General features: G+C 39.8%; 3 protein-coding genes, 4 long non-coding RNA genes and 1 other non-coding gene across 19 annotated transcripts in view; 3 read left to right on the top strand and 5 right to left on the bottom strand.

Moving 5' to 3' along the window:
- The window catches only part of LOC130151994 (uncharacterized), an 18407-nt gene extending 16363 nt beyond the window's left edge, over positions 1 to 2044 (top strand). The window contains exon 4 of the long non-coding RNA XR_008822835.1: positions 1662 to 2044. This is a non-coding gene — a long non-coding RNA (uncharacterized LOC130151994). The remainder of the gene's footprint in view (positions 1 to 1661) is intronic.
- A 112204-nt stretch (positions 2045 to 114248) lies between these two features.
- UTRN (utrophin) lies at positions 114249 to 500784 on the bottom strand. Of its 6 annotated transcripts, XM_056344155.1 has the most exons (76): positions 500643 to 500784; positions 499676 to 499820; positions 440853 to 440914; positions 426704 to 426796; positions 425235 to 425312; positions 421749 to 421841; positions 420705 to 420877; positions 417199 to 417314; positions 415945 to 416108; positions 415166 to 415369; positions 413831 to 414012; positions 412950 to 413100; positions 411413 to 411532; positions 410564 to 410665; positions 407411 to 407518; positions 406656 to 406835; positions 405193 to 405362; positions 402723 to 402846; positions 400924 to 401011; positions 398156 to 398391; positions 397706 to 397886; positions 394855 to 395000; positions 392440 to 392652; positions 386491 to 386604; positions 385577 to 385732; positions 384507 to 384677; positions 382095 to 382274; positions 381282 to 381416; positions 380629 to 380778; positions 379044 to 379205; positions 377431 to 377559; positions 376784 to 376957; positions 376036 to 376191; positions 374374 to 374544; positions 372339 to 372518; positions 369671 to 369799; positions 369330 to 369500; positions 368630 to 368779; positions 367238 to 367375; positions 366268 to 366420; positions 359596 to 359787; positions 357568 to 357740; positions 352830 to 352980; positions 351284 to 351459; positions 350016 to 350151; positions 347707 to 347856; positions 346415 to 346499; positions 344613 to 344818; positions 343384 to 343501; positions 341290 to 341495; positions 340171 to 340325; positions 334129 to 334318; positions 250423 to 250595; positions 245616 to 245772; positions 216089 to 216218; positions 203852 to 204120; positions 201369 to 201515; positions 199848 to 199926; positions 194623 to 194683; positions 182355 to 182416; positions 181284 to 181358; positions 174237 to 174438; positions 165543 to 165628; positions 156654 to 156811; positions 154035 to 154201; positions 151425 to 151536; positions 142498 to 142634; positions 140849 to 140887; positions 140531 to 140596; positions 138004 to 138069; positions 130517 to 130675; positions 129883 to 130126; positions 122871 to 122979; positions 120843 to 120929; positions 118059 to 118081; positions 114249 to 116433 (listed from the first exon to the last, which is right to left on the bottom strand). In XM_056344155.1, exons 2-76 carry the CDS (start codon positions 499752 to 499754, stop codon positions 116425 to 116427), a joined length of 10437 nt encoding a protein of 3478 aa, XP_056200130.1. In that variant the 5' UTR covers positions 499755 to 499820; positions 500643 to 500784; the 3' UTR covers positions 114249 to 116424. The 6 variants fall into 6 exon arrangements, with proteins under 6 accessions (XP_056200130.1, XP_056200129.1, XP_056200132.1 ...); XM_056344154.1 differs by lacking the exons at positions 499676 to 499820; positions 500643 to 500784 and adding an exon at positions 465826 to 465957; XM_056344157.1 differs by lacking the exons at positions 359596 to 359787; positions 499676 to 499820; positions 500643 to 500784 and adding an exon at positions 465826 to 465957.
- Positions 500785 to 505104: 4320 nt separating this feature from the next.
- On the top strand, positions 505105 to 506041 carry LOC130151643 (uncharacterized). The gene is made up of 2 exons (XR_008822659.1): positions 505105 to 505290; positions 505803 to 506041. It is a non-coding gene; the product is annotated as an uncharacterized LOC130151643 (long non-coding RNA).
- Positions 506042 to 508350: 2309 nt separating this feature from the next.
- On the bottom strand, positions 508351 to 512810 carry LOC130151642 (uncharacterized). The gene is made up of 2 exons (XR_008822658.1): positions 510630 to 512810; positions 508351 to 508441 (listed from the first exon to the last, which is right to left on the bottom strand). It is a non-coding gene; the product is annotated as an uncharacterized LOC130151642 (long non-coding RNA).
- A 551-nt stretch (positions 512811 to 513361) lies between these two features.
- LOC130151641 (uncharacterized) lies at positions 513362 to 529230 on the bottom strand. Of its 5 annotated transcripts, none has more exons than XR_008822654.1 (4): positions 527309 to 529230; positions 520463 to 520613; positions 519233 to 520053; positions 513362 to 518712 (listed from the first exon to the last, which is right to left on the bottom strand). It is a non-coding gene; the product is annotated as an uncharacterized LOC130151641 (long non-coding RNA). The 5 variants fall into 5 exon arrangements; XR_008822657.1 differs by having other exon boundaries at positions 513362 to 518569; XR_008822655.1 differs by having other exon boundaries at positions 513362 to 519342; positions 519458 to 520053; positions 527309 to 529228.
- On the bottom strand, positions 527306 to 527388 carry TRNAL-UAA (transfer RNA leucine (anticodon UAA)). The gene has a single exon. It is a non-coding gene; the product is annotated as a tRNA-Leu (tRNA).
- A 1687-nt stretch (positions 529231 to 530917) lies between the features above and the next one.
- Positions 530918 to 547430, bottom strand: STX11 (syntaxin 11). Of its 3 annotated transcripts, none has more exons than XM_056344259.1 (3): positions 547275 to 547398; positions 537330 to 537573; positions 530918 to 533993 (listed from the first exon to the last, which is right to left on the bottom strand). In XM_056344259.1, exons 2-3 carry the CDS (start codon positions 537355 to 537357, stop codon positions 533122 to 533124), a joined length of 900 nt encoding a protein of 299 aa, XP_056200234.1. In that variant the 5' UTR covers positions 537358 to 537573; positions 547275 to 547398; the 3' UTR covers positions 530918 to 533121. The 3 variants fall into 3 exon arrangements, with proteins under 3 accessions (XP_056200234.1, XP_056200237.1, XP_056200236.1); XM_056344262.1 differs by having other exon boundaries at positions 537340 to 537573; XM_056344261.1 differs by lacking the exon at positions 537330 to 537573 and having other exon boundaries at positions 547275 to 547430.
- Positions 547431 to 568085: 20655 nt separating this feature from the next.
- Positions 568086 to 570171, top strand: SF3B5 (splicing factor 3b subunit 5). Its single transcript, XM_056344329.1, has one exon. The coding sequence runs from the start codon at positions 568209 to 568211 to the stop codon at positions 568467 to 568469; it is 261 nt and encodes an 86-aa protein (XP_056200304.1). The 5' UTR covers positions 568086 to 568208; the 3' UTR covers positions 568470 to 570171.
- Positions 570172 to 576716: the final 6545 nt, after the last annotated feature.

The raw sequence follows: 576716 nt of genomic DNA, 5'->3' as shown, positions 1-576716 counted from the left end.
TTTACCTGTTCCTGTGAACCTTCCACTCCAGGCATATTACCTGGAGTGTCATTTTTTGTCATTAACATTCCAGGTGTTCCTTTTACTCAAGGACTGCTTGCCATCAAGCCAAATCTATCTCCCATTTTCAGCAGACAAGATGTTAACGTTCTTCAGAAGTCGAAAAGCACACTCAAATAAGTATTTGACCTCTGACTGACAAGGACCCAGAGGCTAGAAATAAAGCAATGAGGCAATGCCTGCCTGACAGACACATGTACACCAAGAATGAAGAAAAAGTAAATTAAATCTCTGTTCAGACCAAAAAAGTGTAAATCTGAAGATTACTATTATTTTAACCAGAAATCCTCATCTCTGTCCTAGTCTTCATTCCTGGACTTTCCAGGCCTGACTGGGTAAAGCCCTGAGTAACCCAGTCTCAGCTAGGTGCTGATGCCACTTTGTGCAGGAGGTTGCACTAAAGACCTCCTGAGATCCTCAGTGACATGAATTAGCCTGTGAACCAATGCATAAAACAAAAAGGATTCAATCCCTAGTGGAGTTTAAATTTTAGTTTGTAATAACAACTAGTAATCAAATAAAGGCCTGAAGTTTAATCTTCTTCCTCTCTATCCAGCTATATTGCTTTAATCTTCACACCTCCTGGCCCTAGGGCTCAGCTCAGCACCATTCCTCTAGATACACACTCTCATGCCTTGGACAGTCCAATTCGACACCCAGTCCCAGCTTGTCCCCACTATCGAAGAAGTTACTTTCTTCTTGGCCAAAAAAATATTGTCAATGGCTTTAATTATTTTTAAAGTAATTGCCATTTGTGAAACTCATAATTAGGAAATTGTTTCTCAGTCAAAAGCCCTAATTCTTATTATAGATGTAGAAGAGGTGGTACAGAGCAAAAGTGTAAAATATTTTCAATGGAGAATTTATGGCCTAAGTTTTCCAATATGACCTTGGTTTGGAGTGCTCAGATTAAGCCATTCACAAAGGGCCAGGTTTTTTTTCAGTGTACCTAGTAAATAAGAGGTAACAGAGAGGACTGGCTACTTTTAACACTGAAGTTGTTAAAAAAAATTGCGGATCCAAATCATTAAGGAGCCTACTGAAATTGGAGTCACTGACCCATGTGTTCTTTTTTTAAAGTGTAATCTATGTCCTTTCTTAAACAAAGATTTTTAGATACACTGTAGCATAGGTTCATGCCAAGGTAATAGGTCAAGCAGCTGCAAGGAAAGACTTGGCATTATAGTAGCCCAGGGGTTTGTTTCCACTCTTCTCACTGTTAATAAGAACTAACAGAGTCTGGCCCCAGTTTCAGTCTATCCAGTGACAGATCTCTGCACTGTCTCTAGAGGATGGATAAAGGTCCTCACATTTCAGCCAGACCTAGGATGCCAAGGATGGGAATGGAAGACATGGAGTGTCTTTCAGGAGCTCTCTTAGAGGGCCATTAACCAACACAAAACATCCTCAGATGGGGAAATGTGTTAGTATTTGCTCCTGAGAACTTAGAATAAGGTTTAAAGAAACTGCCTCTCTTCATAATATATTTCTGAAGGAAAAATAAAATCGAAATGGGAAATTAATTGCCTGGGAATGGAAGGATAATGAGAAGACCTGTAGATATGAGGAAATTTTTCTAAAGATTTTTTTTGGCATTTCAGACTTTCTCCCCACTTCTGATCTTTCAAGCAAAGGGATCTTCCAAAGAAGCTGGAGAAGGAATCAGATATATATGAAGCCATGAGAACAAGATGAAGAGGTGATTAATGCTGCTCCAGAGCTTGGAAGGGAAATGGTAACTCCAAGGTTCTTCCTTTTCAGGCTTATTATTTAGACTTTCTGTGACAAACTGCCACTCTGTTTTTTTCTGTTCCTTGGAAACAATGAACATAGGAAGTCTTTTACATCTTAAAATAACTCTTTTTATCATTCAATACCATCAGCTCCAATACAAATCAAATAATCTGTCTGATTGTCAAATTCTGCCAATTTCTATGCTGCCTTTCTTTGTCAGAGACATTTCCTTACCCCATGAAATCCTCTGTAAATCCAGCCAACAGAAACTCTTAAATATTTTATGGGCTTTTGTTAATAAAAAAATATTCTACATCTGCCTTAAAATTGTTTTTTTAAGGGCTCATGATCAATCAGACGCAGGCAGCTGTGAGCTCAGAGACTGTGATCAATGGTAGAACATCTGATATATGTCCTGGTTTTCTTAATAGGTCTCTAAATAGATTCAGCAATGCATTTAGTTGTTTAAATATTCATACCTGTTCCCCTACAAGCAAGCATTAATATGTTTAATTTGAAGGGATCGTCAGACTCATAAACTTTATCCCCAACCTCAAGCACCATGCCATTACTATGTCCTCCTAAGATACTGTTAACAGCCCCATGCTGTCATTCTGCAAGATGTATTAGCCAGAGGTAAGTTAATTATTAGTTGGAAGAAAATATACTGTGAAGCTTCATATGAAGTGTTGCTTGGAGAAGAAAAAAAATACAAAAAAGAAAAAAAGAAAGAAGAGGAGAGAGAATAAGTAAATGATAAGCTTTCAGCATTACATTTATATTTATGAGATCCTCTGCGATTTACTGCTCCAGCTTGTTTTCCTAAAAATGCCTTGGGTTTGTCTCAGCTAAAATACACTACAATGCTTATAACATTATTTTTTTGAGGTGTCTCTTACTCTGCAACTATTCAAGTAGAAAAGTGGATGCCCCATAGCAAAACTTGTGTCATAGTAATGGCTTAGAGCCATCCCAATGCAGCTATAAACGCCATACGTGTATAATCCCTTATCTGTCCTCATTCATCAAAAACTGCATCAAGTCACCGCTGTAACCAAAGCTACCTGGTTTTCTCATTCAGTGTCTGGATTTGTAGCCAGCATTGCAACATGCCCTTGCAAGGAGGAAGCTGGCCATGGGCAGTTTCAGCCTTTGATACTCCATCAGGAGTAGCCACATGGTCCCCTGGATGCTGGCTCAGGGGCAGAAAGTTCTGAATAATATTATTTATTCCTGTTTTATTGACACCTCTGATGTCAGTAATGGTGTGCTAACATGACTGTTTGTCAGAAGTAAAGGTAACAGAGCAGATCAATAGCTGACCTGAGGCTAAGGTCTCCTGTCAGCTAACACAAAAGCCTTCACATCTTTCACCACTTAAGTATTTCCTGACGATTAGTAACTGTTGGTGAATGTTAACTTTATTGGACCATATTAATATGATATGGGGGAATAATTCTACTATTCCTGTGGTATTTATAGCTTCAGACATCTTGCCTTCTTGGCTCAGCACAGAGAGGCAACGGTTTTTAGTGCAATTTTTTTGCATCAGTACTCTCTTCAGAGTGAGTTGAACTGGAATGGATTGAACCATGATGTGTGTAGAAAAGATGTATAAATAAAATGAAAAAGAGGCTTTGTCACAAAAACAAAGTTATTTCCATATTTTGACAGGAAAGCACTGACTTAGAGAATTACTGCAGAGCATTCTATAAACAAATTTCAAAGAAACAAGAATTGCTTTCATTATTAAAATTACTTTAAATTTTAAAGGGAGTGGTTCTTACTGAAGAAAGCAGTACTGTTAATTAAAGATTAATTTCTAGACAATTAAAAAGGAAGTTTAGTTTTATAATGTCAAAAATTAATATTTTTTCTCCTTAATCAGTAAATATAAGCATTTTTTGACCAAAACATTCCTATTATCATAATTGAATTACTTTTTTTGGTAAAACTCATTTTTTGTCAGTTCTCATATATACAAAAGAAAACTGGATTTAGAATTTGAAAAAATATTTGTGTAAATAAAAAAAAAATATTCAAGGAAACAGAGGATTTAAGCTAGTTTCAGAAACCAACATGTAAATACAGAGAAATGAAATGGAAACTGCTTACTCAGAAAAAGGATGCAAGTGACAGAGAGTCTTAGAAGTCAGAGAACTCTCTTCTGAGACAGCTATTTGAAAAAGACCGTAAAGTGGTAAAGCACTGCTGATATTCCCAAAAGATTATTTTTTTTTTCCTCTGAGTAATTTTGATAAACTGTGAACTGATTTTGCTGCAGCAAAATCGTAAGGAGAACAATTTTGAAAGTTGTGCCTTGGGAACTACATACGTAAATCCTGTTGTTTGCTAACAGGATTTGTGAACAGAAGTCCCCGTGCACTGCCTTACAGACTGAGCTCTGAGAAGATTAAAACACACTGAATGTTTCTTTTTCAAGCCTTTTTATTTTTATTCCTTTTCTTCCTCCTCCTCAGTATTCAAGATGACACCATCTTCACAGTTAAAGGGAGCTGGCTTGTACTGAGGCCCTTGTGAGCTGCAGTTAGTAGGTTGCAGGTAATTCCTCACTCTAATGCCAAACCTGACACAGCAGTTACACAGTTTGTTTAAATCCAGAGCAACCTCAGGAAGCTGAACAGTTATTTTGGAGCTCCATGGATGCAGTGAAGAAAATCAGAAGGATCCATGACTATCTATTGCAAAGAATGATCTAGAACAAGGTGAAACCAGCCTGAGAAAAGAAGCTGGCCTGGATCTGTGCCTCAGATTCCCTGTGGGAGCAAATCTGTCCTTCCTTGGTTTTGAACTTGTGTCCTTACTTGGTTTGACCCTGGCTGGCAACTAAGCTCCATGCAGCCGCTTGCTCACTCCCCCTATGGTGGGATGGGGGACAGGATCAGAAGAGATAAAGACAGTTTAATAGTTAAAGCAAAAGCTGCTCACACAAGCAAAGCAAAACAAGGAATTTATTCACTACTTCCCACCAGCCGGCAGGGGTTCAGCCATCCCCAGGAGAGCCGGGCTCCATCACCCGTAACCGTTACTTGGGAAGACAAACACCATAATGCTGAATGTCCCCCCGCCCCCTTCCTTCCTCTTCCCCCAGTTTATATGATGTCCCATGGCACGGAATATCCCTTTGGCCAGCTGGGGTCAGCTGTCCCAACTGTGTCCCCTCCCAATTCCCCGTGCCCCTCCAGCCCTCTTGCTGGCAGGGCCCCAGAACCTGGAAAGTCCTTGACTGAGTATAAACATGACCCAGCAACAGCCAAACCCATCAGTGTGCCACCAACAGTGTCCTCACACCAAATCCAAAACACAGCACTGCACCAGCCACCAAGGAGAAAATGAACTGTGTCCCAGCTGAGCCAGGACACCTACCCCGGAGCACAGTGACAGGAGTGGGAAGGGAGGGATGTGGAAAGGGTTCCTTCCACCAAACGTCCCAGCACCGAGTGCCTGCCCATGGGTAGGGGTGGCTGCACCGCACCTGGTTGCTGCAACATGCCTGTTTGTTGCCTTGGAAAGAAAATACAACACACTGGTGAATCATTTAGTAATTCTTCAGTGATCTGCCTGGGTTTTAAAGAAAATATAAGACAGCCATTATTATTATCCGAGTGCCATGCAACATTTGAAAAATGCATTTCATAAATCGAGAGCTGAAGCAGAAGGTAAAGTTTAGCCATCTGCCAAAGGCCAGTGCAAAGTCAATGCACCATTTACTTTCTCAAAATAAGTTTAAAGGAGACCTACAGTTTCATATTGGCCTTTCTGAAAAGGATGAGCTTCAATAGCATTGAAATGAAAAATAAGCACCTTAAAAATGAATACTCTAATGGAGGAAAAGGAGAAGTTTCTTGGCATGGTGAAATAAATAAAACCCCCAGCTGGTATTACTGAGATAAACGTCTACAGAAAGTTAGAGAGGCAACGTATTTTTGCAGCATCACAGCCAGGAAATTGAACAATATGCTGGCTTGAAAGAGATGCTGTATTCCAAGCAGAAACAGCCCTGCATATTTACAAAAAGTAAAACAACTTAAACATGTTAAACTCCTTTGAAATGTAATGTAATATTTCTTCAGTAATTCCATGGGAAATAAAATATTTATTTTAAATTATCTTTCTAAATGCCATCCAGCTTTTTCCATGATGGCTGCTTAAAGAAGAAACAGGTAGAAATAACACTGCAATGCTTCAGAGTGGCTTTTATTTTTGAATGCTGCCCATCCTTAGGACAACTTGGCCCTTGCTCTTGTCCTCATGTATTCATTTCTATGGAACGAAAATATCACTGCTTTGAACTAGTAACATCTTACATCAGTTTAGGGTTGGTGCAAAGGACGTTTCACAACGTGTCGGGTTGACAAAGCATCACAGGACAGCAAAAACCAATCCAGGCTATGAAATGGAGCAGTAGCACGTAGACTTTTCTTACTGACTTGGGGTTAAATGTTAATGGCTGATGTCTTCATTATTGTCTTTTTATGTATATATACAAATATTAATATGTATATGTATGCACATTTTAGGAAGCTTTTCATGTTAGGCACAACTTGAAAGGGACTGTTAAGTGTGTTTGGCAGATTCTTCATCTGCATAGTGTCATCTATTTAATTAGTCATATTTTGAGGGTTGTTTGTTTGTTCTAGCCTGTTTTTATTGACTGTATTTTCAAATAATTATCTTCAGCACATCTCTGAAATTTTATAAAAATACCCCAAGCCTATAAATAATAGATCTTTCACTTGATTCCAAATAGTAACACATTATTCAGCAGGGTCTTACTTGTTTCTTTAAAACTTGGAAGGACACTCCTAGGAAACTAAGTTTTCAGAAAGCTGTGAAAGTATAAATGGTCAAGTGCACAGAACTCTGGTGTGAGATTCTACACAAGGATGCACTTCTAGGCTCTGCCACAGACTCAGAGCCTCTTCTTGCTACACCATCGAGCTATCAGGGCATTTAACTGCATGAAGCAGCAAAGGAGGAAAAGCAGCTAGCTTAAAAGAAACCAGAGAGTCTCAGAGCCAAGCTGTAGCTGCATAAATGTTTGGTAGCAATTGAAAGTGTGAATTGTGACAGCTGAAAAGCTTTGAAGTAATGTCTAAACTGTGTCCAGACAACTGGGAGAGGGATTTAAGTGGAATGGAGACAAATCACTACTCAAGTCAGCAGTTTCCAAGTTTCACATATTACTTTCAAAATTGTTGTGGATCTGTTACAAAAGTAAACACCTGCAGGGAAAAATTAAATGTATAAAAGCATGTATGTCAGATGACCTCCTTTTATCACAAGCCTGCAACTTCTTCTATGTAGCCTAAGCAGTTAGGTGTTTCCATTCTTCTCTTTTTTCTTTTTTTTCCCTATACTAATTTGCAAATAAAACAAAGAAGAGGAAAATAAAAAGTGAAGATGAAATCTAAAATATATGGCAAGTATAACATTAATTTCACTTTAGCTAATAGCTTTGCCTCATATCTGGTAAGACTATGCAGAGCCACAGCAATATGATAATTATTATGAAGCAGTCCATGAACCTTGCTAGATTTAACAGCTCAAACAAAATTGAAACCCACAAATGCTTATTTGAAATATATCCAAACATCTTTGACATAAGGGCTGACAATGTCATTAATATAAGCTTTATTTTTAGATTTCTGATATTGTCTTGTGCCTTCCCGATTAGAAATACAACAGAACAGCCCTTTTCACACCGTGTTTTGACACGTCTTTTTTTCAGCCTGTCTGGTAACAGATAAGAATCTGAAAATGGAAAATAAAAAGAAGTTAGTGTTATCTGTCTGCAAAATAAGGTACGTGTGCAATTTACATTAGTTCCTGTGTTTCTGAACTTAATTTGCTTGCTACATCACTGTCTAGGCATCCAGTGAACAGAAATCCAGTTTTCAAAGTTCCTTTTGCACATTTATAAGTATACACATTTTTACCTGGTACACATCTACCATTTGATCATTGGTGGAAGAGCTATACACACAGCCAAGTATTCTGCACATGCAGAGGGAACACAGGGCCATAGATACACAGATGCAAAAAGTCTGCTTTAAAACTATTCATAGCTTTAAAATAAAAGGTGGCAAATGCCAAGAAGTATTTGACATGGCTGGTTGACTACACCAGGGCCTGTTGTTCCATAATTTGATGTCAATATCCTAGGGAGGCAAAGCTCCTCTTTCTTTTCCCTGACTCATCAAGCTACATACTACTTTCAGAAATAGGACAGGCAAGGGTCCATAGGCCTGATGGAGTAAGTATATTAATAGGAGAAAAATCACCTTGAAAAAGTCTGTAGAAGAACTCATTGTCTTATAGCAGAACAAGCTGCTGACAATTCTTCTTAAAGACATCATGCTCAAAGTATGGTCTCACAGATAATGCTTCAGTACTTCAAAAGAAAGTCAGTAAAAGGCAGTCTAAGAACAGCAACTGTTCTGCCAGTGTGAGACCACAGGCAGCGTCACTGCACACAGAATCTAGAAGAAACAAGGGGTTTGTTTATAAGACCATTTTCTGAAAGGTTTGCCGTGGTGGACCATATATACAACTCCTGATCTTACGAATCAACAGAAATATCTCTCCCCTAACATGTTAGAAAACAGTGCAAAAGTGAAATGTGGTCTGGAGCTTAGTCATTCTTATAAGAGAATAAAATCCATCTGGGAGATCCACTCACAAAAAATCTCCTAGCCTTTGTGGTGATAGGAAGGGTTCAGCAGGGAAGCTGTGGTGGTACCCGCTTCCCTCGACAAACTGCCAAGCAGGTGGTTCCTCACTGCTTGTTACATATACTCCATTAGAGAAACACGCCTCAAGTAGGTCTTTACAGAACACCCCCTCTGGAGTTTTTTCTTTCTCCAAGGTTTTTGAGGAGTTTATTGTGTCCCAAGCGGCTCCATTGTCTACCATTTCCTTTAGGAAAGTATAGTCTTGGATCTCACCTTCAGGCATCTAACTGTGCATACTGTGGCATTATTACAAAAGAGGAAATAAAAAAGCTTAGTGTTCTATGTCTCTTAAATAATAATCGTGTTTACGTCAGTGATCCCCTCACAAAGCAACCAAAGATGTAGCCCTCAGAGAAAGGTAGTCCCCATTAAACTCCGTGAAAATGTTTCAGCAATACGTGAAATCACATAGACATAGTCTTCCTATTTCATTCCAGCTCAGAAAAATGTAAATGTGGAAATACTGTTACAGGTAACTAAATATCCCTGGGCACTGGATAAGGACATCTGAACACACCTCAAAACCACCTGGATTTCAGTTATTCAGTGGAGTATGTGAAGTTACTTCATTGTGAAACAAACCCCTTGCTCTCACAGTGGGACTGATGCTATTTTCCAGATGCGTCATATCTGAGGGTCTCACATTTTGCCTGTGACGTTGCAGCCCGATACCATCTGCTTAAGCTAGATGGGGAACCTGACACATTGTGCCTGCTCCAATTCATTTGTCTCTCACTTTGGGATTGAAGACATTCCAGGTTGCTGGACCATCTGTGAAGTCTACCACATTTGTAAAGCACAGAAATCTCTCAGTGGAGCTTAGGCTTTCATCAGACACACGATCAGTAGGGTTCTGGAGCTGCTGTCACATTTCAACAAGCACAGCTTCAGTTGCAACCCTAAAGGTACACGAAGTAAAATCCTGAGGTCTAGAGGAAGGTTCCTTCCCAAAAGAGGGTGAAGTTTGACTCCGACAATACCTCTCATCCTGCTGAAACATTATTAGGTTGCAGTTTGGATGAAGCAGAACCACTCTCTTCACTCATAATTTTGTTTTCACCCAGCTGACAGTGACACTAATTCCAAAAGAATTGATGTCAGATATAGCTATTAATATACTGTATATTTAAATACTGGTTTGTCTCCAAGAGCAGCTTTTGACTTTCTTTGACAGGCAGTTCCTGGCATGTATTGCGATACTACAAGAGATACTATCTGCACATACTAATCATGCACACACATTTCCTTAGAAAGACAAGCTCACATAACATTAGCTAAATAAAAACATTGACCTCACAGTAAGGTAACAGAGGTCATTATTAATTACAGTATGCTAATTGAATATTAGTCCTAAACTACGCAGAAATTTGGCCTTTAATAGATTAAATTATAATTTAATCATACAGATGTGTTACATGAAATAAGGTCATAAATGATAGGGAATTAAAAAATAGGAAAACTTTCTTGGGGGAAAAAAATCATACCAATGAGCTATTAAATACAAAATAACTACTTTGCTTTTATTTATTGCACAGACAAACTGAGGAGGTTTTCTTGCAGAAATACTGGTTGCCACTTTAGTCGGTGACATGTTACTTGGCCACATCTGGTATGCAGTATGCAGGAAGTTTAAAACATTATCATTCAGTTTAATACTATAAAATCATATATTCAGTTAAAAAAAAAAAAATATCATAGACCCTTACTGAAAAACTAACTCCATGTCATGACATGTATGTATACAAGTGATTACAATTTGAGATGTAGCACCTCATTTCTTCCTGTTTATAGGGGAACTGAGACTGGTGAAAGGCAGGAAAATCACACAAGGTCAGAGCAGGAGTTTTTAATAGAGGTGAAATTTGAGTTTAGGAACTACTGTTCAGTTCTCTGCTCCCATTTTTCACCAAATAGATAATGGAGATAACTTTTGAACATTTAGCCATGTCCCAAAGAACCTACACATTCCAAACAACTGAAACACCATTGTTGTTTTAGTTTGAATTAGGTATATATTCCAAGGCTTTGAAGGTTGGAGATTTGAAATACTGAAGAACAGATTTCTCAGACACATTGCTGCAGAGAGAAACAGAATTTTGCTTTAAGTTTAATGTTCCTTCCTCTAGCAGGTACTATTCAAATTCTTTTCATGAACTAAACATTTTTGTCCCCATATAAGTAATACAATATGATATCCTGTTTGCTTTATCATCCCTAAGTTCTTCATAGAGTTTCCTATCTTTGCAGTTCAATATTTACAGACTTCTTAACTTGCCTCAAACTAGGCATTACCAGTTAGAGGACCTGAGGAAAGAGTTACAATGGAGACAGAAGACTTCACTCTGTACTTGCAAACACTGCTAACTATACCAGCTCTTGCTTCAGGGGTCAGTCTTAAATGTTAGAAACAGATTTGCTGAATTAATGGGATTATTTTGCCTTTGTTTAAAAGGTGCCTTTGGTAGGTTCCTCTAAGGACAAGTCACTTACCCTAAATCATGGCTTGGACCACATGTGCAGGGACCTTCCACTGAATGTTTTTTATTGTAGGGAGCACTCTATATGCAGATTATATATTCAAACAATTGCTTAAAATGGCAGATTTATTTTTATACTCAAACTAAGGATGCCAGTAACTAATTATGTCTGATTTTGATGGAGAGGTACTCGATAAAATGTATTAAGAGATAACTTCTGAGAATGCCAAGTACAGAACTATTCAAAGCCTGTGCTGATGTTGCAACACAAAATGATGTGATAGCAGAATGCGCGCAAGCCAAGTCTGTAGAGGGAGTACTGTGAGCTAACAGCAGGAAACTGAAATCACACCATATTCACAAGACGAGTTAGATGTTAAATAAAGGCATTATATCCAACATCTCCCATCTGGACATCTGTATTCTAGGCATAAAAGGTTCAAAGCACTTTACATAGCACATTGCACATGTTTACCTAGGATTGTCATAGGGCTTTTTCATTCAATAACAATAATAACTCCAGCAATAGCCTGAAAAAGAAGGGTTTCATCTGCAGCTGTCTAAGACTGTTTATTTTTGCAAAAATAGCTGTGTGCTTTCCTCTTCAATTTTCTCTACCAGTCAGTTTTTCCTTCCTGTTCCTTTATTCCTGTCTTCTAACTCATGCCCTCCTTGCTCTGTGTCCCTCAACAATTCCTTCAGCACGTTGCTCCTTTTCTTATTCTTGTGCCTTAAGGCATGATGTTGTAGAGACTTTGGTCCTTTTCCCGTCAGCATTTCCTTTCGGATGGCTGCTGGTAGACCACTGATCCTGTTTTTCCTCCTCCTCTGTAAGAAGGGCAGAAACAAACTAGAACTATTCCCAGCTGTCACATGTGAGCATCTAGATACTTCTTTGCAATCCAGAGCTTAGAAGCAGCTGAAATTACCAATTAGAGAGCCATCTGACCCTAGGGATTACCAAAATTTTACAAACAGTGATATAAGCCTTGGGATATAAAAGTAATTATTAAGAATAAAAAAATCATTGTCACTTCTTTTGCTTCTATAGCTTATACCAGTGTGGACCATAAGTTGGGACAGCAGAAAGTGTTTTGCCTACCAGTTTTCCTCTGTTTCACAGCTAATTTGGGAAGATGGGAGAATCTGGGTTCCAGCTCCTCTTCCTGGTTTAGTCACTGATGCCGTATTTACTGTGGTTTGTTGCCCCTGTTGCCCAGCATGTTTAAGCCCAGGCAAAGTAAAGGGATTTTATGCACAGGGATTAGGGGGAAATGACAGAAAATTTGGAGTAGCCAAAGTGCTACTGTGTCCTTGCATTCTCTGACAGAGGGAAACAGCATTTACCAACTGTAATTGCTCAGGACTCAGACTAAGTTACGCCAGCGCTGGGAACTGGGGTACCATTTCTGCAGTAGTTGGCTTTCCCCCCCATAAACACCTGGCAAAGTAAGTCTTGGCTGGTTGGATCCAATAATGGCCTTCTTATCTTATGCACTTCTATATAGATCTGGTTTCATTTAATGTGTTGCAAATTACTTGATTCAAATGCAATTGCGACTACTCTCCCGAGTATTGAATTATTTTAATGAGAACACACTCTTGGTTTTCTAGTGCTTTATTCAATACAAACTAGAAATTCAAACTTGTCTCTGCCCCCTCATTTTTTTTAATTAATCATGAAGTCACTCTAGTCCTTGCAAATTTTATACTGTAAACTACAATATTTAAACTTTTAAGACTTCCTTATAAACTGGAATTCTCTTATAAGGACAAAAAAAAGAACTGCAAATGACATTGGTGATCTCTAGCACCTGCTGAAGATAAAAAGTTTCTGCTGGAGTCAGTGGGAAATCAACTATAAGACTGTAAAAAAGAAAGTACTTCGGTGTAGTAGCATATTGATTTCCCACAAGATTTAGTAAGGTATATCAATATCTAATAATGAAACTCTGATGACAAGAGTTAATATCCTAGATATATTCAGAGAGTTTATTTTAAAGAGAGAAATAATGATAACTGAATACTAAGATGGAAAAATTTCATAGTTCATTTTGATGTTATTTGAATTCCTTTAATGAATATTTTACTAATGTTTTCAATAATACAAGAAATGAAAAACTAATCATGGTCAAGCTGTTGCTGAGTACCAGAATGTAAAAAGAAGGAATCAAACAAACTAATCCTGCAGATACATTCGGGACTAAGCAGCAAACAATTTCATTAAATTCCAGTTCTTTGAGTCCCGTTCTCCTATGGGACTCTTCAATGTGATCCCCATGTCTATGAAAATTCAAATCCAAAGTTCAAATTTCCAAATTGGAGTAAGTTTTTCAGTCTTATATAGACTTATATATATAAAGACATCCCTCTGATAAATAATCATCAGATATTGTAGCTACTTCCCAAAAGCAAGACACTGTTAAAAACCCCCTATCATTTATTATTTTGTCAGATATTTTGAAGAATTCCTACTACAAATTAACTTTGCATAAAAAATGTCATAATGATATGCTTTTCTCATTTAAAAGAAAGGTATGACATGAAGTGACAAACTGGCCCAGATGATACAAAAGGAGATCGGGGAGAGAGGGAGGCTTTTACTCCATCTGCCTGGAATATCCCATTTCCCAGTTGTCTAAGAAAAGGTAAATGTTCCTGAGGGAAACCTAAAGCATAAAATAGGGCGAATGTTGTGAACATGTTCTATAGTGACCTGTGATACTGTAACACAGTTTTACAATTTATTAATGCTTTCATTTATTACAGGTAAATACCCCACCCCACCCCCCGATAGCTATCTAGTACCTGTTTTGGAAGTGTTAACAGTTTTAGCCAATGCCATAATCTAAATAACACAAATAAAACTTATTGAAAATACTGAACTTACCTTTTTCTCTTGAACAGTATTCTTCATTAGTATAGTAAATAAATTACTATTTCTGAGGGCATTATAAAATTCATTTTGCATCTCTACAGCTCCCCCAGAGATGTTTTATTTAGGGTGGTTCTCAAACTGACTGAAATGACTGATTTGAGCCATGACTGATGTGACTGTGGGATATTCAGCAAAACTAGACAAGTGTGCTCTTTTTTCCTGCGCTATTCTGTTTTCACAGAAAAATATGCCAATATATACACCAAATATGAAGTAATCTAAGACCTGTTTGTTCCTTGTTTTCCTAGAAGACTAAGTGATGCACTAATATTTTCTTAAAAACTCTTCCCCCCTTTTTTTTAACTGTTACCCTGACTTGCATCTGTTCTTTCACCACAAAATGATCAGTAACAGAACTATCAACAGATGTGAGATGAACTGGAAGGCCAAGGAAGATTACTATAAGCAGGTCTTTTGGCAATAAATATCCAAGAATATGTACTTGGTTACAAACCACAGCCTGGTGCTCCTTAGTGACTGAATAAGACCATCTCTTTATAAGTACAAAATCTTCTCATTCACCCCAAAACTCAACAATTATCTCATTTCAATCTTTTTTTTATTTTTTGACCTGAACAGCCAACTGTGCCATCAAAGCATTCTTTAAATGCATATATTTCACCATATTACCTGCTGAGGTGGTTGTTTTCCAGGTCAAAGTAGTTTCTCAAATTTTCATGGCAAGAAATAAACCAAAAGCAATTCAGAAAGCTAAACGATCTGGAGCAAAAGATGCCCAAGTCCTTAGGACAAGCTTGCCTGGAGATTTGGAAGGTTAGGTGCAAGGTGACCTGTTGTATGCACTAGTGATATGTGTGGAGCCTTTGGCATAGATAATCACAGAGATCAGTCCAAGTGTCACAGACCAAAAGATCACAAGGCCATTTTTGTCAGAAAAAAAGAGCTGACAAAGCGACTGCATTGATTAGTACTTCTCACAGGCTTTGTAAAAGAAGGCTTGTCTCATTGCTGTGGCTCTTCATTCAAATATAAAACTGAAACCCTAAATATAAATCTCAATATGTGATGACTCAGTTATTCCTTTAATGTAGTTTTGCTCCTTATAAACAGGGTAGTTTCCAAATCTCAGGCCAAAGTAGAATTTTAAATATTCTTCTCTGATTATTTTGTTCATTTTCTGACAACCTGGCATGATATGGGAAACCTTATCAGTAGAGGCACAAGATAACAGTTACAATCTTTTCTTCTGAGAAATATACCCAGTATTATATTTGGACTCGGTGATTTATGCTAGGAAAAAAAAAGCAAAGGGACAACAGGCATTTTGCCCTTGACTCTCACAGAACAATCAATTCACAGACAAATTGCACACACAAGATGAACGAGGCTTAAACATCAAAGCATGCAAATTCATGCCTCCATTCTCTTCAGATGAGAGCTAAGTCATTATTAATAAACCTCTCAGTTTGCTGAGCATAGGTGTTGAAGGTTGCATGCTGTATACATGTCACCATTGGGAGCCTGGGCATACAGAATTTGAGAAATATTAATCATATCAAGAATTCACAGGAGAAACTCGTGCAACATAGCTTACCAAAACACTGCTTCCATGCTGCTATGGCATGCCTGCTCTTATAGTTTATATTGAGCAGGATGAAGATTGTAAATATATGAAATTCCTTGACACATGGCCGTGAGAAATTGCTGTCAAGTGGGAGCCATTTGAATGACTAATAAGAAAATAAGATTGTCGTAGTAAACACAGTAAAACTTCTGATATTTTTTTTTCCACAGACTAGCTAACCTCCAGGCATTTACCAATAGTAATGAATTAGAAATCCAAATAAGATACTGTTTTCTTAATTTCAGAGAGGGGTACCAAAGCACAGGCAGCTCTAAACTTTCCTTCTTCAGTAACATGAGTCTTTGTTATACGTGTTTTAGTGTTGTGTACCACAACCTGTGCTGCCTGAAAAACAAGCTGTGACTTTAATTTGCAAACCACCCCAATTTCACAGAGTTCTAGCTAACCTTTACTTATTATGTCTAAACCTTCAGCTACACTGGTCTATTTGGCAACTCCTTGCAATAAAAAAATTGTACCATGACTTCGTTGTCCCCTCAGATATGATTTGACCAAAAAACAGATGTGAATGATTGAGAAGTACAGGGGAACAAACATGACAGAAAACACTAGTTTCTGTATCAGTGCTAAGACATCTTAATTCATTTGTATTCCCCACCCTCAACAGTTTATTTGGGAGAGTGATAACTGAATCTTCCCAAAAAGAGATGGGAGAGATTGGAAACCAACATCCTTGAGGCTACAGAGGACACAACAGTATCCAACGTCTTTCATGCAATTGTGATGCTGTGGTTTCAGAAGAAAACTGCTCCTTTGTGATGCACGTGCATGCAAACAGGAAGGATCCTGGACCATGGTGTCTGACGTCCTTTGCACTTAAGATAACAGACAACATGAAGGAGGTGGCCACTGAGACTGGGCAGTGTCAGCAGTCATAGTCAACACTACCAAGAATTGCAGGGAGGACTCTGCACTAATGCATAAACACTGTCCACAAATTCCAGAGCAGAGTGAGCTTACATATACATACAGATGAGCTTACATATAGAATGAGATACAAACCTCGATTATTACATTTCTTTTTAAGGGTGTCAGTTTACTGTAGGTAGGAAGTGTTTCACTTCTCACATGGGAGTGTTTACACATGTGCCGGACAGTGACTTGCAGGAAGAGTAAGCCAATACCTATATCCCAGTTAGTCTTTAGTCTTACATGTGAAAAAAAAACAACCTCCAAAGAACCCCCAAAACAGGACAGTCAGCTGACTGTTTTAAGGTGGAAGTGCCCAGGAATTGTCATTCATCATCTGGAATTTCTTGGATCTGTGTGTTGTCAGTTGAAGCGTCAGAATAATCTCAAAGTTGTTCTTGTCTCCTCTTCACCTTACCTCTACACTTTATTGCTTGTCACTTGTTCTGCCTTGCCTTAAGTAAAAGATAGCAAGATTTGTGTCTTTGAGCTCGTACAACCTCTAGCAGAGGAGATCTTACATCAAACATCAGCTTTGGTTCACTGGACTAGTGCTTAAGAGATTGTTTCTTCTTCCCCCACAACTTTTGTGTTCAGTGCAGTTTCAGGCCAGCCACAGCTTTAGACCCTTCCCTCCAAGGAGGCTGAGAAAAATCAGCCAGGCCAGTTCCAAAAGAAAACCCAATCCATTCTTTGTTCCAAAAGGAAAGAAACCTTCATCCAAAGCTTTGTTTCAGAAGGCCAAACAGCAGTTTTACACTAATCTTTACATCCCCATCTGGTTCCAGAAAAAAAACCCCCACAAACCAACAACCACCCCACACCCCCCCAAAAAAAAACCCAACAAGAAAAAAAACCAACTAAAACCAATGAAAAAGACAAAATTATGATTATCTAGAAGCTTTCAAAGGGCTTTCCATCTCTGTGACAGCATCACTAATGATCCATTCTCAGTAGCTTTTCTTTATGACTTTCCTGCTTATTTTCAGTGAAATTAAACCTTCCTACTCTTACTTTTTACTGTCGCTGTGTAAAAGAAACACCAAGGCCAATCTTTTAAAAATTTCTGAAAGTCTTACCCTCATGGGATTCATCATTCCCTGTGGGATTCACCATTCCCAGCGGGATGCCCTGAGCTGGCAGCTGCAGCCTCAGGAGCCGGCTGCAGGCACCCAGGCTCCCTGCCCTGCTGCCTACCTGGGGCTCTGTGACACTTCAGCTTTGCAGTGCTTGGGGTGGTGCTGGGTAGGGGTCTCACACTCCTTTCTGAGTCCTTTTGGTCCATTCCCAAAACATTGGCATGGACCCTGTATTGTACAGAAAAGGTCAGGGAACAATAACACACTTATAGCCCACACACGCCCTGCCACTTATAGTAGCTCAGCAAATACTTCAGTGTTTTAATGCTGACACATTTACAACGTGGTCCCCAGAGCAGCTGAAGCAATGAAGCCTAGTTTCCTACAGCTACATCACCTCTATGGATTCACTGGTACCTCCTAACACCAAAGACACTCTAGGATCCTCTCTCTCTCTCTCTCTCTCTGGTTGCATGAAATTTGTAAGTTACTTTTGAGACAGCTGCCACACATATTTGAATGCAACTGGCAAATGGATGTATAAGGTTTTGTGTAGAGGCATATTATGTATATTGATGGCATGATGGCACAGGTTTTATCCTCTCAGAAGAGAGATTAAAGGAGTCCTTTGGTACTTCAGATGTGCCACCTAGGGGAACCAAAGGACCAAGAAGCTAAGCTATGACCCAGGATGCCATTCAGTACCAGGTCTGAAATAACAGTGAAAGAAAATACCCAAGGATGAAAAGAAAAAACAGACTGGAGCAGGCACCACTTGCTGAAAAAGTATGTTAATGAAAGCGCTGAGGCTGAATCACAAGTTGCACCACCTACTGTCAATAAATGAAGCCAGGAAATCGGGTGCCCAGTGGAGGAAAGCAGACCCTCTGTAATCAGAGTGGATAGTCTAAAACATACAACAGCAGAGTGGGGAGGGGGAAGGGACTAACCCAAGAATATGGACATTGTTCATTTCAACTTTCAGGATGAGTAAGTGAAAATAAAAGAAGCTTTCAGCCTCACAAGAAGCTCTTTCAAGTTCCCGGCTAAAGGAAGAAGTATTTTGTTACCTGGAAAGCTGGCCTGTTCAGGGTCTTGCTTCTTCTTTGCTTGCACAAGCAGGATGAGGGAGACATTTAAAATCTTCCTGCAGTCTTGTACATCTGTCTTTCATAAGCGTTGCCCATCAAGTGTCTTCAGAGAAGTAAACACATAGAAGGCTGGGTCCTTACATTACTCCTTGATGAAACTTTTACTGCCTGCTAGTTTGGTAATGCTTTGCAACTGTACATGATTACTTCAGATGCAAGGCAGTGGAGACATGGGTCTGAAATGTTTGCCTATTCCTACAGTCTTTGGTACCCTGTATGATCATGCAGGTTTATTAATCTTTGTCAGAAAGGTCAGGAAGCATCACACAGTGATTAATGATGAGTTTCAGAGGTTTCTGATAACTGAGCTTCAAGGATTGTAGTTGAAAACTGTAAGATGGCTATAAATACCTCCTTTGCCCTTGCTGTAACCCATTCTGACTGCAGATGACTGTTGAAGAATTGCTGGCTTTTCAGTTTGCAAGGATATTCACCACCCATCTCTCTCTGCAACAGGGTCAACATTTCAAGACCCTTTGTATTGCCAGTTGGGCCTTAATGAGGACACATCAGCGGGTCAGAAACAGCTACATCCACAATCTTTTCCCTGTCCACGATGCACCATGGTATGTGCTCTCCTCTGAAACTAGCTCACGAAGAGCAGGCTGGAGCCTGTAAAAAAGGAAGATAAAGCATTCTGTGTCAAAGGTGTACAAAAAGGATGAAGACTGTTGCTTAGTGAAATCTGTGCAGGAAGCTTGTTCTGCACTCAGACCATTTTAATCCCATTTGACTTCATCCAAGGCTGCCTGCTTGAAAAAAAACCCAAACTTTTTTTTTTACTCTAAACTTAGAGAACACACATCCTGTTCAACTGTATGATGCAACCACAAAACAGGGGTAGGGAAAGCATAGTAGGCAAACTTGTAGAACTGTAACGTGACTGCTTGCTTTGCTAGGCTAGGAAGGAAACGAAAAGACATTTTCTGTCTGGTAAATGTTTTTGGTGAATGTGAACCCTTGTTCTTTACACTTGAGCACTGGCTTTCTGCTGCTTTCAAACCATAGGAGGGGTTTCAATGTAGGAAGTCACTGCAAGGTCAGCTAATTACGCTCTTCAATCAGAATGTCCATGCTAGCAGTAGAGCTAGTCTCACAGGTTGTGTTTGATGGGTATAGTCAGGATATTAGAGAGGAAATATAAAGATGGGTAGACATTTAGGTAAATATCTTGCAGGGATATTCAAAGATGCCACAATGTCTAATCCCTGTTGATTACAATGTGATTAAGGTGTGTAAGCACATTGAAATTCTTCTGACCGTCTATGTCATTTTTTAGGTACCTAACTACATATTGAAATTTAGATCTAACAGTCTACTTAAGGCAAAAGATCTTTCAACTATGTGTTTACATGATTGTGCCTCTAGTTAAGTAAATTATTCTCTGTTCCCATATTTAATTAAATCATAAGTTTATAGCTGGTTCGAGTAAAAGTGCATGTTTGCATAACCCATAATGTACCTTGTTTCAAAATAGTAAACGCAGAGAAGCAAAGGTATCTAAACCTCTGCTGAAGATTGCTATGAAAATGCATAATCCGTAACTTTTCTCTTTTTAGAACAGATTTTCCTGTGTCCTCTAAACTTTCTCATAAATGTACTGCTGGAAAATCATGACATCTTCACATAAATAGTCCTTATGGAAGAGTGTCGTAAGCAGTATCAAATTAGCTGCCATAGAATTTGGCCACTTAGTGCTTTTGCTGTCAATGTCAAAACCCATGCTGAGTCACTGTTAACTGACTGAGCTGATACAAACCAATATGTTGACTAAGTCATTTATGTCCATGTTGCTGCCACAAGTCTATGAAAACTGCTAAATGTATTAAAGAACCAATCCACTCAGTAGATCAGATGCAGTAGTGGAAATGTCTTGGTAAGTTACTGTCAGAGTGACTCCTTGGATGCTCCGAAAGGTTATACAGGAGGGTAAATATTCAACAAACATTGCTTACATTCAGAAAAGCCTGCATGACCTTTAGAAAGAAAAGACATAACCTAAAGGAACTGGGAAGAGAATAATATAAGCTTGTTTGTTTGGGGCTGTTCAGCATCCTGTAAGACAACTATACAGATTTCAAAGTGGTGGACTACAATGGGTCTGGTTGTCTAGGTACACCTAACATATTAATAATAAAGAAATGTCTGTAGATTGCAAATTATTTACTGACAGAGATATATGGACAGCAGTATTGTACATTATTCATAATGGGCATGTCAGTATATGAGCTATGTAATTCTGTAATGTCATAAAACCTGTTCATTAGGGATAAGGCAAGGCAAGACTCACCAGAGATTTGCTACTAAGACCAAAGAAACCAAAGCATTTCATGCCCCATGGAGCTTTGCTATATGCATGTTTCAATTCTGCAACATTTCTAAGCTTCACCAGAGGTAAGAACATTGAGATCATAAATAGACTGGTCACAACCACCATCATTTAACTTTTGTTATAGTTTTACTTGACTGGCGTAGGGCTTAGGTCAATGTCACACTCAGAAATTTTTAGATATATTGATCCAGAAGTGGGCCTTGTAAAAGCCGAGATAAATATATTTTGTTGGGAATAACAATGCAACACGGGTCTGGTTTTTTGCTTACTTTTATCCAGAGGAGGCAACCCTGAAACTTCATTAAATTGCCTCTGTTTCGCTATATACATAGGCATAGACAACTATATAAAGTAATAAAGAATTTAGGCTCAGTGCCCAATGAACTATCTTAACATATCACACACTGGTGTTGAAAGTTGGCTTTACAGAGGTCACAGCAAAACTCTTGTTGATGAAAAAGGGCAAAGATTTCATTTCTAGAGATTTACTGTGCTTTCGGTTCTTTCATGGTAGGAATGAGGGTAATGAAGCCTGTGGAAAGATGACACTAAATACACTGGGGAAAAAAAAGGTTGTAAAGGTTGGACTGGTTTTTCTAGTTTGAAATAGCATTGATGAAATGAGCATTGTCATGAACAGCCTAGTTAGAAGGAAAATGTATTGTTATAAATAGAGCTGATTCAATAATACTGGAAAGCGGTATGAAAAATTGCTGAACTATTCAATACAATTGGATTTATTTGTGAGAAAAAGTAGTGCAAATTCTTTAAAGTATGCCCTTCAGAAGTGGCAGCAACAGTGCTGTTTCTAACGAAGTGTTAGCAGTGGAATGAGACAGCATAACAGCAATACTACAGTAAGTGTAAAAGTTTTACCAAAAATTTGCATATTTTGTAGCATGATTTAAATGAGAAATAAAACAAAAGTATTACAGAGACTTGCAGAAAGGCTAAAAATAACTTGATACCAGAAAAATTAAACATCTAGCTCAGGAGGAATTGTGTAGAGTTAAATGGTATGACTTTTTGAAGCAGAGAAGCAATCGGTTAGAAATACAAGAGGACGTAGAGGAAAGCAAATAAGGTGAAGAAATAGGTCATCATTTGAAGAATATAAGGAAACCAGGATGGAAGATTAATCAAATTAAGTTGAACAGCAAACACAACAACAAAAGCATACCAAGAGAAAGAGAGAGGCTGTTTAGGGAACTACAACATGAACATACCCTTCAGGTCAGATGCATTTAAAGTCACTGTGAAACTGAGCAAGGTCATTTTTCCAGCTCTGGTGGGCTTTTACCTGTATCAAGAAAGACTAAGAGGCAGATCAGGAGGATGGTCCAGAAAGATAGCTATTACTGCAGTGATGTTCCTATAGTACTTCTGTTTACAACAGTGATTTCACAAAATGGTTTCCTAGAGGACAAGGAAGAAATTATTCCCCGCACAGTATTAGCTTATCCTGGATTTGGATGTTATATATTAATAAAAGACATGCAAAATATATATCAGTATTTGTTACTTTTCCAGGTAGGCAGCTACTACGGTTGCCATGGATGTCCCAAAGGGTAGAATGAGCTGACATCACGAATGTGAACAGCTTAAAAAGCAGTCCATGTCTTGCAAATGAGACAAGATGAAGGTCAACAAAGCAATTTCCCTAATAAAGTGACTCACACCACAAGAAAGTTTGAGACATTTCTCAGCATTGCACTAATCAATGAGAATTAGAACTTCCATCAGATCTCCCCTCCCCCGCCCTCCCCGCCCCCGAGCACCAACAAAGTAAATACAGTGAAATTTGTCTGATAAAAATTAAGATCTCCAGCAACAAACATCCATCCCCATTAGGTTAAATTCCCACCTGCCAGAAGATGCTATTTTGTACCATAGAAGGCTCCCATTGCTCTCAAATCACTTCAATCCACTACACTAGTCTGCTGATTCACTAAATCAGGGGTCCTCAAACTTTTTAAACAGTGGGCCAGCACGCAGATGAAGTGGCAGGAGGTCATCTGCAGCTGCTTGGTTTCCCCCCTCAACGCGGGGCGGGGGGGGGCGGGGGGTGTCTGTAAATACCAGGGACCAGATTGAGGACCCTGGGGAGCCGTATCCAGCCTGCGGGCCGTAGTTTGAGGACCCCTGCACTAAATGTTCAAAGGTAACGGGTCTAGCACTGTCAAAAACACCACATGATATTTCCTCGTACTCAGCTAAATACAACTATGCTGGAGAAACCCAGTGCCATCAAGTTCCTGCAGTGCTTACTGGCAGCCTGAAAGAGGCAGGAATGGAAAGAAGCCTCAAAGGGGTCTTTGCTGAGCTGAATGACTGAGGCTGTTTAAGGAAATGCAAAGAATTAGCTCCTCAGTGCCAGAAACAAAATTCAACCACACTAAGAGCCCACTTAATTCACTGTTGTTGAGAAAGCTTCCCCTGGAGAATGACACAAAAAACACATCATTAGTCAAAACTCACCTGTCATAGGGAACAGATAATAGGGAATAGAGGGGAGAAAAGAAAATGTTAAGGAGAACATAATAGATTATGAACCCAAAGAAAAAAATCAGAACTTTTGTATAAAATATCCTCTTTTCCTTGGCTTGACATTACTATTACAAAAGGTACTTCTGCTCTTCCATCACCTGTTATTGTCTGGGACCCTGATTCGTTGCTTCTGGGTGATTCTAGCTGACAATTCCCAGAGTTTGATTGATTAGTGTTAGCAGCAAGAGAATTCTCTGGTGAAAAATGGCTTTATCTTAGAATTTACCAAAACAAAGAATTGACGGGATTGCAGATTTAGACTTCCTGTGTACAGTCTAAGAATTTTAAATAAGTACAAACCCCAGCTTTATAGGTTATTCCTTTAAAGTGGGTCAAGGAAAGATTATGGTTACAGCATTCGATTTGCTGCACAGTTGAGCAACTACAATAGGCAATTGCACATTCTTTATGAACTACGTAAATGTCAACATTGGGCAACACATACTCAGTCTCCAGGCCTTTAGAACAGAGAATATACAGCACTGGTGTCAGTAGAGGGCTGAATATAATTACTATAGGTGTAGAGATAAAGAGGGTAATTATATAGAATTAATAATAATAAAAAGTGTCCATACTCCCTGAAACAAGCAATAAAAGAATCTTTGTTAGTGCAGTTCTACACACATTACTATTGCCAACTATTTGGGCTAGGGCCTAGTACCTAGCTGCAATAAAACCAACAGTAACTTTCAGAGTTTGCAACTCTTCAAACTGATGTTCTGTACTCAGAGGCTAGTCAGAAGATCATAAAAAAAATAAAGTTTTCTGTTTATCTGATCATGGTGGGCTTATCTCATCATTCTTGATTTTGTTAATGCTGACAGTCTGGAGGAATTACAAAAATAATAATCTAACTTTACCTAAAGCCTTTATATTACAGACTAGAGGACAGTCCAAGAACGACATGGTCCGTGAATTCTGGAGCAAGAATGACATAGAGGGTCTGTTTTAATGGTAAAATCACAGCTGCATTGCCCTCATGAATGCAGCAGGTTTACAAGGTGGATTTGAGTACATACTTTGTTTTTATACACAAGTGTGATGGGATATGAGAAGCTGTTGTAGGTCTCTCCTTTCCTGTTACTGAGTCTGTCTGCTTACATTTGAGCTCAGACTTTTAGTATAATCACTATAAAAGGTGGGCCTGAGCCCTGGAAAACTGCATAATTACTCTTCTGTTACAGCTGATGATCAAGTACTGAACAGCACATTCCCTGCATTTATATTAGCTTTCTCTTTATTTTGCTGCTAATCCCTAGTCGAGAGCTAACACAGCCCAGCAGCAGTATCATACTACTCCTCCTTTGACATTCACCTTTTGTTGTTCCTAACAGCTGTGCAAAATGGATCTCGTGAAACCGTTCTGAGCAAGACAATATTTAAAGCTCCTTTTCTGTACAAGTGGAGATGACCCAACTGACTGCAAACAGCCAACAGCAGGTTCTTAATCCTTAAGTGCCATCCCACTGAGATATTCATGGAAACATGGGGCTGATGGGTACTAGATGCATAACTTTCTGAGGAATGTTAAACCCCTAATAGGACAAGGTCAAATTCAACGAAGCCAGTTACAGTTGTGTGTCTTGAGGACAGAGTCTGAGTTACTGTTTTGGGGCTACCTGTGACTATATGCTCCTAAATGTAGAAATCACTGCCAAGAGATGCTGAGCACTTTCCCAACGTACACTGTGCATCAGAGCTGGCATTAGGCTTTTTGGATCCCCTGCGTGAGCTAAAGCAAAAAGCCTTCCCCTTTTCTGTCCAACTCTACTGTGACTTGCAGAACTACAAAACGATCTCAGGGATCCCCACTAGGCTCTGTTATCTCAAGCAATTGCCCTGATTGCTCATCCCTAAATCTAACTTTGCAGCCAGCCACTATCACTCATCTGTCTGTCTCTTACTAAGCCAGGGGCAGAGAAATCTGCTCATGTTCATTATGATATAGCTAAAAGAAAAAATAAAAAAATCCAATAGCTTTTGTGTTACCAAAATGTTTTATGGCTTGCAGAAAGCCCTAAGTAGCATACTAACAAAAATACGACCTTCCTGCCCAAATAATGACATACAGAAAAGCAGCTGCTTTTGCAGGGCTCTGGGAAGAGTAGGTTATGAGTGATGAAAGTCTTCAAGGGCACTTTGAATTGGTGCTGTGTACCTTCTCTGCCCTAGTGCAGACAAACCACTTATCACTCTAATTGAATCAGTGACTTATTCTTATAGACAAACATACACATTGGCATTCTTGGAAGGCTGTGAAAGACACAGGGATAAAGATGAGAAGGTCTGTACTGTCTGGACTCTTATGTCAGTGTGATTTAATGAACATGTTACTCTAACACCCATGCTCTGGTAGCATGCTGTGAGACAAAGTGACATTCTAATGTATCTGGATATGTTGCCTCCTACATGGAAGAACCTTTTTCTTCTTTATGGGGCAGAACTTCAGCAGGTATAATAATACATTTGTCTTTGGGCTTATACACAGCCATAGCAATTTCCAAAACCTGAATATCTGACCTAGCCATTTTTCTCGTCTTCCTTTATTTTTTTTATGTTTTGTACACTTTTGTATAATTGTCCTACATATCTTAATGTCTCACTTCATTGCAATGACCAAAGGAAGTTCTCCTTCTGGTTTAGGATACCTGAAGACCACCATGCAGAATGGCTCAAAGTTCAGCAGGAGGAGTACCAGGCACTCACCCTCCGTCAGAACACCAGTCGGGACAACAGCTGGTCATTCATACCCTTCTGGGCTGAGGAAAGTTTGCCACCTACTTTCCCCCTATAAAAATATTAAAGTATTTTCAATGATGACTAGGACTAGGTGCATGGCACCAGAATTTCATCCTCGTTCAGGTCTTTAAGTGCCAGAAAGGTAAAGAGCTCAAACATACCTTGGCACAGAGCCTTTCTCAGGAGTAAACTGCTCAGTATGTCACCAGTGAGGTTTCTGTCAAGCAGCAGCCAGCACCGTGCAACCCTCCTCTGCAGAAATCTAAGTGCCTGACCTGGACACTCTGGATCACCACACAGGGGCAGGTGCCACATGGTTAAAGTAGTGTAACATTTGGTGTAAGTGCCTAAACCAGGAGGTCAGCTGTAGTATCTTTGCTTATCCCGGCTGCAAAGCTGAACGTTTGGACAATTTCAAAGTAATTCAATGTTTCATTTCATTTAGATTTCATGTATTTTGAGGTCCTAAGTTTTGAGCATTTGAGGCTGGCAGCATTTGAAATATTTAATGTCTGAAATACGAGCTATGTATATTGAACACAGTGGGTTATTTCAGATCTTAATCAAATTGGTGTGGGTTCTTATTCCCTGTAGAAAGCCTGCAGTCTTCAAAAATCCATAGACCTGCTGCTCAGTGAATTCATTTGATAGAATATTGACAGCAAGTGAAACACCAAAACATGGGTGAAGCAAATGCATACTAAAAATGTGAAAAAGGATGGAGGGCTTCTTTCTACTTTTATTCATCCATTGTTTATTTGGGATAATAGTGTTTTCCACAGTAAATGATAAGAAGTTGATATAATATTTGACCATGTGAATTATGCTTCTATGTTTCTCTGCTGCTGGGGTCCAAATTCTGGAATGGCTTTAGTCATCTTGCAGCATCCACTGATGAACACCTCAGAGGCAAACACTCAGATAAGGAACTAGCTGTTTTCCAGAAGCAAAACAAATAGAACGAGTTGTGGAGAGCTAGCCACATTTTGTAATATCCCAGAAATAAAAAGAGAACAGAGTCGGTAGCAAAAAAGAGGCAATTGTGAAACAAATACATTCCATGTTATCTCCTGTCCAGCTCTCCACTGTTGAGGGGAGGAGGGGGGAATTCCCTGGATATTTTAATTATGGAATGCTATTGAAATAAGAAATTAAATAAAGCAAGTGTATAAGTTTGAGATACAGGTACAATAAAAAAAACCAAAAACACCGAACACCCAAAACCCCAGAAACCCACATCCAGTCCAATTAACAATGAGTAAAAAATCAGCTTCAGAAAACAACCTTGCTTGGAATCATTATTATGTGTATTTATGCACTTCTGGAACAGAATTTAGTGACCAAGGAAACTGGATTATTCAGGCTGAGAAAGAAACCTCTGATCAAAAACCTAACAATCAACTGTGTGCTACTTATGCCAGGTCTGAGTTGTTTTTTTTTTTTTAAATATTCTGTTATCTGGAAAGACATATTTAGGAAGAAGATGTATCAGACAAAATCTGTATAGCTGCATAACCATAAGTCCATAAGATGTTCAACCTTCTACACAGAATAAAAGTTGATATTTGATGGAGGAGTGAAAGGATGTCTTTTGCAAGAAATACAGCATAAAAAAGGAAAATCACAAACAAACTGAAAAAAATGTATTTTAACATGAATGAAACTTCTCACTGAACTAAGGGGAATAATTTCCAATTTTAATTTATAAAATCTGCTCCACGCAAAGAATGATAACAGCAAGTTGCAAGAGCAACTTTTCCTATAAAGCTTAGTGATCTCAAACCATTACTTTCTGGCAGCCACCTTAATCTTATTTTCCAATGCATTGTTTCCCTTTCTGTCTATTATCATTTATTACACAGACATATAAAATTAGTGATTTTTATAGCACCAATTTTGTTCATCCACTTCAGCTGTTTGGTATTGCAGAATTTAATGATTTTAATCCTCATTCAAATATATAAAAATAGAATAATCCAGTAGTTAATTATTTTAATATGTCTGAAATTATGATTAATTATTTTTTAAAAAAGCTTTTTGTCTCATTTAGATACCTCCTGTGTATCCATTATTTTAAAGATAGTGAAAAAATACCCACAATATTTTGAAAGAAAAGAATTCCTGTCCATTGCAGCTTTGACACCATAATTGGCTTGCTTTCTTCCCCAAAAGATGATCAGAAGGGCATGTAGGAAAAACATATCTAAGTAACAATAACTAATGAAAAGAATAGTGAAATAGTGACAGCTTTTTCTAATTCAGAACAGACAATTAGTAAAAAAATACTGCTCCTGCACTGCCAGCTCCAGGACTCCAGTATTTTTCACTTGCATATAATCAGAATATGACTAATATGGAAAAAAGTTTTCATTAATAATTCTATCACAGTTTTTCATGAATTTCCATCAACTGCTTTCAGGTTGTATTTGTATTACCATACTGTAAAATAGGAGATATTAAAACAATATTGTAAATTATTACATGTGGGAAAACTTGGAATTTTAACAAGAATATTGTCCCTTTTTTCCTAAAAGTTGCATTTTTCTAGCACCTATAATGCTATCAAAGAAATAAATAGTATACCACCTTCACAGATTGCCAAGAACCTTTGTAAGTCAAACAAACATTTAGGTAGTAATTCCAGTGTGGTTTTAGACCTGGAAACAAGGGTAGCCTTTAGGTTTGTCCATGTAAATTGAGAAAATGGAAAAGCTATACTTGCTCATCCAAAAGTAGTTCAACACTTGAAGCACACCAAGACACATCACGGAGCCTTTCTGGCTGACTTTTTTCTGTTTAATTACATGATATGATTTCTATTGAGAGACAAGGAAGTAAGCCCAGCAACATATGGTAAAGCAGTCACAATATTTTGGAATGCAAAATCTTCTGATTGTGTTTATAAGTTAACAGGCAAGAAAATATTCTGGGCTTAGCTTTCCAGAAGAATCCTATGGTTTTTCTGCCTGAAATTTGGAATTGCTTAAAAATATTTACCCTTGTGAAAACCTGAATTATAACTTCTTTTCAGAATTCTGGCAATCCATTCTGTGAGAGAAGGCACATGTTTTCTTATATCAAAGCCTCTACATGGGGATATGGCATTGCCCTGTCTCATGGTCCACTCAGTGGACTTGTGATGGTTCGCTTACTATGATCTCGAAGTGCAAAAAAAATCAAGGTGACCACGCCAAGGGGTTATGCTTTTTGATCAAACAGCACAACTTTATTGTTTGCCTGTAAAGCAGTGTCTGATAGATAGAGTGATAGGAAGGGAAGAAAAGGTAAAGTAGAAAGAAAAGAGGATTATAGCTACCACAACGGGTCCAAAGTGTCCCTATGGTCCCAGGTCCAGGCAGTGTCCCACCAGTCCTTCTGATCATCATGACCCTTGGTGGGGAAGATCTTCAAAGCTCAGTTGCTAAGGAGCCATCTTTTATGCCAAGCAACACACCTTGCTCCTCCTCTGGCCCGTGGATTGTTGCCAGTCTCCTCCTTCTTGAGCAAGGCTGCCATGCATGTCCAAAGAGGAGTGCCCGAGGTGTGGTTTGCCTTAGAGGCGGGTGACTTCAGACCAGGAGGTGTGGTTTTGTATTATAATGATATTATAATGAAGAAAGTTCACCTGAAGTTCAAGTTTTCTGGTTCGTTGCTATGACAGTGGTTGTGATCCATCTTCTGGACAGTGGTTATGCGGCCTTATCATAGTTGTTCCTTCCAGTCCCAGATAGCAGGGAGCGGCATAGTACTCCTCGTACCTTGCAGTTCTCCTTCCCAGGGTGTTCATGTCTTGGTGTCCAGGAGGACCACATTCCATGTCCAGGTCTTTGTTGGCAATGTTGAGACAATATCATTCTCTTTGGACCAACTCTTACACCCTGTGTCACAGTTTCATCTTAATGCTTTTGGTTTTGTTGGGTATTTTCATGTCTGTGGGAATTGCTCTACTCTTGAACCTAAAGACCACAGGGAAGGAATGAAAACAGCATCCCTGCAGAATCCTGTCACTCTTTGGTAAGACCCTGAATTACAGGTAACATGCAGAGGAAATGGAAATTCTTCTACAGTTAACTAGAAAATGATGTTATCTGTAATTCCCAAAAGATACTGTTTCTGGGGAAAACATCCTGGATACTCTGTAGGTCTTGTTTGCCCAGACACGAACACAGACTACCCAGCTGTGAAAAGATGCTTCTTTCTCTACTCTTCCCTACATCTTTCTAATTCAAACATATGGCCCCAGCTCCCTAGAAGGGGAAGGGGGGCTGTTCCCAGCTCCCCACCCAGGGCAGATGCTTTTGGAAAACCTCTTGTCAACTTTATGGCAATACCAGTTACATTGCATTTGTTGTGTCCTTTGAGAGGGACTTTTGGAACAAGGTGGAAGTTTTACCTGAAGTCCTCCCAGGAGTTTCAAAGCTGCTTTGGAGACAGTCACCCACCCAAATTTCATAAAGCATCAGCTTTCATTTCCTTTGCTAATGAAGCAGGCTGAGCACAACTTGGGAAACATGGCTGCAGGGCTTTGCTTGTGTGGTTTCTTATACAATTACCTACAAAGCAGCTGCCAAGAGGTATTATTCAGTTCTCTCCAGCGAAACAGAAACTCATGGTTTTAAGGTGAATTGTGGCAAGATTGCAAATATTTGAACAATGCATACTGAGGTAAAGAAACAAACAATTATGAAAAATTTCCTAAGGACCAGTCTGAAAAGCAAGGAATTTCTACTTGTTTTATCAAGTGCTTTATTCTTTCTTTCTTTCACTTTCTCTCTTCTGTCCCCTTCTACACTCCATTTTAAAAAAATAATCTCTGTTGATACTGTCATAGAAACCATGCTGCAGTAACATGACTTCTACTCAAGAAGAGAGAAAAAAATCCTCTGAAATTGTTCAGGGACTCAGATTTCAGAGAAGATGTGGTAAAAAATTATTAAAAATATTTAAATGATAAATAAACTGGTATTCCTACAGCTTATTACATAAATGGTCACAACTCACTCTCATTCCTCATTCTTAGTCATTCCTAAAGAAGATGGGCAACAGCAGGAGAGTTTTTTTAAATCGAAATTTCAAATCTTGCTATGTTTTGCACTTCCCACTATGCATGTCTTTTATAGGGTCTCATCCATGGAGGGCTGTGCTTGCCTTGAGTTGGTAGACAGGGATGCTCTGTTTGCTTCTGCCTGTCATGCCTGTGGCTGTCCCTCTTTCCCTCCCAGTGAGCTCTGATACAACGTCCCAGGATGGCAGCTTGGCAGTCACCTTGGAGCAGTATATTTCAGGCTGGAGAGCTACAAACTATCCTGCAACAGTTCACAGAGCAGTTGTATTTCAACTAGTTTAGCTACATGTCATGCCTGCACCCCAGACTGGGAATTCAGGTAATCTGGATTCCCCTATTTATTTTTCTGTTAATATTCCCCTAGTTATTTTTTTAATCTCCTGTCAGGTACTATGTGACTTCACTGCAACGTTGCATGTGATTGTCACTTACAAGGTCAATAATGAACATTGCTGTGGAAAAGCACAACTGGAGACCCAGAGAATGAAATATAAAATCCACAAGCAGTAAGTTGCCATTTGCATTTTGTAGCTATTGTTGTGGTTTAACCCCGGCTGGTAATTAAGCACCACACAGCCACTCGCTCACTCCCCCCTCAGCCAGAGGGATGGGGAGGAGAGCTGGAAAGGAATGTAAAACTTGAGGGTTGACATAAGAACAATGTAGTAATTGAAATAGGATACAAGTGAGAAAACAATAATAACAACAATGACAATGACAGTTATAATGAAAAGGGGGGGGGGGGGGGGGGGAAGAATAAAATCCGGAGGGAAAGAGGAAGAAGCACATGGTGCAAAATGCAACTGCTCACCACCTGCCGGCCGATGCCCAGCCACTCCCCGAGCAATGATCTGCCCACCCCGGCCAGCCCCCCTGGTATATATATACCAGGCATGACGTCCCACAGTATGGAATACCGCTTCGGCTAGTTTGGGTCAGCGGAGCTGGCTGTGTCCCCTCCCAATTCCTTGTGTCCCTCCAGCCTTTTTGCTAGCAAGGCCTGAGGAGCTGAAAAGTCTCACATCAAAGCCAAAACACAGCACTGTACTAGCTCCTAAGAAGATAATTAACTATGCAAATCAACTGAAAACAGAAACTTTTATTTTGAAAAGGGGAATGTTTTAAACTCACAAGAATGGTCTGGGACTATTAATGTGAATCCTAAAACCAGAAGAAGACTGTGAAGATATAGTCCATTAATGACTCCCATCAACCATACCTTCCAGTTAGGCTGTACATTCCAGTGTGCTCTCTAAGTTACCACTCTCAATGACCTGCCTCAGAAAGAGGTGCCATAATTAGACAGGCTGTATTCCTGACAAAACAAATCCTTCAGGTCCCTGAAAAATGTTGGTGTTAATTGTTACTCTCCTAGCAGGTCATCTGGTGTAACTAGTGAGATTTTCATTAGAGGCTACTATAGATATCTTAAACTATCAGTCTGAGCCTCCTGTGACAGATTCTATAGAATTAACACTTTCATGCAAAGACGTGACTATTACATTAACAGGATTTATACTTAGCCACTATATGGTTGATGTTCTGGTCAGATCTAATTAACCCATGCTTGTCTCACCCAATTCTAAATTAATACAGTCAATGCATTTGTTATTAGTACATCATATGTCCTACTAGCATGCTTTGTTCTTTCCAACTTAGAAAAATTAAAAAAATATATAAATACGTTTCTAAGTAAGCCCCTAAAAGAAAAATATGACATCTGGCCCCATAAGGCTTTGTCCATGGTCATTTATTCTTTAAATTTATTAGTAGCACTACTGTTGGCTCAGCTGTATCATGGTCAAGGAAATACTAGTGTAGACAAAGGTACCATCAGTTTAAAAAAAATAATTTCAAATAAGTAACGCTCAAAAGCAAACCAAGAGCACACCAGTGCACACAAATATTTGGGCATTGAAGAGAAACAGTTTCAATGAATTCCAGCCCTCTGTGTCTGCTCCCAGTTTCTGTCCTTAGAGCAATGAGAGCCGAATGACACAGAGGGTGAGTCTGGAATCGTTGCATCATGTTTGTCGGTGTGCCCAAGTCAATCCAGCCATCTAGAGCCACCTTCTTATCTCAGGCTGCAGACAGCAATGGTACAGAACCTGCACCTTGTATGGTGCAGCCTCCAGAAGATCAGGTTGGGGAGCTTGAAATGTTCACATCTCCAGCTGTTCTGGTTCCATCCAGCTGTGCCCAGATGACACCCGTACCAAGGCTGAATAATAATAATAATAAAAAAACAAACAACAAAACAAACAAGCACAGTCCAGTGAAGTTATTCAGGTGCTGTGCACTGAGAAGAGAGACAGTAATTAAAGAAAAGCAACTGCTTCACAGTCACCCTTGAGACAGAGAAATTAATGAAAAAAAGATCAAGTGAGCTTACCGCACCTGCTCAAGTGAGAAAGAGAGGTATACACACACAGTCCCCTCGAATGAAGAAAAATCATGTAACCATTGTAGGTGCCTGAAGTAAGGGCACAAATTTTAGGAGGAATCTAAGTATCAGTCTTACATGTCAGAAAACTGTGTGGTTGAGCCAGAGGGGGGAAAAATAATGAAGAAAGGTAAGTGCACAAACACGAAACATGAAATAACTCATTAAGTGTATCCTGTGAAAGAGGCAGCAGCTCTCCATATACAGAAGCTCTGAATCACGCAAAAGCATCTTGAGGTTGTTCCCAGCACATGCAAGCTCTACAGTGCAAACATATTCAAGTACCTACTGAAGAGCAGGGAGGTGGGAAATAAAGTAACAGTTGGAAAAATTTATTGTGTGCACTGACAGGCTAGAGCAGTACTACAACAAGCACATAAGCAAGCAAGCAAGCAAACCAACCAACAAACAAAGAATTTCCCCCTCTCAAAGCCCCAGCTCAGCAGCTGTTGGTACCAGGTATCACATAACCGAGGCTAAAAACTAACAGTACATCAGTTACAGATTCCGATTCTGCCCAGGAGGGAACTCCCTGCCTCACAGTGTTTCGCCCCTGAGCTTCAGAGAGAACAGCAAATCCACTCTACAGCACTCTGCAGATCAAACCTTCACCGCAGCGGTGGGATCTGGCTGTCTTTCGGGGACAGGCAAAACAAAAATATCAGCAAACAAGGCAGGCAATGGCTCATACCACTTGCGGGTCATAAGCCCACAGTAAAGGTATAACCAATGACTTAAAAAGCCAGGGTATAAAAGACCGATCAAGGCAGAAGTGAAGGGGGACAGCTGAATGAAAAAGAATTCAAAATGGAGGGTAGAAAAATAAGTAAAATTAGTATCATAAAGTATCTCTAGTCTTTCCGTAGTAGCTTCATTCCAAATAGTATTTCTTTCTCTCTGTCCTGCTGGCATATACACACATCAGATAGGAATGGAAGCCCACGAAAAATATAAGATTTTTATTTCTACCCTGTTATCATACAGTTCTGTTTCCTAGGGGACAAAACCAATCTCCATGAGGGATTTTTCCATGCATGAAATGGGTTTGCAAAGAAATGGTATCACAGGAGTAGCTTTTTGAAAGTGTGTCCCATTGAGAGGATCATCCTATGTTATCATGTTTTTATTTCTTAGCAGCCCCAAACAGTAAAATACAGAAAATTACATATATATACACTTCCTGTATTTTTTCTAATACTGTTCATACCGTTGCTACACATCTTGGCAAAATGCGCTGGAATGTACAAATTAGGCATCTTTTCTTGCTGTCATGACCATTAACCAAATGCATTAGGCAGGCTACCTGAAGTGCTTTTCTTTCATTGCTGCATTATTTAAAAATCCAGTGTTATACTGCAGGATAAAATTAGTTTAAGAGCATAACTTCAGCCAGATATGAAATTTACAAAGCTCTGAAGAGCAAGCCTCGATTCCTATATTTTTAGGGACACAATTAACTTACCACTCTCTATGGTTCATGAGCAACCAACATTGCCTTCAAAGTCCTTCTGAGAAAACACTTGCCATGAGCAGTAAAATGCATTGCTCTCCCTGGGCTGTAGTTGGGAAGTAGATCGCTCACGTAAGAATTATTTCAGAGATGCTTCACTTCCCACTCATGTGTGTGCAACTTCATTCACATTAACTACCTAAAAATAATTTTTTCACTGACATTTTTCTACTGTCCCACAGGCAGAAGGATATACATTTGTGCAGAACTAAAATGAACACAGTTCATTTACATTTATAAATTGGGGTTTGTGCAGTACAGTTCAGTGCCCATGGGCAAAAGTATTACTAGACGTATTACAAGTTTTCCAGTTACTAATGGTGATGATCTTTAGAGAGTTTAGCACCAAAAGGTGTTGGGTTTTTTTTTGCTGAGGAATATTTCTGAAAGATGCTATTGGCTTTTGCATTGCCAAGGTGATTTTTAAATTATTGTTAATAGGAGGTAATGTTAAGATTAATTTTTTTGAGATATTTTAATAAGGAAATTATAGTTTTATATCAGATTAATCTTAGCTCTTTGAAAGCTATTTAGATGTTAATTTAAAATGCTGCTTTGCCTATTTTGGGACAAGATGAAAGTGGCTTAAGTGTTGATTTACAACATTATAGGCAAAAGCCTAAATAAAATAATAATTAATTATATTCAACAAAATCCAAATCTTCAGCAGTTTAATTGATCATAAGAAAGTTAAAAAAGAAAAACTTCGGTAATTGTTTATGAACAGAGATAGACAATACTTCAGAAATTTACACAGCAAAAAATAAGTCCTGAAAATTCTGACAGAAACCTATTTTGACATGACATCTGACAGAATAAAGTTTCTAATTAGAAGTCGTACAAATGCATGTCAGAGTCAACTAATTATTTCATCAGCCAATTAGGTGAATGAGCAATTTCACAGAAAGATTACAAAGTCAATGAAGGGGGAGCTAAACCATTTTTATTTGAAGCATTCCTAATGTTAATTGAAGGGCACATCTGTCACTGGCTGTGGAACATTCAGCAGCCCTCCTTGGTTCCCTTCGCCCAGTGGGGTGGCGGAGTATAGCCACGGTCAGGTCTCTGAGTGAACAGGTACCAGGGACCCTGCTGGCTCTGTTCCTGTCCCCTTGGGCTGGGACATTCCTCTCTCATTAACTACATATGCTAAACTTCAGGATTTTTCTTGCCAAATACGCATCTAGCACAGAGAAAAAGAGCTATTTTTTCTGAGTTGAAACCTTAGAAAAAGAAAAAGCAGAAAGAGTACCTTTTGCCTTGAATGCCCTCAACAGTGAGCAGAAGAAGTAGTTGAACCCACAGAAAGCAGTTAGAGGTCATTATTTATTTTGGACCAAGATTTTACCTATTTTGTACCACTGCTACAAGGCTTAGTAAAGCTTTATTCACCCAAGGGTAATTCTTTATGCATGGGCAAACCCTCTGATGCATAGTACCATGGTCCTCAGACACAAGTCCCCCTCTTGGCTCATCTCCCTGCTCTACCAGCTTCTGACTGCTTGAATACTTTTACTCATTACAGTAAATCAAGCTACTGAAGCAGGAAATCAGATGGCGACCAAAGAATTTATATTAGCTTTAGACTCTACCAACTTAAAATGTGTATCCCACAGATCACAGGCAAGCATCTACCTGATCTATCACTGCCTTAGCTCAGCTGAGACAAAAGACCTATCCCAAAAGCACCCTGCTCCTGCATAAGTGACAGTATGAAGTTATATGATCCCCATGGATTAGATCAGAGGTATATACAGACGTTTCATTAGCATGCTGAGATTTTAGCTGATGTCCAGGCTGTTCCACCAGAGGTGAGTCCACCCATTGTGTGACCTTCCTTTCCCGTGCTCCAACAGCAGCTCCCAGCTACAGGTAGATTTTTTGCGTGTCTACTCACAGCTGGGCATGTGCAGTAGGGTTGGAAGTCACCGTCTTCCTCTATTTTGAAACACAGGAATGGTCAAGATCTGATGGCCCATAAATATGAGAGCATGCTGTGATTTGCAGCATTGAGCATGCCCCCTATGCTAGCTCTGAGGCATATGACTCAAACCCACCTGCATGTAATATTTAGACCTGCAAATTACGTGGATAGTCAGTTTAAAAAAATGACTGTAATTTCTTTTGAATAAGCCCAAAAGTTTGGGCAGTGATCTAGGATTTTACCAGATTTCTCCAAGTGTAGGCACTCCTTCTGCATTGGCTAATTTGACTTGTTAATTTCCAGTCTGTATGCTGGTATTTTACCAAGCTTCATTCTCACTTAAAATATGAGCCTCATTCTTATCCAGTTTTGATAATATGAATTTGATATAAACTCCCTGAAGCAGAGTTTGAGGTAGGTACAAAGACAAAAACACAGAGAAATGGAAATATAATTGGAAAAATTGATTACTAAAATACAAAAAACAGTTGTGAAATTCTAACATACGGTTTCAGTTAAAAATCAATTTTTATTTCATCTAGTCTTATTTCCTGTTAATCAAAGTGTTTTCATCAACAATGGCCTGGTATTGAGTACGGAGGCTGACAGCAAAGATATTTCTTCTTGTTGGAAAAGCAAGTACAACCACAGACAGACTTACAAGCCTGCAACTTGTAGAGGATGTATATGAGTGTATAGCATCGTGACATCATTGTAGCCTTAGTGGACATTTGCATTCACCTTCTTTTCTGTACCAGGACTTCAGATAACAGCGCACAACCCAAGTGGTTATTATGATGCATCACTTGTACTGAGGGGCGATCCAGAGACCTGGTGGGATCCTCTGTGCTACTCCCTGTCTCCTATGCCAAACAAGTTCTTTAAGTGGGGTTCACCTTGGGTGACTTCAAATACATACAATTTAAGTGATATTGCCAGTCTGTTTTCATAGGGGAGAGGCAAAAAGCATCTCCAAGCATTGACTTGTGTGTCTTTTGTGTGTGGAAGGGACAAATGGATTCCTGGAGTTGTTTCTCTCTCTTCATTGATTGGAGAGTACCTAGACCCCTAAGTTGCACTAAATTAATCTCTACATCATAGAGGTGGGTAAATGATTTTCATTTATGTCACATGTTGACTCCACCTGAGACAGTGGTAAAAATCCATTGAAGCTCAATGATAAAAGGGATAGCTTTCTATATTTGAGAAACAAATGTTTAATAACGGAAAAGATAGGTTTTCCCATTTTGAAAACCTTGTGTTCCCATCTCCCTGATGCAAACTTCTCTAGCCGCTCAAGAAAACAGAAGGATATAATGTTTAAGAGAAAGACCTTCACAGTTTATGGACAAGTGGCAGATGCAGATACAGACACTTTCACATGGTTGCCAGTGGCAGGGGCTGACTGATGCACTCCTCACGGGTGCTCCACAGTTTACTGCAGGCTCAGAGGGCAAACCCTCCCTGAAAGTACAGAGGGATTTTTAAAGCAGATTATAAAGTCTGCCCTTTCAAAATTGCTCAGCTTATTTTGTAAAATGGCTATAAACTTCATGTAATTGACTCACACTTTAAATCCGGTGCCATTACTTTTCCTACTACTGCAGCAGTTAATAAAACTTCTATCATTGCCATTGGCAAGTCGTTAGTGCTTTATTTTTATTAAAGAGAAAATAAAACTGTGAATGTTTTTAAGAGAATTCTTTCATTAGTAAGACTTCCTACATGTCAAATCATAAAATGCCTAGGTAACCCGTATTTCAGAGAGGAAAACTGCAACAAAGTTAGTTTTATTGACCTGGCTGCATCATCACATAGACTGGTGGGTTTCAATCTACGTTGTTGGGACCCCTGGGAGCCCCATGAGTTTCTTTTACAAGACCCAATGCTTTCAGCACAGCATTCCGTAAGTCTAATGGCAACATATCTGTAAAGCTGTTTCTGATTTGCACTGTAAATCAAACCCCATTGCAAAGGTGTTGCAAAAGCAATAGCTTAAAGCCTCAAATAATTGTAATGATCTTCCAGTCGTAGGCTTAATGATCGTCACATTGGACACTGAGTACAACCCACAATATGCTGTGCTGTGGGAAGTAGTAGTATACAAGTCACATTGTATTTTTGCCACAAAATCACCAATATTGACACTGATTAACAAAAATTAAGTGCGTGGAGAAATTTGTGGAAAGTCATTTGCTCCTTACCACAAATAGATGCCTTCTATTTCAGGGCTGTTGTCTTTTGCTAAATACCTGACCAAGATATAATAAAATAAATGTTAAAAATATGGGTGAATGCAAGGAAGAACAGACCAGGGAAATGTCACCAGAGCACTGAGCACTAACTAATCAAACTTCATCAAGTAGACTCTGAAATAGGCCATCCACAGTTACTGTGGTATCCGCAGAAAAGACTTCCCATCACTCTCTGGTATCCACCATCTCTTCAGTATCTTTACAGCAGCTTTACTCATATTCTTTTCATTTTGGTTTTGCTCAGAAAAATTTTGAAAACTGTTTCAAATAAGAATCAAATTATTTTTGCACCAATTCTCTGCCATTGGTAAACTAAGAAAGTGAAAGATTTTTGCAACTCTGCATATATCTTTAAACACAATTGCATAGCTTGTCACAGTTATTTCACTGAGCTTAAGGTCGGGAGGGGGTATCTAGACCATCTAGTATCTCCTCTCATATATCTCAGGCCACTACACATCACCCATTTCTCTCTCCATTGAACCTGACACATTGTGTCTTTGAGTGTGTAATTTATGTGTTCCAGAAAAGCAATTACTGTTGATTTGAAAACATAAAAGACAACACCCAGAAGTTTCTTGATTTTTTTTTTTTCTAATTCTTAAGCATTCTCACCATTAATTTCTGTTTTCCCATCTACATTTCTGAACAGGAGCCCAGGACCAGCTCTTAGCTATTGTTTCTTTGTAGACACTGAAGAACCGTTTGATACTGAGCGTCCAATTGGCGATACTTAATCATATATTATTTCAGTTTTGTTGATAAACTAAGCAAATTCAAGTGCCCAGCACTTTCCTGTCTTAGCTCCCTGAGAGTGCAGAGACAGCACAAGCAACCAGACCAACTGTTCTGGCCACCTCCTGTCCCTTGGCTGCCTTCTGTTTTCTGTCTACATGGTATTTGCGCAGCTGGGTGGTGAATCAGTCTGAACAGCCTGGTCCAAAAGAAAGAAAAGAATCAAGGAAGGAAACAATGCAGAGGCTACAGGTCTGGAAAAGGTAGGCTTGCCCTTTTCAGCCAGCACTCTGGTTTGTGCCAAATTCATGTCCTTGTGCAACTGAGAGATAAGGCACACTGTTCAGCTCATGATTCATTTTGTCTTCGTATTTCCCATTTCAGATTTTTCAAAGTCCCTCTTCAAGTGTGGGCTCAGGAGGTGAAGGCAGTGTAAGAGTATTACTGCTGCTAATGATACTTGCCAAAGTAAACCCGTGTGCCTCCTGCTACTCATTAGTCTCCTCTTTACATAGCCAAGGTTCTCGTTCACCTTTTCTACAGCACTGGACAAGGACTTAGGTTGAATTGCTTCCCCATTATAATACTTAAATCCTTTTCAAGGTTAACTGTCTTCCAAGATATGGTCCCCTCTACTAATAGGATCCTAAATTTCTTAGAAAACATGAGCGTTTCTCTTATAAAGAGAAATGCAAGTTTACATTTCCCATACGGCATAGTTGTGCCTATGTACATGTATAAAAATTAATCCCGCTCTCCCAGATGTTGTTTAATACATTTGAGACAGGTAATTATTTCTTGCCTGGATATATATTTTCTGAAATATTTTGTCTTTCTTTTATAGATTTTCATGTTATATTGAAGGCAGAAATAGAAAATTAGGTGTCAAAGAAAGTTGTTTTTCTTTTGTAGAGAAATCATTGCATCATACGTGAATAAGAATATCTGTTTCCTCTCACTTTTTCTTGCCTTCTCCCCTTCTGTTTGAAAATTGTTGCTTATGTACTAGAATGATGAATTTTCCCTACTGCATGCAGAAAGAAGTCTGTAGATAATATATTCACAGCAAATATTCATACCATCCTTGGAATTGTACATACTGCACTACAATTTTTGTAGGCAGACTTGGAAAGAAATTGCTAAGAAGGCTTACAGACCAACACAGCACCACTGCAACTGCCAGGATGTGGATAAAAGACAGTATCTCACATCTCTTTAGTTTGATCAGGCATTTAGAACTGCTGATGAAGAAACCAAAGTGACTTCTTTGTGCTCCATTTCCACGGTGAGTGAAAGGAAAAAAAAAAGAGCAGCTTTATATTGCATAACCAATGACAACTGTGCCTCTTGTGATTAACGTTAGAATATCTTTAAATCTTCCCTTAGAGTTTATGGCCTGGCTTTTTGTTGATTTCGGGTTTTTTTGTTCCTCGCTGCACTCTATTACAACTTCAATTTCTTAATTGTCTGGCTTGCTAATTGTTAGTCAGGTCTATAGGACTCATTCTAACTATAAATAACCTTATTAACAGCTCTTTTGGTGTTCTTAATTTCTATACATGGAAGCTTTTTAAAAGGGAAACCTGTGCCTAAAGATTATGTAAAATAATCTGGTACAAGTCACTGAAAGTAACATTTGAATGGGGGTTTGCAGTGATTTTGTTAGTCTTATGATAAAGCTCAGGGAGGCAATAAAATGTTATGCATAATTTACATGAAAGGTTGATGTCTGCTGGAGCTACCTGCAATCATATTTTGACAGAAACCATAAACAAAGCCTGGGCAGGAAAAGTTCAGTCAAAGGACCAGGGTTGTCCGAGCAAAAGGAAAATGCTGCCACAAAACTGGTAAGAACTGAACTATTTCTCCTGTTCAGTTCCTAGCACACAGGTGTCCACCCCAACAGCAATGGCTCTTCTCGGAAATAACCTCAGAGCCCTTTTCTCATTCTGTCCGACTAAGCAAACCCTTCTGCTCCACGCTGAGATGTGTCAGCCAGGAGAGGTAAGTGGAAGTATAAACTGCTTCTCCCTGGTAAGAAAATTGTTTCACTCTTCAGGGCTACAAAGACATTTCACCAGTACTGGATTTAAGACAAAAACAGATGAGAAGCACTGTTCCAGCTATGTGATGATTTCGTACTGCCTTCTGCCCTAATGAGACAGGATTTGTAGAGAGAACATATCTTTTTATAAGGCAAATCAATAAAAAGCAGGAAAAAGTTAGATAAAAATGAGGTCTTTCTGATCTGAAGAGTAATCTGGTTTAGTAAGAAAGATTGTCTCTCTACAAACCTTTCCTTGTTTCCTTTTTTCCCCAAAAAAACTCCAACATCCCATCCACATATCATGGAAACAATTTCCACAGAGACTCAAAAGCAATGGTGAAATCTCTAATGGACCTACTGAAGTCTCTCCTATTTACACACTGTCAAAGACAAATTTCTCAGGGATTAACATTCTGGGGCTCAGTGGCTTAAGAGTAGAAGGGCAGATGGATGACCTTTTGTGGTGTAAAGACTTCCAAAGGCTTTGCAGTATTCTGTAAAAATAACACCACGTTACTCCTTCTCACACAATGACAGGAGACACAGCAAAAACTCAGGTTGATTTATTTTCTCATGGATCATAGCTGTAGCCTAATTTGAAATTAAGAAATAATTGTAATAAAAGATAGTTGTATAGTAAATTGAGCTAAGAACGACTAGCCCTAAGAGTTGAAATTTATCTGTGCACAGTGGGGCATGGCCTCTCTGTTAATCATCATTATATAAAAGCCAATGACGATAATACTTTAAGTATAGCCATGCAGTTTCAAAACATCATGAAAAAAAAGCCCACTTCTACGTGAACCTACTGTGTCAGTCTCCCAGACTGCATATACATCAATATCACGTGCATTGCCTCCTGGCATGCTCAGCAGTTTGCAGCCTGAGATAGACATTACCCTGTTCTCACACAATTCTGCTCATTTGGGAGACAAGACAAGACATGCACTTAAATTCCAAGAGAAGGAGTTTAGACTGAAGATTAATTACTGGGAGTACTGAAATCCACTGTTCTAATTGCCACTATAGGGACTGCATTGAAAATCAGGATGTTAGAACAAAAATATCTTTTCAATGGAAGTTTAATATTTGAATATCTGTGGTTTGGATTAGGTGGATAATTCTGTGAACATTTTACATACATATTAGATTGTATACACTGTACATAATACCAGCCTACTGCAAGATATAGAGTGCATCTCAGGTTATAGATTTCTTTTTTAGACAATTGTATTGAAAAACCACATCAGATGTCATTACAGCACTTCCTGAGTAACACATTTGTCATTTTCATATATATATATATAAAGATATATATTGAAGATTGTTAAGGTATTTTTGACACAACTCAACTCTGATCATATAGAAATAATTGTGACGGCCTTATTCAAAGGTGATACTGAGTGATAAACACTGCATCTGCAGAAAAAAAGTTACAGTTGCATAGATGGAGATGGAAACCTGAGTGTCATTTAGGAAGCTCTGAAATGAATATGAAAGACATCAGTCATCTCAAATCTATCCAAAACTTGCCAACTAGCCTGTAATCACAAATTATATGATAAGAAAAGAGTCTTTGCCCATTACAAAAGAGGGAATGAGGATGAAAAGATACTAACTGCGAAATAATGAAGCAGCAGCTAGAGGAAATAATTATCCAGCCTTCATAAAGATGACCCCTAAAGAACTAACAACCACCTGTTTGGTACAAATAAATACAGAATTACTAAATTTTGTCTCAATGATTGTTTGCGCCTTCAGTTTCTGCCTTCAACTGTTTTGGGTACAGAAGGGTCAAAACCTATGAAAGGTGTCCCATTAGCACAGCTTATAAAACAACCTGTTCAATGTTGCCATAGGGCAAATGAGAATGGGAAACAATAGCTAAAAGGGGAAGCTCCGTGTGAGACTGTGTTGCACTGAACATTACAATACACACTGTGAGAGCACTGTTTTTTCTCAGCAGCACTTGTGCAACCAAGCACTCTTTTCAGGTGACTTTATATGCTAAGGAATGCTCTAGTAAGTTGTAGGCTTGAACAAGGTTGGAAGCATGGTCTTCTGTGTGCACAGAGACGAATAATGTCACTGACAGAATGATGTGGATAAAATTCTGGCAAAAGTCATCCTGATGAAACTGGGACATGCAGGAGGTTTTGTAATAGGAACATTAATTTCAGAGAAAAATATATACGCTACAGTGCAAATAACACAGGAATCATATTTCTATCAATGTACACAAATCCTTCCACAAGCCTGAGTACGGTTAATAGGTATTCAAGCCTTTCAGTTAGTTAGTGCCATTACATGGAGTAAAGTGCTAGCCGATGCTATGGAAGTGACATTGTTAACTGAAGAGTTTGAATTTCTCCATTACACAGTTAAAGCCACAAATTCAGAGGCTGATTTCAGAAGCAGATCCGTGTCCCATATGTACACGTTGCTGTAATTTAAACAGCTGTTTACATATTACTTACTTAATACTCTGTTCAATAGTGTAACAATTATGCATTTTCTTGCTAATAGCATATGATTCCTTGTGAGTATGTGACTGCCATTTCTTCATGCTTAGTCATTTCATTGTCACAGTAGTGACAGTTTTTTTCAGTTGCTATCAAAACTTTTGCCATTGTAAATTCTCCCTTCACTAAGTATAAACTTTAGCTACTCAGAGCTAGCAGCATTTGCCTTCCTTGCAAGTGCCAAAGACTGTTGGGCCCCATATACATAAATTCAAATCTTTATAAAAAGGAAAAGCATCACAGAAAAGTTTTCTTAAAAGAACTTAAGACAGAAAAAAGTGCCACACACCTTGCCTTTTACTGCTCCATTGCAAACCTTTTTTTTTTTCTAGAAGCTAATCTAGCATAAAACAGCTCGACTTTGTGCCTTGTTAAAGACTGACTGTACCCACTTCTGCTGCAAATGCTGCAGCCCTCCGGACAGACCGGCAGAGCTCCACAGCTCCCTTTGGGCAGTAACATCCTGACACATGGTCCTGGTAATTGGGTACAAAGGGCTGCAAATGGGAACAGATAAAAGGGATGAATTCTAAGACATTCAGCAATGAGCAGTGAATTGCCAGGTTAAGGTAGCGGTGCAAACGGACCTTTGATTTCATTTCATATTTTCGAGTGAGATGAAAATGAAAGTGACATGGGTTTCTGAAAATGAGCCTCTCTTAAGCTGTTTTGAATGTGGACTTCAAGGAAATTTCCTGTGGTTATTTCTTCCCCTTCATGATACATAATATATATATATATATATACATGAAGAACAGTCATATTTCCAGAAAAAAACACATAAAAAATACGTTTTTCATTATAAGAGAATCCAGTTGACAATCCTTGTCAACACCTGATGAAGCATGGATCTGCCTAGAGAATACACATAAGGAAGAAGACATTCTGGAGAACTCACAACCACCAATATTCTTCATGAGTAGACTTTTTTTCCTACTTCATATCAATTAAAAGAACACTGGGAAGTTTGAATGGTCTATGAGGACTCATTTCAGCTAGAGCTGGGCTAGAGATTTCCAAAATCTAAAGATTAAATATTGAAATAACATCTTGTCTGTCTTCAGTTTTGCAGGATGTCGATATGGATAAACAGCATGAAAAAGTGAGAAATGAGTTCATGACATACATGATTCCTGCCAGCAGGATTGCAAACGCTGTTTACAGTGGAATGGTTAAACAGGAGAAGTTAGAAATAACATAATCAGTTGCCTATCAGACCTGGGAACCTGTGTAAGTCTGATAGGACTGATGTCAGAATTGTTACGCTTGGGGAATTTAATGGCAGTGTTGTGCCTATGAATGATTACTGTACAAAAAATAATTTGGACTGCTGTTCAGTCTCACTGAGCTCTGACGTGATAATCCATGGGCAGAAAATGAACAGGGATTAGATTTCAAGTAAAAACAGAATGAAAAGAAAAAGCTGTCACCTTAGGATGAGGTATTTTCCAATAAGCAAGAACTGTCTGAATGAGACATCCTTTGCTGCTAGAACAGTCCCTTAGCTCCCTGCAGACATCTGACAAGACACAAAAAGACACCTCTGGGTGGCCTTACCAGAAAACAGGAGGTGGTATCAATATGTAATGAGTCAGATACAGCTGCTAGAATGAGCAAGTTTCTCAACAAGAACCATCTCTTTTGAGCTGAGCGTGAGTCCCTGAGGTAGCTAGGAGCTTAGGGAAGCCTATGGCAGTCATGCTAAATCACATTTCTTTTTCTCTCCTCTAGCCTGATTCCCCGCGTTGCTATAGCATGTCCCACTGAAGGGCAGGAGTAGCAAAACTTGCAACTGAATTGCAATTGTTTGGTGGGTTGCCAAGATAGAGAGCCGTCTGCTACTCTTAGGGAGCTTTGCTTTCTGAGAGATACACATATTTGAATATTCTTGTTATTTTCCTCTCTCTCTCTGACCCCTTAAGGTATTTGAGAACATCATCTTCCCACAGTATTAGTACTGTAACATTACCTGAATTCCTATCATGTTTTTGCAAGACCTATTGGGATTTTGAAAGTTTCAACTTTCTTTCAAAGGTAACTTATCTTTCATATCTTGAAGTGTTAAACATAAGTAATTACTGTGGATAAATCCCATTCAATCAGAAGTAGTAATTTTTTTCTTTTCATTTTCACTGGGATTTAAAGTGACAGGTGTTTAACCAGTGACAAAAATAATGCACCATGGATTCTCCACAAATGAACAGAAATTCTTGATCTCAAGTTCTAAATTAGTCTGGGTTTCAATTTAAAGCAGGTGGCAAGGAGACATATAGAGTCCAGTAAGTCCTATAATATGTCAAATACCTTTACGACAGTAAATGCTGCCTCTTACATAAACAGCCTTTTAACACAAGTGAGTACATTACCTAGAAGTTTCCCAGGAAGCATCTTCAACCTCAGATCCTTGCTCCACAACAGTATTACTGTCCTGAATAAAAGCTAATTCCCAAGGGATGCTCCAGGAGTGCCTGCTTCAAGTTTCAGTAAGATACAAGGGCCATCGAGGAGGGCTGTGCGTTTTTGCCAAGAATATCGCATGGCTGACATTCTGCCACCAGCACGAGGACGCGCCAGCAGACTGGCACCATTTTGCACACTCCCGCAGTGGTCACCAGTAGCAGAGAACAGAATTCAGCTTGTTCCTGGTGGCCTGCCGCTACGGCAGATTACTGTAACAGCTGGAAGCCTCAGACCAGAGTTTCCCTGGAACTTGTTTACAAAAAGGAAGGAAAGCTCAAGTGTGCAGTTAGCTCATTTGTACACCTACCTTGTCTGCTTTTTCTGAAGCCGACACCTCAGAGGAATCTCTGAGGAACATAGAGGAGATGGCTTTGTCTCTTCCTTGCTCTTTTCCTTTTTCTCTGGCTTCTTGGCCACTGTTATCTTGTCACATTATTTCCAGTTGCTAGGGTTTGAGTTCTTTCATACTGTTCCATTCTTATTATTCCCTAAATAATCTGGTTATATTTCCCCTTCCCATTAAGCCACTGGATATATTTAAAGCAGGTAGACAATCTGGCTCGATCTGATTTTTTTCAGGGCAGGAAATACTAATATACCATCCTCAAACAGTTTGTTTTTATAAATTCAAGCTTTAGTGAAAAAAAATAAAAATCCCATAAAGCTTGATTATGTAGTTTCCATGGTTTGAATAATTTTTTGACGTGATGAAAAGACACAGAGGCTATTTCTGACTTTTTTTTTTTTTTTTTTTTTTTACCATCAGCTGTGGCTCTTGTTCTTGGGGTTTATGAGGGGTGGGGGTGGGGGGGTGGGGGTGGGGGGGTGGGAGCGTGGAGGGGTGTTTACTTGCTCTTTTACTGCCAATAATCATGTCCATCAGTTCACCAGTGCAGTCAAGACTAAATAGCACTGGAGAGCACAATCACTGGCTAGTGCTGATAGCTTCTTTAAAAAAGAGCCTACTGTCAGGTAAAACAGACTCACACAATTGAGAGTGCCCCGATGCTGTTGCTACAGTGCTTTTTTAGAGTACAGCTACATTGACTATCTTGTATTTCACTGTCTTGAATTATCTATAGAAGTATTTATCACCTTGCTCTTGCCCATTAAGAGCTGGGATGCTGTGGGCAGTGTCATACCTGTTCTTTCTTAGGAGTCACCATTTTAGCTGTGAAATTCCTGGAGCTGCAAGCCACAGGGATTGCTCTTGAGGACAATCTAATAAGCACAAGACACAAACTGTGGTTCAATAAGTAATAATGACACGAGCTAAAAAAGGTACAATAATGTCCCCATAATATTAGAAGAATATTCAGCTTGCAAAATAAAAAATAGGAAGTTTTAGAAGTTAAGCTAGACTATGCAGAACTTTTCATCCCTTGTGCATTTGCACTGTGATGTAGGTTTAATTAAATTATCATATTTTATTGTTTCCTGTCTCATTCAATGAACAAGGAGTTACTCAATCTGTATGCAACATTGCTATTCATGGTATAGCCTCTGGTCTTATTCTCCACACATCAGTTAAGGCTAAACTGCCTAGAAAAATGATTAATTTCTGTATGGAAGCCTCTTGCAGTTTAAACAGGCTGTTTAAAATGTACCACAATCATCAATAAATACTATGTTTGTGAGATTAGGCAACATAACCATTTTATAGATAGGTAAGGGAGCGATAAAGAAATTAACACTCAAACAACTCAATGTGCCCATTGATTTTTAGTGCCCAACTACACCTGGCTTTACCAGCATATTTAATAATAATCCATTCAAATCACAGCTTCAAATTATTTTCTCTACTTGTATTAGAAACTTTAATTCTAGTTCTTCATAGCCTGCAAACATTTCATTTTGGAGGGTTAAAAGTCCTTTAGCAATATATGTCTAATGCATAATTTTACAGTGGGGAAAAAACAGAACTGTTATCACATGGCATCATAGATGTGCCTGCATATGCCATCAGCAAGGTTGAACATATTGCATCTGTCTCACAGACCTGTGCCCCCCTGAGCTAACAGAGTACCTTATAAGAACAGAAAGTTACCTTTCCCTGCACGTACCTACGTTGGAGGGAGCTGGCAACCTTCACCATGGGGGCTTTCCACATGTATTTGCTAACGGTAGCAGGGTGGTGCTTCATGGAAATACCTGAAGTGCTTCATAAATATCAAAGTGTTTGTCTTATGAAACTAGGCAGTATGAACCACCCCATTCCACAGCCAAGGAACTGAAATGCCAACAGAGGGCTTTTAAACTCCCCACATTCTTGAAAGTGCCCTTTAAGTTTGAAAACACAGTCTTAATTTTTCCAGAGCACTTAACTTTTTTCTTCCCGCCCCCCCCCCCCCCCCCCCCCCCTTCTTTCTGGGTATGAAAGACACTGCCACTGAAGTCAGTTATATTTGTGAGCTGTCAGCAATTCCACTTAATCTGGTCTCAGAGATCACCCTTAGGGAACTTGAGAAACTGAGGTGATACATCATCAGAAGCCACATAGGCCATAGGTGTCATATATGAAGTCCATGGCCAGGGATGGGAAAGAAACTAACTCTGTGGTGTGACATTTGGCTGTTTTGGTCATGAGGCTGTATCTTTTTTCTACAAACATTTGCCCCAACCATAGGTATTTGTTCTACCTACTACACCAGCCAGTGACAATAGGAATCTAGCTTGGATGCTCTGAGAAAAAAAAAAAAAATTAAATTCCTGGTCAGGGAGCACTTCTGCACTTCTGCACACTAGTGTTTATTGGACACTGGCTGGAAGAGGGATGCACCTGTACCAGCACCCACTGTCTACTGTGGCTTCCTTTTACAAGACAAAAGTGAGACACAGCATCCCAGCCAGGTCCCCTGCCTGGACAAGAGGATCTCACCCTCTGCCACTCAGTCTAGGCAGAGCCAGCACTAGCCCTGGAAAAAGCTTATGGAGATTATGGAGAACCCACAAACTCTAGTCTCCTCACAGAGGTGTTAGGCTCCGGAAAGATGCTGCCTTTTATCCTAGTGGTCCCTAGGTGTGGTGTTGGATATAAATGAGCAGGAGTGGCACAACATGGACCTACCATGATTATACCAGGGCTGCTGGAAACAAAACTAGGAGGAATTGTGAAGAGGAGACTGTATTGGCTCATTCCCCAAGCCTCGCTATATATTTATTGGTGTTTAATACCATATACATTAATATTAATACCATATAAAGTAATATCATGCAATACAGTATAAGTACATTACAAGTAAATACTATGGGAATAGTGTCTTCTTTCCTCCAACAGCCAGTGTAGATTGGACAAGACCCTGGAAACCTTGCAGAGGAGGAGGTGTAAAAGACACATTTGCATAGGCATACATACATAGACACAATTTAATTCTTCAGTTCATTTGTGGGGAGTTTATATCCCTCTGGCATCACAGGAATTTTTATCTGCTCATTTCAAATATAGTTCTTCATTTTCTTTAGTGTGTGATCTCGGTCGCTGATCCTCACTTGGATATTATCAAACAGTGAAAGCTGATAGAAGTTGCTAGTAGCTGTATAGAGGGGAACACTTTGTAGTTTCAAAGATCTTCAAAGAGAACAGTAGCTGTGACCTTCTACTCAGCACCAGCCAGCACTTGGTCATGTTGCAGTCTTCACAGTCAAACCAGAGTCTTCTCAGGCCTGGTAAGAGCACTCTGGCTCCTGACATCTCCCAAAGGACTCTCAGATGTTTTCTGTTATCAGACATATTCTCCTTGCTAGCAGTAGCAGACTGTCCTGAAAAAGCCAGTATTCTTTCAGTCTCTCCCTCCTCCTCTGCGCTGCCCAGGTATACCTTCCCCATTTTACAAATATCTCACATTCTGCTCTTGACAAAAGCCTAAGTTCATTATAGGATGAAATACCAGTTTGGTATGCATAGGATCTTTTACTGTAAAAAATATAATATGTTTGATATAACTTCTAAGTTCTGACTGAAAGGATGTAAGATTGATCTTCACAATATTTTAAAAAGAGCAGTGACAAATCAAGGCTGAAAGTTCTCTTTAAGGATTAATTATATATTTCAAATAAATCATATTAAAGCTGAAAGACTTTCTTAATGGACACATTTGAAGCAAAATTCTCACTCTTTTTAAACACTGACAGAGCTCAAAGGACATATTGGAAAAAGGACAGAACAGAAGGAAAAGTTGAAAATCTAACATTGAAGATCTTCTGAGATCTTCCAGCAAAAAAAATCAAGTAATATGGTTACCAAAGTGAGAAAGAAATACTATCTTCCTGTGTATAAGCTTGAAATAATAGAATAAAACAAAATAATCCATTCAAGTAAGTTAATAAAAATAATATTACTAACTAGATTTGAATCTAACCACATCATCTCACAGTGAAGTAATGAAGTGAGTTGCTTCATCCTGATTAGAGAAAGTAAAAACATACTCATTCCCTCAACCAACCAACATTCATCATAGCTCTTCCCGTTCATCTCTTTGCACAACAGCAGTAATTGAACAAATTAAAAAACAGCAGCAGAAATATGCAACCATCCCACTCAGCACTGCTTTTTAATCACCCAGTGCCTGAAGAAATTGGCCAAAATACTACCAAAAAATTGCATTTTTATTTTCATTTGTATATGAAAACAGACTGACAGGTTGTTGTAGCTCCAATCGTTAATGGTCTGGCCTGATGGGTAATGGGTTGTGTACTCCAGGAGGTAAGGGAGCCTGCATAGACAGGGAAGCAGTGGAATTAAAGATGAACTTCACTCAACTTTAACCTCCCTGAATATTTATTGTTTTGCTTGTCTCAGGAAAGCTTCCTGAGTACCTTATTTCACCTAGATAACTGTTTTCTTCAGTTTCACAGAACCTACCTAAGACTATTGTCCTTCATTGGTGAATTGTTTAGGATATTCTTTATTTATTAGGAGCAAGAGTCAGGACCCTTCTAGCAATTATTTTGCCCAGCTAAAGCTCTTTAGCTTGTTTGTTATTGACTAGAACAAGACTATTTTTGTCTAAATAAATACTGGCTTGGGGAATCGGACTATTTCGCTCCCCTTACATGTGATAGATATTCTCATAGCTATAGAGAACACATTTTTTTTGTTGTTGTTCTGGTGGCTTTGGTTTTTTGGTTGTTTTTTTGTTTTGTTTTGTTTCTTTTTCACTTTTCGTGCCTGGAGTCCCTAGCATCTTCAGGCTTGTGCTTGTGTGCAGGGGGACCTGTGGCTATGGACTTTGGAGGCACACTCAGCAGAGCAGCCCTCTAGAAAAGCTGGCAGAGAGCTTTTGCTGTGTCACCACCAGAGTTTCTCAAAGCCGAGATGTTTACAAAACATTTCTGTTTTAACAGACTGTGGGATTTCCCTGTAGCTCTGGAAGGTTTCCAGTTTCCTTTGATATGGATGCCATTTTGCTGGATTGAAACCCTTGGCTCTTTCCCAAGAAGTTTTTGAACTTACAAGCCTGAATTAAATTCAGATCTTTGAACTAAAAATATTCCTTTTTCAAGTTATCTCAGACTGCCCCTCATCCTTCTCTAATAGGAGGCGGAGGAATCTAACCTTATTGTTACAACAACTGCACAAAGATCTGGGAAATGGCATCTGAAAGCTACCTGGAAGCTTGTGTTAAAATGGCCAGGCTGATAAACGAGCAGGGTCACTCTCTTCTCTCCCCTCCCAACCCCACCCTCATTACCATTAGGAGTCTTAGTTTTGGCTGAGATGCAAAGATGCTTTTTAGAGCATTTTCCCCTTTTCCTTGTGCCCTCTGCCTACTTCCTTCTACAACACGCTTCCATTAGAAATAATAATAAAAAAAAAACCAACCCAAACTTCTTTTTTCTTTTAATTAAAAAGTACTGAACAAGGCCGGCTCCAGTTCTTGCCAGGCATCAGTCTGATGATTTGTACCGACAATTTATCATCTGAGTCACTTGCCAGCAGGGACAAGAGTCCCTGAAACTGACCTCTTCACAGCAGGCTGAATTTCATTATATTATTTTTCCAGTAAAGATTTGCTTTTTAAGAGGAGAAGAAAGGGTTATAAATAGGTTAGACACATCTCAAGGCCTCAAGGATCATTTTTACAAACTTAGCTACTTCTTTCATCCTGTCTAGCAAATAACATTTATCATTCTTCATATTCTGCATATTTTAACTTATATGAGTACCTGATCTGAAAATTATTTAATCACATTTTATCGCCACGAGTGCTAATATGGCTTAATTAAGCACAGAACACCTGAAATATTGTCACAGTAACACCTTAGGAAATCTGAGTGAAAAAAATTGTTTAATATACAAGGTTTGAATGCATCTCTTTTCTAAATCTTTTAGGTCTGAAAAACTAGTCTTGGAGACTCAGATGAAAATATTTTTTTCTAATAATTTCTGGCATGTCCTTCTTACACAGAAATAGCTACTATCCTGATGTTCAGTCATTTTTGTCCCATGTCCTCAGTAGAACCAGAGAACTTTTCTGAATGAAAATAACTAGAAGGAACATAACCTGATCACATTTTTTCAAATGCATTAAAGCACTTACTTGATGACTAGCCAGACCAAGTGGATGACCACACAAGCATGCTCTAGTTTACACATGTAAATAAGACATGGTTCACTCAGTATAGTAAGTCTTAGCTGGTGAACAGAGGGACCCAGTTCTTCAACTCAGGTGAAAATATGTGAGAGAACTGAACCAGCAATATGCTACAGGTTTCCACAGAAACATCATAAGATGCATGGACTGCACTTAGATTTTTTTCTTTCTAGTGTCCAAAATAAATTGAATATGGGGGAAATCTGTAAAAAAAAATGGGAATGACAAAGTATACGAGCAAAAGCCTGAAATATGATTGTCGTCCCCTGAAGAGGTCTGGCCTGGGTCCTCAAAGATTTCATTTTCCTTTACAGAGCAAGTTGCCTCCTCACTATATTTTTCCCAGTAGGGATTGCTTATGTTTATAAGTTGAAGATTATACTGTCTCCTGGGAAAACGCAATCTGAAGTCATTTTTATGAAATAAAAGCTGCCAGGAAAAAACACTTTTTCCTATGATTTTTTTCAGTCATAGGAAATCACTTTATGTCAAAGTTTGAAATTAATGGCATTTTTATATTAGTTCTAACATAACTTAAAAACTCATATACAGACTTCTATTACATGTAGTGTTAGAATATGCTCAGAATTAACCCCAGAGAGGAAACTAGATAATAATAAATAATTTCATCTGTAAGCACTATTGAAGATTAAACCCATAAAATTCCTTTATCATTAACTGCTCAGGATCATAGCTTTGTGCCAGCTGGATCAGCTTGCCTATACTAAGCCCTTGTGTCACAGAATCTTGGGTGTCTGCCATGTAGATACTAACATCCGAAGAGGTCACCTGAGGCTCCTGTTAACTTTCACTGCCTTGATTTTTAATTCACTGATAAAAAGGGTTTTTTTACCACTTGACTCTTCTTTGCCTGTGTGATTATTATGTGCTAAATTTTTTAATTTCTCAGTGCAACTATCCCATTTAAAACAATGACTGTTTCAGTACAATAAGCTTTTAGATTTGTGCAATTACTCAGTGATTAATTATTATGAGAAAAGTTTGTACTCCATTATTATGTTTGGTAAAACTTTAACATAGTGATGTAAAATGGAACCGCAGTTTATGTCTGTGTACAGCATCAGTGTGCTGCAACAGATAAGTATCTGCAAAAAAGCACATTTTTCATATACAACTATGCGACGTTGGCAAATAGTTAGCAAGTGTCCCATTATGCTACTGTCATGCAGCATGTTTTCCTTCCACTGCTAAAGCCATCTGGAAGTACACCTACTTATCTCTAGGTTCCGATTGTCCCCTTTGTCACAGAGAAGATCATGCTACTGTTGGTCCTCTGCCCTTAGCAACATCATATTTTTGTGCAGAAAGTACTGAGATGATGTTGGAGATCAATCCTTTCCAAAAACTGCCTGCAGTTACACAGAAGTGACCATAAGGCATCATCCACAGTCAGTGTCATGAAAAGAAGAGCCACACCAAAAATATCCAGCATGGAAGTGCTTACCTTCAGAAACTGGAGCTAGATAAAGTTGAGGAAGCTTGTTAGGAGGATATTAAAAAGGAGCAGTTAAACGGGTAAAATATCCACAGGGTATTTTTTTTTTATGTTGAATTTTACAATAGATATATTCCAACTATTAAAAAAGACCACTACAGAAGGGTTTCCCTTCTCCTGTTCTCCTGTATCAGTGTGGTTAAACAGAGGAATCAGTGAGACTTACTGGAGAAAAAAACCAAACCACAATGTCCGAACAGGGAAAGCTGAAAGGAAGTCATACGTCCCACAATTTGGCTGACTGAAATATTTTGAAGACCAGCTTATTGAAGGTGAAAAAAAGAAAACTAAAGGCAGTGGCCAGAGTTCTACCAAAAAGATGATGGGGTGATAGATGACCAGTTTGTAGAAAAGGTAAGGTAAAGCTAAAGTGACAGCAATACAGGGGAAATGGTGTGCATCTGTGCTAATATCTGAGCTTATCTTAATATCTAAGCTTTTTTTTACCAAAAGTCTACAGAAATTAGAACATACGATTGCTAAACTAATTGCTGTGTGTGATGTATCACTGCAGCTAGCCTTGGTGCTGGAAGAATGGAATGTGACAAATTTGGCACCAATCTTTAAAAAGGGGCCTAGGAGGAATCCCCAAATTACAGACCAGAAAGTTTGAGCTTGCTTGCTGGGCAAAATGATGGAAGCCAAAGCAGAGAACATGATCAGTGGACACATGGACACACACTGAAAAGAGGAGAGGGTCAGTGTCTCGTACAGTGGAGAGGGAGGTCTTTCATTTATGCCAGCTCTCTCTCTCAGTGTATAATTATGCTATTTTTACATATCCCATTTTATGTCTTACTGTTGGTAAAAATTGTCTTTTGCTGGTTCTTGATTGTAACTAATGTCATTCATGTTTTGACAGTTCTAATGGACTATTCACATTTTGCATATTCCACCTAGGTGAACATGACACAAATCCAGATGATAAATTCTTTGTTTTCCCTCTGCTCCAAGAAAATAAATACATTCTCACACACCCAAGAGACCACAGTTACATGTTTTCATTCTAATAATTCAAAAATTCTCAATGTTCTTCAGCCAAGAAATAAACAATTCTTTGTGAGCTTGAAATGCCTTAACTAGCTAATTTAAGAACATCAGGTGTTCTATGGCATTTTGCAGTTGTCACTAGAGAGCAGCCATTGACAACTGTGAACTTTTATTTTAAGATAAGAAATTAATGCCTCTATAAACAATGACAGTGAAAATTATGGTCTAGACACTTTGGAGAGAAGTAGCAAGCGAGGGGAGGGCAATCATGCATTTTCTTTAGTCAAAAATAAACTCTAGAGCACCATAAACAATAACAAACTGAAAGAAAATTTAAATTATTTTTTTTAGAATGCATAAAATTGTCCTGAAAGTGAAACCCTGTCTTGGAAAGAGCAAAATAAAAAATAAATCTGAGAAGTTTTCTTTTTATAAATTTGCAGTTTTAAAGTACCAGTCTTCCCATGAAAGACACTTTCACAGAATTTTTTTTTCTCTAAAAAAATAGTTTTTTCCTCATTTTTCTCATTGAAGAAAAATGCTTTGTCTTGAAATTTTTGAGCAATTTTGTTTGGGATTCTTACTGTAGTTCTTTTCCATCATTTAGTGGAAATATTAACATCTTCCTAAATAAAAATGTACATGGAGATTTCCTGAGTTGCTTCCCACTTGTTTTTCACATTTATTATTACTGTGATCTCAACATAAAAATAATCAGCTTATTTTTTATAATTTTTATGTAAATATATTTTGCACTGCTGGTGCTTAATTTGTTATTCTGTTGATGAATGGTATCCATTACTATCTCTGTGAATCTTGAAATGAGAAGATTTTGAAAAGCCAAACAGGTGGTGAGATACTGTAACTCCTTTATTCTGTTTGAATTTATCTAAATATCCCAAGCCCTGTTTTATTTTCTGTATAAGAAATCGGCATGATTCACTTCTTATAACTTCAAGAAAATACAATCTCACAACACAGCATTTCTATTCATAATGTACAGGATGTACGTACCAAAACTGCTAGAAACGGTAAAATCAGGGTAGGAGAGGAATAGAATGGAAAAACCTTTATTTTGTCTTGCTTCTGAGATGGCTTCCAGAATTGTACTGCTAGTCTGGATTGTTTGGAATGGCCAGAAAGTGCAGCTGCCCGTGTAATCCTACCTGGTCATCCTTGTGCCTAGGCTTCGTAATCTTGGCTGTTTTCTCTGGCACAGAAGCCTACTGTAAAGGAAAAGGGGGACGCAGCTTCCCTGAGTCCAGTTTTGCTGTGCCACAAGCAGTAAAGTGTTTCTCAGCCTGACAGAAAAAGTAGTCTTTATTTTTCAAAAAGAGCAGAAATACAAGTTCTTTGGTTTGAAAATCTCTTCTAGACTAAAGGAAGAAGGGAAGTTCACCACAAACAACTGCATGGAATTAAATGAAATAAAAATCTCCTAGAGAAGGGCAGAGAGTTTAAGAATCCCTTCTGAGGTCTGGAATGAGTGGCAAACAGTATCAAACTCGGTGCTTTAATATCAAACTGTGAAAGCAGGAAAAAGAAGGATATAGAATCAGTAATGTACCAAATTATATGGGACCTCTCATCTCACAATCAACTCAGATTATCTAATAAATGTTGAGAATATTGAAAAAAGTCTTAATAAACCCAGGCTCCAGGTAAGGAAGGATATTTTTAGCATCAGTAAGTATAATCCTCCTGCAAAGACAGGAATAGCGTCCCAGCCCCCAGCCAGAGAGTGCCTCTGCTTCTGAAACCATGATGAGACCAAAGATTTGTAACCAAGCAGCTAAGGGAGAACAGGGCGATGTTCACAGAAACATGGAAAAACATATCCATCTGGTACACAAACCATGCACATATAAGGCAGTGCTCGCACTTAATTGAAACTAGGTAGAGGTACCAAGGATAGAAGTCCAGTGATTTGTCTCAGTGAGTAAGGTGAAGGATATATGACCAGCAAAAACTGGAAAACCGAAGGGGACTTTGGTGCATCTTTTGGGAACAAGTTAAATACACCTCCACTCAGGAGCTCAATAAACAATATATGCCTTTCCTGGATGAAATTACATACATCTCGAGTCTTCAAAATTGTTTTAGCACTTGAGTCTTTCATTTAATTTACCTCTCACTGCAAAATCTTTATCAAAGATGTTGTGGGATGTAACTTCTTTTAGAACAGGAGGTTCTTAATGGCAGAAGATGCACTTGACAATAGTTTCTGTTAGAGGTCTCTTTCTCAAACACCTTTCATTTTGAGGACTTCATTTATATGTGAACACAGGGTGTTAAGTTTCCATTTTTGTAAATGATGAAGAAAATTCTTGTTTAAGAACTTTTCGCACCAGCCTTTCCTAGGTACAAATGATTAGACTGGCTGCAAAGCAATTAAAAATGAATCTCAATAGTATTCTGTTTTAAAATGTCACCAGGGACCTTTTCAGTCACTTTTCTTAATGCTCATTCCCCTGCTCTCTCTGTCTCTCTCTCTCTCCCTCTTTTTAATAAACATTTTGGTTGTCAAAATTGGCTTGGCCTGAAATAAATGCAAGTTTGCCCTGAGGACCAAGGAGAATTTTTCTGCAGAGTATAAAGCACATTGTCTGAACAGTTTCAGAGCTACAGATCATAAAAAATAAATGACTCAGTTTGAATATTCTAAAAGCCATTGCTATAAAGATTAGAGGTAGCTATCAGGCTTGTTTTAAACTTGGAAAACCACCATTAAAAAGAAGAAATAGAAATAACTGCAAGCAAATTAGGACTTGTTTATAGTGCACAAAAGATTAGTTGGACGCATATAACTTACAAGGACCATTTGTATAACAGGTTAATAAACATTTTGTATACTTTTTTAAGTTGCCTTTTTATGTATTTGTTTTGGTAGAGATAAATGGAAAACAACAGGAGTTACTTTTTGGCATATTTGAACAAAAATCCATTTGTCCCGGTGAAGTCAATTAATGAGGAAGACTGGGATGAAAGCATTCTCACTTCAAAAGTAGGTACCACGGTCACTGCTTTATTCTGCACAGTGTCATGATTAACTTGTGAAAATAAAAGAAATGTTCACGTAAGCCATAAACCTTCCAGTGGTTGTTCACCTGCCCACACCTGCCCAACTGGGTGAGTTCCCAATAAGTTGATGGTATCTGTCTCCAAAGAATTTTGGAGAACTGAATTGCCTTGTCCCTCCTTGGGACAGCTTTGACTAACAAGTATCACATGCTTGGAAAAGCTTGGAAAAAACACCCCAAAAAAAGGGCATTGGTCTCCTTCATCTTCCTGTCAATCCTGTTAGAGCAGGTCATGAATCTGCAGAAGGCACTGGCCCTCCTGGCAGAGGCACCACAGCCTCCCACAACTGACACTACCACCCAAACTGGGCAGGTAGCTATGGGAGATACACCTTACCTGCCCAGCAGACCTACTACTCTTGGGTGGGTTTGCTGTCTAGGCAGCACTGAAACAGAGAGGAAGATCTGCATGTGTTAGAGCAGAGGCAAAGAGAAAACGATTTGCTTGGTTTGCAACTGGATTGTTTTCCAAGGAAAAAATCTTGTCGGAAAAATGCAAAGACATAGAAAGACAAATAAAGGTGTAAAATTCATCCCCACTTTCCTGCTTACCCTTGGATGGAAATTAAAATGAAGATAGTACATTTTGTTTCTCTGCACATCTGAAAATAATAACCATACTGCAAATAGTGGGAGTTGAGTGACAAAGGCTTCTGACTCTCTAACCTCTTTGCCCACGGTTTCACATGAGCTCTCTGCCTATGAAGAGGCTGTGGTTAGAATGCTCCAGCATCTTGTCTTTAAAAACACCATTGGCATAACCTCTCAAAAATAAAAATACTCATCCCTGAGTTTAGTTGCACTGTAGTGGCTCTGCTACCCTCCTTCAAAGAATATTCTGGCAATGTCTAAAACATACTTTTGCTGACTACTTTTCTGGTGTAAGCCTTCTTTCTCAGTAAGGAAACCATCAAAAAGGAAAGATCTGAAGACTATTTTCTATTTTTCTGCAGGCACAAAGTGATACTTGTAGTCCATGTCGAATTAAAAGTCACAGCAATGCTTCTCATGAATGCTCCAAAGACTCTAGTTCACCTTCTCCTGAGCAGGAGAGATTTATATTTGGACATTTACATCTGTTACCTTCAATAGTTGACTTGGTTAGTTGTTAGGGGGAGAAGAGGTGTCTTTATTTTTAAGCTTGTGCTCTAATGTGAATAAAAACCCACATCCCCTTACTTCAGAAAACTTAGACAGCTAGACAGACAGGAAAAGTTTCCTCAGTATCTAAGCAAGTAAGTATCATTTTCTGGTAACTGTGGGGTTTAAGGCTCTAAAACCAAATGTCTATCGACATCTAGAAGATGCACACAGCTGCCCAGCTCTGCCTTGGTCTCTCCATGTCTGAACTGATAACAAGATTTCAGATATTCAGCTTCCTGAAGTTCTGATTGAGCAGCTCAAACACAGTAAATGTAGGCACCAAAGCCCCCAGGTTTCTTTGTAGCCTGGCTATACCCATCAGAGAAAGCCTTTCAAAGTTCAAGCCAAATTAACTGGTATCTCTTTTTTTTTCTTTTCTTCTCTGTCCACTTTCCTCCTTTACCTCCTCCTCTTCGTCTAAACAACATGTGAGCAATATGAAAAAGGTGCATCAAACATCTTCTGTTTTTACTGTAATATTGTTTCCCTGTGTGAGTTTCCTTTTTCAAAATGAAAGGCAAGTGATCAAGATCTGAATGTGGATTTTTTCCTCAGAATCTGCTAGGCACGTGGAAGGGATTCACCAAGATGGCACTGAATTAATTCTTGGCCTGTGGTTGTACTACTTTTGTAAAATGAACACACAAAAGTGACAGCTTATTGTAGGAGACTCAACTTGCATATGAGAATCATATCTGAGTCTCATAAAACCTGACGAAATTTTTAAAGACTAGTTTAAATAGAGCTTTGTGCTAATGGTTAAGCAATGTATATTGAAAAACCCACACCCTTTTTAAAAAAAAAAAGTTCATATGAAATGCTAATTGAAATGACTAATTGCAATGCTGAACATTCAGAAAAGAAAGTACACCACCTAACAAGGTGCAATGGACCCACACATTCATGCAGTTTTCCTTGCTCATGGGTGCTTTTTGGCCCTCTCTTGAATACTCAAAGGAATGAAATATAAATCAACTGAGATGTATTCTCCAGCCCAAATAAATTACTGAAAAACTCAGGGCAGAAAAGACAGTTTCTACAGAAAGATAATGTGGTGATTACTGTCTCTAGAGAAGAACATGTGCACTTCCATGATGAGAAAAAGGAAAAATGGCCAGCAAGGGAAAGGATATTGGCTTTGAAGACACTCTACAGGGTAAACCAAAGCAAGGAGTGACACAAGTGGTAAGGAGGTCATGAGATGTGGTAAGAGGTGAAGTATAAAACTAGCCACAAACAGATGTGTAGGAGGGCCAGTCTTATAAAACCCAGCAGCTTGAATTTCATAGTTTACTTGAGACCAGAAGCCAAAGCAAAAATTTAAGCATGCTTGTGTAACTGCTGCATATAGAAACCTGTATTTATGTGGGAAAACATACAGTGTACAAAACAAAACACAAAACCTGTTAATGGACAAAATATTTTGGCAAGTTTATGGTTTTTTCTAGCTGTATGCAGCCAGCTTACTTTATGAAAGAGAATCTGCAGTTTGCATTACAGCTCTAGGATAGTGATTAGTAGAAAATTGTTATTTCACATGGCACTTGTTATTAACGATTATAGTATTTGTTTAATGACTAGTCTTCTATTTTTTCCCACATTCTTATGACAGCAATTATCACATTGTTTTAGGTATTGTCATTGGGGACGGTAATTTAGAAGGGTGTAATTTACTTCTGATTACTATATTGTGTCACATGAATTACTATACTTCATCATGGTGTACAGAACCATGGAAAGAGAGAGCAGCTACTGCCTTGCCTGAGGCTTGGTGGACGGGAAGGAAATTAAATGGTAACGTGGAGGAAAGCTTCTGTTTAAACACAATAGCTTGCTTGGAATACAGGGCTCTCAGATGATCACTGTGTAGAGAAGGTAGACACAAACAGAAGAGAGTGCAGAATTATATGTCTTCATAAAGATTGCTTTCTAAAACCTCAAAAAGGATTTAAATCCTCACAAAAAAATGCCTGTTGCTAAAATTGCCCACAGCATGGAAGTAACTAGGGTTATATATGTTTATTTACAGAAAGCGACACAGGCAATACTGCATAACTACTGTGCACCATTACAGCAATATGTGAAGTGCCTGAGTTACTCTTATATGTGGGCTTTTTTCTATTTCTTATTATAAAGTATATAACATCCTAGGCTAACAAGAACTATATTGCATTATATCCTCTTATATAGGCTATATTACAGATGGCTACACTATATTCTCCATTATCCTAAAATGTGAAGTACAAAAGCTGACACATTTCTGAAACAGCTATTTAGCTTGTACAATCCAGTCCCATTAGCAAAATTCTTTCATATATGCCATATTTGTATGCAGAATTTTTCCTCATGATATTTACTCCAGCAGAGAATGAGAAAGAAAGAGCAAGCTTGGATTCCTGACACCTTTCTCTCTTCCAGATGTATAATGAAACAGTAAGAAATAACTCAGAGTATCATAATTATTCTGTGGGCTTGGGGAAGAGCGTATTGACCCTTTCTGTTCAAGCAGTGGAACAGTCACAGCAGTAATGACACACTTCCTTTGTTAATGGTACCAGAGCAGTCCGCCATAAAAATGTCACCTGATCTTCTCAGTCTAGCATGGCACCCAGTATCTCAGGCCATTATGTACATTTAACTTTCAGCAAATTACTTCACCGCTACACCAAGGTGAAAGAAATACTTTGGAACTTTGTGCTTTCCAAAAATAAAATTTTTAAGTCATCCTTTTCACCAAGCCTAACCCTTCAGGCTGGTAATACTGATGAGATATTGGCTAAGAATGTGTAAGACGAAACATCAAATTCCAGTGAAGGTCACAAAGCTGCTAAATCATCTGAAACATTAAGAGGTAATGAAGTAATACATTAAAGAACAAAATAATCAATAGAGCTAAAGAATTTTATGTTTTGCTGTCCCTTTTTAGACTGACACAGCTGTTTGACATGCAGCTGTGTACATGGCTGCCTGTTTACCTCTACATATGAAATACTGTTCTGTCTCCCCAAAAGGCCCTTCAGCAGGTAAAACTGCTGGCATGCATGTGAAGACAGCAAGAAGCACAAGGGCACAACTTGAGGGCCTTTAAAAACACAACTACCACAAATACGTGACTTGCTCAGTGATGAAGTTAGAATTCAGAAAAATCCTGTGGATGGGAAAAAAGGAACTGCTTATTTTTTGCTATTTCAAGTTCAAGATGGAGATAAAATTATATATTGAAATGGTGGATCCCCGTAACCACCAGAACATACAATAACAGCAGGGCAATGTGGCAATGAGAAAAGTCTTGCTGATTTGTTAAAATTTTTCCACTTCAGATTGCTCCCCCCCCCCCCCAACCCCCGTTCAGTCCAGGCAATTAGCAGTGGAGAAAGATGATGAGAAAGACAAAGTCTCTGATTTGTCCAAACTGGAGATATAAAGAAATGGCAGTGCTACTTGCCTTGTTTCTCTAAAACTTAGCCTTTGGATGATTTCTGGACTAGCTTTAACTGAGGTATTTGTTGGGCGCTTTTTTTTTTTTTTTTTTAATAAAGCAGGAAAGGTGAGAGTCATAGGGTTGGTACTCTTCTAGCTATCAGTGTCCAAGCAACAGCCATTTGTGTCCAAGCAACAGCCTCACTCACTCTGTTCTTTGACCTGTTCCTCTTAAGTGACTGGAAATGTTCAAATAATGACAAATAGAAGCATTGTAAATTTCCCCGGAAGAGGTTGACATTGGTGGGGATGGAGCTCACAGTGTGAAGGTGAGCTCCATCTCACAGCACATGACACTAAACATACCTCAGGCAATAATGCTGGCTCTCACAGCGCTAACATCAACTATGGCATTAACAAGAGAGCTGCACAAAAAAAATATCTTATATCCAGCAATAAATGATAACCCAAATGCCTGAGGACAGGTTCTGGGAGCTTCTTGGTAATCCACTCTAGTGCAGACTGTGAAGCACGTGTTGATACTCAGAACCACTGCCTGTGAACAAAGGTAGAGCTAAGGAGACCCATCAACTTATTTCAAATATGGTTGTTAGGAGAGGCTTCAGTAAAGTACCCTGAGAGTTATTAATTCTTATCCAGTGCCTGCCACTGCAGCTTTTTACAGCGAAGGTCTACCTGACCTGCTGTCTCAGTGCTGAATACTCTTCATTTGAAATGTCAAGGCTTCAAGCACATTACAGGGGGTTTACTTTGTGGAGATCTCACCCTTCCTGGCTAAAATCTGGTGCCTGAATAGCAGGGAGACAAACCAGTTTTTAGCAATATGAATGATGCTGTATCTACACTCAATATGCAGATGTCTTGCCTGTCAATTCTAGCTCTGATGTTTATGCTACTTCTTCAAGCTAGCTGGGGTATATCTAGAAGAGGTGGGAGGTATTGGGTTCTGTTCCTAAAAGGGCTGTCATTAACTATCAGTGGCAGATTAAGAGGTGAATTTTTGAGCTTCTTGCAGAACACAGACCTGTTTAATGAAGGTTTTGGAAACTTGAATTGAGTCTAGTTTTACTAGGCAGGATGGCAGTATACAAGCAATTCTAAACACTTCAGTAATACTTGACCTGCTACAAGTTTAATCTTTTTCAAGACTTCCCATAAGTTGCAATTTTATTGACTTGAGAGCCAGGGACATTTTCTTTGACTTGCTTTCATTATTGGAAGTGGAGTAAAACAATACTTGAAACATAAAGGGGGCATATATTGCTGTTTAAATCGCAGAGCTACCAGAGCGTCAGTGACATGGCTAGAAATGAAAAAGCAGAATGAAAAAAACTTAAAGCCATAGGGAGATCAGGAAGAGAAACAGTTTATTGGTCATGGATAATAAACAGTAAAAAAAAAGAAGGAAAACATGCAAAAGAAATTCATTAAAATTGGTGTGAATACTACACATAAAGACAAATAGCATCCAATACAGAATTCATAGAGCACTAAGAATGTAAGCCTTCCTATTTGCACTTTATATTATTTTTACATAAACATTTTAGAAACTGTCCTTTTTTATTTACTGTTAGCATACCACGGCCATGCATACTGAACAAAGCATCAGAGACCAGTCACATACTTTTACCTATGCATGTGCTTTCTGCTTTGTTAATGCCTTCTTATATCATTGCTGGTTTTAGCATCACTGACTTTTGTCCGAGGACAGTATCTTCATAATCTTCTACATAATCTTCCACTCTTACAGTCAGCAGTGCTGTCCCACTCAACCCACTTCAAATTGCAATTTAGGATGGTTGGGAACTGATAAGCTGCTGCTCAGTTCTGTTCAGTGTCGGGCTAATCATACCAGCAGCACACGATCAAAGATTTAACAAATGGAGCACCGTAAGACTGAGATGATGGCGTAACAGGCATGTCTAGTACATAGGATAGTCACAGGATACGAGTGATCTAAGTCAGTTGTGCAGCTAGTCCCTCCCCCACCATAGGAAAACACAATATTGCTGGCAAGTGTTTAGCTTCTTGCTATAAACCCTTCTTTCCTTCTCCTTCTTTCACTATTTTTGTATTTCTCTCATTTCTCTCAGGATGAAATTACTTTTATATCAACTACATTTCAAAAACCTGAAGTTCTCCCTCTGTATCACATATTAAGGGAAGGGAAAAAATATCTAGTAACAGAGTTATCATTTAAGCAAAGTTACTCTTCTACAAACCAACCAGAAAAAAATGAAAAATTAAAGCACAGGGTATATATTTGGAAATTCACCAACAGAACTGAATCCATTAAGAAACAGGCCTGGAATTAGTATGATTCACATAATACATCTAAACATTTCTCTGTATTTCCACAAAGAATGGGAAGTCCCAAGGAATTTAATGGTGCGTACTTTAAACACCTTCCATTAGTTGTTTTTCCCTTCAGTTCCTGCTAAGTGGCTTTACTAACAGAAGATTATGGTTACTGCATTTTTTACATTTCAGGTAAGGGCTGTGGTTAATTAACATGTTGCCTTAGTAATGATCAACTGTTTGTGACAGGTTGAAGACATAATGGTTTCTACCACTCTTTTTACCATAATAGATGTCAGCAGGTTGATACTAAGAAATTCTCATACCATGAGTGGCACAGTAATTTATTAAATTTATTAAATTTATTAAATTTATTAAATTTATTAAATTTATTAAATTTATTAAATTACTATCGGCAAGTTTTAGGTAAAGAGAACACTTCCTAAAGTTTAAAGAACGAGAGGAAAGGAAAAGCTGACCTGTTTCTTGGTTATGCTTGAGACTGTTTCTTCCCTCAAAGTTGCCTTGACTGGTGAAAGAAAAAATATTCAGGTGATTCAGTCACATGGAACATTGCACTTGGTGTCCTTGAGCCAATGGACAAGGAAATATTTGGGCTTATATTCTAGCAATCTAGGTGAACACGTTAAGAGAGCATCTATCTCATTTTAAAATCAGTTTACTATGTATTTACATAATTCTATTTTTTTTCTAATCCTTCCCAGCTAGTTGTCACATTGCAACTTCATAGCATAATACAGAAGTCCAGCTGAGCAAAGGCAACCAAAAAGATCTGTTCTTTATTCCTTAATTGTACATATTTACATTTAGTAAAACCTTTGTTAAATTTCTGTACCACAATTTAACTTAAATTCTCACTAATACACATATTTAATGCAGAAACTAGATCTTATTAAAAAATGAACTTTTTCCAAAAATCCAAACTGATTTCAATAAACGAAAACATAAAATTCTTGCCATATTTTTAATGCTTATGTTCTTGTTTATTTTGTTTTATTTTATTTTAAGGTTTCATTCATCAAGTGATGGGAGAGAAAATACATCACATGATTTTCATGGCCAGATGCATATCATATGTAATGCTTACTAAACAGTTAAAGAGCCTATGAATAATCTACCCCTGCTGCCCAATGGATATCTAGAAATGAAAATAATTGCAGAATGCAAAATGCTTCATGAAACATTTGCAAACAGAAAAGAGGGAATTCTGCCAGCCCCAGTTGTTGGACAATAATACCATTCATATTTGGCATTGACTAAGCACACATATCATTTAAGATACTCCTATTTATAGAAAGATGGGATGACTTGACATAGCATCACAGAGTATATATTCATATACAGAATATATGAAAATTTTTGTCTCTATCATTATGCTATTTTTTAGAATTTAAATAATTTAGTGCAATCTGACCATCAAGACTAGTCTTGCAATTTCCAGCATGTCATTCTTCTTACGGGCTTCTACAGAAAATCAAACACATGTAGGTACTTTTTCTCAGGAGGCATTTCTTTCTAATAAAAAAAAAAAAATCTGTCCAAGATTACCTCTACTGTGTTTCTGGAATCACTGGAGGACCTTAAAAAGGTTTTGTTCATTATGTTTAGGTATTTAACCAGAGGATATCTCTTTTCCAACAAATTCCTTTCCTCAACAACAAAGCACTTGAAAGTCTTCAGTTTTATTACAGTAAATCCCAAAGGTTTCTTTCCATTATACAGTATATCCTACCTATTAGATGAGAATCACCTAAAAAAAATCTTTTGAAAGAAATAGAGGCAAAGGAAATAAAGAAGCTATTTCTCACAAAGGTATTTTGTCAGTTGAAACTAGAACGGAGTCATAACATGGAAATGTTTGTAGTAACCTGCAAACTTGCTACAAAATATCTTTACTATCTCCGCCAGAATATCTCAAGTAAAAGTAAATGATGATTTTAGATAATGATGCCAAAATGTCCTTTGAATTCTCTAATTGTAACAGTGCTCTTCTGATATATAAAAGAAGTGAGGCTTGTAGGGAGAAGTAGTGGGAAGTATCTTCTATGGCAGGGGTCCTCAAACTTTTTAAACGGGGCCGGTGCGTGGATGAAGTGGCAGGAGGTCATCTGCGGCTGCTTGGTTTCCCCCCCAGCCCCCGGCCAGGGGGGGGTGGGGTAGGCGGGGAGGTTCTGTAAATACCAGGGGGCAGATTGAGGACCCTGGGGGGCCGTATCCAGCCCGCAGGCCGTAGTTTGAGGACCCCTGTTCTATGGAAATAGATGAAATAATTTGGGAAGGTGGACAAGGTTTTCAGCTCTCAGAAAGCAAATGAGGAGGATAACAGTTTTTACCTATCCTAACAGAGACTTGCTTTTTCTTCCATAGTGTGTCATTTTCCTGATTTTCCCTTTGGAAGGTTTCTGCTCAGCTTTAGCACCACAGACGATTAAAACCAGAAATCAAGTTAGACCTCAGAAAAATGTTCTCAGATTCTGATTTTTTACTGGTTGAAGCTGGTTCAAGCAAGCACAATGCAATAGCAAGGTAAAAAAAAAATATCTCTTTGAGTTAATGTACAAATGTACATCTAATTAATACACAGAGACACAAATGGAAAGAGGAAAGTTATAAATACAGGAAGGTTCTGTTAAGTGACTAGACAAGATGTGAGAAGGGATAAAGTTCTCTGTAAACCATATTACTAAGAGTTGTTTCCTGTGATTTACATTCAGTGCTCTGTCACAAAAGGATGCTACTTACCACAAGAAATCCTATGACTCAGAAAGCCAACTAGTGACTTGCAGTCTGGATTCCAGCATCCTTGTCTGCATGCAGAAGTATTTTTAACCCACAGCTAAATCAAGAAAGATCAATAGGCAATAAAAAGAGAATTAATTAGAACAAACAACAAAAACTAGTATGGTAATTCACATTAATTACAATCACTCTGTTTCTCTAGCAGAGAACTGCAAGAGGAGTTACTCTATGAAAGCATAAATCACTTTCTCACTCTGCCCTGCTCAGCCCTTTTAATGCCTGGCTCCCTTGCATTTTTCTAAAGGATCCAGGAACCTCCAAAACTTTTCAGCAAATACCAAAGGTCATCCTGTCAAATTGTCAAAACAGTTTTCAGTTACAATCTAGTAACAGTTTGGTGATTTTTTTAATCTGTTTACTATTTTTATCCCCATCCCTAGCCCACCCCCATTTTGTTAGCATACACACACCCCACCACCCATTTTGTTAGCATATTTGCAAGTAGGGGTTTGTGCATAATGAAGATCTTTATTTTTCTTGGAATCATTTTTGACCCATCTCCTGAAGAGTTATGACAGCTTTATGTGTAGGAAACAGGCCACTGTTTAAGCAGTACTGGTTCAGACAAGCAATAAGAAAAACCCTTCCTTGACCTGGCCTACTGGCACATCACCAGTTGTAACTTTTGTTAGCTGTAACCAGAATTAGAACTCTTCTAATTAATTAGATATTATCCTAAATAATTAGAAGAAGGCAACACATTGCCCTTGTATGAGGGTCATCCTTTAGCTTTATGCTTGGTTCTGTAATGTGATAATCAACAAAGTTGTGGTCTCACCTTGAACAATTCTGATAGTATATCACAGCCATGGGATTTCCAGTTAGCATATCATTCATATTAGTACGAACATATGATATGAATCAAAAAGGACTTCAGTCTTATTAAGGAGAAAGCTTCATATTCGCATAATAATAACTACTTATTATGCAATCAACATCTGGAAACCATACAATTACTTAATGTTTAGTATGCAAGAGGTTGATCAACAGAAACTGGAGTCAAATCCAATTTAAAACCAGCACAATACTTCTGTTCCATTTGAAACAGAAACTTCTCAGCTTGACCACTCAGTGTAGACCAGCACACACAGAGGAATCCATCCTTTTCTTTTAGCAAGTTCATGTAAAATTTCTCCTCTTGGCTCAGTGCTTTTCCCCATTACATAATTAACTTCCAAGAAGAAAATAAAAGGCGTCAAGAGAAGCTGAAGAGAAACACAGTTGCCTTGTAACGGAACATTAAGACTTCATTCCCAGGAAATGGGTGATGTTGCTTGAAAGTGCAACCCTAAAAATATTTCTATAGGGAAGTAGTCATCTTTCCAAAATTGGTGTTACATGGATATCTGTAAATAACTGCTAGAATTTAATAACATTTCCCTCAAATGGTTTGCAAAATATTATGTCTAGTGCTGTTTCCTGTTATCCTGTCTTTCTAATACTCACAGAAGTAAATGAAGTTCAGTTTAAAAGAATCTATGATATCAGGAAAGTTGCTATTGGAAGATATGTGAAGCAGTTACCAAAGGGTTTTTTATGTGTCTGTCACTAACAGAAACTGCAAGCAGTGATCTATAGTCATAATGAAGGATATGCTGTAACTGGTGGGCAGGCTCAGAAATAGCTCCTCACTACCTCCTACACAGTCCCATCAGTGGACACAGAGGCAGCAGTGCCACTGAGGAAAGTGAAATTCACTGTATGGGCCATTCACAGCTGATAAATGCCCCAACACAGGATGCTGGAGCAAACTGTAATGTAAAGCAACCCCAGGGTGCTTCCAGCTGACCAGGGGCTAAACCAAGAACTCAGGAGTGTGAATATGATTTACAGCACTTTGTTCTTGCTTGTACTGTGTGATGCAGAAAATATACTCTAGTTTTGCTTATGGGTCTGCTATAAACATAATCAGATAATTATAAGTCTAGCTGATTGAAAGGAGGAAATGACATTTGTATTCATGAACTCTGTTTTATCTATCTGTGCATACAAATAACTGCATGCTAAAAATATGAGAAAAGTATGAAAAGAATGTTCATTTTCCAGCAAAGACATGTTCCTCATTGTTAGGTGACTAATTGACTTTTTTCCTCTGCAGCATAATACAATTATTGGAAATTGCAGGGCAGTAACACAGTCTCTCTTAGCATAAAATAGAGGATAAGAAATCAAAGACAGGAAAAGAATAACTGCTTGAGGCATAGGTCATCTGTTATGGTGTAGAATGTACTAACTACATTAACTTTGTCATACATCTGAAACTTCTAATCTGCAAGTAAGGTCAGATGTATGTTTCTCTGAATTTAGGTGAATGCAGAGCACTGTCAAAGAAAAAAGGGGCGGGGGGAAGATCTGAGAAGACACAAAGCCCACAGTTCTAACAAAAAATGTTTTTCCAGTGCTCCCCATTGTCTATTTTCCATGATCATTTTTCACATTAGGATAAAACTGTTGTCATGATAGGCAACACCTGCCACCCCTGGGCAGCCATTCTTGGGTGGCTCCTGCTGTGAGCAGCTCTTCCACCTAACAGCTACTGTCTAATTCACTGCTGCCTTGCACCTTAATAGCCATTTATGTCTGTGCAGTTTGTCTAGAAAAGACTGAAAACACCATGAGTGAATGCACGATTATGGTTTGGTGGTGTTTTGCCTACTTCTGGGTCTGACATATCTCATGGAGGAGAAGGAAGAAAAGGGCTGTGGCACTGCCCTGTTAAATACCTGGGAAGATCTGCCTTTTTGGATGTTGCTACTTAGGGTGGGAGGAAAGGGGGTGTCCTCCCTCTGCTATTATTCACACCTGCACTTTACAGAAGGGAAGGTGTCTATGCAAACAACACTGAACACCAGAACATAAGTCAATAATCATAAGTATAAAGGAACTGAATAGTCTGGTGGGGAAATACTGACACATCAGATTACTCAGACTGCAGAACAATATCTGTGTTTGACATACCTATCTGCTTGACCTTTGGCAAGAGGATTAACATAAAAAAATACAAGTATACTTAGCTGCAAAAGTAATGTTTCTGTTGCTTTTTGGTTTTTTTTTCCCCAGTAAGCTGATCTATTTGCCTTTAAGCCATTAACAATCAAGACTAACATACCTCTGTTTCTGAACTGTCTGAAAAAGCTCACCATTATGAACATGCACAACATTATAGATGTTTTTGACGCCATTTCTCATTTTGTCTTCAAGTTTACTGAGCAACAAGACAATATTAACAAAGCAGCCACGAAGAAAGAAAGGGTGAGATAGTGAACAAGTGAGTGAGTGAGTGAGCAAAAGAGAGACAGACACTGGGAATGTGAGTCTTAGCTTTGTGCATTGCATCTGTTTAATTACAACTGCTTTCACACACAGATCCAATATTTATGTTGAGGCAGGGGTGAGCAAAATTGCCATGAAAAAAAGGCAACATTGCGACTGCAATCCAGTAAAAAGTCATTCTTTGGGTGGATTGCAAACAGGCCTGTACAGAGCTATTAAGCTCCACAGCTCTTAAAAGCCTAAAACCCCCATCACTTTAAACAATTTTTTTTTTTCAGCAGCTTCAGACAAAGTCGCAAAATTTAAATGCCTAAATTTCTTCTCCTTAGGTGACCTCCCAGAGCACTCAGCCACTTCTGATGCCAGTTCCAAGCAAAAACGTGATCAGTGCAACAGACTTCAGGAACTGGTTGTTTGAAGACACACCCCATCATTCCCTATGACAAACACAATTGTCCCTTGCCTTTTTGTCCAGGAGTACTGTGTGTCTCCAGCTTTATTTTACTCTTCAGAACTCAGGACTTCAATTCACTAGAGAAATTCAAGGCATAGTTAAGCAGCTGCTTAAGTCCCTTGATCAAAAATAAATGAGATATCAGTTTCTAAGCTCTCACACAGGAATCTATAAATTCCCACTGGAACCTGCTCTGGTTGGAACTGCCAGCATTGGCACTGCTGCAGATCAAAGGTGTGCATTATCAGAGTATTTTCCACTCAATACTTAATCTACTTAGCCTATACCTTTAACACCTGACGTTACTCCCTCAATGCATTTCACAAAGTCTTTTTGAGGGAACAGTGATAGAAACTTTCATTCCCACTTGATTTTCTTTACAGATTCTTTGTGTTAAAGGAAACGCAGAAACTAACCACAGACTCTATACAGGAGTATATGAACTGCTAGACATTACTTATATTAACTAAGTTACTTTAGTCTGGTTTTCATTATTGTTTCTACAGAACACAACCAATGTTTTAACTGTGCTAGATGGAGTTCACATCAGCATATGCTCCAGGATGCGGACATGTTTCCATTGCAACACAAATATTAGTAGCAGCCAAAGTTAACACAGGTTTTCCCCTTTCAGTAATGTTTTCAAATACTTCAGGATTTACTCTTGTCAACCTTAGTCTCTGCTCAGTGGAATGTATGTTTTCTTTTTATAAAGCTTGAACCACATTCTGCAGTCATTTCAAAAGTTACATTTTGTTTATTTCTCTTGTGTTTTAAAGATAGCCATCCGTAAAGTCCAGCTGTACATTCACCCTACAGACACTGAAACTGCTCTGACCAGCCTGGTTTGGTTTGTAGACTGTACTGACAATTAAGAAACACAGACAATGTAGAAAATTAAGTAGAGGGGTTAAAAAACTATAAATAACAGAATGTGTTTCATGGCAGTCCAGCTCCTTCTGCCATTTGGGGTTGTGCATCAGTAGTATTACATTGGATGTGTCTTTGATGCTGTTTTTTCAGACATACATATTGAAGCTGGTACACATCTGGAAGGCTCTGCTGGACAAAATATGTTGTCTTTTAACCACTAGTCCAAAAAGTAGTTCCAGGCAGAAACCAGTCTTTGTTCTCTTTTAAAGTTCTGACCTGGCCCCAGTCTCACCCTCAGAAGGATTCACACTTTGCATATCTGCATAACATGGCCCAAATCTGCAGAAGGAGATGGTTGTCTAAGTGTTTAAAATAATCCTATGTTAGGAGCCTGAGACTTGAACAAAGTCTTGAGTTGCTTTTCAGCATTTAAAGCAGTAAGTTACCACTGTGAGTTTGCTTTAATCTTTTATCATTCAATAAAGTGTTTCCTGCCAGTCTTGTGGATGGTTATTGGCTTTTGTTGCTGACAGCTTGCTTTTACACTGGTTACCTTCTGGGGTGGTCTTCCAGAGAGGAGAAGGGGATTCAGCAAAAGCTACTGAGATCTGCTTTCACAGTGCTGAGATGACTGCAATATGTTCTCTGAAATATATAGCTCCTATTTGCAAGCCTGTCTCAAGCTCATCCTCTTACAGAAAAATGAAGACATCAGAAAACATTATCTTTGAACTGATCCATCACTGTATTCAATTTTCTCTTTCATTGCTCTCACTATGTTATCAATTTTGTCCAAAACAAACACTCATATGGATTCATACAAAGAAGTGAATATACTTCTGGAGGAAGTATTTAAGATCTGAAGTTTACTTCCTTTTTTATGCCTAATATATCAGGGAACATTTACCAAAGAGATACTTAATCTATAATTTAAAATCAGAACCAGTCCCAAAATCTCTAGAGCTGAATATCACATAAAAACGGGATTTTCTTCTGAGTGACTGACACTGACTCCTCACTGGAGTTTCTCACTGAAATTAGAACACTGAAATCTTTGGAGAAATCGGAATAGGATACTTATTTATATTTTTTGCAGATTGTGTCTTTTTACTTGGATTGAACCAAATTAATCTGTCCCTTATTAGCAGATTCTAGTTAAGCATAAATGCTTAATATGTGAAGCTTTTAAAACTCTTAATTGTCTGGTTTTATTTTAGATCATGTATTTTGAAGGACGGAAATGTAAGAGAATTGAGACTAGCTGAAAAATGCTGAAAAAGCAAACTACACAGAAAAAAATCTGAAATTTCCTAAGACTCAAGTAATTTGTTTACAAAAAGTACAGAGGAGAATGTGTTGGATTTTCCCATTTTGTAGATAGTATTTGTAGGTAATGACACTCCAGTGAGCTGAAACACTAAAAACATGGATGCTTGCAAGTTTGTAGTATACTACTGTGAGTGGCATATGCAGTGGCCATCTTCATGCCCCACTTGCCTGCCATGTGATTGGATCATGCCACTCAGCTCTCACAACCCCTTTTCCACTGGAAAATAACGGACAAATTTTCAAAATTAAGAACAAACCCTCATGTCTTTCAAAAAGAACAGGCCAGGGAACCATCAGAGCTCCTCTGCTACTGTTTAAAATGAATGTTTCTATCAGAGGGGAGATAGAGTTGGAGCTTATCAACCCAGGGATAACTTAAAAGACTTTTCCTTCTTTGATCTTAACAAGAACCTCTCTATGCTTCTGCGCACCAGCAAAAAATTTCCTGAAGGATTCATGGCTACTGTCATGCACCCTCTCTCAAAGAGCAACTTGTGTTTAAAATCTGAAGTTCGTCTTCATTCCTAAGTGTCTGCAGCAAGTAAATATTATATGTATGGAAACACCGCTTAGAAATGCTTGGTTAGTTGCTGGGAGTGTGTTATAATACTAATTTGTAATTCAGAAGACAAATGTTTCCAACATTGTGTGGTAACAGCAGTGTCAGCAGTTCTCAAAAGACTAGGGAGTCATCCTCTGATCAGATGCACAAGTTCAGATCACTACCTCATTACTATGGTCTGAAGCTTGAACTGAGAAGTATCTCAGGATACACACTGAGAATAGGTGTGTTCAGCCATCTGTGTGCTGCTTTTTTCTTTCTTTTTTTAATATTACATAAAACAATGAATAAAGTTAATATCAATTAGAAAAAGAAAAAAAAATGCATCCTGGAAGATTTAGCAGCTTAACACAAGAATTTGTATGGGAAAGGGTTACCTGCTTGAGAAGGCATGCAGCCACCCTTTCATAAATAGATATGCAATGGGAATCCTTGTTTCAGAGAAAAGCGACTCTGCTATGTGGGTTATCATATCAGACTTATTGACTCCATTGCAGTGATTTATGTCAGTTACAAATTGTTCCCAGACAGAAGACATCCATGGTTTTTGTGCCTTAAGGTTGTTACGAGAGTCAGGATGAGTTAAGCATTAAAGAATTTGCATTTAAACAATAGGTAAGTATCCCAAATGTTATGTGAAATATTTGTGGATAAATTTGTCCACTAGATAATTTAGGTTCTGAAAAGCATAACATACCAAGTTCTCTAGCACGTTCTCCAAAAGAGCAGTACATTTTATATCTGTTGGCCATTGTCTGCTGAGACAAGTAAAGTACAAACACGAAAAGGATAACAAATTGCTGGCATATTTTTACTTTTTACAAACACTTCTTGGAACTAACCAAGAACATTAACTCTGGCTCTTGATTCCTGCTTAATTAAGCATGTGATTTCTTAGAATAACCTTAGTACACCTACTGAGTTTTGAACCTCATAAAACTAATAGATATAAATGTAACCTTCTTTAATCTCAGTCTATCAGATAGCTGGCAGGCATGAGGTTAAGAAGAGATCAGAGGCATACTTTCCCAGTTTCCAACAAATCACTCTATTGGTAAAACACATTGTGAATTTTAATGATTGTTGCACTTTTCCCAGTTTTCTAAGTGCTTTTATAATGCTGTCCTCTCACTGTAAAAGTTAGAGAAAGAGTATTGTGCTTTCCATGGAAAGGAAACATTTTTAACTTTAGTTTACCAAATCAAGTTTGGGATTTTGCACTGTGTAGTTCACGGCAGCAATTCCAGATGAACTAGCCTGCAACATGTATTGGTCTGACATGTTTTAACTTGACTTTGCATCAGAGGAACTCCATTGAGGGAACTTATTCAACATTAGTACAAGTGAGATAAGAAGGCTGTATTAATGGAGTTTAGTCAATCATTAAGAGCAGCAATATGTCTGCATTTGGAGTGCAGCTGAATTGTTTTCATAATGGATTTTATTAATTGAAATTTCATGTCTAAGCAGGATCTAACGAGGGTCATATTTGCAACTATCATCCAATTTAGTATTCGGCAACCAATTTAGAAATGCAGTATTTCCTGTATTTTGAGTGCCAGATACTAGATGGGTAAACTCAAAGGAACCAGATTAACTTTGCTTGAAAAATAATAAAAAAAAAAAAATACAAAGACTAGTAGGCTGAGAAAGTCATCTTCTTTTGTCCCAGGGCATTTACTGTCGCACAGTATTTACATATATTGACATTAAGTGTACACCCATAATATTATTTATATTCTGTGAAAAGTACTCAGTGATACAAAATTTTTATGTTTGCCCAGCATTAACAAAAATCTACCACTCTAGCTGAGAGATACATTGCTATTTTCAGCAGACTTAATTAGTCTAGACTGTGAGTAGTAGTCTCTCCAAAATCATGGTTCATGAAGTAATTTTCCTGTTGTTTTTGTTGCAGGGTTCTGTTAAGAGTGTTTGAAATATATATTATGCTTTTCATAATATATATTTCTCTCTCCATAGCTTCCAGACTATGGCTTTCAAAAGGCTCTATAGACATAACTCAGAACATTTTAAAACTCATGAATGTTCCAAAATCATTATCACTTGACCTGAAAGTCTGCAAACACAACCCACAAGTGATTCCTCAAATTGCTGTTATTATAATGTCATGTAAACCCACCTTCAGATGGAAGGTGGAGCCTTACAAAAGGCCTCTGGGAATCTTCCTACATGGCTCAGAAGAGGAGTAATTAGAGGGGTGAAAGTGATTAGAGAGATGAAACTAGATAAAGGAAAAAGGGGAAGGAAAGGTTCTTGAGAGTCGTTTTTACTTATTTGAAAAGGAAAAGGCCTAGCAATCACAAAAGTAGTGCCGAGGATGACAAAGTGGAAAGAAAACCCAGCCAGACTGTGAAGAATGCAAGGAAAGGTCTGAGCATGCTCAGAGGTTATACCTTGCCAATTACTACTGAAGCTGATAATACAAAGGACTCCAATTGCTCACCAGAGGTCCTGTTCACCTCACTATCTCATTTTCCTTCTCTATAGGCCAAGAACAAAGATTTCCAAAGACATACATGCATAAGAAAGGTTAACCGGATCACAGGACAATCGGTGACACATGGGTTAATCATTATTACAAAATGGGACTTGAAGAAACAAAGTGCTGAAATTAGTGTAGAATTCACAAATCCTTCTGCTCTATTTGATTCATTTAAAATCAGAAATTAAGCTTTTCAATTTATTTATGATGATCAGGTTACAAAATTCTTGCAATATTAATCCAGGTAATGAGGACACAAGAATTCTGTACCTGTCAGAGAAAGTAAAAGATTAGTAAGGCTACAGAGTAAAATTTATCCTGCAATGATTTGGTACTTCTAGTTGTGACATGTAATGTATTAACCTTCAGATCCAGCATATCAGGAAGTAAAGAAAACTAATCTAATTTAAAAGATATGTATTTTATAATGAGGAAAGTTAGAAAAAAATGCTGCAGATAAATTGAATAAAACAGATTATTTATTTCTTCATTATTCAGGTATGTATTTATTTGACAAGAAAATATTCCTATTGCTTTAGGAACTAAACAAAAAATTAGTTTTAACAAAGCACTGTGGTAGCCACATCATAATCTGAACAAAAGGAAACATGAGCATCCTTTAGTCAGAAGACATATAAAGCGTTTCCATTATGATTTTATATATGTGCATGTATGTACAACTGTAATTTTAAACTGATCGGGGTGTATGAATAATTTCTCAGCAAAAAGAACCCCAAAAAAACAAAAACCCAAGGCGCAGAAACTCATAAGGTGGAGAAGGGGCACTAAACTTAGATGTCATGAAAGATGTCTCTGTTGCATGCATTTCTTGAACCGTTTTTTAGAGGAAGTCTTTCTGAAAGAAATGAGTTCTGAGAAAGAATTTGAAGATTAGTAGGTAAAAGACTCAGCAAGGATGTTCCAGGAAGAGAAGACAGGATGAAAACCAGCAACTAGGGCTAATAAAAAACTGAAAAATCTAACACATTTTAAAGCATTAATGACCCAGCTATCTAAGAAACAACGCATGTTGCCTGTGGCCTGTGTTAAAATGAAGAGGCAGTTAACCTGAGTTTGAAGTGCAAGAATTATGGCAGCCTGATGCCTTCTTCCAAGCTGATAAATCAGTCAAGGACAATAACAAATAAGGGTCTTGGAGAATGTCAGGCCTGAGAGCAAATCCATTTAAAGTATTAGATTATAAGAGACAATATCTTTAACTTGTATAAGGAAAAAGCTTTCTTATCTGGTAATCCCTGACAATTTTATAGATATCTTTGGAAATTTGGACTCTTAGTTGTAAACCTATTAAATTTAGCCTATGATATTCTATAACATGAAAGACAATATAAGGAAGTGGTATAAATTAAATTATGGAATTTTTATTACAAAATTGAGGTTGGTATGGCATTAGGAAATGGTTAAAATACCTTTAAGAACATTAAGAAATGTTATAAAATAACATAAACAGAGCTTAGCAAAACAACAGTAAGAAATGCAGGCAGTATATATATGCCAAGTTGGGTTTTAGCCTTGCTAATGAGTACATGATTAGAAAGATGTGGAGATATGAAGCCAGCATCAAGTTGGGCTTTTCCACATCCACAAAGTCTGTTCAAGCAGAACAAGAAGCTCATGGGTTTATCTCATGTAGTATAAGATTACATTGGATTAGGAACAGACACAATTATTCATTGGTTACATTAGCAATTAATTTGTTGTTGTAAGAGTGGAGCACTAGATAAAAACAAGACCAAGTAGACAGGAAAGTGCTGATTCTTCTACATCAATTCTATACACAGTTCGGATGCTTTATCTTTGCTATATTGAGCCTGTTCTGAATGTCTCCATCACACAAGGAGTTTGAGACTTACCAAAGGACCAAATTCTGCTTTGGAACAATTTGTCACCTTTGAGGCTGGACTACATTTGGTGTATATCTTGAATGAAGCTTCCAGTTATTTTCCTTTATAATGGCTCTATTTCACATGCATCAAAATTGTTCTGCAAACTGAAATCAGGGAATTCACTTTAACGTCATACTACTACTACACTGTAACAAAACACAACTTGATTTACCTTATATAGAAGACAATTAATATGTAAAATAAGATTACATATTGTTAGCAATACTTAACTATTTCATATAGATTAAAGTACTCAGGGGAAAAAAACAAACAACAAAAAAGGCTTCAGCTTCAAGACAGTGTTCCTCCAGGGTTTCCATCTACAGATGCCCTAAGACTTCCCATATAACTTCATTTCTAAATGTAAAGAAATTAGTTAAGACTTCTTCCCTAAGGGAGTGGCCACCTTCTCACACCCTTTAAGCTAATATTTTGCCTTTTCATACAAACATATATTCTTTTCCTTTAACATTTTACACATGTTCCTAGTGTTGAAACATACCATGACTGCCAAACTACCTGAGATATTCCATGTCTTATTTATATTGCATTGTTTTTTATCTTCTCAGTTTATTGAATGTTTCAAAGCATTAGCCAAAATTCTTCTCTTGTAAAATTTCACACTCTTGAGTTGTCTTTGTTCCCAGGTAATATCTGGGGGTAGACGAAGCAGACCTTTGAAACAAGAAGCCAAACTAATTTAAATGTGTTTCCCCCACCACACTAGTGTAGACAAAAAATAGTTTTGACAATTAAATTATTTGTGATTTCAACTGTATTTCCCCCTCCTGATTGTTTGGACGTATGTACAGGCATACAGCAATTCAGTTGCCTGAAGACATTAGGAGGAAAGACAGCAGTTCTGAGTTCCAGTTTTCATTTTCAAGCCTTGGAATTCAAGTTTGAGTCTACCAAATTCCAGCTCCAAGGTTTGCCTAAGACTAAAACTGAATGGCAGCAAGCACTAACCACTGCCATCAGATATCGATGTCCCTGCAGGTCTTTGCATTGTCAGACTGATCATAGTATTCAATAGAAAAGAGAACAGTCAACCTTTTTTGATGGCTTCAGGTCCAAATTATGTGCAGTGAGACCCTGCTGGTGATGGTATTCACAGGAGAGCCGTAGTAAAGAGAATAACAGTGCAAAGGAAGTTCTCCATGTGAGTAGGAACTCATGACACTGATAATCGCTTGTGGATAAAATAGGCAAACTGTTTTCAAAAGCCAAATGAACAAATTGGTATCAGGTTCGAAACAAAATATTTACCTATATCTATTGTTTCTTATTTTTAAATGCGCAGTACATAAAGCAAATGATGCAGATGACAAAGTGAGAACTTGATGGGATAGCTATTTCTTTCATTTTGTAATATAAAGCCATGAAAAGAGGAGTTTGCTTCAGAGAAAGAGGTAGACAAAGACAATTTTTCCATGTCTAAATATGGAAAAAACAGGTGGCTAGAGTAGTTTAAAATACTGGATTTGTTTAGAGTTCTGTGTCTCTCCAATTTATTTTTTTAAATAGTTTTGTGATATAAAATTATTTTGTGGTGTTTTGAAGTCAGTTTTTTTTTAAATATTTTCCCAAAATTTTGTAACAAGATAAACCTAAAAATGGTTTAGGGAATTTATTTTCAAATATTTTAAATATATATATTTTTAGTTTTGTATAATGTTTCCGAAGCCAAGCAGATTTGGTAAGGTAGAAATGTGAAAAGCAAATGTCATGATTCTTCTATTGATTTTTTTCTATGGAAAAAGGGAGAGAAAACTACAGATATACTGAAGCAATAAAGTTTTTTGTTCAATCTTGAAATGGAGGAACTCTTGTAATTTTTGTTGCTGTCATGTAGTGAATATTCTTTGCAAATAAAAATCTGCCTTTTAAATCGTTATATACAGCTTTTTATGCTATCACACACTAAGACTGTGAATCTTATAAATTCCCATTCAAAATTTTTATAAAGTCACTACAGACATAAAAAGATAATAACCCCAGTTCTATGGCCTTGACATTTACAGATTTGTATTATTCTTACAATTCTCATTGCATTAGAGAACAAAATAGGATCTTTCCAGTGGATAATTTAACATCCATATATGCCTGCACATTTTCTTATCAGAGACTTTTTCATTTATTAAATAAAACACCAACATTATAGTTTAAAATAATAGACTTCAAATCTTATGGACCTGTAATTTATAAGAAATATTCAGCAGATGCTTTCTCTAAGGTTTATGTACATCATTAATAAGTCTTGTCTCTCAAAAAAATTGCTAAACAGTTCATTTTTGGTAGTTAATCTGAAGTAATTCTTTCAAAATTAACTAAAAAGACACAATTAAGGCACTTTTGATAGTAACACAGGCTTTTCCAAAATGTTATATTAAAATCTTGATGAAGTTAGTAAAGGCTCTTAAAATAGATCTTTTGCTTACTCAGAATATACCCTCCAGACAGGTTATCTTACTTGTCTGAAAATACAAATAAGTATTTACCATCATTTGCTTTGGCCTAGAAAATTCATACAGCTTTGCAAGACAGAACTGATTGAAACAAAGGTTTCTAATTTATGGGAAATATCTGAAAGGATTTCTAATTTATGGGTAATATCTTAACTTTGTAGCTTTAAAAATGAAGTTGTTGCAACTATTTTTAGATGTCTATCACCTAGAGAAGACTTTTTTTTCTCAGAAATAAGGGAAGCATTGTTTCAGAAATAGTCACATGCAAATGCTCTGTGCAAAAAGCTTTTGAGCTGGTAACATCCATACTTCAACAACAGGTATACCAAACAGACTACTCTCCAAGCTGCTGAGTACCCTGACTTAGGTATTCTGAAAAAGTTATGAAATCTGATAAGGTAGGAACAAACACAAAAGCCTCAACAGGTTTTCCAGTACACTGTAATGAGTGGACTATATTTTATATGCATCATGAAAAGAATCATTAAGTAATTTCCACTACATATCTACCTCTACAGGTTTTAGGGATGACCTCTATGTTTAACCTTCTGCTCATGCACCCTCCGTTAACACAGCAGAGCTTATTTTCACTTGCAAATAGAACCATCTTTATAGAGAGACAGAAAGATGTACAATGTTAGACTCTCATTTCTCCAGCACTGATATCTTTTGTGGAACCCAAAACTTCTAGTGCATAAATGTAAATATAGGGGTAAAATCTGGTGTTAATAATCATAAATAAAACTATGTGAACGTTAATGTTTGCTTTAAAGATGGGGAGTAATATCCTATCTGTAATGAAGCCAGGGAAACATATATGAGAAATACATGATTCTGGGAAAAGAAGAGTTTGGCAAAATAATGAAATTGATATAGCCCGAATAGACGAGGTTGTCCTCATTGCACTTTCTAATGAAAATAGGAGAATCACTTTAAAATGCAGTAAAAAAAAGTCTGATGGGATTTCTAGCTCAATTTTTGCAAATCCTAGATAATATAGAAACCCTAGATAATACAGAAATTTCAAAACCATCCTGAGCAGTAGGAGGTTCATTATCCTTAGCAACAACTGTGCCATCACGGCTTAGACTGATGACTTCTGTTGGCAATTTTAAGCTTTTTAATTTAAGAAAAATATGAAAAATTACATAGAATTGAAAGGCCAAGAAATAATTTCACACCAGGCAAAAGCACGAGACAAAATAGGAAAGGAGGTAGATCTGCGTAACTATATAAACCACTCAGGAGGAAACTTCATCACAGCCTAGCATCTCCTCCAAGCTAACACAAAGACAGAAAAAGAATTATTCCCAGACGAAGAAGAAAGCAGGAGTAGGAGCCACAGCTGGAGACTGCGTCATTTCATATGCAAAACCCAAACCAGGTAGGATTTAAATTTTTTATTTTTTTTTTAGAGAAGCATAATCCTGCATAGTATCGTCTGAGAGATCACAAGGATACATGATTTAAATTATCTTTCCTGGCTTTTCCTGGCCATAAATTGATTTCTTTCTGCTTGTCATGGCCCTGAGGGTACTACCAGCTCCCCAGCTCTATCCCCAAGCCCAGTGGCCAGGGGGATGGTGGTCTGTGCTGGGGTCACCTCAGCTGGCCCGCCCTCTGGCAGCAGCTGGCCTTTGCCGTGCCCTGTCACCCTGCTCAGGGCACTGCTCTTCCCTCAGACCTGGTCTCCAAACAGGATCAAGTTTCCTCAGAAGGGAGGCAAGCCAGGCCAAGCTGAGAACAGGGGGAACCCAGCCCAACTCCTATCACTGAAGTTTTGCCGTTGACATCCAAAGAGCTAGGATCTCACCCTGAGTTTTAGTATTCTATAGATACCCAAAAGAGCTGAATGCTCCTTCCCCACATCCCTGTACTGCGAAAATGGCTGCCTCTTCCACACTGCTTCTGGGAGTGCCCACAGGTTCATGCAAGTGGGAATCTCCAAATTTCTGATCAATTCCTGCTACAGACCTGTCATATCTTTCCCAGAAAAATGCAAACATCCTAGAGAAAGAGCGTGTCAATGTGCACATATACAGGATCAAAAATATGTCTCTAGCTGAATGGCTTCCCACTCAGAGGGCTGCAAAGCACACCATGTTTTAATAGCTATCCTGACACCTTGAAACTGACCCACCTGCACTTCCCTGGGCTGTTACTGACACGCAGAGTGAGGTGGTGGTTTGCAGAGTCCCAGACACAGACATGGACTGCGTTTGTAGGTTACTTTTTGCCATGTCCAGTGGGCAGAACAGGGCTTGAAACTCCCCTAAATAAACTCTGTGACACCCTTGCCTCTGAGAGCTGATCACAGCACAGGGAGTGGGTGAGTGCAGCCAAGAAGATGGCAGTGGGAGTACTGACCCGGACTGACTTGGAAGTTGTTGCTTCTAAAATGGTTCCCTTGTGGGCTGCCATTCCCACATGTTTTCCAGGCATTCTGCCTCAGTAAGTTAGGCAAGATGCTCATCAGATCCCTGTTCCTACTTGTCATGTTTCAGTGTGGTGACTTCCTGCCCCTGGGCCCTGCAGGGTCTGCTCAGGCCACAGGCACCCCTCAGAGCAGCCTCCCAGCAATCTGCTGGTTGACACATAACCCGCTGGCTTCATGCCGAGGACTGGCGGCAGCGCGGCAGAAGCTGGGACCTAGCAAACACAGGCAAGCAGAGGAGGCTGAGAGCAAGGCCCCTGCCTCCTCTGCCAGCTCCAGGCTGACCGTGCTTCTCTGCTGCTTCTCTGAGAAGTAGCAGCAAATTGGTGGAGATGTCCAGCTGCCAGGGCTGCAGTACTAGCCGTGCTGGCTGCAGAGCCAGAGCTGCCTCATGACGAGAGCGAGAAGTGGGGCAGGGAGGTTTGCATCCTTGGCAAATGCTGCTGCACTGCATGAGTGCTGGTAGGGACAGCTGGCTCAAGCAGATATCAGGTGGAGAGGTGATGGATGGTTCTGTTCATGTTTGATGCACTGGGAGGCGTGAGCATGATACCTGGTGGAGAATAGCTCGTTTGATAGCCTCTCAGCAAACCATGCTGGGCTTCAATTTACTGCTGTGCAAGAATGTCCCCAAGACACTACTCCTCCACAGAGCAGCTGGAAAAGGGACCATGATCTGTGCAGAGCCCGTAATTCCCCATTCCTGACACTGGAGTAGGACAGGAAGGCACATGGTGTTTTTGAAATCCCTCTCCACATCGGGGTGCCACGTTTCCTCACTACTAAAGGCTGCTTGCTGTTTTAGCCAGCTTAGGAGCCCTTAGAACAGTCTGTATGTCCTTTATCCCCTCTGTTTTGACCATGATCAGTACTGGTACCTGTCTTAAGACAGCTAAAGCTGGATTCTTGAGTCATGCCAGAGGGTTGCCCTTGTGTAGCTGATCCTTCCTGAACTTCGTTTAAACATAACAGAGAGAAAAATGTGGCATTACAGTCCGTTGAGAAGTCACTGGTCCTGCAGGTATCATTCAGTGCCATTAATTCTCTCTAAACACATCACATCTCCTCACAGCATCCTGCTAGAGACAGCATTCTTCAAAGCCCACCAGGTCCAGCTTTCTGTGATGTGAGGCAAAGGATGGGGCACATTGGCAGCTGGGGCATTGTGTGGGACATAGAAGACTTACTTGGACATCTTTGGAGGACTGGGAACAGCAGGGCACATTCAGACCTGGCCACAGTTGTGTTTATATTGTATTCATGGAATGAACGTCAGCGTGTCTTACGTGCTGGTCCTCATCCAGATTTCCCCAGGTGAAGAAGTACTTCCTTTGCACATGGGTGCAACCCAGGCATGGACCAATGTGCATGTAGCACAGGACCTGGCATGAAACAGCAAGCTCACTAGCACAGCACTCCTCAGCCATGGAGGACCTGTGTGAGCACCCTGGGCTGCTGTGAAAGGGGGCAGCATTTACAGCTGCCTCTCTGGCAGAGCCCCACTGAGAGTACTCTGTGCTGAGATCCCAATGGATGTGTGAGAGAAAGAATATGAAGATTTGCAAAGGTCTTTGTAATCTTTAAAGTATAATTTTGGAAAAATGTTAATGGCTTCTCTGAGATTGTCTCAACTATTAGAAAGGTTTATTTTGAAAATAATCCCTTGGGAGCTATAAGGCAGGTGTTCACATTTACTGTTGCCCTTACAAAATAAACCATTATATTTAATGCCTCTGATTGGATCAGACGGAGGAGTCATTAACCCCATTTTGAATATGGTTCTAATGTCAAAGGACTCCTGGTTTGCATGAAATACATTCAGGGGGCAGACTGAGAATTAAGTGCTAGGAACTGGAGCAGAAAAAGAGTATTTTGAACTACCCAGGTTTTCACAGATAAGAAACTCCATTTATTGCAAATGAAAACTTTCTGGCATTAACAAAGGGATTTTTATTCATGAATAGGTTCACAGTATCATTCTTTCATCCTTTGGATGGGTCAGTCCAGTGCCTTCTCTGAATTCCTTGAGGCAGTTTTAATTTCCGATTAATGCAGGGAGTTGTTACCATACCGGCTATGCAGTAGAGGGGCTGAACCCTGTATATTGAGCAGAATCAACTAAACTGGAGGAGAAGTTTTTCCATTGTTCCTTACAATCTGAGGGTAAGTTGTGCAAATGGCATGACTTCTACTGCATCTTTCTCTTTGAGCATGGGTGCTTCCTTGGCTTCAGTAATTTAAATGCTGGAGAAAATCTAATTACAAATTTAAAATTAATTATCTGAGAATGGCAGCACTGTGCAAGTGAGTTCCCCATATTTTCATTTATACCTGGTCAGTGACTAATATTGACAAGTTTACAACTTAAAAAAGACAAAAGCCTACATAACTGCTTTTTCCACTTTATAGTAAATATTGGTTCTGCAGTACCACAGGTGAGTTTTGTAAAAACAAAACCTCATGCAGAATCACAGCTTCTATGATGGGAGAATATTTTATATGGGAGAATATTTTTACATATTGTGACAAAACTGACTGGAGAACTAAACTCTGAAATCACCCCCACTGCCATCAGTGGAAAGACCCCCTAGGTGGCTGCTGTATACCCAACACAAACTGCATCCATTGGCAGGGTCCTAACCTTGAAGGAATGATAAGGTCTCACTTGCCAAAATGAAGATTAGTCCTAAGCCATCTAGCTTCTAGTCATTTGCTAAAGATCCACATTTGCTAAAATTATAAGAAATCTGTGTACATGACCTAAGACCAACTGAAAAAACACCCCTGGAAAGAAAAAAGCATGCCAGTGTAAAACTTGTCCAGGTATCATCAGGACCAGTGTATGCTTGTGTATGATTTCCTTCCCATATATTAGAACAGGTAAGCTGTCCTCAGTGGTCCTTTCTATTTACTATTCTCTTTCATGAACAATATTGCTTCTGGGCTCTGTGAAACACCAAAGTGAAATTAGGTGCATCTCAGACAAAGCGACACAGGCATCTTGTCACACAAACAACGATATCCTGAGGCATCACACATATTTGTCACAAAAAGCTGAAATGAAAAGGAAAAACAAACTTCTTTTTTTCTGAAATGAAGACTATTGCTTTGCCCACAGCAAACTATTAAGCAGAAAACACCAACAAAATGTTTTCCATAGGAAGAATGCTATGTAGAAATAAAAAGTATGGAAATACAGTCAAAACCCCTGGAACGAATCCTGCAGAAATTAAACATTTCCACTTTTTGATTCAAAATAACTATAAAATATTTCCTTTATTTCTTTGGAGATGATATCTCCAAAGCTTATCCTTGATGATTTTTTGCCTGGAAAAATTATGTGGACAGGCTCATGATCAAGATTGCTTGTGTGCCTTTATTCCATGTGGATTTAGAATGATATAGAAATATAATATTTTCAACATTTAATTATTTTCTAAAGAAAAGCCCAAAAGTAGAGAATCATATAAAATCTTTCTTTTTTAAAAGTTAATCAAATTTCATAAAAAATTGTTTTAGATTGGTAATAAAATCTGTTCTCATTTTATCCAAGTCATTTCAGCCAGTGCTGTCTACTGATAAGTAGGTCATTTTGAATTAAAAGGGACTCTGGGAACAGTTCATGTACCGGTAGGACCCAGAAGGGAAGGTAAAATCACAAGTGCATGCTTCTTACTTGTGTCTGTAATTATAAAAGACCACTTTCATCCCTAATGTACTATTATTAAGTTATATTAAGGAAACATTGTGTAACACAGCTGGACAGAGTCATTAGGGGGCCAAGGGCTACTTGTGAGAAAATATGCCTACCCATATTTACATCTATTTGTACACTAAATAATGGGTTCAATTTTCATAGAGTCTTGCAGCTCAGTTATGATGATCAGGCCCTCAGGAAATGATAAATATCCTAATTAGGGCTGTCTAGTGGCCTTTGTGTAATAAACCAAGAAAACATATGATCATACACTGCTTTTTATGTAGGGCTTGTGGAATACAAGTAGCAGTCGCAGTCCCTGGGTGGGTCGCCATGCTTCTTCCCATTCCTTGTTTCCCTCATCCTCACCCCACCTATTGTCCTTAGGGCAGAAACCTACCATCCATTCCTTTCAGAATCCCCAAATCCTTCCTTGTTTTCCTTCTGTTTTTTTCATTACTCTGAATGGCAGCTTCTTCCTCCCTTCGGGCTGGGCTGGCTCTTGGGTGCCCTGGACAAATACCCGGCATTTCCTTACCTGCAGCTGTAACAGCCAGGAGGCAAAGAACAGCAGGACAACTCCAGCTCTCGAAAACCTGAGCTAGAGCGGGTCTCTCACTCCACAGAGATGGGCAGTAGCCTGGCCCTGAAGTCAGAGCAGAGCGCCAAGAGTGCCTGTCCCACATGAAGAGTTGGTACAAATGGTCGTGGTCAGTGAGGTACAAAGTGAGGCAATATGAGCAGGGCTGCACGGTGGGGGCTAATTTATGGCTTTCATTTACAGCCTCTGTAGTAGATGGAAGTTACTGAAACTTAACGGTTTATCATCATATTTTTCACTTATATATCATCCTAAGGAATAGACGTATACTTAATCTGTGGGAAGTTTGACACACACTTTGCCATCTTACTTGGGAAATCTGCAGAGGAGGAGAGAGAAAAAATGTCTCTACTGTGGTATCCACCACTACTGTCTGCTCTCTTACCTCATTTCTATGCCAGTTTTCCCTGCCAAAGACACAATTAATTGATTCATCCCTAACAAATCCACAAGGTGATCTGTAGCTACAGGACAGCTTAGTTACCTGAGAGTGGATGCTATCTGTAAAATAAGATTCCTTTGAGAACCTGGGGGTGAGATGAGGGAACTATGATACTGAAAAATGAAATGAATGATTAACAGACTCAGGCAACAGAAGCTTACAATTAAAGTTCCATGTGCTATAAATACCCACTTGTTTGAAAAGTTTCTTTTAAATTTGACTTACAAAGCCCAAATTGTGTCGAAAGTATGCTGACCTATTTGCTGCTGCTTTGGTTCACATACTAAGTCCCATGATGAGTTTCAGTCTTCAAGCTAAACACTTCCTCATGTATTGTCTCTTGTTTTACCAGCTGGACTTTCACATCCACAAGTACACGACATAAAAGTAACTAATGGTACTTTAAATATTCAGAAGCCACTTCCTGCACCTATCATCCTGTACAAGTTTATATGAAGTGAAAATAATTTTTAAAATCTTTTTTGTGGAAAAGAAAGACTTGCACTTTGGCATCTAAGGTCTCAGGCTTTTTATTCTTAGCTTTGAGGACTCGATAGGTGTCCTCCTAGCAAATGGAAACTGTGATGCTCATCTGATGTGAAGATTCACGAGCTAAACTGAAAAATTTGAAATGAAATCACCAGAAAAAAAATCTAATTCTAGATGGAATTATGGTTTGCCTTAATCTTTGGCCTTCTTCAACAACTTTCTTTGTTTAATACCCTGCATCATTTGCATCTGGTTAAGAACCCAGATGCAGTCCTGTTCACTAGGTCTAATACCTTAAACTGCATGCACTGCCATAGAAAACACCACAGTAACTGCATGGAGAAAGGCTCATCTCCCCTGCTACAGAAGTGGTGCTGCCAAGGAAAAAGGAGCATAATTTTAAAGTCAGTAAAAAAAAAAACTCGTAAGTGTTTAAGACAGGTGGAGCTCTGTTCCCCCAACACACTGTGCATTTTGTCGGTGACATGATAGACTACCATGAGCTTCACTGGGGCAGAGGCACAGTCCCTCTTGCCTGTCCTTTCTTCTCCACTATGTGTAGGGGAACAAAGACAGTGGGTTGATTGACGTTGGTAATATGCAGCTGTGGCCTTGCTTTGACGATGTGCAGCTGTGAGCCTACCTAAGCAAAGTGGTTAAATAGCTCTGAGGAGTGTAGGAAAGAAACCTGGATGAAGCAGAGACAAGGAGCAGTGTGGTCTGGCCTCTGGAGGCACAGCATAGACAGTAGAGTTTGACCAAGGGTAAAGCTTTTTAGCTGCTTGCTATTTTGTTTGTGTTGTGTTATTTCCTGGCCACCGTAACTCAATGGCAACAACTATGAACTGTAAGCTCTCAGCCAGCAGAGGTGCAGAATGCCTCCAAGTGAGTGTTATGACATGGGCTTCGTTCCTCTCCACATGAGGACAACCCTGACACCCCACCACCTGGGCCAGTGTTACCAGTATTAGTCACCTCAGTTCCTCTCCCATCTCCCTTTCAGGAGCAGCAATCCCTCGCTGCATCCCAATACATAGCTCAGCAGTACAAGAAAAAGGGTGAGGTGACTGACCACAAACAAAGAAAGGATGTCAGCTTCTAGGATGAAAAGCATCTGAGCTCTGGATGCCAGGCACACATTGGTACTCACCAGTGAGTCAGGCAGCCCAGCGAGGCTTCAGCCACATGTGCCTCTTTAATGTCTGTTCTATAGGGTTGCTTGGGCATCTGCTATGCTCACCACACCAACTGCTGTGTACCCCTTCCCTGCCTGCCTACCCATTTCTGTTGGAGCCAATTCGCCTAGCGCATATTCATGAGTTCTGCTGAAAAATATGGGTGCCTTAAAAGCCAGTGGTGTGACAGTCAGCACAGAGATGCCTAAAAGGCATCTGGCATTTAGGTGATAGCACAGGCGAGAATGTGTCTTAATTTGGAAGAAAATCAGAGGGATCAAGTAGAAAATTATTGACGTATAAAGACTTATTACTGCTAGTGATGAAACATTCATGAGAAAGGGTTAAACATCAATGTGTCAAGCCTTTCTGCTAATCTAGGACACACCATTAGGATTTGCTGTAAACAGCTGTCAACTTTTCCATCAACAACTTCCCTCTGCCCTTATTGGCAGCACATCTATGATCAAATACTAACATCTCAGACAGCGGAGCAAAATGAAAGTTCAGTTAGAGCTGCATAGGAATTTACACTACGGTCTTCCAAGACGGAAGCTGAGAGGTGATATTTGCCCAGGATCAAGCAAAGAGTCTGTTAAATAGTCGAGATACCATGAATCCCTGTGTTAATGATCCGGTTAAGAGTCAGCAGCTTCAAATTGCTAACATGCCACCCTCACTAGAGGCCTCATTAATAAAAAAAACAAAATCCAGAATTCTTAAACATGTTGACTGGAAAAGACAAGGAGAGGAGAGGTCTAGAAAAGTCTCCATCTGTCCTGCAGAAAAACTTGCTTCAGCAAAGAAACAGAAAGAAAAAAAAAAAAAAAAGCATACTCGTTCCATAACGCTTTGAAGCAAAAAGTGGTTCTGGCCAGAGTAGATTAACAGCAAATCATTAGAGGTAATTTAGATCAATTGCTAACAGCATTAGTTCAAATGACTTTTTAAACTCACTTGAAATTTCTCTACTTGTACTCTGAGCCTGAATTAATCATGCTTTCCAAGCACTGCTGTGTGTTTAATTTGAAGTCAGGTATTACACAGAATTCATGTGTCTGCACTTGGATTTTTTTCGTAGGTTTCTCAGCATGTAAGTCATGATTTTCTGTCTGCTAAATCTCCTCAGTGAAACAAAAGTCCACTGGGAGATCAGACAGAGCTTTGCTTTTAGGGTAATCCAAAGGATAAGCAGGACAGAGCCGGCATGGAGAAGCTGCACTCACTTTAATATTAGGAAGGGCCATTAGATCATTGAACCCTCTTCCACATACATTGCCAGTTTTTATTTGAAGACTTAAGAAAACAGAAAATCTGCTGTTGTAGTTTATTTCAGTAATTAATCATATCTTTTGTGAAAAACAGGTTTGACTTTTGCTTGTTGCAGTCCATCCTAGGCTCAATGCAGGTCACAAAGCACCACTTCTAGAAAGTTGTGCCACACCACACATGCTTTGTGATATGCAGCTGAGAAAGCATTTTTATATGGTTTAGCTTTGTTTAGAAACTGTTATAGAAAACAATGCATTAAAAACCCAACACCTTAGAATTCCAAGAGTCAGAGAACTATCTGAGAGGAAAATCAAACTATCTCTGAATAAATGGAGCAAAGCAAACTTGATAGCTACAAAATAATTTCACTGCAACCTTCAATTCTATGACAGGTATTGCCAGTGTTTAGAAAGACCTTCAGAATAAGTAGAGAAATGGAATCAAGTCAAGAGTTTGGGGGATATTTAAAGCAGCGTGCCAATTTTACACCAGCTTTCTGGAACAAACAACTGTTCACTGAACATATTCTGTACAACTCATAAGTGTATTCCCAACAATAAAAGTCTTGGTTGTAAGCCTAGCACTTAGGGATCTGAACAGAGTAGAATGTGCTCTTACATATCAACAAGTCAGTGCTTGCACTTATTTATGTATATGAAAATTCAGGTCAATTTGAAAAGCACCAACATAAATCTCTGGTGAGACACTGCATGTGGCAGAGTCACTAATGGTAGCCAGGTCAACTGGTGGTTATCAAATGTTTTGTTTTTCTGGGTAATTTACAGTAAATAGAGATGTCAGCTGTTTTAATGCTACAGGATTCTGGAATGCTTCTTTTAGTGTACTTATTGAAGACCTGTTATACAAATAAAAACTCACACTCCACTTAATAAAACAGAATTATTATTTTATTTTATTGAGGCCCAAATTCATCCCTAAATTATACTGGTTCCAAGCCACTTATAAAGTACATTCACAGATGATTACTGTGGGGAATGTATTGCAGAACAGCAATGTGTATCAGAAGTCAGATGTTATAAATTAAGCTGGTGATCAGAATGAATTCATAAGCTAAGGAGAGAGCTATCACTTCAGAGCAATTCAAAATTGCAGCCTTCTGGAAATCTGGTCCATTAATGGAACAATGGGAAAAGATGCCTGCTTGAAAAGCTTGTGAGACCATGCAGTGATATGTGATTATGAATAATTCACAGTAAACATTTGCAGTGCTTGTTTTGATGACAACAAATTTTAATTTCCCCCCTCATCACAGTATCCCTGTTGTAAAGATCCAAGGGTATTTGATTGCCTTAGATCTGCATTCCCACATCTTACTCCCTGCCATCGTTGCAGTGGATTAGGTCTCTTCTAAGAATCTTCTGTATTATTAATGACACATTTTGATGTGTGAGACTTGACTGCGATATTTCAGATGCCCTGTGCATTGGCAGTGCAGTGAGAAGGTGGTGCGGGAAGAAGTTGGCTGCATTGCAGAGCAGGATTGACAGAATCATACGTTTGCCCGCCTCACTGGAGGCTGGCAGTTCTCACTGTTGGCATCAAAAGTTGTTTGTTTCTCATTCACATGGCTGCATACCTGAGCAGCCTGAGTACATGCAAGCAAGTTTCCTCTCACATTGCTCTAATAGAATGCAGAAGGATTTTATGTTTTAATTTTGAAAAGGTCCCAGGGTAGACGTGCATTTTCTGCTCATAGAGAAGCACCAGTAAGTCACTGGGTGTTGAGTGTATGAGACGCCCATGTTCCCCTGCTTTTCTGTCACTGACATACAACTACTGAGGAGCAGCCCAGTGTATGTGGGCTTTACACATGGGGGAAGCACTGGGATTTACCAAGCACACTCACCAGCAGCAAGCCTGGCCCTGAGGTCTTCCTCCTCCAGGGGCCTTTCAAATAAAGGCAACCAGTACCCACCAAGCCTGAACTCCATTCTCTTCTCTTTTCTTGCACACAGAGAGGTAGCTGACTGACTAAGATGTCGCTTCTCTGCCCGTTGCGTTAAGCATGTCCTCACTGAGTTTATAAGTTTTTTTCCTTTTTTCCTCTAGATTCCTCTATTTGTATTTTTTACTCTACTCCATAACTGACTTTCTGAAATTGGGTAGGTGGGTTACACCTGGAGACACAGGCATAGTCTGTTATGTGCAAGGTTGGGACCTAGTCAGTCAAAGTCCTGTCAAAACCACACTGACAAGTGGGCATGTCTTTGTTTATCCTTCTTTAAAGAGAACATTGAAAGAAAATAAAAGCAGGATTTGGGGCTGAGTCTTGGATATTCTTTTGTTGTTCAGGAAACAGTAGCATGACAAAAAAAGATTAATAACTAGTCTCTGGGAAAACAATCAAAGCTTAATTGTCTCTCCAAGATTTAACTCTGATAGGCCTCTTGTTTGTAGCAAACAAAACCCAGCAGAGCATTACTGCTGACACCAAGACATATAGGAACATCTCCACAGTCAAACAGGTTGCAGACCAGGTTAACAGGTGAGACAGTTCTGATGCATAGCTGTAACTAGATTGTAAAGAATATAACCTGCTGCATGGATATTTATGTGTTTAATCATCGCCATTATCTGCTCAGTGCAGTTGCAAAAGCTAGGGCATCCAAACTCAAGTTAATGAACGATCACCTTTATAGAAAGGAACTTCCCTCATTTATTCTCTGCCTTTGAAGAGGTAGTACAGCTTAAATTTCATTTTTGCTAAATCCCATTTAGAGAGGTAACAAAGGTGTGAGAGGGATTTGCAATTCAGGCTGGTTTTCTTAAACTGTGTAGCCAGAACAAGACCCTGAACTTGGACTTCTTCCTTAGTGCCATCATAGCAACAATGTTCCCATATGGTGCAAAAAGGTGAAAGTGCTTCCTAGACATCTCTGATGCATGTAATACCAAGTGAATAAAAGCTAAAAACAACTGTTTTAAGTTTTAGATCCGACATATCTATTGGCTGAAGGAAGATCATACTGTGGTAGGAAACGCCATTATCTGCAAGTTACAGAAATATGAGGTACTGTAACAAAAAGTAATACAAAACCGTACCAGTCCATATGAACTTTAATAAAAGACCGAAGAAATTACAGGAGAAAAAGAAAAACAATCCTATTTGCCTTTCCTTGAGTTTCTCAGTAAGGTACTGCAGTACACAGTAATCCAGCAAACTGCCTATTCTGAATCTCTGAGTTAACCTGCTTTTGTCAAGTATCTTCTTCGTACCTTAAAGAGAATGATTCCTCTCTGTGTTCAGGAGAAGAAAATTCCCAGTTGCATCAAAACTTTCTGAAATATAATTCATTTTGCAAAATAAATAAACCCCCAAGCAACCAAGAAAATCCACCCCCACATCCTCCCCCCTATAAACAAGCAGAAAGTCCTGATTGCCTCAGCTGCTATCCCCAGGACATCATCTCATCAGGCAGAAAACGGACATGCCACAGGAACTCGCGCTGGCCAGCTGGGCTCCTGCGTGCCCAGCTCCAGCTTTCAGGCCACTTCACAGCAGCCCAAGCTGCAGGTGTGTCTCTCACTGGCTTTCTGCAGGCTGTGCATCCAGTGTGGCAGCACAGACAGGAGCAGCAGGCACATGCCGGTGAACTGTCACCAAGCCACTTCTTGTGTCTGCCTGGTAGTGGTTATAGCACATTCCTGGGGACACAGTTCAATGTGGCCTGCACCTCTGCGTTGCAAATTTAGATGTGTTCTGTGATGGAGCCCCAGGGACCTTGCCTCAGTTCTGCTCCTAAAACCCTCCATGATACAAGGAAAGAGTCAATCTTTGATGCCAGACATGCTACAAGTAAGAAGTAAACCTAGCATGTTTGCTCTAAGATTTTAATTCTCCTGATTTCATCATTTTGCACCATTATCTCAGTTACAGCTTGAGTTAATTTACCAATCAATTAAAATATGAAGAGACGCTATCACAGAAAACGTTTTAGAACTGAACTGAGAGGCTAAAGCAATTTTAATTTGGGGAGATATTTTCTAAATACATACCAGTAATTGGAAAAAAATTGTCTGAAATTAGGCTTACGTGGGATATTTTTCACACGTTTGACTTGCTTTAAGAACAATTACATATTTTTTTTTACTTTTTATGGTAAATATGCAAGTCTTCTGTAGCTATCACGTTCAGTCAAAATAATCTCTAAGTGAGCACTATTTAAAGAAGATACATTTATAGTTATAGTAACCGGTAAATCTAATTTGCAGTCTCTGTTTTAGAAAATCTGGAAGTTAGAGCCTTATCACACCCAAGTGTTAATTTGCATTAACCCTGTGGATCATCAGGGTCTTTACTACTTCAGTTCACCTGACACAGCAACAACAGTGTCTTGAACAGATTACTAACTTTTGTAGCTCACATGCTGCTCATTCATCTCACTCCCCATGGCTATTGCCCTTACACTTAACAGTGACTCCCATAGAACCATAAATTAAATAATTGATGATCAATATAACCTTCAGCTATATCTGATGTTATAGGTATTTTCTCACAACTTGTTCTGTACAGTCAGTGTCATTCATTGGGCCAGCCAGAGAGAGACATAATTTATTTATACTTCATGTTGCCCTTCCACCAGTGTAAAAATATATAGAAGAGGGAAGTGACTGGCATGCACAGCAACTCTCTTACAATTCTCTTAGCATCAGTAAAGCTATTACTGATACTTCATAAATATTTGTACAGCTTCAACAGCAAAGGGTTCCTAGAGAATGGCAAAACGGTTTCCAAAGGAGAGCTGAAAACTCTCCACTATCCAACCGCGGTATCCATAAACCAAAAACCAGGAGTAACAGAGTTCTCTATTTGTAGCCATTGCAGACAAATATTGGTTTAAAATGCAGTTACTGTGTTAGCTGTTTCAGTGCAGAAACAGCAATACTCTTATGAAAGCTTATTGACAGGTGTCAGCAAGCATCTTGAGTAAGCAGAATATGTATTATGTATCTTATCAGCAGGGAGACAAATGATGACACAGCCTCTCCAGGTAGGATATTGGCTTAGCTCTGATGCTCACTGAGCAAGCAGCACTCTTATTTTATGCATTACCAGTGCTCCTGGGACTTCTATTGCTATTATTAAGTAGAGTCAGCACGAACCAGACAGTCAAAACAAGAACTTTGCTCCAAACCATTTTTTCACAAGAAGTTTGCTCTAAACCATTTTTTCACATGTCTATGTATGTGTATCATGAAACCATAATAAAATTCTGGGACATCTAGCTAACATTTGGGTTGCATCAGAAAGTATCACGTCTGGCTTTGCGGTGGAGGCAATGCTAGCAGTACAAGTGAAGCACCTGAGGACTCTGGGTAACATGTAGCTATTGCTGTATCTGTTACCTTAATTTGGTTGTGTGCTGTTTTTCTGATGCCCTGTTTAGCAGGGCAAAGCTATGCTGAAGGGGGTGCACAAGGCTTGCAGACTTCAAAATAATTTTTAAAAGTCACATGGGACTCTTGCCTGTACTCATAACAGTAAAAATCCCCGAAAAATTAAAAATTCAATGTGTTAAGTATGGAAACCCAGCTGACTTCTTCTGGCAGTGTGACTAATCACTGTTCACTGGCATTTTTGCTCTGCTGAGTTAAGGGAATACAAGAGGTGACCTTCCTCCAACTTCATTCCCAGAGCCTCACAGAAAAGTAGTATACTTGTCTGGGCACAGCAGGCGTTGTGAAAGCAAGGAGCAGTGATACTAGGACTTCTAAGATCATGTAACCAGAATGTGACTAATAAAGACTTGGTCTGCTGCCGGTGGGGTACTGGTGCTCCTGGTAATATTTGCACTGCAGATCTGGCTGCAGCAAGTCTGTTTGAACGTCCTCCCTTGCACAGTCTCTACAGCATTTTGGATCTTTGGCTTTTGCTTTTGACTTGAGATGTCAGTGCCTGCTCCACACACGTCCAGGCTCCTTTCCAGTTGCCAGGTTCCTGTGTTACAACTCTGTCTCTCTGCTTTCCTCAGACTGATTCTGCTCTGGCCTGCTGGATACAGACCTGGGGACATGGACCCAGTGGCATGAACCATGGGTGGGTGCCCCTACAGCCATGCTGGATGCTGAAGCTCCAAGCACTGCCTTGCTCTCAGCAAGGAAAAAGTAAGCTTCTTTCAAGCACACAACTGGTCTACTTGCTCTCTGCTCTTGTGCAGATTAACCACCCACACTTACTGCTCAGTAATTCCTCATTTTTAACTACAAAACTTACATGTAATTCTTTGACCCACCCACTTGCTAAATTTCTAAACCATAGCATTTTAGGTATCAGTAGGTTTTGGAATTCAAGAGTTTAGGATGAAACATGGGTAAGAACAAGTTTCTCATACACAGTGAATAACCAAGAGAGCAAAAAGTAATGAATGTATATTTACCAAATACAAATTGAAGCCTAAGTCATTATTTTTATTTCTTCTCTTTTAACTCATCAGAAAACATCTCTCAGCTGAGGTCGTCTACCTGGATTTCAGCACAGTATCTAATACAATATCTAGCACAAATATCTATTACACCTACATTAGAAATCCTTGACTAACAGGGTTTCTAAATAAAGGGACTGACCTAACCTCACCTGCATCAATCCTCCAAAAGCGTATCATTAATGCAGAACAGTGATCCCATCCGTATGTTTAGAATCGGGGTGTGGGGTAGCGGAGTGTGGGGGATGTTAAGTTAAGGAGAAAAGAATTAATAAAAAATTAGAAGGCTATACTTACAGAGTGGAGCACAGAGTGGTACTCCTTTCTAAACTTTGTTTTATTGCTTTTGCAGAAACAAGTATTATACAAAGCATGTTCCCATCCACCTGTACTGCAGGGCAGATAGCATGCCACAGCTGGTTATGTCTAGCAAGAGGATGCATCTCCAATGCCAGTATTTATCTACTGCCTTGGAAAAAGAGCTTTTTCTAAGCTCTAGTTCGTACTTCCTACTCTAGAGAGACCTGAATAGCATGCTTCAGGTTCAGATGTCCAGTGACCACTCAGAGCAGTGGAGGCTGGTGGTCCTTGTTTGATTCATCACACATACTCTGGCTCCTGAGCTTCTGCACAACATGTAACAGCAGCAGACAAGCTCCTCTCAGAGCTTTTAAAAATCTGAAACCAGCACTTTATTCCAGCTCTAGTGTGGCCCATCAGATCAGTTTTTCCCTGCTTAGGACACTTCTGTAACATTTTTGATACATTTGAGGGCCTGCTGGTCTGCTGCTGTTGCTCAAACCAGAGTGAATAAAACCAAAACAATCCCTAACAGCAGACTGGAAATGCCATAATACAAATATTTTTCTGTGATGTATGTCATACATAGTTTACATGATGATAGGTGTTCCATTTTCTTGGAACTTCTTTCAGATTATCTCTGTAATTTTTATTCATCTCCTCACAAACATAAATATATAATTTACATTTATAGACTTCAACTGAAAAATGAAATCCTATCTTTATGTATGTATCATTCATACCCCCAAGGTAACAATTTTGACTTGATTAGACTACACTCAATGAATCTAGATCAGTAGAATTTACACTCACTAAATTAAATTCATAATCCATGAGGGACGATCTCTTCATCTTCAGCGCTGTCTTTTACCCTCATCATCAGAAGCATGTTTAAGCAACACGCGTGGGAATAAAGATCATAGATAAAATACAAGATAATGAAATCCAGCACTGAACTCTTCAAAATTAAGGGTCAGCTCTAACCAGCTGAAGCAGCATTACGATGAGCATCACTAGTTGGGAACACTCAACACACAGCTCAGGGACCTTGCAGTGCTGGCATGGTGGAAAAAAACTCACCCAGTATTTGCCAAGAAAGACAGAAACCTTGTTTTCTCTAAGGCACGCTCTAATGTGAGTTTTGAATCAAGATAAGCTTTCCTAGACATCAAACAGGGCTGCATCATACATCTCTCATTTGCTTTAGTCACTGCAGGGATCCAGCTTTACTCTGCAGCTCAGCCACCAGCTTCTCACTGCCCCCAGAAATCAGTAAAGTTATGCCAGGAACACACAGGAGGCAAAAAATTGGTAGGGAAGAGCAAAGACAAGACCAGTGTTGCAAGCAGATAAGAGTCATCATGGTTTATACAAGCCCTGCGTGGGGCTGTCCCAGCATGAGGGCAGCTGGCCTGAGCCCCAGCTGCCAGGGCTCAGCCACCTCCCAGCTGTGCCTGATTAGCAATTAGCCCCTCGCTGCCTCCGCTGCCTCCTTTTGCTCTTTCTTTGCTCTGAGGTCTGCTCTGGCTTGCATCCAAGCAGCTCGGTGGGGATGGAGATGATGGCGGTGGTAAGGTAGGCCTTACCACCTTGCTGTGGGTTGGGAAGGGGGGTTGTCTTGGGGCCTGAGGGGCTGGGGGAGGCGGAGGGGAGCAGCCCTGTCTGGAAGGGGATCAGGAGGGGGGGTGCAACAGCTGGAAGATTAGTTGTTTCTGTGTGGAAATGATCATCCCCTTTATCTTCGGGAGAGAGAAGGTGAGGAAGTGGTGTCTGCTGATATGTGCCTTATCTAAAACACTAGAGTCAAAGCTGAAAACGGTTGGCTGCAAATGCAGTAAATCTGTGTTGTTTGCCACTATGGTTGTGGGTACTTTGTAGCTTCGGATGACAGCATTAATGATTTGTGAGGTTTGCTAATATACGAGAGGACTCTGGGTTTGGTAGCTGCTTGGTCTCATAGGATGAAGTTAGAGAAGTAGATGATATACCACTGGGGGCTCCAGAGATTATCTACTGCTGCAGGGCAAAACCTGATTCCTTCCAGGCTTTACCAGTAACGGAGACAAAATAAATAGGCTGTGCTAAGATCAAATCACGTTGGATTTATAGGTAGGGGTTGGGATTTAATAACAAATCATGTGTTTTAGGAATATTGCATTTTCCTCAAAAACACCCTGTGGCTTGAAATAAGGCGCTGGTAAGAATAGCTCTCCTTTTCTGAGTCTGGCGTTCTTGTAATTGAAGCCACCTGGAGTACTCAGCTGTGAACTTTTGAGGGTATGAAAGCCACAAGACTGTCTCTCAATGTAACCTATGGTACTGTAGCAGTCAGGTCTGATCCCTCTTAAACTTTCCCTGACAGAGTTCTGGTTTCTGGCTCCTTTCCATTTGAATGTGGATATTCGCAGTACAGGTATTTCAGTGAAATTTCTCGGTTTGTCCCAGAGTGGGGACTTGCTTTTTCCATTGAATTTTTTACAACTTTGGTCTCTTTCTCTATTTAAATGAGAGCTGCAGCTCTCAGCTGGTGAATCTGGCAACCTGTGAGGCTACACTGGCCATGAGTTTCCCAAGAGCAAAGCAGAAGTGCAATCTGATGAAACTTTTCTCAGCAACTTTTTACTCAGTGGACTTCAGAGATTTGGCTTGCTGTTGGGCAACCAAGAAGGAGAGTAGGAGGAACTGTAGGGATGACTGTGACTTAAAATGGAATAATTTAATTTGTAACACCTTTGGAAAATATCTCTGTGTGTCGTTGCTGTTATTTTCCCCTGGCTGTTTCAGTGGAAGGTATTTCAAGCTGCATCTTGATCTCAGGTTGGAGGTAGGGTGTTTATTCTGGCAGGGTCCGGGAGGGATAATTGCAAATGAAGTATTTCAGCCTAATAGTTATTTTATGCTGTGGGGTCCAGGTGAGAAGGAGACCCTCAGACTAGGAAGTTTTGTGCAGCTGGACATTGTACAATGCAGCTGGCTTCCCCAGGCTTTTGCCTGACATGGCTTTGGACCCGAGAGCAGCAGAAGGCTGTATCAGTTGCCTCACCCCTAGCTTTTGCTTGCCTCCCTCCCTCATATGAGTGTCCACATGACAATAACTCAGCTTCCTGGAAGCTAAACTGCCTGAAGCAGGTGCTAGACTGGAAAATAATCCTTTTTTTTTCATTCCATATTAGCACAGCTTATGTCAATCAATTTAATACTGAGACCCACAATTGCTAATGTTTATAGTAGGAATTGGGGAGTTTAATCTGGTTTTATAACTTTATTACCCTGCTTATAAAGATTTTCTCAAAATCTGAAAACATTTTAGCTTTTTTATGTTACCATCCCTCTCATATACTCCTGAATAATTTCCAGAGGAGTGACCGGGTTTACTTACAGCTCTGTCATTACTGCACCTGAAATGGTTGAGAGAGAGATGGCTGGAAGAGTCTGCCTCACTGCCATTAACAGTGAAATTACAGGGGTGTGACACACTGTGCCTCCAGCTGGTCAGTGGTGCAGCTCTCGAGTAGAAAGGTAAGAATAAATCTGAGTTACAGGCTCCATACCAAACACAAATGGGTAAATGAAAATTATACCAGCAATTTTGTAACTTGGCAATGAGCACCAGAAGGATTATGCCACCCTTCCACCATATGCTGTTGTTCAGGATCTTCCTCTGTGGTGAAGAGGAAGGCAAAGACCTTCCATGAGTAAAAAGCAAGTAAGACAAGGGCTGAAAAGTTGCTGTGTTTCCTGCCTTATGAAGCTGGATGGGCAAAATGAAGGAAATGCATTAGAAAGCTGGTGCAGTGCTTCAAATAACTGGAGAAAGGGCTGCCTGGTGTGGTTGGTTTTTTTTTAGGAAGCACTTCATTGAACAATGTTATTTCATACTTCATTACTTTTTAACTGTGTCCAAAGGCTTATTTGTAGCATAAAGCCTTCTGATAATCTGAATAGGAAGCTTTTTAATCTTAAGTGATACCTCCATAGAGTGGTTGAGGTTGGACCTCTGGATGTCATCTTGTCTAATCCCACTGCTCAAGCAGGGCCACCCGGAATCATTCACCCAGGACTGTGCTCAGACAGCTTTTGAATATCTCCAAAGGTGGAAGCTCCACAACCTCTTTGGGCAGCCTGTGCCAGTGCCTGGTCACCCTCACGTAAAAAAGTTTCCTGATGTTCAGAGGGAACGCCCTGTGTTTCAGCTTGTGCCCATTGTCTCTTATGTTGTCACTGGGCATCACAGAAAAAAGCCTGGCTCCATCATCTTTGCAACTTCCCTTTAGGTATTTATATACACTGAGCCCTCTCTCCTCCAGGCTGTAAAGTCCCAGCTCACTCATCCTTTCCTCATAAGAAAAACGCTCCAGTCCCATGATCATCTTGGTGTACCTTGGTAGTTCACAGCTGTGAAAGCTAGCATAGATGGCAACCCAAGCATCTGATTCGGATTATGTATGAGAGACACAAAGTAGCAAGCAATTAACTTAAAATAGAACAGACTAGTAAAGAGAGCTGCTAACATGCAGAAGCATTAAATAAACTAATCCTACTTCAGCCAAGAGTCTACTACTACCCACAAAACAGTAACTTCTTTTCTGTATTTATTTCCATGGAATGCATGTGCTCTTCAGTCTATGTGCCTGATGCATGGGTTTTTTCTTTTAGGTCTTGTTTTCTAAATGAAGCAAACAGACTTCTTTCTTCCTAGCAGTTGTTTCTGTTAGAGGAGCATCCCTGATGGCTGTTGACTTCTACAGTGAGGATTGCTTGGTCATTTAAATATAGTTTGTATATCTATATATTTATATTTTTTTAATGGCATAAGTGAGTTTTTTAAAATGAGCCGTATAGCTAATAGAAAATTGTCCTAAATTAAATGAAGCCTGTCTTAAACTTTGGTCATTTTGTTTCCTTAAATTACCTGGCTACACCTCCACCTAGTTGCTTGCAAAGTGATTAAGTGCTTACCCATGAAATATCCTGTAAATGCTTTGACATAGATTGCTAACCCTAGACTGTAGTATGTCACTGTGATAAGACTAAAAATATCTCCCAGATAGACGAAGGTCATAATTCCTGTCATACTTCCATCCTCCAGTGTTTGTAGCATAAGAGGAAAAACTGGAAATGTAAAGCCTCTGAGATTAATTCATCAACAGAAAAGCTTTTAAGTGCCACCAGTTTCAGGGAGAACACCAAGAGGTACGGGTATGCATGCACTACCAATGAATGGAGGGGAATCCCTAACAGGTGTAAACATTCACAGACACATTACAGTGTTTCTACTAAAGATAGGCTAAGGTGTGTATAAAAGCTGGAGGGCTAAAGCATACTAGAAGCAGGATTAGTGTTACGCTGTTTAGGCTCTTCTTCTGTTTTTGCTTTTCCCCTTATATGAATAAGTTGATATTGTCATATGAAGTTGTGTTGAAGAAAATATACTATGGCTTCTGTGATAGTTTTGCTGGGACAGGGTTTTTCTTCACAGTAGCTAGTATGGGGCTATATTTTGGATTTTTGCTGAAAACAATGTTGATAATACAGGGATAGTTTCATTACTGCTAAGCAGGGCTCACACAGAGCCAAGGCCTTCTGTGCTCCTCATCCCACCTCACCAGAGAGGAGGCTGGGGGTGCCCAAGAAGCTGGGAGGGGACACAGCCGGGACAGCTGACCTCAACTGGCCAAAGGGCTATTCCACACTGTATGGCATCATGCTGAGTATATAAGCTGGAGGAAGAAGAAGGAAGGAGAGGGATGTTCGGAATGATGGTGTTTGTCTTCCCAAGTAATGGTTACGAGTGATGAAGTCTGGCTTTCCTGGAGATGGCTGAACCCCTGCCTGCCCATGGGAAGTGATGAATGAATTCCGGTTTTGATTTACTTGCTTGTGGCTTTTGCTTTATCTATTAAACTGTCTTTCTCTCAACCCATGAGTTTTCTCACTTTTACCCTTCAGATTGTCTTCTCCATCCCACCAGGAGGGAGCGAGGTTGTGGCTAGGTGGTGCTTAGTTGCAAGCTGGGGTTGAACCTTGACAGTCCTTTTTAGCACCCAGTGTGGGGCTTGAAGGGTTGAAGAGGTAACAAATTTGATTGGAATGTGCTAGGTCAATTTTATAGATGTTATTTTTGTTTAGCAATTAATTGGCAGGCTGCTGTGCTTGCTGTGGGGCTTGCTTGCCTTACTGTATGTTGGTCTAGTGCTCGTTACTGGCTGCTTTTTGGTTTCGCTGCTCGCTGTACTGCTATCACCTTACTGCGTTGTGCCTGGGAACATGTTGATAGCAGCCATGGTGATGCACCTGGGCTGGCAGATGGCCAGGGCATCGCTGCTGTTCGGGTGCTGCTGTACCAGACAGGCTGGAACTCCAGAGTGAACTTGAGTTGAAGGGACTGTGACCTGTGGGTGAGCCCGTGTGGGAGCAGGACACCCCAAAGCGTCTGTGACCATGGGTAAGTCCACACCAGAGCAGGTACATCTTGGAGTGTCTGTGGCTGTTTGTCTGTGCTGCAGCAGGTATGCCTCTGAAGGGTTCTTGGCCCAAGGACAAGTCCACAGCGGAGAAAGTACACCTCAAAGCATCTGTGGCTGTGGATAAGCCCGTATTATGGAATTTGACCTGAATTGCTTGAGAAAGGAAATAAAAAGGTGATGCCTTTGGCTGCCTGGAGCTAGATGCACCTGTGCCAGGAAGGGGGTGCTTTGGTAAAGGCTCAGATATGGTGGCAAGGCTCTTCGAGTGCTTGAGGAGTCTAACCTACAAATGAGGTAAAATGAGGAAAGCTTGTTGGCCACTGCAAGTCTGAAGATGAGTTTTGCGCCTACTCAGAGCTATTGTGAGAAACCCTTGTCGAGGCCCAAAGGCAGATTTCAAAGCACGTGAGAAATTTTGTAATGAATCTGGATTTCTAGATGCTGCCTGCCTTCTGGCATAGGCAGCATCTCTGAGAACCACGGTTCTGGGCCCTGAGGGGCCGATTAGGTAACCTTGTCAAAATAGCCTTTGGTGCTTTTTTTTTTTAATATTTCTGCGTGCTGGTTTTTAGTTGAGAAGTAAATACCTCAGAAATTAACTTATCATTATGAAGCCTGGTGCCCTTAGGTCAGTGGGTTATAGGAAATCGGCAGCCACAGATGGCAAGGTCTTAACAGCAAGGACCCGCAGCCAGAGTGTAGCTCTGCTTTTTATGGAGTCCTTGTGAAAAAAGCATCTCTGAAAAGTCTGTCTGATGCCATATCAAAAGTGCTTGATTTACTTAAAAAAAACCCTCAAACAAAAAAACCCAAAATCCCAAACAACAGATTGCATTTAGAGATTATATTATTTTCTTGTGTGCCACCACCACCAAAGGCAAAAATCTGACCTAGAATGTCCTTAACTACTCGCTGGAAACCTAATCTTCCTGAAATTTGGTTATCACTAACACCTTCACAGCTACATTAGTTTTAAATCTGCTGAAGATGTCACAGGGAGAGGGCTTGGAAATCTGTTCCTTGACTCTTACTAAAAGTATGTGCAGTATAATATAGCACTGGTGAAATACTGGGGGAAGGACGGAGCCGTTACAGGCATGTGCTCGGGCGGGCAGAGTGGCTGCATTCTGCCTCTTGTGCCCTGTGGGAGCAAGGAGGCAGAGAGAGATGCCCACCTATTCCCCAAACACTCTTCGGGCTTTTGGGGGAGAAGGAGGATAGCAGTAAGGAAACCTCTAGCAAAATCTCTTTAGTGCATGTTAAAACTTCTTGCTGTAGTTCTAAAGCGAGCTGTTTTTCAGGATGCTATACTAACACATAAGTTAAATTTGCCTACCCAACCCAGGTAAATTAACAGATTTTTGGGAACTGAAGTGACAATCAGCCCATGACAGACCCTGTGTTTATACATACACAAGTCAGTTTGTGATGACAGTAAAGCAGTGTTTCTCACATGTCCTCACTCACAGAGACACGAATACAGATCATATTGACATTAAGCAGCAACTCCCAGATAATTTTTTAATGTGGAGTCAGTTCCTATATGGCACTGTAAATGCTAGGCTGAAGGCTAAATATAAGTGTATGTAATCATCAATCAAGAAACTACAATGGGAATGTGGGAATAGGTAACTGGCCAAATTATTTTCTGACTTTGATGTGAATGCCTATTTGGTGCTTGGTTCCCTGGAGCTAAAGGATGAGATAATTGCCCCAACCTTCAGTCTCTGTTCTTTCTCCTGTTCCAAGATAAGGACACATTTCTAAGGTGGTTATTACTTAATTATCTACATGATGATGCTAATATCCACCAGAGAAACACAGCTTTCCTTTTCAAGTGTTGCTGAGCAAGAATATTAAGTGGTCCTGCATTTGGGCAGGGGGAGCCCAAACTGGGATGTCCTCCTGCCTTGCTTCTTGGCGGGGGGACAAGGCCCATCCAAGTGGTTGATGGGGTGGGAGCCTTGAGGGGCTGGTGGTGCCTTTCCTGCGAGGAGAGGATGGCCATGATGAGGAGTGAGCTCCATGGAGGCCCATGCCAAGGCAGTTGGCTTAGGAGCTGTGCTGGGTTCAGCTGGGACACAGTTCATTTTCTCCTTGGTGGCTGGTGCAGCGCTGTGTTTTGGATTTGGTGTGAGGACACTGTTGGTGGCACACTGATGGGTTTGGCTGTTGCTGGGTCATGTTTATACTCAGTCAAGGACTTTCCAGGTTCTGGGGCCCTGCCAGCGAGAGGGCTGGAGGGGCACGGGGAACTGGGAGGGGACACAGCCAGGACAGCTGACCCCAGCTGGCCAAAGGGATATTCCATACCATGGGACATCATGCTGAGTAAATAAACTGGGGGAAGAGGAAGAAATGGGGCGGAGGGACATTCAACATTACGGCATTTGTCTTCCCAAGTAACGGTTACGGGTGACGGAGCCCGGCTTTCCTGGGGATGGCTGAACCCCTGCCTGCCCATGGGAAGCGGTGAATGAATTCCTGGGTTTGCTTTGCTTGCGTGTACAGCCTTTGCTTTACTTATTAAATTGTTCTTGTCTCAACCCTCGAGTTTTACATTTCCTCTGGGTGAGGGAGGAGTGAGCGAGCAGTTGTGTGGTGCTTGGTTGCTGGCTGGAGTCAAACCACAACAGGAACCAGCTGTGATTTTTATTTTTTGTTCCATAATTTTTATTTTACTATAGATAAATGCTTGTTAAACTACTGTTGGCATAATGCTGTTCTGTTATACACAGTTGTCTCCAGTATATATACCAAATAACTGAAATAATGCCATATCATCATCTATATTGCTGCTTAAGACACTTCTTAATGGAAGGGTAGTCCACAGGACTGAACTTTTAAATGTGCATCATTATAGTATTAAGATTTCTGATTTTGCCTTGTCACTTCTGCCAGTCTAGGAGGGGAGAATAGATGGGTGTGAAATATCTTGGGTTTAATCATGTCACTTAATCTAAGTCTTCTGTAAGGTACATATTGTTTGAGAGAGGTATAACTACTACTATCAGAAACTAGGAACAAAACCAGCTCCTTTTCTTAAGCATCTCTCTGTATCAGCTATTCAGGCAATATATATTGAGAAAAAAATTCTCTCATTTAAACTGCTTACTGCATTAACTAAACTGCCATATTTTATCCAATCTCTGTGGAAACAGATGTGCTATAATCTTAATTTATCCCTTGTCTTTCCTTCGCAACTGGGTTAAAAACTAACAAGTAAATGCAGCAACTGCAGACAAAGCTGGCAGGCTTAAACTGCAGTATTTGTATGGTAAAGAATTTTTCATATAGCTTGGAAAGGCATGGTTATGCCTTCCTGGTTTGGTTTACATTGAATCATAAAGAGCTCTAAAATCAACAGTGTCATGAAGAGATCTTGCTTGAGAGTGTTTGTAATCAGCCTTGAAGAACTGTAACTTAGTTGTGTATAATGAGATTGCACTATTCATAAAGTTGTAATTTTAAGTCAAACCTTCCAAGAAGCTTTCAATAGGAGCACTGCTTTGGGCCAAGAAATGGAAAGTGGACCAGTTTTGACTACTTGGTAGTAATTTATAAGGTATGGGAGATGTCATAAAAAATAAAGTGAGCGACCATATCAACAGGCTTACAGAATTCTAAATTGGAAAGCTGGGTTTGGGTTGGAGATTTTAATGTTTGGATGCTGATGATCTCTGAACATGTGAATGGAAGCAGCCAACCAAAACCATATCTGTGAGTCCTTGCCTGGGAAAGCAAGTCTAGAAGAAAAGCAGATAAACAAGATAAATATTTCCTAAAATGCCAACCTCCTAACCCCATTTTTCTAAATACTGTTACAAGTACTATGAGTCATAGGAAAAGAGAACCAAAATGCTGCAATGACCAAATGTATATAGTTATCAGAAGAGTTTATTTGCCAAATGCTACCGAGGTCTATATTAAGTGGATTATACTGGAAGTCAGTGGTCTCGTCTATCCCCTACTGCCTTTTCAGTGGAGGTTTGCATGTTGTCTGGAGGCAGCGTGCTGTGCTGGCAAAGGGGCACGGTCCCAGCAAAACTGTAACCTGCAGACCAAGGGAGTGACTAGGGAATAGTGTTATTTGGGGAGACTGGGGATGTGGTGCTGTGTCCAGCTTTGGATGCCTGGCTCAGCCCCTTGCCACCAACTGGGTAGCACAAGCTGCACTGTGAGAAACCTAAAAGAAAGTTCAAAACTAGAAAGAATTCTCTTTTGCTAAAGCTATCGTTCATTTTCCTTCCTTGGCGAGAAGCAGATATCTTGGGGAGGAAAAAATGCAAGTGTAAGCAGCAGACAGATGGATACCATGGTATATCTTGTTGTGTACAAAGCCTGGCTCATATTTCATAATAGTCAACCATTATTTTGATGTTTTACTGCTACTTAAACTAGTTTTACTTTCCAGCCTGCAAGCATCATCTTTACAGGAACTGGGATTTAGGGGATGAAATAACATTCTTATTCTGCTCATGTTTCAGCCACTCAGGTTTTCCATTTGTTCACATCTGTATTTTTATAGAAAATTGATAGGCGCTGTAATTGCAGCCTGCTGAAAGCAAGTAGGTCAGAGCTACACTTCCCATTCCAGAGGGACTGCTGGGACTGGAGAGACAGAAATACATCTGGACAGTTTTTCTTCCTGTGTGCTTGTCTGTGTGTCGCAGCCATTCATTAGATGCCTCGCAACTGTTCACCAAAATACTGTGCGGTATTAAACAAAATCAACCAAAGCATCTGTGTTTAAGAGGTCCCTCCCTGCTCATCTGTCATACTCCTCTTGACGAAAGGGTTTTTCAGGGTATTGTGCATTGGCCTCAGACTTACGAGGGAAAATTTCTCAGAATGCACTGATGACAATTTCCTAGCATAGATGGTCAAGGAGCTAGTGAGGGGAGAGACCCTGCTGGACCTCCTACTCGGAAAGAAGGAAGAATGGGTACGAGGTGTGAAGGCTGGAGGCTGCTGTAGCTGCAGGGACCCTAAGATGGCAGAGCTCAGGATCCCAAGAGGAAAGGAGCAAGCAAAAGGAAAGGAGCAAGGCAAAAAGCAGGATCACACCCCTGGGCTTCAGGAGAGCAGACTTTGGCCTGTTCAGGGACCAGGAAGAATACAGAGACACTGCCTAATCCTGCAGGGATGGAGGTTAGGAAAGCCAAGCCTGCTGAGGGATATGAAAGGCCACAAGGACTTCAACAATTTTAACAGCAACAAAAGGCAGACTGGGGAAAACGTGGGTGCAGTGCTCACGAGGACCTGGCAACAAAGGACACAAATGTCTGAGGTACTGAATCCTTTCTTTGCCTTGGTCTTTACTGGTAAGACCAGCCTTCTGGAAGCCCAGGTCCTTGAGACCAGAGGGAAAGTCTGGAGCATGGGAGATGTCGTCCTCCTTGTGGAGAAGGATCGGGTCAGGGAACACTTAAACAAGCTGGACATACATAAGTCCATGGGATCTGATGGGATGTACCCATGAGTGCTATGCAAACTGGTTGATGCTATTGCAAGGCCCCTCTTGATTATCTTTGGAGAGTTATGGGAATTGGAGGAAGATCCCAAGGATTGGAAGAAAGTAAATGTCACTCCAGTTTTCAGGAGGGAGAATCTGGGTAACCCTTAGCTTTCCCTGCTATTTGTTTGCATTTAAATTGATGTGGATTATCAGTGTTGGTTACTATTGTATCTTCTGTCCTCTTATTTATTAATGCATAAAACTTCCTTTGTGGGTTAGGTACCAGTCACACTTGGAAAATGTATACAGAGAAGCACAATTGCAGTGAACTGCTCATAAAAATTAGCCCTTCAATGTGCAAAATGCCATCTCTACTGAAGAAAAATGAATGGGTTTGCCACCTGTTTTTGCAGGGCCAGGGTTACACACCAAATATTCCTGCTTGTAGTCATGTGAGCTGTCACCTGGACTTCCATGTCACCTGGGCTGGGATTCAGGAAGGTTACTGTATTTGATTAAATGGTTGCATATTTCCATATAAAATTCAGGTGAATAATCACAGCCTTTCTTGATTATGTGGCTTTTTTCATAACTCCATGAAATCTAGTTTGAGACACACAAAATGTTTTTAAGGGATCTTGTCCATTCCTTGCTCTTTTTTTAGTTCATTTTCCAAATAATTGAAATCATATTGAAAGAGGTACCATTTACCGTGGGGGCAAAGGGAATTCAATCATGCACAGATAGATGAAGTGTTGCTACGTGGTTTATTTATTTTTATTTTTTCTGGTTTATTTATTTTTAAATCCTTTTTTTATAACCAGGTCACTGTAAAAATTCTTATATTCTCCATGGTTTTGTTTAGTACCAAGGTGGGATCTATCCCCAGAAATCAGATTTGTAAGCTGCAGACATCATCCTTTGAGCTAGTTACCCCACACTCTCCTTTCCATAGTCAGGAAATAAGTATTTCTGAAGTATAGTTTCTCCAAGGTAAACAAAAGTTATTAGAGGTCATTAAACTAGATATTTTTGAAGTACTTCTCTGACTGTACATAGAGTGACTAATGAGCATGAGTCATTCATCCGTAAATACTGTGTTTCAGAGATGAGAGTGAGATAGGATATAGTGTATATGTTGTGGTGGTGTTTGGTGTGGGTGGTTTGTTTTTTTTTCCTTTGCTGTGTACGTACTTATCTTTTAAGACTGGCACCTAGGAATTCTGTTCAGCTCTCATGGTTTATCATTTCAATAAGCATACTAACACAGAGCAGTTTTCAGTGTAAAAGATGCCTTTGTATAGGCTGCACCAGTCTGCTGCAGTGCTGGGATGCCTGGGAAAACAAGCTGAATCAGCCCACTCCTGGCAGCTACGCCACTGATGTCTCAGACAGAGATGCTTAAAAAAGCAGTTGATGAAAACACTACCTTCCTCTTCTGAAGGCGGCTGCTGTGCTTGCATGCAGCTGTTCTTTCTAATGCATGGATGTAAGTTGCAAAGAGTAATTTTTGCTGGCACATCATGAAAATTTAAGAGACACTAAAGACAGACGATAGGTTCTCAAAGACATGTGAGCCAAGGAATATTTCACCTTTGCTGGCCCCAGGAATGTTTTTTGAGGAACATAGCATATAGCTGATGATTACTGAGAGCTTTTTTTACCTGTAAGGTGGAACAGATATCTTCCTGCAAAATTATTATTTTTTTTTTTTTTTTAATACCCCACTGTAAGTAATTTACACCTTGGCTGGATTTCTAAGTCTGACTTTTGTTGCTGCTGTTGTGGGAACAGAATTCTCAGCCATATGGCATGACATCTTAATTTCTATGTGACAGTAAACAGGATCCATTACTCAGTTTTTCAGTGGTGCAAACATTTACTTTTATGAAGGTTTTTCTTAGGGCAACTCTATACTAAAGTAGAGAACAAAAAATACAGCATGTAATGAGCAAAATCTCTCCAAAGGGCAATTTGGACTTTAAATGTTTAAAAGAATACTTTGGTCTTTTGCATAAATCTAAAGTTTGCCCATTACAGTAATACATTTTTAATCTGGCTAAATTAAGCTTTTTTCACTCAATATAATGCTGTTTCTATAATTCCTTGTTAACTGCTGAATCGCTTAAATGCCATGTGAAAAACCCAGTTCCTCCCTACAACTTCTTCGTTAAGCGTTCTTTCACAAGCTGAGGGAAAACGACATTACTTTGATACTTATGTTTTCCATTTGTTAAGAGTTTGAATAAAAAAAAATATAAATACTAAACATGAAAACAGCACTAACTGTTACTATAAGGAAATGGAATTGTTAGGGTTGTGGATTTTTTTCCCTCCTTTAAGCACAGTACTTCTAACACAATTGATTAATACAGCTTGCATTAGCTTAATACAAATGCCTAAAACCCATGCATGGTAGGGCTAGAAAGTATGTTATTACCTAATACTGTGCTTCAGCTGAGTACATTGACTGAATGCCATCAGAACTTGAAGACTAATTTACAGTTCTAGTATTTGACAAGGCTTCCTGTATTATTTTATTGCTGTTTTGTAATATGTGTTTATAACATTTCTTAAATAAAAGCAGTCCGCTTCTCAGTGATCAAACCTATTATGTCATAAAACTGAGAAGTATTCCAGACTAAATCACTAAAGATCACAGAACGATTTAGGTTGGAAAAGACCTTTGAGAGCATCAAGATGAACAGCGGAGAAAATATGCACAGATTTATGGGGAGAAAACACTGCTTAATCTCATTTACATAAATGCAAACCACACTCCGAAAATGCTAGCATATAGACGTGGACTATCACAGCACTCCTATGTTAAAACTAATCTTCTCCAGAATGAAATTTTCAGCACTTAGCAAGGAAAAATGCCATCCTTGAAGACCACAAAACTTGAAAGAACTCCATGCTTCTTCTCATGTTACTGCAATATATTCCTTTTATTTATTATTGTCTCAGAGGAAGAATGTTACAATGTAGTGTTTGAAGCAGCATTTACTTGGCAGCAGAGGACAAAGGATGCATACAAACACAGGCAGAAAAACAACTTTATACATAACCTCATATTCAGAACAAAAATAAAAGCCACCGAATTCACTACTGAGACTTATTTTTTTACTTATGTAGGGGGGTATTTTTAAGGATTCTTTGTCTAGAGAATGATGTAGTTTGATAAAAGCCATATACTTTGCAGAGAACTGAATATAAAGCTATTTCCAATACTACTCATGAAGATAGGTCTGAGGTAGAAAGGTGGTCACGGCTTCCCTCTTCTGTAAAATGTGGGTGTTTTATTCCTCAAAATAACTACACTACTTATTTTTAATAAATGAAGCATTTATAGAGGCCAGCATCTTCTCTTTCCACCTTGACAATTTTGCTCCACTCAGAAGTAATGTTTAGCATTTATATAGAGCTTTTCATACACTAACTAAGCAAGCCCTACAACAACTTTGAGAGGTAAGTACTATCATCCCCATTTTACAGGTGGGAAAACAGAGGCAGAGTGGTTAAATAACTTGCCAAAGGGTTCAGAAAGAACTGGCACCAGAGCCAACATTAGAACGTGGTCAGTGCTGTGCCCAAATGACTCTTTGAGCAGCAACAGTACAGGAGTGAATACTGTGGGTGCAGGACAGTGTAGCTGGCACCACTTCACAAAAACACTAGAAATTTCTGACCTGCTGTCTTAAATGTGCTCTAGCATTTTTCGGTAGCAGTAGAGAATTTGCAACTCTTCCAATACCATCTTGAGATTATTATTTTTCTTCTCTTCAGTAATAATTAAGAACAACACAGTTTTGTTTCTCTCTACTATACATGAAATATATCGCATGCAGTTTTACCAATTAAAGGTATGTCCTGAAATTAAAGCAATTGTCCATGCAGCATTGTAAACTCTGTGAATACATTAAAATATCTTATGATCATATTTTAAAACTAGAGCTCAGCTGATCAGTGACATAACTTTCCCGTAATCATCCCTACTTAAAGTACATGAATAAATGATTTCAAAGATAAAGATGAGTTGCAAGACTACAATGCCAAAGGATTTCGAAGTGCATTGCAGTTTTGAAGAGAATGTTCTGTCACTAATAGTATTGGAAAGGGCTTTCTAATTGTCTCTTCATTTCCAAGAGGCAGACAAGAGAAGGGGATCTCACTGAAATGAGCTTTACTTCACAGACTGTAAATTCCAAAACTTGAAGCAAGTTTGGCACAGCAGGGAACAGCAAAGCTTTGTCTCTGAACAAAGTTGGAGAAATTACACTAACATAGACCTTACTAAAAACAATTTAAGCTATCATCTAAGTCCTCTTCTTAGCTATCTCCTGATTCAAAAGTAAAGTAAGGCTTAAAAAAAGAAAGAACCCTCCAAACGGAGTGTGTTGGCTGGAAATAACTAAAAGAAAACTAAGAATACTATTTTGGTGCATGAGGATGATTATGACTCAAAAAAAAGAGTTTACTTTGTCTAATAGACTTAAAATACTGTAGCTTGCACCCAGTGGCGATTTTTGTTAACCAGTAACAATAATACAGATTATGGGAACTTCATATGCCAATCCTGAAAATAATTCAAGGGTATTCTGAAATTTGTGTGGTCGAATGGTTAGCATATAAATAATCAGTACAGAATATTAAATGTATGAGAATATAACTAAGGGTATTTTACAATGTAAAAGTAATGAGCTGAAAGGAATGTATAAATGTAACATTTTGCTCCAAACTCCTTATGCAGTCCTCTTTACGATTATCAAAAAGAACGTATATAAAGCCCCTGCCCCTTTTCCCCCGGCTGTATATTTATACAAATCAGTGACAAGTACTCCACTGCTCATTAATTTACAGTTGCATAGAAAGGGAAGAAGAAGAAGAGAGAAAAAAAAAAAAAAAAAAGCAATACTATAAAAACAACATCCTCGTCTTTGGGTATTCAGTGTTTTACTGTTTCAAGTAGAACACGCAGTCAGAGCGAACAGCATGTCCCAGGGTCCCATGCAGTCTTCTGATGAAGTGGAACTCACGATTGGTGGTTTGTAGAAAAGGGTTGTACTGCACATCAGGAAGCACTGGTCAATGTCCCAATGAACTCTTTACATTGCCTGTCATGATAAGAAATAACCATGTCAGTACCGTGTTCACACACGTTAGAATGCTCTAACTACTGTGGGCTTGGTTCAGTTAAGGACTCCGGTGTCCTTTTACAAAACTCCTGTATTTTAAAAATTGAGCTGTATTGGTCCAAGACTCAGCAAGTCACTGAGGGATGTTGTTAAAAGAAAACTAATTTTACCATACTGCAGTGTTTAAAATTCTTGTTGAGTAAGGTCCAGAGGATGTTAGTCTACAGAGCAGTAAATATGACTTAAAGACTTCTCCGTGTTCTGAACCCATGGAAAAAAATTGTTTAGGCAAACTACTGTCTTATCTGAAGCCTAAGTGGTAAAAACAGAGAGTATACAGTCTGGATTTGGACTCAGCCCCTTAACATGTGAAGCTTGTTTCCAGGCTCCTGTTTCAGGATTCTGTTCCTGAACAGACAAATGTGCCTTCTCTAATGGTTCTGGAAGGGTAAGTTTGCAGTGACACCATTTGGAAATCATCCTGAATTTAAATAAATAAATAAATCAATCAAATGCTTTTTCAGGAAGATTTGTGTTTTTCACTGATAACACTGAAAGCTACCTCCATGCCTGCTTAGAGGAAGGATTTCTGAAAAATCCTAGTTTAATTCACTAATTTAACTTAGGAGACTGAAACACAGTCCAAGTTGACTGAATGAAATGCAGGGCGTGATTCATCCCATTCTCGTCAGAAATTCCTGTTTGGGAAGACAATCCAACAGTCCAAGAAAGTGTTTCCACAGTAATATTTCTGAATTTTTAGATATTCATTCTGGGGAAATCTGACCTTGCAAACTGTTGATTAATGGGTAGGATGAAGCAATTTGGGGGTATAAATAGACTCTTTCCCTACCACTTAATTCTTCTGAAGTCTCACACAGCAATTTGTGGTAGTCTTTAAAACTTATTTAACAATGAAACCTTCAAAGAACTCTGCAGTGACACAAGATTATGTCATTCCTTATTTGGCACACATGGGCTCCAATATCAACCTAATCCTACAGCAAGTGTTTTTCTTCTTTCTGTTACTTTCAAGAAAAAAATAACTGACCCCTCATACCAGTTAGATTTTCAAACCAAGTATCTAAATAACACATTTTTTTTCAACATTTTTATGAACTTTGAGAGTAGCCAAATTTCTGTTTTGAGTTTGTAAAGTGGTTGCCTACTGGGAGAAGATAGCTTAATCCAGCATTTTAAGATGCTGTGTGGCTCTTGATCGTTGTGCCCTGGTGCCCATAGCGCCCAAAATGGAGCTACGGGCATCAGGGCACAAGGTCACATGGAAGCCTTTGTAAGAACCAGCTTTGATCTTGCAAGCTGATGCTGGCTTGAAACTAACTGGCCCTCATAGACGCAAGGTGATTCCATCTGGTCAACATCCCAGAACTGCACACCATAGTACCTTTGGCAATGGCTGAACTAGCGGGAATTTTCTATTAACTGGGATATTCCAGAATCTAGTCTTCCTGTTATGTTGGTCTAGCTTCCAAATAGACTTCTAGGGAAAAATATAGAAAAATATCCAGCCACTTTGTTTTAATAGAACTTATCAACTTATTTTGCTTCCAATGACTATGCAAGTATGTAAACATGTCTCATACCTGTGGTCTGCCAGTGAAACTTGCTGCAAATAGAAAAAACAAAAGAACTTTAGAAATGTACATGATTCTGCATCTTGGCAGTTTAAAAACAAAGCCAGTATTAGGAAAATACGTACTACAGAAGAACAAAAATATTATTTAAAAAAACATATGCATTCAACTGGAAGTGTGTTGTAATGGTCTACGCGTAACTTCACAAGTTTACCTTTCTCTTAAGAAATGTATAGCATTATGAATATATAGATGTTATGAACTGTTCTTTTTCATTACTTGCGACCATATAGACCTATATATAAAGTAGTGTATTATAATATCGTCTGTTCAAAATGCTTTGTTCTGGAACTCACTCTTGCACAGACAAGACTGCTGCACTGTGTTGCACACCTACCTAGTTCTGATGACCGATCTTATAAATAAGGAAGGAAAAGAGGCATTATAAGCATAATCAAAGGATCTGGGGAGCAAAAAAAAAACCCACCCCAAACTCCACCATTAAGAGCAGTGCCTTACTATAGGAATAATTGATTTATCAGGGATATTTGGAGTAAGTAGAAATACCGATTTCAAGATTAATTATAACCTGAAACCCATAAAACCAAATATAGCAAATATGAAGATTGGCTCTATTATACAGTCAAGATAGAATAAAAATAATCCATGTAAGGCTCAGATGCTAGTAATTCCTTAATGAAAGCTGCAGTCAGAGTAGGAGAGACTAGTAGGGATGAGGTGGTAAGAAAAATAGCTTTTTCCCTTTTTTTTTTTTTTAAATAAATGGACATGATATGTTGAACATGAAGGCTGTTCCAATAAAATTTAGCTTGGATACAATTAAAAAAGGGTAATGATATTAGTTTTTAAGGTTAGGAATATAATGGTGCTCTTGAAACAGATTGCCTAGGGAGTCTGTGGAGTCTGCGTCTTTGGAAGTTTTACAGAACAGGTTAGACAGTTATCTGTCCAGAAAGACAGATCCTTCTCAAAACAGCCACAGGAAAAGATGATGGACCTTCCTTAGCAAAACTCATGGAGTTTAATGCACTCTGTTGGGAAGGACAGACTAAAATCCTCATTCCAGGCTTCTAAAACAGTGTATGAATCTTACATAGTTACATGTACGCCTAGTAAATCTCCCAATTAAGTGATGTTATAGAATGACTGAAGAAAAGCAAATGTAATTAGTACCTACTAAGTGGGGCATGATGGTTTGATTTGATTTCTACAGCAGCATGACCATGGCAAAGGGAAAAATCACATGAAATTTGGAACTGACTTCTTTTAACCTTAAATGCTCAAATACATCTCCCAATATGAAAGTATGTGGGGCCATGGTTTTGACTTGCAGTCCCCTCCTGTCTCATTCAGGGTATAGTTTCATGGATGTTAGTTTACTGTATAGTTTTTCTCCATGTTTCCTGATTGCAGAGAATAGCCATCATTGTCAAGCTGGCCCCGACACAGGGCAATTTGCTTTAGATTCATCTGGGCCAAATGACCAGGTAGTATGCAAGACAATAATTTGCAAAAACAGGAATTGATACTGGAATTGCATTTACTACTGATTCGTATACACACACGTGCCCTTGAGTTGTGTTGAGTAGTCCCACTAGCTGTTGACCTCAAGAAGAGATGCTCCTTAGAATCAAATCCTTAATCTGCAAAAAGATAGGCTCTGAACTATTGAACTCAATGAAAAATCTCAAAGGACAGCTGAAATGACCTTTTTTGCTACATCCTAATTTACTTTCTCAAAACATGCAAAGTGCATCTTCAGTGATGCAGTTCTTCACAGCCAAGCAATGTACATACAGGAGATAAAAGGGGTATTTTAACAGGGTTCACCAAGTTTCCAAAATAGAACTGGGTTCACTCCCAGTGCTTCTAAAAAGCCTGGGCATAAAGACCCTCCCTCTCACTTGTGCCTTTTAAACCTGACCATCATTATTACATTTCATTTGAAAGAACTGTTGAAAGTTTAAGAATGTATTGAAGTTTTCCCTACTCTTTTTCTGAGCCAAAAGGGCTGCAAGTGAAGATATATATGTATGCACATATTTGAAAAAAACAATACACGTGAATAACACAATCTGTACAAAATACTGCTGGAACCAGGAAGATGGCTCCCCACTTCTGCGAGTGCGGTAACGCTCTGGAAGGAGCGGGATGAGTGGAAATGTAGGTCGGTTGATACAAGCCATGCACAGGAAACCAATTTGTTTTCCTTTTGAATTCTCTTTAATAGACACAGAATAAAATAACACCTTTCATTGAAAGGTGTTATGTGCTGCGTTAACAGTTATTTCCTCTGGTCAGTTAGTTTAATAACTAGTTTAATAATTCGTTCAGGCAGTCAGGACTAGGCTACAGTCCCCCTCCTGTTGCCTAAGGCCTTTTTTCCCAAGTTTTACTAGTCAAACAGTATTCAAAACTTCTGAATCTACATTCACTTAGGTTTACATAAGGTTTGTACCAGCAGCTAATGGCATTCTTCGTCTCTTTTCCCTAATGGGGGCACAGCTGAAAATTCCATACGGAGCTATAGGCTTTTTTTACAGTGAATCACTTCCACTTAAAACATGAGAACATTTGTTTGTTTACCTTCACAAATAGTGTCTATTGAGGAACTTTAAAGAATACAATTATGGGGCTCGTGTATCTTGACAAGAAATCTCATCACAGTGAAGATTTTTTCCCTAGTCAATACCACAAGAATTATTTTCTTTTTCTTCAAAAGACTGCCTCAAATGCAATACTATTCTCAGAGACTTATTTTGTTACACTTACAGCAGCAAGCTGGAAATGTGCTGTTGATTTGCTCCATAACATCTGTTAGATCTGTGTTGGTATCATGAGGTGGAACTAACAAGTCATCTGCAGATATGACAACAAAAAAGAGCAATGAATTTAGTAATGAGAGCAGACAAAAAAAAAAAAAAAAAAAAAGACGACAACACTCTGAAAGGCATTCTCACCCAACATTCTAGTTAAATGCTCCTTTATATTTCATGGAAAACCACTATCTGAAACCTTTTTAACTTAATGTGCAGGAACTGTCATTGGTAATTGCCAGCCTTGGGAAAGGAGCTGAAAGTTATATTATTGATTTGCAGAAGAACTCATTTCTCTTTTATTAAAGCTTAACCATTGCACCCAAGATTTAACTGCAATAAATTGCCAAGAAGGAACAGTATATAAGAATTTACAGTTAAAATAAATAAAAGGCTTACAAGATGAGGGAGTTATACTCAGTAGCTACTCAATTAAAATTCTGTTCCATTTTCAGATGATTAAGTCATGTAACTTTCAGACCAAATACACTATTCTTTTTACACTATTCTTTTTTTTTTTTTTTTTTGGGGGGGGGGCGGGGGGGGGGGAGAAGATTTATCTTTTAGATGGGCTTTATTCAATATGCACCAGCAATTTCACTAGTGTTAAAATCTTTCTTGCCATTTTTTATTTAAATGCTGCTTAAAATTAGCCAAGGGAATGGTTAGGGAATACAGCTGGCTCTGTTCTTGGCATTGTTATTAGACAGCATCTCTCATAAATCTACCATTGCATTAAATGAGACTGGAAGAAGTTCCACATTTTTCCAGATAAATTAAAGTAAGAACACATGCCAGTGCTGAATGAAAACTTTTCAGTATGCAAGAAATGCTGGCAAAGAGCCTGGAATACAAGTCTTATGAGGATCAGCTGAGGGAACTGGGGTGTTTATCCTGGAGAAAAGGAGGCTCAGGTGGACCTTGTCGCTCTCTACAGCTACCTGAGAGGAGGCTGCAGTGAGGTGGGTGTTGATGTCTTCTCCCAAGTAACAAGAGACAGGACAAGAGGACATGGCCTCAACTTGTGCCAGGGGAGGTTTAAATTGGATATTGGGAAAAATTTATTCAATGAAATGCTGGTCAAGCATTGGACAGTCGAGTCAACATCCCTGGACGTATTTAAAAGATGTGTAGATGTGGTGCTTAGGGACGTGGTTTAGTGGTGGACTCAATGATCTTAAGGTCTTTTTCAACCTAAAGGACTCCATGAATGTTCTTCCTATTTTCCACAGAAATAAAATCACTTGCAATCTATAACACAAAGGCTTGAAAACAAAAACAGGGAGGAAATTTCACATAAGATAATTTAAGAAAAATCTTTCATTTCCCCCCCTAATTTAGAGCATTCAATGGTCTGTAGTTATTTCTGCTAACTCCCAGTGGAATTAATGAGTTCTGATATTGGAGAATTTAGAATAGTCTTTCAAGCGAGAAATGTCCTTATGTGCAAAGGCTGTACACTTAAATACATCAAGAATTCCTAAAGATGGGAAGTCTTTGAGGGGTGGGATCATCAAAATATCACGCTAAGCAAAGGATACAGCAGATTTTTTTAAAGCAGATATTGGAAAAAAAAGATATTGGAAGCCTCTATTACACGTTTTGTACATTTGTTCCTGTATCTGACAGATTACCTGGGTGCACACATGTAGGAGAAAGAGCTGTTGAACATTTCAGTTCAATGAAATCTGGTTCCCTCTTCAGTGACGATGGATTTGCCCAGTAAATTCACTTGCTCAAAACAGATAGGACCAAGAAGTCTATTGACAGAAATCCACTATTCAGTTATGTGGATTCTTGTGATACCACAGCTGTTTGCAAGTGTGGGGAAGCAACAGCTCCAGCTGCAGTAAAGTCTTGTTCCCAGCAGCATCACAAAGATCAGTTCCTTTTTATTGATAAATCTTTTCAGAAAGATGCCAACAAACCTATTCAGTAGTCACCCACAGACCCACACAGCATGTTATCTGATCAAAACACTTACCTGTCTGATGAAACTGTGAGCTTGTCTCTTGCTCCAGCGGGTAGCCAAGGACAGAGTGCTGGGGTGAAGCACAGGGGGAGGCGCCGTTAACCCGGGAGTCTGACTCGGGCTACATTAATGAGAATAATACCCAAATTTAGATAAATTGTATCTACAGAATCTAAGCGCAGGCTTGCATGCAATCATCCTGCTCCTTTCCTTTTCTATGTGCTCTTGTTTGTTCTCCAAACTAACTAAAGTTGTCTCAGGGCTATATAACTCTTGGGGGAAAAAAACCCAAACCAACAATTTGTAAAAGAAAATTCAGACTTAAGTGTTATTCTAATGAGACACCAGTTGATGGTTGTCATGGTTTTGGCTGGGATGGAGTTAACTTTCTTCTCAGTAGCTAGTACAGCGCTGTGTCTTGGCTCTGATATGAGAACACTGTTGATAACACACTGATGTTTTTAGTTGTTTATACTAAATCAAGGACATTTTGGTTTCCTGGGCCCTGCCCGCGAGAGGGCTGGAGGGGCACAAGAGACTGGGAAGGGACACAGCCAGGACAGCTGGCCTGAACTAGCCAAAGAGGTATTCCATACCGTGGGACATCATGCCTGGTATATAAACTCGGGGGGTGAGCTGGGGCAGGGGGGGATCGTTGCTCAGGGACTGGCTGGGCATCGGCCAGCAGGTGTGAGCAGTTGTACTGTGCATCACTTGGTTTCCTTTCTCCCTTTTCCTCTGGATTTTATCCTTTTCCCCATCTTTCCATTATAACTGTTATTGTTATTACTATTGTTACTATTATTGTTGTTGTTGCTGTTATTGTTCTTACCTTTTTATCTGTTTAAATTATTAAATTGTTCTTATCTTAACCCTTGAGTTTTACATTCCTTTCCCATTCTCCTCCCCACCCTTTTGGGTGGAGGGGAGTGAGCCAGAGGCTGCGTGGTGCTCGGTTGCCGGCTGGGGTTAAACCACAACAATGATCTTGATAAAAACAACCTTCTGTTGCGAGCACACACCATACAAACACAGTGTTATGTACAACCCTAACAGTCTGCTGAGGCTTTCAGTTCAGCTATGCAGAAAGACTACACAATGGTATTATTGGGGTTGTACATATATGTATGGATGTATACGTACATATACACAGAAGACATTCAGCTAAGGTCCCCTAAGAAGCTTTCCCGGGGTGACTGATCATCCTTAGAACAACTGTTCAATCATGAACAGTTTTGCAAAACTCCTTCACAATCCAGCTGAGTGAAGACTCAAGATTGAAAAGAACTTTGTTAAACCTTAAAAAATGGTATCTAGCCATCGCTCCCGCTGGCGCTGCTTCTCAATGGTGTGGAGGGCACCAAATTGTCAGGAAACTATGTACTATGTAATCTCCAGAAAATTAAGCGAAGGAAACCATACACTTTGAAAACTGTGTTGTAGGCAAGCCTTTCTGGACTCTTAAATTCACCTTAAGAATTAAACACGAAGTTCCATATTACATTCAGTTGTATACATGTACGTACTTGAGATTAGGTATAAGTATACACATATGGACACAGAATAAGAAAAGACCATAAGACTTCTTCACTATAACAACTCAGAAATATTGGAAGGGATCTTGCTCAGGCATTTTTGGTTTTTCCTCTTTTCCTTCTTTCTTGTAAGAAATCCTTTGAGGAAGAGAGTGGTAATACAGTATTTGAGCTCCAGAAATGATTGTTCTGAAAAAACAGAAGCACTTGAACAGTATTTACATCTGAGGCTGTTACAGAGTCTTAGCTGAAATGGTTGCCCCTATCATTTATTTTTTTGATTGCAAATCATCAAATTACTTCCAAACAGCTTAAAGAGTAGCTTATTTAAATAAATCTGTCAAAAGTAGATACGGAATTATTAAGAAACTATCATTATTTATAAGATCTTTTCGAAACTGGGACTGAACAAGTACCTAGAACAGCTACAAGACTCGATGCAAAGAGGTAACATATAGAATAGGAGTTCATTTGTGCACAAGTTTGCTCCTTTGTAGCTCACAGCCTGAAGTGCAACCTTCAATTTTTGTGACAACTTCCAGATTACAAAAAAATCTTCAACAAAACCGAAGATTTTTGAACAATGAAAGATACTTTTTCTTCCATACACAGTGATGAGAAATAGAAGGAAATGTTCCCTTGAGCACTCAGTAAATCTTTTTTCTCCTCCAAATCCCATCTCTCTCTCAGCATGACGATACCAACTTCCAGCTTTGACTAAAAGAATAAATCAAGAAATATTGCTCTGCATATAGAAGACAAACTGAAATGTTTTCAAGCTGGCCAAGGATTTTACCATCAAGACACTCCTATGAACAATGAATGCCTATCAAGTAGTTAAGTAATTTGCTATTCAGTATCAGGCTTCAACCCTACTACAGAGTCTAGGTAAAATGAGTGTGGTGATTTTAAATAGGCCAAGCCTGGGGTAACTAACTCCAGGTAATTCTATAAATCCAGGAACCTATGTTCAAGAAGTTAGAGCTATAGTGGTAAAGAGATGAGCAAAGTCTCTAAGGGTGAGGAGTTACTGAACAAGGTTAACTCCAGCAGCAGAGTAGCTGCTTGCCCACCCACAGACAGGTGGACTGAGCAAATTTGAATAATCCAAAACAGAAACTTGCACCTGGACTGGATCTCTGTGCCTCTTCAAGCAGTAACTGTGGACAGATGGTGCAGAGATGACTGAGGGTGTCTGAAGAAGGAAGACCGCTGCTGAACTTGATACAAAACTGCAGTACAGCAACACATAAGATAGATCAAGGATAGTGAAGCACTGCAAAGTCAAGATTAATTAGGATAGAAAGGCGATATCTACAACCTTAAATGATGGATTAGTAGTGAACGTTATTTAGTACCACTTAGGAGTGCTATTGCAAATGACAAAAAAGCCCCACAGAGCACGAGGACTCTTTAACAGTGGATAAACTGTTAAACAGAGCAAACAAAACATAATTGGAATACTTTACATTGATGTACCTTATATTGCTGCAGCAGTCAGAATGAAATATTTCACTTGGATTTAAAAAAAAAACAAAAACAAACAACAAAACCCACATCCTCTTCTAATCAGAGGATAATGTCTGATAACTTCATTTTTATTTAAATACACTGGCAAAAGTTACACTACATAGTTCCAAGTGACTGCAGTAACAAGAAAAGCCAAAAAGCTCCCAAACCCTCTTCTTTCAAAATCAGGACAATACAGTTAAGCAGATGAAGAGTGGGGTTTGGAGGAGAACGGGAAGGGTCTGGTAGAGGTATAAATGCCTTAATATAATAATCAGACACTGAAAAATGCTAAATGCAAAATAGTTGAGGATATAGCTGCACATATTTACATGATTTAACAATTTTACTGGGAAAGAACCTGAGAAAAAAAATGTAAAAAATCATGTTCTACTTGACCTCAGCTGCATAACACCTGCAAAATCTGATCACTTCCATCATCAACCCCCTTCAGGCATCATGAAGTTCACGTATCCTTATTCAAACCAACTCAGCAGACAACCCATCAGCCAGAAACCATAATAAAATAGCCCTAGATGTTACTACATGCTTGTTTCTTCTTCTTGAATAGATACAAGCAGGGATACTGAGCACACCTCTATGGGGATGAAGGGGAGTTTCTGGGAGTTTTCTTTTTATGCAAAACCAAATGAAGATACAAAGAGACTGATAAGTTCTTCTCTGGGAAACTCTGACATTGAGGTTTTTTTCTGTATTATAGCAGATGTTTATTTTCAAAGCGATATTTATTTTAACCAGTTTTGATCTACAGTGCCTCATTTCACTGTGCTTCCTGCTGGTGTTTTTCCCAAAGAAGAGCCTGAAGTGTTCCGTGGCTTAATGGACAGATAAAACATACCCATTCCTCCCTTGACTTCTGTTGCTTTTGGTAAAAGCAAAACAAAACAAAAGCCCCCACCCCCCCGCCTCTCAATCAGAGGAAACCTCAAAAAAGGCCAATTCCCATACCACATCCATTACAAATGTTTCTTCTTGTTCCAGTCTTATTCTCCCTTTCCTTTTGTAGCTGCCGCCTCTGCTCTTTTGATAAAGCTCCCCTGTTTTCAGTTGGAGAGAAAGCTGCAGTTCCTATTTACTCTCGGAGTCTGATTATAAAGCCATTGACAGATGATTTCAGCTCCCATTAACTTCAGTATCAAATCCAATATGAAACCTCTGTTCAGCAGCTCAGACAAGCAGAGAAAAATCCAAACAGACTTTAAATGTCCTTCATAATAGTTGTTACTTCTACCTTGCACGTGCAGTATCTAAAAGGGGCCGAAGAAAGAAAAATGAAAATGGATTCTTTATCTTTTCTCTGTATGATTAACATGTTGGTACCAAAGTTGTCACATGCCAGTTCTGTTTCACCTTCCTCTTTGGCACTATAATCAATCAGGCAGACAAAAATGACAACATCGTTTGACAGCTACCAATCCTCTGGGCTTGCTAAAATAAAAATAGTATGGTAACCTCAGAATTGCGACCTGAAGTAGGCAAATGTGCAGTGAGGATGCATGCATATTTCTGCTAAAGGTGCTCTCTAAAGAATGTCCTAGAATGCTCTCATCTAGATTAAACAGTTACTACAGCAAAGTTTCTAAGTTTCATTAATTTTCTACCCAAACATCTGTGTGTAGACAGACTCACTCCATATCTTTTACAGAAAAAAAAAAAAATTAGTTTCAGTGGCAAGTTATTAACCCAAACAACAGTCAGGAGGCTGAGTGGAAATGAGAAACAGAGAGACTTGCTGTTGACAGAGGAGAGAAAGAGAGATGGCAAAGAAATTGCTCCAAGACAGTTGTGTCCTTTAATACTAGTAATTGTTACTACAGGAATTACAGAGGAGTTACCTATTTTGACATTGGGACTTATGAGAATCTTCCACGCGAGTCATCCATCTCATTAATGAGAAAAGATATTCCTTATATCCAGTGAAAAATAATTGGGACAGCCAATAAAAGCAAAAGAAACAAATGTATATACTTAGATCCCCAGCTGGTTTCTGATGAAGTCCTTCCCCAAGCAGTGAAAGAGATAAAGACTTTCATAGACAGTAATGGCCTAGGTGACAGACAAACAAACATGCTGAAGAATGGTCAATTTTTCAGAATGTTAAGGGGGCAGTAATAGAATTCAGTGCTGCTTTATAATTGAATTGATGTCAAAATAAAGAATTTTCACTGAAGAACTAAGAACTTACACTAAAAATTTGAATTCTTTATGATTTCTGAGCCCACTTCATATATATATATTCATATAAATATAGATATATTGTATAGATAAATTATAGAAGCAATAATGCAGACCTTCTCATATACTTGACTTTGTACCAGCCACTTCATTAAAAGACAGAGGAGAAACAGGAACAGCTTAGGAGAAGACACTTGGAACAATCAGAAGCATGTCACGATTCCCACAGAGGCAGGAGATTTTGGACACGAAGCAAAAGAGCAACAGTATGTAGTAAATGATCAGAAATATTGAAGAAGTTTGACTCTTGTTCTGCCTCACCCTATCAGAAACCACAAGCTGCAGAATACTCCAGAAAAATCCAAGGGCAGAATTGATAAGAAGAAGCTATTGCCCCTCTGCCTGTCCACTTTATCACAACACACACACCTACCCTAAAGCTCTTACTAAGAATGTTACAAGGATACTGAAAAGATTACAAAATTACAAGATTATCCACAAGCTACATTAAAAAAAAAAAAAAGTTTTAAAGGATGAACATGTTCCTGCTTTAAGCACTAAGCTGAAAGTGTCTGTGGGTTTGGCAGAACTTCTGCTTCTATTCTACAGCTGTTTCTTCGCAGATCTTCAACCCTTCTCTGAAACACCCACTGCTGGCCACAGTTCTCAAGATACTTACTTCATGAATTATTAACCGTTGCACCATTTATCTTCTCCATTAAAAATTTAAGCTATTCAAATGCTGATTAAAGATGCTAGAATAACAGTAACAACAAAAAGACTGCTAGCAGGGTAGGGAAGCCATTGGGGAACAGATCCTTCTTAATACTATTCAGCCAAAACTGTCTAGAAAAATGACAAATTCAGCCAGTGAAACAAACAAACAAAAAGTATCTTTATCACTGTAATGAGAGTATCACCTACAGCAGGAACTTACACCATTCTGATACTTGGTTTATGCGGTCTGTTTCTTGGCTTAGTTAAATCCTCTACTATGTACAGCCAGTCACCTGACCCACGGGAGGCAGAAATACTCTGCCTTACTGTACTCTGACCCAAGTGTAATGATTAGTTAGGAGAAAAGATTTATACTTTTTTTTTTTCCATCGTTCAAGCTTCTACACATGATATAGTACAGCTAACATCTCTAACAAAACCTGTAGATTGTTGCTGCAGTTTTCCTAATTACATGTGCATATGATGACTTCAAAACCAATCAACATTTCTTCCCTCAACAAAGTAACCCTATATTCTCTCGATTTTTAATGTAGTTGATTGCTCCTTTTGAATTTTAAATGTACATTTGGCCATCTGTCTTTGGCATGCTAAGAAAGGTTTCAGTGACTAACCATGAAAAAAAACCCCAACCAAACAACCCAAACAAAACACAAAAACAAACCACAGAACAAATTATTTCAGGAAAGATTGGAAAAGTGAAGTCAAATACAGGCATGACTGGCACCATTACTTAGAATAGGGTATATATTTTCTACCCCCTGCTTTTTAATTCATGAAAAGCTATTGCACTTGTTTGTGTTATTCTCAATGTTTCATAAGTCATCATGGTCACTCCAGCACTTGTAGTCATTTTGTGCTCATTTGGCTTTCACCATGGCTTATAGTAGAGGGTAGGAAAAATTATCTTTTCATGCCAGAAATGACCAAGTGCAAGAGACCAACCTAGTGTAGTGCAAATATCTGCAGTAAAATTCCAATACCTTTGTTCCACCAAGAAATCCACCCTGCAGAAACAACACAAGGGAATGCCATCAGTGTACATCTACCTGCTCAAGTAGCTGCCGTAGCCGGTGAAGCTGAGACTCCAATTGTTTATTGTGATCTTCCAATATTTGCATCCTTGCTTCCAGGCGACCTTTATGTTGCCTCAAGAGTTTAGCTTCAGCAATGAGCTCTGCATCTTCAGAAGCATGCTGAGGTGACACAACGGAGTCAGGAGGTGATGCAAGAGGGTTTATTCCTCTCCGAAGATGTTGCTCCTTTAGTTGCTCATATTCTATCTGTAGACTCCTGGTATATTGAAAAAAGGACGAGAATGATGACTATCAAGCAAATTAAAATAAAAAACTTCCTTAGATGAAATAAAGTTACCATCATCTCCCACTAAGAACACAAGTAGCTCATAAGAAGACAATGTCTTGATTTGTGGTTTATGGGAAAAAACCATAAAACAATAAAGTAGAAGTGAAACAAAGGTATTTTATCACAGACCCACCCTCTTCTACCTAATAAAGTCAGGCTATGCATGACATGTGCCTTGACTGAATTTTTTTTCTTTTGCTAAAATCATGACTCCTAGGTCGATCTCATTTCCAACATACATACATACATACATAGTACATGCATGGCTCAAACAACAATGAGGTGACAAGTCAGAAACCGGTAGGATGATTATGAGACCTTTGCTCTTCCTCAAGGTCAGCAATGATGCGCTCCAACTCTCCTCGCTCTTCCTTTTCCACTGACTTCAGTATCTGAGCAGGACTCTGTGGCTGACTCACAGGCGACTCTCCTCCCAGCGTCTGACAATATTGCTGGATAAGGGCATGTTCATCCTCTCTAGAGAAATAAAACCACACAAATAAAGATAGAGCAGTAAAATATTCATTATGCGAGCAAACATATTTGTCAAACTAAAGGCGTTCGTTTGCTTATGAAAAAGGACTAAGAGAGCAGGAAATAAGCCTAAAAAATATACTGCACAAAGCCATAAACATACAATGCACAGGAAAAAAAAAAAAAAAAAGATCTGTAGTAGCATAAAAGACCAGTTTACTTTAATGTATGCATAAACAAGAAATACTGCTGGTGGTTTGAAAAGAAATGGTGAAAGCAAGAATCAGACATAATATCCAAACAGACATAAATCTGAAGATGACTGATTTGAAATGCCTTAAAAATAAATAAAATCAAACAAGCTTTCTGGTAGTTCCTTTTACATTCCTGGTGAGATTTTTAATATTAGTTAGGAGGTAATTTTGGTGTGCTCAATTTACCTAATAAAACCAGAAAGAAAAAATCACCACAGAATTCTCCAAGAAGTCATAAAGTAATGGATCATCAAGTATCTAGCTAACACTGTGCCCTGCACAAAGGGACTGACAATGCTTCAAAAATAATGCTATAGATTTTGAATTAGCCTTGTATTTCCACCTTTTCCCCCCCATTTTGACATACACATGCAGTACACTGAAACTCTTCAAGGGTAGCAGATCTCCTCCTCCTTACAGATTCAGGGATAGAAATAAACTGTAACACTGTCCGCCTCCTGGCTCCCATTGAAATTAGCTTCTGGTAAGGAGACACAGAAGTCCTGGCACTTTCAATTGCGCTATAAAGTTCAAATGAGTTTGCTTTTGTGGAAGTGTGCCTTTCTTTCCTCGTTGCTGGCTTTTCTCCATAAGTCAGATGGATAGAAAGTGAAGGAAACTATGTCCTAAAAACAGTTTGCTTGCTTGCTTACTCAAGAAGGATAAATCAACCGTAGAAAAACATATACTATTCATGTCTTTTAAGAGAAATTGCTGCAGCAGTACAAATGCTGAAGAAAACCCCCTTTAAATTCTCTTCATTGCTTGACTACAAAACAGAGACTGCATACGTTATGGTACAGTGAAGTGTTGTCCCTACAAACTGAACATCCCTGAATAGACTAAACTACCCTAAACATCATCTACAGTTAAAGCATGGTCAACAACAGAGAGAAAGACACGAGTAGTATATATACAGATATACAGATAATGTTTAGAAAAGATACTTTCTCACATTACAAATGTTTCTTGTGCTGACCTTTTTCCTCCTATTTTTGGAAAGAAGTAGCTACAAATTCTCCTATTAACCAACTGTGATATGACATAATGAAAAGTATCCTCAAGCACTGCCTTTGAAAGCACATACAAAAAATAAGAAGTTCGTTATACATAAACTATTTTTTTTCCAAGTAAAAGTGTAATGGAGATTCTGCACGAGGCTTTTAAAAAATTTCCTGTCAGTCAATTTAACCTTTTTCATCACAAAAGATCCAAACGTAGTCTCTCATTTGAATGAATAATAAACCCAGGTATTTAGAAATGTATACTCTGGAAGAAACAGAAGTTATTTCTGCGGTGACAAATAATCTATAGACAAACACATGTACAAGTAAAACACATCAGGTGTTTTACAGGCCATGCACGTGGATTGGGGTTTTTCTCAGAAACACATTCAAGCTCTTGGGGTAAAGGGAGCAAATGCATGTGACGGGAACAAATAAGAGTTGCAAACACACTGTTTGTGTAATGAAAGACCCTATTTTATACCGCTGACTCAAGATTTTTTGGTAGCTCAGTACATCAATACCTATTTAAAGCATCACCAGTATTAGGAGCAAGACAAAATAACCACAGATTTCATAAATACTGATTCCTGATTACTGATTCTCTCTCTTAGAAAACTACTTCTATGTAGTACTGCTTAAGTCAAACTTTTTACTGAAGACTAATCCTATGGTTGAACAACACTAATCTATTTCCTCTTAAGGATAACTATTCTCTATCTACCCAAAGTCAGCATGTGGTCTTCCATTTTCTGACTTGTCATTGAGATTTGAAAATCTGGACTATTACAACCAAATGTGCATCAAGTAACACTATACCTAAAAAACCCAAAAAACCACACAAAAAACAAAACCAAAAAGAAAATAGCCTGTAGCAGTTCTATCCACTTTAAAAGTTCACAGCATTCTATTCCATGAAAGTTGATTTATGAAATAAAGGTTAAAAACAGGTATGAATAGACCCTTCCACAGAGCTCTGGTTGCATATCACTTTCCTTCATCTTATCTTTTGTGATTAACTACTGATTTGCAGAAAGTTTATATGTAAAATTGTAAAAGGAACCTAATTAGCAAGTTCTTCCACTTTTAACATAAAAAAAAGAAAGCCTCTAACTGCTTTCTCTTCTCCACTACTTAAGTGATTGCAGAGAAACTCAGCATCTCTTGCCTTGTCAGTTTGCGTTAGTAAAACTGACACAAAGGCTAGTGCATTTCATGGCGTTTGGACCAGGTCCTAAACACGATAATGAAAACCCCATGGTACTTCATCCTATAACTGTCTTGATAAAAATCCCCACCCCTTATAACTAAATGTTTGCCACAGTGATGTAGGCACAGAACGGGCTTCCACAGCCCTGCAGAATGTGCAGAATCCCCTCGCTGTGGCCGACACGGCAGCACTAAGCCGGCAGCGCTGGCAGCTCAGTGTCCCATCTTCAGCAAGTACGGAAATGGAGTGTTAAAGGCGACTAGGAAGAGAAGACAGCTTTATCATTCAGGATCAAAAAACCTGTTTACATATTAAGTGATACAGTGTAACGACACACAGACACACAGCCTTCTTTTGTGCAAGGGCGTTGGTGTTGTCAAGGCAGATTCACATGATAAAGTAGTTTAGTCTGATTATTTTAATTAGGCACCAAAAATCTGCTGTCTACACTTTAAGATGATGAATTGGTTTACAAACTACCTGGGTAGTCTGAAATGTTTTTGTTTGTTTGGCTTTTGTTTGGGTTTTTTTTGTTTGTTTGTTTGTTTGGGTGTTGGGGTTTTTTGTTTGTTTGTTTGGTTGGTTTTTTAACAGAGCTCTGTAAATCTGGATTTATTATACTTATTTGAACTAGTGAAATCTGAGATTCTCTCCAGATTTTGCATTAGGTATAACCTCATTTTTAAATTAAACTCATAAACCCTTTAAAGAAAGAGTTTACACAGTAAATGCTTAGATATTTTTGACTGTACCGTGGCCCAGTATGCAAGATCAACACAGCTAAATGCAGAAAATTTTATATTTTCCTCTCCCAGTTATTCAGTCCAGAGAAAAATTAATTTCCTTCCTCTCCCACTGGTTCAGAGTCTCAGAAACTGTACACGACAGACTGTGAAAATTGACTAGTCTTTTTTAGGCATTACATGTTGCAAATGACAGCAGGCTTTTTCACACGCTGGAAGAAGTGCCTGATAGAAGTCTTCTGAAGTGTGTGTTTACTATGTGTTCCACCTCTGGTCTGTTCTGCAAAAAATACTAGTTCAAAACAACAGAACCTTGAACCTGCACTGACAAACCTCAAAACTGTAATTAAGACGATTCATTAGTAGCACAGGGCTACAAAATGACCTAGAACATAAGGGAGTGGCATACGCTCTGTGCAATGCAAACTCTTTCATTTTGAGAATCCAGGACTCTCTTCTGCAGAACTGGCTGGAGATGGCAATCAGCAACAACCAAAAAAAAAGCACACCACCAGAATAAATTCCTCATTGTGTCATGGTGGCTATTCTTCTGAAGACCCTGCATGCTTTGAGAAAAAGCTAGAACTACACCAAGTCCTTCAACAGCAGAGGCTGCAGTTCCTTTTCAGCATTTCACCACACTAGAAAGCAGTAAAAATGACATTGCAGGAGGTCAGATTTGAAAGTAGTACATATCAAAGGAAAAGAACACCCCAACAAGGAAACACAGGGAAAACAGCCTTTGAAATATCCTATTGTTTTGTGTATATATTTTTTCAAGCCACCTATTCCAAAACATACATGCATAGAAGAAGCAATAAGGTTCAAGAAGGTAATCCAAAATTATTTGTCTTTAACTTACTTTTCTTCTCCTAATTTTATCATCACATGGAACTAATTTCTCATTGTGACAAGATGCTTTTTAACCACTTACGTCATGTCAGAGTATTCAGGTACTACATTACTGGAGCTCGTTTGGCTTACGACAGACTGATCGGCAGTGCCAGCTAAAAGTACCACTGGCCTTTCTCCTATTCCTGCACCTGAGCGGGTAGCTCCCTAATAACATTTCAGATACGTTCCAACTCTGCCTTCAGTTGAGCGTGAGGTGGCGTCAACAGTGCTGCAGACATGAAGATAACTGGTAGTAATGACACTAATCAGAAAACAGCTATTAAACATTTACACAGAAAGTATTTATACTACATCTAGCAGAATTAACTTCAGTATGGGCTAGATGGGACAGTTCGTACATTACAGGGATAAGAGAGTTAAATTCTTGTCCCATTTTCCTAACAAATCTTTTTGTCTTTTCATTCTACTACACCATGATTTGTCAAATTGTGAGGCATAGGTTTTTGTTAGGGACGCTATTTATCATTCTTTGTTGCAAAGACTTTGTGTTTTCCTTATGCTCATCTTCATTTGTGAAGAGGCCAGTCTGCTTTAAAGATACAGATGTTTTTGTATGAATTAAAGCCCAAGAAAATGCATCACAACAGTCTAGCCTAAATGTTTAGAACTCCTTAATGTATGGAGGAGCTGATATGAAGTAAAAACATTTTTATTCAAAGTATTTACACCAGAAAACTCATGCATGAGAGTATTTGTTAAGAAGCTGGACATACTACAGTAGAGACACTTACTTTTTTCAGTTGAGAATAATGCGTTTTTAAATGGAATTTACGTAACTTTAGGGGAGGGGAGGGTTAGAAAGGTTTAGTTAGGGAGATAGAAGTCATAATGACATTCAAGACAACAGGCTAGTTAAAACAGAGAAATTTCTTTGAAGAATGGTTTCTTAATCAAATGGTATATTGCAAAACATTCCTGAAAAAAAGCCCGTATGATGTTTAACTGACAGCAGAAGTTGTCTCACTGTCATTCAAATGTAGAAGACTTCTTACACACACTGTTCAGAGCACGAAGATTTTTAAAAGTATTGTTGATGAACTTGTGAACCTAACAAGATCAAACCAGTAACCTTGCAAAATTAAGTGCAACTATGCCTCTGTTCTAGGTACACAGTAAAGTGAAGGACTCTTGAGGACCAATGAAAATAAGATCACAGACTGTAACTCCCAATTATGAGAAGAAGAGAATTTTATTTCCAAACCAGTCATCATCTCCTGAATTCTTTTGAATACCATAAGAGAACGAGATGTTTCTTAGATACGTTTACAGCAGGGACAATGAACTGAAAAAATGTGTATCCACATTTCAAATTGTTTCTTCAAATTCAGTCTATATAGAATGATAACAACCTGCTCATTTCTATGACAAACTACAATAGTATGAATAGAGCTGAACTATAATCCTAAATTCCCAGTGCTCCAGCTGTAGGCAACTTATGATCCAAACTTCATAGCCATGTAGATGCCTGGAAAAATTTCTTCACTGAAAGGGTTGTCAAGCACTGGAATAGGCTGCCCAGGGAACTGGTAAGGTCACCACCCCTGGAGGCATTTAAAAGATGCGCAGATGTGTCACTTAGAGACACGGTCTAGTGGTTGGACTTAATGATCTTAAAGGTCTTTTCCAACCTAAATGATTCTATGATAATAGCTTAACTCCAAACTTTAAACCACAGTTCATCAGAATTTTGTGAGTACTTCAGTATGTAACTTAATGAAAGCAAATTATCTGCAAATAAAACAGAAGGTGTCACTGGGTACTTTCTTTTCCTCATTGGTCTCTTAATCTCTGCAAATTTTGTTTGTGTAACAGTCCCCTTTTGACAACAGGACTGAGACCCAAATACAGAGGTCCCTCTCACATGTTGGCACACAAACTCACCATCCTCACTCCTTTTCTTAAAATAAAGGTTATTTTGATAAGGTAGCTGGGAAATTGCATTAAAATGAATAGCTAATTTACCAGTAAAAATGAAGCATATACACCCCCTTTTACCATCGGGATGGATGGTTGTTTGGCCTTTGTATATGAGTAGGCTCATTAATTGCAAAATAAATAATCAAGTGTATGAACATTTAGCTGCCTTCAAGTTTTCAGCTTTCCTGCCAAATGACAGTATGTCTGCTTTTCTTTTGAAAGGCAAATCAAAAGGGAGTATTTTGGCTGCATTTCTCTCACTAGTGAGCGTACCAATGACAGAAACACATGAAAACAGTTACACATGAAAAACGTTTTATTAGTTATGTAAATAGAGTTAATTAAGCAGGAAAGAAGAAAAAATTGAAGGTGGTCACATATGCTTCTCTGAAGCAAAGTATTTTAAATCTCAAATTTAAGCCTTCCTAGGTAGAATATTTACATGATTAGATTTTTAAAAAGTAAATTAAAATATTATTGAGAACAATAGCATTTTCTAACGAAAATTGAATAATTACTGCTTCCTCTTTAAAAATGCTGATGACATTCATTAATAACTTGAGAGGCAGTCCTGCTACACTGATTTAATTAACAGAACTGATGACACAGTGAGGTTAAAACATTCATGTATTTTTACATTAAAAAAACTTACTTAATTCCTCAGTAATTCATGGGGTTCTATGCTTGCCAGGTTCATCAATGCATTTTAATGAAGATTTTTACAATAAAAGTCACATATAATTAAAAAAAGGACATGGTGTTGATAAAACTTATGTAGGAGTATGTTTATATCCCCAAGGACAAACAGATGGATCAGCAGCCAGAAAACTGAAATATAAACAACTAGCAGCAACACTGTTCTGGCTTTGCAGAACCTTCAAATTACAGGTGATTTTTTTTTTTTTTTTTTAATTAGAAAATTGTCCTGGGAGTTAGCACAAGCTTCTGACCTACTCCATTGTCCACTTCAACACAGAGGGATTTCTTTTCTCTTCTGCTATGCTAAAAGCAGAAAAGAAATACAAACTGGAACCTATAAAGCTGTGACTTTTTTCCAGTCACATGAAATACCCTCACTTTTGAAGCAGAATGGCTGATAAACGTAGAGTTCATCAAGCAAACATCTCCAATTTCTACAACTGATGCTTGGAATAATGAAATTTATGCAGGCATTCTTGGGGTCATACTAATTATATACTTCCACTGAGATTAAGTCCTGTGTTACAATTTATGAAGACTATACCATCCATCTATAACCAAAGTTCCTGGCAGCCTATGAGTTACTTACACGCTTCCTGTGGTGGAGCTACTGTCCGTGAGGAAGGAGCCATTGGTCCTTTCCATCTGCGCTAGCCTGAAAGGCAAGGAAAGACCACAACTTTCAGAGAACATGCTGCACAATTAAAACAGAGGCAGTGTGAAGATCAATTCTATTTAGAAACATCTCAGGTATGGCAATCTCGGTATACACAAATAGGAATAAACTCCTAAATTTTGTCACAAAAACCTATAATCCGGAGGACTTAGAACAAGTATATTTTCTATCTCTAGCACAATTATCATTAGCATCCCCACAACTCTCATAGTAGAATTAGTCAAAGAGATGTTTTTGCGGATGGTTTTCTTTTAGAATTTTATATAGCTGGACTAACAAAAAAGGATGAATACTTTTTAAATATAGCACATGTAACATCTGAAATTATGCTTGGCAAATAACATCACACTGTGGACGGACAAGTTCTGGAAAACACCACAAAAAACTAATTACAGGGTCATTGCTTATGGTTCCTCATTTTGGCAGGAATTAATTTAAAAGGACTGGATTATTATACTGTAGATGTAAGGCCATACAGCTCTTTAAAATTGCAACAGGGATTGTGTGTCTACTCAAGCTTCTAGGAAAGATACACCCTAGGTATGTAAGACACATACATAAAAATCTAGGAAGACTCAATGCTGTGCACACACATTTGACTGCCTCAAATACAGCTCTTTCCTTTACTATAAAGGTATCTTAATTTCACACATATTTTTGCAACTGTGTTATGCATTACTATAGATTTCAAACTTCTTTTTGAAAGCAGCGTCCAAGGCCCTAAAGAACTGGGAACTCTGGTGTCTCCTTTTAGCATGGAGCAAGGTTGCCCATCTGTACATTTGTTAATATTCCTCAGGACTGGAGGATAAGTGCAAGCACATACAGGATGACATCTTGATCTCTTTGTCCCACTAGGGCTGCAGTGGGGTGTTGTGCTCCAACACCTCCCCTGAAGGAAAGGACACGCTCCTAAGTGACTAAAGATATTCAGATCATCTCTGCTTTGGGGCATCTCAAACAGATTAGTTCATGGTGAGTAACGTGTTTACAAGTCACCTTTGTAATGCTGCTTAGCTCAGCATCTTTACGTCTTTGATGAAACCTAAAAAAATAGTCTTCATAGTCCCTCTGTTATACAGGGAAGTAGTACAAACCCCAGTATTTTTCCCAGAGGGGAGCCCGCACTGAATCTCTTAGCTAGCGACAGATATCCCGACACACAAATGCAGATTCTACCATTATCATCATGTTTTCAACCTCCATCATTTAGTGAGGATTTGCTTGGAATAGCATGAGGAACCAGGAGACAGCCTTAACCAGGGAGCAGAGGGAGACAGGGAAGGGACTCGAGAGTCACAAAGAGCCTTCATGGCAGGATACAAACTGGAAGTGGAGAAAGGGGTTTATAAGCAACTCAGTGGTGACACAGCACAAGAGAATGGGGAGACGGTACTTGACTGCAGGTAGGGGACTTTGTTAACAGAAAACTGAGATTGGAATGTTCTTCAAACAGTGACGATAAAGGTTTTAAGCCCTAATATAACACACTGTTTCTGCTTGGCACAGTCTTATCAGGGAAGGCCTGATAATATTTTTTGAAAGAAGCTTAGCTGAAAAGATCAAAACAACAACAACAAATTCACTAGTTTACATGTGAAATACACATAACAACTGATCCAACTAGAAAGCACACAAAAATTACATGAAAGATAACAGAATTTTGTCTTCATTTTTTAGATGTTATTACTAGAGGAAGAAGTGTTTTGAGGAAGTTGTGTGGTCTTAGTTGTTTTGGTTACATATTTGTGTTCCTTGGTTACTTTCTTGTTACATATTTTGGTTACATTTTCATTAAATATTTGTGTTCCTTGGTTACTTTCTTGTTACATATTTTGGTTACTTTTTTGTTACATATTTTGGTTATTTTTTGTTACATATTTTGGTTACTTTTTTGTTACATTTTTTTACATATTTTGTTACATATTTTCCTTACTTTTCTGGTTACTTTTTTTGGGTACTTATTTCAACAAGACACAGAAGCGCTGAAATGTCGTAATAGACATTTCATCCTGAAAAGACTAGAGTGACCCCATAAATGCCAGAACATAACACATCTGTACTTATTCTGTGTTCTGCTAAAAGTCAGTGGTAAAGGATATTGCCCACCTATCACAGAAGAAAACAAAACCCTGGATCTAAAATCCTACAGGGAAAAGTTATATATCCAACAAGTTCAGTTTATGTCAAAGGTTAAAAATCAAGAAACAAAATAATTCTGCAAGTTTCTATTCTGTATGATAGATGATAGATTTAATGCATCTATTTTACATTTAATACAACTGTATTCAGAAGCTAATGATTTAAAAACATTTGACTGACTTCTGAGTACAGAGAATTGTATCTTTTTAATAATTTTCAGTCAGTAACGTATATTAAAATCTGCAGGAATCAGTCACAAAAAATGCAGTGCACTGGACAGACACTGTACATCTCTTACCTAGTAGCGTACTGCTCTATCCTGGAGTGTGTGTCATCATGAAACAGCTGTGGAGACTGGGAAGGACTAGTTTAAAATAAATAAATAAAAATTAGGGGTGTCCAAAGCAATTAATGACACAGACAACATAATTTTAAAACCAAGTTAGACTGATGACAAAGAAATAAATTCACAATAGTGCCAAGGGTGTTACTGCTTTGAGTCAGTCATGCCCTATAGCTCATACACATTAGATTAGTTGCAACTGAGCTAAAAGAAAACCACCAGCCAACAGTGTACTACGCTTTCCAGACAAAGGGGTGGGTTCTGCATACTCACTCATATTGCTCTGGCCACATACTGATGAGAGTGATAGGACTGTAGGGAAGACCAAAAAAAAAAAAAAAAAAAAAAAAAAAAAAAAAAGAGAGAGAGAGAGAAAGAAAGAAACTATGAATCAAAAACTTTAGTGCCACTTCAGCAAAAGAAAGCTGGAGAAACACAAAATATTTTGTCCAGCAACCCACCCCACATTATTAGAATCATCAACTATTGACATAGAAAAGAGACAGCAACAGATACTGCTGTGTATCATGAAGAGACAGGAGACTGACTTATACACTTCATTTTGCTAAATAAAAATCAATTAAAAAAAATACCAAATCCATGTTACTGATTGAACTACAGTTTGTCAACCATGATCAGTTTCATTTAAATTCTGCTCAAGTACCAGAGCTTTCATTTTGAACTAACTAGAAAATAATTTTGTAAAAAATTGGGGTGAAAAAAACATCACTGACAACAAAAAAACCCACCGTAAGTCAAAGTTATCAATGGTTATTTTCCTTCTGCATAAAAGTAATCAGAGGTAAATACATTGTATTACAGGCTGATACTTGACTATTTAGGATTTTTTATTTTATTTCTTTTAAGGAATGTATTACTGAGTTTTGCCACCTGCAGGGGAGAAAACCAATACCAACAGTTTCTTCAGCATGATGCTGGCCATTTATCTTTATATTTCTCACATGACTGGAGCAAGAGAGTATTATCCTGACCTGTGATTACAGTTCTGACATTCCAATTTCTGGCACCGTTGGCAGACTTTCATCACATCAAAGCAGCTTTGTTTTCCTGTGTTAGTGGCAGCTGAAGACTGCTCCAGTGAGTAACGTTTTAACATTTGAATGTGTGTTGCTTCCTTAGGAGCCAGGCCATCAATAATGCCAGTTTTCAGATTACTTGGTAAACTGCTAACGAGCAGGGTTTGTTTGCTTATTATAAATGAAATGCACAGTCCTCCAGTCATGAAAACAGAGCATGGACAAAGGCACTGGGCTGTTGCATGTAAACAGAGCATATATGTTGAAGCTTCACATCTGCTGTTGCTAGCTAAGCAGTGCTGCAGTACTGCAGACTCCAGAATGTCAAGGACAGTCAATCTATGAAACTAGTTCTAGCACCCTGTCAACACATCTTAATTTTGCTCTTTTAAGAGTGTCCTTTGCTGACAGCTACCAAGTAAGTAAATAACGTTGAGTAATTCTGCCAGCACCGTAAGTAATACTGTGGAGACACTGACAATGCTCTTTTATTAGGCCACCTATATTTCTGAAGCCTGTAGGAACCTGATTAGCTGAGAGATTTCTAACTCCAGTGACTTTGATATGACCAAATAAGCACTGCAGTTTCAAAAAGCTGTCTCCCCAAAGCTATAGAAGTGTTCTCTGTGAAACAGCCATTCAGCTCCTTCCAACATTACCTGCTAAAGTCCGTGGGTTTATGATAAAATGCTTCCAAAAATCAAAGTATAATACATGTGACTTTTTCAAAACTAGGAAAGATCTGCAAATAACACAAAACAATTCACAGAAGGTAATAACAGCACAAGGCTTTACAGCTGCTGTTGATTGTTTCTCAGGTTTCACTTTGTTTTTAACAGAATAGGCCAGTCACCCCAGGAACAATTACTCAGTAATCAAGCTTACGTCTCCAGGTTGTCACCCTCCAATACTGTTTGCACAGGTAGGTAGCCAAGTCGGGGATGCTTTGCAAAATACTTCTTTGACCGGAACTTATTCTTCAGCACCTTTGTAAAGTCCCGTACATCTTCCCCAGACGTTGTCTTAAAAAGTTAAAAGAAATCAAATTGAACATTGCTAAATAGCATTGAGATAAAAGTGCTGCTACTGTCCTGAAAAAGGATACAAGAAAGAACCTCAAAATGTTAATGATGTTAAAATTGCCTTTTTAGTGTCCTGAAAAATGGTACAATAATAATGTCCTCTACTGAGAAAAACAGCAAGGCTTCAAATTCCCAGCAACAAACGCATTGGATTTACCACTGAAAGAGATTCAACTCTTGAGGAAAACATTTATAACCAGTCCTGCAAACCACAAAAATTTAATTTTTCAGAAAAATAAAAAAAAAGGCAAATCAGTTTGCCAGATACAAGGGGGGGGGGGGGGGGGGGGGGAGGAGGGATATATTCTTTGCCACTGAAAGCAAGCTTGACAGTGTACTTGTACACATAAAGCTTCTAACTCACCCCACAGACCAAAAAACCTTGTAATTACTGTGCTGAAAAAATACAGCTAATAGCAATGGCTTTGTTTGGGGGGAAAAAAAAAAAAAGAAAGAAAGAAAAAAAAAGTAGCTAACACAGCCCTCTATATTCACAAAGGGCCACAAAATACTCACTGCCTCCCATTCTGGAAAACTCCTAAACTGAAAAACTTTATCACAAGATGGGAGCAGTATGTGCTAAATCATCTGCTGTAATGGCCAAATTCTTCATGAGCATTTTCTAAAGTTAGCAGATCTCTTCCTACAGGATTGTGCCACTACCTATATCATTCCAGTCAAAAAAACCCCACAGATGAAGTAACAGCCATTGTGCTAGCACTGTTTGAAGGCACACTTCAAAGGCACAGTCAGAGGCAGTCCTGGTAAGAACAATTAGTGCCTGAAGTAACAAACTCATGTTTATCTGCCTCCTTACTACTGCAGGACAAGACTAGTATAAAAAATAGCACAAGATTCTCCAAGGCTAAATTTACAAGTTAGAACCAGCAACTCCCACCCCCCCAGCAGCGTTTTTTCTGGTTCCCACCGATGCAGCCTCTTCCCAGCCTGACAAGTGCTTAGCCCCATCCCTCACCCTGACATGGAATTAATTGTGTTCTTTAGGAGAGAATTAAAATTGATGCAACTGCTTTTAAAAATCAGTTTAATGGGAAATAATCACAACAATAAAAGCAGCACTGCTTTGGTAATACTATTCGGTTGATTTCTGCTACAAAATCAGGGATGCAAGCAAAACATGCAGGCACAAAAAACAAGGTGAAAATGGCAATAAAGACATCTGCAGAAAGAAACAATGGTATACAGTATGCCTTCAAAGTATACGTGCTTTACAGACTGTACTGAGTACTTAAACAGAATGGTTCCCATCACATGTAGCAGTTACTATTGAGCATTTCCTCTTGCAAGTGCAGTAAAGAGGTCATTCACCTTCTGCGTTAGCTGAAGGTTTGCAATGGTTTCTACAGATCTCCAGCCCAAATCCTGTAACAACAAACTACAGATTGTATTTCTGTATACTCTGCTTTGGGAGAACCCTGTTAACATAAAAGGATGCCAAAGCAGATGGATATCCATAGGGAAAACTGAGTGAAAGACTTTTCAGTTTTGCAAATTTTTTCCGTTTTGTGCTACAAAGAGGCCTAGAAGCAGGTCAGGCAACCTACTATCTGATTTTATTCTCTATTTTCAAAACATAAAAATACTTATCTATTTATTTATGTATTTAATGTATATATATAAAATACTGTAATATATATAGTAATATATAAAAATGTAATATATATATAATAATGTATGTATAATATACGCAGTTACAAACTCTGTAATGCAGATTAGACAAGCAATAAAAATTGTAGATAATCAAACTGATGTTGGTAAGAGTTTCTCACATATGGTGTTAACAAATGGAGCAAATTCGGGATTAAGGGGTGTTTGAACCCCTGAATTTTATAACTGGTGAACTCAAGAGGAGTCCCAAAATCAAAATCATTCTCAGAAAGCATCTGCTCCAATGACTGCATCACCCAGACAAGGAATGTGAGGCAGCCCAAAGGGCTGCTTGTTCTCATGCAACAGTAACTCCAGCAGATGGAACTCTGTCCCAAGGCCAAGGAATGAAAGTTTTAGTACCTACACATTGCAGAAATAAATGTCTACTGAGCTGCCAGACTTTTCCTCTGGTGTATTCTTTATTTGGTATGACAGCCTGATGCAGTTCCTTGGAAAGGCTAATATGACTGTGTACAGACTGAGGACAATAAATACTAACACCAGTGAAATCTGAGCAGATTTGGAAGAACTATTTTAATTTACACGCAACCAAGATGCAACTCTTAGAAGTATTTTTTTTTTTTTTTTTTTTTTTATATAACCACACTACAGAATCCAATCCAAAATCACACTAAGACAGATGTACCATAACATTTTACTTTTGAAAAAAATAGCCAGGCATTGTTGTGTAGAATCTATCTATTGAATTCAAACCAACAGGTAGCTTGTACACTTCCTTACATCATGACATCTTGACTATTTCCACATAAGTCAATAGTACAAACACCACCATAGTTAGAGAGCTACTTCAAAAGCAAAGAAAAAAAAATCCTTCACTGAAAATTTGAGCCAAACAACCATACTTTCAAACTCAATTTAAAATATTAGTTCTTAGAACAAGACAAAGTTCAGGAAGGAGTAACTAAGATCCATGCCTGGCACAAATAAATAACTAAAAAACCGCCTGCAGCAGAAGGTCTCAAGGAGAAAATCTGTAACAAATGACAAACTGGCAATAGCACACTTCAGTGTAACAGTCAAGTATAAATGGAGTCATAAGTCACACTCTAGAACCAGACAAAATTCCTTGTACATGAACACAAATTTAAGAAACTGGTATTTACATGGAAAGCAGCAGAAGAACCAGAATATGCTGAGACAAGGGGTTTGTATGTAGGTTAAAGAAAACCAGTTGGTATATATTTTTAATATATTAGAAACGGAACAAATCTCTGTCGGGAAAAAGTACTACCAAGAATGTAACAAACCAGTTGGAGAGCTCTAAATTAAGTAATATATAATATAAAAAATAAACATGAATATATAAACCCTATATGTGAATAAATAATACATAATACTTCTAAAACATACATTTATTTATAGTTCTCACTCTTTTTTTTTTTTCAAAGAAAAAATAGTGATAATGAAAGCCCAGAAAATTTTCCACTCCTTTCACTACACGTATCTACCTAAAAGGACTAGTCTGCAACCAAGTCATCATTCTCTTAATTACATTTCTTATACTATGTCTAACACAAAACCAAAGATCTGTTCTAACATACACATAGAAACTGATCCCCAGAAAAGGTGTGAAACTCATTAACAAATGCTGTCATTAACCCCAGCCAGACATTCATGGGTTATGAGGAAGCTGGAGAAGTGTACATTCAACACACGAAATAATCAAGCAAGTTCCAAGAAAATATGGTTTTTATAAAACTACATGCTCAGTGATGCAAAATTTCCAGTATAAAAGAACATCTGTGTCATTTAAAAGGAATTTAGTTTATTCTTTAATAGAAGTCCTAACAGAGATAGCTGAATATGATATTCTTCAAATGCTTTAGTAAATTTTAAGGTTTGGATTAAAAAAAAAAATCAAAAAAAAAAATCAATGCTTTTTTACATATCCGTATTTTTATTTCTTGCCATTTTATTTATCTGTAACACTTGGTAGAATCTGCACCATGAGCCTAAGCATTCTTGATGGAAACCAAAATTTTTAGACCATATGTGCAGGTAAAGAGCACGTAGCAATCAGCTAGGTGCCACTGACAGGCTGGGAAACTTCCCAGCATAAAAAGTGGGGTAAAGAAACAGGTATTTAATTCCTCTAATAATTATTTTTTTAAAACTGACACTTAAGAATGCAATTAACCGATAACTTAAACACGTTTAAGTGCATATTTTCATTCCCATCCAACAAAGCACCAACAGTTTTAAAAGGCATCTCATATCCTTTGATAAAGCTATAAGATAGGATACCACAAAAATTAGGTTATTGAAGGTACAATAACTGTATTTATGGCTGTCACTGCCACATCAGTGTCGTTTGCACTGTGTAACTTTGTGAGGATCACCCTTCTGCGACCATCTTCAAATAGGGGCACTTCACAGCAGTTTCTCACCAAGAGTGATTATGTATATATTTCAGTTTACTCCAGTGAAATCAAGCTGTCATTTCAAGAGTAACTAACTTACCTCAGAATTTAACAGAATTTAAAAAATTAAGTTGCAAAATGGTAGTAGATCATGTAAGCTGGCTATCTGAGCAACTGTAAGAGTAAGACCTAGAGGAAAGCACATTGCCTAGCTGCTCGATATCAAAGGCTACCCTGACCACATAGCTATTCCTCTCCAGGCAAAGAGTAATCTCTGAACTCCCCAGCTGGAAGCGATGTTCTGCATGCAAAATAGCCACATTCAACCATTCTTACTGCTTTCTTTCATCTCCCCCACAGAACAATCCCATTTTGATAACTGTAAAGCATCATGCTTGGTGCATTGATACGCATGTCAAGATGAAACCGCTGACTTACTGATGTCAGTTTGTTGCTTATAAAACACTGAGGCTGCTTAATGTTGAGGAATGTATCTGTCTTCTCTGGATGTCAGCAGCAATTAAATTTTCAGATGACTTACCTAGAGGAGAACTCTTAACAGGCACTACTGCATATAAGCTTTGTTGTGCCTGGAAAAAATATCTCAGTCTAGGGTGCACTAGCATCCAAACAATTTCTGACATCTTGCCTATCGTGTTCTGAGCTCTTTCAGGGAAATAAAATTCTGGTCATCTGGAAGATGAAGGGGCTAACCTTTGCTGCCATCGTTTTGTATAGAAAGGGTACAAAAAAAACAGTTCCCAAAATAAGGACCTGCAGGTGAGCATAGTGGCAGAGAACTACAAAAACTGATTACACTTTCACAGAGGTCAGAAGTAAGACTACTTCAAATGAGAAAATGTGCAGAACTGCTGATTCGATATTTGTACATTACCTCAGAAAAGCTGCCTTTAAGATTTTACTGTGGACAATAGGAGTTGTGAAGTGGAAACAGTTTGGAGAAAGAAAACTACTTCCACCTGAAATCCAGAGAACCCATTGGTACAGAAAGACATGTTAATGTAACACAAGCACCACTACTGAGAGAACCTTAATTCCAAAAAAGCTAAAAATATATCATATATAGGTACTTATTTAAGATTATTCCTGAATTAGATGCTAGGAAAATCTTAAAAAAATTTTACACATCTCTGTGTGAAACTCTACATTTAAAAAATTATTTCTCATCTTTTCAGAGAAAAAAAACAATTTACAGGTGAAAAAATAACTATAACAACTTCACAATTTCTGCTCCTTAGAGACGGTAATGTTTTCAGTTCCTTACCCCACCCATCTCTAAATCCTGAATGAAAGAAAAAAAACACATAACTGAAGTTCATTATTATGGATTCTTGCATTTCCAGCATCAAGAAAACTAAACTGCAAGCTAGGATGAACACTAAACGGCATTACAGATTAGGACGCAAAAACTATCTGGTGTAAATAGACCTATTCTGAAATTACAAAGCAATTCTCATGTGCTGCAAATATCATGAAACTCACTGAAACAGAGAATTGTCCCCTTGTAAATTTAATTTTTAAAACAGACTCCTTAAGCCATTCTCCAAATAATTTTAAATTTAAGTAGAACTAACAGATTCTGAGAAATCCCTTCATGCCCTAGACTGAACCGCTTACCTGAAAGACAATTCAAAGGTCCTTCCTCCATCTGTGACTAAGCTCGAGTTCTAAGTGTCAGCTTTTTTAACCAGGGAAGCACTTTTTTCCCTTAATTATTGCTAGTATTCTCAATGATAGTGATTAATATACATTAGCAGCAAGAAAGAGAAGCTAGATTTTATTAATGCAGTTTGAAGAGTACATGCATTTGTATTCTGCTTTGCCAGACTAGCCACAAAAGTAACAATTCAACATCAATAGCCTTTGAATTTGGTTTAAAAGGTATAGTAGATGTACTCTTCCTATTCAGGCTAGCTGTACTGTAATATAATAGATTTGAAGGAGCAATTTATTGGCCTTGGTACCTTCTCTTTATTTATTTTTTCTTATTATTTCACAAACCCAGCTGTGCCGTTTTTCAGATATTATTCCATTTAAACATATAAGCTATTCTACTAACTTACTACAAAGGAATTTGCAATTCTTGACCATTATATTGCATTAAATGAGTTCAATATGTAGAGAAGTTTAGCAACAAATTAGTACAACCACCATAGTACATTAATACAAAGAACAGCAAAAAATCCCACTGGATTCTTTTTGTGAAATCAATTCTTTATTCCTGACCTAATTCAGATGAGATTAATTAAAATGGATTGCATGTAGGTACTGATTATGGAAGTCAAACATATAAGAAGTTTGTTCATATAATGGGTTCTTTCTTTTAACAGAAATAGAGCTAGCAGAGTGTACTTACAGCAGTACCAGAAAAAAATTCCAAACACCATATTCAGCTTTCAGATTAACGGAGGTCAGTGTTGGACTTCTAATTTTCTGTGCCACCTAAATTATATGCCATCTCTTTTATTCTGCTCTACTTTAAACTGCCCCAATTTCTTTCCTTTACCTCCTACACACTTACCTTCCCTCACTCACTCTACAAGAATGTAATTGTATTCCTTTTATTATCTCATAGTAGATTCACATAACTCCTCCCATATTTCATGGAAAGATTTTGCACTTAATAATGCTTTAAAATTGTATTTTTTGCAGTGGTAACACAAATCTTCATTATAAAACAAGGTGTCCCTAGACCCAGGGTAGTAGGGATTCCAGCCATTTCCAGAATATATTTTTTGATATGAGAGTCTTCACTTGTAAATGACATGTCTCACAGTTATGTAACGTGAACATGTTTAACAAGAACTGAAAATTTCTCTCAGATACCAAATCTGCTGCTTCTGACAAAACCTGGAAGTCATCAGAAACATACCATCCTATTCTAGAGACAGTACCATACCCGATACCAGATGTAATTTGTATCTGACTAATGCAACAGGATGAGTATCTTATTCCGTGGACTGGTAGCATTATCTATTTTGACACACCTTACACATTCATTTCTGAATTTTCTGTATATTATAGGCATTAACAAAGAACATTTCTGTTCCATGAGCATGATATAAAGTAAAGATGAGGTTTGAGAGAACTTTATAAGGAGAAAAATTAAAAAAACAAATCTAAGAAAAATACATCTCAGACATGTTCAGGCTGTTTCAGTTACATTGGCTAAAGAGGCAAGTAAAATACCAGTATCACCATATTTTTAATGATGTCTGATAAAGGAAAGAAAATACCATAGATGTCCAGATCCAGAGGGTTAGAAGAATCATGTGAGTATGGGCAAAACTGGGCCTATGTCATACTACAAAACCAGTATAAAACAAAACCAGAAAATGACCTCTGAAAAGAGGAGAAGAAAAGAGAAAACCAGTTACAGAATATAACAAACATTAGAAATGGCTGGAAAACAACAAATCTACTTTAAAAATGTCTTCAGAAGGTAGCCTGGCATGCCAATGTATCAATCAATTCCTATCATTAGGTTGCAGAATTAATGAAAACAAATTAACACAACTCATGGTTTCTTCTGATGACAATGAAGTGAAAAGACTACTTAATAGAATTTGAATTCTGCTAAAGGAGACACATTGGATGAAAAGAGGAGGAAAACACAGGTAATAAGTCCAACTACTGCAGCAAAAGACAGCCAAATAAGTCAACAATGCTTTGCTAATCAAAGAACCCACAGAACCTTGTAACACTATTGGAAATCAGCTCTATTTCATCAGCTGTAGTTATAATCTGGCCTGAATATGTTTTTCTGAGCATACAGACCTTTTGCCACTGTTGTTTAAATTACAGGCCAATTATCCTATTAATTCATTTGTGGCTGAATTAAAATTCTTCAGAATGTAAACAACTGTATGATAAAAAAATATGAAAGCAGTATTTGTATGAAGGAAGTTACCCTGTCTTCCACTTAAAAAAGTCTCCTAAAACCTTCCGTGGAAAAACTGTGTTTAAATTTCAATAGGAAAATACTGTGTTATAAAATTAATTTTTCTCTAGCTATTGCAGGCAAACCTCTCACATTGTTTTTGGTTAGAAACTGTCAATTCTGTTTTGGTTTGTTTAAGGTTTTTTTTCCAGCTACAGACCAATTTTTAAATATCCCAGTAAAAGCAATTACTCAGCAGAATGAAACGCGACATATTCCCACCCTGTTTTCACAAATCCAGCAAAACGTTGGATGGACCTGAAAACAAGTATCATGCACCTTTACATATATTAAAGTGCATTATTAGAATATTAAATATACTTTACTATATATAGTATAGTAATAGGAAAGTCAGTCCCTTTCCTCTGACATGTTCTCACCCTTACAGTGTGTGCACATGTGTTTGCGTGTACAAGCACTGCAATTACATTTAATATTCCAGCTTTGTTTTTACAAAACAAAAGTGAAGTTTAAGTTCTCTCAGAGGTGATTACTTATACTCATTTCTACAGAATCCAAACACCGCCCACATAAAATCAGCAGTACTAGCAAAGTCCCTGGTGACTTCCAAAGAGAAAGGCAGGAACACAGGCCCTACTAAACATATGAAAAAGAAAACCTGGCAGAATATCTAGGTGACAAAAGACTATGAAAAAGTTTAGACCTCAAATAATGCAAAAACAATCCCTTAGGAACAGTCAGTAAGTTGGTACTCACAGGTACACAATATTCCACCATTGGGTAATGCAACTTATGCCCCTTTGCTGTACGGCCAGAAAAGAAACAGCTTTGACAGACGTCATAGTTGAAATGTTTTAAGCTCCGGTACCTACGGGGACATTAAACAAAGTGATTAGAGTTTCCTAAGTTGAGCTCTAATATTGACTTTCTATTAAGCCTCATGAGGCAAATTGTTCTCTGAAATGGTGTCACCTGCTTTTCAGCAGCAGCAACACAAGACAGGGTGAGTTTGTTGGGATTAGCTTGGAAAGCACCTTGAAGTGTGCAGGTGTGCATGACCGGGACATGGCACAGCCAACGCTCAGCACAGCTGCACATCCAGGGGCACCAGTGCCAACACAGCAGCTGCGTGGGACACAGCAAACCCACAGCCCTCCTAGTCCACACAATCTTCCTACACTACACAGGTCACCTCATTGCATATTCAAAAGAAATTCCTGCCTCCTATAGCCAGGTAGAGAGCCAATGTCAATCATCTTGCTGAAGTTACTTTGAAGCAGAAAATCTTAGTCATCAGCTTCATATTTTTCTTTTAATTTTATATGTTTTTACATACCAGATAGTTTAAGTTTGTGCATAATTTTAATACTCAAAAATTCTAAACACTTTTCAGAAAACAAAACTCTTGAGAATTCAGGAATTATAACAATAATATAAATTCAAGTTGAAAAATTGCATTGATTGATTTACTTCTGTTGTTTTAAGAGCATGTATATGTATAAACAAGGTAAGAAACTTATACAGTATCCCTTGTGTTAAATATAGCTACCAGTAACATGTTTTTGTTTGTTTGGTTGGGGGTTTTTTTGGGTTTTTTTGTTTGGGTTGGTTTTTTTGTTTGTTTTGTTGTTTGTTTTGTTTTGTTTTGTTTTTTTTTTTTAACTGAAACCAAAAAGTGACAATTCAATGCCGGATTCCACCCACTGGTTTTTGTAGTACGGCTGTTCTCAATGGCTGAGGTTATATAATTTGTATGAAACTAGAATGAGCTAACTGAACCAAATTGAATAGCTACTGAATAGGTAAAGTTTAAATTAAAGTGCTTTCTGAGAGCAGTATCAGCACTAATACACATTTTTCCCTGCTGAGTTTTATGTTTTGTTTTGCAAGACAATATGTGTCTATAAATGTGAAGGTTCACTTTTAAGATTGCTGATGGAACTGTTTATAATCTTTACTCAGAGCCTGTGTATTAAATGGCCACATCTACCTTCTGCTAAGATGCTAGATGCTTTTGTTGCTGCAGATCTCATTGTAGAAATTACTTAGAATGAGCCATTCCTTTGCCTTCCTTTCTCTTCTTTTCTCTCTATGTCCTTCTCCACACAAAATATTTCAGTACAGACAAGATTCAGCAGCCCCAACTTATGCATCTAAAAGATATCTGAGCTGGAGCTTTGTCACCCTACACTCCCTGAAGCTTTAATTAAGAAAAATAGGAACATTATAGAGGAATTTCTTCTCCTCTTAAGACAGACCACAAAGTCTGATCAGATTAAATACTTTTGGAAGCACTCACATACCTGTATTTATACAGGTTATATTTATATATATAAATATAAATATATATTTATTATAGTAAAAGAAGAGAGTTGCTATCTCAATCTCATAAGACTAAATCCAGCATGCCTAAAGCTAGGTGAGATGAAACTAACCTCAGGATTCCCATTATTATCCTTTAAAACAACAGAAAGCATGGGGAGCAAAAATTACTCATCTGCCTAGATACCTAAAAAAAAAAAAAAAGTCTTAGAATCACTTAGAAGGAAGACTGCTTTATATCATTCCTAAATAATCTTTCATGACCACAGCAGAGGAAAAAGCCAGTTAAGTTTAGTCTCTACTTTTTTTTTTCTTTCTTTTTTTTTTTTCTTTTTTCTTTTTTCTCCATCATTTTGTACACTGGAGCAATCAATTCACAAATCCATGTTAGTTGTAACAGTACTCACTAAGGGTACCAACTATCCCATGCCCCGTAATGATAATTCATAGTAAAATCATACAGTTCAGGAGGATAACACGGAGAATATGCCTAGTGCCATTTTTTCTTTTAGAATTCACAGCTTCCTTTGAACAGGCAAAAGTTAGATTACATTCAATGTTTTAGACAGAAACTGTGCAAGTCTCATCACAGCAACGTATCTATGTTTGCCTCAAGCAAGGAAAGATTGCTGTTGAAGGGTGTTTAATATTGCCTGGCTTGCGTTAGTTTCCCAAGCCTTATGGTGGACAGCAGGCAGACAGCTGCATTTTTTCTTACTGATCAGCAACCTATTGCCTTGTGCTTCTAGAATACATGGGGTGCATTTATACTTCACTTGCTACTTGTTGGATCCACCAATACTAAAACTCCCAGTGACACTCACCCTACACACCTGTAATTTATAGCACCCTTGGGTGTCTAACAGCTGTACTGCAGGAGCCAGAAATGCACTGGCTTAGGTCATACTGTGGCCTCACCGTGGGTGGCAGATCCCACCTTAAAGCAGGGAAACAGTGGAAAAACAAAGAAATGTACTTTTTGGAAGACTTAAAAATATGCATATATTTTCAGAGAAACCTTGCACCCAACTCCCGTCCTCTTACCTAAAGCCAACAATTGGACACTCTTTACAGATGTTGCACTTGGCCTGATGTTTTGCTGTTTCTGCAGCTGCCACGCGGTGTAGAACTGGCAGCCATACCATAGACTGTGGCTCTAAGCGCATCCAATCTATAAATTGTTTTACAGTTATTTCCGGCTTATTGTGGTTCTGTGGAGAGAAAAAAACCCCACACCTAAATTAAAAAAAAACAACCAAACAAACAAAAAACAAAGACACACCAAAACAAAAAAACACAACAAAAACCCAAAACCCAGCATACACACACGTGGTTTTTCCTTAGAATTCAACTAAAAAAGCCCCAACCACCAGTGTCAGCCCTTTCCATGTCAGGTTAATGTAAAACCAGTTACAGGACACAAGAAATAACCTCGATTAAAATGCAAATAAAGAAAACAAGTTAATAAGAAGACAGAGGACTAAACAGCTGTGATAGAGTAGACAGATGGTAACGAAGATGAAGGGCACAGTAAGGGAGTAATGGAGTCCATAGTAAAGCCATCTTTGAACCGAAAAGACTTGAGAAAGAAGTAAGGGAGCATGAAAGGCTCGGTTCAGACATGCTAAAGACATGGTCGTCTTTTGAGTTACGATCAATGCCAGACCACTGAAAGTCGGTAGTGCTTGCATGTATCTACTAACTGCCATGAGACTCATGCAATTCTTTTTTTAAATTGTGTTTTGACCCCAAGGTATTGTTTCAAGTTAGCACATTAAAGAAACACACGCATAAACAAACAGGTGAATAAGCAAGTAATGAGAGAAAGAAATCTGCCATTTATAGGCAATCACTGCAAGAATACAGCAGAGCTCAAGTATTAACATGATTGTTTTGAGAAGCAAACAAACATGCTTCCACATTCTTTTTGAGCTGTAACCACCAGAGAAGCCTAGCTGTAAAGGTATTCTATTCATCAGCTTTGTCAGCAGTAAGAACAGAGGTCATCTTTCTGAACTCACTGGAAGCAACAGAAAACAACCTAAAACAAAAGTTATTCTTAAACAGTAACACGTGATGAGAAGCAACACTAGGTTTCTTAATCTATTCATAGTCCAAGTTGATTTTTACCAGTAAGAGGGAACAGGATTAAAAAAAAAAACAAACAAAAAAAACCCCACAAAACCCCCCCCACACACACACACCAAAAAGAAAGTAACACTCTTTCCCCACCAACAAAATACTTGTTTTCACTAGGCTGAGGTAACTGTCATGCAGCTGCTTGCTTTCTCTGTGCTCTCTTAACAACCAGGGCCTGAACTTGAGCTATTCATATGAGATGAGGGATGCAACCTCATCATTGGTATACTCATAATATTACATCAAATATTTAAACTCTACCTTGCTAGCACCCCTCACCCATAATTGAACATGAGAGAGGGCAGATTCTTGAGGGACATAAAGATCATTCCTCTGTCACAGGAAAGTCTGCAACTAACAAATTAATAATTTATTTCAGTATGACTGGAACAACTCAAGATCGGTGATAGATGTGTCAAGCACCATCCCTTACTGTCTGAAGCAGCAGGAGAAGTCTTACATGGCTAATTGGGCAAACAAACTTCCATAAGTATCTACCAAATTATTCATGATCTGGTCAGACTCTCTTCCAATTCCAATCATCTCAGAGTCCAGAAATAGATCTAATAGTTCTCAAAAAAGCTAGCACAACTGAATTTTTCAAAGCACTGGATGAAGATGTAGAAACGTCTATGAAAGAATGGCAAAAGAAAAATGCTCTAGAAGTTCACTATAATACTTAATGTTCAATTCAATAAAATCAGAAATATTCAAGCCAGTAGTTTTATATATGTCATAGTGAATTTTTAATCCATATAGAACTTCTGACAATGCTGCCACTTTCAAATAATACACTCAAGCAGTACAGTTATCATTTGCAAACAGTCAGAGCCTTAGGCATCCTTGACAAAGTCTGAGTTAGGCTGTGTTCCATTATGACATCCTCTTTTTAATTCTCATCTTCTTTAAACAGACGCTCCTTGCAGCCTCATTAACCCCCTGCAAGTAGTGTGGAGCTGAACAGCAGGCTGTAAGACAGCTTTATTCCATGTTCTGATCTGCTGCATAAAGGCTTATGACATGTAAATGTCTATGCTTGACGTTTCATACAACTGCAAGGTCTTTTGCCAGTAAAATAATGTTAAATAATTTCTTGAAGCACAAGGTCAAAAATTACTACCAACATCATTCTCTTGTTCTGTTGAGATCATGTCTTGTTCCAGCAGAGAAAAGCACGTTGTTCTTACAGTATCAGGTTGCTCGGAACGATGCAAAGCAGGATAATTGGCTGCTACAAAAATTTTTAACAGCTTTTAGAGCAGGCCGGTATTGTCAAAATCACAATGGTTTATATATTCTTTTTGCTAAAGGTAATTTGTTTGATCCTCTCCTAAACCATAAACCATCTTTTATAGCTGCATTTTCACAATAACTTCCCACATTCAGTTGCAGAAGCATATTCATTTCTCTTCAAAATTCAATGGATGTTTATAAATTCCTCTCTTCTTTTTACACGACATGGAAGCGAATCTTAAGACTTCAGATAGAAGGTTTTTTTCCACATAAAAGTCTTTGTTATCTTACCTGTTGGAAGCAGCTACGCACACTGGGCTCAATGTTGCTGCCACCGAAGGCTGCCACTTCCCCGAGCTGCCGTGGGATCTGGATAGCATCGTGAAGCAGCAGGCCCAACTGCCTCTGGTCGCACATTTCTGTGGGGCCTGCCACCTCCTTGAAGAGATCTGCAACACCGACAAGAGTCACCAGCTCATTTCATTTCCATGTACACCCCCTTCTATTCAGTAATGTTGCAGCTCAGGCTTTATAACTTCTGTAATTTAGTCGTGGTTACAGATGGCCACAGTCCCATTTACAATAGTTTACCCTCATCTAATCTTGACTTTTTTGACTACGTTTTCTTGATCTGTAACCACACAAATGAGAAAAGTAACACCAAATCAATGGAGCTATATTATGGTTCCTTATGGCATCTCGTGATAAAACTGTACGTGGCAGCTCCTGTTTTACCTAGGAGCAGCCGTGTGACAAAACAAAGACACATCACAAAATCAGAACAGCTTTCTGTCCTATTCCATCATTACCATGTTGCCCCCCTAATATTAGGTTTTCTATGTTATCACCAGGGAAGGACACCTTCCACAAAGCACAGGAGTTCTCAATCCCCACGTGTAAGAAACCAGGAAAGGAAGGCAAGAGAGTAGCATGGCTGAACTCAGACCTGCTGGTCAAACTAAAGGGCAAGAAGGAAATGAATAGGCAACAGAAGGAAGAGTATAGGGATCTGCCCAGTTGTGTAGGGATGGAGTCAGGAAGGCCAAGGCACAGCAGGAGCTGAACTTTGCAAGGGATGCAAAGAATAATAAAAAGGGCTTCTATAGGTATGTCAGCCAGAAAAGGAGGGTCAAAGAAAGCATACTGGCCCTGATGAGCAAGACTGGAAAACTGGTAACAACGGACAAGGAGAAGGCTGACATACTCAATTTTTTTTGCCTCAGTCTTCACTGGCGACCTCTCTTCCCACACCTCTCAAGAGGACGGACTGCAAGATGGGGACCAGGGGAACAAAGTCCTCTCCTACTGTAAGAAAAGATCAGGTTTGCGACCACCTGAGGAACCTGAGTATGCGTGTCTATGGGACCTGATGAGATGCATCTCAGAGTCCTGAGGGAATTGGCTGATGTAGTTCCCAAGTCACTCTCTGTGACATTTGAAACATCATGGCAGTCAGGTGAAGTCCCTGGTGACTGAAAAAAAGGGAAACTTTGCATTCATTTTTAAAAAAGGTAGAAAGGAGGACCTTGGGAATTACTGACCTGTCAGTCTCACCTCTGTGCCTGCAAAGATCATGGAACAGATCCTATTAGAAGCTACACTAAGGCACACGGAGGACAGGGAGGTGATTCAGGACAGCTAGCATGGCTTCACCAAGGCAAGTCCTGCCTGACCAACCTAATGGATTTCTATGATGGAGCGACTGACTACATGACTGGACAAGGGAAGAGCTATGGATGTCATCTAGCTGGACTTCTGTAAGGCCTTTAACATGGCCCCCAACAAAATCCTTCTAAAATGGAGAGAGATAGATTTGATGGATGGACTCTTCAGTGGATGAGGAATTGGTTGGATGGTTGCATCTAGAGGGTAGCAGTCAACAGCTCAATGTTCAGATGGAGATCAGTGACAAGTGGTGTCCCTCAGGGGGCCGTACTAGGACCAGTACTGTTTAGCATCTTCATCAGTGACACAGTGGGATCAAATGCAACCTCAGCGAGTTTGCAGACCAAGCTGTGTGGTGCAGCTGAGATGCCTGAGGGACAGGATGACAGCCAGAGGGACCTGGGCAAGCTCAAAAAGTGGGGCCATGTGAACCTCATGAGGTTCAACCAGGCCAAATGCAAGGTCCTGTGCCTGGGTCAGGGCAACCCCTGGTATCAATACAGGCTGGGGGATGAAGGGATTGAGAGCAGCCCTGAGGAGATGCTGGATGAAAAGCTGGACATGAGCTGGCAATGTGTGCTCACAGATGAGAAGGTCAAATGTACCCTGGACTGCATCAAAATAATTGTGGTCAGCAGGGTGAGGGAGGTGATTCTGCCCCTCTGCTCTGGTGAGACCCCACCTGCAGTACTGTGCCCAGCCTTGGAGTTCTCAGCACAGGAAAGACATGGACCTGTTGAAGCAGGTCCAAAGAAGGGACACAAAAGTGATCAGAGGGGCTGAAGCACCTCTCATATGAAGAAAGGCTGAGAGAGTTTGGGTTGTTCAGCCTGGATGGAGAAGAGAAGGCTTGGGGGAGACTTTATTGCAATCTTCCAGTATCCTTCTAGTATTTAAAGGGGGCTTATAAGATGGAGACAAATCTTTTAGCAGGGCCTGTTATGATAGGACAAGAAGTAATTGTTTTAAACTAGAAGAGGTTAGATTTAGAATAGATATAAGGAAGAAGTTTTTTACAAGGGTGGTAAAACCCTGGAACAGGTGGCCCAGAGAGGTGGTAGATGCCCCATCCCTGGAAAAAATTAAGTCAGGTTGGATGGGGCTCTGAGCAACCTGATCCAGTTGAAGATGCCCCTGCTCATTGCAGAGGGATTTGTCTAGATGACCTTTAGAAGTCGCTTCCAATCCAAACTATTCTATCATTCTATGAAGAAGGAAATAATATTGCAGAAATCTGTATCCTATGCTAAAATATATGCCACCCTTCAGTTGGCTGGGGACAGAAGCACATTTGCTCTGAAATGAGGCTACAAATTACCACGAGTCACAGCTGGCCACGTGAAATAGCTTAAAGCAGAAGCCAGCAAGACAATTCAAGCTTAACATTAATCACATTTACTTCCCAGATAACCATGTCTGCTTCCATGTACTTTCCCCTTACTGATTCCCTTTTCCTAAGATAGGTGTGAGGCCACGCAGTGTAAGTAGACCTTCCGGGAAGACTGCAGTGACAGAAAAAATTGAGGCTGAAAGGGATTCAAGAAAATTGCTCCAAATACAGACACTGCAAAGACAGACGTTGCTTGTACCTACTTAAGAGTAAAGCACTGAATTAATAGGTCCATCTGCAATACAGATAATATTTCTTAAGTGTTTAACACATTTCTTTTGATTGAACATTTTTAATTGTTAAAACTTTCAGCTGAATTTTTTAACATGTTTCTGCCAACAATCCTTGATTTAGGAACTTTGTAGCTGTGTACATTAATATTTACCCACAAGATGAAACTAATTCAGTGTTTAAGATATTTTCAGGAGAATCTCAGAAATATTTTAGAATTCTGTGATTGGTACAAATTACAGAAGAAATGGAACTGAACTCATTGTATTAATTCCAGTTGGCTTTTACATTTTCCTTTTGCACTCAAGTGGCTGGCTTAGATTAAAGCTCTAAGTAATCTTAAAAGAAAAAAAATATAACAAAATCAATTTATACTATTCTTCTACTTTTCATGTTTCCCACAAGAAAAAACATTAACAGATTAGAAATACATGAAATTTGAAAATTCAGTCTGACTGCACTTCTGATTGAGAAACAGACAAGCTTTGTTCAGAAACACTCAAGAGAAACTCTGTTATTACACTGTGTAAATTGTTTTGCCCTCCATTTGGAGCAACTGCCAAGCTTTGTCAGTGTGCTTCAGAAAGCCTGGTCATACTTTTTGTCTTGGCAAAGGAGGCTGAGTCAGAAGAAAGGATTTGCACAAAACAGAAATCCAGACGACCGAATTAACTTTTAGAGTTTCTTGCATTTTCTTGCCCCTTCTTACTTAGTCAAACAAATACTACAGCATCTTCAGCGCTCAGTGGTGAGAAAAAAAACTCCACAGACAACAGCAGTGACAGAACTATTACTGCATGGCTGCAGGCTCATTTTGGCAATCCCAGATCCTGGCTAGCTTCTCCAGCTGCAGCTGGGACAGTTTTCCAGTTTCTAAGAGTCCGTTTAAGGAATCTGATAGGGTAAAAATAAATAAATTTTTAAAATGCCTGTTTTATTCTTTCTGTTTGTATCACTCTGAGTGGAAACAGGCACTAAAAGAAGAATAACGCATTAAGTGTGAGGAAGATGAAGTGAATTCCTAAGCCCTAAAACTTCAGTTGATTGGGGAGCTAATAAATAGAGGGAAAATGATGTGGCAGGAAAGGGAATGATTAGCTAGGGTTGAACCAAATAGGAAATCAGCAAATACCTTTGAAGAGCTCAAACTCTCCAAAACACTTCCCTTAAAAAAAAATTTATGCTTAACACTAGCAGCTGTGCCATAACCAAAGGGTGTCCAAGTGCAAGGGAGTTCATGCATGGTATACTTTTCTCCCAAAACCCTCAGTGCCTTTGTGTGTGTGTGATATAACACACAGGAGGAGAAGCCCCTAAAGTAAAGGTATGGCAAGCCAAAACGTTCTCGCTACCTGGGCTATCCCCTTAAAGTAACCCACAAGCTACTCCCGGGCAAGCAAGGCATGGTGAGAGAGCTCTCAAGTGGTAGACATATGGGAGAAGGGGTCATTTTAGCTCTGACAGGGAGCACCCCAACACCACACCCATGCCAGTGGGCAAAGGGACCCTGTACATCACCCATCAGCAATGTCAGAAACCACAAGCTCTTGTAAATGGAGCTTATTAATATGTACATGTATTTTATGACTTTACACATAAAATACATTGATATAAAGCTCAAACTGTAAAAGAGACTCTACCAAAAGGAAAAGAAGAATGATTGGGGTAGCAAAAAAAAAAAAGATTATTCAGACCTGAACCACAGGAAAAAAACAGAAACAATTAAAAAAGAAAAAAATATCAGTTAATCTTAAATTAAATTCAGCCTCACACTAGTATTCTGAGGATGACATCCAGCAGGGCTCAAAACTGCAGCTTAGCTGGACAACCTGAAGAAGTGTCCTTGTTGGTACAGAAGGGAATACTTAAAACTGTTTGAAAAGTTTATTAAATTCCTACCAAAATGGTAATAAAAGACTTAGTAGTAAGATGTTCATGACACACATCTTATGTTGCACTGTTACAAACAGGATGCATATTTTTTCTTCTCTTTTTTTTTCTTTTTTAAACTATCACAGTGTCAGTTTCAAATGGTTTGAAAATTAACAACATAAACATAAGAGTGAAAAAAAAGACATTCCAAAGATGATGTATATCACTTGAAAATTGAACTGCTTCACAGCTGAGATTTTTCAAGTAAGTTTTTTTTTTTTCACCTCAGATCCTACAGTTTTTATGTATTAAATTATATGAACGAAAATCTACACATTAAATAAAACTCCACGTGTGTTTTCTGTTTCTGCTGCCAGTCTGGGCTTTCTGTGTTAAAAATGAGCTCAGGTAAGAGTGAAAAGCACACAAATGTACTCCCAGTTATTATACAGTGCTATTACTTCTCTCCACTTCTAAAACTCAAAAAAAGGGAGGGAAGATAAAATTCCTGCTGTCCCTCAGGAAATCCATACTCTGAGACATAATTTTTCTCCTGATTGCACAACTAGGCATAAAACCCGCTGTGAATAATCACACATGCAAAATCATTTTTTTTACTGCTGCTAACACTTGCTGATATGATTAAATTTACCTTCCTAGAACATTTGGGACACTAAAATTGAGTGGTTAAAAAAGTTTCATTTTTACCACAGCATTCAGAAGTCCTGTAATAATGTACGAACAACTGATGGTAAATAGAAAGTGTTTTGTTTATTTTGCTGAGTATTTTGGAACTAAACTAGTATTAACTTTTGTCATGTGCACGTTGTTGGTTTTTTTTGTTTCTTTTCCATTTTTTAAGGCTACTTCTATACCAGTGAACTGAACCGCAGCACCAAGGTCTAAACCCAAGCACTGGAATGCTGTTGTCTCTATCTTTAAGCCACTATACCCATTATGATTTTGATCAAAGTTGACTAACTCTCCCACAAAATAACCAGGAATGATGTGAGAGTTAAGTAGGGTCTGGAGTCATTTACAATAGGTAGCTCACACGTGGCCCCCTTGAGCTGGAGAAAAAGGGGAGCATAACATGGATACTGCCAGATGAGGTTGTTGGAAAAGCAGCCCTAGGCTATTCACCCTACAAGCATAGGTGTAACCAACTCACGGCAACTTTTATTTGCAGGTCCATTTTTATTCACAGGAGCACCCAGGTGTGTACTTGAAGTTAAGCATGTCTTTAAACATTTTCAAGAATATGCATTCTTTAATTGAGGCTTCAATGTTTCTTCTAAAGTAATTGGGACTTTTAATTAAAGATCCATTCTCATGTCAACCCTGAAGTCTAGCATCTTAAAAAGAAGCTTAATTAAAGAAAAAAAAAAATCACAGAAGTTTCTCTGGCAAAACAGTTTTTAAAAAAATGTATCAAGTGAGGACATCCTACCTATACTGGAAATAATGTACAGTTAACAATTTTCAATGGAAATGAATGTGAATTAAGATGGCTGTTAACCAACCAACCAACCAACACCAACCCAACAACCCCCCCCAAAAAAAAACTCAAAAAAACCAAAACCAAAAAAGAGAAAGAGAAAAACGCTTCACATTAAAGAAAGAAAAAAGAACAAAAGCTTCATTTCACCAAAATGGTAAGTGAGAAAGATGGAGGTCAACTGCACTGGTAGACTGAAATTTTGTCCCCTGTCAGTTTACCCTATTATTTCATAAACCCAATGTCTCAGCAGCCCAGAAATGATGTTTCTTCAAGTTAATCCCCAAAAGGCTAGTCTCTGGAAAGGCTGAGGTAGAAGACACCTGAGCAGTCTGGTTAGAAGTTTTACAAAGGATTGAAGAGTTCATCTGGAAGTTTTTAAAAGAAGAAACTTCCCCATTTTGCTGCCAACTACTCTGAGAAGAGCATGCCTCTCAGACTACAACATTTAAGACATGGTCTGTGCTCTGCAAAGGGCTCCAACTGCAACCATATGATGACTGCCATGGTCAGAGGAGCCTGGGATCAACAACGCCTCAGAAATGCTTAGAAGAAATATGATCAAAAGGAGGAGCAACTGTCAGGAGCTGGTCTGAGAAAGGGAAAAAATCAGAATACAGGTAATTTGTACTAAACACTCTACCGCTCTTCCTTCCAAGTGACTTAATTTCCTGAAAATACTTGCCATTTCCATTATGATTTTCACTGGAGGACCTGAAAGCTCAACAGATAATGAAAAAATTTCTCACAATGGCAGGCAATGAGTAGGTTGTTTTACAATCAAAACAAACAAGACAGCTCTCACCAAAGATCCGTCTGTGCCCAAGGACCCCAAAAAGCTGTCTGCAAAGCCACCGAAGGCCAACAACCAGTACCTGACACTATTACTTACTTCTTTCCTTTGACAAAATTTCTTTCAGATTGAAAAGTTTTTTTGTGCCAATTTAATGGTTTGTAAGGACAATACAGCTGACAATAAAGATATCAAAGCCTCACCCACTGATCAGAACAGGAGTTACAACAGCAACAACAAAAAAAGGTGTATTATCTTAATTCTCTGTTTCAAGAAGCTGAGCAACTATTTCAATTTCAGATGTATTTCATATTGAAGTTACGGTCACTTGGTACAAAAGTCTCCTGAGACCTTTTCTGTACTAACTTTTTAGGACTCTTCACTGCAACCTTCAGAAAAAAGCCCACCTTGTTAACAGATTTGGAAATCTGCAGCCACTATCAGCTGCCATTTTTATTTTACTAGCAGACACAAAGCAACAACGTAAAAATTAATCTGACCTAGTAATTTCCTCCTTCTGCCTCAGTGCCTGTATTTGGTAAACAGTAAGTGTAGTAGTTCGTTACTGATAGCAATTTAATGTGAGTTTAGTCCCAGGTTTTAGTTTTTTAAAAGCATCTTTCGATAGGGTTACCATTATCTGCAGTCTAACTCCTATACTTTACAAAAGCTTCTTAATTCACACCAAATGGCAGACTACCCCCTGAATTGTCACTACTGAACATAGCTATGTTTACCAAGCTCTTTTAATTATGGACTGATCCACAGATATGTCCAATGACATAGGGAAACTAAAACTCCCAATGCCTTCTTAGTATGCCACTCAGATTCCAGAATATGCCCCAATGCATAAGATACCTGTACTTTTGCTCAATGTTAATAACCAAGATTACATTACCTACAAATGCTTCTAAGGAAAGCAGAAATTGTTGCAGAGCTTCAACGGTACGTGACAAATACAGTCCTTTACATTTTACGTGGGTTTCCAAAATGTATCAAGGAACTACTGCAAACAATAGCAATTTTTAGGGTATGTGCACAGTATATACCTGTACATCACCTAGGATGCTCTTATATAGTGCTTAATCTCTGGTTCTGTATTTGTCAGGCAGGTTTGCTACAAAGTTACTCAATTCTCTTCTGCTCCTGCAATTATTTTTGTGAAATATTTCTATACTACTCCGTGTTTTTCAAGCTTGTGAGACTACTTAAATCAACATAATTTAAACTTTAATTGTACAGTTCTGGCAGAAAGCACATATACTGGAAAACCATTTTCAGAGTTCAGATCAACTCTCTCATAGACCATAAAATACAATTACTGGATTTTGATGTATTTCTTTGCTTTATCAGACTTATCAATCTGTTCCAATCAACACTGACTTGCTTGAATTTTCTGTAAAGATACACACATACTCAAGAACAGAATCAGTCAAATAGAATACTTCTCCAGCTTCTGCGTGGCTACAGCCTCCTTTGCTTCTGAAGAGTGCAATACTGTGCATTATGCTGATGCATAATTAATATCAAAACTTTCCAGTCAGGATATAAATCCTACTCTCTCTATTGTCACTGATGAGAATAGAAACAACAATTTTATTTCACTTAACAAGAAAACTGTCTTGCTACAGGCATGAGAAATGTGTTACTACAAATTTTGCTACATGTGTTGTCATTGTACATGACTTAATGACATAAAGTAAGCATTTTATAAAATACATTCTTCCTTACATCTGTACTTCTCTTCCAGAAGGCCCTTAGAAAGAGACATCAAGCCAATTTTCAGGGACTGCACACGAATTTTTCCAGTTCGGCCACTGAAATTATAAAGATAAAGATAAGACAATTCAATACAGTTTAATTTTATCTCATTCCAACTCGTCTATTAAAAAATGCAAAGGCGCTGGTGAGTTCTACTTCAAATACACTTCAAATCTCAAAACAAATTAATGCTACAAATAGTTTAAGAATTCTTCCCTTATAAAAGCTCAGCTCACCTTCTAAGCAGTTTACATGTCAAAACAGTTTGTATTACTCCAAAAGGGCAGATATTTAGCTCAGTAAAACTCTCAACATGATTTAATAATGTGATATACACAGAAAAAATACACCAGTAGACAGCAGGAAAGCCTATTACTCAGTGTGAAACACAAGGACTGCAAAACAAAACCAAGTTTTCGTATCACAGTAACTAATTGATTATTTTCACTTCATTTTTTCCTTTTATGTTTAAAATGCTCTGATACACATGTGTACCAGGATATAAATAGCCAACCACATGCAGTAATTAAATGATGTGGAGCTGGTTTTCTTTAAGCAACATGCTTCAGGCTCAGCTTTGCCAACATGAAAAAAATAAACATGTCCAACCCCCAACAACCATACATCAAAAACCTTATGGAACATGAGAAAAAGTAAGTATGTACCAAAGCAAGTGATTTGAAAACTGCAAGACAAGACACTGCTCAAAAATGTACTTAAGCAATAAACCCAGGGTACATGGAAAAGCACAATTTTAAGTTCAAAAGATATTGTTAAAAGATCTGATGATTTCTTCTTTCAAAGACCAAAAAAGACGACACAATTTTGTCTTTAGATGAGACACGGCAAAATAAAAATGAGAATAGTAGATAAACTGTATATATTTCACACAAACCCTGCATTCAAGGTTAGCTGGGTCCTTCACCAGCAAGTAAGATAATACTAAAATTAATAAACTCAAACATTACTTTGGTCCCTTCTGTCATGTAGAAGTGATATATCTTTTAATTACTTCTGGAGGGGTTATTAGATCTATCTCTTTCTGTCTTACCCATTCAACATATGGTCTGCTGTCTGATTTACTTCACAAATGTTGTGCTGAATACAAAATTATTAATTTACTCCTGGGCTCTCAGTAAATTAGCTAAGCACCTTACAAATATTAACACATTTGTCTTCACAACCATCACCTAATCTAGTGAGACTATACAGCATTATCTTCTCCATTCCACAGGCTGGAACCGAGGTACAGAGAAATTATTGCCAAATTAATCTAAACCACCCATTACTTTTACTGCCTAGTTTGAAAATCAGGACTCAGTTTTGCAGAATGTTATAAAAGTGCCACCTATTTTATATATTCAAGCTTAGCTTCAAATTACCTCTTTCAATCACAGACACTACATCATTCTGGCATACTCTAACATGTTAATGGCTCATTTTGCAACCTTGATAAGGTTCTTTCCCCATTCTTTCCTGTGTAGGGTTGTCTGTGTTTTAACTTTGTATTCAATGGAAAAACAAAGCTTGACATTCATTTGGGCTTGATTTAACTCAGGACTGACCACAGCATTTGTTTATTAAAGGCAGAAATTCAGAAAAGCTTTGCAGCTAAAAGGTCAGGGCACATATGTGGAGGCTTCAAACTTCTCCAGAATTCAGCAGATTGCTATGGGGAATGTGTAAAACTTCCTTTGCACAAAAAGCATTTTCTTAATAAATTATACAAAAGAAAATTAAAAAGCCTGCAATATTACATTTTCCTAAAGAGCAACATATTTCCCCCTAGCCTTTTTCTTGGAAACAGCTAAATACTAGCACTGAAATAAGATACACAATAAAAAAAACAAAACAAAACACACCAAACCCAAACACCACTACCACCACCCTAAACCTATAGACTTTGTAGCATCGATACCTCTCATTCAATGTTTTAAGTCTGTCAAAAAGCTTAGAGAGTCACAAAACCACCGAGGTTGGGAGGGACACTTTGGAGATCATCTAGACCAATGCCCCTGCTCAGTCAGGCAGAGCAGGTTTTCCTGGATCATATCCAGTCAAGTTTTGAATATCTTCCAAGTTTTGAATATCTTCAAGGATGCAGTCTGCACAGCTTCTCTGGGCAACCTGTGCCACCGCTTGATTACCTTCACTTAAAAAAAATATATATCTTTTTCCTCTATCATAAAGCAGAATTCCCTGTTTCAGTTTATGCCTACTGCCTGTTGTCCTGCCACTGGGCATCACTGAGAAGAGCCTGGCTCCATCTTCTCTACTGCTCCCATCAAGTATTTATGCACATTGATAAGATCTCCTTGAAACTTCTCCAGATTAAAAAAGTCCCAGATCTCTCAGCCTCTCCTGACACATCAGATACTGCAAGTCCTTAGTTATCTTCATGGTACTTCACTGGATTTGGTCCAGTTTGTCCATGTTTCTTTTCTCCTGCGGAGCCCAGAACTGGACCCAGCATTCCAGATGTGTCTGACTAGTGCCAAGTAGAGGAGAAGGCTTACTTCCCTTGACCTGCTAGGAAGACTTTTCCTAATGCAGCCCAGAGACTGTTGGCCTACTTTGACACAAGCTCATGTTGCTGGCTCATGTTCAACTTGGTGTCCACCAGGACCCCCAGGGCCTTTCCTGCAAAGCTATTTTCCAGGCAGACATCCTCCAGCCTCTACTGGTGTATGGGGTTATTCCTCATTAGGGACAGGCCTTTGTATTTCCCTTCACTGAACTTCATGAGGTTCCTGTTTTTCCCTTTCTCCAGCCTGTCAAGGTGCCTCTGAACGGCAACACAACCAACTAATTGTGCTGTGTGTACAACCACCTAAAAATCAAGGCCTTACAGTGAGAAGGTTCAGGAAACCTTTTAATGCTTGAAAACATACAAAATTCATGGGTATTTACAATTAAGTGCCAGCACACTATTCAGATTCACTACAGCAATACAAGCGTGCTTGTCATTACAAAATCAATTGATGAGACCACTTTAAGCAGGTCAGATACTTTTTGCTCTGCTCCTGATGAAGGTAAGCCTGAACCACTGTACTATTAACCGGTTTACAGCAAAGTTGTCTGTTCTCCATCAATACAACAGTGAAAGGCAGTACAAAAATGGCACGTTATTGACCTCTGACCTATCTTCAAGTGAAAATGGCAAAACCATTATAGCTGCTTGTCAGGAGCATTTTTCTTGTTTACTGAAGTCCATTTGTCCCTCTGTGTTGCCTGAAAAAAAGAGGACTCAGATAAAGTCTAAAGATTCATTGCCCTTATAGTGTGATGCTGACATTCTTCTCCTTCCCCAAATGAACTGGACTTGTATTGTTTCACAGGGAAGGGTAGAGGAAAAAGATGTGAGGGGGATGAGGAAATAAAGAAATCCTTGATTTTGTCAGTGATTCCATTGTCTCTAGCTATGCACCAACAGGCTCTGGCCCATATGCCTCAGGTATGATCCCACTGTTGCACATTCATCCACTGCCAGTCTGGAGATTGCACAGAACCCAGAAGTAATTCAACTTTTAAACCTGCCAAAATACGCGGTAAAAAAAGGTACACATTGGTTCCAGGCATGGCAGGAGAATGGATTGTAAGCATATACTACAGAGAGGACTATTTTAGTGGGGAATCGGCTAACTAGATCATTTGGGCAAGGGCACAGGAGGGTACCATACTGCACACCTAGAGAGGCTGGATTGGGATCAGAGCACATGATCTGTCTTTGTTGCATAGTTTGTGCTCTCTATCCAGAGAGCAACCATTCAGCTGTTTCAGAGATCCAAAAATCAGCTGCAGAGAATAAAAAAAAGCTACTTTTTATATAAAACTGATGACTGTCACTACTGTACAGTAACATAAGCAAATGAGGGAAAAAAGGGTAAGTTAGAGTGCTGTAGTGTCAGAAGAGAAAGAATGAACACTTTTATCCTGTATCTTAGTACAGGAGATACTGGAACTACAGGATGCAGAAGAGGAGAGGGTGGGAAGAACAGGTAACACACAGGTAACAGCGGCAACAGACATGAGTCATGCCTCATGAGTTCCCTTGCTAATCCTATAACAACTGAACTCCAGACAAATGAAATTACTACGATCCCAACCTCACTACATCAGGCACAGGCTGCATGGAGCACTTGGGAATCATATAATACAGTTTAGCACTACTTGGACACAGGAACATGTCAGCTATAAAACAGTGTGCTAAATCCTAAAAATAGCATTTCTGTTTCTGCTCAAACACCTAGGATATTCAACTACAGACATTAAGGCAGAGTTAAAATTTTCTGAGAGTATGTCTTTCCAGGAAAATGAGTTTAGCAAACTTTACAAATACTTTCTATCATCATGCAACTGTCATATGCAAACTTCATCCCTTTCTCTAAGTAGCTTCCTAACACAAAACTTCTTTGACAGAAAATACAATCTACATCGTAGTCAAAACGAAGGCCTGTGGCACTTCTTTAAGTAAATTATAAAGGGAGTTCTCAGGACATAATGAATATTAGGTTGCTGAATATGAGACAATAAAACTATTGTTTACCAATGATATGCAAGTGTTCTGTAGCATTGTGATGACATAGACAGAGGTAATATATAAGCATTTTACATAAGCATATGAATTATGTGAACACCAAAGGGGCAAACAGCGATGGGTACAGCTGCACATGATGGCTAGCCAGGTAACAAAAAGCTGCCAGAGAACAAGATTAAGTGCATAATTAAGGATGAGTGACAACAGAAAACAAGATACGCAATATCAAGTCCAGAGGAACCCTATGTCCCCCAGGGAAAGGGGGCAATATCCTAAAAACATCAGCCACTAGCACGGAAAACTGGAGAAAAAAAAGATAAGCCCACTTCAGTTCAGACTTCTCTTGCCAAATAGCTCTCAAGCCTAGTCAACATTGACCCTGCGGCTAAGGACTACCAAGGACTGTCGCTACTAGTTATCTACATTACCCAGCAACAGAAGGCAGCCTATTAGGTCTCTGAAGGTCCCCATAGATGCCTCCACTTGATCAGCCACAGAGGTCAGACAAAGGAGCTCATTTTCCTGCCCTGCAGAGGGCCATATCCTCTCTAGAGTGCTTAGTACTATTCATGGCCTGCTAAGCTACTCCTGCAGAGTCCTCTATGAATCAAGACAGCTATCACCAACACAAGGGAATGCAACTGGAGCGCATGCAGAAAATTTCCATCAGCTACCGTCAAAACCAGGGCATAAAGTTAAGGCTGACTGAGCAGGCCTCTCATCCTTCTCATTCTTCAGAAGTTCAGATTTTGCTGAAATTAAAGCCTGGGATATTAACTGAGCCTGGTGTTAGAATTTGCCAGGTATATGAGTGCAACAACAAATAACAAAGTTGTAAATCTTCAGGGGAAGGCTGGGTCATAGAGAATGATCATGAAAGACAGCTTTGACCATATAGAAAACGTTAGCCTAAGTGCCATACCATAGATACCCTTCCTAGACTAATGTACCAAAGAAATTAAATTCAAAAGAAGGCATTATTGAAAGTATCCTAATATCAAATAACCCAAGACAATTTAGAAGTTGAAATACAAAAAAAAAAACCAGATAAACATTGGAAGACATTAAAAACAGTGCATGTAAGTTTCTTTATGGGTAATTCTGATTGAAATAATGAGCCATCACCCACAACTAGTACATGTACTCTTTATTATGTATGACAGACTTTAAAACAGCTGAAACAACTCATTTCAAGGGGCGTTAAGCTATTCCATTAGTACTGAAAGCTATCAGTCCATTGCATATAAATGACACTTGGAGATTTTAGCAAATGTGACCAGTATATAGCCCAGAACAATAACCACCGGTTATTGCTTGTGGATGATTTAGACATAGGTAAGCCTGGCCAAATGATTTCATAGAGCAAACCATTTCCTTCACAGCTCTCACTGTAAATTGCAATGCATTTATTTTTAATTTTATTTTTAAAAAAATTACTCTGGACTAACCAAAACAAAGAGCTCTAAGTTTGGAAAAAGTTTATAGGGCAGATGTTGCTGCCTGGAACAACCTTTGAGTCCTTGAAGAAGTTAAACTCATGAGTAAATTTAATGTTTCTCTCCTCGGCTTGAAGAATGAATCATTCCTGATCTGTCAGAAAATACCAGAACACAACAGACTTTTTCTAAAAATAAATTGCTTCTTTTCAAGGGCCAAAGACATCTGTAGGTAAGCAAACTGAGTAGTTCTTCAGACTATCAATCTGTGAATCAGTAATTAAATCTCAGGTTAATAGCATGCGCCTAACAGATGCTTTTTGTAGGCAGTTTAACGATTTGAAACATTGTATATGTATAACACCCGTGCAATAAACAATGGAAATGCCAAGACACAAATTAGCTCTTTTCTAAAGCCCAATTTAAAAACCCAAACCCAAACCCCAGCTTTAAATGGGTGCCTATTCTTTCAGATTTTTTTTTTGAGTGGATTTGAAAAGGGAGCAAGGAAACACATTGTAAGAGGTAATTTTATCTCAGAAAACCTTCATTCTCCATTTTGCAAAGTTTGACTAAAGATTAGTCTTTCATCAGCTTGAAGAATTACCTACACTAAAGCTTTCAGCATAATAATAAGGGGAAATAGGAGCAACAGGGAATCCTACTGAAAGAAGGTTTTGTTGCTTACTACGTGCATTTTAAATATAAACAGATTAAACAACTGACTTGAACTGAAGTTAGGAAGCAAAGGTAAGCTGCAGAAAATACATAGGATTTGTGATCAAACTGAAAAAACCCACCAACTAGTAACTACAAAAAATTCTGACATTTTTAAACCTCTTATTCTAAATAACCAATAACATTTAAGTCAAGCAACCCACTTAATCTACGGCTCTATTTGCACGTGATGTGTTTACTCACTCACAATACAGAGCTCTGCAAAATAAAAGTAACTGGAGGAAGAACTTCCAGTCATTATTTGATATGCTCTCCCATTTTCCAGCAATAATGATAAGGAGTCCAACTAACAGAAATGTCACAATATTGAACAGCAATATTTGAATGTCAAAGCATAATAGGTAGTCAGCAAAAAGATAATAAATGGTCATATATACTCTGTTCCCCCCTTCCCTCTCCCCTACCACAATATTTAAAATAAAAATGAAAGATAAGATCCACAAAGTATAGGAGTGCTGGTGTGTAGTCCTCTAAAGGGAGAAAAAGCAAAAAGCTATGAACTGTTAGAATTCGGCACTGATTAAGTGAGTGAACACAGTGAAGATAATGCATACATCAACAAGTAAGAACTCTCTTTTGCATAGCCAGGTATAAGAATTTCTGTCATTATTTAAGAAATACTTTTGCTCTTTCCATCTTCAAATGGGGAGAAAGCAAAGAAATTTTAAAACTAACCTCATGCTGCTTAGAAATTCTGATTTGTGGTGTTAAGTCTGAACTAAAGCATCTGTTCAATTATACACACTGAAGCGACCACCTGTGTATTGCAATACTGTCTTTATTCAGCTCCAGAAGAGTCCTGAAATGCCTTTGCTCAAGCAATGTAAGGAGATGCACTGTAGGGAATAGAGCAGCTGATTGAAACCAAGTCCTTTCCCCATTTTTGCTACAAAAGGGAGAACAGAATAGCAACCACACTAAGAAAAATGAGCAACAAACTCATGACTCAAAAGCACATCTAAATAAAAACATAGAGCCTGTAGGTCATGCAGACTGACATAGTGCATGGCAGGGCAGAGAGGGCAGAATCTGACATGCAGCAGAAGACAGACGTGTCTGGGGGCTCAGAAAGGACTGACCAAAAGAGAGGCTGCTGGGAGTGGATTTTTTATGTCCTCTGAGACTCAGTGCTCTCTCTGGAAACAGCAGACATGCATTACATAAATGCACAAGTTCTTTCTGTAAGCATACCGAAACAGTTTTGAGAAAAAGCCACAATCCAATGGAGAAACACAGCTTTGCTGCCAGGACCAGGGCAGGTGGATCACATAGCACCAGTATTCAGAACTGGTACAAGGCAGAAGCTGCACCTGCTGGAAGTGAGCCAGGACCGGGACATTGCTGACCCTCCAGAATCAGACAGGCTTTATTGCTGAGATCAGAAAAACCACCACTACACAGAGGATTCGGAACAGGGAGGTCAGGCAGGATTATGGCATGCAAGTAACTAAGTGTAAAATAAATAACAAAACTGTCACCACCTATACATCTGGTATGAATGGCAAACAATCTAGGCAATTTGGAACATTTATAGTAGGAACACAGCTTAAAGCAGTGTATCCAGATCTCTACTCATGTATACATATCTTGAAATCTTTTCATCCTTTCAGTGTTTCTTTGGTAGTAGTATAAAAGCAGTGTAATGTTAGTTCAGTGTCTCTAAGCAGGACAGCATGAGAAACATCTAATTGCAAGCAACTGCACTTTCATTACTGAGTCATGACCATCAAAAGATACAACTTTTTCTTAAAGAACTTAAATTTACACCATTTTTCTATTATCATGGTCACTTTCTCAAGAAAGTAACTCAGAAAAAATATAAAACAATTGTACAAGTCTAGCATTTTTGATGTCACATGCAAAAATTACCAGTTCTGTTTCCATGGTTTATACTTGCTTAATACAACATGAAATTCATAGGGTACACATTGGGAATAAATACTTGTTACTTACCTATCATATACATTGAGTAGCCAGTTAAGACACATGTCTACACAGAGAGGGACATTCACCATGTCTTTGTGTTTCTCCTCGAGTCCACTGTAGATGGTAGTGAGACAGCTGATCACATCCTGAACACCAATCAGTTGGTCATTCTGACTCAGCCTGTGCTGTTTGAAAACTTCACTTGTTGTGTTCAGGTCCAATAGGTCCACTAACAAGAGGCGATTTAAAAATAAAAATAAACAAAAAGGTGTGAACATAGATGCCCAAGCATAGCATTCACCGTAATTGTTCATGTGCATATTGTAGCAAGCACTGCAGACAATTAGCCAAAACCTAGCTTCCACTTAGTGAAAATCTGTGAGAAGTCAACAAACTTTTGGTACTGTATATTTAAAGAAACAGAATCAACATGAACACCATGGTGACAACGGCACAGATCAGAACATTCAAAAAGCCACTGAAGTAGCCTGTGTAATTACATAATACTAACTTTAGATGTGCATACACTGGGAGTCCACTACTCTTAGAGGATTCTTTACATTTACCATAAAGCAGAATCCCATTAAATAACTCTGACTTTTGATATATATAAAGCAAACCAAATATAAATATAAAGCAAAACAAAGCTGTAGTAATGTACTGAGGCCTGATTAACTGAATAGCATTGGCTAAATTAGGGCTTAAAAGAAAGCAGGGAGAGGGAAACAGGGGAATTATTTATTGTGGTTTTCCAGCACACTAAAAGTTATGCTTTCATGAAAAATATTTTTATCTCCTTCATTAAAGGATTCTTTCTATAATCATTTGGTGATGCTACAGATATCCTACAGGTGAAAAGGGTTTTGCTCCCCAAAGCACACAAACATCATTTGAAAATCTGGGGTTTGCATAGTGAAAATAAAAAGCTGTCAATGAGCTCTTCTAATTCTTTTTGCAAAATAAAGTGGAAAAGGAGGAAATAGTGTAAAAGAAGCAAGAATAATTTAAGTCAAAGGGTGATATAATCCTCAGTGACATTTTTTTACAGAAGTGAGGATTTTACGGGGGATGGGGGGGAAGCTGCAATGTATTATTATACTTGCTACAATGTATGCACCACAAAGTTGAGGTACATTCCAAGCTCATACAGAACTGTTTCTGAAGAGCCAGGAACACATTTACACTATAAATGTCATCTCTCAAACAAAATGAAACATGACAATCTCAGATGTGTTATAAATTGCTCTATACCAATAATGTTAAACAAGGACCCGGGAAGGGCAGGCTGTGCAAATCAGGGAAGTCTAGCTTGGTCTGGAAAGTAAGTACAGCAGTAAAAAGCAGGAGTAGGACAACACTAACCACTATGATCAATTCTGTCAAGAACTCAGTGAACTTCTACCAAAATATAAAGGTTATGGGCCAAAAGGCTACATTCCCAATCCCTTTTCCCAGTCTACCCTTCCTCATAGCACTGTAAAATGAGAAACAGTACCTTACCGCCCTTGCTTTTCCTCTCCCTCACTGACATCAGTACATTCTATTCTAACCTTACAGCATCAGACTTGAAAGGGTTTTACATTTTTTCACTTTTTTTTTTTTTTAAGCCCACCTCTTCAGCTTGCACACGAATGCCAGCCATGTATTTACCAAACAGGCAGACTGCCAATTGCAGCAAAACACCTTGCCACTAGTTTGACTTGAAGGAGCCCAAGTATGTGGCAGTACACTGCAGCATAATCTCCTACAGTAGCTGGAAAATATGTAATACACTGGAAAAGGCTCACAGCCCTATTTAAAATCAAAACAATACCAATGCCCCCCTCAATCACAATGCAACACAGACTAATTCTTTGAGGGGTGGAGGGAGGGGGTTGAAACTAGGTGCAAAACTACAACATGCTATCCAATCACATAAATATTGTACTCTGGAGAGATGGCCACTTTTCATGTTTTTCTTTCATGACTTACAGAGGGGGAAAAAACCTCAAAATGATTGCCAGCAGTTTGCTGGTTTGGTTTTTTGTTTTTTGTTTTGGTTCCCCCTCCCCCCACCCCATCCCCCCTGCAACCTCTTTTTCTAAGGTACTTAACAATTGGCTAAAAGTAGGTAAGCAGCTTCCTAAACCAGACTGACAGCACCCCAAACTTTCCCTTTTTAAAGCCAGTGAAAACTTGGAATGCTTTGGTATGGTAGGAAGTTGTAACCTTTGGTTTTGGCTTAACAAAACTATCCCTGCACTGAAAATGGCCATTCAACAGACACTGGAGTGTTAGCCTGCTAACTTCACATCTTGATCTGCTGGCACCAAGATCTCACATTCACATTTCTGCCAAAGGATTCTAGAGGGAATCAGGAGAGGTACTTTCAGTATTTTCATACTAAAATTAAACTCTGTTAATGTACTAATACAAATTAAGAAAAACATACTCTTTTGGATGACACCATTCATGGAGAATAACCAGAGGAAATTGCTTCCATCCCTGCTTATTTCAGCACTCACCTGTCTGAATGAACTTTGGGTTCAGTTATCCCTGTCACGGTAAGGTCTACCCACTAGCAGCTCCCCTGGATCGGGCTGATGTAAAAAGGGATTATTTTCTCATTTCTCACTACTTTCCGTTTTTGAAAGTTTTTAAATAAACCGTGTTTATGCAGATGCGGAAAAGCTAACCTAAGACTCCATGCCATTGCTAGCACATCATCTACTGTACACAGCTTTTAGTGAAGTTTTGCAGTACCATTCTGCATCTGCTCAAATGTGCTGAACGACCAATTCTGCTATTAACCAACAAATGGACACAAGGGTCATTTCTTTCCTTTCTGCAGTGAGGAGACTTTCCGAAAGGAAAACTGTAAACAGAAACCACATCACTCAGCGTGGTTCAAGCAGATGTGACTGACTGACTCAGGAGCAGGTAACTACATACAGCTACTTACGGCAAATTGGAGGCTGCTGCAACCCCACAGAAAATAGCCAGGCATTGCCATGGAACTTCTGTTTTAGAAAGACCTTGTGAATGACAGCAGTTCCTGCAAAAGACTAAGTGTCTGAAGTCTACAAGTCTACACAACTTTTGGTTTTAGTCCGGCATGCCTTAACGTTCATTCCTTGTGCAGCTGATATTCTTACTAGCATTCTTAAGTTTTACATCACCTAGAGGAGCTCAGTGACAGAATTCTGAATATACATGGTGATTTTGTTCCCTTTTTCCCTTCCAGTACTATACTTCAGTATCTGGGGCAACATCATTTCTTGAAAATAAGCTACAGTATGCTGCACAAGAATTAAGTATTATAGTCAGATCCTGCTGCTGCATAGCTGCCCAGTACAACTGCGACATAGGATATTCTCCATGGCCCCATTCTTCTTCGGCTACTGTGGCAAAGTGTTCTCAGTATGTTTGCCCCACATAACCTGCGACAGAGAAGCTAAGAATCTGTTTCTTCCAACCTGCAACCATTCTCAGCTTCCTGCAGAATGAATACACATAGGTACATACACACAAATTAGTCTCTGCAGGCATCTACCTTCCAAAATATACGAGGTGAAACATGACTCTACTTTCCTGCTTGTAAAGGAGGGTGGGGGGAGTGGGAGGGAATAACTTCCCCAGAACCATTTTTGACACTTAGCAAGGCCAAAGACTCAGAAGAGAGATCTGGCATCAGCAGTTTTCCAAAGCACAGCTCTCAAATTACATACTCCTGAACCTGCTTGTATAGCACTTAAACTGTTCCTCACTGCAAAGTCAGTATCAGGTGCAAGTGGGACTGTGCCTCCTGCTCCAGCTGTGCCTTTGGAATTCTCCCTAAAAAGGCCTTTGCAGGTATACACACACTGCGGCTGTGACAGCCACGTGTCACATTTTAATTTACAATGACCTCATTTTCCAGTGATTTGCTTTGACGTTTTCTTTGCCTTAAGCACATAAGCCCTTCTGAAGCATTCTGCATCCAAACACCTTCAAAACCCACCCACAATTAAAATTACAGGAAATAAAACGGAAGACTAAAGTAACTCAGGCCAGAGAATGAGTGGCAAGGGCACAAATGGTGACTCTTTCCCTACCTTAAAACAAAACATCAACAAATAAAAGTCAAGAAACAAATTCTAGATACGGCTTAACCCCTCTCCCCTTCCTCAGAGAAGAGGTGCTATCACATACTGTGTTTTGGCTATCTCAGAAGCCATTCATAGGACAAAATCAGGCCAAGAATTGTCACAGTCAAAGGGAATTTGACCTGTTCCCCGACAAGAAATAATCAGCTAAGCAAACCATGACAAAAGGAACAACACTGATTACATTTTTGAAAGTGGTCTTAAAATTGTGCCAGATCATAATGAGTTCCTGTTCAGAGACAGAAAATACTTGCAACACCTAGCTTTGTGGGTAATCTGCAATATCTTTCTTAAAAAGCCATAATGATGTGTTCTCACAACATTCTTACACCAATCCTTGGTCAAATATGTCCATGTAATAAAGACAAAGATTATTTTTTTTGGCTGTTGTCTCCTCCCATAAGGCAGAGAAGCAAGCAAATAGTTTCATAAATAACGAGGCAGATTGGATTGTAGAGATGACAGTTTTACTCCTGGCTTTTTCAAATTGGAATATTCTCTTTAGTTCTTATTACTTCCCTCTGCCCTCCTTCCATGCCCCTGCCCTGAAACTGGAGACAATATTCACTTTGATAGGAGGACACTTTTGAAACCTATGAATGATGAGAGCTAACCATTGCAGTTATGACAGGAATTGATATATTTTGCAGCAAAAGCAAGAGCAGGATGTTCCTCCTCAAAGCTTACTAGAAGCAGTGAAAGCAAAGTTTGTTCTATACGGATCGCTAGACAATCTGTATGCCTGTCAGAAATAGGCAGCATGATTAGCATCCATCACGTGCAGTCTGCTTTTTCACTCTTCCTTGGGGAGCAGCACACACAAGGAGAATTTTGCTTTCCTTTTGGTTTTTAGGTACATGTTGATGCATACTTTATACCCTGCACACTGATAAGCAGGAAGCTCATAATGCTCTTTAGTCTTGCTAGTGTAAACTATAGATGAAACTACAGGCTTTGGTGGGACCATATCTCTTGCACAGAGAAGCTCTAGGCTATGCCAAAGAAATACAATTTTTCTTTCAATACCATCAGATTTTCAATACCTTCAAAGGATAGGTTCTGTTTTTTTCCCCCAGGATCTTGAACTCCATTTGAAATTTTGTAAGAAGCCAGCACAGCATATAAAGAAGTGGTGAGAGGTACTCCCAGGAGCCTGTGCTGTTACACAGATGCACTCTAGCTTCTGGAGTAGCTAGCTACCATCTCAGGCACAGTTTCATTTGGTATAATGCACACTTGAAGTTCAGCTAAGAAGCTACTGTCAAGATCTGACTGCTCTTTTCTAGGCTGGAAAGAAAACTAAAGACCTGGAGAGTAGAAAGGGACCCCTTTTTGTGCAATTTTGCGCAACCCCTTCCTTGCTTTCATCTTTAGGATGGCTTTGCACTTCTTGTGTTCCTAATCAGACTGCAGTTCCTACTCACCCTTCAGGGCTGAAAAGTCCTTTCACAGCAAGGACTCCTGAATTTAAACAGAAAATTTAGTAATGCTGTACAATATTTGCATACCAGTTGTTACTAGGATCTTTCAAAAGGTCTTTCAAAAAATCTGTGGTCTTCACACTCATTCACAACCAACACCTCCTTCCAAAATTGTCCTGTTTCCATTGTTTTCCTACTTCACTCTTATTTTCTTGGTGGCAGATGAGTGGATTTATGTATTCTCTTTTCCATTCATAGTCCTAATAACTTTTAAAATCCATATCCCCATAATCTCTGCCAATTTTTGGCACTCCTTCCTTTTTGTACACCTTAGTCTCCCCAGTTCCAGCTAGTTTTCTTCCACACACCTTCTCTTCTCTGCCTTCTCACAAAATCTCACTTTAAAAAAAAAAAAAAAATACCTTTTTTGCTCTTTCCGTTATCTTCCTTGACTTTATATCTTGCCTTTCTCTATAATGTAAACCATTTCTGCATTACATCAAACTATTAGGTCAATCCCATTTCTCCAAAATAAGCATTGAGCAGTTACAATATAGGTCTGCTCCCTCAATAAAGTATCATCTTTCTTATTCTCATCTTGAATTCTCAAGTACGATGCAAAAATATCAGTGTGCATGAACACTGAACATACAGGAACCTTGGAAATTAAGTAGTTTAGACAGCCGAGGCTGTTCAGTAGATCCTTTCCTTTCCTGCTGATGAAACCTATCTGCTCTTCAGAGTGGACTGTGGCTGAATTAGATCACTTAAAACCAGAGACAAATGCCAGCACAGGTCTGGGCAGAATATCCAATGTGCACATTAAACGCATTGTTATTTCCTACCTAAATTTAAGACCCTTCCTCAGATTCCCAATATATATATATATACACACATATACTATTATTGCTAATACTAGTAGTTTGGTTTTTCCTAGTAGCTTTTTGTGATTAAAATGTACAGCAACACCAACGACCTATAACCAGCTATACAGATCTGTATCCTTTACCCTCACACTTTGAGTGGTCTGAACTCTTCTTTAACTGGAATTCACACAGCAAGATATTCTTTCTGAGAGGGAGGAATATTTCTGAAGTTATACCTAGCAGCAGTAAACACACACAAAAAATGGAATAGAACTCTAAAATATAATAAAAAGTCTGAGTTTACGTCAAAGGTCAGCATTTTAGCTCATATAATTTTACATTGGTTTGTATCAGCTTGTATCAAGAACAGTATGCAATAATCAAGTTGAGAGCTCCAGAATTTATTTTCCTATCACTTCTCAAAGTATTCTTAGTGGGCATATTATTTCAACTTACCTGCTACACTCCTTTTTTCATTAATTGAATTCATTTATTTGCAATAATGACACCTACTATTGGCAATTCTTCCTGCCAGTTTGCTGGCTGACGATCTGTCAAGGATGTATCTAGTTCCTTGTTAAACGTTAATGTTGTTAGACTTAAGTTCACCCTCCCTTCCCTAAGTACTGTAGAGAAACAATTTGTCTCAAAGGCCAAACTCACAGCACAGTGCTTTCTGCAGTCTTCGGATTTTGATGGCCGTACGGTAGGCAGAGAAGCGTACGTTGTTCAAGTCAGCTGAAACAGCAGAAAAGAAATATGAGCAGCGCTAAAAATAGAGTCCGTAAGTTTCCTTTACATATAAATTTTCACATTTTGGAAGAAGTCTGATATCCCTCCTCTTCTCTGCAATGAATTCATAGGATATATCAGAACAAGTAAAACAAACTGAGAAGCTGGGACCTCAGCCCAAGCCACCTGCAGGGAAACCCTCCTGACTGACAGTCCAGGGCCTTCACAGATTGGCACACCAGAAATATCCTGACACTATCTTGGTACATGTAATACATATCAATATATATAATAGAGTTTTACATACATATTATGGAGCATTAAGTAGTTTCCAGACAAGTGCTCAAATACAGTATGTTTCTCCAATAATTTACAACTCTGATGGACAACACAGAGCAGCAAAGGTCACAGCAACAGAGGAAAAATGGCTTTTTAAGCTATAATTTCTATGCCATGACTTTGTAAACTGTGCTTTTAAAGGGACAGTCAGATAGCCATAAATTCTATTTTAGAAACTGATAGGTATAGTAACATTTTTCCTCATTTAACAGTACTTTACCCTTTTCACTCCTTAGAAAAGGCGATTTCACCGTAAACGTAGATGTTAGCAGGGCATGTTGAACTAGTTGTAAAATAATATGGTTGAGACTTTACTGAAAGTATAACTGCTCTGATCTATTACAAAAAATTAATTCCCTGCAGACTGGCATCCTGCTTTAAACACACAGAGAGCCTGCATCATTGGACAGTCCCTTGTGGATTTAAAAGAAATAAACAAGATAGTGCATTAAAGCATAGAGTCAGAGCATACTGTTCAGAATTAATATTAAAGGCAATACATGATGTGATCAAGGCAGTAGAGTTTTGTGCAAAGTGTCTCATCAGAAAGTGGGAAAGGCTCTGTTACAGTTCATGGCAACTCTGACACGGTCAGCATACAAATGCAGATTTTACTAGTGGAATGAACATTACACAACAGTTTACTTTAAGAAATTCACTCACCTAAGGACTGGAAGAGATCAGTCATTTTAGGATGATCCCAACAGGTTGTCTGTGTCTCATGACTACAATGGAATGAGGTAATAAAAGTTTCAGGCAACACACACACTTCCAAAGAACAAACCCCCAAAGATATTCTGATTTTCTGTGTTTAAGTGGCAAAAAAAAATCCCTCATCTCTTTAATTAAAATGCACAATTTGGGCCACATGGCTCCTTGATTGTTTTAATCACAAAGTTGGATAGACAATAGCATACCCATACTAGGAAAAAATACAAATATTTACTTTTGATTCTAAGTGTGACTGTATCAGTTGAACTCTGACCCTGCAACTAAGAGGCACATTAATAAGGTAAAAATGCAAAATTTCACTGCTGTAGCACAATCAAAATATTTTTTAAAACACTTTAAAAATAAAAGGCATTGAGGTTTTATTTCAAACTTCGTTGCACACCTGAACACACGATTTTAAGATTTACCTGTAACACATTTATCATAGAATCATTTAGCTTGGAAAAGACCTTTGAAGATCAAGTCCAGTGGAAAGCCTGATCGATATTCACACCCTCAACCGATAGGTATCTTCATTCAGGGTTTGTGTTCTCACACAACAGAGATTTCAATAGGCAGCATTGCTTAACCCACCTTTTAGCAGTGCTGCTTCGATTCACCAGGGTTTCAAGTATGCAACAATAGAGGTCAAAACATACATTATGTCAGGTCTACAAGCCGCATTTTATTTGTATTTATCAAAATTAATTGCTGGAATGATTACACATTCTTGTCTCACAACGTATTTACATTTGAAGTAGACTTGTAAGAAAATTAGAGAAGTTGTGATCATAGCATTCCCTTTAAAAGTTAATAATGAAAATGAAATTATGCTAGGTAAGAAAATCTAACAGCAATAAGCAGAGAATACCACTTATTTAACCTTCGTTTCTATTTAAAAATTGTTAATGTGCACTTCCCCCCCCATACCGGTATAGTTGGTTGCAAATAATGTCTTTAAACGGCACGTTGCCATTAAATGTACTGGACTGTATATTCAGCTGGTATATACAAATTGCTGTACCTCAGTCGGTGTGCAATAGCTTATTATCACCGATTTTTTTTTTTTTTTTTTTTGATTGAGAAACCAACCAAGAATGAACCCTTTTATGCTAGGTGGTACAAAAAAACCCCAACCAACCAAACCAACAAAATAAAAACAAAAGTAAGGGATAGAATGTTTCTGCTCCCAAGTGCTGCAGAGGCAGGACAGGTACTAAAATGAGAAGGCAGGCTCCAAACAAGGTGCTGAGGGCCCTTCACATTACCCTTCAAGGTACACTAGTGGAAAATGTGTGCAATGGGTCTGTGCCCAGGGGATGTGATCCCCACTTTATGTTTGCTGCACCAGCATGATGTTTCCAGCTTTGGGTCTGGTCTACATCTCCATGACCAGCTTCTCCCTGTCATTGGGCTTAACGCTCTGCCATAGGTCTCACTTGTATATCTGGTACCATCACAACTTTGTGAGATGGTTTTCGTGGAAGGTCACAGACAAAATATGTAATTCCTATTAATTTTCCCTCTTTGCGATTATTCCCTAGTAGATTGGTAGATGACTGAAAGGAGGGAGAGGCCCTGCACGTGATTACATATAAACTAAAGAGATTTATACAACCTGCAATGAAAACATCTTCTGTTAGACCTTGATCAACTCTGAAATACCATGGTAAAACCTCCCCATTTCAGAAGAACATGGAAATACATCTTTACATATGAACACATATTTCCTGAACTCAAACGCTTATTTGGTTTCAGTTTGATAATAATATCCCATTAATTACGTTCACATATCAAATTCCAAATTATGTAGTCAAAGCTCTGAACTCTAAAGCTAAGGAATACTAGTATCTAAATCAGTGTTTGTGCAGTTTCTGGAAAGACACTTTTAAAACAGCACTATGTTTATCCTTGTCCAGAAAAGTCATTTGAAAAACAAGTATCCTGACAATTATTTCCTTGGAAGGGGCACACCAATAAATCATCATGAAGCCAACAACAGAAAAGGATGTATCTGGGTTTGGTGCTGTGCCAAGGTAAAGCCAACTGACTGTCCAGCATTCTCAAAAAACCTAGTATAAAAAAGCTACATACTAGAAGAAGGAGAAGATATACATCTTCTGTAAACAGGAACAGAAAATGTAATAGTTCACACTGATCAACTTATTTAATAACCTCAGAACTAGTCCTGTAGCTGTCAAATACCTGCACCATCATGTTAAATGGGATGGTGTCATTATGATCTTGACCATTTAGAATTTATTTCTGTTGACAAAACCCATTGCAACTGCCCACAGAAATGGATCCAATATGTGATCAGTTTAATAAAGCTTGTTTTAAGGAAATTGTTTTACCTCAACTTCCCTGACCAAGAACCCTGTCCCCCCTGGCAAAAAACAAAACAAAACAAAACAAAAAAACCCAACCAACCACACACAAACAAACAAACAAAAAAACCAGGACCAAGACTGGTGATTTTACTATCAACATCATAAGTGAAAAAGATTTCTTAGGATTTTCTGAGAAAAGACTCTAAACACCTTTGAACTTCTATGCTAAAAGTAAAGGTAGGTGGCAGTACTGTGACAGAAACTTTAGATATATGTGTATATGTAAAAATACATTTCACTGTTTAAAATGCTGAAATATTATTGTAAACACTGCATGTAAACAACCTGCAATTTAGCTGAGTCAGATCCTATTTACAGCCTTAGAAACTATCATGTCAAAATTAGCTGTGATGGTAAAGGACTTTGCTGAATTGCAGCCTTTATTTCTCAGTTCACTATTTTCCGGCATTAAAAAATTTGTTTCCACAAAGAAATCTATTTCCTACTTGTGGGGTGCTGCAAGAATCTCACCTGGGAAGTGCTGCAGAAGTGCAAAGCTTTATCAGCAGCCAATGCCTCCCTACACAAAGAATGAATCAATAGCAGAAGTTGATTTAAAACTCTTCTTTTTTAGCAATAAATCATTAAATTTCATTAGGCCCAGATACCTTCTCTTTTTTTTTTTTTTTTTATTATTAAAAGAACAAAAAAAAAGAGGAAAAAAACAGTTAAATACTTGGATAAATTGTTCCCTCCCTCCCCTCCAGAAATATAGTGATGTACTCCACTACGCATCTGTAATGCTTAGTTAGGATGTGGGCAGATTTAATTGCAATTCAGATTCCAGCTTCTAAGTAATTTATAAACCCATATGCAATGAATAACAGCTGATATTACTAAACACTTTCCTTAAATCAAGTTTCCAAGATTTAAGAATGAACAACAGTTTCATTGTTGAAATGGTATCCTTTAAGTACATAGTTTCAGCAGCAGCTTTATCTGAAAGACTGAAAACTGCTTTAATCGTGACATCATACCATGCACAAAATGTTAGTTTTTCTATTTTGCTTAACATGAATCAGAAGAAAGTGGAGGAGTTATTAAAATCTGTGTGTCCTGCACTGTCATCTTGTTTTTCTATTTAATGTAGTAAATACCTGAACAACTAAACTTTCTCTTTAACAGAAAGGCACAGAACATTACATTTATACCTAATAAAATAACAACCAGAAAATATTTTTATTTCTCTATTTTCATTTGAAAATTACATACATTTGTGCCAGACAGTTCTTTCTTATGCCACATGGGTTATATGAGAAAGGAGGCCCAATGATCATTATCTGGTGGAACTGAAGACAAGAGAGAATCCCTTCATCCAGGCTTGTCCATAATTACCAAAGTCAGTACTACCTGACAGCTGCTGAATGACTACACAAGGTGAACATGACTGTGCCAGCCTAATCCCAAAACACGCTGCAAGAAACCATCTGTAACAGCTGAGCAATCTCGTACACAGATCCAGCAGAGAAAAGGAATGGGCTCAGAGTGAGTGAATCGCCAGCTCAACAGTCTGTTCGGGTCAAAGGAGGTAACAACTCCACTGCTGTGGGCAGCGTTGCTACTTCCACTGAATATATTCCATGGATAAGCTTAATTTAACACAGAAGACATCACAGCCAGACTACTCTGGACAGAGCTGAGGAGAAAAAAAATGTGACTGTAAATTTAAAAAGATCTATAACAAACTGTGGGAGGCAGGAAGAATCAGTCTCAGCAGTGACTTTTCTTAATGCAGAGTTTTGTTTGGTAACAGTTTCATAATATGCAGGGACATTTATACGGACACAAATAGATTTTCACAGGAAGAAAAAAAAAAAAAAGGGTGTGCAGATAACCTTCCAATGCTACAAATAAAACTGCCAGAGAAAGGAGTCATTTTATTAGGCGCTCCAAACAGGAGACAAATGCAAGACAAAGTGCTTTCCAGTGATTTGGTTTGTAAAGCAGCAATTTGAAACAAGATTCATCTTGCTTTGCTGTACCTACAGTAGCTTTTGTGTTATTGATGCAATACTAACACAAGCAGACCAAGCACTGAGAAATGCTCTCAGAAAATTGCAGTACTAGAGGGTCTGTAAGAAATGAGGCCAACTTGATGAAATTGGGGGAGATCTTTCTGACCAGGATCTTATAGTTCTTTTTTATGCAAGTTCATAAAATAGCAACCTATTTTAAAATACACACTGCAGTAGTCAGTTACTGCCCAGAGAGTAAAAGCAGACTTGGATGTTCCCTTGCTTCTCTGATACTTTGCTCAGTAAACACAAATAACATACAAGGCATGAGACCTACAAGAACAAGGAAATTGATAAATGAAAGATTACCCACTTTTATTTTACATGTATATGTGAAAGATGTCATCCTTAGAGCAAAGGACCAGAGATTGCTAAATTGCAGTTACTAGAGTTACGAAAACAATATAAGCAAATAAAGCAGTATGCAATTCACTCACAGAAGCACCCCAGTCATTTTGATTACCAGGCAAAATAATTTCAATATGTCATGAAGAGACCTCCAACTTGATTCCTCTGGAGGCCATAACTTACTTTAAGTCCCAGAAGGCCATTAGGTAGAACTGGATGGATTGTTTTTACCACAGAAAGACAAGAGGAAGACTTCAGAAAATTCAGCCCTACTAGCAAGTATCTGCTAAGAATGTGAAGAAATGCTTTTCTGTATTTTTCTGTAGAAAACAATCTGTAACTCCCAATGATGGAAAACTAAGCTTGCAAAAAAGCTAATGGAAATCTATATTTGGAGTGATGCTGAAGTTAGATGGAAGAAAAAATGAATTTTACATGATAAATTGTGAAAATACATGAGGACTTCATAATTTTTACTCATCTCACTGAACTTCTGAAAAGACTCAAACCAAGCATTTAACCAAGAGCAGATGCACCTATACTCTTCCCTCTCTGTTACTACTGTGGCAGTTCTGTCCCAGGTTGCAGTGACACGCCAAGGAGCACCTTCCCTTGCAAGTACTCTACTAACTTCTGGAAGAAGTTGTAGAGTGAGTTGATATTTGCTTTGAATGAAAGTGAACAAGTTAGGCTCAAGTTCATCTTTCATGCAGATGGCACTGGATAAAAAGAACTTTTCAAGGTCTACAGGAGCCTAGGTTACGAGATCGAGATTTCATTCTGCACAGTAGGTAGTGTAAGATGCAATTCTGCTACCACAGAAGTGAGGTGGTCTACACCTCAGTAACACAAATGGTGTGAACATGTTACATCTTCCCATATGGTTCAGTCAGGGAAGAATTAAAAGCATTTCACTGATTGAGCCACAAGATAATTAATTCAGCCTTTTTTTTTTATTGTTAGTATTGGAAGACTGAGTTATTCACAGTAAGAGTCTCCTAGGTCTTTTCTGCCAAAACTTATATGCATCCATGAATAGATTACTTGACAAAACAGTGTAATTTAAAAAGTCCAAATGCATTTGTGCAAATTTCACAAACTAAAAAGAAACATTATAACCATAACATATTCCAAATTTAAAGAACTACATATTAATGAACTGCTCTAAAGCTTAAATGACATTTACTCTTGCAATCTGTTTCTTTTCCATTATGTTTGCTGGCAGCTTTCTAATTATAATTGGCAAAGATAATGCAAGTTAAAAACACTTTCTGGTGGTAAATAAAGAGATGAGAAACAGTTAGCATGTCATTAAACTTGTGATCTCTAGAAATAAGAGAACAGTCCTTTTGAAATGAGTAGAGTAAGTTGTATATCTCCAAGTGTTTCAAGCTGTCCAAAGAGTTGGGGGGTGGGGAGCTGGGGAGAATTTTTTTTTCAGCTTTTTGTCTACAAAAAGAAAAATAGAGACGCGTTTGTGGGTTTTTTTATCATTTGTTAGCACAGACAAGGCCTATGTCTGTGTTGATCATCACCAGCAAACGCCACAACAGCACCCACTAAAACAGTACTCTGGCATTATGTTAAGTAGCTTTCTGTTCCTGTAGTCATCTGTACAAAACATCACCTGAACTCAGAACTCTGACTTTGCTGCCCTTGCCAAATTTCAAATGGCATAGCAACATCCCCACTTTATATAAATAAGTTATGCTGCTTTATCTAGATAGTGTGTTTTTGGGTTTTTTTTTTACATCCATTAGAAAATGCTAGTTTGTGGTAAAAAAGAGTGAGCGTAACACACTGCAAGGGTAATGTCTGTTAAGAGGTTGGTGGACCAATTTCTATGCAGATATTTTTTTAATCTCATCAGAGAAAAGGTACTACTACATTTCTTTAATAGAAAATGAAGACCAGCACAGGAACTGGTAATTGAAGAAATTCTCAGAAACTGAAACCTGTATTATGTCTTTCTGCAAATTAAATTTTATTTTCGCTTCTAAGGGAAATAATTCTTATAAGAATGGGATTGTGGTTATAACTAGAATAAAAAAAAAAAAAAAGTTAAGTTTCCCAGTTCCATTAGTTCTGCCCCTCTTCCCCATACAGAGGGATAAACCAAACATCCCGAAAGACTTCCTGAAGAGTCTTGAAAAAAAATGGAGAAGCAGAAAGCATTTTATTCCCATCCCCCATGAAGTTGAACATGATACAGAAGGTGACAAAATGGGATTCTCAAGATGCTGGTGCTGCCAGACTCTTTGCAGGATTACAGAAAAGTAGCCAGGGCGACTATGGAGTTTGATATTGATCAATGTAATGATTATACCAAGAAATTGCTCTCCCTATGTAACGCCCTGTATGAGATTAAACTCACTGTGACCCTTTCTGTATTACCCTTTTGCTTCTTCTGCACAGTACAAATATCTAATAATTTATAGCATTGAAAAGTACACAGCTAAAGAACACTTAAACTAGTTAAAGGGACAACAGTGAGAAATGCCTGGGTAATTATGTTTTCTGCACATGCCTTTCAGTTCATTGTGTTTTCCTCAAAGATGTTTTACTGATCATACATAGAGTCTCCTTTACTCTTCTGTTTCTCCTTAGAATATTTTTATTGAAGTATTAATATAGGATGTATTTTTTTCATTTTCTGTTATAGACGCCAAGCATGTCTCTGTGATTCAGATAGTTATAAATGAGCAGCAGAAAACTCTCCTTAATTAAATCTCAAATCTTTGCAAACCAATCTATGAAATATGTATTCAAGTTTGACAAACCTTTTGTCCAAACTTCACACTTATTACCAATAGTAAATACTGTGCCTGCTGTGTTGTATCCCCCTCCATACTGCTCATTAGTCCCATTCTCATCTATAAAGTATGAAAGACTAAGCTTTTTTTACAGCATTGAGATTTTACAGATTTGGGTTTCATTGGTTGAATTCTACTGCGACAAGAGAAGACCCAGACTACCAAAATACAAAAACTTCTATGAATTGTCATTAAGAAAAAAAATCAAACAGAAAGCAAAACTGACTAAATAAAATCACATCAACAGAGGCAGAGCCATTTGGCAAATTTGGTTTACATAGTAAGGTAATTCACAAGGAGAAAAGAGACAGGCTGAATCACACGATTCAACCAAATATCTGACATAGCCCAGGGCGCACACACCTTGATAAACCTAGGTTCAATGAACTATAAATTCTTCTTCCAGCCAAGCAGAATAACGACTCCTTTCCAAGATGCCCCCAAACCAGACTGCTTCTCTCTGAACTTAGAGGGCAGAGGAGTTTGTACACTGGCTTTATAATATTTCACATGCTTCTGCTACTTGATTAAATACAACCCCAGAAAGGGCAGACATGCCAACTGTTAGCAAATGGGGTGCAGAAAGCAAACTGGACTCCAAAGCCACCATGGTGTGCTGGCACACTAAGCATGTCTTTCCCCAAGACACTTCTCTCTGTGTGTGTAAATGCAGGTTACTTCTGGGATCATGAAACAAACAGAATAAATGCTGCTCATCTGAAAATACAGACATCTTGCATCATTTTGACATTCTCCTTACAGATTCACTGCTACCTAAAATGCTCCCTCCTACCTTCTCAGATGCAGTACCGTAATTTTTTTACAAAGACTCTATTCTCCATGTGCAATAAAACCACAAAAAGTGCAGTATTTTTATGTTAAATACTCTTCTTAACCGAGGTACAACTACCTCATCATCTTCACCTATGTCATATTCTGACTATTTTACATTTCCTGTTCAAGGACATTTGCAAAAAGCAATAGAAATGAAGAAAAGGTATGATTTATGGTTTTCTAAGAACAGTGTATATTCTTACTAAGAATTGAAGTACCCTGATTTCAACTAGCATTTATTTCCCTTTCAAAATTAATTTTTTTAAAAAATCCCAATTTCAGCCACCAATCATTGAATCATACTTTTGTTGTCCTTGTTCTGCTGTTTTTCTTCCTTATCCCATAAAATGTAAAACCAGTACCTTAAAACGTCTCTCTGCACATACAAGTCTTGCTGTAAAGACAGTAAATATAACTGCTTTTGAATGTATAGTTATTGAGACTTATAACTGTTCCTTCTACTCATGTTGTGTTTTACAAAGGAACTTTGTTCAAAGAGGTTAGTACAATTAAAGAAAAAAGAAAATTAAGTTGATCTTTGCCTCTTTCCCAGAATTTCTTTCCATATAAACAACCACCATTAGATTCTGTTGACTGTTGTCTTGATTTGTATTACAAAAGCTCATGCAATCAGTCCAATCAAATAAGTTTGTGTGTCAGCATGGTTTTCCTCCCTTCTTTAAACTATAGCTGAAATTAGGGATTAGATGAAGATTTAAAAGGATATTTAAAGCTAAGAAGACTCTCCAGCCTGATCATACAAAGCAAATGAATTTCAGAATCAACTCTTTTCTGCTTTATTTTCTACAACTGTTTTATCTAGCTGCTGCTGCCAACATGGAAGTTTAGGTCAGTAAGCAATAAGAAATGAAGGAAACTGCCAAGGTCAGTCTGCTTGTCAGACTGTGGAGCTACTGAAATTCAGTATTCCTCCTCAAGCTTTTTGAAATAAATAAATCCTACAGTTACATGTAACATTATTCTCTTTCAAGACACAAGAATCAAAGCATTGCTTCAGCATCATGTATCATGTTGAAAGCAGGGAAAGATTACTGGAAAAGTAACCTTTGAGATGTGTTAGTTAATTCTGTTGACTTCATTACAGCCATCCTCAAAACAACCCAGTGGTCTCTGCTTCTATAAAGACCTCGACCCTCACAGAACTTGCCCTACTCTTCTGCCCTTTTATCAAACTTCCTGTGCAAGACCATTGAAACAAATTCTGAGAGATGCTGGGCGTTATTTTGCAGGCCCAGTTGGCTTCATTCCCCAGTCTAGCTGCAGGGCAGCCAATACACTACTATCAAAGCAAGCCCACAGTTATCAGCGGATACTTTGCCACCAAGTTGTGTGCTTGCACAACTGCACCTAGTGCACACAGGAAAGACTTTCCTCTTAACTATTCATGATAAAAAAAAGATTTCTCAAAAACTGAACTCTGGCTGATGTGAGGCAAGGGAGATGCCCAGAAACTAGGAAAAAAAAAAAAAAAAGAAAAAAAAAAAAAAGGATTATGTAGTATGGAAAAAGGATATACATGTGAAATAGTAAAGTTAAAAATCTTTGCTTTGCTCAGCACAGATAAGCTTTTAATCCTGGTCAGTTCCATCTGTTGTGGTGCTAGGACTATCCATCCTATCTCTATCCTCCAACTCTGAATGCACTGGGAAGCTTCACAGACTCCTTTGCAGGCAAACTTGTATCCATTAAACGCTCCCAACTTCAGCTACCAGCTCTGATCAGGTAGAGCATGAACGTGAATCGCCATCTTTCAATGCCTACTAGAGGCATACCCACAAGAAAAAAACTCTTTCAAGGTAGTTTCCTCTTGCTCTCTGTAGTTTGATACTTCAGCATTTTCTCTGAATTATTGCTATAGGTGTGATCCGTCCTCTCCTCTTACACTTGGGGCTGAGGGAAGAACCTCTCCTCCAGCATGTCACAGCTTTCTGTCTCCTTCTGCAAAACTTTTCAGCAGAGGCACAAATGCTTTTATAGACAGCTCAAGGATCTTCACAGTAGGTTTTTCTTTTCCTGTTTACTTACTCAGACCCTTAAAAAATATTTATTTTCAAATCATAGTCTAAAAACAACCGTCACACCTCAAGAATGATGGCAACAGGTTTGATTGACATAGCTTTACCGTTACCCTGCTTTTCAAAGCTCTCAAGCACTCATAAATTGTTTGAGGCACAAAATGTAAAGTCAGATTTATGACAGAGCAATATGCAATAGTATAAAATCCTCACTGATGTTCTTTTAGAATGAATTATCTGCATGTACAATTCGTAGTCAGCCAGCTGATTGTGAGCCAGTAGTGTGCCCAGTTGGCCAAGAATGCCAACAGCATCCTGGCCTGTATCCAAACCAGCGTGGCCAGCAGGACGAGGGCAGTGATCGCCCCCCTGTACCCGGCACCGGTGAGGCCGCACCTGGAACCCTGTGTTCAGGTGGGGGCCCCTCACTGCAAGGCAGACACTGAGGTGCTGGAGCGTGTCCAGAGACGGGCAACGGAGCTGGGGAAGGGTCTGGAGCACAAGTCTGACGGGGAGCGCCTGAGGGAGCTGGGGGTGTTTAGTCTGGAGAAATGGAGGCTCAGGGGGCACCTTCTTGCTTTCTGCAACTACCTGAAAGGAGGCTGTATACAGGTGGGGATAGGTCTCTTTTCCCAAGTAACAAGCAACAGGACATGAAGAAACAGCCTCAGGTTGCACCAGGGGAGGTTTAGATCAGGTATTAGAAAAAACTCCTTCACCAAGAGTGTGGTCACACATTGGAACAGGCCGCTTAGGGACATGGTAGAATCATCATCCCTGGAAGTGTTTTAAAAATACATAGATGTGGTGCTTAGGGAATGGAAGTCCTGGGTTAACAGCTGGACTTGGTGATCTTAAGGGTCTTTCCCAACCTAAACGATTCTATGATCCTACAGATTTAAAACACCTACTTTTCCCCCAAACTTAAAGTGATAACTTTTTAACACAGATTTCCTTCAGCCAAGAATTAACTGCTTTGGGTTTGGCTTAGTATACACTGTACGTTCTTAAAATTTCGTTTACCTCTTTGGCAAAAAGCTATACTTCTCTCAAAGCTGCAATCTTTGACCTTTAAAGTACTGGCAAACAGTACACGGAATGAGAAAACCCAAGTTAAGGACTGTCCGAGTAGAAAATATCAAAATCTCCATACCTCCATACCTCGGTATTTATTTTTATTTTCAAAATAAATATCTTGACCATTCCTCTTGGTAAACAAGGTATTTGTATAATTTTTGTCAATATTTACATTAATGTTAAATTTTCCTTAATATCAAGCAGTATAAAAATGTTTATAAAGTAAATGACAGTCAACGTGTCTACTTCTGAAGGAATTTTGCACAAAATGATGAATGGTCTCTATAGATATTAGTCACCACTGTTCTGCTATGGGTTATAACCTTTGCATTTTAAAATACATTATGTATTCAGCTTTTTTCCATTTACTCTACAGTTTATACTCTGGATGGGCCACACACATAAGAACAAGCCTGGTTTGGATACTGGAATACTGATACCGTATTCCACTGGAGCATCTTTGCTGTTCCCTGTGTGTTCAAGTGGGTTTTTAGCTAGGTTTGTCATTGATTTCTTTTTACGTATTTCTAAATTATACAGTATGCAAAGCAATAAACATGAAAATTTGTAGTATACGAGCATAACACTGTGAAGAGAAACTCTTGATAACATTTCTAATTACTACTTAGTACCTATGTTGTTCTGCCAGGTTACGGTAATAAAACCCTCTGTTATGCTTAAGGAAAAAAGAATCAAGGCAAACTTACTTGATATAATAGGGCACTTTGTTATGTGAAACAGATCTCTGCCATGGAAACTGTACTGAGGCTGAGAAAATAAAGAGACAGTAATTATTAGAAAGCGCCTGTCAAAAAAATCCAACTATATTTTATTTATTTATTTTACAATTAAAACAGTTATAATAAATTAAATTGGAACAATTAAAATTTCACAGACACCTTTCAGTAATTAGAAAATCAGCTGGAGAAAATGACTGTAATCTATCAAGATGATTCTAGGCATCTATTTGATGCCAAGCTGGAAATAAAACAAATGTGGTGATTCTACTTCAAAGAAGGATAATAAATTCTGAGCAAGCTATCCATCCAAAGAAAATGGAGACTGGTTTTCCTACCTTGATAGAATTATTATCAGTATAAACTTTGAAAATAAATGCACTACTGTAATTAATGCTCTGCAACAGAACAAAGAGAGGAAATATCAACCTTATTTTTATTAGTCATAATCCTTTGCTTCTATCTGCAACTCAAACTAACATTGATTAACACTGTACGGCCAACAGAAAAGGCATTAAAACCTGTCTTTGCACTCCTTGCTGAACGGCAGTGATCTCTGCAGATTTTATGCGTCTGATACATCAACAAATATCCTCCATAACACCAAGAAGCCTTCTGCACACTAAGTAGTTGCCAAAGGCATGAAGTCATACATGACACTACAACTCTGTTTATCTAAAGAACCCAGGAGACAAAAGGGGAAGGCCAATACCAACAGAGACTTCTGGTGCACAACTTAAAAGCAGATATTTACTGAAGAACTATAGGTACGTATATGTCCTACCAGAAATTATCAGATTAGTGCATGCTTAATTAGGGTTTTATCATATAAGAAACTCACTTCACTAGATTCACTGTAGAAGCAGAGACTGAAACAGAGGATCATCACAATGGAATGAAATTATACTGTACACATATGCTAACACTTCCAAGACTGAGTCCCTACACTCAGGTGCTAACAACTGTGTTTAAAAACCTGCTAAAATGGGACACAGCTTTGATCCACATTGGATCTTAAGTAATTAAACTCTCAATTAATGTAATTTTCTTCAAGCGTGGCCCGCTTCAGAGCTTAACCTTCTTTTGGGAAAAAAAAAATGTATCAGAAACCACATTCCAATTGTAAAGTAACACTCTCCTCTTCCCTTATGATCTCTCAAGGCTTCTGCAAAGACTTACAAGCCATGTAAGCCCCCTAGGCTGATGCTGCAGAGAGAGGCAAGTCTTGCCTGCTCCCAGACAGCTGTTCCATGAGGGGTTTAATGGCTGTGACCTCTTCCACGACCACACAACTTCATGGCTTACAATTTAAGCAACATTCAAGTACTGAAAAATAGATTAACTGGGAAGAATATTTGGGAAAGTACAGGAACCAAGTAAACTACATTGTTCACTGGAAAAAAATAGAGAAAATCCCCTATCACTACTTAAAGAAGAAAGTAACATTTGTAATAGAGATAGGTAGTTACCTAGCAAAGAAAAAAACCTAGTAAAATAAAAAATAATCCTTAAGCATTCATAACTCTAAAAAAAGGAAAGAAAAAAAAAAATCATCCAGACAGGTGAAGGTGGCCACCAGCTTTAGAGTTTCATTCTTTAGTGTTGCAATTTGGCACTTATGGTGGCTCCGGTACAACTACACACTAATTATGTCAGCTAACTAAAAAGAAAAATCCTGTCACAGTTTGATTAGGTATGATTAATGTACTATAAGAGACTATAGATATTCTGCATGGACACAGATACGGACTAAACAAGCTAATAAATTATGACCAACTAATACTCTATTATTTGGGAACAACCTTTCTAAAAACATTGCCAGTTCTCTGCTGCATGAAACTTTGCAAAATGCAATTCCCATCCTTTTTTAAAAATCAGTTTCTTGATGAAAACTGAACAGAGTAGTTATTGATTCTGGCACTCACTAACAGGCCTGCAGATATTAGTAGGCTGGACACCGCACACAGATGCTTTGAGTAGGCCACTTGAAGACCTAGACTATTTGTTAGTGAACATGTGGAGTCAGCGTTCCATGGATGTTTATGGATTCTTCTAAGAAACCATACAAGAAATACAACAGAGAGGAGCGGATTGTGGGCCTTCGAAAAAAAAAAATACAGAAAAAACCCCAAGTTATTGTTTCTAAAGGCACGAGACAGCAAAACAACCTTTTTGCAAATAACAGATTATAAGGATTCTTCACCTTTATCTGTATTAGAGATGTGTAAAATATACTGATCAGTAACTAACTTGCAAGGCACTTACTTTCCATCTCACAAGCACTGAAAAAAAGAGCAATCAAATTCTGCCTACCACTGATGGGAGGGGAAAACTAGCTCAGCAAAGAGAGAGATTATAGATTGTAGTGGCCTACTAACACTGCTTTACTTTAGCTTCCTACTGCAGGACATTTTAGGAAGGGCCAATGTCATATTGTTTGCTAGTCTTCAAAAATAATCTGAAACGCTTTCTTAGTGATGGTCTGGATGAATTCATGTAATATGAGTTCCAAGAACTCTTAACAGCAGTATTAAACACTGCACTGTGTCTTTTTAGTAGGGAAATGTTACTAGCCACTGCAGAGATGAAATGACTGGATTAAGGAGGCTGCAACCAGCCTGCCCATGAAAGGTTGGATCACATGATCTTCTGAGGTCCCTCCCAACCTGGGCTATTCTATGAATCTGGGCTATTCTATGAATCTGATGAACAGGTAGAAATATATATTTTCCTAGCACAAGTCACTGATTAAATGACAACTAAGAGCTAGTCAGCTGAAAATGGCGTGATGGCAAGCTATGATCTTTTGTTAGGATTTGGAGGGAAAGTAACAGGTAGATAAGGTAAAGTTAAAATAGCTGCTGTCAAATGAGCACAGGTAAAAACCTCCCCTCTAATTCAGAAGTGCAACTTTGGAGACAAAGATTTGCACAAGAAATAGAAATCAATCTCAGTTTGGGGAGTTTGAGATTATTTTATTCAGACTATCACTTGTTCCTCACAGAAGTCATTTATGGCTGCTAAAAAGGTTTGAAAAAACTTGATTTAGAATATGCGCTATTTCAACCTGTCAGGATAAAACCTTCATTTTCCCAGATTAATGATTTTTTTATTATTATTACTTTCCTTTTGAACTTACTGTCCTTGACTTTCATTTAACAGACTTCATAGGTATTCTGTAAGTTCTGTAGCTCTGTCTAGTTCAAGCTCTTGAAATAGTTTGGGAGGTTTTTTGTTTTGTTGATTGGTTCTGGTGTTTGCGGTTTTTTTAAGACATTTTTGCTGTAGTTTGCATTGGGAAGGAGGTCATTTGTTTTTAACAAATAATTTAAATGGTTAACTGCATATTATTGTTTTTTTGCAGAACTCTGGTACATAGCTATAGGTCTTTACGGTATCTACCAACATGCTTTCTGGAAACTTACCCTTCTTGACTTTTGTATGTAATATAACCTGAATGTCCCCTTAAGACTGAAGAAGGTGCCCAAAGCAAGGCTGAGGTATACTGATAAGGCAAAGTCTCTTTGGACATCATTCCATGAATGTTTTATCCAGCACAAAGCCAGTTCACCACTCAGTCTTGTGAACGCAATTATTTGTTGTCGCATGCTGTAAGCCAAATCAAGGAAATTATCCAGGTCAAGGCAAACAAACCCAGCCAACCTTGCCTGGCAAGCTTCCTTGTTTTACATGTGGACTCTTTCACTGCTTTTTTGATTTTTTTTTTGTTACCTTGCCCCCATCAGTCACTGAACATTTGCATTGGTCCAGGCAGGGAGGGGTGAACAGCCTTAACAGTGACACAGGAGCAAAGTCAGGAACTTCTCAAACCAGCTAGAGTAGGGAAAACTGCATCTTCTCTGCGTTACTTACTAGTCTTAATTAGACTAGAATGACTACCAAACAGTTAATCTGGTATTTTTCAACGCTGCCAAAGGTACCACTAACCTATATTCTTTTTAGCAAATTATTCCATAGGCATACTGTCCAGGTCAAAGTTACAAGTTCAAGTTTGGAAGAGCTACATAACCACATTGGCAACACTAGACAATATTTCTAATGGGGTTTAAAAAACAAAACAAAACAAAATCACATACTTTTAAAGTTCTTTGTTCTGTCAATTTTAAAAAAGGACAAAGTGGCTCCAGGAATCATTATTTTGCATAACAGCTGTATTATTTTAAATACACTGCACTTTGTTTACCATGATGTTTACTGAAGAACTAGTCGTCAGTTTAAAACAGGAAACGGTTGTCACGTAACTCAAGAAGAAATAAGATTTGTTTATTTTTTTAATTATATTAGCTGTTTAATTATATTAGCTGTTACATTGACATACAGCACTTAAGAATCTCTGGGACAGAGCTGATCATTTTTATGTTTACTTCTCCACTCCTGAAATATTTTTACCTTTATTATTGAAACCCTCAGTTAAAAACCAGAAAGTTGATTGGGTTAACACTTTGTATCATGAGCTCTGATGATGGCAGATAGGCTAGAATGTCAGAAAATCATCATTATTGTGATCTTCATATCACAACCTATCCATCAGTAAGGAATAAGTCAAATGAGAACGAGAGAAAAGCATCTGCTTTTGCCCTCTTAGTACATGGGACATTGTAGCCTTATACCTCTAAAACTTTCACTAAATAGAAAAAGATGAAAGGAGTCTCCAGAGGAAGTGGTGTAGGTTTGCTTTCCTCATCCCTTTATTTGAAGTTCCAGGAATGTACGACATGAAGCCTTCCAAAAAACAAAAAAGCCCAATGAAACCCGCAAACCAACCAAAAAAAACCCCACAAAAATCAGGCAGTTTGTCCTTTGTGTCATCTCATCAAGTGTGGAAGTGAAAGAAAACTGAGGAAAGAGGTAGCAGGGTATGAGAAGATGTGGTTATGAACACATAAAGGGTCTGGAACAGCCACAGGTCAGACATTGCAGCAAACAGAGGACAAAGAATAAAGCAACCAGGAATGCATCTGTAACTCCACAAGATATTGCAGTGGGAAGCACATCAGTGAGAATGTCAGTGGAGTTAGGAAGCTGAAAGACCCCTACAAAACCAGAGAGGTAGATAACAACATGGAAGATGAACCTCCTGTTCCTCAAGCCAGAGGGAAACGTTGCGTAAAGAGCAGTCACTGTTTGAGAAAGCTACCGTATCTAACATGCACATATTAATTCAAAGAACTTACTGGAAAGAAAGTGCTGTGATGCAGGCCCAAAATCTCTGTGTGCTTCTTGTAACTGTTTAAGGCGATCCTCTACAGACACCTACACATAAACACACAAAATATACATTGCATTCACTTTGTAACATCAGGGCCATGACAATAAAACACTGCTTACATTAATTTTTAGTTAAATACATTTATGTTGTCTTTGTGTCATAGCACTTATTTGACATCCAGCTATCCAAGTCTACTTTGTTTTACTTTCATTTGCTTGGTGAAAGTCACATTCGTATCTTGCAGTGCTCTCCCTTGAGTACCGCAGATCAATAATGGACAACAGCAGTTTCATGGTGACTATAGCCAACCGCTGAAGTTTCTGATCTCCTCCCAAGTCTTCTGTTGTCTAAATTTCCATAGTCAGCAGGTCTAAGTTTGATTGTATTGATCTCACAGCTGCCTCTTCAGCATGGAACCATTTTGGAAGATACTGCTTTATTAGCTGACATGAATCCGCCCTGGTTTATTAATTGAAACTGTACTAGCACACCCAGCAGCAGTTTTGCAGCTTGGTTAACTTGAGAGGACACGTTAAAAAAAAAAAAAAACAATGCAAAAAAACCCAAACAAAAACCACCACACACCACACTACCAAATTATATTCAGAAAAGGAAGTTCTGATATGACTTATTAATATTCTGCCTCTCAGGAGCAACTGATTCAAAACTACTAGCCCTGAAACTGATATCCAGGTTTTGAAAATTCAGTCCCACTGTCCTCAGCTAGAAAGGTGACAGATCCTTCATCCTTCCTTCCCACAATTCTTTCACACACTTAATATCACCCTTACAAGACAGCTAAATAACTAAATAGCAGCTAACAGTAGGTATTTCCTACCAAAACAAAAAAAAAAAAAAAGTGAGAAAGTGCAAAAACAGATAAATGAACTTTTAACTGATGTGAGAAACTTCATTATATCATTCACTGTGAAACTGTGCATGAGTCTGAACTGTAATCAGCCACACTGATTTGCCTTTCTCAGCCCATTTAAGTACAATAATCATAAGTAAGCAATATGAATCTCTCTCACAGCATATCCTCTTCTGTTTTATAATGCTAAATGTGACATTGCTCACATCTTGTTATAGCTCTACCAATACTAAGTCACTTGAAGTGAAATTCCTTGCAGAAACTGAACATTCAAAACCAACAGAGCTTTCACAGGAGCTGGAAACACAATGGAGGTATATACACCAGTTTTCAGTAACAATGATTTATGCAGTAAAAATACTGCTATAAGACACAAAAAAAGCACACGGCAATAGTTCCCACTAGTCTCCAGACTGCTGAGACAGCCTGAAAGGAAAAGTTTTTGGTCAAGCTACAGAAGAAAAGACAGCTCCCTTTGTTGCTTTGGTACCACTAGACTAACACCTTAAAGAGAAAAAATAACGAACAAATGGTAATAATGCATCTTCTAAGAGAACAGAAGAGAGTGAGAAGCATCTCTTCCCACACACCTACTGCACACATTCAGCAGAATACCTGTAAAAGTTTCCACCGCATATTAAGATCATCTAGTTGACGAGACATCTTTAACGACGGATAAAGGTCAAGTGGAGAGAGCTGACTGGACAAATCATTCACTGTTTTAACTTTCAAATTGATGGGAGCAATTTCTTCTCTAAAAGCCTAGAAGAGTAAGAAGCATACGCTCATGTTCAACAGACATCTGAGCAGCACAACAGCTACTGTAAACTCAACATGGCGCTGACTTGCCCAACATGGCAGTTTATGCTAAACAACTGTACACAACTCAGTTCTCTAGCAAAGAATGTTCATTCACTTCAATATTAACTCCTTCGTACCCATCTTTAAAGAAAACCACTATGGAATTTACTCAAATGCCCATATCCAAATTGCAGCCCTAAACCAATTTAAATCAGTTTTTTAAGTGGTGCCATATGGCTTTAAAGCTTTTCTTTCCAAAGAAATACACAATGCTCTATCAGGAGCTTTCGCAGTATATAGCCTGTCAAGGGCTGTTAAGAAAAAAACATGTTCGGTAACTACAGTTTTCCAGCATTAAGCAGCTGACAAAAATTCAATTTAAAAACTATTATTGAATTAGCAAAGCATGAAGGAATGTATCTTCTAAAGAAAAGCAGTACAATGTTTTACCTGATTAGAACTGTAGAGTAAAACTATTACAATGATTAAAAAGAAGAAAAACGTTTATTGAATCACATGGATCTAAATACAGTATTAAGACAAAATTGATGCAAGTTTTAGTTACAGTTGAAGAGATGCATCAAATGTCTTTCTTGCTGCAAGCAGTTAATTGTTCAGTTCTATAAATGGCTTGATTAAACATCATGAAATTAGCCAAAAACAACTGGAAAAAAGATTTTCTTTGGACAATTCAATTATTTACTTCCTTTCAAAGTCACTCTCATCATGCCCAGGAACAGAAGGAACCTACTGGCAAGAAAGAAGCGTTTGGCTTCTAGACAGCCAGCAGGCCCCTATTACTTCAGCAGATGTTTCAGTTTTTCCACAGCAATGAAAATCTAAAAGTCTTTGCTTTACACTTCTTTACAGAAAAAGCCATGAAGATATGACAAATTGCTTAACATGAGAACAAAGAGCTTTTCAGCATCAGCATCTTATTTCTTGCTTTAGTATCTAAATTAAAATGTAAGAAGGGGAAGAGAAGATGCATTACTCTTCTCAAATCAACAGCAGTTTGGATATAATTCAACTAAGACTGCCTTTGTTTTAAAGGGTTTGGTTCCATTAAATCTGAAAGTAACAACAAAATTTAGAGAATGAGGATGCTTACATTAATACAAGTGAAATAATGCAGTCCTGTGTTAATTAAATATGAGTCCACAGGTTGTGTATACACAGAGAGAGTATTTGCAGAAAACTGGTTGCAGTCCACAGCCCTTAACTCTTGTAACACCAGTGTCCCAAGCTGAAGACACAGGTTGTCAGGTACATGACCCCAAGGTCATCTAATGTTTTGCTACATTAATTCCTGAGCTTAAAAACTGAAAAGTTGTATTTCTGAAACAGAAGCTTGGTCATAACTGCTAGATTTGCCTGAAACAGCAATCTTCTCTACCTACATGTGCATATTCACATGTTCTCCTGGAATCCCTGATACCCAGGCACTCCCCCAAGCACTGGCTACTTCCAGTCAGCTTTCCTGGATAATGTTAGTTACCAGATGGTATTCCTTCTTTAGGGAGCTCTGCATTACTGGATCCCCACCCAGCCCATGGAGCTAAGCAGAGGACCACTACTACCCATCATTAGCAGGCATGCCTTCAAGTGCTGAGCCCTGCATGGGTGGCCTGGAACCCTGGCTGCAAGAACTGGTAGGCCCATGATAACATTGTACTGTAGTATGTGTTCTTCACTTTGAAATAATTCTGAAAAGAAGCCAGGCCAATGTAAAAGCAAATACAAATTTTGATTCATACCAGCTAAAATAGACAGACATGAAGACTGCGAAAGTTAAGGAACAGAAATTAGAACTATGTATATACTTCTATATGACTGAAAAAGCTCTAAATGTTTTTCTATGAAGAAAGCTACACATGACGCCCAATCAGATCTGAGAGCACCGCTAAAAAAAGGAGGGGAGCCTACCATCAACTGCTGGGATGGTAACTGACTCAGCTTGCTCATAATCCAGTGCCTGGGGAAAGCTCCAAACACACCCATGGCCTAGCTATGGATTTGACAGTATTTCTAGGAGAAACATATTTAAATCCTCAAACACATTTTTTTTTTCATTTAGTGAATGCTATATTCTGTATGCTTGCTGATCACATATGCTTATGCCATCACAGCTGACTAAATGCGGCACAGCACTGGACCTTCTTCTCAGATCTAGTCTTTAAAAAGCACTTTAAACTGTACATAAGAATTTAAGTTACATATGTAAGATGACTAGGGATAGTAGAATAGAGGGGTCTCACTAGCACAGGCTAAATATTTCCCAGGGGTTCCACACTTACTGTAGTTTTCTCAATGTAATCTGGTAATGAATCTATGAGCAAGTCTCCCACAGGTTTCCAGCCATTCCTCACATTTTCAGCCTCCTTCAAATCAGCATCCAGGTCATCCATGGCACACTGCAGATCTTTCAGTTTTTCTAAGGCTTTGTCTACTTGCTTCTGCCAGACACTGGCACTGGCATTTAGATTCTCCCATTTTTCTTTTACTTCTGATGACTGCTTACGCATAGCTTTGGCAATCTTCATGGCTTTCTCCTCAGGTGTCAGCTCTGCAGAGGGAAAGAAGAGACTATTTATTTCTTCTTTTTAATGTCTAGTTAAACAGACAGCGCTCCTGAGGTACAAGCTCAAGACAATCAGAAAGTCCAGAATGAACTAACAATTTATTTCAGTGGGTACAAGGCAGAAGAAAGTCCACCTTTCCATAAATAAAATAAACCTTTAATCACTTCTAATGATAGAAGAAAGCTTGATCAGAAGACAGGAAACTATTCCTGACTTCCATGCATTATGATATCTGCAAAGCAAACGCAGCTTACTGCTGGTTTGTCACTTCTGGAAGCACAGGGGGAGGAAATAAAAGATCTTCCTCTCCTACTGCAAACCACAACAGGGAATCTGGGGACCATTTCATAAAGAAAGAACAAGTACCTTTCATCACCACCTTTCACCCTACTACCACCAGGATGTCTCCTCTTCCTATTCACTAGCAAAAACCAAGGCGTACTGAGTACCATGTGGCAAGTGCTTCTGCACCTCTATGTCCATTTTTCTGTGTTAACACCCAAGTCCTAAAAGTCCGGTTTAAACAGATTTTGCAAATCTAAAGATGTTCAATGAACCTGTTGACTGAAAAAAAAGTTATGGTGCACTATTTCTCACAAACTTCAGGCTTATGAGTCCAAATCCCACACAACCCAGTGACCGTAGAAATCCCATTCATGTTAGCAAAGACCAGCTGCCACTAAATAAGCAAAGCCAAAGCGGGCACACACACAACCTCAGGATGTAGTTGCAGCAGATGACACTGATTATTTCAAGTAACTTGCTTATATTTAAATCCCCAGTCTCTGGTAAGTCTGCAGGACATCAGACAGAACTCCACACCACACACATACCTCAGTCTTCTTTGACAAGAGCTGAGTCAGCTGGTGGCATCTCTTCTCCACAACAGATGATTTCTGCAAACCCACTAGGCAGTCTATCAATACGCAAACCTCCTACCTTTCCTGAGTCTGCAATTTGAGACTGAGCAAGACCAAGACAAACAGTAAGCTAAAAAAAAACAACCTTAAGACATCCCCAGCAGGTTCTGCTGTCTACTGCTCAGAGGGGCCTTCCTGAAAAAAGTCATGGGTTGCTTCCTTCTCTAGGGAAACATTGCTTCAGTAATGACAAAGTCAGTCTCAGAGGATTCCCCTTCTACATAATAAACTGGTGGTTTCTGCAAGCAGAGAAGCAAGCAGAAGAAAAGATGTAATGCAGGAACCAGAGAACAAAATAAGAGGGAGAGACATGGCATACACCAAAACTAAGCCAACTGGCCTCCTATTCACTCCTACATAAAACCTTTGGAAAAGGTTTATCACAGTATTCTTGTGATTAGAATTCAAGTGTTATCGATGAATACATTATACACAATCATGCAAAGATGAAAGCACCATTTTTGTCAGAAGTCAAATGAGACATACAATGTTCCATTTACTGATATACTGTCTTTAAAATCATTACAACTGACTAAGCTTGGAGCTGCTAACTTGGGGGAGGAGGGCAAGAGGGGAACATATTAAAAAATGGGGGGAAGGAAGGTTTTTGCTTTTTGAAGGCTAAATGAATTTCAAAGTAAATGCACTGTTATGGTTCCAAAAGTTCTCTTACTATGCCTCTGGTGATGCAACTGTTTTTCCGTAGCACCCAGAACCAGAAAGCACACGGCAAATAATTAATACAAAATAAAATTATTAGAATAGATTCAATTTGTTGCAGAGAAGAGCAGGCACATTTTTCCAAGATGTAAAAGTAACAAGGAGTTTGTTTGGATCAAAACCAGAGTTTCTGTCCACCAATTCCACAGATTTATTTATTTTTTTAGAAGTTTTTTTCAAATCTCGTTAGTTTATGTTACTCTTGGTACATGTTAGACTACAAACACTAGAAGAGTATTCAGCAATACAGTTCAGACACCGGTTAAGAAAAAAACCACCACAAAACCAAGCAACCCACAGTGCACATTTTGCATTTTAATTGGTGGTGTAGGGGGGAAGAGGATGTTTCCAAATGACTGAGTGTTGCCTGAAAGCACAAGGCATCTTGCTAAGAAGTGGTTACATGGGAGAAAAAAAGTACGACGAATGATAACCAAAGGAGAATGGGAAGGCAAGGTCAAAATCACCAAAGGAAGGGAGGTAAGTACCTAGGCTGTAGGTTGCAGAATATGTTTTCTTTAGAATTAGAAAGGCTCTTTTAAAAAAATGAGTGCCATTTGAAGAAAGAGTGGGAACAAGAGGGACAAATGAAACTTTGAGCTTATCAAGATATTTCAGTGATTTGCTGCCTGTCACACGAGAGCACTACTCATGTGCACTTTGCCTGCAAAGGCAGAAGCTAGCAAGCCTTACAGATACCGCAATGGCAAGAGGGTATTTCAGAAGAGGAATTTGGAGTGGAACAGTTGTGACAAAAACCTGCAATGTTTAACTAGATGTGAAGGGATTTAAATTCTGCATGTAGCTCTGGGATATATAGACATAGCAGTAACCTACAATTTGCAATACTGATAGACCAGAATAGAAATGAAGACCAAAGATATGCTGTAATAAATTGTACCTTGTCTCTGGAATTCCAGCAATTCACGGTATAATAAACCACATCATAGGACAACACAGTTCTGGGATGATCTTTACACCAAGCTTTGCAACCGATTGTAGAAAAAGGAAAAGAAATAAAGCTCAAGTTCTAAGCAAAAATCCTGTTCAGATATTTTAAACAAAAAACAACAGCTACAAATTGCTTATGTAAAGATATCAAAGAAGTTGTTACTGGAAGTAATTTTGGAATTATTCACCATTAAGAATAATAATATACCATTGATGGATGAATGAGAATCCACTACAGTCCAGTGACAAAGGGACTGTGAACAATCTAGAAGCCAAGCTAAATTGCAGCATGAAGGCAAGCTGCACCTCATGGCAGAGTTTAGTATCACAGGATAGCTCACAAGCTGAGGTATCCTATATCATATGACACAGCTATGGGTTGTATTAATTAAGATTAATTGTAAGAATTAAGGGAGGTAAGTACCTAGGCCATCTTGTACCTAGAGTTGGAACACTTTACACAAGGAAAAGGAATACTGACCTTTGTTGAAAGACGACAGAAAATTGCATAGCCAGTGAGGAAAGCTTCCTTTGTTGGCATCTTAAACATGTGAATATAGGGCACATTATACCCAGAACCTGGACTAAGTAGAAGTTACATATATGCAAAGCTGAAATCTGCCATTTTTATCCAAAATCATGTGCTTGCATCATCCTTTACCTGTTATCAGAGCCAAAGCCTAGCAATTCTGCATAAAAGAGTTGAAAGCTGGAAGGGCTTAACAGTCCTAAACTAGATTACTAGCAAGTCATTTAAAATGATCAGTCACTTGACAAGGAACATGCTGAAAGCTTTAGTAAGAGCTGAAAATCTTGCAAAACTGTTTGGTTGTCCATAAACATACCGACAGAACAGATTCAATGAGCATTTCTTGCTCCAGTAGAAGCAAAAAGAAAAAAAGTGGCTGTAGCAATAAATAGGAACAGAAGAGGGGAACAACAGCCTGACTTTATTTGTCTGGCCAGATGAAACAAGGCAGCTTTACTCACGACAGACTAGTCAACATCTTGTGAGGGAAAGAGATTCAAGGCTGACTGGGGTGATAGAAGTATCCCAACAGAATTGAAAACTGAAACATCTTTTAACACCATTTGTCAAATCACTGTCATTATGCAAGGATATCTGTCACATATTTTACCTGAAAAATATTAATTCATTGCAAGACTTTTATTTTACAGAAGCCTTGGAAGTGCTTGTAAACTTGCCCTAAAAGGACATTTACTAGGGAAATAAAGCAAAACACACATTCTTATGAGCTATAAAACCATTCAACACCTATTCATTTAAGTGAGAAATACATCTTGTATAACTTCATGTTTTCCACCATGAAAACCCAACTTACTAATGAGCAACACACAACTTTTTTTTCAAGCAGATAATGCCTTCTCCAAGATACTGGTTGCATAGCATAAAATTGTAAAACTCACGAAAAAAAAAAATCTTAACAGTGAGAATTTTCTTCTATGACTTTGGAATTTGTTTCACCAGTCTGTCACTACATACACTGGCAGAGTTCCTTTTTTGCCGTGAAAAAATGCTACACAGTGGTTGTTGCCTTTTTTGTCCCTTACATAGGAAGTCTTCTCAGTGTTCAAATATAAAGTCTAAAGTCTTCTCAATGTTCAGCTTCCACTTCACCCCCCCTTTTTTATGGTACTTATGACATTATCTCCACTTCAGCAGTTGCTTAGAAAGTAAGAAAAGCCTATATTCACTGGATGGTCTGTTTACCAAAGAGGAAGGTTATTAACTGACCCTGCAGTCAGGGAGAAAGAGCAGACGATAAGCATGATTCTGTAGTGGAAAAAACTTGATGTTGATAAACATTTATTTTTTTTCACAAACGAAGCAATGAAAGGATCAACAACTTCTCTGTGTCTTTAGCAGAGACAGAGTGCCACGGAAGGAAAACTCTGAAGCATGAACTTCACAGCATATAGTTTTCTTACATGTTTACATATATGGAGAATACTTACCCAGGAAAGTTACCAGTGACAAAAATTCTTACTTAAGAATTTATTTTAGATCTCAAACTATTACTGGCTCTAACAGTTTTGATTCTAAGCACTGTGCTTGATCCTCATTATGTGGACTTGAACTAGTGGTCACCCACTATCTTGCCACAATTACATTAATTTCCTTTCACTTTTTCTATATTCTTAATAAAATATACTAGAACAGGAGCTGATTTCATGACCTCTCCCTCTCCCAGCAAAAAAAATAATGGGTGACACAGTGCTGTAATCATTATGAAAACTTTCAGAGCATTTGAACAGACACAGTGGCTCAAATTCGTAAGCAGAATAACCAAAAGCAGTACTATCATTCCATGATGAAGTGTTTAGCATCACTCCAGTGAAAGGATTCTCTGGTTTTCTAACAATCTGAACAGAAAACTTAGTTGGGATGGGATGGGAACAGACGTGGAGTGGCTGGAAGACAACAGATATATTATGAGCAATCCAGACCAAGTAAATTTGTTGTAATAGCAGGCTGAGCAGGCCAGAGCTGTAACAAGATGCAGGTGTTGTGAAGGACATATGCAAGGCCAAGGGAGACAAAGAAACTGTATTCGCAGAGAGATAAGAGAGTCGGACAGAAAGATGAGAAAAACCAGGATGCCAACACAAGGGGGGAGCAGCGTGTGGGCACCACACCGGGACCAATCACAGGGGAGATGGAAACATGTGAACGAGTAGTTTTAACTGATCACCTTTTACATAACAAAGCGTGCGTAGCGTATGTATTTTTAGCTGTAGAGTATAAATTGCCATGAGTCTATTAATAAAGTGGCACTAACTTGATCACATTGGTTGTATAAGTTGTGTCCGAGCCTTCTGCGTCAACAAACAGGAAGTTTAAAGAACAAGCAACAACTGGTTAATGTGGAAATATAGCAATTAGACTGATTCCAAGCACACAGCCATGCAAGCATAAACCCAGTATGTCACCTTTTTTCCCTATTAAAATACCTATTGCATATTTAGTTAAAACAATGAAAAAGCACAGTCATTTTCACCTTTGCCCATTTAGGTTTTCTTCTATCAAAACTGAAAGTTTTTCAAATCAGAGAAATGTAATTAAATAAAGAGTGCATGGAAAAAGTCTCAGCAGGGTAAAAGACAAATTACATTTGGTCTGCAGAAGAAAGAACTGCAAAAGTAGAGAAAATGAAAGCTGTTAACCTCATAAACTTTTCTGGAAAGGGCCTGAAGTATGGGCTCCAGATAAAGGCAGATGCAAACCTTGCTAGCAAATATAGAGATCCGTTACTAATGGTTGTTGATATTTCCCAGTGGGTGCTGGTGGGGAAGACACAGAAGGACAAAACAAAGAGAAAATAGCTTTTAGTTAAAAGAGATTATTAAATTGTCCCACAGCATCTATTTCCAGAAAACTAAAAAAGGCTACAGCAATCCTGAGAACCATGCATTTACCCGGAATAACCAGTGTAATTTGTCAGTATAATCAAAACACATGTAACATTTTTCAGTAAAAACAAGCCACTAATTTCTAATAAATGGTGTGATCCAAAGCGAGTTCACAATACTTTTGCACAGTGGAAGCCCAAAGCTTGTGTTGCTCAAGGAACATAAACCAGGTACAAATTCAGTTTGAGCCTGCTCCTGCCACAAAATGAGAAAAATCCAAATATAACAGTACTGTTACAGCATCACAAAGCTACTGTGTCTTCTTCCAATTCCTGTTGAAGGGAGAGTACCAACGGAAAGAAAGCTATCACGACTGTACCCCAGTTACTCTAGGCAAGCAAGGAATTAATCCTATGTTTCTTTCCAAAGCACTGCAACTGCAGATTGTAACAAGCCTTTTATTTCTTCCAAAGATCAATAAAGATTGTTTTCTGGCACAGCACATATGGCAGGTGGCTCCTCAGCAAGGCTGCAGGAGACAGATATACATCCCCTAACAGCATTTCAAAACAAAACAAAAGGCATCTATTTTATTCCAAAACAATACAAAACCAGAAAATAAAGACAAGTCTGGCAGCACAAAAGACAGTTCCCTGACTTGATGGCATCCTGCAACAACACAGGAGTTTAAAACATCCATGTTCTGAACTTTTTTGAACCTTTTAAGTAAGTTCCCTCAGCTTGTTTTCTCTTTTATACAATTTTTGTTTAACATTCTGCAATTTCCAATTTCCTTTCTTGAGGCTCATTTCCAATGCTTTTGAGTTTTGTTTGCTCTAGAATGTAAGAAATTTTTTTTCTTTCAAACAAGGTCCTAACCTTTGACATCCATCTGTCATCTACATTGCTAGTAGCATAAGAGAATTCTCTTGCAGACAAAGCTTTACTGGTTTCTAGAGTCTTTAAAACATGGCAACAGTTAAACTTTAAGAACATGGCTTCCACCTGGGGAAGCACCCTGTATTTCAGCTAAAACTGGGCCATAATATAAAATAAAGGTCAAGAATTAATATAACTCTGCTTATATCCTGAGGTCCTCATGGTTAAAAAAAAATTACTAAAATTAGCTACTATGGCCTCAGGCCAGCCTGCTTCTAACACTCAGCTGTTAAAAAATCAGGCTTAAAACTCCTCTAATTTTGCACTCTGACACCAAATTGAACCAAATTTCCTTGAACTTTATTAAGATGACACCAACCAGGCAACCATGTAGACTCCACAGGAAAAATTTCAAGGTTCCACGCAGGTGGACTAAACTTGTAGGGTCTAAGAGATTTGAAAAGGAGAGATACATTTATTCTGAGTTTTTCTCATGGGTAACTGCACATTTCTCTCATCTTATGAAGAAACTCTCAGAAGCCACAAGTCAATGAGCTCCATTTAAAACAGAGGCAGCAATGTTCAAAATAGCTTCTGGACATGACTCCACTGGCCTCCAGTGGGCCATACCTTCTTCATTCTCCTAAGCACTTCCTTTTATTTTCACACTCAAGACCTCATACTCAGCTCACCTGCATAGCAGAGAACAAAAACCTGTTCCAGTGGTGTGTGAGAGCTAGTGGACAGGCACAAGTGGTTGGGAATAGAAATGCTGACTGCTATATACATTATACAGTAAATTGCTTATTTCCAGCAGATCTTCCCTGCTAAGAGGAAAAATTATGACAGATAAATTACAGCTAATTTACTGAAAATGCTCAGTGGTGGGAAGCAAAGAAGTTCAACTTTTATTTATGTCTGAAACAGGTGAACACATTGTGTGTCCACCAGTTTAAATAAAGTATATGCATGTGACTCACTAATACTTATTAATATGTTTCTCTTTTAAGATAGATGTGATTTATGAGGTTTTCTACACTTTCAATTAAGAGGAGGTAACATATGGTAAATATTTGTATTTAAATGATGTGTTTGTCACAACAAGCTTTGCTACCAAATAGCAGCTTTCAAAGCTGATTGACAAGTAGAAGCTACTGAATAACTTTGACACTACCACAGACTCCTGGAAACATTCACTATTGCAGTGAGAATCAGTGTAGTGTCCCGTGGTAATCTGTTAGGATGTTAGTTTATGTAATCCTCTAAAAAAAAAAAAAAAATAATTATCTCCACTCACTGCATCAGTGGAATTTTAAGAACAGAATTTCAGCAAAGCTGTATCATCCGTTTGTAGAACCCTGGTGACAGAAAATACTATTTCTGCTTTCCTTTGTGTTTCCCATGGCCTGTAACCTCACTAACAGTACAGGGATCTAAGAAGCCAACTGTAAGTATGCCATAGAGAATTATAACTAACATTTTTAGGTCTAAATTTTCTCTTATACCAGGGAAAAATGACAAAGCAGCTACAAATGTGAGGTTTTCCAATTTCCTTATCCAGTCCATCTATAAAATTCAGCAGCTGGTCTGCTGGTTTATCAATCAGCTCCACTCAGATGCTGAAGCAGCTCAAAGGCAAGAAGAGTGCGAAGCTTACTTTTTTGTGATGGAGCCTCCCTATGGAAACATGGCAAAACAAAATCAGAAGAAAAGACAGATGGGATATAAAATTAACTTAGACAGAAGTTTCTTGGAAGCTGAAGGACTCTGAGTGTACCAGTTACTACATGGCACAGTAGAAGGCCAACACAGGAAGCATTAAGCCCAAGATGGGAAAGGAACCACCTCATTTTACATTCTTGTGATTTTTTGAAATTACGTAACAGATATTCTCTTTGGATGGAACATTGAATGTATGTATGCAGAGGTCCCTTAAAACAGGTCTCAGTCAAGTTCAAAACTAGCTCTTACTAGTTTTCTTCTAAATCGCTCTCATTCCTTGTCCTTGGACCAGTGCCCTCTCTGGCATGAAAAGAAATGGGGTGAGGATGGTGGGGGAGGGGGGAAGTGGAGGAAGAGAGAGAGGCTGAAGAAAATAGAAAACAATTTAACAACCTTTAGGCTCTTTGGATTAGCTCACCCTCCCCCTCAAACACCCCTGCAATTACACAAAATAGGAACCAACCTCAAGAAACAGTCATTTTGCATTAATGAAATCATGATAGTTTTTTTAAAAAAAAGTTTTTGCTATTTGTGCTATAGAAGCAGCCAAAACCATGTCAAATCATGACCGAACAGTGCTATGTACTGCTCATCAGTATTTTTTAAAGACAGACATTTTACAATCCAAACCCACACTCCTTCCCCTTTAGCAACATGAAGTGTAGCTTCACTGAAGTTAACGAGTTAACTTTAATCTACAGAAGAGGATACCAATGATTGAAAGGTTGACAGAAAATAGAAAAATAAACATTTTACAAGCAAACATAAGCCCTCACCCACAGCCTTCACCGAAAATGGTTACTCAGAAGAAGAACTGTGCATGTGTGAATGTCTTCAAACCCAGAGACGCAGCTTTCTGGAGACTGGTGGCATTACTTGTCAGAAAAAAAAATTTACTAGACTCAGTCCTGGGTGAAATTTAATAGGTTACAATATATAAGAGATCAGAGCAGATGAATCAAAGAGGCCTTTTGGCCTGAAAGTCCATGAATCCGCAGGGAGTGCCACCTGGCTGTGCGCGGGGCAGAGGTGCCTACTGCCGGCAGCAGGGGCTGCACGGGGGCCTCTGCGAAGAGACGCAGGGGGGACACAGCCAGCACACCACAGGGCACAGGCGAGGCCCTCAGCCATGCTGGCACCACCACAGGGAAAGTGTATTTAAGAAACGGCAGAAAACACCAGAGAGGGAGGAGGAGGAATGGCCAAGGTCAGAGGAGGAGGAGCAGACCCATGGCAGGGCAGATATTCCCCACAGAGAACCCACACTGGGGCAGAGGAAAGATGTGAGAAGAAAGGAACAGCAGAAAAACTGCTAGGCTGGCCGGGGTCCCACCACTTTGCCAGCCCCTCACACCGATCTTTGGCCTGTCGAGGAGGCCGAGTGTGACCTGAGGTCACAAGAAGGCAAGGAGACAGGAACTGAGACAGGAAAGTCAAGCTGAACCTGGGAAAGAGGGGAGGAAAGCTGCCATTTTAATGTTTTTGTTTCCCTCTACTATATCAGTAATTAAACATTTATTTTAAATGGCAAGAAATGGTTTATTTTCCTGAAGCTGTTTGGTCTATATAACAGTGGCTTATAAGGGATCTGCATCTGTCCCCATCTTGACCCATGAGCCTTCTTACTCCCGTTCTTCCTATCTTCTGCCTCCATCCCACTGAGGTGGAAGAAGTGAGTGAGTGGGTGGATGGGTGGGAGTTTGGCTGGTAGCCAAGACAAACCCACCGCATGTTCAAAAAAAACATAAAGTCTATGAAATTACTGAGTGTGGGGAAGGAAGAAGGTAAAAAAGTTTGATGCACATCTATGAAGCTTCCCAGTCTGAGCATGTTACAGGTTTTCAAATATGATGACTAAACAAGAGGCACTTATACATCACTTGCAGACCATCTGCCTGGCCATTATTGTTACGCAGTTCACCATGGTCATCGAATTCCCTGCTAATCCGTTATCACTGCCATCTGTATAGCACATCATCACAATAATAATAATAGATTGCACAACAAGAATTTATAATGCAGCTCATCATCTTAAGTTTGCTTTTGCACTTTCAGTCACTACTGACTAGATCATCAGTATCGACCCCTGCTAGAAAATTAGCATTTTACACTGGTAACATTTTATGCATTGGCATAATTTGTGCTGGGCGGTTCTATGGCTTTTGAGAGGAGAATCTGAGACTTCAAACTTTTGTGTGAAAGAATGAGCAAATATAAAGCAAGCATTCCTTATTTTTCAACCGCAAAGTTGCTTGTGAGTTAGACCAAATAAAATATTAAAGATGTAATATGTCAAATAAATTTGAAAGTAAAGACAAACAGGATGTTTTCAGGAGTCAGGAGTTCAAAAAGGAAGCAGTAAGATACATTACAGCACCTAAGGTACCAGAACTAATCACAGGAAAAATGGGTCATTGGCTTTAATATCCAGCTATTCAAACTTTATCACAAAGTTGAATTAAGCCATCTGAAAATGCAGAAAAATTTGCACAGAAATAACGCAAAGTATGGATGAAGGAAAGATTAGTTGTTTCCATTGAACAAACCTTAAAAGTTTGCTACAGAGATGTGTAGGAAGATGTAAGGGAAATAAAAACTAACTCCCAATACAGGCAGCTATACTGTAATTTTGCAGACTACAGAGAACAGTAAATTATTCACATCTTACAGGAACTGATATTTCTGTAAATGCAGATTACTACCCTTTCCAAGAACAATTCTTACATAATTAAGATTTTATAATCTTGTGGCTTATATTAGAAAAATAATTCTAGGACTTAAACACAGATATTTGGTATATTTTTCTGTTTTGTGGGGTGTGGTGGGGGGAGTGGTGGAGAAAAGTTGTTGCCTCCTTGTTGGTCTCTGATACAGGCAAGCATCTTTAACAACATGCAAACACCATTTCTAGGATAGCTGTGATTTATTCCTTAGTGATGATTCATCTAGCATTCAAATTGTTGAGATTTTGTAATGACTGCCTCCCTAAAGCTGATTCCTTTTACTTCCGATGAGATACATCGTCAAATACATTTATTTCTGTTTGTGGAGTAAAACTTTGCAGTACTTCACATTTGAATGTGCAGCCTTAAACTAGTATTCTGACTACGTTTAAGGTCCATTCATTATCATGTTAAGAAAAAGATAAAGAACAGAACTGATGAGTTAAGTGTTTTGAATCAAAAACTGGAAAAGGAAATACAGATTTTTCTACTTCTTCCAACTTAAAGTGGTAATACTTTGAGGCTAAACATTGAAATAAAAGCAATCAGGATGTGATCTGAAAAATCCTAAAGTCTAACCAATTGGGATATAATATATGTACCAGAGACACGCAAGTCCTTTTTTCTTTCCTTTTGACCATTCCTGGAAGAGAGTATTTTCTGACCTGTTTTTGAATGCAGGCTCCTTCTTGGTTCCTCAGGCCCCTCAATTGGTTGGTCAGCAAGAAAAACTCGTGCCTGGTCCACAGCAGTGAGAATGGTTTGCTCTTTATCCTTCAGTTCACGCCTCAGTGCCTTTGGGGAAGGGAAAGAAGAATGGCATTTGCAACTTAATCTTGTGAACCACACATACTATACCATTTTTTCCGGTTTTGCCTCTCTGTCCAGGCCTGTCTAGTGAGTGAGTAATAGCCAAAATGTCATTCAGACTGCAAGACAATAATGTAAATTTTATAAAACAGAAGTGACAACAAATTAATTAAGGTTAGAAGGGTAACTTTCATTGAATTCACTTGAAGAATTGAACACAAGGAAGATGATGATCATGGGTTTTAAAAACACTCACCTAACAGAAACTGGTACCACTACATTAAACTTCTTAAAACAAAAGTAAAATTAAAGGGTTTATTGCTTCTAACAGGATTGCTAATATATAGTAGATTACCACCAACAGACTATTTTAGCTTTTTAGGTAGCTGGAATAACAGAAAATTACATCTACTGAAATTTCAGAAGGTAATTTTACAACTGCTAAGTTGTAAAGCTGCTGAAGTACTTTACATTCCTTAGAAAATCATACCTCTTATTTTTGTCTCCTATATATTAATATTTTTTAAATGTAGAAGATACGTAACCAGAGCTTTTGTGATGACAATACATTCTGAAAAAAAATCCTTAAAATTAGTCAGAAATATTTTGAGGCTTATTATGCAAAAACAATTGAGCCTTATATACAGGAGGAAAAATACCAATTTTTCTTTAAGACACTTTTATGCTAATGGAAATTAATTTCAGGATACTTTGTTCTCCAGCAATTATGACTTTTTAAAAGAGTTAAGCATAACCACCCTTTTCTAAAAACAAGCATTCATAAGTAGTTAGATGGAATGTCTCTTATAAAGCATTTTCTTCCATTCAATTTTAAGTATAAATCTGTCCCCCTTAGAAGGAAACTGCTTTGTGTGTTTTATTTGTATTATTTTCTACCAATAGGAACACAAAAGCGGATACTTTACACATTATTTAAATGCTACGCTTAATTTTTCCAATATCTTTTTTAGCTCTAATAACAAAAATCAAGGCTTATTTTGCTGACACAATCTGCTCAGGCCCCATTCTAGCTCAAGAAAAACAGCTAGTCCGTGTTCACTAGATTATGTAACAAAATGAGTGTTTTCTACTATAGAAAATTGTGGAAAACAGTCACAATGAAAGTCTAACAAACGCTACCTTATTCTTCTCATCAGTAAGTCTCCTGATGCCACAAACACCCAAAGAGTACCTCTTAACTTTAGCTTAGCAGGAGGCAAGAAGTTATTTTTCCACCCTTCTCTCCCACTTTTTTCTTTTATCCTCCTCATCTTCCCAAATCCTTCCATTCCTTCTCACTCTATGTCTGCTCCAAATTACATTAAAAAAAAAACCAACCCAAAATGCAACAAAAAACCTGATCACTGAAAATATGCTAACCTCCATTACATTTAGGAACATACATTATAAAGTCCTATCTTCAGTAACCATTAACTATTATCTCCATACAAAAACCCCTCTTCAGAACAGTATTCTCTCTACATGCTTTTCTATAGCAATAAAAAGACTAAGCCCTATTCTTTGCAGTATTCAGTATATGCCATATTTAATATGAAACAAAAATTGTAGCGTAAAAACCAAGCCCTACTTTGTAAAACAGCAGGAAAAAAAATTTTAACAGAAACTTAAGTATTGTAAAAGACACATTCCTGAAGAGTCACTTCAAATCAGCACAGCATGTATTAATATTTTAATTTCATATAACACACATTATAATAAGACTGGTCAAAAATCATCCATATTTTACAAATCATGGAAACATTCTCTATGCAGGAATTTGTTTCAGGAAAGAAGGAAGACAGGAAGCCATTACCACTCTTGTGCAATTAAGGCTCAGAAATTACCCACTTAAAAAGCTTTTGGTTAGTAGAGCCTGTGTGGCTGCATCATTAAAGTACATTCTTAACTTCTAATTTCAAAGATTTTGTCAGAAAGAGAGAGGTGATTACTTCACTGTGAAATAGGAAATCTTTCTAGAATTACTTTTTTTTCCCCTCCATGCAATTTCCCAAGCATTTCCAAAGCATACAAGAAAAAGGAGGCTATGTCAGATTTTTTTTGAGCCCACTAAGAAATTTCAGCAGTTAGAAATAAGCTAGAGATGGATCTTTTCTGCTGTGTCTCTCCTGTTTACCTTCACACAGTGTGCTCATCAATTTCTCCTGATCATCCTCAATAAAACTTCAATCAAGTTTGACCTAAGAGACCTTGGCTTTAATTCTCCACCATCCCTGCCATTGAAGCTGTTCAAATTGAGGCTGACAACACAAAGATTTTAAGACTTTGGCCCATATAGCTCACCAACTCCAAGTCATCCATGACATTCCTTATTAATATATCTATCTTGACAAAGAAATATTTTAGCTCATATGAAAGAAGTTTTGCATATGAAATAACAATATTGAAATCATTTAGTAGTAAAGAAGATTATCTTGAGCACACCACAGACTCTTACATTATGGTTTATACTTTTTTTTCTTATGCCACAGATGCAAAGATAGGTTTTGGAACAGCCAACTCAGACTTGCAAAATCAACTTTATTCCTTGTTTCTTAGCAATACTCAATATATTTCCCTGTCGCTCTCTTTCTGCTAGTAAACAACAACAGCAATGATGGTACATGGTGCAAGAATAAGGAAATATATCAATAATACCCTCTTGTCCTTCCAGCCAGACGTCTCTGCAGCAGAACAAAAAAGAAATCCGCTTATAAATCTAACGTCAAGCTCAAATTTCATCTGTCCTGAGTCAATTGAAGAAAGATTTTATTGGAAAAATCACATCTACAACACCACCACAGAATAAAAGTCATAAAATGCCCAGCAAAAAAAAATAAAAGGTGAAATACTGAATTTGTTTATATATTTTTATATAGTAAGAAATGCAATCATGTATTTTGGTGTTTTAATGAGTTTTGCAAAAAATATCTCCCCCATGGCTTCTTAGAATGGATGCACCTCTTTCAGTAGAGAAGTATATTACTGTGTCACTTCATCCCCCCTTCTTTGTCATTAAGGACTAAAATAGTTCAGACATTCGTACAGCTTTGAGCTTCACACACATTTTGATAGAGGGAGAATTCTTTTCCTGCAGCTAGCTATACTTTTCCGTGAAGAACTAGGAGAAAAGCAATACTAGGGTTTTGGTATAGGTAAAAGAAATAAGTCAAGGTGACAATAGACTTAGGAAAGGCATCTCAAAACTTATCACTAAAACTGTCCACTAGGAAGGTAAACACATGGATGCAAGTATTTTTTGAGTCCTGTTGGGTATGCAGATGTGAACACTGAGCACATTGATAGCACAATTATTTTTTTCCCACATGATGCTCCTTTATAAAAGCACAATGACATTTTAAACTTTTATTGTTCATGTAGAAAGGGGCTGTATGAAACTTTGGCAGTAATTCATACCACCATATTTCATACTACAATTCTAAATTGTACAATTACTGTATACTTTAGGTAATGGTTTAAAATGCAGGCTTCACTTTCCTCAGTAATCTGACAGGCAACAGACTACCGAATCCAACATCTATGCTTTTAACTTGCAAATTCATTCTTATTTCCTACATAAACCTGGACAAAGATTTTTAAAGATTCCTGGAGAAACAAGCACTAATCTTAGATATTCTCGATTCTTATAAAAGGAGGAAAAAAACATCTGGAAACCTAAAATCTGGTATGCTGATGCATTGTCAACACAAACAGCTTTCGGAGCTAACCTTAAATACTACTAGCCAAGAATAACACAAAAAATCCTTCTTTGAGACCTGAGAGAGTTCTTCCACTGGTGGGTGGACAGGGGCTCACAAGATTACACTTTTGAAATGTTTTATGCAGCATCAGACAAAGCAACAACTACGAACAGCATCACAGCATCCATTTTGCAGGTATGACGGACATCCTTCAAGTTACTTGACAATGGCAGAGTAACCCAGGAACCCACTAACACAATCCTTCTCTCAAGGAAGAGAACAAAGATGTGTTAGGTCCATAATTTATAACTATTTCCCAGTGATTTACTCTCCATCTGATTTGTTCTTTCAGTAACTGAAACATATGTCTTTCCCATTGTAACTTTGGAAATTATATACAATTTATTCTATTATACCAAGATAATCTAACCCATTTGCTCTCTCCATTAGAGATGCTTATGATTTCTAACATGAAAACTAACTCTTTTTTCAAGCTAACATTTTTTTAACTTACTGTCTTAATTTATAGGCAAGGAAGCTGCCTAAAACAAGGCCTTCCAAAATTTCTGTTGATAATGCTTTGTAGCTGAAGCCTTTTCCACCTGTGAAAAATTAGAAAGCTAGAAAAAAATTCCTATTCATGAATTTTTACACTGCTTTGTGCATCCTGTAAGCACCTATTTTCTTCAATTGCATATTAAAATTATTTTTTCCAGCACAGTAAGCGGGCTTGCAAAATTATGCCTTGTTGATTTACAGCCTCTTTTTTTTCTCTTTTGAATTGTACAGGCTTGTATACAATAATTCAAAGAGCAGATCAGCTTAATAGTTCCAACAGATGAAGGCAAAGCTAATTTCTTAGAAAACACATGGGATGTTTCTTAAAAACAGAATATATTTAAATCAGGTCTCATTATACACTGTTTCAAGGAAGTAAAGATGCACATTATTGTAACTCGTATCAGTTTATCACATCATAGCTATATGTGCCAATCAGCAGCTCCTGTAACATTTAATTAGTCATCTTTATTGTGCACCCGGTGCCTGAAAAAACTCATGTTACTTTTTTACACTAAAATGAAATGGAAAAACTATATGTGTAGCATATAATAGGATGGGGAAAGTAAGTAAGATGATTGAGAAAACTTGAAGAATAGAAAAAGGAATTGTTTATAAAGATCACACAGAAATCAAGGTTGTAAACAAGTCTCTGCCAGCTGTCTGCATCATTAAAGAATCAACAAGAATGGAAATAAGCATAGCTTATTTAAAAGCTGCCCCTTCACAGCAGACATTATTTAATATTATACATATATGTAAAACTTCAAAAATAAGTATCTTTGTTCCTGGACAAATCTCTACATGAAAGTCAGTTTTATAATTTACCTACCCCAGCTGATATAGAATACATTCAAATATAAAGCAATATTTGAGATGGTGCATCTCACCATGCATTTACCTTTCATTACTTCATATTTAATCTATGTGGCAAGAGAAATAATTAAGGAGAAAAATGGTGCCTAATATGCAACCATTACTACCTGGAGATACACAGAGACACATGCAGCAAGATGAGACCCAGTACTACATGTTGATAATCAGCGACAGTGACCAACACCAAAATAAGAAAAGGAAGGCAAAGATCAGCGTGGAAAAAGAGGAAGTTGTTTGTCTCTGTAATAAATATATATTGTGTATTTTTATATATATATTTTTTAATATAAGAGTTTAAAAAAAAGTTCAAGTTTTGGAGGTTTATCCCATGGCACTTGCAAAAGAGGTCTCAAAAAGGACCAAAGACAAGTGAATGGTGAAGGCTGCGTTGTTCCAAATTGTCTCTGTGTCTATGACCTACCACTTGTTACCTCTGTTGCTGTAGAGGTAATACAGAGTGTGCAAATAGGGTGGCACCTACTAGGGTTCAGTGTGTGAGTAGACCTGAAAAGTCATGTCTATAGCAAACTCCTTTTTTGCCTGCATGCACAGGGAAACTAAACTGGCAGGAATATAAGAGCACAGATGTGGGCAAAAGAATGAATTAGACTATGCATACTGGTGATCTTTTATCACAGGCCAATAAATGTTAGCTTACTTAAAACTTTCCCTTTGATTTATCACAAAAAGATGCTTTAGGCCAGAAACAGAGGTATCTCTTCACTGAGGTTGTTTGTCCCTTGATAATTTCCCTTCCCACTCTGGTCTATGGAAAAGTGCATGTGCTCATGGCTATTCACCAAAAATATCACCAACTTCTGTATATGCATTAATATATATGCATTACAGGAAATAAGCACCTGTAAGTAATTCTCAAACAAAGTGCTTCACAGTACAGCAAAAGAGACAGAGGATGGAAAGTATGCTTTATTATCTACTGTTCAGACTTATACACATGAAATATGAAGTTTTTACTAACATTTTAAAAGCTAATAAACTGAAAATCTCAAACTGCATCTATATAGCTAGGTAGTGATGCCTTAAGAAAGGGTAACTGAATCTGAACTTTTTAAAACAGTTTAAAACTAGTAAGGCTATTTTCTTCATTTTCTTCTAACAGCACTTTGAAATCAGAAAAAGATGTTTTAAAGCTTGTTTGGAAAGTTTTCACTTACAATAATCTTGCAGAGACTTTGAAAGAACTCCTTTGTGCCCTAGAAAATGATTCAATACTGCAATATAATAGTAGAGGTAAGCTTAATTGTCATACAGATTGCATTAAAAAAATAATTTAAAAGCTATTCTCAAATTAAAGATTACAAGGCTACACATTTTCTTAAAAATTAAAATAAAAATTGTTTTTCACACAGTTAATGATTTGCCAAGAAAGAACCTTTCTAAACTTTTCTGAAGAAATAACTGCTGCAAGTCCTGCATTCCCTAGAGATGCCACAGGATCTAAATCCAACTAGGAATGAAGAGACTGCTTAATTGAGCAAAAGTTAAAAAAAAAAAGAGACATAATGATGGTCATTAATATGTCTTTCAGCACCAATAATCTTACGTAACTGGATTTCGTATTTCCTAGCCCAATGAAATGAGACTTTGTTATTTGTGTTTCTAGGTCAATGATAACCAAGCCTTGGTTGCCTCGAGAAGTTTGGAAGCCTCAACAGAGCATAGTCCTAGGCACTGGCACTGGAAAGCCTAGAATGCTTGCAGCTATTTTTTTAAATTATTTTTAATATAGAATCATAGAATCATTTAGGTTGGAAAAGACCTTTAAGATCATCAAGTTAACCATTAACCATTAACCAAGCACCGCCAAGTCCCATGTCTCCAACTACCACATCTACACATCTTTCAAATACCTTCAGGGATGGTTACTCAACCACATGATTTGGAAGTAACTACACTGGGGAAAAAAAACACCCAAAAAACCAACAAACCCACACTGTGCATCCCTGACCTGTTGCAAAAGACATTATCTTCAAAATAGTTTTTCTGAAGATACATGTTTATTGTTCTTTACACAAAAGTAATCTGAAAAGACAGAAATCTCTATGTGTTAACACCAATTCCCCACCGAATGAACTACTGAAATCCTCTAAAATTATAGCCATTGTGAATTTCTATGTAAAGGTTAGTGGAACCCTGTTGTGATGGTTTGCTAAGCACTTCGCACATATCCACTAAACTTGCTTTATTGGGTATTTTCCCCTTCTTCAAGAAAGCCATTTTTTAAAATATTCAACTCCATACCAAGAGAGGGTTCTCCTTTCTATGGCTAAGCTTTTCTCTCTTATGAATAACAATATTGATCAAGACTGTTAAAGGAACAGCAACCTGTGGGTTGGTTTTTTGGTTTTTTTTTTTTTGGTTTATGTGCTCTAGTTTTTTAATGGGATAAAATAAATAGAAGTTTCATATAAGCACAATGAAACAAAACCTGCTAGAATACAGTGCTTCTTTTGCTCATCCAGCCAGTTTCTAAGCTAACTGAGCATATTTTGGTCTAAAGCCACTGTAATATGAAAGCTAAAAAAGGACGTAAGACACATTAAATTTGATGGCTTGAATAAAACTACATAGAAGTAGTAGATTAAACAAGACTTGTTTTATATTGCTATGCACAGGAAAATAAGTAATGTTTATAAAGGTGCTTTTAGAGAAAATCATCTGTTCAACATACCTAATCAGGATTTAATATAAGAATTCATACAGATTGCACCCCAGAGACAGCAAAAATGCCTGAGTCAGAGTGCAGAGTCTTACAGAGAGGGAAGGTCTTGAGGCTTTCCACTCTTCAGGTAGTGGAAAAAAGTACTTACTTTTACACAACAGCAGCAATCATCCTGCTAGCAATGGAACCAATTTTCAAATGCCAAACTGCCTGTAAATACACCTACCTTCAGTTTTACGTCAAAAGACTACAATGTGCTTTTGTTGAAGGAAAATTAATCCCACCAACCTTTACTATGGAAACATGACAACCATTCTGTATCAACAACCCTAAAAGACTAGACCTTGGGGTTTTTTTTTTAAAAAAAAACAACACACACAAACTAATCTGAGGAGAGACATGACTAGGTTTGCAGGGGAGAAAGTGAAATAAACATGGAACTTCTGTTCTATTAAGACAGGCTGAAAGAGTTAAGGTTATTCAGTCTAGAGAAGAGAAGGCTTAGGGGAAACCTTATAGCAGCCTCCCAGTACCTAAAGGGGGCCTACAAGAAAGCTGGGGAGGAACTTTCTAGTAGAGCATGTAACGATAAGACATGGGGTAACGGCTTTAAGCAGAAAGATGGTAGATTTAGATTAGATGTTAAGGAAGACATTCTTCACTGTGAGGGTGGTGAGGCACTGGAACGTGTTGCCCAGAGCAGCTGTGGATGCCCCATCCCTGGGAGTGTTCAAGGCCAGGCTGGATGGGGCTCTGAGCAACCTGGTCTAGTGGGAGGTGTCCCTGCCCGTGTCAGAGGGGTTGGAACGAGATGATCTTTAAGGTCTCTTCCATCCAAAACCGTTCTATGATTCAGTTCATACTAAAAGGATTAACCAGTGGGTTGTGCTGTTAACACACACGCTTGTGTTTAACAATCACACATGATCATACCCTCCCTTTTAGATCAGATACGAATAACAGCACTTCAAAAGTGAAACACTAGGCCAAGGTTCAAAACAAACTGGAGAAGAAAAGGCCATGTACATAACCCCAAAAATATTTCTGTGGACTGCATAGCTGGTATTTTGTAAGACACAAACACACGCACATACAGCTGTAAAATAGTTCACTGTGTCCCAATGAATTATGAAGTAGTAGTACGCTCAGTGAAACCACTTGAGTCCTACAGTTACCACGTGGCAAATACATTTGAGGCTGGACAAGCCGCAAGTGCTCTGCATCACTGATGACAGATGAGGGTACATAGCACTGATGTGCTCCTTACTTCAGGAAAGGCATACCTAAGCACCCTCCATTAGATAAGGAAAACTGAACAGCAATTTGAAATCTCCCATTTTATTCTTGGCCTCATTACTCATTTTAGAAATAATACTGATGAGGTATATTCCCATAAGAATCCAACAAGTTAAAAATGAACGGTTTAACAAATAACGTATTTCCAGTCTCTCAGGTACTGCTTTGTCATTGACTAATATTAGCAGACTAGAAAAATGACAGGTTGCAATGTAGCAATCCCTTCAAAATTATTTTGTAATTCATATATTTTTTACAGTTAGCTGAAAGATCAGAACCAGACCTAGGGCAAAATCGATTTATACCATTTCTGTCTCAATCACTTGAGCTGGACATGGAGTCTAGTTTAATAAGGGCTTTTCCTTTACAACAGGCTAGATGGCAAAAGTGATTTAAAAATTTGACATAAGATACAAAGGCTTTGAAAAGCTCAACTTTCTAATACCTATTGGACTTCTAACATTAGTGTGTGATCTAGAAACTCTGGACTACACTTAAAAAAAAAGAATCAACCCAAAACATAAACCAGAGCCAGCCACATGGAAAAAGTATATGCAGGAAACCCCAAAAGTCTCCTCACTCCTCCCTCTTCAAAGTAGCCTCTTCTTTTTAGGACAATGTGTTGGGTTTTTTATTATTATATAAATACAAGATAGCAACCTTGTACCAACTGTGAACTGCACTGAATATTTTTTTAGTTAAAAGGTTGTTTTAAAGAGAGAGGGGAGAAAAGGTTCACCAGCCAGCTTTAGATACGTATGCCAAAAGAAATGAGACACCTGCCATTTTATGTGTAATATGTGAAAAGCATGTATTGTTCCTATCTGTACAAAGGATTTGTTTAATGTTGAATATTGGCAAGATATACAAACTGAAGGCAGCTTACTATGTGGAAGAAAACAAAAGTGATTTGATGATATCTGTAGAATTAGCATGAAAAGGAATTCTCAGTAATTTTTAAGACAATTCTCCATTCTCGAAGTACATGGAATTAGAATAAACTCCAATATCTATGCAGCTCTGGGAAAAAACACATCACGTATTTTCATGAAGAACCCAGCTTCACAGTCTTGAATACACAGTCTGCAAGGATTCTGTAACCCAAACAGAAGTATCACAGGCATTCAGGTACGTCTCTAATTGACAGAGGGTGGGAAAAGAAGTACCCTCTCTACTTGCTCCATTTCCTTTTGCCTGTCCCCTCAGCCTCTGCTACTGGCTCCTGTCAGAAAGGACAGACATGCCCTTACATGAAACTCAGAGATAAACCAGAACCTTTATTCTAATATGTACAAGAACTGGTGTCCAGACAAAGGGGACTGACACAAAGAAATCAGCAAAGATGCAATGGCATTTTAAATTGTCTGCCAATAAACCTCCGAACAACGCCATAGGAAAACATCACCATACAATGCCAAATAAAGCATCATGGTGAATCTATTTCAAAGGTGTTTAAAGAGATTATACTTTCTGAACATCAACCTTCAAGACAAGGCAATGTATCATCCAAAAAGGATCCTTCAATTTCCAATGAAACTATTTTGTAGCACTATCTACAGAACAGAAGTCACATTTCTCCCACAGTCTTCATCAAAGTTTTACTTCCTTCGAAGAAACAAAGGAAATTTGTGTCCTCAGTGCTAACTCTAATTAGCTTCAAGCTGTGCAACTTTCCAGTGCACAGCATACAACAGCATAACTTTGGACAAGTTTTACTACTCAGTTACGTAGGCCCCAAGAAATGAGGTTATGGTGGAAACACGGTCAGAGTGTCAAATAAGCATCTCTTCTTCATGGGTAGCAAACTAGTATAACTTCTGCTTTTTATATCAGAAAATTCTCACAGGGAAAGGTGGAGGAGGGTTAAAGAACAAAAGCATTATTTTTGTAATGCATCCTAAATATGCAATGCCTCCAGCCTGACACAAGACACACAAAACATCTACTGCATATTAAATGTCTCATTACTTAATTTAGCAAGAACACTCAAATACTCTGCTAGCACTAGTAACCACATATACCTGCAGTGTCTTGCACTATTACTCTGCACCATACAATAGTAACCATCTACCTCTTCAACATAACAGGGATAAATTCCTCTTTCTTTGCTCGCCAGAAACAGACAGGCTTCGGTTTGCTTAGCCTGTATTACTACTGAGCACTGATAAACTGTCAATGTTAACAGGCCATACGATTCTTGCTTCAAGCTGAAGTGGTAATACCATTAACAAGTTGGGTGCTGCATTGTTGTTGTTAAGAATAGTTAAACTCAAGTCACCTTTTGCTCATTTTGGGCAATTAAAATTTCCTCTGCATTTCTTCAAGCAAACAACAATGGGACAAGTCTATTACAATTGGTCTCATAAGCTACGTTACTATTAAATGGTACCTGCCATATTACTGCAAAGGTCTTGAGAAAGATTTTTAGTAATTGCAGTTCAAACTCCAGACAGTCAAGAGCAATTTTACAGTACGCAGCACTACGAATATTCATTCAGTATATGAAAACAGGACACGTTTGTGTGAGCGTGCCCACATCTCACATATGAGAGAGGTTTCCTGTAACATCAGGCTCCTTAGTACATCAGGGTCCTTGCTGATGAACTGCTATCATAAAAAAAAAAAAAAAAAAAAAGGGTTGTACTACATGACATCATTATGAATTATAAATAATCAGAAAAGTGAGATCACTGCAAAAAAGTCTCAAGAGGAGTATCTCATGTCTGACAGTTGCATACGGGGAGGAATATTCCCCCCTGCAGAAGGAAATACAGGCACCCGAGCCCAGCTGAATGCTAAAGCAGCAAAATGCTAGAGACTAGTTGTAACTTGAGACTACCTCGAGTGTTCCTGTTCTGGTTTTGTGTTCAGTTGTGTATGTATGCATATATCCATATGTAATAAAGGATTGCTACTGGAAATCATTTCAGAAGCAGAAATCCTGTCAAAGCTAATTACTCCTCTTTCTTAGAAACAGACGCTTTGGTTTCTCTTCAGAAGCAAATGGTCTAGACAGACAACTGAATAATCACTAAACAGTCAACAATCTGTTCTCTACTGATGGATTCTCCCTATGCAGCAGAATACCAGAGAGTTCAGCAGAAGCACAGCTACACTGGCTCAGAACAAAGGTCCTCTGTCACCAGCACCAGCTGCAAAAGCCATGTCAACCAAATGGTCCCCAAAATAGGGGAAAAAAAGACTCAAAATTAACAGAGCTCAACTCAGAAAGTTTCCCCCTGTTAAAATAGCATTCCTTATGCTTGCACCATAGTCTCATGGTTTGCATTACATGCTCCCATCTCTCCCTAATTCCCTAATCATTCCTCTCTTGGTTATTTTACATTAGCCAAGGTCTACGCCTCCCCACCCCGTCTCTTTTTGCTGTCCATTTTTCGTCTGTGGCTTCCCGTTTTCAAAACTATCTAAATAAGACAGTCATTGTAAAGCTTATACCACATAGTTGGTTACTGTGATATGACCGATTACTGGATCTCTGGTTTTGATCACTTCTTCAACATTTCCTATCTCTGGATCATGTGCTAGTTCCAACATCTACTGAGTAAGGGAAAATTACAGATTGTTTCCCTCTGGTTAGTCACCTCCTTCAGCTGGTTCTAGATGTCATCATAAATTACAGGGACATGAAAAACCATAACTTGACACCTGTGCCATGTTCATACAATGCAACCACTTGGAAAAAAAAAAAGGGGGGGGGGGGGGGGGGGGGGGGGGAGGGGGGGGAGGTGCAAAGAAAAAAGCAAGCCCCAACTATATGTCACATATTCTATGGCACATGAGCAATGCAGCAGTTATCACCACATAGTTGTGGTGGGCTTGGGGCTGTTTTTTTTTATGGGGTGTGGGCATGTGTGTATGCTTCTATTAAGTAGCAGAGGACTTCCCCTCATGAATCACACTTAAAAAAACCCCAAACATTACTTCAGCTGGGAGTTCTAGCCCCTTGTCACACAGGGAACATCCAGACTTGACACAACATGCAGTGGTCTGTATCGGTTTATTAGTTCCACTTCTGCCTGTGCAAACTAAACTTGTCCAACCCAATGGCCTTGCTAGGTCTTTGCATTTTCAAACAGGTGATCTAACAAAGTCTTGCAAAAACAACAGAAACCCCAGCCAAACCTGTAGATTAAACTAAGCTGATAAGCAAAAAATATATTGCTGCTTTCAGTCAACCCTACCAATAAGAAACTGATTACAACATTGCTAGGCATTCAGTATACATATATTAATAGTAAACACTGGATAAACCTGCTTGAAAATTGTCAGTGTTTTGCAAATTGTGTTAAATCATCCACTTACAGGGTTGTGCCCTCCTATCCAGATGAGGGCACTTGATTTGTTACTTGATTTTAACTTAATCTGGTTGGGGTTTTTTCAGTAGAAAAAAAAAATGAACTTCAAATAATCCACAGAAAATTATTCAAAATATCCTTCGACATTAAAGACAAATCTTTGCCTTATTTTTCCTTATCAGAAGTTCTTATAATAGCTGTTCACATAAACTATATTCCTTGATTAAAAGTAATTCTTTAAGAATGATTAATTGTTAATTTGACAAAAGAAGAAAAAAAGGCCCTACTGAACCTTATCTTATTGCAAATGTTGTCACTAACCATTTTTGCTGGAGGACTACAAAGTGGTTTTCCATTTATGAGAAAAGTCATTTAATATAACTGACAATAATTTGGGGTCAATTAGGGAAAAAACCTAGTACTTAAAAGAATACTTCTATGAAGCAAGGCATATTAAAGTTAACTCAGATCCACAAATACTTTCCCACAGAAGGCAAACGTATCGGACAGGTCACTAGTCAGCCTTACTACTTATGCCTATTCACTTAATTTCCTTTCTCTGCTTTGTTTCTTTTGTTTCTCCTTTATGAAAAGTGGTTGTGGTTTTTGGGTGGGGTTTTTTGTCTGTTTGTTTGAGGTTTTTTTATAGGCTCTTCAGCCAAAGAATTTGAATATTTTACATTTAGTAAAACCAACTTCTATTAAACAGACAACTTTTTTTTTTTTTTTTTTTTTTTTTTAGAAACTAAGAATTTGAAACCATAAACAATTCCTCATTAAGCCAGAAAGAAATACATACAATTAAACTGTTATTTTTAGTCCTCGGTACTTAGAAAGAAGCTGTATGCCATGGCAAAGTTACCTAGGAAAAGTATGGAGAAAAATATAAGCAGTAAGAAAAATGCTGAAGGTATAAAAATAACACTGAGAACCAACACAAGGAATGTCTTAAAACCAAAAACTAGAATTGGTTGTAGTGTTTGGGTGCCATTAGGAGTAACAAGGAATATTCTGACATATCTATAACAATAATTCCCGGAAATGTAAATAGTAATTTAAAGCCATTAAAAAAAGTGAAAACATGCAAACACAGTACAGCAAGACACCTATACACTGGTTCCCAGAAACCCTTAATGAAAAGTATATACTATAAACACAAATTTTAAGAACAGTAAAGGAATTTCACTTATTTAGTTCATTTATATTGTATTTAGAAATGGGGTGCTCTAGTGTCAGTGCTCTCTTCAGGAAAGAAGTTATTGCTTGCCTAGAAATCTCTTCACTTTCATCTACAAGTACAATTAAAACACGGTAGGCATGTTTATTTGCTGTAGAGACTTTTAGACCACACACATGATCTTAGTACCCAAACATCTTCCAGGATAGCATTGAGCAATGTGATTCACACCTGCTCTATGTTCTTTTTGTTTTCTCTTCAGTATAATAAAGTAGCTTTGTTTTTACAAACCAAGGAATTTTGATGTGGTTTGTTTGGGGGTTTTTTTGTTCTATATACTGTGCTGTGTTTACTACCAGCCATTCCTTCAGTTTACTCCACAACTTTAGATCCAGTGTTAAGAAAAATAACTTCCTCCTCTTTCAGTGCTGCTGCAACACCACCATGAAAAGCATTAAGTAGGAAGACATGGGTGAAAAAAGGGTTTGAGTAACTTGCAGCTAAGCAACTATGTTCACTGGACTAAGAATCTTTTAGCAGCCAGAAATGTCAGAAACCATTATCTGCATGCTCATACAGAAGAGTACAAGGTCATCAGAAAATCATCGCAAATGAGGCTGACCTATTGAAAAAGTAATTTCAACCAGGCATGACTTGTCTTGTAGCTTCAGACTCCTCTGCATGTTTCTCTCTGCCCCTACACATCACCTCTTCTCTGCTCAGCCCTGTCCACTGCATCTGAGCTCCAAGCACCACAAATACAGCATGACAGAGAAAAATGCTGATTGCTTGCACATCGCTGGTGTTGGACAAGTCAGTACTCATACCACCTGCGTGCAGACAAGCACCACTGCAGAATGAACTGATCTTTGCAGAATGTCACCACAAAACTAAGCACTGAATCTCAGAGTTGCAGTTTTCAAGGAACCTTTCACTGGGCTCCTTTCTCCAAGAAAGGCTAGCACCGTCACATAGCACATCACTTGGCACCTCTACCAATGCTCACAGAAGAAAAGCTGTAGAAAATTTTAGGACTTTTCTTTAATAAGCAGTACAGGTTGGGCTTGGCTATTTATTATCGCAAACAATAGTCCATCTTTTAGCTCAGTTTCTCAGTGTAGCCCTTTGATATGGAAGACTGGATACAAAATTAGGTATGCACAACTCTACAAGCATCTCTTCAGGCAGCTTATAATTGTGTATGTCCAGCACTGATCATCTTGTCACTACCAAAGTAATGGTTTCATTTAAAGTACACATAATATTAAGGATGCAAACCCAGTTAATCAGAAAGCCAAGGTGTTATGATAGCTTTTTGCTGCAGTGACAATGGCAGCCTGATCATAAGCTTGGGTACTCTTCCTCCCACAATATCCTTCATACTTTGAAGTATGTGAGTAATGTTAATCAAATGCAATGAACAGAAAGATTTGTCCTGTATTTCCTTTATCATTATTCAGGATTAAGAAAAACAACACATCCATAAGACAGAATGGGTGAAAATCATTCTAGCTTTTAAATGTTGTAGACTGTCTATCTCGTAAGCATTAAAGACGTATCATTCTAAAACATACCCTTCCAAGTTCAGGAAATGTAACAAAAAATCTTATGCTACATCTATGAACATGGCACTAAAATGGGGAATGATGAAACACCAATGCCATAAAGAAAGCTTCTGAACTAAGGAAGGAAAAAAATCCCAGTATTTCTCTGAACCTGGGCTCAAATAGCTTCAAATGCCTCACTTCCAGCTTTCCATAATTGCGACTGTACCTAACTCAGACCAGGGAACACCGAATTTCAAATTCTGTATGGGAGTCATCCTCCTCCTCATATCCAAAAAATGAACTAAATAGAGAATATCTAAACAGAATGAAGTAATGCAGTGTGCAAGTGACCAAGTATGTGTGTGCTGCAAGAGCACTGTAGTGTCAGAGATCTCTAGCTGTCAGCTAGATCTCTGCATAAGCTAGTTTCTCTTACTGAAAAACTCGCCTGTTACTAGCATAGGTATCTGTGCTGCACTGCTAGATAGACATGACCTATCTGTTATGTATGAAAGGAAAAATGGAATTATTATTTTTTTTATGATGTTACTGATGAGTTTGATCATCAGGAACTCACATACAACAGAGAACTAATAAAGACAGATTTTTTAAACACTCCTCAGCAAGGGAAAATACTTCTGCCAGTAAGATGCTGTTCCCTTTTCAGTCTGGATTCAGGACCTCTCAACTTTTTAAAAACTTAGCACTATGGAGCTTTACAGATTTGCCTTGCCACTGGAAGTCTGTCATATTCTCAGTGCTTCCTACGCCTCCTACTTCTTCCCTGGGGAAGAAGCTTGCCGTGTAAGGTTGGTGTGCATGTACCCAGCTGATGGCATGTTTGCTCTGTGGCTCTGAAAACAGCCATGGAAGCAGAGCAGAATGCACAGACTGATCATGCTTTACACGAAACTACTGTATAAGGCTTTGTAAGACTGTACAACATCTAGAAGCCCAAGGCCTCGCATGCAAATCCAACATTTACACCTTTCAACTCAGTTCACAAGAGCAGTGCCAGGAACAGAAGCTGTTTGAAGATACGGGCAAGTCCCTCACACACAGAGGAGGGCAAGGGCATGATGCCTGTTGGCTAAAGGTGAAAAAAAGTACTCAGATATTTGCCTAAGGGAAGACTTGAAGTTTCTTCAGTGCAGGTTAAGCAATGCTAACAGCTGTTAAATCTCTGAGGCACACCAGGAATTCAATTATGGGAAAAAATGCCAAAATACACAAAGAAATTGATTATGTATTTCCCATCTAGAATTCCAGCAGAAGAAAAGCACCTTGTTCAGTTAAAGAAACCTGGATCCAAACACCAGTTTAAGCTAATTTAGCAAGGATATTATAAGCATACTCATTATTCCAACAGTAGAGATCTGTATAGGGGATTTTATCACTATACGCAAATATTCTTGGATTTTTGTTTTTCTTTCTTTTCCCTCACTTTTATTAATTCCAGGCTTTGTTATAATTTTTAAATAAAGTCTTATATTTACAAACAATAAATGCACAGTTTCAATGTTACGGTTTGTGCCACTCACCACATAAGACTTTGGGAAAAAAAAAACCACCACCAAATCGCACATGCTTTTGCAATTACCCCTCTAGTTTCCTACGTAGCACTCAGAGTAGCCTCCTTCAGCTTTCTTTTTCTCCCAACTGCCCAAAAGAGCATCACCAGGCTTTACAGTGTCAAAGAAAAAAACAAAATCAAAATAGTATTTTCTGTCAACTTCACAGGAGTAGATTAGTTCCTGACACTTTTGACGTGACCAAACAGTGCTTCTGTCAGCTACATTTTTTGACTCAACCTTGAAATCATTAGCAGTTTGGAATAAATTCTCTGTCAAAAGCATAAAAGACTTAAATTGTAAAATATTGAAACAGAACTCTCCAATCCTTATGATGAATATACATCTCCCTTCTCTGTGTATTTAATTAGAAAAATATGTAGATTTCTACACTTTGAAAGCACTGTTGAAAATGAATCAACAGATAATAGTGCTCTGTGTAACAAAGCGAAGCACTGCCTGTTTTATGACCAAAGTCCAGCAACTTTATAAATCCTCACAATTAAAAGAAATATATATCACCCTGAATTCTCATTAATTTTTATTCATGCCAAAAAGCAGCCAGCGTTGCTAAACACCTAGCTACAGAATAAGTCTAATGAACTTAGAAATTACTACTTCTCAGATAAAATATTTAGGTTACAACTATTCAGTAATGATTTTAACTCCCAGTTTAGGGGGTTCGGAGTCACTACTACAGCAGGGGAAAAAAAGGTTAATCGGAGTCTACTTTTTAGTCAGAGCCTGGGGATTTGTTTCTACATCAGGCACTGAGGCTCCTGAAAGCATCCATACCCAGTGTGATGGCATACACTAACCACAGCACTGATGTCAGCATGAAGCATTGCACAGTGTCTCTGCTTCAAAACTCCACATGGAAAACCATGTGCATAGAATGTACAACTGTCAGACACCATCAATAATTACCGAAAAATGACACCTTTCCCATCCCTTGCATTTATTTGATGATAAAAATATTTTCACATCAGTCTTTCCTCTTCTTGTGCAGAGCATCAGAATGTTATACTTTTAGCACTTTGTTCAGTTGGAGGTTTTCTCTCTTGGCTTGAATTTGATCCCTTTAAGGTAGCAAATGCTCACACAAACTTCTACCTCCTCTGAGGCTGGTTCATCACTCAAAAAGAAGATGGAACCACAACAGAGAAAATGTACACATTGCTATTACTTTAAAATAAGTAAAAAAAATGAAACTTCATATCAGGTTGATTCCAAGGTGAATGCATATAGACTGTATAAAACCTAGAGCAATGGGGAAAAAAATAAAAATTTTAGAAGGTGAGCTGAAGTAATATTTAAGTGAAAAATGATGTATTTGTTCCAGTAATTTCTTTAAAACTATCTCATTTGCTATTCTCTCTTTTATTACTGATAATCCTGAATTCTTGCTGACCTGTTTCACGGACTTAATGAAAAATATACCATTAAAAGTAATGATTTGATTCAATCACTGAAGTCTCAGTTGGTACTGAAAATTTTAATTTACACCCAAATGAATCACACATTTATAACAGTATGTATTTTTTAATGACTGTTTATAAAATCATAAGAATATTCCTTTCATTAACCAAGGGATTTTACTTTAGATTTTAGAAATTCTTCAAGCATCTAAGTTATCAACCAGCTGCTTCAAGGGAGAGGAAGTCTTCTGTGGTTGGTTTTTTTTTTTTTAATCTATTGCATTACTTAAATTAGGACTTTTGGACTAAAACATAGTTAATATAGAAGGAATGTATAAAGCTAACTTCAAACACAAGTGAAAGTAAATGTATTAGAACATTTACTTAATGATTTATGGCTTTAGTTTACTACTCTCTCTCAAGCTTACAAATACTTCTTTGCAAAACCAAAATTGCCAACACCACTATGAATCTATCTGGGAAATATAACTGGTTTATTGTGTTATACCATCAAACATTGACATAAGTATTTCTTCTCCCCATTTACACATTCATTTGACAAGAAAGCTTTAAAAGATGAAAATTATACTGTAAAATAAAATTACTAGCATCAGCAGCTACTAAATTCTTTGAGAAGACCTTTAAAATGTTCTTTCTCACTTCAGGCTATGCCTGTTCATTTAAGTTCAGCAGAACTATGCAGCTTCCTACATGCCCCTGAATCTGTCCTGCAGAGAAACAGGGTATAGGGATACCCAAACAACAGCCATCTATCATGAGCACAATCATGTGTCAGTAAGAGTACAGCATCTCTGACAATCAAAAACTAAAGTTAAGGCTGATCTTCATTCACTGCAGAACCAGAAGAGGCTGCTCATGTCACAGAAGTTACTGCATGCCTATTCTCTGTTTGGCAGAGCAGGCTACAAAGCTTCACAGCCAGTTATCTACAGTGCTTGCAATCACTTTAGAAAACCATCACTTCACTACTAGCCCTGACGTAATGTTACATCAACATTAAACAAGAAGATAGAAAGGAACCTGCGAGAAAACTTTTGTTCTGTATAGGATGCTTTTAAAATGTCCTCATGCATTACAGAGGAATAAATTATACAATGAATAACCAAGCATGTTAAATAATTTGTTAGTAATAAATGGGTGATTGTGACAACATTACACTCCTTCCGGAAAGAGGTGCCTACAACACCACCCCAAAACCAACACACAAACTAAAAAAACCCAAACCCCACACACACAAGGAACAGCCACTTCGCACAAGCAAGTACTTTTGAAGTTACACTGCGCTCAATAGAATTCAGTAAACTGTTGATGAAAACAAAGTGATCTAAGTGATCTCAGTAACTCTGAGGAATGGATGCAGACACTGCAGGCCTATCACGCACATCCTGTACAGAGGAATCGTACGTAATTATTGATGTTCTGAGTACCCTGAGTCTTCGGATGTGGACAACCACTGACAGTACTTTAAGTGATGCTAGAAAAGGAGCCACATTACTGGCCTGACAAGATGAGGATTCAGGTTCCAAATCTGATTAGCACCCCCACTCCTCCCCATTCTTCTTTTGCACATAACAACTAACCACTGTGGATAAATCTCTAAGTAGTGCGTTAGGATCTCCAGCAGCTGAAAGTGGAGGAGTGGGAATCCTAAACACAGTAAACCTTTCTGAAGCACAGCACTGAAGTTACTTTGCAGGAAACATGTTAGCATAAACATAACCTCCAGCAGTTTTCCTAAAAAGAAAGCTCCAAATCTTTACGCACCATTTTAGATTTAGACACAGTTTCCTGCTAAAATTGAAAGACCAGAACTTCAGAAAACAAAGCTGCTTCTAGTAATGTTCCTAGCAGTTTCACAGCCCCTCACACTACCCACCCTGGATAAATGACATCCACCGAAAGCCAAGTCAGAAAATACAGATGGTGTGGTAACTTTCTAAGAAAACTTAATAGCTGAGGTTAAGAGCTCTTGTAAACAACAACAACAACAACAACAAACAACTAACCCCAAAACCCAGAACACCCCCTGCAAGGTTACTTTGCCCATTAAACCAATTCCTTTCATTTCTGCTGCATTCTAAAAAAGCAGCAAAGCAAAAAATGGGAAAAATAACAAAAATACAAGAAAAAGCAGAATCCTATTTCCTCCCCTATTTTGTACATACATTTTGAAGCCTAGCCTTTAATCTCAAGAATCTGCATGAAAACAGGAGTGGGCGGCTGCCATGGCAACACAATTTTTCCAATTTATTGCTGATGTTCCTAGGGTGGATTACTGGCTGTAATAACAAGGGATTGAGGATCCAATAGTTCAGGAGTTAACTGGAATAAATATTCTTCTCCCCTAAAGAGTCTGCCTGCAGCAGTAAGAAGCAGGATCTAGATGAAGATAACCTTAACAGAAAATAAAACTGATTCTTCAACAGTCCATGCCTGCAAATGCAGACAAAGTTTCAGAGGGATTTTAAAGTGGCAGCAGCCTCTCTCTTACTGTGTACATAAGAATATGGAGTGCATCGTCAACTAATGCTGCCGTTCAGTTTTCTCCAAAACAATGATGCAGAGGATACTCTGCCCTTTGAGAACACAGGATGAAAGAGGATAAAACTCTCTAGCACTTGCACAAAACTCATATGGAAAAGGCTCAGTTACACAGAGATTCTTAAAAGATTTGGAGTAATCCTTGCAAGCTCCATCCCACACCTGGAATGACAAGTGACCAGCTCTGCTAAATATAGTATGTTTCTTCTTACTGGTACAATTTATCAAAACAGACCACAGAAAAATCAAGGACACCCCAGAAGATTCTGTTGTTATACCAAAAGCATCTCAAACTGGTGTCAGAATAAGAAAGGTACAAGCAGGACAAATAACTTTCAGCTCCACCTGATACAGGGTATGAAAGCTCCTGAAAAAAATATAACAATGGCCATTGTATTATTGCAGCTCTGTAGTGGTTCTCTGCAGTTGGAAAAACAGATTTGCTGCTGCTGTGCTGGTGGGTTTTTCCTGGCTCTCTGCCTTTGGAAAAACAGACCCCAGCAAAAAAATATTTTCATGCAGAGAAATGTCCTCTCTCATTTCCGTGCACAAGTCCATTTCTGTGACCCAGAGCTCATCTGTTGATGTGCTGTCCTTAGGTTTCAGGTAATACCCAGCATTTTTTAATACAAATGAAACATCATCTGATCCTAAGAAAGCATACACTGTACTGAAATCCCTGAATTCTTTTCTGGGCAGTTATGGCTTAGAAAAAAGGTCTTGAGAGTTTCATTGACAGGTCTCCGAAATAATTTGCTCAACATGCAGCTGCAACCAAAAAAATCCCAAAAAACCAAAGAAGCCAAGAAAATGCTGCACATCATCGGAAGGGACAAGACAAAAAGCCATTGTTTTACTACAGTATAAAAAATTGATGCAACTTCATTTTAAGTACCACATGCAATACCAGCCACTGCACCTCCATAAGGATATAGTGAATGCAGAGAGATGAACAACAGAGGTAGTTAAGGGAATACAATAGCTGTCTTATGGAAATTGATCACCGATATGTTTGTGCTCTACCACCTTCACTGGCTATGCACATGGCTCACTCTTGAAGGTCAGGCCACAGCCAGTCGTGGTCTTCCAGCTCAAGACACAGGAGTGGAAATGGATGGTCTGATACATCCTAGTGCATCAAAGTGTTCTGAGAATTTATTAGTAGTAGATGGGCTACTACTAATAATAATAATGGAAGCAGGGTGGTCTTTTGGGATGTGAGACAAGGAGCAGCAAGCAACACTGGACTCATTGCAGCCTTTCAAGGGACAGACAGAAATGTTGATTGCTGTGCCGTTTCTGCAAAGTAAGCCTGATTTGTGTCACACGCATTTCCCTCCACAGCAATGTCAGAACATCCTCTTAGATATTTGAGGATAACTATAAACCTTCAAGAATAGGCTTTATTCATTGGCTTAAAAGAGACCCAGTGAGGTCCTAAAAGTTTATATAGGAGTCTTTGATTAAAACACACACTAGATCCTCAGAAAAGGGCAACATGAGATGTATATACTGATAAATACCTATTATCAAAATGAGAGTATCAAAAAGGCAAGCCCACAGAAATATTTTATTTATTATCTATAAAAAATTATATAAAAATATAAAAAATATTATCTATAAAAAAGTGCATATCAACTGTTTTTTCCACAGTAAGACAATCTGGTTTACTCTGCATCAGTGACAGAATATTTTGTTCTTTCGTTATCCAAGTTACTTTTTATTTTAAGTACTGATCTGTTGCAACTTTCCTAACTTATCAGAAGACAACCACACTTCTGGGAACAAGCTGAAATACAGCCAGAAGCAACATTTTTTTGTCAATGTAAAAATACATCCTAATCTAACACTTCATTCTTTGTGCCATGCTTTTGTTTACACATCATTCTTCTGGAGAAATAGCCCAGGAGAGCAGAGCGATACACTCCTGATTCATTTACGTGATACACAAATCAGTTTGAGTAAATCCTTAGTGAGCAGTGGCTTCATGTCAGACAGGCCCACTTGAGAACTCTTCATTTAACTTCAGGCATTAACTACGCTTCTTTTCCTGTAACAAAATATTCCCACCCACAATTTCCACCTCTTCCTCCTAAACACACTTCAAAGGAAAAAGCCTCAGTTAAAGCTCAATTAATTGTACCATTCTTGTACAATACAATTCTTTGTACTGGACAATCTCTCTTTTTCACCATTAATCAACGTTTTGGATTCTCAAATATGCACCGCACTTAAAAACTTCCAAGAGTCCTTAAAAAACTCCTATCCATTACAAGTTTACTTAAGGAGCTCTCAAAACATTCAGTAATGCTGACTGACTAGTGGGGAGGCTATTTCCCCTCTTGATAGAGCGTATAGTTTTTGAAAAACACATCCTTACTTTGAAGGGCCACTTCACGACATGATAGAGACCGCTCAAGCTCCTGCTTCAATCACATCCTTGTCCATCAGATCAGGTTGCAGCTCCTCCTCTAAGCAAAAGGCTGTATTGATCCTCCTCTTCCAACCTCAGACTTTTTAATTCTCCTTTCTGACCCCCTCAGAGCACACGTGTCAGTCAAAATTTATACTTCAGCAAGTAGCTGACCACCTGTACACAGGACCAATTATATGCATTCTTCATGTCTTATGTGATGAAGCATAACAAATTAATAAAGCCCTTTCTAGACTGTAATTAAGAGCATAGACTAGGGCAGTACTGATGACAATATACTCATCTTTTGATTCTTGCAGTTAATTCCTAACATGGAAGCAGATTTTAATATAGAAAATACCCAAGAAAAACAAATCTAGAATAATTAAGTAGGACTTAATTTAATAAGCCCATTGACTGAAGTCAGGCAGGCACACTGAAAGAGCACAGAGAAGTTAAGGCTAGAAAAATCTTTTCTCCTCACAGACTTTTCCTGCTGGTAAAGAGAACAATGGTATTACAGGCACCCTGAAGGGACAACAACAAGTAGAAAGCAGTTTCCCGTTGGCTATGATAACATTTTTTTATAAAAGTGACAACAGCTAAGTAAACCAGAACTAAATATTTGCATCTTTCAGCATTTGATTACTTTAACAAACCAAGTCTGAAACATGAAATACATAGACAGCAGCCTGAAGAAGTTTAAAGAGCATCTGAAATATTAATGACCTACCCATAGACATAAAATTATCAATCAAACATTCACAGGTCCTTGGCCAATTCATTCCAAGCTCAAACGAAGCTAAGTTAAGCATCTCTGTGATCCAAGACACATGCATTATTTAGCATTAGCTAGACATTTGTTCATTTTTGCAGACAGATGCCAACAGGATTTATGCGAGAGGGTACCCATTTCTGCTTAATTTGAAATGTCCTGTTCTCTCTCTGAAAGCTAAACCACAGTGATTTATAAAATATAGGCAGTCTTTGTATTTTAGCAAAAGCACACTTTCAAAAAGCTACAGTCAGGAACTCTTCCAGCAGAAAAGCAAGATACAAAGCTCTCTGTGCATCTCCAGAGAACAAGGTGTCAGAATCTGCGTTGTCTCCTTTTGTACACAGGTGTGACTAGCTATTTCCATAGGCACAAAACCAGCCCACTGATTTTTCACTGTACTTTTGTACCTCTTCTTTTCAGCAGAATAAAATATTGACATAAGGGTTGTCTTTTGGGATTACGGGGGTGAGGTTGTTTTTGATGTTGGTATTGGTGGGTTGGTTGTTTTGTGGGGTGGGTTTGGGGTTTTTTACATGGACTACGCAGCTAATCAAAATTTGCATCACACTTTAAAATCCTAAATAAGCATTCATAAGGAAAACTGAGAAAGAACAGAATGAAAGGGAAAACCCGAGCTGGTAAGGACAAGCAACAGCAAGAAACTGGAATTACGGGAAAAACCACTGGCAATAAACCCTGTAAAGGCAGATGTCATCATTTTCTTTTCCCTATAAGCCATTCCTTGTGTCAGTACCTTTGCAGATAAGTTTTCTACACTCCAGGAGTGTGATACATGTAGACTCAGCTATTGGGTACACTTCATAACAATCACTTTTTAACTCAGGTACTTTTAAACTTCCTCTCAGCATCCCAAAGCACTGATGAATTTTCCAGTATTCTTGGGAGTGCCACCACAGTCCACTCACAAAGACAAAGAAATTTTGAGAATAACTAAAATAGGAAATTCATTTTCCCATATTTAAGCTTCCTCTTGCCTTGCCCCCTGCCAAACACAGAGCACAACTCAACACCCAGACAGAATGTTCTCACTGCTTAACTGTGCTCAGCATTTAGCATGTGATAAGACCATGAACTACTACAGATGACAGAAGTTTGGGTGAAAAACACAAAAGCCAGTCCAAAATTTAAAAGTATTTGCTACATCCTGAAAGATTTCTGTTAATCTGAGAAATATAGGCTAAATCTGTAGCCCTGATTCAGGTGACTAACATTGCTGTCAATAACGTTTGCTTTTAAAGCATAGGAGAATAGTTGATATTTAAAACACAAACAAGTTTAAAAATCAAATTGCAAATAATTTGTTTCCTCCTGTCCAAACAGGCCTTAGCAGCAAATAAATGGCGTGAGCTAACCCAGACTGTCACATAATACTGTACTTATTTTTCTACCACTGCTGAAGCCAAGCACCAAGTGAAGGAGACACAGAGGGAAAGACGAATAGAATTAGTGACAAGAAGCTGAAGCAAAGAAGTCATTTCATGTATCGGGGGAGGGCGCAGGGAGGAAGTAGGTTAATAATAATAATGATTATTGAACAAGTAGAGGCAAAAAGCAATGCTAACAGAAGGAGGATTGAGGACCCCGAAAAATAAAGGGTAGGAGATGAGACTATCATGGGTGCACATCTTACAGAGATGAGCCACTATTTCACCACTTCTATTTTTGAAGTACCATCAAGGACAAGATCAGGTAAGCGAGCTGGAAGTAAGAGCAAAGGGATCACAGAGAAGAGAAGATAAATTGAGGTATTGAACCGCTCAATTTGTATGAGGACAACTTCAAAGCAACACTCAGATGTGAAACTAAAGGAAAGAGGACAGCAGAGGCACCCAACCCTTGCTCAGGGAGACCTGGGGAGAACCTTTCCAAGGCCAGCTGATGTGGTACTGCAAGAGCTTAATATGGGATCATAAAAAAGCAGTTGATTAAAAGTAAATCTTATGAATAACATGAAATGTTTAGAAGGTTTAACACTTGAAGAAGCATAAGCAAAGAAGCATTGAAAGAAGTACCAGGACAGCCAGGGATGAGAGGTGGAATAAAGGGAGTATGTCTGAGAGTGAGAGAAATCAAATAATGTCTCTGCAATATTTATCTGATACAGTTGCACCTCAAATCTCCAATGAAAAGTTTCAGCTTAACACAGAATAAATATTCTAAAAAGAGTACCTTAAATGCAAAAAGCAAGTGACTGCAGCCAGTAATACCACCACAAGGCACAGAGAGACTGACAGCACGGAATCACAAAGTTATTTTACAAAGAATCTGCTGAAAGGTCAGATTTGTCAGAAGGTTTTGAAAAGGGAAAAAAGAATAAAAAATCCCAGGCATAATTCCTGCGTTCCTCAAACAAGCGCATCCTTATTCAACATCCTAACCACACTGACCATTACTTAGCTGTGCGGAAGAAGTGGAAGAAGCACCTCCAATGGGTTTTGGTTTGGTTTGTTTTTCCTCCAGTTTTCACCTTCTACCTGAATAAACACAACTTTTCATCTTGATGTAGTTTATTAGTATTCTGCAGCTTCAGCCAGGAAGAAACAATACCTGCTAAGAAACAGCAGTGAAGCACAAACCAACAGACAACCGTGGTCCAGCTCCTCTCCTCTGCCAATGACTAATAAGCAACACTTCAATACAAAGTGAAATGCCATGTGCTAATAATTCATGCTTGGTACAGCACAGTATCATCACACGATATATGGGAATCTCTTGGTTCCTACCAAAATAACTGTTAAAAAATAACTGTCCACTCATCAGCTAAGAAATATAGGCAATGCAACATTGTGCTTTTGCTTGCATAGGTGTACAAAAAACAGTGATGCACCGGGCTGCTTTAACTTTGTGTGTTGCAGACCATTAACACAGCTCGTATGAAATACTGGACTCAGACAACTATATCCAATACAGTGACATTGCAGAAACATTGTCTTTTCAAAAAATGAAAGAATAATCTCTAAAAGCTCCCGAATGCACTTACCAGAATCTTAACCTCAACACATAACAAAATATCAGCTATTCTTTAAATAAAAGGGCAAAGACTAAACAACCCAGAAGTGTTCTGTCCTTCACACTGCTGCAGTTCACTAGTGACTCAAATGAGCCATCCAGCATGATTGCTCCTAAATTTTTCTGCTTTGGAATGATGTATATAACCCCATTTTTATAAATCAATTTGAGATCTTCATATGAGAGGCACTACCAGCATTATTTCTTATTATCATGCACATACTATAACCTAGCATGAGACACAAACAAGCCCTTAGAAAATGACCTGTTAGAGATCTATCACCTCCCACTGACCTCCTTCAAAACATATATGGATCTGTTTGAGCCTTTTATTGCTCTTTGGCGTTAGTAATCCACCATTTCATCATTATAAAACATTCACAGCAGATGTGCCTAAAAACAGAGCATGATGATTTAAGTGGATAAGAACAGGAAGAGATGAACTCTCAAGAAACAAAGATCCTGAGTTTATGCTAATAACTTTACTTTAGAAGACTAAATTAAGGATAAATGTATGCAGATCTCCTTAAGCTCTTCTATTTTAAAGTTAATTCTCAAAACTGCTGTTCATGCCAGGCTACGTTTTCTGTAGTTTCTCTAAGTATTCTGAGTGAGTATTTCTGCATTACTAAGTGTTTTCTCAAATTCAATTTTTGCCCTCACCACAGCCGAAAAATCAGTGTTGTGTTGGCAGAGGGGAACACAGTTGTTATGCAATTAGCTATAAAAAGCTGCATTTGTTCTCTTTCCCTGTTTACACCATACAAAAGAACAAATATGGTAAGATGGAACCAGCTTTACTAGAATGAATTTTCCAACAGCAAATACATCCTAACTTGATTACTGATCAGAGTTAGTGAGACAGAGTCTACACATTCTACATGAATGAAGATACGTCGTAGATGCAACAGTTTTTTATTGTCAGAAAATACTTAGGAATTAATATCCTATTATGTAACATTAATACCCTATTATGTACAAAACTGCACAGAACTATCAAAACCAGAGAGTTGCTGTAGTTTCAACAGAAAAAGGCAAAGACAAGTTTTAAATCTCAAAAACAGTTTTGGGTCACAAAAATATAAAATATTTGCAGTATAAATCTGCATGGGGGGCAAGGGGGAGCTTCTATAACTGGTCAATTCAATAACATGTAGAAAGCCACTTTATTTTATTGAATTTACATTCAACATGGCTTTCACAACTCTTGTTCAGTTCTTACTTTTGTATGCCTTCCTTAATTTGGAAAAAACCAGCAATTCTGTCTGGCAGAAATCTAAAACCATCAGAATAAATTAAAAAAAATTATGTGTTTGGACTAAACATATGTATCAAAAATCCTTTGGATTAAATTTTGTAGACAGCTTCTCAGTTGTGCTTTACTGGGCAAGGTGGGTAAGCAAAGCTTCATTCTATGATTCACAGTAGAATATTTATCTGTAAAACTTAACCAGCTTACTTTGCAGTGGTCATACTGTTGCTGTAAGGTTGGAACATCTCCTCCAATGGGCATTTGCCTTTTTAGTTCTTCATCTTTGACATTCAGCCATTTGATTAACTCTTCCAGGGATGTCAGCAATCTGTTCCATTTCTCTGCGCTAGCCTCCAAGTGAGCCCTGTGAAAGAACATAGAAGGATATTTAAAGCCCTGAATAGCAAAACCAGCATGGGAATGCAATAAATAAATGAAATTGTTCCATTTTTAAGATAGGAATGTTTCAAGTGTTTAACTGCAAAGCAACTTTGTGTTAAAAAATCCTCCACTTCAAAACATTTTGCACAGCAATTCAAAATAAGCAGACAAAACCCCCATCTACCTGAGATGCTTTAACTCGTCTAAAAATTTGAACACTGCCTGCCTAAGCAACATAAAGAAATGCTGTATTTTGTTGTGACTCCACCACTGCAGTGCATAAAGTACAAGCATCATTTTGTGAGCTAAAGCACCACAAAACTGAACTCTTTTATGCCAGGGCCTTGACTCTCCAGCAGCAAAAGCAACAAGTTCTCCCAGCAGTGATCAACAGTAAATTGCCTGTGCTACTGAACGTATCAGTGACAGATTATTTAATACATCTTTAGTCAATGGTAAGTTACTAGAGAATTAACATAGTGAATCTGTCCCTCAGGTTAATTGACAAAACTCCCAGATTCCATAATACCTTTTTCTATCATTTTAAAGAATACCCTGACTTGATGGCTTCTCCCTGGAGAAGTATCTACAACGTATCTTCATTCATGTAGAACGTAGACTCTGTCTCACCAACTCTGATCAGTAATCAAGTTAGGATGTATTAATCAGGCAGAGGAGAGGCACCGCCCTCCCCCATCTATGCCAAGGCAGGTTACATTTAAATTTACAGTTTTGCCGTTAGACTCAGATTGTTACAAAAATAAAGCATCTCTATGAATTTCTTGAAGCAACCACAATTAAAATGTTAAGATCTATAGCTTCTGTAAATTTGATAGTGAAATCTCTATTCATCATGATTTATTACTGCATCTAGCACATATAAGTGCCTATCACCTTTAAAAACTGACACTGTGAGGCTTCAAAATTCCACTCCAGTTATTTAGTGGAATTCTTGTACACAAAATGAATTGGAAATCTCTAAAGGGGATAAACACTCCTGTAGCTACTTAAAAGACAATTTAAGGGTGACTCACTGTTCATTTAATATACAGGGCAATAAAATCAATAGTGAAAAAAACTAATTTGATATTAATGTGAATGATGTGGCATATGAGACAAGATTAAATGCATTGTAATCTACTACTAATGAGCATCCATGTGTATGCCAGATCATGCCAGAGGACAATATCACTAGCACATGGTTTCAGGTTCCGTGCAAGCTAAACTTGTGGGGGTAGAGCAGTAAGGGGTGGGGAGGAAATGGCCTACACTAACAGAAACTTGAAAATTCTTCTCTAACACGAACCGAGCTAACCTCTCTTGAAATGTCAGAAAGACATTAAAGGGAAAGAAAAAAATACACAGTGCAAAACATACTATATCAGCCTGGATTTCTCCTGAATTTACCCTTCTAATCTTATAAAAGAAATACTGAAAATAAAAGTGAGATGCAGTGGCAGCTGTAGAGTAGACACAAGCATTCAATTCTCCTGGGAAGCAGAGACACATGCATTCAGTAAACCCCATTCAAAGCAAATGCAGCACAGGAGCAAGGGAACCAAGGTATGCTCCAATTTGCATTTCAGTGGAAAGTTTTAGTACCATGTTTACATTTGTCATACAGATGTTATCAAAGAGAGTCAATAAACTACATTTATAGTTCTGCAATGTTTCTTTGGCTTCTTTGCTTTTAAAGACAGGATTTCTGGCCTTTGTTTTGGAATTGGTACTTCAACTGATACACAAGCTGGAAACGAAGTTTCAGGTGCTTGTGCTCACGTGACAAATGAAAAGGCAGTCTCCAAGGATTCACCAATTCAAAGTGGTGGCTTAAGAATCTGCTGTAATAAAAATACAAGGCATATATATAGATCATTGTTTGGTTTTGAGCACGGCTTGGAGCAACAATATTCCCTAGCAGCAACCACCTGATATTCAGAAGCTCTCCTGAGTGAATCCCAGATGAGCCTGAAAAGCCCAGATCAGAGGTCCTCAAACTTTTTAACCAGGGGGCTGGCACAGATGAAGTGGCAGGAGGTCATCTGCAGCTGCTTGGTTTCCCCCCCCCAACCCCCGGCGGGGGGGTGTCTGTAAATACCGGGAGCCAGATTGAGGACCCTGGGGGGCCGTATCCGGCCTGTGGGCTGTAGTTTGAGGACCCCCGGCCCAGATGCTCCCATCCAGCTGACCAGACTGAGAGCATCCCTGCCACCTCCACCCAGGCTGGATAAAATAATCCAGAAGAACAGCAAGTGACATAACTCCCCTTTCTGTTGACCCAAGAGGCTCTCTTCACAGCTGGAGACCTACTCAGCTTTTGCTTCTGCTATGGAGGTAACACTTTCCTGCTGAGCGACAAGGGAACACATGGAATCAAAAAAGATCGGTGGGTGGTCTAAATATAGAGAATCCTTCTCTGTTTCTCCCATATTTTCACACACATCCCCCAAACACTAACACTCTCACACCTCCTGCCCCAGGGAGAAAAGAATTTCACCTACATATTTGGCTTTAAAAGGCAGAGCTACACAAATGTGCAGCTTTGTTTTCTTCTTGGGAATAAGATAATAAAGACAGAAAAAGAAAGGAGTATGAATAAGTCTACAAGTCATTTCAAGAAGGGGTACAGTCCTCTCCAGTATGGTTTCATAGTCACTACAAGTATAGGTTTAAGTAGTTTCCATGCATTTAAAATGTGTCACAAGAGTGTTGCTTTTCCAGTTTGGAACACCCTTTAGCCACAGTAGCAAAGAAGTCAACACTGACTAGCACCAGCAGCTCTGAGGACTGAAATGATGAAGAAAAACCTCTGAGAGAACCATACTTTCAGCAATTAAAAGTCCATCAGAATGTACATAACTGAGAATATTCTAAATATTCTAAAATATCCTAAAAATTTAGAAGCACTATCCCAAGCTAAAACCCGTAAGAAAACAGATTTTTCAGTTATCGGTCCTAGCATCTAACAGCGTTATATGCTGTTCTCAAGACTAATCCATCCCGGTTTGCTTTCCAATTCATCCTTGAAAAAACTTACACCAAGAAAGCAAAAACTGAAGGCAGACAGCTAGATCAACACACTAACTTCATACCAGTTCTATGCTTTGTTATCTCCCTAAAAAGGCTTTCAGCACTCTGCATGACTTAGAAAAATGAACTGCAATCAAAGAGCAGGGCAGAATACACAAACTCAGTAATTCTGTGCTCTTTTCAGTGGCAACGGAGGTTTGAAAGCTTAATTTAGTTGTCTTATATTTGGTCCAGTAGTCTCTTCCTTGCTTATCTTCCACTTGTAGCTCAGTGACGTTTAGCTTTGAAACATTGCAGGTACCAGCAGAGTAACACAAACATTGCAAACACTAATTCTGCCCAATGGGATGCACATGCTGTATCTACGCAGATGTGAATATGGGTCCGTATTCTGAAGAGCAAGTACTCCCACTTTTCTGAGCATTCACTGCACAATCACTGTCTCTGTATTACTGCCTTGGAACCCACAGCTGGCCAGGGTAAACGGCTTGAAGCCCCTTTTTTTGGCCATTAATTTTTCCCAAAGTATGATCAAACCCAGTAAAGGCCAAGCAACTGAATTGTTCTTGCTAGAACTCAACAGTTGCTAAGTTACCACCTTATGAGCATGTTTTCATCTTTCTCTCACATTGACTTACTTGTCAGTAGAACTCATAACAGCCCAAGTTTAACAGCTCTTGTGTGATGGAGCCACACAAGCCCCCACACTGAACTCTTTGGTTCCTCAGGTTCAAGCTCTGACTGTGGACTTTCAGGGAGCCGATTTACCTATTTTAATTAACTGTTGAGCAGGTTGGTGATGGGATAAGTGGAGATAAAAAGCAAACGTTACATATTCCCCTCTGTCTCACACTTTCAAACTCTTATGCACAAATTGCAAACTCAACTCATTTCTCTGGTCTTTAGAAAATTCCTGTGAATGATTAACATTGTTCTGTTTGATTAAAAGAAGTTTCCTTTAATCAACAGGCAAGCAGTTGCAATTAAAAGCTCTAGAAATTCTTTTCTATGTAACTCATTTTAATGTGGAATTTTATTCACATTAATATGGTAATATCTACTTCCAAAATTATATCACGAAGACTTTAGCAATGACTACACTTGGACAGTCAGTGAGCTTGGCTCTGGCAGGGTAAAAAAAACGTAAAATGCATTCTTGATTAGTATATATTTAAAAATATTTCTTAATTGAACAGCAGCAATAAAAAAAATTACTAATATGGATCAAGACACTCAAGAAGGAAGTCCTATCAAATTAATAGTTTCAGTGGTAAAATCAAAAACAACAAACCCCTGATCTCTCGTCATAGTAACTGTATTCACAGAATTACTTTGTTGATATTGCTATTGATTTACAATAAGGAAAGATTCAACATATGTTCTGGAAAATTTAGTACAGATTGGCAAGTTACAACCGTGCAGCTCTGGTGAGAGTAGTTAAGCCTAGACGGTGAGCAAGTCCACCAAGTTTTTATGTTTGTGCTCAAGGGTCCTTTACAGAAGAAAATAAGAGTTTTCACTTCAACGTCATGGTCATATTTCTCAAGCCTTTTAGAAGACAGAGATTGCACCCCATCCGTGTCTTGACTATGTCATTACTTACCTGATGTTAGCTGACTTTGCCTTCAGGTCATTCCAGCGCTGGTTCATGTCATCAAGCCGGTGCTGGAGGAGGGCAGCTTCCTCAGAGTTTCCCAAGGCTTTCACCATCTTCTGTCTGTTTCCATCAATGCTTTTAAAGATGTCATTGTGGGCATCAATCTCTGCTTGGATGTCCTGAAATACCAGCAAGAAAAGTCCAAACATCTTAGTTCTCTGAGTAAAGGAAGGGAGAGCTTGTTCTCACATAGTACTCCTAAGCACTAGGGCAGAGCACATAGCCTGACTTTCTTGGGTGACTCTGAAGAGATGGAGGAGGGAAAACCTGCAACCCTATTAACATCATTACAAAAGGTCTAGCTTTAAGTGTGAGAAAAGGAGTTTGAAAGTCATCGTTGACTGTGAAACAGGACTTTGAACTACAAACACTAAGTTCTCTGCATGTTTTTGTAGCACTGAAGGTAAATTGTCTACTGTTCTCCCATGCATTTCACACAGTGCAGCATTTGCAAATGCACTGGAAATCATTTCCTACTCAGAAATTACAGATCCAGCCTTAGCTATGCTGTCTCTTTCCGCTTTGAAATAAAACATTGCAGAGGTTTTACACAGCCCAGTGAAATTCAAACTATGTAGTGCTTTACGTCACATGCAATGAAAACTTTTAACTAAAACCTACATCCTTAAACCACAGTTAAATGACTACAGCTCCTACAAGCCCATTTTTACAAAAATACTGTACCCCATGGCCTGCAATATATGGAGAGGTAGACATAAAACAGCAGGATATATTATAATCTGAATTCCACAGTAAATACTGAAAAGAAAAAGAAGTTCTTGTGATTTCAATTCAGCTGACTCATTTCTCATCCCCTTCGAAATTAAACATTTTATTCTCTGATCTACCATCTGCCTCAAGAAACACATTACAGATGTTGTCTTCATCTAACAGAGTACAGTATTATTTTTAAAACACATTATAAGAGCAAACAAAACTTCCTGCATCACCGCCAATGCTTTCTAGCATCCATCCATCTATGTATTAATAGAGCAATGTAAATGTGTGGAGAGCCAGGAGGTACTGGCTGTCTCAATAGGATTAATCAGCCAAGATTGTGACAGGGACTTGATGCAGATGTAAATAAAGCTCTTTTGCAAAGGAAGAAATTCAATAACTGAAATCCCTTAAAGGTTTTTATTCTTCCAGAAAACTGCTCCGTAATCTCCATCTGTTCCCCGGAGCAGGAAAGGAGCAGGTTTTTGTACCTCCTTGTCCTCAAGATGTAGTCCAGCATCTTGGAATGCTTGCACATCTACAAATGATAGTTGGAAACAGTGGAAAAGTACCTAGGAATCTGAGGCAACGTGAAAGCTTTCTTCAGTTAGGGAAGAAAGCAAAAAGTAGTAAGGATGCAGCTGGAGAAGTAGGGGGAGGACAGGCAGAGAGGGAAAGGGAGGGAACAGAAGGCAAGAGAGGGGAAGGGGAGGCATCAGTGAAGCTCTAAGCTCTAGTTCTCCAGCTGAGCTACTATGTGACTTTGGATAACTACCTATTATTTGCCCTGAGCTTCACTGCTTTAAAAACAGGTAAAAAGACACTTTTCCTGCCTTTAAACCACCCTGATAAAAATCACCATTCTAAAAACAGATACAAGCAGTGGCATTTAAAATGAGAAACCAAAATGGAGGTGTCCGAAGATCAACAAGCCCAAATAAGACAGCACAGTCATCAGTTAAAACAAACCAGATGCTTATCTCGAAACATTCGCAGCTCCTGTCCTTTTGTCTCCAACACAGAAGTAGACCCAGCGAAAACCAGCTCAAGTCCACACAGCAGGAGATAGAACCACATGCAGCAGTTACAATTTGAATTGCACACTGATTTGTGCTACAAAAGCCTGGTTACATCAAATCCATTTCTTTGCCTCTTTAAAGCTACAAAAGAAAACTTCATAGAAAAAAACACCTGATCTCTAACCTTCTATTCTACAATCACAATATTCCTTCTAAAGCTATTGAGAACCTTCATAAAACATTCTAACTTTGATTACATTTGAGAGGACACTTAAGCATGCACACTTAAAAACGTTACATTCAAAATGGGTTTGATTCTTGCATTTGCCAGTCATCGTGTTACATTGATTAAGGCACAGTAAATCTGCTGTTTGCATTCTTGAGTCCCATCTGTGATGGCCATATTGTGACAGCTCAGTTCAAAGAATCAACTCCTCTTTCTTTTTTCTGATTTCCATTTTCCAAAGGGAAGAAAGGAAAAGAAAAAAAGAAAGGAAAAAGAAAAAAAAAGCACTGCCATCTGATGGATAAACCAATCGTACTGATATTATAGTTAATGAATGTGAGTGCATCACAGCCCTAAAAGGAAAAAAAAAAACACAAAAAACAGGGAGAGAATTCCAGGTAACATGTTCCACATCAATGTGCACATGGCAGTAGTGCAGCAGGAAGGTGGAATGTGAAAGGTAGCTAATGGCACATTAAGTTATTTATTCCCCCCTAATGATACAAAAAATCTTCAAGACTCTTATTCAGGTATTGTCCTCTGTTGGAAGGCTAACAAGGAAGATGGGCTCCCATCTTGTCCTAAGATTACTACCGATTGCTGCCAATTACAGCAATCTTTACTTCCAGCGTATAATCTTTCAATTCTTATGAGATTTATAAACATGTGGTTGCCTTCCCTTAAGATTTCTTATTTCAAAGTGGGAAAAAGAACTCTATCCATTCTGCACACATCCCAATTCATGTTCATGCTGATCTATTATTTCTCCTTCTCCTGCCTTTTTGTTGGTTGTTGGCTCTTCATATTCTTCTCTATTGTCCTCTATGTGGCAAAAAGGGATGAAGGAAGTTGATTATCCCTGTTCAGGTCCCAACCAGGATTAAAGTCTAATAAGAGTTAATCCAATTTCAGTTTTTCTATACTTTAAAAAAAATATTTAACACTTCCCTATTATCACATGGAAGCTCCCATATCCAGTCACAGGGGCAACACACAGGAGGATGCAGAAGAAGAGGGGGGGAAAAATTCCGTTGCTTTTGCTATATAAAGAGGGGGATACAACCGTGAAACACTGCTGTTATTCTTAGCCCAATGGAAAGGGGCCAGAAGTACTCTCCCAGCGAATGCAAAAAAAACAGAAGGGAAAAAAACAAAGAAAAAAGAAACCTAAAGAAATACAATGCAAACAGAGAAGGACACCTTGCCAAAAAAAATGCATAGTTCTTAAACTGTAGTTACATAGCTTTATCAACTTAATTTTTGGAGGTATTACTATAGAGATGCCATATATTGCTAATTTTGCAAATATTTATCTGCATGTATCTGTTAAACTGGTTTGATAATCAGTCAACAGACTGACCTGATAAGGTCAACAGATTTGTTTACGTGCCCGAGTGCTTGCAGGATTAAGGTCCTAAATTAAAAGAAAGCTCTTTGAGGAGAGAATTCATCCTATATGTAAACAAGGTGCAAGTTTCAACGTTTTGAAAGACAGAAAGGAAAAGAAGTAACTAGGTTGACATTTATATATCTGCTTCACCCTAGCCAGACTATGAGATGATTGCCACTTTCCTTAAATTCTTTTCAAGAATTAAGATCAAACTGCTGCCTGTCTTTTCCACTTTGGTCTGGTGATTTAAAAATCCCGTTGTTTCCATTCTGAACCTTAGACGACTTTGCTTTTCTCCCTCTTTACCCCTCTCATAGTAGATGATTTACCTGCAGGACTCAAGCCTTCCTTTTGTGCTTGTTTCTGATCTTACAGCTTGCCTCCATAATAAGCAGCTTTCTTCTTGCTTTAATTTCAATACAATAAAATACTAAATCATCATATAGCGACAACCGAAGAGCATGTGCCATTAAAGAACACATAAATATGGTATGTGACACTCCATAATGCTACAGATGGTAATTCTGAAATGGACCCAAAGAATTAGCTGACTCCAGTTGGAGCTGCTACTGAAACAACCCAAAGGCATACTAGAGTGACTTGCCCAGGGTAAAAGAAAATACATGACATAGATTCAAACAGAACCAAACTTTGTGACTCCAACTCCAAGGTCAACCAGCTGTCAAACTTCTGCCTTTTTTTTCCTCCTTACAGACTGCAAGGACATTTCAAACAGTTACAACAGCTGACATAATTGTCCTTTGAAAACTATTAATCCTTTAGAAAGGTGCCCCCCCCCCAATTCCCTTAAAAAGACAAAAAGAAAAACCCACCAAAACCCAAACCGACACCATCCTCATAACAATGGGCATTCCAGTGCCTTTTTTATGAATAATGAGTCCAGAGGACCTCTAATTCATTCTGCAGCCCCCTAAGCTGTTAGAATATTCACTTCCACTCATGTTTTTTCATATTTTATTTGTTTATACCATCTTCACTGGTACACTGCCATGAACACAGGCAAAAACATGTTTCTTCTTTAAAGGGCTCAAACTCTTCTCTTGAAGATAAAAACATGACTGGTGGAAGAAAACTCTAGATTTCCACGCTAAAATTAAAGGGGAAGAAATTATGCATTTTATAACACACCCAATGGTCCTCTATTCCATTCTCACCATTAATAATCCTTGAGTACTTGAGCTTTAGGATGCAAAGATTTAAAACAGAGAAGTTATTTTATTCCATAAGGTAAAAATAATCAGCTGTTCCTGTAACTTTATAGATTCTATTATCAAGACCCTTTAATCAAGTTTTAACAACCTATGATATCACACAAAACTCAAATCACTTACAAAAAAGGTCAAAAGCATTCTATACCAACTCAAAACTCAGCTTTTTTTCTAAAAGTTACATATAGCATTTATCAATGTTTTACTCCAATGTTTTTTAAACCCACTATACGCAGCAAAGTTCTGTATTACACCCCAATTTTCAACTACTTCAATGTTTATTAGGAAATAGAATTCCACTGAATTTTTATAAACATCTGACAACAGAGCAGGGCTGGCAAGTTATGGCACAAAACCCACATGTGGCTTGCCAGAAATAGATGTACAGGTCAAGTGCTGATGCTGTGTCACAAGACTGGCAGTAGCTTGTGTTGCCACGTAGATTGCCATGTAATTTTAATTGCCAGGTTCAAGCCAAAGAACGGGCAGACTGTTGTGGGTTTTGAACCATGTGAAGATCTTAAGAGGAGTTAGTAGGGTTGAAATTAACTCCTCATGATTGAAAAACAGCTTTTTCCCCAGCAAAGTTTACCCCCAGGTTATTCTGCCAGGACAGTTTTGTACTGCTTCCATCCAATACAAATCATGCCTGTGACTGGAACAGGACAATAGAGTTGGTGCAGGTACAGGGAATTGCAAGTCCCACAGAAATGACCGCCCATTGTCTTCACTGACAATATTACAGTCAGCAAAGACACAGTTAAAGAAATGCTGCACTTGTCTCTTTTAGAGGTCAGGAATAAACGTGATGACTGCTCAAAGTATCCGCAGAGAACTCTTCCAGCTGGAACAGCTGCAACAAATGTCATTGCCAACCAAAGGACATACCTGTATGCCACAGAAATCAGCCAGAACATCTTTCTCCGAGGTCTCCCAGCAGGTAGCAAGGGAATGGATTTTTGGTTTGTGTTTTCTGGGTTTTGGGGTCCTTCTGGTTGTGGATTTGGGTTTTGATTTGCTTGGTTTTGCGGGGGGTGGGGGGTGGGGGGGGTGGGGGGGTTAGTGTGTTTCTTTTATTGTTTTCTTTGGTTGTTTTAGGGGGTTTATTTGTTTGTGGAAGTTTTTTGGCAAGCAGATTGTTGAGTATTGAACCAGATACATTTTATCTGCTGCTGCCAACTGTCTCTGGGAATGCTGCTGTGTCAGATGTTCCCTTTAGCCTATGCCTCAGAGCTTTTCACTTTTTTATGACTCTTAAGGAGGGAGTAGGAATTAGGGCATGATACAGGCATATGAATGTGGCCATTGTGAAAGGGAAACAGAACTTTTATTGCTCTCTTCCTTACAAATGCTGGGGGTAGCACGGAGACAGGGATGCTGCTCTAAAAAGACACAGTTAAAAAAGGAAAAGTTTCTCAAGAATCCAGGTACTTATCTTGCCCAGGGAGTCTCTCCTCTGATGTCAGAGGACAGTCATAACTTTAGAAAGGCTCAGCCCATCTTCTGTTTCAGAGGCCTGCAGTGGCAGTTGATGTTGAGCAGTCAGTTTATAATTAATTCATATTCAGGAGAGCAGTACACATGCAAAACCCTTACGCAGAATTGCCATTATCATAAATCCACCAGTGTCTGAAGTATGTATAAAGACAGACATTAAACCTCTCTATAAAGTGTCATATACAGACCACGCTGGGTATCACTACAGTCACTGTGACTATAGCATAAGATCAAAGTAATTCACAAAAGCAACTGGCTTTAGATATGACAGAAATTTAATTACTGCTTAAGCTCCCAGATACTTCAGGAAGAAAAAAAAAACATCATCTTTTTTGGTGAAAAACCTCTTTGGGATATTTTTGACATCTGATTTTCAAACACTTGTACTACCAACAGCCTTGCACCGACACTTCAGGTTTCCAAAAAGCTGTCCTGATTTACACTTAAACCTAATGGATAGTACCTTAACAGGTGACATACGGCGTAGGTTAAGATTCATTTCATCACAAGAATGATGATGCACTTAGGAAGGCTGAGAATGACAGCTTGCCTTCGACAACCTCTGTGGCTCCATCGCATGGCATTGCCTCAACAGCTGAGCGGCATCATAAATCCATTAATACTAATTCCAGCAGTCACATAATTGTGACTGAACAAAGCCAAAGGAGCCCTGCCCATTCCAGTGTAACACGACTCTACTTCTGCATAGGAAGGGAGTGCCGTGCAAGCTTCTGCAAATGCCATCTGGCTTCTGCATTACACACACAGTAACAGCACTCATAATTCTCTCCTTAGAACATATATTAACGAATCCAGAAAGCTGAAAGCAGCTTACAAGCCAGGATCACTGTCACAACACTGTTTCTCCTGGCAGTCAACTCCACGGTTAGGAAGAACAGGATGGGTGTGTGGGGAATCGTAAGAGGGAGAGATGAGACAGGGGAGGAGGGGAACTTGCTCAAAAAAGAAAAAAAGAAAACTTACTAAACAAGCACAGATTAGAATTTGTGGTTGCAGTTCACCAACTAAAACGTTAACTTTCTTCTGCAGCACCAAAGCATCATCCTACATCGTGTTACGAATTTCAGTACAGCAGACAACAAAATGACACAGTAAGATTCAAGCTAAAACATACAGCCAAGCTGTGAGACCTCTAAGTTTTGTTCTTGTTGAGAACTGCTATGACCAATTCTTCCTTTGAGACAAAATAAGACACCGGAATATTCAAAATCACAAGGGAGAGCCTAGAGTTTGCAAATGCCAGAGTTTGTATGGTTCAAAAAAACATTAGAAACATTGGTTTCAAAATTACTGTCTTATCCATGTCATGAAGCACCTCAGAGTCCAGCATGTGTCCTAAACTTTACAGGCTACCAGCAGCAATTACAGTGAAGCCCAGCTGACAGACTAGGAGCAAGTGATCTGCACAGTGAAGAAATACTGTCACAAATGCTTTTGTTGTTACTGTTAGTTACTTTTGGGAAAAGCCATGCTGATGGGATACTGAACAGCATCTGCCTCGTTAGCTCCAAAGTTTGCTACTGTAGGAAAGTCAAAATATATTAATTTTAACAGTCTTCTGAGGACCCCAAACAAACAAAAATAGTAGCTTCATTTATTTTCTGAGACTTTTAGATTTATTTAATAATATCCATTATACTACCGTTCTGGTGACCAGGGCTGATTTGTATTTAAAAAGAACATACTGAAGTTTAGAGCTTTATGATAGAAAGACACAGAATCAGGCTTTACAATCTGCTCTCCTGCTTTGAGACCATGGTATTTATGCTTTTTATCTTAATGTGCAAACAGACTACTATATTGTTTGTTACAGACTGGTCTTCAGGGCACAGGAAATTTGTATGGAGAAGTGTTATTAAAAAAAGAAAATATAGTATGCAAAGCCAGGCTACTGCTCATTACAAATATATGATCCAGGTTTCACTGGAAGTGCTGACAATTAGATGAAAAAATCCAGTTTTGAACAGCCTCATGTCTCTCACTGATCAGTGCAATCACTGCAAAGCCAAGCCTCCTGCCTCTCAGCAGTACTGTTACAAAACATCCTGGTAAGAGAAAGCATAACTAGTTTGACTAAAAGAACAGATGGGACGATGGGAAAAGTGCTGCCTTCGTTAGAATTAATTCTACTTACAAAAGCCATCACGAGATCTTCCAATTTGACTAAGATAACGTTCAACTAAATTTAACAGTAAACTGCGGAGCACTTCTGTTATGTCAATAGCAAAGTAAGGTCACAAGCATCCTGGAAAGTCTCCTTATGCCCTTGACTTAGCAAAGTCCAAACTTCTTTCTCCCCCAAAGGAAATAATAGAGAAGAAGAAGGGGGGGGGGGGGGGGGGGGGGGGGGCGCGGAATAAATGACAACAATCAGAACACATGCTCTAAAACTTATCTTGTAAGACCTGCAATGGGGAAGAGAAGCAGCACTACACTTTCATATTTGAGAGGCAGGCAAACAGGGGTCACATGAGCACGTGAGGACCTTACCGCAACACAGAAAACCTAAGTTTACTATCAACCTGCCCTCTTTATTGTGAAGTTTTCAAAGGCATAAGTATATGAAACTGTGCTTATCATACCTTTTCAAATTTTGTCAGCAACTCACGTAAGCTGAAGTTCAGACCAATCATCATTAAGCGTCCCCCGAAGCCTACATTTTCCTGGTACGTCCTCCAAGTCAGGTCTACAGCCTCCAAAAGGTTTCTCTCTTTTTCCACCTATACTATCTCAAAGATCTCCAGGAGCTCCTGCGCACGCCCCTCTCCTGGGCTGTGTTCCCCCGGGGGCAGTTCACGCAGCACCATTGTCACAGCCTCCCTGTCCCCACTGCTTCCCACAGGCTGGTCACCTGGGGGTGAGCCGCTGATGGCAGGTGATGCTCCTTGCAGGGTTAACCTGGCTCCATGGTGCTGTGGGGATCTCCTTGCCTCCACGCCTGACCAGGAATGCCTCCCACTCACCCCAGCAATGGCCTGCAGGCTCCAAGCGCTTCTTGCAACCTCAAGTTCAGCGTTTGGTCTCAGTGACCCCAAGCAAGATAAGCTATACTCTCCTGGTATACGATGGATGCAGAGGGTGAGGAGGAAGAGCAAGTCCTTCCATGCTGCTCCATTCAAGAGAAAAGAATACCAAAGAAAAAAAAGGAAGAAAAAAATCCCACAGAAACTTCTGTTTATAGAAAACACCAAAAGCCAGCGATTCAGAGAAGTCAAAATGGGACAAGACACACTTCAGCCTAGGGAACACGGCAGCGTGCCCAGACAGGAGGTCACGTCTCCTCTCCCTGCCTTCCTCACAGCCAGCCACCAGCAAGCTGGTGCGGCTATGGCAGTAACCAAGCCACCTCCAGCCCGCTTTGCGTTGTCCCAGGGATGCCACGCCACAAAACAGCCAAGGCCCATTAAAAGAAATTTTAAAAGTCACTTCCTTTGTTCAGGAAAAAAAAAAAAAGAAAAAAAAAGAAAAAAAGGAAAAGAGAATCTCCAGCAAGGGACCCCAATGCAACCTCGAAAGCTTTCGCTGGGGATCTCCTCCTTTGGTCCTGTCTGCTCTGACAGCCATGTGGTAATTTATCCCTGGCATTTGTTTATTATTGTAATCAGCATCCTCCCTTCCAGCGGCCCTGGTGCTGCTCTGAAGCCAAGCACACTCCCCTTTCCTGGAGGCCTCCCCGCTGGAAAACCACTGCCACCCCTAAGGCTGCAGAAACCCTCACTCACCCCTTTTCCTTCCCCTCAAAAGGAAAGGCGGCTACTTCGTCACTGAACAGGTTTTGGGGCTGTAAAAGCCCCCGGTACTCCACAAAGCCCACATGCACCCGACCCCGCGCAGATTGTTTCCGCATGAGCCTTCGCTGGCCCGCAGGAAACCTGACACCCCACGGGTGGCTACTAGGAAATCGCTCCATTCCAAACCATTCCCACTGGAAACCCCATGTGCATGTGAAGGCCTATTTAAGCTACTATTAATGCTTTCCGTACAACCACACATTACTCGACCGCCAAAACCAGCTTCAGTAATAGTTGCCAGCAAGTCAGAAAAATGTCTAATGAAAACCAAACTAAGAACCCATCACTCACAAAACCCGTTACAACTGTTTCTCCTATGACCATGTTGGCTATCGTGTTGCTTTTACTTTCTTTTTATTTCACCCAACGGTCGTATGAAGTACTACAAAAGTCACCAATGGCAAAACTGTCTTAAAAATAATTCTCAGCTAGTGGGTTATGCTGATATAGCCAGTATGGGTCAGGATTTTAAAGATAAACTCTGGAGGGGGGTGAGGGAAATAACACTGGCATTAGCAAGATTTCTTATTTTATTCATACTTTGCTGCCTGCCTGTATGTTTTTATGTGGGCATATTACACAGAAGTGCTTGCAAAATAAACTGAGAGTTTTCCAAACAAAGGCAGCAGAACTAGACCAGCTTTACTGCACAACTGACAGGTCAGCACAAACTGTCTGAATTTATTCTATGGCTTATGGAAGCAAAAAGCCCAATTATTAATGCCACAGTATTAATCTAAAGTCATGTTCAAATACTGTTCTTTTCTAAATGAACCACCTACAGAAGAAAAAAAAACCCAACACGTTAGAGTGAGAAAGTAAAACCATCCTGCAAGAGATTTAACAACAATTTCTGTTTAAGAATACATCTTTTCTTGTCCTGCAAGACAGACACAAAGTTTGGATTCTGATTCCCATACACACTAAGGTTTCTTTCTGCTGCTCTTGCAGAAAAAAAAACCCACCTTGCAAGTCAGGAAGAAAACAGCATTTAAATCTATTTCAGAGGTGCTAGTGCATATAAAATGAAAATGGGTGTCAGGCCGGATTATAATGAGGCTTCATAACTCCAGGACTGTATCCAAATATAGAACATTAATTTTGCATTTATTCCCAGGCTTCACACTTAGGTAACTTTGTTTCCCAATTTTCTGTTGTCATCAAAAAAATCATACATTCTACATCTTTCAATACTATTAGATGCAAATGTAAATGATTTTCTGAGGTGCACAGGTACCATTTTGCAGAATGGTAATCCAATACATATGCATACACACAATGCTGGACCAATGCTTCCAGCAAAACAGCTTTGGAAATTGTACCTAGTAACAACTTTTTCAGTGGCCCTTTCACATGAAAACACACTGCAGTATTTGAGAAATTCTGAATTTGTAGAATAAAAATAAAGTAACCAAAATAAGCTCTACATTGACATATATTTAATATAGCCTCTACAAAGGCAGCAGTTCTGTAGACATGACAATGTTGGATCGTAAGCTCCAGAAATACAATATGCATTTTAAGACAGCTTTACATTAGTCATTACTACTAAAGTTTTCCTTATCAGCTTTGTCATAATTTTCCATAAAAATAACTCTACCTAATTGTTGGAAATTAAAATGGAATTTTATAATGAAAACTAACAGATACAGATGAAATATCTGAATGCTAGAATCCAAAGAAATTCACACTACAAGAACGTAAGCCCTCATGCAAACACATGACCTTCAGCCAAAGATGAGCAGAACACCAACAGTGCTAAAACAAAGCCTCCTTCCAAAATGGTCTTGTGGATACTAAGATCCACAAATGGGAATTCAAGACGCTAGAGAGCAACGTACTGCTGATGCATTCAAAGCACTGCTGAAGATGGCACACAATGGAACTTCTTGTTACATTTTGGTATCAGAGCAGTTTTGTGCATTTTCTCACGTCTTAAATAATAACATAAAACTGGATAAAAATAATGCAACCAGCTAACAGCACTTTACAGCCATTGGTAATGTTACTAATGGCAGCCTGCAAAATGCAAGGATCATCAGCTTAAAAGCACTTTTATCAATGGTGGAACAAGGAAGGTCAGCACAGCAGCCCGTGATACACAGCTATGATCACATTGGTTAGCAACTGTTCTTAGGCGTGGGTTCTGAACTGCATGCCCTGCAAATCCAGCTTAAGAGCCTCATCATTTAGCAAGACACTTAATTCAGGGACCATAGAATTAATAGCCGAATTGTACATCTAAAAACTTAGCACTGTAAAGAATCAATTTAAAAAACCCCTACTTTTTATCAAGTATAAATCCACAAGTAACTGAATGTTAGGCTACTGCAAAGAAGTGAATAGCAGAATCAATGAAACCAAAACTAGGTAAAGAAAAAGGAAAGAAAAATGTTTTTCCATTGACGCTGGAAGGAAAAGTATCTGATCAACTTGGAGATGATCCCACACACACCTAAAGTTCAATTTCAGAAAAGAAAGAAGTCTTTCGGACTTTAATCTGCAAAATAAGATCAAGTATGTGCAAAGACACTATAAAGAATTTGCTTGATACTTGAGATGATGTGCAAAATATGCAAGAAAGCAGTCACACAAAGCAAAATTTGACTTTGGAATACAAACTAAAGAAAGGAGAAAAGTTTTTCTCTAGAAGAAAAATGGAAAAACAAACAGCAACAAGAATCTTAAGAGTGAATGAACCAGGTTGTTTATACACAGAGCATTAATATATCTTATGTGACTCACAATGAGTAACAAGATAAAAAAAAATACTGTTCCCTTGTGTGACTCAGCTGTAAAGGACACAAAGGTCAATAGGTGGTTACAGCAAATCAATACATCCTGGTTTCACTCAAGACATGCAGCTTCAGGCAGGAACACAAAAAATTCACTTGTTCAGAAGCACTATGGTACTTTCTCCTGCCTTGCAAAATACCTGGTGTCAATCTGATCAGACCAGGGGGGAGAGCTGCTCTCTTCCTTCTACAGCAGGTCAGCATTTACAATGCAAAGTTAACACACAGCTCCAGCAAGGTTGATCCTACTCTGACGCTCATTATCAATTGAACCCAGCACCAGCGTTTCACTAAGCAGAGGTCTTCCAGCACAGCCTTGCTGATAACCTGTGCCAGAAGCCAAATCACTCAAGTAACATTGTACCCCAAGGACCAAGAATTCATCAAGTCAGATTGACAAATCAAGCTTTTACAATAAAGAGAAAAAGTGGCAGGATAAGACAAAAGTCACACAAACAACGATTGCCCAAATTACCGATTAGGTTTCTGTTACAGTGGTGATTGCAATGCAGATTTATGAAAGGGCTTGCAGAGTTCCTAGATCTTAAAGCCAAGGTGCTGCACCAGCTTGACTTTTTCTTCATTTCTTTCTTTCAGAGTAAAGGGTATCAGTTTTCCTGGGAAGGCATTTTTACATGGATCAGTCACATACAGTGCTATGCCTTGTGCGATATCTGCCACACTAAATGACAGTGCATTAGGTAAGCACAGATAGCCTGTGGCTTTCCTCAGAAAATGGGGTACAAGACAAGACCTTAAATCTCAAGAATAAAATTTGTTAGGATTCCAGATGAGATATAATGTAGCCTGGGTGACAGGCAATGCTGCACTGCCATGGAAGATTAGTAAAGGACTGGGTGGTTTTGTCAGTCTGCCCATATATTATTTTCTGTTCTACCTTGCCTAATGTTCTCAGTTCCCTAAGTGGCCTTATCTTGCAGGAAGGAGAAGTTTTACCTGGATCAAGTTCTTTTTGGCTTTTATGGGTTTTTTTGAAAGCCACTGGGAACTGGACTCTCCCCATCCAACACCAACTCTGACCTCAGCCATGAAAATTTGCTTCAGCAGTTAAGTTTTTCAGACATGAACTTTTAATTCCATATTTGAATATTGGCCAAGCATTTGCTATATAAAAACAAATGCATTTTGTATTTCTAGTATACCCATTAGCAAGCTGTCCATCTGTATTTAAAGAGTATGAAGTATGCAATTGATATCATTTGAAGTAACTTTTTGTCTATGAAATGAGAAGCCTTATAACATGTATAAAGAAAGGTGCTTTTATATCAACTTCAATATGTCATAGTGGAACAGCTGTAAGAAAATTACTCTTACGAATATAGCAAACGGACATCTACTAAATAGTTCTATCAAACCACAGGAGGCCAATCCCCTAATTCGGCAAGAAATACCCAAGTACACCATTCTAATTTACCAAAAAGGTGAAGGTTTTGTTTGTTTTCAAAGTTCACAAAAAAAAAAAAAAATCAACTAATCTGGCCTACAGGGATGTTCCACAAACATTTAATTTAAACCTTTTCATGCTGTGGATACTACATCGAAGCAGCAACCCCAAAGCCTCACCAACCAAATTGAACTTTTTGCTCTGAGTGGAGAAAGAAAAGTAGTATCTGATGGGGGGCTTACTTTAAAAGCCTTATGACTGATACCATAAGACAACCTTGTCTTCATCTAAATTAATTTTCAAATAATGGGATTAAATCCTAAAAACTGGTCATAAGATTAGGGTTTAAATGTTGTAGCTCAGAAAGAGTGTTCATTCTTTTCACTAACTGTGTAACAATCCACTGAGCGAGCTCTGTATTTTGTAATTTAAACAAACAATTGATATTCCTTTTTACCACATCTAGTGTGCAATGATAGCACTGAAGCTGCCAGGTACACCCGATCATTGCTTAGCAACAACTTAAGGGAGAACAGAAGCAATTAAAAGTTTCAGGAACTACTCTCTGATATGTAGCTGTGACTCTTCTGAAGCGAGGTGCTTCAAGTTAGTTGTGTAAAGCTTGTAAGAATGGGAGAATGTACCACAAAGACTGAAGAATAGGGACAAGAGGGCAGAGAACCCAATGTCCCCAACTCCTGCATGCAAGTCACGCAGTGCTGTAGGTGCTGCTGAAAACCCTCATCTGTTCATAGCAAGCACTCCAAAACAGGGAACGAAAGGGTAAGAAACCATCTTGCACAAGACAAGTAAGGGAGAAGACTTAGTGCATCTTAAAAGTTACAGCAAAGCCTTTTCTCTGCTCAGCTGCCCATCCCCCAGTACCTGGCAGGCATTATGTTTTCCAAGTTTCTAACTGCCTCCAGGCACCCATGCTCCACAGCATACTACTTCCCCACATCTACCACAGTTCTACTACAAGAGAGGCATGACTGAGTCCAGTATGCTCATACCTACTATTTTTCTCCTTTTTGAACTTTATCTTGTTTAGCATATTTAGCACATGTTTTCCCTGGAGTAAGCTCCCAGTCACTGCTCTGGCAGGTGATATCCACCAACTCTACTCTGCCCTGAAAAGAATTTGGATGCATTAAAAAATTTGCATAGCTACCAAGAATTACAGTGAAATCAAGTTACAAAACTAAGGAGAGACAACTGAATTTTCAAGCATTTTCAGCCAACTACCTTGACTATATTCCATTTAGTTTCCCAGAATGTATCTATGTCTCCATTTACTTTTATGATCTACGTTGTGTCCATTATACAGCTAGATGAATGCTCTCAATCATATTTACCACAGAAGAATCCTCTTTCAAGGTTAAGCCCTATAAAGAGGAAGCAACTCATCTGGTTCCTACCAAATTCAGTAAATACTTCACTGACACGGAAAACAGCTAAATTTCATTAATCAGGTTACCACCAAGCAATTAGGACATAACACTGCACCATCATGGGTCAGAAAATGAAATCACAGCAGACCTATGATTATTAGTCAGAAAAGAGCTTTGTATCTCCTTGGGAACTTTGTTTCACTCTTTCTGCAAAAAACTCTTCTGTAACAACAGGACCACCTGGTGCCCTTACTCCAAAGAGCTGCTGAATTCAGATTTGAGAATCCAAATACAGTGCACACAGCAGCAACGTTTGGGACAATGCACAAAATCACTGTATCACTTAAAATACTTTATCAGAATTAAAGGGACTGTGTGAGAAATACACATTTTTACAATTACAAGGAAATTCACACCTGATCTTTGGTCACAAAAGCTCATACCTCATAAACATGAAGGTGATCTTCTAGCCTAAACATGTTCATAATGCTCAATACATTTATACTTTCTAACAGCAAGACTTGCTGTAGCTCATTTGTTATCTCTTCATTGTTTTTACTTGTCTTCCCCAGTGTCAGAATCTCAAAAGTAGGGCAGAAACGTAAGGGAATAGAAGACATTCCTAATAGTAATCTATGGTTGTAAAGAATTAGAAGATTCATGAAACAGATCTGTTTATTAGCTTTAAAGTAGTCATAAATATGCATTATAGGGTTGACTTGTGACAAAAGCTGATGACTAAGTCAATGCATTCTGACATTAGTTGTTTGGCAGCACAAACAGCTTTTAAAACTGTCAGATAACACAAGCTATACCTAATTAATTTGGGTCTTGTTTTTATTTTTTAACGTAGCTAACATGCAAATAAATTTGACTCATTTTTTAGTGCTGAAGATCTGCTTGGTAGCCCTTGGAACTATTTTGTGCATCAGAAGGAGGAAAATTAGAGGGCTTCTGTATAACTGGATTTTTCTTATTTAACTTCTCTGTTTTATGTCATACTTGATTTTTTTTTTTGCTTTGTCTCCACTGAACACACACAGAGAACAATTTCTTTCTTTAAGCTGAAGAAGTTACATAAATACTTAATAAATCAGTAAGTGTTGCAGCTAATGTAGAAAGCCTTAAAAATCTAAGTTCTGATCAAAGACCGCAAATGCTCAATGCTGTTAAAAGATAAAAATACTCTGTTTTGTAGCTGACACAAAAATGGGAAGCATCATTCTCACATTCATTGCTTAGAACTCAAACACATGGAAGGAACAGCAGAGATATCTCCACATGCAGGAGTGACAGTTCTGCTATTCGTATCTTTTTATATGAGCATGTTATCAGAAATTAATTAATCCTGCTTTAATCAGTGAGGCAAAAGTGAGAAAAAATGCAATGCAACATTTCAGGTTAAAGAATAAAGGTATAGTCCAAATTGCACAGATCCTCTTAAAAGTGCCTTTATTTCTGACTGAAAATGATCTTCCAAGGCAGTTATGAAGCACTAGAGAGCAGAGAGAAGCCTCATATGAAGACCTTAAAATTTAAGAACAGTAAATAACAGACTTCACTTTTCAGAAGGCATCAAGGGAACCAGTCACTGTATGTTTTCTTGTTACTGGATTTTAAATCTTATCCCCACATTAAAGCTTCCAACAACCATTATCTAAGGGCTTCCAAGGGAATACCCATATGCTCTTAAGCAACAGGACATTTGGGAGCAGTCCTTCATGTCAAGCTGCTGATCTTTCCAGCATCTCCCACAGCAAGAAGTGTTCTCCATCCCAGTGCCTGAATGACTGGCCTATCATCTTTGCTTTAGACAGGTTGTTCTGCTCTCCACTCCCCCCCTTTCATTTATTTAAATTGTTCAGGAATTCAGTCTCTGAAAATGAGTCCCAGCACTTACCAGAGAGAGAAATGAATGTAAAGTCTCAGCAAGAAGCACCTGTTTAGATGCACCTTCCAAAACCATACCATACAGCTTCTATCTAGCTTCTTTTAAGATTTTAAGATGTGATTGCTAGGAGCAAATTTGTGTTTGCTTATTTAAGTACCAAACTATCAAAAAATGCTTTCTTGGTTACTTTTTTTGTTGTTGTTCATTCATTTTTACCTTTCACTATACTGTGCAACCCTTCAGTGTTTTTTCCAGTGGCACACGAAGGAGACATGGGAAGGTACTCAGCCAAACTCCACCTTTAGTTATTCTCATGAGATATTTCTGAGCTCAGCAGGGTTAGATGAAAATGAAAAAAAACCCCAGTCTGCCTTAATGCCTGGTTTATAACCATGCTTTCTACTTGATAACTTATTATAATAAACACAGCCAGTTTACCAGACATTTTCTGGCAAAAGGCTACTCAGCACAAAACCCAGAAAAGCAGATGCATGCTAAAGATTAAGTCTGTGGCATCTGTAGACATCATCTCTGACATCTGTAGCAGTTCTGAAGTCAGCCCTTCCACCCCCAAATGGGGTTGGGGGGAAGCAGTATGGGGACAATATCACGTCTGCCATAGGTGTGTTGCTAGAACTACTTATGTTTCAGGAACCCCAAACCTGTTGCAGACTGAAGGAAGAGAACTAAAATGAGTATTCTCAATATGTTCTCCAACTCAACAAGCTGTTGGCAGTAATTACTATTGCAAAGGACACACTCATAGAAGGCTTAAAAACTGGAGCAAATTGTTTAATTCAGAAGAGAGAAGGAACAAGAAAGCCTTAATCATCCTCTTGCGTATGCTCGAGACTGAAGCAAAGAGCAAAGGCCAAAACGGGGTGTGCCTAGCACCTCTGCCAGCCCCAACACCAGCCCTGTGCAACACACAACACACCGATGCGCATAACGAACGCTGCTGCCCTGCTCTCAGGTAGCCCCATCACCCCATAATCTGAAGCCAAGCCCAGAAAACAAGGTGCTCAGGGGAACATACACGTGTGCAAGACTGCAGGCTGCAGAGGGCTGTGAGCATGCTCACACAGAGGGACTCAGAACCTGCCGTTGGATTTCTCCATGCTACTGCTACAAGCACGCTTTCCTTCTGAAACATTCCATCTGATTGAAGTTATTAAGCACTGAACCAAATTTCCTCACGGAGGGTTTATTATCTTTCTGCACGCTGTGCCATTTTGTCAACTAAGAGGCTCACAAAGATCTTATCAGCGGCCTGTTGACAAAAGTAAAGAGCATCTACAATTGAAATTATGATAATATAATATTTACTCTTGAAATAAAATGTAAGCTGCATTATCCACTGCAGCTTTAGCTCTGGCTTGAACAAGAAGCTTATTTAAATACAATGTGCCTAAGGCTTCTCTAGCTCCATTTTATTACTAGTTACTTTAAAAGAAATAAAAAGGTTTTCTAAATTTATTCAGGCAGAGCTTTCACTATTTAACATTGGTCAGAAGCCCTATTTCTACTGAATTATTGTATGCTTTATTTCTCATTTAATTCTCATTTCAAGTCAAGGACTTCACCCAGTTTTCAGAAGCACTGGAGTTTGTGCTGGAGGAAGGAAGCTGAAGATTTGCACATGAAAGCATAGAATGAAGGTTACAGTAAGCTTTGCAAGGACACAAGAACACTGGGTCACCTTACATACAGTATTTGCAACTCAACCCACCTTGGCTTTTAATCAGGTAGTAACTTCTTGAAGGTAGTTTTGTCATTTGGAGCTTCACAAAAAATTGGCTGGCACTGAAAAATTTTGATCAGCATTCGGTAAAATTCAAGGAAAAGATAATTTTAAAAATATCCACCGCTTTACTGTCATTTATGTTGTGTTCTTTTTTTTTTTAAAAAAAAGCTAGAACTGTGAAAACTTAAGAGAAAAATTAACACTTACTGAGGAGTCAGATGAAAACTGTTTAACTGAAAGCATGAGCAAGGAAAAATACACTTGGCAGTCATGTTGCTTAAAGAAGAAATATACCAGTCCATTAGGTGTGCACTAGCGTTTGACCAATGCAGGACCAAATCTTGTTTGGCCTTTCTGCATGTTTAAAGTCCCAATGAGAGGAGAAGGGGGAGAGGAAGCACACACATAAAACATATGTGTGTTTTATATGTGTGTTATGTTTTATGTTTAAAAACATAACAGGAAAAGAATTTCTATTAAGCTGTGGGGGTGGGAGAACCCACTGCATTTTCATCTCTGTGTGGAATAAATAAGTACTAAAATGGACTTTCTACAGAAGAGCAAGAGCAAGTGCACCAGTAAGGCATTGCAAGCAGCACCTATGGGGAACATATATTTCAAACAGCTGTGAAGGGCAGAGGCACTTGCCCCTTATGTTTCCCCCACCTGTGGCATGCAATGGGATTAAGGCTAGGAAGTGAATTGTCCAAAGCCATACATATTCCCAGAACAGGTCTCTCCTGGTGCTAGAATTTCCACTTGAGATATCTGTGCGTAATCAGCCGTTCAGTGATAACGTAAGAAAGATTCAACACAGCAAAAGGTAATTCACTGTAAAATATGCAAAAATGAAGAAACACCAGGAAGGAGAAAATGCAAAAAAATCCAAGCCTATTCAGCTGAAGAAAAGCCCTGTGTCTTTGGTATATTTAGTAAAATCAACCTATAAAAAATTCAGGGCAGAAAGAATGAGGCAAATGTGCAAGCTGCATTTCTCTCTAAAACCCTTCTTCTTTGCATTTTGCTTGTCCTGCAGTCACCTACAAAAATACACTGTTAATGGAAGTGACTTGTCCAACATATTAAGCTATATTACTGTTCCCTGGTTACTTTAAGAAAAACAGCAAAACACACAAATTGACTGTATGCTTATAAACGTACAATGAAAATAATGACCTTTCATGCTTAGCCATTGTTTCCTTGAAGACCAAGCCACAGACATTTGGACATGCCAGCCCTGAATAGGTTCTTCAGGTCACTGACACTTCCTTCCCATGGGTGCCAACTGTCATCACAGACCAGCTTCAAACTGCTCTCTGACACTCCTTAGTAACTACCAAGGAATGAACAATGTCCACATGTTTGTGCATACATGGTTTCTCTTCCCTCTGTGCTTCTCACCCATACATAAAAAGAGGATATGAGAAGAGCAAACCGATTTGTAAAGGAGCAGGTTTGTTAAAAAACAATACTGGATCATCTGTCAAGGGTGCTGGGTACTTGCAGCTGCCATTGAGACAGTGGATCTTAAAGGCAATAAGCGTCTCAGCCAAGCCTAATGTTAATAAAACTAAAGCTAAAGCAAACACAAGTGAAAGCTGCCTGCAAGGAAATTAAGCCCATCAAAGAATAATATTCTGTAGCTCCAAGAAGTCACCGTAAATGACAAATGCTTCTTTCTATCGTGTCAGACACTTCCAAAAACAAAGCAGCCTTCCCTGTTGTTACTCCAACCCTACACCTGCTGAAGGAATCTCTCCCCTGTAATGGGTTGTGCATTTTCCTCTGGCACTTGATGAAAGCCACATCTGACCTCACAGCTCCCTGGGGGAGCAAGCACTGCAGTGGCTCTGGCCATCACAGGTTAAGGAACATGTGAATCTGAAACTGAACTAAGAAGTTCCTAGCTCATGTCGGGGTCCTACTGGTATTATGACAACATGGGGTAGAACAATCGCCGCTAAACAGAAAAAAATAACTAGCACCATGGCCAGTCATTTTAAAATACAAATAACTTGAAGTAGTACGTAGGCCACACTGCCAGACATGGTCACGAACACTTTTGTTCAGAGGTACATCATATGCCGACAGAACTGGTGAACTGTGGTATTTGCATACAACATTCACCAAACAAAATATAAAAAAGCTTCCTCAGAACAGCAAAATACCTTTAAGATAAATCTTTTGTCTAATGCTTAACATGTACAGCAGGCTCCTACGGAACAGCAGGAAAAAAAAAGATTGATAAGGGACACATGAAAACCACTAATTTCTCAGAAGGGCAATCCAGGAGGGACAAGGAAGTTAAAACGTTCAACTTGAAAACCCATACACTTGTACAGAGACGGAGCTCTCTTACATAGGACTGCAAAATAACAGACATCATTCATGAGTAGCAAATTTTTAAAGGTAGTTTTCTCTACATGACTGTTCTCTGTCTGTCTAGGACAGCAGAGAGGAGAGCAGCATTAGCGATTTTGGTCTAAGGTCTTCAGGGAAAGAGGCTTTGCCCTACTTTGACAATAGCAGTTGCTGAGGCAAATTAGGTCTCTGACAGGGATAAAATGAAGTTCCACTGTTAGCACAAAAGAGCTCCCATTGATTTTGGCCTCTTTCAGCTGATGTAAATAATCAAGTAACCATAAATTTGACAAGGAATAATTGCTGCCTTGTCCATTACACAGCGTACTCGAAAAGGCATTTAAAATCACCTTGAGCAGGGGGAAAAGGAGAAAGGAAAGCTGAGCTCGGACAGTTCTTCTCCTTCATTAAGCTCTATTCTACAATGTCACCTGCAGCCACACAATCATCTTTCAGTGAAAGCGGAAAAAGACTTTGGTGGTCTAAGCAGTAGGCTTGAAATTCCATGCTCTGACAGGGTCAATGGGCTCTTAATTCTGCCAAAAAAAGGAATTTATGAAATTTCATTTAATCTGCAGACAAGCTTATTTGAAGTAAAGGTGATCTGCGAGCAATGGACCTGGTGATGCATAGCTCCCAATAAATTTCTCTCAAGTTAAAACTTCCACATGGCTTCCCTGAGTCCTGATGGGAGTTCAGCTCATGTTCTTGCAGCCTTCGTTTGTAACATAAGACTGAGTTTTCTTTAACCTCCTGTCCTATACACACAGGACTTTTTCCACCAATGTCATGGTTTAACCCCAGCTGGCAAACAAGTACCACACAGCCACTCGCCCTTCTCTGGACAAAGTCTCTCACTATCACCACTTAGAAATTATTTTGGCTTCAGAACATGCAGATGACCTCTTGCCTGGCTATGAAATTCTTCCAGCTTCTGGAAAGTTGATGAAGTGGCCTTGCACAAAACGTGGGTGTTACCTTCCTAATTCATGCAATTAAGTATCAGGAAAGCATACCTCAGATAAAGGGAGTATAACAGTTACCTTTGTTATTTTGAGCACCTACAGACTTCCAGCCACTTTTTTCTTCAACTACATCTGATATCCCAAGTTTTGTACAATGATAAAGTAGTCTCTAAACTTATAAAATAGTTTTAAACAATTGCTGCAAAAAGAGTTGGAAATTAACACCTGCATTTCCTACAGCTGCATCCAAGGAAGAGTATTCTTCGCAAAGGTACAAAGGTCAGTCTCCCATAGCAGGGGCTGCGTTAATTAAATAAAAATCACTACACACCCTCCTTTTTTTTTTTTAAGTAACTGCTTTAGCGACCTCAATGAAAGTTCAAAACTTTCCTCCTCATTAAATACATCATTTTGCTAGTGAAGAAAATGGCAAGTCAAGTACTTGCACATCCAAATTGATTTTAGATTTGTTGTTACTTAATGTAACAGTACCGGTGAAACTGCTAAAGGAAATGAAGGGAGAACCCGAATAAATTTTAGGAGGGGGAAGAAAAAAAAAAAAGAAAGAAAAAAAAAGAAAAGAAAAAAAAAGGACCATCAATATTTTATGAGGTACACTCAGGGTTGTTTTGTGATTTCAGAAGATTTTATACCCATTTTAGCTGTTGCCTCTTAATGACTCTTAAATGAACAAAAAAGTGGAAAAAAGCTGTAGTGATCCCAGATGAGTTCAAGTAGTAATAATAAGAAAAGCACTTCCAGGTGCCAGGAAAAGAAAAACTGTGTTTATACCAGCTTTTGTGCTACAAAGCAATAATGTCTGAAAAACATGCAATTATGGAATATTTTAGTCTATAATTACAAATGAAAGGCTGGTGACGATGAGGGTTCCAGGATAAAAGTCCACCAGAAAAGCCTATCTGACAATTTACATCTCCATCTCTTAAAAAAAAAAAAAAAAAAAAAAAAAAAAAAAAGAAAAAAAAAGAAAAAAAAAAAACAAACCCAAACAACACACAGCCACATCAGTTTGGCAGAGAGTTAAACAAAGCACTAGGTGAAGCTATGCAGATATGCAGAAAAAAAATGAAGATGAAAGGAGGTAAGAGGAGATAGATTAATGGCACCTGCTTCTTTTTCAGTGCTTGACATCAGTTTGTTGTGAGGTGTTGTGATATCTTTGGTCAGTCCCTGATCCTCAAGAATTAGCTATATTAAACATGGCTAATTTAACTACCACAGTTAATTACCATGTGCAAAATACTTTGACATTTGTGGATGTAAAAATTACTATTATTGCTACTTTTATTAAATAAGGAGACGAAGGAACATGATGCTCGTCAAGACTTGGGTACCAAATTTAGGTTTACTTGCTATATGGGATTTGGTATATCTGAAGAGGCTGTTGTTATGGTAGAAAACTTAAGAAAGAAGGCAAAATTGGTCCAAACAAATCTTCTAATATCAAGAACAAAGGACTCTAATGGAAGAGACCAACAAAACCTACCAAACAAGAATGTAATTTACTAAGACTTATACCTTTCAACAATGGCATTCTGAAAAACACATGAAAGCCAAACACCATACCCTGACCCTTAGAAAACAGGAATTTTTGTACTTCTTTTTTTTGCTATTTTCTCTTCCATTTAATTTACAGTTTTATATTTTTGCAAGTAATGCATAACATTTTACTGACTGTTAATTTTCTGCAAGTCAATACCCACTGAACACACATGACCCTTTTGCCTGTTGCTTTTTTTTCCAGGATGGAAAAGATGGTTATGCTGATATGCAGCTACTCTGTCACAATGAAAATAAAACATCCAAATATCACACCCAACCTGCATAAACCTCAATGAACACCATGTTTCCCATGTCACCATCCGCTGGTGATCTGGATGCCTAGATAAGCATCTGGCCCTGTCTAAAACAACCATTAAGATATTTCTTTTAATTCTTTTTTTTTTTTTTTAATGGCTTCCAAAATATCCCTGTGCAAAAACCCATAGGAATAACAGCAACATTAAAAAAAATAATCCTTCAAAAATGCACAAAAACCCCGCAAAACTGGTACTGCTTTCTAAATAAAAGCCCATGCAGATCAAGGTAGGAGCATGCTTAAAAAATACCAAAAATCAGCCCAAACTATTCATCATCTTTAACAGATTCACCTAAAACACCGTCCACGGTATGGCAGCTCTAATAACAATGGGGAACCTGTGTAGGACAAGCTGCTGAAACAACTGCAACAAGAAACTTCTCATTTATCACTGCATTACAGAAACTGAGATATTGTAAACTAATGACTTAAAAATTAAGTCCACTGAACCCTCCATAAATGCATAATCAAGGTATCAAAGGTGAGTATGCAATACAAGGACTGGAAAAGCAGATCAGATCTACCAACAGTTAGCTACTAAAGCAATAAAACTCAGCCGGCAGACCTTCAACCTATGAAGAAAAGCACTGTACTGATAGCATCTATGCTATTCCTTGTAACAGAAATGCCTGAACAACCTCTGTTGGGCATTCTGTGGGCTAACTTGACTGACTGATTTTCAGTATTTCAAATTGAAAAGCAAATTCTTGTTGAAAAGTACACCAACCTAGCAAATATCTGTAGTGAATCAAAGGCAGAAACCAACCACAGCATTATTTGACGAGTAGCGCAAGTTGTGAGGATTCATTTCCATGTGATATACTTCAATATGCAAAATATCAAGTAATTATTGCTATTTTTAAATAAGAAACACACACTTTCCATCTATTGTAACCACCTACAGATTCTGAAGGTTAAAGGGATAGCTCTTACAAAGTTTTTCACCCATTTTAGATGTTACATTAAAAAAAAACTTATTTGAAGTTAAATTGCCACCTTATTTATACAAAGTCCTTTCAATCATTCCTGAGACACTGCTATTACTGGTTTCATTATTCATGACTCTACTTAATGGTACCCTTTATTTTAGCTGAAGTTAATCCTGCTGATAATTAACAGCCTAACCAGATTAAGTTTAGTTTAACTATTTTAAGTTATTTTTACTTACTATGTATTGTTGAATTAAACTGACTTAAAAATTACAAGCAGAAACAGTGCAATTTTCCAAACAGATGATGTAAAAAAAGGATTAAAGCATTTTCTGCAGAGGCTAAGAGCTGAACTCGCAACCTTTAAAACTATTGTGCCTCTATCAAGTACTTCTGCTCATTTTGAAAAAAAAAAAAAATCCTCTTTAGCATTTGAAATGGAATAATTGAATATATGATGCAGAAACTGTCTGCAATCAGCTGTACCATAACTGTACTCTGCTACTCTGGAAAGAAAGAAACTATCCTTTAAGGCACACTGGCAATCAATGGGAAGCTGCATATACGGACACGGAGTAGCATCAGTAGCTGATGTAAGTGGTCACTGAAAAGTACATTTGTCATTCTAAGAACTTGTAAGTATCTCTCTGAACATCTCTAGATTCTTTTCTTCTATTTAAAAATACTAATAATCATTACTGCATTTGTGCGCATTTTAGTATAGTCCCAATAGATCTATATCGGTCCTACTGAACCTTAATCACACTTGCCGCAAAGATGCATTTGAATACACAGTTCTTCACTGTTATAGGTTGCTCGATATTTTAATATATAAACCTCAAATATAAAGGACACTCCTAATCTAGGTTGCATATTTGTGCCATCCAAAACATAAAACTTGTCTTTGAGTTAATCATGCCAAACAACTTTTTTGTAAACTACATTATCTTGATGCCATTTCCATCATTTAGACCTTGTTTAGGATTATTACTGACTTCAGTGATGGTTTATACCAACACAGAAGCAGCAACCTCCATAACTGCTCTTGAAATCCCAGTTCAAGTGAGTAGGAGTGGGTTTGCTTGCATTTTTTTCATATGTTTAAATTGGGAAAGGAGTCTTCCCTTCTCCTCTGCAGCATCTTTTATTTAACAACTGATTTTCAAATTTTGGCAAGCGTAGCACTAGCATCTGCATACACTAAGGCTTCATAATAAATGAAAGAAAGAAATAAAAGAATACAACTTGTGCCTTCTAAATTACTTGCAGCAGGCTTCACTATGTTTATGGTTCTCTCCCCAAAGCACCAGTTAATGAGACTATTTTCAGTAACAGACAGAATTTTAGTAAGTCACACAGGGGTATCTGCACCTATTAGGCTAACGCCAGCAACATGCTGAATACTGGAAGACTGTAGACTGTAGCTTTAAGTTGCCTTATAACAGAAGCTCCCAATTTGATTTTTCCTTTAGTGAAGTTATTGAGAAAAATCTACTCGAAAATCCATATAAAGTATACACTAGGCATGCTAAAACCAGCCCAAATCAAGCATTGCACATGTAGAAAGTATACTGGATGACATCAAGAATACTTTATTCATGGCTGTAGACTGAACTTAACGTTTTTATTAATCTCCTTCTCCCCCAGCAGCATCACTGCACTTTCTTATCTGTGCATTTGGATCAAACCAACTTGTTTTGGATCGAGTTTTAACCATACCATCATATAACACAGTTTAAATTTTCTCAATCTGAGATATGCAAAAATTTCCTTTCAACACTTAACTTGCCAAAACATACCCAAGCCAATTCCGCTCAGTTAATCAGAAATGTCCTGTCTGAAGCAGCCACCAGTTCCCATCATTTCTAACAGAGAAGGAGCGAGGGCTCACTCATGCTATCAGAAAGCACAGATGATGGGTCAACCTCATCCCATGACAGATGGAAAATGCTCAAAATGATCACTTTGAGCAGCCTCAAGCAAGCATGCTCCTCTGAGAAACAGCAGCTGCCAGATGCACTGGAAGAGGAAAGTTCTTACTGGAAATCTCTGTAGAAATTCTCTAGAGTGAAGAATGACTGGAGGAGTATAAGAAACATTAAATCTAATTTAAAAAAATCTTTCAAATTACAGTTGTGTTTATTTAAGTTAACTGTATTAGTCTATCAAAATTATTTGGAACAAAAACAAACAAACAAAAAAAGCCATGCCAGATGCTATATTTGAATTGCTTTTCAAATATTTACTTCCCAATGTGAAGTATTAACTGAACACGTAGGCTTTTGAAACTCAAACAACAAGAAGAAAAGGTGTATTTTGGGGAGAAGTTTTATAACTATCAGAAGTAAAAAGTTCAATCCGAGATCCACTCTGGTATGCAAACAGTAGCATTATTGCAAATGCACACATAAGAAGTGGCTTCATTTTTTTTTAAAAGGTAATATCATATTTTCTGCAGTATTTAATTTACCAGTCTTACTTTTTGGATGTGAAAATCATAAAATCTCCAAAACATAATAAATTACAATTGAAAAAATAAGGTAATGTTTGAAGCAAAGGAAAAAGTTATTTAACATTTACAAACTTCAAAATATTTTAAAATTTATTCCAGCACTGAGCAAATTTTTGGTCTTATTCACATGGTGAGGACACTGTAGGCCATGCAGCACATCAAATCTGAACTACATTTGAGAATTAGGCAAGTGAGAGAAAGTTCAGGAATCATGGTCTCCTGACAACAGAACAGGTATTGACAGAAGGACACAGAGATGATTAAGTGGCACATACAAATTAGTTCACTTAAGCTCCAAATTACTTATGAAATTAGAAACACCTGACTTTCTTACTAGCTTCTGTTTAAGCTTTTATTTTTCTTAAAGTCTCAATTGCCCTGACATAATTGTTCTGTGCAATGTCCACTGAGGAGAGTTTTCTTGGCTGTTCTTTTCCTTGTTTAGCAGCAGTGATGGATGACCCTGGCAGAGACACCCTGCAGAATCTGGGGAACATTACCGACCTCAGGCTGGAATACAAACGCCTCTTTAGAAACTAACAATGTTAAGTCATGTTTGGATTGAAACTGGGAAGACTGCACTGAACACACCTACAGTGATTCCTTGCAATGCCATCTGGCAAGTGTGGGCTAAGAGCAGCTAAAAGCTTCACCACTTAGAGTTGCTGGAAGCAAGACACAATGGAGATGGAGTGAGATTAATTAATAGGGAGAAGAGATGCAACTGAACTCAAGCCAACGGCCCAGTATCACTGAAAGCAAGACTATTTCTGGAGAACACTGGTCCACTTATCCAGAAAAAGAAGCATGATCTGATATTTAAAAAAGAGGTATAATGGGGAAGAAGTAGTACAAAATGGCAGGAGCCCAAGGCACCAGCTAGCCATCAGCTAATGACTCCAGCTGGAAACTGAGGAAAGAAAACCTGCGCCCTGAACAGAGGACAAGGAATTACTCAAGTAACCAACTTTTCAAAGGAGTTTCAGAAAGGCAGGTTACCCCTCCACTCACAATATAATGCAGATATTTTTCACTCTTTTGATTATTGCAGATTTAAGAGATTCAGCAGACTTAGGCATTGGAATCTGTTTCTTGCTGAAGGGAACAGTACAGTTTGGGAGCACACCAAGGAAAAGAGAATGATAATGCAAGTTAATTCGGAGGAAAGCATTTCCACCTAATAGTTCTCAGCTGTACAATAATGCTCCCTGTTCAGTCTGACCAATACAAGCAGTGACTTACCAACAATTTGTTCTTTACTAGAAATTCCAGTTCTATATTTTCCACTTGAAAGAGCAGAAAAAATGTAGTCTGTCTCCACACTCTGCAAGTTATTACAGTACTACGTTCATTCACAATACTGTGAGGACCCCTGGGACTTTTTATATCAGTCCTGCAGTTGCTGCATGATCCTGTGATGCAAATCCCCTTCAGAAAAACATCCTCCTTTGAAACTGATTGCAGAGAAAAGCAACAGCAGCAACTTCAAAGTGCTGCAACTAAACAAGGACTACAGAAAATATCACTGGCTGCTTTTACAGAGGAGCTTCCTCACCTGACTGATGCTCATCATGAAGACATTAGTAAATATAGCAATTCAAAGGAAAGCTACCTGTGATGTTTAATATCTTCATTAAAAAAGAGATTTATTTGGTAAAGCTCTTTGCAACTAAAACCCTAAAATGCAAGTTTTATATGAGACAAAAAGATTACAAGGACAGCGTCAGTTCGGGTTCTCCAGTCTTAACCACCCGATCTAAGCACCCTTTTTTTACACATATGTACACACATTATAATGGGTTTTAAAAGTCTTTTTATTGTAGCATATTACTCAAAACCAATTCAAATATCATCCATACTTTTTTGTTTTAAAACAAATTAGGTTCCTTTTTTAGCAAGCTACAGGCTACAACCAAACCACTGACATGAACACTAGGCTACATACAGCACTGACATCTCAAGGACCTTCTGTGTGTAACAGAACTAACAAGGAAAGCATCTTCTCCACATATTGATAAGCTGTTTTCTGGAGTGCAGTGCACTGTGACAATTAAGAGATGAGCAAAATGGAAATAATACAAAAGATGCTTAAAACAAATTAAGCAGTAGAAACAGCCAGCATACTGATTTAAGGAATAAAGACAAAGGTCAAAGGAGGAAGAAATCCAAAACAGAAAAGGAAAGGGAAATAGTAGTGGAGGAGGGCTTTTTTATTATTTTCTACTTGGTTAAGGTTTAAAAAAAAAACACAAACCTTTATAAAATGCTACATTGCAAACCGCTGTAAGCCAAGTTATTGTGTTGGGGGAGGTTATAAAAATGAATTATGGAAATGATTTAAAACAAAGAAAAAAATATGTTCCTGCTCTAGTATGTTTTTCATTACACTTATGACTGGAAAATTTTGCTATATAGCCTGATTAGAAGCAGTGAATTTACCAATGCCATAAGCCCACTGCCAAATGAACTGATCATACATCAGCATTTGTAAGAAATGTATGAATTTGCAACAGATCTACAAAGGTGGTTCACTGCAGCAAGACAAAAATCAGTTATCAAGTAATTTCTATACTATGCACTCATCAGCTGCTCACCAAGATAAGCAGCTTCAACAAAGGTCAAAACTGCACAAAGCACAATTACCAAAAAAACCAGCCGTGTTTTTTGTGGGCGGAGAAGGAATGTTAATTATGGCAGCTTAAAAAAAAAAAAAAAAAACAAACAACCCACACCACAAAGACCCCTCTCTTTATTTACCTTGAACATGATCAAACTTCATATAACCAGAGCTGAACTCTGGTCTGGCCCCTTCTGTGCCCCACTGGCACTTGGGTACTTTCACACCACGGTATGGGGCACTGCCGGCCCAGCAGCACCCCTACCCCACTCCAGAAACACTTTCCTGCCCTCCCTCTGCCATCAGTACAGGCTGGTGAAGGGCAGGAAAATTAACAACCCTTGTGAGGAGTTGAATGACCCTATTCAGTGATGTCTATAGCAAAAAAAGTTACCCATGATCAAAGCACAACTAAACTGTTAAGAGCGAGTATTTTGCATTCCTATATATAACTGAGGGGAATGCCATCTGCAGTTATAATTACTCTGCCAGCAAAGAGAGAAAAACATTACTGCTAATGCAAGATGTAGAATGGAGGCAAGGAGCATCTGCAAAGGCAGCCCCAGACAGGCATACCAGAGATCAAAGTCAAGAGCCAGAGCAGGAACACAACACTTGCAAAACAAAGCTACATAACAAAGCTACATTGCAGATGGGGGGGGGGGGAAATTAAAAAAAAAAGAGAGAGAGAACATTTTTGAATGCTCCTAATACATTTAATATAAATCTGGAAAAAGTGAATAGAAACAATTGTTCCTTGTCACTGGGGAAAATCCATGCATGAGCTTATGAATAATAATAAAAAAAGATCTCTTTTAGAACATAAAATACAGTCTCCACCACCAGTGATACAAAAAAATATTTTCTGCTTTAGAAGATTATTCCATAGAATAAGCATTGTTTGAAATATGATCATATCTTCTGAAGCTCATAAGCTACTTACAACGTACCATTCCTAAAATTCACCTTTCACAGATATGAGCATGCAGCTAAATGAATACAGTATTTGAATTGTTCAGGGTTTTGCCCATTTATAAAATAAATGCTTTATGTATTAAACATAAGGTTTCATATTTTTGCCCTTTCTCCTCGCACTTTCTTTTTAAAAACAGACAATTTCTACTATTTTAGATCATTGCATATATTCCAATAAGAGATGGACATCAGTATATTACAGCCACATATTTCAATTATGAAATATTCTGAATCCATAGAATTCCCAAAAGGCCAGTATGAGGCTTCCAAATTTGAAACAGTGTGTCCTCAATGCATCATGTATCTGATGTTTCCTGATTTATGCAATATTTATTCAGTGGTTGCCTATTTCATGGGAAAGCATTAACGCTATTTAGCACTGTACTGTTCTCTGTTCTGTTGGTTTCTCCTTTCTCAGCATTTAGTTCTGTCTCTGTCTCTTCTCCACAATAAACTCCTTAGTATATGCACCCCACTGTAGTGTCCAGCAATCCAGCAGAGTCCTGGACACCCTGTACAACAGCTTAGAGGGAAAGTCTTCCCATCTTCTAGGCCCATTTGCTCAACAGGACAGGCTAGACAGTATGCCTAGTTTCCCCTTTCATTAGTGCCATCTGTGCCAGACGGGTGGGGTTTTTTTGTATTTTGTATGCTTTAACAATGTTAGATAACATATCCCCCACCCCACCTTGCCACCACTAGCAGGGCAGAGGCAGAAAAAGTGTGTCCACTACATCAGAGGTGTGTCATCACCTCAAACAGAAGCTACAGTTTCAGTAATTACAGTATTTTACTCTTCTGTTTTCTTCTTAAAATTTAAAAAGAACTTCTGCATCTCCTGCAAAAGAATGCCTTACGCACACCTGAACAAGTAATATGCTGCTCCTTTTTTCTGAACTATGAACCACACCCATCTAATAATCACTGCCTAATTATTTAATCAAGAAAATCATATTAATAATAGTGAATTATCAAAAATGAAGTTGTAGAAACCTCAGAATAAGTTATATATTTGCTCTTATTTTTGTTCAAGCTTTCTCTGGGAGCATTCAGTATCTTCGAAGAGTTGGTTGCCACCTACAGGAAAGGTTGTTTTCATCCAACGGACAATGCTACATCTAATTCTGGTACTGAGACTTACTTCATTTTTCTTAAATGAGGCTTGTTTCTCTGTCATATACTGCGCCAAAAAGATCTACAGATCATAAATTTTTTAGAAGGGTTATTGGTTCACTCACAAGCAGCAAACTGCCTTGGAAAGGAGCAAATCAGTGTTTCAGTCACGTGTCTTCTGTCTCCTTCAGAGTGTAAAATTCACGCTGCTTCTGCTGGGCCTTACGCGGCAGCATTGATCATCCCACTACAACACTGCTGGTCTGTTGGACGGAAGATATTCTACAGGAGAGACTGGATTTCAAAATAGCTTTCATTAATGGAACCAACCTTTCATTGCTCTTCGCATCTGTCTACAAGCACCTTTCAAACTGGCACTTCCGTAAATAATCATATTTTAAAGGAGAGGAAGGAGACGGGGCAGACATCTAGAGCAGTCTATGCTACACAGCTAATAGGTCATAGAACAGAGTAGCGTCAGCTTGGGCTTTCATTCCTCTCTCTCTCTCTCTGAACTAGCATCTAACAATCAATATTTCTGAAATGTCAAACACAGACACCTCCACCCAATGAGTATCCAAAGATGAGGGAGTAGGCATGCTGGATGGAATGGCAAAAGTTCAAGAGCTGATGTTTCTAATACAAATGAATCCATTTTGTCCCTCAGCCCTGGGCTGGAAACAACCCCAGGTCTCAGCAGTAAGGTCCGTGGCTGTGCCAAGCTAACCAGCCAGTTTTGCACCAGATCTGTAGCAGGTCTTTTGCTAACAGCAGCACTCCCCCACTGGAGGAAGACAAGCTACAGCTTGCAGAGCAGTTCTGGGCTCAGCTTCACCCAGGCAACAAGCCACCACTGTGCTGAGACCGGAGGGGGCTGCACCCAGCAGCCAGGCTGGCACCATGAGGGGGAAGATCCTCCTCTCTCCTGCTCTAAAAACTACGCCAGTTCTGTTTAAGAGATGAGAGACAAATCCTCAGCTAGCATACCTCACCATGCCTCTGGCTGTGTAAGCTAGCTGAGGAGGTCACTTTTGCAGAAGAGTAGAATCGGTCATTCCATTTAAAACTATGCTTAAATCAGAAAACACAGTGTAGTACCCTGAGATGTCACAGAATAGGTCTGATATCAAAGAGTCAGAACACAACCATAAAACAAAAAATAATCTTCCAGTCAGGCTCAGATAAGAATGCATAGACACACTATATTTTCATGCAAGTAACTTCAAAAACAGTTAACGTTGATAACATCCTTACGGCATTTAGCATATGCGACTGACTACTCTTAGTCACACAACTCCTGCCTGACATTGATGTGCAAGTACAACAGAAATAAAGATCCACAAGTATCTCTGCACATCCTTCATGAGCTCTGGCTTTGAAGTGCCATGAAGCACTTGGCATCCTACTGATACTACGACTAGCACCTACACCAGCGTGTGTGCGTGAGGGTCGTACATATGTATTTATATACAGACACATACATAATATATATACTGTGTGCATATGCACACACACACAAAGGCTCTGTTGTATTGGGGAGGTACAGAAAATTTGAATTCAGTATTTTTAGACATCTTTCATCAACAGGACAACATGTAGCTACACGGTTCCTCTGTGCATCCAGAATTCTTCTTTTGACCATTATCTTTACACCCTAATTGCAAGAGGGGTTGATTAGATCTATGGCTACTTGTTCTGGTTTTAGACTTAGAAGGCAACAAAAACATCTTTTCATTCTTCTGTAGGGAAAAAAAATTCTCATAAAGCTCAAAGACCACTTCCAGGGATAGACTCACTTCTAAATTTATGCCCACTGACAAGAAGGCCAGAGCCTCAAGTCCGAAGATGTTACAACCTAAAAATACATTTATGAACAAAATCTATTTGTGCACTTTTACTATTCTTACTGATGTTTTCTCTGACTGTTGTTTTGAACACCTTTAGACTGACATTTGATCTGAAGACTTTAAATTGATCATATCTGACTTACCTTTAAGAGACTTCAATTGTTGTCTGGAGGATTATGTATTAATTTAAAATATATCTGTGAGACTGTACGCACTTTTTGCAAACAAGCAATACCAAAATACAAACAAAAATCAGTCTCCAGGCAGGAGACTAGGAAAACAAGTTCTCAGGTGCTGGGAGCCAAACCAATGCACTACACTCCAGTCTATTTTGTGACACAGTGAACAACTGGGATAAGAGACATACACCAGAAATGAAGCACGACCAGCTTTACTTTTATTGCAACTACACATAAAACCTGAGTTCAGATGGGCATTCACATGATGGGCAGAAGCAGATTATGGCTGAAAAATCAACTTTTCTCATCATAAATAGCTATGTTCTCCTTCCATTTAGCAAGAAGAATGTTTCAGAAAATCTCAATCTTGTGAATTTTTCTATTAACGGGTAGAAAGACAGTTATTCTCATCTTCCATTCAGCTTTTTGACTAAAATTAAAACGTTAAGATGTCAACTTGCCCAAGTCATTATTCTAAAATAGCAGCAGTGTCCACAGTTTTCTCCATTTTGAACCTTACCTTTCCTTCTACAACAGAATTTTAAAACCTTCATTGGTAAGGTTGCCTATATACATCCTAAGAGACAAAATGATGGAATAATCTACACTGGTGGACAGAGAGAGAAAGTAGTTTAAAAAAAACCCAACCAAACAAACAAACAAGCAACCCCCCCCAAAAAAAACCCTATTTTATAACTTTAATACTTAAAATCACTGGTGGTGAATCACCACATTGATCCCTAATTGACCACCTCTCAACACTTTCTGAATGTGTTCTTGAAAACATGTGGATAAACATTTGGAAATAACACTCACTTTCTACAAGAAGGGTATTAATGGTAAAAATGGCAGTAGTAAACACAGACTAAAAGTAATTACAGAAGCAACTTTCTGCTGTATCTTTATTTTGATGCAAAAAACCACCCAAGCTGCCTTTTGTATTCATGTACCTCGGTTTTAAGTTTCTTAATTCCTGCTGCCATAGTGTGTTTACAGCATCTGTTTGCTAGGATGCAGAATTGCATGAAAGTTGTATCAAGAGGACCAGGTATCCTCCTTACCCTAGACAGCATACTATTAAAGCAAAACCCCATGTGCAAAATACGTAGAACTTCTGTTTTCCCCATAAACTGAAAAATTCAGTTAACCAGTGCTAAAACCTAGCTGCGTGACTATTACTATTCACTTACTAATCAGTTTGATAGAATTTAATCAAGGAGTTTCATTAGAATTAAATAGGGACAGCACTTGCAGTGCTCGGGAGAAGCGAACAAATTCAGTTTTCATAGAGTGGCCCAGCTGTTTAGGGTGGAAGGGAGCTCTGCAGGTGAGAGCTCAAGGCAGGGCTAATTTCAAAGCGCAGCTACACTGCTCAGACCATTGCACAGTCCAGTTTTTTCTCCCTATGCTCCACTTCCAATTTGCACTTTATAATGACTCAAACAGAGAATTTTTCCTGCATAATTTTGTATTCTCCATTTTATGAAAAAACTGTTACCAATGCACATTAAATATACCACACATTGAAAACAACTTCAGTTAAAAAAAATTACGGCAGCAGTGTTTGATGACATTTGCTGTCATCTTCCCCTTCTTGCAATACATTCATATGAACTACTGTAGAAATGTTTATTCCTTTAAAGATTATGAGTATGCACACAGAAGCAATTAACAAATGAAATGCCATGGAAAATGCCATTTGAAAGATATGATCTTTTGCAAAGCAGCATCCTATAAGGCAATTATAAAGAACATTACCAAAATCTTGGCAAATCAGCGCTGACTGCCATTCTTCTGATGATGAAGATATGAAGAGAAATAGTTCATTTTGTGAAATCAGTGTGCTGCATATGAATGTGTGAAATTTCAAGCTATATAAAATCATCTTCGCAAAAATACACAGTAACAGCCTAGTTGCCTTGCCACTTCTACCATTCATTTTGCAAACAACTTGTATTTGCCACAATCTAGCATTACCAATGAATTAAGAACCAGTTTGCTATACAAAAACATAATTACAGTTTAATTTTGGATAAAATAATTCCCCAACTCTAAATTAAGTGGAATTTCTCTTTCCTACAGAACAATACAGCATGTAGACGTAGGATTTTGGAACTTAAAAAAGACTTCCAGTGAACATGAATAGGAACTATTTTACATCATGTTCCTGTCAAAATTAGCTGTTAAGACACTGCTAGTAGAAATAATAGCTAGCAGCAATTAGCATATATTGTGCTTATAACTAAGAAAATCATACTGTTTGAAAAATATTATAAATTTTTCAATTTCAAAAGCTTTACTGGTTCCTTGAGAAACACAATCAAGACAGAAGAGCCAAATAATGGAATCAAGATAAAACAATCAAATACTCATGTATAAAATGCTTAACTATTTTTTCCAGAAAAATTGTCCAAAGAAATAAACGTTTTTTTAAATAGAAATTTATTCTTATTATCCAATTTAGCTTGCAAGAAAATACAACTGTGATGTGGTTCTATATCACGCTATAAGAACTGAAATCCTTTAAAATGAGAGCCTACAGCGCATCAAAATCTTTTGAGGTATAAATATAGCAAGTAATTTATATGCAGCATCACAAATATAGTACCAGAAGTGAGTTCCTGAATAAATTATAAGCTAAAGAATACACACAAGACTAGAAGGAATCAACTGAAGGCAACATGAATGAGCCGAGCAACGTGATAAGTCTCTTATTAGTTCCCTTCCTTTCATAGAGGATTTCTGGCATATTTCACTACTGTGCAAGTGCTCGATTCTCTCAAAAAACGGGCATGTAGAAGACAAAACAACTACTTAAAGTTTCCTTCTAATAATACAAATCCATCCTCTCCTTTCAAAACAGCAATGAAGGGGACTGTCAGCTTCTACCACTGCTCAAGTTCAGGCCGGAGCTGTTTCACTGGTAGGAAACGAGCCAAAGGAAAGTAGGTCTCCTCACCTACTCACTACCTGTGTCCAACCTCTCAGGCAGTCCACTACAAACTCCAGTAATTGCCAGAATACTACAAGAAAATTACAAATATTAAAATATCAATCCAATGATTAGAAGAGATTTTGTCCTTTTCTTCCTGTTTGTATAGAAGGGATATACACCTAAGAGGGCAAAATGAATCAATGTCATGTTCTTTGCCAGTTATTAATTTTCTATTTCAGTTAAAGAAGTGAAGACATTTTAATTAAAAAAAAATATATATATAGGCAGTAAGAAATTCCAAGAAAATAAGTCGGCTAAGTCTACTTTAATGAATTAATAGATATATTGTCGATAATACCATCAGACATCTTAATTTTCCTCTCATTTCCTTCAGACATTAAAGAAAAAATTAAAGTATCAGAACTAGCTTAGCTAAAAAGAAGGTTTATGCAGATATGAATTCACTCCTATCATATCAGGAGTTTTATTTCCCTTAATTAGGCTGATCCGTGATGCCCTCAAAAACTGGGGGGGAGTGGGGGTGGGGTGGGTAGTTTTCCGAAGTTGCAAAATACTCTACAAGATGGAAAAATCCTGTCCATGCACACTACTTTTCTAAAAACGTGTATATGCTGCTTTCCTCACATGAGATTTACAACATTGTTTCATAATACTGACACACACACACAATCAGCTTCCTAATGAAAACCAAAACAAACAAGACTAAGAGCCAAACTAGCCCTTGGAGAATTTCAATTAATACACCATCCATTAGGCATCTGTTTCATTACACGATGCAGACCTCTAGATTATAGCAACATTAACAACTGTCCACAGACCAAGACATTTACATGAGTTTCTATAACAAAACCACTACACACAGTGCAACACTTGGTGATTCATTTGGCCTTTACCATCGCATAAAAGTAAATTCAATTTGGCAAAAGATTTATATTTGAATAAACATCCCAATCTATCACCGACGACTTAAAAGCCTTGGCACTTCCTACTTAGTATTATTTCAATTTAGATGCATTGAAAGTAATGCAGGAGTAGATTTTGCTTTAAAACTCTTTTAGCAACACCAACTTACAGGCAGTTAATGATTTCTTTGCTTTCATCAGCAAATTAATGTGCTTTTTAAAAAAAAAAAAATTACAAATTGGGGGTATTACAAAGTAGTCAAAAGGTCTTACTCAGTCAAGAGAGCACTTAAGCACTTCTGGTTCACCAAGACTTGCTGATCAGGTTAGCTCCAGCTGCCACACACTTGTGTTCATACACCACCCGCTGCAGAAGAGGACGGCGCCCCGAGAAAGCAGCACATCACAGAACCAAACTGCAGAGCCTTCTGTGAGCAAACATGCCATGCCTGCTGCCTTCCCCTCCAGCCCATACAGGGTTGGATGGGGAACGTCAGTGACCAAGAAAGGGAGGTTTTGCTCCCAGTCTCCAACCTCCCAGATGCAACAAGAGACCCAGTAATCTAGCCTGCACGGGGCATAAAGCGAGCCTACCCCCTAGCAGTCATACCACTACTAGTGAGCCCAACTACTCTCTGAGGAGAAGGCTTGTTCTCAAAAGGTTAAACTCAAAGGTTAGAAATACACCAAACAGTTCAAACAAAGGCAAGCACTGTCTTCCTTGGAAGAGAGCAGGCAATTACCACAGCAAAGAACTGGACTTAAAAGAACTTCACCTGTATTACCTGCACCTGTATTCATTAACTTCTTAAGTAGTGTTTTGAGTCAAAGCCTACTTTTCATGATCTTAGGAAGCTCAGCCATAGTTTTGCTGGAGAAAAATAGTAATTATAACAACAAAACTCTTTAAATGGTAAAAATATAGCTCTTGTTCAAAGAACCACTGTGTATTTGTTTTTCACCGTTAGCTTGCTGTTTCAGTAATTTATCTAGAGACATGCATCTCTTTCTCTTTTGCAGTCAATAACTGATTTTCTACAGCCTATGGTTTCATACTAGAAAAAATGTTCATCAGTTATCCAGGCCAAGTTTTTTTCAAAATCATTATTAGTAATAAGTGAAAATTCATTATATTTATCAAGTATTTGAAAGATCTATCTAAACATGGAAGAATCCAATACTAAGGAAGCAGACCAGAAGACAGTAGCCAAAGGATTTCCATGGAATAAGTCGTCCATATATATGGCAACAAGTGTTGATAGATGGTGGACTTTCTTACAGAAAAGTCAGAAGACAGGAAAATAGGAAGAGAAATTCATGATCTTATAAGGCTTTCTTTACTTTTACACCCACTCAGCCAACCAGAGTATCCCTTTATAAACACAAACCCTTGACATACTTTCACAATAGCCTTACATTAGAGGAAGCTTTTCATAAAAGTCCACATTTTAAAGGTACCAAATTCCAACAGAGGTTGACTTTACTGAAATCACACAAAAGCATTACCAAACTGAAGACACATATTCTTGTGACTCATTTTTTTGTGAACATTCAGTTTCTATATGTCAGGATTTGAAACCAAAAAAACATTTAAAATACTCTTCAAAATAACAATTGAAAAAAATATATACAGATGTACAATACTTGCAAAGCATTCAAGCCAATGTGTAAAAACTAAGGTTCTGTTATTCCCCCTGAAGCAGATAGTCTTTTCCTCACTGGTCCTGTATACAGTCAGCAATGAAATTAGAGAAAACCCCTAAAGGGACCAAGAGTCTATTTATAATAATTGTCACAGTCTAGCAGGGATGATTAATGCCAGCTGAAGTCATTTAATAATTTGGGAGTCTTTAGTGCAAGATATGCAATTTCTTACAGCAGTAATTAAGCATTCAACTCCTTTTTCTGTTGCGCCTATGTGACTCCCTTGCACAGTTTGAAGGACAAATCTTCATTTCACTGCCAACCAGAAGTACTATTATCACTGTACCTAGACTCATAATGTTAATTTTCTTCTTGCTAAACACAGCAAATGAACTGTGTGCTGGAGTCGTAGGTGCTTAATTCCTGCAGTGGTATCTCTTCTAGACTACATGTCCCACCAGTATTAACTACCTACTGTATTAGAGGAATTTGTGGAAGTTGATATGAAATTAGCCTAGGGCAGCATGAACTCCAGAAAAACACTATTTACTATGTATCTGCTAATTTTGTAATAGAAGCATAGAAGTAGTTTATAAAAATCCATGGTTTTTTAAGGAAGAGACAGAATACGACAATGTGTATAATTAAGAGTTGCTTGCATATGCTCCAAATTAAATATGAAATCAAGACATTCAAATTTCCATATTTAATTTGATTTCATGACCTTTTTATGTTGCTTATACAGCTATGAAAAAAATCTGGCTATTACATTAACCTTAAATTGGAATATTTCATGTTAATCACTTATTTCACACATTCATATTGCAGCAGATGATGACGTGCACCCGGGTTTCTCTGAGGTTAATGCAACAGAATTTTGTGTTTTCTTGATTGGTTTCACATCACCACAGGACCTAGACTTAAACATTATCAAATGACGTACTGACTTTTTAGAAGAGGTTGCCTAAAGTGACATTTCACCCTATTAAAACACTTACTTTGTCTAATTGGCAGAGTATTTACAAATTAACACAAAACTTGATATTACACAATCTCTCTTCTTTCATAGTTCAATACCTTGACACCCTTTTTCATAACATTTCTCCCACCCAATCCTGAGAAAGCCGACAGCAATGAAAGGAAGAGGTTCTGCTACAAGTAACTAAGTAAACCTAAGCACATCTCTTCTTTGAAGGAGTCCATGCTCACATTCAAAGTCAGAATAAGATCTTCAACAGGTGAAATAAGAGCACACATAATATCAGCCTCTACCCTTCACCAGAAACATCCATTAGAACTTCAGCTTCACATGCATCGTTTGGTTAGAGTCTTGGGTTTCAAGCTCTTGAGGCAGATTGATCGTATTTATTCAATAGGGGCAAATTTTTGTCATAGTTTTTTTGATTGCTTAAAAAAAAATAACAATAAACTTGCCCACATTACTATTTCTAATGGTTTTATGTCAACATTGTTCTGTTTATGTTACATGTAAGTAGGGGTTTGTAAGGCAAGTTTTCTTTTCTTTCACTTGCTTAGTAACTCCTACCTGCATTACTGCTAATATGACTATTTTTCTTTAAAATGAGAAACAAAAATTACCTATAGAACAGAGTAAGTCACAGCAGTGCCTAGCATAGCAACATTAAAACACTCCTATTTCTCATTGATTCACCTCAAAAGTGCACTCATCTGTGCTGTGTCACACTGGTGGCACACTGCTACATCATCACTTAAAACATCCTGATCACCTTCATCTGACATCTTCTGTTCAACTATCCAGATTCCAGCACAAGTTACTGTTGGTCCTCCAGAACACAAAACTTGCACTATGTGTAATTAACTGGAGCAGTGCATTGGTGGTTTTCAACTCATCTAGTTTTCCCATGGACAATTTTCCAATTCTCTGTATTCATAACACCTCTTATCACTGTCTCATTAAGAAATTTAATCAATGGTCACCTTTTCAGGCCATGTTCTGAATTAAAATATTTCCTCATACCATCCCAGTATTATCCCCCTGCATGACTATCGCCTGGATGATTCTACCAAATTACTATCGACAACCCAAATAATTTCCTCTTTGGCAAAATCCCTTATCGTTACCTTTTGATTCATACCTTGCTACCTTAAGGTATTTTATTAATCTAAAACAATGCACGGGTTTTAGCAGTGTCTTATAATATTTTCATTGCTTTATTTAAGTCTATGTGGATATAAAAAAAAAAAAAATCACATTTCCCAAGTTTAAATCCTGCCATTTTTCCCTTTTGTTTTCTTATTTTTTAAAAAAATAATCTTTCTGATGAAACCATGGCTCTGCTTTCTGGCCATGAATACACTTGGGCTAGAACAAAAGGATTTACACTGAAAACTTAAATCAACAGCCTATTTATTTAATCAATGGAAACAGAAATAATAATTCAAAGGCCAACACAGAACAATTATGTTGGGCTCCTAAATACAGAATATGAATTATCCTCTCATGGTGCTTGCTCCTTTCCATTAACTACATAAGACAGATCATTTAGGTTTCTAAACATCAGAGGAATTAAATTCTAGCATAGTCTTCTGATCATTGTGGCAGGAACATCTGAGCAAACAGTGTTAAAAAAAAAAAAAAGTTATACTATTTCACCAAGAAGCTACACAAGCAAGCCAAAAGAAATCCTCTACTACATAGGATACCTCGGTATACTTTTTACTTTCTTAGTAGTTCATATGCACAGATCTCAACAAACTACTTATATTTAAATATCAGGATTGAGGAAACTTTTCTGACACAGTCTCTGACTTCAGTCTACAGTTGAGGCAAGGTTAAAACTGTTGCTGCGCTCCATCATAAGGCCAAAACAAAATTGACTTTGTTTTCATTTACATGCTAGTACTTGCCAGGGTAAAATTTCTATTTAGATTATCTACTTAATTTACATTATTCCTTTCCTATGCAGTATCTTAGCCAAATACTGAAGTGCTGTCATTTAGAAAAATGAGGAGTTTAAAAATCTACATTCTCTGTGCACTGAACTGTAATGGGAAGATTATTAGAAGAACTTTTGTTCATTAAAAATGAGTTTCTGGGCCTGAACTACTGAGACAAAGAAAACAATAGCTGAAAAATCCCCATGCTGGTAATTATTGCTTTGCCTTTCTCTGAAGAGTCAGTAGGTATCTTACCGAAAACATGGAAGATAGGAATACAATCCATATAAATCTAAATTATGCCTAAGAGAACACTGGCATTTCCAGAACTCTGTCTTAAATATCCCTTTTACCAACCACAATTTCAGTTTTGATTTCCAGCAATTCAATGAAAGAGGTTATTCTATTGGCTTGCAAATGTCAAGTACTACTAAAGATTCAAAACCCATGAGTCAAACATAAAAGCTTAACAGTCTTCTGTTTCAAGGGCTTTTAGGATGCACTTTGTTCCCTTTATAATTTTTTTCCTTAACACTTTTTAAATAAAAAAACCCAACCCTAAGATTATCACCTAATAACATGCTCCCAGAGGAAAAATGCAAATGTTCTGAAACTCACGATGGTGCTGGCAGTACTGAGCTCAGCAGTAACCCAATTAGGAAGGGATTAACTAAAAGTATCTGTGCGTGCACGCATCCACACATTCTCTCTCCCCTCTGTGCCAAATAGTCCTCTGAGACCCACAGACACTGGGCTGACTTCTAGCAACTGAGGACTTGGAAATTTCTTGGCTTGGTAGAAAAAGATACAAACAACACCCCAGCTAACGCAAACAGCTGAGCAAGTTCAAACAAGTTTTGCTAGCTTTTCTTTGTAACTTTGAGTGTAAGTCAGTGTGTACACAACAACAAATGGGGCAACTCCAGCAAGTGAACAATTCATTATTTGTGTGTGCCTGTGCAAGCACTTTATACATCTATGCCGCAAATGCATTTCTAGACCCTTGCAAATCCTTTCTCTCCTTCCCTTCTGCCTCACAAACTGGTTCTCAGGTAGTTAGCTCACAGATGTCAATCAAAACACCTTTTATCTTCAGAGGACAAAAATAACCTCCTTGCCTAAAGCATAGTAACAAAAAAAAAAAAAAAAAAAGAAACCTAAAAGACTTCAGTTTGCCCAATTACTATTTCAAAGCAGAATTCCACAGCTTGTATTTTGAGAGAATCAAACTAGGATGTTATGATATTACTGCTACACTGTCATTTAAAAGTAATTAAACCAAGTAATGGGAAACCTGAAAAGGACAACCAAATACTATAAAAGTAAGTATTCAGCCTCGATACTCAGAAGAAAACTACTTTTTACTTCTGCTTCTAAATAAAGGCAGAACAGGTGAATGGATGCTCCTGTCTTATGGTTCAAAACGAAGAACAGGATACACAGCCAAGAATGCAACTTCAGCACAGCTGCGAGAGGTCAAGCTAAAGAACGCAAGACAGCATCCAACAGCAGGAATCCTTCACTTGATACATTTTCAACTATTATTGAGCCAGAGGGCTTCATGGATCAGGCACTACCCAAACATTACATTTAATAACCCTGATGGACTACTATTTTTGCCATGATTTTGTCCAAACACTGTAAGTTTGGGTTTACATTTGGCCACTATATCATCTTGCAGAAATGGAGTTCTACAATTTAATTACCTGTCATATGACAAGGTACTTCCTGTTATTTAATAACTTGCTGCCTCATTAGATACCTCCTCATTCTCATGTTAGGAGACATAAGGAACAAATCATTCCCTCTTCATCTTCTCCCTGCTTCTCAAAGTTAAGTAAGAGCACACTGTTTTTCCCCATTGAGAATCATGGTTTATTTACTTTCATCTCATTCAAAAGCTATCCAGGACACCTGATTGCTCTGCTCGCCATTTGCAGTATCTTTTGTAGTTGAACTATATCCTTCCGAGTACAAGGCAAAAAGAAAAATAAATAAATAAAAAAAACCCACACAGTGCCCAGTAAGATTTACCAAGGGCATGCAACAGCACAAATAATGCTTTCCAATTTGTTCTCTCTCCTTTTATTAGAAACTATTAATTACTTTTAACTCCTGAAATTATATTTGCTTGTTTTGTTTAGACAACTCGGTATCTGAATCAACACTAAACTCAAACCCAGAACTACCCTGCAGATCTTTTTTCGAGTGTAGACAATTAAGAATCAGCTACTGTTCATTAATAATTAGGAATGTTTTTTTCTGACATAGTCTTTCATATGCCATTTTAACCACCTTAGAAAACTGTACAACTCTTCATGGCCTATTTTAGTTTTGCTTCTTTAATATGTATGTGCTAGCAGTACACTTCAACATCCCACTACTCATCCTCCTTGCACATATAATTTACTAATAGATTGCAACGTAAAAGTTCACCTGAAAATCTAATCCAAAAGAAGATTCCTTCTTAATCCATGACAGCTTGAGAGAGGTTGTTGTTGTTTTTTAAAATATAAACATCAGCCATAGTGGCTTCCTCTCCCCCTCTTTTTTTTTTTTTTTTTTTGTTAATATATACATATATATAGGGACCCATCAATAGGTTTTGGTAATATAAATGTACTGTGCTGACTGAATCACTCTATACAGTGACCTTCTGACTTTTTAAAGAATTCTGATCGGTTTTTGTGGTGTGGCACCTCTTCAGAAGCTGTTTCTCAATATGTAACAGTTAATTAATATCTACTAATTCTGTTCCTTTCCATGTTTTTCAGCAGCATCATTGGTATGAAAATCAGATATGCTGGTCTGTAATTTCCAGGACACCGGAGTAGATTTAAAAATCATAAAGTTATAAAAGTTATCATAGTATGTGCCACCTCTCCATAGCTGGATATGCATACCAGTGAAGGACAAATATATACACAAACACCAGTTCAGCAATGCCTGAGAAGATTTACATGAAAATACCTCATTGTAGCAGTCTGGTTACTATACTTTTTAATACGTATTTGGTAAAACTGCTTCTATTCAGATTCCAGTCTGACAGCATCCCTCAGGCTTGCTCAGAATCAAGACAAATTTTAACAGATAATTTTTATTTGCCAATATCAACTTTTAGGGGAGAGACTGGCAACCTGAGATTAAACAGAAACAGTCCATGGGATACTATTGCACCTACAGGATGAAATTCAGACTGAATTCATTTCAAAGGAAGAAGCATTTGCAATATAACAGATACACCCATCCCCTTCGGCTCATCTATCTTATTTACTGTGGAATACCGCTGTCCTCAGCTACAGAACAACTGTGCTACAGGTAGCAATGCCACCTCCCAGCCTCCCGAACCAGCTGCATCGTTGGATGCCTTCCCAGCCAGCAGTATAGCCCACATGCCCTCAGTCAGAAGTACCTGAACTAATATCATAATTAGCAACTTACAATAGGGCCAGACTAAATGCAAATAGATTTAGATTTCTGAATTGTGGACCATCAGGTACAAGTGCAGTGTTGACTTCAAAGGGTCTGTGTCACGAAGAGGAGAATTCACTTTTTCACCGCTTGTATTTGCACAAGGAACGAATGCCTCTGAAAAAAACCCCAAACTTTTCCATATGTTTTCCAAATTCATTTTGCATAGTGTTGCTTCAGAGCAGAATCAAGATGCTTCCAGCTGACTTTGCAGACAGTCCAAGCCACATTATTTTGCTACATTTGTGCCTGTTCCAGGCTCAGACCTCTGGTACCAATTCCCACTAATAACTTCCAGCTATTTTAATAAACGCTTCAGCCATATGAGGAAACAAATAAAGTATTAAACATGTACAAAGGTTTACCTACATCTTCCATGTATTCACGTGTAACAAAAAAAAAAAATATCACATTTTAACACAGATCAAAGTTCTTAAGCATAGGGTGTGTGGGGGAGTGGGTGTTGGGTGGGTGTGCGCATAGATGCTTCTCTGGTTCTCATTAACAATACAATGCCCTTGGGTACAATTTTCTGCTAACTAAAGCATCACAATTATTATACACAATACTTAAGTATCACCAGTGATATGACCTTCACTGTCATGCACACTTGTCATTCTCTATACATATGATTTACTTGCTCAAAAATAAAATTCAGACACTAAAATAGGTTGGCTTTTCAGTTTTGTTTGGAGGTCTTATTTTTGCCTAACTTACTTAGGAAATACTTAATGATTAAAAAAAAATATTCCCCAAATCTACACCAGAAGTGCACAAGGGCAGGATCCATTTTCCTTCAATCTTTCTACCCTAGGGTCTTAGTCCATGACTGGGTCTCCTACATACAAACAAAAGTAAATAATAAGCTACATGAGGAAAAAAAAACCCTAGGGTCTAGCAGGGCAAAACCACATATTCTAAGCTTGTATTTCCTTGTTGAAGTGGTTATAACAGTTAATTGCCACTAGAGTGAGTGCTGTATGAATTACTGGTATGCAAATGGCACCTAGGTGGACAAAAGATATATGTTTTTATATATGTATATATAATGTATATATAATATATGTATATATAATAAAGTGGCAAAATAATGTGGCTTGGACTGTCTGCAAAGTCAGCTGCTCTGATCTACACTGACAGGAGGCCAGTAACGTCTGTATGCTTATCTGAGTTAAACAAAAACCACCATTTGTTTGGCCCTATAAAATTTAACAAAATACCTTACAGCAAAGTAATAAAACAACTCATTAAGATGTTTTATTATGTTACAGTGTAAACAGATTTCTTCATGCAAACTTTTTTGGATATCCAGTATTCAGCTAGGGCAGAACCAGATATGGGATCTTTGGTGCAGGTGCCTTTTGCAGTGAAAACAGCAGGTTTGAGATACAAAAAAAAACCCCAAACCTAATTACCCCCCCCTCCCCAATTCACCCCAAGCAATCCTTTCAAAGGACAGATGAGCACACTTTCTTTACAGGGAATGGCAATTATTCAACAGGAACATTATCAGGTATGCAGAAATTACATTTCTAAAAAGATACCTAGAACAATTTTTATCTAGCAAGACCAGGACAAGAATTATATTTACACCAGAAGCATATGACTATGGAAAGGCTTCAAAATTCAACAGAAAAAAAAACCCTAAAACTCCATAACCAAGTCAATATTAAGAACTATAGTAACAAGAGCATCAGTATATAAACCATACAAAAGGGACTCATTGTGATGGACAACATTTAACAAACATTTCCTTCAAGCTTTACTTAAAGTGTGATTCTACATTGGTAATGAGACACTTCCCTCAAGCACTTCACATTATATAGTGATAAATGTATTTGTTATTTTAACAGAAGTATTACACTATGCCATCATCTTCAAGCTCCCTTATTCCCCTGCTAGAAAATGCCCACTTAAAAAGCACTCAAAAATAGCACTGTATAATCTACAATAAAGGAAAACATTTTCATAGGGGGATATTTGATATGCAAGTTATAACTGTCTTCATAATATAGTTCATCTTTCCAATGCTTGATTTAGTCATTTACCTTCACATAGATACATGCAAAAAACTAAAGCTCAGACGAAATGAACTGATGAAGCAGAAGGTGATAATAAACAGCAGGGAAGTAATACGGCCTGCCAAATGACATTCTAGTATTGGAAAAGTTTATTTTGAAGAACAGTATTTTATAGAGCTGTAACAGCATGTTCAAAGAAAACATCAGACCAGAGAAACACAGCTTAAAATTGCAGTGTACAAAAATATTGTACAATAGAAATCATTAGTGAAGTACTATACCTTCTCTCCCCTTAAATTGCATATTTTCTTCTCATGTAAATTTTAGAACAAAGCCCCCAACTCTGGAAGTCTGACGCAGCCCAGCTGAATCCAGATTTGCATCGTGTTATGCTATCTTAAGAGTTATTCAACAATATTTTAGTGTAAAAGGTGTGGCCATAAACCCAGCAGTTCTTAACATCACCTGCAGTGACTATAAACCTTTTACTTTTGCTCATAATTTCACCAGACTTTCAATATTCAAGCTAAAATGATCCATTTTTATAGGGTTTTTTCCCTTCTCCTAATAAAAGAAAAAAATGTTTACACCCTATTTTAAATATAGTACTTAAAATAACTACAGCGGCATGCTTCAGAAGCAGGGGGTGTCTCCTCTATGCGTTCTGACACCACCAGATCACCATCACCGTTAAAATACACCAAAATTTAACTATTATTCTGAGAATTTAAATAAAGGTGTAAATAAATAAATAAATAAGTGAAAGCCAGTTTATTCCCAGCAGAAACTAAAGCTTTAGCAGCCTAAATTCCTCCAAATTTTTTTCCAGTCTGTATGTGTTTCAAGCCTGGGCACAGGCTTTCCACATGGAATTGCACTAAGGTTGAAAGTCAGGAGAGTGCCAAAAGAAATCCCGACGATTTGCAAGGAAAGGAATTAGAAACTGATGGGCAGGTGCAGCATGCAGAAGAAAGGCTGGACCATGCTGTGGAAACTACTGCAACAGAAAAAACAGAAAGAGAAGGTGGGGAGAATGGAAACTAGATAAGTAACCTGGAGAGAAACTAGGACCTAAACCCAGCAGGTAAGGAGAAATGGAGGGAGGAGAAAAGCATGATTGGAAGAGAAACAGTCCAAATTAGTAATCCACAGCGGCAAGTCTTGGACATGCTGAGGAAGATGAGAGTGATGGGAAGCAACCATCATGGAGAGAAGTAGAGAAGAAATGGGACAGGGGGGATTATGGCTGGAAAGATCATTTGCAGAATTGCAAATGAAGTGAATGAACAAGAAATGCTGTGCAAAGTCTGCAACAAGAGACCAGTTCCAGCACCCACCTCTTAGCCACTTTTGCATCAGAAAAAGAGTTACTCTGAAACAACTGAACCAAACCCTATATAAGAGAATTCTTCATTTATACATAGTTTCACCTTTGTTAAAAAAATCCTGTAGAATGTTTGTAAAAGCCATCATATACCTTCCCCCATGCTGCACACACATCCCCGCCCCGCCCCCCCCCCCCCCCCCCCCCAAAAAAAAAAAAAAGGTTACATGTTCCTCATGTTTGGGTGCCAGACTTCAGACCCCAGGCAGCAGTCTGCAGACTGCCAAAAGCTCGCACTTGCAGATGAAGTCAATGAAAGTTGTTCCATGAACAAAATACTTCAGTGCAAGCACTTAAAACAAAAACAAACAAGAAAAAGTATCTTGGACACTTCAAGCATCCAGAAGTTTTTGGACAGTTTCTCTACTTTATTTCTGTTTCTAATTGCAAAATTAAGGTAAGGTCACACCACTCAGCTTAATAGACAAATTCATTAGTATATATGAAACCCTCAGGTAATATAGTGCCACATAAAAGTTCTGTAACATTGTAAAAAAAAAGTGTCTAACTAATGCTGCTCACAGAACAGAGTTCAAATAGCATGATCTAAGAAGGAATGGGGCCACATGTTGAATGAGGAAGAAAAAACACTGAGCAGGTGTTCATTAAGCAAGTACTAGCTTTTGCACACTAAATGAAGCAAGAGCAAAGAGTGGAAAGCTAGCAGAAACATTTAATTAAGGACTGAATCATAACACAATCACACAAAGGAGGCAAATTAAGGTTACATAAGTGACCTTAACTGTAGCATCTCCCAACATAAATATTCAACAATATTAATAGTGTTTTCCTAATATTTTGTGTACAATAAGAGTTCACAATCAGTATTTAAAAATGCAGTCCTCCCATTTCTATAGTGTCTTCCTTTCAACAACAAAGCCAAAAGAAATGAAGCTGATGCTCAGACTTACGCTACCAAACTTACTCTGCTTCATCAGCACGAAGCTTGAATAAAGAGGCACAAGACAGAAAAGGCAGGTCACGGAGCATCAGTATTTCAGCACTGAATATACAGACACATACTTGCAGCTGATTTGTGTTTCTGAAGTTCCTCCAAGTGAACAAGAAACGTGCCCCATATTCACACGTCAGGAAACAGATCTCTGCCACTAGTACTATGTAAAGAGACATTCTTCTAGTGTACGACATCATTAAATGATTATCTACCCTACTCAGCTACTTCGACAGGGAGGAAGGTTGCTCAGTCTCCTACGACTCTGGTTACGTACACAGGTCTATCAGTATCCACCTGTCCACTGCTCTGCCCTTTAGCAGGAGGAGGACACAATTTTATTCTGTTTGCACAGCTCAGGCCTCAGCAAGACTCCAGGATTCTGGGAGACTATCCTGATGAGAAGCACTGCTGTTACAGCACTCCCCTCTGACTTCCATGGTTTCAAAATTACTGCTAGAACAGTGGTTCTAATGTTCTTATTCTTACACACTAACGTAGCAGGCAGACTGGAACACGATACACACCACACCTACATCAGGAAGTGCAGAAGTGCAACAGGAACAGACCTCTGGAATGCCAACATTTGAGCCGAGGGCCACGTGTCACCTGTCAGTGCCCAGGGCTTCAGGCTCTCACATGGCCCTACAGACTGCATGCCTACCAGTGCCTGGAGCACATTAGGTGTGCCGTGGGACCCGATCTTCTAATTCAGTTTCACCCAGAACAGCAACCCATTCCTGCACTCCACTGGATCATATGAACCAAAAAGCAGGGAGAAGCTTTCTTTGAGAGATTTTCCTCAAGAGACCATTTCTGATCTGAATGGAATTGCTGCTGCAGGTGACCACATCCCACTGGCACTGACTGGCGGCTACTCTGCCTCCCTCCAACTTTACACAGTTTTCAGGATCATTCCCATCCTTAGCAGACCTTTTCAAGGGCTCTGCTCCTCTGTTGATAAAGCAAGTAAAAGTATGAAGTCCTTTGTACAGAAGATGAAATTCATTAAGCTTTTGTTGCTGAATTTCAATGTTGTACAATCACCTACACAAAAAAACCCCACATGCATCCGAACAGTTATTCTTTGCATATGCAGTAATTATATCCAACTCATTAATTTTCATGTGGGTTTTGCAGTACTTGTCAAATTAGCCCTTTGAATGCCAGAGTCATTTTTATATGTGGAAAAAAAAGTATTGAGCTAATAATGAATAAAATTGCAGTAACAATAGTTCTTGCTATCTTTATAACTGCCTACATCCCAGTTTCTTCATGGATGTTAATATGCAATCCTCAATTTTTTTTGCCAACTGAACAGATGGTGCTTTATTACTAAAAAGGGGAAACAAAAACAGAGATAATGTTGAAAGAGTTGTGGGTTTACTTAAAGAAACAGACAGGCACTAAAACAGAAACCCCCAACTATTTTGGTGCAAGAAAAGTGGAGACATTAACTTCATGGGTATATTTTAAAGGCAAAGGTTTTCCTTCTATAGTGATTATACTACCCTAAATTTTAAGAAGCTGTTTACTCCCAGAGTGGCTCTGAATTCAGTATTTAGCTGACCTGGGCTGGAAGTAATTACTTCTAGAGGCTTTGAGTGAGATAAATAAAATGCATTAATTTATAGCGCAGCATAATTCCTTTGTACATGCAGCTCTTAGAACTATTTGGATAATGGCTAATAGCCTGTAATTTACTGAAAAATATTCTTCAAATAAAGTGAGTGAAAAGTAGCAGTGCCACATGAGGCTGCAAGACATAGGATACTCACAACGGGACCCAGAAAGCCAGGTACCGCTAGCTTGAATTTCTGTTCTCAAGCACAAAAGGCTTGAGAACTGTATTCCATAACAGACTATTTGATAACACTCATGTTGATTCTCTTAACAAGTCGTATAGTTTAAATGGTTACTTCTTTTGTATTTTCTAGTTACCACAGTGGTCAAAGCTCTGGCTAAAAAGTGTTTCAGTAACACTACGCAGACCAACTGACTTACACCCAGTAGCTTCATAAACAACAATCTCATCCCTTCAGTTAACTGTACTATAACATGACATGTTTTAAATCAATATTATTCCACCCCTTGGCTATTCATGAAATCTATATATTCCTCATCAGCTGCTAGAAAACAATCCTACATCATTCTTCTTCCTTGTCTTAGCTGCAATACTTCTTCCTTTCTGGCCATCCTATTTCAACTGAATCTAATCAATATGCCTGGCAGAAAACAGTTTCTTTCTTGTAGTGCTCAACCAACATGACCACTGACTGTCTCAGTTTTCTTTTCAAAGCCCTTCCCCATACTGTTTGGAGACTCTCTTTAATCTTCAATTTATGCATTACACCTACCTGCCAAATGGATATCGGGATAAGATTCCTCTTCCCGTGCACTAAGCTTTCCTACCAGGGACTTGTTGCTTTCTACTACTAGCATCATCTGTCTTTGTTCTTTTGCTAATACCAAAAAAATCTGCCAACAATGCATTTGCAACCTAGTGAAGAATCATACACTGCTTGTTTAAAACCCATTCTCTCTCATCACCTTTTACTACATTTTTTCAATTGCTTTGATTAAGAGAGCAAGTTCTTCAGGTTTTGATTTCTACTTCTGTAAAGTGCCATGCTTATCATGCACTATAAATGCTACATAATGATAATTAAAACCATTAATCTACTGCCAACAGAAAACTGCAACTGGATTAAAGTAGATTAATTTGTTCTAAACATTACAGTCTGTTGATTTGGTGGAAAATAATACCTAGGATGCCTGCTGTATTTCTAGATTGGTTTGTTTTGTTTCCTCTTTATCCCCCAGATTAACTCCTATAGTTTAGTACTTTGTTCTTTTCTGTAAAGAATCAACATTTACAAGAACTCAATTTTCTGATAGATTAGCTTTTCCAACAGATTAAACATTACACCTTCAGCAACAGCAAGTGTTCTGTGCCAATTTCCAGATACATGGTGGTATAAGCCAAAATACACAAGGATCTTTTGGTACAGTCGCCCAGCGTTAACACATCCCCATGCACATACCCACAAGTGCCTGCGAATACAACGTCATTAACATTCTTCAGCTGATAAATATTTTTTGCAAGTGCATGTTTCAAAAGCCTCATTAAAACACTGATGAAACAACAAAAAAATAAACCTCTAGCCTGATTTTAAATCAGCTCTTGTCCAGGTTCTAAAAGAAGAGCAAGTCTCAGCCCACACTGGTGTCACTGTGGAAGGCACCAGAGCACACCATAGGGCTTCTGCTGAATCTCAAGAAAAAGTAGTCAGCAGTAAAATCTGCAAGCAGGAGACAGACCACAAACTCATGTTTAGTTGCTGCTGCCAGCTTATTACATCTCTTACAGCAAGCTTCAAGGCAGTATCCAGTCTTCCCTGGTTACTTTTCCTTTAAACTCTCACTTTTTGTACAAAACACTTTTAAGTTATTCAGTGACAACCTATGAAAAACTAAGTAGGCAGAAAAGGACTTTAATATCCAGCTGGACAGCTTGAGGAATACTAAATTTTCTGGTCCTCAGGTGTGCCTGAGACACTTGCCCTTGTTTATCTTTATTCCAACATATACCCTAGGTTTACCATCTTGTCTTAGAGACACACACACAACTGTACATACAGAACTGTATTCTAATTTTATATTTAATTCAACACGTCGCTAAGGCTTAGAAGAACAGATTTGCCAGAAAATAAGCCCATCACACTCTGCAGTAATATTTAACACTGTAAGCAGTACATTTTTTTCATCAAGGAGCTCCCCATTATCAGACTCCTAACCTCTGGAATCTCAGTGTGGAAGACTTCCTGAATCAGGTCACACCACAGATACCTGGCTGGTGGCACAAAATGTCCCGTGTCCCCCACGCCCCCAGAACATCAAAACTAAACGCAAGAACCCATAGCACTCATTCACTGCCAGGCAGCATATTGCTAATTGGAGGCTTCTTGGCCATTGCGATCTACTGGCCAGGCACAGCTGCACTGCAGATCACACATCAGGACAAACAACTTCCTGAGGCCAAGGCACAGAAAACCCATGAGGTGGTGGTAAACCAACAAGAGAGGTTGCTACCAAGACAGTGGGCTGAAGCAGGTGAGAGTGACTACCTTGCATGCAAAGTCAATATTCCCTCACACGTAAATATATGCCCACAAACACATCTGAATTAAAAGCTGCTTCATATTTAGGTAAACAAAATTATTTAAAACAGCCATTTCATTTTTGTAAGCCCATTCACACTTTCTTGATGACGTGTCATGGTTTCTTCCATAGGTCTGCTGCCCAGAAAAATCAGGACTCTCTGAAGAGCGTCCTGTGGCACATCTATGGCACTTGAACATGCAAACCACAATAATTAAAGAGTTTCTGCAGTAACACAGTTCTCAAGATAAAAAGGTTGCCAACAATCCTTGACTTGTCAGCTGATCTGTAAGGACATGGCAAGAAACTCAACCAGCCAGCACTGGATGCACACAAAAAGGGACAGCTGCAAGAAAGATGGTGTGTACAACCACTTCACACAATCCAGGTCACTGGGAAGGTGCAACAGACACAGGATTCTTGTGCCAGTCTTATCCTCCACAGCAAGCTGGAGTAGCAGCAGTAGTTGTGGGGTGGCCCAGCAGAGTAAAGACTTAAGAAACACACACAATGACAAAAGGACTTAAACTGAGGTGCTAACACTAAGCAGGAAGAAAAACACACAGTTCAGGAATAAGCCTTTCTAATACATCAATAAAAGATGTAGAAAAATCCACCCAAATGCTAACAGCTCCGTACCTTCACAAATTCTTAGGAGAAGCAATTTAGCAGTTAAAATAGCTGCTGCCAAACCCAGAATCAATGGATGCAGTTTAACAACTGGACACTAGAGAGCAGGAGAAATGGATCTGGCAAAAACCTCCCTTTTAGAGATGTAATATCGCTGCACTGAGAGCAAACAGGATGTTAAAGACTTCTCTGCTACTGAAAGGTTTTAGAAACAGAGAAGTCACTGAAGCCTTACGGAGGCTCCAACAAAAACCAACTCATTGGCCGAGAGCAAATATTTTGATTTTATTTTCTTTTTCTGAATACTGACATGTGATACACAAAGTATAAACATGAGAAGATCAAAAGTTATTCTCACTTCCTTGGAATCGACCAGGACACGTAACCTGATGTTACCTGCTCTGCAACACCACAGTCTACACTTCCTTGCAGGTGGAAGTGCTGAATCCAGTGTTGTACATGTTGGGAACTGTCACAATACACATTGTGTTATTTGCACATAGCTCTCACCTTTAATTACTCTGTGTGTGCTTACCTGTCTTAGACAGACAGCACTCAATTTTGCACATTGTTTTCAAGTTCCAACAACACTATACAAAAAAGGGTCCAAGATCAACTGGCTTATCTGACAGCAGGCTACAAACTTTCCCTCAAAAAAGTGAGGGTTATCACTGAGACCTGACATTTCTGTCAAGAAAGACACAGTGATGACAAATCAGACGAACTACAGTTCTACTTGGGTCACTGCAACAAAAATATTTCCTGATCAACAGCTCCATATTAAAAATAAAATATCGTTTCCTGATGCAATTCTAGGAGATTAATTTAAACTTAAAGACAATATTTAAAACTTGTTCACCCTAAGAAACAGGCAAAGACATCAAATCTTACTATTTAATTAGTGATTAAACTTAGGATAAAACAAAGGAGCAATAAAGTTTCAAATGGAAGCTGGCAGATTCTCAACTGATGTTTCATTAACCCATACGGACACAGAGGATTTTTCCTCCATTTGGTTCCTGAAAGTAAATTTTGTGATTCAAATTATTATTGGACTGGTTTATAAATTTGATTTTTAATAGGGGAGCAGGGAAAAAAAAAAAAAAAAAAGTCCATTATTTTTATTTCCAAAGACATCACTCACTTAATAAAGACCTCTAGGCAGAAACTGTCCACTTACTAGCACACAGTTGCTAAAGGCTAAGTATTTACTTAAACAAATACACATGCGCACTATAAAGCATGTATTTAAGGTCTTACAAGCATTTTCATTTCCTTTAGGAGTCTGTGTTCCACAAGGAAACTCTTTCCTCCACGAGAATTAACCTGCTTTTAAAAGCTGTTATATTAACAAATCAGGTTTTATCATAAGAAATAAAAATCATTTGAATGTGAGGGATGAAGGAGGCTACCACATGTCTCTCCTCCCAAGACATGACAGCATCAGAGATTCCAGTGCCCAACTCCGCTCTCACCACAGGAGTGGCACCGAACAACTCAAGGGATCAGGACTTGGTGATGCTACTTAACTTTATTGCTTGGTAGGCAGAGTCAGAACACTTGCAACAGTCGATTTCTTCCCTGAGCCTTCTGACAGCCTATTTTTAATTCTGATAGGGTTTATAGCTTATGACAAACATAAATAAGTACTACTCATTAAAGACATGACAAGATACTACTGTGGATAACTCACTAGAAAACTAAAATCTTTCAATAACAAGCAAGAAGAAAATTATTTCCCAGTCCAGCCAGAAATGATAGCAACAAATTTCACATTATGCTTTTACAAACTAAATACAAGAATGCAGAGGTCTGAAAAGGCTACTCTCTCCATAACTTATCAAATGGAAACATTTCCTCCCATCATTCTTCATCATGCAGTAGCACAAACACCCCGGGTATACAGCAATACATTAAAAATGCTACACTTGGGATATAAAGAACAAACAGAGAGGAGAATAAAAAAATCCCTCTTTTCAGCGCATAACACTATTAATCTGAGACTAAGTTAAAATATAAGGCAAAATCACTCCACATTTAATGCCTGTGACGAGCAAGGGAATACTTGCTTGAGGAGCCCTTTGTTCTGATCCTGAAATGATCTAAAGAGATTCTGAATCAAACTGACTTCCAGGCATTAACCTGGTCATCACTAATAAGCATCTGTCTCTTCCTCTGCTTGCTTGCCTCTGTCCACACCAAGGCTTCCTATGCAATAGGCATTCATGTCTGATCCTTTTCGTTTCAGTTCCTTCACCCACAGATTTTCCTGCATTCAAATGCCCTGAAGAAGCAAGCAGACTATGAGACGAAAGGAAACATCAGTCAAGACAAACTTACATCTACGTCTTATTTCCTTCTTCTCCGCCCCCCCCTTTTTTTTATTTATTATTACAAAGGCTTTAGCTTTCAAATGTCATGGACGTAGTAAAAAAATTTTAAATACCAAAACCAGAGTTCAGTAACTCTTCAGAACTGTTATATGATTGTGTACAGCTACACCTTGAACAATACAGAATAGAGGGGCTTTCTAATAGAGTTAGGCATTGGATGATCTTTCTTTTGTTCTTTACTGTTATATCTTATTAAGTTTTGTATATTAAGACACATGCTTTGTGCCTACACATTATTAAAAAAAAAACCAAAACAAAACAAAACCAAAAACCAAAAAACAACAACCAACTAAATTGGCCTAAACATTAATTTTACATACCTTTTAGGGAAAATAATTTCTATCCAAGGTCTTTCAGTTTACTGAAATTACTTTAATGATACAACTGACACTATTACTATATTATGATTGGAAGGAAATCCCTAGAAATCCTTGGACAAAGTCTTCAAAGTGACACTATCATCAAATCTGCAGGGGCTAGTAGGTCACCTGCTATGGTATGACTGTACCCAACTCCAGCTCTTCTGCAGGTGACCTATCACATATTAAACTCATACAACAGCCCAAGTAGTGAGTTTTTCCATTTTGACAATTCTGGTGATGATGAATGCCTGCAAGAAAGGTCTTACGTAAGGAGAAACCTGTTTACACAAGCCAGGAACAGTGGGCCAGAAAAAAGAATGGAAAACTGAGAATCTGGAAGAGCATGTATTAGAAATCCATATCTTCTAAGATCACAGGGGAGTATTTATGTCACACATTGATAGGAAATAGCTGTAAATGAGAAAAACAGTTTTCATATTTAAAATATGAAAAAATTTCAATATTTAAACATTACCAATACCTCTGGGGGTGGTGGTTTTGTTTTGGTGAGGGTTTTTTGACCATTTTTGACAAACAAATAGAGCAGTATCACAGCTCTGCTGTGGTATGAAATCATCGTGTTCCATAGTAGAGCAGGAAGAACTCTGACACGACAGACAACATTTGGCTACCACTACCCCACTCCATCTTGGTAAAAAAGCTTTGCTTCATTACAGCTACAATTTATAGAAGGGGAGAGAAAGGACGCGAAGTTAGTTCAAAGTAATGATTTACAGTGATTTGTTTATTTGTTTTGGAAAAGCTTTTCGTTTACAGAACAACTGAACCCTAACTTCTGAAAAGACTTGAATAATTCATTACTCTTTATCGAAGCTATACAAATATAAATACCTATCCCAAGGGAGACAGAATATTATAAAAAGGTAAATTTTATTAAATCAAATGCTAAATATTGACCTCCAGTAACACCTCAAACACATCTATCTGGACAGTAAACACCCCATGCATTTATCATAGATTTGATTTAAGATAAACATGCTTCAGACTTGATTTTCTTCTTTATTATTTTTATTTTCAACAAGTTCAGACATAATGACTAACTATAAATACTTTATTTGAAACCAACAAAATAAATTAACTCTTACTGTACAAACTGAGGAACTTAAATTGAGAAGAGAGCTAAACGGTTCTTAAGCTTTTGCTATTGGATTGTTACTGCTGCATGCTGAGCTTTTTAATCATGATTTCACAAATCAAAATTTTAAACCAACAGGAGATGCCAAAAATTCAACAAGGCCAATTAGTAAGACAGGCAGAAAAAGATGACTACCTCAACTTGGAAAAAAATGGCATTTGTCTCAAGTCTGGTAAATGTCATCTCCCATTGAGAATACAGAAAACTCAAAATAGTGTGCTATAAATGGATACATTAATATGTGGAAGAAAAAGCATAGAAAACAAATGCACAAAACTACTGCCTTAAAACTGGCCAGACACTAAGCATCCACCCACCATTTAAAAAAAAAAAAAAAAAAAAAAAAGGTATAAGGAAAAGAAGAGCAAGACCACAGGTAAATATGAGAAAGGAATGCCAACAGAAGGTCTTTAAGAGGTGTTTGCTGTTCATACCACTACATAGTTTAGATGTAAGACTTCAGCAAAACATGATCAGCTTTTTATGATTAATCCCTTGTGTTATCCTCACACCCAGGAGCTCCACAGCCAAGAACATCAACAAGCTGAGTACTGCACAAGTACAGATCAAAGCAAGCACAGAGGCTGAAGGCAGGCTATAGCCCAAGCAGAACATAAAACACAGCTACAGACAACTGGGAGAGTTAAGAGAGACCATTGGTATGAGTCAGCATCAGAGATGACAGTAACTACCAGCAGACATATTTTAGACACGTAAACTTTTCCAAAGTAATATAGTCCTTTATTAAACTGATGCCTGTTGAAAAAAACCCAAAGACTACCCTCCTCTGAGATGCACCAAAACCTCTCTTCCAGCTTGTGAAGCAGGAAACGGATGCAGAAGACACCCAATAGGAAGGTGTAATAATAGTCAGCATGTTTTAAGTGTATTTGCACAGTCAGGTTAATGACTTATATCTTGGGGGTCTTTTTGCTGTTTATTTCTCATAAATACCTTTTCCTGTAATTTTCCCTTAAATTTCACTGTTGGACTGAATTTAAACAGTTTCCACTACAGCTGACAAGTTACAAATCAAAGAGATTGTCTACCAGGAAGAGGTGGCTATTCTCTACACATCTGCAAGTGTATTTCTGGTTTAAAAGATCTTTAAACCAGTCTTCAATTTTTTTTCATTATTATTAGTTTCTGTATTGAAGTAGCATTTGCCTTAGTTCCTCTTTTTGTAATTTCTTGAATAGTTGTGCATGTCAAATTTGTATTATGTATTCCAGAAAAACCCAGTTTGTGGAACTACCACATAGCTTTTTAATTCAAATTTCTTTAAACAGACCTGAAAGAAGATACAGTGCCTTCAAACATTTATCATCTGCTTACACAATTTGCTACTTACTGCTAAGCCTTTCACAGTCTTTAAAGGTAAAAATGTGCAATTTCATAATCCTTTTTAATTCACTCCACTTCAATTTTCCATGCTTAAAGTGATCACAACAGAGTTTTTGTTGTGTGGGGTTTTTTCTTTATGCCTATTTTCCATATACCATTCACTATCAACACATATGTTCCATGACATGCTGTTTCCAATTAGCAAAAACTCTTCAAAAAGTGTTTTTTTGTCAGTCCACATCCCATTGTGGATGGAACTGAGGCACAATCTCTGCCTAATTTTTCAGTACCAATGGGAGACTGCATTATAATTTCAGCAAGGTCTACACAGACACCCTTATATCACCAGCCTTTCCTGGAAAAGCAATAGGCAGGTAGTATGAGGTACGAAGACATTGCCAAATCCTTGACCTAAGATAGAGGTGCTTTGCTCCAAATGCTTTCCAACATGATAAAACCATTCTTCTCTAAATTGGATACTTCAAAAACTGATAAAGGTGTCTATCATACACACTAATTCCATTACTTATACTAAATTCCGGGTAAATTCCGAGTACATTAGAACAAGATAGCAGGGACACACACCTAGCAACTAAATCAAATTAAGTTACGTGGGGGGTTACACAGTTAAATTAAAAATACACTGAAGAAAACAAACATATATAGCATATATAAATTTAAACCAAGCAACACTCTTAATTCTTATAATTTGATTTTTAAGTTACCCAAAAAGAGAACTATCCTGCTCCCAATTTTTATTCCCATGCTCATCAGTTTCCACTCTTCCTTTCACAGAGAAGGAGAGAAGCAGACTGAAAGTGCTTTGAAAACCATCACCAGGTATTTCTGTTCCTTCCTAGGAGTAAAATGCTACCTGGATATTTTCCGACCTCGAATATAAAAATTCTAACAGACTTCTCATGCAATTGCTACAGTCGTACAGCAGTTACTGCAGGTCGTCCCTATTCAGTAGGATGAACCAGAAGCAGCTTGCGGAGCCCAGTCACGCAGCTGAGCCACTGTCTCACTGTGACAGAAAAGCCTACCTAGAATACGTAATGTATATACGTCTATGTTATAAAATAAAATTTAAAAAAAAAAAGCATGACACCAAGCACCGAAAGACAGCATTCACTTTTTTCAGTATTAGGGAAAAAAAACCTAAAACACCCCAAAAAAACAACACACACATCCCCCACCCCACCCACCCCCCCCAAAAAAAAATTAAAAAACCAACCAAAAAAAACAGCGCAGGGGAGGGTGGCAAGAAAACTTCTAAACTGCCCAAATCTGCTAGGTACACAGTATACATACAAAACAGTAATGCATTTTAAAAAGCTAAATCCATGTTCTAAACCTACAGTACTTTACACAAACAGGAAGCAGCAGTAAGAAGTAACAGCAACTTTTAGTTACCCTGCTTACTTTGTTTGCATCTCTCAGACCTTTCACAAACCATATGAAATTCAAGCATTAAAAATAGCATATAATACAGAATTCATGTTTAAAGCTCAGATACAACAGTTTGCAGTTATTTCTAGACTCAGTTCCATACTGTCCAGACAAAGTTTGCTTCACTGTCTGCACATGCACCTTCTTAACAATACAAAGATGAGCTGTTTTGTCATAACAAAAAAAAAGTTTTATTACATCATTTTTTTAAAATTGAACACCCCACTAAGAAAATAGTTAATTTCCTCTATAGAGAGACTAAGGTAATAAATGATATCTTCATTCCTGTATTTGTCTATGAAGTTACTTTTTGAAAACAGTAATTTTGCATTCAAACCAGTAAGAAGACTGGAAACAAAAAGCTATTAAAAAATTATGCTGAGAAGGAATGTTCAATACTTCCCTTTGCTTCCAATCTCACTAATGAGGAATAATTATTGAACCACAGAGATGAACTAGTGAAAACCGGAGCTTCAACTGGTAAGAAGAGGCCAAAGGGTAATGAGGTAAACTTTCCTTTTTCAAATTGGGTGGATCTTACAAAATCTGCCAAAGAATACTTAAATAATAGGCTGTGTCTAAGAGGTATTAACAGTTATCTCTGAGCACCAACAGAATATGGCAGAAAAATGCAAATATAATTCTTTAAATTAGGGATTAAAGGAGGTGCTTAGGAACTCACTGTCTGTAAATTTTACTTCAATTCCTCTGAAAAAAGTAGTACGCACTTCATAAGCAACTGAAACATAACAAAATTATCAACAGCCAACATGATTTTTCAAGAATGAGTCATGTCAGGCTAACTTAATTTCCTCTAGTGACAGGATAACAAGACTTGGGAATATGGGAGTGGTAGTAAGTATCATTTATCTTGACTTCACTAATTGTCAGAAAAACTTACAAGACAGTCTCAGATGCAAGCATACCTAGCTGGAAAAATTATATTTAGTAATAAACATTTCACTATCATGGCTCATTTAAAGAGAGATTGCACTGGGATGTGTCTTGAGTCCAGTACTTTTGAATATTTTCATTAACAGGATAACAGAACAAAGTCAACTTACTGATTTTTACAAAGATGACTAAGATTGCAGCAGCTACAAAGATGCTGGACAAAAGGTAAGAATTAGAAACAAATCTTGGCAATTTTGAGAAATATCCTAGGAAAATAAGAGACGGGTAGCACACCTCTAAGACAAATGTCCCATGCTGGAATTGAATAACACCAACCAACACAGCAAATGCAATGCGAGAAGTGATGATCAAGAGGCTAGCACTGCAAAGAAAGATCTGGATGCTGCGCAACTGGCTCCCACACTGAAAGTGAGACAACAAAGCTAATTGGAAACGTGTGGAAAAGCACCACCTCCTTTCATTCAGCGAAGCTCTAACAGGTTCTGAGATTTTCTAACAAGTTCTAACAAGTTTCATGAAAAATTTAAACAAACAGAAAATTATTCAGGGAAGAGAAGAGTAAATGACATGTCTAAAAAGCAATGAAAAGGGAGAAATCACAATGGTCTTCCAATATATACATGTCAACTGGGAATATATATATATATATATTGGGGAATATACTCTCCAACTGTAAGTTCAGGTATGTGGAGAGTTGAAGAAGGACCCTACAATATACTTCCCTCAATTATAAAAAAGAAAATTTCATTCACACAGCACAAATAAATACCAACAACAAAATGCTTTAATAGTAAACACCCAAAAAAGCTGAATCAATTTATTTTAAAAGCAGCTGTAAAACCTGTCTTTAACAACAGACCAGACATACCCAGAAGTGACACAGCTGTAGATGATCTCAGCATTGGGCTAAGACTAGGGGACACAGTCTTTGTGCTCTTTTATCTGCACTGTTTCTTACCACTCGCGTTATTTATTTACATATGAGAAACATGAAGATAAAACATCACCTCAAATGTCTACTTGATCTTGCTGTAGTGAACTCACATGTACAACTGTGAATTCCCCAAATACAGGGGAAATACCTTCCACAGTCATTCATTTCAGATTTGTGCATCTCCATGCTATTCGTAACATCACACAACCCTTACATACATAGCTCATTTATCTTTCCATACACAAGCCAGAAAATTGGGGGTTCTCCCTCAACAAAAATTATATTTGACGCATTAAAAAGTCAAAAGGAAATGCTGGGGCAGAATTGCAAAGGCAGAATTTCTGAACTCCAGTAGCAAATTTAGCACATATTTCCCTATCATTGGGAGCAGATGTTCTTAGGAAGGTTTCTTGCTAAATTCTGTTTGCAACTTTAAAGGCTCTTCGGGTGCAGTCATATCATATACTTCCATAGCACTATGTCTCTCATTTTAAATCAAATCCATTTTATCACTCAGACTGAAATATGTAGCTTACCTCATTCACACACCTATAAAAATACCATGACAGACTGTATAAGGAAGCAGCTTTGCTTTCTATGCACAGCTTCTCTGCAATCACACAGGCACAGTGCAATTTAATACTTTATATACAGTCTAACCCTAAAAGAACTTATGTATCAGTGGTACCACAGGAAAATCTTTTGCAATATTCACTTTGCAGAATCTCGGAATACTTATTAGTGAGACCAGACGACAGTAGGAAACCTAACAGTAGACAAGATATAGGATACCACCACTTTGAAGCCATGGTACTTTCTTAATTAGAAAAATCAGGAATAGGTTTCTCCAAAATACACAGTGAAAAAATGTTTCATTCTACTTTATGTTTACAAGTACATCTCCACCAACATTGCAACAGCTGGAAAAGTGCTGATGGAGAAAAGAGGGCTTCCTCTTCCCTCAATACGTGAACCCAGACTGTTTGCACTGCCTCCTGCACAGTAATCATCAGGTGGCAAATTAATGCTTTTACTGTTAACTGACAGGTGATCATTTTGTAGATATTCATGGCTGTAAACACTACAGCTCAAGGTATTATACTGAAAATAACAAAGTAAGTGTTGATAGCAATACCACCTAACTACTAAGACACCCATCTTAGCAAGTAGAGCAGGTTTTCTTTAAAACAGTTTACCAACCTCTCTAGGACAGATTTTAAGGATTTGGTTTGTATACAGCAGGGGAAAAGGTGAAGGAAAGATTTGGCAAGTGACCCAAATGTTAGACATTTGTATTGCAACACAGGCACCACTAATTTCTGTTGGCAAAGGGATTACTTTGTTTCTTTTTCAGATGGGGGATGAGAGGAGCTAGAAGAATTGACAAAGAACATTCTCACAGTCTGAGGAAGAACTTCCACAAGTTTATTCACTGACAACTTGGTCTTTTAAACGTGGGAAACAAATACATTAAACAACTACGAAGAGCAACAGTAAGTGTACATTTAGAAAGCTCGGACCCAGCGTATGGAGCCTACTTCTGTCATTTAAAAGGGCCAGTGACCAAGATTGCATAACAGCACTTCCTAATGTATGACCCAACCTTAGCCAGGCAATGTCTGAAAGCTGATCTTAAACTTGAGAAGTAAAACTTCTTCCTTCACATGAAAGGAGATTTACCACTGTGGTGACTAACCAGGAGATCTGGGGAACACAAAGAACTACAGCCAAAGGCACAGGGAGAGGGAGAAGGGAACGGTAGGCATTGACAACAAAGCTGTCAGTTCAAGATACTAAAACTCTGCTCAGATACCAAATCTGTGAAACAACTAGTGTTCTTGCCTCTTCTTCCTTTCTCTGCTCACCAGGGTAACTTAGGTACAGTGAGGGACAGAAACAATCAGACTATCTGCCTGGCTACTACCATTATGATTTTTACTTATGACTTTGTTGTTTTGTTTGGTTTTGGGGGGTTTGGTTGTTGGGGTTTTTTGGTTGGGTTTTTTAGGGGTTTGGGGTTTTTTTTGTTTTTTGGGTTTGTTTTTTTTTTTTTTTTTTGGGGGGGGGGTGGGGGGATCCAGCTCCACAACACCAACCTCTGGATTACATGAAGAAATTTGATGCAAAACCAATTTAAAAGCTGTTTGTGATAACTGGTTTAACAGTCCAGCATTTTACTTCAGCCGATGCTGTTTCATCTTGGGTAGCATCTCTTCTCTTCTGCACGTTGAAGTGTGGCACATTTTTAACTGAATCCATCGAGCTTTTCTCCAGTTAGAGATCGAAAAGACTGGAGCAGTCAGGAAATGCTGGTTCAGATAAGCACACCAGAAGGCTGATGGGCACTGTGAAAACTGCACCAGTGCTTTGTAGCAACAGTTGTTAAAAGACTGGCTTGCCCTTAAACTACAGGTTTAACATTTTTACTTCAAAGATCAGCTTGCCATGAATACGTTTAACATTTTCACTTTAAAAAGGCAGCAGGAAAAAAAAAAACACTTTTAAATTTACTTTTTAATTCTCTCACAGGCAAAGCCTTGTGGATAAACTGGGAATTTTTCCTCCTGTGAGGTATAGATCTCCACCTTGGAATTACATCTAGCAGCACCTCATCTCACTGCTGCCATGTTAAGACCCTTCAGAATTTCAACAGCTGTGAGCAAGACAGCTGTGTGCAGGTACCAACACTCCTCCCAAAAATGGGAGCATCCTGGAAGCACTGCAGCATCACTTCAGCTTTTGGTTGGTTTTTTTTTTTTATATGCCAAATATCATGCCATAGGTGGTCCTTTAAAGACTTTCACTGCAGCCACTGAATTTGATTTGCCACTCTCCTTCCCTTCTACACTGAGAAATAAATAAAACCTGCAAAACCTATGAAGCCAGCACCACAAGGCCTAAAAGCAAGGGCTGGCAGACCTGGAACAGGCACACTTGGAAGGCAAGCAATTGCAAAGGTGACAGGGGAAGGAAAAGGAGAGAAAAGGGAAGAGGGAGTTGCTGTTTTCCCTTGGAGCATGTATGAAAATTAATTTCAAACAATCAAACAAAAGAAGTTGCCAGGAATCAGTTACAGTAACAGTGGAAATCAGCATTCCGAATCCTATGCTGTGATCAAATTACAAAGAATAAAATTAGCCAGAGAATATCAAATGGAACAGCACTTCACTTTCCTTTGTTCTGATTTCTTGCACTGTGAGAAATTAAAATGTACTTTCCTTTACAAAAAAAAAAGCCACAGGCAGTGATGGCCTGCATATCAGCCCAGATTTACAGCATGAGAGTGAACAAAAAGGAGGTGTAGCATCTTTTATCTCTTAGTACTCCGCACAAAGCCTGACAGCCCTGCTGCTTGAAACAGTCAAATCACAGAAATTTAAAAAAAAAAAAAAGAGAAAAAAAAAAAAGAGCGAGAGAAAGTCTGAAAAGGGGATTTATCAGAAACAAGCATTCATTTTCTGTTGGTGGAACTTTTAAGGGTCTGGAGAAGGGGAGGAAGTTTAAAAAAAAATTAACACAAATGTCAACATGTGATTCAGGATTATAGCTCATTTGCTCTCTAAACTGAGAAATTCTCCAGAGCAGTTACTTCATGCAGCCTGGTCTCTCTTCTCCTGCAGTGACACTGTGTATTTCTACAGCAAAGAGCAACTCTACTTGGCAGTTTTGTTAAGAAGGAAAGCAAACCATTGTTTTTCACCTTCTCTCATCTACCAAAATGTTGCATCACAAGCACAAAACAGACAGTGCTACATCAGCTGGGTAGAAGACAGTTGTAGCTTGCTGCCTGGCTGTGCTCTTTTATGTGCCTTTTTGTCTTTCCAACAGGTTCATTTACTCTGGCCATCTTGTCTGTAAAAGTTCCAGGCTCCCTTACGGACTGAAGCCTCAGTACTCCAAGTACAGTAATGACTGACTGCCAGCTCTGAATTCAGCAGTGTTGACTCTTAACTTCAAAAACCATCCTAGGAAATCACCATCATGAAATTCATGCCATCATTATAAACTGTAAGCCAGCTGTTTTTCTTTCTGAAGTATCTTTAATTTCATTTTATTTTTCCCTAAGTTACTACACAAATGTCACTGCCAAAGACTTATCTCTTGCAAAGATGCTGGGATAGTACCAAAATAGTCATAAAATCTAAACATAGTTTATAATCAAATTAATGCTAAACAAGACAAATTATTATACTTTGCTTATGCCCTGGGCTTTCTAAGCTGATCTAAATCACAGCTCCCTTTCATATGTCCGATGCAACTGGACTGAAGCCTGAAATATAGTTTAGAGCCTTCCCATACCTTCCACAGTTTCTGTTTAAAAATCTCATCTTATGTTCTAGATCTGCCAGAGTGTATCACAATTGTTTGATCTCCCTTGATTTCATACAAGATAAAAAGATAGATTCTAAATATATATGATATTTAGACAATCACATAGAAGATGTATGTATCATCATGAACATGTATCACTTGTGTAGAAATCCTGTTTTTTCAGTAGCTTTATTTTGGGCTGTGGCTTGGTGGTTTCCATATTTTTTTGTGACCATGTTTCCCCTTCTTTTGCAGCTTAAGAACTGTGCAGTAACAGTCAAGCACTTTTATTTTCAAACTGGCCCTTAATCAACACCTCAAAGAGCATCTGTAGGTTGTTACACATGGACTGGCATAATTTCTAGCAGCTCTTACCTGGCACAGGAGACTTATAGCGAGCATGCTGACAGCCAAGTTTATTAAATATGCAAAAGTAACAGAGGGCTTCATTTCTTCTGGTTTGCAGCTCTTAATTTTTGCTCAGCCTTCCTCTCTTATTCTAGAATAATGTTCATTAAGCTTCAGCACAACCAACTTGAACCTCGAGGGAACATACACATTCTCAACAATGTACCAGACATTAATAATGTTAAAGTCTGTATTTTCTCACTAACAAAATCTTCCTTGCCGCCTCAAATTTTGGTTAGGGACCTTGAATATTAAAGATTAACACACTTAACCCAGTACAGCATACAGTCTTCTTAGACTGAAGCATAACCTTGACTCATGCCTGAATTCAACTGACTTTTAAGATATTAACCACACCACCCAAAACTATCTTTCATTTGGTTTTCATGTTTTCCATTGTTTACTTGTTGCATGAAATCTCCATACAACTGCTCTGTTCATACTGGAAGAAATTTGAAAGATTACCTGTTAACCTAAAACCAGAGGATTGTTATAAATGCATGGAAAAAAATAGTTGCTCTTCAGCCACACTACAAGATCTTTCCACTGCAACACCCTACTGATCACTGCTTCTGTCTGCAGATCAGCCCACATACTGACAAATACTCATGTTCCCAAATGAATATCATCTTTTATGCCACAGGAAGAGGTTAGTAGCCATAGACAAACCAAATTAGTTGTTGTATTACACAAGCAGGCTACAGTTCTACCCTCCTATTGCAATCACTTACCAGCAATGTCAAAATAAAACCATGCTCTAAGTTCGAGCAACACTTCCCTCTTGACACTTTTCCTTTAGTGGATTGACCCTAATCCATAGATCCATAGCTGAAAATAACTTTTAGCTGGTATCTTCAATTTATGAGGCTGTCTCAAAAAGAAAGCAAGAAGCGGGGGAGGGGGCAGAAACTTTTGTGCTTGCTAATAAAGAAATACTAAGCAGTTGGGAGTGAGGGAACAGATGAACAAACATGGAACTTTGTGTAACCTGTAACTTTATTATGCTTCCATCCTATCCTCAGGGAAACCCAAATATTAAGAAGTGGGTGACTCATTTAAACTCTGTAGTTCAAAATTTGCTTTCAGTATCATGAAGAGGAGAAAGGCATTTGTTTCAACTAGTTTGCGTTGTTGGAACTTGCAGCAAATGAGTACTTCTCTTTGTAGCAAACAATAAGAGAATTAACCAAGAGAGTTATACTATTTGATATGCAACATTGAAAATTAAACATGAAGGGTGACTGATTAGTTCACAGTTAATAATGCATTCTTCCTTAAAAGAAGAAGAAAAGAACCAGGCATGGTTCTAACAGAGTCCAAAGATGACAGGTGACAGAAAGCAGTGACCTCAGATGACTGTTCTAGGACCACATCCCAAAACCCAGCACAATTAGCACTAATTGGTCAGCAGCCTCAGCAGAAATGCCAAAAATCGAGCAAGCACTGAAAACCAGTCTCTTCATCTCCCCAGAAAGGATGCTTTCTTAAGGTCAGAAATTTGAAACACCAGTGCAGAGAAGCTAGCAGTTCCCCTGTTAGCGCAACACTGGAAAAAACACTGGAAAAAAATAGATACAGGGCTCATCAGCAACTGAGAAGCATCTACATCAGCAGCAGCATTTCAATTTGTTACTTCACTTGCAGCACCAGCACCTACCATATTTACTATACACCAGTAACCACCAGTAAATATAGTTCCATTACAACTATGAAGAATTTCTTTCTGTAGTGCAACCCAGGACATCAGTTACCAGGAATGCTATTGACATCTTCCATGCACATTCAGTCACCCAGTTACGCAGAACTGCTTAAAGTTACTACTTCTTTGAAGTAAAATGCTTTGCAGCAAAGCGTATCAAGACCGCCTAGCATGAAAACATCATAGGGCAGCCACAGGTCTGCAAGCAGTGGATACAAAATAGGAACCTTGCAGGGGAACTTTGGAAGTATTGTAGCAGTTAGTCTGGATTAAAAGGAGAGGGGAAGGCAAAAGGGAGGGCAGAACTCTTCCAAAGTCCATGATGACTAGCAGCGACAGGACAGATTCAAACAGCACTATTTTCCCAGCTACATCATGAGTGCAGGTGTCTTAAAACAAGCTCAAATGATCTGCATGAAGACGGAGACAAGACAGTCAGTTCTTTAGATGGGAACTGGTGAAGCACTATATTGTTTTAGGCACCGACTGCTTCAGAACTTCATGAATTTGGGCAGGGTAATTGAGTCCTAAGGGAAAGAGGAAAAAAAAAATTGCTCCCTGAAAAATGGCAGCAATCAAAAAGCACTGTGGTAAAATACTATGGTAAGATGGTCTCATATATCAAATATCGATCCAGCTCCTGTAAACACGTGAAGTTCATGGAAGTAAATTTTCCCATTAATCCAACATTCATGCCTTAATATAACTACCCCATATTATATATTCATTTTCATTCTCGCTGCAATAGCAAAATATTTTCAGGAAAAAAAAACAAAACCCACACACATCAGATTTTATATGTAAAAGGTTTCTAAAGGCATGTCCTCACACCCTCTGTCCTCCTTTCCTCCCTTCCAAATTACTACTGAAATGCTATTAAAAAAACCCAACCTTATATGCTAGAACCCATCTTCCCATGTTAAGATGCATTCTGCTTGCAAATAGGAATGATTGGTGCAGCAGTTAAAAATACCAAATTTATGAAGCTTTATGTCTTCTCCCATTTTGTTTCTTCTTGTTTTCTCACAGAGGAACAATTTCTAGAGAAGCCTGATAAATACACAGAGCACTAGAGAGCAGTCTTCTGTAAAAAAAGATTTACCCATTTATTATATGGTTTCATTTGGCACTGATGATTAGACAAATGGCAAAACAAAACAGTTACATTTAGGTCAGCCTCATCACTCGGGACATGCACAACTTTTCCTTGAAAGGGGCTAGTGGCATGTTCTTCTTTTTGAGTTTTTAAAACATCATCTGAAAATGCAAAAGTAAGGTGGGGCAGCAGGTTAGACGACAGGAAGAAGTTTTATGTTATATTGAAGCGCCTGAAGCGCCTTCTCATCACAGCCACAAAATTCAGATACACACCAAATGCCTGACTGTACCACGTTGTTACCATTGAAGTTACACTTCAGCAAAAGGATTTGCAAATGAACACGTGCTACAGCTGTAGAGCAGACTCATAGCAGGCTCAGATTTAGATCAAAATTCAGCACGGTAGTAAGAATTTTTCACACGGGGTAAAAACATGAAGTTCCTTTTGATAGGAAGTGGCAACACAGTCACAGCTGAAAACTGCTGTACTATAGTTTTGACTATTTTAGTCTTCACTCATAAGCTAATAGGGCACCAGCACAGAGAATCGTAGAAAATCGCCGAGTTCTAAGATCTCTGGAGGTCAACAGTCAAACCTCCTGCCAATTTCAGGAGCCAATTTCAAAGCTAGGTCTGGCTGCTAAGGACCTTTATCAATCACAGCTTTTAATACCTCTAGAGCTGGAAATACAACAGCCTCTTTGGGCAGCCCACTCCAGTGCTCAGCTACAACTGCTGTGCAGAATCATTGCCCTTATGCCCAACTCCCGTGCTGCAGCTTGTTCCCACTGCTGCTTTCCCTTTCACAGAGCACCTCCAAGAAAAGCCTGGCTCCATCTCCATCTTCTATAACAACTACCCACCAGGTAGGTAGTGACAGCATTTGGAAACCCCTGGAACCTTCTCCCCTCCAAATTAAATTAAGCCAGCCTCCTCCACCTCTACTCCTGTCACGTGCTCCAGCCTCCAAACACTGGACTCTCCCAAGTCTCTCAGTGTCTTTCAAACTGGGGGCCTGAAACCAACTGTGGTATTCTAGACTTGATCTTATGAGTGCTCAGGAGACAAGAATAATCACTTGTCCCTGTCTGATGGCTACAGTCTTGCTCAAAGAACCTGTACCAATGAATTGGATTATTCCCTTCTCAGGTACAAGAATTTGCTTTGGGATCTTTTTGTTGCTTTTTTAAAGAACTTTACGGGGTTCCTGTCAGCTCATCCCTACCACTTGAGGCCCCAGTGAATGGGAACATACTGAAGATTCCTCCACAATCTGGTATCTTTCACAAACCTGCTGAAGGTGCACTCTGACCGACTGTATGGATTCATAACTTTGCTAAACAGTACTAGCCTCAGCCCCCACCCTTCAGGAACATCAACGACCCAGCCAGTTTTCTTCCCACCTTTTGGCTCATCTATCCTGTCCATGTAACCCCACCTTGACCACCAGAGACTCTGTCAAATGTCTTTCTAAAGTCAAGATCAGGGAACACTACTGCTTTCCCCTCATCCAAAATGGACAGCAACAACTTTCTTACAGAAAGCAACCAGGTTGGGCACCCTTCTTATAATCCGTGCTGGCTCTTCACAATCACCTTCTTGTTCTTTTATGCTTGCTTACTAAACTAAACTGTTGCCTGGGGACTTATCAAAAACATTTTCTTTAAAGACTGAGGACACATGGATTCTTGGGAAAAAAAGACTTAGCTCCTAAATCTCTCTGTCAAGAGGTCTTCCCAATACTTTACCTACAAGTTTCTCCTCTAAATTCTGTCTGTCCTTCTTAGTCCATCTCCAATCACAACGAGAGTCTGCATCTGTGGTAATCACCTGTCTTCATAAATCTGCTTATCCTGTCCTCAGGAAGGGGATGGGAATTCTCAGGATCTCATCTCTCTCTAGTTTAATGAAAACAATAAAATACAGTGCCACTATTCCACTGATTTTTTTTAACTAGATCCCTCCAAAATTCCAGAAGGAATCAATCTATAACATGCTGACAGTTAACAGCATCTTGCCTATACACCAAAGCTCTTAACTGTCCTTATCTGTCACTGGTAAACCTCGTACAAAAGTGCAATTTGATACCAATAAAGATTAAGTTCCATTATAGCTATTATACTTCCAAACTGAATTTCATTTGTTGTCCATACTTCCAGTTTTCATGTCTTTTGACTTATGGGATAGTCATTTTCAGCCTTCACCTACCTCATTTTTCTAAAGCCATTAAACTTTCTCCCTTCAGCCTTCCATTGCTTCTGTAGTTGTGATTGTTCTATAATAAATGCCAGTAACAAATCAATTTTCATCTGCCAGGACTTCCAGATGCCTATCATTTCAAGTACTCTTTCACCAGTATTCAGCATTGCAACTTTTAATCCATATCCAAAAAGAAATTATGTCCATCTCATTCATTTTAAATGATCACTGACTTAGGTGCATTCTTAGCTTATTCACGTTTCTCCAAATTATAAGGGTTTTTTGTCATTTCAGTCACTAAACACCATCATGCTATCTGTTGCACTTTTAAGCTCTGTAAGTCTTCATTAGCTGCATGTTAAACCTGTTCTGCTTACCATACACCCAAGTCATGCTCCATCCCACTCCTGCACATATGCGATCTCATGAAATCACGACAAATGCCAGTTCTTCTACAGTCATTTTTAACACAAACAAGGTGTGGGTGTTTGGAAGTAGGATGGTTACACACTTCTGTTAGATAAAAGCTAAACTCACAAGATGCTGATCATTAGATATTATTTAATAAATCTCCTGTTTCAAAATACACCTTTTTTTTTTTTTTTTAACCAGTGCACTTTTAGCCTCATTGTATTTCAGTAGATAACAGTCATTATATCCAAGGTTCCCTTTAATTCTGCCCTCCTCCCTTCTTTAAGGTTTTATAGTAGACCTAGATCTAACTAGAATGTCCCTCATACAACTAGAACAATACTGAGCAGCACAGACTTAACTTTCACATCTAAAAAAAGAAATCATCTGCATAATTCAGCAATGCTTTTGATGACAGATGCACTGCTTCATTTTCCAACCAACAACTAGCTTAATACAGTACTCTACTTCAGACCATGCTTCCAAAATTAGCTTCTGTTCTCCCTTCTCCTGTCCAATAGATATGTATTACATCACAGCTGTAATGCCTTCTCTTCATTCACACTTGATTACCTGCATTTCATACCCAAATGTGATCAATTTACTTTATTTTCTAAATCAACTTGAAGTCATATGAACAGGAAACTTTGTTGAATTCGTTGGAACCAGGATCGACCTACCCATCTCCCAAGACAGCCTTTCACACTTTTTTTGCCCTAATCCCCACCCCCACCCCCCACCCCCATCACCTTCACATTTTTTTCAAAATTTCATAGTAACAGAGCCTTTGCTGCTACTCTCAAAATTCAATGTAACATAAATATCCTCTGGAATGAAATCACCAGTATCACAGCAAAAGAGGATTTTGGCTGACCCCAGCATTCGCTGTATTTTTAACTTTCTGTGGTTTTATAAATTTAACACTAGCCATAAAAAAAATTAAAGGCAGTAAATGAATGAATTGCATTTCAAGTTACGTATTCATAAAAAAAGAGCTACAAGATACATATTTCTGATGCATGGTTTATCTTCACAGCTGAGGAAGTCAGGAACTCATTTAAGTTACCATGTATCACATCCAGATTGAAGACTCACATTGGATCAGGTTTGAGATTTCAAGTATTTTATATGAAGAAACTTATTTTTAAAGACGGTTCTGCTCAAGAAGTCATCGCAGAAGAAATGAGAAAATACCCTCTCACCTACTAGCTATGTTCCTCAGTCTGTTCTGCAGTGGATGAATGCTCCAGTCCCTGACTGTTAGCAATGTGTTTCAAAAATACCAGTCCAGTTCCACGAGCAGCATACGTATTTCCAGGTAATCCTTTACCTGCCTGACAGATGTGCACTATTCTTTTACTTCTGTCAAGGAAGTTAAAGAAAGCTTCCCTATTTTCTCCTTCATTTTCATAAGTAATAGTGTAGTTCCAGTCTCTCAGAAGAGATCTATTGATTTGTGCCTTACTGTGATGTTTTTCTGTTCCCAATGACATTCTAAATTCATTCTTGTCTGAGCTAGTTGGATATAAGTAAGCCATTCTTTAACGAACAATCACATATTAGCAAGAACACAGAGCAAATGACAGCCCCTACCAAACATTTTTCTGGTTGTTAACTTTGAGTGTCAACACGTTACAAAAGAGTTATGAAACAAAGCTGCTAACAACAACCAAGCAAAACTTATTAGACAGTGTCCTGACAACAAAATGCTAAATGTACATATTTTGCCCTCATTTACCACTAATTTCAGTGTAAAAGAATCAAACAGCAATACTAGTGAAAAGTCACATCTTGCAAAACTCACCTTGGTACAACAAAATTAGCGAAAGAACAAACAGCAGAAGTATCCTAAACCCTGGATTTCCTGTTTATCAGCAATGCTGTAATATGCTACCAAAGTGTTTATTTTCATTTCTGCTTTTAAGAAATTTGCAAAATGAAGACTGAACATGGAGCGCTACTATTATACGAAGCTGCTAATAAGAGAAAAAATTACTACTTTCCCCAGTACAGCTCAATAATAAATTCTTGTTTACTCTTTAGTAAACAGTGCGTTTTAAAAACAAACTCTTAACTTCAAGAATTTGCCTTAAATATTTAATTGGCACTTTTTTTAATGTTTATTTCACTGGCACTCAGTTATGCTTCAGAGGACACCTCACATGAAACATTTAGATGATAGCTCATGAAGCAACTCCCCTGTACACGATGCAATAATTCATATACTCTTTAGTAAATGACTTCTCTTCAGCAGAACTGAACTATATTAGTGTATCCGCAAAGTTCGCAAGACACATACGAACTTGTGAAATTCCGAAGACAGAAGTATACAGAGCACTACAAGAAATCCTTCCTGACAGTCAGTGCTGCTTTTAAGGTGTAATTTCCATACCATTTTCTCATCTACGTATTAACATTTCCATCACCAGACTCTCATATATCATTGCCTTACATTGACACCTGCTGGAAGTGACTGGGACTGTAAACCATTCCTTTTTTCCCCTCAATCAGTGCCTGATTTAACTCTACAGGCAGACCGCTAATTCTGCTTCCAGTAAACTAACCACAGATACCTGAAAGAGCTAAGCTGCATGACATTTTAACGAACAGAAAAACATACACTGTGTAATTTTAAACCACAGAAAAATTCCCAAGGCTATCACTGCAGAGGTTCTCAATCAGAAAACATAATTTAGTAACAGCCTTTGAGAAGATTTTTTTTTTACTACCCCTTGGGTAGATTTAAACTCAACAAATTAAGTATCCAATCCTTTACCAGGCTTTCAGGCTAATTAGCAAATAATTATTACTGCAAGAGTCACTAAGCAGTTCTTGCTTGACAAACGTTGCAAACAAGCTTATACACAAAAATGTGACTAAATAGGTTTTAAAGCACTTTTAATTTCCTAGCACTTATGAAAAAAGAATTAAAAATCATGTCTTTACATTAATGAAAAAAGACTTGCTTATTCACAAAAGCAATCAGGCCTGTTTAATGATAGAATTGATAAAAACAGGAATAACTGAGGCATGTTTGTAAAAACAGCTTGTATTACTGTCTATCACTTCATAATGAAGATACACCGCTTGTTCAGCTTTGTAAACAGAAACACACTGAAACAATTACCTGAAAACGATGTGATTTTCCCCATATGCCAGAACTTCCTCCACAAGCTTCACTATTATGAACCAGATACTGCATTATACCCTTTTCTTACTTCCAAACTCTACTGTAGAGGTGGGATCTCTTTTACTTGATGTCATTTTTGTATTTCTCATAACAGAAAACACATTTCAGATTGCAGCAAGTAGGAAGAGTTACAGTGGCTTTCCTTTACTGTCAGAATAAGACATAGTCATGCACTTTGGTTTTCACACACTTTGTATGCAAAACTCAGGCACCAAAAACACAGGCAGTTTTGAAGTATCACAGGGAGCAAGGATAAAAAAACAAGTTCAAAGGCAACTAAACAGAATTTCTATATAGTTCTGTCAGTATACAGCTGAAGACCTCTCCAATTTTCTATTTTTCTGAAGTTACAAAGCAGGATCCTTATATGAAAGCTCAATAATACACCGCAGTATGACCGTTCCACACGGGCACCGACACCACAGCAGTATTAACTCCTAGACTTTACAGACCAGTTTGAAATTGTTGTTGTTGTTGTTTTAATCTGCTGAGTGATCAACCTAGTTAAAAAATTATTTTTACTAGGTAGCTTTGATCATTACCACAGAATTAAAGTTCTGAACTACTGAACCTGTGCACAAAACAAAAAAAAAAGTAAACAGTCTCAGTGGAAGCAAAAATAGTCAGCCACCAAAACACTAACAGCAAAAATACCAGTAAGAGTGGTAGCCTACGAAAACATGCTTTTCCTCCAACCATTCCTTATTTTTTAACTCTGAAAGAACTCTCTATAAATACAGGCAATTGAAGGCAAAATTTCATGGCTGTGTAAGTCCGCTGAACTCATGCCTAAATGAAAGTTTCATAAAGCTCAAACGCAAAAACACTGGGTATGGAAGAATGCAGTTACTCTACATAATGGGTACCCAGGAGTTGAAGTACTGCATTTACCAAGAATTAACCAACTCCTTTAAAAAAGATGTGGCAGTATTTTAAAAAAGATCATAGAACATTAACAGTTTCCTTCCAGACACTTAAATGCCAGGTTGAGAGCACATCTTTTTTAAAAAAAAAAAAAAAAATGTATCATTGACAACACGGGGGGGGTTGTATTGCATTATTGAACAAAAACACATAAAAGCATGGCAGGATTAAAAAAAAAATAAAAATGCTAGATAGCCTAGATACTTCTGACACACAGCTCATTCTTACTTTCTTCTCATCTCAGAAAGACAACAGAGTTAGCATTAGACACTCAAGATTTAGGGCTTACATTTCTTACCTTACAAAGCTTCTGGTAACGGGGAGAAGAAACTGCCATCCTCTGTAAACGATGCAACAGCACCACAACTTTCTGCAGAGACGTTCTCACCACAGCCATCATTTTAAGTTTGCCACGCTTCTGAAGACACCTCAGAATTTGCATTATAAATGAAGAGCAACTATCATTTCCTCCCGGTCAGTGGACAATGATTTGCCAGCTTTCTGAGCATGCTCTCTTCCAGGACTGCTTTTGCTAGCCACGGGCTTTATATGTTTCAAAAGCAAAGGAGGTTGATATAGCATAAGTTTCTCTCTCAAAATAACCCCACAAAACAAATGCAAAAAACCCCAAAACACAAAAAACCAACAAAACACAAACAGCCTTCACAGATTCTTCTAACCGGTACTGCTCAGCTCTGCTTGTGCAGAGGGTAAATGAAGTTGTTGAGCAGCCGAGCGTCTGCCACCATTCAGGAGTGCACTAAATAGCAAGGAAGGTTATTAATTTAAGCACGAAAGCTGCAGGAACAAAAAAGGAATTCCTTCAGGAAGACGGCTCCAGTGTATCACAACAGTTGTTCTCCCCTAGTAGCTGCTTTCTATCGGCAGGCTGAGCATTTGCTCCCTCACTCTGAGAAAGGATGCTCTCATCCTCAGACTGAACGCAGCTCTGGCAGAGCTGTAGAGTGAGTGAATTAACAGACCGTGTTATAAATCTTGAGAGAGGAGCAGAGGGATACCTGCCCTAATTATATCAGCCATACGTTAAAGGCTAATAAATCACAGAGGCGCTTCTCAAAACTAGATTACCCAATACAAAAGGAAAAACTGCAGGGGGTAAACCTCTCTGCTATGAAAACTCTCTTAAAGCTCAAAGGAATCTCAAAGGATCTCACTTGTGCCAGAAAGTAGGAATGTTTTTCAGGAGTCGTTTCCAATTAAAATCTTTTCCTGAATGACTTATTAGGACAAGAAAGAATAGGATTTTGACAAATTAAAAGCACACAGTTGCACCATCACCCCTTTTCCTAGCCATCCTTGAATCCAAAGAGCTAACGTCATTTTGATGTTTTTCCCATGACAAAGCAGAATTATTTAAGCCATCTAAGGATGGTAGCAGGATGTCCAAGAGCATGGAAGTGTTTTGCTACCAGCAAGGCACTCCCAATGCAATGTAGCCAACATACCCCTAGCTGTGGCGATACTGCAGCATAACCAGAGACAAGCTATTTCTTACTACTTCCAAAGGTGCGCTACAATGAATCAACTAAAACCTGTATTAGAGGGGTTGCTGTGGGGAAGGTTCGGGGAGGACATTATCACAGTAGGAGGTAGACACTATTACAACTAATCGTATTATCTAACGTGCATATTGCCACGTGAACTGGTACATACCCTTTTCAAGCACACCAATCAGCACGGTATGGAGTCACCAACTACTGGCAGCAAGACAAGTTCACACAATCCTAGATAATACATAGCTTAGACGCCAGCGCATTATACACTGCTCTGCCTGTTCTCAGGCACTTTCCATCTGAAGGGGTGAGTGCCAGGTACAGGTTCTCCATACAGGATATTTTAAAACTCCTGCCATCCAATTCTGCTAACACAACCTTTTCATCCTTGGTTTTCGAACTGAATCAATGTTTCTACCAGTTCCCAGGTAAACTGCTTTTACCCGAACTGTTTTGCTCCTGATCTGTCCAGCACCAATGACAACATCGTTTTGAGGAAACAGAACCTTCATTCCACCCAGTATATAGAAATCTTACCACCTGTGTTCTCCACCTTGCTAAATTCACCTTCTTTCCTCATCTTTACCACTCATTTGAACCATTCCCCTGCACTCCATTGCTCCTGGCTTCTATCTACTCTGCTCCCACCAGAGGTCCGTTCCTTTAATCTACCAGCTCTACCCTACCACCATTAGCTGACGTGCTGTTCCCAACATCTTTTGACGAAACCTATGAAGCAGCCAAGTCAGAAAACACTGAGGCATTCAGAAATGACTGTGCAACAGCTCAAACTTCTTCTGTGTAGGGTACAGCCACCTCATTTCAATTCTGCTTTTTTCCTGCCCAGCCAATATACAAGTTTAAATCAAAGAGTGAGACAAAAAAACAGCCCACCGCTGGTCATAATAATTTTAATTTACAATAAAACAAACTTTTAAATTATTCTGAACATCTTTGCATCTGTAGGCACAGAACTTAACACACATTGAGCTGGCGCTACTTCTTACTATTTCCTAGCTCATTTTCTGCACCTTGCTTCAAATTAGTTTTTAACCTCTTTTGGGTGGCTGCTAAACATTTTGCAACACAGACTGGAGTGTTTCAGCACCAACCTGAAAAGAAAGTCTTCTGCAACAGACACTGAGAGAATGAATTAAAAAGACTGATGTATGATTGAATTTCCTCCTTTTCAAAAATAAATTATATATTGTGCTTAAAGTTTGCATTACAGTGCTGTTGCTAGTGTCAGATGTCACAACAGAAGGCAAAACAAGGCTTCAGTGGTGCCCAGATCACTGATTCTACTGTAGCGCAGCTTCAGCTGCAGCCAAGCAAGTTAGCCCAAAAGTGTAATGGAGGATAATCCTCCCATGCACACAGACACAGATGCCAGTTTAACTGAGGATCCTATTTTGAAAATGCATGACATAACAGAAAAAAAATCATCAGGTTTTGTCTACGTACCGCACATTTCATCTAGAATTTATCACACCTTAAACTCATAGTAAAGCTTTACTCAATGCACAAGCCTTGGGGACAGAGGTATCTTCAGACTGGAGAAAGTCACAATTTCTGCGTTCTTAAAACCCTTCAGAAGAAATACTTCTTCGCATATTCAACGAAGCACAAAGAAAAACATTGTTATTTTATACCACTCCACATGGAAAGAACAAGAAGTGATCTTTGTTTAATCAGATATTAAGCTTAAAAACTTGCAAGGAAGTGGGCTTGATTTTTTTTAAGGTACAGCAACAGGTTAGAGCTTCATTTTGTTTTCGAAAGTTCATTTCAACAAATATCTGAAAACAGATGTGACGATTTTTGGAGGGTTTGCCAGTGTCATGATACGAACGTCTCCAGTTATAGTTAAAGCAAGGCTGAAAGACGGCAGGGAACAAAGTACATTTTGGAAGCCATTATGCTATGACAGTCTTTGACATACTCAACTTCCTTTGGTAGCTGAAAAAGCTCACGATATTATGTAAAGTCATGGGCAAGTTCAGTGATTATGCTTCATATGCACAGTGTGTAGAAGCATACAGTCACAGAAAAGATTGAGAATATCAGGTAACAGGATGCTGGATAAGCTCAAGCCAGGACAATGGGCATGGTCAGAGCCAATCATAGACCTTCTCCACACAGCAGGCAGTCTGCACAGCAGTTTCTCCCCTCACACAGCACAACCCCGGCAATTTTAACCAGACTGTAGCACAATGAAGGAGGGAAAACAGTCTTCCATTGCCAAGGTGCTTCGCAGCTGTGTAGAGCCAACAAGCAAATTATGAAATAACAGCTTTATCTTGGTGTGAATGACTACATGGAATGCAAGGTAATGCAGAAATAAGTCTACACACAGCACTGCCTCATGTTGTTAGCTGCCTGTGGCCCTGATTTAGCTCTTCCATCTCCACTACACTACTTGACTTGGGGGGGGACTGCCATAGAAAGTATATTACACTTCTAGGTGTTGCAGTTCCAGGCTAGTCTCAGCCTTTCACAGAGTCACATCTCCACAGATGAGTTACTTGACTGACCAGAATCATGTAAATATTGGTGAGCGACAACAGACACAAGCTTCCACAATACATTGCTGTCTTCCTCATGATCACAGTGAGCAGCTTGCAATCAGATACTTTCAAGTCTTTTTTCATTTAAATTCAATGTAGATATGTTCAGGTTAACAGCACTACCAAAAATAGCACTTTTCATTATAAGCTGTTCAAAACCCATGAACTTCGACCACAGATGACATTATTCCAAACCCAGAGTGCAGGATTTAATAACTGATCTAAGCTGCCCAGTTCTGTGCATATCAAAATAACTGTGCTAACTGACACAATTTAATTGAAGAAAAATATATATTGAAACATTCAGGAGAAAGAAGACACATGAACAGCGTTCACATCAGATAAACAGTACGAAAGAATTTCATGTATTATAGAAACACAAAATCCTTTTAGCCAGTGATATTCAACCTCTTGCTACCACAGACTCAAAGACAGTATTTTTTAAAAGAGCTATCAGGTCTCCACACCCTTTCCTCCTGTTTTCCCTCAATACACTGTACCCTTAATGGAGGCTAAACCCCGTTTCTCTCTCTCCCTCCTACCTCCCCAAAGGAGATCTATAGTGTGTACAAAGGCAGGAACAGCCAGACCATGTGATATTCAGCTAGGCCATGCTTCTTAGACAGGGAGAAGGGATCTCCCTTCTAGATTTGAGAGAAGCAAGGGTGTCTATGTATTAAAAAAAGACTGTAAATGGTGTCAGTTAGTCTTCTCAGTTATATCTCAGGTTTCCAGCCTGTGGCCTGTCCAGGAAGGAAGGCCAGCTGGGGAGCTGCTGGGCAGCAGGAGAGGGAGAAGAGTGATCCAAGCATGACAACCTCTTAGATTGCTGGAAAAGCATGAGGAAGATGGCAGACAGGGATAGGAAACAGTGCAGCCCAGGAGGTCCTTACTTGGAAGGAAGTAGATTACATTGGTTGGCTGGACAATCGCACAATATGACTGAGTTTAAAAAAGTACACACTTCCTGAATACAGCCACCCTCCAAGGTTTAATATGCTTGCTGAATACAGTCACCCTCCAAGGACATTTAAGAGCCCTCAATGCCACAGATGTCCACAAGATATGTAGTTCAAACCTTAGGAAGAAAAATCTGCTTCCTTCACACACCTGACTTCTAAAACACTGTTTTTGAAACACCTTCCAATAGGCTGCAGGTTTCCTCACTCTAGCAGATCACCTTCTTTTATATTTGCCATTGAGAAAAAACATGAACCGCAGCAGTATTATTTAGTTTCTTACCTGCATCTGCTTTCTGAGTTCCCGTACGCAGGCACTGTCCTGAGCAGTGTTCTCACGCTGGGATGCATCTGCTAGAACATTAACTGTTGTCTCTGCCTCTTGAAGCCACTTGAGAAAGCTCTCCAGATCCTTGTGTGAGGTCTGTACTGTCTTCAGCTCAGTCTCCAAGAAATTCTGCCTATCAACAGCTCTGAAAACAAGCCAAATGTCAGAATATACCCTCATAACATACAGCATTACATACATCATAATGAAACTACTAAAGGAAAAGCTGGAAGTTATCCCTACTAAGAAATTATATATCTGTCACAGCTTGGTTTATCATTGTTTTTATCACTGTTTCTCTGGTGGTTATATCTATAGAACAGGTCTTCTGAACCGGTTATATATGTCACAGCCCTTTCTAAAGAGTCATGTTGAAGAAACTAAGTTCTTAATTAAAAACTTGTTTTTTTCTTTTTGAGTATTGCCATCATGGACTTATGCTGTCCCAAATGGTAGAAGTGTTATTCCCATAAGCGAAAAGCCTGAGTACTTCTTATTGACAAAAATCATACAGAGTAGAAGCACTGAGAGTTTGGGGTATTTTTTTCTCTTTTACAGTGAGCAGTAACATTTCCCTTAATCTGTAAGAGTTAAGTCTTGAGGGATGCAAAGTCAAATATGTAGTTCTCTCAGCTAAAAAACAAGACTTTTGACATTGTCACTCAGACAAACAGAATAATACACTGCCATCATAACAGTCAAGCCATGCTCAACATGCTTAAATTAAAAAAAAAAGAAGGAAAAAAGAAAAGACCAGAAGAATATAGCTCAAATTTTCCAATCAATCCAAAAGATCTCTAGTTGGTACAAACACAAATTTTTTTGTTTGTAAGAAGATTTTTAAAAATGTAAGGAACTCATTTAAAACTTTTAGATTATATTGTTGGTAAGCAACTTCAAAATATTTCCTAGGAAAAAAAAGAAGATCACATTATAATTCTGCATAATAGAACTACTGCCTTGTCATTAAAATGAAACTTAGATGGGAAATTGTTATAGTCAACGATTTTAAAAGCTCTGATTAACAATGTTAAATAGAGCACAACAAGCTAAATTTCATCCATTTGAAGATGTTATTCTCCAGTATTCTTTTTCCCAAAATCAGGACAAAAGAAAGAAACAAGCTGTCCCACACTAGTACACTGTATAGAAATCCGTAACAGAGCTACTGTCCAGAATGCTGCTGCTAAATAAGTAGGAAGTTCAATTTTATTGTCACATCAAGCATTAATGATATTGGAAGACTTCAGGTGTAAAGTGATATTTAATTTCAAGTATTTGAAATTATGAAGCATTTGATATTTTCACATGAATTGAACAAGTTTCTCCAGACAGGCCCAAATTTCTGTGTCTTCTACCTCCTCCTGTTCTGCTTAGGCTTTCTTTCCTCCTTGCCAGTGGCAACGGCACTACTCAGCAATATTAGGGAATTTAGATTAGAATCATAAATTTCAAAAGTAGTTAAAATATTCTTTTTGAAAAAGAGGTTGCAGTTCTTCAGTACCGTTAATGATGATGTTTCAAAGCAGGCATTCTGGTTTACTATCACATCAGAGAAGACAGATGCAAGAAAAAGCTGTTTTCCTTCAAGGGCAGCAAGAAAAATCTCATGCAACCCCAAATCTACCAGAATTACTTTCCTAAGTATTAGCATAACCAACTGAATTTTATAAAGACTACTTGCAAAAAGATAGTGTTGTGACCTCCACTTCAAGAGCTTAGGTCTTATGTCACTTGTTAATAATTGTTTATCCAAAATAAGACCGTATGAATTATTTCTGACTTCATGCTTGTCTGAGGTTTGGCTAGTGGTAAATAACTAGCAGGGCAGGAAGCCTTCATTCTTTCTTCTCACTTGAAGCTCTGGAACACTTCACCCACTCAAGAAAAAATAATAAATAGCATGACAGGGATTACAAATGGTTTGATAGATATTGCCTAGAGAAGATAACAAGCACCAGCTCAAGAATTAGAGCACACCAAGGAACGGCAAGAAAAATGTAAAATAAAAGCAGTTACGAGCTCTGACTTCAAAGCCCCTTCCCTCTGCGGGGATCTTCTTCCCTAGCAGGGGGTTAAGGCCAAAGGTGGAAGAACAGGAGTGACAACAGGAAGAACACACTGGTAATAAAGGTGACCTCCAAAGAAAAAGAAAAGCCCCAAAGGATGAAACACTAAGTGACCTAGATCTCTAAGTCTAAGTACTGATGTACTAGATGGGAATTGAGGCAACTTGAACTTTGTAGCTAATAACATTCATCGAAAAATGTTGCCTTCAGCCTAAAGTTTTAATTTCTCAAACTTTCTGCTTCATTGAAAGTAAAGAATGAAATCCTATTACAGTCCCACTGCTGTCAAGATATTTGAATTTAAGCTGAAATTCAATCCTTTTACTAAATATGTATTCCAGTAGCATAAATTAACAGATTTACAACTAATGTTCTGAGATTACACGGATGCTTTTAAAGAAGACCCGTATAGCAGTAGCAAGCAACACTTTTACAGAACAAATACTTCACATTTGTGGCCTTTACTGAAAGGAAATGAAAATAGAAAGCGATGGAGAATTCCATATTGCTGATTAATAAGTATCCCATCCTATAAAAAGACAACTCAGATTTTCAAAGTATTCTACTACAATTAAAACAGCCTCAAGAGACAGAGGGTCCTTCTAGGATGGAAGAATTAAATACAAGGAGAACCTAGAGAATCCTTTACAAATCCAGCTAACTTCACTTAACACAGTGAAAGCGGAGTAGGTCTAAGCAGATTCTATTAGCAAAGGCACGTCAGAAAAAGAAAATAGTAACTCTAATAAGTCTTCATGATACTGTTTCATGTTCCTGTTCCACCCAATTATTTTTTCAGATTTAAACTAAAAAATGTGTAATGCATACAAATGTGATCAAAACAAAGTCAGAAAATAACACCAAGACAGTACAGACAACTATAATCCATTACTGAGGCAGCAAAAAACCACACAGAATTACTACACTTTCACCCTAAAGTATAAAAATAGAACATAAATAGCCAGTGGGCAAAGTATGCAGTTGACAATGTCAAGCTGGGGAGTTTCAATCTCTTAATGCCAAGAGTTTTAAAATAAGCTCCTTCAACTTCACATGCCACGGCTACAGTCTTCCTGTTAATGTCCTTGTGCTAGTCAGGACTCTGAATCTCCCAGGTGATATTACTAAGGTCCCCTTGCACAACCTCCAAGCACGGGAACAAACTGGTATTTTAAAGCATTATGCTCTAAGTACAGATCTGCACTTATAGAAGCCATAGGGCCACGTGTGTGCTCCATGTACAACCGCTGCATGTCCTGAGATCTGCCACATGAAGCAAGCCTAGTCACTCAAAACTCACAACTATTTCTAGTTATTGCATTTAAAGCAAGTATAAAAACCCTTACTCCCTTGAAAAGGTGTTTTCACTGCACATTCTCCCCTTTTAATTCTGCTCTGCTGCTCCATGGGGTTGTGTTGAGCAGCTCCACACTCTGCCTACCCACTGGCTCAGAGTTCTCCTTTACATTCTGTCCCTAGTTAAAAAAACAAAAGCAGAGAGTCATCTTCCTAAGGCTGCACGCTGCAAAAACAGTCGCCTCAATGATAATCAAGGAGTTTCAGTTATACACAACACAACGCAATTGCTTATTATTCCAGACTTCAAGCAGATTCAAAAATAATTAGAGGCTTCCAGGCAGGAGCTCTTCTTTCTGGTCACCTGCTCTGAGTGCTGGGCAATTTTATGCCGGTTCTAGCCAAAACACCGCAGAGTTTGAATGTGAATGAGCCTACTACAGAGCTATAGTCTACTGCTACTACCAATCCAACAGGGAGCTGTTTCCCCTCACCCTCTAACTGCATCTTCATTGCCAGATGTCATGATGACATTCAGATGAAGTTAGTGGTATTTTTTGGAAAAATTATTAGTTTGGTTTGAGGAAAGAAAGTACGATCTGATGGTGAAAATGCTGCAGTTCCTAAACTTAATGCAAATGAATGGTCAGGAAGGGCCATTTTAGGAGATAACCTCATCACTATGACCTAGTTCAGAAAAAGCAATAAGCCAAGGAAGTTCTGTCATACACCAAAGCCTTTCCCACAGTCTACTGGAAGTTTTCTGAACCATGAAAAGAAGTTCATACCACATAGAATAATTATGAAATGGTTTACCTACTTGAAAAATCCTTTGTCTCAAAACATTTAAAGATCACCAAATTTTTATTCTCTCTCAAATGATCACATGGAACGAACCGTACAAAATTTTGCCTATGGTGTAACTCATCTCTCAATGGACATCACCAAGAAACGCTGCTGCATCAAAAGCACAAAATGACAGAAGTACCATTTTCCTCCAAAGAGGGATAAGAAGACATCCTACTCCGCTTCCTTCATTACCTACTTCTTGAAAGCAGCACTGAGGAAGATGACTTGGGGATGTCAGTGGATGAAAAGTTCAACATGACCCAGCAGCACGCACTTGCAGCCCAGAAAGCCAACCATACCTTGGGCTACATGAGTAGGTTGAGGGAGGCGATTCTCCTCCTCTGCCCTCGTGAGACCCCACCTGCAGTACTGCATTCAGCTCTGGGGACCCCAGCGTAAGAAGCACATGGACCTGTTGGAGCGAGTCCAGAGGAGGGACACAAAGATGATCAGAGGGCTGGGGCACCTCCGCTATGAAGACAGGCTGGGAGAGTTGGGGTTGTTCTGCCTGGAGAAGAGAAGGCTCCGGGGACATCTTACGGCAGCCTGCCAGCAGCTAAAAGGGGCCTACAGAAAGACTAGAAGGGGACTGATAGGATGGGGAGTAACAGTTTTAATCTGAAAGAGGGTAGATTTAGATTAGATAAAGGGAAGAAATTCTTTACTGTGAGGGTAATGAGGCACTGGAACAGACTGTCCAGAGAAGTTGCAGTCAACCCATTCCTGGAACTGCTCAAAGCGAAGTTGGATGGGGCTAATGTAAGAGTGTTCCAGCCCATGACAGGGAGGGTGGAACCAGGTGGTTTTTAAAGGTGCCTTCCAACCCAAAACATTCTCTGATTCTTTGAAGTTCTCCTCCTCTCACTCCCTAGGACATAACATCAGCTTCAGAGGCTTTATTACCTAGGATTTTTATTTCCTTCACTGACATCTCATTACAAAAGCAGTTGCCCTTTACGTGCACATATATGCACACACACATACAGACTTCAGTTGCTTGTCATCTCCCCCACTCCCAAATACACAGGATCAATTTTCTCTTCTGCCCCTCTAACCACCAAACACACCATTTAAGCTGCTGGCACTGAGTCAGACACTACTGTAAATTTTAATGGTCTATCAAATACTAAAAAGTATTTCTGCATAGATTAGACTACCTTGCAGGGAAAAAAATATTATGCATAGGGAAATACCATATTTTCATTAAGATATATTTTCAAATATGTCTTATAGAGGATGACAAGAAAGAACTAAGCTTCAAGTCTTTGTTCCTATAACTCAAGTATCTTCTAGATGGGAGTGCTAGAAGCATCACACTCCAGAACCCAAAGCACAGCCCCATTGAGGGAAAGCTTCCATTAGATGAAAGACCATAATGAATTAATGCACTGGAAGACCAAGCCGAATACTTACAGCCTTATGAAAAGGAGACAGAGCAACAAACTACAAAAATACGTAAAGCATACCAGCGTTAAGGAACAAGAGAGGAACTGTTCAAAGATGCTTAGAGAATAACAGCCACAGGCAAACTGAAGACCAAACATAAGTACTTTTTTTTTTCCCCTTTAACAAAATGCCACATAAACAGAAAGTCATACAGAAGCCTCCCATGAACTGTGGGAATTTCAATCATCGAAACTCAAAACAGCTTCACTGTAATTTACTTATTACGCACAGTAGCCCTGAACACTGTAGTAAAGCAGAGACTTCAGTTCACATGTATACATAGGATACAAGTTTAAGACAGAAACAGTTTACATATAGAGTGAAACCTTTTAATTACCTTTGGTTCAGATTAACCCAACAAGTGTTCATTTGGTCAGTAGTTTCCTTCACCCTCCTTGTATCATCATCACGATACTCTCGAAGAAGTTTATTAGAAAGATCATTGAATGCAGCTACCGTGATGTCACCTCTATGTAAATCCTGTACTAACAACTAAAAAGTAAATCCAGAGTGAGATATCAGAATAAAAATCAGACTATGCTTAATATTATGCATTTTAACATATTATAAAGCCCTCCTTTTTCCCCTGCTCATGTAGAGAAAGACAATGAAAAGCTCAAAACTGTACTAAAATAGCTATGGATCAGTAAGGAATTCTTACAGTCACACTCCTTGCTTCTTTCCATACCCAGCTGCACCCCTACATTGTCCCTTCATGAATATATGTGTATATATATACACACACACACACTTTTTTTTTTAAACTCTAGTATAGTCTTGTTCTAAATACGATACTGATAAGAGCCCCTCATTGCTGATTTGCCTCTTTAGTTCTCATCCTGTGCCATCTACAACCTGCCCTTTTTCTGACAGCCACCAAGACAAAGGACATCAGCCTTACTTATTTATCACAGCAGGTTTGCTGCAATATGAAAAGCAGTGAAGACTGCATGGAATTCGGGGGGGGGGGGGGGGGGGGGGGGGGGGGGGGGCGGGGGGGGCATGGGGAAGTCTTCAATACACCTAGCACCCATCAGAAGTCAAATTCAGGATAATTTTAAATAACTTGTTCCATTTCTAGATTTACTAAAATACTGTTAATAGGTTCCTATGAAGTAATACATGCTACATTCTGTGGCTGTATGATTAAACTTTTCTTCGCCTGAGGTTCGAGCTTTTTGTGTACCATTTATTTGATGCTGCACTGTACTCAATTCAACTACACTTAAAAAGGACACACACGCACACATGCCCCCTGTTTCCCTCTCAAAGTGATTCTTAGCAAGTCTGATATATTAAAAGACAGAGACAATTTAGAATATATCATGCCCAAAAAGAGACGGAATTGCCAAGTAAGTCCTACAACTAAATTGTATATTGCACATCAGTTGAATCCAGTAGCATTACATAGACTGAGGAATCAGGTACGGAAAAAAAAAATTGTAGATTGTCTTACTTTGTTGTCTGAAATCTGTTTGGCGAGCATCTCTTTTGGGGCCTGCAGGAGCATATGCAGACGGATCTCACACTGCTCCATGAGGCGCTCCATTTCTTGCCTCTGCTCATCCCACTGCATGCTGTCTGTCAGCATGTACTTCAGCTGCTGCTGTCGCACCTCCACACCATGCTGGGTGTTGTCCCACTGGTTCTTCACCTTCTCCACTATGGAGGACAATACAGAATATGAAAAACCCAAGGGAAACAAACAAGTAGCCATAACTACCACTTAATTCTTAGAACACGAAGCAATAACGTAATTCATTCTCAAATAAAGTAGTTCCCATATTCAGTATTTTAGTTCCTCATATAGTTTACACATTCACACAAGCAAATGAAAAATGCAAGTGTTTGGCTATCTCTTAAGTGGATCAGTATACAGGTGACAATTTTTACTTCTAGAATTTTTCAAAGGCATTATTTTACATTTTAAGTACACATGTGGGAGGCACAGCTGCACTGAAGAGATATGCCAGCAGCAGGGCTCTCCAAGGAGCACAATTTTAGGGTGACTGCTATACCAGCAAGTCATCTTTATGCATCTGCAACATAAACCAGTATAAATAATGAATAAATAAATAAATACTGTTTAGATCTGGATAGTTTATACAAAGTGACCTAAGCTTTCCAGACCACTATGTGTTTGAAGACAGTCTACTGGCACCTGCACTACAAATTTGGCCAACGTAGAAACACTCCAGTAACAAACTACTTTGGCACTTTCATTCCACCAGGGGTTTCTATAGGCTTATGTAGATTACACAGCAGAACAGAGAAGTTATTGATCACACTGCATTTCCTTCAAGTATACTGTTCCTCTCTCAATGACTAGAGTTACATTAGATGATCAATAAACAGGCTTTAACCTTTAATAAACAAAGGGTGAAAAAGACATGACCAGAGCCTAGGACAAAAAACAATGTGTCAGGGAAAGCAGTAAGTCTGCCTTGGGAAATAAATTAATAGCATCATACCTTTTCCTTAATGCTTGCAGACCATAAAAAAAAGCACATTACTTGACAGTCTACAGAATTAGGACCAGGTTTCCCTATTACCTGTCATGACAGTTATTAGGAACACATTATATAACTAGAACTAAAGAGTAAAAAAGCAAGTGTAAAAAAAAAAGCAAGCCAAACAAAAATACTAAGCTGGATTTCTTGAGTAAATATGTATTCCAAGCAGCAACAGGTAGGCAGTATGTAACAGATCATATATATATATATATATATATATATATTACCAGTAAGCATTCAATTTTATTAGAAAACTAACACACTTTATATTTAGGTCACTTCAATCTTCCATGAAGTAAAAATGCCGAAGATTGTGCTTGAGCTATAATCACTTAAATGAACTTTACCCTTTGCAATCTTGGTTTTTTTAAAAATGTTTTACAATTATATAAAGCCATTATGCTTGATCTGCTTGAAAAGATCTCTTAACTTTAATAAATTCAACAATATTGTTTAGATTCACAAAGCTCTCAGGTCTGTGGCAGCAAGTGCACTTGTCAGAGTTACTGTATTACTGGTGGACAAACTCAACACTCTGAAATACAGATTCACCAATTTCAACCCACAGGCAACTTTCAGATTATTTTTTAGGCATCACATAAGTCACAGAACTTCGAAGAAAGATTCAGTAACTCAACAGAAAATAATAATGGGGTTTTATTAAAAAAACATGTTATTATATTGGATAAAGAGTATGTTCCTTTTTATCAATAAATAAGAAATTCTCATCCCTGGGTCTGTAGCCACCATGTAACTCAAATTATGTAACTCAAATTCTTCAAAAGATATTTTGAAATCCCAACAAAACCATCTACCTTTATACTTGAAAATATGGGCAGTCAAGAAAACAAGTGACAGTTCTTGTCCCAGGAATTTTCATTAGACTGTTAGACTGAAAGCCACTTAACTGCTAAATTTTCAGTTTCAAGGAAGGCAACTTCAGCTAGGCTCAAAATCAAGACTTTAAGAAAAAGATATGAAGATTTTTTACTGCCATGGGAGCGCTGCATTTGCAAACACAGACTGCAGAAACTTACATTTTTCTGTGATCACTGTTCTAATGTCTGAACTGGAAGTTTTATTTTTCAAATTCTGAGCCAATGTAAAAACAGAATCAAGCTGAGGATGTCGCTGGTCCAAATCTGCCTTTGTTATCTGTTGAGAATTAGAGTATCATTTTTAAGTCCAAAAATCATTTAGTTAACATCATGTGTAATATTTTTAGATAAAACATATATGTGTCACCACAAGTAGATGGCTGTTCCCATCGTTATTGTAACCCTTGAACTGTCACATTATTACAGTACTGCTTTAAAAGCAAAAATATTCTGAATTACAGTTACTGAAAATCCAGAGATTAACCTGTACAAACTACACAGTTACTACAGTCATTGTACAATAGTTTCCCATATCTGTTTTTCACTCTCTCATAACTTATTTTTCTCTTACCAAGCTCTGATCATTTATATATAGGGGTGGGGAGAGGCTGTGAGAGAAGAAAAAAGAACAGGGAAGAACAATCTGACCATATATTGTATAAAAAATGTAGTTGTTTCACTATGGTAATATACCAGAAGCCCATATTACAAGTATTGTACAGTTAAAAGAAAGTGTTTCCAAAGTTACTGTACATCACATTACTCTCTCAAATTCCAGATTATGGTAGACACACTTGTTTAGCCTGCAGCTTTTGCTCTACAGTTACTCATGTTCATTGATATCAAGTCACATAACATGAACCTTAATGGCAGCATACATCTCACAAATACCACCTTTAGTCATTGCTCAATACAGCCTGAGCTATCAACAGAAACATTTACATCAATGTTACAACTTTCAATCATTTTAGCATGTCTCTGGAAATCAGTGTAGTCTAACTACAACACAAAAAAATTCATTAGAAACCACTAAAGAGTGCATCATAAAGGTCACCCTCCAAGCAAACATGAAGCTACTCCAAAGTCTGCAACATAATCTATCTATACGTTCCCCAAAAGATGTCATTTTCAGAAGGCATTCTCTATATGCTTTGTTTAAAACAAACTGCAGTGCCTAGCTCACACAGGGACACTGGAATTAACAGGAAATAGTAAAGGGGTGAGGAGTGTAATAATGACAGCACTTAAAGTGTAATTTTCAAGTTTATAGTCAGTTTCTTTTTCTTTTTCTTTTTTTTTAAAAACACATGTAATTTCTTTACTGACTGCACAAGCTATTAAAGCATGAGCCAATTTTCCAATCCACTGGCTTTCAAAAAAACACATACTTTCATTCGTGCGATAGTCCGATTGATCTCTTCCGCATTTCCCACGGTGACTATGTTTGACTTGAGCATCTGGTCAATCAATACCAACCAGTCACCCAGCTCTGTTGTAGTTTTATCCAGATCAGCAGGTGCAGAAAGTTCTAAAGCCTGCTGAGTCTGAACAGGAATTTCCAATGAGGAAGATACTAGCACCACCTTTTGGACACCTGAAAGAGAGTTTGGGGTTTTTGTTAAGACAAAAAAAAGTCATGCCCACATGTGCAACTGTGGGAATTAGAGGGGAGGTTAGTAATTCCTTTAAATATGCAACAGCATCTACAGAGCAAGCACAGCAAAATTTGTATTTGAGACACTTTAACCCCTAGAAACTAACTAAGCTGGCATTTCTTTTGCCTTTTTTTTTTTTTAAGGTGATTAATTATTTAATTGTATTCCAAAGACTCACCCAAATGATTCAGCCTAAATACAAAACAAACAAGAAGAAAACTTGCAAAGGCAAAATGACATTAAATATAATGGAGTGGGGCTAAACACTGACAGAGAAGAGAATTGACACTTACTAACCATAACAAACAATCCTTTCATTTAAGATAAATGCCTAAAGTTGTATTCCTCACTTTTGTATTATGTGGCAGAAAGGTTTTTCCCACACTGGCTTGAAATTCACTTAAGCACAAGCAGGTTGAGCTACGGCAATAGATGCTTCATGGACTTCGCAACACACGACTGCCTTAAGGGAGATGCCCACCAGTTTAGCTCCATCCTTTCTATCTTTTCAAACCTGACACTGCAAAGAAGTGAGGAATGAGCTGAACAGTAAGGATTTGCTCCAGGAGCTATGTTTGGTTGTGCTCTAGTTCCATGAAAACAAGCTAAAATCAAGTTAAATCAAGTTGCAGCATGAATACTACACACTTGCTTCAAGCAATGAAATACAGGAGCTTTAATTAAACACCCTGTAGGAAAAGAAAACAAGCTGAATTAAGGTTTTGAAAGGCTTAAACAGAAGTTGGTTTTCCTCCTTAAATTTTGTTTATTGCTGCTAAATTAAAAAAAAAAATGGAGTTAATTTACTGAAGTTAAGCTTCAAATTCTTTTCAGGCAAGGGATGTCTTTTTTATTTAGTTTTCTAACAGACTTAGGCATCTTGTTTACAGTCTGTATATGCTGATCTGCCTCCAACAAATTGAAAAGACAGCCAGTTTCAGGGTCCAATACAAGACCATATCATATTTAGACAGCTTCCCCTATAAGATTCAGGAAGGTAAGTGTCTAGCAGATAAGAAAGACCTGTCTGCATCCCTTCTGAGCTGAAAGATGCAGAATGGCCTTTATTTATAGGACTGCAGAGAGTCTGCATGCAGGAGAATACTTCACACATAATTAGCTGTAGAGGAAGCTTCTAGTGGATCTTAATTACTAAAAGGCATGACCACAAGGCACAAATCCATAGGAATCCAGGCTGTCACAAACATAGCTGTTTTGGTTTTTATTCTGTATAGTACATTGGCTCCTGATGAAGAGGGTAAAGTTTTACTAAAACAGTCCCCCATTTCAGAACTCTTAGGGGAACACCAAAGGGCTCTCCCAACCTTGAACTGTAGAGTGACTTTTTCCCTAACCAAACGCTCCCTTCCTCTCCCACAGTGACATGAAGTTAGCCCCAAGTACAGCAGTAGACAATGTTTCCTCATTTCCATTGTCTAAGTTCATAGGGAAGGTTTTCCTTTTCGGATTATTTTTGACTACCAAAAGGACTAAACTCAATACAATTAAGCACAACAGTAGGTTTGATCACTCACCAGAAGGCTTTGCCTGTGTAACAAGATGAGACTGCCCAACAAATGCCTCTAATTCTCTCACTCTGTCAGGCACTTCTCTGAACACCTACAGCCAACAGAGAGGAATAAAAACAGTAAGAGTACCTATATTAACAGCAGAAAAGTCATCACTTATTGGAAGACAAAATATTCTATACAATACTTGCTCCAACAGCACACCTCCGATATATTTCAATATTGGTATCATCATATTTGTATATCATCAATATTGGTATATCATATATTTCAATAAGGTAGCATTTAAAAACAATAAAAATTATGCCAAAAGGTATTCAGAGTATTATTTCAATCCATTCCAGTGTCTTACCTCAGTCTTGGAAAGAAATAAATGAACTGTTGTAGACAGGTTGTTTACACGATTTTTTACTACCTAAGCATCAAAATTATGACTCATTATTTGAGTACACTTTGAAGGAAAGATGATACAAAGCTTGATATGTGGTCAGTGACAGGGAAGTGGAGCAATAGAGATAATTTAAAAAGAAAGAATATTACCATTAAACTCCATCGTAGTAAAGGCAAGTTTGCCCACTTTCCTTTTTTAAGTTTTTAAAAGGCAGCAATGGAAATGTAATACACAAGGTGAGGGAGGGGGAATCCCCATTTTCAGGGCTGAGTAAGTAAAAACACATCTTTATTTCTTTCCCTGAACTATCAAAAGCCCCTTTCCCAATGAACTCTTACCTCCCTGATCTATAACATAGTCCCAAACAATTCTATTCCTTTTTCACTTAGGCCTCCAGGCTTTGCTTGAAAAAAACCTGGTTTTATTCCAGCCAGAAAGTTCTTTTCTTCTCACACACTTGCCATTGAGAATGAACAGTTGAATTTCTAATTTACAGCAGTTATACTCAAAAAGAATCCCAGACACACTTGGCAAGATTTTCTCACTAAACCCTACCACAGTTTCATTTGATTTCCTCTTAACTGCTGCAAATATTCAACTTTCCTATACAGCAAAGATTTATTGTGACTCTCTCAATTTCAAATTAATACATTACCGTTGCCCTCAAGTGAAATATTTTTGTCCCAGCTGTTTAAAAGAAAGCCAATACAAACAAAAATAAAATTAAAAAAAAAAATGTCCACCAGTGTTTTAATGTAGACGTGGACTGGGGCATGTTTCCTGCCCATGCCTGCATGGCTTCCAAGAGATTTTATATAAGTCACAGGTACATGGAAAGGAAAACAACCATTCCAAGTACACCGCTGTATTTTCAACTTCAGGTACCCAATGCTGAAGAAACGCACACCTTGTTCCACCTCACATTGAGGGACCGCAGGCAATCAGAAAGTTTGTCTTTTTCCTGAAGATCAACATTTTTATCCAAAAGCACTTCAGGTTCAGTTCTGTTCAGCCATTCCAGTTTGTCTCCCTGTACTTCCATCTCTTCACTTAAGACCTAAAAGGGGCAGAAGAGTTTCAGGCAGAAGCAAAATGCATACATGCTTAAGTAAAGAGGAGGGCGAGGAGAAGCTTTCCTTTAACTCCAATATTTAGAAAACTTTCCTGGAAATGTGTAACAGAAAACCTTCTATTTTGGTTTCTATGCTCTGTCAAGAACTGATTAAAACATTTATTCAAATATCAACATTTGTTGCTAACTGGAAAAAAACACAAAACTGCAAATAGCCAAGATACCTATACCGCCTCACATCATGCACACTGATTCTCATCTCACAAGATGCTTCTGTTTGATCAACTCTGGATGTGTCATTTGTATCCAAAAGGCAACATTCAAAGAATCAAAACTGTTGCCTGCATTCGTTTAAAAAAAAAAAAAAATTATTTGCATTATACAAGTACACAGTCAATCACTACAAAGTACTTTATTCTTAAGGAAGTGTACTCTAAACGTATTTAAAAAACTAAACATAACCTTACAACTTCATTTTGATCAACCTCCCACAGCCTTCTTTCTCTTTAAATAATGAAGTACAGGTCAGATCCTGGGAAAAGAAAAAACTTATGCTTGGATTCCCACTGACTTTAAATCAACTGTGCTATTATTTGCCTATAGACCACAAGGCACTGTGGAGTAGGAATCACAAATTCTGTCTTTGAAGTACTAGAATTAAAAGAAAATTACAACAGCAAGTACACATCGCATTTATCCATCCCAATATTTACACTAATCTCTGTTACTCCAGTATTACGGAGGTATGCATAGTAAAGTGACATGAACACAGGCCTGGAAGGGAGATCACTGAACAGAATACCCTGCTACAATAAGCATTGTACCAAACAGAGCCCATCCTAAATTTTCAATGGTCTACCTTAAAAGCATTACTTTTTAAAACACATTACATCCTTTTTAATTGGAGGCTGCTCCAGAAGCTCTGTTTAGAAACATTCTTCCCATTCCCAGCCTGTATTTATTCCTAGCTGATCAGTTAGCTTCTGTTATTCCCTCTTCCCTTTAATAATAGCTCATCTTCCCTATACTTCCTTATCTCGTCATCCTTTCCCTTCTCATTGTTCTTTGATGAGACAAAACAAGGCAAGCTCTGAGTTTCTTTGCAGACGAGAAGTTCTCCATCCTCCTGAACAGCCCAGCAGTCTTACTCAGTACCTGTTCTATTGCAAACTCACCTTTCCTTGATATACTTAACGACAATTTAACATGTTCATGTTTTCATAGGGCTAAATTGGTACTTAATTCTCTAACAGTATTTTTCTAGCAAATTCTGCTCTTTCCCGCCTTATTCTAGTTCTACCTTTTACTTCAGGCATCTATACTAAAGGTAGACGACAAGAAAAGTTAAACTTTCATGATAGTCAAGACTACAAATACTCAACTGACACAAGTCAATTAGGCAAACACAACTGCAACTACTGTACATCATGTATACACATTTGTTGGAAGTTCAAGCCTTTCCACCTGATTTGGTCTAACAAAGGTTGTTGGTTTTGGTTTTCTAAAAATTACTGATTTTTTTTAAAAAATGAGTAAGCAGATTTGTTGGATTGACGATTCCTTCCATTCTTTTAGGATTCCAGAAACATTCTCTTTCACACATCCTACAAACTACAGATATTTTGATGTCAAAGCCAGCCACAGAATAAACAGGAATAATACACACATACATAAGCACCCAACTTAACTGAAATGACCAAAACCCTTATCATTTAAAAACCAGGGTAAATAACATCTTACACACGTAACAAAGTGTTAAAGCTGCCCAATAACTGGGACAATGGCACTGACTTACCATTTTAAGCTTACCAGCTTTTTGCTAAAGTTTTGACAATTATAAAGTTGACTGGGGGACACCACCTCCAGTGAAATATCACTTACTAAATTTTATCAGTAGTACATGTATTTCTCACTTTCCAATACATAGCCACCTACTTCTGGCTAGGTGACATAGTTATCAACTCAACCCGAATTCATTATGGGATGCATCTTTCCTGTGTAAGTAATCTCACAAAACTGTCCCACACAACCATAATATTCCTTTGGCTATTTACAATGTGACAACTCCCCTCCACAAAAGTCATGTCTTGATGCTTTGCAGAAGACATACATGTGTATACACTACACACACTAATCAGTCTTGCCTGTAATTCTTGCAGGTTTTCTTCATGGTCGAAGGTATATCTTGTGTCCAGAGCATTTTCTGTATTTTCCAACCAGCAACGCAGCTCATCAAGCTTCTTTCTGTACTCTATCAGCTGCTGATTCTCTCCTTTTAGTCTTAGAAAGGAAAACAAAAAACTCACATAGATTTCTGCAATGAACACAGCACATCAGTCCTACGTTACTTCTGATGCAAGAGTCACATGTTTTTCAGTGGTTGGCGCATTTTAAAGGAGTCATTTTGGTATTCAAAGGATTTATCCTCATAATTAATTTGCAAGTATGGTGCCATTCAATACTACCTCCTTAAAATAGATAAATTTCTGTTCCAACGTCATAAAATCGACTTCTAACAGTCTGCAGAAAACATTAAACGTAATTGACAGTAACGACAACACCTTCAGGCCCAACCATTATAAGCCACTACAAGGTCACTGTTTGTAAAAGTATTAGAAATGTCTCTAAACCCTCAAAGGGAAAATTCCCTATATCACACAAAGCTTTAACAGACCTTCTCAAACTAAGCCAAAAGAAATCTTACTATGTTTCTAAATGTGCCAGGAGATGTTAAAAACATATAAATAGCCTCCAGAATTAACACTTTTTTTCCAGGGATTGATTCTTACACAATTTTTTAGCAGTAAGAACAGAGGGGAGACCTTATATTCCCAGACATGCTGAAAAGTCACGTATCTATCTCAGAACACTTTGATCTTCCAAAGTAAATTCAATGCTACTTCAAAATGGGTTTTCATTTTTTTCAGAAAATATCTAGTCAGATGGATTAAATGGCTGCAAACACAGACCTAATCATCTTATTTTGTAGTATTGTGGAAATTCAAGAACAACACAAGTGTTTCAGTTAATGTGTCTTGGACAATGCAAAAACAGAAATCAAGGTAATGTACTTACAGTTCAGCTTCAGCCAGAGAAAGTAGCTGAGTATTCCTTCCTAAAAAAAGTCTGGCATAGCAATGAAATTGTTTTTAAAACAAAGGGAAACCATAAGAAAAGAAGTTTTGTGATTGTCATTTGGTGGGTTGTATCAAACACAGACTCAGTAAGCAGCCAGCTGCAGGTGCATTTATGAGAAATTGGTTCTAGAAGACAGTTCAAAACACAGAGGTCTGAATGTCAGGGAAATTCAGATTAATGACAGCATGCAACAGAACCTCTCCCAGAGTCTTCTAAGTAAGACTCTCCTCATCGGATCTGGTCAGACATCCAAATTTCTGATTAATTTTATTACCTCTGTTGTCTATCCATAACCTCCACGGTGATTGCTTTCCAGCGTCTATTCAATCCCGCCAGCTTCTCCTGTAGGAAACTCCCGTCTGTAGCAGACAGTTTCTGTATGATCCCTTCCCCAGTTTTGTTCAGTGCTGAAACACTGGTCTGATGGCTGCTGACTCCCTCTTCAAGTTCCTGTCAGAAATATAAAAGCCACACGGAATTTTATTACTGACCTACAGTGACTTTGATCTGTGGCTCATAATATGCAGGATGAATCCTGGGTGCTATTATTTTACTGAAACAGGCACTTAAAGACATCTTCCTTAAAAATTGGATGCCGTTGGTTTAAGTTATTAGGAGTCTGTTGTGGAATCTAGTTCAATTTTCTAATGAGTGTCATAAAAAGATAATGACACAGAATAGGCTGCTGAATGCTACTTAGGATCACAAGGCTTCATTTAAACCATCAGTGTTAAGAGTCCACACTCATGTTTGATTCCTTTCCTCTTAATGTACAGCAGCTTTTAGTAGTGCTGACAGATTGTATGACTTTTTTTAACCAGTTCTTTTCATAACCTATGCCCCTAATTATTTCTGTAACTTCACAATATTTTAGCTAGGATTATTATGGTTGTGCTGCCGTGGTCCCCAGACATCTCAGAAAATCCATGAAACTAAAGAAAGTCAGAAGATGTCAGGATCAAACCTTCAAATATCCTTAACCACTACAAAAACCTTAGGTCATTAGTAAAAATTATTTGCAGCTAGATCAGGAAATCTCAAGAAAGAGAACGCAAATGTCCTAGGAGAAAACTCCCAACAGCAACAAAGATAAAATAAAAACTGTATTTTGTAGGCAGAACTTACATTTCTTTTGCAACACACACCTAATTCTTGGATAACCATTACTCCCAAAAGGGAAGAAAAAATAAATATCTGATCCTTAGTTATGTTTTCCTTATTTAAAGGAAGTAAAATAGTTTAGCTAAACAGAAAAGCCTGCTCTTTCATAATGATGAGGTAGAAAGACATAAGGGAATTAAATTCCAGAACTGAAGTCTAAAACAATAAAACCCAAGCCATCTCTAATTGGAATATTCTCTTTTTCTAGATTGCTTATACAAGGCAAGATCATGCAAAGTCAATAGTTTCAAGAAATGTTTTGCTAAGTTATAACTGACTGTTGTTGGGGTCCATTTTTCTTATGATGAGTAGAAAGTAAGTGAAATAACATACTGAACTTCTTAACTGATTAATGTATTTTTAATGCTGTAACAAAACTTATACAACAACAAAAAGTATGCCATATTTGAATTATCAAGTTAGCTCAGATCCATCCATACTAAAAGTCATTACAAAGCCCTATACTATAAGCAGTTGAGCTCTTCCCCAAGAATCAGTTTAAACTGCAACTGAAAAAGAAATTTTAAGAGTTACCACTTTTTATAGTGTAATTTTGCACAGCCTAACTTCAGATCTATATATCTATAGAGAAAACCAGAACTTTGGAAGAAAAATCTAGGCTTTCGGGCTTGCTTGCTTTCTGCACAAATCACACATACCTGCTGATGCAGCCCAGCTGTTTGCAAGTCCAGGCTGCCATCCGGACCACGGGCATCTGCCAGCAGCACTTCAGCTTCCGTCACCCAGTGGGAGAGGTCATTGAGATCACAGTGGAACTGCCTCCACGCCTCAATCGCTCTATCAAAGCAACTGTTTGAAAGCAAAGCATTGAAAAATTACCCAAACCACTTCAGTGAAAAGGCCACAACTCCTACTCTGGTGAGCAGAAATTTGCCTTGACAAACAGAAAGGCTAGCACGCTGCCTGGTTAACCAAGACCCAGTACTGAAGGCTTCCTGACATAGTAGCAACTGGTAAAAGCCAATAGCACAGCCTGGCATTAACTTCCAGCTGAAGGCAGAAGGGGCACTCCTAAGCAAACTTTTCTTTCTGTCACTCGCATTGAAGATTGATTAGCTGCATCAAATTGGTCTGCATAACCCTTTTTCTCTTTATGATAAAACAGTTCAGATATCAGACATGTGGAACATGAACCAGGATTAATTGCTCAGATTATTTTTTTTATTCATAAACTATAGGGTCCTGGTGCCTGGAATTTAATAAGTGAAGGTGATTTTGACTATATAGAACTGACTGTATTACCAGTGGGGCTGCATAAGTAAGTCTTATGCAATTTAATCACACAATAATTTACCAGGCATTTCATTATCATCATCTTTGCAGCCTCAAATTAATGTGTAGCTTAACTTGAAGGGCAACGTTTTCTAGCATGGAAGAGGCTCCATTATCACAGCCAAAAGGCTGCTTTTACCTAAAATGAGACTTTTACTATGTTAACAAACTAACAAAAACAGTCCATGAACGTTAAACAAGGAATCCATGTCAGAAAGGTGGAGAGAAAGTCTCTTGCTTTCTATTTGTTGATTGCAAACTTTATGTTAACATTATAAAGCAAATAGTACAGATACCTCAAAGGACACAGGACTTATGAAAAACAACATGGAACACCAACAGACTGGATAGTATCCTGGCCCAAACTAATAAAAACAGTAGTCTTCAAAGACATAGGAGGTCAGGTCTCCTGCTAATAAAAGGACACCCTAACGTCACAGAGAAGAACTTCATAGAATCACAGAATTTGGGTTGGAATGGACTTTAAAGATCATCTAGTTCTCCTTGAGCGTGACCATCCAGCCAATAGCTTATCCACCAAGTGGTCCGTCCGTCAAACCCATGTCTCTCCAGTTTAGGGACAAGGATGTCATGTGGGACAGTGTGCTCTGCACAAGTCCAGGCAGATGATGTCAGCTGCTGCTCCCTTATCCACCATTGCTGCGACCCCATCTTAGAAGGCCACCAGATTTGTCAGGCACAATTTGTCCTTAGTGAAGCCATGCTGGCTGTCACTAATCACCTCCTTATTTTCCATGGGCCTTAGCATAGTTTCCAGGAGGATCTGCTCCACCATCTTGCTGGGCACAGAGGTGAGACTGGCCTGCAGTTTCCCAGGTCTTCCTTTTTCCCTTCTTACAAATGGTAATACAAAGATCTCATCTGCAGCCCATTATTTTTGCCTTAATTCCAACAGCAGACATTCCAGCATTACTGCATATATACAGAGGCAATATGAAATGAGCAGCATTAACAACAAAGATATCTGAAACCAAACTTTAAAAGAGCTACCATTGCATCAATTTTCTTCACTAATTAAATTCAACAGTCCCTAAGTTCCTAGTGGGATTATTTTCATCAAAATTACATCCCATTTTTAGCAAGACATCCATATTTCTTGGCACATACAGGGCTTTTTAAATATTCTTCTTCATGTGGACCAATTCCAATAAAGGAGGAAGCCTTAAAAATCTCTACTTAAGGTTTTCTGACTTTACCTCCTAGCTCCACCGTTTCAGTTTCCTGCACACATCTCAATTCACTAGCCCAACCTGTAGACTGACCCCAGATCTCAATCTCCTTTTATTTCTGAGGTACATTTCAGTCTAACTGAACACACTGTCTCATGATAGTATCTCATTTCACATTTAATGAGAAGAGATAGTCTAAGCACTTAAAATAGTTTAGAAGAATATTTTATTGGCTCCTTTCAAAATGAAAGTTTTTGAGGGAGTTTTGAACACATGACCTTTTCAGAATCCAGAATTTTTAAACTGTAGAAGAGAACACTTTGAGATACAAAGCTTTAAGTCCTGCCGTTTCCGTTGCGAGCCTACAGTTCCATCAGTATTTTGAGCAACTAGACAAAGTCTGACTCTGATTTTGAGCCAGATGCACATGCTGCTGTTTCCCTACAGCCCAATAAAAGTAATGAAGTCCTGTCCTACAGCAACCAAGGCTTGGCTACTCCTTGCCTCCTCCACAGGAATACACTTGCTTCCAAACCACTCGTCATTCCCAAGTCATCAACACCTTTAGCACTGGGGGAAAGTCCATGGCAGAAGGAGCAAAACTAGTGAATCAGCATAGTTACAAACAGCTCAACTAAGCATTAAGCCCCCACAGGCACACAGACATTTTACTTCACACATATGTTCAGATCAAATTGAAGTCAACTGGACTTAGTTAAACACTTAGAAGCTTTGCTAAATACAGTTTAATCCAACTTGAGCTTGGCTACATCAGAGCTTTTTTCAAAGGTTCAGCTACTTAACTGACACTATAACAAAATCGCTACTACCTCTGAAAACTAAATCAATCTTTTGCCACAAAATTCAGATGCTGTTTCTCCTAGTTCTGTCAAAATCTCCACCCGCTCCAGAAACAGAAAAAAGCCAAAGATTAACAAGGACATAAGAGTCTTCTAGCCTTCTTGCTTATTATTGGGGCAACACTAGGAAAAGCAAGAATAAGCTTGATTAAAAAACTTCCTTAGTAACAGAAAGGATATAAAAATACTAATGCCGGAAGACAGCATTTTAATATTGATACTAACATTGTATTCGTTAATCAAAGTATATGCTTCTGTTAAAATTGCAGCACTTGATATATTCATGAAGCTACATACCATTTAGCTTAAATTGCTAGTCCAGTAGTCCCTTTTGTATGGAAATCATGCCCAGTACTATTCTCATTAAGATGCACAGCCTTACAAACTTTTTGAAGCACAGTATTAATTTGTATTCAGTGAACCAACTGAGGAGGTAATCTGTTGCATTTTGCCAGCTAATCATAAATAGTGAACTTATTCTTTGATACACTTATCTTTTTCAATCGGAAGACGAGGTTTCTCGTTAACCCTGGCTACCTAATGAAATCAAATTTAAGCAGTAAATGAAATTGTGCTCATACTTACAAAAAGATAATATGAGTTAAAGCATTTCAATTCAGTTACGGGGGGAAAAAGGCATAACTAAAGCTTAGCAAACATCATACCTATGAAGACAACAAAATAGCTGCAGGCACATAAATATAGATAAGCACCAGATTCTGGAACATTTGTCTCCAAATACAGCAGGTGAGAACAGGCAGCCAACAAGAGCACAGAAAGTGGTATCTAGCTGGCACCACTACTTGTTTTCAAATGAAAAAACAGTGAAACAACAGTGCCTGATGAGTTATTAGAAACCTTGATGCTTCACTGTTCCGATGGCCCAGAACTTCTGGAAGTCTCTGCTTAAACAATACCAACAACCAATTTTCATATTCCTATACATACACCAGTGATCCAAAGAAAGAGTTGAAAACAGCAGCTTATGTAATACGCACTCTTCCTAAAAATATGTCTTCAAAATACACTATCAAATGTCTTTGATAACAGATTTCTGGTGCTACAAAGTAAGTGAACATAGCTAGACGTTACTTTATGCTCTACAGAACTTTTGCATTAACCATTACCTTATATCACCACTAAAAAGCAAATACTGTTAAAAGCAAATTAACTACAGTATGAGCCTTTGCATTTAACTTTAAGTTTCTTAAAATTATTTTCAGTTCTTAAGGTTTTTTTGCATAGCAGCAATCTTAGTGCCTGCTGCTGTTTGCAGTGTGATTATCTTCGGCTTAGTTGTAACTTCCTGAACCCATACCTTCATACTTTCACCAATTCCAACCTCAAACGCCTTTCTGACACACTTCCAAGTTCGACTAAATGTTTAAAAACAAACTCAATACCACTTTAAAGTTGATTCAGGTAATAAGGCATTTTCAGTTTAGAGTATCTTCTGTAAGGGGTGGGGGGAAAATCAAAGCTTAGTTTAACTTTCCACTCCCCAATGTTTTTGGCATAAGTGAAATTACAGCTATTTGATATTTGTGGAAAGGAAATGGGAAACACTCTTTTCTTTAGCACTGATTTCAATATTCTCTTGTTCTCTCAACAACAAAATTTTCTAATCCGGTCATCTTTAATTACTTTCAACAAAGATTATTGGCAACTATAAAACATGTTGTATTTTAAAGGCCCCATTCTTTCACAAACTCATTCCCTCCTTCATAAGCAGCCTTGAATTCTTTGTTAAAAGATGTTCTACTCCACATTTTTCTTCTAGAATTTTGCTTTGCAATACCTTTATAAAACAAAAAATTTATATTTTATAAACAAAATATTCTATTTTATAAAGCAATCAGCTTCATAAAAACACCCAAACTACAATTTGCATGTTAACTGTTTCAATACTTGATAATTCTGGCAATTATTGTGTAATACTAATATATTAAAGCTGATTACTCCCAAACTCTATCTTGATCATTAGGATAATGCATATATTGGAGTACACAAAGTATTTACCATGTGGTCACAGAAACCAAACATCCTTGACTTACCACTTACGATCATTGTACATTCTGTTAATTCTGTCCCATTCTGCATTCAGCTGGGTTAGCGCATCTCCTATTTGTATCGCCTCAGGTCCAGATGCTTCCAATATAATATCAGGCTGCTTTTCATGTATGACCGCAATTTGATCCCCAAGTTTATCCAAAACATCTTTTATGTTCTGCAAGCACAGTAATGACACAAGCCATTAGTAAAGTCAACACCAGGAGGAAATAATTTAATAAAAAAAAAAAAAAAAAATAAAGACAACCAAAACCTCATCTCTTCAAAACACTGTTCCAAAAAATCAGTATCTAAAATAAGAGCATGACAATGAGCATCAGCAGTTTATAGATTAAATCAGTTTTAGCAACTGAACTGAATGATCCATTACATCTTTTTAAGTATGTGTCCTTCTCAGTTTTTTTTATAAAAAATATGAACTATTTTATATACCCAATCTGTTACTGAGGTAAAGGGACACACCATACTTCTCAAAACAGCAGTATCTTCATTACTAATTAAGTCTGCCCATGTCACAAAGACACTATACATATTCCTTCCTCATGTAAAAAACAAGCCACAAGACATGACTTCATTATGCTTCATGTAACCTCCTATATGCATAGAACTTCAAAAGCATAAGCTACATAAAAGTGTTAGATTTAAAGCAGACAGAGTTAAAGCAATCTCAAATACCATTGAACTATGATGTGAAAATACCTTTAAACCAGATGCTGCTGTAAGACCGCCTTGGTATTCAGAGGACAAACAGTCCATGCAAACAGTGGAATTTACTTATCTTTTTGAATTTAAAACAGTAACCCCTCTAAAAATTCTATGCTCTGCTACTTGCTGCTTCTGAAAGAATCCTTAGAACAAATCAAAATTTCAAAATCAGATGACAGACCTGCACCAAAATGAAGTATTTCAAACCCATCTTAACATAAACACTCCTAATTGTACTTAGGGGAGCACAGAAGCAGAGTAAATAGGGACAAGAGAATCTCAAACAAAACAGGAGTCTCATGCGCTTTGTCAAAGGTTGGCATCATTCCCGTATTTGCTTTTGAAAACTATGACAAAAAAAAAACAAATACAAAAAGTGAAAGCATGTACACAGCATAAAGAAAATCAGGTTGGAAAGTGGACTAAAATTCTGAAAGCTTTTAAAGGACCTGTATAACAGCTACAGAAACAACTGATCTAGCTCTTGGTGAGAGGCAAAGCCTGACTGACTCAAATATAAAGGCACAGACCCCACTATGCTTCCCAACCCACGGAGGTACATCTACGCTATACCACACAATGTGCAATTTCAAACGCCAGTGGATGCTTTCTGAGGGAATCTCTGTATCCTGCTCCTTTGCATGCGCAAAAATTAACCAGGACTCAGACTCCTACACACTTAACTCACATTCAACAGCAGGATTCATTATTTTCAAACACACTTTCTTCATCCCCTTTTGAAGAAGGGCAAATCCTTAACTACTTCCTCATCATTAATCACACAGGTAAATCCACAGGCTGACAATAAGAAGTGGGAGCTTAAAACTGAGCACATGTCGATGCTTTGCTAATCAGAACAGGTACCACTGTCTTACAGCCTCATATATAGCTACATTCAAAAATCAAGAATCTCCCTTTCTCCCTCTTCCCATATAAGCAATTGTTTTCACATGACACAGAGAACAGCAGCTATATTGAGGAGACCAAGCAGGAACATAAGGAGATTGACTTAGCATTTCTCTACATATTACGTAGACTACATGAAGAAAACCACAACAGTTTCTCCAACAAAAGAAGTTCAACCCTTCTCTCCCAACCTCCTGCCCAGCTTCCACACTGCTCCATTTTGTATCTGCATAGAAAGAAAACTAGCCACAAAAGTGTCTCATCATTTCATTTCCAGTGTATATTGATCCAGTATAACCTGAGCAAAAATACAGAGCTACACAGTCTCTAAAGGTTTTTTTATTCTACTATTTCCTTCTGCCCTTCTTCCTTCTGAATATAATTCTTAAGACATGCAGTACCTTCAGTGCATCTTCCTGAGTTGAAAAATCCTCGTAGATGCCAGTATTGAGCTCTGGTGCATTCAGCAGCAGTTCAACATCAGCCATGGCCAGCAAGACTTTGTTGATTTCAACCAAGTACTCAGCCAAGAAAGGCAAGGTCCTAACTCCAGCATCAAAGTGGCCTTTTAGCCTCTGCTGGACAGGGATTGCCTAAAAGCATGAAAGTTCATTTTATATTTCAAAGAACAAATAATTTTATTACAAAATTCTATATCAGTAAACTATATTCAGAGTAAGTACTTTTCTACATTAAAAGACAGAACAAAGGCCTTTCTAGCAAGGTTACATAAATTCAGAAAGCTGAATAAATTCATAATAATACATACATACATGAATAAATACATAAATTCAGAGCTCTTTCTGTATTTATTTAAATAAATAAAAAAAAGTTATAAAACTGTAGATATCATGCTTCACAATGACCCTGTCTTATTCTTTATTAAAACTCTGGAGAGTGGGAAGGGCACTGCTGTTTCTCTTGCCTTGATCCTTACCACTTCCAGAAGTTACACTTCTTGATCAAGACTGTATCTAGCTGCAATTACAACCCACTGTCTGGTGCCATCATCAAGGACTCCCAGAAGTTACCAATTTACTGAAGGAGACTGGTTTTTTTTCTCTCCACATTCTTTTCAATAAGCAGCCCCACTCACATTTCCAACCATTTTTTAAATAAATGAGTGCTCTACCAGTACCACAATATGTTTTTTTGCAGCAATAAGAGACACTAACTCCTCAAGACCTTGGCAATTGTTACTTGCTCTGGCTGGAAAATGAGGCTGTCTAGCCAAGTACCACGTTAGCAGGTAAGAAAGCAAGAACAGTAATTTAATGCAGCTTTTTCCTGGACCAAAATGATGGCCTGAATCTGAAGCGTTAGGAAGCCTGCTGCAAGAAACTACACTGCCATGCCCAGCAAAGGTAGCCGAGGAAGGCAGGTGAAGCAGATACTCCAAAGACTGAAAACACTTTTTGCTGGACAGTTTTCTTGTTCAACAGGATTCTATGACCATCTTTGAAAACAGCCCAGTTCTTTGAAATCAGCAATGGAAAAGTAAACCCACCTCTGAGTGTACTGAAAAATTCAAGCAACTTCTAAACCACCATCCTGTACTCAGAGAATCTGAGTCAACCAAGACAGAATCCTCGACTGCACGATGTACTAACAGTTGAGTATACACTTAAGAGTGTGAAGAATAAACGTATGTTCACAGCAATTTCAGCCAGTGATTTTTACTTTGCAGTTAGTCTGGGCTGGATGCACACATGCTAATCACTAGCACAGCTGACAACCAGTAAAATATTAAGCTCCACTAACAAAGCTGTTTGCAAACACCCGTCTATCTTCCTCCTCCACATGTTTCTGAGTGTTTCAAATATGTCAGTCAAATTAACTGGAATCTAACATATGCAGCACGTGTAGTGTAAAAGAAAAAAGGATGGCAGCAGAAAAAAGTATATTCACGTGTTCACCATTCAGGATTTCTTCTCATGCACTGAACGCTCCCGAGTATTTTATTTGGTTTGTGTTTGGGTTTTTTTGTTTTGTTTTGTAGTAGACAGTCATCCCTACATTGAAACTGGGGACATATTTGTACTTCCGCCAGGCCTTTACCACAATGGTATGCTTTCATTCATTCATTGCATACCAAAGAAATAGGACACACAGGCACATAAGCATAAATTGAGTCTACTAAGTATTACAGACAAGCATCATAAAATACTCAGCATTGCTTTTGATTCAGAAAAGTAGCAAGCAAGCACCACAGTAAAACCCACAAACTACTCCATATGCTTTAGCCACAAATCCAACATCCTGGTACTTGATGCTCCCCAAACACATTTTCTTGAGGCTCTGTATATATTTTGTCAGCTTCCAAAGCTTGGGCAAAAGCCCAAGACTTACATAGTGGTACCATTTCCTGTGGAAGGAGAGGCCCTAGCTCCAGAGAAATCGGACAAAGCTTGTGCAACTCAAAGTATCTTTTCCCCAGCAATACGGAATAAACCAGGGTTTGAACAAACACCAGGATGCCTGCTGCAGAACAGCCTCCTGCAACATCATCCCAAAGTGTTTTCTCAATTTTTCATCACCCCACAAGTCCCACTCTCACACAGGCAACAGTCCAGAATCTAGACTTCACCCAAATTAACAGGTCACTGGACTTTGTTATTTTTCTACCTCACACACATTGCTTTACCTCTCATTAGACAAAACTTGCACAAGATTTCAAACAGCACCTGCTGCCGGCATGCAGCAAACTTGTTCTCCACTTGTTGCCAACACTGACATACACTGAAACTGTCTGCTTCCCAATTAGCACCATCCCAGGCCAGGTTGCTGCTCTTCTGCTGAGCAGTGAACATCTCCTGGTGCTGCTCTTGCACAGCACACCTCATTGCTTATCTCCTCCAGCTGCCTCCCATCACTGAGAGGATGGCTCATACTTTCACAACCCTCCTTCTTAAAGGTGAACATATGTAAGTATTATAAACACATTAGTGCTTTACTGCAGCCAAGTTTTAATTGTTCAGCTGTTCTCTACCTTGCATAGCAGACTGGCAGCTTCTAAAATGCAGCATAACGTAATAAAAAAATGGAAAAGCAGAAGTTTAACATAACTCTCTCATGCAAATCAAACACCTATCTGTCACAGAAGCTGGAGTTTAGTTTTGTTTTTTATTAAAGAAAACAGGCAAGCGAACTTTTTCTAAAGCACCCACAAATAAAAAGTTAATCAAAGGATATTTAGGAGGAAATCCGACTGGATGACTTATTAGACCTTTAATTTCAGCAGTGACAGAGCATGTTTATTAAATTTGATCTCTCTTTAAATACTAGGGAAAACGCAGGACTGGAGATAAAAGGGGAATACTCAATTACTAGTGTACATACTATCAATAAGGCCTCTCAATGAGAGATGCTAAAACTAATTTTATTTCAGTGGTCAAATAAAAATTTGTTTCCACCTATACTTAGCATGTAGTTTTACCTGCATTCAGAATTTGTATTCAGATTTTCTTCCCCTTTCCCCTTTTACACTTAAATTCATTTTCAAACAAAAATCTATCAAAGATTCAACTCCAGGAGATACTCTGACTTGCTTCCAAAAGTGGATTTTGGAAAATACTACCTGAGAAATGGATATAAAATTGAATAATTTACCTTGCATGTTTAACCACATGAACATTTTAACCAAAAGAGTTTAGCCAGTCTAATCTCAGATCAACACACATTAGTTACCTTTGCAAATAAATGTCCTTTTGATTAGAAATGCTCACTTTTTTAACCATTCTATGTTCCTTCTTTCTCACAGTCAAAATATTTCATAGCCAGTTTTCTAGGAAAAGGTTTTCTAAAGCTAAAATCTCATGTCCATCTTATTTGTCCTTCTGGATTAATTAATGCAGTCAGTATTTGTGGGCAATGTAGCTCATGGTTCATATTTAAGTAACTTAGAACCTTCTCTGTAAAAAGCACAACAGGCAAACAAACATGTGTTCTTTATTACAGGAAGAGTAATTCAAAAGCCTTCAAGATGCTATCTGTGTTCCAGTTTATGGGAGAAACTGCACTGTGCCCGCAACAGTAAATTCACTTACCATCTGCAGAATTATCATTTTTACTTCAAAACAATTTCCTAAAACCTGGGAAAATCTCTCAAACTTTAGTCTAATTACCTCTGCAATTTAAGGTTTAATTTTTCCTTTCCCTCATTCCAAGCCAAGTCAGAATAGAGCACTTTAAATAAATACTATAGCAAGACTAGAAAAGAAGGAACTCAGAGATACAAACTTCCAATGCAGGTTTTTCTAGCTGACGGCTTTGTGGCAAAACAAGGGTTATTCAAAAGTACCAGCGATGCAGAAGGGTTACCAATATTTCAGAGACACTTAACTCCATAATCCCTAGAAGCACACACGATGAGGAATATTTATGATCCAGCTACTTCCAGCAAATCAATATATAGATATATATGACCTTCAAGCACCATAAATAAGTCCTCTCCTCCACACTCATTTACAAAAATGTAAATAATGTATTACATAAAACATTAACTGGAGTTACTCCCCAGCTTGGCACCTGAATTCTTTTCTTTCCCTCCCTGTTTGCTCATTCCAAAACTAGCTTCTCTTCTTCTGCTCACTGCACCTTCTTTACATCAAGGTGAAGGGTTGAGCCAGCTGTGCACCAGTGGGTCAAGAATTCATTTCATGCTTCTCAGACCTGTGCTGACGTGAGCAAAAAGCACTGCAATTTGCCAGTTGGTAGTCTGGGGGCCCTATGGATACATCTAGGATTTCCCTTTTCCCACCTTCATCAGACATCCCTACTGACTAAAGAAGGGGGAGCAAGGTGTTCAAACACAGAACAGATGGTAAAAAAATGGGGCGAGGCAATTTCTGTTGCAGAATTTTAGCATTAGGGTTGCCTTCATGGTGCTGAGGGTAAGTCAGATCTGGTGGCTCCAAGAAGATTCTGGAGCAACTGTGTTCATCAAATAATGATGACATTTGAGAACACTGTTTCTCCCTTCAGAAATAGTATGGTCTCATACCATTTTTTGTGTTCAAGATCAATTAGTAAAGCAGGTGAAAGAACAAGCCATAAAAGTAAAATAAGGTCACTTGAAACAAGCTGGCTTACCACTCAAATATCCAAAAGCTAGAAGCACAGGCACATGAAGCAAAAGCAGCAGTTTCAGAGTCTCACAGTAGTAATGAAAACTGCTGCTGTCCTTTTCTGAAAGTCTAGCTGACTCAGCCAGACTAGAAACTGTATCTGGAAGTACAAGGATACTTTTACACGACTTAACTAATTCTGAGCAAAGATAGTATTTCTCCATCAATAGTCTATCATAACTGCTACGGTAATTCATATTTACATGATATTCTGCATTCAGCACCCACATACCAAGACGCAGTAATCCAGGAACAGATCCAGCAGTACCAGGGATTAGCTGCAGTATATCCCCAAAGGAAAGGGCTTTATAGGAGGCAAAGGGCCTTCCTTAGAGAAGATAAGTCAACATCCAGCAAGACCAATAGTAACAAGGAAGACCAGTCTGTGGCACAACTGGACTGCTCCCATTAGCGAAGAACCTTTCAGGTACACCTTTGTTCCCTTTTCAATCCAGTAATAGATTCACTCAAAGCAGCTGATGGTCAAACAGAAAAACTGAATCGTGTTGTTATACTTTAAATGTGTATGGATCCCCATCTCCTTCAAACAAATTCCCTGGCATCAGTCAGGTCCCAAGAAGCTCGTGTGCAAGTACCACAGTATGCCAGGAGTGACCGCTGGGGACCCAACAGAGCAGTCAGATGTCAGACAGTCAAAGAGACCCTGGGACCATCTTTGCTGCCCAGCTCTGCACGGGAGGCCTGTCATTTGAAAAAGTCTCTCGAAAGAGAAGCAGATTTAAAAGGTTTACTTTAATCGCTAATAATGAATAGCCTGTGTGACCACGGAGAGCAGACCATCTGCCATAGGTCTACAGCTGTCATAGGCTGCTGAAGCCACACAGCACTACCCCTGTGAACGAAGAGCACCACATCATGGCACTGTGGCATGAGTCTCACAGGAAACCAGACTATTTTACCCCTGCCTCCAAGTTAATTGGTGCTGGGTTAAAAAGTTACAGAGCAGTCAAAAAGAATTGATTGATTTTAATTATGAAGCTTCATATGCAAAAGCTGAGAATTTCTTGACAAGTTGCCTAGCCCCCAAGCTTGTCCAAGAAATTACTTACTGCTTCACAAAGTTCCTCACTGTTATTGCCTAAAATATTAATATAATTACCACGTGGTCAAAGTGTGTTGAAGGATGAAAAGGAGAAATAAGATTTAAAAAAAAAAAAAATCCAACACCAAAACCCCCACAAAACCACAACAAAACTAACAAACAAAAATAAAAACCCCACTGAAAGTATCTGTTCCCTCAACAATTAAGACATACAGCTTTCAGGGTAGTAGATTTCATCAGACCCTGACATCCTATTAAATTAGTTGTGAAATTGTTTGTCAAGACCTGCACATGCACATTATCAAATACTTTAATCTTTGCAATTTTTATTAATCTTCATTGTGTACAGTCATATCAATCACATGAGGGTAGTTATCGCTCTCTAAGCACTTGAGGCAGTGAAAAGCAGTGTTAGAGTAGTTGCAATATCCCAACCACGAGACGCAGAGGCACTGAGTTTAAGCTTCAAACAAGGCTTTTATCTTATCAGACATTGAATTAAGCTGTTTGAGCCAGGGCATCAAAAAGAGTTAAGCATAATCCCCCATGGGCAAGACTAGGAAAAGACACTGTCCTGCTGCAACACTGCCCAGATCACACTCTAAGACTTGAGCCTGATGGCTGGGATATTTTGGATGTATGATGACTACGTAGAAATCCCAAACTAGTATATGCAGATAGTTTCCTAATGAGAAATGAATGTTGTTATTTTGAAAACACTTCTTTCCAAGAAGGCATCAAAGAACAGCCATAAAACCCTAATATATGAATCTTATAGATGTAGTTCATGCATAGCATTCAGACTGTTTGCTCTAAGAAAAAAACACCCCACCCCCCCGCCCCCCCCAAAAAAAAGAAAAAAAAAAAAAAAAAGTCTCATTTACCTGTACTTTTTGTTCACCTTCCACACCTTGCAGCCCGGACAGACGGTGCTCTGCCTCATCCAGCCACTTCATTAGACTGTCATGTTCCTTCTTATACTGAGAAAACACGGGAGAGAGTTCCACCACCTGCCTCCTTTGAAATGACCTGCACTCCTACAAGCCAATGTATTAAGAAAATACAGCATAAGAGGAGGGAAATAGTGAACTGAATAGGTCTTATTTATTTGAAAAACAAAAATACTTGGGTGATTCATTTGAAGAAGCAAATTCCAAAACATGTAATAGTAACAATTTATTTTTCAAAAATAGCTATATTCTATTTATCTGCACAGACATAGAATCAAAGACAGCCTGAGAGTCTTACCCTGCCTTTGAGCTACACCTCACCTTACCAACTCTAACATGATTCCAACAGATGAGCTAAAAGGAGTATAAGAATACAGGTCCCCTTTGCTTTACACAAAAGTATTTTTAATATGGCACATGTATGAAAGCACCACAACATACTAGAGTCCACAATTACTGATAATACCCTCTTAGGAAGGAAGAGGAATGAAATAGCAGACTCATTCACACAGACCTCTTCAGCTAAGAGCTCAATGAATACGTTTGTATACATGTGTCTATGTAGTCACTCTTCACACAGCCTGGTGGTAAAGACAAACCTCTGCTGGAGGGCCAAGACAAGCGAACCAAATGTCCAACCGTCTGTACCCATCTGTGTAAATATATACAGGCTGGCCCTCTGTGAAAGGGACTTTAAAAATCAAAACCACTCCCCCAAAACTTCAGAATGACAAAATTCATATTTCAGAATCGCAAAGATTCAGAGAGTCAGATTGCATGTACACGTATTTAACTCCTCCCCAGAGGATCTTACACACCAAGAGTCATAATCAGGTTGTAAGTGGGATAGCAAAGGGAAGACTGCATAAATAAGCTTTAACTATAGTAACTACCAAAATCATACCTGCACGCTGTTGTACTTTTTCTGCAGAAGCAACAGCTGTATGCGGATCTTCTCTCTCTTATAGTCCTCCATAGGCTGCTGCAACAACTGCCCTCCTCTCTGTAAAACTTCTTCAATCTGAGCTCTTTCTCGATCCAGCTAAAATTACACAAGTCTGTATTATCTACAGAAAGCTCAGCTACAGTTTCCAAAATTTATTAACCTGCTCAGATATTAACAACAATGGGACCAAATTGTTGTTTTGTTATCCAGATGTGACCCAAACAAATTCAAGTAGAGATTCTTCCCCACAACTACCAAATCCTAAACTCCAACCTGGTCATTCTACAAACTTCATAGAGATGTACTGCAGCAAGTTCAGTCAATGAGCCAGCAGCAGGCAGCCACAGCAAGAAAGTGCTATGACTGCAGCTCCATTTCTATTATAAACATTCCTTGACAATAATAAGCAAGCTCAGAGCAGAATAGCAAAACTAAAACATAATAAATATAAAAACAGCACAAAGGGAAGCATATGTTCTATAACAATAGGTCCTTCCATAGAGGCCTTTTAAAAATTGTTTTCTGTAGCACACATGTCATTTTCCATAGACTTATACTCAGCTTTCCAACTCTGTTTATAATATTTCATATGCTTAAAAGGCAGGCAGATAAGGCGGCCTGGAAGGACTTCACCCAATTTTGTAAGGAACAAGGCTATTACAGACAAGATGCAAACAAAAGTATGACAGTTTTACACACATGAATAGCAGAGCCTAGGTAAGAATCTAGAAAAAGATAAATTTTGTTCCAAGTCTTTATTTGGACTTGCTGTGAGCCATATTACAACACCCTTATTTACACCTCAATGTCATAAGTATTCATTGACCTGACCTGTGCACTGTGATTCAATATATCATACCAGTTTAAAGTGCAAAAGATGTCTACCTAATGCAATAGATTAGAGGCTCAACATTGCCAAATACATGGTAAGAGTCTCAGCTGCATTAAGTAACCATTTCAACATGAGTTCAGACAGTTAAACGTGAAGAAAGAAAAAGTTTTGCACCTCATTACATTTACAGGAAAGATTTCTTATAAAAGGAACAGAGTAGAAAAGTATATAAAAGATAAATGAAAATAGAAGTTCACTACCTGAATTACATAAACCCATGATAAAATACAGACCAAAGTAGACTAGTTACTTGCAGTGCACTAGACAAGAGGCAGCAGCTATGGGAAAAGCATGGAAAATTGTGCAGTGTTTCCAACAACCTAATAATTCCCTTCATCTGTTACTCCTGTCTTAAGAAGATTTTCTCAGAAGAATTCCCCCTCAGAGTCTGAAGAAATGTAACACATGGACAAAACAAAGAGTTAGCAAATTACTTAGTTCTTCCATTGCTCACAAACCTTTTCATCTTCCCCACTCAACTCCAGATGCTTTTCTACAACTTTTAGCATATTCTGTATGTCACACTCAAATTTTTCCAGGTCTGGAAAAGCTACTCTGGCTTCAAGGGTCTCTGACATGACAGGAAGTCGTTCTTGTCCAACAAGCACCTGCAAAGCAAAACAGAGCTTTGTTCAAGCCCAAACATTTAGTCTGAGCTGTAACACACAGTTTAATGATTTAAATCAATTCTCCATGAACAAGCATACTAGTTGTAGAACTATCAGATATCAGCATAAAAGCATTGCAAGAGTTGTTTGATCTAACACAAAGTTAGCTTGTACACAGAGTTGGTAGGTATTACCAAGCTTCTACCTACAATCTGAGCGTTTTGGTCTCAAAACAAAAACAAACCTCCAGTCATATTCCCTTATGTTGTTGTTCTGCAGTTCATACTTATGTGTACTGCAATACATACATTTTTCTAAATCTTTATAACACATAGTTATTTATAAGTTCTCCCTTCCAACTCAAGTCATCACCTGCTACTCAGGTAAAAAAAAGCAGTTGGTCTAAGATCAATCTGTCCATTTTTCACATATAAATATCTACACCCAAGAGAATAAAAAGGAGTGAAGCACTGTTCTAACACAAAGATCTATCCCCTAAAGCTATTTGCCACCATTTTGGCACAGACCTCCCAAGTTTGCTTATCCTCACCTTGGCACTTTTGATGTGCTGAGAGACCTTCTCAAAGTTACGGTTCAGTTCTGCCAGTTTGGGTTCAACAAGTTCACGACATGACACTCCCCGACCATTCATTAGGATAATAGCCTGATCACGCACATTATCCACTCGAAGACTAACATCATCTAATTCAGATGTTAAACGCTAAGTGAAAGAAAATGCAAATGGTTACCGTAGGAAAGGAAAAAATATATAAAAAACCCAAAAACACACAAACAAAAAATTGGGAAGAAAAAAAAAAAAAAAGGGACACCAAACCTGACCTGGATACTAAATGATATCAAAAGTGGTTACTTGACAGTAACATTTCCTACCTTCACAGTTTCCTCCTTTTTGGTTGCTGACTTTTTCTCAATCTCATCCAGCAAGGCTTCAGCCTGATACAACCAAGTACTTATGTGAGCAACATTTTCATCAAAAATTTCCAGCTGGCTCTGATGATTCTAGAAAAAGATGGGGGAAAAAAAAGTATCAATGCAAGAAACTTAAAAGAAAATCCACAAAAAAACCCACAACATAAAACCCAAACACACACACAAAAAAACCACCTGCCAAAACTATCAGTATGAGTATAAAGGAGATTAATGGAATAAAGTGGTATGGATACACCTTGGAAAGGAACATTGAAAATTAGATTGTACCTTTCACCTTCAGTAAGTATTTACAAGAACTCAATTTTCATTCTAGATCCTTTGATATGTTTCTTCCTAATTCATAGAAGGGGAAACAGAAATAGCTGAGGTGGTTTGTCCAACTAAAAGACAGATAACATATTAAAACATCACAGCCAGACCACATCATTTCAGTTGATCAAAAAACCCATGATTTCTTCAATTATCATTAGGCAGGTAGAACAGTATGCATTACGTGCAGCTGTGGGTTTTTTTGATTGAAAGGGAATTACACCAAAACCTGCAAATTATAATAGTCAAGTTTTGATATTTTACTGATTATATTAAAATATTCCTTCCTCTTAAAAGTCACTGCATTGTAGATATGTTATACAGATCTGCTTTCATATGCAGTCAGAAATCTCAACTTTAGGTGCCAGGCAGAAACACCACATTATTCTGGGTGACCAAAACAAAGCTATCAGATTCATGGAAGCACCATCCTGCTTAAGCACAGAGTTTTTTACCAAAAATAAAAAGGATAGCTACACTTTGATCTTTTAGACTAAGAAAACAAGGGGAGGGGAGGAGAGAGGAGGCCTATGATTGGTCTCTATATCAACATCAAGAAACATAATCACTTAGGAAAAGAACGATTAAATTAAAATCTGCACAAGGACAATACTTACGCCCCACATTACCATAAATTACAAGGTTTTTAGTTTTGGATCATCATTACAGCATTCACAAATACACTACGTGACCACTCCTAACATTGACATCATTATGAAACAGACAGTACAACCTGCAACAGGCACTGGACAAGAGGCACAAGGCTCACCACCTAGCTATACACCAAAGTTTCCACAATTTCAGCCCTTATCAGGTGGATTCTTATAAGCTGAACACCACCGAAAGACTTTATCTGAAAGCATCAGTCTGCTACTAGCATTAACTGTAGACTGTTTCATGTCCACTTAGCAAAACTTGCAGCTTTAGGCTGTATAATATGCTTAGTCTTCCATTTACTCAGCCAAACAGACACTGTTGACCTCAACTCTTAGTTGTCATATTCTTAAGCACTTGCAGTTATGGGCTGTCTGAAAGAGCAGTATGCTGACAGACTGTCCCCAAGTGCTTTGCTGAACACCACTAGGAAGTCATCAATTGTCCATTAAACAGCCATCATCTGGGTCTCAAAGAAATCAATTGACACAAAAACACTCTGTTCATGCTGAGGTTGGCACAGAGGCTTCTTTCAGGCTGAAAAAGAGAGCAGCACACACAGCAGCCTCATGGAACCCAATCCTTTTGGACTAGTTCCTTTTGTTTTCCACTTACATCAACAAAATCATGAGCTTATAGGAAGTTACACAGAAAACACAAGATTTCTGGGCTCTACTTAACCTGTTATGAAACAAGCAACACTTCCATAACCTGGTGGGGTTTTCCCCTCTCATTTTAATCTGTCAGAATCAGCAGAATCAGCTACTACCATTTAATGAGTAAAACACTAGCAGCTTTGTGAATGCTTCTATGCCACATAACCCACTCAGTCTATGTGTGATAGTAGATGCTCCTTGTCAGGATAGTTTAGAAAGTTACTTTACACACTAGGGCATTAAGAATTGTATTAAGAGCTAAATAATAAGTGGACACAAAAGGCTAGCACTATTGGTGTAGCAAGAGAGAAAGTTCCAAAACATTAACAGGAAAGAGGTACAAGCAGATAAATTTGTAAATACGGACAAAAAGTTAAAAATGTAATGTGACGGTACATAAAGGGGTGGAGGGGAGAATAGAAAGATAAAGAGATTAGAATAGCAGAGGTGTGAAAGTCCTTCACTAAGCATACGCTGCATTTTCTATCAAAAAGTGGAATTATGCCACAATGTCTTGGGAGAGTAAGAAGCCAGAAAAGAAGTCCTAGCACTGAAGCCAGGAGAATAAGAAATGCAAAAGGGAAAAAGTTAAACCTAGTTTTATTCTCTACAACTAAGCAGGTTATTCCCACTATGTCAAGTTAACTGTCTGCCTGGGATATTTACATAGTTTCATCACTCTCATCCAGACTGTGCATTTTCATCGCCTACCCACTGAGCAATAGCCACTGCTACCAAAGCGTGTGGCACCAAAGCCTGTGAGCACATCTAAACCACCTGCAAAACAGTTTCCCACCTTCCTCATTGTATATAACCTTACGACTCATGTTTCTATCTACAGAGTAACCAGATATCCATTCTATACTCCTTTAAGTCCACGAGGCACAATGGAAGCTTCACATCACAGCAGGGAGACAAGTAAAAACTGCAACTTCTCCAAGGGTGTGGAGGGATAACCACCCTGAATATTTCTCACATGTGCAACTTACCAGCAGAGTGTCACACCAGTCATCAGTCCAGGTCCGAACTCTGCTCCAGCCAGCATTAAGGACACACAGCTTCTCCTCTAGGGAGGTCTCACTCCCTTCCACCAGAGCCTGGAGAGCAGTGCAGCTTTCAGTGATGCTCTTCAGGTCAGCTTTCCTCCTCTCCAGCTCTCTCAGCACATTCTGAAGCAAAAGGAACCATTAACAGTGCACACTGCTCCCAATCACAAGGGTAAGGCAGCAACGTTTTTACCCCACAGAAAACAAACAGTAATATAGATAGTCTTCACTTGAGAAAAATCAAACCAAGTAAAAGCCTTCTGTTTATAAATACTCTCTGCAGCTAGTTAAAGAGCAATGCGTGTAAGTGTCCCAAATAACTTAGCTTGAGACCTTTTTTGATTTTTTTTTTGTAGTATCTTCATACTTTCTTTTCATTATGTAGGTAAAACAAATGCATCACATCACATTATAGGTACAATTTTAAAAGGTTCTTTTTGCGCTGTCAAGCACCACAAAGAACACAGTTCTCAGAAGACACATTTGATTTCTCTGTATCTTTTCCTATTAAAGTACTTTTACAGTTGGCAATGAGTAAAGTGACAGGCCAAGGCAGAATGTTTTTTTGATCACCACCACTCATTACTGCAAATATTGAATTCACTTGCTACATATTACAGAAGCTGTATTGTTGTATTACCCATATGTAGATATGTAAATATATGCATCTAACTAATATTTTTTCCAAGTCATGTCTGCTTTTAAGTAATTTTTTTAAAAATCTTAAAAAAACCATCACCTTCTTTGAAAGAATGCATACTAACATATAAATCAAGTAATAAGTCATCTCTTGAATATCAGTATATGGTTTCCATGTGGAAAATAGCACCTCTTGCCATAAGAGGTCATCACTTATCATTAATAATATCTGGCTATTTGGAACTTTTTGATGTCAGACACAACTAGTGTCTGAAGCTCCTTGAATATCTTATTATCTGTGAAGCAAATAATTTATTATTTTACCATAACTTATTAAATTAAGAGACAGAAATAAATACTCAAGTTACTACACTTTAAAATTGCCTCTAGAAAACTTTAGGACAGGAAGAACAAGTTTGCATGGAACATAAAGGGCTTGTCCTCCTGGTGGCGCAGCGTAACAGTTCATGAATTATTCGCATATACGCATCCATAGTAAGTATACTTCAATAAGTATTTACAAGCATGTGTGGAAAGAAATCTTAGGGATACTGCCACAACAGAAGCGTAGTGCTGATAATTGCTAATCCTGAGTTAAATGAGTGAGAACAGGTTATAATTAGAGGGTTTTGTAATTTTCCAAGTTTTCAAGTTTTAAAGATTGTACGCAGACCTATTCCAAAAGTAAACTGTGACAGAAAATAATGACTGGAAAGATCAGTATTGCTGGACTGTATCAGCTGACACTTGTTGCTAACTGCAACTACTACATATCCAAGTTTCTACAGTGTATGACGATTGATGCTCTGCTTCAGAATAATTATAACACTTTCATCTGCTTCCATAAAAAGTTCCAATTTATAGATGTAAGAAAACAAGGAACTGCAGGTTCTTTTTGTTTTGCAAAGTCACAATTTTGAAGACAAAGCTGTTTTGATTAAAGTTTTAAAACTTGATTTTTCATTAAAAATATCAATGTACAAAAGTTTGCTCCACTAGTAAAATATTTGACACAGTCCAAAATTATCTTTTCTCATAATAAAGCATATTATACTTAAACTGTGTTATAGATATACAAGTGACTTACTTATCTCTTGCTACTAAATATGTAGTTTGTATCTTTAATATTTCAGTGGCCATTTAATTTTGCATCAAGATGCCTGATATGAAACGCATCAGACTCAGGAAGGTAGTGAATATGATCTACTGAATCTACTAAAATTTCACGATGTAAGAGAGATTTTAGAACAAGCTACCGGGATTTAAATTCACAGCCACTTGTACACAGTATTGCCATAACGTTAAAAATGTATTGTACAGACACTTAGAGTGCGCTTACTTTGGCCCAGGCAATTTCTGAATCTAGATCAGAAAGCAAGCTCTCTGAAGTGGACTTCTGCACAAGCTCAGCCTCAGTGTTAGCCAGCCACTCTGACAAAGATGTGGCCTCCTTCCTCATTTTGCGTGCCAGCTGGGATGCTCTTTCAAGGTCTTGTTTTCCTTCTGTCACCTACAAAAAAAAAAAAAAAAAAAAAAAAAAGGAAAAAAGAAAAAAGAAAACAAAGTCAGATTTTAAAAGACAGCAAAAATGAAAGTGCTAACCGGCTAAAATATCCACCCACATATATGAAATTCTTGCATCTTAGGACTGTCTGGCATTAGGGGAAGACCCTGAAAAGAAAAATCTTTTATAAACATCTGTATATTACTATACAAAGCAGAATATATAAAAATATAATTTCAAATTAAGATACACCTAAAGGGAGACAACAAACCTGCACACCAACTTATTTTTAGCTAGTAATCACCAAATTGATGTTTAAATTTTGTTATGATCCTTTAACTGAAACTCAAGGGGATATAGAATCCAGTTAGGTAAAATTCAGTTCCTTTTTGTATTTTGATAGCCTGTCTAACAGAAAGCTGTAAAGAAAAATTTCACTGACAATCTAGTCTGCCCTTGAAAACAGCTCAGTAAAGTGAATATGAAATTTGATGTTTGCTGCAGCATAATCAATTCTATTTCACACTAGCTACACAATTAGTCTGGTCAAACTTTAACATAGACTTGAGAATAAATCCAACCACAGCAGTCAGATTCAACTGACATTTCGAAAAATTGCCCTCTGTTTCAGCTCACAAACAAATCATAACATTACATTGCAAACAATTCTGCCTTTGTATCCTTTCCCAATTTCTTGCCTACATGCTTTCTGCATTATAGATGTGTAGGTTCCACTAGAATCCACACCTTTGTGAATGTCATCCACTTTACAACAACAAAACATATCCTAGGACCCATTTCAAAATATTCCAACAATGTAATCTGGCCACTTACCCATAGCTTCATTCACAAAGCACTGAACAGGCATGAGTGTGCTTGCACTTCTGTCTTAATTTAGGTAGGATAATAATCCCCTATTTCCCTGTTCCCCCTTAAGGATTTAACCATTTGTAAACACTACACTTAGTAATTAAATAGCTATTTATCCAAGAAAATTACTCATATCAATACTTAATGCAGCTCATGGGAAATACAGGTTTGCCCACATTTTTTATTTCATACTGACTGCAACCCTTTAGATGGATTACAATTAGAAACCATCATGACACCTCCTAAAAAAATTTACAAGAATTCAAACTTCTCATATGACAATCTGATAGTAAATTATCTTGCAGGCTGGTTTCCAGAGAAGAGAACGTACAACAGCGTTCAAAGACTTCAGCAAATAGCAGGCCAGCTTTGCTAGAGCCATGAAAGCTCTGTGAACCTTCCTTTCTCCAAAGCTGCTCTCCCTTCAGGAACACTCTGTTAGCACAAGGGTCTTGCACAACTACAGGGACTGTTATGTGTAATCTTTAATCTCTCAACTGATTGTTCCTGTATGTAGCAACTAGCCTATACAGTATCAGCTTCAGAATCAAAACAGCACCTGACATCAAAACAAAGAAGGGAATTTATATGCAGACAAATGTTTACACGTACAGTTGTTCTACTTACCTGTGCTCCCAAGTCATTGTAAAGAAATTTCAGTGCTGTCAGTTGTTCATCCATCCCTTTGGGATTATCTGTCTGTTGTTTCTGTACAATTTGCCTTCCTGTCTTGATGACAGTTTCAACCTCCAATTTCACCTCACTGAGGGTCTTATAGAGTTTCTGAAAACACAAATATGTTTATTGGTGATCAATTTGTAGTGCAGATATTCAGACTTTGCTTCACGTGGGGACCTGACCACCCAATTGCATTTAAACTCTGAGCGATAGATTAAAAGCAGCATCTGCCAAGAAGATTTCAGACTCCTGATGTTCCATATTTTATTCTAGTTCTAATTTTCACCCAAAAAAAGGATTATTCCAATAAATCAGCAGTGTTTACTCCATAACATTACCACACGTGTGATCTGTATTTAATCTTATGTACAGTACTTGTTTTGTTCAAATACTAAGAACCAAGCAAACTTGCCCCCGGAGTGATGCTTCTCCATAACACAAGGTGATCCAGGGAAGGGAGGTTTTATAAACTCAGCTTTTCCACCACCTATGTGATCAACAATCCACTATTTATGTCCACATTCTCACCCTGAAGAATCAAAGGACTTTAGTTATCAGTTGGCGTGTTGGCATTTTGCAGAGTTTTAACAGTTGCATCAGGACTTCATGCAAAATTTCCTCAGGACAGAGTTTCAGCAAGAAGAATTTCACAAGAAACACCCCCCCCAAACATAAGTTACAAACTTTGCATATTTACCATGCAACTGTCCAGATGAGCCTGGACTACATCTGGATCAGTATCCTTCACATCCAAAACGTGAAGTTCTGCTTTTACACCATCCAACACCCGCTTGCAATCCAACATGCGCTGCTCGAAATTGGCTGGTTTCTGGAAAAGCTGATACTTTGTAGATACTTCACGGAGTTTTCTCTGTTTTAATGAACAGTGTGTTAAAAGATTGTTTTAAATTAATACCTGCACTTCAAAAAATAACAGTCTAAAGCGTCTCCCCAGCAGATTCTATCTCACCTCTCATGCCACCACAACTCGGCATACATGACAATGCTATTTGCCAAGCCAAATTCCATCATCTATTCCTAATCTTCACCTGAGGTGCAAGAGAACTGTAATTCTGTACCACACACTTTCAAGATATCCATTCTACTAAAACAGAGACTTTCTGACTTTCAGCATTTATCCCATGATACTTATGAACTTTAGAGTTCCTTATTCAATTCATCTAGTGCTGCTTGTTTCGTAATGAAAGCATGTAAAAGCATATACTATTTAACTTCAGGTTCGGTTGATTGCACCAAGCAATTTACAGGCCGACAACAGCAGCGTGCAATTGAAAAACCAGAAGCTCTTCACATTTAAATTCTTAGTGCGACTCTCATTTTTACCTGCAAAGCATCCAGCTGAGTTCCACCACGGGGAGACCTGCATTCAGGAGAAGCAGGAGGGAAAGAGCGAGCACTTTTCTTGAGTTCCTCTATGGTGGATTCATGAGCTGCAATCTCAGCTTGAATTTTCTGCCACATCATAGAAACAGGAAAAAATTATGGTACAAAACTTCTTGCAGAGGGGAAGAGGAGCTTGCTTACCACTTACTACCCATCAGAAGTAAATCCACTATATAAAAGTTAAATGCTGCGAGGTTTATTTTAAATATTCTGGCTCTGGAGACAGATTGCTAAATTGAAAGCCGTTAAGGTTGTTATTCAATACAACGTTCTTTAAAAAAGGAAAACAATGCAGATTACAAAAGATATCATCTAGTGCATCAGCATATGACTGAAATGAAGCCTTCATGAGTTACTAAATCTATGCAGAACACTATTGTAGAATAATTTAATTGTTTAGGTTGGAAAAGACCTTTAAGATCATTGAGTTCAACCGTTAACCTAACACTGCCAAGGCCACCACTAAACCATGTCCCTAAGTGCCACATCTACACATTTTTTTAATGCCTCCAGGAATGTCAACTCAACCACTTCCCTGAGCAGCCTGTTCCAATGATTGACAACCCACTCGGTGAATCAATTTTTCCTAATATCCAATCTAAACCTCCCCCTTCATAGCCTGATGCTGTTTCCTCTTACCCTGTAGCTAGTTGTCTGGGAAAAGAGACCTACCTCCACCTGCCTACAACCTCCTTTCAGGCAGCTGTAAGAAAGCAGCAAGGTCCCCCTGAGCCTCCTCTTGTCCAGGCTAAACACCCCCAGCTCCCTCAGCCGCTCCCCATCAGACTTGTGCTCCAGACCCTTCCCCAGCTCCGTTGCCCGTCTCTGGACACGCTCCAGAACCTCAGTGTCTGCCTTGCAGTGAGGGGCCCCAACCTGAACACAGGGTTCCAGGTGCGGCCTCACCGGTGCCGGGTACAGGGCAACAATCACATCCCTAGTCCTGCTAGCCACACTGTTTTGGATACAGACCAGGATGTTGATGGTTTTCTTGGCTACCCAGGCACACTTCTGAGTCATGCTGAGTGGATGTCACCCAGCACCCCCAGGCCCTTTCCCACCAGGCCCTTTCCAGCCGCTCTGCCCCAGCCTGTAGCGCTGTGTGGGGCTGGTGTGACCCAGGTGCAGGACCCGGCACTGAGCCCTGTTGAACCTCATGCAGTTGGCTGGGCCCATCCAGCCTGTCCAGGTCCCTCTGCAGAGCCCTCCTGCCCTCAAGCAGATCAACATTCCCAACCAACTTGGTGTCATCTTCAAACTTACTGAGGGTGTGCTCAATCCCCTCATTCAGATCATGGATAAAGATATTAAACGTAACTGGTCCCAGTATGGAGCCCTAAGGAACACCGCTTGTGACTGGCTGCCAACTGGATGTAACTCCATTCACCACTACTCTGTGGGCCTGTTTGTCCAGCCAGTTTTTTTACCCAGCACAGAGTACAGCCATCCAAGCCATAAGCCACCAGTTTCTCCAGAAGAATGCTGTGGGAAACAGTGTCAAATATCATGAGATACTTCAAAATGTTTTATAGCAAAAAGCTATACTGGAATACCTGGGCCTCCTGTGGCATCTGAAAAGCATCCACCCTATCAGTCAGGTAAGATGTCAGCTGTCTGTCCAGCTCTGCTAAGTTTTCCTGCAAGACCTGCAACATGTGGTCAGTTTCTCGCATGGTCTGAAGCTGCTGTTCCAAGGCAATCTGCCGGCTCACCGCCTGAGTGGAACAGAAACGTAAGACAAGATGGAGCAGTAATTCAATACGAATTATATTAGAAATTTCTCAAAATAAGGTGGGGGAGACTCAAAAAATCCTATCCAGTAATCTATCTAAAGACAGTGAAAGCAAGCCCTAGAAGGCAGCAATTTTTGAAGCCTGCTGTGATTCATACCAGTAACGAAGAGTGGCATACAAGAATTTTGCTGCTAGATATACAGGATAGTGAAAACATTCTTCCTGATATGATAGGAAAGACAAGTATTCTGTTAAACATACCAGTTTCAAAAAAACAGTGATTCAATGGGAATCGTGGACTTTGTAATACGCTACAGATCAATATTGTTAGATGTATAAACTTGCACATTTTCTTGCAAAACGATAAAGTCTATCTTTCTGTTACAGTGTAAAAACAGAGGTTCACAGTTCCTTCCCTCCATTGCCTCTCCTTTCAACAGGCAAAGCTTCCAAGTTCATCTGAAATGTCATTACTAGCATGGGAACAAAAATTCCCCACTATCAACACATGCACAGACCAGTGGGTGTGTACATACACACACAGAGACACGGAAAGTTGTCAGCAGCCCGGTGTGTTAGCACTGCAGCTGCCAGCAGAGTTTTTATCTGGCAATAAAGTAGTGTTAAAACAGGAAAAGCAATAGTGAATGCTAACTTAAATGACAGCACGTAGCCCCCAGGTGAGGGCACTGCATTCATTGCTGCTCGATGTAATGAGGATGAACTGAAATCCCCTCTGACTACACCTTGGCAGTGACAGAAAAACACTCCCATCCTACAATTTGGTGGGGTCCTGCATTACCAGGGTGCAGAACACAAGTTACAAATTTATGCAGCCTGAAATACCACTAGTCTTCCTCTAGTTATTAAATCTGGAAAAGTTTAGTCTAAAGTATGAGAAGAGGAAAGGGGACAACATAACAGATGGGGAATGATAAGAATGTTTTCCCTCTGTTCCTTATTTCAATGTGACTTCTTCCCAGCCATTTCAAAGAGAGAAAATGTCACTTATTCCTGTTTCTTCATTTTTTACAGTTAGTGAGCAGCTCACCAGTATTTATGGCAGTAGGAAGGGAATATTAACCTCAGTTATTGAGCTGTCCGCCTTGAGACTGGAATTGCCTTTTCGTCAAAATTACCTGGAAAAATACTGGGGGTCCCCGCACTGCAAGGGTGTGCAAGTGTGCAAAACAAAGCCTGATGCAAGTTGAGGCGGGAGGGTGGCGGGGAAGCATCTTGCTTTTAGGGCATTATTCCAAACTGAAAACAGCTGACAACATTGTGAAGGTTTTTCCTCCTTTACCTGTATTGCAGTCCTGCATCTATGAATTCAGCTAACAGGAATTATTTCAGACCACTGAGCTGAAAGACCCAGTCTACTCCAACCCCACCCCCAAATTCTTACCAAGTGACTCAATTCCTCATAGCGGGCATTGAAAGCCTCCAATTTTTCACTGATGATATCATCAAGAATCCCTCCATCAATCAGCGTCTGCCCAAGTTCCCGAATCTGGGTTCGATTATCAGCTGGATGACGTAGGACTGATTCCAGGGACTAATCAGCAGAGAAAGTTTTAAAGGTCAAGACACTAAACATTACTGCATTTTCAGAGGTGGAAATCTGGCTGCATGCACAGAAGTTTTACACTTCAAATGTCTTGAGAGTGCTGTAAAAGCACAAAGTAGTTCTGGCTTAATCCATGATGGCACAAGGCAAGTACAGCGGTCATTTTGCTTTAGATAATTAAACTTCACAGCACTTCTCACCTATTCACATCATTTCATGCCATAGGGCTGGAAGGAATCAATTCACACAGGACAGGAGAGAGCATACAATTTTACCATGACACCAAGTGCAACACAATTATATACAGCAAAATTCAGCTTTTGCTGGAGGATCTTACAAATATCCATTCCAGATTCAGAGTAATATGTTCATTTAACCTGAAGAATCAGAATATTCAACACAAATACTACACTTCTGTAGAATACTGATATATGGGGGTTTTAAACTGAGCTATCTGAAAAGCTAATAGCCCAACAGAATGACTACAATACCTCAAGAGCATCATTGACAGCATCCAACTTATCAGGCAGATTTTCTGTCCTTTGCACCCTTTCTTCCAGATTGTTTAGCCAAGCTGTTTCTAAATCAAGATACTGAAGCAGCTCAATCCAACAGGACCACACCTCCTAGGAGCAACATTAAAAACAAATTAGCTTAGAATGCCAGGTGTAGCTCAAATACCCCATGAACAGCTTAAACTAGTTATGTTTCTGAGGCATTCACCTAAAATAGGCAAGTAGAAAATATTCCAAAACAAGCCATGACACAGCAAGTTTTAGACAGGAAAGCCTGCAACTATAGCAGCAAGATAAAAAGTAATAAGCAAAATACATATAGAAGTCTCTAAATTCATGCTGAAATTGTCACTGACATCCAGATTCTTATAACAATTTAAGAATGTAACAAAATGTATCCACTCCTTTTGAAAGACAGGGCATACACAACCAACCCCAAACTATAATCAACATGTTCCAAGTACCATCATGTATCAACCTTTAATCTCAGAGAAGTTTATTTTTGTCATTTTGAAAGACACATGGATGGACAAGAGAGCTGTGAGACAAGGTTATTTATTTGTACAAGTGTTGATTACAATGCAGATAATAAAAGCCAAGTCAAGTCGTTTCTCACGGATTCCAAGGATGTCATCTCAAGGTAACATAACCTTGGAAAGGAGCCACAGCAAAATGCATTTACAATGAAGGTACTGGATTCAGTGACAAAACTGGACTTTTAAGTGTCCTTCTCCATTCCTCTTGTGCCACCTGCCTCCATTTTACAAAGCTGAGAGCTATCGTTCTTACCTCCAAAGTGTGGCACTTCCCTCGGATCCGATTGCACAGTAGCTGATAGTTCTCCAGCACAATGTTCAGCTCTGTTGCCAAGTCCTGACCACTAGACGGCACTTTGGCAGCCAACATCTTGATGTTGTCTTTAAGAATCTTCACCCGCACCTCTTTCTGCAACACATCCTCCTTTGCTCTCTGCCCAAAGAAACATGTTACACAATCAGCCCTCAACTGCCATACGGACAACTATTCACCACTCAAACCAAAGATGAGCAGTTTAACCTTGGAAGTGTTGCTGCCAAAGTATCCTTGGGTCTGAGCACAACAAAATACGATGCTAACTTGCATGGAATTCAGATTATGTTAGTAAGCATTGAAAAATCCTATATTATTAAACACAGACATATTTACCATTTATGGTTTGTTCATTAAAAATGCATGACTCAAAGCAAAAGAGTTCAATTTCAGAGCTATTTATGCACTAGCATACAGATATGAAAAAGAGAAATTCATCAGAAAAAAAAAGGTTTGCTAAAAACAAGCAGATCAAGGAAAAAAGGCAGGGTGATCTTACAGAGGTTATGAGTCTCAGAGCTCAGTAACTATCTCCCAAAGTTATCTAGGAAAGAGGACATAATTACTCAGGACATGTGCAACTGCAAAGTTGGGACCTCTCACATAGCTGTTGGGTGCACTAGAGGAATATGCAAAAAGGATAACTAGAAGAATTCCTTCAAGGCAACTGTACTCATAGGAGCTTGGTAACAAACATGCACAATAAACGCAGCACAACTCCCAACACAGGCCTGGAGAAATTGTATTATCAGCTGTTAATTTTTGCCCTAACCAGTATTCGGGAAGCATGATAGCTAGAAGACGGATCATACAGACCTGCCTGAGCCTGTCTCTGTTGAGACAACTAGAAGGCTCCAGAAATACAGACTTTCCTATATGTCTTTATTTTCAGGATTCAAGGGCGTTTTTATGAAGTTGAAGTACCTTTGATATATAAAGCACTGCACTTTATGGTAGAATTCAGTACATGACAGCATTATTGTTGTACATATTGTTCAAGGTGTCTTCTAAATGTAAGGCAATCAGAAAAAAAGCCAGCTAATGGAAGGGCAAAGAATGGAAAAATCTGGGGAACATTATTTTATGGAAGGATTAGGAAAAAACACCTAGCCTCATCTTAAACCTACACCTTCAAATGCCAGCAGGAGTTCCACTCTGTTCAAATGAGAGCAGAATTAGGCAAGCTCAAAAGTTTTTCAAAACCTTATGTAAAAATTCTCCTGGTCAAATATACAGACTGTGTTCTCTCTCAGTCCTAAAATAGTCCCAGCATAATATTCTTACTACAAACAAAAGAAGATATGCAAGTGTTACAGTAAGCTTAATGGTTCAATGACACATCTGCCAAATTTAAAAGTACAGAATATAATCTGGATTTGACAAAGGTAAATGTGTTCAAAGTCACTCAGATTGCAAATGAAAAGAGGGTTCTTTCTTTTCTTGGCTTGTGTTCAGCAGGCTGTCAGACTACGTGATCTCAAATGGCTTCAAAGGACATGAATATATTAAAACACTTGTTAAAGAGTGCTTCAGAAAGCCCTTCAAGAAGAACAATTCAAAACTTCAAATAGATTTGTCAAAGCACTTGTAAGGGAGGAAAAATTTTTTTATACTCCGTCGACTAACTGCATAGTGGATACTCACTTAAATAATGTGAACACAAGTTAAAAACATTTGTGAAGATACGCCTGAACTCTTAGATTTAAAAGCAGAGAGAATTACTGTTTACTTTGCACATACATTCAAGAAAATTATCTATTCAACTGGTAATTTATGAAACAAAAATAGCTCCTTCCCCTCCATTTATTTGGCTACCAGTCCCAAAATTAGAGAAGCAGGGACCAGCACCACTGTTTGCAACAGATGAGGAACACAAGATAACCTTACAACAGAACTGTTTTAAACTGCTTTTCTAAACATGGTTTTACTATATCTAGGGGACAAGAAACTGAAGCCCAACAGTTAGCAGCAGGAGAATGTTTTCACAACTGCTAATTTAGACAGGGATAATATATCACCTTTTCTTTCTTTCTCAAGTTCCATCTCCTGCAATAAGTTTCCATATTCTTACTCTTTGACATGCTATACCTAGCAAGCCTGGCTCAACAGCTGGGCAAGCTGCTACTCATTATGAAACCTCTATCCCTCATGGCCGAATAGAACATCTGCTTTTCTAGCTTGTGATTTAAAAAAAAAAAAAATCCACAAAGCAAAGCTGGAAAATACCACTAATCTTGTCATGACCTGAGCTCCTTTCTACATAGATAATAATTCCACAAAAGGTCAACCCCCAAAGCCATTAAGTTTTGTTTCTCTTTAAGCAGGTCTCTACAATGACTTGTTATTCCTGACCTTCATTTCCTCCACTGCATTCTCTAGCTCTTCAGGGGACTTGTACTCGAAATCTTTCTCCAAATATTCCTCTTCAGCTTGGGTCATCCATTCTTGCATCTCCGCCAAATCCTTCTTCAGATTTACAGCTTTTTCCTGACTTTCAGACAGGCGATTTTTCTGACTAATGATCTAGAATCCAAGGTGGAGAAAGAAACAGCAGTTTTGTTACTTAAATGTCCTTGCATATGTGAAAAACCACAAGGCTTTGTTAAAGTATTTTACTATCAAAACATTTTCAGGCCTTTTTAATTAACATAAGACTTTTACACACATGAACTCATGATCCATTTTTTGCAGATCAACAAAATCTAGAGGTGATGGAAGGAGGAAATTGACCCTTTTTTTTGCCTTGTTGCATGTGAACTAATCCCTGAAAAATAGTCAGATGGAAAACCACCTCGTGATCACAAGTATCATATAGTTAGGTATGTCTTTATACAGAGCACTAAAAATGCTTCAGGCATCGCTTCTTTCCACAGCCCATGCATTCTGGATTCCACATCAACAGCACGGTTCTCCAGCACAGATCCTTGCCAGGCGTTACAAATAAACAGTATGTTTCTACATAGAGCAGAAAGCTTCCACCCAAAAGAAACTATCAAATATAGAAGAGGCAGTCTACCTATAGTCTTTTTTTTTTTTTTTTTAACATTGTTTGGAAGCAGGCAGAAATTACACAGGGCCAGAATAATATTCCAGATTTCAGGAACACAGAACAAAATAAATCAAGACTTCCCTCCCACCCACCCCAGAAAGAGCAGCATGAGACAAAGAGAACAAATTAATTTTTAGTTACAAACAAAGTATTCAAACAAAACTACTGTTGCACAGGTATCCCCCAACATATTTGTAACTACTGAAGGGTTCATTAGGCAAAGTTGGATTTCAGCCACTTGGCCAGTGGAACAAGTAAAAACACACTTGTCCCACTGTTTCACTGCTTCACCTCTTCACTATCCTACCAATGTCACACAACTGAACAAACAGCTTAGTAACAAGCACGCACTGGCAATGTATTGAGAACTCACCTGTTTGCTCAATTTCTCCCATTGAGTCTGGCAGTCTACTAGCCTAGACTTTGCCCAAGTATTTATGCTTGCAATAGGCTGAGCTCTTAAAGCAGACTCTACTTCTTTCATCTCTTTCAGTGATGGTTCAATCAGCTCCATTTCGTTGACAAACATCTGAGCACATATCAGAGAAAATGAATAATTTTTGTAGGTTTTAATTATTCCAGAGAAACTGGAATATAAATATAAAAGCATATTGATATGTTCAATAACAGACTGTTTAAAAAATCCTTCAGTGGCCCAAAACAACAGAACTACGCAACTGAAAAACAAAATACAGCTTGCCATATGCAAAGCAAACATTCTCACATGCCAAATGTCAACGCTGGAATAACTCAAGTTTGTAGATTATGTGCACTAAATAACCTGATGTTTCTGGCATACCTCAGACTTACATTCTTCCCCTGGAAACAAACATTAGAAGGTACACTGTAATTACTTAATACAAGATGAAATTCTTGTATTTGTGACCATTATGCATCACTAGCTAGAAAGGAATCTTATAAGGCACACATAATTCCTAAACCCTAGGAGTTTAATCAAAGTTATTTGCTTGCTATTTTTATTGCCCTTGGGAGTTTAATGCAGAAAGCCCTTTTCTCTCACAGATTCAGTTCCCTAATCACGAGATTGGGAAAAATATATAAACGTTCTCAGAGGAAATAATGTCACCTTGTGGATGAGTATTTGTAAACATGGTGAAGACCTTTGAAAAGTACAAAGTGTTACGGCTGCACACAAGGAGCCAATTAAAATATGCCCTGAAGAAAGATAAAACAATTTTTATGGCAGGCTTTATGGAATATGTCATGGACAATATTTAATGATGTTAGTAATTATTTCAAAAGAATACTTAAAAGAGTAAAACTCACTGTGCACTGGTCAAGTTGTCTTTGAAGTCCTTCTCTATCTCCTTGAACAGCCTTTTCTGTCATCAAGAAGTCTTTCACACCATCCATCCACTTCTGAACAACTTTTGAATCAGCCTGAATCAAATACAGTAAATGAAGAGTTGACACAGTGCTGTGATGAAGAATGCATGGCTGTTGCATTTCAACTTCTAGCAGCTTTAAAAGAATATTCTACAAGCTGCTAGCGTTGCCTTGGTTTTGAATCAGACCTCCTTTGGTTTAAATTTTGGGTTTGGTTGTTTGGCGGGTTTTTCCCCCTCAACTTCTCTGTTCTCAAATTTATACAAAAGTTAAATTCACAATAATGATATTCTGCTGTCCATGCCACAGCATTGTTTAATTGACACTGCACTGTTCCAGGCTATCTATCACACAGAAACACGAGATCAATTAAGGAGGCAAGCATGGCTTCAAGTAGTATGTGGTTACCCTTCAAATGAAGGACCTGGCTGAAGGCTGGGATTAGCATTTTACTGATGACAGAAACCACATACAACTGCTTTCACTACACTCATTTGAGAGACATATTGCACTCCAAGGAAAAGGGAGCCCTACAGAAATATATGCAGTGAGAAGAGGATGGGGTAAGGCTAAGCATACCTGACAAGCAGAAGCTATGTTGGGAAATCCATTTGTCTTTGACAGAAACACAGACATACAAAGGAAATACCACAGACTATTAGACTAACCACTAAAAACAACAACAACAAAAATCTAGCTGTTTGAGGCCAATAGCAGCTACTGTACTCACTATAGCAATGCACAGGAAAGAAGTAATTACATACACAATTTCAGAGTTACTTTGCCTAACGTTTGGCAGTTGCCTTATATCCTGCGATGAGGTAGGTTGAGAGGGAGACAGGAGGATTATCTCCTTCCCATATGATTGTGGATGTTCCCAACCACCCTTACAAACAAAACCACCACAAACTTAGAGCAGGGAAAAAGCTTTTCCTTGTCCAGGTTCAAATGAGTTAATGTGATTGTCATTTTTTGATAATATAGTTTGATTTCTTTTAATCAACATTTTTGGAGTGTTTGGTTGAGTTTTTTAATAGACAGCATCTTTTTATTCTGACACAATTGTGTCACAGCACTGTTATTGAGAAGCTAAGTCAAAGCTCACCAGCTTCAACTTCTATTCTGCATGTCACTGAGGAGGAAAGCACACACTTTGTTTCCTTAAAAACCTTGAAATAACAGTTCTTTCAAGATCAATCAATACGTTACACACTGCTTCTCAAAAAAAAATGTTTGCACTAACAAAAACCGATCAGATTAAGATCACATTTTTTTTTAGGCCAGTGGTGCCATTAGAGGACAAAGCCACGACACTTTTTTTCATTCACTTTCCATTTTGGGGGAATTTCCAGCAGCTGATTAGGCTGAAATAATTTTCAAAAAAACAGACCCTAGGAGGCTTAACAGTGAACCACGCCTTAATGTAAAAAAGATAATACATATTTACAAAGGCTGCCATTGGACAAGGCATTTTAGCATATACCAAATTTAGCTCACTTACAGTAAGCTACTCACACAGGTAGCTGAAGTGAATTAAATGGGTTTACTCACAAAGTTAGGCACACATTTAAATAACTTGTTGAATTATCAGTCAAGTCTATAGGAAGTTTAATGAAGTGAACGCTCCTGCATTGCACTGGTAAATAGTTACCAATGGTCAAATACCCAGTGTAGGTTGATGTACAAGAGCTCACAATTTTTAGACATAACTAAACCACTGGACCACTATCTAAAATTTATTCCAGGCAAGAACAAAGGTCAAATGTGCTGAATTTTAACTTGTTCACTCCTAGAAAAATCACGTGACATACAGTCATGCAGTAGAAAAAAGAACTGAAGGTAATACATAATGAAAGACGCAGCAAGCCATGCATTATTAGCAGTATGATAACAGAGAATAAAAGATACAGAAATTTTCTTCTAGCAAAAACAAGATGTAAAACTACTAAAATGAGCCTTGCCTATTTTCACATAACATGAGTATTAGAGTCTCACAGCGAAACACAGATGATGTTACTAATGCATGTTTTGTCAGCTTGGGGGAGCCTCTGTCACATCACAAATCACAGAAGGGCCACCTGAGCAACAGACCCCACAGGCAGATCTGCCACTGACCTGCTCGTCAGACTAACAAGGGCATTTCAAGCACTGTTCTCCTGTCTGCTCACTGTTAAAATGAGAATAATTATATTCGATTTCTTTTTAAAATCCTAGACATGAGGAGTTTGGGGAAACTATTTTAAAGATGAATTAGGAAAAAAAGAAACATCAAAAATAAACCAACACCTGTGTGTAGTTGCACATGACCACATGTTCTCCAAGGGTGGTCATTCACTTTTTCCCCTCCTTTTCTTCCCCACTTCTAAATATTTTTCCTCCTTTAACAGCCAGATGCTTCCTCGTCTCTCAACCAAGGAGCCCAGCCATTCTCCAAACTAATCCTGGTGTCTCTGGTATCAGATCTCCAGTACGAACCCATTCAGTGTCTGCACCAGGACCACATACCCAGTCTCGCGTATCAACCTTTCTTACGGTGAATATTCCACCATGATCGGTTCAATGCCATCCACAATATTTTTATTCAACTTGCTCCACATTCTCATTTTTATCCATACGGTGCTAGCCTACAAATAGCTCTGTATAAAATCATACCACTCCTTTAAAAGGAAAAAATCAGAGACTATAAATACATGACTGTCCATCCATCGACAGCTTTATGAAACATTTAGAAAAGAGAGGAACTGTGTACTGAAAAATTCAGTTTATAAGAAAACACCCCCACTGCAAGTCCCATATTTCTACAGACAGCACCACTACATTTTTTTCCATTTTTAATTATTTAATAACTACTTCCATTGTTTCTTCTGCTTTAATTTAATTTTCAGCTTCTGTACTCCTTTTTAAGGTAACAGGGAAGTTTTTAACATCTCGCTCACAACAAAATTCTCCTCTCAGATCTATATAGCAGCATGCAACTTCAATGCTCTTCTCTCCATAGCTCTTCAAAACTCCTATGGGCATAAAAATCCTTATTAATGAGTGCTTCATAGACATGGTGATACCAACACCATATCACTTTGGACAGCCACAGAGAACAAGGCACTTAAACTCTGACTGGAAAAAAACCTGAATAATTCATTACTAAATAAAAACCTGCCATGCTAATACTGCACACATGTACCCTACATTCACAGTTAGGCATGAAAGAATTTCAGTTTTCTTTACCCAGTTAAAGGTGCAATTTAGGGAAGTAGGTGCATGTACAGACCACTCAAATGAACATGACTGAAGTGCCAAAAAAAAGTTTTGCACTTACAAGAAATTAAGGGAGAAAACAATGCTGCTAAAACTGATGAGGTCAGTAGGTCTTGCTCAGTGTAGCTACAGATAATCAAGGGAACTGGAAAGCTGCAGTCACTTGAAGAACAAGACAAAGTTTTTGCACAAATGATGCTGAGGCGGGCTTACATGCAGAATATTTACCCTGTCATGCTAAATAACTTGTAAGTGTAACCAGAAAGGGAAAGGAAGAGAATGAGGCACGGCAGGATGTTGTACGTTTAGGCCAAAGTCAGAAGAAAAATTAATGAGGATGTGACTGCTGGAAAGTAATCACCAAGGCCTTGGCTGAGTCTTAACAAGTTATTTTCTTTTGGACTCCTGTACAAGCCAGCTCACTTTAGGCAGTCAGCTCCCACTGACCAGCATCAGCTCCTCCACAGCTCCACACCACCTCACAGGCTGCTGCAAGTAGCTATGGAAGGATGGGTTCGAAGGAACCAGACTAAAAACCGAAACTCTTTCAAACACAGGTGCACAAACACACATTTTTCTGAACATGTTTTTTAGTGGGGAAGCGAGGCAGACAGGGACAGCTTTTGTCTTTATGCTTCGGGTAATACAGCCTAACAAAAGAAATACACATCTTCCCTCCAAAAATCTGCAGTTCTTCCTCCTATTCATAGGGTGTTTTGTGGCTTCCATTTACAAGCTCACTAGCCTAGACTGGACTACCATACTCATGCTATTCATACAAACACATTGCACACACACAGACTGCTAGGAGCAGCCCAAGTCCTGAAAGGAACAGTTACTAAATAACACTTTACAAGCAGGAGCAAGTTTTTCCCTCCAGCAGTTTTCCCCCCTGAAGTACGACTTTTCATGGGAGCAAGGAAGTGCACTCTGCTCTTGTCATTTACTTACAGTGTTACCCCTACTATGACTCCATGATTACCCCTACTACAACTATGACTTCTTGCAGGTTTTGGGGGCCAGGGCGGGGAGACTGGGGGGGGGGGCGGGGGGGGGCAGGCCACACAGGACTTGAGGCTTTCACTATCTTTGAACCATAATCAGCAATGCCTTGTCCAACTTTCACTGCAATGTCATGCAAGTCAATTACCTCACCTTACTAATACAAATTACAGTTTAAACACACATTCCTATACTCAAACAGTCATTAAAGAACCTGTCTAGCTTAAAAAGAAAAATCACACACACAGCTTGACGTTTGAATCCACTGAAATAAAAGAACAGTTTTCTGCTTCAGAAGGAGAGGAGAGCAAGACTAAAAGAAACTTTTGGGGAAAAGTGGTGCTGTGCACACATGGTACCAATGTTCTGAGAAGGGTGCACACAGCAAACTGCTTATTGTTTATAAGTTGTGTGATACATACACTATTAAACAGAAAAGAATGCAAGCAATTGCACATATTAAAATATGTTTAATGCATGTAAAAATACAGATTTCTGTTAGCTAATGCACGTGTGCCTTCATCCTGAGAGGCAGAGAATCTCTAAAAGCACTTCTTGCTTTTTGAGGTTTAAAATATAATAGGAAAACGAAAATAATATGAAACTGAAAGTCTATTTAAACATTATTATAGGAAAAAAAGAAACAGCAAAATATTTGGGCTTTTATAGTGCTCTGATCAACTTGCACTTTCAAGCTGATACTAAAGAACTGTTACTGCCTATTAACTTTTGGGTCACAATAATATTGCCATGGGCTAAATCGTGATTTATTTAATTCTCATCATTTTTTTCCTCTGCCCAGAGGAATATAAAGTCTAGAGCAGGGACTTAAAGGCAACACAGACACACCCATCTAACCAGTAAATACTGAGTCAACCTCAGCTATGTTACTTAAGCACTTATCTCTCCCCTTTCTATAAGCCAGTTAAACATCTAAATATCTTAAAGGGTATTATTTTAATCTCTTCATTTTTAAAGCACTGGGATTTTTTGTCATGCAGGATTTCATATGTGCTTGTGTGTGTGTGTGTATGTATATATACACACAGACATACAAACACATAAGATTAAGATTAATTCTTTAACTCTCCTTCTTCACACTTCAGAGGCCACCTGTTGGAACTAGAAAACTCACCATACCTAAACATTTTCTTTACTTCCTTTTTTAAGGGGCTGAACTAATTCTTTATTGCTGTTGACAGAAACCTCAACTTTAAGGAGCAGGTTTTCTGTAGCAGGTATGGAATTTTAATTTTAGATGTCAATTAATAAGGCACTGGGCACCTGACACCAACCACAATAGAGGGCACTCAGCCCCTGGTGGGATAAAGCCTTCAACAGCACAGCTGACATACCCTTGACCTTCAGTGTAACCTTTGCTTCCCATATTGAAAGAGGAATGCTAATTTCAAGTGAACAGTAATTCTATTAGAAGGTAAAATAATATCCTGAGCATGTCAAAAATCCTCTGCTACCCTGCTACAAATACACTATATATGCTTCCAGCCTCTGCCAGACTAGGAACCCAATCAACATTCCACTTCTCAATCAGTATCATCAGGACTTCTGCAGGAACATAAAGGGCTCTAAAACAACTGAATAACGTAACACAAAAAAATTCTTTAATTTTACCTCAAATATTCTTAACTTGGATGTAATTTCCTCTAATAGTTTAACATCTTTGGAAATCTTGAGCTTTAACTTGTCCCAGTGTCCCTGCACATGCTTGAACTCTTGCGTGTAGACCTTTTTCACATCCAAAGAAGCATGTTTCTCCAAAGCCTTTGTTTCTTCAGCAAGTTTCTCTACCCTGGGCTTCTGGGCTTCTAGTGTCTCACAAACAGTCTACAATGGGGAAAAAAAAGAAAAAAGTCTGCTTCCAGTATTAGCTATACAACAGGTACATACCCTACAAGTGCAAGTACATCAAAGAGTTTTGTTGTGCAGAGCACAGATTCAGTAAAGAGTGATAGTCCAGTTACCACAGTTATTGCTGCAGACATGTCCAAACATCCTCTTAAGCAGCAAAATCTTCAGCTGCTCTACTGGTACAGTAGCAGAGATTATAGACTGGGCTGTTGAATTTGGCCACGTAGCTCAACACACCCACGCACCTAGTCCTCTCCTGTGCTGTGTGATACCAGTACTCAAGTTAACAAAGCATGACACTGCAGTCACAAAAGAAACTGCAATGTAGACATACCAAGACCTCAGTTCTTTCATTCCCTCCAGAGATTGTTGGGTTTTTTTAAAAGGAAAAAAAAAAAAAAACCCAAAAAAAACCCCAAACAATAAAGCCCAAACGGCGTGAGTGTGTCCTTCTGAGTTCTGTAAAGTAAAATTATTGTAATGTCTAGGTGCAATGAAAGTTCTGGATACTTGAGTTTTGAAAGCTACTCTTCCAACTGGAATACAGGGAGGATACAATCTGAATATATTCACTAAGGCATTACTGATATGAAGAGTAACTTGGCTGAAATAGCTAATTTCCTAATATTAAGGAAAAATAACAGTTGAAGATAGAAGCCAAGACATGAAAAACACTGCCACTTCATTAAACTGGCCATTTTGTTTATCCTGTTTAAAATCTAGAAGAAATTTGGAATGAACACATGAAACCACTACTAATTTCACTAATTTAACTTTGCTACTATATACATTTAATTTGTACGTGAGACATATGCGCATATATTTTACTAAGGAAGAACATTCAATTTATTTGTTTACATTCTCAATTTTACTTTGTATTTACAGAAAAGAAACAGGATAAAGTATACCATTTCCTCTAACACAATAGGTAGTGAAGCAGCAATGAGACTGAAGAGGGGCGTGCAAACAAGAGCTTTCTGTGCAGGGGGTCACGGACTGAAGCAATCCTTGGCTTGGATCTATGCCTGAAACACTTACCAGTGCCTGCTACAGTGCAGGAGGAGGAGCTGGGCAATCCCAGGTCAGCAAGCAAGTATTTGTCTATGTTTTTTGAAAGAAAAAAAAAAGGTACTGGAGGTGCATGATTCTCCCTCCTCACTCCAGCCCCACGGCAGTAACTGATATTTACAAAGCAATTGTCATTCATAGATTTTCCACTACTTCATAGGTTCATAATAGGAAACAAAATACCACTTCTACTGGACAGAATTTGTGCATCAATTACCTCTATGGCTTGCAAGCACTGTTTCCCTTTGAAAGGCAATCTTGAGGCCAGAGCCGTACAGTTACTCTTGTTAACAGCCACAGGATGGAATGGGATGGATTTGTTAACCAGTGAACCTCAGAGAGTTTTTAACAGGCAGGCATGCCGCGGCTGGGCGCGCTACACCCAGGGCTTGGATGAGAGGATTACAAGCCTGCAAACCATGGCCTCACCGGGAGGGCAGAAGCAGGGTCAGGGAGTCCCCACAGCCACAGGGGAGGGACGCAGCTGCCCCAGGACAGCAAGCCTGAGCAGGCCCGGTATGGGCACAGCTGTCAGGCAGCTTCAGGGTGGCTCAGGCAGGGAGAGCTGAAAAGCAGGTCCTCAGGGAAGGAAGGGCAGGCCCTGGCTCCTGGCTTTCCTCACAGCCAGAGCTCGGGGGGCAAAGGAGCAGACCTTGGATCAGGTCACCAACCTGACCCAACCGAGCTCCTAGGAGGGGATGCTCTTGGGGCTCCTCAGCACGAGAGACAGACGCCCTGGAGAGAGCTGGGGACGTGGCCAAGGTAGTCTGAGGTGCTGCAGCACTTCAGAGAAGATCCCCCAGAGCCTTCCCTTCCCCTGGCTGAGCAGTCCTACCTCTCAGCCTCATCTCCTGGCACAGGCAGTGAGAGAAGCTGTGAAGTTCGTAGGCTTGGAGATAACCCAGCCCTCACCTGGATGCATCCCGCAGCAGCCTGCGCTAACCCAGCTCTCAGCAACCAGCCCTCCAAGGCTGCTTCCACCCTTCCACACCTCTATCAACCTCCAGCTCAGCAAATTTTTAGTTATCCCACTGAAAACCAGGCAGGAGAAATGAGGACGGCATAGATCAATAAGCAGCTTCCTTGCTCCGGTGCAAAGGCAAGAGTTACCTTTGCCTGCTGCAGGGCCTTCTCAACCTTGCTGGGCTCACTCAGCCCACCGGTAATGGCCTGCTGCTTGCGCTCCAGCTCACCCAGCATGTCCTTCAGCCGCTGCAGTGAGTCCACATACTCCTGGCTTGGCTGGCTTTCCATCTCTGGTACCGTTAAAGGGAGTAATGGAACAAAATACAAGGTGAGGAAATAGACACAAAATCTGAACTATAGGAGAAATGTGAACATAAAGTTAGCAGCATCATTTAGAAACAAGAAATCACGAGAGAGATACTTGTACGTTTAATCCTGCCAAGACCTTCTAAGAGCTAAAACTCTTCGGCTGGTGTCAAATTTATTTTCCTTTAAAAAATATGAAAGAATATATACTATATATTATATGGAATATAATGAATATACTACTACAACCTCCACCCCCCCCCCAAAAAAAAATACTTAAAACTCAATCCCATGTTCAGAATTTTCTTATACCCCTAAGTACCTAAAATCTCTTGGGGCAGGCAGGGTGGAGTAATCAAAGGTCCTTGGGCTTTTGCATGCCTAACCCCCTTCTATTTAGCATTTTTCATTTTATAAGAAAGTTTTATTAGACGTATCTGGTATTTATATGCAAATACACACAGAGATACCTACTATATATATAGAATATGAAGTATAGCACATGTATTACATATGTGCATAATATATAAAATATTACACAAAGTTAAATATCTACACTGCATACAGTAAATATATAAGCTAGTGTTTTCATATATGTATATAAACATACATACATAAAGTTAAGTATTGGTGTAGTAACAGGGTTTGGGGGTTTGGTCGTACACACACACACATAAAAATAGTAGCTTTCAGCCTGTTGCCAAAACAGACACACTATACAGGAAGACTGAAAAGAGAATTAAAGTTTGGATGGAGCATCTGCTTGCAATCTTTGACTGCAAGTCAGATTTTGCTCAAGCCAATCCTCTGCGGAATCCCAGGCAGCACCTCACTGGCATTTCAGAATGAAAATGTCAGATTTAGAAAACTGCAACAAACAGGATTTCAGCTGTAAGACCCATACTGTGGTAGGCACATCCTCTTGCCTTGGATTACTAAGCAATTTCATTACTGCCACAAATGAAAGTTAATCTAAGCCTTGTTCTGACTCACCAGCCAGCTATTCAACAGCTTACTGTCGGAACCGTCATACTATTTATAACTAAGGAATATGTCAACATTGCTAGACAGAGTCGGAGTTGTCTAGGTTCCTCTTCTCAAAAAGCCAGGATCAATGTAAGGGCAGGGAAGGGGGGATATTCAGTAAAAGGCAGGTAGGTGCACTGTCACTAAACTACAGCAAATCCTCAAGGACAAGGAAATCGTTAAAACAGCCTCCCATTGACAAAAAAAAATTAAGTCACAATTCCCATAAAAATGTCTATAGAGACAGGACTGAGTAGCAGCACTTCTTGAGGTAATTTTCAGAGGTTCAAGGAAGAGCCATGAAAGGAGCTGGACTTCTGTCAAAGCCTGCCAAGATCACAAACGCTGAAGTACCACCACCAGTTGTTTCTCTCAGTTATACAGCTCTGGAAGTTCTTTTACCTTACAGCAATTCAAACCATTCCATAAATAAACAACCGAAACCCTGAACTGACACTTCTCTCTGTTCTTTAACAATACAGTCTGCAGAGAAATTATCACTCACAAAAATACACAAATACAAATTCAACATATTACAATATGTAAGGTGTCTTTACCAAGTAGTATCTGGTTCAAATATACTAATAATGCCTCAAGTGATGTGTGGCATGAAAAAATAAGGAGTATTTTTGTCACACCATGTAATAATTAACAACATACACAATACCAACAAAATGATTCAAAAGTACATGAAATCAGAACAGTCATGAAATAATCATTCCTCACAATAAGAATGGAAGCGTACCCTGTAATTTGAGTGTGGTAGATATGTTATTCATACAGTTTTCCCCATGGATATAATTAAAGCATGCAGGGCTGGTGCAAAACATTATATAGATGGCCTAACAATTTAGTAATTGAGCCTCTCTTTATTACACACAGAATAAAGTGTTAATACTCTTCCATTTGGGGCCATTAGCGAAATGCTTCTTTGAATTCCTTCAGAAAAAAAATGAAAACTAACAAAAAAAAATCTCCTTATAGGTCTGTGTTCTTGCTGTTCAGCTGTAAAATACTAACGGAGCTACATATTTTGTGCACTACATTTAAAATCCTCTAGAAGCCAGCGTGACTGGTTTGAATACTCATAATGAAATTTCTAATGCAACAAAAAACTCAAGCAGAAAGTGTCTGAAAAGCAAGCCAGACTCCAAATCACTTCAGAGATGAAATTTCCAAAGGTAATTATGTATGACTAATGTGCTTAAGAAAGCAATAAAAGAATAAGTTTCACATGTGCACTTCAATTTTACAAGGTCCTCCTAATCTTCCGTTTTGCATTTCTAGTATTATTATTAATTTCTGTAAGAGCCAGAGACACAAAGCTTTTCAAATTACATTATCCACCTTAAATATGTTTTGCTAATTCCTTAAATGTAGTTTCAGGAATGTTGCATCCTTGCATAATCACTTTTAATACCATGGAACATTATGCTTTGTAGTGTGCACAGGGAAGGTCATACAAATACTCTGTTGGGTGAACCAAAAGATTTTGTCAGCTTGAGCCAAAGCCTCCCAGATTCAGTATGAAAACTCTACCAGAATCCAGTGAGTTTTCAACAAGCTCAAAACAACAAAAAAAAAAAAAAGCAGAACATAAGTAACAGGAGGGCTTATAAAAAAATATATATATATGTATGTATGTTTATATGTATGTATTTACCTTTCTTCAGCTGCTGGTGACATTCCTCTAGTTTCTGACGAGTCAGCTTGAAGTGATCCAGAAAACCATTCAAGCTCTCCTGAACGAAGTCTGGAGACATGGGCTGAGAGGTGAGTGCCTTGCAGGTGGCTTTCAGGTGCTCCAGCTGTGGGCTCAGGCTTACAAGATGAGTTAACTCCCGCTATGGAAGATTGAAAACAAAACCAAATCTCATACTTGCCTTGTTAACACAAAGATTTTAGTAAGCTACTGCAGCACAGCTCCACCACATTACTAGGGCAACAACATTAGAGTACTCCTGTGACACAGCTACCAAAATCTTCCAGTCAAATAGGGTGCCATGGATGCCTCAGGAATGTTGAGTTATCCTACTAACTAGGCTAAGCTCCTCTGAGATATCTGTGTTTCTAACAGCTTCCAATCAAAATTAGCAAGTTTTGCCAGACTTACCTGACATAAGTCTTTCAGGACCATTGAGGGCTGGGATGCTGAAGAAGCGTCATTCTTAAGCCAGCCATCCTTCTCAATTACAGTCTTCTCAAGCTCACTCATTTCCTTAAAATAAGCATTTATATCTTCCTGGTACTTTATCTTTCTGGCCACTTCTTCCAGATGTTGAACCACGTCATTCCACCCTGACAATATTTTCTCCATCACAGTTTTTATATCCACTGTAGAAAGTCCCTCTAAAAAGATTACATGTTATAGCTATATTAACTGCAACACATTTTGATTAATAAGCATTTAACCTTTCATCTTTAAATACAGGAGCACATTTGCATTAATATGCAAAATTCTTTGATTCCAGGTCCATTGTCCATAAAACTATATTTATTACTAACAGTGTTTCAGCTTTTTATTTCATCAAAGGTAAAATGAAGAGTGAGATATTCCATTTCCATTTGTTCCCTTCGATAACTTTTGAATTTGTAACAACGAGCTGAATCTTGACCATCGTGACTCTCTTCATCATGATTTGTGTCTAAATGTTGATACGTAGATTTAAATAAAATAAGCTTTATTTAAATAAGGTTCCAGTGAATTTATTTTTTTTAATGATTCTAGACTCCACAAAGGAAGCGGGAATCAGCAAGTTGGAGCAAGCAGGAAGGCAGCAATAAATTCATTGAAAAGGTAGATGAAAACCCAGTCAGCCTGCGAGACAGGGAGCAATGCTCAACCATGTCACATTGCACACAGATATGCTTAATAACTAGGTAATATGAACAGCTACAAAAGCAACACAACAAAACACGAGATTATTTCACACTCACAGCGACGACGTGAAGCACATGCTACACCATCTTTTTTTGTTAATTCAATGCATTACTTGAGGATGCAGCAGCAGAAGTGAACAGACCTCCTACTCATTCCTTGTTCTTTTATTTCCTCAAGTGCCAGAAGTAACTGATGATTTGGCTATACATGGAAGAAATTTCAGTGCAACGTGCATTCAACAGTACTTCCTTACCATTGCAAGTTTCTGATGCAGATTCTCTTTCAAGGTATCACCTTCTTTATATAAGACATGTTTGCATCATTTGAATTAACAGGCCTGACATCTAGATCTGAGTATAAGGAGGAGAGTCATAGACGAGCAGTTTTAGCCGCACTGCTTCAGCATAAGTGGAGCCCAGAGCTCTGGTGAGGGCAGTCAGCCAGCTTCTACAAGGGCACTTGAAGGCTCTGCTTGCTCCACAGATCCTCCCTGTGCTTCACACACCGGCCATACACTTGGCGCATCAACAATACAGAAGCTGCAACCAGCCACATAAGAGGAGCGTGCATGCAACAATCGGGCACTGCCATGACGGCACTGCTTGCACATGCCCCAAGATAGAAATGGATGTATTCACATGCATGCCAGTCCTGTGCATTATTCCACACAGGTGTAGCTGGGCCTGGATTTCAAGAGAAAAGCTGTCATTCTGAGCTGAACAAAACATACTAGCAGACTTTAATGAAGCCAGGGGCTGTAGATTGGTTATTTTCTATACATCCCAACTTTTAAGACCTCAAACAGTTAGGAAGCATTTCTGTACCTTATTTTCTCCTGATACAAAGCAGTTTTTTAACTATGAATTTCTTGTTATGGTCAACAAATACCCGTTTCATAGCCATGACTTATCACAACTTTACAAAAGAGAGAGAAGGAGGCAGGCAGGATTTCTGTCCAGGTTTGAAGACAAGGAACAGCTACAAATTTTTACAATGCAAACTCCAGATCAAAGCAGTGGCTTCCAGCTATCAGCTACCCACCATAAAAAGCTTCATATGTGAAACAGGCAAGGAGGGGAGGATTGGAGAATGCTTAACAGACTGGGCCATCCAGGTAAAGGAGATGGCTGGAAAAAACGTGACAGTTGGGAAATCCAGTGGAAATCAGCATTTTCCAAAACGGATGCTGGTTAGTATGTCAGTCTGACCAGTCATCACAGATGAGGCCAGCGATACCATCCTTTCACCTGTCTGAATGCTACCAATCACAGAAACTTCACCAGAAGCCAAGTGCATAGCAGATCTAAAAGACTGTCTCTGAATGATATGAACAGCTCTTATGGAGAAAGTCACATTTCACTATGGAGTTCTGTCATATTATGAAACAAGATTTTGGCAAAGCTGGAAGATTCAACTTTCACTGATGTTAATTATAAGTTTCCAGTGATAAGTGTTTTAATTGACAATCAATCATTTTGTCAAGCATGTAGGCTTCTCTCTTGCCTTTGAGACATAAATGGTGACTGTGTCATCAAAATATAACTGACAGTTTTTACAAAAATAGAGAAAACTATGAATAAAGAGATATATACACACTTATCAAGCTTACACTTGGCTTAAAAATTTCTACTTCAAGGAAGCTGTATTTCAAAATTTTGTACTTAAAATCTACACACAATTTAACCTCCTTCCCCCAAAAGTATGTTACTACTATTTTAAGAAATTATTTACATTTAAATAAAAACAGCTCTTAAAAGGTTGCAAACGAACACACACATTAAACAAAGACTATTAATATTGCTTCTCTATAAGCTTTAATAAAACCAAAACACATATCAATAACTAATAACAGTAACAATGGCCAGTGTCTCTGGAGGAAAGAAAACAGAAGGAGAGGGAAGGACTATATTGCAATGCTTAGGAGACAGCGTATTTCAGTATTATTTCCCAGCAACTCATCTGATTAAATCACAAGACAGAAAAACCTTAAAGTTGCTTACCCTTTCCCATTTGATCCAAAAGAATATGTCCACTTCGTTTCAGTTCATCTAACATTTGGCTTTTTTCAACTCTTTCTTTTTCAATCATCTACAAAGTGAACCCCAAAAGAATACAGTTTCAGAGAAGGTCACTTTTCTTTACGCACACCCCCACCTCAACCCAGTAACACGTATTTTCACCTATTACTCAAAATACATTCCAGTTTTCTTGGATACAGCACCTTCTAAGAGGCACGTTCATTCTGTTTGCTTGGAAAACAAATGCAAAAGGAATTAGCTCTCAATTCCCAGGCAAGCAAGAGACCAGTACAACATAAGGAATAAAATAGTTTAAAAGTTTGACGATCCTCCTGTGTGAAATCTGATATGGGGACACCAGCTAAACCAAGTCACTTATGATCAAAAAATTGTAATTGATGTGAACCAGTGATGAAAAGACTTTTAAAAAGGACCCCTTGCCTCTACACTCCTTACTGAGATTTCCAGTAGAAGGGAATAGAAGGGAATAACAACCTGCTTCCTAGAAGTCCAAATGGCAAGAACTATAGCACACTAGAAATCCACTGCTCTAGTGCTTCACTCTCCTTCATAAAGAAACAGTAAGGGAAATCCTATGTGACTACCAAAACCTTCAGAGAAAGAAGATCCTCTCTCAAGTCATACATACTAGTGAATGTTCCTGTGTGAGCCAATAGGCAGAATACATCCACGGAGGAAAAGTCAGTTCCTTAGCCACAAGGCCACAAAACATCCTCTGTGATTACAACAAAGTATCTCCAAATTAAAATATTTTCAAAACTTATGTCCGAGGTCATTACTCTGGTTTAGACTGGCTACACTAAATTCAGAAGCAGCATGTATTTACTTGTGCAGTTGGGAAGAACACACACTGTTCTACCCATTTAAAGCCCCAATCATTTAAAAAGTGTCGTTCATGGGAACCTGGTGTTCATCTCTGAGCCTATTTTATAAAAGCTACAAACATTCACAAAGATCTAAAAATAACCTATTGGGAGGGTTGTTTTGGTTTTTATTTCCAACAGTACTGCTGTTCCAAACATTCCTACTGGCACCATTTTTCACTACAGCCCTGAGAAGTCTCCTTATATTTTTAAGTATTGTCTTTGATTTCAAAGGCAGGTTCAGGTCCTGCTAAAGCTCCAGTAAGCCTTCATTAGCAAAGCACGCTCAAGGACCATAAAAGGCAAGAATACATTCCTGAAACAGAAGAAATAGAAGATAAAATCGTTACTTCATGGCTCCCACAGGATCCTGTAAAATTATGTATTCTGTCCTGCAGGTCACTAATACCATACATGAGTTGTAAGTATCACGTTTTCTCCAAAATTAATGGAGCGAACATGTCCAAACATTATAACAGCAAACCACTTTGGACCCTGGGTGGTAGTGTGTGCAGTGCCACAGTATGATTCGAGGGGTCTCCAAGCAGCCCAGTGGCCCAACTCTGCCAAAATTATAAAAGTGGTGTCAATCAAGTGCATCTCCAACTATGAAACACAAAGCCAAAATATGTTGCTTAGTGGAAAGACAGTCATCCCGAAGACAAATTTTAGCAGAACTCCAAAGAGGACATCCATAATACGTGTTTTTAAAATTTCCTGTAGATTGTAAACCCCAACACAAGCAAAGATTTGTGTCTAGCTGCTGAGAAATTTCCACATATGTCCAGTTCTGAAACGTTTAAAGGACTTAATTCCCATGAAGCATGTGGATCAGTCCAGATCTCCAGCTTAGAGACAAAATATATTATTCACTGGAACACTATCTCCCCAATTTACCTTCAACTTTTCTTTCATGTTTGAAGTCTCTCTCATCTTCTTGTACTCTTTGATGTCTGTGGCCTGAATGGCAGATTTTGATTTTGAAATCCAGTTTAAGAGCTCAGCACTTTCAGCATCAAACCTGGTTTAAAGCGTCAGACAATTATTATTTCTTTTTTGTCATTTCTCCCTGTTCAGTCACTGTCTTAAAAATCAGAAGTCTTAACTTCAGCACATTACTCAGTCCCAGAACAGCAAGGCTGCACACAAGATTCATGTTTCGCATATTACTAATCACAGGTGGTAGGACAGAGACAGACTTCCAAAACCCACCACAGCAGAAATCATGTCCATGGTATTAGCCTTTGGGAGCAAACTGAGAATGCATGGTGCAATTTATTTCTTAATTTTTTAATACAGATCTTCAAGGAAACTAGTACTGTTTCTTTTAATGTGTCACAAAAAAGATCTCTCAATGCCAACTATTTTGAAAGTAATAAAATAAACCTCAGGAACAAGACAAATAAGAATTGCAGTTCTAGATTTTGTAAAAGTCTGCAGCACACTTTAGTCTGAAGAAAAGGCCAGCAGCTCAAGCACTCATAGCAGTGGCAGTGTACAATTTTTTGTAAGAAAGAAAAAAAACTTTCTGAATGCTTAGTTGACTAAAGATTAGCTTACAGCTTCATTTTTTTGGCTACAGTGGGCATGTCTATACTAATGTAACTTCCTTATGCCCAAAACCTCTAAGCTACAACCCACCACCACCAAAAAACTAAAATAAACAAACTAAAAACCCAACTTCCAAATTAACCAATATTGTACAGAACTCGAAACAAGGACAGATGCGCTATACAGACCACAAGTCAGGCCATATTACAGTTAAACTACGTAACACAATGCAAATCCTAACATGGAATAACAACCTACCAACAAATGCAGAAGTCTCTGTTAGTCACTCAAAGTTTTAATGGGAAAACCTGCAAAATTCTAGTTACTGGTCATTTGTTGGTTTCAACATAAGTAACTGGGATAAGGCAAAAGCATCAGAAATGTCAACCTATTTTAACTGACCCTGTCCTTAATACAGTTTGAACTCTAGGAAAAAATTAACAGATCAAATCACTTTTGCTTTCAAAGTCCAAAATAGTTTCCGCGACTCATGAGACAGATAGAATGGGCAGATGGGTTGCTGACTGCTTTACTGCCCTGGGACACCCACATGCACAAAACCACACACCCCCCACCAGAATTTGGAGGGTCTGACCAGGGTCTTCAACAGGGTTTGGGCAGGTTCCTCAGCCCTTCAAACCTCCATTCCTCCTTCAGAAAAACAAGGAGAACAACTCTTCTTCGCTGTGCAAACCCACATCACCTAGCGCACAAATTCCCTGTTCTTGACACAGTCCTTTACCCTCTCTTTAAATGACCTGCGAAAGGTTTCAACTAGTGACACTTCAAAAATGTTTGTTTTCTCAGGAAAGCACAAAAAGCAAAATGGTGAGTATAAACCATTTACTTTCTTAGTTTATCTTGAAACAATTCCTTTAGTTTTAGGCATGCTGTTTAATAAAGACAACGGAACACATGCCATTAAATATTTTTTAGCCTAGAGAAGAGAAGGCTGCAGGGAGACCTTACCTAAAGGGGGTCTACAGGAAAAATGGGGAGGGACTCACTTAGGGACAGTAGTGACGAGGAGTAATGGTTTTAAACTGAAAGAGCATAGATTTACATTAGTTATAAGGAAGGCATTCTTCACTATGAGGGTGGTGAGGCACTGGAACGGGTTGCCCAGAGAAGTTATGGACGCCCCATCCCTGGGACCGTTCAAGGGTGGGCTGGATGGTGCTTTGAGCGACCTGGTCTAGTGGAGGGTGTCTCTGCCTATGGCAGGGAATTGGAACGAGGTGATCTTTAAGGTCACTTCCAACCCAAACTGTTCTATGACTGTACATGTGCAAATCAGACAGCCACTCCAGACATGCTTGTGAAAGGAGACACCCCTGTAATATTGTCCTCATTACTAAAGACCAGGGAGATTGTACAGGTTTCTGAGCCTCTTTTGTGCAGTTTCTCCCATTCGTCCCATTTATTTTATGGAGATTAGAAATAAATAAATCAATCAATCAAACTACTTGGCACTTTCACAACACTTTTCAACCAAAGATGAGAAGATGTTTTTCCAAAAGAAAGCAAATATAATTAATTCTATCTTTCAGCAAGGGAGCTGAGGTACAAAGAACTGAAGACCCGCTTTTCTGAGAAAAACACACTGCCATTTCCCTTTGAAATTAATGGAAGCTGCAGACTTTCTGTCGCTCTGAAAACAAGGCTGTACATAACATTCCCTTCCTGTTCCCCAAGCCTCACCACTGCAACTTCAGTATTCCTCACTTGCATCAAAGAAGAATCAAAAGCCAAGATCAAGAGACATGAGTCTGTAGTCTCTAGTGAGCAAGGGGAAATGGCAGTGACATATACTTACTTTTTCTTTGCTTCACTGTCCCCTGGGATTTGCCTTTTCTTTGGGGGTGGCGGTGGGGGCAACTCCTGTCTGGATTGTTTAACCACTACCTGTTCCTTCAACAGCATTGTTTCTGCAGCAGTCTTCTGTGAAACCTGTGACATCCCTACGTTTCCTACAGCTTGAGTTACCTATACAAAATAATTTAGCAAAATGGTTAAATGCCATTTTTAACACCAATTTAATTGCTTTTGCTTAGTTAATTTTATTCAAAGCCCATTCATTCACTCTAAAAATGGTCACACCTACATGTGATGAAACACCTTTATCACAGATGCACTCCAGAGACAAAACTTCATTTTTCTCATTTTACAGATGGGAACCAAGCATCAAAATTCTCAAATTCAACTAGAATTCCATGTCAGTCCAAGTGAACTGAAATCATCAAAATAAGCATCGTATTTTCTTTCAGAATTGCTTGGTTCACAGGAAGAACCAAGGTCCTTTGGGTTTATTAACACACAATTCTGTATTTTATACTCATACCTTATAAACCCAAGTCTAGATCTCAGAAAGAGCTGATACACTGTGGATTTGACCCAAAAACTCACTCAGGTCAACAGAAACCTTCCACACTCTTTAACGGGTTATAAAGTAAGTCCCATGGGAATCAACCTGTAAGTTGTAAGTATGTGCCTGATATTTAGGGGGAGTGAAAGGATGAAGACAGGATTTGGCACTCTCCAGTGCTTTTGCCTCAAATGCAAGAACAAATTAAAGCCACATGGCTGAAAAGGACCCCTACTCAGACTGCACAACTCATTCACTACACACTAAATGGATCATGAATCAGTGCCACAGCCTTCACCATAATAACAGTTTAATATCACAAAAAAGGGATATATGAGTCATAAAACTGTCAAACAAAATTCTCACAGAAGCCAATGGGAGTTGTGTCTAAATAAAAACATTACCAAGCACTCAAAATACTAAAATAAACATTTAACAATCCAGCTTGGTTATCATCGTTACATACCAAACAAACAACTACTCTATTTTCAACAGATGAGAAATCATACTCACAGAGCATAAATGCTTGTATGACTCCCATTTATTTATCTATTCTGGGTTTGGGGTTTTTTCTTTGTTTTCTTTTAGTATCAGTTTTAATCCAGTCCCAGCACTCTTACAATGTTTAAAGGCATTTGCATTGATTGATAGTACATGGGAAGCCTGCTTTACTCATCAGAAAAATGAAGCTTAATCTGTGTGAGAAAGGAGTAATACTAGTCAGGTTAACAACTTGGGGATTTGAAGACCAAAAATCGCAGACAGCATTGCCAGCAGATAAAAGTCAGCCCCACGTGAAAGAGCACTTGCCTCTCTCTAGCCTCATGCCAAGAACTTGCCTAGGCAATTTTGCTGACAGTTCGCATACATACAGAATCTAAACAGCTAAAAAGTATTAAACATTTCTTAAGTACCTGGTTAGAGTAATCCTCTAGCTTCTGAACCAAACTGTCCCACCTCTGAGTTAGCTCTTCCTGCTCCTGATCAATTTTACTGGATGCTCTGCCTTTCCCAAGGATTTGGGCCACATCTTGACCTAGCTCATTCAGCTGGTCTAGTGTTTGCCGTTTCATACCCATGTCCTCCTTCAAAATCTGCAGCAAAACAAAAACATTAAAGATGAGATCAGGTATTCTGCCATCCCTTAGCTTTTAATCTGGGGCGGGGTGGGGTGGGGGGTGCAGGCACAGTGCTGGGAAGGGAAGAAAATGTACTACCTGAGCCAGATGCATCACAGCTTTCAAACTAGTTCTTTTGGGCAAAGCAGCACTAAGACACTCTTACCCTGAAACAGCTCCTAGAGCAATTTGCAGTATCTCTTGAGTTACATTAGTTCAGGTAGAAGCAGAACCAATGCATTTTAAAAAAAACACTACCAAAAACAGACCTACACTTTCAAAAACACAGCTGACTGGTGGCCTGCAATAAACTCCAAATTCTACCAAAAACCCAGCACAGCTGTTCCAAAGTTTGGCGCAACCACCTGGAATGGCCACAGAGTAAATTGTAACATTTTTAAAATTCAAGTGAAAGAATCTGGCAAGAAGAGAATTTTGGCCTGGCTTCCAAGGTATCATGCATTCACAGCGCCTACCGGGGTCAAACTAGTAATTTGCCATTTATTTAATCTATGAGATTTGACAGGACAGAGCAGGATAGCAATACTCACTGCTAGTTTTCGAACATTCACACTCAGGTCTGTCTGATCTTTAAAGTTGCTTGTCTGTACCTTACTCAAAGCCTCTTCTTTCTCAGTTAACCAAGCTTTCAATAAGCACTGCAGATCATAACAAAAATAGCACAGGAAAATACCAAGTTTGTCAAACAGGTATTGACAATTCCTTCTTTAAGATCTTTGCATTCAAAGCACAGTTCTATAGTCTTTATATGCAGGAATTTCAGTTGGCATTAACAAAAATAATACATAAAGGGGACAAAAAATATTGTATCAGAGAACTAAGTAATACCTTCCATCAAAACAATTTCAACAAAACTATTTCCCGATATATCACAGCGCACACACACAATAAGTTATTTATAGCAACCAGAAATCCACCACAAAGCTGACACAGGACTTACAAATTATATTATAATTAAATATCTTGAAATGGTATATAGGCTTTCTTTCATTCTAAACCCTTCTTTCTCTGTGATTCAAAACCAGCCACTACAAACATTTTCTCACAGAAGCAACAGCGCTGGCAATTCAGAGCTCTTTTAGTTCAGGCAGTCAGTCAAAAAGTCAAAATTAGTCACCTCCCTGTTTACTGTACCTACTTTTAATTGGGAAATACCGTCAGCAAACACTATCTCATTAACTACTGAAAGCTGGAGTGGTCTGCTCTGAATAGTACAAACTCAAAGATCTTGAACTTTTTCCACTTTTTTTTCTAGGAAACCTGTCCTAGGTCTTACTTCTTGTCAGTCACGCAATACTGCTGTGGGAACTCCAGCAATAAGTGGCATCAAGCATCAGGAAGGATTTTATACATTTGCTATAATGTAGCAACATATTGCTGCCGCTGCACAGCCATCTCCATAGACTAGGATTACGCAGCTGTCTATCAGGCTCGGTTGCATAGCCACTGGTGCACTGCTACTCCTCTATCTAAAAAATAATATGAAGTGATACAGCAAGGCAGAGCTTTTTGTTCTTTGAACAACACACTTTACAACAGCCACTAGGCTCTTCAGTCTCACTGTGCATTTTTGGCATTGTCCCAGAACTCACTACAGCAACCTTTGGGCAAAAGAGCTAAGGCAGTTTACATTGCCAATGTAAACAAATACACGAAACATACAGACAGCAAATAGGATGGTGGTGGAAATGTCATAAAGCTGTGAGAAAGTTATACCACCACATATAGTCTCTGAAAAAAATAATGCTGGCATCCCAGCCAACATATTTTATGCATAAGAGGAGCTTAAAATCTCTTCAACATATTCAATTAATTTCTGCTAAATCAGCAGTCAAAGATAAGCCTCCCTAGAAAACTGAAACAATTATCACAGTGCAAAGAAATATCTGGCACTGATTGAGAAATTTGTTTCCCAAGCGGTAAGAATTGTGCTGACTTGGCAGTGTGGTTTCCAAAAGTTTTATAGGCAGCCACAAAAAGCCTGTTGCTCTTCTCTCCATCTGGTTGGCGAAATGGAAAATGCTAGTACCTAAATGTTGTAGTTACTTTTGTGTTAACAAAGTGTTTGTATTGAAGTTTTTAATTAGTTTCAAATTGTAATTTTTGTAGGTCACTTGGTAATTCTTGAGGACAGAGAACTGTAATTCAAACCTATTAGTAAGAAATGCATTGTTCAGAGTTGAACAATGAATGCAAACATGGGCCGATCTAAACCACCTAAAATAAACTTGTTTCCTCATCACTTGCTATCTGACATTTCACATTAAATAAACACAAATTAATTTTTTTCACTTTTACAGAGCAACATAATTACATACAAACCTAAAAAAGCTGCACGCAAAGCAACTCAAAGAAGATGACACTCGTAAGAGTATTGTAATAGTCAATGAGTGGTCACTCCCCAGACAAATACAAAGGTGGAAGAGAGTAGAAACATGTTTACATTGGGTCATCAAAACTGAGATGTCTGTTTTGACATCTGAGAACTTAAGTCCCTACCTTGACATAAAGAGCAAGGATTTTTGAGGAATCCTTTTTTCTCAACTCAGAGACTTATATTGCTGAAGAGCTTCCAGAAAGTGTTAGCCCACAGCGTTCTGTATGCGTGTACACATAACGCCAGCGCCGTATTTTAAAGAAATATATATAAATATAGATATTTGATATTGCTTAAACCAGAATCTGAACCTTGGGTCCACATGAACAAGATCACATGAACTGCAAATACAGCTTATCAATATACTACAAATAGATATTGAAGGGGTCACAGAGAAACACACATGCAACTCAAAAGATGCAGACAAAACAGCTCTCTCAAAGAAACCAGGCTGCAACTGACAGCAACGGCTACACCAGCACCATTCTACTTCTTTCAAATGTCTAAACAATCTGTGTGTACCACAGAGTTTAAACAATAGCTTACAGTGATAAGTACAACCATTTAAGAAAACAAAACAATTTAAGTAAAACCTTCAAAGGAAAAGCCATCAAATATTTTAGGCTGAGACATAAAACAAGCTCTAGCGCTAGGCATGCAAACCTAACACATGTAGTTGTGTTACCATATTTTTATGCCTTTAGTTAACTTGTGTTTGAGCACTATATTTATATATATATATATATATATGTAAAATGCACAATACCAAAGCAAGAAAAACTCACAATACTATCTTCTTCACAATTCAACTATGTGCCTAAACTCAGAAAAATGAGACAAGCTGCATGCTTCACTATATTAACCAGGTGTTTTATGTTACTGATTTTGAAAACAGTATCTATTGATTAGGTGATTGCACAGTTGTGTACATGTATCCGTCTTGGAAGCACATATACCATATAAATTAGGAAAATTCCTGTAATTACCACACCACCAAATATTTTGTGATTCACTGTCATTTTGCTATCATGAATATTCCCACTTCTTCGCTACAACCTACCTTGGAAATTTTTTTACAAGGAGTTATGAACCTTCTTTCCTAAACCTCAGAAAATACTTCTCTTGTGCTGCACTACTCTACTCCTCAAGAAATGCTGGGAACCCAAACAATAACACAAAATCTAGTTTTTCAAGGCTTTTTTTTTCTGAGAGCTGTTAAACACTATTAAGAGATTTGGGGATTTCTGTTTGGTTGGTTTTCCCTCCACAAATCAACCAGTCACCGGGTCACTGGAGAGCTACTAACCTGCTCTTCCAGCAGCTCCTGCCATAAAAGCTGGATTTCTTGCAACTTGACCCGTCGTTCCTCAGTCCAACGACAAACTGCTGTCCACCGCTCGCCAAGCCTCTACAAAAAGCAAGAAACACTCATGAACATTCATGAGCCTCACAGGAAGCTCAAAAATCAGCTATTCAAAGGCATAATTTCTACTTCACAATAATCTCCTTCTACATTATAGCTACCTACCTCCTTGCAAGTAATCATCGTTGTACTGCACAAAGCTGGAGGTTAAAACTTTCAAGAGCATTCACCTAAAGCCTTATCTCTGCTCTTGCTGAAGTCAGCGAGCTATTTGACTGACTTCAAAAAGAGCGAACAAAGTAGCATGAATTCCGTTTCAATAAATTCTGTTTCACGCTCCCTATAGTTCAGGTTACAGTCTAGCTCCTGACAAAAATGGGAAAATACTTCACACAATATTCCCTAGATTAATTGTGCTCATGACTTCAAATATTTTTCCCATCAGATTTTAACTTCCTAATGAAAATTACTTACATGAAGTCAGAGTTTTACTGTGCATCTTCCCACTTTAATGAAACTGCTGAAAGGATACATTACAAAAGCGCCTAAGTCACCGGGAATGCAAACACCTTGACTCAATTGAGCTTGACAGTCAAAGGCCTTTTGCAGGTTTTACCCTGAGCAAATTTATTAATTCTTTACATTAATATCATTTCTAAAAAATAATTACTTTAAATTACTTTCTAGGATAAATTGTCTTTAAACACAAAAATGTTGATTACCAATTAAATGCAAAGGTTTAAATGCCTTCTACTACAGTTAAAAAGAAAAAAAAAGGGGGGGAGCTCTGACCTGCAATTGTTCCTCCAGAATAGCTGTTGCACTTTCGCCACCATTTTCATCAACAATGACAACCATATGCGTCAGGGAGTTTACCTTCACCTGTTCTGCCTCTAGGTCACTCTGCAAGCTCTAGAAGAACAAATCAGAGGTTACCAACTTTGAATAAATTTGCTAACCTGCTATTTCGGCCACAGCGACTAACACAACGGCTGTAGCAAAGTACTTCAGATTCAACAGTTACGCACAGATTTTACCACTGGGAATCACTGCAGAATTTAAATAAAGGTAAGCAAAAGACTGCTAGAAACGAACCTAAAACTGTTCTATTAAAATGCTGGAATGCATGAAGGAGTGCTTTAAGCGGCATGCGTCATACTTAACTAGGAGAATCATGACAACTGCATTGACTTTCTACATGTCTATTGTTATATGTAAAAAAGTTTAAGTATTTCTATAAAAATCTATTATTGTTAATAAGCAAGTATCATAGGGCATGCCAAACAGGGAAAAAAATCACTAAAGAACATCTGCCTTTTAATAGTTGACAATATAATTCTCATAAATACCAACAGAGCTATAACTGATCATTACATTCAAAGACAATAGCAAAATCTGCAGAAAGCACACAGTTCCCATTAGTTTGAAATAATCTGTAGATTTAAATATTCATACAACTTCTAAAATAACAGATTCCATGTTAAAGCCTACTTCTGAAATATCTCTGCAAGATCAATATGCCTTTACAGTACTGTAAATATCACTTTTCATCCCAGAATATCCTGAGCTGCTCCACGAGCAACACACCTCAAACTCCCCAGACTTTGAAGACAGAATGCAAATGTAAGACAGGAAATTACACAGACTATAAATACTCCGCAGTTCTTGCCCTGTGAGGTATGTCCCATGCTGGGGAGAAGGTCAAACCTCAGTACTGAGTACAAAAACCAAAGCTGCAACCATGACAAGCAATAAAAGGCCATTTTTCCCCTTCAAAAATAAAAAAAAACCACTGCAGGCCAGAAAGGCTGAATTCACATCCAGAAACTTGACTGAGACACAGACCACTTCCAATTTTGTGCACATCAGACAGCACTGTCTATGCTTGGGAGGCCCTTCACGATAGTTTCACCTCCTGCACTATTTTAATCAGAAAATCTGAAGCATGCTTTAGAAATGCCTGCCAGTCATTAAAGGCAAGTTTGTCCACAGAAAATTTCATACTGTCCCTCAGACCTGGAGAGAGGCCTTGTTTCCTGCACAGTCAGGGCAACACAATTTCCACTACAGGATTTGCTTCCCGCACAAAAGCAAAGGTAGCAGTTTCTGCTCTAGTCATCAGTGCTCAAGCGTTCAGTTCAGAAAGCACTTCCAGAAACTTTCAATTCCTTTCTGCCCCATCATCCTTTTCCAAACATCAGATGCAGCCCCTCAGCATACAGCCACATATGACTTCCTGCACAATCGAGTTTCTAGCTAAGGAACCCACCAACACACACATCTTTCAAATATTTCTCCCGTGTGTTATATCACAGACAAAAAGGTTTACTTTATGTTCTTCCAGCTGCTTTTGAAGGGACTCCAAATCTTCCGCTAAAAGCTGAGATTCCATCTTCTGAATGCGCTCCTCTGTAACCGTCAGCCAGTCGGACAGCTGCTGCAGCTGCTGCTTCTGGAGCTCCATCAGCATGTCGTGCAGACTGCAGGGGGAAGCACAAGCAGAGTTATTTCAGAAACAGTTTTCCCAAGGAAAGAGACTAAGTTCCAGTTCCTATAGGAAAGAAGCAAGGCCATTCATAACCCAGTTTGCTATCATTTAAAAAAAAAAAAAAAACCAAACAACCAAACCTAAAAAAAAACCACATTCCCCATTCAAATAAGGAACACAGCTAAGTATCCTCATATCTTTCTCAAAAGTTAGTGAATCATGCAATTTATATCAGGGATTGTTTCTTGCAACAGGGATTTGCCTTTAATAGAGACTCTGCTGAGAGCTGCAACAAAATGCAGTTTCTCTCTTGGTGTGCAGCTCTTAAGCTTGATAACCCACAGGCGAGAAAAAAAATCTTCTAAGTGCTTTTTACTTGTGTACACCCACATAGCTATCCACATCTACCGAATACTTTCTTGATGAACTTAAACTACTGAAACAATATTAAAAGCACATTTATGTAACTACTGCATGTAGATCCCACAAATTTAGTCTGGTACATTTACATAACATAACAGTCACAACACACTTTCATATAAGAAACAAGAAATGCCACATATTCATTTCTTTGTTTCACATTGGAAAGTATGAAGAAGGTGGATTTCATGTCACAAATTAAAGAGCTAAATCTTTAAAAAAAAAAAAAATTATAAATGGATGCAAACCAACTCCTCTGAGACTCAGTAGGCACCAGAGGTCAGTCCTGCAGCATGACTCACCGGGACTGCCTGTCCATGCTCTCCACCCTGAGCTCCTCCCAGCGGGAGTTCAGCAGCAGCATTTGCTCCTGGATCTCCAACTCCTCTTCAGGTGACAGATTTCCCTGGGCCACCAGCTGGTTTCCAGCCTGCAGAACACTGCCCACGCTGCTCTGGTGTGCGGTCAGTTCCATCATAAAACCCTGGAAAGGGTACAACCAACCTCATCACCGTGATCTGTGAGCTCCTACATGAGTTTATGAATTTGTAAATGTCCTAAACTTTGTCATGTTTGAAACAGCGCTGCAGAATGAGCTGGCACCATCAAACACACACAAGCATGGCAGACCTGTTCCTCTCTATGACAGAAGATTCTTCATGACCTACAAAAGTTTTGGAGCCAGTAAAAATAGCTTTTCCTTCTCAACTGGCTCTAACTACCTCAGAGAAAAAGCTGTTTGTAATAAGACAGCCTTTGAACAAATGTGTTAATAAAATAAAACAGAAGTTTTATTAAAACAAAAGAAAGCAAAGAAAAGTTAATTGAGTTACTATTAAAAATTCACACATTTACTATAAATCCAGAACACCTCTTCCTTTGGCTCCCAGTGTCAAAAAACTGTAGCACAAGGGGAAAAAATATCTTCATATTAATCAGCACTCAGATTTTAAATTCAGCTGTGTACAGTAAACTGTCACAGGAGAAAACTAAAACATCTAACATGACACTTGAAAATCTTAGCAACATTAGAACATTTGTTCAGACTTGGAATAGAACCCAAACAAAATAATTTGGAAACAAGAATAATTTGGAAGCAACAATACATATTTCTGAAATAAAGTATGCTAATCATGACTGGGAGACCACTAAATTAAATTGACATGAATATCAATTTCAGCATTGCCCTTATTTAACAGCAAGTGACATAAGGCTGACCAGGCTTTTTAGTAGTTGGCAGAAGAGAAGCACAAATCAGCCTGGATCAGACTTTCTTTGTATTATAGACACCAGTGAGCCAGCCACTGAAAGCTGATTAAAAAAAAAAAAAAAATACATTAAAGTTTCAAAGCATGTTCCACTGTAAGGTCTCCTAAAAAGATCTATTCACCTTCATGAAGATATTCTTTGTCAACAAAAAACCCACAAAAAACAACCAACCACACACCAAAAAAACCCCACACAAACGACCACCACATACATTCAGAGGTGCTTTCAATTTAGAAAAAGCACATCAAAAGAAACAGAATGGCAGATTTTGGATAAGGACTAGGAAGTTCTGCAGCTCGCACACACACACATACACAAAAAAAAAACCAAACCACACCACAACAAATTAATTTTCAAGAGAAGCTTACTTCATGGGTGGAAAATTGTTCTTTGACTTCCTCAACATCACCAGATATTTCCTCCTGTTCCCGAAATGCATCCTCAGCCAACAGCAACCACGTGAGAACTTCTTCCAGAGCAACCTGGTAGCTATCCAAGTCCATATCCACCTCTGTCACTGTGCTGGGAGTCTCTGCTCTAGATCTGCCCTGCTCTTCTTCAAGTGCTACAGCCTAGGCAGCCAAGGGAAAAGCAATGTCTTAGAAGGGCACAGAAGATTCCTTCCCAAATGATTGTAAAAACAGAACAGCTAAGATCCCTTTCAATGCTTCCTAAAAATGTTAAAAGTAATCACTGGGTACATTTTAACAAGAAGGGCCACAGTCACCACTACTGAACTTTCATTTTAAAATAACCAACCTGTATAGAAAAGACAACTTAACAGTGGACCTCACATCCAAAGAAAAACCCATCACTACCACCGCCACAAGTCCTGGGGCAAACTCTGTTAAAGATTTTGGGCCACCCTCTCCAGCTTGCCAAGACAAGTAAGAAACAGAAGAAGGAAGCACAGCACAGATGGAACTTTATACCTCAGCACACAGGATTTTGTACATGAATCAGGAAAGGGGGAAAAGGAAGACAGAATTACTCAAGTCAATCACAAAGAATATGCTACAATTTTTTCCTATTTTCCCAACTGTGTTGCCCAAGATAGAAGACATGTCCCAGAGATAACTGACAAGCCTGAAGACCAGCTAAAAATACAAGTCAAGAAATGCCAGGCAGACTTTGCTGACAAACACACCTGCTGCAAATTGAACTCTCCATCCTCACACTCCTGCTTGTATCTCCTGGGAAGGGTCTCCACCTCCCGGATGTCTTCCATAGTGACTTGTTTAGGAAGGACCTCAAACAAAGAGGTTAAATACATAATAATAGACTTTTTGTCTGGAAGCTGTACAGCAACATCTGCATCAAAAAGATAAAATATGGGGAAAATAAATGAAGCTGCTGCTTTCCTAAATCAATAATTAGAATGCAGTTAAGACTTTACATATAGTGTAAACCCCAGGTTCTGTTAAGTAGCCTTGAGTAAGCTTAAGTTAAAAGGCTAGGTTTGAGACGTTGAAGGTAGTATGAAAGAAAAAAAATTTAAAAATAGGATCTCTACACTTAGAGGTGAATTCACATTAAAAGGCATGATGTTTTCACATTAAAAGGCATGATGTTTTTGAAAAGCCCAAACTTGAAATTACTAAGGAAGAAAAAACTCTTTGGGGAAAATTATTCTGGAGCATCTCCCAAGCAAAAATGCAGTCCAGGGACAGTATCCTGCACAAACAAACATTTCCACTTAGGCTCTATCCCCACTCCCAGCATTGGTCAGTTCATTTCCTCACTTTTCATATGGAAGATTTTCACCAACTTATCTCTCTATTTATGAGTGCTACCCATTCAACTCTTTAATTAAAAAAAAAAAAAAAAAAAAAAAAGAAGATGGTGCTTGAATCTGTAAAGTCTGAGATCTTGTCTTACAGAATGAATCTTTGGAGGCTCACTTCAAAGCAGAGTGACAGCTCAGAACTATAAAAGGAGCCAGAAAATTTTCCTGGTAAGCATTCCTACATGGTATGCACTCACAACACCAGCAGCTACTGTGTCTCAATGTATGTAGAAAAAACGAAAGATCATGAGCTCTTAACAGTATTCCGCTCTACATAATGCTCTACTTCACCTGAAAAACACAGACCCTTGTGTAAGAACACCTACCTAAAATAAAACAAAGCCAGGGAACCAACTTCACCTTCTGTATACCGCTTCTGAATGGTAAAGTCATTCTGAACCTTAATATTCAAGCCGCCAAAGCATATGCCTGCACAGACATACCCTTAACCCTGCAAGTTATATTCTTTTAAACACAAATTTAAGAGCTTGAACCAGAAAACCACTGCACAAAACTGCTGGAATTTGTGTTCATAGTAAATATGAATAGAAGATATTTCTTTCAAAAGAGCTCAAAAAAAAAAGCTTCTGGTCAATCAAAATATCCATATCCCACCTTCAGGATCCAACAGTTTCTCAATTCCTAAGTGGTTCTTGGCTATGCTGAAAGCATGTTCCAGTCTCTCAACTGAGGACATCTTTATAACTTTATCCCAGCTGAAAAGTTCAGGTCTAAAAGTAAAGACAAAACAGGAAAGAAAACAGTAAATTTTATTTGAACAAAAAATTCCTTACCACGCAGAATATGAAGTTATGGATATGAAGGTAGCTACCTAAGTAAAATAAGCATGCACAAACACAAAATATAAACATAAGTGCATATAAACAAATGCATAAATATAAATATATGTTTTCTTTTTAGTAGTGAAAATCCTGCAATCACAAATAAATTACCAGACTGCGTATCTGCAGCAACATGCCCCTTCTGTTGTATGTATTCTACACATACGTTGACTACAAGAGGAGATTAAATACTACTATCAAGAAAATAAACTGTGTTTAAAATTTATTCCAGAACCAGTTTTCTTCAGCTGTTTCTTTCACAGCATTACTGTTATTACATGCTTTCTGCATCAGGCTATCCTGGGTAATCAAGTGTCACTCTGTTCCTGGAGAGACTTGTTCCAAACTTGTGATGTGGCTCAGCAGACCACCCTAGACCATCAGAGCCAGGAGCAGCAGCAGTCTCCACCCCTGCTCGCTCACACCACCTTTTTCCCCATTAAAAAAAAAAAAAAAAAAAAAATTCCCATCACAAGTGCTCATAAGAGCCATGATGAAAATAAGGCCAAAAAGTTGATCAGTTTACAGTGTCAGCAGCCTCCATCTCACACCAGCATTAACCAAACCAAATCTCCAGTCCAGTGCACCCAAAACATTCTGGCAGGTCTCAAGGAGCATGGAGCAGGAAGCAGAGTCAGCAGTGATACCTACACCAACAGGGCATGAGCAGCCCAGCGCAGCAGCAGCACAGCAGGAAGACTATAGAGCCATTAAAATACTTGCCATTCCCTTCTAACAGTGGCTTCTCATTAAAACACTGCTACTGATTCTGAGCTTTATAGAACTTGGGGAGGAAGATATGGGCTTGCCTTTAATTCTTTTAATACTTAATTCAGTTGTAAATTGACCTGAGATTATCTTTTAAATTAAATCTGTCAAGTCATTACACTTTGTGAAACAGGAAGGCCATAAGACAGCAGGGTCTGAGAAACAAAAAGCCAGAGGAAGGTGCAGTGAGCAGCGAACAGAGATATGCAGAGAACCATACAGAAGCTAGTAGAATACTGTACCTCCATGCACAAAGCAACAAGGATAACTACAGATTCACATAAAGCTTTAGCAAAGACTCTTCACTTTGAAAATGACATTGCAACAGGCATACTGCATACGCACTACCTGCACGCTGCCGTAGTAGCACAAATTTCAATATGATGCAATCTAGGTATTTACCTATGACCAAGAAAACTGTACCAAAGAGCAGAATTTTTTACAAAGTTAATAGATACTATAGCCAAGAGGTAACACTGCTAACAATTGTTGATAGATATATAAAGAGAAAAGCAAGCTACTAAACCTCATAATGGGATCCACAAAAATTCTCATATATGATGTGTCATATTAAGCTAAATTAAAAAAGCAATATTGAAAAAGACCCTTAGGCAGGGAAGCACTAGTGCCTGGGTAAGCAAAATAGCCTTGTTGTCCTACCACTTCTGCAACCTGCCTCAAACACCTTGTTCCTCACAAATGCCCTTTAAAGCATCTCTTTCAAAGCCAACCTAAATTTAAACCCAGCTCAAGATTTCTCAGAAGAGTAGGGAAAATGGTGCTTCCTTGGCTAAAGGGCTTGTGCCCAGGGACCACAAAGCTGAATTCTGATGTGCTGGCAGCTGCCAGGCTCCCAGGAAGAGGGAATAAAAGGCTCAAAGATCAACAAAACCAGGTAACAGAAATTTTGGGAAGCCAGAGACAAAAGCACAGTTACTCAGTTAGGTTAAAGTTTTCAGCAGGGGCTTTTGCTACTTTAACAGTGCTCTAAAGAGGGCAGAGCTCTTCAGATCCCACAAAGCCCAAGCACATAGTCACAACACATAAGGACAACAAACAGCCTGAAGCCAATTTTGCTAACTCTCTCCCCCTGCTTCCCTCAGGTCACCTAGATCTCTTGTGCTTCTAAAGCTGGCCCTCTCTCCATCATAAAGCTTCACACATTCAGCAGCAGAGCTATGCCACTACAGCCAATTATACCAATATGAAAACCACCAGTACAGCATAAACCATTCAGAGAAGATGCTTCTGCTAAACTCCAGAGACCTTTGGTAGTATTGCTCCGACCTTACAGAACAGTGCTTCCAAACTTTCAGGGGTCCTCAGTGTGGTGCAGGCATTTTCCATGCATCCATGCAGGCTGAACACAAGCCAGCTCTGGTCTAGAAGGCGCACAGGTGTCAGGGCAGACCCATCCTGAAGCCAGCAAGCCTGACACAGAGCCTGTCATTTCAGTCAGCACGGACCACCAAATAGGCACTTAAGAACAGAGAACAGCAGGCTCAAAGTGATCATATGCTTTTGCGAACACTTCATATCTGCTGGGTATAAATATTCAGGGTGTTTTGTAAAGCATTTGCCATGTCAGATATCTGGTGGCCAGGGGGTCTGGTTAAATTCTAGACGTTATCATACCATTACAGTGTTAAAATGGTTATTTACGGTTAAGAACAGCCAGCCCTTGCAAAGCAATGAGCTGACTTCTCTTAAAGTACGCTGGATTAGAATGGATCACCCAGAAGTAGACCTCAAAGAAAAGTTTTAAAAAAATGTAAAGTAAGTAGGTATAAAAGTTTCATAGGAATCTGTAAAGACTATTTCTTTAAACTACCAAAGAGTTCTACAAAATCAGAAAGAACACAAAAGATCTTTTCAAAGAAGCTTTAGCACCATTCCTTATAAAGTATAATGAACAAACTAGCGAATACTCTACAATACCTGAAGAATTCTATTATTCTTTGATTCTTCTGCTCAACGGTTGTCCTGAAAACTGTATACACTGCCTTTCATGCACGGTATATTAAAAACCTAAGAAAAGGTACGGTCTGTCTTATTTCTTCGTTCTGAAGCTTCTGTATCTTCCTACTCAAAATACGGCAAACTGACTGAAGAAAGGTTTCCTTTGGCAGAGGAGGGAGGGCAGGAGGATGTACAGCGGGGCGGAGGTGGTCAACCCCCCCTGCAGAGACCCGTTCAGTGTGCTTGCTGTGTAATGCATACTAAGTGGGATGTAAATCCACTGCAATTAGCAAGTGTGTATGCACGTACAGGAACCAAGTGTTACACTGCTGCCTTGGCTCCATCCTTTGTAAGGCTCTGGCAATATCCCTCCACTGTTATCGTTACCACAAAAAAAAAAAAAAAAAATTAAAACCCGAAAGAAAAAACCCAAACCAAAAACACCACATGAATCAGCAAAACAGGCTAGGAGCTGTCAAATACTCAAGCATGAAAACATGGGGAAAAAGCTGTTTACTTCACTAGGTTTAAGATAAGCTGTTTGCTGCTTACTTGTGTCTATGGATGACAGCATTAAAGGCAAGTCCATCCGCCCAGCTTGTGGTGAAGTTCAGAACATTGACCTGACTATAAGGTCTTGTGGACTGCCGAACCCAGCTCAGCAGGATCTTCTCACTGTTGGTCTGCTGCAAATCTGACATGATGTTCTTCATGACATCCTTCACCTGCAAGACAGCAGAAACTACACGTTACAGACATGTTCTCTACTTTTCCCCGTTCCCAAAACATTTGAAGCAATAATTTCACAAATCATGAAAGGGTGTTTCCCATGAAAAGCTATGAATCAAACTAACTCCTCACATGAAATTTGGCAATACGAGCCTTCAGGCCATCTTTGCACTCTACTGATTATAAGAACCAGTAATGCTTCATGTAATGATGACACATTACTCTTACATTACAATCCTCCCCCTCTCTCAGTGCTGCCTACAGTAAGTGTGGAGTATAGTATTTCTCACTGCTCTGTGCTGCGGTTCCACCAGTAAGCAAACCTAAAAAATACGGTTTTCTGCAAAAAAAGGGTATCTGCTCAGCCAACAAAGTAGTTTACTGTTGGGGTACTATGCATAAGCATCTGACAAAGTCTCCCCAAGTGAATTCAATGATCCTCCCAGGTACCTGGATAAATCAGGAGCAATTCAATCTGTAAGACTGAGAAACGAACCTATGAAGGAGCATGTAAGACGCAAGCCCAACACGGCTACCTGGACAGTAAAAAATGACCTGCTAACAGAAGTGCAAAAAAGCCTTGAGAAAGGAACACAAAATGCTTCAGCCTAAAAAGCCTCTCTGTAATTAACACCTGCAAGAACTAAACTAAGAGGCTGAGTACAACTGAGCATATACGAGAATACGTATCGCGGGAGGCAGCCCATAGACAAAGATTAGAAACCAAACACCGGCCTGCCTTTGTTTATCAGCCCAAAATAGAAGCAGTATTTTCCATCACCAAAACCCCAAGAAATTTTGTGAGAATCCCTGCAGACTGATGCACACTATTCCTGGAAAGGAAGAGATCTCACAGCAGCTTCTCACCTGCCAGTGCAAAATAATGCTCCACAGCAGCCCCAGTGTCAGCTTGTGATTTCCATCAACGATGTCAGTTCCTCCAATATTCACCAACTCCACCTGGAGAGGTTGGATCAACTCTATATTAAACACTTATCACAGCTTCAAATCACAACCCCACCCCATTTATTGGCTGTCTACCCACATTTTATCAAACACCCTGATACAAATAGTAGTTGGAAAGAGACCACTGGAGACTACAGAGTACTATATCTGCACTTGTCACAACAACTGCTTAAATAACACGACTGAAGATGGCACCAAAGAAGATACTCCACTCAAAGAGTTTTTATCCTCTCCTCTGATATACAGATGCAGACCGGCAGTTACAACTTGCCAATAGAAATGCAGACATGAAGGGTCAAATATTAATAAAAACAAAAGTTAAGCAGTCCTGCTCCCAGACACAATCAGAGATATTATAGAACCACGAAAACTCTGTAATTAAGAACAGGTTTGTCCTTTGCATGAACCAACAATCCCAATCCCAATGGGACAAGTTTATACAAGGAGATGAAAAGCTCAAGGGAAAAAGTAAAATTTTCACATTTCCTATATGCATAGGACCCCACACACTCTGTGATGGTCTAATTGAGATCGCTAAAAAGATAAAAACACAGAGAGACAAGGAGATTACTTTAGTAAGCAATAAGGTAGGAGACACTACCTGCTTCTGCATCAAGTATTCAGCCCTCAGAAGCAAAGTTTAGAGCACACTACCAAATACTCACTCGGTGCTACTTTAGAGTCTGAACTGAACTGGGGCATCAAGTCTCCATTCAGCCAACACAGCAAGCGGCACTGAACCCCCTTCTGGGGGGAACCAACAGCAGCACAGTGCATCAGTCACCACCACACCTATGGAGATGGCGCTAGGAACAGCTGCCTGTGGCAGGTGAGACGGGTACCTCCCTGGGTGTATGTACACATACAGCAGGTGCCGCAACACACTCCCACGCAGGGCAGATGGCAGGGCTTCATTCTTGCAAATAACCTGAGCCAGGAGCATCCTCCAGCCCTGGGGCAAGTGACACAATGCATTTCACTTTGATGGGGAAGTTTTTAATTCCTTTCTTACCCCTGCTCCAAAACAGTGTTATCCACAGTGCCTACCATAAACACCTCCCAGCTTACACTAAGAATTGTATCTGGGCATTGCTTGGGATCAGAACTGGTCACAGAAACAAAACCTGTACCAAGGAGCTGGCTAGCAATTAAATAATACAGACAACCCACAGGACAGTAAAGGAGCCCATGCTCTGGCTCTCAGTGGATGTAGCCTGTAACAACAAAATAGACAAGAACAAAGTTGCACTTTGTTTTAGAGGTTATTGCTGACATGTAAGTATATAATGGTATTCCATTAATATTTTTCCTTTTAGCACACAATCAGGAATAGGTACAATTCTGCAAAATGTACTTGTAACCCCACTGCTTTCTGATATCATCTTGACAACTTTCAGTTCCCCATAGGTCTCTTGGTTAGGAGAATCAAATCAAAACTCTGTTGCAAGATAAACATGGAAAAAAATTATACTTCACAGGAATTACACTAAGAAAGCTTGTGAATTTGTGGATTGTCCTCTCCCTATTTTTACAGTAGCTTGAACAGAATCTTACAGCAATACTCTCTGCAAATACAAAGCATATATTTTAAGATAACTAAATTATACAGGCCAAAAGAATCACCAGTGTGGACCATTAAGCAACACACTGGAAAGTGCTTTAGAACACAAGGATCAGAAAGCAAGACTAAAGGTCAAGGTCACAAAAATAAAACAATTAAATTGCCAGATGTTTTTTCACTTGTAATAGAAGAAAAACAGTCCTAAGAATGGGTAACAATAAACACTTCACATTTTAATTGCACATCAATAACCATAATGCATTTCTCTTGCTATCTACACTATACATAAAAGAAAATAATCCACATGTCCATTTCTGTATTTTAATGATTCTGAGCTAAACCAGTGCTCTAAAGGATGCAACTGCACTCCTCTAGGATGGTGAGTGGATGACTGAGACATAAGTAAAGACAATTAATAAAATAAAGTTGACAGTAGACAGAGTACTACTGACAGAAGATTGATACTGGCTATATGCAATGACTTCCAGCAGAATTATTATTATTTAAAGCTTGGTCCACAAATCAAAAAAAGTTGAAATTCATTACTTAGAACCATTCCGCTCATCAGATAGATGAGGTTCACAGGATCACTTGAACATCTACACCCTAGACTTGTCTGATACTTGAATAATATATTTAAACACTTTTATAAATTATTTCTCAAGTTGAGAACATTATACAGTCCACAAATTCTCAGGCAACAGAACACAACTGCTTTTCAGTGGATGCCTTTTCATCTTAACACATACACACTTTCTAACAAAGTTAAGCAGTAGGTGTAAATCATGTACATGACCTTAACCTTCAGCTAACTATCGCCATCTGTTTACTTCTAGAAACTCAGATCCTGCCAGCTTAAGGATGAACTAATTATAATTCAACGTTGTTTCATTCATTATCTTCATAAAATAAAATAATTTCAAGCTGGAAAGACTCATTACTTATCCTTAGAAAAAAAGTTAGCATTTACAGTACCTCAAAGTAGAAAAAACCAAAACACCCACCACTTTGGCTGCTTCCTAGAAATATGACAGTAGTCCACCAACATGGAGGGGAAATTGCAGTATCATACAGCACCTTTGAATCATTCTTCAATCCACAGTTTGCATAACTATGTCAATGCCTTTTTGCATTAGATGTATTTTATTGCCAGAATGTTTTTATTAAGTTGTTTTAGTGCCCTGACATTCACAAATAGAAATGCTAACTATAGAACGTATACTTCTCAGGAATTGTTCTTCAGAGGAAGAATATTGCTTTATTCCAGCACTACTGGCTTCCAGGTAAACTATTATTGTTCTCATTTTTGTTAAAGAGGGATTGGCCTTTGTTTGCTTGTATGTTCATCTGATCAGGTACCATACCTCAAACTAGAAACACGCAATACAGAATTGACACAGAGCTGTCATGTCAAAGGAAAGATCCTCCTGGACATTGAGAGCAGGACACAGAAAAAAAGACACACAAGACCTGTCATACACTTACAGATTTTTGCACAAGTTATGCATCATCACTTGAAATTAGTTTTTTTGTCCCGCCAGGTTCACGAGCTATGCATAGAAGAGCTTCAAGCCACCTTTGCTTTTGGGAGCTGAACACATCTCACCAAAACAGTGTAGTTAATATCATTATTAAGTTAGCATTTTAAGATTTCACAAAACTAATAAAATTCTACATTAGATAAGGAAAACTGAGAACAATTTACCCATCTCACTGAAATCTCATTTTAGGTACCAAAAAAATCTTTATTCTCTGCATTTTGAACTCATTTACACACAGGAATAAATTTCACTGTCAGTCAAAAAATTGTGGGTAAACATGCTCACGTTGTTTTGATGCAAGACTTGCAGTACTCGGTTGACATTATTTAAGGCATGTACTCGTGTGGAACCTCGTTCTTTAGGCTGAAAAGAAAAAGTTACAATCTGTTCACATCAGAATTAACTTGACAGACCAAACGAAATAAGTGATAAAGCAAGCAACAGGAAATCTGTCTTAATTTTCTCCAGATTATTTTTTTTTAAAGTAGGAATAAAAGCCAGACAAATTCACCCACAATGTCAAAATTAAGACTGGTGAGAACATTATTCCTCAATTCAAGGCACAGGACAAGCCTTGGATTCAAAATGCTTTTCAGTTCATCTTTGGTAAATCCAGAACTTTTATTCCCAGCATCTGCAGAATTATAAACTGGCAATACAACAGCAAAGTGGGAGTTCCTGGGGAAAATCTGAGGGTTCTGAACGCTTGCCAGAGTAGTTGAAATTTTTTGGCTCCCAAGAGGGAACAAGCAGCAATTTGTTTTTCTGGCACTGAAAGCCTGCTAAACCTTTGCATACTGGGAAGAAGTTATACTTCCTGACTTTCCCTTCCTTTTAATATCGGGGGGGGGGGGGGGGGGGGGGGGAACCCACTGCAACTCTTGACAATACCTGCCACTCCATTTGCTTTTAATCACCATAATTTAACTCCTGTAGCAGAACATGGTCGTACTGTAAAAGCATGGAGCTGAACTTGGAACACTGTAATCAACAGAATTAGAAACCTAAAAACGCCTTTTGTCCTCAGTATACTTCAAATCAGACGACAAATCATTAGAAGTACTAGTGAAACGCATCTGTTTAAAAAGCAAGGCCAGCTTGCAAGGTGAAATTTTAAAAGGCTGAAGGTTCCCCATAAGGTCAATAAACAAATTTGAGCTTTATTATAAATAGTGTAATCAAGAATTTAATCCCAAGTGATGGCACAGGTTTCACCATGCCTCATGTATCTTCCTGAAGAGGCACCAGTGTTAGCAGGGGAAGAGTTTTCAGCCCTTTTATATCTAAATCACAAAGGATTTTTCAGTGGAGATGTAGACTTTTGCATTGCCTACCAGCTGTTCCCTTTTTTCTTTATGGGATGTTTCAGGAGCTTATTAGGAAAGGTCCACAGGTATCCAGCTGAAGGCTGCTCTTCCAGATCATCCAGATCCAGATCTTTAAAAGATCTCTTAAAAACATACACAACATGAACACCACCACTGGTTTTATGTGCTTTTCAGAACAGTGTGCTAACCCTCAGGAGAGGGTTACACAGCTACCTTCAGCCTGACCCTATATCCCATTAGTGGAGTTCATGGGACTTTCACTGGAGCTGTAGACAACAAGAACACACTACGAGCAGAATAGATTTTTAAATAAATTAAAATAATTTTTAAAATGACATGCTACAGGGTTGTGTGTTTCATTTATTTGTTGGTTGGTTGGTTGTTTTTTTAGTAAATGGGAACATGACTCCTACACATTTCTCTTACCAGAGGTTTCCCCGTCAGACCCTCCAAAAGGTCCAAAAGCTTCCTTCCATCTTTCAGATCTGTGAACATGTCCTTAACCGGGGGCTTCCCACTCTGCCAAAGACACAAAAGCAGTAATAAAAACAGTGTTTAAGCAAAACCTCCCTGAAAAAGGTAGTTTTTCCTTTATATCTGCTGGTGCTCTCTTACACAGATTAGTAGGTCAAAAGGTATAATATATATTGAACCAAATAAATTATTTTCTCTAGCTTGGAAAAATGAGCAAAATGTGAAACTCAGAGCTACCTTAAATCATACATTTCTAATATTGTCTTTGGAGGTGGAGGGACTCTGCACAAGAATGGTGGTAGATGACAGGAGAATCACGTTAATCTTTTTCATGCTCCCTTTTAATCTCAGTACTTCTTGGACTCTAAGAAAGTTAACATGGGAAAGTGTTACAGAGCAGGAGGCAAAACCATGAGCAGCCAGCAACAAAGTAAATGCATTTCCTTTGTAATATTCACTTGCTGCCTGCCAGAAGATCAATTAAGCTACTGCTTTCGGTGTCCCTTTGAAGTGCCAATCTGAGAAAAAGAGATATTTTCTAAGAAATAACTAAAACTCCAATATCGTCTTTTTCTATCACCTTGGCTTTGTAACACTGCTGTTCAGAAAGAAGGCTGTCCAAGGCCTATCTTCCATGACATGAATTAGCTGGCATAGATCTCCTCTGCCTGCACTTAGCTTCTCCTGCCCTGACAGCTGATAGTAATTGCCAAATACTGGCTAAAATCAGAAAAAAAAAAAAAAAAAAGAGCTGAACTGCCCACTGAACCCCATTTACTGGCAAATACCTGTTTTTCTCCAATATGTATATGGATTTTTCTTAGATGTCCAGTTTAATTATTAGATCTGATATTACTAAAACTATTCACAAGAAATCAGAGTTGAATAGCTGCAAAGGCATATTTTAATCTCCTGTACAGAAACATACCTATGTGTGTATCAGCCAGCTAAACAGTGGTGAGAATGATCATATAACTAAGGTCACTTCTTAAAAATACACAGATATTAGCCCAGTGTCTGATAATAAATTAGTTTTTCAATTAATTTTTCTGGAAAATTTATTCTCCAATTACTTTTACAAGTCATGCTTAAAAATGTGTATATGCACATGTTGACATATATGTAGGTAAAGGGTGTGGAAAGCTATGCAGCTGTCAGACCAATACCAAAATCGGGCTATTTGTTATCGAACATTGATATTTAACGTTCTGCCATGACATATTGCCACTTCCCGAGCCCAACTATAGCCCTTCTAGCACAGTAAGGAACAAGGCTTTCCTTACAGCGCATGCACTGTTCACAGATGATTCAGATGCTTCACTGCTGCACAGAAACTTAACCAAACCCTTAGAGCATGCTGGAGCAGAACGGGAATACCTAGAAGTAGATAAGGGAAACCTCTTGTACAGTCTATGGTGTATAACAGGAGGGGATGATCCACAGTGCAATTACCCCAGATGCCAGCAAAATTTGGTTCAAGTTTTGTTTGCATCGCCACAAGGAAAACATTAGAAGTAGGTTGGCGAGGGCATGGGGCCGTTGTTCATGCATCCAGAATAGCAGACAGGAGGAGCTAACAGGTTTCACTGGATGCAATGTCTCAAACACTCATTGTGAAAGCCAAAAAAGACCTGTTAAGTCATTCAAGTATAGGTCTCATGAGAGCACAGTACAGGGGAGAATCACCTCCCTCAGCTCGCTGGCCACACTTCTTTTTATGCAGCCCAGGATATGGCTGGTTTTCTGGGCTACAAGCGCACATTGCCATCTCATGTCAAATTCTTCATCCACCAGTATCCCAAAGTCCTTCTCTGCAGGGCTGCTCTCAATCCATTCTTTCCCCCATCTGTACTGATATTGGGGATTGCCCTGACGCAGGTGCAGGACCTTGTACTTGGCCTTGTTGAACTTCACGAGGTTCACATGAGCCAACTCCTGAAGCCTGGCAAGGTCTTTCCCGGTGGCATCCTTTCGCTCTTGCAAACTGGCTGCACCACTCAGTGTGTGGTGTCATCTGCAGACTTGCTGAGGGTGCACTCAAAGCCACCACATGTCACAGATTAAGATACTGAACACTACAGGTCGCCACATGAACCCCTGAGGGACACCGTTTGTTACTGATCTTCATTTAAACACCGAACAGTTGATCACAACTTGGGAGGCAGCCATCCAGCCAATTTCTTATCCACCTAACAGTCCATTCATCAAACCCACATCTCTCCAATTTAGCGACAAGGACACTGTGGGAGACAGTGTCAAAGGCCACACAGAAGTAAGGCCTTTCTAATTCTACAATTAATTCTATTTATACAATTAAAACAATGCACACATGTAACAGACTTAATACCAAAACTGAGAATGTAATAGCTATATAGCCTCAATAAATTTGCTGCCTTAAGACCAGAAGGGTTAAAAAAAAAAAAAAAAAGAAAAGATTTGAATCTGCTGAAAAAGCAGAAAGATGCCTCATTTAATACAGTACAACAAGGGTGTCAAGAGCATACAGCTTTCATTCTTCGTTTCCCATCCCTTCACAAGCATGAAAACAGGCTGAATGACTTCCTGCTTTCAGTCATTCATTTGAACAGGTCATGGTACGTTCCAGCCCTACGAAACGTGCCCTGCTATGATGGTGGAAATAATTCAGATTCGCTTTCTCAGGAGAATGGTTTTTCAATTTCATTGGCCATCAGAGCACCACATCTTGCTGTCAGTTTAAAGAGTCAGCAGAAGAGTATTAAATCATTTCTACAACCTAAGCTACTCCTTAGGTATTTTATTAAATATTTATTAATTTATTAATATTATTAAAGTTTATTAAAGTATCAACTATCCTCAGAGACACAGCAACATGCAAAGCCTCAGTATTTAGAGAACCCTAGCACAACGCTCTCTGTGGGAAGCCAAGCAGTTCACATGAAGCACTTCCACAAGCACAAGGTGACTGAAGTTGGCTAAGGGCTGCAGCACACACCCCGCCAAGCCCATCACCACCTCCACAGCAGCATACCTGTCAGGAAAGCTAGAAACCTGCTCCTCCAGCTTCCCACACCCACCTGAGGGACATGCAGGCACCTGGTGGCAGTGGCCACCCAGGCAGCCCCAGCTGTCCCATCAGGGCACAAAGCCAGCCCACAGTGCTGCTGCTGCAGTGGGAGCAGTGGCCGTGCACGGCTGCACCCTACTCTCCTCACGCTGCCTCCTCCCACCCGTGCATTTCCTCAACACCTGGACACACATTTCCACGCAGCATCTGCTGTCTGAGCCACACGTCTGCAATCGGGAACATCACTGCTCTGTCCTCCAGTGCATGGTGTAGCTTTCCTGAAAGCACTGCTTTTTCAGCAGTGGGGGATGTGAATGTTTTACACCCTGAGTCTGCACAGTTCTCCTGGTACGCAGCGTGTCCTTTTATACTATCTTTGTACTATAAACGGGACCCTGTTTTGTCTTTGACCCATTATCTGCCTCGTATTTGTACAGTGCTTAGCACAACGTGGGCTGCTCCTGGAGTACTTACCAACGCAACCGTGACCAACCGTTTCAGCAGTGAAAGCACTGCTTTCCTGGGATGCAGTGCTTCAGGAAGTCTTTTAATTTCCTTTTCCAGACACAGCAACTACATATCCCAGTTTACGACACCTATACGATTTGTTAAGTGCACTAAGCTTAGAAAGGGGCTGGAAAATAGTTTTATAAAATGGCAGCCCAAGGGATGGACCCATACATCCACTTCCCAAAAGTGGACAAGGAAAAGCTCTGGGGCAATGCTGGTAGAACGGCTATGCATGACTTCCTGCAAGAGGCACGGGCCAGCCCAGAGCCAGGCCAGGCTGCTGCCGTCACTGCCATCTGCTTGTGAAAAAGCAGAGGCAGAGCTCCATAGCTTCGCATGTAGCACCCACCACTGAGCCTAGAGGGACAGGCCGCTGTGGCAGCGCAGAAGCAACCTGGGATCCACAATACATGACCACTAAGGCACGACCTGAGCTTTTAGTCAGGGAGCCTAACCCAAACCAAGTTCCAGCAGGGCCAGGAACACTCCAAGCCCTGGCTCTGACCCACCACAGGGCACCTGATGGGCCCATGGAGGCAGGACTGCCCTAAGCCACACTGGGACGGAGCGGCCAGCACTGGGACCAGCTCTATGCTGGGGCAGACTGCTGCAGCAAGAGCCAGGGCTCTGGGAGGGAGCAGAAATCCAGGGTAAGGCACGGGGCTCTGCGTATTGCTTCCCCCGCCATCCCTGCCCACACCTACACCGCTCACTCCTAGCCTCCAGAAAGCAATCTGGCCTTCTGAAAAGAGCCTGTACCCACAGGTATACACACACACAAATAAATGTATGTATACATGCAGCATATAAACAGTGTATGTATTTCTCTCTCTCCGTAGAGTCCTGCCTGGTATACAGTATGCTAAACCAATCTCAATTTCTCCTTTTCAGAACTGACAGTATTTTACTCACTTTCTACATACTTAAAGACTACACAAAGATAAAGCAGTTCAGGCTCCGCCAGCATCCCATAAGGAGCAGCAGTCCATCGCTGAGCATAATGGATCAAGAAATCCAAGTATTTGCCTTCTAAGAGTGACAGTGACAAGCCATGCTGAGCCCTTCAGCAAGGGCAAACGGCTGGTCACGGTTGCGTTGGTAAGTACTCCCGGAGCAGCCCACGTTGTGCTAAGCACTGTACAAATACGAGGCAGATAATGGGTCAAGGACAAAACAGGGTCCCGTTTATAGTACAAAGATAGTATAAAAGGACACGCTGCGTACCAGGAGAACTGTGCCGACTCAGGGTGTAAAACATTCACACCCCCCACGCTGAACACTTACCAGTTAACAGAAGGTAGTTTTTCTCAGCTTTGCTTACATTTGCTGTGACAGCAAGAAGACACTGGCAGAAACCTCGTTCCCTCAGCCTGCCTGACAGGGCTTTGCCAGCAGAGCTGCACACACAGGGCTGCTGTAGCAGAGACAAGGGCTTGATAAGACAAACAAAAGAACAGAACAGAGGCAACGTTGGTTCCCCAGTGCTTTAAACTGGCACTGACAGCAAGAAAGGAGCTGATTCACTTCAGCGGGGGCTGGCATAAGGAAAAGAGGAAGAAAGAGGGAAGCGAAAGGAAGGCAGACCAAGAGAAAGGGAAGTAGAGAAATACAAGCTGGAGTCGGTGCATAAGCTGCTCTAGGCCTGCTCAGGCTGCTATAAGCTTCGCGTGGTGACACAGTTGTTAACCCACCACAGGGCTCACACACAAGGATCGGACCCAGATCTAATCAACCATGCTGTGTTTATTCCAATAAACATTTTGATGCCAGCCTTTATGCTAACATGAGGAGGGGAGGAAAGAGACAAAGAACATTTGCTAGCTATCCCACAGCAGAAAACACTTTTTCTGTTGATTCATCTCTCATGGGGCAGCAGCAGCAGCGGTTTCTGAAGGATCTTGGAGCTGGAGAACAGATGCTAGCCATATGTGGTAAGGCCAGTCACTGCGGACATCAGTTTTGCAAGTTCCAGCGAGACACCAGCAGGGTTTGAGGAGAGCCCATGCACAGCGATCTCCCTGCAGCCACAGGAGCCCTCACATGCCCGCTGGCAGACTTTCAGCCCCTCTACCTGGATCAGGTTTAAAAGGGTGACTCACACTTCCTTGTGTGCATCTAGCATTACTTGCAAAGAAGGGTCACCCAGGCCAGCCAAAATGACTGTGCAGAAATCATTCCTTCTCTTTGCCAGAAAGCATTCCCAGGAAATAGAGGAAGACATAAACAAAATCCGGAGCAGATTTTTTAAAGAGTCAGTCCAGTGTAACTGACAGTAGAAACATCATCCATCAACATTTACAGTTTGTTCTACTAAAGCCACACACTGCTGCAAAGCAGCAATCTTCCTTGAATATATTTCACAGTAGAACGTTCTTAACTATCCCTTTATTACTAATGAGCCAAGTTACAGAGAATTAAAGGGAGTCACAAATTCCCAGTAAGACAAAGCCTCTTTTTTTAACACAAATTATTTATCATCTTATTACAACCATTTATGCTCTTTGTATATTGTTCTTGAACATGAAATTATATGCAGTTAACCATTAAAGAAGTTTTAATGTCCATCCAGTTCTTTAACTAGAAACATGCAGTTTTATGTCACCAGTTACCTGTAGCAGAGAATTTACATGTTCTTTAAATCAATAATTACTGAAGGTACATTATTAGACCTAACTTTTCCAATAAATGAATGCCAAAGATATTTGAGAGTAAGAGATAAGGCACCCCTAGTTCCCATCCCCCTCAGTGATATTGATTCAGACCTCCTAGTGACTTCATTGAAACCAGGATGAAAGGTCCTCTCAGTTTCACAGTAATGCACACTGGCTGTCACCGGGGAAGTAACGCATATTGTAAAAGCATACGTATGACCTTCACCAGCCACCAAGGGAATGCAGCAGACAAGTTCTGGCTGCTCAGAACAGTGCTGGGAAAAGCCCTAGTTGCCATTTAGATCACCTGCCACGTCAGAAACACCAAAACACCCTGAAAAGATACAGGAAGCAGTAGATCTTGATTTTTCCATCAAATTCTTCTGATCTTCCAATGTCACTTATATGAAGGTCAGAGTTGTCTTTTGTTAATTATTTTTGACCAAGAGATGACTGTTTTTAACATCCAATAAGACGCTCAGTAAACAGGTCAAAATAGCAGTAGAGCTGCAAAGAACCCTTCCCCTTTTTCTTGAGAAGGGGAAATACTGAACAGGCTCTTAACCTAGGACATGAACCATCCATAATGTTCAAGTACATTTGTAGGGAACTCATGGTAACCACCTACTTAGTTTAAACTTAATTACAAACAACACAAGGAGTAGGGGCTACACTTTGCCATGACCAGTAGAGAGTAAGAAACATGTCAAGTGCTGCTGCATCATGAGGCAAGTACATGGGAACTCGATGTGGGAAACAATTCAGAAAGCAAAAAGGTCATTGCAAAAAGTAAACTAATGTCAACAAACAATCTTGCCAATTTCTAATTTAAGACCATAGTCATTGTTTACAGAAGTATTTTTAATAAAATGTGATACTACTTTTCCATTCTTCTTCCACTGACATGCAGGAATTACAGGACAGTGCACATAAAAACACTAGCTATACTGTGACATGTATTGCAGTTGAATATGCTCTACCCTAAGCTGAACATGCCCAAGTAGTTAAGGCATCTCTACATGACACTAATACCAAAACTAGGAATTCAACTATTACTACCCAGTAAGAAAAAAACCAAAGTTAAAATCACAGGAGGAAAACACCTTATAGACTGAATTAAATATCTTTACTGCTTAACAATAAAATAATTACAAGCAATACAGTAGCTATTTACAACTTCAGACTAACAGAGAAAAAAGTAAGACTCATCACAGTTACACTGAAAAGTTTGATTATACTAGATGGCAGAGATGAGTTTAAGGTGCAGCAAAGCTGAAAAGCTACGATATCTCAATCCACAGATTTACATATTTGCTTTTGTATGTTTTCCCTCCTGTCATGTTGTCAGTCAAGTATTAGACTCAGCAAGGCAGCAAAACGTACACAAGGCATCAGCAATTCTGTGAGGTGTTATTTTTCTCCCCAGCATATCTATGAATGAATTTACATAAGCTTATGTTGTTATTATGTTTAATGTAACAGTGCTAACCTCAGCTTGCAATTAAGCTTCATTATGTATCACTACCTGCAGGGGCAGTTAGGACCACGCTTCTTGTCACTGTCAGTTATTTCTCCTACAAGACTGCAAGGTTATCTTCTCCCCTCCCCTCCCCCTGCCCCAAGTCAGCTAACTTCAGGTTGTAACTTGGTTCCTTAAAAAAAAAAAAAAAAAAAAAAAAATCCTGCTGACCAAGTTGACTATTGTTCTCATTAGCACTTAACAGGTAAAGGGATGGATTTGCTTCAGTACCTCTACCGGGTTCAGCTCTAGTGCCCGAGAAGGTCAAGCACAAATACACACACTCCAACAATGGGGATGATAGCCAAGACCAGGAATTAAACTATCCCAAAGTCCAGAGCATTAACCAAAACCAGAAGTAATTACAATCCACACTTCTATACCAAGCTCTGAAGTCCAGTAAGGAAGATGCTGCCCGTACCCTGTTCTTAGAGGAGAAAACAGCAGCAAATTGAGAGGAAGGCAGGAAACTGGCAATTCTCATGCTGTAGCTAAATCTGGGAGAGATCGTGAACTGCTGTATATTATTGCTTTTATGCTAGAGATTAGTCATCTTTACAATATCTCAGAAACTATTAAAGAAGAAAAGGTTATTTTCCTGCATCTTGGTTAATTCACGTCCTATTTGACCTCTTCTCAGAAAAAGAGACTAAGTAATACAGTTAAAGAAAAAAAGTAGACTAAAATTGAATTCTTCAAGGCCAGTTCATGCAAACACTAATTCTTTTCCACCCAAGTTGCTCCTCAGGTTAAGGCCAAAATTTTTATAAGCTTTGGCTGTCTTTGAGTGAAGTTTTACAGTTTAATTCAGCAGTGGAAAGCAGCAGGAGCAATTAGATTGGAGACTATTTTACTAGCAGTCAAGTATTTCTTTGCTTGCACCACAGAAACTGAACTGGGAAAAGGACTACAGATCATCTTAGGTGATGTCGCCTTGGACAGTTAAAATTGCCAAATCAATCTTTTTGATCTCTCTTCTTGCATGACTAATAAATTGAACTCCATAATTCTCTTTCCAAAAAAATATCCCTGCTGAAATGTCTTTGGCCTCAGGTATCTCAGGTCATGTGAAATTAATTAGCTTGAATAGGTATGCTTTTGTCTTTAAAAAGATTTATCACATTTGCTAAAAGTCAGCAGTGAGGCAGCAAAATGTCTTCAGAAGTATGGGGTCTGACATTTACTATTATGTAAACCACCCTTAGAGGAAAGAAGAAAATTAAGGAGAAAAAAACGGTGGTAAAGATCTATACAGCACACACCCCAGAAAGTCAGATATGACTTTTCAGTTAGCAAATGAATCCATGCCTGGTATAATGAGGGAGGGACTCTTAATTTTAAGATACATATAAAGCCATCACATTGCAAAGCACTCCAAGCACAGCTCACTAGTTTGCCTACTGCCCTGTCTTCTCCCATCTTCACTTTATTTGGTGTCCTTGCAGGGGAAGGAACCAGTCAGAGCCCTGGAGAGGGAACGCACAGGAGCCCCAGCACCAAGCACTTGCCTTCTCACAGGCTAACCTGGAGCTGAGCCCTGGAGGATGCAATCTGCTCCCAAACTGCGCCTCAACCTCTTCTTTGCTCTTTAAACTGAAACCCATTTTGGAAGACTGCAAAGCAGGAGAGAGCTTATAAACAAAAAAGCATGGAAGGTCTGGCTTCGCCCACACTGGCAGGTCCTAGCTCTGAGTGCTGCCAGTGCAGCAGCTGCTGGCCAGTGCAAATGCCAGGGCACCAGCACAGGACCTGGAGGATCAGGAACAAGAACACTGCAAATGCAGAAATGAGACTGTATAAGACTAAGAAAATTGAAGCTGAGAATCTGGATTGGAAAGGGATGGGAGACCATGACAAAAGGGGAAGGGAGGCACAGCTCTCGGGCATGCAAGGACTTTAAAGGCAGTTCCTGACACCTTGGAACAAAGCCCCCAGCTGGCTCCATTCAGCAGCCATCCCTCCCCAGACTTATGATCAGGGGGCAGGGAAATCCAGTGTTATTTTCACTGAAACACACGAACATCTCCAGGGGTTTATGTTCTTCTTGCAGAGCACATCCTTCCCAGCAATAAAGTGGTTTTGCCATCCCTGTGGGAAAAACTTCCCTAATGTAATGAAGACACGATTCTTTGGGGGAAGGAAGAGCCTCAGTTTGCCCACGCTGGATCTGTGAACTTCATCTAGAGTGACAGCCCTAAGCTCCAACAGGCTGTGACAGATCTGACTCTATGGGTCTAAATTTAGAGTCAGGGCATCATGTTTCTTGTGCTGACTCTGGGTCCTACCTGCCAAGTTCAGGAATAGCAGAAGAGGAAACCAACCCATCTGAAAGCAAACTTGGAAAAGTACCTTGGAAAATAAGAACATGAAAGCCAGCAAAAACTGACTCCAAGGAGAAAGAGAGGGCAAGGCTAAGACTGCTTAGACAGAGATGGAAAAATAGGACCAAACACACAAGCATCAAATCCTGTAAGGGCTGGGAAGGTGAAGAGATGTAGAGTGGGAGAAGGGAAAAGAAGGACAGACCGAGCAGGTCTGGAGCTTTAACAAGAAAAACTGGGTCTTGCTAGGTAAGCAACTAAGTGACAAAGAAATGGGAATGAAATAGGCAGGGTGAGCAAAACTCCAGATTTGCTGGGATTTGCTGGGCAGGCAAGCTTTCTGACACAAGAGGGTGTAATAGTAAGGGCAGGGAACAGGGCCAGAAAGTAGGAGTAAAGAAAGTAAAGAGGGCAGAAAAAAACCTGTACTTCCAGAGTCTAAAGTGGGACACAAGACTCCTGAATCCCTCAACATGCCTATCAAGTTTTCTAAAAACCTTCTAGAGTTGCACGTGCAAGTATCTAGCCACTATGCTATGTAATTATCAGTTGAAGTGTCAGAAGTCTATATGATGGATCTAGAAATCCCAGGCCCGCTGTTATGCCAAGCAAATAGATACAGATTGAAACTATTTAGAATTTTGGAAAAGTCAAAACTAGGGTTGATTGCAAAATCTTTGTTCACTCCCCTTTTACTTATGTGTAACAAACAATGTATGGTTAACAGAGCAGTAAGTTACCCTGTGGACCTGAAATCAAACTCTACCTTTCACCAAGAATTCCCCTGTAACTAATCAGAATCATTTAAAGCACATTTTTACAGGTAATCACTAACTGTATGCCAGATTAAAAGGCTTCCTTAGATGATTAAACCCTCGCCAACACGGGCATCATCTTTTTGAAGTCCCTTCTCCATGCTGATCAAGCTCCATCTGAAAAAGAACTAGAATTTTTGATGGCTTTACTTGAGTTTGCAGAAGAGATGAACCCTCTGAGCTCTGCTGTAAGACTCAATAAGAGCTCTGGTTTATGTGAAGATATTACAGAAATGTCAAATCCTCTGGATAATCCATCCAAAATCTCAGATTGGTCACTCAAAATTAGTAGCTACTTCTGATATCCACCTTTACTTGGAATGGCTGTAACACAGAAGACAGTAATTACTATTGCACGGCAGAAAGGAGTTCTGGAAATGTATCCGGTAATACTTACAGACTGGTAAGTATAAATGAAAAAAGGATAGAAAGGGATAAAGGGATAGAAAAACAAGGATAGAAGACAGTTCTTCAGAGTTTGAAGAGCATACATTAACTATCCATACGTGCCTTAATTGTTGGGCTATACCACATGAAAACAGCTAAGTCTGACTCTTGAAATCAGACTGGACCGAGCAATGAAGAAACCCCATACAAACAGGAAAAAATCACATGGCTTAACATAAAGATGAATTGTGCTGTATCAGTATTTATTTGAATGCAAACTTCCCTATTGGTTAAAGCTTGGTAAAACAGATTATCATTTTTTTCCTCTTTAATTTTAACAAAATATCCTTACTACACAAGCATCATAGGCTTGTGAGTAGCACATATGGCTCTGCTACAGGAAAAATTTCTACAGCAAGCACTGAGGCTTGGCTGGGTACATTTATTGACCTTAAGACTCAATCCACTTTATATGTGTCTATGCCTTCATTTCAGTGCATGCAAGAAACATGCATTTTGCTCTAGCACAGTTCAAATGAAGAGCACAAACACAAGTTACTGTACTGTGAACTAGAGCAAGAACTATCTCACTGAATAGGTGCCCAAAGCAAATAGGGGTACCTCACAGCATACCTGAGACACTGTGCTTTGCTCACCTGCCTATTCTCTTATAAAAGAATGAGAAGACATTGCTTTCTTCCTAAGTCTTTTGTAAAACCCTACTGAATTGATTTAAATCAAGTTCAGCAATTTTGAGTACACTATGCAATTGCAATTTAAGGATGTTTGTATGCCAAACTAGTTCAGAGGCTCAGCTGTTTATTTTTTATTTATGTGTTTAAATGAAGGGCAACTACAATATAATTAACATGCAAGGACAAGTAAAATTCTTGGACTGAACTTTACAATTCCATACAAAATTCCTCAGTTACCATTTTGTTTTCTCTGATGTAAATCAGATTACATTCACCTAGCCTCTAAAATTTCTGTATCCTAAGCAGCTGAATCAATCTAGTTTACAGAAAAGGTATTTTAAACAACCCAAATGACTTGGTAAATGAAAAAACTTCAATAAGACCAAAATCAGTCTCTTTATATTTTCAAGGCACAGCTGAAACTAGACTTTCTTACATGAGGTGATTTCTATTGAACACCAGCAATTTCCTTGCAATCTGAACATGCCAGTCTTCATAAATCTGCATCTTGTCAGGGCAAAGAAGTCATGCTCAAGTTTGAATTAGATGCGTGCAGCAGTCAGGAATATGTCCTTTTATGTGAGTCTCTTTAATCATTAACATGGCTTTCATAGTTTTGGGTGGTTTAATGGGCCATGAAGTTACAGAGTTACTTCAGATCCAATGAGCATCTGACCATACCCTGTGGCAGGGAAATCCAGGCGGAAAACGGGATCTGGCTAAATACGCAGTCTAAAAGGAAAAGCCACTTCATAAAAATTTATCCATGGGTGTACAAGTATGAAAACAGTTCTACCTGTTTCAATACAATGTCTATAACATGTACACACATAGCACATTCTCACAGCATCACTGTCGTTCCAGTGTTCGTGCCATGTTTATGCTAGGGTAAGTATAAAACAGGCCTTCCTTTCTCACCATATTTTCATTCTTTGCGTCATCCTGCCCTGCCTCACTCTTCTGCAGAACCGTCCACCCTCTGCAGCAGTTAAAAGCAGCGTAGAGCAATCAGTTACATGTGCACACTCCCCTGAAGAGCAAACTAGCCAAGAATGCATCGGATGAAGAGTACAGGATATCAGCTTTCATCCAAAACAAATTTAAGCCAAAGTGAATCAACCAAGGCCACAAGCCTTACGTTGCCCAGTGTCCTGTTGCACAGGAAGGGAGGGAAGGTAAAAATTTCTTACGTTGCTGACCAAGAACTTCAGAAGGGCAGCGCTCCAGAGGCAGCCATTCATTGCTACAGCACTGCCCTCACTTTATTTCAAAGGAAAACCAAACCAACCCCACCCACACAAACACATCCTTCTTTCTGTATTTATACCCACGTGCAGGATTTCACATGCATGGCCCTTTTCATTAACGGGGTGCAACCTAGTAGTTAGCCCACTTGGAGCACCATACTGGCTAAAAAAAGACCCCATGAGTTTTCTCTAATAATAGCCCAGGTTCCTTCACACACTGGAACTAAAAAGTAGGGAAACTTCCCACAGCCACCACACTGCTGGCCAAAGTGTCACTTTCCACTATCAGCAGAACAGCATAAAAAGCAGGTTTTAAATAGCATCCCAAAGCAATCACCACTTCCTTTCTCATCCCAAAGCAAAACCAAAGATCCTCAGTAAGTTTCAAGTCAGTAAAGAGAATTAAAACAAGAAACATACAGCATGAGAACAGAGAAAAATTCCAAATGAGCAAGTAATTGCACAAAATCTCAGTTAAGACCCAAGTAGCAACACCAGGTGGCTTCAGCTGGAGGTTTGCAGAGTATTTTGGGTGAGCAAAGCTGACTCAGCAGCACTGAGAGTAAACACAGTGACTAAGGCTCAAAACCTGCTGTAATGCACTCAGAAAACTGCATGTAGAAATAAACTGTATAAAGTAAGAGGACCAAAACCCAAACAGATACCATCTTGCAAACACAACTGTATTTTAATATATTAAATAGAACCTTTCATTTTTTCTTAAGACATTAGCATCAAATGTTTTTTGTGCACGCAGAAAGAGAGGGAACAAGCATTACAGTGTTATCTGTTTTCATTACACATTTAGACACATTTTACTAGAAGTATTCTACAAGAATAACAGCATGGTATATTTAACCAATATTGATCTAAACAGTGAATTAAAGTAGTACTTGCAACACAACATTACCTTGGAAAACCGAGCATTTATCCATTTTGTAAAGGTCTTTTTCTGTACATCATTGTGTTCATCTGGAGAGACAAAATAAGAAAATGACAATGAGTGAAAATGCGTTCTTCTTAACCCTAGATTGCTCAAAACAGGTCATACTAAACACTACCCTGACTTGGTGGGATAATTTTTTGCCTAATCAGTCAATAAAGCTGTTCAAACCTCTACAAGACTTTGGTACTTGCAGAGTCAAACAAATGTTTCAGCTTTGCTAGCAACCACAGCTTTGCATTAGAACCAGCCTCACAGCACCTCCTGGGCAGGATATCAATGCATTAAATTCACAGGCTTCCCATCTGGTGAAAAGCAACCTATGGAACCATTGGACTTTTAATCTACAGATTTTGCCAACGCCTTTTTACCCAGATGCACTGCTCCAAAAGCTGCTGAGGTCCTTACTCAAGTTTCTGACACAGATAATGGCTTCCTTCAGTACAGGGCACAGCAACTGTAGTAGCAAAGCTGCTGGAATAACCCTGGAAGCATCTGCATCCTTACCCACCCTCAGGCTGGTTTCACACCTGGGTTAGGAACTATGTTACTGATCAGTCAGTCAAGCTCAACTGAAGTGTGGGAAAGGCTCAGTGGCCCTTTCCTTCAGATGCCTCTACTGGTGTGGAACCAAGAAGTACCACCACCTAGGGTGGAGGAGACGCCCAGAAGGACCCAGCAGGACAAGGAGGAAGGCCAAGGAAGCACTCGCAGGTCAAAGCAGAGGGAGGCACAGTGGCCTCCAGCTGTGCAAAAAGAAGATAGCTTCCCAGGTAATTTAAGGAAGCCACTTGGGAGACACCTACAATTTTACCGTCCTTCCCACTAAACCAGGCTGAGTCACCTCCAGCACAGCTCTGCCCATATGAGAAGATACCTGCAGGGTAAATTGCGCTGAGCAGTGCTAGGGGTGAGAGTATGCCTTATCACCTAAACTTAAATGACTGCAAATTACCTGCTGGCAACAGACCAGGCAAAGGAAGTTGGCCCACCATGGATTCTCAGGACTGCTTGCTGCAGCCAAGAATCATAGAACCATTTTAGGCTGTGACTGAAGATCATCAAGTCCAAAGGTTAACCCAGGACTGCCAAGCCCACCACTAAACCACACAGCCTGTGAAAGGCTTTAAACCTCCAAATCCTGCAACAGAGCACAGCCAAGGCAGGCAGTGCCTTCCACCAGGCAAAATGTTCTACAGCTGCAGCCCAGATCATAATCTCCAAGAGGCCTTCAAGACTCCATGAGCTTCTTGACATGCCAGCCTCGAGATACGCAGACTCCCACACCATGCTGCTGCCTGGGATATTCTCTTGCAGAACCTCCTGGTGGCAGCTGGCACCAATTTTTCCAAGCCCCTTACCACAATAAAGCATTTACCACCATGGTGTTCAGACCATCTGTCCCCACACTAAGATGAAGCCATAGAAAAAACTGGATTGAAACTCAGGTGTTCTACTTCATGAAATTATGAAAAGCAAAAAAAATTATACAGTCTGAAGAGATACCAAATTATGATTAAAAGGCACCACTTACAAGACCATACACCTCAGACAGCAGTAATTGAGACTGTTGTTACAATGAAGTTTTACCTACAAAACCCAGATGTTAATTATTTTTTTAAAAAATCACAGCATACTATCAGAAGATACCTCAGGTAGATGACCTCAAAATTTCTTGTTTCTGGCCCAACATGTATCTGAAATCGATGCCATTCATGTCTAATGTATCTAGCTATAAATCTGTCACACACAGACCACTGGAGCAGTAGAACAAATGATCAGGTGTTCTTTCACCTTACAAGCGAACAGTGGCTACAGCCCAGTCCAGACAAGAGAAGTCACTTTGGTAAGAAATGAGACGTCACAACAGTTAAAAGACTTGATGAACTTTACAAAAATGTTTATATCAATTTAAAGTAAAACCTCAGTTCTGGGCTCCTTTTAAGCTACAGCTGAAAAGCCTGCTTAGGGCATGCCAAAGAGCGCACATCTGCTGCAATGTGGCAGCCCGCAGCCATTGTTTCACCCTCCCATGCCTCTCCTCTTTGTCACCCAAGCGAACCCAATACAGCCCACTCCTCAGTCACACCTTGAGCTCAGCCAGAAATCAGATAGCCCAATGCAGAAAAAGTTTTCTGAAAGAGCTTGAAGATACCTACAGTGCATGCACAGCAGACCATGCTTAAAACAGCTTGTTGAAATTCAAGGTGGTGTTCCGGGGGAATACAATTACTTAAAAGATCTCATTAACCCTGGTCTCTTCCCTCAGTGAAATAGAGTGCTTTGCCATCGAAGACAGACAGGATCCACCAGAGCAGGTCACTCTGTGCCAAGTAGCCATCTCAGAGAAGACTGGCAGGGTCAAGATTTAAACTCTAAATATACTGAACACATTTACTCCATTTTTTCCTTCCAAGTGTTTTTTGTTGTTTTTTGGCAGGGCTTTGTCATTGTTGTTTTGTTTTGTTTTTTTAAGGAGAAGGAACTGACTAGATTAACTGCTACTGTTGGACCAAAAAGCTAGCTTTGTGTAAAACTCAATCCCAGACTCTGTCCAACTCTTAATAACGTTTTCCATTTACATTCATTGCAAATGCTATTTGTATTGAATGTACTGATATTTAAACATCCTTCTCTGTCTTTAAATATTATTCAGTAATCTCTGACCCTTTTCTGCCAACATGCCTGAGTACACACCTACACACCTAGATGCTTTCCTAAGGCTCAGTCTGCCTTTTTCCTTCCTTAAGCTTCCGTGACAGTCAAGAGTAACCCCAGAGTTTGAGATCTCACTTTCTTTTAACACGCTTACTAAAGATGCTGAAGACAAAGCACAAAGAGAGGCCAAAATAGTTGTATCGACTGTTTAAAAGGATAACAGTGGTTATGAAAAAGGTCAAGGATTTATAAATCCTGTGTGCAAGGAGCAATACGCACTCCACTCTGGGGTGGGGGGGGCTAAGCCCCTTCACAGGCATATGCCCAGCAGAAGGCAACAGGTCTTCTCAGCATTACACCAGGTTCAGCCCACCAGGGCTGTACCCATCAGGCAGCCTCACGTCTCAGCTCCCCCTGACCTCAGGTCCCGTTTGTGTAAGCACTCCCGCTACATGACCTTTTGAAAAGAGGGGAAAGGGGCTGGAGTTTTATTAAAAGCGTGTTTCCCAGGGTAGGGAGGGGGACACAACACCAAACTGACAAACCAAAACATACATGACTGATAAACACAAACCATTTGTCTTTAATGGTGAAAGAAAGAATATGAATGTATACACCCTTACTATCTTGCCCATATCACGGCATCCTTTCTATGGCAGTTAAGCAAGGAATCTGAACCCGCCAACTCCCATCTTCAGAAAACATCCTGCTCAGTTATAAACTTGCCCATTCAGACTCCGCTTTCATGTTTGCTTTTAAAAGCCTCTGAAACCAGGATTTCTGTAATTGGCCATTATAGCTAGCGTTGTGTCAAGCTTTCTACTGTAAGTCCTTGGAAATAAATTTGTAACTCAAATGCTGGTGCTTTGTTAACAGCGCCAACTGTTATTTTATCCCTCAAATTAATTTTCTTTAGATTCCTGTGAGTCTGTAAAGCTAATCCCCAGAGGCCGACATTATGATTCAGATAACAAGTTAGCCACATTCAGTCTAAAAAACAATATCACCATTCAGCAGAACCCACAGTACTCCAGCCAGTCAACTTCTCACACAAGGCATTAAAAATGTCAGCAAGTCACAGCCCAGTGAGAAACAAATTCACCACGTTGCTAAAACATTTGTGTTTCCTTTCACACTGCCACAGCCTGACAATAAAAGCCAAGGACTGACTTGGGGCCAAATTCTGCTTCAATACCTACTGACTGTTTCCTCCCTCCGCGGCTCTGCCTGCCCTCCAGTCACTTAATGGACTTGTAATGGCCAGTGTCAGAACTGTTTGTTCTTTTAAAAGGAAATAAAAAGAAGCCTAACACACACAAAGTTAAACTCTCGTGATGACAATGGACAGAAGAAATGCTTCCTATCCCAGATGCTTGTTTGCTGAAGCCTGTTTCTGTTATAGAAGAAGATGTGTGTCTGCGCAATTGGAGTATGCTCAGAGCAAGCAGCTCTTGTGACCAGATGCCCAGCCTGTGTCCTGGCATTGCCACCCCCAAGAGCCGCTTTCACAGCCTTACATACCTCCGCCACCCTCAACACTGCCCCTTAATTTTGTTGGGGCACCATGAAACCACAGTTGAACTCCAGCCTGTTACCTTGTGAATATCATGTTCAGGAGCAAAAAGGAATCTAAATGATCTAAAAACAGAGGTAAAAACAAAAGCCTCAAAGGATTGCGGTTTGTCCTTTCCTCAACCTCTGCTTCATACTGAGAGCCAGCTTTCTTATTTCCCCAAAATGCATTACATGCTTACATGACAGAACTGTGTTATTTGGTTTGTGAAAGACAAAAGTAATCACACCCAAAACAGCTGGCAGAGCAGCACTGTAATGGAAGTGCCCTGGAGAAGCATACAGATGAGATCTGCAAATAAAGCACAGAAATTGCCCAACCATTCCAGCACAAGTTACCAAGGGTCATCTCATGTTTTAAGATTTAAATTTCCCTTCCCCACCTCATTATTTAAGCTCTCAGCAAAGGAATTTAGAAATAAAAGAAGGAATTAGCCTGTGGCTTTCAATTAAGACACTTGGAATGTAACGAAGTTAGAAACATCCCTTTGCCTAAGCCTTTAGGCAAGCAAAAGAAACTCATAGATACCACCCCACCCAGGGCTAGCATGCCTCTGAGACCCTGACCACCTTAACAAAAAGACGGGAAAGTTTTGTGTTCTTAGGTGCAGGATTTTCTGGGCAGAAAAAGCATTTTGGAAGTAATTATCTTTTTGTCAAACTCAGACTAATTCATATATATAAGAGACCAAAAAAAAAAACATCTAAAATTTCAGGATGGAAACAGACGTGGTTTTCATCCCACAAGCAAGAGGTAAAAAGCCAAGCAAGCCACAAAGCACCCACGTGCGTGACCGCCAAGCTCACTGCAGAACCTCTGATGTTCGTCGCGACTGCTGGGCCCCGACTTCCCTAACACAGAACAAACTTTATCAGCCACCTTGAGGTTTTGGGTTGGGCTGGGATTTGCAGGTTGGAGGGTGTGTTTTTTTAAAGAAACCTAAAGCAAAAGTTGAGATTATCCTGCAGATTCCCTCTTCTCTTGCAACACCATAGTAGGGCAAATGGCTCCAGCAACATGTAATTGACTTGTAAGCTTTCACCTCCACACTACAATTTTAATTTCTACAGTCAATGGTGAGCACAAAGTTTTCCTTCATTCCTTCTCCTTCCCTCTCATTCCAACTTCAGCAGTTGGGCAAAACCAGTTATATTAATAGCGGCTCAAATAAAAAAAAAAAAAAGTAATTACACCTGCCTACAGCAACTGCCACACAAAACAGAGTTGCCCAGATTGTAAATTCTGTGTATAAACTAAACCATAAGATACAAGCATTAAAAAAAAAAAAAAACAAACTAAAAAAACCAACCCTTCACCCCATTCCCTGGTGTCTCCCAACAGTAGACACCATAAAAACAAGAACCACGGAGAAGTCATGAGGACAAGCCCCCAGTTCTCAAAGTGTGCTGGGAGTCTAAGCTAAATTTACGTCACTATAAAAAAAAAAAAAAAAAAAAAATCCCCCAGCAACAGATAACTTAGAAGAAGGCATCCTCACAGCTGAAGCAATATTAAAATAGCTGTTTCCGTACCTCACAGCAAAACCTATCTAACACTCCACACTGCCAGTCTCAGCACATTGGAATGGTGTTTAAAAGGAAGCTAGAGACAAAGGCAAGCTCTCAGGAGACAGAAATAACGCTGCGGCACCACGCACCCAGCCTGGTGGCCCACGCCGGTCAGCCAGCAGCCCTGCTGTTTTCACGGGATCACAGTGTGAAACCAAGAACTGGAGGCAGGATCCCGACACCTACATAGGGCTGCTCCCGAAGGTCACCAGGGCCTGGCAACCCCACATTTCGCTCCAGCAACCTGCAGTGGCTCGCTAATTTCTGGTCAAACCACACACCATCAGCTCCCAGTGGAAGACTGCCCTGGGAAGCCTTTCTGCACGATACAAGTACATTTGGGCACATTTCACAAACTGCCAGTGATCGCACCAAGGCTTGAGGCTGGAAATGTTTCTGCCAAAATCTTTGGTTAGAGCAAAGGGTTTCAGCTACCAGCAAGTGCACTGTGGAAAAAAACCCTGAAACACAGGTACCACAAATACCTCTACGACGATGGCTTATATGGACCCTACAGATAAAGGACAAACTTCACACACAGGGAGAGGAAGATGTCCTCGCCATCTTCCTCAAGTCCCAGCTAACACATCAGGCATGCAAAGAGAAGAGAAAGGCAGGTAATTCCTGCACAAAATCTGGGGATTAAGATGTTTCTAAACATACAAATAGGAGGGCACTTAAAGACAGTAAATCTGCAGATACAAATAAAAGGTAGGAATCACAAACTAAACTTAGTACAGCACATCTTGTTATGAACACAGATTAGGTCTTTGCATTTCTGAGCAGTTACAATGAAAACAGAATTGCTTTCTCCAAGTTGGTCTTAGCCATCTGTTCTTTTTTCTCTGCCCAAATTAGAGCTATTATTAGGCTCACTTGCATTTGTGGAGGTGATTCACAGGATATAAAGTCAGAAGGATCATTGTGATCATCTAGTCTAGCGTAATCTCCTGGATAAGGCTGGAGCCATCCCCACAAAAAGCCCATCTGCATACCAGAAGGAAGCAGAGACACAACAGATGTCAGAGACCCTGTGCAGGCCCAAGCAAGCAATATTGCTTGGGCAGAGAAGGAAGCCAAGCCATAAACCATATATATGCAAGTACCTCTCTCTGCTAATTATGGCAGAGTTTCAAATCAGGCAGACATCAAACAACCTTGTTTGAAAATCTTCAGGAAACAATGTTCACAGTACAAAAGGCGTAATGTTATTTTGTTCGCTGTGACAGGCAGTAAAGACAGTAGCACCCTCGAAGTTCTTGTTCACAACACTGAGCTTCTGCCCCCTCATATTCCAGAGTCTCTTTTATCCCAGCTCTGTTCAGCCAAAGGTTTTCCTATCTTCCTTTTCCAAAAACCCAAAGGCTGCAATCCCAAGCCTTCCTCATTCCCTATTCTCTGTCTTTTCACTCCCAAATATTAAAATCTTTCCTGATCCATCCTCTTCAGAGTTGCCCATCTTTTTCTCGGGGCATCCATCCATCCATCCATCTCCATCCATCTCTTCCCACCTGTCCCAAATCTTTTACCGCAGCCCATCATCATTCCTGCCCTAAAATTCTCTAGGTAAAAAGCTTTTCACAAAGAGAAGCCAATTCCTGAGATGTAAACAAATAATACCTGGCTCCTACGTGTTCCTACATGCTCCAGTTTCCTAAGAAGTAAATTAATAACACTTGGCTTCCTATGTATTTGTATATGCTCCACTAGTGGCAGCCCCCCCCCCCCCCCCCCCCGACGACTCTGCCCTCTCTCTCACTGGAAGCCCCCACCCCATCCCAGCACATAAGGTACAGTCCATAGGTAGCTGGGTATGCACCAGATTGTACCTCACATGCAGATGCTGAGAAGCCATTCATCAGGCAGCAGGAAAAACATCCTTTTTTTTTTTTTCTTTTTTTTTTTTATTTCTTCTGTAGTGGAGGCACTGTGTTCAGGGACTCTTCTTTCAGCCACAGATTTTTCACACAACCTGTAGCTATTTAATTAGCTTTATGACATGAAATTGGATTAAGTTTCCTACTACTTAATCCAAATTGGACCAGCTGGGGGGGCGGGGGGGCGGAATATTTGAAAGACAAGCATAATCAGAGTATCCTATTTCCCACGTGAAAAACAATGAATCAGTTTCAAAAATGTGTACACTGTTAACATATTTTTAAAATAACATAAATGCTATTTAAATGTTTCTGCTAGCAAGTTAACTAAGTACCTCCCAATACAGACCACATGGGTGCCATTTCAGTGACAGCAGCAGACTAGAGTTATTTAAAAACAAATGGAATTTATAACCCCATGGAATTTAAGTCTTTCCTAGCAGTCCAGTACAGAAGACATTCATAACATAGCAACTTCAGCTGTTGAGTTATGCAAAGTCAAGCTATTAAGTTTTCTGGGCTTGATTGCCTCAAATCTCTGATGGTATTTAGAAATCTAGTCTTATAAGACAAAAAAACCTCAGCACACATACCTTCCATCGATGAAATACAATTGTAATGAAAAGAAATTTAAACTTTACAGTGTTAATTAACTTGGAAATTAAGAGAACAATAAAGAAGTATCTTTAAAAAGTCATAATGCTCCCTTTGTCGCTTGGAACAAGATTTCTGGACCCCAAAAAAAACCCAAAGGCAATGAACACATACAGTTTATATACCTGTTACAATTTTGTAACTGTTATAATCACTGCAGTATCAGTAAGTCTTCTAGCACTTTCATATGAACGCCTCAAGCCATCTTACAAGTATTAAGCTTACAAGCTTCACCACCTGTGCAAATCCACTGCTCTTTGCATTGCTCCCAAGAAGTTTAGTAGAATTTCGCATTACAGTGTTTCCACATGAAGTACCACGTGGCAGAGGTCAGAAAGCACCCATGGAAGCTGGCTGCTCCAGTCAGAGCAGGCTGCCCATAGATGTGTCCAGTCACATTCTGAACACCTGCAAGGACAAAGACTCCACACCTCTTCAGGCAACCCATGCCAGTGTTTTAAGTAGAAATGGGATTTCCTGTGTTTCAGTTTGCTCCCACTGCCTCTTGTCCTTCCACTGGCACCACTTAGAAAAGCCTGGCTCTATTCTCTTTGTAGCCTCCCTTCAGGTATTTATAAACTTTGATAGCATCTCTCTGATCCCTTTCTCCAGGCTGAACAGTCCCAGCTCTCTCAGCCTTTCCTCATAGAAGAGATGCTCCAGTCCCTTCGCAGAACCAAGGACCAAGACCAAATACTCCAGCTAGGGCCTCACCAGTGCTGAGTAGAGGGGAGCATGCCCAAGGACATGCAGCATGCTCATGGTAAACAAAAGAGGAAGGAAGCCCAGCTCCTGTTTCACAAACTTGCCAGCATCTAAAGCTCATCAAGTCACTTGCTGGAAAGCTGCTCGCTAACACAATTTCACATAACAGACTACACACTGGAAAGCTTCTACACTCTTCTGTGGCCAACTTACAACCATAAACTAACATAGTTAAATTTTTTACAACCAAGACTCATAAAATCTTGTTATCCTTGCAAATCCCTTTGCAGGCTGCACTTGGAAGACAGAAGCAGGAGGAAGCAAGCCCAAATACCAGGTATTCCTCAGCTCAAACTGTTACACACTGATCTCAGCAACCAAGTTGAGCACAGTCTTTACAGAAATCATCAAACAGATATATAGAAGTGGATTTGTTGTTTTGGTTTTAAAAAAAAAAAAAAAAAAAAGATGTTTATTTTGTTTCCAGACAGGCTAAGTCTGAGCTTCATTAGTTATTCCACTATTTTGTCAAGGATCAGCCACTCTGATGCCTGTAAATTATTTACCTCAGTCTATTAACCTTTGTAATTACCAAGATGAAACCTGAAATATAGAAGGTTTAAAGGAAGCCCCTAAAATTCTCGTGGTATAGGAGTGCTATAAACATAAAGGAGAGGTAAGCAAAAACTAGCAAATATGAATTTAAATGCAAAATATTTGTTAGCACAAACCACACCAGATCATCTCATTTCTATACCCAAAATACACCAGCAAGCTCACTACAGAAACAATCACTGTAAGTTAACCTGCACTTAGCTCCACACAACCTACCCAAAGTATGTTAAGTGTTTTGTACTGTCATCCAGCACTAGTAAGGAAGATTAAGCAAAAGGCAAGTCCATTTCTTGAGACAAAAGGAATATTTCATTTTCTAGTCACATTCCTTTGCTGGCCAAGGAAAAGAAATATTGCACCACTGGGGAAGGGGGAACCTTTGTGCAGGAAAACGTGATGCTTAGTAAAGCTCTGAGCGCTCTGCCCACAACGAAATTACTGTTCTTTCTCTAGAGGCAAGAAGAAACACAGTCATAAAGGTGTCTTATCCAATTCACGTATTTAGTGAGACACTTTAATGAGGAAAAAATAAAAAGAGAAATTGGAGTAAAGTATTATGAATGGTGCCGCCTTATGGCTTCTGGCAAACATAAGAATTTTCTTTTGTCATTTGATCACAACAGCAGTAGGATGAGGCACTGCTAATCCTATATCCTAATTAAATTCACATTTCCTTCCCTGGCTTAGTCATAAATTAGGCCCTAAAACTGAACCCCCTCCCTGATTAACTGCTCTGAAATACATAAATTCTGTTTGACAATTGCAGAATAAATATCTGGAATGCATTAAAATACGTATTTATGTAATCAAGCAAGCCACGGATCACTATTAGTGTGAGCTCACAGAAGACTTCCCACTTCAGTACAGAAAGCTCCCTCAGGATATACCACTCCAAACAGCATGACCAAAACTGGAGAAGATACAGCAACAGAGCACTCAAAAGGAGAGCAACCGAAGTTCAAAGCCTCTCAAGCCTTTGGCAGAACCTGAGCCAAGGGATTTCAGCAGTCAATTGTTTAGGCAAAGGATTACATGTACACATCCCAATCCCCGTGCTTTTATTATTTATTGACCAACTTTCAGGACGACTGTGATGGAACCTGTGCAAATGTTGGGTTTGAGTACTGTCGCTAACACATCAAATGGTTTTGTGAGAGCACATAAAATTCAGAACAGACACATCACCTTTACCTTCCTAGAAACTGGCTATACAAAAAAGAAAGATCACCTAATGAAAGCAGATAATTACAAGTCAGATTATTGCTGCTGCCTCGGGCAACAACTCCAGTACATCAGTCATACTCACAGGTGTAATCCTGTCCTGGGTGTTTTCAGAAAGGGTTGTTGCACACCTTCCTGGTGCTAAGGAGTCAGGCACCGTGCAGGCTCAGGACTCACAGCCCTTGCCCAGTGGGCAGCTGCCCAGCTGAAGCAGCTCGAGAGCTTCAAGCCCCTTTCTGTTTTGCCCTCTGCCAAAGGTTAATATCCCTGCAGCAGAGCAGGTGGTGTCCATGCCTCAGTGAGGATAGAGTTTGCAGCCTGAATATTGCTAGCCTGAGTACCAAAATTAATGACAATAACCACCAGTGGAAGCAAGACAAATGAGGGCACTAGTATAAATAGGCTAAAAAAAAACAGAAGCATAGATAAGCTTATGAAATTAAAGAGTCCACAGAAAGATGGATATAATTTATAAAGTCCCTGAACTGCAAATCACTGGAAAATAAGGTATATTAGAGGAAACACCACTGAAGATGTGCTTATGGAGGAAGCACAAGGACATGGTATCCAGCTGTGGACACCACCACTGGTACCACACTAGCCTAAAGCCAGCATAGCCCACCTTATGGTAACCCACTCTCCTGAGCAACCTAAGCTAAATCCAACAGGAACTGTGAATCCAGACATCCATGCTGAAGAGATACAAGTAGCACAAACCATCAGACCAATTTCAGTGTTGAAACAAGCCAACACAGATGATTATTACAAGACTAGTTCAGTAATAGCATTCAAGACCTTTTAAAACTAGACCTGTGATGCACCTTTGACTTAACTAGACAGCAACATTTTAAAATCAAACGCTTAGGAATTTCCCCCCTACAGAAAGCCTTTGTATATTTGAATGACATCTAAAATGAAAACTAGCTTGCAACACAGGAAGAAACACTGTGAGCTTTAGTCTGAAAAAAGTTTTTACCACCAATGGGAAAAAGTCAGCATTTGAATACAGGTATACGCTGTTGAGTTTTGCTGGCATAACTACATTGGTTTGGTATATGAAAAATGCACACGGACATCATGAATAACAAAACCTCCTCTGGCATAGTCAAAGCTGTGTCAAAGATCACCTTTTGCTGGCTTAATTCCCTTGTTTTGAGGAAGAGAGTATAACTACATGGCAGATCAGCTTTTTTCTGCCAGTAAGAAAGAGAGGCTGCACTGCAAAAATCAAAACACAATGTAGAACCTCTTATAGCAGACAAAAGCATTTGATGCAATACAAAACGATTTCCTCGGTTCAAAGGTTTATCTTGAAACGCAGAGCTTTTGGTCTGAGATATTTTAATCAATAAAAATACCTATGCCTTTCAAGTGTCATACTGGATTAAAAGTAAAAGCAACACTTAACCCCCACCCTAGAAAAAGCCAGGACAAGTTCACCATTGCTGGGTCACATAATGCAAGGGGAAATGTCTTCCAAGGCTTTCACACCCCCTCTCTCACCCCAGAAAAAGAAAAAATATTTCCAAATAGCGTCAAATAATGTTTCTTATTATAAATAATGAATACTAAACAATTATTTTCCAATTCTCCCTAAAGAAATACATGATATAAGCACAGCTAGAACAAGAGCCGTGTTCAAAGGCAGGGTTCACTATAACATCCCAGTCTGAGGTTGGCTGTTAACACCTTATCCACACCTCCCCAGCTCTCCCAAGAGCCAGCCACACGTTAGTTTCTTCAGACCTGCCCATGTAAATACTCCCGAGTACCAGCCAGCTCCGGTGAAGCAAAGCCCAATTGCTCCATCACATGTGAGCAGGTTGCAAAGGATCTGGATTAGTGTGTAATTGCTCAGAGGTGAAGGGTCAGATGTGGGAGAGAAAGGACATGTGGATAAAGGCAGGGATGCAATTCCAGAAGCATGCAAAAAGACTGGCTCTTTATCAAAGAAAAGCAAAACTCTTTTGAAGTAGTTCCCCAATGGGGTTAAGAGAAACTTGCTTTATGTTTAAGACCTATTCACTCTTCTCTGAGTGAGAAACCTACTATAACAAATGAAATTCATACACGTGTACAGGAATTATGAATTTCAGATTCAATAAAATTATGCACTTAACTGGATGACAAACTTCAAAGCTTGGTAGTAAAAGAAAAAAAAAAAAAACAAACCACCAACCAACAACAATACATTTCACACTCTTTGGGTTATGCAAATAGAAGTAACACCTTAATGGAAGTAATAAAAAGGAAGATTATTATTTCTGAAACATTAAAACAACATTAACATCACAGAAAGAACAAGTGGTATGAACAAGGTGAAACACAAAAGTGGTATGAACAAGGTGAAACACAAAAGTGGTATGAACAAGGTGAAACACAACTACAAAAGAGAAATCACAGGTGATCTGCTAAAGACTCTGTAGTCTTCACATGACTTGCCTTTGAATCTTAGTGTGGTATGCTACAAACTAGGTGTGGGCAGAAACTGGGAATGCATTTAGAAAGTACTAACTCAATTTTAGATCGTTTTCTACACAAGTAAAAAAAAAAAAAAAAAAAAAAGGTTTACTCCCAACATTCTGCATTCTTAACTATCACAAGTAACTTGAGTACTTCTGCCAGTCTTACCTGCATTGAACAAGGCAAAATTAAGAACACAACAATTGACAAAGCCTGCTAGAAGCTGGAACATCTCACTCTGTTTTGCAGATGCACTCTGAGTTAACACCTGATCAATTTCAAGTTCACCACACACTGCCATTCTCCACATGGTCTTACTGTGGCAAGAGGTCAGAGAACCTTAACTGAATACATATTAGCCCTAAATCAGGCTTTCACCAAGGTTTCTCCCTCCACCTAAACTCAGAAAGGCAGCACAGTGAGTCTGGAATACTCTGTGATTTCTTTAGTTCATTAGCAGGCATTTTTCTTAATGCTACTCAAGTTAATAGCAATGTGAATTTGCAGCAATACACAGCTGTACTCACTGGGCAAAAGTTGGTTGATTAAACTGGCCAAGTAGGGACAGCTAGTACTTTTGCCTTCAAAGACAGGCAGGGAGGAGGATATGACACACAAGATGTTCAAAAAGTCAGCGAGCGTCTGGCTGCTTTGTAATTGCCAAACACTTGTGATGCTTAACAATGTTATCATGCCTGCAATTTAGTCAGATTCCATTTCCAACCTACACAGGTCTTTTAAGTTGCTCCGCTTCAACATATCATCTTTAACCACTGTAATATGAATACAGTTGAAAACCTTGAACTGCTTAATATTAAGCAGCTATTCTAAGGCTTTTCTACAGCTGGTTGTTCGTTCCCAAAAACTAAATCACAAAACCACTTATTTTAAGAAACACCACAAACGTTTCATCCAGAACAATATAAAAAGTTTAACTCACATAACAGGGGTTAGATCTTCGTATTTGAAGATCTCTAATTTAAGTTAATGTTATCGCCTACCACGTCTGATTTTCCACACTACTGCTGTATTAAGGCTACTCTTTAACAGTCAGAGTATTTTGTTAATCAGAACATACAGGCAAAGCAGCAGTACAAAAAAGGACATATGTTTTTTAGCTGCAAAGGAGTAAGGAAATTGGAAACAGTAGTAATGATGTATGGAAGGCCACACAAACTCATGCACACTGCTGGCTGAAGCATCACAGAGCAAGCTGCAATATACTGTTTATATTTCAGATTGTCCCCAGCTGACACATACGACCAACCTGTGGCAGCAGCAGGATCATTTACAAAACCCAAGTATGCACAAAGCCTACCACATCAAAGTGGCAAGGGAAGAATTCCTGCAACTGCATGCATGTCTGTGAGCTGGTGTAGCAGGACCAAATGCATTTTGAACGTCACGGTACCTACCTACCTGCCACTTGCTCAAACAGCACAAGTAGTATTATCACTGTCCAGTAAGTCTGGAAATGAAAATTCACATTTGAAGGATAGCTCAAGTGGCCAGAAGCTCCAGTCTTCCCTTTTTTATACAGTTATTTTACTAAATATTCCTATTATCCCCCTCAAAGTTACACAGCCCAGCTAATGAGGGCTCTCAAAGTGTTAAAAAGGCAGTATGGACCAGAATACTGCTTCCTAGCTTTATCCTTCAGCATCTTTTCAGTCCAACTATGAACTGGCATGACTGGCTTCACAAGAAGACTTTTGCAGACTACTGTTTATTCAGAAACAGAACTCCCAAATTTTGTAGATGACAAGTGAAAACTGAGTGAAAGGAAACAGCATAAGGAAAGAATCACCAGAGTGTCAAAGAGGACTTCTAAGGAGGCTAGGAAAAGAAATATGTGATGATTTTTACTCTCAAAAGAATTAGCATGACTGAGAGCTGACTTAGCAACCTATTATGCCAGTTTGAATCTTGGTGTGTTTAATTACAACCTTCTGCATTCAAAAGCCTTGTCTCCAGTCCTGCAGAGATAAGTATACAATGAAAAAAACACAACAACTTTCCAAAAACTAACCAAATAAAAGCTCAGAACGTTTAGTCTGGTCTACAACCAGAGTCACATTGTTCCACTCTTTCTGTTCATAGCACAACACTTCACTATTATTCCTCAAGTCTTTACATGGCTGCAAAAACCAACAGCAATGAAGGGCAACTACCAGCCTTCTCGCCCTTCAAATGCAAAATGTAATTTGGGCTCAGTAAGGGAGCTGGAGAAGATAACCCAGAACTCCAGCTGCCAAGCTGTACTACCTGCACCTCCTAGACATGAACATTACGGAAAAAAATCAGATCTTCCAGAAAATAATTATTTCTCTTTTTTATTCTCTGCCTTTAGCAGAGTGGAAAAAGCCATACAAGAAAGCAGTATGCGAGGACACTCAATTCTTGGGAGATGAAGAGTTGCAAAAAATGAAGAGCGAGCAAGGATGAAACGCAGGTATCTGTATTTATCGTATCATCTCCAACTCTATGACACAAGTTCATCAACTGGATCGTGTAAATCTCCAAACCACAGGACAGCAGAAAGGAATATGGGGAGGGGGGAAGATTGAGACAGAAAACAGGTATCAGTTAAGACACAGAAACAGAGTTAAGAGATAAACACAGAAGTGTCCTATTATAGTAACACCAGGAAGGAGCGAATGAAACAAGAGCCTGAGAAATGGAAGATATCACAGAACATCAAAGAAGTATTTAAGCATGACAGAAAAGGAGGAAAGGTGAAGGTCACACACAGAAAACACGCCACACTATTAGCAATATCATACTTGTGCAAAGTTAAAAACGCACCACACTTTACCTATACCAGGGAGTTTCCCCCACAAAACAAACATTTATTTGACAGGGTAAGTTACCATTTCAGAGCTTTGTTTTAACTCTTCCTTAACTATACATGTGATTTGTTTCTTGCAAAGGCGAAGGTTCAATAATTCACTTATGTTCCCATGAGAACACGACAGGAGAATGAATGCACAAAGACAGAGAAACCAGAAAAAAGCTTCCATGTTTTACTAGGCATGCGAGAGCACTCCTCCACCACAAAGCAGTCAATAATAAAACAAAGTCAATCAGAGAGGATCAGCTGCCTCAAAAGTCTTCAAGAGCTACTGTACACCAGTAAAGCGTTTCCCACAACAATTGTTGCTTTGTAGGCTGCCTGGAACTTCTAACTCCAGCATCAACTTTGCTCTGTTCCCACAAACTACACTATGAAAAATAAGATGGCTACAGATTTATTCATAGTGCTACAGCAGATTTTTAACTGAACTGGGAGCAGCGGCTGCGCAGGGCTGCACGCTAAACTACCGAACTGATGAAAAACACTTATTTGTCTGAATTCCTCCAGAAACTGGTAATTTGTGTACACACTCATGTTTGGTTCTGGTGGGGTTTGGGTGGCTTTTTTTTGTTTGTTCCCTCCTCCAAATGGCTAGAATGAATATTTTTTAGGCTAGCCAAACAGTCTCCTATCTTACAGATTAAGAGCACCTTAACACTGTCAAAACAACAGCTAATTATTTACCTGCGATGACTCTGCTGTGCGTAATGTTCAAGGATATTTGCTAGGACAATGCTATTAGAACATGTACCTTTTGCCGCTGTGACCCGAGTCACCCTTTATCGCTCTGGAAAGTGATAGTTTCAAGGCATGCAGTTTTGTGCAAGCTGCAGAGGGGATGGGAGACAGGGTACTGTGCAGGAATATAGAACGCCATTCCAGGACGTCAGGAAAAGAGGCTATAAAACATCCACTGCTTCTGCTTATACTGGCTGTAAACCAGCCTCACCGCTCCTGCAGGCTACTTCAGTTGATGCCATTAAAAACAAGAGTCATGTTTACACTCAGAGCAGCAGAACATTGCACTTGCTTAGCAGCCGATCAGGAGTGTTTCCAAGATGCTGCAAATATTTAATGCAAGTCTGCTTGCCTCAACATGGGTTTCGTTTGTTGGTTTTAGAGCCACACGCCATAAAGGAAGGTACAAGGAAACACTGTCAGCCAAACCTTGCTCCCACAAGCATTAGCATATTGGCTAAATAGTATTTTGAATTATTTTCAGATATACTTAAGTTTGTTTCAGACCAAGAGTCCATTTTTAGCATGCGGACATTTTTGGACTTTTAAACTCATGCTTTTGCTGAGGGTTGACTGCACGTCTGCCAAGAAAAGCCAGCTTCTCACACAAATAAAGAAACAATACTATTTGAAGATATAACTTAAATAAGCAGGCTTTTTTGTTCCCATTGCAGGAGGGTGGCAAGGATTTGGGAATGAAGGAGTGAAGTTGAGCCTGGGAAGAAGCTGAGAGGTATGAAGAAGGTGGTTTAGTTTACGTCTTTGTTTCTCACTATCCTATTCTATTTCAATAGGACATAAATTAAATTAATCCCCACCCCATCAAGTCTGCTTTCAACACAATTGAAATTGGCAAGTGATATCCCTGTTCTTATCTCAGCCCACGAGCTTTTTCCACCTTATCTTCTCCCCCTGGCCAGTTGCAGGGGGAGTGAGAGGAGTAGCTGTGTGGGCACCTGGCAGCTACCAAAGTCAATCCACCACAGGGGCTGAACACCAAACCTGTTTTGTAGAGTCAATAAAGATGATATTAACTGCAATAAGGCACACTTACTGCAAGTTATGCAGAAAAATCTTTCCCCTTAGCTCAGGGAACAACGTCAGGTAAGATAGCAAACTAGTTTAGCTGGCCATAAAATAATTCCAGCTCAACTCCTGAGGGCAAACTCTTGAAGCTATTTTTATTGGTAAAAAAAAAAAATAAAATATCCACACACCAAAAAAAAAAAAAAAAAAAAACCCAAACAACCACACACAACAAACAAGCAAACCATCAAATACATAAAAAACCAAACCAGAGAAACAATGGATGCTCTACATACAAGGAAAGCGTATTATGGTATTGTACACTATCAGTCATAAATCATTTCATTCAGAAACAACACTTGAAACAGCACTGTTTTCTGATATTAATTCATTGCCAAAATGAAGTATCTCAGAAGGATAACATATCTTGCATTGTCAGCAATATCTTGGTTTCTCTTTCAATTCCAAAGCCAATAAAATTACTTGGTTAAAAGAAGCGCTTTTTTTTTCTCCCGTAGTCACTGACAGATAAATTACTCAAAACCGAAAGCACCTGCAATAGAAGGCTGCCGCGGTACATCGAAGTGGGAATAACAGACTGTTTGATTATTTTCAAGAACATACCATTTGACTATATTAAAGGCAAGAACGAAACTACATCAGAATTAACTAAAAAACCATGAGGTACTCTGCAATTGGTTTAATCCTGTCTAGGTACCAGCACTTGCTATTCTTGCTGCTAACTAACTTTTGTATAATTAGTTCTGTCCACAGGTCAAAAACAGAAAGGATAAAATACCTGCTTCCATTTAAGTGCCCAGCATATTTACTGCTCGCTTACTACAGCAAAGTACAGTATCAAATGATGACTTACTGATAGTGAAGTTAATCAACAACACTTTATCTCATTTTTATTAGAGATGTGAGCATGATCATTGTGGGAGTCTCTACATGCATTCAATACTACTAAACATAAGGTTGAGGCATGTCCTCACAAGAACTTTATCTGTGTAACCCACACTTGGAACCTTTTTAAGCTACTGGAGTTACCGCCTGCAGATTAGATAAGAAATGCTTGATTGAGATTTCATGGCAACAGATACAGGAATGATGGTGAGACATCAGGTGACAGCATTTTCTGCCTTTCTTGTACATAGTGATAAGAATCCCAGTGTATAACCTTCAGGCTCAAATTGTCACCAGCAAGCTGAAGCGTAGAACTTGTTCACTGAACAGAAAGCTACCACATGATTTAGCAACAAATTATATCTGTCAAAAAAATATAATGCAAGACAGATTATAAAAAATTAGAGAAAAGAAAGTGAATGCTATTTATATAGATTGGTTTTCAAACACTCAGTTCCAAGTTTGTATTTATTTCAGCAACAAAAAAGTTCATAATCATATTTATTTGCTTTCTGCATTATAAGTGGTGAAAATAGCAACTAACTTTTTTAGAAAGGGGCGTGCCTGACGAATTTGACAAAAAAACATGCAGACTGTATGTATAAGAGAGAAAATAGCTTTAGAGGGGACCTATTGTTCTACCTTCAGAAAGTATCAACTTTACTATCTCTTTGCTACCTTAAAAGCAGCAGTGAAAATAAACGTTTTCCTATATATAAAAAGACTCGGGTCACACAGGCTAAGTAAATATTGATTTTACTATAGCTGAGCTGGGAGCAGAAGTTAATTTCAATGGTTTGCACACAGAGTTTTTTTTGAATTGCTTTAAAAATATTTTGCATTACAAGGTATTAAAACCAGCTAAGAACCTTTTAAAATAATCTGAAGCTTAAAATGATTGAGCTGTACAATTCTAGCAAGGGGAAAATATAGCTGAGAGAAAAAGAAGCTATATTAAAGGCTCCACACCACCAGCTCAGAAAGCCCAGCAGGATGCTCTCTTACAACCCGAGGCAGGCAGTCCTGAAGCCTTGGTGCTGGGGGACAGCTCAGGACCCGCAAAAGCACTGGGCTGTAACCAGTCACTAGCACAAGAGGGTCAAGCAGGGACAGGAGCTCCCAGGTCACCACATATTATTTCTTTAAAAAGTAGCCTTATAGCTAAAAACCTTGATGCACGCCTTTTAGCCAGTTTACCAGCACAAAGGGAAATGCGTGATCTTTGACATGGTCAACATTGTCACAGTTCCAGTATCAGCCCAGCCCTCTTTGCATCCCAGGCATACAACTGAATATTGCACCTATATGCTGGAAGTTAGTATTTCTCTGGCTCTAATTTTGTGTTAATCGGACCCAGAACAGTTAAGCATGCCTGAACAATATTTTGTCTCAATAACGAGGAGATATTTCATAACAGCAGCATAAAATCCACACTGTAGTGAAATTTCACAAGACAGATAAAACAGATACGATTCTGCTTCCATCTGCGCAAGCGACACTAACTGCTTTTTTAACTGTCAAACATCACAGAAAGCTGCCAGTACACACTGCTGCGTGCCAGGTCTGATGCAGGCAGACCCAAGGGGAAAGCTGCCGACTGTCCCCCCGCGCAGCACTGAAGCCAGCCACCACGTTTCTGAATTTCTGCGGCGACCCTTGAACCGTTTGTTTGCCGCTTTTCTAAACACTTAGCTAGAAACCCGTCTCAGTGTGTAACAAGTGTCACGACACAAGGCATGTCCTTTTCCCCTGCAGCACAAGCACACTTTTTACCCACCAGAAGGATCAGGCCGGGAACCACGGCAATTCACTTTCTCATTAGAGATTAGTAGATTAGAGCGGGCTCCACCCAGACTCCACACAAATTAGGTCACATAGGCAGGCCATGCCGCTGCCAATTCCTGCCCTATTCATCAGGGACGAGGGCAGGAAGCATATGGAACCCTCCAGTTAAGGGTCAGAACATTTTAGCGAAAACATAAAAGTGAACCAGCAGCAGATTATTCACCGGCCAGAGGGAACGTGGTTTCTCCACACGGTAGAAGTGAGTCACGGGCGCCGCTCAGTCCGGCGCAGTGCGGAGGGGCACAGTCTGCTCCCAGCCACAAAACGCTCCCCGACAGTTTGCAAACGGGACTGTACTACAGGACAACAGAAGACTATTTTCTACTTTCTCAGCATGCATGTGCATTTAATAGTTTATTATACATAGGAAGAGTTTTAAAAAAAAATATAAAGTCCTTCAGAACCTGAAAATCAGTTTGTGTGAAGACCCAAAAGTTCTTCAAATTATCATACATAATACAATAGTAATTCTATGTAATCTGTTCTTACTCATTTCATCTACAACAATGCTGTATTTCAGAACACATCCTTCATCACCTGCTGCCAAAAAGGAAGCATACCTTTTTCACGTGTTTAAAAAGCCAGAGCTGTTTCAAATCAAACAAACCTGATGCCCAGCACAGCTCTACTAAGCAAACCAACCAACCCAGGGCTTACAGCAACGTGAACAATGCAATAAATATTTTTACTATCGTAACAGCCTATGGGCTCATGATTGAATAATTTCAAGCTGCATATATCTTGTGGGAACACAAATAAATTCCTTCCCACCCGGAAGGAAGCTTTTCATTTGTAGGCTAGTGTTCCTGGGATTTCCAGAGGTAGGCTATCAGAGCCAGAAGGGGAGACTCAAAATGATAACAGAAGCTAAATGCAGAGTTTCAAAAGAAATGCTGCAAAACTACCAGGAACTATTGCAAAATGCCTCAGTCATGTAATTGCCATTATTTCCTACTGCTATAAAAAAAAAAATAACACTTTTAATCACTGGGGTGGAAGCTGCACAATAATTAGCTCACACAAAATGTAAATTGATCTCTTTTAAATACAGTTGTCAACAGAAGAAAAAGCTAACGTAATAATATTTAGTGGCATATTGTTAAAATGCTAACAGATTGTTCAATTATTGCAGAGTGCTTTATTGGCTTTAAGAGTTGACCTTTTATAGAAACAGTGCCACAGGGCAACCTCTTCCGGAAGGTTTTGCAGTACTGGCATCTTTTTCTACCTCCTTAATATAGGGTAAGAATCCTCCCCTCAAATGACAGGGTGACATACATCTGGGTAATGAGGCAATCGAGGTAGGAAAAAAAAAATTAAAAATATTCACATCAAATACTGCTACACCAGTAAGGTATGCATATGTAAATACAAAATAGCCCCGTAGCTTTCCTGGAACAGTTTCAGAAGTTTTCCTGCAAGAGTATAAACCATCTCCCATGCCATGGAACAGCAATGAAGAGAGCCCATTTGTTTGAACAGGTGAAGAAAGTAAGAGATCCCTTGTTTTTCCCTCTTCCAGAAAAAGAGCCAGCTTTGGTTCCAGTTAGACACCACACTGCCTACCAGTGCCACCACGCTGCCAGCATCCATCCCCGACCTGAACTTAAAAGGTTATTAAGAGAGGTGAGACATTTATAAAGACGACATCCCACTAGATGAGCTAAATTGCTGTTTTGTAAGTTTTAGGCTATAAACATAGCCTAAAAACAAAGATTGCTCTGACTAGAGGTGCTCATGTTGTTTAGGCTTCAGAGGACAGAAGAGCCTTCCCCATTTTGTTTTCACCTAAACCAATTAATTTACATTCATATACTTCTATCATATATGAGCTCCGACCTCCTCCTTTCTTCCAGCCCCCACCAGTCCTCACAACAAGCAGTTGACCAACAAAACTGAAGTTGCATCTCTGCTGGCAGCACAATGTTTACAGGCTGAGAATCACCTCTAAGCCTTCCAGCCAGCATGCTGCACACAACGGGCTTCCTACGCTTCTCAAAAGCCTCCCTGATATTTACATTCTGGATTTGTGTGAAAAGCAATGGACATGAAGAACAAACAATTATGCACACATATAGCCCTCCCAGTTTTTCCACCCATTTTTTTTCCTGCTTGAACATTTGCAGTACTGCATCAACAAAAATTCTGTCCCCTCAGTCTTCCCCCCGCAAATTTAATTTCCTCTACCTTCAGTTTTTCTTTCATTTTCCCTCTTGTGCCTCTAACCTGCTACCTTTTTTTCAGATCTTTTGCTCTCCTCTTCTCTGTGCATTTCCAACACCAGCCCTTCTGAGTGTCCAAAGCCACAGTCCCTCACAGCCTCCAAATACATAGTACAAAAAAAAGCGAGCAGATTACAGTGCATTTGAGACAGTCACTCTCCTGGGAAGCAAATTGAGTGTCCTACACTTTATGAAGACTTAGGAAGGAATTCCCTGGGAAAATTCTGCTGTTTGATTAAGAAAAATTATAATTGCAATATACCAGCCATGATAAGCACACTTTTAAAAACGGGGGGTTCTCAGCTCACAGGGAGTTAAACAGGCCTTAAGGAACAGTCACTAAGCACACTCTGCTCAATCACACCAAGCACCTGAGCAATAAAGTAGCTGCTACTCAACTAGACAATTTATATCTTAGCCTCGTCCCAGTTAGGACAGGCACCATCAGAGAAATCATCCATAGACATGCAAACATCACCAAATATTACCTACACACACTGGCACTTACACATTAAAAACACCTGAAGGACTGAAACAGAAAATCTCAGAGAGATCGACCCCTTTATTATCCCATAGATGAACATTTTAGAGGCTTCACAACTCAAGTGTTCATCAGTTAATTGAATGGCTGATTATAACACTTGCCCCAAGTTTATACTCTTCTAAAAATACAATGATAAAGAAGAAAAAAAAAAATCAATATATAGTCCTCAAACTCACACAGAGCCAGAACAAACATTTTCCCTGAACAATGGCCCAGGCTGAAAACCAAGGAAACTGATTTTCTCCTACCTCTAACTTTCCAAGAGTGATCAACTGCAGCTGTACCTCTTAGCAGGCTGAACACATGCAGATTTTGAAGAACACCAGATCTCTCCGACCTATAATTTAGCAAGCTCTCCAGAGTCAGTTAAAAGCAACTTCACTCACATTACTGAGTCTTCTCGACATTTTTGTCAGTTCAGACAGGGCCATAAAGGAAAAGTTCCTGCTCTTAACTAAACTGGCATATATCCAAATCCACCTCATTGTTCTAGAAGCAAACATACATGAGATCAGAGTCCCAGCCCATCATTTTATTCTTAAGTTAGCCATTATGCTGCTACATCTTAAGAGGATTTTTGTTTCTCTTTTTAAAAATCCATATTCAGACTCCAGCTTTATCCACCAAAAAACCCACATCAAACAAGTCAAATGGACCAAATTCTCTATTGATCAGCAGGTTCTGCATCCACGACTCCACAAAATAATCAGCCTCCATCTGCCAATTACTGTATCTAAACAGGATACTCATAGGTACTAGAAAACCTCAAATTGCCTTTTCTGTGCCAATCTGTATTATTTGGTCCTGGTCACAAAACAGCAGAAGAGTTGATCCATAAGATGTCAATTGGAACTGGTAAGAAAGGATGGCAGAAAGAAAATACCCCCAATTTCTTCTCCTCCAAAGCACCCCTCCCCAAAACATATTCTTTCCAAGTTACAGAAAATATTGCTCCCTAGAGATACCACCAAAATGGAAAAAAGTGTGAGGGGTGAAGGCACTGCTATAAATACATATATTAAATAGTCCCAGAAGACGCAGTAAGAAGAACTGTACAGAATCCAAACGTAACTAAACACTGAAACCACTGTAACAATACATAGTTTAAGAAAATTGGGGGCATTAAAGATTGTCAGATGGAACAGCAATAAGCTTACGCCATGAAAAAGTAAACACGTTATAGGTGAAAAGGAAGCCTACGACACAAGCACTACCAAGAGGATCTTGCGACCGCAGGTACAGTGCAGCCAGAGCTCGCACAGCGCTTGCAATGGAGCAGTGCCACAGAAAACAGCCTTTCCCCAGACTGTTTCCTGCCATGCCTCCACAACCTGCTCCTGTTAAGAGTCAGAAAACTCAAATAGAGTTCAGAAAATCAGCTTGCATCAGATGTAGAAGATAAACACAGACCAACATGACTGCATCCTTTTATCCACCACAGTCTTGAAAACCTAGGTAAGCATGCACTCACCCGGCGAGGGGTAACAGGTCTGCGTGTCGGCATCCTGAGGTGCAGCAACCTTGTACTTTTTCCACACAGCTTTTCTGGCTGTGTGAACGCTCATGATCAAGCTCACTCTTTGAAAAACAGGAAAGTGAAGATGCAGAGGAAGTACACGCTAGTACCCACGCAAGAACTGCATGCCGGGATTCGAGGGGGAGGGAAGCACTGGTTTTCCTCAGAGGGTTCGACACATTCAGCCACATGGTGACTGACAAAACCAACCATTCAGGAAACAAAGTTTTTGAAAGACTGCACACGAACAAGTAACAGGCTTCAAGCTAACTGAGATGATTTTTCTCTTTAAAAACAGATGGATATGCTGCTTTGCTACACCTTATGAAAACAGCTTTCAAAGCACCGGCAAGGTGAATTCTACATACAAAAACCAGGAAAGGCAGCAATTCTCCTTTTCTGTTCAGATCAACCTCTCTGGTCAAATATCATACTAATTTTAAAAATCCTACAGATATTTAGCATTTACTTTGCAAAAAGCTTGCAAGTATTGGCACAACACTTTTTCCATACATTTGGTAGAACTTGAAATCAGAACAATTGTGCAAGGTGAGCATCCAAACATTTTAATGGCCTTTCAAAAGAGCACAAAAAACGTTAACACAAGATTTTAGCATGAATAGGAATCTCTACAATTTTAAATCTTCAGGTCAAAAAATTATGGACTCTGATTAGGCATGGGATTACTGCACAGCGGAAATGGCAAACAAGATGGACCACAGCCCAGCAAAGCAGAAGGTTAATAACGCAAGGCTATGTTAGCATCAGAGTTATTTTACAAGCAGGCCTTTAAACTGGGTTTACCGCTGATACAGAAGGCAAATCCAGTCCCTCGACCTTCAACATCCTGTTGCCAACTTTATAATCAAATTGGGAGGACTCCAAATTCTGTAGTTATGAGAGATGTGCAATTCCAGATTACACGCTTTCGGATACTGAACTGTACAGAATTCCAGTAGTCACAAAAAAATAACACAAGAGGAGATTAACTGTAACACAGAAGTACAAGCACTACAACCAGAAAGGAACTATGCACAGGAGAATTGGTTTTAAAAGCAGAAAGATGTTATTTGTCTGTCTCATTGTTATTATGCTCTCAGAGAACTATTCTAAACACAGCTCTGATCTCTTCATTAATATGCAGTTGGGACAATTTACTGTGCCACATACCAGACAGACACTATTGGGGCAGGGGGCAGGGTGGGGGGGAAATCAAGGGGAGGGAGGGGGGCAAGAATTTGTCTTACTTTGTTTTGGGTTGGTTGGGGTTTTTTTCCCTGATTTTAAGAATTCCTCAAAAGTTGAAGTCTGAAAGACGCACACAAAAGGAGTTTTGTTTCTTTGAATAAAGACAACCGTACATTCAGGGACCTAAATCAGACATTTCTATCCAAACATTTCTGTCGACCACACAAACAAGAGTGAAGTGGAAAGGTAATTAAGTTTTAAAGCTAAAATTCCTATTTTAGAAACAACCAACCAGGACATATTTTACCATAGCAAACACAAATGTAAACCTTACTGTGCCAAGCACTTCACAAAGACAAACCAAAAAGACACTGCCAGCTGTACCAGGTGTAAGATGACAGCGGGCGGCCGTGCAGGTACACCAGAACAGCACCCAGAACCCCCATTTTTTCCAAGTCTTGATGAGACCGGTCTGCATTCCCTAAGAGCGCTCTCCTACTGATCCAATTCCCCATCTCACCTCGGGCCCTGCCACCCCAAGGTAAGGCGCGTATATAAACAAATTAAGACTCCGTCGGACACTTGCCAAGCCTGAAGGGTATGTGCAAGTCTCAGGAGCTGGCTATGGTTTGTTACAACACTCCTGGGTTTCCCACCGCTCGATAAAAGGGTGTGGGGGGAGTGAGAGCAGTTAAGGGAAACACCAGCCTCTGAGCCGCCGCTCTTCAACATGAAGATGCTAGAGGGTCTGAGGGAAGCTGCTTGTTCCCCAGACATTCTCCAGAGAACCCTAGCTCTCAAGCTCTGCCTGCCATCAGCAACTACCTCAGGTACATTAGAGAAACAACTTTTATCTAACAGCAAATTTTACTTTGAAAATCCAGCATTTCAATAAGGATAGATACTGAGAGTATTTATTAACTTAAAAAGGGGGAGTTGTGTTGTTGTGTGGGTTTGTGTTTTGTTTTTTAATTTAAATATAGCGTATCTCATGCCTAAATAGGGATAGAATTATTAGTATCATGTAGGATACTAAACCAATAGGGATGTAGAATTATTAGTATCATATCAGAACCTGTCTGCAAAGAACTTAGCTTTAGGATGGCAGGAATTTTTTATTTATTTCTTAAGCTAAACTTTTAAAAGTGAAGCTATGGCCTCTGCCAAAATCTGAAGTACTAGGTGTGAAATCCATGCGTTAACCACAAAAGCTGATAAGCAACAGAGAAATGGAAGCTTTTGGGGAAAGTAATCTTCAAAGAAGGCATAGGAAGAGTATTTGCTTTTTTTTTAAACAAACTCAAGAGCTCAACACACTAGCACACTCTCTACCCATAAACCACTTCATTTGTTAGGAGAAGATGGCCTTATTCCTACTACTACTGAATTCAATAGGCCATTTATTTAGCAGCTCTCTGACTGCAGTACGTGCTCTCTTTTATTCACTCTGGTGTTGACAGCAGTAATCAAATTTTGTACATACCACTGGCTCTATTATAGTTCAACAGCAGCTGGCTGGCTGCCTAGTCTTCTTATCATCATGTAAGATAAAAAATACCAGTCAAACAGACCAGCTGAAACTACAGTGGGAAGGCTGAAGTAGAGCGAAGTAGAAGTATAGTAAGTAAAAATGACATGGTTTTATGCTTGTCCACGTATTACAAAGCATGGAGAAGAACAAGGCTAGGCTCAACACATGACAAGCTGACTTTAACAGTTTTCAGAAGAATTGGAGCTTACATGGCAACTCAGTCCTCATAGAAGAGGAAGTCTGAATGCCACCCCTCATATCTGAGACAGAACCCATCCATAGCTCAGTCCATGCAGCAGGGAACGGGAAGATCAAAGAGTGTAGAGGTGGAAGAAAAAAAACTAAAAAAAGGGGAGGAAAAACCACAGAGAACTGTATCCATTCATTTGGAGGTGAGCTCATAAATACTTAAGATCACTTCTCTATCACAGCACCAACACGTATGAAGTCAGCACCAGGTCTAAAGTAAAATTAAAGTTCACAGAAGCAAACAACAATGGGACTGGAGGGCAACATCCTTTAATTATAAAAATCCCCTGTATGCAAGGCAATCTAGAATGGGATTGGTTTCCATTTCTTCTTTGCCTTCTGGGAGCCTTCCAAGAGCCTTGAATGCCTTGACCCTGAGAAGAGGAAACCGGCTTCTTTTTCACAGCCTCCCTCCTTCTAGCTTTGTTCCACATAGGCCTTGGTTAATCCTGCCCTGAACTTCCACTCTTCCAGACAAGTCTGCAGAGAAAGGCATGTTTTATGGATGAGAAAAAAAACAAACAACAACCTAGAGAATTTCTTATGGGATCAAAGCAAGGAGATACAGAATTCTGCCTTTGCTTTCCTTCTCCATCATGCACAAGCCAAGTGCCTTCTCCTTCCCGGAGGAGGAACACGCTTCTGCAGGGTTCCTGCACTACCTCTCCCTTTATAACACTGCTATATTGAGCTTCTGGATAAGCACTTCTCAGGCTGTGGGACATTAACACCACATAATTTTCTTCAGGATGTTTTATTTCACCACAACAACATGACAGGACTTTTTTTTTTTTTTTTCTTTCCACTGGCCCGACAAACATGTTTTGAATTAGCAGACCACGCAACTTGAGCAAGCAAATTAGAGAGCTTAGAGAGCAATGCTAAGGAGAAGGATGCTGAAAAGGCAACAACAGGAATTAAACCAAATGTAATGTTTCAAGTGTTTGTTAACCCCTACTTCCAGGAAAACCCACAGCAATAGCAGCTTCAGATGGATAACAAAGTTTTTAGCGTTTTATTTATTGGTTATTTAAACCTCCTTTCACACAGCAGGTTCATATCAGCAAAAAGTTTTCTCCTGGAAAAGGATCAGCAGTACAGTAATGGCCCCCGCTACTGTGGAAGAGGAACACAGTTTTGAGTATGGCAGCTGTTGGAGCACTGCCATACAGATAACATACAAATACTCCTAAGTGCTCACACACCAAACCCTTCCGGCATGCAGCGCCTCAGCCGCCCTGCGCTTGACACATGGTTCTTGTAAAACAGCATGTCTGTGGCTGCTGCAAATAACTGAGCCATCCTGCAAAAGAAATAACAGCAGCAACCGTAGATAACAAATTGTGACACCTTTCAAGAATCTCCACAGGTTTAGTTACTCTTTTTCAAAGTTCCTTTTTTATCTTTGGAGAGGGGGAAATCCCTTTTCCTTCTTGTACAGACACTAAAGGGAGTATTTTGAATGTAAATACTGAGAAAACCCATGGAGCACATTATCTTTCTGAAAGCTTTGTTTACATTACAGTCATATCTGTGAAACCCAACCACAACACACAACCAGCGCTCCCCTTTCACAAAATGTCCTGGGCCACCTGTTGCCAGCAGCCCAGAGGAGTGACAGCAGGTCTGCAGGAGATGTAGGAGCTTTCTGCATTCTGCTTCTCATTTCAGATGCTAAGCACACCTTCTGAAAGAAGGTTGCTGCCCATTTGTGGGCACCTTTATTAAACAAGTCCCAGTCAATGTGTGACAGATGCACAGCTCAACGCTTGTGTACTTGTATGCTGGGGTGTAACGTGTATTTCAGTGGAAGCCCTGTGCTGACCCCCAAGTGGCAGCACGCAAGCCCAAGCACAGGAGAGATGTGATGCCCCAGCTCCTCCAAGCAGCCACCCTTGTGGTTTACAGTTCTCAATACCATTTGCCCAGGCCGCAGGCATTGCCCTGCTGCAGTGGGACAGACTGGGGAACCTGGGCTCAGCCCACCAGGACAGGACACTGCCCTCAGCAGACCCTGCAGCATTACTAACTGCTGTAGGAAAAGGCACTCCTCCAAAACTCATCTTGTTCCTCTGTCCTCCACATGCCAGGCCATAATCCAAAGCTTGGGAAGCAATGACTTACTTAAGCATATGAATAAAAGTTTACTTGTACCTCTTCCTGTCACTCATACTGTAAGCATCGGTTTGTGCCTCCAAGAACAGAAATGTCCCAAAGCTTCCTTCTAAATTGCACAGGGATTCTTCCTTAGTAAGTGTCTTCTGATTCATTCCTTTCAAACTAGAAGATGTAGGAGGGAGGAACAGGAAACCTGTAGGACTTCATTTTTAGTTGCAGTTATGTTAATTTTGAGCACACTTGAGTAGGTATCCATTCTGGCTTCTGTTAGTTAAATGTACTTCTGCTAACAAACTCAGGCCAGGGTACACATCAATAAAAGAATAAGAATCATCCTGTCAACAGCAAAAGAGCAACCCAGAGTACTCCAAAGCCTGTAGGTCAATGTATTAAATACTCTGAGCTCCACAGGATACAGCTCCTACACGGAAGGAGTCTCTTCCTCCCTGTCCACCAACTACAGCAGCAAAGTACTAACCACCTTCTAACTTTAGGTACCACAACATGGGATGAAGGAGGAGCTAAAAGCTCTAAATGCAGCCTACCTATACATACATATATACACACACAGACACACTATATATACACAGTCTGAACAGCAACAGACCTTACTAAGCCAACAGGAGCAGCCAACCCTCACAGCTTTCCCCACACAGACCAAGCAGGGCTGTGCGGAGGCGTTGGGGTTTGCCTCAGGCTGGGCAGGCAGGAAGGACAGCACACAAGGAAGCCTGGAGAGCAGCAAGAGCAGGTCTGGAGCAAGCACACAGCCCTCTGCTTGCCAAAGCCTTCAGACCTTCGCTGAGAACACCTCTACCAGCTAGTGCTGCAACTACAGCCTTCATCCTGAAAACTAAAACCCTCATTTCCTACCACTGGGGGAGAAGGAGGGGAGATAAACACAGTTAAACTTCTCACAGGTGCATTTTGACAGCAGCACAGTCAGAGCCATGACTGAGGCATTAGCAGTTAGCAGAGTGCCACCAACAACGGCCGCTCCAAACATCTGGAAGTTTTTCATGTCCTGGGACAGTGCGCGAGTGATCAGATAGCACCCTCTAAGACGTTAACTCTCCAACTGTACCATTTACAGCGCGCTATTTGTGTACTGCCACTTGGCTGTCACAAGTACACTTATTTATTACCAGTCTTCTCAAAATTAGCATTCAGTTTCTCCCACCCAGAGCCAGTCTACTTCCCATTTTATACATCCTTTTCCAAAATTAAAAGCTATAGAGGGCAAAGGGAGGGACAGCACTGTGCACAGCTGCTCTGACTTCTGCGGGAACTGTTAACGGTGGCCTTTGGACTTCCCACAGTCACCATGCTGAGGATGGGGAGGTTTGCTCCCCAGGAAAAGAAGGATCTGCAAACAGTCTGCATTACAAGCCCCGAGTCTCTCCATTCCTTCCTTGAACAGGAAGAGTACTATAGAGAGCTCCCCAAGCTAAACAGGCTGCCTTTTCCTAGACCAGAAAGTTAGAAGTCAGTAAGAAACCGTCAGAGGCACCCTGAAATTAAGGGGGAGGGAGGAGGAACTCTGTTCCCTGTAGTTATTGTAGCTGACTGTGGGCAGCTCAGAGACAGCCTTCCTGCAAGCAGCTTCTGATCCATTAGCACATCTAACAAATACATATGAGAAATTTGACTCCTTTGTGCTGACTGGAGTTAGTCCTTTAAGACTAAATACAGCATTTACAGAGAGAGGACAGTTACACACCCAACACATCTACAGCTGAACTCTCCATTCCTCAGAGGATACACCTGTCTCCTGCCAAGAACCTAAGGCAAGCATCCCTTTTTCTGAAACAGCAGCGCTGTTATCAGAGGGGGGGGGGGGGGGGGGGGGGGGGGGAGAAAAAAAAAAAACCACCACACACCAACAAACCAAAAAAACCCACACCTAAAGATGCCTACTCAGCTCGGCAGGGGAAAGCTGTACTGGGTGTGCAGGACCTGGCTCAGCACCACAGCAGAGCCTGGGTGCACGTACCCAGCCCAGTGTCCTGGAGTAGCACCACAGCCCCTGGGGCCACACACTGTCCAGCCTGAGGAGGGTGGGTGCTGCACCATTCCCTCTGCTGTGCCCAGCCAGAGTCACACCTCAAAGGTTTTCAAACTACAGAAAACCCATCTTAAAATTACCTACTCTGCTGCCACAGTATGAGGCTTTACTTTCATGAAAGACACCTTTACAAAAAGAAAAAACCCACCCAAAAACAACGCCCCACAAAACACACTCCAGGGAAATCCTCTTTAAAGCCTCCAGCTAACTGCAGACTTACTATACCTCCTGTTAATTTGTCCCAACAGTTAAGTTGCACTCACTATTAAGAGCTTACACACCGATTCACAACCTTTAGCAACTGATCTGCTTTCAACAGCTAAAAATTGCAAATCATTGTGTGTTTGTTTAAAGCTGCCAAGACTGCAACCAGGCCAGAGAGTATATTTCAAAAGATAATCCAGTATTAGATGTTTTGGTAGGTATAACACTTTACAAAGACTGTATTAAAACAAAAAATCGTTGCATTGCAGTTGTCAGATACTAAAAGTGCATCATTAAAACTATTGTTAAAATTAATGGTCTTCTTTCTCTCCTCCCTCACCAATTAGCACAGCAAGAAAAAGACTGAAGTAAAACCATGTCTTTTGTTAAACACTGAATCTACCAGAACCTGCAAAATAACAGGTTATTAAAATCGTCTGAGGCTGAGGTCAGTTTACAGAGGACCATCACACAGCAGCTATAGCAACATCAAGCCACCACACTGCACTGCTAACTAGCAATGGGAAACAGATAAGAACAAAGAGCAAAGTAACAAACAGCATCAACCTGCTTTCTTAGGGCCGCAGAAACAGAATTAAAGCTCTCGGAGGGAGGGCTCTTCAGTTTAACACAGCATTTCTGTGTATCAAGGGACTAGGGGAAGGAGAAGACCAGAAAGGAGACAAAGCACACAGCACAACTGAACCACTACCTAGAGGAAGAAAAAACCCACACAACTAAACACACAAAAAAGCCCCAAGCCTCTCTAAAGGTAACCATACACACGCACTCATAAGCAGAGATCCAACAGCAGCGGAAAGATATGTGCACATCCTTTCCCAAATAAAGCGTACCCTCTCGAGCCACCTGCTCAGGTTCTCAAGGAGAGGCCGGGGTACCAGCCCAGCCCCCATACCAGCTGAAGCGGTTAAGTAATAGCTGGGTTAGCAGGCACCTCACTCAGCTCCACACTAGCTGAGGAAGGCTCACACAAACCAGCAGTGTGCACCATCGGCAGAGGTGTGATGGAAAGAGGACCCGGCAGCAGCAAGCAGCTGAGGGGCAGTAAATGATACCATTTCACAAGCCGGCAAATGGTAGCGTGTTTACACCTTCACTTGTTTTCAAGAAACATTAGCAAGCTTTCTGTGCATCTACTTTGCAGGCTTCTGCCAGGTCAAATGGAAAACACTGGGCTCAGTTATTTAAGCTCAAGTGTGTGGAGGAGTAATTACCAAAGCTCCACTGGACAGAAGGATCGCATTCTTTTATTCTTCAAATGCCACCACCCACTAAGATATCATAATAAAAACTCCCAGAAACATTCAAAGTGAAGCTAGCATACACTGATCAGAAGTTAGCCTGCAATCACACACAGTACCCGTCTCAAAAACTCCATCTGTACCTCCCAAACTACTGCGGTACAATGATGAACTGCTACTGTTGCCACCACCAGTAAGGCTTTTGTCACCAGTGTAGCTGAGTGTTAGTTGAATTTAAAGCTCAAGTGATGTGAAGGTTGACATAGAGGCCACAGGTACAGTAAGTTCCAAGAAGTCTTCCTGTGCAAGACTGACTGGCAAATCACACATATTCCCAAGCCAGAAAAATGAAGCCCCAAAACACAATTCCTGCTTCACAATTACTGTGATGCAACACAGCATTCCCACATAAATATTTAGTGTCAACGATATATTATTTACTAGCTGATTTTAGAACAATTTGAGGGTGGAGAACAGATGTACGTGCTATACAAACATTATTGATCACCTTACTGAAGCATCACACTTTCAAGTTTGAAGTGTGAGCAGGTGCACAGTCTCATCCATGGTCTGAGCAGCAGCTTTTCTGCTATTCATCCCCACCACCACCACTTTGTACTATCAGTTATGAAGCCATCTGACATTTACTGCAACAACCTTATGACAGGCTCAAAAAATTTTCATGTTACTTTTACAAAAACATTTGTAAAGCTGAAGCCTTTAAAAACTTTCTTTTTTCCCCTTTGTCTTGTCCCTTCCCTGTTTGACTAAACGATGACGGCTTTCATGTATTTTAAAAATATGTATATTGTGCGTACACTCACGATTACGAATACATGAGTATGTAATGTAAGTAACTTGGAAGAAAGGATTTTCCACCAAAATGGATAGATTGAGACTCTGAAACACTGCACACCATCCTGTGTGTTCAGAACACTCACTCCATTCAGCAGGTGGGCTTTTATAACCCCACAACCTGCCTCGCACATGAAGCAAAGTGCTCCAAATTGCGGTTTGTTCCTTACTTTGTCTTGTCTTTCCTTCTATCCTACTGGCTTTTGCTGCTGCTACCAAGCACTGAGCAGGTTGTCTCATCAGGTTACTTTCTTAGGAGCTTAACTTCTCGCTCTCAAGTGGCAACAGGGTGCTACTGAAAAGTGTGCCTCATTTCTCTGCAGGCCTGTCGACACATACAGGCAAAAGGCGCTTTAACTTCACAAGCTAATACTGAGGCAAGCTGCATTAAGCTTGTTTAGACAAGTTTGTTTTGGTTTTTTTTTTTTTTATTTAGAGAAGTCTCTATGCACTGGTAAAACTCCAATACAAAAAAAGGAGGAGGAGGAGAACAACAAAACACAGAAACAAGTTGATGGCAGTTGTAATTCACTCACGAGTGTGCAGCCCTCCAGGCTGTTTGTTACTCTGCCTTCAGCTTGTCCTAGACTTGAGCAGTTTGCTATAATACCTGTATTCAAGCAGACAGACTGTGTTATTATCAATAATTTAATATCTAACTGTAGTATTCCCACAGACAGTTATACTGTTATATACACTTCTCTGTTATTTATGCAGTTTCCTCATTCTAACTGTACTAGTTTAAGACAGCTGTATGAATGAAGTATTATAAAACTTCATAGCTGCTTTGCTTTTTTTTTTTTTAACTTTGTACCATGATCACAGAATTAAACCTTTTTGTTTTTTTCAGTCTCCTTGTAGGTGCTTTTGTTTGATCAATTTGAAACTCACTTTGAGCTCTGACACATTCCACTCCTTACAACAAAGTTTCTCAAAAAAAAAAAAAAAATAAAAAAAAAAATCACTTTCTAATCACAGAATTACTTCAGGTCAGCCACAGGAAGAAGTCAACCCCCCATTACATATTATCTTCATAAATGTGTCAGGGAAAAAAAGGGGGAGAATGCCTACAATAAAAACTTTTACAGTTTAGATCACGAGATAAGTAAGGCAGTTTAGGAGAAGGGTGACAATGTTCAGAAACAGAATTTCATACAGACGCAATTAAATTGTTTGTGTTGTTATTAAATAAACATTAAAAACTACAACCATCTACCTTTGGTAAAACTCCTGCTACAGAGTGTATGCAAAGCCTTGGGTCACTGAAAATTAGCTCTAGCATGGACGCAGGCAAACAACCAAAGAGTCAAGAAGCTACGTTACCCAGCAGTTTTTAGAAATCTACTTTGACCACAAATCCTTTACATCAAACTGCCCAAACCCTGCTGTTTTCTACCACCTTTCTCCCCAGTTGCCTCCATACACTCAATTACTCCTCCTACAAACAACAAAAAACCTCACTACTGTTAAGGAAAGAAAAAAAAATAATCGGCTCTGAAAGCAAATCACAAGACAGTTCATTCAGTCTTCTCAATCCCACATGATCATCAGGTGCTGTCATCCTAACAATCTTGTACCTCCCATTCCACCACAATTAACTTCATCTTCCCTGCCTTGTTCTACCCCCAAGCTATACAGCTGCTAAGCATTTTTTTGACCCTCCATCAGTAGGGCCAAAACTCAATGAGGTGCAGCAGGCCAGTTCATTGCATCCCTGTACAATCCCAGTGAAGGGAGCATAAATTCCTACCAATACTGAAAATAAATACTGCATGCCCCCCATTTTGTCTCTTGCATGCAAGATCAGGCAACTGGGATGGAGAAGCAGCAGAGAACAGGGGATGCCCAGGGGTCCACACCACGTGCAAACACTGAACTCCCACCAGCACACAAGAGCAGGTACAGGCAAACACTAGGGGGGAGACCATTTACACAATATATCTAACTTGTATGCATCCCTACGATGGCATTTCAGCAGCCAGCTAGACCGTGACTCATAGCCACCCCCAACACATGGTTTCTGGTGAAGCCCAGCTGAGCCACAGCACTTTGCCAGCTCTATCTGACAAACAAGCCCAGAGGAGTGCCAAGGACCTGCCCCAGCCCTCACCGCCTCCCCTGAGAATTGCATGGAATTTCTCCGACACATTTCAAACTCTGTATTTCAGTATCTGGTGAAGAAGGGGTAGAACAGTACGAGGGTGCACGTCAAGCTGTAGACAGCAAGAACTTTGTGACTACTACAGGAACAGCTGGAGCTCCTATCAATTATTATCACGACCACTCACTCAATCCCGCATGCCCTCAGCTGCCAGATCCGGCCAAAACCACGCAGGGCACTCTGATGATGCAGTCGGTTTGCCATTTGTTCCACTGCTTCAGAAAGCCAGTGTCAATAACAGCCTGCTTCCAAACTGAAACCACTTCTCCAACCAGGAAGTCTGCTGGGATGTTGTGTTGGGGCTGCTGCGATGACAGGAGGGAATTCCTCATGTCTTGCCTCCGAACCACAGCATCTGGACCAATCCTATGGCCTGCCCGTCCCCCAAAGCCCAAGGACGGATCACAGACACAGTGAGCAGATGACAGAGTTTCTTTGTGGATTTTCCCCTCCCCTAAATCCCACCTTCTGTTACAGAAAAGCCAAGATGTTTGTTATGATTTGGGAGGATATAAGGCATGGCCAGGTTCTGCTGCTGCTGGGGAGCAGGAAGGTTCAAGCAGCAGCAACCTCAACACCATGCAGGGCTTGGGAGGTGGGAATCGAGAAGAAAGTACACGCTATCCAATCCAGCCTACTGCTTGCAGAAACAATACAGAGCTTCTGCGAGAATCAGAAGTTTCACAGCTTCAGCCCAGACGCTTTACCTTTTTCTAAAGGTAAAGACCAAGCTTCATAATTAAGCTTCATGGCTAATACCACCCTAAAAATAAGGAAGTTTGCATTTCATTTGCTTCAACTTGCTCTACCCTAAGTTCCTATTCCAGCATGCTGGCAGTAGCCTATAATCACAGCCAGCTGCAACAGGCTTTTCTTCACTATCTGTAAAAAATTTAACAGATATTAAATTCCACACTAAAGAGTGCTGTATCACCCTAGAAAAAGAAGAAAAACATCACACATACCAAATACAATGTTCAAAAGGTTTGGTAAACATTGCGAGTACAAAATAGTGATCTCATCCACACCAGCTTCACAGAAACACAGTGGAAGTGTTTCAGCACTGTCACCCTGAACAGAAGTTCTCCAAAATTATTTCAGAATAAGCCAAGTGTCTTTTAATGTAACCTAGGTTAGAAAACATGCACTGCCAAGATCTCCGTCATCAAAAGATCTTCTAGACACCATCACTGTAATACCCACGTACCTTCCAGCTAAGCACTGCCGAGAGTTAGCCCTCTATAGCCAGTCTGTTTCTGGCACTGCAACAGTGCCAACAGCAGCAAAAGATCAACAAGGAAGGAGGGGGAGGGATGGATCACCACACATATGTATCTCTTGTGCCTATATACAAAATCCATTAGAAAGTGGAAGCTAGGCAGACTAGAACAATTGCATCTTATGTTTGCATTAACAAGTTATTGCCGGACCTTTGTCTAGGATTTATGAGCAACGCATGCAGGAAATGGAAGGAAAAAAAATTCATAAAGCAATTCTTTTGTCTAAAAAGCTGGGCACGTGGTGGTGATCTTACAACACAGTACAAACAGAAAGCACTAGGAAACCATATACATGATGTTCAAAGGCTGTTAAGTTTTGAGTGACAAAGGCAAGCTCACAGGAGCAAGCCCAGCACAGCCACCAGCACGGAGCTACACAAGCCTGCCCAGCTGGGTGGGGACCTCGGGCTGAGAGCAAACCCAAAATTCCCCACCATCCCTACCAAGTTCATGAAGCCACCACTACCCCTGCTCATTCAGTCGGGCAATTCAAACACAATTTTCACACGTGCATACACAAGTAAGGAAGTGGACAGACAAGGAAAGCGTCATAAACATACAGGGAGAGGGAAATACAGCTAGGAATTCCCAAATTCAGACCCTGACCACCGAAAGAGATTATTATATCTTGAATCAAGTAGAAACACTTTTACCAGCTTTTCTCCAGCAGAGTCAGAAGGGAGCAGTGAATCTACCTGTGTCTCCGGAGTCCAGATGCCAATGTCCAGACACTGCACACATAAAAGAGAAACTGAGAGATGTCAGAAAATGAAAACACCCATGAGAAATCCTGGGAATTAGCCTTACACCAAGCATACAGAGTAGCTGAACTCAACATCCAGAAATAGTTGCAAGAAGAGTTTGAGTTTGCTTTTCATTTGAGATACCAGAGCTGGCCTGGAAAATGGGAGTGGGTCGAGAGTGGAAGGGAAGCAGGAAAGAAGCAATAATAAATATCATCCCACCAAGGCTGCTTTCCCAAGATGTTCTGAATTTCCCAGCTGTTTTCTGAATTCCCTCAGCTGTTTGCCCAAGATGCATTCTTTCTTCTCTGTACCTACTTCATGAAGTCCCTGACCACACAAAGTTAGCTTTCAGCGGTAAGAACATCCTCTGTCTGCCACTTCTGCTCTGAATCTCTCCCCCTTATAAGCCTTTTTCTGGATTACTCTAAAGATGTACCTTTAGCTCAGTTATGGCATTGCTTTTTAAAAATAAGTGAAGAATACATATTCTCCACACTGCATTCTTCATTCTGGAGGAAAATACACGTGATGGAAGAAGCTTTAGTACGAACTGAGGATTTACCATCCTCCTGAGCAACCAACTGGAAACACCTCATTAAAGACAGGCTTCTAACATTCTCAGATCTGCACACCGCTGTATAATTATTCTCAACTTGAAAGGGCTGCATAATTTCTCAGGAATTTCACCATTTCCAAATGGAAATACCTGAAGGAAAAATATATATAGCTCTGTGTGTGTGTGTATATACATATATGTGCGCACAGGCATATGCATCTATATATACTTTTGTCTCTTTTATCTTTAAGCATACACAAAGATGACAAAAACCCAACCCCACTGCACCTTGTTCTATCACTTAAAAACACCACCTTATTTTGTGGCTGTGCTTTTGTACATCAGGAAGAAACATCCAAGCTGGAGGTGCGTAATTACATTTCTATTTACTTTACCATTCATTTTATGAGGGGGAGGGGGAGGGGGAGGAACAGGAGCATTTTTAAAAATATGTCATTCCCTGAGGGCTGAAACTCACAAAGCATGTGTTTTCAGAAAGAGCCTTTTCTTCCCTGGAACTCACTCATCTCCATTCCCCAACCCCTACAGTAACTTCAGCGGGTACAACCCCTCACTTGGCTTATCCCAGACTGACATACTTAGTATTCAATATTTTGAGCCATTTCTGCCACTTAGCAGAAATCTTGTTGCTCTTCTCTCAAAGTTAGTCACAGGTGACGCCCACATACCCAATTACTAGTTATAACAAAAACCAAGTTATAGAAACATACTAATCTTTGAAAGCTCTGCCGTCTTTCAGTTTTGAAGGCATTAGTCTACATCTGCAGCAAGAAAACAGAGAAAAGAGCGGGAAGTCAGGGTAAACCTTTTTTGTAGGTTTTCTTTTATGATTTGTTTGTTTTCTGGAAAAAGACTAGGCTATAGTGCTAAAGATCAAGGCTGATCTTCCTAGATCTTCTTGGTATTTCCCCTGACCAAGGCACAAATCTGAGTTATAGATAACCTGAATGTTACACGCACCTGTCAAACACAAGGTCTGTGACAATTAATAGTGCATCAGGGAGGCAAAGACAACACCTATTTTACAGTTTTCCTTTCCAATTAAGAAAAGGAAAAAAACCCACCCTGCTATTCTGCAGTACAAACAGACCTCATCTGCAGGAAAAACAATTCCTTAAAAATCAATAGCTACTACCACTGTGACACAATGACCCAAGATTATAGCATAAAGAGGTCTCCAGCACTTCAAATTTCAGCTGGATGCACATCCTAAGGAACACCCTCCCTTAACAGGATAAAAGATCTTTGATAAGATGGCTCTGGTGTTAGGCTGCATAGACTGAAAAACATAGCCAAGAAAAATGTTAAAACCTTTGAAATGTACAGGGTCACTCACTGAAGGAACCCAAGACACAGCGCTCAGACTGATAACAGGAGAGATGAACTATTGTAAAGCAATCTGCTCTACTGACAGACCGTACCCAACTGAAATAAGGTTTTTAAAGCAATTCAGTCACCCGAGAAATTCCACCAACAGGGAACCAAGTTCAGAAAGGCTAAACACATGGAAAGTTACAGCTGCTTCTTTACTCTTACCACCTCTCAACAAAAATAACTGTAAGAAATAACAAGGTGGCAGGGGAAGGACAAAACCGCAGTGGGATGGAAAAACATCACACAAAACCCCAAACAAAACTCTAGCCATACTATGATTTAGTAGCTAGACTAGATTTAACTGCTAAACAAATCAAGGTGATTCTTAAATAATAAAGTGGATCCGAATTCATTAATAGGTATTTTAAACACACTACAAGCACACAGCTTCTGTCAGCCTGTTCCATTGCCCAACACCTGCTAGACACAACTGCTTACTAAACACTTGGTAATGGTATGTGTAGAAACTGCTTTTTTTTTTTCAGCCATTGTATTTTTGTATTAATTTGGAAGAGGCTTCTAAGGCATTTCAAGCATTTCCACCTACTCCCCTTTTCATGCATAAATGCTGATCCTTGTGGGCTAGAAAGCTTGCCGAGAAGTCATCTCTTGGGGTTAAATTTTAACAGACCATATTATATTTGCATATGTCTGGTTAATGAAGAAATGACTGGCAAAGGGTATAATATCCTGACATTCTGTCATGAAATTTAAGTGCCTACAGATGGTTAAGCTCAGTCCTACCTTCCTACCTGAAAAGATCCGCGTGGATAATTTCTCCCTCAACCTTATGAGCTAGCTTCCATGCACCCTGCAGTGGGTGAAGTGGAGCAGTGGGTCAGGTGCAACCCACACACAGAGGAGTGAGGTGGGTGTTAAGCTGGAATTACTCTGCCCTTACCCAGCTGAAGAATTCCACCTGACAAGGCTACAGCCACTGTAAATCTAGTAATTTCTAAAAGCCAGTCCCGTTGTTCTGACTTTTAACGATCTCCATCACTCTCCTAGATTTGTCAAACTTTGTTCTTCAAAGTGAATTATTCCTCATCCCCAATACAGGCTCCTCCTCCACCCCAGCAGGTTGCTATGGGAAAACAAAAGGAAAGCCAGCTCAGAAAAATTAGGGAAAGGAAGTGAGAGCTCTTCAAATCACTCCATGAAGAGTTCCACTTTAATTAGAAAGTGAGACTCTTTCCTTCTACAGCACATTAATGCCAATAACAACTCAGAACAGACCAACAAATTTATCAAAGCTGAGGTCAACTTGCAATTTATGAAAAACCTTTAATAAGTTCTACAAAATACAACTACTTGAATTTCAGTGAAACAGATATCCACTGGAGCAGGTACAAAGCTTCCCCCCCATATAAGTGATTTTCTAAAATAAACGTCCAATCAAACAAAAAACAATCCGTAACACAAGATGCCTTTGCAGAATCACATGTTGCCAGATTCAACTCTCAACATCCTTATTCAGCACATTTTATATGTTTTTTTAAAAATATGCACTTTTGCAAAGAAACCACTAACTTCACATGGAGCAGCTTGCAAGATCCTGAAAGATTTTCTGCCAAACCTCCTCTACACTATGGTGTTAATTTACTGTATAAATATTCAAAGATATTCTTGAGTAACTGCCATAAGGGAACACACTCCTCTATAGCTACACGGCCACATCCGTGCTTAGCTCACCACACTAACACTCTACCCTGGGATGAAAATTTGAGGCCAGGTTCTACAAACTTTACTGAGAATTCATAAACTTCCACTAAGACAAGGAAAAAAAAAATCCCAAGAAAAAGCAAGGGATATTGGTCACCCCAGGACACTTTTATCCCTTGTTATTTAGCTGCATAGAGTAAAGCAGCAACCCCAAAATTTTCCTTGCAGATGGAGCACAAAGCTCCCTTTGGCTAATCTTTCCACATTTTTCACTCAACAATCCAAACAGACCTGAAAAATTCATGTCAGCATTAGTTTCTATATGAATAATTGCAAGGGGACAGATGGAAAGGCGACCACACTATACTTCCAAAAATCCCTCAAAAACTGACAAAAACACCAAAAGACCATCATGAGAGTTTACGACGTGACATCCCAGCTAAGCAGGGAAGCTAAACAAAGCTGAAGATAGCCACCCATATCTTCTGCTGATGACGACCAGGTCAAGCACTACATACACATCAGCAAAAAGCTAAAATAAGTTTGGGAACAGACAGGCTTGTTTTACACTAAACACAGAAGGTCTTGGAGGTAGGAGTAAACAAGAATGAAAAAAAAGTAAGATCACATGCCATTTTGTTCACATTTTTCATCCGTTGTCAAGAGGCAAATTTCTCATTTTAGATATTACAAATCAAAGAACTCAAGGCCAAGGCTGTATTTCACACTGTTATTTCACCTACCTTTTCATTAGATAAATATACTCAAGCATGTCATTTTAGAAGTAGTCTCTCTTGCATATAAATTCTTACTTGAACAGGAATTTTAAATAAACCATCTTTTTCAAAATTAAATATGTGGTTATTCATATTTAATTTAGTTTATTCGACAGGGGGAAATTTGAAATAGGACTTTATGGAATTACTTTAAGCTGGGAGGACTTGTTTAACTAGTTTGGCTTATTATGAAAAAAAGACAAAATTATAATCATTGGATCAGCTCTTAAGTTTTTAGCAAAGGAAAATCCACTCACCTTGTATTAGCACACTACCCTTCACTACTGAGGTATAATGAAACCTGCTTGCTCTTACTTCGCAGAAAGTGCAGAACACTTTTTGTACTGGAATGGTAGAGCAGCAGGTTACCCATTTATGCTGTCAATATTTAATTAAACAGCATATGATTGTTTGTAACAAGCTGGATGACTCTGGAAGGCATCATATAGCTGACCCACCCACTCCTCAGCTGTACTCCAGCCAATTCAAGTCCTGCAGAAGAGGGTGGAAAAAATGTCTTAAAGACCATTAAGGAAGGAATTCTATATATAATGAAAAATTTATCGTGTCCTCCCTGATTAAGATAGTCAAAGAATGCCTTAGTTTTTTAAAAAAAATACTAATTTAATCAGAAATTCTCTTCTTTTCCTGTTTTATGCATTAATTGAATACTTATATCTAAAAATAATAGTCTGCAAAATAGTTTTTATAACTCTTAATTATAACCACTTCACACAGAAGGGGCAAATGCTATATCACACACCAATTCTCACTTAAATTAGATTTTACAATTTGCCAGACTTTCAAAAGAGGCTTTTGTGATACCTTGCAGATTCCAAACTGTAGAAGAATTCCATTTATTTATCCAAAAAGGAGAGGAATAAAAAGAAAGCGGTGTGTGTGTGTGTAATTCTCTATTAAGTATGCTACAATACAGATGCAAAGTACATAAGAAGATGAGTCCCACACAATTCACACACATTATCTTTCCCCCACTTATACCACACCACGTCCCAGATAATAGATCCAGATCAAAATCCATCCCAACAGCCGCAGATTCTCACCAAGATTAAACATAATTCATTCAATTGCTTTTTAAAGACTTCCACTAATATTAGTTATCATAATTACAACTCATCTACTCTGTCAGCTGATAACCTTTCGGCTCTGCTAAGTTCAGGAGAGCCAAGAATGTATTACTGCCTTTTCTTCATTGTACTGTAGATGAGAGTTGAGCCCCAAACGTCTACAGCCTCTTTACATTTTTCTGGCAGCACAAGAGGTTCTTAATAGGATAGCAAGTTAAGGTCTTTTACTAGTGCTGGAATAGTATGAAAGGAGCCTTATTGCAAATGAGAGTAACAAGCAGACATAATATCTTCCGACGAACAAAACCCCTTTTTCTGCCTTCTGTCCTCGAAGCACTAGGAGTAGAAAAACAATTGTGTGCATTTTGGTATAAAGGAAAAAAAAAAAAGCGTCAGTTCAGTGCACATAAGGACCCAAATCCATAAGACAATAGGCTTTTCAGACTGTAAGAAACAAATATAAAAAGTTACAATTCATTTCACAGTTTCTCTCCTTCCCATACCCACACAAATTATGCTGAATACTTTCATAATCAGGTTGCACTAGCCCTAAGACACATAAATTTTTGTTTCAAATGACCAGTACAGTACATTAGCATCCTTCAACAGTGCAGTATGTCAGGAGAACTCATGTTCTTTAATCCCTTCCTTCTTTACCCAGGCAGCAAAACGGAGTTCAGCTGATCAGTAAGTGTTCATGTATTTTTATTATATGGGGACACAAGTAGAAGTTAAAGCCAAAGACTGCAGGGCCAAAATAAAAAGCTGAAACAAAACCTGGTGAGAATTAGCATTAGAAAAAAATAAATCAGCAAAACATTTCTAAGCAGTCTTCATTTCTCTTGTTCAGATAAATTGACATAGTCAATTTTCACCACCTGGCTAATGGCTGCCACTCCATCCCAGCTGCCCCACCCAACGGCAGCAGGGCAGTGCTGTGGAGGAAAGGACACATCAGGACTTCCGAGGCAACAATGGGCAGCAAATTCAAAGCTTTCATTTTTTCTGCCAAAATCACCCTCGAACCAAAACCTCCATGCAAGTACATTACCCAACATGAACTGTTTTTTCCTAGCCAGCTCCAGTGGCAAGATTTGCAGTGAATCTTATTTTCTCCAAAGGCTGTTCAACAGATTTGGACTAGTTCAGAAGACTACTGTCATCTGCAGATTTAATCCTGAAACTAAATTTAATCAGCTGAACTAAGGTCAATGAACCCTTTAAGGGTGAATACAACAGCCCCAAGATCTTCTCAACATCATATTGGCAAGAGACAGGGAGTACAAGCAAATCTGTACATGCCTGCAATAGGTCAGGGTTTCTGGGACCCTTCACTGCTTTCATGACAGTGTTTTCAGTGCTAAAGGCACCCTGCCCAGTTAGTATCACATGCGTTGTTGTGGTTTCTTTGTCTGTTTTGCCCAGAACACCATAAATACATTGGCACTTAATTATGTCCTCTATTCATAAAGCCACAAACTACTGGATCCACCAGGTATTCTCCGCTGCCAGTACCCCAGGTCCTGTTGAAGAAAATTTATTCTGCCTCAGAAGTGGGGATTACACGCTAGAGTGATCCCTGACCTAACCCAGTAGCCCCTAATTTAAGTGTAGCATCAAGTGAACCAGTGAGAGACAGTTTCAAGAGGAACATAAAGTAGCTGCAAGAAGCAGGAGCTACTGCAGCATGAAAGCACCCTGGAGCAGAAGTACCAGACTCGCATTCCTCTGTGGGGCAAGTACCTTCCTCAGCTGCACTTATCTGACACAACACACATTGCGTGTGATTCCTGTGGGAATTCAGAAGCCCCAAATGACAGCAACCTCACCCAAGAAGTCACCACAAAACAGACCTCAATCTTGCCAACCACAGCATGATGCATTGCTCACTTCATGTCCTTGGCTACACCACGTGCGCAAACGTAAAGCACAGATCAAAGCTTGGAGGCACTTGAGCAGGAGAGCCCTGCATAACGCCCCTAGGAGCACCCTTGCCACCTCAGCACCAGAACCAGCACGCTCTGTACTGTGCATACCCTGCATCACAGCTCAGCACCCACTGGTAGCACCAGGCAAACCAAGGAAACAGGACGGACTCGATTTCTTGTCAAAGGCATCCACCACTGTCTATGTGGTGACATAATTCCCCTCTATGTACAGCCCTAAGCTCCCCTTCTTTTTAACCATCCCAGTTATTTGGACTCTGACATAGATTTGTCAGGATCATTATCTCATCTCATATAAATTATAGCAATGAAATCCCTTTTTCCTGCAGTGGGATTTTGTTCAAGAATTTATCAGAACTGTCTCTGTGGACAGGACAGAACGGCTGTTTGTCATGATAACGCTATGTTCTTGTCACCAGCAACAGAAGTGGTGGCCGGGGTGGTTGCTAATACCAGCAACAGAAGGGTTTGTTTTGGTTGTTCTATTTTTGGGAAAGGAAAAGGAGAGCAAGGTGCCTTTTCTCTAGCCCTTGATTAATAATGGCTTTATGATGTCCTTCTCCCAGGAAAAATATCAAGGCTCCCTGCAAGTCTGTTCTTCAGCTTAGACCAGCATCTTTCAGCACCAAGTTTTGGTAGTGATCCCTCAGTGTCTGCTTCAGCACGTGGTCACGCTTCCTAACGCCTTTTTTTGGCCTTCAGCCTTGGATGTGATCACCAAGCAGTATAGCTCTGGTGTGGAAATGCATACAAACGCTCTCTCCCCCAGAACGTGTTGGGGTTTGCCTGACATCAAGAAATGCCTTCAGCGTTCCCTGGCCCCTCACAGTCTTCCTGGCAGGCATTCCCTCTGTGTGACGTGTCAGGAACAGGCCGCATCCCGCCCCACACCGCGGCTGGTGCTCAGGGTCATGGCCAGTGGTTCGACCCCTTTGAAAATCTGAACTGGCACTTCAAGAGCGACAAGTCTGCATGAGGGCTCTAATTAAGAGGCAATTACAGAAAAGATGGGCACCACCCCAAACCCCTGCCCCCCCCACCCCCCATGACTGCGTTTTGGAACAAGCAGCCATGGCAGGTTTCCCACTGGGATGGCCGAGGAGCTGCTCTTGTGGCCACCCGGCACCTGCTGCTCAGCGCCTTCAGCGGCTAACGGCAGCCGTTCCAGTTTTGAGGAAGATGCCTTATCATGTCCAGGCCCTTTGTAGATAGCCAAGGTCTCTTCCCCTACCCAGCTGCTCTGGTAGCACCAGGCCCTTGAGTTTCTCATGAGCTCAGCTCATTTTCCACCAAGTCTTCCCTGTGCAAACATTAATAGAGATAACTCCAGTGAAGACAGGACTGTTTGCAGAGATACCTTCTGTGAAAATGATCTAGAGCAGCAGCTAAATCCTCGAGGAATGCTCTTTTCCCCTCCCTGCAAATGCCTGCCAGGCCAGGGAGGCAAAGCCAGGACGGCAGAGTTCAGCAGGAAAAAAGTATTACAACATTTTTCCACCCGTTTCACTAGATTTTTAGACTGTCTCAAACTGCCTTCTGTCCACAGCACAGAGGAAATGCTGCCTGACAAACAGGAGCACGGGGTCCCCAGGTGTCAGTGCACCGCTGCCACACGCCAGGACACGTCCCACAGCAGCAGGAGCCAGCACTGCCACGTCCATCCTTCCACCCTTCCCTCATACCGGGATGACAGCAGGAAGGAAAAAAGCCTCTCCAGCTCTTTTGCTCTTCCACACACACACTGTGCAGCACACACTGAGGCAGTCACTGCGGTCTTCATCCAACTGGAAGAAAAACTACGAAGCTGAGCAAGGTAGAGGAAGAACAGAGCACACACACACACGCAAACACACACACAAATGAGCACACAACTGCTGGGAAGAGCGGAAGTACATATTTCAAGAAGGAAGGTTTGAGACTTTTTAAGTCTATTTTGGATAATTATTTTTAACCGCATATCAAGTTAAAAAACGATCCTTATACTTGGAACTGCACAGGACATCTATTTTTAAATATTATTCGTTCAGTCACAAGTCATCCCCAGAGACAAGAAAAACAATAATAAATTGATGTCACAAACTATTACAAAGTCACCTTGGCTGTAAATTAGCCTGGTTTGCCACCCTCCGTCATCATCATGGTTTACATGACTCTGGTTTGTACGTGCCACAACACTTCTCCTGTGTAAAACAGACTACATCTCACCAGACTCAAGTTTCCACATTTTAACTCCAATTACTCCAAAGCATCCTCTTTCCATTCCAAATTCCACCAGCTCAACCAGGTGTATATATCCACGCAAGTTAATACACTCCGGCAGAGAGCAGGCTATCATATTTTATGTTAATGACGCAGAAGCTCAAATTGAGAAGTATAAATACCCTGCTCTACTGCCAGTTGTGAGACTAGCATTAGCGCTAAGAGGAGATGGGTGAGCAGAGTTTGCTTCTGTCGAGTGCATGCTCTTCCAGTTTGGTCTGTCTGTTCCGGGGGCTGCTTTGTTTATGCTGCGTGACACACTAGAATGGCACTTGGTAGCACTGAGACTGTCCCACTTGATGCCCCAGACAGGCCAGTCCATGGGACCTCACCTTCCCTGCTGCACTCCCGGCATTAACTTCCCTGTTCTCCAAGAAGAAATACAACTCCCAAACTAGCAACCAAGGAGTAATCACCCCCCAAAAGCAACCAGTTTTGTGAGACCAGGTACTGTTCTTTCCTCCCACTGCACCCTCTCACTTAAGGTAAGCAAAAATATTTGAGTGAATACCATTTCCTTTCTTCACAGATATGGTACCCTATGACACACACAGAGCTCTGTCACACTGCAACAGCGTTGTGTGCCTCACTCAAAATCAACTCATCTTTTAAACCAGAGAGAATCTGAGTATTTTCAGTCAGGAAGACCTTGTTTGTTTGGTGGGGTTTTTTTCTCTTAATTAAAAAAAAAAATAAAATCAAAAAAGGTGGGTTCTGTCTCTGCATTTTCTCCATTGAGATGAACACACCCAATACTGTTAGTCACTATGTAAGCAAAGTAACTACTATCCTTAAACAATGATGAAATATTTAACTCTGCCTGCTGAGAAGAGGAGGTTATTACTATATAGTGACAGAAAATACACCCCAGCAGGTTACAAGTAGAAGAGAAGACCTCAAAGTAGTCAGGACATTCTTAGCTCAGATTTGGCAAGACAAATAGCCTTCATGACCTAGTACAGAAATTATTTCCACTCATTAAACAAACATGAACAACAAAATACAAATTACATGGATTCATTAACTTTAAGTTTCCTAAGTTTTAGGAACCACTTAATTTCATTACAGCCTAAATGAAAACCTTTCTAAACAGCTGCTTTAGATTAAAAAAAATAATAATAAACTAAATTTTGGTTCTTCTCTGGTCCATGCCTCACTTCCCTAGAGGGGGGTCTACATAAAGACCCCAAAAAGTCAGTCCTGAGACTTCATATCAGTTTCTCACACTCCCTCCTGCCATGCACACACGGATGTGTAAGAAAGATGCAGACAGTGGATTAATCCTTTTGGCACTGAAAGGCATTTTTCCAAACTCTGAAGAGGTGTCATTCAAAGAGAGGCTCTGCTGGAGGACTGAGAAGTAACAGACACCCCTGCAGCTGATGCAGCAGTCACTCCGCCCCTGCATCTCAACAGCTCTGTAAGTCCCAACTGATCTAGTTTCCTTCAGATCTGAAAGGAACAAGAAAAGCATCTTCATGGAAACATGCCATTATCTGATGCCATCAGTTTCCCCAATACCCATAAATAGAAGAAAAGAGTTTTCCCTGTAGTGGTTTGATGCACCTGGGCATTTGAAGCTTTTTGCTAGAGCTGGAGTATATTTGCTAAAACTGCACTTCTACTCAATGTTTTTTGTGTGTTGCTCTTCATCAGGGGGAAAAGAAGAGGGACGTGGGGATTTGGCAAGGCAGCAGTGAAGAACATCACGTGAGGAGCCTGGTATCTACAGAGACTCTATAAATTACCTCAATAAAACTATGGACAGCAGAGATTACTTTCAATCTCCTTTCCTTTAATACTGTTTTTCCTGTAATCAAGAATGAACTTTCTCTTAACATTACGAAGGCAAATAATGAATTTTAATTGGGTTTCAATAGCCTTAAAAAAAAACCAAACACCACCACCACACACACATGCATGGTATGACATTTGTGACAATGGGCACAACCCCATTTGAACTCTTCCTTCCTCTTTCTTCTGTTCAATTTTGGACATGCTGGTCATGCACTGCAGTATTAAACTCACTTCCACATAAATATAAACAGTCAACATTTGACTTATCCTATCAAGACAGCAATATAATCTTCCAAAAGTATGTTGCAGGGCTTTAATAAATGCTCAAACATCCAGTGAAACCAGAACAGTGGTTTGAGGAGAGGAGGGTGTTGAAGTGGGGGTTTGGGTATTTTCTATAAGTGTCCTATTGTCCTGAATTATCTCAATATTCAAACAATAACATTCAAGTTGGGGGGGGGGGGGGGGGGGAGGGGAGGGGGGGGGCCACACCTCTCTTGATGCACCCAGGCAACAGTCAGAGGCAGGAGCACAGAGTCCCAAAGATGCAAGAGGGCTCGTGGTCCACAGACCACTGGGAACCTGCAGCAGCCTGAGGCATTTGTTCCCATCCTCTGCACCAGGGAGAAAATGGCATCCTCACCTGCAAGTACCTGGGCACTGCATAAGTCTGACACTCTGCCAGACAGACTATCCTCCTGCACAGATCATAAAGTGTGCAGATATATTTTTTGAGTAGAAAGACCAGGGCAAATACTTCACAACTCTATTGTGATCTTTAATGAATCTGAGATTAAACTTAAACTCTATTGTGAATAAATAGTGTGTTACATTAGCTAGATATTATTTTATTTTATTTTTAAGCTCAGTAAATCAAACCAGCAAGCTCTAAACTGGGCACTACAGCCAGATCCAAGAGAAAAATTCCTGCACACAGAGGAAAAGCATCCAGAGCAGAAAGAGTATGCGCCACTATCCCACAGAGAGCAAAACTATATTCAGAAGGACACTACCAGACTTTCAACTTCCAGTCTTTTCTCAATAAAGAGGCACAGCATTAACACAATGTGTTCCCGTGAATTTCCACGGGAAGCCTCATCCAAGAACAAGATGTACATGTAGAAACTAGAAAGAAAAAAAAAGAAAAAAAGAGCAATGAACTCTCTTTGGAAATGATTTATGCTGACCATAACTGCTGTTCATTTTTAAGTTACAACAGAAGTAAAAGCCTAGAAAGAGGGAACAGAAAGGTCTTGGTCTGAAGGCATTTAGATACCACTTCATTTATTCTCTTCTTTGAATACAATCATATTTTAGAATATAACAATTAAAATAACATAGAAACCAAATGGCTTCATGCTATTCCCAGCATGCTCCCATAAAACATTGAAATAAATCTCCACCATTTGTTATTCATGCACTGACTACTCTTCTTTGCTCATCCAGGATAGCATGGTAAATTAACAACAATAAAAAAAAGCTAGCAAAACATTTCAGAACTTATCCATCACACCACTTTTCCCTTGATCAATAATATGCTCTTAAAAGGCTGTTACAAATTCCACCTTTGGTCCTCTGCCATGATTTAAATTAGGAGGGGAGCAAAAACCACATTTGATGCTAGGCAATAAAAGCAGAGTACAAAGAAACAAAATAACTTTATTTGTGGAATGAATTATACAGACCCATCAAAGCATGCTCTTTCACAGCTTAAGTGCATGTTTCTCCACAGCTAAATGCAAAACCAGTGAGTGCCCTTATATGCTTATCTAATTCCTCTACAAAGTCTCTCAGAGTTTTTGGGTGGTGGGGCCTCCTGGTTTTCCACAACGTGAGGGGAAAAGGTGTTGAGGTTGAGAAAGGACCTTCATTACCAATAATTTATGGCTGAAAAGTATTGCTGCACCTAACCTATGAGCAAAATAACCTTAAGAATGCGTATCTGTCATGTAGCCATACCATTTCCTACCAGCACGTATCCAGCGTTTTTGAGATCGAAGTTGGTCTTTTACTGAAACACACGGTCACCCGATCCCCCACCAACTAAAAGCTCAGCAGCTCTTCACCACTCCTTCCCCGCCCAGCAGGAGACCCCCACTCCTGCAAAGGGGCTAGGCTGCTAAAGAACTCCCTGGCACAGAAGCTGCTTTGTTACAAGAGAAACTACCAATGAAGCTAGGCAATGTTCAAGTTATCCCTCCCCAGCATCTCAACATGCTTAATGAATACCTAAAAATGCAAATTATTAAAGAGTGAACACATTTCTGAGCTTACGAAACCTTCACAAGAAGGTCACTGACATGGTTGCAGATGGGTCCCCACTGATAACCAGCCTTCCCTGCATTGCTGCAGCTTCATATCCAGAGCCAGTCAGAGGGAAGACGCAGCCCATAACGCACCAGCCAGACTCAACCCTGCCCTCAGCAGAAGGAGCTGTGACTGCCCGCACCCTGCCCCTTACAGCTGACCATCTCCCAGAAGCCTCCCCAGTAAGGACCAGGACCCAGCCCAGCCCCAGCCTCTGCCAGCACCACCCACGGCCATGCCAGCCTCCCAGCTACTGGGACATGCACCTGGAGGCATGGCCAGCACCTCCATACCAGCCCCAACCTGCTGGTCCCACAGGTAAGCGACTACAAAACGTAACTGCAAGTATTAGTATTTCAGGGGGGGTTGGTTTTGGGTTTTGGTTTTTTTTTTTTGCTCCACTCGGGGCTGAGCCCAACTTTGGTTCAATAATAAAAGCAATTTTTTTTCTTTTTACTGTCTCCAAGGGCAGTATCAGGTGGTATGGATGTCCTTTCAAAGAAAAGGCTTGAAGACAAAGACATCACATCCTAATGAATAAATAAATGGCAGTTTCTGACTCCTCCTTGATGGCAAATGTTTTGCTAACTTTGCAGCTGTATATATTTACAAGTCAGTAGTTTCTTGCCTCATTCCCAAAACTACAGCTTGCAACAGTCTTGTATCATTGTCTTCTGTCAAATCCACAGATGCCAGAGGGCTCTTCTATTTCCTTAGCCTGTTATTTCTGTTGCTACCTTTAAAACTCCCTGCTTTCTTCTGAGAATATACTGTCACTTTCTGAAATTACAGCTCAGCTTGCTTCCCCATTTCATTCCAGAAATACACTGGGGGAGGGGAGGAAGACATAAAACAGACTTCTGACAAAGTATGGAGCACTAAAACTTATTCTTTCATCAATACAATAGGAAGTCAGAAAATGCATCTCCTCCCTCCCACCTCATGATGTTTAAACCCTGTTATTCCTTCTTCAGACTGTTATTAAGGCATCCAAATAAACGCACTTCCCCCCAGCTTCGTGCTAGGGGCATCACAGCTCCCAGGATGGGTGGGAACAGCTGCACTCTTCTAATTGTGCGTTTTCCTTAGAAGGAGGGATACCATACAACACATGAAAAGCGTATCGTGTGGGCTCTGAGCACACCAACCCATGCTGCTACCTGGCAGCCCAGCAGCTATGCTGTCCCGAAACATGACCTCAGCTCCAGCCCACGTGCTTCTCCCCTGCCCTTCTGCACCTACACTGATCTGCCTACTCCAGTCCTCCTCCCCACTTACTTGCACTTGGAAGATTTTAATGACCATACTGCCTTACTCTTCCCTGCTCACAAGAGTCAACCCCAACACACACACCATGGACAAGTGATTCTGCTAGAAGGAATAGCCAAGGCGAGAAGGAAAATTAGGAGCGGCTACTGAGATGTGTTAAAGGCAGCATAGCTAATTCTTTGCTAAGCTGCCCAATGCTGTCAACTCTTGAGAATTTCTTTGCATGTGCAAATATTTTCATGATGAGCCTTCCTTCTTCCCCCTGACCTGAGAGAAGAAAGGGGGACAGATCCTCAAATTGCGCTGGGGGAGGTAGAGCCAGGAACTTCACATTGTTCCTGGTCTGCCCTTCACCTAGGCACCCCTTCTCCATGGGAGCCTCAGCGATGAGCGCTCCCACACCACCAGCAGCTGCATCTCCACACCCCAACTTTCAGACCTCTTTAGAAACACTACACATGCTGCCTCTCACAGCAGCTCTTGCCCAGCGTTACATCCTCATTTCCTGGCAGAGCACACACAAATCAATGGGCTGCTTTTATGGTTTGAGGTTGGGTAGGTTTTTTTTTCTCTCCCTGAGGAGCCTCAATTTCTATTCCAAGGCAAAGTCGTGCTTCAAACACACGGAGCAGCATATGTTATTTCTGCACCCACCAATCAAGGGACTAGAAGAAACCAGCCTGGTACTTGTATATTTGCCATTTCATAAATGCTAGGCAATACCCTAGAACTGTCTTCACTGCAGCATCCAGCCTGCCCCCAGCAGACAGCCCAAGAAAAGGAAGCAATTTAAATGACAGAAAGGAGCCAGGCTACAGCAGCCTAAAGGTTTAGTTTTGAAAAACAGTCATTTTAGTGGCGAGAAGTTAGGAGCACCAAATCTGTCACTTGCCTTTAACACCTTGTCCACGCACACCCTGCACAAACGTCCCTGAAGAGTTCACACAGTGCAAAACTGGCTAAGCCAGCTCCGCGCCCGCTCAGCGGAATGCTGAGGGTCTGCCTGCAACTATTATGACTCTTGGCCATTTCACACCAGTGGAGCCAAAATGACAAACGAGAAGCAGCGTGTTTGGCCCGCAGCAATCTGGCAGCTAGAAGCATGACCGAAGGAACTGGTTCCAAAGGCAACATGTGGCACCGTGGGGCAGGGAGATCCCAGAGCAAAGGGGCTGCCGGCCAAGTAAGCGTTGCTTCATCGGCACCAACAGACAGCAGCAGCAGTTCCCAGAACAAACCTTGCCCAAGAACTCCAAAAATAAGTTACAATTTCTCAAAGCAGTCTTTCAGTAAATATATTTAACGTAATTAAAAATGAAAGGTAGATGAGGAGAATTAAGTTCCCCTCAATTTAGACAGGAACTCATATCTTAAAATGCACCAGAGGCATAGAGTAATCTTCCAGAAATGTTTTTCCTGTCACGTCTTATGGGTTAATTATATATTACCATTCCAAGCTACCATGACTGATTTTAAGTGAGTTTGTCTTTTTTCCATAATTAATCATAGCAAGGACTCATCTGTTCTTCAAACCCAGTGATGACAGCGCTGTTTTCACCACTGTAAGGCAATCATCCCACCACATTCCTTCCTGAAAGCTGTTGGAAAGAGAAAAGCACACCTATCTGCACAAGATACCTTTCAAAAGATAACAATCAGCCACACACCAGTAATTCATACTATAGGGAAGGAAAAAAGGGAAGACTGCTTTTGCATAGCAAGCAATCATATAGACACACAGGCTAATAATGCTAAATAAATGTTAATTATAAGTATCTAAACCCAACACAAACATTCAGAAGTATCCTACCCCTTACACATCAGACACTCAGCACCATCAGCATCTACCATTGGTGCAGGAGGAAGGGAGGCAAAAAGACACTTGGTACTTCTACTAACGTAAGGCAGCTTTCCTTGCAATTACCACATTTTTTTAATTAAAGATATTTTAAAAGCAGCTTTGGTCACCATCTCTATTACTCTATTCTAAGTGCAGAAGATCTTCAAAAATAACTTGTAGCTACATGTTGATTAGTGCTAACAAATTATCTAATAAAAGAAAAGCCACATCAAAAGCAGAAAATAATAAATGCTAATTGGACAACAGAAGTCTTATTTTCTTTTTTAGTGTCACAAGTCACAAAAGCAAGATTACTGGGGGGGGGGGGAGTGGGGAGTGGACGGACACAACTACTCAAGTTGTAACTCAAGCAGTTATCCCTTACGACAGCTACAGCATATAGCACATTCACAGAAAGTTTTCTTGCTGACCACTGAAGGCAAGAAATCCAACCCACTGCTAATTTATTTTGATTGCTCTATAAAAAATGTATGATTTTCTGCAGTTCTCTTATATCCTTCACATGGTACATCAGTAGCTTCCCAATTACAAGTAATTAATAAAAAAATACATGGCCTGTTTTTGTGAGCAGAACAAGCTTAGATGGGCACCACACAGCCCTGAGCAGACATAAAGCTTCATGTGTCTTATTATAGTCTCATAGGAGAAACTTTCAATCAAAGCTCAAGTCTTCAATAACCAATCACTGCATTAACAGTGCCACCTTTACAGCCTTCTAGCTGCTTCCCCCTTTTCCAAAGTAAGATAACAAAAGCAGGGATGACTACAAAAAAAGACAATATATTCAGTTTGATATATTGTCTTTTATATATACAGATATAGATATAAACTAAAGACTAAAGTTTAAATTTATATCCAAATATTTAGAAACATTTTTACTAGCACCACTCTCTGTTAAGGCCTGAGCTCTGAAAGATTCTGGCATTCCAAGTGATAATTTTCTTCCAAGTTAGAACAAAACATAAGATTCAGCCATGTATCTTAACCATCACTTTTAAGAAGATTATTGGTTTTAAGTAAACGTGATACCCTGACAGCTTGGTGATCTGTTCCAGACAGATGAAGAAAAACATGTTGAAAGAGACAGACAGACAGACAGACAGTTGCCCAGGAAAGCACAGAAAGAGAAAGTGATCTTTACGCAGGACACTACAGCACTCTCTCTCCTTTTACTTAACAAGGATAGGATCAACTGCTTCCAGTGTTTCTATTTAAAAATCCATAGGAATAATACACACTCAAAAATACTACGACATATTAAAACACTTAAAGAATTCCACCTAGAAGAAGTGGGGTTTGCATTCTACTTTTATTAAGAATGAAAATATTAAATGCATATTTGCATGCTCTCTGATCAAAGTGTGAGCGATTTCCTGTATTGCAGGTGATGAACTTACGAAGCAGCAAGAAACAGAGTAACCACTCATTTTCTGCGACAGAAGTAAACTGAGATCTCAAACCTTGTCTGGTTCTGCTTTCTGTAGCCTCAAAATGCAGACGGACCCTTAGCTACCGCAAATACTAGTAAGTTATAAGGCAATACTTCTACTTTACTCCAGTCACTTATACTGTGAAGAAGTCTTCCCAGCAAAAAGCAACTCTGTTTTCCTTTCTAAGTATCAAAAATATCATTCTCTTTTCCAGCTATCTAGGAAAAATGGAAGCATAGCTTAGAATATTTTTTCCCCAGTCCTGACAACTAGCCTTTAATTTGCTGCCATCTGTACTTCAGGAAACTTCAGCCCTTTCATTAAGGAATCCCTCCCACAGGTTTACTTGTAAGGAATGGTTCAGATCAGAGCTATGTAGTACGTAATTAACTTGACGGAATCGCACATCCAGATCCAAACCCATGTACTATTTAGAAAAGATGAACTATTTAAGACCAATCTTCACTTGCTATTTTTAATTTAATGCACAAGTCTTTCAGCCTTGTATTAGCATATACATCATTTTCTCATTAACAAAGAAGAAGAAAGTTAAAACTGTTGTAACAGGAGACTTACAATCATCTCCCCTAACCAAAACAACAATACTTACTGTACAATTTGTTCATCCAAGGAAAACCTCAAATACAGCCGCAGTTCCTCAGACCTCCTATAAAACTGTAGCACTTCCATACATACATGCATACAAACTGTCTGCAAGCCTTCCCCAAACTCAAAGCCCTTAGAGGTGCTGGCGAGACACAATCAAATCATGTCCAGAGGTTTCAAAGTAACAGCAGAAAACGTAAACCAGCACTAGTGAATTCAAGATGGGAAAAACACAAGCGTTTCTGGAAGTGCCATTTATGAAAGGGAAGTTAAGAGGAAGACTGGCTCAGAAAGAGGAGGTCTAAGAAACAGACTGTTCAAACACCAATGGAATCCAGATTCAAATCCACATCCTACACAATCCGACATATCAAATCACCACCAACTGAAGAACTACAGTTTTTCATGTATGGCACATTTTAAAAACACACTGCTAGATTGCAGATATCGAAGGAAACTCTTCTGACAACAGGAGCATTTTGCATTTAAGAGAGAAAAGAGCTCCTCTGAGGCTAAAAAAGCGAGCATCCAGCCTCTGGATGTAGCGCAAACTTCTCTCAAGGCTTAAACAACTTGCTTCTGCCCCTCCAAAGCCTCTGCTCTCCCCCTGCTAAAATGAGAGTACCCCCTTACCCTCCCCAGCATCCACCTCAGAAGGCAACAGCGGGGGAAAAACAAACAAACATGTTTTTCCAATAACCTTCAGATCTGTTTCATGACTGTTTTGCTGGAGGAAATGCCTCAGCGAGTAGCCTTAGACAACTGTTTTACATTAAGGAGGAAGCACATTAATTTACTGCACGAGCACCACCGCGACGCACGTTCAGGAGGTACAGGACTGCGGCCACAGTTGCCATTTTCAGCATCTGAGAATAAACACAAAAGCTGCCAACACTAGGTTGCATAAGAGCACTTTAAGCACATGGTTATTTACAAAAGCAGAGGTAATTACAATGCAGGAGGTAGATCCCAAACAGACTTGACTAACACTGTCAAAAAAAAAAAAAAAAAGAAAAGATATGTATGATTACTATTACTTAATTGTAGGACAGCTGCACAAAGAGCCTCAGCCGCTGGCTGTACTGCCGATACACGGCCAAAAACACAGTTGGAAAAACGTGGTGTTTAAAAATGCCGGAGGATGCTACACGTAGAGAAGAGGAGAAAACGGGCAAACCGCCTCGGCCAGCTTACCTGATCGGGACTTGATGATGTCGCTGAACTCGCCGTGCGCCCCACCAGGCCCTTCCTCCTGCTCAGGGAGGCCGGCCATGCCCGCTGGCCGGGCAGCAGCCTACACCCGCGGGGAGGGGGCTTCCACGGAGGGCACCTGCAGCACCTACAGGGCAGGAGCAGGGCAGAGGCACCGTCACCGGGGGCTGCACCGGGCGCGACTCGGCGCGGGACGGGACGGGGCTCCGGCCGTGCCCGCCCCACCAGCCGCTCGCTGCGCCCCCGCCGAGGGGCGTGCACGCGGCTTACGGGGGGCGGCGGCGCAGAGGGGGCTGCCGGCCGGGTTAACCCCTCGCCACGAAAGCGAAGCATCGGCCACCCCTGGGCGACGGGGCGCCCCGTCCCCACCCGCGCACCCCGGAGGGGCGGGACACAGCCACGCAGCGGCACCGCCACGCAGCCGGCAGCCAGCGGGACATCCCGCTCCGGGGGCTGCCACAGCTCGGGGCGCCGGGCCACCGGCTGGGAGGGGGCGAGGGGCCGGCGTCCTCCTCCGGCCGGCCCGGCAGCGTGAGACCCACGTGTGGGCGAAACCACGAAGCCACTCTGGCGGGCAGGGGGGGCGAGGCCCACGGGACCGGGACCGGCCCCGCACACGCCTCCCCCCGGCGGGGATCCCGGCCCGGCGGCCGGCCGGCACCTCCTCCCGGCGGGATATGCGGCCGCAGCGGCGCTGCCGGCCCTCGGGCACCCCTGCGGCGGGGCCGCTCCTCGCCCCGTCCCGCCCGCGGCCGCCCCGTCCCGCCCGTGCCCCCGCCGCCCCGCACCGGCGCCCCCGCCCCGCCCGCAGGTGCTGATCCCCCGCCTCGGAGCCGGGAACAAAGTCGCCCCCCCCCCCCCCTCCCCGGCCGCCGCTCCCGGAGCCGCGGTGCCGCCCCGCTCCCGGAGGCGCTGGGGCACCCGCCGGCAGCCACCCGCCGCCACTCACCGCTCGGGCACGGCGATAGCCCCGCTTCCCCACGGCCCGGCCCCTCCCCGCACCCCGTCCCCCGGCAACGGTGACTCCCGCGGCGCTGCGCTGGCGGACCCACAACTTTCTGTGCGAGCCGGAGCCGCTGCCGCCCCTGCCCTACCTCCTCCTCCTCCTCTTCCTCCGCCCCTCCCGGCCCGGCCCTGCGGAGCTCCGCCCCGGCCCCGCACCCCCTTTGTTAGCCGGGCCAGCGCCGCGGGTGCGGGAGAGCCGCCCCGGCCGCGCGGCCCCTTCGCCGAGGGGCAGGAGGGGCGGGGCTGCGCCCGCCGCGGGCCCCGGCCGGGATGGGGCGGGGCGGGGCACGGAGGGGCGGGGCACGGAGGGGCGGGGCGAGGCTCCGCACCGCCCCCGCCCCGCGCCCGCGGGCTGCCGCCGGCTCAGCCCCGCGCGTCTGCGGGCCCCGCCCGGGAAAGCGGCCGGTCCGGCAGCGGGGGCCGTGGGGGCCGCCCCGCCCCGCCCCGCCCCGCCGGCCCTTCCCGGGCTCACCTGCGCGCTCCCGCCTCCGTCCCTCTCCCGCGCCGGCTGAGCGCGGTCTCGCAGCGCCGAGGGGGCGAAGCGCGCGGCGGGCCGGACCGGGCGGGCACCGCGGCGCTCCTCGGTAACACCGGAGCCGCACGGCGAGGGGGTGCGGGCGGAGCTTGAGTGGTGTTTCGGACGGTGACACGCTGAGCAGCAGGACGTAGCCCTCCCGAACGCCCCGAGCGTCCGAGCCCGGCCCCAGGGGCGGCCGGTAGGTGCCGGGAGCTGTGCTGCGCGGCGGGCAGGGCAGGAGCGGCGCCCGGTGCCCCTGCTCGGCTCTACCGTATGGGCAGCCGGACACACCCGTGAAATACTGGCTCACGCTAATTAATTGATCGCCGCAGCCTCGGGGTAAACACGCACGTGTTTGCCGGGGCAGGCGGCGGGGACCCGGCGCTGCGGGGAGCACCCGGGCGGACGCCGTGCCGGAGCCGCCCCCAGCGCGGCCACCGGCCCCAGGGCTGTCCCGGCTGCTCCCCGGGCCAGGTGCGTCCCCAGCGCCCCAGGCCTTCAGCCTTAGCGACAGGACCGGGCACCAGGCAGCAGCCCGCAGAACCAAAGGTGCCCGGTTTATGGCAGGAGTAGCCCAGGCGTGGCAACACGCTTATTTTGTACCTCCACGTGAAAACCAATCGGTGACAATGAAATGAGGGTGCAAGTTCTGCAGGAAAAAAAACAGTCTGCTGAGTAACAGCCTGCCTGATCTGTTAACTGAGTGACAACACCATGGGCTGCACAGAAAGGGACAACAAAGATACTCCGCTTGCAAAGCAGTCCATTTGGTATCTCATGTCTTCCTGAATATGGAATTGTCTTCTGAAATCATGACAGAACATTGATGAATGGGCACAGGCATTATTATAGCAGTCAATCTCAGGGTAATGAGATACGTGAAATTCCTAGTTATATCGTAATCCTATCGGTTATGTGTATTCTAAAAATAGAGATGCTAAGAACAAAGAAAAGACAAGGAGACAAGGTAAGATGAGCTCAGAGCCTCACAACAGCATTGTTTTCATGCACTGAGGAAGAAGGTATTTATTTACTTTGGTCAAAGTTCAAGGGCTCCACATCTTCACAGCCCATTTCTTCACTGTTTCTCCTTACCGGAATACAGCTCGTGAGTTCACTAGGCACTACAGGTACCAACGATAAATAACGATGATGTGTAGTTTAACCTAAGCTACCTTTGATATTTACCCATACCTTAATGGTTTCCCCAAGGAAAACAGAGATACCTCAAAGGAATCAAACAAGCTACCTGTAAATTACTATTATCTTAATCCTAACTGCATTTAACATTTTTTTCCTTTCTTTTTGATCTGTGCAGTACATGTGTAACAGGGACTGGGTCTTTACCATCCTGCATCCCAGGGTGCAGGGCCTCGTAGATAATGTGATATAGCATTTTGGAGAAGCCCTAAAGATGAAGTTGTCTATTTCTGGTCACTCAACAGATTTCCTGGCTGATTCAGTGCAAATTAGTTAATTCATCCTTGATCTGCTTAATCCAAACCACTGCATGAAGTCATTAATGGTTTCTACTTGTAAAGAGATAATAATAAAGCGTCGTGATGACTGAAGTTGTGAATCTGTTGAGAATTGCAGATCACGGATGACAATCGCTACAAAACCACAGGTGTCGATGCCTGTTGTGTCTCGGGCAGCGCTCAGCAGTAGGCTGCTTTTGTTGGAAAGTTACGGTCCATGTTTATGCCTGTTTGTTTACCTTGTACTGATAAATCTGTACTATGAACACCATGTTTGTTGTTAGAAGAGCACCTGCCTTGCTGCTTTTGATTGAACAGATGGCTTCTCCACCCCACCCTGCCTTCCCTCTGCATGCTGGATTTTCAATGCCCCAGATGAAATGCCCCCTACATACTGGAAACCCAGAATGCAGATGTACCCCAGCCACTTTTCAAGCGGGTCTGCCATGAACAGAACGAGGGACGTACCCATCTGTGTAACCCAGGGCCTGCTCAGGACTCAACAGAGACAAAAATCATTTCTCACTGCAGGGTATCTAGCAGTGGTGCATGGCCTGGGGATCCCAAAGCGTTGCCTTGCCTAATGCAAGGGACTGCTAAATGGCAGAAAGCCCTTTCTTTTGTAGGCTGCAATGAGGGAATTAGTCATTTCACAAAGGTTACCCAAGACCGCTATCAGGTAGCAGTAACTTTGATCGCTAAAAGCTGCAGTCAAACTGATAAGCTGGAGCAGAGAGCTGGTATATCCCGTTTCAAATATCCATGTGTAAGCCCAAGGTCCTGATTTTTATAATCTTGCTCTATAAGCACCTAGGAATTATTTTGCAAAAAGAAACACATTTCAACTTAACCTGATAGCATTTCCTTTTTAGTCTTTTTTCCACCTTTTTTTTTTTCCTGTTTTAGACAAAAGTAGGATCATTATCTTATTTGAGCTGTGGAGCACCAACAGAAGGCTAATAGAATAACAAGCCTGCGCGCTACCTCAGGGAAGCAGGAGAATTTTCTTCCTGGTGTGTTTCAAACACGCCTCTCTCCAGAGCCAGCCTCACTCAGCTGCTGATCAAAGCCTGAGTTTTCCAAGCTAGTTATTTAGACTGTAGGCTTCTCGATACAAGGGCTATAATTTTTATATCTGGGTCTTTAGGCACAAGTCCATCCAGGAAACAAAAAAACTAAAACCCACCCTAATCTTTAATATTCTGTACATGTGTATGCTTTAGGTCTCTCTAATTTTGTATTCCAGAGACTGGCAGAATTAGAAAATAATGACTAGCACAATTCTAAAGTCAAAAACAAATTCTCCACCCGGTTGTATTTCTGAAACCTCCATTCATCTACAGATGTCTTGGTTGCTGCAGACCGTTAATATCATGCGGATTGTATGGCACAGTTTACCTTTCTGTATAATGTGGAATAAATTAGGAAAAGAAAGGAAGAGTCTATGAACCTCTTGGATAACATTAAGAAAGGAAAGACAAAGGGAGCCCAGAAAAATAAACAGTGAAGAAATGGGCTGTGAAGATGTGGAGCCCTTGAACTTTGACCAAAGTAAATAAATACCTTCTTCCTCAGTGCATGAAAACAATGCTGTTGTGAGGCTCTGAGCTCATCTTACCTTGTCTCCTTGTCTTTTCTTTGTTCTTAGCATCTCTATTTTTAGAATACACATAACCGATAGGATTACGATATAACTAGGAATTTCACGTATCTCATTACCCTGAGATTGACTGCTATAATAATGCCTGTGCCCATTCATCAATGTTCTGTCATGATTTCAGAAGACAATTCCATATTCAGGAAGACATGAGATACCAAATGGACTGCTTTGCAAGCGGAGTATCTTTGTTGTCCCTTTCTGTGCAGCCCATGGTGTTGTCACTCAGTTAACAGATCAGGCAGGCTGTTACTCAGCAGACTGTTTTTTTTCCTGCAGAACTTGCATCTGACTTCAAGTAACAGCTCCTTGATGCTTTGGTACTGACATACTGCACTAACCAGTTAGTACAAGTCCCTTACTATTTTCATTACCTCTAATCTGAGGAGGAAAATATATAAAAAGACATATCAAATAAACATTCTCTCTCTGTATGTTCCTCTCGTGAGGCAAATGACCAATTTTTCTAAAACCTTGGGTTGGTTTTATCTACAGCTCCTTTGGCAGTACCTTTGAAAGACTTCAGTACACTGGGCAGACATACTTGGCTTGTTCCTTTTCCTTTCTTTTGCTGTAATCTCAGTATTTTAGAGTTATCTTTGTTGTTCAACTAATTAACTGATACCAAAATATTCAAAATCAGCCCTAGCACAATTTTTAAAGGGGGGACAGCATTTTCTACCCGCAGCTCCTTAGGCTGGGATCTGGTTTTAATATTAGATTGCATATTTTTATTCCAAGTTCAGCTGCCTTTTATTATGTGTAAGCTCCTTCCGAGCTCCTCCAAGAATTAAAGCCCTATTGTGGTAGGCACTGTAACATATCTTAAGAAATTCAAGACTGTTTTGCTACACGGAGTTAACCATACATCCGGGCCACCAGATGCAGAAAATGGGAGGGATGCACCAGGGCAGAGGGCAGCAGGCAATCTGGTAAACAGGTGAGCATGGGGTGCAAGATGCTCTCCAGGCAATGTGCCTGTCTCCTGCAACCCCGCAGGTCCCCTGACTGTCTCAGTGTCACCATTCTCTGTCCTTCCCTTCCTGTTTAAACGAAAGAGAAAGCAGTTTGTTCCCCTTTATATACTTCCATTTCTACAAGTCGGGATCTGTATCTTCAGGAGATACTCATTCCACCCTATTTTTATCTCATTAGACTCAATATATCTATTGATTAGATCAGATTCAAGGGAATACTGTGTGCACAAAATACACTGGAACCTTGTATCTTAAGTTTCAGCATTTTTTTATAGCTTCATTATAAAACCTCAGAAAATTGCACTGTATTAATAGAAATGCTGACATCCCTTTAGCTCAGTGACATTAATTGAAGCTACCATAATTTATCATCATTCTGAAGAACATAACCTCTAAAAGTACATTAAATAAGAGTGCATTAATGAACAATTATACTAATCAATTTACCCTCCCAACATAACTCTCTTAACTGCAGCAGAGAATTGGAAAAAAGAAAACCATCAGCAACAGAAAAGCCTGTGCAAGACAGAAACCTTTGGCAACGGCATGAGACAATCCTCTGCAAAGGCAGGTGTGAGTTGTTAGTCAGTCACTCCTGACACAAGTTGTTTTCTGTTTATTTATGTAGTCTTTCTGTTTATTTCTTTCACTCCTGGCTGTTTTTTTCAGTGCTGTTTCATTCTCATGTATTGGCATAGGTTTGTTTAATGGCTAGACACATCAATGCCTAATGCTTTTGCAGTTACAGAAGTACTTTTCCAGCAAGTTTGTCAGTATAGGCGTTAGAATAGGAAATAGGATTCCTGCGTTATCACAACATATAAACTTGGTCAACTTGCTTAGTGTTAGTAATATTAGTAGAGTGGTTCACTCTTTTCAGTAGGGAAAATAATAACATCTTCTATCATAGGGGCATTATTTATGGAGTGAAATAATATGATAGTTGGACGAAGGCAATTTGGAAACACTTCAAAACACTTTAAAAATGAAAGCACTCACCACTCCGCAAAAATAGTTATCAGTGGAAAGGCTGTTGTAGCCTTCTTATTTTAAGGGTAGGCAGTGGAAGAAGACACAGTTTATTCTTAGCAAAATTAAAAAGGAGTTCCTTAGTACTCTGTGAAGGCTCCCAATACAGAATGAATACAAACCAAAAGAGAAATGAAACAAAACAATTTTTCACAGTCACTATTTTTTACATTTATTTGCCTCACTTCAGATCAAACGAATGGGTCAAGTCACTGTTTCTTTGTCGTTTCCTGTTAAATGATTAACATGGATGCTTTGTACCTGACCCCTTAAGAAATTCCATAATTAGACGAATTTAAGTTCTTACATACAAGATTGCACGAGTGTTAATAAAATCTCTCTCTGCTGGAAAACCACTGTTTTTAACATCTTTACTGGGATAATGGCACCCCCTGGGACACCAAAAGCACCATCAAAAATCTGTGCTATGGTTGGTATGTCCCATTTTGCCACCTACTAAACACTTTCCATCTGATTAAACTCCCCCATAGGCTAGAGTTGGCAGCCTGTGGCTTCTACTGCCCTGAATCACATGAGGACATGGGTGGTCACCATGACTGAGACGGCAGCCAGGCTGGAAATGCTTTGGCATTGTTCCCTCGAGCTGCAACACAGCTGCAGTCCAGAAGCTGCATAGCAGCACTCTCACCACCCTGAGCAAACCCTCACATTTGGCTTCCAGACCACAGACAGACAGACAGCCTATGGCCAGAGAAGGCTTGAACCAGGTTTTGTCATACCTGCCCCTGCCAGCGTGCCCTCAGACCCTCTAGGAAGCCTCACTCTTAACTAACTCCCTTTGGGCTTACAAGACTACCATTAGCTCCTCATTCCAAAACACGTCAAGTTTTTTCAATGTGCTGAAAGCCTAAATAACTTTTAATGACTACCACTAACTGGGTTTTTCTTTCCCTGAAATGGCAAGGATTTTGGCTTTTAACTAAAATAAGTAAAGTCATCAAGAAAACGTTAGACCTGAACATTACAGATGTGCATATGAATTTTTAATTCTGAGCAAACGAATAGCTCTTTTTAATCAACAGAATAAATTATGCAAGTTAAGTCGTATACCCACCAGAGAGCTTAGTTACGAGTTTGTTTTGCAGTGTCTGGATTTCTGAGGCTACACCTGTAAAACAGAAGGAGATGCTCTGCAAGCCATGGCATCTGACAAAGCCCATTTGTAGATCTCTGCACTGCCTAGGTAATCTCTGCTGCTTCACAATTCCACACTCCTGAAAATGCAGCCTGAATGAGGTCAGTTATCACCAGATATAGTCAAAGCTATTTCAGCTAATGGTTTAAATCGCCTTGACTGAAGCCTCTCATCCCACTCCCGAGCTCCTCTTTGAGCAGGCACCAGTGAGCTGCCTGCAGCGAGGTGCAGGGCAGAGATGAGCCGCTTTCCCGGATGCCCTGCTCCCTGTGCCGCCGGCTGCCGGCCGTGTGCTGGGGTGCCTCTTGCGAGATGTCCCCCGCATGAGCAGGGAATCTTGGCCGCTGCCTTAGGGCAGCACTCTGTCTGCTTTGCACAGCTGGGCCAAGAGTGAGCTCCGAACCTAGTGAGCACCATGGATTTCCCAGAGGGATGAGTACTCCGATATTGGTTTTAGCCATTGGGAGTGTTTGAAAGGAGCGCACAGATAAAATTTCCAGAAGCGACGGGCAGGCATGACACATAGCATGCCAGGCAGCATTGACGGGCGTGAGCTTCATGCCTCGGCCCGGCAGGAGTGTGAACCCTTGCTCATCCCACGCCTGGCAGACTGGGGCCGCAGGAATTACATTACCAGTTGGCTCAAAGTACGCAGTTCTTCATAGAACAAGAAATTTTCTAAGAGACTTTTGCTGGTTCCTTAAATTATTTTGCAACTAGTTAAATAACTGCTGTGCTAGAAGCTCTGCAGGCAGTAATTATTGCTCCATTTTCTTCTATTAGGCAGTCCTGAACTGAGCCATGAAAATTGCTGTGAAATCGCAGTAGACAAAGAGGAAACTTTTGGACATCATTTATTTTGGGATGTTCCAAACCAAAGCTATCTTCCAAACCAAAAAAGAAGTCCAGCGCTGCCAAGTCCTTAATCACTGAAATGAAGAAAGAGACCACAAAACTGAATGAAAAGATGATTGAAACAATTTTCCAACTCTGAAAAAGCCTTTTTTGGCATTACTGTCAGAAGAAAATGAGAGGAGAACAAAAACCCGTAATACATCACTGATGTGTCTAACTGGAAGTGACTCGCAGAGGCCAAGCGTTTGAAAAGGGAGCAATGCTGGAGTTTGTTCTTGCTGAGAAAGAACTCGTACGTGGACTTTGCATTTCAGAGAATAAAGCCTTACTAGCATTTCCAGAGAAATTTCCAACCACGTGAGAGCAAGAATCTTCTTAAGAGTATCTACTATACTATGCCATTAAAACATAATCGTAACATAATACCCAAGTACTTACACTACAGGCACTTAGAGACTCATCTTAGAAACATTTACCAGGTACAGGACAAGGGTATTATTTATAGCACAGAAGTACCAAAGGGCTCACTCTGTCAGGATCAGCTGCCATTGAGCCTGACAGTATGCAAACACAAAGCAACAAAGTCCCTCAACCCTACAGCTTGTGAGTGGCTCAGGACAGAAGGTTTGTTTTAAAACTCTGTGCATATGATCTGACAAATGCTGCAACTACTGTTAAAAGACTGGTGTATACTTAAAATACAAATGTATCCAAGCCTTGGCAAATTCAAAATCTATATCTAGTCTGAAATATGATGTCGTGAGCATGATAAAAAGACAACAGCAGACCAAATTATATGACTGGGAAAGCTGGCTGGCAATGAAACTTAATTTTAGCAAATCCTGTGAAACATCCGTTATGAAATATAAAATCATCTGTCCTTGCCCTGGAGTAGCAATCACCAGCCAGCAACACTTTGTCAGCATCAGACCAGAAACAGTCCTGACAAGGGTTGTGAAAAAGGGGAGTGCAGCAGAAAACTGGTTTCAGCAAGTATATGACACGTTAGGGATGCAAATGTTCACAGCAAAGTTTTGCTGAAGTTACTAAATGCAAGAGCGCAGCTACCAGCAAAGACCCCCCCAGGCTCACCCTCCACGCCCTCCCTTCACCAGTGTGTTTAAACCATTTGTGTACATTAAACGCCCTGAGATGAGTTCCTTGGACCCTCTGGGTGGGATTCAACAAGCACACAGACATCCCACTTGAGCCAGGGACCCTGCAGTCCCACGCACCCCTGTGTCCTGTACCTTTGTGTGTTTCTGCCCTCCCAGTGCAGCTGGTCCTGCTCTCAGCCCACCCTCAGCCAAGCTGGTGGCACTGGCCAGGAGAGATACTTCTACTCCTTTTTAGTCTGCCACGTTCCTTAACTTTTTCTTAAACGATCTTTAAATCCTTTCTTTTTTATTTTGAGTGTCCTCCCCTGTCATATGTGTGGCACTGAAGCCCACACGGCACTATTCAGTAGCATTTCTTTCCTCGGGAACTGGGAGAGTTTACTTTTCCACAGACAGAGCTTTGCTATTTTGAGTGTGGAATGAGGTGCATGACTGCTCCTGAAAGTCCCACTCAAAAAAAAGAGAGTAAAGCAAAATGTTGGATGTCTCCCAGTGCAGTGCTGAGCCGAAAGGGGTCATCTTTGCCAAAAAGGATTAGCAAAGCCTCAATTATGTGTTCTTAATACAACAGAGAGAACGATTAAAATACCGTAGGTAACAGTAATACAGCAAGCTCTGAGGTGTATGCTATGTCCACAGCCCATCATGCTGACAAGTATCAAGGTACATGTGCTGTGAGTGAGACTGCCTCGAGGAGCATTTGTGGCAAGGTCTACAGGGCACAGGAACAGCTTTGAGATGACCAGCTGCTACAGCTGGAAAACCAGGCAAGCTCTGGGCACGTAAGCATCTCTTTACATCCTTAACATTTTGCTGTTTCCCTGTGCTCCACCAGCCATCTCCATTTCTTATTTCTTGTCAAGTAAAAAGCTTTGGGCCACTTCAGTCCTATGTTTCAGCAGTGCCCAGACCTCAGCTGCCATAGAATGCAACTCCTCCACCCTACAGTTACACCAAGAGTCATGAATAATAATACCGAGGATACGTGTCTCTCTGATACAACTGCAGCTCAGGGAGGCTTTTTGTCCTATTTCTTCTTTACACCTCCTTGGACATAAATTGTAACTAAAGCCAGTCAAAAATACAAAACAAACGTTTAAAGATCACGATTCTTAACTTAGATGCCATAAAATATTCTGCCCACCTCAAACAATAGATGATTCATTTGTGAAAACTGATGATTTATTTATAAAGATGCAAAGTGTAAAGCTGCACCAAGATCTCAGAGCAAGAGAGTGGAACACGCAGCGTGTTACGAAACCCTCCACTGACATCCGCAAAAGATAAAGTGTGCGGCAGAGGAAGGAATACAACAGGGAGAACGTCCTGAGCCTTAGTACAAAGCGAGTAAGTTTCTTTGGACTCCTCCATTTCTGCCAGAAATAAACCACTTGAATAGCTCTTTTTAAAATAGCTGTTGGCTTCATTTGTAACGCTATCAAATGCCACAAATCCTCCAAAGGGCCTTCCTCTGTTTCCCCATGCCACGTCTTTTTCCCACGAAAGCTGAAGCCTGGATTTGTTTTTAGGAATAGCGACCAATAAACAGAGGCTCAGTAACACTAGCAACAGGAAAGAAACATTACCAGATTCAAATACGAAAAATGAAGGAAAACAAAACATTTTCAACAATGCCTGAGGAAGCCTACAGGTCCTAGGGCTGATCCAGAAACCCTGATAATCCAAGGATTGCTTTTCACCTTTAGGATACACTTTCAAATTCAGCCAAAGCTGTCGCTAATAATTAATGTAATACTAATTTTTGGGTGCTCTCCCCTATATACATTCCAGAGTACACCATTCCAGCATTGAATTTATAACTAAACAACTCAACTTTATTTGTAGGGTATTTCTGTGGATGGTGAAGTGATTCAGATGCTCTTTGCGTTCTCCTTACAGGGCCTCCTCTCCCAACAGTAATGGTGCCCAGCCTGCTTTCAGTGCTCAGCTGTTCCCTGAGCTTCACTTGGTGCAGTGAGAAGGGAACCACCAGGGGAAGCAGCGAGTAGCCCCGATTCACCACCCCGCAGCCTGGCAGCAGCAGAAGCATCTCTGCATCCCTCACAGACAACAGGCACAGTGGGATGGCCCCAGCCCATGCCCTGGCCTCGCTTGGTTTGGCCCCAGCCCATCACTATAAAGTCTTTACCAAAGCCTCTACTTTTTCTTCCTTAACAGGAATTTTCCATCAACTGTTTCAGCTGGAAACCATCAAACTTCCTGCCCCAGGAGAGGCAGAAAGCGGCTAGGGAGAGCAAGCCCCAAACACTACGTAAGGCTTTACATCTGCCAGATGCCCCAGTAACTCGCCAGTCTGCCTCAGCTGCAGGGTATGGGGTCACAGAGCCAGCCCCTGTCCTCCCGTCAGAGCGCCAAGCCCGCTGGAGGAGTTGTTGCTGTCAGCATCCATAGTTCTGCTGCCTAAGACGTTTCCAGCCCTCGCAGACTGGCACAAAGAGGCTTTTCACAGAGGTCCAGATTGCCTCCAGAGTCTGTCCCTTCTTTATTTACAGGAAGGCTCTTAGGTTTAGTCTGAGGAGGTCTGCAGATTGCCAGGGGGCTCTAGGGGATGGGTTTTGTCAAAGGACGTATGTTGCAATGCATCCTCAGAAGGGTCTGCTTTCTGTTTAATTTAATCTTTTCTGGAAATTAACTTCACAGCCCCAGCTCCTTTGTGCACCATTTATCTTCAGATGGTATGTGCCTTTCACAGCCTTTATAATCCACTTTGTGCCTGAACAGCTCGATCACTTTGGATTTGTAGAGTTAAAGACAAGACAACTTGGAGGGCCAAGTGTGTACCTAAGCAGGCAGCTCTGTGACAGGGGGAGGCAGAAGGTGGCTGGCTGCCAGCTGCACACACACTGCCCTTGCTCACTTCAGCGTTCCTGCTGCGTCCCTTTCACTAGCACCGCCGTTCAGCTGACTCCGAAGCAGACTGCTTCAGCACTAAGGGGAGCAGTGGGAGAGCGATGCCAAGGGCAGAGAAAGTAAAAGGGTTGTCCCTTTTGGCTACCAGTATATCTACTCAAGCGTCAAACTGCACCACAGAAGAAGCATGACGAGAACAAGATCCCAAAGCAGACGGCTGAATGGATCCGGGCAACAAAACCAGCGGTGGTGACCTCAAAATTTTCTTGTCTTTGCATATTGTTTTCAGACATAGGGAAAGGATTTAGTAACGTATATATTGGTATCCAGTCCTACGTAGCCACCCAAGAATAGGTGACATATGGAGCTGCTGAGACACCTTTAGGCACCCGAGGCATCTCAGATGGCACGACAGGGCTACATTTAGGCAGCAGAATCCCACCCAAAGCTTCAGATACCAACCTAGAGCTGTCAAACACCTGGATTGCCCAGGACAGAGCCAAGGTCCCTTGCAAACAGGGGAATGGCCACTGCCTCCATCCATCTGGGTACTGCTGTATGTGAGGGGAGAGAGACAGCAATTATTACCAGCTGGTAACAAGCTCATATTTTTCTTACCTATCACGCACTGGTTTCTCTCTAATTCTACAGAGAAGACAGATATCTTTTGGTTTTTTGAACTAGAACAGGTCTCTCTCTCTCTCTCTGTTTATGCATGTGTAGGCACTGGGGCCAGCTACCCACAGCAGTACCATCTGATCCTGTTTCTACAGATTTTCCATAGGAATACAGATGCAGTCAGACTCCCCATAAGGTAGAATATCAAATGAATAAGATAGCACTGAATCCATGTCACACACCTCCATTAACCACACCTGGCACACAAAAGGGCAGCACCATATTCAAGCAAGACCATTAATGGAGTATTTGGGCCATGGAGCATATAAATGTATTCGTAATAGTAATGTTGGTGGGATGGCTTAATGATAGAAAAGGAGAAAGATGTGAAGAAACGTGAATATATTTTATTGGACCAGCTGATACACTTAGGAAAGGTAGGCCAAAAAAAATCAGGATGTAATTGCTTTCATGACAAAATGGCATCTGGTACAAAATGCTAGCAGCAGCAGCAGCAGTGTGGAAATGGAGGGGAAAGCATCATGGAAGAAATTATCCAAAGATTCTCATAAAATAAACAAATCCTGCATTATCATGATGGGATAACTTGTGATGCTTCTGGAATTTTGTGATCCATGCACGTGTGTGATGAAATTGATACTTTTTAAAACCAATCCTGCTATCATGCTAGGATGAAATTACTAGTATGGTTTCTAGTTTAAAATTACCATGCAGATAGAAAGAACTGCAGCACTAAGAAGATTTCATTTTAGTGAAATTGCCATTAATGTTTTACCTAATGTAAGCCAATTTTCTCCTTCACTTAGGAAAATGTATCCTTTCACACTCTATTTTATTTGATTGCGCCAACAGAATTCTATACCACCCGTTCAGAGGAAATCAGCAATGTGTTTCTTTCGTACAACAACAGACCGAACACCTGTCTTTTTTATAATTATATGATTGTATTTTTGTTAAAAGTAAAATAAAGAAAGGTAAATACTAACCTAGTTGGAAGAAATACCTTTAAATCCGAGGGTCAGTAACATACAGTTCCATTGCTTATCTTGTTCACAGATTAGAAGTCACTCTCATTCTGAGGTTAGTTTGGGTGGGACAGCATTACAAGTGTTTGAGCCATGAGAACAGCATTCCTCATATAGCTGTTTGTAGCTAACACAGTGGGTGGGATTCCCAGAGGAAACTATCAAGTAGCGTTACCGTATGTTAAAATAACTTCATTTTAAAGCCCCAAAAGCTATAGTCATTGATAGGACTCTGCCTGAAAAACTGAAGTGCTCAGGAAGCAATTGTTTTCAACAACAAAATCTTCACAGCAGCAGGCATCTAATGTTCACATAACCCACACCAAAAAAAAAAAGTGCAAAAGGTGTTATAACAAGTAGAAAACAAAAATAAAGGTATGTTGATGAATGCAAACAACTACAACGCAAGGTAATTATATAAATTACATTCCGGCTATCCTTTCCACAGAGATACCACGGTTTTACTGTATTCCTCCCTACTTATCTTTAGAGTTTGGACATGCATGGAATGCAAAATGTTTTTATCTAGAAGTGCTAAATCCCTTAAAATACCAGACCTTTGATCTCTCTGGCCTGAAGTGACAATAACAGAAATGAAGAGACAACAGCTAAATCGGCAATTAGTCATTAGCCGTGGCACACCTGCAGTAACGAGCATTTAAATGTGCTGCAGTTCTGAATGATTCAAAAAGTCATGCAAGTGTGCGGCTTGGTTTGAGAGAGGAATCATACAGAATCAAGTATTTTCAAAGAGGGCAAATTAAATTCCTATTTTAAAAAACCACGCAAGAAAGTTGTGTTTTATAGTACCTATATCAGCTACTAATTCTGAAAATAAAGTGCTCCGCATCTGTATTTAAAATGTCACTTAGGGATATTATTTAGCCTAATCCTTTAGATTTTCTTGAGAAAATTCCCCTGCAAGGACAGTATTTGGGTACGTTGGAGAGTATATGCAAAACCAGCACTGGATCTTGACAGCTGTGGCACACGCGCTGAGGCACTGTCTGTGACAATGAGGCGTATGAGAGCTGGAGACACGTAGGGGTCGCACGCTGCAGCACCACCCGTTCTGCAGGCGCTTGCTTCTGTGACTCCCAATACCACCTGCCTCGGACTGCAAGGAAGGCAGACCTCCTCCATTGCTCTCAATTTGGCAAGATGTTCAGGATCATGGCAAGGGCTGCCACGAAGAAGCTGGAGGCACAGGGCATCAGAAGGGGTACGATCAAACGAACCACAACACCCTCGGCAGACAGAGGAAGGGGCTGGTGGTCAGCAATTTTTAAGCTACTGCTCATCTATCAGAAGCTACCAACGCTGAGTGAGTGAGATGATTTTCGGTACGATAAAAGAGAAAGAGGGCTACATGCCAGGAACAGACACTCCTCTGGGAAAACAGCAGATTTGAAAACCCGGGAAAGCTATATTTAAGTGCAAACTGATAGGACTCAGAGCCTGGCTGAACAAGAGACAACATCCACGAGTCACAAGAGAAAATAGACAACCTCCCATAAATAGTTCCACTTTTAGTTGAGTCTGACTGGTTTGTTACAGCCCTCGGGCTGCTCTCTGGCTCTGCATAAGGCGGGACATGCCTGAAGCTCTGCACGATTCCCAGACTTTGTGCCAATAGTCTTCATAAGAGGCAGCCTTCAGACCCCCCGACGTGTGGCCATGCAACCCTGAATCCTAGGCGATGTTGCCAGTATCACCTTCCCACACTCTGCTCCTTTCTGCCATGAAGTAACTAAAGGAAATAAACTGTTCATAGTAAGGATGGAGGCTTGACAGCGCTTTCTGCTCATGATTAGACCCTGCTTCCCCCCGCCAGCTTTCTGGGGCCACCCAGACTGACCATGAAACTGCCGGACTGCCAGAAACCTCCTTTAAAGTTCCATGCTGTCTGCTTCCCGCACCCAAGGACATCCACCAGCTAGCAGCCGGGTGGTCTCCAGGCGCAAAAGAAAGGGCAGATCAATATGACAAAAATGAATGCAAGCCATGCCAATGAAAGCGCCGTTTAAATGGGCAAATCTTCCCACTGACTTTGGTGAGAACAGGACCATACAAAAAATGAGGAACTGACATAAAGCACACTGGGGTTTTACCTGTACCTCTCCCACCAGCCTGCCTGAAAGCTCTCCCCAGACATGGTAGCTAAACTCTGGCATTTGTTTCCTGATGCAAATTCAGACAGAAACACACTTCTGCCACCTAACAGAGAAACAGGGCCGTGAATCGGTGATCACACCAGAGGTGTAACTCCTAAAGCATGCAGTCACATCACGGAGCCTGCCCCCCCTGCTCAGCTCCGCAACTTGCTCTGCTCTGTCCCCCTCCTTATGTAGGAATTGATGTACCTGCGGAGAAGGTAGCATTGCTGACTGTAAGCCGCTCCATTCCTTTCAAAAGTTGTCTCCACACCCGTAGACTAAATCTGGGGTTTAGTACAAGGTAGCAGAAAGGATACATCAGTCCTTTGAAAGCCAAATAAAGCAATGGGGGAAAGGCTCCCCTGCTCAGAAGCAGGACATGGACTCGTTTGCTCACTGAGCCTGACCTTTCCCACCCTTCGCCAGCCCACACCCATCTCCATTTACCCCTGGGAGGGCAGTGGTGGACTCTGCCCTTGCCAGGGCCTGAGCATCACTTGCCCACCCACCTGCTGCTTCCCCAGCAGGCTGGGCTCCACTGCAGCAGGAGACTTCCATTAGGCTTTCAAAGGGCTGCTGGTATTTTGGGGCTCCTACCTTCTGCGTAGCAGGACACCACCTTGTCACAGACAGCCCATTTTCCCCCAGCCACTGTGTTTTTTTCTTTTTTTCCCCTTACTGTGCCCAAGGAACTAAATTCCCTGCTGCAATTCCTAGGTGTGCACAGCGGGATACAAGAAGAGGAGGTGTGAAGCGCTGCAATTCCTCTTTGAAGGACCCACTCCAGGATCAGTGGCTTGCACAGGTATCCCCCATCCCCTGTAGTCTGGTGGGGCCACCACAGGCCCTACAGCCTCGGGAACGGGTCCGGGCTGATGTGCACCAGGCTCTGGCAGCAGTGCTGTTTCACTGCCCCTGCAAGGCCATCACCCAAAATAACCCTTCCCCCACAGCCAGGCAGTGCTGTCACAGCCAGCCCTGGCCAGGAGGCTGGCTACACACCAGTCCCTTTTCCGGGCTCATTTCGATTTGCAGTAGCCACGTATAAAATGGATGCTGCCACTTCATAAAACACATGAGAAGGAACGAACATGCAATACTGTTTCGCTCCTAAAGGAGTTTATCATAAATAAAAAAAAGTCATCAAATTAAATCTATAGTCCATCTGATTAACTGACAAATAAAAAGTTTCTGTTATGACTAGATTTAAGGTCAGTCATCCCACCAAATACCATCTGTTTAGGCAGTATGATTATGCTTGATGTAAAGCACTCCTTTCAGAAAGTTTTGCTGTTACTGGTAAAAATCATCTTTGGACGGTTCTCTTTCAAATCTATTTAATAATATTTTTCCCTGGATATAAACAAAGTATTTCCCAAATATTCACACTAGGATTTTTTATCCCTGAATCATTTTTCAAATAAAGGCTCAAATATAGTATGCAGCAGTCACCTGAAAGACTACGCATTTGCAAAACATAAAAAAAAAGGATCCAAGTGTTTTTCCAAAAGAAATCATCCAGTTCAACTTTGTAAATGCAAACTGGGCCTTTATTTTCCAGTCAAGAGTTAACAGTTGCATTCAATTTATCCCATACATAAAGTTATGACCAGGCTAGTTTTTGCAGCTCTAATATTCCCAAAGAATACTCCGTGATTTAAATTATGTGGTGGCATGGGAGAAGGGCTTTCCAAAGAGCCCGCAACCTACATCTCTTCTTCTGCAGAGGCTAACTGCTTATGCATAATTTAATTTTATCCATATAAATTTCTGTCCCTTCCCATCACATAATATTAAGATGCCTCTTACAACATTCCTGTGAGACAGGAAAAATATCATAGACCAGTCGTTGCCCTAGAAACCCCAAAGTCTCCTGTATTCTTTATGGGCCTTAATGGAATTTTTGCCTGATCTGCTAGTATTTTCAATTTGATTTTGTGCTGGTTTGAAGATCAATAGAAGGAGGTGACACTGAGGCACAGTAATTTTGGGTGTGCAGATGCTACAACTTTAATTATACAAGCCTGTCCAAAACTTCAGTGGTAAACAATCTGCTTACACAGGGACAGCAACAGGATCAGGAGCCATGAATGCATGTCCACGAACACCAGCTGCAGCAGCAGAGCTAATTGGGTATATCCTCAGAAGTGCATCCCCTATGGATACCTTATTAAGGGAAGTCAGCTACCTTGTTCAGAATAAACTGAGTTATATTGTTTTACATGGATTTTCACATAGATGAAACATAAGTCTTCAAATTGCTTTCTCTGATGCTTTTTTTCCAGCCAAACATATATAATGAGCTAAAAAAATACGATAAAAAATACAGTAATTTTTTTATAACTCAGCTTTTACAATTGCCACAGTAATGAGCCACAGACCAGAGCAGGTCACTGTAAATGTTAATAGAGAGGTGGTCAGGGATGGCAATTCAGAAAGATGGTACCTGACATGCTCATTAACAGATAAATAGCACTTGGCAACTTCTCAGTCAGTTCCAAAGTCTCCCTTGAGAGATACCATCTCTGAGGTTTGCCTGCGAAGGAAGTGGAACTGCTTTGATTATGCCAGAATATATTTACTACCTGGGAAGCAGTCATGCCAAGACTGTTAATGACAAAGAGTACATAAAAGGAAACAATGTACAATGCAAAGTATATACATCCCAGTTTGACAGTTAAGATTACCTCTGTATAGTAATTTTTGTTAAAAAAAACCCAACATTCCAAGGTAGTTAACATTACAATCTAGGCCCACTCCTGGCTACGGAGACAAGTCTGTTAAGGACTTCCAGATGAATATGAGGCATTGCGTCTAACTCTGGTTCTGAAGGACACATAGAGGCTCCTTTTGGGGGCTGTGGGTACCATCATGCACCTTCAGATCTCCTGACAAATTCTCTGCAGAGCCCAACATAAAACAGAAGCAGTCTCTTTGGGACAACTTACCAACAAAAGCAACAGAAACAGGCATAGGAAAAGAATCTCTAACCACAACTTCCCTTTTTAGAGCATTGTAATCATGGTTCTGAGATGCCAAATCCCACCCATTCTTACCTCATATTTTGTAACATTCTCAAGTTTGTTCACACTTCAGTTGGATACAGTCACCCAGCCTTCTTTGTCACACACGTCCTTATTCTTGGGCTGATGGCTGAGCTCTCTGCCTAACCATTTCATACAGAGCAGAAACCTTATTTAATCCACGATGCCTCTCTGTACTGCTTTCTCCTCTGAAAGAAATTTGACTCATGCATTCATGCCATACAATTCTTATCCTACCTGGCAGGTTTTTTTTGCAGAAAAATATTTTGTTCACAGAGGGGCTGGGCAGGCAGAGCCATCATAAAAACTGGATCCAGTTGCTTTCAGTACTTCTTTACTGATGTGTCAAATAACTTCTGGGGCAGGTCACTCAAATGAATGCAGTGCAACAGGTTGGGCATGTCTCAGTCTGTTCTCAAGTCACAAAACACTATAGGATTTGTTAACTGGCATAGATAAAACCTGCACTGTCACAGTGCTATCAAAATACAGATTGTGGAAGCCATGGCTATTAAGCTAGCTACGTAAAAAATAAGACTACATTTAGCCAAGAAATCGGCTATTATCACAGCAAAGCAAAGCATCCTGCAAAACAATTAAAAAAACCCCAAAATTTTATTACAAAACACAGAAGTCATAGTAATTAAATAAAGCATTTTTGTTCCGAATATGGTAACAAAAGGACTTGGAAAGCATTACATTAATGGCATTTCTAAACTATGTTGACTCTTACCAACTACTCATTCAGAGGCAGCCTCTGGATCTAGGATGAGGAATAATCACCCACAGCCAGTACGCAAAGATTGTTCAGGAAGGAGACTACTAACACCCACCTGTGTAAACACAAGAATAAGAATTTTTACCTGTAGTTATTGGGCTGCCAGACAATAGCACTGGATGAAAGTGAGCACCATCAGTTGCATTACTTTACCTCAACTCAATAGACAGATGTAATTTGTTAACACTATAGCTCTCAGATCATTTTAAAGGAAAACTCAAATCGAATTTCAGTATTCTAGCCTGCAGATCATAAACTGTAAAACAGAAGAATGATCTTCCAATGAGTAATGCTCTAACAGGACTCTGGCTTTCAATAAGCTAAGGCCTGACACAGGTGCTCATTTCTAACAGGAAACTAACTGTACATATTTATAAACAAAATATTGCACTTCCTTGGTCTTTATTTGGAAAAAAAAAAAAACCACGTTTGAGGAACCACTGTCGGTATCTAAAAGGAAGCACCTGCTTAGATATTTCCAGGGTGGTTTTTTTTCAGTAGAGCTCTTGGTAAAATGCACATGACAGCAAACCCATGCATCCAGTGGGTGTCCTCGTCTATGTTGTGGCATTTGTAGTTCCGTCACTTCACCTTGGGATGTTTAGGAACAAAAATCTAAGCACAAAGAAAACATACACACAGTTAAGATTTACAGGCAGACAGACCTATACATTTGAGATAACCTTAAACAAGAAAATGCCTTAAATGCAAGAAAACACTTATTTTTAAGACATTAGAAAAAACCTTTTTTGCTGTGAGGGTAACCAAACACTGGTGTGGGTTGTTCAGAGAGGTGTGGAGTCTTCATCCCTGGAGATACTCAAAACCCAACTGCTCAAGCTAACCCTCCTCTGAGCTGGAAGGTGGACTAGATGATCTCCAGAAGGGCATTCCAGCCTCTGCCCTTCTGTGATGAATAAAAACACTTAGTGGATCTGTATTGTCAATGTCAGGGAGCCCAAAACACATAAGCAGTTGTCTCCAACACCTCATTTCTTCACAGAAAAAATCTCATAATGAGGTAATCTCAGAGATTCACTTTAGATCCAAGTAACATGTATTTAATTGGTTCATTTGTTTGTTACATATTACTTGACAATCAAAGACTGAGGGACACAAGAGGGAAGCGGTAGGAACGTGCACTACAGCCAGGGCAGGGGAAAGACAGTGCTTTTGCCTCTTTCAGCAGCAGCTAATTGCTAGACCAGCTGGATCTATTTCTTAGTATGTACATAGAAAGCAAAAGGTGGGAGTGTGACAGAAAATAGTAACAGAGATACAAGACAGGACAAGTGAAACTAAAATACGTATGCACATCAATCACTGAACATGGATTAGCTGCAAAACAGAAGTCATTAATGCAGGCCATACTTCCCACCAGCGATTCCACTCTCATATGAAAAAGTCTGCAACACATGATGAAATAGCAAGAGACAGGTGTCACAAATCCACCAAGTCACATGGTCTGGGAGTGATCTCTTGCCAAGAATTGCATGAACTGCTTTAGCAAACACTTAAAAATGAGGCAGATGAAGCCTTAAGGAAAGGTCCCATCACACTTCCAAGCCAGAAAGAAGGTCACAGTTGGGCAGATGATGAAGGAGAAGCAGCAGTCAAGGAAAACGAAGGAATCTGGAACGTGCATTCTTCTACTAAAAATCATTAGGGAAAGGCAGGCATTTTTGTAATTGCACACTTAAGACTGTGCACATTTTCTGTGGTCTTCAGACAAAAGCTTCTCCCTGGCAGGAAGAAAGAACCAATGCATTCAGATAAACTTAATGCAACTGAAAAAAAACCCAGAAAAATGCACATTAGTGTTCTTTAAGCCCACGCCCTAAGATCCCAGAGATCTTAGCTGCAATGTTCTGCATTACACTGCCTTCATTTCAGGGCATTCAGAGCCTCTCATTTAGGAGATTCTCTGGTGAGCCTTACTGCTGTAGTGTAAATTATGAATTGCCTGCTCCATCCTTCTTCCAGAGGCTACTGCCACCATAGCAAAGCCAGCACAAGGAAAAATGTTCCCAAACTGGAGATGATCTAATGCACAGACCAGCCTTTTAACACTTTCAGAAATACCCAGTGGTAATAATGCTGTGCTGATGTAAAGTGTTACCACCTGCATATATTCCTCCTGACGAGAACTGCCAAAAGGGAAGCCGTGCCCATAGCCCTTTACTCCAGTGCAAAGCTACTGCCCTTTGCCAGCGAGGGTGTCTTTGAGCTGACAGGCCAGACACTAACTGGAGCAGCTGAAGGGTGGGCACCTAGTCTCTTCTGATGGCTATGTTAGGCCACCCTAACTCTAAGAGAGTAACACTCAGGGTAACGTGGGGGGTGATGATGCTTTAAGTGACCATGGCAAGACTTTCAGAGCTCATCTTTCAGTCATAAGAGTAAACCTAACTCCATTTCATTGGCACTTTAAGTAAATCGCAGGGCTTTGCACTGCAATGATATGCAGACCCTTGTTCCATTCTATCAACACTGCAGTCCGGGCAGCTGAGCTCTTTGTACTACTGAAGTGCGATTCCCCAGGCCTTCTCGCTTTGGATTGAACCAACCTAGCAGGAAATCTTCTCTTTTTCCTCATCAAAACCAAGAAATAGTTAAGCAATAAAATGTTGCACATTTTATTTATTTATTTAATGTTGCACACTGTTTGGGAGTGTGTGTTGTAATGCGCTGGAGGAGGAGGAGGCAGAATTAGCTAACGTTGCTAATGTCACTTGGTTGTTGTGGCTATCGAGTCCAACAGAAATGATTGCAAGAAGCCACAGGTAAGATCAAATGCAGTCAGCAGATGAACAGCCCAGCAGCCGTTGAAAATGAACCTGTATAGACATACATGCATCCACCTTGGTACAAGTCTATATTATATAGTGGTAATCTTTGAATGTCAAGAATCCAGAAAATACAGTCTACCCCTCTTTTTCTATGACACAGGCCCCAAGATGAGAACAATTCAAGAAATAGCAAGTATTTTACATGCAGCTACTCCCGCTAACACAAGAGAATGATCTTACTTTACAGACTTCAAATTAGTCTGCAGTAACAATCAGATGGATTATTGTCCACCCTACATACAGCATTATACAACAGACCAAGAACTTCACAGTCCTTTTACACCTCCTTCCTCAACACAACATACTGGTCACTGGGAATGATGGGAAAAATGGTTTAACTTAAGTAACAAATTATATGCTTCCATCACACACTAAAATGTAACTGAGAAAAAGAGAGGTTTTAAGAGATTATACTATACTGAAATATCACCTAAATAATATTCCACCTAATAGGATGCCTCCTTATTGATTTGACCCCCTTCTGTTTATAAAGTCAGACACAATTTTGAGTTAAACTATGGCTTGCTGTATTCCTGTAAGACTTCCACTCTGTTCAGCACACATCATGCGTTGCTTCCTGGCTAACCAGTTGTTCAGTGCTTTGCAAGGTCTTCACAGATCGAAGTGTGGCTCTGTACCTTATTTATTTCATATTATTTTCTGAATTCGTTGATATTCTGCTCATGGGCTTGCCTAACATGACCAGGTTACATGTCTATCTGAATTCTTCACAAACAAGAATGAATTTGCTTCATAGCAGCCCATTCTGCAGACGGTGTATTTCTATTACCTCTATTTTAAACAATGGAAAACTGAGGTATGGAAGGATTAATGTCAAATATCTCCAATAACTTTGACTGCTCACAGACATATAAGACTGTACTGGTTTTGGCTAGGGTAGAGTTAATTTTCTCCATAGTAGCTAGTATAGGGCTATGTTTTAGATTTGTGTTGGGAACTGTGTTGATAATGCAGAGATGTCTTCCTTACTGCTGAGCAGGGCTCACACAGTGCCAAGGCCTTTTCTGCTTCTCATCTGCCCCACCAGCCAGTAGGCTGAGAGTGCCCAAGAAGCTGGGAGGGGGGACAGCCGGGACAGCTGACCCCAACTGGCCAAAGGGATATTCCATACTATATGAAATCACACTCAGCCTATAAAGCTGGGGGAAGAAGAAGGAGGGGAAGGGATGTTTGGAGTGATGGTGTTTGTCTTCCCAAGTAACGGTTACGGGTGACGGAGCCCAGCTTTCCTGGGGATGGCTGAACCCCTGCCTGCCCATGGGAAGTGGTGAATGAATTCCTGTTTTACTTTGCTTGCGCATGCAGCTTTTGCTTTACCTATTAAACTGTCTTTCTCTCAACCCACAAGTTTTCTTTTACCCTTCCAAATCTCTCCCCCATCCCACTGGAGGGAGTGAGCAAGCAGCTGTGTGGTACTTAGCTGGGGTTAAACCACAACAAATACAATTTTTTTCAGAGACTGCTTAAAATACAGATGATACATTGATTTTACCTGTGTTTGTGAAAGCTCTACATTTCTGCAAATCAGGCTCAGGTTCTCAATATTGATACCACAAAATAAGGAATGTGAAAATGAGCGATTGTTTATGGAAAATCTATTTTAACTGACTGGCTCCTCACCAGACAGGAAATATGCAGTAGCAAAAGAAACATCCCCGGTTCATCAGAGTAGCATTCAACCGTCAGCATACGAAGCTGTTTTTTTTATTCCAGCTCACAGCATTAGTCACTACACTTTTTCCAATTTCTTCAACAAATGAAGTAAGGGTCCTACATATTATGACCTTTTTCAGAGAAACATCTCATCCACAGAATGGAGTCCAATGGAAAGCAATACTGTCTGAACTAAAGGCCAGAGTACAACAAGTGCATGTAAGAATGTCAAATTGCAAAGGCAACCTTCTTAATAAAACAAAAATCTTAAATCAAAATAATGGTCGGCCTCAGAGCTGAAACACATTACAGCACCCTGCCGCTTCACCTAAAATAGAAAACAATAACCCCAGCAGATTATCCTTTTCTTTGTAGAGAAGTGTAGGAAGGGGTTGGGACATACTTGTAGCCAGTATATTTTATGGATATTTCTTGTAAGCAGGAAAGGGTCAGAAGCCTTCTAGTCTGTTCCAGCTCTGCATGTGCTCTAACATACCATAATAGAAAGGAACACAGTTTCACCAAAGGACTGATGGAAGTTCTCTGCAAAACAAATATCTTAAGGCATGAGCTGTGCCTCTAACAGAAACATTTCTAACCAAGGAATTCAGCTTTCTATATTGCTTTATCATAAAAACTTTTTTTTGTTTCTGACACATTTTTGTCAGTGATTACTGTTCTTATAAAAACTTACTATTTTTATTTTCTACTTTTCTTTTTTCTTTCTGACAATGCTGAATAGCTGCCACTAATTCATCCTGTAACTGACGTAGCTGGGACCAAATTTTCATCAAGATCAGCACATCCACAAAATCTACATGAGCATTTACTGTATGTACAAACATGCTTGTAAATAAGCACATAAGCAGAATTACACAATTTATATGCAAATATGTGGGTTTGCAAGGGCAGCATTTTTCCATTACAACTTTACAGGTAAAATGTACCTTCAACCATGCACCAATTTTTACTAATTTGTACCTTAATGAAGAATAGGAATGAACATTTACTAAATAAAACATCTGAACCTGGCAGTACTGCTTTTAATGAACAGTTCTAAAAAGTGCAGTATGTTTTGCATTTACAATTTAACTGTGGGAACAGTCAGAAGAGACAATATACATACTTCCATTTCCTAGAAACTCACCACCAGACCACACGTCTCTCCATAATTCCCTCTTGACTATCATATTGCTGTGTTTATACCATGTCCACATTTGTGATGCTAGATGATCTTGTGCAGCATGTAATAAAAATATCCTGTCTGAAATATTTCACCTATTTCATATTGCGTTGAAGGTCCATAAGTTGTTATCTCTCTCTTGAGAGTTAATCCTTTATTTAGCCTGTATCATCACACAATATATTTGGACTGAATGTTTAGAATCATTTTTCAGCTCAAATTATCAGGAACAGGGTGGTTAAGAACCGCGATATTTACCTGTATTAGAATTCCACTAGCATGCTCTGGCAAACACCAACAGTTTAAAAAATGTCAGTCTGCACTTGATTTGTACTTCCCGCACGTTCAACATACCAGAACACAGTGATACTACTACCCTGTCAAAAAAACCCAAATCCAAAACCCAGACAACAAAACCATGCTATAGCAAACTAAACATCGCAACATGTACAACTGCTACTTCTATCCCGCTAAAGAAAACAAAAGCAGGGAGGTTAGTCTGAACTGCTTACTCTGCTTAACTTTTAGCGGAACGCCTGGCACACTGGAGGGTAGAACGGGCACCAGGCGCAGGGCGGGCACCAGGAACAACCCCCCAGGAGCAGGGCTTGCGTCCTGCACCTGCCGGGGTCGGCCAAGGGCACCTGGGCAGCCCCACACCTGCTGACACCCCTGACACCCACACACCCCCGGGCAGGCAGTACTCTCCCTCACTTTGGCATTGTAAAAGGCAGTGACAGGTTGTCATACAGCCTTCACAGTATTCAAAGCGCCTGGAACTGGGGGGAAGAAAATATACACGCAATAAATCCCTCAATTGCACTACTCTGAGCAACAAAGCCACCCGCCGGGGCTGGGGGAGCTGGAGGGCTGAGCTGGGCCCAGGCTGCCTCAGCCCCAGCGCGACCCTCCCGCCACACGGGCGGCTGCGCCCTCAGAGGGCTGTTCGCGGGGTGCCGTTTAGGTGTCACTAGGCCAGGCGCGGGCCCCTCGTCAGGCACTTCTGTGGAGAACAGCGGGAACTACTGGCACGACAAGCGACGGGCGACGTCCGGTGCCGCTGAGGGGAGCCGCGACACCCAGCGCCGCCGGGCCCAGCCGCCTCCCTCCGGCTCCCCCGGAGGCCGCCGCAGCGCAGCGGGGCCCGCCCAGGCCCGGGGGCGCCGCTCACCCCTCGGCCCCGCCACCGCGCCGGTGACAACACGCGCGGCCGCCGCTGCCACACCCGCGGTGGCCACCGAGGCCCAGGCCCGAGCGGCCTTCGACAGACACGTAAAAATAAAGTAAAAAAAGCTCTTCGGAATTCAGTTGCGAAACCAACTTTAGGCTCAAGTTGGAAGTTCCGGCGTTCCGCGCAGGGCCCACGGGCCCGGCAGAGCCGGTCCGGCGGGGCGTACGGGCCCGCGTCTGCTTGAGCCGGCTCCGGCCGGCCGCCGGCAGCGCCGCTGCCCCGCAGGCGGGGTGCCGGCCGCCGCCAGCTCCAGCGCCGCTCCCCGCCTCCCGCCGCGGCCCGGCGGCTCCCGGCTCCCTGCGGTCGCACCTCTACCTGGGCAGCGGCCCTCCCCGCGAATGTCGTGGGGCCCCGGAAAAAAAACTACACTTACCAGGAGTGGGGTTCGAACCCACGCGGACATACATCCATTGGATCTTAAGTCCAACGCCTTAACCACTCGGCCATCCTGGTGCAGGTACCCAAACTCCTCCCAGCCGCTCCTACATCCATGGCCGCGCTCCTGGCCGCGACCCTCGGGCCGGCGTGGGGCTCCCCCTCCCCCGCCGCGCCCGCCCTCCCGCCTTTATTTCCAGCGCGGGAGGGCGCAGAGTGTACAGGGTGGCTTCTCTCGGCGGCAGCGGGAGGCGGCCAGGCCGGCTGGCCCCGGCGCGGAGCCTTGCCCCCAGCGCGGGGCCCTCGTCCCTTGTCCTACCCGGGCCGGGACGCGGCCGCCCCCGCCGCCCAGCCTGTGGCGGGCGCTGGGGCCGGAGCGGAAGGCGCGGGCGGGGGCGGTGCGCAGGAGTCACCCGGGCCCGGCCGTGACGGGAGAGCGGGAGAGCGGGCCGGGGGCGGTGGGCCCAGGGGCGGGCAGGTGCGGGGCCCTAGAGCTGCCGCCCCGCGCTGCGGCCGGGGGCGGTGCTGGGGCGGGCGGGGGGGGCCGCGGTGCCGGTGTGGTTCATCGGGGCAGTGGGAGAGCTGGGGAGAGGCAGCCCCGGTGGGGCTCAGGGCACCGAAGAGCGACACCGCGCCGCCCCCCCCCGGCGCCGCCCCCGGTGCTGCCTGGGGAAGTTCAAGTGCCAAGTGCCCTTCCTTGGGAAAAGCGCCCTTACATCCAGACTCGTTACTTATTCCTGTCCAAGTGCTTCCTGGAGTGGATCTGTCCTTGCGCCTAGGTGGAATGCAAAGCGAAGTCCAAAGCTATCGATTATGCTTGTTTAGGAGAAAAACACTGCAGAGGAGAGATTTCTTGCCGTTCACCACGGCGTGCCAGGCCTAGGGAAGCACCTGTTGCAATACCCCGGTCACTGCCCGCACTGGGGCCTTCCCCTTCCCATGTCAAGGGGGGAATGGGGACAGGCCCCCACACCGGCTCCCACTCTCACGCCTTTGCTGACCATTTTCCAGAGGTGAAAACGGACATCCTGCATCCCAATGAACTTTGTTGCCTTTGAGCCCTCCCCCAACAGATGAGAAGGGAACGTTTGGCAGGGTGCGGGCTGGGGACACCGGGCTGTGACAGCCCCAGCAAGCCGGGGGAGGCACGCAGAGGCCACCTGCTCCCCCATGAGCAGAACGAGGAGTGCCCGTCCTGCCTGGCTGTTTGGCACCCGGGGTGTGGGTGGCCCTCTGTGAGGGGTCTGCGTCCCAGCCTTGCAGGGGGTACCAAACCCCTTCAGCTGCCAGTGCTGGGAGACCCCCAGTATGCTGAGTATGCTTGTGAAGGAAAATAATTCTCACGTATAACAGAAGTGAATTGTTAACATTTTGCATGCATGAAGAACAGATGTGACACTCGCGCCGCCTTTTTCCTTGATTTTACTCACAGGCTAGAGTCCATGAATGAAAGAACAGCTCTTTGACTGGAACTTACCGTGCTGTATGATTTGCTTGAAAAGGGCATCATACTGTAGCTAGCATTGCTCCCTGTTCAATAGGGTTGTGCTTTTCAGCAAAGTATTGAGTAGAGAAATGTTATGTTAGATTATCTCATTCTTCATTCACGTCTAACATTATTTCTGAGAAATAGTAAAATATTACTTTTTCCTGTTAAGACTTTGTGCCCTAACAATGTACGTACTGTAAGGTAAGGTGTGATGGCAGAGCTGCCTTCCACTGGTCGTTACAGGCTGTGGCTGAACTAGTACAAAGATGCTATGTAATATGCTAGAAACGTGGAAGGAGATAGAACTGCTCTTGCCTTCTTATGTAATAGAGAAACAAATAACATGGCTACATGTGAAAATGACATTGTGTCAGAAACATTAACTGTAATCACCACATACATTAAATGATGTTTCCTGCCTTCATCATATCTGTGATAATTTCCTAGAGATAAACACATGCACACATAACTCCTTCTTTTTTTCAAAACAATTCCAGATATCTCCCATGGTTCAGATATCTGGATCGTTTTCAAGAAATTATAAAATACAACTTGGACTGTGCATTTAAAACATCCTTAATGCAGGTTAGATTAGAAAAGCAGCAGTTTATCTTAGCTACTCATTTCAGCCTCCAGAAAAAAGATACCTGCATCTTAAATGAAGAGCTGTACCTTTACTTTGAGAAGTTTCTCCCAGGACACATGCCAGAGAGATGCCTGCTCAAGTGTGCAAGTGTGTCCATAGTCTGGGTCCTTCACGTTGAGGTAGCAATCATCCCACTCCCATTTCTCTAAAATTAAACCCATGTTTCAAAAGAACAGTCCTGTAAGACGAAATGGAGACTCATACACATATCCCGGAAGTTCACTGTTATATACCAAACATATTTTGTAGTAGGGGATTTTTTTTTCTCTTTTGTATTTATGCAATACTCTCTTACATTTTTAGATGGAGCAAGGCATGCCTAGTCAGCAGTTCTCATTTCTCCTAAGAAAGGGCTGCAATTCACGGCAGGGGGGGTGGAGGGGTTGTGGTGGCGGGGGGTGGGGTGGGGGTGGCAGCGGGGGGGGGGGGTGGCAGGGCGGGGGGGAGGTGGCGCAGGGTGTGAAGCTTTTGCTGCTTTCGGTAGGAAACAAAACCAAAGTAACAGCAACCCTAAAAGCTAAAGCAGCCCCTCTCCCTTTTTAACTACTTCTCCCTCAAACCCAGCTATAGGATATGCCACGAGGGAAGAGAAACAAAAAAACCCCCAAAAAACCATAGAACGTGGTATGCACATCTCCATAGGAGTCATGGTGACTTTCAGAATGAAAAGGCATCTTTCCTTAGTGAGCATGAAGATGTCCGTTCTGCAGCTTGTTATTAGTATGTCAACATATTATCAAGCTACTTCTATCATCTTCTTCCAGCCACCCTGTGATGCAATTACAGTGTGATCAGGTTTTTTTCAAACATGTTTAACTGTGACTAAGCAAGCTCATGGGCTGGCAAAATTGGAGTTCTTACACAACTGAAGGATAGGAAAAACCCCCATAGTATTAAGCAATGAACACATGTTTGCAAGGAAGAAAATTATTTCCTCAGTTACTGGAAGTAATTTCTTAAGTGCGTCTAAGCCACAATGCAGCTTAAAAATAATTTTAAAGGGTCTTAAGCTGGTATTTCAAGAATTCTCAGTTTCTTCTTTGCAGTAACAGCCTTAAGTCAGGAGAGAGGGTCTACAGTTAACTTTTCTCCATGCTTTCACTCTCTTTCCCTGTGGCTCAAATCAGACTGAAGATATGAATATAAGCTTTGCATATCTGCTAATGAAACCATCAAGATCTCTTAGAACAGGCAGAATAAATTTGATCTTTTATTGCAGTAAAGAATCATCTTGGAATGTATGAAAATAATTGTTCATGGTTTTTATAGGAAAAAATGTGATAAGACTATTTGAATATGCAGCACATTTTATTTACTGTGGCAACAAATATTAGGAGGACTTTTTCTTAGGCATTGTTTAATCTCCTTTCACCAACCCAGAGTTTAGTCCAGCATCTTTTAAGCTAAACTTTGACGACACAAGAAACTATTAAAAGCTGCTGATTCAATGCACAACATTCTGCACTTTCAGGTTTTCTTATTAAATCTTTTATTCCATTTGTAGACATACATATGTGCAAAAAAGAAACCAACAACAAAAATGTACGCATTTTAACTAAAAGCATTGGTGAGTGCTAAGAATATGCAGACAAAACTAAATACATATCTAATTCTTCACTAATTAACGCCCACATGCTGACCCTCGGAGGTTGAGGGTATTTCTCTACAAATGCACAGTTCTGTTGACTTGAATGGCAGTACCTACAGATCTGTCTTCTTGAGTAGCACCAAAGCTCTAGTAATGGTGCCAGCTCAACACCCTCCTTTCTCCCACTTCAGGTTTGAAGTTGTTGGGTTGTTGGAGACGTCCTCAGGCAAGCGTAATACTGGTATCATCACAGAATATCAAAATATCTTCTAGTTTAGAAGATTATTGTTCCTCACTCTTCCGTGTTATCACAGACAGGTGCTTCAGCAAAAGAGACTTTCACTTTCTGAGAAAAGTTATCCATTTAGGTTCTATTGTGTAAAAATCCTGTCTGTCTGGCTAAGAAGCATTTCCCACTAGGGTATGAAAGCTTGGAAGTTGAGTGTATTTTGCTGTTTTGTTATATCAATATAAATAGTAAGAAATGTTGGGGTGCTTTTTCACGTATAAAATTAGTGTGCAAAAGATCAGAAGGGAAAAATTTCATTGTGATCGGTGCAGGAAGATGTCCATGTGCATCTCCTGAGGAAAACTCCCACATACGAAATACTTGAAATGTTTAAATATATTTATTTAAATAGGTACAAATAGGACCAGACATTAAAAAAAGTCACTAACTTCTGAAAAAATGTCCTGCATTAATTCAAAGGATATCAATAGGTCACAGTGTATCAGGAAGCCACCTAGAAATACTATAGCTGGAAAACCTCCAGAATCACTCACCAGACCTTATGAATTCGTGTTTCACCAACAACACTCGGTGGTTTCCAGGGCTGCAAATTTTCTGTTCCCTCCTCATATTCCAAACCTACTGTGGGCAGATTCCCCTTACACATAAGGAGAGATTACTTTTCAGCTTGAAAAGAACACTGAAATGACATTCACATATTGTTTTCTTTCTTCTTCAGGTGTACTAAAGAAATAGGTCTGTTTTCTTTCCCAGGTGGGGATTTCATAATAATGGGAGAAAAGTTGTAGGGTTTGTACACCAGTAAAATGGCATATTAATATATTCAAACCTTCATGTTATTTAACATAGATATTAAAAAATCCATGTTCAATCAATGCTTATAAAAACATAAAAAGTCTACTGACAAGATAATTAATCCTGCCACTAAAACTGCTTGTATGTGCCAGCACAGGAGACTAAAATGCTTTCTTGACCCCCCAACTGTTGTCTTCTTATGGGTGCTTCTGCAGAAGGCCACTGCATGCATCTCTTCTGGCTAAAGTGTTAATTGACAGGAAAATGTATTAGAAGCATGAAATCATGGCAGTTTTGAAATTGAGAGTACAGACAGTGGCCCAAGTTAAAAGTCAGTGAGATGCCTCAGCGTTGCAGTGCTTCTAGTCACCTTGACAAAGTTGCAGGTACTCAAAATGGAGAAAAGCAATTCCTTGCACACAAATGGAGCAAAACGTGCATTTTATCATTTAAGGTGCAGATATGTCTGTAAAGACTCATGACAGGTGGAAATCAAGTTGAAATAGAAACTAGTTCTGTGTCCTGCTCCTGCTAACAGGCTCAGTATTTTGTCAAATGAACAGAGCAAAAATCTGTTCAAGTATTTACATTAAGCCGGCTCCAAACTAGTTAAAATTGAAACCTCCTGATTCTGTGGTGTATTGTGCCACCCCAGGTGGCAGGGCTGCAGCCTCACTTTGACAAATAAGAATAAAGTTACTTCTTGAAATTTCTCATCTTCCCTAGGCTGTTATGAGAGCCCATCATTCATTCCTCTTTTTTGCCTACCTGAAACAAGTATCACTACAGAGATCTTATTACACCTCTAGTTACAACAACAGATACATTTCAATTAAAAATAGATGAAAAATAGTTTTATCAGCATTTCTAGGATCACTCAAATAGAACAGCCTTCAACACATTTAGGAAAAAGGCAATGAACAAAACCAACTGCAGAACAGCCCCCCCCCATTTATAGGGGTTGTCGTTACAGAGAAGTCACTGGAAAGAACGCCTGATTCTGAAGACATTCGAGTCTGTCTGTGACAGCTTCAGTGGGATAGTCACCTTCTGCAACAGGATAAGCAGCAACAGAGGATTGTTCTGAGGGGGTGTTTCCTTCTGTATTCCAAAGCTTTCTTCACTTGCTCTTTAGCTTCTCCTACATAGTCTTCGACATTTTGCATATTTATTTCAATGACATCAAAGGTGTCCGCCTGTTCCTCCACTAGCAGGGCCACCTGCAGAAAAAGCTCATGAACTTCCTTAATGCGACCTTCTAACTTCACTAGCTCCTTATGACGTGTTTCTATCTCATTCAAGGCTGAGCGAGCCCCCTTAACATCTGACAAGAGATTCTCAGAGAATACATCCCACTTGCCTTGCTCAATCATCTCCTCAATCTGGTTGCCAGAAACATCTTTGCCCATGATCTCTAGCTGCCTCTGAATGCGAATCTTGCAGTTCTCCCGTTGGTCCATCTCTGCGGCATTGTATTCAAACATAGCTTCCTGAAATGCGTGCATGAGGTCAACGTAGTGGTTCTTCGCTACCCTGGCGATGGCAGACATAGCCCCGTATTTTGTTATTGCATCTTCACTGAAATCTCTCATTATCTGGAGTTTCCTGTGGATGCTTTCTCCACGGGCCTTGATGTCTCTGGCAATACAATTAGTATCTCGTTTGATGCTACTAAGACGGCGCATGGAAGTAAGGAAGCGGCTGTTTTGCTTTCTGAGCCGCTTGACATCCTCTTTTAGGAGGTCATTTTCTGTCCGGATGTTCTCTATGTCTTTGTGAAGAATTTCCAAGGCATAATCAGTCTCATAAAGGAGAACATCGTGGGGTGAATTTTCACCATCCTCACTATCAGAAAACTGTTGGTTGTGTAACCTGGCAAATTCACGTAGCTCATTTAGACGGTCTTTCATCCTGCCTGTAAAACAGAGGAACAGGAGGAAACGAGTTTAAAGTAAATAAAATATTGGTTTACAAGGGTTGAAAGTTCCTATCTAATAACTACATCATAACTATAATGACATCATAACTATAACTACAACATAGATAACTACATCAAAGATAACTATTAATTTAAATATGTACACAGTATTTTATACAATGATGGATCTCAGATCTAAAACTCTGCTGCTAGAACACTCCTCTAGAAACTACAAAGCTTGGAAACTAAAAAAGAGCAAGAAAGAGGACAACAAATCCTGAAGACAAATCCAAAATAATAATAACACAATCACCAACCCCCCAAAAATGCCAGTCTTTGGACAAATGATAGGAAGCCTTCAACAATCAGTGTGCATAGACGTGTTAATAACTGACTGCTTTCCACTGCTGCTCACTACAGAAATCTCCTATAGATCTTGCCCTTTCATTACATCAACCGTTCCAAGTGTCACGGGTCCTCTGTCATTCTAAGCTTGCTTTTCCTGGGAGTAGGAAGCCTCTCTGAAACAGAAATGGCATTTACCAATACAGCTGGGAAAGGAAAGTTTCAAGAAATGGTGTCGAAAGTATCAAGATACACTTAAAAAAAAAAAAAAGAAGCAAGTTTGTGCTCTCCTGATGTTATCATGTTATCATTAACCATAGTGTACCAGGCATCAAACAAAACAAGAAGTGATAGCAACTTTTTGTAAGTAAAACCATCCACCTGACCCCTCTTTTTTCTATGATGGAAGCATCCTACTAAATGAATAAAGGAACACCATTGTTACAGATCAAGATCTGTTTTCTATGCATTTGCCTCAGATGTACGTAACTACAAATTTCATTAAAAAGCCACAGAATGAGTAATCTGTACAGACCAGTTACGTGGTAACAAAACGTAAATCTCCTTTAAGTATGTTGTTTCCTTGAAACTCTAGACCTAGTGTCTTTGCAGAAAGTGAAATCTGAAAGCTTCAGCAAGAGCCCTGCACCAAGTGTTACAGCAAGCAGGAAGCTGAAAATGTCTCATCACAAAAGCTGCATATCCCATGACCTCATTTAAATTAATAAGAAAGAGAACCAATATAAGAAGCAGCACCAAGCAGGACATCTTGATCTCTGTGTCTGGAGGATTAATTTTTGTTTTGCCAGGAACTGAAGTACCTTCACAGAATTTACAAGTATGCTATCAACTGTGAACAACACAGTCCTTCAAAGATTCATCAGTTATTGCCAGGTTAAGAAAAAATGCATGTGTACATACCCAGTATAACAGGCCTAGATCTAATGTGAATTAAAACTTCAAGTTTCATGGGATTTTTAGATGGGTCAAAGATGTTAGGGAGGAGATGGGCAAGGTTCCATCACAGACACAGCCTCTTGAGCTTGTATAGTTCATTGGGGGTATATACTGGTCTTGAGAAATGTCCTGATCAGGATCTCGTTTACACTGGGGCAAAAAAGTGAATTTCCACTTAAGCAATTCTTTTACAAGCAATGTGGATCAAGAAAGTACATTAATATCCTGAGAGAAGAGCTTTCATTCCAGAATCTCTGCACTTAAGATAATTATTTCAATTTAAAACATAAGCCATATAGATTCAACTCAATCATATAGAGGGCGCTTTAGGAAATGACAGGTTTTCCACCTCCTCCCTTAGCAATGATAAAATCAAGACTTTCACCTCATGCCACAACATCAAGATGAAAAATCCCCATATGAAAGGGGGGGGGAAGTGTGGTGCAGCTTAAAAGTCAGGTTTACTTGGCTGTAAAACTGTATGACCAAGTTTGCCTAGTGACACTGAGACAGTGAAAACATCTATCCCTCCTGTCTGGAAATAGAAGTCCATTTTCTAGGCAGCATGGTGGAAAGGGAACAAACAAAGGTATCTAGCAATCTCAGGATTATTTAGATCTCTTCTAATCACTGTTTCTGAGATGCTTTTCACCTGAAATGTAGACCTGGCTCTGAAAACCAGCCACATTGCTTGCCTGACTGCATTCCTGACTCCTACTGGCTGGAGTTGATGATCCTCCCACTTCCACTCTGATCCTTGAACTGATGTGCTGTGTTCAGCAATTTATTCTTTTTGTGCTTAGCATCTACATTTGGAAACAGCAACCAATGTTTTCTGTGACTTTGAAATGACAATCCACAGCAGCAAGGTGCCATTCATGTAAACTAAATCACGTGTGTGCAGGACTATGTTGCCTTTGTGCTTACCATTCCTTGAATTTGAGAAAAACTAAATTTCATCAGCCTTCCGCAGACAGCAGACTGACAATTGGTTCAGCAATAATTATATTTTATTTTTTGTGCTTGACAGAAAACCACACTGAGTAAGAGCTCTTGCATAATAAACTCTTAATTTTGTAGGAATAGGTCTAGCCTTACTTCCCCCTACCCTCAAATGTGTAACTTGCAATTTGTCTTTCTCACCCTCAACTGTTTTAAGGTGTTACATAAAATAAAAATAGGAAAAAATGAAGTAGCAAATACACAGTAATTCACAGCATGAATATACTAATTCTGGGCTAAGTTCATGTGTATTCAAATTCTACAGTGTCTCTGTAAAAGTATGGCTAATTTTTTTTAATGCAATCCAAAAGGTTAAAAAGTCAAGCATTAAAAGAAGAGTAAAGTGCTGTCACATGAGACCTCAGGTTGCACCATGATGTTACCTACACACAGGAAGATCATGCAATTTAACACTGCCCTACCACTTCCACCATGTCTCTGCCCACAGTCTGTATAAGTTGTACAATGTAAAATTTAATAATTCATCCTTCAGTTCATGGACAGGTATCTCATTTACTATGTTGCTCCTGTTCATGTGCTCAGGGATTTCTCCTGTGATGTCCCTGGAAAGCTCCATAAACTTGTAACAGTCTTTGGGGAAGGAGGGCAGGTCTTAACAGCCCCACCCACAGATTCCAGCCCAGAGTAAGTAAGGACAACACTATCACTCTTGATGAGTTATGATGCCCACTTGAGACACCTGGAGCACAGTTCTCTGTACTGGTATGTTCAGAAGTCAGCTCTCTCTGACTTTGGTCACTGCTGCAAGCCTTGGGCACTTGGCTGAGCAAGTTCGCGAAGTAACAAGCTGGACATGAGTGAATGAACACATGGATCAAGGCTACGTGTGAGAAGCTTGTCTCCAATGCTACGTACAGAATCAGCCACCATCTCCCTGAGCCAGAAAATCCAGCAGAATCCAATTCTAAATGTGAACAGAAGGAGCAAATTACAGTTGCAATGACAATCTTCAACCTGCGGTTTCCCACTGCTTAGCTCTAAGAGCCTACATTATTTGATACTACATACCAAAACTTACATTCCAGGTGGTCAACATTAGGATCTTTTAACTCTGCATTGAGAACCTGTACCCGTGGATGCCACCACTTCAAGCCTGACTTCAGAGTCCTGCAATTTCAGGGTCTTTTTGACATCTTCTTTCATTCTCCCTGACTCCTGTCTTTTTCTCTCTGTTTCTAAAGTGCATCACCTAGCCTGCTTCACACTTCATCTTCATGTTTTCAAGATGCTTATCCTTATCTTCATACAGTGCCTGGAAGGACAGAGGAGGGGAAGAGAATTACTTTCTCCCTGTATTTCAGCATCCCGTTAAGCCACAAACACCTCAGATTGCTGACAACACCGATTCAGCTTTAAGCCAGAGCATGCTCAATCACTCTGTAGGTTAGCACTTGCAATACTTGGCCAGAGAGACCTGCGAGGTTCAAGAAAAATGTTTAGATTTCAGCTTGCTTGAGCACCTTTTGCTCAAGGAACACAGCAAGGAACACACTCAATTTTGGCAAAATTTTATGAGTTTTACATAAGGAAAACAGCAGGCTTGAATGCAACACCACCGCAGAGGCGTTTCCCCATTTCAGATTCCCATTTCAAACACAGGGGAACCGGATCTTCCCAAGAGAGGACAATAACTTCCAAGCATTCCTTTGATAGTGTCAGGGACAGAACTGACACTAATGAGTTGAAACAAATGAACAAATAAGCATGGGAGAGCACATGGGGTCAGCCATTTGAAAAACTGAGCTTAACAGATCAGTATTTAGAAAAGTTGACATCCTTTACCAGATGCTGGTTTTACTCATGGAAGTTTGAATCTACTTACATGTTGATAGCATTGTTTGTAATTGAAACAGCAATATATTGACACATAGTACATTACTAGTTAGGTATAGCCATAGCACTCATTCTTTAAAATGAGTGACAATCTCCCTTATTATAGGGCCCGGTGCAGCAGCAGAAGTTGTGTCCCTGGCTGGAAAGCAACTCTGCAGAAAAAAGACCTTGGTGTGCCGGTGGACACCAAGTTGAACATGAGTCAGCAATGCACCCTTGTGGCAAAGGAGGTCAACAGCATCTGAAATAGCATTTTTGCTGGTTTTTTAATTAATTTACTAATTTTTAATTTAGCAGTTTTACTCCGACACATTTGCTAGAGTAGCAAAAGTGGTCCAGGGAAGTGACCCCTCCCATCTGACACCTGAGAGTCCACCCCTGGAGTGGGCTCCCCAGCACAAGAGACATGGACACACTAGGGTGAGTCCAGGGGAGGCCACCAAGATGGTCAGAGGTGCTGGAGCACCTGATGTATGAGGAGAGTCTGAGCGAGCTGGGAACATTCAGCCTGGAAAACGGGAAGCCCAAGGGAGATCTTCTTGCTATCACCAACTGCATAATGCAAGGGTAGACCCTTCATGGAGATGTACAGCGACAGCACAACAGGCAACAGACCCAAGTAGAAACACGGGAAAAGCCAGCCAAATAGTAGATAGGGGGCAAAGCAACAAAAAAACCCCTTTCAGAAACACTAGAAAAGGTGCCCAGAGAAGTTTTGGGATCTGCATCCTTGAAGATATTCAAAACTCTACTGGACATGGCCCTCAGCAACCTGTACTACCTGTGTTTTGAGGGGGGCTGGATTAGACCCCCAAAGTTTCAGTCTAAGTTGGTTTAGTACCCAGCTTTAGGTCAAAAGTTTGCTAAATTGAACATGAGTGCTAAATATATTCAACCACTTGCACATGTTTATTTAAGATACATCTAGCACGTTAAAATAACGAGGCACCAACTACTCTATACTCTGGAGTAACAGCCCCAAGAGTATAAATACCTTATTTCTAAGCGTGTGTGTTTTAATACATCAGCTGTCAGTTTGATTTTCTTTTAAAATACTGTGTATATTCAAACTGGAACATCTACTTCCATGTTTGTATTTTTGGGCTAGATAAACCTGTCCTTCTAAAAACCAAGTTCCTTCTGCAGTCCATCACAGTGTGTGCACCCAAACACATGCTTGCACACACAGGAAACAGAGGCCAGGCACTGACTGCAGAGGTTACAGCTCTGAAGCCAGATACCCACCAAGTACAGTCAGCTGAGGACACGTTCAGTACACATCTCTTCATGTTAGCATGCTCCTTCTAGGTATTCATCACCACGATGACTAGCTTTCCCATGATGCATGAGAAAGACACAAGCTGTCCTGCTGCAATAAGGCTGCAGCCCCACGCAGCTCTGTATGACATGGGATATCAGAGAGGAAAGGAAATCCACTCCAAAAATCAAAAACTGTGCATATGCATAAGCCCCCTTTCCGTTAGCCCCATATACGTACAAATAGGAGTCCTGCCCAGCATATTTCCATCTGCCCTAATGTTCTGAGGCCTGTTATCTACGTAGAAATAATTTAAGGAGGAAAAGTTACTCCTATAGAAACAAACGACTTGCACACTTCTATTTATTTCAGCTTTAACATTTTTATATCCACATCACTGAGTGTGGGGACAAATGGTAAAATAAAGCAGCGGTTTCAGCACAGCATCCATATTTCATCACCAGCAGCTGGGAAGGAACCCAGTGTACATTTTTTTCTTTTACAGCATTTATAAAAGGCAGCTAGCTGCTAGTTAATACCAGCTTCTGGATTACCAGAAGTCTAGTCAGTAATCTTTTCAGCCTTGGGTAGGGCCTTACAAGATGCAACTTCTACTTCAGTTGAAGTGGCCTATTTGATGAACAACAGATATTTCAAAAAAAGGGCCAGTTAAAAATAATTTTTATCAACAGTTCCTCTCCTTCAGAAGGTAAAAGTCCTTTTGTGCTCCACTATGAACCCATGTGGCTCATCCTGTCTCAGAATGACATGTGCTTTTGGTTGCATGACACACAGTAGATGTGACCCAAGAAACAAGTGGTGAGCAATTAGGAAATAACATGCTCCTATGCAGAATAACTTCATAGCCAAGTGTGCGTCAGCACATTCCAGTAACTTCCCATACTGCTTGTAGAAGGTGCAGTACTGATGGAAACCCAGGCGGACTGGTGGAGTTGAACACACTCCAAGGCAAACAGTGTACTATTGCATAAAATTGCAAGTCACATATAGGTAAAAGAAGTGTTAAATGCAGCCAAAGCCTTTCATTTAACAGTTGGAGTCCCAGATTCAACCATAATTTTCTAGTATCTTTCCATTTTGGAAACAACTGTCTTAGACCAGATTTAATAACTTGGCTTCCTATATGTTGTCCAAAAATAGATTTGACATATTAATTAACGTGGAAAACAGACTATTATTTACAATAGGTTTTCCTCTTTCCAAAAGAGCTTCAAGTTGACTCATAGCAGAGTGTTAGTCATCTTTTCAGACCAAATCCCCTGTCTCCCCAGTCATGTCCATCACTGGTGGAACAGCAAGCTTGAATTTCTCAAATCACTCCTCTTTTTTCTTGCTTCTTGTCTACAAGAGCTTGAGGAAACACCAAAAATCATAATCTAATGACTAGGACAGTTTGCCTTCTGGAGCTGTTTTAAGATCGTACCTGTATATTAACTTCAATATTAACAACTATGACAGAGATCAACATTTTGAAATCTTTTTGTCGCCTCACTGAGAGGAAGTTGTCTTTTCTGGAGTTTCTTGGATTGGGCAATGTTTAAAAATAAACAAAATGTATTCAGGATTGAAAATACATATGTTAACATAGAACACCAGTTATAAAGCTACAGAAATCCAGCAAAAAGCTGCAAATGTATCTGAAGGCTATCAGACACTAACTACTTCATTTTGTAGTCAAAGCCCACTTACAGCAGAATGTCATCCTAGTGAGAAGTGTATGCAGTTGCAAATGTCTCAGAGCAGGGTTTTTTTTCCCAAAAGTTTGCCTGAAGTGTCAGCTTCTCCATTTGCACCAGAACAAGTTACTTATTACAAGCCAACGCATTCAGAGAAGTAGGGATGGCTCCATTCTTTGCAGGCTATTTCTGCAGTCGTCAGAATCTCCAAGTCTCCCCTGTTTCCTTTCCTACCATAAAGGCTATGAAAGGCCTAGGGGGAAAAAAGAAGTAAAATTCAAATAGTTTGTTGCCTCTAACTCAAAGTAATAAGGCAATAATTTCTCGAATACTGATAGCTTTGGAGGTTCTGCTTTGACCTATCCCTGTTTCTTTACCAGTGTTCAATCTCTTCAACATAAAGTAACTCTCAGTTTTGGTACAACAGCATATTATAAGTTCAAGGATCCAGGGTGCATCTCATACTTCCCAGATGTATTCAGTAAGGTTAACCAACCTGGTGTTTTCCATAGACTGGTTATCAGGTTTTCCAGACATTAGTATCAGAAACAGGAGAAGCTGCTGGTACGTATTACATGCACACATAGCATGCATTGCATTTTTTGCATATTTATGGTAAGACTGACAAAAAACCCCTGAAGTCTTAACTTGTTACTGCACAGTAGCACATGCTAATTAAACATCCTTGCATTGGAGAAGGCAGCTTGTTGTACATAGGTTGACTACTATTGTTTGTCTGCTGCTACTGCTACTACTGTCCTGATTTTAGCTGGGTTAAGGTTAATTTTCTTAGTAACTAAATACAGTGCCGTGTTTTGGATTTGTGCTGGAAGTAATTGATAATTACTGTGTGTTGATAATACAGGGGTATATTCATTACTGCTGAGCAGGGCTCACACAGAGCCAGGGACTTTTGTGCTCTCACCCAATCCCACCAGCGAGGAGGCTGGGGATGCCCGAGAAGATGGGAGGGGACACAGCAGGGGCAGCTGACCCCAACTGACCCAAGGGAAATTCCATACCATAGGACGTCACACTCAGCATGTGAAGCTGGAGGAAAAAGAAGGAAGGGGAGGGATGTTCAGAGTGATGGTGTTTGTCTTCCCAAGCAACGGTTACATGTGATGGAGCCCGGCTCTGCTGATAGGAAGTGGTGAATGAATTCCTTGTTTTGCTTTGCTTGTATTCATGGCTTTTGCTTTACCTGTGAAACTGTCTTTATCTCAAACCATGTTTTTTATCACTTTTACCCTTCTGATTCTCTCCCCCATCCCACTGATGGAGTGAGCAAGGGGCTGTGTGGTGCTTAGTTGCCATCTGGGGTTAAACCATGACAACTGGGTTGTCCAAATTTTCACTGTAGAGCTGTGCATCACCACTGACAAATTTTGAATCCTGGAGAGATGATAAAATGGATTCTCAGTATCTCCTCTTAACATTTTTCTCACAGGTCACACTAATGAGCAATTGTAACTAAATTTGGTTTTGTTTGGCTGGGTGTGTGTGTTTATGCTGTACCAGGGCTGCAGGCAAAAAAAGTGTCTCCATCTTCACTACATGGCCCATTGAAAAGTGTTAAGTCTCCACCAGCGTTGTTTGAACCCCCTCCCAAATTGGGAACTCTCTCCAGCAGTCATCAATTCATCATGTTTCTGTATAGAAATGGAAATTAAGGACAGGAAAGACTAATGCACCCCCAGATTTAGCTACTTCCTTTTCCTAAGGATGCTAGAAACAGAATATATAGTCAGCAACTGTAGATATTGAAAACCTGCTAAATCCTTGGAATCCTTGAGACCTGTGAGACGATTCAAATCAGTTTTAATGTGCACAGCTTTCTAAAAACAGAGCACCATTACAAAGAGTAGATGAACATGCACAGGATTGTATTTTATTCAAGGGGAAGAAAAACAATCCCACCATCGCTCTCCATTCAGTGTTTTCCAGTACACGCAGTACGCTGTAGGCTGACTGCTGCAGCGTGCCCATTCCTCCTGCCATAGACAACACTGAGCTCTTCAGGTAAAATTGGCTTGGATGGAGACAGTGGAACTGTACCTCCATGGGCTTAGCAAGTAGTTAAGACAGAGCCATACCATAGCACTAACATAAACAGTGAGACACTCATCCATGCATTTCTTGGCAATTACTACAGCTCAGCATCTTTACGCGTCACTGTGCAAGGAAATCAGACGACGCGCTCACAGGTAGCACTGTCACTACAGTGCCGTGAGTGTATACATTATCTTATTAATCACCTCTGCTTCCCTGAAACACATTGGCTCAGAGAAATAGCTATGTGCATACCACATTTATATAACTACTATTGTTACCACACAGTGGTATTTATAAGTGATTAAGACATTATGTTGGCATCTGAGTAGAAATATGAGGTTGCATGTGATCATCAGTCAGAAGCAACATGTTCTACAGACATTTTTGAATTAGCACTACAGCATTGCTTTTTAAAACGCACATGTATTTAAGGCTTGTAATATAGTGTTACAATCTGAGATCAAGCACTCTTTATTTTTTAAAACCCCTTTAAGGTTAAATACAGGGTGTTTTACTGGTAATTGTTCCTGTGGGCCAGTACACATGAGGCTCATTTCTGGATCCTACTGCAAAATCTGCACAACTGTAACTTGACCAAAAGTTTCAGTCAAGAAATAACCCCTGCAGCCACACATGCATACCCACAGCCTCAGGCCCAGGACACGTCAGGCCTGGCAGGCTTTACGGCAATTACTCTGCACTACTTAGCAGCCCATGGGTGCTCACAGGTCCGCTCAAAGTATCAGTGAAGCTGAGATAAGATATAGATGTGATTAGGGACACACTGGTCAGCGGTACTCAGAGAATCTGGTCCTGACTGGGCATACCCAAAGCTCAAGCAAGCTTTATTGTTGCTTTCAAAAATAAGTGATTTGTCACTAACACGAAGACGGCACAAAGGAAAGGCACAGCAGGAAAAGCTGGAGTGTTCTTGTATTTTCTTGGGTTTTGTGAATGTGAATTTATCAAGAATAATCTTGGGAATTAACAGGTTAACTGTCATACTAGATCAAGCAAAAGCTGTATGTGTGATAAGCTTCTGAAGTCAAGATATGTGACAAGTCATTCTCCCTGTGATAAACTACAGAAATATGGTCTAGATGAGAAGTGCCAAACACTTTGTGTGATAGGCTAGATGAGATATCAAGATGCTTGACACAATCAGCAAAAGCTATCAAGACAGATGTAGAGACTGAACTTCATTGCTTCCCTCCTGCGGAGCCCCCCTCCACTCCCCAAAAGGAGGTTCCCAGGAGCCAGCCTTAGGCAGGAGCAATGCCACCACTCCTGAGGAATGATGTTCCTCACCAGAGACGCCTCATATGGGGACCACCCCAAAATGCAAGTGTAACCAGAAATACCTTTTCTGCAAAACTGCATGAAAGTGGTAACCCCTCATTTGGTGCTGAGATGAGTTTATTGGATGAAATCAACATTGCCTCAGTAATTTCTGCACTGAGCTTTGTCATCCCTGCACTATGGGGATGACCAAAGAGTCAAAGGCAATCCATGGGCCAAATAAAAGGTAATGGGAAGTGTCTCATCCAGCACCTTCATACTTGACACAGCAGTTGTCTTTTCACCATCAGAACTGGTTTTGAATATGCCAACATTATGGTGGGTGTCTGTCACAGAGGTCATCCGTATTTTCCATTAGCACCTTGGAGAGTGGAAGCAAATGTGAACCTATAGAGGCTCCAGGAGACACTGAACTGGGAGTGGAAGCGAGCTTTTGGTGGTGGAAGGGAGAAGAAATGATGGAATTTAAGATGATCTTGGCAAGAAAGAGAAGTACTAACAAAAATAAAATGAAATTTAATTGGGATGAGCCTGGTATGGTACATTTAGAAGAAATTGTTTGCACAGATAGAAAGTAGGGCACATCTAGTCTGGTAGCAGGAAAGTATTAGTGAGGTTGTAGCAGACTGCAAGCTAAAAATCAAGTTCACAATATAATGCCGTTGTAAAAACACTGGTGTCTTATATGAGAGATGGCATGGGAAGGACTGGTTTTACTCTACTTGGCATAGGTAAGGCCTCAGCTGGAACAGTACATCCTGCACTGCTTATCACACTAAGATAGTTGCAGCATACTGGGCATTGTCTCCAAAAGGTTTAGAAAATACAGCCCTGGAAGAAGAGCAGTTAAACAAATTGTGTTCATCATGAAGAAGACCAGAGAGGGAGAGACAGCACTGAAATTTATAAAAGGAGTTTATAAAAAGAGAAATGATCACTTTGTTCCCTGTGTCAACACTGGAGACACATGAAGTAATCAATTTGTTTCACACATGAGATCTATGTTGAACTGGCTGTGCCCAGCTGGAAATCAGACCATTTATCTGAGGAAGTACTGCGGGACTCTCTTCCTCAGGGGACAGAGAGAGGCTACAGAAACCACCCTCAGGTCTGGTTTAGAAGCACTGCTACAATGCACCAAATGGATTAGGTAACGTCTGACACTCTCCCCATGGCCCTGTATTTCCATGATTTGTTCAGTGCCCTTGCTCACAGTCTTGCCGTGTGTCCAGCACAGGTGAGCGCAGGCCCACTGCCTGTGCTGGGGAGCAATTTGGTTGAGACTCTTCACCCAGCAGATTCTTTTCCCTCTCTGTTATTTCTGCACCAGTGGCAACTACCATTTCTCCTTTTGGAGCAGATCTTGGTTACTGTTATAATATAATGGAAGCTGTCAGAATCCCACAGCGTCAAAAATTTCCAAGGCTGTGATATAATATGCAGTTGTATTCCATAGCATCATGTTTATCTGCAGGCCCCATTTTAATGCCTCAACAGATCTTATGTAGTTCTTCATGAAGATTTCTCATGACAACAGGGTTTAACTTGCAGTTTTAGTTTCAGCCAAAACACCAGATACATTTGCCATGTGACTTCATGTGCCATTTCAGTTTCAGAGCAGTGGTCATACAAAGCAGTCAGTGAAAAAAAAGAAAAAAGTCATCAGAAGTGTTGGGCATCTCAACCATTCTTTCTTAAGGATGACTTTTAGTCTGTTTGTCTGTTAATCCTTTGGTCTGTTCTGAATAAAAAAATGTTTGGCTCATCCTGTAGTCTCAACACTTCCATATAAAACTATTTACATAGCAAGTAACAGCACTGGTAAGAAAGCAATACCCTTTAAACTTCATACTCATCTTACAAAGTCATATGTTGCCATTTTGATCCATGACAGCTTAGAAAACGGTTCCTAAAATACCATCTAAAGAACAGGAACAAGAAGTGTGAATGTCCGGTTTAGGCCAGTGTTACTCTTCTAGTCATTTCCTTTCCTGCTATCATAGAGTTACATGCAGTTATCTCAGACCTACACGAGTACCAGCTCTTCTTGGCAGGAAAGAAAATGAGTATCAGTTAATAGGAAGCAATCAAAGAATGCCAACTTTTGCACCCACTCGCAGATCTGGCCACGATGATGCCCAAGAAAGGACTAAAAGCTATTATAAGCATATAAACCAAATTTTCTACAAAATCTGCTCTGGAGCTCTTTGTAACCACACAAGAGTGTATTCATAACCACATATAAGCACTATGAATGAAATTTTAATACTCATTAAGCCAGAGAAACAAGGCAGCTAGAAACGCAGACACCTGTTGGGACTGGACGAGGAGACTCCATATTTGAAAGCACCTCTGGTTTTCCCTCGTCCTGTGCAAAACCCAGCTGCCCCTTTTGACGGACCAGAGCTACCCGAAGGCAGCCAAGGCACCTCCGGACCCGAAAGCCCGGTGGCCATCCCAGGTGGCCATCCCCTGCCGTCTCTTCTGCCTCTGCAGAAAGCCCCGCGGCTCCTCCCGCCTTGCCGCGCTGCGGGCACGCACCGGGACTCACCCCGAAGGCAGGGGACGGGGCGGCAGGGATGGCGCTGCCCTCCGCCCGGCGCTCGGGGACTCCAGCTCATGCTAAGCGCTGCTCGGGGATACGGCAGGACTCCCGTCCCGGGAGCTGACACCGGCTCTCTGCCGCCGCCGTCGTGCCCAGGGTGAAGGAGCCCAGCCCAGCCCAGCCCGGCCCAGCCTGGCCCAGCCCAGCCCGGCCCGGCCCCCGAGGAAAGCGCCGGCTCGTCCTCCCCCATCCCGGCAAGTACTCACCCCGGGCAGGGCAGAACGGCCCGGCCGGCCCCGGCCCGGCTGCTCCCCGGCGCTGCTCCCCGCGGTGCCGCTGCCGCCGCGGCGCCCCCGCCGTCGAGGCAAGCGCTAGTCCCCACGGAGGTCCCGGTCCCGCCCCCGCCGCCCGGTCACCCGCCTATTGGCTGCGCAGGGGGTGATTTGCATAACGGCGCCCCGCCCCTGGCGGGCTGGCATCGCGGCCGTCGAGGGGCGGATGGAGGGGCGGCGTGCGCCGTGTCCCCTTCCTCCTCCTCCTCCTCCTCAGCCTTCCCCGTCCCCTCGCGGCGGCGCTCGGCTCGCACTTCCCAGCGGGGGGAAAGCCCGCCCCGACGGTGCTGGGAAACGTGGGTGGGCTGCGGTTGCCCGTATCTTTGCCGCCGTCCCCATGGACCCCCCTGCCCTTTCCTGCCCTCGCCTCGTCGCGGGAAGCGGGGGCTTTCCGATGCCCGCCGCCCGGCCGCGAGGGGGTGAGGGGGCGGGGCGGGGGGCAGGCGGGGAGGCCCCGGACGGACGGGGAGCTAAAACCGAGGGGGCGGGCGGGCGCCTGCGGAGCGAGCCGGGGCCAGGCGCCGCCCCGAGCACCTCCTCGTCCCGTCCCGTCCTGTCCCGTCCCGCCCCATCCCCCGCTGCGTGATGCAGCGGCGCCCGACCCGTCCTGCCGGCTCGAGACGTGCGTGACGAAGTGGGGCGTCAGAGGAGCTGCAGGGAACGTCATTCGGACAAATGGCTGCTGCTTCGCGTGGGCAAGAGAAGGAGCGCTCTGCGCCGTGCTTCGGGGGAAGGGTCAAAGTTAGGCCGGGTTTGGCTGGTGACTTCGACTCTGATAACTTTGACCATTCCTGGGGAAAAAACCCACCACCTTCCCCATCATTCTAACGGAAAATAAAACCCCACCAAAACCAAACAAACAACCCCCCTAAGCAAACAACAAAACACCCTCCAAAAAAAACAAACAACAAAACGTTGATCACACATTGTTAATACACAATAATAATACACATTAATAAGTCACACAAGTAGTTAGAGAGGTTGTTCATGTCTTTCTGAGATAAGAAGTTTTTTTCTTTTCTTTAACATCTTGGACATTTCTTTGGGTGTATTTTTTTCTCCCTTTCACCACAAAAGCTGGCAATAATTTGAATCTGAAGTTACTTTTTTCTTAGTGCCAAGTGGGAGATGAAAGAGCAACTGTGCTTTCCTGAGCCGCTGTCAGCTATAATAAGGCTCCAATTTTTTTTTTTTTACATTGCATCAGTCCCATCCTGGGTGTGCCGAAAGAAAACTCTGTCATGATGGAGACAGTTGCAGAGATGTAGGAAGCCTATTCCCTCCTTATTTTCTATGCTGTTGTTGTGTCAGAAAAAAAACCCTTAAGCAATACGTAAATACTTGAGGTTTAACAGTCAGTTAAAAATATATCTGACAGCTCTTTCTCCTTGAAAAATTCAGGACTGTACTGCAGGGTTCTTCCATGTGGAGTCTTTGCTGGGATTTTTCTCTTAGACCTTGATGCTGGAGCTGAATTTTGGCAGGTGGGTCCCATCGGTCCTGAGGGCACTGAAATATGAGTGGGATTTTGCTTCTTTTCCAAGCTGCTGCTCTGTGAGACCCGCTGTGGCATTCCCAACACACAGGCAGGTGCCTTTCTCTTTGCCACTGGACCACAAAAAGCAAATGGGCCTTTAATGTTGTTAATGCAAGTGGAGCTGAAAATAAAGCTGCCTGTTAAGGTAACATCATGGGTAAACAAAGATACAAGCTGCTTTGTATAGCATGGAACAACAATTACAAATTAACCTGCTGTTGTTGCAGCAGAGGCAAAGCTATGGGTTCATTGATTGATGTGTCTGATGACCCGACCAAGAGCAAAATGCCCATCTAGAAACATCTGGTATCTTCCTTATAATTTGTGAGGAGGGTATGGAAGACCAAATAGATGAGCGGCAAGTCTCCTCTACTTTGGGAGAGACTTCAGGTACAATTTCAGTAGATGAGTAGCAGCTAAGGTAGCAATATTGTTAAATTACTAAATTTCTAAGAAAGGAAACAAAGTGTAAGAGGGCTTCATTATTTCTATAGATTTTGTCACCTAGATTAGACAAGGTTAAATAAGGTTGAAAACTTTCAGAGACAGCCAGCTAATTAAGCTACATGAATTGGTAGCTAAAAAAAAAAAAAAAAAATCACCATTGACAAACAAGGACCCTGAAGTGCTTGAGCATATTATGTTGCTAGATCCTACAAAGGGTGCCCATTTGCATGGTGTTATGAGAAACAAACCCAAGTCAGTCATATGAAAGGACTGCCATGTCATCATACGTATGAAAGACACTTGTTTTAGACTATTATGCTCATTTCAGTCACTTCTGAAACAGCATGAACAGTGTAGATTGGTAATGAAAATGATTGGACAGAGAGAAGTGATTTGCCCATAAAAAAAGATTTTAAATGTTCAGTCTTGTCATTTTATCCTCCCTGAGCTCTGAGCAGTGTTACGCACAAAGTTACAAAAGCACCAAAACAATATTTTCACTTTGTACTATCTCTTATTATATGAGAGACATTTAATGAAAAATTGTCATTTACCAGTGAAAGGAAATACTCGATTTACATAGATAAAGGCAGAATCAGAGATGCCAGTAATTTTTTTAAAGGAGTTTGGGCAACATAATGGTCAATACACCTGGAGACAGGAAGCCTCTCTCTTCTTTTTTTTCTCTGAAGCATTGGGTTTTTTCCTTAAAGACTTATAAAGCTGAGCTAGATCTTGAGTGATGACTTTGGATGAGCCAGATTTTACTTCCAGTTTCCTCATCTCTAGCAAGAGGAAAGACATCATTACTTTCAGTGCTCATAAATGTGTAGTGAAAAGTAATACATAAACAATTTGGAGTCTTGTGTTTGTCAAAATACCCTGAGGATGTGTCATATTTCAAGGACAAGCCACAGAGCAGAGGGGCTGTCTGCACCAGGGAGACCCACTGTCTCTCTGCTTTGGTGCCTGATGCTTCTACCCAGGTTGCTTACCAGGGTAATCAGAGAAGAGCCTGATCAACTTTCTTCCAAACCCCAAGAAATCAGAAATTACCTGCATGCAGATTTCTCTTTGCTACCAATTGACAACATCTCCAGCCATCTGGGACTTCTGGGGATCTCAGTTTCAGGAAAGAGCAGTTTCACCAGGCCAATTATCTACTTTCAATTCTACACCCTAATCTACTACGTAGAAATACCTCTATGTTTGTCTGGAGTTTACCCATTTATACAGAACTGTTTGCACCCATAACACCTGCACTAATTTCAAGTATAGAGTTATAGCATTGTCAATCTACAATAACTGGCACTTTGAAACTTTTAGCTAAAAATAGAGCTAAAAATTGCTACCAGTTCAGTTCTATATCACGGAGCCAGTTCTCAGACACATACAAAATTCAGGTATGCTTTTCTGGATGTGCAGTACAAACGAAACTCTTTTAAGCTGGAATCAGGGCTGATGTAATCTAGCTTACAGTGATTCAATTAAATTACTGTTTCATTGTCCTGCATAAACAACTTTTTTCTTTTTAACCTCATGGATCAGTAAGCGCTCCTGAAATTACATGATTTATCAATTGCCAAGGTGAGTGGAGACTGACACTTGGAAATTCTGTCACTATATTCACTACCAGTTCTTCAGCTGCAGTACTTCCACCTTGAGTAAGGCCCATCAAATGCTCCTGCTCTTGAGTTTTCACACATCCCTGCAGCCTTTGACAAAAGCTACTGACTTTACAGAACAGCTTCATCACTAAACGTTGCTGATGTAAAGAGATCCTCCTTGGTTGCATGAGGAACAGACTGATGGAAAGGACTCGGAAGCCGTGTCTCCACAGCTAACTAAATCCACCTTCATTCTTTGCTGAAGCCAGTGGACTTACTTGGATTTACAAGGGATAACACAGTGCTCTACATATTGAGCCCTGCAGATGTTTTTCTTTTTGCTTTCCTTTTCTCTCCTTCATTAGGAAGGAAGAAGGCTGTTAGAAGAGGATGGGGTACTGAAAGCTGTACAGATGTAATTGCTGCGGAGCACAGAGCCCTGTGCTAGGGCCCTGTCTCTTGCTTACTTAGGAAAGGATTTAACATTCTTCTCCAATTATGTCTGAAAGGCATGTGCAGCCAGCCCTGGGTATAATGCCTCTGAATTCCGTGTGAACCACAACTTGGCACCCATGCATGGCTTGAAAGGTTCATTACTCATATCTGAGTTCTTAAAGAGCTGCAAATCTAGTTACGGTTGTATTAAATGCCAGATTGGATGTACGGGAAATAGCCCTGGGACTTCTGTTGTCTCGGGAGATGACGGCAGGTGCCAGCATGTTTTGCTAAGCTAGTAACCGATGAATGAACAAATTCAAAATATTTTCACATGAAGGGTGTAAACAAGTATAGTTAACTGGAGCTGATGGAACAATGCTGATTTCTGGGAGCTGAAGGTTTGGTTCATACCAGGTAAGGAACTGGATTTCTCTGCTGATGTCACAGCTTGTGACTGCAAGAGTATGGCCCAGATATATAATGTGACAAGGATCCTGTCACGTCAGTGGGCCTAATGAAAAGTATTGCCTAACCCTATTGTTATACTTCAGTAAAGACGTGTATTCTAACTCCTGTTATCAGACAGGAGTAAGGTATCTCTCCTGTACATTTGCATGCACATAGATTAAGAGCAACTAGCTTCTGCACTGTAGGGAGTGCTTTGTAACCTGGCAGAGCAAAAAGGACAACTTTATGACAGTCAAGAGGGATCAAAAAGCCAGATGAGGAAGGCACATAGCAGGTACTTGGATTTCATTATAGTCCCAGTAACAGCAGGTTCTAGGAGCAAGTTCATATTGTCAAAAACTACATGCCCCATCACTACTCTGAGCAGAAAATGACCAGGCTGTCTATCAGATGTGAAGGAAGATGTACCCGGGGGGTGAGAACATCCAGGGGTTAAAAGCCTTAGAAACCTTAGAAAGGGTCTGGTATAGAATAAGTAGACCTTCAAAAGAGGGCCATTGGAAAATGAGAACATTTCCATAGCTTTTTGGAGCATCCTTTTCAAATTATTAGTCTTTCAGAGAAAAGGTGGTGTTTTCTAAAACCCATCAAGTTTCGATGAACTAGAACAATTATCTCCTAGGATCACATCAACATAAATTTTACACAGCCATGTTGATGGATCACCATATTCATGCTGCCAGTGCGTTTCAACAAGCAATATAACAATATTCATCCAGAAAGGCGTGGGGAGCCTGCACAAACTGCACGGTGTGTTTCTGTACCGTGCAGGTCCCCTCCTCTGGAGGCATGCTGCACCAGTGGAAACCTTCCAGGTGGCTTTGTGGCTAGATCTAAATGCCTTGTAGCAGACCTACCCAAGGGTAGCATGGCAGTGATGTGTTATAGATCTAAGAAGAAAAAGAAAAGCTTTTTGGTTAGCTGGAGGTGAGAGAAGAATCTTTTGGGATCATTCAGCTGCAAATACACAGCCAGGGAGCAATACATTTCACAGCCCAGTCATGACCGATTGCTGCCCAGGGTCCTCTGTGAATGGCAAGGCAGATGGCAGCTAGGCAAGTTGTACGTGACATGGTAACAGCATGACAGATTTCCGTGGAATGAAACAGTCAGTGTTAATGTTTGCATTTTACAGGGAAGTGTTTTAGCTAGAAAAAGCTAAACATTAATGGTACATGTCAAAGTAGAGGGGTATTTGTCAAGCAACTTGCAAATTTTTTCTGAGAAAAGTGAAGGATTATATTTTATCTTTGAAACCTGTCTGTCAACTGGCAAGTATTGCAGGATTCTGGGAGGCAGCTGTTCCTGGCTGTGCTTCAAGCCTCATAGTTAAGAAATGCAAAGGTAGGAAGTACTGGGGGCACTGAATAGCTATGCAGTAACGCCACAGGAGCCCACAGGTCTCCTCTCATTTACTTCAGCCAGGGATTATCTCTGTACATGAATCATCTATGCAATAAAGTGAGTAAGGCAGAAGGGCAACTTAATAGCTGCACTGTTTTTATAAAGCTTTTATAAAGCTACTGGCTTTTGATGGATGTAGCTGCCTTGGTGGTTGGATACAGAAAGCTCAAACCTGACCAAATCTGCTGGAGTCCTGGGTGAGTCCCTCCCTGAGACACTGCCTGGCTGGCTCTGTGCTCAGAGGCAGCGATGGGTGAGAAAGACTCTGCAGCAGCTGAGATGTACAGTCACATTTTCATGTGAAGCAACTATTAACTTCCAAGTAAATGACTGTGCATCCCTCAGGATGCAGCTGGGCATTGGCACTGTTACACAGATCCCTTAACTTCTGGATCTTTGAAAGCATCAGATGCTGGCTTTTTCATTTGCTCCGTTCATAGCTGAATGAGCAAACTGATAGGGAAGTCCCAACAGATGAACTAAAACCAGAGCACAGCGGCCTCTATACCCATTTATCAACCTAGAGAATTATTTCACCTGAAAAATGTGTTATACATATATATACTTTACAAACAGTATGTCTGTGTAGGTTGTGGGTTACTATGGCAAATAAGGAGGGCTGCGCTGTGCATACACAGTCAGTTATTATTTCTTCCTTGTACTTTCAGCTTCAGTGATGCAACCTGTCCTGGCTGTGCCTCTACTGTGAGCTGGGTAAATATCTGCTAGGAATAATTCAGGTATGGCTGACGTTAAATTCAGGTGGGGAATGGATCGGTTGACTTCCTATACCTTATTTTAGCCTCATTTTCTAACTCTTTTTGAAATGTGTTAAGGTGTATTTAAATATTTATAAAATTATAAAATATTAAAATACACTAAAGTGTAAGAATACAGCTTCAGATAGGGTCAGTCAGTTCTCCAAAATTTAAGTCAATGTGTGAAAGTCTGTATTTCTTATTAAGCTAATAAACAGTTACAATGACATGACAGTTACAATGACACAGTGAGATTTTGAAAGATTACAGAAAAACTATTATTAATATCATAGTAAAAAATATTGTAAGGTAAATTATGTACCTGTACTTTTAATCCTGAGAAGTGAATTCACACATATTTTTACTGAAAGAAAATTATTGCTGGAGCGAAACATCTAATATACATTTGTACCATGCCTGACAAAATAAGCCTTGCTTCTTGGCCAAGGTCAGCAGACAGTCCCCTGAGAGAAACACTACAAAGATGGGGAACAAGCGCAGAAAACAATGTTACACACCCTTATGCTACATGGCCTTGAACCACCGGTTTTACTTCAGACCTGGCAGCTGACAGCAGCAGTGTTACACATGTAGGGAGGATGTTAAACACAGTGTCCGTCTTACAGAATAAATTTTTACAACATGATAGATAAACCAAAACCCAACTAACATATAATTATGCAAGAGAAGATCCTACATAAATGATTATTTTAAATACTGTTCACATTTAATATTAAGTCTACAGCATATACAATTGCTGTAAATGCCTATTTGGTGTGGATTTAAAATCAAGTATAACTTAACAAAATAATTCAACAACAGATAAACAAAATTAGTCTCCTGAAATATCCAACAGCAAATTTGTTTAAAGTTCACCAATAATCACTACTCAGAACACATCTAGAGAAGCAAGCCTATACTTCATTTCCATTCCAAATAACACACTAAATACCTGCATATCGGATTGCACATAGTCACTACCTGAAGACGACAGGAGGTAGACATGTCAGTTTCTGATAAAAAATATTTCTTTTATATGACATGGCAAGAAAATTTTCCAAGTGACGTTTGAAATCTTGCCACATCTGCAGCTTTAGTGACAGTTAAATTCATTACATGCAAGATAATACTTCACAGAGACCTTTTCCTCCCCTTTCTTTCCTCAAGGGGGTCAGGTCACCTGCTCAACTGATGCTGTGCAGTCCCCTCCTTTAAATCCTATAGCAAACATGGGGGGCCAAAAGATGCGCTGAGATGCCAGATTCCCCACATTTCCGTCTCCAGGCACCTTGGAATATACAGCTTTCTTAAGGTTATTCCATCACCTCAATGGCTTTATGGCTCTGTCTCCCTCTGACTGGATTTTCCATGTAGGATTTAGCCCCTTATCGGTCACAGAGAAGAAGGTCATAACTACTCTTGCAAATCAAAATCACAACCAATTTGTGGGGCTACTCTGGTCAGTGAGAAGGTATGGATGTGATGTTTGGGAACCTCAGTAATGTTCTTTCTGCTGCCTTATGCTTTGCTTACTCTTGGGAAAGAGCAGACCTCCCTATTTCTGCAGAGCTACATGACCCAGAATGGTAGAGTTCTTAGTCCCTTTCCTTTCTTTTTGTAAGGAAGTCAACAGTTTGGGGATTCTGAGTATAAGCAGGATGTAGATGAACTTGAGCAAGCCCAGCAGAGAGTCACCAAGGTGGTCAGAGTGTTGGAACGTGTGACTTGTGAGGAGAGTTCCCCACTATGGGGGAAAAGATTCCCCACTATGAGGGAAATGAAGCATTGGAACAGGAGGTTTCCTGGACAATTTGTGGAATCTCTGTTCCTGGAGATTTTCAAGACCCAACTAGACAAAGCCCAGAGATACCTGGTCATAAATAAATGTTGATTCTGCTTTGAGCAGGAGATTGGAAAAAGTATCTCCCTGAGGTCACTCCTGATCTGTGATTCTAACATGGTTCAAAGTCAACAGCTGTAGAGGCCAGACCTCCATGTGTCTAGAGGCAAAAGATGCCTCTCAAGAGGAAGCCCTTCAGTCCCACACCCCGCAGTACAAGAGCAGCCAGGCTCACCATCTACTGCCTGTTACTGCACAGACGGCTCGTTAGCGAAGGCAGCTCCTCATTAGTCAACACTCTCACTGTAACCCACCTACATTTCATTTTAATCTTGGTTACCAGTCCACTGAGTTTATTTTTCAGAGATTCAGTGTTTATCATGACACATATCTGCAGTTCAACTGTTTGTAGCTTTCTTTGAAAACAACTCTGTCTTCGTTCAGGTGTCTGGGCAGAGCCATCTACCTACACCCTGTCTGTCAGTGCAAGGCATAAAACACACTCGTCTGGCACGAGCTGGTGGCCTGCCAGCCTATACTGCCAAACTGACACTGGATTAGTAGGTGCTGAGGTATATCCAGGCTGTTTGTGACTTGGTCACAGAATTTGAGCAGGCAGCTTAACGGTTTAACAAGTGTTTGCAGTATATTACAAGTCATAAGACAGATTGATTAGATGCAAACAAACTGTCTCCAACTTCTGTTACACACCCAGTAATAAACCCATCAGCCTTCAAACCTGTACTACATGGAAATTTTCAGAGTCTTATTCCTTGAAGATGAAAGGAGAAAGACGTGCCGGTTGTTGAAGTACAACATTTCACTCGCAAGATGATTTCCAAGTAATGATAGAAACCCTGCCATACATGTGGCTTTGTTGACAATTAAATTAAGTTGGTGGACTAAGCTAGGTTCTCAATATATGTGACAACAATAATAATAATATTGCATTACATTTATAAACTGTGTTCCACTTCAGGCTCTCTAAACCAATTTGCAAGCAATTAGTTAAAAAATACTGCTACGTGTATTGCTACCCGTGTATTATAGATGGGAAAGAAATCACAGAAAGCGTCAAAATGCCTACAGGTGTACAGGAAGCCTTGATCTAACTAGAAGTCGCATCCAAATCCCCTGAGTGCTAGTACTCTCCTTTCATGAAAAGGTTACATGTATTTTCATGTCTCTGCCTTTTTCTTACAGATATTTTGTTTCTCTTAAGGCTTATGCCTCTATACAGCCATCTTTCTACCTCTCTCCCTTAAAAAATTTCTTAGCTGTGAATGCTATACAGTTGGCATAGAAAATATTGTGTGCTACTTAATGAGAAATCTATGCCAGTTAAAATTAATTGCCAAATTCTGCCTTCAGTGAAGTCAATGGAACTTTTACCATGGCATCAAGTAAGACAGGCCCAATATTAAAATATACAGGAAGCGTGAGATGGAGGACAGGCAGTGGGCTGTTTTGATCCTGGTATAGAAGAGAATCAAAACATAACAATTAGGTGTCTTGGTGAGTGAATACACCATGTGTGCCCTCCAGCCAATGCCCGTAAGATAAGAACCAGAAAGCAAAATGAAATTAATTATACAAATGCTCTGGCAGCTGGCTTTGCCAGTTACAACACATATTTTTGATGAAATGCTTCCCAGATCCTAGACACAAGCCCAAACTAGCCCCCAGAATTCAGATACTTACACAACTGCAGATCACAACTAGACTTGTGATTGTCCCAACTTTCTCAGGAGCTGACCCAAAAATCCCCACTCTGACGCCCCAAACCTTGGGCAAGCAGGGCTTCACACTCAGATACAGGCGTAGCAATCCAAACCCAGCACTACCACACATCTGTAAGACATGCTTTGCACTTGTGTACCTTCATTAGAGCACCTTTCTCAGAAAAAACCTTCTACCAAAGGTCTGTCTAAGCTCAGTCTGTGTCTTTCACAAGCCATCAGTAACAGTCAGAAGAAAGCTGTAACAAAGAGGTTGAAGGTGACGTTTGTCTTGGAGGCAGCCCCCTAATAACCAACAGCTGTGGGATTTCTGAGATGGTGGTTGCATTCAAGCATTCAAGCAGCTGAAAAGATACCATCAGAGCCAATGTGGAAGTTGTTGTTTGAATGGAGCATATTGGTAGAAGTACTTTAAAAGTGTAATCAGATGCATGACTCCTTCCCACCCCACCACCTCCTGGCTTATTCTGGGCAAACAGAGTTTAATTTTGTTTTGGGTAAGAAAGTGAAAATTTCCAGATTTGCTGTAAAGTGGTAGAACTTGTTGAAGTTAAGCATATGACTATCTCTGCATACAAATCAAAATGCAGCTCTTGAAGGAGCTCCACGGTGTACAGTGTGAGAAGGGCGAGAAATGTGTCAGCGTGAGTGGGCTTAGCTCAGACACTGCTCAAGGATGTAGGAGGAAACAGAAACTTAACTGACAATAAAATTTTCCAGAGGGCTGATTTACCCAAAGCAAGCCATTACTGTCATAACCAAGTCTCACTTAGAGATGATGTGCTGGGCTGAGCTGAGTCAGTGAGAAATCTTTGGGGACAGCTGGAGGCACAGCTGGGCAATGGGCACAGTGCAGCGCCAGCAGCGAGCCTGCTCTGCCACCAGTTCCGTGTGCGGCTTCTGGCAGGGGATTTCACTGCTACTTGTGTAAATGTCCCTGCCTATGCAATTAGGCTACGATTTTCCTTGCTTAGTATGGCCATCAAGAGTTAGTGCTTGTAGGATACTAGGCAGTTCTCAGAAGACAGACTATTGCACTTCCTAATAAGTTTTATAAAGGAAACAATGACATCTATAAAGCAGATGACTGCCCTCAACCCTATTTTTTTCTCTAGATTTATGGCTACCTTTTTCTTAAAGCACAGTTATATACTTCTGTTTCTTTGGCTGATGGAGCATTGGACAAACTCTCTCAATGCAAAGTTTTTTCTAATTCCTCTTGAGCATCAGATCTTCTAAGCTAAAAGGCCAATTTTTTCTCCCACAAACTGCAGTAAGATTTTGGCTTATGATTTCTTATGCCAGTTTTGGAATTCCACACATAGATGGACAAAAAGATCCACCTTCTTTCCTAACCCTAACTTACCATCGAAAATGGTTTATTGCTGAGTCCTTTAAACAGGGTTGTAATAGTCCCTTGAAAAAGGTGAAAAGCACTGATGCTGGCTCTTTGACTTAAGCTCCATGTGAGGATCTGTTAGGATAGCAATAGTGACTGTTTTTATTAGTGAAGGAAAACACAGATTTTTTTTTTTCCCCCTGTGTGAAGACACACTTGGCCATATCCCAGGGGTTATGGGAGAGAGAACAGAACAGCAGGGCATTTCAGAAGGAGACATTCCAGGGGTACCACTGAAATGATTCAAACTGTAATTAACTATCCCTGGCTACCTCAAAATACAGGTGCATGTGCATTTGGGAATGAGATGAGTATCAAATTGCAAACTGAGTCACTTGACAAGCTTGTTTTACCCTTCCAATTATGCAAGCAAGTTTGTGACTCAGCATCTATACAAGTCTATCCTTCGCTGACAAGACAAATTGTTTCTGCAGATGAGTCAGTCAGAGCAGCCCTTTTCACAGTGGTAAATTCAGCAGGCAGCCACAGGATGGAAAAGATTGTGGAGCCTTTTTTCTGTATGCAGTTACCTACGTGAGATAGAGTAAATATGTTTTAAAGGAGAATAATCTTCAGCTCATCTTCACACAAGGAACTAATTAAATGGGAGAGAGAAAAGCTGTCATGGGATTACACTGATCAGTGTTCATGGTCCTTTAACTAAAAGAGAATAGATTTTTTTTTCTTATAGTGTTTTCTGTTGCTACTGTTGTGTCTTTATCCCTTGCTTATAAAAATCATCCAGCAACTTGCTGCAATGGCAGCTGTAGTTGAGAATGGATTTATTTAATTGTCTTTGACGTTTCTTTCAACGGTTGCAAATAATTTCCTACATGTTGGAGTGTGACAGGGGTGGAGGTGTCATGCTAATTACAGGCAGTAAGAGACTCATGCACATATTGGCATGGGAATCTCTGCCCCAGCCTGCTCCTGGAATGTTGACTTTTTTTGCTGGCACATCTGGAACCCACAATAATCTTTCCTCACCCTTCAGGCTTGATTGTCTCGAGGTGCCAGGTAGGAATGACTGTTGCCAATGGTCTTAGCGCTTGAAATACCTAACCCTTAACACCTGCTGACAGAGCCTCTAGGCTGCATTTGGAGCTGAAAGTGAAGAACTCATGGGGTAGACTGCACTTCCCTCTCTCTGCCTGTAAGAAATATATCCCATTAATCCTGTTCAAAATCAGGTATCTTCAGGCCCATGTCCAGAGGTGAATGTCACTGACAGCCACGTTGGTTGCTATTATAATCCCACCATGAGGCCATGAATGAGGGCCCACTGTGAACTGCAGTACAAACACCGGAGAACAACTTAGCTAAGGAGCTCATTGTTACATTACACGAGGCTGAAAAAGACAGGGAAAAGGGAACAGAGAGACACAGTTTGCAAAGGTTTTAATTTCACACTGAAGACTTTTCCAAAACGTCAAAAATGGGTTTCGGTACCCAGCTGTATATGAATACTGAATGTTCTGTTCTCCACAACAGCTATTCCGACTGCTATATCAGCCATCTTCTACATGATCTACGCACATCCTGTTGTGGCTCCAGATCACAGCCCCAGCACTGACAGTTTTCACAATGACTGGTGCTTTTCTTAAAGCCTCTGTCCCTGCAGCCATTTGAGTATGTGAACATTTCAGCTTTAACTTTCTAAAAGTAAATACCTTCAAACATCATACAAAAAAATACTTTGAAACATTTATGAAGAAAATCAAATACAAACTAAGTGAAATACAGAATCTCAAAATGCAAAAATAAAAAAAAAGAAGAAAGCAAACAACATATGTTAATTAAAAATGACAGAAAAAAGAATAAAATCACCATTTTAAAAGCTTAATTAAAAATTTCCAGGTTCAGGTGATTTCTGAATGCCTGGGTTTAACAACACTTTCTCCATCAGTTTTGGGGATTTTGTATGGTACAAGGTTTCTCGGTTTGCATGCTGCTGAGGAGGTGGGAAGAAATCACAGAATCACAGAATGGTCAGGGTTGGAAGGGACCTCTGGAGATCATCTATTCCAACCTCCTGCTAAGGCAGGTTCTCCTGCAGCAGGTCACACAGGATCACATCCAGGCGGGTTTGGGATATCCCCAGAGAATAAGACTCCACAGCCTCTCTGGGCAACCTGTTCCCATGCTCTCTCACCCTCAAGGTCTTCCTTAGATTCCGATGGAGCTTCATGTGTTACAGCTCGTGCCCGTTTCCCTTTATCCTGTCACTGGGCACCATGAGAAAGAGCCTGGCCCCATCCTCTTGACACCCACCCTTCAGAGATCTGTACGCATTGATAAGATCCCTCTCAGCCTTCTCTTCTCCAGGCTGAACAGGCCCAGCTCTCTCAGCCTTTCCTCACCAGGGAGATGCTCCAGCCCCCTCACCGCCTCTGGACCCTCTGCTGGACCCTCTCCAGTAGCTCCCTGTCTCTCTTGAACTGGGCAGCCCAGCAGGGGACACAGCACTCCAGATGGGGCCTCACCGGGGCAGAGCAGAGGGGGAGGATCACCTCCCTCGGCCTGCTGGCCATGCTCCTCCTCACAGCCCTCTGAGCTCTGCCGTTCAGCCAGTTCTCAACCCACCTCACTGCACACTGGAGGGCTGGGAGAGAGAGCTCTCACTTGCTGTTTAGAGGGTAGTTCTCTATTCCAAAGCCATCACTTTGAAAATAAAAGCCCCTCCACTAATGTGATTAGTTACTTCTTCAGGCTGAAAATAGAGATAATAATAGTCTGCCAGGTGAATTGAAATTGCTTGTGTGCATTACATTTTTGTAACGGGAAAGGTTTGTTCATGTCATCCATTTCCAAATAAAATGGAGTAATAATAGTAAATGTAACAAAAGACTATCCAAACTGCAGCTACATTCTGCGCACATTTTTCTTTGGGTGTCTTTCCTTCATTCACCTCAGATAAACTGTTGCAGCTAGTACAGGTATTAATTGTGTTCAATAAGGTGTACAAAGTAGCAATGATGAAAGATACAATTTTAAATAGGTGCTAGAAAAGTTCTCAGAAATGTACACAAGCTTAAATTAGAAGAAATTGATTTGACCGTTGGGTAGCTCTGTATATCATATCACTGTCTTCTTTCTATGTGCAGGGAATAGTAAGGACAGAGGAGGTGACTTTCCTTTTTTTAAGGCTAACTCTTGAAGCTGCTTAATGCAGCTGTTTCTTTTTTTATCTGCGACGTATCATGTTTTAAAAATACTGATTTCTTCAAAACAGTACTTAAAAATGTTCTGTACCGGAAGCCCATCTGTAACCAGCTTTTCCCCCCTCCACCTTCCCCCCTACACACACATGCACAAGTATTCATCATTTCTCCTGCCATTCACATTGGTGTCAACATCTTTATCTCAACAAAAATCTGTCATCTGTGCTCTGCACAGATGGGAAAACTCACATGTTGATGCACAGCAAGTCAGTTCATAAAAGCAAAAAATAACAGCAGAAGCATAGAGCCACTGGTATCAGGGAGTCATCAACTCTTTTATTTGGTATGTGTTATACTAATTAATGTTACAAAATTTCTGGCTGTGGATTGCTTGTGGGGCAGACAGCAAAGTAGAGAGGGGTCAGCAATGGATATTTAGGAAATTAACATCCTTACAGAAGGAAGAACGTAACGGTTCTTTCTGTGCATCTCTAGGAAAAGCCAAACCAGTAACTGCCTGTTAACCACTTGTTTCTAAACTTGGGTTGGGAACTTCCTCATCTCAAATGAGAAATGTACATAAGCCTCTTGCATTTACTGTAAAAATTAAAGCTTTCACTAATAAGGCTCTACAACATATCTCACTTTTCAGCTTTATCAAAGTATCGTTGTTTATTACCTTTAAGGCAGATAGAACACAATTTTCACACCACCAAGCACCACAGAGAAATTGATGTGTTCAAAGCGCAGCTCTTGATAACTCAGCATGTGTCATCTTGCTTGCTGGTTTCATTCTTGGGAATGCCTTGTTTGTCACAAGCTGAAAATTGTTTAATTCACCAGATCCTCAAAATAAAAAAGTAAACTCAGAATGTTGAGACTTGGCAAGGTATAAGCCACTAGAAGCAAGGTATTTATAGCCAGGACTGGGCAATGTTAGGAGTGTATAGTGATAACCATCCCATCCATGCATTTTGGCATATGATTTGGGAGCTTGAAAGAGAACTGTTGATTTTGGAAAGCAAATATGCAAGGAGTACAAGCAGAAAGCGGTTATCTGTTTTAGAGTGTAATATTTATCATTATGTTATTGCTAAGCCACTGTCCATCATCTTTGAAAGGTCATGGAGGACGGGAGAGGTGCCTGAGGACTGGAGGGAAGCCAATGTCACTCCATCTTCAAAAAAGGGCAAGAAGGAGGAGCCAGGAAAATACAAGGCAGTCAGCCTCACCTCCATCCTTGGAAAGGTGATGAAACAGCTCATCATGGAGGTCATCTCTAATCATGTGGAGGAAAAGAAGGTTATCAGGGTTAGTCGATGTGTATTCACCAAGGGGAAATTTATTAGGGACCAACCTAATAGCCTTCCATGATGGAGTGACTGGCTGGGTAGATGAGGACAGAGCGGTGGGTCTTGTCTACCTTGACCTTGCAAGCCTTTTGGCACTGTCTGCCATAACATCCTCAGAGGGAAGCCCAGGCAGTGTGGGTTGGATGAGTGGACAGCGAGGTGGGTTGAGAACTGGCCGAACGGCAGAGCTCAGGGGGCTGTGACCAGCGGCGCAGTCAGGCTGGAGGCCTGTGGCCAGCGGTGTGCCCCAGGGGTCAGTGCTGGGTCCAGTCCTGTCCAGCTTATCCACCAGTGCCCTGGGTGCAGGGACAGAGCGCACCCTCCGCAAGGCTGCTGGTGGGACAGACCTGGCAGGAGCGGCTGATACAGCAGAGGCTGCGCGGCCCTTCAGCGAGACCTGGGCAGGCTGGAGAGCTGGGCAGAGAGGAGCCTAATGCAGTTCAACAAGGGCGAGTGTGGGGTCCTGCAGCTGGGGAGGAACAGCCCCCTGCACCAGTACAGGCTGGGGCTGACCTGCTGGAAGGCAGCTCTGTGCAGAAGGACCTGGGAGCCCTGGTGGACAGCAAGTTGCCCACGAGCCAGCACTGTGCCCTGGTGGCCAAGGCCAGTGGGATCCTGGGGGGCTGTGAGGAGGAGCATGGCCAGCAGGCCGAGGGAGGTGATCCTCCCCCTCTGCTCTGCCCCGGTGAGGCCCCATCTGGAGTGCTGTGTCCCCTGCTGGGCTGCCCAGTTCAAGAGAGACAGGGAGCTACTGGAGAGGGTCCAGCAGAGGGTCCAGAGGCGGTGAGGGGGCTGGAGCATCTCCCTGGTGAGGAAAGGCTGAGAGAGCTGGGCCTGTTCAGCCTGGAGAAGAGAAGGCTGAGAGGGATCTTATCAATGCGTACAGATCTCTGAAGGGTGGGTGTCAAGAGGATGGGGCCAGGCTCTTTCTCATGGTGCCCAGTGACAGGATAAAGGGAAACGGGCACGAGCTGTAACACATGAAGCTCCATCGGAATCTAAGGAAGACCTTGAGGGTGAGAGAGTATGGGAACAGGTTGCCCAGAGAGGCTGTGGACTCTTATTCTCTGGGGATATCCCAAACCCGCCTGGATGTGATCCTGTGTGACCTGCTGCAGGAGAACCTGCCTTAGCAGGAGGTTGGAATAGATGATCTCCAGAGGTCCCTTCCAACCCTGACCATTCTGTGATTCTGTGACCTCTGCAAACAATCAGTGAAGAATCCTGTTACAGCAGAAGCAACATATTTTTTAAAAAATGTGCACTTTTAACAAATAAGGAAATCTTCCAGACATAGAAATTAATTTCTTATCATTATTTAATTTCTTGTCCCATTCTCTCCAGGCTAATGCAATCTCGAACATTTTTTTTCTCTGAAATTGTAATTACTGGATAAACCAATATAGTGAAGAATAGAGGAATTTCTGAAAAAAAAAGAAAAGAGAAAAGAAAAGAAAAGAAAAGAGACACACCTCTCATTTTATCATCTTTCTGGGTGTATGTTGGATTTTTGTATTAAAATTGTTGCATCCCCTTGTTTGTGCAATATTCATATCTTCACTCTTCTACCTTAAGAGTCAGTAGAAATGTAAAAACTAGGTTGTATCTTACAGTGGGCAGCCACTGTTCCTCTCTCGGTCCAGCAGTCTCCCAGTCTCCCGTTTTATGGAAGAGGAGTCGCTGCAAGTCCAACCCTGACATCCAGTGGCCACCGCGGCTCATGACACGCACCTGGTGACCGTTTGAAACCTGGCTGGAAGTGATACGGTTTTACTCTCCTAATAGATTATTTCAGCACTTAAACTAACACATTTGTGTGATTTCCCTAAGTAAGCATCGGTTGTTTCAGACTAATTATTTGTCAACATGACTTCAGAGACCAAGACATATAAATTAATCTGATAATTATATTTAATAGTATTCAGTACAAAACCCTTAAAATATCCTAAAATGCTAAATTGTTCAGGAATCCTAATTGCACAAGCATATTACCACTGAATAATACTTCTCTATTGATATCTCTACCTCTGTGCACACATGCATATTTACATACGTTCTCTCCCTTTACCCCAGTCCCTTAGTATTCCTAAACTTCAAATAAAAGTGCCCCAGTGCAGGCATCTATTTTGCATGGACCTAACAAGAATAACAAGGCCCAACAACAGATATTATTTTTGTGTGGAAGAAGAAACAAAGATAAAGTGAATGTAATTGAACATAATTCTTCAAAGCTAGCAGCTGAAACTTTGTATTTTTCAAGTGAAACTTTAAGTTAGGTAATCATTTGTAAGTATTTGTTACTCACCTGTTGGGTGGTAATTTTACTACCTATTTTTTCTTCCTAGTATTGGTAAGCTTGTCTAGTATTTTTATAGGAGTTTTTGATCAAAGCCAATATAGAATGAAATTTTGGTACATATTTTCTTAGAGCTCTGGATGCCTGAATGCAATGTTTTAATCTGGCCCACTATCAAGCTTCCTGAAAATGTCACATTTACACTTCCCTTTCAGGGTGTTTTTTTGAACTAGAACTTGAATGCCCGTTTGATTTAATGCAGCTATTACTCCTAGAAACTCCTGCAACAGCTGCAAGAGGTGGATAAGCTTCTAGGCATCTTTTCTATTCCAAAGACTGATTATTTTAATCAATACATCTCCTGGCCTAGAGTTTCCAAGACGATAACTTCCAAACAGCACTGAGATCAGTCCTACGTGCCACTGTTGGCATTGAACATCTACAAAGCGTTAGCATCCTTCATACCATCTTGCTCTTTACAAAGATACCATTTACAAAAGAAATGAAAGCTTTCCCATGTTCAGAGTATGTCTTTCTTTGACTTTCTATATACCATCATACACAGAAACTCCTGAGGAGTTGCATTTGTTTGTTTTTTTCTCTTGGTCTCTGCAGAAGGAACCACAGAATACAACTGCTGTATCCAGCTGTGTGAATGGCTCCCTGCTAAGTAAGCCTTGATAGCAATGACTCAACAGATCCTCATAAAAATAATAATAATAAAAATATAGTCCTAATTTAGATTTTTGCACTAAAGGGTAAGGACAGTTCAGGACGTTGTTTTGATGTTGCTTTCTGTGACCTTGGTTTTGTAAGACATTCGCTTTTAAACAAGTGGTTTATAATCATCCAGGTTTTCACAAAACACTTCTGTGGATTTCTTTTGACTACAGGGTGTTTACAAGGACAGGAAGAAATAGCAAATAGCTCAGTGTCTTATGGGAAAAATTCTGGCAACGTGTCTTTCCTATTTTAAAACAAGTAATTAAAACCACTACTATCATATGAAAGCATGAATCATTTCATGCATTTCAAACAACATTATGTAAGCTCTTGAATAGAGCTGGAGAAGATAGACTGCTTATTTGGTTGATGATAAAATTTATTTCGAGCTCCACTTTGACCAAAGAAGATAGGCAATGCAATTTATCATTTTGTGTTCTTTATACCTGCTTGTGAGTTTAATGTTCATAGAAAACACTACCTGCATTGCCAAAGAATATTTTTCAACAGCAATAATTTTGGCTTAAATCCCTTGACCCTGCTCACCTTTCACCTGACTGGGGAAAAGTAACCAAGAGCTCTGCACCTTGCAAAGCATCAGAGATCGGACCTACAGCACTTTTCCCCTGCTGCATGTAATAGAAGCAACCTTTCCAAACTACTTATTTCAGGAGGGCCCACAAATACCGTGCCCTTTTGCGGCCTTTCTGTAAGTGGACTTCTTGTATGAAAGCCACCGTAGGAAGTGCTGTGTTGCCCGCCAGCCAAGCAAAGGGCTAGCAAACAGGAGTGCTGGCTTGCTTTTGGCACTTCCTGGCTGGTTTTTTGGTAGCTTTTTCCTTTTTTCAGCACCAGACTTCCTGCAGCACTTGTTTAGGAAGCAGAACTGAGATGCAGTTTGTACAGAGACAGTGTCAGGAGCTGGGATAAGCTGTGCCCTGAAGTGTGAGCCTCAGGGTTTTGCTCTCCAATTTTCTTAAGTCTCCTAGCAAATGAAGACTTTCTGATGTTCTTCCCTATGACCGATTATCTACGTATTTTGTAGCCAAATTTGATAGCACATGCCCCTTTGATTCTCAGGTGAATTAAGCAGCAGTTACAATATCAAAGCCGTACCTTTGCTTTACAAATCAACTTGACTCCCCAGGCTTTGCGTGGCGGCTCAGCGGAGCGCCAGACCCGAGGCTCAGGCCTGCACCCGCCGAGGCGCCGAGCCCGCGGCCAACCCTCAGCGACTGGCTTCACAGTTAACGGCGTGTTACACATGCCGGCCCGAAGCTGCAGCTGTCGTTGGGCTTACTGTTGGGATTACTCAACTGAAGTAACTACGCCAGCAGCAAAGTATTTTATTACAGATCGTATCTGTAGTTAATGACACCAGGGCCCAGCCTGGGCCCTCTGCCCCCCTCGCTGCCCCGGGCCGGGCCCGCTGCCGCTGCAATCCGTCCGGCCGCGGGCGGGGGCAGACGGCCGCTCCCGGCAGACCCTGCGCGCGCTCCCGTCGTGCACCGCGTCGGGGAGGCACCCGCCGTCCGCGGGTTTCACTAATTTCCGTTCGAAGCGGCCGGGGGAGCCGTGAGTAACCGCTGCCGGCCCGGCGGGGTTTGGCTGCCGCGCCCTGGGCGGAAGAGGCGCCCGGCGTCACTTCCGCTCTCCATTTCGCGCCGCGCCTGGCCGCAGCGCCCGCGCCGCCGCCGCCATGACGGACCGGTACACCATCCACAGCCAGCTGGAGCACCTGCAGTCCAAGTACATCGGGACGGGCCACGCCGACACCACCAAGTGGGAGTGGCTGGTGAACCAGCACCGGGACTCGTACTGCTCCTACATGGGCCACTTCGACCTGCTCAACTACTTCGCCATCGCCGAGAACGAGAGCAAGGCGCGCGTCCGCTTCAACCTCATGGAGAAGATGCTGCAGCCCTGCGGGCCGCCCGCTGACAAGCCCGACGAGTCCTAGCCCGGCCCGGCAGGCCCCGGCCCCGGGCGGCGTGCTGTGGGGGCGGGGTGGCCGCAGCGGGCGGCGGTGGCGCAGAGGCCCCCTGCGTGCGCGGCGCGGTGGCGGCCCGGCCCGGCCCGGCCCGGCCCGGCCCGGCTGTGCTGCGCTGGGCCGCCTGCCCGCATGCCGCCCGAGCCCGGCCCCGCGGGGCAGCGCTGCGCCCACGGCGGGTCCGAGGAGCTGCCTTTGGGCACAGCCAGCGTGGGCGTCTGCGGGCCGCTGCCCTCGGGGTCCCACCGCGTTCGAAGGACTCTGTGACGGGGAGAAGCCTTGTAAAATGCCTGCTTCTGGACAGCGTCGTCTCTCTCCACTGTGTAGCGGCTCGGATTTTTAAAATGGAAAATAATAAAACTTACTGGGCATTTCTAATGTTTTTGTGCGGTAATCTGCCAATAAGAGCTCTTTGTTCTGAAAGGAGTGCTGATTACTCAGTCGATAAAACCAGCCGAGGTGCAAGACTCATATACTCCACAGATAGCGTTTTCCCAGCCGGGCTGATTGGTGCTTGCTTTCCAAAACTTTGGAGGAAAGAGAGCAGGCTTGCTGACACTCAGAAGGATTTGATTTGTTGTTGGCATTTATTTTGTGGGGCAGTTTGTGGTACAGTGTAAGTCACTTGCTGTAGTGCTTTAAAACTCCAATGTGGCTTTTCTTTAAATACCATTTTCATGTTTCATCTTCCTTCCTGTACTTTGAGTATACCGAACCTTGATTCTCTCTGATCCAACTTAGCTTTTTTTTTTTTTTTTTTTTGCACTAATGCTCTCTAGTAATCTAGTGTTTACAGGGTTTTTTCTACATTACACTAAAAAGCGTGTTAATGTAGGGCTAGACTGTTGATATGAAATAGGAACATAAGTTGTACTGTTACTATGAATTAAAATGGCTTGAGGTGACAGATCAGACTGCAAACTGAACTGATTCTGATTTTGATTTGTCACTTAAAACAGGCTTTCTGTTCACTTATTAGAGTAAAATTAAAATCTGACTTCCAATGAATGGGAAGAGTAAAAGTTGATTTCTCCAAGCAGTATGTCTTAAGTGCTCTCACTTCTGATATGGAGCATTCATTGTAACTTGTGGGTGGTGGTCTGTTTGTGGGGGTTTGGTTTTGTTTTTTACATTGGAATGAAAAGTTCAGTGTTTTCTCATCCTATTAAGACTGTGTGCAAGCTAAGCAATATCTTTTTCCTTCAATGTGATCTCAAAACATTCTTTATTGAGTCTTACAAAACTTAAGCTATCCGTAATACTGTTACGAAAAGTACAAGCTCCTGAGGCCACGTTCAGGTCAGTATATCAAACTTCTGAAGAATTCAAAGACTGCATTTTCCCAACTTTATTGCACATACTAAGATGAGGGCATGGGTGAAGTGGTCCTAAATAAATTTTACCTGCAACTTTTGTGGGGAACTACTGTGATTCCCAATAAATAAGAGGGATTTGTAGAAAACTTGTTTCCAGTTTTCATGCAAGCTGGGGCAGGTAATTTGAAGAGCATCTGTTCCTCACATACTGAGGTCCATGGCTGAAAGATTTTTCCTTACCTTGAGTTCAGGCACTTGTAGGAATTTAATGCAGTTTTGCAAAAATTGAGCAAAATTTGTATCTAAATCAAGCAATGTTACTGTTACTCTTAATAAAAGTCTGTTCTATGACTGAATCTTAGAAACCTGCCTTTTCCCTATACAAATATGGGACATGAAATAGGGTGGCATGAGAGAGTCCATTTTGTGAGAGTACATTTTGAGAGAGTTTTTGTGAAGTCTTGAATCTCTTACCTCTGAAGAGAACACAGAAACTGCGACTTAATCTACTCCTGCATAAATTAGAACTTTAAAAACATTTCAAGGAAGATTTCGTTGAGTGTAAACTGCTAACAGTTAACTCTATCCATGGATATTAATACATTGTAAAATGTGAGCAACAAATAGGGCACATAAGTAAATATTAATACCCCCTTGCAGGCCAACTCTTTGTTAGAAAGGCCAAACACCCTTCGGGGGCAAGTCAGAGCTACATGGTGAGTGAACTTCCTGGTTCAGCTGAGTGTACTCGCTCGAATCCCAGTTAAGCATGTACTTCTGTTTTAGTGTGGTCGGAAAAGGTTTTTAGAGTGTCTGTACAAAGTAACGATTGTGAAACATTGCACTTCCCAAAGAAATAGGAAAAAAAATGAAGGGAAGTTAGAATTCCTAAGAATTCAAGATAAACTTGCAGAGAACTGGGAGACACTGATGAGCGTGTTTCTGGACTATGGTCTTTTCCAGACTCCCAAAGCATTTTTAAAACCAATGAAAGCAGTGAGCTCTTTCACATTTTGGTACCGGAAAGGGTAAAGCATCCGAAGAATAGAGTTAGTTACCTGTCCTACTGGGACACATCTGTTTTACCTCTATCCTGAGTGAAAGGTGAACAGTACATTTTGTTTATAAATTGGCTTGATGTTTGCATGATCTTTTTCCATCCAAGCAGTATGGCTTTAACTGGGCTTCCCACTGTCACCTCTGGCTTATTTTCCTGAGTTTCTGTAACTTAATTTCACATAGTGTGAAGTGAGAGAGATATAAACGATTTCCAACACAATGTACACCTTATTTTGTAAGAAGGAATTTCACCTGCTTTTGTTCTGCTAGGTAACATATCTTTTTAAATTCTCTGTACAGCAGAATATGTATGCCATTTTAATTAAAAATTTCTAATTATATATAGTGTTTAATTACTGTTTAGCTAAGGATAGAATACTGAAACAATGATATCTTAAAATGTATGATACAGTGATTAGTATGGGGATGGCAGGTGAAAGGGGAAAAGTTTGCTTTTGGTGCCTTATTTATGTATGATTCAAGAGAAGAAGAACCAAGCTTGACTCTGACAGAAAAAGCATGCAAAGCTTCATGCTGAGATGGTTTGGCTTACTTATAAATGGGTTATACTTAATCCAGAAAGTAATACCATGGAAGTGCACTATCACCTTCATTTTAAATTATGGTTGTTACCATTCCCTTGGTAATCTGGCTGTCTCTTACACCAGGTAGCGTAAGTGTGAGATTTATGAATTATTTTATAAATTAAGAAATCTTGGCAGTTTATTCGATTTCTATATTCCATTTACCTTTCATTCATTTTAAGTGATTTTTTCTTTTTTTTTATGCTACACCAGAGGGCAGCAAATGATGCTGCTATTCAACTGAAGGCACAGATGGCTAATGGAATTGCATGCTATCTTGCAAAGTTCCTTTGAAAAAATAAAGGATACTTTAAAAAATTGGTAAAACTTTCCAATGGGCAGAAATACTTCATTTTTTTCAATGGAATAGTTCTAAGGTTCCAAACATATACCTTTTAATCAGCATGGGTGAATAGGGCAGTATGGGAGCCCTAGCACAATACCATAGCTTTGTAGTTCTGAATACCTTCATTTTTTTAATGTTCTGATTAATCAGAATGATAGCAGTACATGAGTTAACATTTGCACAGTGAAACAATTGCACTAGTGAGTTAATTTTCTGCTAACTGTAAAACTTGGGCCACTTTCACTTCAGTTACATTCAGCATAAAACTCAGTTGTTTTGTAGGATTATTTGCATGTATTAAACATTCATGGATGGTAACATTCGTAGCCTGTTTAGCACCAGGATTTTACTTTAGTGCATCAGATAATTCCCGTTTAAAGCTGGGCTATTTTAAGCATCACTGGTTTCTGAATCCTCATCAGAGTTTTGATTCTGTGCTGTTGCACCACTAATTCCACAGATTTTCTTAAGCAAAATGGAAAAAAAAAAAAAAGCCAAATGGCCTATCTGGTTTCATAGTACACAAAGGGGGCTTAAATGCACATTTACAACTTTTTAGTTGGTCATTCAAATTGAACCATGCAATATTTTTAGTACTATTATTATAATATATTCATAAATATATGGTCTGTGTGGTTTTCCGCTGCCCTGAGGCTGGCTTTATTGCCCAAAACAACTTAAATGCATTTAAAACTGATTAAACTGTGGCACATTTCAGTAAGTTAGACATCCTTGTTTGAAAATGTCATCGATGTTTCCTTTATTTGCCATTCTCCTCTATATTCTTCTTTTTGTTTATGCAGTCAGATTTGAATTGGAAAAAAAACCCTGACAAATGTAGTACAGTACAGTATGTTCTTTGCTGCCCTTTGAAACTGAACCATCATTCTGTGCTATGGTGCAGAAATGTGTCAGGGTGCTGGCATACCTGTATGGTTCCGACTGCTCTAAAGACACAACTAGAACAATGTTTGTCTTGGGTTCAGAACTGTAACCTTTTGCTTTCTTATTTTCAGTCCAGCTTGATAATTACCTTTTATTGCAGTAGCACACAAAATACGCTGGACTTCCCAAACACCCCAACCCACCCCACCCCACCCAGCCCTCCGTTAACACACACCAGAACAGTCTCTCCCAAAAATAGTTCATAACTGGAATTTATTTTGAAACCCACCTCAAACAACTGGAATAGTCCACCTCAGATATGTTTACTCAGACTTGTTGGTTGTTGTGAAAAGGAAATTTAGTCCAAAGAACCGATACTCCAATCATGGATGAATGACAGTTCAAACTTCATGTAAGTTGAAAAAAAAAAAAATCCATTTTGAGGTGATTCCTGTGAAATTAGAATTTTAAAACAGGTAAATTACAACAGCATTCGCTTGGGTTCAAGCGAGGCACACTTGCCCCATGTTTTCTCTGCGGTACAGCTGGCTTGGAAGCTCTTCAGTCTGATGTCTCTTGGGTGATGCTGGTATCAGTGTTTGTGGGGCTGCAATGTAAATCACATTGCTGAAATGGTTTTAAGATTCAATTTGCAAAGTTAGGGTTTGTAAACATCCTACAACATCCCGAGGTTCCATTTAATATCTCACTTCTCTCATCAGGTTTATAGCTTGATCAGATGCAGAACTGGAGTAACTAAATAGTGAACTGCTGTGGACAGACTGAGAATAACCAACTAGATGCAAGAATGGCTCTAAGTTGCTTTGCTAAGGAAGAAAACTGAACATGTTTTATATTATGAGCCATAAATTATTACAATCTGCAGAAACTATAGGGTAATAACCTGCAGGCTGCTATGTAATTGGGTACATGCATCGCTAAACACACTTGCATAAAGCCTGAAGAATAAAACCACTGTAACTGACCACTGATCACAGTGCAACAACAGAGCAGACATTGGATGGCATAGGCAGCCAGATCTTGCATTTCCTCATGTTTAAGTAGAATGTAAGTATTATTCTTTTCATATAACATAAAAAAAAAAATCTCCTTTCTAGTTTTTTAAAAGGGAAATCAATCCCGATATTTACCAGCCTAGCAATTTTCCCATCATTTATCAGCAGCTATGCTTGATCCTCAAATTTTTAATACGTGTCACCTACTAAAAATAATAATTATTTTGCTTATAGCCTGAGCTACAGAATTAGTGGAGAAGCCAAAGGATATTTAGAGGGGATGGAACAGTTTCTTGTAGTTTTCCCAAGAACAAGGAGTGAAATTCCTATGTCATGTTCAGGACATAGATAAAATTAGTTAGCATAAAATTTGAAGCATATTTCTTCATATTACCTTTTCCTGTGACAGCATGGACCCAAGTGTTTAAATATTCATTGTAATGTTATTCTGATAAAATTTCCTGGAGGAACAAGAAACATGAGGAAAACGGTGACTTCAACAGTTACTGTCTTACTAACTGGAATGAAAATGCATGGAAGAAATTAAAGCAACCCCTTTCATATGGTACCGGTCCACATTTGTGGGGGAAGAGAAACTGAAGGGGGCTTATAAGAAAGATGGGGGCAGACTTTTCAGTAGGGCCTGTAGCAATAGGACAAAGGGTAATGGTTTTAAAATAAAAGGGGGTAGATTCAGATTAGATGTAAGGAAGACATTTATGATGTGGGTGGTGAAACACTGGGACAGGTTGCACATAAAGGTGATAGATGTCCATCCCTGGAAACATTCAAGGTCAGGTTGAATGGGGCTTCAAGCAACCTGATGTAGTTGAAGATGTCCCTGCTCATTGCAGGGGGATTGGAACTGGATGACCTTTAAAGGCCCATTCCAGCCCAAATTATTCTATGATGCCATGATTCTAATGTGAGTGGAGAAAAATCTGATCTATTAGAGTGTTGTAGTTGGTACCTTTCAAGCTGAGCAAAATGAAGAGCACTTTGTTTTGCTCTAGTAAGGATCAAAGCAGTTGCTAAGGTTATGGAGGTGCTTTCACTGCCTCTCTCATGTTTTCCAGCACAGGGCATGTGACAGTATTACATTTTAACTGTAAAAAGAACATTCTTTCATGGTTTGTGTTGAAGGACACAGCTGTCCTTCAACTGTCCTTCAGCTGTGTCACTGCCAAGGTAACACTGCATGTAAAACATTCAGGCCTTTAGCTGTTACTTCTCTGATATCCATTTTGAAGAACAACTGTAGTATGAAACTCATCAAACAAGTTTTAAAAGATTGAAGATGTAAGTATACGTAGCACCTGCTCCTCCTTGCCTCTTACTTTTGCACAAATAGTCTTCACATTAGTGTCTAAAAACTCTTGTTCACTTTATGGAGTAGCAAACCCCATGAGAACTAGAGGGAAACATGTTTCTTCAGTATTTCTTTTGTTCTTCTGGTATGTTTGTAAAGTAAACTACATCTGGGGAAAGCCAAACGAAGCTCTTTTCTGCTATCTTAGCATGACAGCATGATTTCCTGACACACTCTTGTGATTGCAGATAAGGCTGATGTTAGCCCTGGGCTGAGCTGAGCCTGGTGCAGGATTTACTGAACTTTGCAGCATTCATATTTTATGTCCTGCTTGGTATAAATAGTATTGAAAAAACAAATGTATGATGCTAATGAATGGAGAATAGTAAATGCTTGTGTTTTCTGTTTACTGCTGACAGGGTACTACTAGTATAAATCACTTCCCACTTGGATGTCAAGTGACATGCATGCAGATTCAGTACTTCATATATTAAAAGGCTTCATATATTAAAAGTGCCTTTGGCATTATTAGACCACTGTTCATGTTGGTTTAAGAGATGACAATAATGAGAACAGCTAAGCTCGCTGCTTCACCTACCACTGCTCAACAGTGCCTTTGGGGCACCTTTCAATGCATGGGGCTGAACTCTGCAAAGAATCACTGGATCAGACTCGGTTGAGCAAGGCCTCCATGGGCTGTCCTGGGCATGTGACAGACCTATCCACAGGCTGGGAAAGTGGCTTGTGCCCACACCAGAACTTTGGGACTTTGCTAAGGAGCTGCAACAGGCCTTCATACAAGTGTTGTTTAAAGAGTTATACACTGCTTTTCACTGCTTGTTAAAATTTTTTCCTTCTAAGACACGCGTTCTGAAGCAGCTATTTGCAGACAAATCTGTGAGCAATTGAACTTGTTGCGCTGCAGAGCTAACTGCAGCTGTCCTGGGATGACCCTGGGAAGCTGGAGTGAGCTAGCACTTTGGCAGACAGCTAGCTCCCCCAACGCTCTGCTTTGTGATTTTATTTCCAGTATTTTGACTGCTTGTTTATGATGAGGCTTTAAGGAAAAGACATGATCCATACGCTCATCAAGCAAGCCACAGAAAGCAGCTAGGCCTGTGGGATCTCAGCAGCAGCACTGGGTGACTTGTCTTGGTGGAAAGTCAAGACTTGAGGTGGTGCAAGGCCACAAGCTGGCCCTACGAGGCTTTGCTCACTTGCAGGCTAGGACTTACCAACCCGGGCAGGGCACTTGGATATTCGGTCTGTTAGTCATCCAGACCTGGATCTTATCCAGCTTTTGCCATCTTAGCTGGAGCTTCCCATTGAATCACAGAGAGAATTCAAGTACTCATTGTCCCTCTGGGTCAGGCCTTTGGCTGACTTCTCGCCCCTGGTGATGCCTGCTAGGTGCTTTGCAGGCAAGGGAGAAGCCCCAGTAGGGCCTGCCATCTATTCAAAAGAAATGTATATGTATATGTATATGTGTATGTGATTGTATATGTGAAACCCAGTGGAAAAGGTGGTCTAGGAAAGCTGATGAAATAAGAGCCAGGGAAGTCTCTTTCCAGCTGCATGAACTTCACACCAAAATCTTGTGGCTGAGAGCTCCAGGACATGGGCCTCATCCTGCCAAGGGGTATCACTCCGAGCTGCTGTTTCCTTCTCAGCTAAGAATTGTGGTGCAGATGAGACAATGAAA

This window comes from Falco biarmicus, chromosome 6 (genome assembly GCF_023638135.1).
Source record: "Falco biarmicus isolate bFalBia1 chromosome 6, bFalBia1.pri, whole genome shotgun sequence".
Taxonomy (NCBI): Eukaryota; Metazoa; Chordata; class Aves; order Falconiformes; family Falconidae; genus Falco; species Falco biarmicus.
Note: the sequence above shows the minus strand (reverse complement) of the source record. Positions and strands in the feature narration are given on the sequence as shown.

Coding starts and splice junctions, on each gene's coding strand:
- SF3B5 (XM_056344329.1), top strand. CDS start 568,209: ATGACGGACCGGTACACCATCCACAGCCAGCTGGAGCACCTGCAGTCC.
- UTRN (XM_056344154.1), bottom strand. CDS start 465,919: ATGAGCGTTCACACAGCCAGAAAAGCTGTGTGGAAAAAGTACAAGGTT. Junction 346,500..347,706: donor TCAATGTGAGGTGGAACAAG/GTGTGCGTTTCT, acceptor TGTTGGCTGTAG/GTGTTCAGAGAAGTGCCTGA. Junction 151,537..154,034: donor TGTCCAATTGTTGGCTTTAG/GTAAGAGGACGG, acceptor ATGTCCCCGTAG/GTACCGGAGCTTAAAACATT.
- STX11 (XM_056344259.1), bottom strand. CDS start 537,357: ATGTTGACCACCTGGAATGTAAGTTTTG. Junction 533,994..537,329: donor CACCTGGAATGTAAGTTTTG/GTATGTAGTATC, acceptor TCTGTTTTACAG/GCAGGATGAAAGACCGTCTA.